Source organism: Rattus norvegicus, chromosome 2 (genome assembly GCF_021556685.1).
Source record: "Rattus norvegicus strain SHRSP/BbbUtx chromosome 2, alternate assembly SHRSP_T2T, whole genome shotgun sequence".
Taxonomy (NCBI): domain Eukaryota; kingdom Metazoa; phylum Chordata; class Mammalia; order Rodentia; family Muridae; genus Rattus; species Rattus norvegicus.
In genome coordinates, this window is record NC_141535.1 from 175,785,125 (window position 1) to 176,279,999 (window position 494,875).

The 494,875-nt window shown below is 44.7% G+C and overlaps 11 protein-coding genes, 4 long non-coding RNA genes, 4 other non-coding genes and 2 pseudogenes across 157 annotated transcripts; 12 read left to right on the forward strand and 9 right to left on the reverse strand.

The window, feature by feature from the left end:
• The first annotated feature begins 984 nt into the window (after window positions 1–984).
• Window positions 985–9,599, forward strand: Ssr2 (signal sequence receptor subunit 2). Its single transcript, NM_001106442.1, has 6 exons — window positions 985–1,062; window positions 1,273–1,427; window positions 2,228–2,326; window positions 5,257–5,365; window positions 7,915–7,992; window positions 9,080–9,599. The coding sequence occupies exons 2-6, from the start codon at window positions 1,273–1,275 to the stop codon at window positions 9,188–9,190; spliced, it is 552 nt and encodes a 183-aa protein (NP_001099912.1). The 5' UTR covers window positions 985–1,062; the 3' UTR covers window positions 9,191–9,599.
• A 3,982-nt stretch (window positions 9,600–13,581) lies between these two features.
• On the forward strand, window positions 13,582–72,797 carry Arhgef2 (Rho/Rac guanine nucleotide exchange factor 2). 39 transcript variants are annotated; one of them, XM_087623444.1, is made up of 28 exons: window positions 13,582–13,847; window positions 24,630–24,746; window positions 26,683–26,954; window positions 28,363–28,507; window positions 36,645–36,762; window positions 37,630–37,669; window positions 38,722–38,815; window positions 52,084–52,228; window positions 54,175–54,242; window positions 54,506–54,569; window positions 55,105–55,234; window positions 55,447–55,556; window positions 55,689–55,835; window positions 56,764–57,014; window positions 57,306–57,431; window positions 57,913–58,030; window positions 58,176–58,424; window positions 60,871–60,947; window positions 61,908–62,077; window positions 63,443–63,510; window positions 65,488–65,688; window positions 65,962–66,075; window positions 66,176–66,243; window positions 66,375–66,410; window positions 66,608–66,658; window positions 66,844–67,287; window positions 69,230–69,413; window positions 70,121–71,343. In XM_087623444.1, exons 3-28 carry the CDS (start codon window positions 26,704–26,706, stop codon window positions 70,192–70,194), a joined length of 3,543 nt encoding a protein of 1,180 aa, XP_087479570.1. In that variant the 5' UTR covers window positions 13,582–13,847; window positions 24,630–24,746; window positions 26,683–26,703; the 3' UTR covers window positions 70,195–71,343.
• LOC148006712 (uncharacterized) lies at window positions 14,534–16,224 on the reverse strand. The gene is made up of 2 exons (XR_015676363.1): window positions 16,038–16,224; window positions 14,534–15,898 (listed from the first exon to the last, which is right to left on the reverse strand). It is a non-coding gene; the product is annotated as an uncharacterized LOC148006712 (long non-coding RNA).
• On the forward strand, window positions 26,347–26,453 carry LOC120101166 (U6 spliceosomal RNA). Its single transcript, XR_015678653.1, has one exon. It is a non-coding gene; the product is annotated as a U6 spliceosomal RNA (small nuclear RNA).
• Rxfp4 (relaxin family peptide/INSL5 receptor 4) lies at window positions 76,495–77,649 on the reverse strand (annotated as a pseudogene).
• LOC147996349 (uncharacterized) lies at window positions 90,402–96,039 on the forward strand. Its single transcript, XR_015676378.1, has 2 exons — window positions 90,402–91,409; window positions 93,152–96,039. It is a non-coding gene; the product is annotated as an uncharacterized LOC147996349 (long non-coding RNA).
• A 6,112-nt stretch (window positions 96,040–102,151) lies between these two features.
• On the forward strand, window positions 102,152–130,659 carry Khdc4 (KH domain containing 4, pre-mRNA splicing factor). Of its 7 annotated transcripts, none has more exons than XR_015665548.1 (14): window positions 102,152–102,248; window positions 102,708–102,927; window positions 105,918–106,046; window positions 106,678–106,757; window positions 109,119–109,171; window positions 109,481–109,644; window positions 112,433–112,644; window positions 113,745–113,805; window positions 114,804–114,861; window positions 115,090–115,343; window positions 126,318–126,485; window positions 127,416–127,500; window positions 128,469–128,560; window positions 129,323–130,574. XR_015665548.1 is itself a non-coding variant. In NM_001399238.1 (14 exon segments), coding segments are annotated over 14 exon segments (1,842 nt in total). In that variant the 5' UTR covers window positions 102,177–102,210; the 3' UTR covers window positions 129,523–130,659.
• On the forward strand, window positions 109,987–110,114 carry Scarna4 (small Cajal body-specific RNA 4). Its single transcript, XR_015679265.1, has one exon.
• Rnu6-632 (RNA, U6 small nuclear 632) lies at window positions 110,466–110,575 on the reverse strand. The gene has a single exon (XR_015678888.1). It is a non-coding gene; the product is annotated as a U6 spliceosomal RNA (small nuclear RNA).
• A 3,187-nt stretch (window positions 130,660–133,846) lies between the features above and the next one.
• Window positions 133,847–148,621, forward strand: Rit1 (Ras-like without CAAX 1). 6 transcript variants are annotated; one of them, NM_001396541.1, is given in 7 exon segments: window positions 133,847–134,126; window positions 134,305–134,449; window positions 134,585–134,641; window positions 142,710–142,783; window positions 142,996–143,187; window positions 145,649–147,728; window positions 147,899–148,621. In NM_001396541.1, coding segments are annotated over 5 exon segments (660 nt in total). In that variant the 5' UTR covers window positions 133,847–134,126; window positions 134,305–134,343; the 3' UTR covers window positions 145,880–147,728; window positions 147,899–148,621.
• A 9,364-nt stretch (window positions 148,622–157,985) lies between these two features.
• Window positions 157,986–184,927, reverse strand: Syt11 (synaptotagmin 11). Of its 3 annotated transcripts, none has more exons than XR_015668360.1 (4): window positions 184,642–184,868; window positions 174,506–175,329; window positions 162,291–163,135; window positions 157,986–158,173 (listed from the first exon to the last, which is right to left on the reverse strand). XR_015668360.1 is itself a non-coding variant. In NM_031667.3 (4 exon segments), coding segments are annotated over 4 exon segments (1,290 nt in total). In that variant the 5' UTR covers window positions 184,676–184,927; the 3' UTR covers window positions 159,000–161,753.
• On the forward strand, window positions 183,807–185,511 carry LOC147996350 (uncharacterized). Its single transcript, XR_015676386.1, has 2 exons — window positions 183,807–183,860; window positions 184,851–185,511. It is a non-coding gene; the product is annotated as an uncharacterized LOC147996350 (long non-coding RNA).
• A 914-nt stretch (window positions 185,512–186,425) lies between these two features.
• Gon4l (gon-4 like) lies at window positions 186,426–259,931 on the forward strand. 40 transcript variants are annotated; one of them, NM_001024797.1, is given in 33 exon segments: window positions 186,426–186,533; window positions 187,889–188,547; window positions 197,262–197,453; window positions 206,492–206,685; window positions 207,314–207,388; window positions 207,540–207,590; window positions 208,118–208,168; window positions 208,818–208,916; window positions 210,027–210,146; window positions 210,519–210,689; window positions 215,441–215,633; window positions 220,918–221,019; window positions 221,822–221,862; window positions 227,245–227,268; window positions 231,541–231,644; window positions 235,753–235,951; window positions 236,369–236,455; window positions 238,422–238,590; window positions 239,626–239,770; window positions 241,320–241,470; window positions 243,512–243,628; window positions 243,870–245,612; window positions 247,373–247,628; window positions 248,187–248,371; window positions 249,245–249,442; window positions 251,007–251,150; window positions 252,752–252,895; window positions 252,976–253,095; window positions 255,176–255,286; window positions 257,255–257,465; window positions 257,891–258,509; window positions 258,592–258,694; window positions 259,082–259,931. In NM_001024797.1, coding segments are annotated over 32 exon segments (6,771 nt in total). In that variant the 5' UTR covers window positions 186,426–186,533; window positions 187,889–188,045; the 3' UTR covers window positions 259,232–259,931.
• On the reverse strand, window positions 259,240–263,510 carry Msto1 (misato mitochondrial distribution and morphology regulator 1). 2 transcript variants are annotated; one of them, NM_001106443.1, is given in 14 exon segments: window positions 259,240–259,719; window positions 259,956–260,065; window positions 260,142–260,246; window positions 260,452–260,636; window positions 260,709–260,840; window positions 261,138–261,290; window positions 261,387–261,521; window positions 261,631–261,748; window positions 261,896–261,983; window positions 262,104–262,158; window positions 262,447–262,522; window positions 262,625–262,694; window positions 263,155–263,290; window positions 263,382–263,510. In NM_001106443.1, coding segments are annotated over 14 exon segments (1,662 nt in total). In that variant the 5' UTR covers window positions 263,466–263,510; the 3' UTR covers window positions 259,240–259,504.
• A 6,399-nt stretch (window positions 263,511–269,909) lies between these two features.
• LOC147996351 (uncharacterized) lies at window positions 269,910–273,413 on the forward strand. Its single transcript, XR_015676400.1, has 3 exons — window positions 269,910–270,012; window positions 270,482–270,650; window positions 272,478–273,413. It is a non-coding gene; the product is annotated as an uncharacterized LOC147996351 (long non-coding RNA).
• Dap3 (death associated protein 3) lies at window positions 272,639–300,651 on the reverse strand. Of its 38 annotated transcripts, none has more exons than XR_015661250.1 (16): window positions 300,418–300,651; window positions 300,282–300,342; window positions 299,315–299,394; window positions 292,569–292,622; window positions 286,221–286,325; window positions 283,735–283,836; window positions 281,576–281,684; window positions 281,180–281,272; window positions 279,557–279,687; window positions 278,564–278,644; window positions 278,326–278,484; window positions 276,899–276,958; window positions 276,082–276,171; window positions 274,419–274,536; window positions 273,173–273,474; window positions 272,644–273,079 (listed from the first exon to the last, which is right to left on the reverse strand). XR_015661250.1 is itself a non-coding variant. In XM_087619623.1 (15 exons), the coding sequence occupies exons 3-15, from the start codon at window positions 299,315–299,317 to the stop codon at window positions 272,994–272,996; spliced, it is 1,191 nt and encodes a 396-aa protein (XP_087475749.1). In that variant the 5' UTR covers window positions 299,318–299,394; window positions 300,282–300,342; window positions 300,418–300,651; the 3' UTR covers window positions 272,644–272,993.
• Window positions 299,703–436,155, forward strand: Ash1l (ASH1 like histone lysine methyltransferase). 10 transcript variants are annotated; one of them, XM_087623630.1, is made up of 29 exons: window positions 299,703–300,041; window positions 300,286–300,445; window positions 315,918–316,433; window positions 328,476–333,033; window positions 347,708–347,809; window positions 354,987–355,722; window positions 373,705–373,884; window positions 377,118–377,212; window positions 384,246–384,319; window positions 386,491–386,536; window positions 386,650–386,758; window positions 395,209–395,415; window positions 395,586–395,732; window positions 406,982–407,090; window positions 408,174–408,338; window positions 408,504–408,598; window positions 411,654–411,808; window positions 415,327–415,479; window positions 419,619–419,673; window positions 419,754–419,886; window positions 423,134–423,382; window positions 424,207–424,293; window positions 425,788–425,878; window positions 427,129–427,267; window positions 427,386–427,558; window positions 429,794–429,960; window positions 431,736–431,776; window positions 432,830–433,131; window positions 433,684–436,155. In XM_087623630.1, the coding sequence occupies exons 3-29, from the start codon at window positions 316,017–316,019 to the stop codon at window positions 433,773–433,775; spliced, it is 8,877 nt and encodes a 2,958-aa protein (XP_087479756.1). In that variant the 5' UTR covers window positions 299,703–300,041; window positions 300,286–300,445; window positions 315,918–316,016; the 3' UTR covers window positions 433,776–436,155.
• Window positions 420,906–421,614, forward strand: LOC108350157 (guanine nucleotide-binding protein G(I)/G(S)/G(O) subunit gamma-5 pseudogene; annotated as a pseudogene).
• A 4,708-nt stretch (window positions 436,156–440,863) lies between the features above and the next one.
• On the reverse strand, window positions 440,864–450,024 carry Rusc1 (RUN and SH3 domain containing 1). Of its 2 annotated transcripts, NM_001427699.1 has the most exon segments (11): window positions 440,864–441,541; window positions 443,366–443,488; window positions 444,322–444,871; window positions 445,430–445,476; window positions 445,642–445,747; window positions 445,819–445,993; window positions 446,113–446,189; window positions 446,294–446,392; window positions 447,165–447,575; window positions 447,804–449,229; window positions 449,925–450,024. In NM_001427699.1, coding segments are annotated over 10 exon segments (3,099 nt in total). In that variant the 5' UTR covers window positions 449,146–449,229; window positions 449,925–450,024; the 3' UTR covers window positions 440,864–441,372.
• Window positions 450,025–450,234: 210 nt separating this feature from the next.
• Fdps (farnesyl diphosphate synthase) lies at window positions 450,235–459,452 on the reverse strand. The gene is made up of 8 exons (NM_031840.1): window positions 459,318–459,452; window positions 458,139–458,301; window positions 456,319–456,459; window positions 452,294–452,586; window positions 452,136–452,208; window positions 451,617–451,694; window positions 450,862–450,996; window positions 450,235–450,487 (listed from the first exon to the last, which is right to left on the reverse strand). The coding sequence occupies exons 2-8, from the start codon at window positions 458,277–458,279 to the stop codon at window positions 450,287–450,289; spliced, it is 1,062 nt and encodes a 353-aa protein (NP_114028.1). The 5' UTR covers window positions 458,280–458,301; window positions 459,318–459,452; the 3' UTR covers window positions 450,235–450,286.
• Window positions 454,967–455,073, reverse strand: Rnu6-909 (RNA, U6 small nuclear 909). Its single transcript, XR_015678746.1, has one exon. It is a non-coding gene; the product is annotated as a U6 spliceosomal RNA (small nuclear RNA).
• Window positions 459,453–494,875: the final 35,423 nt, after the last annotated feature.

A 494,875-nucleotide genomic window follows, 5' to 3' on the forward strand; every position in this document is an offset into this window, starting at 1 on the left:
GGCAAAACACTCATGCACATAAATAGTAATTTAAGAACCATTATATAGTTGTAAGAAGTCAATCAAGCCACCAGTGTTGGCACATGCCTTTAATCCCAGCTTCACCTAGAAGGCAGAAGCCAAGGGATCTCGTGAGTGCTAGACCAGTCCAAAAAAAAAGAAAGGAAGGAAGGAAGGAAGGAAGGAAGGAAGGAAGGAAGGAAGGAGCATAGGGCATCCCAGGAGAGCCAGGTGCAAATGCAAATGTTCTCTCATCACTTCCCCAGCACCTTGAGCAGTGCCAGAGCATAAAGTAGGTGGTGAACAGTAAACACATACTACATACAAGAGTACTACAGAAGAGCTGTGGAAGAATTCCTCTGCATATGTGCTATATGCATGTATTCGAATTCATGTATTTATGCACGTGTGCGCGCGCGCGCGCGCACACACACACACACACACACACACACACACACACACACACACACACACACACACACACACACACACACACACACGTAGAGACCAGAGGAGAACTTGCCGATGGATGTCCTATTAATGAGTCCAGGAATTCAAACTCAGTTGGGCAGGCATGGTGGTAAGTGACTTCACCTGCTGAGGGATCTCTCTGACCCTGTTTACTAGTTGTCTGAAGTCCCTGTAAAATGCTAATTACATAAGGCAGTGACCAGCCAGCTTGGAAACCTAAGAATGTAAGGAACAGCCGAATCAACTACTGCAGCTTTAAAACAAGTCGGAGTCTCTTTGAACTTTAAAAATGTGCCCGTGCAGTTTATTCCATTTTAGTTTACTTAAATAAACAGAGGAGTATTTTATGGGGGAATGTATTAAAGAAAAAAGATTTGAAGACACACAGGAAAGAGTCAAGGACTCTAGGTAACTCACTCCTTTGGGGTACCAGCCACCACAAAAGGGAAGGTGGGGCTTGTTCCAGAACTACAACATCCACAAGGCACTGGAAGGGACACATGGGTTTCCGGCCAGATCTGTTTCCGGTCTTTTGGAGGCTGACGCCGTTTTCCGGTTCTGTGGCCCAGGGAGGCGTTTCGGGTACTCACGGTGAGTCTGGGAGTCCCGGGAGCGTTGGGGGGGTCCTCGGTGATACGGCCTGAATCACAGCGCGGTGCACACTGCCGTGGCTTGGGCGGTTCTCGGGGCCCGCGGCTGCTGACGTGGCGGCGGGGCTGGAGTGTGGCGCCGCACAGGCTGCCCGGCTGGCAGTGTTTTCCATGCTTGGGTCCATTGCTCACTTTACTCTCTTTTCCGAAGATGAGGTCGCTGGTGGTTGTGGTGTTGGCTCTGTTAGCCGTCAGTCAAGCAGAAGAAGGAGCCAGGCTTTTGGCCTCCAAATCATTGCTCAACAGATACGCTGTGGAAGGGAGGGACCTGACCCTACAGTATAACATCTACAATGTCGGCTCCAGGTAACGGCCTAGAATTAGCAAGCTCCTTTATGAATTCTGAGCCTCCACGTGGGCACTGCGAACATTTTGTTGGGGAGTGAATTCTCTTTTGGAGTCCTCCAGCATCGAGTGCAGTGAGTGAGTGAGTGAGTGAGTGAGTGAGTGAGTGAGTAAATGAATGAATGAATGAATGAATATACTGGAGGGCTTACCTTTGTTGGGGTGCTTTTGAAAGTGAAGGCATCCTAAGGTGAACTACAAGAAACTATCTTCCACTTTGGGGTCCTGGAAGGCTTTCAAAGGCAGGAATAAATTCAGCTTGTGAAAAAGGAAATGCAGACACAGAGTGTCCACTTACTTCGCATGCAGACTCCCAGCTTTCTTCTTTTACCAACGATCACTTTGTTTGTTTGTTTTTCAAGACAGTGTCTTCGTGTAGCCCTGGCTGTCCTAAAATCCACTTTGTATACTAGATTAGCCTTAAACTCACAGACATCTGCTTCCTGAGTGCTGGGGTTAAAGGCATGTGCCACCACTGCTGGCTCCCATGAGCACTTTTATTGCCGTTGTTTCCTTTTATATTTCTTTTCCATTTTTACCTTACTTCCACTATCTAGATATTAGAGCAGGAATAGCCTTGGGCACATTCACTTCTGGATAGTTGAATATTCTGGTGTTTCTGAGCAACAGAGTCCAGGCCTTGATCTGGATTCTTCAAAACAGACCCAGTTTATACGGTGGTTTCTTTTGACCAGCAGGTGGATTTTCTGGTTAGCTCCCTTCATCCCATGCCCCTCACTTTTTGTTTCTCTGCTTTCCAGTGCGGCATTAGACGTGGAATTATCTGACGATTCCTTCCCTCCAGAAGACTTCGGCATTGTCTCTGGTATGCTCAACGTCAAATGGGACCGGATTGCTCCGTATCCTTTTTTTATAGGTGTTGAGGGCTGGGAGAGAGACAACGTGGGAAAGAGCAAGGGTGCTGCAAGCAGACTGAGTGTGTGGCCCCTTTCATGTCATATATTGGGAGGATGAGGTGTCAGCTGTGTGTGTCTTCCTTCAGGTTATAAGACTGTCTCCTTCAGTTCCATTAGGGAGATATAGACATTTATAAAGACATATGTGGCCATGAATGTATACTGAATGTCCTTTTTCTCTTTGCATTGCCAGAGACAGAATAGGTATTCACACACAATGGGTAAGAAAGAAGTGCTCTACATCTGAGGTGTTTTCAAAGCAGATTCAGTGGGATGTCACCAGGGAGACGCTGGGTACTTGTTAGCCTCTCCTCTTTTTTTTTTTTTCTTTTTTCTTTTTTCTTTTTTTGGTGCTGGGCCTTGTGCTTGCTAGGCAAGCGCTCTACCACTGAGCTAAATCCCCAACCCCTAGCCTCTCCTCTTAGTAAGTGATTTTTTTTTTCTTTTTTCTTTTTTTTCGGAGCTGGGGACCGAACCCACAGCCTTGTGCTTGCTAGGCAAGCGCTCTACCACTGAGCTAAATCCCCAACCCCAGTAAGTGATTTTTATATTTTGACTTTTCTTTCTTTTTTTAAAGATTTGTTTTGTTTGTTTGTTTATTATAAATACACTGTCACTGTTTTCAGACACACCAGAAGAGGGCATCAGATCTTATTACAGATGGTTGTGAGCCACCATGTGGTTGCTGGGAATTGAACTCAGGAAGAGTAGTCGGTGCTCTTAACCACTGAGCCATCTCTCCAGCCCCTTTTCAAGACAGGATTTTCCTACATAGTCCAGGCTGTCCTGAAACTTGCTATGCTGACTAGGCTGGTCTTGAACTCACAGAGATCCTCCTGCATCTGCCTCCCAAGTGCCAGGATCAAAGGTGTGGGCCACCACTGCACTGTGACAGTTATTTATTTATTTATTTATTTATTTATTTATTTTTTTTTTTTTTTTTTTTTTTTTTGGTTCTTTTTTTCGGAGCTGGGGACCGAACCCAGGGCCTTGCGCTTCCTAGGCAAGCGCTCTACCACTTAGCTAAATTCCCAACCCCGACAGTTATTTTTACTATTGAATTACATGATTAGTCCTCCCTCCCCTGCTTTGTGTGTTAAAGTGTACTTAGATACTCTCTCTCTCTCTCTCTCTCTCTCTCTCTCTCTCTCTCTCGTGTGTGTGTGTGTGGTGTGTGTGTGTGTGTGTGTGTGTGTGTGTGTGTGTGTGTGTGTGTGTGTGTGTGTCTAGGCAAGAAGATATCAAGAGAGCCTTGGAGCTGTGATTACAGAAGGTTCTGTTCTATGCCCAGAACCAAACTCCAAAGAGTAGGAAGTGTTCTTTTTTTTTTTTTTTTTTTTTCCCTTTTCTTTTTTTCGGAGCTGGGGACCGAACCCAGGGCCTTGCGCTTGCTAGGCAAGCGCTCTACCACTGAGCTAAATCCCCAACCCCAGTAGGAAGTGTTCTTAAACCTCTAGCTACATGTTTACATTTTTCTGATGAGGATAAATATTCTCTTTGTATTTTTGTTTGTTCCTTTTGTTTTTATACTGTGTACTATATTTTTAAGAACTTCTGTTGTGGACTGAGGTGATTTTTCTGTGGGTAAGAGCACTTTTGTTTTTACAGAAGACACAAGGCTGGTTCCCAACACTCTTGTCAGACAGCTAGCTCACAGCCATCTGTAACTACACTCCAAAGACTCCAAGGTCCTTTCCCAACATGTCTAGGCACTGACATCAATGTGTACATGCACATAAACCCCTGGAACATACACACAAATGTAATTATAAGTAAAATCTTGACAGAAATGATACTGTACGTCTTTAATCCTAGCACTCTACATAAAGAACCAACCTAGTCTGCCAGCCAGCTAGATACAGTGAAAAAAAGAGAAAATATGCCAGGCACTGGTGGTGCACACCTTTAATCCCAGCCCTTGGGAGGCACAGGCAGATGGATGTCTATGAGTTCAAGGCCAGTCTGGTCCACAGATTGAGTTCCAGGACAGCCAGGGTTGTACAGAGAAACCCTGTCTATACACACACACGCACACGCATGCACAAAGAAAAGAAATAATAATGAAAGATTTTCTAAGTTGTTTAAAAATATGTGTGTGTTGTATTACTTTTGGTGGGGTAGGGTCTCTACCCTGCTTCTTTCTGTAGCTCCTGAATAAAGACAGAAAGCTGGTGTTTTATCTGCAGGCTGCTGGCTCTGTGCTGCACAGTTCTGAGCTATTCTAACCCGGAAGGGGATTACTAACCAGATGAAGGCCCAGTCACTGCCAGCTCAGCTTCTCTGCCATGTGCTTCCGGGTCATCCTGCCTCATGGTGACATCTCAGCAGTCTCTCCTTCCCCTCTCTCCTCCTCGGTCACAGGCTCCAGCCTTTTATTAACCAATCAGGGATATCGAGGAGCATTCTTACTGAACACAGTTTAATGCAATGCGCCAAGATCAGGTTACAGTCTGGACTGGGGCCCAGAACTTCTGAATACACTGTGCACAAGACTAACCCCAGCACGTTTGTGTGTATCTAGAGAGATGGCTTAGCAGTTAAGAGCACTTGCTGATCTTTCGGAGGACCCGGGTCTACTCCCAGCATATTATAAAATGTATTATTAGTATAGCATGCCATATGCTAAATTTCAAAGAGTGCAGATGTTAGGCATGAAGTCACTTCATGAGTTATTAACTGTTTTGTGGCCAGGATGGAAAGGTGGTTGCTGCTTTGTTTCATTGTCTTTCTGAGATGGGGTTTCTGTGTAGTCCTGACTGTCCTCTAACCCACAGAGATCTGCCTGCCTCTGCCTCCTGGGTGCTGGAATTAAATGACTACACCAGCACAGTAGACCTTCGCCATCATTTTTTCTTCCTTAACCCTTGGGCCAGTGCTAGCAATGTCTCCCACACAGTGGTCCTGCGTCCTCTCAAAGCTGGTTACTTCAATTTCACTTCTGCAACAATTACTTACCTGGCCCAGGAGGATGGGCCTGTTGTGGTAAGTTCTACAAACCTTGAGCTGGGTAGAGCTCCAATCTCCTTAAAAACTCCCTACTTTGTTTTCAAAATATATGTGTTTGTGTGTGAGAGAGCATGCATGTATGTTGGGTGTCCGTAGAAGCCAGTAGACAACTGATCCCCTGGCTGTCTCTCCTTAAAAGCTCTTGCAGAGGGGTTGGGGATTTAGCTCAGCGGTAGAGTGCTTGCCTGGGTTCGGTCCCCAGCTCCAAAAAAAAAAAGAAAAAAAAAAAAAAAAAAAAAAAAACTCTTGCAGAAAATTTCCGTAGCAGCTGCTCAGACAGGTTGACTATATACCTGGAATGGTCCTAAGGAAGTCTGGTTCCAATCGTAAAGTTCCAGAATTGGGTAGCTGCACCCGATGGGAGACCATAGTTTCTTTTCACTTTGTTCCTTTGCTCTCCCTTTAATCTAGAATGTGTCACTTGCTCTCCATTTCATAGCCGTCCTTGCCATTTTCAGTCACCTTCCCAGGCTCCTCTGTTACTGTCTTCCCTCTCAGAAGGTCCTGTTCCACCCGCTGTTTCACCCCTTCAGGAGCCATCCGCCCCCACCCCCTCCCTCTCTTGGTTATTGAGACACATCTCACTATGTAGTCCTGACTGGCCTGGGACTCATTATGTAAAGTAGGGTGGCCTCACAAGAGACCATCCTGTCTCTGGATGGGGTTAAAGGTGGAGACAGAATCTTACTGCGTCCTCCTGGGTGGCCTAGAACTCACTTTGTCAACCTGGCTGACCTGGTATTTGTGACAGTCCCTTGCTTCTGCCTTACCTGTCCAGCTGTGACCTCACCATCACTGCCCTCAGCCTTATTTTTAATTAATTGACTGATTGAAATGTTATGTTTTAATTTATTAATTTATTCTTTGAGACAGGGTTTCCCTGTGCATACCCCTGGCTGTTCTGGTACTTGCTTTGTAGACCAGGCTGGCCTCAAACTCACAGAGATCTGCTGCTTCTGACTTCCATGTGTTGCTTCTAAAGGTGCACATCACTGCGACTGACTGAATTTTTTTGTTTTTATGCTAAGATTGAGGCATTCTCCTGTAGCCCAGACTGGTCTCAAACTCTCAATATATGAATGAGGCTGACCTTGAGCTCGTGATCTTCTGGCCTCGTCACCCAAGTACTGGGATTAAGAGTGTGAGCCACGGGGTTGGGGATTTAGCTCAGTGGTAGAGCGCTTGCCTAGCAACCGCAAGACCCTGAGTTCGGTCCCCAGCTCCGAAAAAAAGAAAAAAGAAAAAAAAAAAAAGAGTGTGAGTCACTATGCCCAGCACTACCTGGTACTTGGTGGGTTAACAGACATAAAAATCAAAGGCTCACTCACCATGTGAGAACAGAGTTATTTGCAGTGAGCTCCAAACTCTTGGCTCCTCTTGAAAGCAAAGGAATGTGGAGCGGCCCCAGCCTTCCTCTGGTAATGTACATTTGGGTAGGGCTTTAACATATTCAGGACGCTTCTTAGTACTTGAGCTGAGCCTTGGTCAGCCCTCAAGTAGAAAAGGGTGTTTTCTCGTGAGGAATAAGTAAATGATTGCAGAGGACTTGTAACTCTGTTATACACCTTGTCTTTTTTTTTTAAATATGATTTATGTATGTGAGTACACTGTAGCTGTCTTCAGACACACCAGAAGAAGGCATGAGATCCCCATTACAGATGGTTGCAAGCCACCATGTGGTTGCTGGGAATTGAACTCAGGACCTCTGGAAGAGCAGTCAGTGCTCTTAACCGCTGAGCCATCTCTCCAGCCCACAGCTTGTCTTATAGACAGGAGTGAGCCTGAGTCTGGTGGGTGGGGCTTTGGGTTTAGTTGTGTAGCTGGCCTGAGCTGTTCAGCAGATACTCAGTGTGTGGCGAGTGAGATCTCCGGTCTCCTGGCTCCTAATCCACTTTCCTTTATAGATGCTAAAGGGAGTCATCTCTCTGGTTTTTAAATTTGTATTTAATTTTGGTTTTTGACGATAGGGCGTCTCTGTGTAGCTCTGGCCATTCTAGAACTCACTCTGTAGATCAGGCTGACCTCTAATTTAGAAGTCAACCTGTCTCTGCCTCCCGTGTGCTGAGATTAAGGCACGTGTCACCATGCTTCACCTATCTAATTTAAAAGCTCTTCTTAAATTTTTAAACATTTGTGTATCTGAGAGCTTTGCCTGCTTGTATGTGTGTGTTTTACACGCATGTCTAATATCTAAAGAGGTCACAGGGATGGGGTTTCCTGGAACTGTACTTAGGGGTGGTGGTGAGCACTCACTCTGTGGGTATTGGGGAGCCATCTCTGTCCCTCAACAGCTTTTGCCTTTTTGCTTTTTCTTTTCTTTTCTCAGCTCTGATAATCAAAGCCCAGGCCTCTTGTGTGCTGTCCAAGAACCCTGCCACTTGAGCTCTAGTTCTGTTCTTTAAACACTCTTGCCTGTGTGTGCTGGTAACTCAGTGTAATGCTTAGAGATGTGTGGGCTGGAACGACCTGTTCTCAGATGAGGTAGCTTTGAAGCTCGCCTTAACACCTTCTTTTTCCTTCTCCAGATTGGCTCCACCAGTGCCCCTGGACAGGGGGGAATCCTCGCTCAGCGGGAGTTTGACAGGAGATTCTCCCCCCATTTTGTAAGCACTTCTAGTATTGTCTCCTCATCCCCTGGGGTGAGAACTCATTTAGTTCTGGAAAGGCAGGCAGGCAGGCGGACAGACAGACAGACTGGTAGGCAGGCAGGCCTCATGGTTTTAGATCGACTCCTGATGTAGTCATGCCCAGAGTTTTGTCAATGAGCTCACAATAGCCAGCACCAAAAACCTGGATTTGCTCTGCTCAGCCTTCAGTAGAGGCCTGTGTCAGTCGGACCCCCAATAGATTCATGGGGGGGGGGAGTCACCAAGTTTTGGGGTAGTTGAGTGATATGTACCACTGTGCCCAGCTGGAGCTTGGAGAGAATTTTTCAGAGCTGACTAAACACTGAATTCATCCAGAGCTCCAAATAAGTCCTTCCCCATGAGATGACCTGGGCCTGAGGACGCAGCTCAGGTGCTGGCGTGTTTGCCCCGCATGCTCAGGGTCCTGGGTTCTATCCCAGCACCTCGTGGGAAGTGAAGGCAAGGACATGAGTTTATCATCAACCATTTAACCAGTTTGAAGCCGGCTTGGCTACATAGACACAGGAGCAACAGAATTCCCCTGGCAGCATAAGGGACCCAGGAGGGCGTTGAAAGGGAGGCGCTGGTCAGTCAGGTCTTACCCTGGGCCCTGGTCGGGCTATAGTCAGCACCACCTGTCCAGTCTTTGAGTCCACAGAGGATTTAGCCAGGCAGAGAGGAGCCAAGGAAGGACAGACTTTGAGAACAGCTCAGATTGACTCACGGCCTGCTGTGAGCCAGGAATGACAAGTGTTTAACAAGGCTGGAAAGTGAGCAGGGTGAAGTATGAAGGAGATAGCCCGGGGTCTCCTCGGGAGGCGCGTCTGTTAGGGGTGTCCCCCTCCTCAAACCCTGTCTAGAATTGGGGCTAGGTGAGGCTTTGGCTGCACAGCTTGAAAAGGAGACCAGTCGTAGAGAGCCCTTTTGTCTGAGGGAGGGGCTGGCAAAGCCCTGCTCACATTCTGGGCCTTGCTGCTCCTCTCCCATTGAACCATTCCCTCCCCCTTCCTCTTCCCTCCTCTCTGTACCCAGACTCCTAAACAGCCCCTGTTTTCCTCCACAGCTGGACTGGGCAGCCTTTGGGGTCATGACCTTGCCCTCCATAGGCATCCCTCTGCTCCTGTGGTATTCCAGCAAGAGGAAATACGATACTCCCAAACCCAAGAAGAACTGAATGCAGTCTCCTCTGCCCTTCTCCCAAGAAACCGGGTGTCTTCTAGACTCCAGAGGGTGTCAAATGTGTTCTCTTGGCCCTTGGCTCTTTTGTCCTGAATCTTACCCTGAACTCAACCAGAATGCAAGGGGCAGGCCTGCAGGTTTGAGAGGGCCTCCCTGTTGTCACTGAAGCCATACAGACAGGACTGCCTTTAGCCACAGCTTCAGGGCTTGAGGGTCCCACCAAGGTGCTGTTGGTATAATATTAGCAATGTGAACTCTTGGGGGTCCAGGAGGGACTGTCTGACACCCCCATCCCCTGGCAGCTCCTCTCAAGAGGGTAGAAGGTTATGGGGGCTACACAGGCTCTGCCTGGATTTGGGGCACTTACCAAATGGATTTTCTAATAAAAACAAATGCCATACCCATGTGTTTGTCTTGCTGTGGATAGACAGGTCATTTTTGGAGCCCAGGTCTTGAAGCTCCAGCTCCAGGGAAGTCAGGAGGCTTTCTTGGCCTTGAAGTGTGGTCTGTTCTCAGAGATGTGCCTGAGTCCTTTTGAACCCTTGTGGTCATCTTTTCTTCTGTTTTCACATTGATCACCACAGACCCCCTGTGAGCCTTCCTTGCTGGCTCTCCACAGCTGGAGATGGCTCTGATCTATTTACTGACCTTTCTAGAAAATAGTTCTTAGGCCTTTTCTGCCTCACTAGTCTAAGTCAGTGTTTCTCAACCTGAACCTAGGGCTCGAAGGACCCTTTTACAGGGGTCAAATAAGATATTTACATTACAATTCATAACAGTGGCAAGACTGTAGTTATGAAGTAGCAATGAAAATAACCTTATGGTTAGGGGTCATCATAACATGAGGTACTGTATCTTTAATCAGCGTTGGGAAGGTTGTCACAGCGTTCGTTGGGAAGGTTGAGAACCTCTGAGTAGTGGTTTCTAGGATGGGACGGAATATGGGTCAGTGGCTAAGAGCACTGACTGTTCTCTTGGACTTGGGTTCTGTTCTCAGCATCCACATAGCAGTTCACCACCTCTAACTCTAGTTCCAAGGGACCCAGTGCTCTCTTCTGGACTTTGCTGGACCAGGTGCTGCAGAAAAAAACTCACATATAAGTTTTTTTAAATTAAGTTTTTAAAAACTAAATGGCATCTCTTTGGGGCTGGAGAGATGGGTCAGCAGCAAGAGCACAGACTGCCCTTGCAGAGGACCCAAATTCAGAAACTAGCATCTGTGTCAGGTGGCCTTTACCTCCATAGACAGGGGATCCAACACCCTTTGATGACCAGTGCAGGCACCCACACATATACCTATAAATAAAAGTTATTAAAGGAAATGGCTTCTGTTGAGTTTGAATTTATTTTTTTATTTTGAGATGGGATCTCCTTATTGCATAACTCTGGCTGTCTTGAAACTCCCTTTGTGGATCAGGCTGGCCTCAGATTCCCAGAGATCCACCTGCCTCTGCCTCCTAAGTGCTGAGATTAAAGGCCTGTGCCAAATGCCCAGCAATATTTTTATTTTCAGGCCAGGAAGAAGTGCTGGGTTTCCTGCTGCGTTGGACCCTCTAGTAGCCAGTGGGAAAAGCAGCTTTGGCTTTTTTTTCAGAGTCAGTTTACTGTGGCTTCTCCACTGTAAACCTACTCTGTCCAACGCAGGAATGCCGTGGTCTGAGAACGGCCTCCCAGGCAGGAGGGGAAACCCAACAAACACTGGCTTTGTTTCTGCTACCAAGTTTCCCCTTTAGAATCGGCTCCTCAGCTCCCCTGCCTAACCGGTTTAACCTTTCCTTTACCCAGCCGTGGAAGCCTCTGGGTCCCTGAAAGATGAAAAGGACTTGGAGACAACGGGAAGCTCCAAACGGGGTGGCCCTCAGGCAGCTAACATCCTTCCTTCAGGCCCTGCAGCTTGGACACCCCAGCGCCAGCCAGGTCAGAAAGCAAGAAAGATGACTCTCTTATTCATCGTGCTCCGGTGGGACTCTGGGAATGCTCAGACTGGGCAGGGTGAGCAGGTGTAGGGGTGTCTCAAGTGGGGAGTGCTTTTGATAGGATCTTATCTAGTGCTGAACCCTTCCTTTCCAGAGAGGGAAGCCCTGTTTCCCATGTGTGCTTTCTCCTGGAGCTACAGAGTTAAGTCACAGGAGGAGGGCTCTCCTGCCCTCCCCAGGATGGACTTGGGCAGGTGACATAAAGTGTTTCTTTTTGGTGTTCACTCTGGGTGGTCTCTTCTGGAAGACCGGGGCTCTCTCTCCTTTTCCTTGCACAGATCATGGTTGTATGAACTGGCACTGGCGGGAGAGGAGATGAAACGGGAGCTCACCGGTGACAAGCAGGGAAGGCAATGGATGTCATGGGTACTTTGAAAAGAGGCCGAGCTAGATACTTCATCTTTCAAGAGATCAGCTGCCTTGAAGTCAGGGTGTAATTTGAGCCTCCCTTCAGCAGTGGCTGTGGAGAATGTAAGCACTCTTCAAGTCTGTAGACGAACTTAGCTGAAATAGTTGGCTTCAGCACTGCCTTTGTCACCCTCAAGCAACCAGATAGGATGACTGCCAACAGTGCTCCTTGATGTGCTCTCTCTCTCTCTCTCTCTCTCTCTCTCTCTCTCTCTCACACACACACACACACACACACACACACACACACACACACACACACACACACACACACACACACACCCTCCAAACGGAGGCTCCACCCTGAAAGGATAGATAGCCAATGGGTGCTAGGTGTCTTCTACCTCCTGAAGACCGGCCCTCTAGCCCTCCCACAGCATCCAGGCAGCTTCCCATCTCCTCAGCTTGGTACCAGAGGGAGCCAGCTGCTTCCATTTCTGCTCCCTTCACATCTAGGCCTTCAGACCTGAAGATCGTGGAGAGTAGGAGAGCTTCCCATACAGGGAGAATGGGGGTCAGCTGAGTGGAGAGACAGGAAGTTAATCTCCCTGGGGTGTACCACTGGAACATGAAGAGTAGCACTGGGGTTGGGGATTTAGCTCAGTGGTAGAACGCTTGCCTAGGAAGCACAAGGCCCTGGGTTCGGTCCCCAGCTCCGAAAAAAAAGAACAAAAAAAAAAAAAAAAAAAAAAGAGTAGCACTGACCACACAGCGGGAATCCCAGCCCCTAGATGGCCACTCAATGTTGACCTCTGGCAATCCCCATCTTGGAGCTTGCATCTCATCAAGATTGTTTAATGTGGATTTTCGTGGACTCCTCCCCACTAAAACATCACAAGCATTTCTTCTGTATTCTCAGGAAAAAGCAAATCAAGTCCCTTTCTCACATTTGACTGGGGCATGTAGGGAAGGACACAGCGTTCCTTCTGACAGCAGCTGCCTTTCCCCTCCCCACAGCAAGGACTTCAGGGCAAAGGACTTATAGCTGACTATAAGACAACGGATTTGTTTGCTGTATTCAATAGGTCATGAAGGACAAAGTACGTTGGGTTATCCAAAGATCACCTGTAGGTGGCAGTCTAGTCAATTTATTTTTATTTATTGTTTTTGTGACAAGAGTCTCAAGGCTTGTCTCTGTATAAATAAGACTAGTCTGACCTCACTAGATAGGCCAAGTTGGTCCTGTCCCAGAGTGCTGTGTGCCACCACACGGACCCACAATGCATTTACTAAGTGACGTCTACAAATCCATACTTCCCGTTTGCTGCTCCACTTTACAAATTAGTAACTTGTCCAAGGCACCGTAAACCATTATTTGTCAGAGACAGCGAACCTCTCAATGAGCACTTTCCAGTAGCCACAGGATCCTGAAGAAAGGCCTCTCCCTGTTACCTCAGGAAGTCCAAGCTGTGCCAAGCTGCCCTCTGCCCTGGAGGAAGAGGTTGAGTCCACACCCCCTTAGTTGTTACCAAGGAAAGGGTGGAGGAGCTGGTCAAATATTCTGCTGCCTGGTATCCAAAACAAGGCATGCCACGCGTTGGCGTGCTGGCTGAGTTGCTGGTCGCCCTGTTGCTGTCAGAGCGAGGGCCCTCCTCATGTACTTGTATCACAAATAAATACAACCTCTCCTCCCACTCGCTACTGTAACCTGCCTCTTAAAGGGACCAAAGCATGGTTGTTAAGCCTACTATGAGAGAGGAAGGAGGACCCTGCTGACTTGGGGGAGACCTTGCTGTTAAGTAGGCCTCCAACTGTGATCCCTGCCCTGGGATGGTGTTCCCCTTTCCCCTCCACAGCATCTCCCTGTTCCCTGCCAGAGGGAAGCTAAAAGTTCCCTAGTTGTCAGGGTCCCACATCTTCTCCCCTCAGGGGGACCGCAGCCTAGAGTCCCACACCTGTTTCCACGGGAGACTGAGTCCTGTGGCAACCTTTTGTTCAGAGAACACTTAGAGCAGGGTGGTGGCACCAGAAGGGTTAAAGGACTGGCCACAGAACGGTCTAAGGTGTTTGAAGTAGGGTGGGGAAGGGAAGGGCTTAAGCAGTTGAAGAGGCAGCTGGTCAGGATTGGAATGAGTGCCCCCTGGCCCCTATGCAAACTTCTGGACCATGAACACAGTTCCTGTAGAGGGACCAAGAGAGAGGCACCCCCACCAAGGTGCCCGGAGAGACCTTTAGAGGGGCTGCCTGACGCAGGACTTGTGCCCATATTGAAGTCACCAGCTGAGGGCAAGAACAGGTTTCCCACCCTCGGAGCCTCTCCCAGGTCTGGTGAGTCTCTTCTTCCCTTTCCTGACTTCTTGCTTGAGAAGGGTGCATTCGTCAGGCGCAGGGATATCCAGGAGCTCCTCAGCACCCAGGAAGTAGCAAAAGAACTTACAGGTTTCTCACCAACATCTTACTTTCACTTCCTATTTCTAATTAGGGGGCAGCGTGTGTTTGTATAGATGCTAGGCGTATGTGTTTGTGCGCACGTATGTGTATATGCATGCATATATGCAAATAGGAAAATAAGGAGTCACAATAACTGATCAAGGATCACAATGACTGGTTAATACAAGGTGTGTCATCAAATGTTGATAAATCCTTTTTGTGTTTTCTCTTTTGATCTTTAGAATCTTGTAGGGTTAACATACTCAATCCTCATATTAAATACAAAGGTTAAAGGATTTAATAACTAACCTATGTCAATTAAGATCCAAGTTGTAGGACTAGGTTTCAAAGTCAAGTTCATTTGACATCCAACTCTGTCATGTTGTCATTAAAAGATTAAAAGCAAAAGCAAAACAAAATGCCACTATCATTTTTATCCTGGGGTGTGCTGTGACTGGAACCCAGCACCTCCGTAAACTGGATGAGTGTTCCACCCCTGAACTATAGCTCACCTGGGGCCATGTTTCTTTTTCTTTTTTTTTTTTTTTTTTTTTTTTTTTTTGGTTCTTTTTTTCGGAGCTGGGGACCGAACCCAGGGCCTTGCGCTTCCTAGGTAAGCGCTCTACCACTGAGCTAAATCCCCAGCCCCTTCTTTTTCTTTTCTTTTTTTTTCTCCAATTCATTTATTTCTATTTCATGTGCACTGTGTTTCGCCTGTATGTATATCTGTGTAAGAGTTTTGGATCATTTGAAATTGGAGTTAGGAACAACTGTGAGCTTCCTTGTGGGGCTAGGAATTAAACCTGTGTCCTCTGGAAAAGCAGCCAGTCCTCTTAACCACTGACTTATTTCTCCAGCCCTGCCCCACCTTTTTTGAGGCAGGATTTCTCTATTTCTGGCTGTCCTAGAACTCCCTATGTAGACCAGGCTGGCTTCAAACTCACAGAGATTCACTGACTCTTCCTGAGTGTTGGGACTAAAGGTGTCCACAATCATGCCCAGCCCTGACTGTGATCCTTATAGTCAGGACACCAAGGACGGCCACAGGGTCTGGGATCCTGGAGACACAAATGCCCCCAGCACCTCTGTGTCTGGAAGTATTTCTTTTATCCTAGAGAGTTAGTTATGAGATGTCACGGGCCTTTAGAAGATTTTTCTCTTGTAGTTTTTGAAAAGGAATTACCAAGGATTATGGTGTAATGACATGACTTTTTTGTTAATTTTTAAGTATGGGGATAGGAGGGACAACTAAAACACATTTTGTTTGAAAACTACCAAAATGAAATCTAATTTTTTTGTAAGCTAATAAAAATTGTAAATTCACATTTATGATTTAATAAAGTAACTTTAAAGGGATAGAAGGGTGGGGGTGCTGCTGTTGGGGGTGCAGTTTTGTCATGAAGCTACATTCATAAAGCCTAGTGCTTGAGCCCCAGAGAAACAAAACAATCTCATTCTTTCCTGAAGCCAAGCCCTTCCAGAGTCTAGACTGTCCCACTGTCCTATTAAGGCTTACCCACCCTGCCAACTACTTTAGCATTTCCTGGGAACTGCCAGGTTAATTTCCTGTGTCACCCTGGCCAAAGTCTCCTTAGATGTCTCTCTGAACCTCAGACCTCCTCTTGCCCCACCCTTTTGGCACAGATACACCTGTGCCTGCTGAGGAACTGGTGGAGAAACGAGGATTGGCTACGCTTGACAGGTTTTTGCCTCCCTATCCTACCCCTTGTTGGCCGGATTAGGACCAGGGCTCCTACAGGGAAGTGTTCAGTAGCAAGCCCAGGGTATGGTACGGAGGGGAGGAAGGCAGAATTCTTAAATTCAGTTCGCAAGCAAACAAAACGAAGCCGGTGATTACCTGTGGAAACAGCAAAGTTCCGGACTGGCGCGTGAGCCTCAAGGGTCACAGAGGAGAGGGTGGGGTGGCGTTGAGATGCCTGCCTGATGACCTAGAGCCAAGTGTGGTTAGATTAGGGTCTGGGGATGCTTGACTACCTTCCCAGCTCGGAACGTCTGGAATTTCCTAACAGTAGAGGCAATGACTGCTCTGTGGGTCAGGGCTGCAGGGGAGTGCCTGTTCAGACTTACCACAGAAGCTGGCCTAGGTAAATGGCATCTGGTCACACATGCTTCTGGCTGTCCTTGCATTGATGTATCATCCTTCTGGGTCCTTGTCTCTGTGCTTCACACTTAGTATATGGTACAGTTTACAGGACTGGTTGCCAGGTGAATGGCTCTCCTCCAGCCTCCCTCCCTCCTCCCCCCCCTCCCCCCCCATTTTAATAATTACCCTTGTGTGTTGACTTTCAACTGTGCCAGGGTGCAGTGGTGCACAGCTGACTGTCTCTTTTTGTTTAAGCTTTTATTTATTTTATATATGTGAGTACACTGTTGCTTTCTTCACGGACTCCAGAAGAGGGCATCAGATCCCATTACAGATGGTTGTGAGCCACCATGTGGGTGCTGGGAATTGAACTCAGGACCTCTGGACGAGCAGTCAGTGCTCTTAACCGCTGAGCCATCTCTCCAGGCCCTTCTTTTTTTTTTTTTTTTTTTGCATTTTGCATTTTGGGAATTGTACTGTTCTCTTCTCCAGCGTTGTCAGCAAAGAAAGTCAGACAAAGAAAGAGATGCAGAGCACCAGCACTCAGCCAAGGCAGGCTGATCGGGAAGACAGAATGTTCCCGCCATAGATGAGTGGTCCCATGTACAGGGTTAGAAGGGAAGTACACTGCTGGGGTCTTCCCGACAGTAAAAGCAGCTAGCTCTGCTCTAACCCTGCTTCTCACGGTTGGACTCATGGTTGCCTTAGGGCTTCTGTAGCTGTGATAAACACCATAGCTATAAGCACTGGGGGAGAAAGGTTCATCCCCCAGCTTACAGTAAGTGCATCATGTAGAGAAGTCAGGGCAGGAACTTGGATGCAGGAACTGAAGCAAAGGCCATGAAAAAAACCCAGCTTGTTCCCTGAAACTCGCTCATTTCACTTCTCACCCAGTGGGCGGGACCCACTCCAATTAATCATTAATCAAGAACATGGCCCACAGGCCAATCAATCTTGTGGAGACATTTTCCCAACTGAGGTTCCCTCTGGCTTGTGTCAAGTTAACAAAAAGTAGCCAACTCCTCAATGGCTTGCCTTTCTCTTTTAATTTGTTTAGTGTGTGTGTGTGTGTGTGTGTGTGTGTGTGTGTGTGTGTGAGAGAGAGAGAGAGAGAGAGAGAGACAGAGAGAGACAGAGAGAGACAGAGAGAGAGAGATGTGGGATACCAAGGCACACTCCTGGAGGTCAGGATAGCTTTTGGAGGTCAGCTCTGTCCTGTTGTGTGGCCTTGTGGGTCTCGAGATTAAATTCAGATCTTCTGGCCTGGTAGCAAGCAGCTCTTCCCTGCTGAGCTGTCTCACAAGCCCTCTTGGTTCACTTTCTCTGAGAGAATAAACAGGTTAAAATTTGAACCGTTAAAAATTTTCTGTAGGACTGGAAAGATAGCTCGGTGGTTAAGAGCACTGTCTGTTCTTCCAGAGGTCCTGAGTTCAATTCCCAGCAACATGGTGGCTCACAACCATCCGTATTAAGATCCGATGCCCTTTTCTGGCCTGCAGGCATACGTGCAGGCAGAAAGCTGCATGATGTATACATAATAAATATTCAAAAAAAGAGAAAATTTAAAAAAATGTTTAAAAAAAATTTCTGTAGAGCCAGAATTTTTCTATGACTGACCAGATGTGTGTGGCCTTGACTGGCCTGCATTTTTCTATGTAGATTAGCCTGGCCTGCATTTTTCTATGTAGATTAGTCTGGCCTCAAATTCACAGAGATTTACCTACCTCTGCCTTCCAAATCCTCAAATTCCCTGGCCTTCTCAGTCTTTATTGCCTAGATTTGTAGGCTTTCTCCATCATTGTCCCTCCACCCTGAAGATTCCGAATCCCAGAGCCAGACATGAGAAACTTCCAGGCCTCAGGGGTGGGGGTGTAGTTCAGTGGGTAGAGTACTGGCCTAGTCTATTGAAACCCTGAATTTAGATCCCCAACACCACATACACCAGGCATGGCACATAACTGCACACCTGCAATTCCAACTCTCAGGAGGTCGGGCAAGAGGCAAGTTGAAGATCATCTTCAGCCCAGTCCGAGGTCAGTCAAGGCTATAAAGGGAGACCTTGTCTCAAACACATTGGTTTCTGAAGATTTACTGTAATCCTTCCTGGTGGTAGCTACCAGGATGTCCTCTCCTGGGACTGTCCGCTAGCAGAACCAGGGCCTGCCTGACAATACTTTATTCAGATTTTTTATGGTTTTTTTTCTTTTTTTTTTTTCGGAGCTGAGGACCGAACCCACAGATTTTTATGTTTTTTTTTTATTCATTTATTATATATAAGTACACTGTAGCTGTCTTCAGATACACCAGAAGAGGGCATCGGATCTCTTTATAGATGGTTGTGAGCCACCATGTGGTTGCTGGGAATTGAACTCAGGACCTCTGGAAGAGCAGTCGGGTGCTCTTAACCACTGAGCCATCTCTCCAGCCCCCGATTTTTACGTTTTTATTGGTGTGTTTTTGTTTTTGTTTTTTAGGCAGGGTTTCATTTCATAGTCCTGACTGTCCTGGAACTCACAGAGATCACTGCCTCTAGGTCCCAAGTGCTGAGATTAAAGGCAAGCACCACCAGGCCTGCCCAAAATTATTGATTGATTGATTGTGTTTTGTCTGCCTGTACATATACACTTGCATGCCTTGTGCCCAAGAATGAAGAGAGAGCCCCTGGAATTAGAGTTGTAAATGACTGTGGGTGTCGGGAACCAAGCCTGGGTCCTCTAAACAGCCACCAGTGTTCTTAACCACTCCAGCACTGTTATCACTTATCTGTTTGAGTGTGACCTTGAACTCAAGTCTTCATGATAAGCAACTTTAGCCACCTCAGCGCCATTTATTACTGTTTTAATTTTAAATGTATAATATTTATTTGTTGGGGGCACATGAATAGGTGCACAAGGATGTCTGAGGATGACTTTCCTAAAGCATGTGGGTCCTGGGGATGGGTTGTTGGCAGTGAGCGATCTACACACAGAGCCAGCCTCCCTGGCTCTGATTGATTGGCTCTGAAACTGGGTGGGAGCTGAGTGACTTCCCTTGCTGTGTTCAGGAGCTTGTGTTCTGGCTTCGGCAGGCAGTGTAGGCTCCACCATGTGAGGGGTCAGCTTTGCAATCCCACCACCTCCAGTCAACTGCACTCGAGGCTTTGAGCTACTGAAGCTCTGCATGCTGACAAACCCGGGGTGACAGAGGGGGAAATGTCTGCTTGCTGGACGCCGACAAGCTGACTTCCTATGTGGGCTCTGGGTGATATTTAGGAAGTGGGTATGTTGGGGTTATCAATGTCTCCTCCCCAAAACCGTTGCAGGATGCCTTTTTGATATAGAGCAGATCTTAAAGCTTTTTCTATAAAGACACAGAAAAACAATATTTTAGGCTTGTGAGCCATATGGTCTCTGTCATAACAATCAACTTGGCTGACAATATGCAAATGAGTGAGCAAGTTAAAAAACCCTATGAGTATTGAAATTTCAATTTTATGGAAATTATATATATGACTTATATAGAATATATATTCTCTCTATATGTGTGTATATATGTATATATATATGTGTATATATATTAACACATACATATGAGACATGGTCCTATATATACATTGGTCTCACTCAGTGTAGCTGATGATGACCCTGAACTTTTGTGCGTGGTATGTGTGTGTGTATGTGTGTGTGTACATATATGTTCCCATGTGTATGCCTATATATGTGTGTATGGAGGCCAAAGGTCAATCCAAATGCTGTTCCTCAGGATCTGGTCACTTTTTATTTATTTTTTTAAAGATTTGTTTATTTTATTTATATTAGTACATTGCAGCTGTCTTCAGACACACCAGAAGGGGACATCAGATCCCATTACAGATGGTTGTGAGCCACCATGTGGTTGCTGGGAATTGAACTCAGGACCTCTGGAAGTGTAGTCAGTGCTCTTAACCGCTGAGCCATCTCTCCAGCACCACTTTTTATTTTTGTTGCTTGGTTTTTTTTTTGTTTGTTTGTTTTGTTTTTTTGAGGTTTTATTTATTTATTTATTTATTTATTTTTTTAAAGATTTATTTATTTATTATATAAGTACACTGTAGCTGTCTTCAGATACACCAGAAGAGGGCATCGGATCTCTTTACAGATGGTTGTGAGCCACCATGTGGTTGCTGGGAATTGAACTCATGACCTCTGGAAGAGCAGTCGGGTGCTCTTAACCACTGAGCCATCTCTCCAGCCCACGGTTTTATTTATTTTTATTTTGTGTGTATGAGGGCTTTTCCTGCATATATGTCATTGAACCATGTACATGCCTGGTGCCTGCAGAGGCCAAAGAGGGAGTCAGATCTCCTGGAACTACAATCACAGACAGTCGTGAACTAGGAAGAGAACTAGGTTCTTTGCAAGAGCAGTGAATTCTCTTTAGACACTGAGTTAGCGCTGCAGCCCCTCTGTCTGCCTTTTGGAGACACTCATCACTGTGTAGCCCAGGCTGACCGGGAGCTAGTCACAGTCCTCTCCTCTTAGCCTATCACGTGCTGGAGTAACAAGCATGCACCCGCAGGCCCAACATCAATGTCTTCTTTTTAATTTTTTTTTTCAACAATTTAAAAAAGACAAGGTGGGACTGAGGGCAGCCGAGGCCGTGTTTCAGCGGTTAGAATACGCGCGGATCCTGCAGAGGTTCAAGTTCCGGGGCGTTCACACGGTAGTTTGCATCCACCTACGATTGGAGTTCTGTGGAATCCATGCTCTGTTCTGGCCTCCACAGTCACTACACACACACAAGGACATATCCGTATATGCAGGTGAAACAGTCATATCCATACAATGAAAATAAATAGTATTTCTCTACCAGACGAGGAGCGGTGAGGTGACTCAGACTCGAGCCTACTGACCTGAGCTCCCCCACGAAGGAGAACCAGTTCCCAAGCTTCCTCTGACCTCCACGTGTGTGCTGTGTCACGCACCCCCTTCCATGGTCTCTCCCTCTCTCATACATACATAGAAACAAAATAATCAAAATGCAATTTAAAAATTAAGATAGGGCCTTCAAGGTCACTGCACAGGAGAAAGGCACTTGCTCCAAAGCCAACATCTGGGTTCAGTCCCCAAGACCCACAAGACAGAAGGAGAGAAATGACTCCTATGAGCTGTTCTCTGACCTCTACATGCACTCCATGGCACATTTGTGCACACACACATACACAGATAAATGTTAAAAATAAAGAAGGCCAGCAAGATGGCTTCATGAGTAAAGGCATCCAATGAACAAGCCTGGAGACTTGACCTCCGGACCCCACGGGAAGGTGGGAGAGAGGTAACTGATCAACCATGCACTCTTCTGACTCCACACCTCCAATAATAATAATAATAATAATAATAATAATAATAATAATAAATAGTGATATAATACAATAAATAATAATAGTAAAATAGTGATATAATGGACTAGAGAGATGGTTCAGTGGTTACGAGCATTGACTGCTCTTCCAGAGGTCCTGAGTTCAATTCCCAGCAGCCACATGGTGGCTCACAACCATCTGTAATGAGATCTGATGCCCTCTTCTTGGTGTCTGAAGACAACTACAGTGTACTCATATAAATAAAATAAATAAATCTTTAAAAAATAGTGACATGATAACAACAACAATAATAATAGTAATAGTAATGAAATAAATAAGCCAGGAGGAGCTGGAGAGATGGCTCAGTAATCAAGAGCATGGCCGGTATTCCAGAAATCCTGAGTTCAATTCCCAGCACCCACATGGCAGCTCAGAACTGTCTGTCACTACAGTCTCATGGGATCTGATGTGGTTTTCTGGTGTGCAGATGTACATGCTGACCAACACTCATTTACACATGGTACATTTGCCAAGCACGGAGGCACACCCCTTTAATTTCAGTACTCAGGGGGCAAAGGCAGGTAGATCTCTGTGAGTCTGAGGTCATCTCTGTTTATCTAGCAAGTTCCAGCACAGCCTGTGCTGGAGAAACACTGTCTCAAAAAAAAAGGGGACTGGAGGACTCTGATTGAGAGCACTGAGTGCTCTTACTGGAGGCCCAGATTTGATTCTCAGCACTCGAGTGGTGGCTTATAACTCTAGACTCAGGGGGATCTGATTTCCTCTAGTTTCTGAGAGGAGCATGTAGGTAGGCAAAATACACAAAAAATAAACATTAATAACAACGACAACAACTAGTTGGGAGATGATGGCACACGCCTTTAATCCCAGCACTCGGGAGACTGGTAGATCTCTGAGTTCAAATCCAGCCTGGTCTATAGAGTGAGTTCCAGGACAGCCAGGGCTACACAGAAAAACCCTGTTTCCAGGGTGGAGGAGAGTCAGGGTGTAGTAGCACATGTCTTTAATCCTAGCACTTGGGAGGCAAAGGCAATGGATCTTTGTGAGTTCAAGGCCAGCCAGGGCTACACAGTAAAAAAATTATTGCAAAAATAAATAGTTGTAGTAGTTCAGAAGCTAAGGCAGGTGAGTTTTCTATGAACTCTAGCAATAGTTGGGTTACATAGGGAGATCCTGTCTCAAAACCCAAAATCTAGGAATGTAGCCAAGTGGTCGAACATTTTCCTGGCATATGTGAGCTCCTGGGTTTGACATCCAGCACTGTAAATGTTGACAGGACAGATTTGGCCTGGTCATCTGTTTGCCATGGTCTATTCTAAAAGGCCCCTCCCACTCCCTCCCTTCCAGGGTCTCTGAGCATCTGACAGGCTGTTCTTTTCTTCTTTATAACTTTGCAACCCAGGGGTGTTGGTGTTAGTGTCCAGCTGCGACTGTATTTTCTCTCTTTTTGTCTCAAGATAAAATAGCGGGTCCCCTCAACATGATGCCTCTTTCTGCTTCTGTCTTACTTTGTCTTTCTAGGTTTCCAGTCCAGGAAGCCCTGAATAACAGTGGCAGCAATAGAGTCTCTCTCTCTCTCTCTCTCTCTCTCTCTCTCTCTCTCTCTCTCTCTCTCTGAGAAACGGTCTACCTATGTAGCATAGAGTTACAGGCTACCCTGTAACTCTATGTAGACCAAGCTGGCCTCTGCCTCTACTGCTAGGAAAAGGTGAGCACCACTGTGCCCGGTTATTGTCAATATCTTAACATCCTTGCAAGATAAGTGGATAAGTGTCTTTTGTTTTTTCTAGACAGGCTGTGTAGCTCTGATTGTCTTGGAACTTGCTCTGTAGACCAGGCTGGCCTCGAATTCACAGAGATTTATTGCGTGGTCTCTGCCTCCTGAGTTCTGGGATTAAAGGCATGTGTCCCCACCGCCTAGGCCATAAGTGTCTTTTTTTTTTAAAGATTTATTCATTTATTATACATAAGTACACTGTAGCTGTCTTCAGATACATCAGAAGAGGGCATCGGATCTCTTTACAGATGGTTGTGAGCCACTATGTGGTTGCTGGGAATTGAACTCAGGACCTCTGGAAGAGTAGTCGGCGGATGCTCTTAACTGCTGAGCCATCTCTCCAGCCTGGCCATAAGTGTCTTAATCATGATTCTATTTCTGTGAAGAGACAGCATGTTGGAGGCAACTTTTTTTTTTTTTTTTTTTTTTGGTTCTTTTTTTCGGAGCTGGGGACCGAACCCAGGGCCTTGCGCTCGCTAGGCAAGCGCTCTACTGCTGAGCTAAATCCCCAACCCCTAAAAGAAAGTATTTAATTAGTGTGCTGGAGCAACAGCTGAGACTTCACATTTGATTCATAGGCAGGAGGCCAAGAAAGGAGGCAGGTAGACTGGTGATGGTTTTTGAAACCTTAAACCTACTCCCAGTGACACGCCTCTCCAACAAGGCCCTTCCCACTATTCTTTCCCAAAACAGTTCCACCAACTGGCGTACAAACATTCAAATATGGGAGTCTATGGAAACTATTCCCATTGAAACCACTGCAGTAAGGAATGACATTCTTATACTTTCTGAGACCAAAGAAAGTAGAGGAGGAGGAGGAAGAGGAAGAGGAGGGGGAGGGGAAGAAAAAGGAGGGGAAAGAGGAGGAGAAGGAGGAAGAGGAGGAAGAAGAGGAAGGGAAGGGGGAAGAGGAGGAAGAAGAGGAGGAGGGGAAGGGGGAAGAGGAGGAGGGGAAGGGGAAGAGGAGGAGGGGAAGGGGGAAGAGGAGGAGTAGGAGGAGGAAGAGGAAGAGAGGAAGAAGAGTGGAAGGAGGAGGAGGAGGGAAAGGAAGAGGAGGAGGAAGTTGCAGAAGCCCAAGATCATTCCAGCTTAAATTAAACCAGTTACACCTGAAGCAAGCATGGGGTTGGCTTTGAGCTACAGTGCCCCCTGCTGCACCTACTTAAAGTTCTCCTCCTATACTCAACAGTAAGTGAGTGGTGAGAAGCTTAGTCAATGAAGTCAGCAGAGGAGAGGTGGCCACAGTCCAGGGCAGTAAGGGTCAGGAAGATAAGTCAGGCTACAGCTTACTGTTTTTCCTGCCATTTCTTTTTTTTTTTTTTTCTGATCCAATTGATAAGATATAATTTGCCCATCTAGACAGCACCCATCCCTTAAAAATATTCATAAAACCTGTATCTATACACAGAGAATAATCTTAACATCTGCCACCACGTTCTCCCCCTGTCACTTCATTTCAAGTGCCTGTTTCAGAAGCTCCTACTTGTGTCACCGGAAACAGTGATGTGACTTGTTGTGACCTCAGTGCCTGCTTCCTTGTCCCTTGAGCCATTTCCTGAGGAAAGCAGCCGGCGGAAGGTAGGAGGGAGCAAAGAAAAGAACAAAGAGAGAATCAACTCCTGGAAGGTGTCCTCTGACCTCCTCAAGCACACCAAGCCACATACACATAAATAATAAATGAGACCACTTGTTTGCCCACACATTACACAGCACATGCATGGAGGTCAGAGGACTTTTGGGAGTCTGTCCCCTCCTTCCACTGTAGGATCCAGGCATTGACCTCAGTCAGGCTTGCAGGCATGGGCTTTTCTCACTAAGCCACCTCACCAGGACCACATAGGCCCTTTCCCTGTTACCTCACCAGCCTAGAAGCTCGCTCCTTCCCTTGGCCAGACTCTAACCCCTCTCAAAGTCAATCTGCTCCTCCTGCTCTGCTTTCTGGAGTCTCCCAGTTAGTATTTTTTTTTTCTTTTTTTCGGAGCTGGGGACCGAACCCAGGGCCTTGCGCTTGCTAGGCAAGTGCTCTACCGCTGAGCTAAATCCCCAACCCTGGTTTTGGTTTTTTGATTGTCCTGGAACTTACTATGTAGACCAGGCTCTTGAACACACAGAGGTTTGCCTCTGCTTCCTGAGTGCTGGATCTAAACATGCACACTGCCTTACCCAGCCTGTCTGAAGACTTGATAAAATTCTCTTGCAGCATTTGATAATTATGCAAGCACATGCTCACATGAACACATGCATGCATGCACATATGAACACCTAAGGACAGAATCAATATCTGCTTTTCTTTTTCTTTTTTCTTTTTTCTTTTTTTTCGGAGCTGGGGACTGAACCCAGGGCCTTGCGCTTCCTAGGCAAGTGCTCTACTACTGAGCTAAATCACCAACCCCACTATCTGCTTTTCTTAGCATGGCTTTCTACTATATAAATGCTCCATCAGGGCTTAATTATGAGCAAGCAGGAACTTCTCTTTAAACTTTTCATTCTGAAACAACGGTTCACTGTGTAGTTTAGTCTTCTTTAGTGTGCACAGTGGCCTTGAACTCTGGAATTTTCCCATCTGCCTAAGTGCTGAGATTGCAGACATGTGCCGCCACTCCCAGCCAGGCTCTCTTCACTGGATGGAAAGAACACTGGAATAAGAGGTAGAAAAGCCAAGTTCTATACACAGGGGACAAGAGATGTTCAGCAGCCTGGCTGTGGAGACTTCCCCATTCCAGGCTCTCTCTCTCTTGTTCTTTCTTTTTTTGGGGTGTAAGGGTGTGGGGTGGGGTAGGATCTCACTATGTAGTTCTGGCTGGCCTGGAACTTGCTAGCTAGAACAGGCTAGCCTCAAACTCACAAAGATCAGCCTGCCTCTGTCTTTCAAATGCTGGGATTAAAAGTGTGTGCCACTCATGCCTAGCTTCTTTATTTTTTTAAAAAGACAGGACCTCAGGCTGGAGAGATAGCTCAGTGGTTAAGAGCATTGGCTGCTCTCCTAGAGGTCATGAGTTCAATTCCCAGCAACCACATGGTGGCTCACAACCATCTGTAATGGAATCGGATTCCCTCTTCTGGTGTGCATGAAAACAAAACACTCATATACATAAAATAAATAAATAAATAAAACTTAAAAGATAAGTAAAAGGCGAAGTCTCCCTCATAGCACAAGCCAATAAGAAACTCAACATGCGTGCTCGCTTCGGCAGCACATGTGCTAACATTGGAACGATACAGAGAAGATTAGCATGGCCCCTGTGCAAGGATGGCAGGCAAATTGGTGAAGTGTTCCATGTTTTTAGACAGTTTGTGCCTCAAAAAAAAAAAAAAGAAAGAAAGAAAGAAAGAAAGAAAGAAAGAAAAAGAAAAAGAAAAAAGAAAAAGAAACTCTACATGCAAGCCTAGGCTGACCCAACTCAGAGCCATCCCCCTGCCAGCCTCTTAAAGGATGAGAATTATAGACCTGGAGAACCATGCCAGCCTCCAAGGTTCTAGAACTCTGCTCATCTTCTCTTTCTTCTCCATTCAGAGCTGTCTCCGTGTACCTTCCATGAACAGATCGGTCTCAGGGGAGTCCTTCATAGGTGAAGACCCAGTGCCCCACAGACTACCTGCTGTTGAATCCAGAGAACGGCTGGAGGAAGTGGAGGGGAAGGACGAAAATCAGGACAACAACAACGATGTCTTTCATACATCATTCCTTAGAAGGTCCAGGGCTTTCCGTGCCCGTAGCCACACTAGTGAAGCCCTCAAAAGACACAGCTGGGGGCCTGGCAAGGAGTTCCAGGACCCAATAAGCAGGTGAGTCCCCAGGGCACCTCTTGACCCTCCTTTGCCCATCTCTAGACCTTGGAGAAAATGTTTGGAAAGACATATCCTGTGTCTTTGACCCACCCCCACCCTGCTCTGGACAGACAAGGATCTCTGAGGAGTCACAGGAGTAGGAAGCTCTCCTGGAGAATCGAAGTCCAGTCTGTGATGAAGTTTGGGAAAGATGGAGTTTCTAACAGGGCTCTCCACAGTGCCACTCACTCATTCCCGCGATGGCACAGGCAGGTGGGGTGGGAAGGAGAATTGAGTGGGCACCATCTGAGTTTCATAGCCCCATACAACAGAGTGTAAAAAACAAACAAAACAAAAAAAAACTTGGAGATCATATAATCTACATTCCTTCATTCCACAGACAGGAACTAGGTCCAGAGAACTTTACGAGGCTTCCTGTTGGAAGTGGGTACTGTTTCCCCGGGGTTTCTGTTGGCTTCAGGTTGAGGCAGATCCATCTCTTGGACAAAGCTGCAGCCAGAAAAAGCAGGAGTTTTATGTTTCTTAGTTTGTCAGTTGGTTTTTGTTTATTTTTGAGACAGAGCTTCAGGTAGCCCAGGCTGGCTGAGATGACATGGAAGGACTCTGCTTGGCTGGGGACAGCTGCCATCGAGCAGAGGTCTGCACATTCTTAGCAGGCTTAGGGAGAAGAACCCGCGTCTTCCCTATCTCCTGGAAAATCCCTGACCACTTCCCCCAAATAGAGGAAGTTAAAAAAGAGAAGGTGGGGGAGGGGATTGTCCACGTGAGTCCAGGGCTCCTGCTACCACCAAGGGTTGTCTCTTGATGTGGGCATGGTCTTCTTGGACATGCCCTTAGCTCTGGTGAGTGGTTCAACACTCTTCAGAGTGGAACGAGCGGGACGGCGGCGGGGGTGGGTGTTGTTGAGTGAGGGAGATGCTTCTGGGACTTTGTCCCAAAGCTGGTTTTGTGAGAACTGGGTGAACGGCAATACATTCCCACAAGGCTGGTTTAAGTGTCGTTTGTGACGTCTGCCTACAGTTTGAATGTCTTTTGTGACGTCTGTCTGGGTGTCTCATTGTCACCTCCACAATAATTCTATGCCTCAGGTGCAGAGGGATGGAGCGCTGGCTTTCCCGTAGCTGAGTGAAAGATGTTGTCACCTGACACCAAACAAGGAGACATCACCTTGCCCTGCCCCTCTGTCCTTTCTGGAGGGTAGTACTGCCTTTGTACCAGCAGGGGCCGCTCTTATCCGAAGCCAACTGTGCCAAGGCCGAGAGTAGTTTGGGTCTGAGTTGTGCCTAGGCTAACAGGAAGGGCTGGGCTGGGGGCAAACAACAGGGCTGGGCTGAGGAACTGTTCGTTCCTGGTGCCCATCACTTACTACTGCCTACAAGGGTTGCGGTGGCAATGTGTGTTTCAGGAGGAGTCTGCATTCATCGGAATGCCCAGTCTCCCAGGAAGCCCCCTTTCTACAGAGCCTCGAGGAATTGGGCACCCCTCTGGGAGCTCAGCAGCAGGAGCAGCAGCAGGGGCGGGAGCAGCAGAGTGGCCAACCTTTCCACCGGGTATGACAGATAGACCCCCTCCTGATCCTCTCCTGCCAGCAACCACTCTGTACTCTTCTGTTCCATCAGCTGCTGAGTCTCTCTGTGCCCGGACCTGGCTCGGGCTCCATCTATCCTCTGTGGCCCTCTGTCTGCTTCCCTGTCTGTATGCGCTGTCCCGGACGTTTGGTAGCCTGCCCCTCTCTCTTTCTGTAACATCGTTTCTTCGTTTCTATGTCTGACTCTCTGTATTGATGTGGGTATCTCTGTCCCCTCTCCCTTATAAGTCCGCTATCCCTCTTCTTTCTGTGGGCCCTACAGTTCCCAGAGTTAGAACTGCACTTATTATCTGTGGAAATAAACTAGGCATCTGGTACACTGAAAGACACAGTAGCTCTCTAACAAGATTTTCATAGGGGTTGGGGATTTAGCTCAGTGGTAGAGCGCTTGCCTAGGAAGCGCAAGGCCCTGGGTTCGGTCCCCAGCTCCGGGGAAAAAAAAAAAAAAAAGATTTTCATAGGAATAGCAATTGCGAAAGGATACAGAGCCTAGAGCATAGGTGGGTACTGTGGTCCTGTCCATCACATGTGAGGCCCTGGGTTTAATCCCCAGCAATAGAGGAGGGGCCTGGGAAGAGGGAGAGAATAGAGAGGACCCAGCCATGTTCAGCTTTGTGAGTGGGAGAATATAATAAGGGGGAGTGGTCCCAGGATCTAAGGACCACCAAGGGTGCACAGGTTTGAGAGAACCCCCTGACTGTAAGCTAGTGTCTTTCACCCCAGAGAAAGCCCCAATCCTCGGGGGAGAAGATCCCCTCCACAGGAGCTCATGCACCAGCTGCCCAGGGTCCCTAATCTGACCCTTACTCTGAGAGTCTCTGAGGTGTGAAAGAAAGGCTGAAGAGTTTGTGTCCAGCCTTTCCGGTGAGTAGCAGGACCCCATCTTATTCCATCTCCTAGTTTTCTCCACCCACATCTCTGGAGGTTTTCTCCCCCGACAGCCTCCATTTTAAGTGAGAAAATAGAAAGAGCTGAATAGAAAGAGAAAATAGAAAGATACTGAACTCCTAGATCTTCGTCACTTAGCAGCTGGTGGATCGATCTCGTCTTCTTCCACACCAGAAATAAAACTGCCTTACAATTGCAGTTATTAGAAGAGACGCATTATAGGAAGCACAAGGCCCTGGGTTCGGTCCCCAGCTCCGAAAAAAGAACCAAAAAAAAAAAAAAAAAAAACAAAAGAAGAGACGCATTAGGCTGCCCGACCCGGAGGCAGGCACACAACATGGAGGGCACATACCGTGACTTAGGGAAATGGCTTTTCTTTTCTTGATTCTCACCCTTTTTTGCCCAGACCTTCTTTCCTTCTGTATTACTTAGTCCCTTTTAGTATTGTTACTCCTTCTCTCACCTTTCCCCGCACCCCTCTGCTCCGCCTGTTTATTATGTCCCTCATCCGATCTTTAAGGCCTCTCTTTAATATTCTCTTTGCCATAGTGTTTGGGGTTCTTGTTTTTCCTTTTTGTGGTATTCCTCCAAAGCCTGCTGACCAAAAGTCTGATTCACTAGGGCTTGGGCTGCAGACAGACATCTATAAGCACAATCTCATTCCACAATGGGCCTTTTCACACTGTAAAGGAATTTACAGTATGTGTGCACAAGCGCGTATGCATGCGTGTGCGTGTACACTCATGTCCTTGTGCATACGCAGGTGTGTGTGCATGTTCATGTGCATGCAGTCAATGCCTGGCTGTTTGCTGGGATGTGAATTTCTGGTCCTCTCACTTACAAAGCGAGTGCTTCCATGACCACACAGCCACCTCTGCAGCTCTGACCTACTAAACCGCAATTTGCCCTCTGCTTTCCAACTCACCACAGCGACAAATACTCTTGTATTTTCCCTTTGCTTTTGAGTTTGTCTATTTTATTTTATTCCAGATAGGTCTACCTATGTACCCCAGGCTGACCCCTCCAGACCTCCCTAGCTTTGGGCTCACGGGCACACCTCCACTTTTCTGTTTTGCTTTTGTTTCTTTGGACTATGTAGCCTTAGCTCGTTTGGAACTTGGAGTGTAGACCAGGCTCACCTCCAAACTGTGCTGCTTGTGCTGCATCTTAAGTGTAAGGGTTACAGGCATGAAGGATGATCCCCAACTCTGGCTGCTTTGTTTTTTAAAAAAAATATTTGTGAGATTTATAAGTAACAAAACCAAAACCAAAACAAACAAAAATACTTCCCATCCCAAGACTTATAACATCATCAACTCTTCATTCCTGCTGACTGCTGGCATATACTTCCTCTCCCTCCCTTCTTCCTTCCTTTCTTGTAAAAAGTGTATCTATTGAGACAGGCTGGGACAGACTGGCTTGGAACTCTTGTTATAGAACAAGCTGGTCTATAACGGACTTCCAGACAGCCTGTGCCTCCAAGTGCTGGGATGAAGGATGTGTGCCACCAAGCTCAAACTAACTTTTTCTTTTTCCTTTTTTTTTTTTTTTTTTTTTTGAGCTGGGGACCAAACCCAGGGCCTTGTGCTTGCTAGGCAAGCGCTCTACCGCTGAGCTAAATCCCCAACTCCTCTTTTCCTTTTTTTAACATCCATCGATTTATGTGCCTGCACATGTGCCTTTGTGTCTGGGTGGAAGTGGAAAGACAGCTTTCAGGTGTTGGCTCTCTCCATCCATCCATTATACAGATTTGGGAGCTCACACTTAGGTTAGTGCAGGCTTTATTCACGGATGTCTCTTTGGGGTCCCCCTTTTCTTCATTTCCTTCCCACCATAGGTAACATCATGAAGAATTTTATCATTCCCCCCTTTAAAGATTTTATTTATTTGTTTTATATGAGCACACTGTAGCTGCCTTCACACACACCAGAAGAGGCCATCATATCTCATTGCAGATAGTTGTGACCCACCATGTGGTTGCTGGGATTTGAACTCAGGTCTTCTGGAAGAGCAGTCAGTGCTCTTAACCACTGAGTCATCTCACCAGCTCCCATCATCCCCCCTTTTAAAAATGTTTTTAGCACAAATGTGTTTACTGCTGAATGTTTTTATTGCTGAATTTTAAAGCAGTGATGGCATGTTTCATAAAATATTCTAGATTTTTCTCCTTTTTTTGTTCTGAGACAGAGTCTAGGCTGGTTTCAAGCTCTTTATCTTCCTGCTTAAACTTCCTCTGCTAGAGTTGACATGGCTGTACCCTCACTCCCAACAGCATAACTCACACGCAACACTTATTTACTTTTTAATCTCTGTGCTGTTGCAAATTGTTAGTCACTCATTCATATTTTATTTACACTTCCCTTTTGAGACAGGGTCTTATGTAGCCCAGGCTAGGTTGGAAGTCTCTATGTAGTTGAGGATGACCCTCTAGTCTCCACCTCTCAAGTGCCGAAATTATAGGCATGCAGTGCCTTGCCATTTGCCTGTGGTACTAGGGATGGAAGCCAGGGCTTTGATTACACTGAGCAGGCACTCTTCTGACTGAACTACATCCCTAACCCTGTACTTTTTCCCTGTAAGTTTGTTATTATGGGAAGCATACCAAGGCTCATCCATGGAGGACAGAACACAACTTTGTGAGATTCGTTTTCTCCTTCCATTGTTCCATGGGTTATAGGGATGAGACCTGTCTAGAATTCTGACATAACACATCACCCGTACCAGCCCTTGCTGTGTTTGTTATTAGTTTATTTTTTTTCTAGACAGTTTTTTTTTCTGTAGCCCTTCTTTATGGAACTAGCTCTGTAGACCAGGCAGGCCCAAATTTAGAGACCCATCTGCCTCTGTCTCCTAAGTGCTGGGAATAAAGGCATGTGCTACCACTGCCTGGCCACTTTGGGTTTTTTTAAGTTAATTCTTTTATTCTAATCTTGTTTATTATTTTTATTTTGAGATAGGGTCTCTTTATTATGTATCTCTGGCTGTCCTGGAACTCCCTATGTAGACCAAACTGGCCTTGAGCTCTGCCTGCCTCTGCATCCCGAGAGCTGGAATTGAAGCTGAACTACCATGCCAGTGTTAGAGTGTTCTTTTTTTTTTATTCTTTTTTTCGGAGCTGGGGACCGAACCCAGGGCCTTGTGCTTGCTAGGCAAGTGCTCTACCACTGAGCTAAATCCCCAACCCCCCCCCTTTTTTAAGATTTATTCATTTATTATATATAAGTACACTGTAGCTGTCTTCAAGAAGAGGGCATCGGATCTCTTTACAGATGGTTTGGAGCCACCATATGGTTGCTGGGAATTGAACTCAGGAGCTCTGGAAGAGCAGTCAGCGCTCTTAACAGCTGAGCACCTCTCCAACCCAAGTATTCTTAATTCTGTTGCGCGCTTGCTTAGTTTCTGCTTCTTGCTTTGGTGAAAGTGTCCCTGAGAACAGCCCTTTGCCATATGTCTGCCAGAGATTTTTCCAGGCTGTGTGCCTGGCTGGAATGCTGTACCACAGTCTCCACTACGCACCTTTATTAGAGTTTGTTAAGTGTTCCCTTCCACTCCCACCTGCACTCCCTCTGGCCCAAGATGACCTCAGCATTCTGTGCCACCACAGTGTTGCTGGTCTGGTGGCTGTAAGTCATTCTATGGGGCTAGAGGTGGTAGGGAACTGTCTAGTATCTGAGAGATCAAGGAGAGGTAGTAGGGGACTGTTGTCTAGTATCTGAGAGATCAGGGCTGTCACTTGTACACACATAGCGTTGTTGTGGTCTAAGTTTTATTTTGTTTGAGACTGGGAACTTATTACGCAACTCTGGCTGGCCTGGAACTCCTTATATTAGACCAGGTTGGCCTCAAATTCACAGAGATCTGTTTGTCTCAGCCTGGTGCTGGGATCAGAAGCGTGCACTGCCACATCCTGCTCATTTTTGTCATTGTTGTTGCTTTTGAGACAGGGTTTCTCTGTGTAGCCCTGGCAGTCCTGGAACTAGGCTAGTCTTGAACTTGGAGGTCTGACTGCCTGTTTCCTGAATGCTGGTACTAAAGGCATGCACTGTCATCACCACCCAGCATACCTGGCCTTTTAAAATAGAACCTGTGGGGTTGGGGATTTAGCTCAGTGGTAGAGCGCTTGCCTAGCAAACACAAGGCCTGGGTTCGGTCCCCAGCTCCGAAAAAAAGAAAAGAAAAAAAAAATAAAAAAGAAACTGTGTATGCATGTGTGTGGGTATGTGTAACCTAGTACTGTGTGAGAAGAGGAGGGCAGAGGAGGACCTTGAATTCCTGGAGTTCCAGGTGAGCTATCTGCCGACATGGGTGCTGAGAACAGAACTACTGTCCCCTGCAGGAGCAGTGATCATGCATAAGGGTAAAGCCATCTCTCCAGCCCTGACTTTTGAGTCTGCAGATGAAGAGTGAGATAATCTAAATGTATCATCTGTACAGATGGGATAGATACTGGTGAAGTGTCTGCTTGGACACAGAACTGATAAGACAATTAGCACAGTTTCATGACTGACAGCTCAGACCAGCTAAAATTCTCAGTAGCAACTGACACTTACATTGTGTAGGTATATAATTGTTTTCCTTTAAAAACATTTCAACTTATTTGTGTGTGCACGCCTGCACATATGTCTGTACCCCACTTGTATGCCTGGTGCCTGGAGTCAGAAGAGGGTGTTGGATCACCCGGGACTGGAATTACAATTGTGAAACATCCTATCGGTGCTAGGACTCAAACCTGGGTCCTTAAGCAGCCAGTGCTCTTAACCACTCCAGTCTCTTTGTTTTCATAATGATGGTAATCACTTTGAATGAACTAAGATATAATCTCTCTGTGTGACTGAGTTCCCTAGCTAAGGATGTTGAACATTGTTTTTTTCATAAATTTACTGGCCATTTGTGACTGGTTTGCTTGCCCATTTATTGCCTAGGCTATTTATTTTGTTTTTCCCCCTTTTATATTCTTCTAGACATCAGTCCTGTCACTTGTCTATCTAGACTTTCTCTCATGTTGTACCTTGTTTCTTCACTCTGATAACTGTTTCCTTTGCTGTGCTGAAGCTTTTAAACTTCATGTAATTCCACTTATCCATTGATGTTTTATTTCCTGCCCTTTGGAATCCTTTACAGAAAGAAAATCCTCTGCTCAGGGCTGGGGATGTGCTCACCTGTTGTTCTGGGTCATCCACTGCATCAGTGGTTACAAAGAGGGCTCAGCAGTTAATAGTCCTTGCTGCTCGTACAGAGGACCAGAATCATCTGGCTTATTTCCTGTGCAACACCAGCCCTAAGGAGTCTGGTGCTTTTTCTGGCCTCTTAGGGCGCCTGCACACATGCTGTACACATATATACACTCAAGCATGCATACACACACACAAAGAAACAAAAACAAAAGCAAAAACAAAAAAAACAAACAAGCTAGACTGGCGATGCGCAGTGGAAACCCCCAGCCCTCCAAAGATGGGGGCAGAATTGTCAGAAGTACAGGTAACCCTTGGCCACATCGCAGAAGACCCTGTTACAAAACAAACAAAACAAAACAACCAGTAAGGTTTTGCCTATGCCCTTGTCTTGAAATGTTTCCCAGTTTCTTGCTGCAATTTCAAAGTTTCAGGCCTTACTTTAAGGCCTTTCATTCATTTGAATTAATCTTTGTTCAGGGTGAGTGAATCTTTAAACTTTGCACAGGGGCCATACTAAACTCTGTCTTAGCAATTTCAGTGTCTACACTCCTGAGGCTCTCTCTTCCCTCACTATGCTCAATGTGTCCTTAGACACTGATCCTTTGTGGTTATTGTGTGTTCCATGATTTATATCGATTTTTTTTTACAAAAAATTATTTATAGCTGGGTGCAGTAGTTCATTCCTTTAATCCAGTACTCTGGAGGCAGGGGCCAGCCTAGTCTACATAGTGAGTTCCAGGACAGTCAGAGCCACACAATGAGATGTTATATCAAAATAGAAATCAACCCTAGAGTCAGATATGTCACCAAAAATCTGTAATTCCACCAGTTCGGAGGCTGGGGCAATGGAATCACAATTTCTTTTCTTTTCTTTTTTTTTTTCCTTTTCTTTTTTTCCGGAGCTGGGGACTGAACCCAGGGCCTTGTGCTTGCTAGGCAAGCGCTCTACCACTGAGCTAAATCCCCAACCCCATAATCACAAACCCTGGAATTTCAAACCAGCTTAAGCTACGTAGTAAGACCCTGAATCAAAGAAACCAATCACATGTGCACATGCGCACACACACACACACACACACACACACACACACACACACACACGGCATGATAGGGGGAGGAACAGAGACAAAAAGAAAGAGAGAGAGAGGGACAGGAGATGGCTCAGTGCTTAAGGACTCCTGATGATCTGGGTTTGATAGGAAGACACATTGTGGAAGAAAAGAATTAGCTCCTGCAAGTCGCTCTCTGACCTCTACACACACACACACACACACACACACACACACACACACACACACACACACAAAATGTAGATTTTAAACTTAAATTTTTAAAAAATTTTAAAAAAGGAAAAGCAAGCATGATAGGCGTATATCAAAACATCACATTGTGCTCCTTAAAATATGCTCCATTATTCTGCATTGATTTAAAAAAAAAAATCCCAATTTACAAATGGGATGAAGTAGCCCAGGCCAACTGCAATCCAAGCCCTTGGAAGGTAGAGATTACGTCTTTAATCCCAGCACTCAGGAGGCAGAGGCGAGTTTGAGGCCAGCCTGGTCTACAGAGGACAATCAGGGCTACAGAGAAACACAAACCCAAAACCAAAACAAGTTCGAGATAGTCCTCAGCTAAGTGGTGATTTCCGGACCAGCCTGAGGTACCTAAGACCCTTTCTCAAGAATGAGTTGAAAAGAAAGGGGTTGGCAGGTGGTCTCAGCGGGTGATAGTGCTTGCTGTGCAGAATACCAAGCCCGAGTTTGATCCCTGAATCCCAGGAGAGAAGGAGAAAAGCCATTCCAGAAAGTTGTCCTCCGATCTCCACACCTATGTTGTGACACACCCAACAGAATTTTCTTTGCAGGTTGATGGGTTAAGCTGCTGGCATACTAACTTAACTCTTTCTAGAGAAATAGCCCAGATAAGGGGTAGGGGGAATCTTGGGAGGCCTGGTGGAAGGGCTGAACTTTGGGGGAGACACATTTGAGGAGGGCAGGCAAAGTGAGGGCTTCATGTGAGGACTCCACACAATTCCAGGGTCAGAGTTTCTGCCATCTATCTGCTACCTCTTCGGTTCACCCCGCCACTGGCATGCTGTCCAAGGCTGTGTCCATGAGTGGCATCAATCTCCTCTTGGACTGCTCAGATCCAAATGGTGAGTAAAAGTGGGAGTGAGGAAATGGTGGCCTCTTCCCCATCCGTATCACTGACTGTCCCAGAGTTAGCTGTTCAGAGTCAGACGACTGACATCGTGCACTCAAAAGAGGCTGGGGCTCAAGAGAGGAACCTGCTTGTTTGTTTTTGAGACAGGGTTTCTCCGTGTAGCCCTGGCTGTCCTAGAACTCGCTCTGTAGAGTAGGCTGGCCTCGAACACAGAGATCTGCCTGCCTCTGCCTTCACTGCCCAACTAAAGTGAGTGAACTTACTCAAGACACCAGTATCACTGAGACTGTCCTGCCAGTGGAGGAGGACATGGATAGAAGGTGTCTTTCCAGGCTCCCCTATCACTAGAGATGGAGGACGGTTACTTAAAGTGCATCTTTGTCCTGAAGATGACCTATGCGGGGACTGGCAAGGTGGCTCTCTGGGCTTAGTGGGTAAAGGTGCTGTCTAACCACTTGAGTTCAATCCCCGGGACCCACAGGGAGGAAGGAGAGACTCTCCTGACCTTCACGTGCCTGCCGTTCCCCTGACATGCACACAGACAAGCAACTGAATAAAGATTAAAAGATGGAGTGTAGGGAACTCAGTGCGGAACCTCAGCCCTCTCCGTTTACCAGAACAGGAACAAACCCTTCAGTTCCAGCTAGCTCTCCACTTTAGCTTGTTCTCCAGTCGTTCAGCTGTGCTCTCCCCAGACCCCGCCCTCTGTCCTTGCTCCCCAGTGGCTGCCCTCAGGAATGGCGTCACATGCACCTGCAGCCTGGGAACCTGATCCAGGTGGAGGGGGTTGGGAAGGCAGCCTTAGGTGCCTTTGTCTGGCTTTTTCTAGACACGTCTCTCTTCCTTGTATACTTTGCAGGTAACTCATCCCAGTCCCATGCCACAGACCTCAACAAATGGTGAGTTTGGGGGATCCTGAGCCCACAAAAGGCCTGGATGTAGGAGTGATGGGTGTAGGCTTTGTAACCCTGACTCCCTGCTTCTTCAAACACTGTCCCCCAACCCCCACCCTGCAACACTTCCGATGAGAGAGGCCTTCAATCGCCGCCATCCTGAGCTGCATAGAATCCTTGGGCTTTCTGTTGTGCAGTAGCCCGGAGGGATGGAACAGAGAAGGAGTAGCCAAACCCTACAGAATCAGCCGAAGAGCAGGGAGAGATAGATCTGCTGGCTGATGTCAGAGACGTATGGGGGAGTTGGCCATTCTGCTGCTGGATGGACAGTGACCACGGGTGGGCTTTGGATGACAGATAACCGGCTGAGGGAAAGTGATTCTAAGGAGAGCTATTTGAGGGCTGTGGAATTCTCAGCAGAGGGGACAGGGCCCGAAAACGGAGCTTAGACAAGGAGATGGATGCGGGACGTTTCAATAGCTGTGCAAATAAGCATGCAAAATCAGCACCTGTTCATCTGGCTTGTGTGGCCAAAGCCTTATTAGGTTAGGGCAGCCCTTACGCTCAGTGTGTTTGTGTGGGCAAAACATGGGCCCTTTAAGAACCGGGCTCTGATTTGTGATCCTAAAATTCTCTAGCTGACACAACCTCCTGGCTCCGGTCGGGATTAGCTCATGGGATGGGCTGATGAAATCCCAGGAAATTCAGTTCTTTATTGGCTCTAGGCCCAGGGGCTAGTTTCCAAACAGCAGAGGGTCTACACAGGGCTCTTGTTCTGAGAGGGGGAAATGCCCCCTGGAGGGACCTCTCTCCACTCTTGAGGGAGAACAGCTTGAGAGGGACTGGGCCCTCCCATCTTCAGCTGGAGAGGAAGCAGGAGGCTGCTGTTATCTGGGAGGAGTCTGGAGTTTTCTCATAAATAGAGGGGCCTGGAAAACTTGAGCATCCTGATCCAGAAGAGCCACAGAGGTGGGGATTATCTCCAGTGTCCTGCCATCCCTGTGGTCTATTTTCTTTTCCAGCTCCCTACTCCTCACCTCTTCCCCATCTCTCTGCAGTGGTAAACAGCTGGAAGAGGACTCGGGGACCTGGGCAGGGTCCTCCTTGCGACGGACCTTCAGCTTCCTTTTGGGCATGACCGGCAGGGACAAGGTAGGAGTCAGCCTGGGAAGCAGTCGTAGAGCTGCTACCCTTCTTATCCTCCTTGTCCACCCTTCCCCAATTCTCCTGTTAGAGACTCGGGAAGGGCTCTCATTGTAAGGGAATAAATATATGATGTACCTTCAAAGCTCTGAGTGCCCCAGTAAATCAGCCTTTCTCTGTTCCCCTCCTCTCCAGCTTAGCCGACAGCTGCTGCAGACAGCTGGAAGAGAAAAGGGGGCAGGAGCTGAGAACCGGTCCAGGGTTCCCTCATTTTAGGCCACCCATAGCTAAGAGGTGGGCAACAGAAATCTTGCCCGTTGGACAAGAGAAGGATAATTAAAGCAGTGCCTCTTGCTTATTCATAGGGTGTTAGAGTTTTCCAAGTGCTTTTACACTCGTAATTTTATGGGTGGATACAGCAACTGCAGGGTTGAAATAAGACCACAGGCAGAGTGGGAGCTTCGAGGTGTGTGATTATTGAAGCACATGTGTGGCGTGTGCCTTCGGATGCCAGGAAGTGAAGGTGTCCTGCTGTCTCCTCTGTCATTACCCCTTGGCTCCGGGAAGCAGGGAGCTTCCATTTTCTTCCTTTTTAGACTCTATGCTGTTTTGAAACAGGGTCTCCCTCTGTAGGGCAGACTCCCCTGGAACCCACTATGACATAACCTAGCTAGCCTCAGCTAGGCCTTTCCTCCTGTCTCAGCCTCCAGAGTGCTGACCATCTAGATTCTAGATTCTACGAATGTGACATCACACTCGGACTTCTTTTTTTTTTTGGTTCTTTTTTTCGGAGCTGGGGACCGAACCCAGGGCCTTGCGCTTCCTAGGCAAGCGCTCTACCACTGAGCTACTACCCCAGCCCCCCACTCGGACTTCTTATTCATTTGCTTGTTTGTTTTTGAGCTAGGGTTTCATATAGCCCAGGCAACCCTTAAATGATGTAGTTGAAGATCTTGAACTCTCTCTCTTTTTTTTTAAAGATTTATTTATTGTATGTATAGGAGTACACTGTAGCTACTGTCTTCAGACACATCAGATGAGGGCATTACAGATGGTTGTGAGCCACCATGTGGTTGCTGGGAATTGAACTCAGGACCTCTGGAAGAGCAGTCAGTGCTCTTTTTTTTTTTTTGGTTCTTTTTTTTCCGGAGCTGGGGACTGAACCCAGGGCCTTGCGCTTCCTAGGTAAGCGCTCTACCACTGAGCTAAATCCCCAACCCCGCAGTCAGTGCTCTTAACCTCTGAGCCATCTCTCCAGCCCAGATCTTGACCTCTTGATCCTTCTGTTTCTGCTAGGATTCCAGGTATGCACTGCCACACCTAGCCATAGTGACCCCCATCCTCTTTCTCTCTCCTTCCCTCCCTCCCTTCCTGATTTCCTTCCTTCCTCCCTCCCTTCCTCCCTTCTCTTCTTTTCTCCTCCCCTCTTTCTTCTTCTGCCTATGACTACCCAGCCCCGCAGCCTACCTGACCATCCTGCCTCAAGTGTTCTGAGCACTGGGACTGCAGGCTCCACTTACTGCAGCACAATAAGCCACTCTCCTTTCCCTCTGGTATGCACGTGGGTTCCACCCCAAGGTCACATCTGAGCACTGAGAGAAACCTGGAGGCAACACCATCCTAGTCATCTGGCAGAATCATGAGATCTCCCCAGTCAGGTGGTTTTGGAGGCCAGACTCTGAGGGCAGGCTTCCCTCCCTACAGGTGGGCATAGAAGGTAGAGATATAAGCTGGGCCATTGCTAGGACTCTTCCAGAGAGGGAGTTAAAGCTGATGGAGACATATGGTGGACACATCACAATCTCAGAACCCCTGGACATGGACACGGGGGAGGCAGACAGGGTCAGGAATCAGACAGCTAGAAAACAAGCAAGCAGGAAGCCCTTAGGATCTGAGTCTCCCTCCCCCCAGGGCACAGGCTCTGTCAGGCTGTCACACTGCATTTGCTCACCCTTGGCCTAGCAGCCCTGAAGGAGATTGAGTAACCTGAAGAAGGGGAACCTGGGTAGAGACTCTGGAGCATGGACAGGGAACAAGAAGAGCTAGGGTAGGTCAGCATATTGTCCTGCTTCTTGGTCTATGTTCCCCAGGGTCTCTGGGCCCGACTTTCTCTGGAGCTCTCCCTCCATGATTTGTGCCTACTTCACGCTCCCTTTCTCTGTCCCCCACTTGGGTACCAGTGCTGAACATTGTTAGGGATGGAGAGGAGGAGGAGGTAGCTTGTTTCTCCCTGCCTGACTGGCACCCTATAGGTGGCCAGACACTTTCCTAGAACTCATTTTGTACTTCTTAGAATGGCTCTGGCAGAGACAGAGGGTAGTGATACTACATTAATCGCCATTTCACAGACAGGATAACCTAGAAGCTGGGCTACTTAGAGGTGGAGCAATCATAGCAAGTGGCCGGTGCACCCCTAAGCCTTCCTCCACAAGCTCTTGCTAGGAAGCCACTGTGGTTATATACACCTTAGTCATCCTCAAGTCATGTCCAAGGCTCAAAAAAAGGCTCACATTAATCAGAAGAAAGGCCGATTTGTGGACTGTGTGTGCTTGCATCTAGGCAGCCAGGGACACTCTTGGTCCCCCGTCCCCCCCCCCCCCCCCCCCCGCCATGGCCCTTTGGAAACCAGACCCTCCCCCTGCAGCTGTCAATGAGAATGGTACTTTTTTTTTTTTCTTTCAAGCTGAATGAGCCAAAGAAAGCATTGGCTACTTTTAGATTCTGGCAGAAGTTTTTGGTTTTATATATATGTAAGAGCAATTTCTCAAAGATGTCACTGATAGGATTACAGGGGGGCTGGAAGGAAAGGGTTTGGGGAAAAGGAGGACCCCCAGAAAAAAAGGGGAAATGTTAATTGTTCCAGAGTCTATAGAAAACTGAGTCAAGCTGAAGACATAGTGCACTATGCAGAGGGTTTTAAAGGTTTGATTTTCCAGGACACATGAGGGAGAGGGAGTAGGTGGAAGGGACAGCAAGCTGAGGTTGGGGGAAACACAGTAAAAGACTGGAGGAGTGGGGAGGTTACCCACCTCTTCCACAGACCTTCCAACATGGGCTTTATGTACTGACCACACCCTCAAAGAGTCTGGGGGCAAACTTAGATTTTACTGGTTACTCTAAGTTTTGCTTATATCAATTTCTGATTCAGACCTTAGAGAAAAGGGAGGTCCCAGCCCAGCAGAGGTCTCTAGCCCCGCAGTGATGAAACCAGACAGCTGATTCTTACCTCTGGCTGACGGTACATTTCTCAGCTTTGGCTGGTCACTCAAGGGGGCAAGTCTGAAGGCCCAGAGCCAGTAGGTACATGGGAGGCCCTGAGGCCTTTCCTAGGATTCCTTCAGAGAAAAACAGAATGGGTCTGGGAAAGATCTTTCTGCCTCATCTGGCTAGCCTGGACTGACATTGTTTCCTTTTTCCTGGCCTTTACTATATAAGAATCCTAAACCGGAGAATGGGTATAAAAGGTGAGGGAGTTCGGAGGCAGGAGATAGGTCAGAGGAGCAGAGTGGGCGGAGCAGAGTAGGGGTGAGAGCTGAGGAGCCCAACCAGCACAGCCGGTGGTTGAGGCAACAGAGCCCAAATTAGAGACTGAGGCTAAAATTGGCACTCCAAGAGCACTGGGTTGGGCTGGAAACCTGCAGCCCTAACACCATCCTGTCCTGTTACTGAAAAGGGCAGAAGCAAGTGACAGTGGCTGGGCCTCTCTCTCTTCCTCTTTACCACACACTTTTTTGGGACTAGATTAGGCAGTACCTTAAATTTTTACAAAGCTTTGTTCCAGGGTGCTCTGGTTTTTACAGAGAAATGGGAGGCCTTGAAAGGTGGAAATGGAGCAGACTGGAGAATTTCCCCAGTGGCAGGAAACTCAAGTTGACTCAAAGGGTCCAGAGAGATGAAAACCCACCCACACTCCACACTCCTCAGCGAGCTCAAATGTTTCCTGACCCGGGCAAGTTGTTTCTAGTCTCCTGTGACAGAGAAAACTGCTGTCAGGACACAAGGAAGGATTTCCTCAGCTAGCCTCAGGAAAGGTGGAGACTTCTCACCTTTAATTGGCAAAGGTGGGGCTGAGAAGGATGGTCCGGAGTGTGGTCCACAAGGCCCAGAGTGCTTGTGGGTGAGGGGAGGACACCTTCTCCTGTGGATTCCTAACCTTTGGAAATGAGTCTCCTTCTTCACTCCTTTGGGGGAGTGACTCCGGCTAAAGATGAAGTTTCTAGTTCCCCTTTGATTTCCCCCTCCCTCTTGTCATATCAGTTCAACATTGTAAAAGCCGTCTGTGTACTCAAGCCTGTTTGATGGGCTCTTACGGCTAGGTCTCCCAGCTACTGATAAGGTGACGGAATCCTCTAACCTGAGGGTCTTTAAAGAGTGAAGTTACCCGGAATGGGCGCCAGTGTTTTTCAAGGACTGCCGAGCTAAGAGGAGGTCGCTGAGGTCAGAGCGTGTCCCTAGGCGCTAAAGGGAAAAGGGATCCTCGAACCTGTCCAAGGACCCCTGTCCTGCAGGCTGCAGCAACACTAACCCCGGCATCCCGTCCGGTGCTCGGGTACCCCGCCCTGCCTCCGCTCCGCCTCTCCCCTTCCTGAGCCCGGGTGGGGGAGGAGACTAGGGTTTGAGGAACTGGTGCTGGGTGCAGGGGCGAGGGGACTCAGACTTCCTGTCCCCGAGGCCGACGCGTGCGGCCGGACCCCTCCCCCGCCGGAGCTGGACACCCGGGGCCGCCGCGTCCTCCCGCGGCTCACGCTGGATTATGTCTCGGATCGAATCCCTCACTCGCGCGCGGATCGACCGGAGCAAGGAGCAGGCGACCAAGGTGGGCTGGCTCTGCGACCGGGCGCCCTGCCGACCTCTGGGCCTCCGCCCCGCGCCCCGCGTCCCCCCGCCCGCTCTGGGGCGCCGGAGTCCGCGCGCCGCGGCCGGACGGGGTGGGTGGGGCTGCGAGCGCGTGGGGAGGGGGCTGGAGGACCGCAACGTGACCCGCGTCTCCAGCACCCGCGCAGCTTCTGTGCTGGGATCTAGGAGAGCTGAGCTGGGTCACCAGTGGTTCGGCGGGACCGAGTGTTTTGGGCCGCTCGGAAGAAAGTTGCTCTGGTAAGGGAACGAGCGGGAAAGGGGGGCGAGCGTGTCGGGTTCCTGGGGACGACGCTCTCCGGCACCCCTTTCCTAACCCCAGTTCCGGGGGTTGCTCGCGGCCGTGCCCCCTAGCGCCAGTTCGGTCGTTCCCCCTTTGTCCCCACCATCGGGTGGAGGGGGCCGGAGGGGGTGTTTTCCCAGCTCCCTCCCCCACCTTCCCGCCCCTCCAAGACAAAAGTCAGCTCCTCCTCTTCTTGCGGATGGACTTTCCAGCTGTGATTCAGTTCTTGCCTGGGGTGGGCGGGTGTCTGGGGTCAAGACAGCAAGCGGCCGCCCATTTTCCCCGCCAGGCCAAGCCGATTCCTCAGGTGAAGCGAGCTGCCTTTGTGTGGCTGTGATGCCTTCTCTCATTCTGAGCATCTCGGTGCCAGGAACCCAGAGTAGTTACCACCCTTAACTGTTCCATCAGCCTCCAGGATCCTGGCTCTCCAGCTGTCTCGGCTGACCCACACCCCACTCCCCTCAGCCGTATTTCGATTATCGCCTCAGGTTGGGGGGCCCTTCACCTGTCATCTGGAGTCTGGCTGTGTAATTATCAGCACACTGCAATGCGACCTCTCCAGCGCGCTTTTTCAAGTGTCCTTTATTCTTGTCTTTGTATTCAGACTCACTCCCAAAATGCCATGACTTTCCTCACCTCAGCTCACAGGAAGTGGTGAAGCGGAGGACTTGTAGATGAATAAGTGAAGCCAGGGGGGAGCCTGGTTCAGGCAGACGGCGCCTCCCTGTACCTCAGGGCACTCACATTATAAGGCTCTCTCGGAAAGCAAGGGCAGGAAGGGCTTTAATCTTAATCCCTGTCCTTAGTGAGAGCCTAATGACCCTCCCGCAGCCAGGCGGCCAAGCAGATCATTTTCCGGCTGAAAAGCCACTCTCTGCGAATGGAAAGCTGCCCTATCCCTTCCTCCAGGTTCCGGGCGCTAGGTACTTGTCTTACTGCACTGGGAGAAGGTCGGTAGGGGTGGAGAGCTTGGGGAGGAAGCTCAGTTTGAGGCCTTTTTGTAGGGTTTCAGGATGGAAATCTGCTCACCGGAAGAAAACTAGCAGGACTCTGAGCAGCTCCAGGATGAGGTGACTGAGTGTGAACTGTGGGGTGGCAGACAGGCTCTTAACAAACCCTAGCGACAGGCCAGGCCCCAGCACCCGGAGTCTATGTTTATTTTTTCAACCGTTTGAGCGAGACCCTGGAGTGAAGCCAGAGGGGGTGGGGGGAACTTTTTGAAAGCACGGAAATTTGGTTCCACCCTAAAAAGGAAAGCCATTGGGGGGGGTGGGGACCTGTGGGGCTGTACGAAGACATTCTCAGGGGGCCTTTCTCTAGTCCAGACACCTGGCGTCTCATCCCCTGTTTTTCTTTTTTCTTTTTCTCTTTCCATAACACAGTAACTGGAAATCCAGAGGCCTGGCTTTTTATCTTGTGACTAGCTAGCTACGGAGGAGGGACTGGGGAGTCTGACTGGTCTCACAGAGACCTGTGAGTGGTTCTGAGAGGGCAAAGAGACCATGGAGAGGAGGGAGGTTGTCAGTTTGAGCTGGTCGGAAGGGGAGGGACACCTCCGGAAAGCTGTGGTTACCGAAGTGGGGGAGTTGGTTCTCAGCCACGAACCCTGGATCTCCCTCTTCCCCTCCCCAAGCACACCAGCTGTCTCCTTTCTTTTTATACTGCGATGGAGAGTAGGGGGGCCCACTGGAAATGAGATTATTTGAGGAACATGGTCTTCCCTGCTACCTACGAGGGAGAAGGGTCAGCCCAGAGATCCGCTGCCTTTCCCCACCGCTTTCCTTACTCCTAGATATGTTCACAGAAGGAAGAATTCAAGTGTAACCTGCCCCTTTCTCCTTCCCCGGGCTTAGGATCTCTCCTTCCGCCCTCGATGCTTCCCTTTTCTCTGCATTGTTTCTGTTCTTCCAGGCTGTCTTCTGTTCTCCGCCCCCTCAGTTCTCTCTGCCCTACTTCCTACCTCCTCAAGCCTCAAAGCTGCTCCTTCCATCTTTAGAGCCCCTTATCTCCCCAGCCTACTTTCCTGAGCCCTAACGGTCCTGGCCCACAGAACAAAGCAGGAGCACCATGGGTCTTCCTGAACCCTGTGCCTGATGGGGAGCCGGGAGAGCGGCTGCCTTTGTTCTGAGTACCAGAGAGGTGGCTGGCTTTGTTTGCAGGGCCAGGAGGGCAGAGCTGGGGGAGCCCTGGAGGGAAAGAAGAATCCAGAATTAGTTTGAGAGATTGGAGGAGTTGGGTCCTCTAGGAAGCTGAAGTTTGGAGGCCATCCAAAAAGATCCTAGGGGCCATGGGTGTTCAGGAAAGCACTGAGTTGGGAGAAAGAGGCAAGGCTGGGCACAGGGAGTTTAGACTTAGAGAGGTCATCTAGGGACTGCAAGATGTTTGAGGAGCGCCTAAGAACACCCAGGGGCACCAGAGGAGGTGAAGATGGGTTTGGTTTCCAGTACTGGAACTGTGACCTTCCATCAGGGAGGGCACGGATCAAACAGTGATTCCCATGTGTGCATGCTTCTTGTATCGGGGGTGTGTCTCTCCGTCAGAGATGCTCAGGGGTGCTCTTTGAAAATTAGTGCTCACCAAGCTCAGTGGACATAAGAAAGCAGTTCCCATTTTAAAGTTCAGCTTCTGTGTTGTTGTAAGCTCTGAGTGAATTGGTCATGGTTTCTGGAGCTGGTAGAGAAACGGCTGAGAAAGTGCTGGCTAGACCCTTCTGGGTTTGTTTGTGTCTCCTTAGGGAGGTGGGGGGAGGGCTGCCGGCAGCAGCTACCCCCTCCTAACTCAGCTGGCCTGCCTTGTGCCAGGAGGGCAGGGAGTCTGGCACAGCTATTGTTTGCCTGTACAAATGCCCGTCTGTCTGCGTTTTTCTTGCCTTCTCCCTCTTGGCCCGACAGGTGTGGCTGGGAGGGGAGCAGGCTGGGGTCCAGGGTAACTGGGTCTCAGAGTCTCTGGCTGGATTTTATTGCCTATGGCTTAAGTGCCCCTTTTTCTGCATCACCAGGAGCTGCCCAATCCCAAGTCCAGTGGTTTGCCATCCTTCATTAAGCAGAGGTTTTCTAAGTGCCTTTGTGTATTCCATGATGGCCTTCTCTTTTGTGTCTGGCTGTGGTTTTAGTGTCTGCATTTGTCTACCTTCTCTCAGCTTCCAGTCTTTTCCTTGGAGCGTCTGAAGGAGCAGACCATCCAAAGTCCTCCTCCTGGACTCACATCAGGAATCTTCTCTCTCTTCATTCTCCAGACTCATAGATGTCCCCTTGTGGAATTGAAACCGAGTTTGCAAGCTCTGTCCTGCTCAACAACAGCCCTTCCCTTTACATCCAGTGACCCTGTGTCTCAGCTGTCCAGGGCGGAGCCACAGGCTTTCAGTCGCAGTGGGCTCCTTCAAGAGTCCTCTGGCTGTGGAGTCTTAAGAAAGAGGCTGAGGCCAATCTCTCACAATCAGTGATGATTGTGAATACCACACGATTCTCCCAGAGGCTTTGGTATGGAGAGAGGAAGGCGGCGAGAACTGGGAGAGCCACTCTGACTCATCCAGAGGAGCCCAGGAAGCCAGAGCCTAGTTTTGCCTTTATGTGAATCATTGTTTTCTCTTAGCCTAGGGCACAAGATGGCGAGACCTTGTCTCCCCACAGTGGCCAAGGTTTGGTGTGAGAATGGAAGGAGGTTTTGGGTTGACATCCTGACCCCTAGGGTAGGGCTCAGTCAGAGGGAGTAGGAGATCCCACTCTGGAGTGCTCCAGGAGGAGGCAAAGGAAGGACTGGAAAGGGGACAGAAGTTCCTATGGTTCTCCTAAGCAGTAAAGGGTGTCCCCAGAGCAGGGATGCTACCGGAGACCCTGTCTTTCTTTATTTTTTATCTCCATTTCCCAACACACGTTGGGTGCCTGCTGTACATGAATGAGGCTTTTGGGTCTTGGGATGAAAGTTGGCCTTGAACTCCTGATTCTTCTGCCCCCCCCCCCCCAAGCACTGGAACTACAGAGTATGGCAAAACACCCAAATCTGTTCAGTTTGATATTCAATTACCCCACATGTACCATTAGCCTGGATAGTGTCCGTGAGCAGGGAAGACTTCGGAGATCTGTGAAGAAGAAGCAGGAGGACATCCAGAGCTGGACAGCAGAGGGTTGGGTCAAGCAGAAAGGGCTCTGAGCCTTGAGGTAGATGTTTGGACTGAGGAATGACAAGTCTTTCTTGCCCCTGTGGTACTAGGTTTTAATGTAGGGCTTCACATCTATTAGACCCTTGAACCCTGGTCAACATCCCCTGCCCGTTTAGACATTTTCTTTTAATTGTGTCTTGCTAAGTTGCTCAGGCTGGCTTTGAACTGACCAGCCTTGCACCTCAGCCTTCCCAGTACCTGGGCTTCCTGGTGTGTACATCACCCCTAGCTATGATTGCTCCCTTCCTGGACATACTGTGGCATGGGGGACGCGAAGAGCTGTTCTGCTTGCTGTGTGTAAATGGGAGACAGTGAATCAAACCAGCCCACCCCCCACCCTCCCAGTAAGCAGTTCCCATGTTATTCCATTTTCCACAGCTTGAGCCCTGGGGCGGGCTCAGTACAGCCATCTCTGGGACAATAGTGCTAGGCCGTGCCAGGGCTGCTCGCTGCTGGCCGGCGGTGCTGGGATGTGCTGTTGCTACTGTGGCTGCTGCCCTCTGCTTGACCACCTAGAGCAGGGGTCACTTGGAGAGAGGGTGAGTGTTGATAGGTGGAAGGCAAGAACCAGAGACCTGGGGTCTAAATGGGCAGTGGTGCAAGGAGGCAAAGGGCTATTAGGGCCCTTTCTGGCCCCAGTCCCTTGGCCACTCCCTGTAGAATTGTCCAGGGAGGTAATACAGAGAGGTAATGCTGTGTGGTAAGAGCCTATTGCAGCTTTAGAATGTGTCTGTAAGCACACTGTTCTTTCTGGAGTGGCCCTGGCCAGGCAAGTTGTTCTGGTGACTGCTATTCTCCTTTTTCTTGCTTGTTTTTAATTAAATTGTCATAACTATTCATACTCTAGATTGGTGTCCTAGAGAAGCAGGAGAGGGCAGACGTAGAGAGAGAGAAAGAGGGGGGGAGGGAGGAAAAGAGAGAGAGAGAGAGAGAGAGAGAGAGAGAGAGAGAGAGATATGTGGGGGGGATGGAGAGAGCAAGTGCATATGGTAAGGGATATTTAGGCTTGGCCTTTGAAGTCCAAGAAGGTGAGCTGGTGACTTTGATCTAAAAGCAATTAAAGAGCTGTACTTTCCCACAAGACAGCTAGAATGCAGAGCAATGGGAAACTTTTCTAGTGATTCAGGTAGGTAGGATCCACTAGAGCAGAGGATGCTGAAGTGGCCCACACTAGAGTCTGCTAAGGAGGAGTGTCTCTTAGCAGAGGAGGAGTCAGCCACAGGGACAGGGAGGGAGGAGGACCATCCATTAGAGGAGTAGATGCATGGCTGAGAGAATGTAAGGCATGGAGGAAGAGTGTCTATGCCAAGAGCAGGGGACAGGAGAGAGGACCAAGATAAGGAGAGAAGAGAGCAGTCAGGATAAAGAGATGAGCCCATGCCTGCAAGTCCTGTACTTTGGTGGCTGAGGCAGGAAGACTACCTTTAGTTCAAGGATAGACAGGGCTACATAGACCCTGTCTCAAAACAAAATAAAACAAAAAATTACCAAACAAAACCCCAAAAGTACAGCAGGGGGAGAAAGGAAAAACACATGGCTGAGGTGGAAAGGAGTGAAGCAAAGAACAAAGGAGGTTATCTCCTTCTAGATCACTGGGCTCTGTCACCCTCAGGCTACCCCAAGGCCCAGGCACTGTGGTCTGTTGCTCTCCAACCTACCCCAAAGCCCAGGACATTGTGGTCCATTGCTCTCGGACCACCTCAAGGCCCAGGGCACTGTGGTCTGTTGCTCTTGGGTCACCCCAAGGCCCAGGGCACTGTGGTCTGTTGCTCTCTGGCCCCTGGACTATTGACTCAGCACCTTTATACTTCCCTTTTTCTCATCCTCCTCCTCTGACTGCCAGTGTGGTTAGTGGCATCAGCAGGACTGCTTATCTAGGCCCAGGCTGAACGTTTTTTACTGAATTGTGACGTTCTGTCCTAGGGTCCCAGCCAGTGTCCTCAACTTGGGGCTCCTACTCTCAGCCTCAGCCACCTGCACGGTGTCCTTGTCCCCTAACATCTTTTTTTTCCCTTCGAGACAAGACTTCTCTATGTAGCCTTGGCTGTCCTGGAATTCATCATGTAGACCAGGCTGGCCTTGAACTTATCATGTAGACCAGGCTAGCCTTAAAGGCTGAGATCCACCAGGCTCTGCCTCCCAAATGCTAGGTTTAAAGGCGAGCTTCACTCCTGCCTGACTTGTCCTCTAACACCTCTAATTAATTAGAACTAAATACTTTAGATAGAGGGTCTCACTGTGAAACTCTGACTGGCTTGGAATTTGCTATGTAGGCAAGGGTGGCCTCAGACTCAGAGATCTGCCTGCCTCTCCTCCTGAGAGCTGGGATTAGAGCCATGCCCCACTGTACCAGTTACCCTGCCCTTTCTAATTTACTGGCTCGGTGTGCCATGGTTTGAATGTGGGTGTCAGTTCCGTTCTGCCGTGCGGAGCCTGGGGATTGACCTGGGCTTGTCAGGTGCCTTTGCTTTTCTGTCTGCTCTCTTCTAAGCTTCCTGTTTGTTTGTTTTTTCTTTTGGTCATGGTGGTGGTGTTGTGAGAGGGCCTTACATCACTATACAGCCAAGGATGCCCTTGAACTCCCAAGCTTCCTGCCTCTACTGCCTCAGTGCCGCTTGTGTGTGTCTGAGTGTGTGCAGTGCGCGAGCACGCTGTTGTTTCGCCACAGTTGTTCTGTAGTCCGGGCTTGCTGCCTTAGTCTCCCAAGTGCAGAGGGCTGGGCTGCCATAGCCGATGTTGCCTTTTCATCTTTTCTGGCTCTTGGAGCTTGGGGAGGAACGGAAAAGAACTCAAGGACTCTTAGAGAAGCTGGAGGAAGTAAGGGAAAGCTTGAAGGCAAAGGTAAACATACCCCAGGGGGCAAGAAGGTACTCAATAGTGCTGAGATCCGGGGTTCAGGGGTATGCTCGGGTACCTGAGACACGCGTGCGTGCACGCACACACATACACACATACACACGCACGCACACGCACACATGCATACACACACACATACACATGCGCACACAGACACACGTGCACACACACGCGCACGCACACACGCACACATGCATACACAATGCATACACACGCATACACACGTGCACACACAGACACACACGCACACACACACGCATACACACATGCACACACACAGACACACACGTGCACACACAGAGACACACACACACGTGCACACACATATACACACATGCGCACACATGCGCACACACACAGACACAGGCACATGTGCACGCACACGCGCACACACAGACACACGCACACACTCACACATGTGCGAGCATGCACACACACACACACACACACACACACACACACACACACACACACGCATACACACACACTGCCAGCAAGGGATCTTTTAGGCTTTGGCCGAGTGTAAGTAGAAGAGTTAGAGTAGGGGTCCTGACCTTTGAGTTGATGGTGTCTACAGAGCCATTCTGCCCCCCTGTACCCCCAGCCAGTCTAATGAGGGGATCTCCTGCTTTGCCATCCCTGCTCCCCCATGACTGCTTAGAAGACAGCAGCTCCAACACCCGTTGTCATGGTTATGAGAGGAGCTAACTCCCATAGATTGGAAAGCGCTGGTGAGCTGGCACCCTCTCTCTGTGCATCTTCCCCCAGCACAGCACAGAGAAAGCGCACAGCAGCCCGGGGGCGAGCAGAGCTAAGGCTGGAAGGTGGAGTGAGGACGCAGAGCTCTAGAGCTAGGGAGATGAGTGGTAACAGGAGGCAACCCAGTCGCCGGGGTCAGGTAGGTCAGAGGCCTAGCAGCCTTTGGGACTGACTGCCCAGGGCCTGGTCGTGCCTGGACAGCCGTCTCGGACACCCGTGCATAGCGGCTTGTGCTTTAGCAGTTGTTGTCACTCCAGCCTCTCTCTAGGCAAGCATTTCTCCCATGCCTCTGCTTTCAGCCTGTTTCTCTGGACGCCAGGTACCTGGGTGTCTTCCAGCCTCACTTCTGTCTCTCGACCTTTCCAGACCCGGGAAAAGGAGAAGATGAAGGAAGCTAAAGATGCCCGCTATACCAATGGCCACCTCTTCACCACCATCTCGGTCTCCGGCATGACTATGTGCTATGCCTGTAACAAGAGCATTACAGCCAAGGAAGCCCTCATTTGTCCCAGTAAGTTTTCGGTCCCAAGGGTCACCTAGACTTGGTTACCATCAACCCTAGTTCTTCCGTCTGTCCTTCCCACCCTGCATCCTTAAAGGGACTCTATTTTCTGGATCCCAGCTGGGCTTGCTCCATGCTCAGGTGGTTGGTCTCCTGCTGCCCTTCCTCACACTGGGTGGTGGCTATTGGAATGTGGCATAAGCTGGTTGGTCTCTTGGGTGTGGGGTGACAGAGGCTGTTGTTACTCTCAGGCAGCTGTCACTTGCTTGGGTATCCCCCTCGCTCCCTGAACAGCTGCTGACAGTTCGGGGAACTGCCTGGAGAAGGAGCAGGAATGTGTGTTATGAACCAGGGTGGGAGTGGAGGGACGATGCCAGCCTTGCAGCTGCCTCTGCCCATCTCCCTGGACAGTTCAGACTTGAGGATCCCTTGCCCCTGCCTTTCTGTCGCATGTGAACAGAACAGAAGTCTGCTGATTCAAGGACAAGCTGGGGCTGTTCAGCAGAGATCTGTGTGATGAAGGGAAGGACTCAAAACTCCTAATCGAGCCTATGTCTAGCCCTTTTCCTGTCCCAGGGTAGCCCCTTACCCAGGGAGCATAGAGGAATTTCTACCTCCTATAGGATACCGGTGCAGAGGGCTCCATCTCCGCCCTGCCCCACCCCCACCCCCATGCCTTCCCCTGAGTAGATGAGGGTATTGTAGCTTGATGCTGACCAGCACGACTCAGCTGTAGCCTCCCAATCCCTTTGGGACATTTCAAAGGAACCCCAGAAAGAACCAGTGAGGCCTGCCCCCCTACTTCTTTACCACTTGATTTAGAGCCAAAAGGACGAGGAGGTAACCCCAATCTAGATCCCTCTAGAGTCCTGGCAAAATACTCGATCCGGAAGCTTGTTGCCAGGGGAACTGGGGAGGTGGGTAGCACTATTTTGAGAGCAGGTGGAAAGCGGAGGCTTGATCCAGAGACACTAGGTGTTGGGGGTAGGAGCAGGGAGCTCCAAGGGGTGGGCACTGCCATAGCCCAGCTTCCGTCGGTCCCTTCTGCTCCACCCTATTTGCCTTGTATTTGTGGAAGTGAGCGCGGTGTTGGGCATTGTCTGCCTGAGTTAGCAGAGTTTCCTGTGGTGTTTTGGGGCGGGGTGGGGGTGGGAGCTTTGGAGCCGAGGACACATCAGGAAGGGAACAGCCATGGTCCCCAGTCCAGGCTCAGCTACTCCTTTTTCCTTTGCTACTTCATGGAGAGGTGGGGTGAGGGGGGTGGGGGAGAAGCAGATGGAGTGTGGGAGCTGTAGTTTGCCTTACTGGGGAACAGAACTTCCCGGGCCTACAAGGGAGAAGGCCCCCAGAATGGAGTTAATGCAGAAGGCTGCCAAGATGGGAAAGGGAAGGACCACCGGTCCCGACTTTGAGGCAATAAGCAGAAGCCGCTGGCATATGTGTGGAAGAGTTTTGGATCTGAGCGCATCTAAGTGTAATTCCTAGCTCTCTGCCAGCCGGGTGATCCAGGTTAGCAAGCAGCATTCAGACCAGACTCTTCATCTGCGAAATGAGCATTGAGTGGAGTGAGTAGGGAGCTTTTCTCAGGGACCAAGGTGCGTTCTGGCCCTGTCAGCTTCTGGTCTTGGGAGTCCCTGTGGTCATCTTCAGTGTCGTCTCATTTGTGCATTCTGCTCCTCCCAAGCAGAAGACACCCTTCTTCCCTCTGGTCCTCCAGGCCGTAGGTTTTCCCAACCTTCTGCATCATCCACACCAGACCCCTCTCACTTCAGTTCCTGCTTGAAGGAAGAGGGGGTTGGGGGAGCAGTAGGCATGTGATAATGGCCAACAACTCTGGGAAGCCAGGAGAGCGTCTGCAGGACATATGGCCTGGGAAGTTGAGTGTTTACATGTGGGTGTGTCACCCCCTGTGCCACCCCAGCCCTCCCTTCACCCTCTCTACCCTACCCTCTTAGCATGTAACGTGACCATCCACAACCGCTGTAAGGACACGCTGGCCAACTGTACCAAGGTCAAGCAGAAGGTGAGATGGCAGGGTGGGCAGAGGGCTTTCGGGGAGGGCAGTGCCATAGCTGCGGGCCTTTCCACTCATTCCCTACCCTATGCCCCTCTCCTTGCCATGCGGCATTCCAGACCTACGTAAGCATTGCCCTGCAACGTGAGTTTACCCATCCCGATGCCCTTAACTGCAGGGTTAGCTTTCTCTCCAAGAGGGCAGCCGCCAGATCCTGGTTTGTCCTTGGTCTTTGGGTGATGGCTCTCTCTCTCTCTTGCTCTGTCTCACAGCAACAGAAAGCTGCACTGCTGAGGAACAACACTGCCTTGCAGTCCGTCTCTCTCCGAAGTAAGAGTGAGTAATAGGGAAGTCACAGGACCACCAAGCCCTGAGCCCATGGGCTCTGCTGCCCCCCTCAGGTCATACCCACATACACAGCTCCTTTTAAGTGGATGTGCCTTGGGTGGGAGTGGCATAAGGGATTGGGCTTAGTATCTAGACAGGCTAGTCCAAATAGAGATGAGGGACAAGGATGGCTGGTTACTTCAGCCGTGCCACATCCTGTTATGACAGCCATTTATCGGTATTTCGTTTGGGGATTCAGTTCCTTCTTACCAGCTTGGATCACCGCAGACAGACAGGTCTTGCATTTCTGGCCTTCAGTTTGCGTATAGGCTTATCTGGAAGAACATATAAGGGCAGCTCTTAATTCATGACAGAGGCTTGCACAATGGACAGTGGCATTATCTTGATGGGTTTTTGCCAATTTTCTTTGACTCTAAGGAACTGAGGACAGGCCCGACAGTCCACCTTGGTTCTACTTGAGGAACCTGGGAGAGCAAAGGGCCAAGGAATTAAGTTTTCTTCTGCTTGGCCTCCTTCCTTACAGCAACCACCAGAGAGCGGCCAACGTCTGCCATCTACCCTTCCGATAGCTTCCGGCAGTCCCTCCTGGGTTCTCGTCGTGGCCTGTCCTCCTTGTCTTTGGCCAAAAGTGTTTCCACTACCAACATTGCTGGGTGAGCTTCTGTTTGGGGAAGAGGGGGCCTGGCAGGAGAGAGTACAAAGCCCTCGAGAGCGCTCTTTTTTTCCCTGAGTTCAGAACTGGAGACAGATATGAGAAAGATAAGTCTGAGCACAGAGTAGCTATGCCTAGGAGCCCAACCTTGGGTCCTGGGAAGGGACCTCCTGCCCGAGTTGGGGTGATGCAGACGGCCTCCACTTCCTTCAGACATTTCAATGATGAGTCTCCTCTGGGGCTGCGTCAGATCCTCTCCCAGTCCACAGACTCCCTCAACATGCGGAACCGAACCCTGTCCGTGGAGTCCCTTATTGATGAAGGTGAGCAGACCTGGCCTTGGGGAGAAGTGTGTTGGCAAGATGGCGGTGTGAGAAGCCTGGGATGGGGAGGGAGACGATCCAGGGACGGGAGAGCTGGGCTCTGAGGTGCCGCCTGCACTGCTGCGTGCGCAGGTGTAGAAGTGTTCTACAACGAGCTCATGAGTGACTTTGAGATGGACGAGAAGGACTTCGAGGCAGATTCATGGAGCCTTGCTGTGGACAGCAGCTTCCTGCAACAGCATAAAAAGGAGGTGATGAAGAAGCAAGATGTCATCTACGGTACGCCAAGGGCACTTTGGTCCCCTGTCCCTTTCTTGTTAACCAGGATATGCCAACGGCTCTGCTTACCTGTGTCGTTTCCCTGTCACCTACCTGTCGGGACACCCTCATCTCATCCTTGACCTCCATATACCCAGCTGGCACCAGCTTGTCCCTGTGCACCTACTTCTTGGTGCTGTTGGGATTTTTTTATTTTCTTTTTTCTTTTTTTTTTTTGGTTCTTTTTTTTTTTCGGAGCTGGGGACCGAACCCAGGGCCTTGCGCTTCCTAGGTAAGCGCTCTACCACTGAGCTAAATCCCCAGCCCCTTTATTTTCTATTTAAGAGATAAGAGTCTCACCATGGAGGCCAGGCTGTTCTCAAACTCTCCATCCTCCTGCCTCAGCCCCCAGAGTTCTGAGATTATGAGTACGTACTACCGTACCCAGCTTCCAAGGCCCCACTTATATTTCTTCTTCAACTCAGTCCTCAGTCTTCATTCTGCCTCCCCCATGCCCAACACTGTGCCAGGAACTGGGAAACCTACACCCCTAATACACAGGACTCTTGCTCTAAAATAGTCTACTGCTTGAAGTGCTTGGAGACTGTGTTATGTTTTATTTATAGTTTAATTCCATGATGATCAGAGAACATATTCTGTGTGATTTTAATTTCTCTTTCTTACATTTTTTTACCCCGAGACAGTGTCTGTCTTTTTTTTTTTCTTTCTTTTTTTCGGAGCTGGGGACCGAACCCAGGGCCTTGCGCTTGCTAGGCAAGTGCTCTACCACTGAGCTAAATCCCCAACCCCTAGTCTACTGCTTGAAATGACAAGGAAGTGGTCTGAGTTGACAGCGGCACAAGCATTAATTTGGAAGAGATTCTCTAGGGCCCCATGAGTCGTGCCTGAGGTAGAGTACAGAGGGGACCCATGTTCCTTTGTCTCGCAGAGCTGATCCAGACCGAGCTGCACCATGTGAGAACCTTGAAGATTATGACCCGCCTCTTCCGCACTGGGATGCTGGAAGAGTTGCAGATGGAGCCAGAAGTGGTCCAGGGACTGTTCCCCTGTGTGGACGAGCTTAGTGACATTCACACACGTTTCCTTAGTCAGCTTTTGGAACGGCGGCGCCAGGCCCTGTGTCCAGGCAGCACCCGGAACTTTGTCATCCATCGTTTGGGTGACTTGCTCATCAGCCAGGTAGGAGAAGACACACGTGAACCTGTCTGTGAATGCACAGTTCTGGGAGTTGGTTCTTTCCCCTCATGCGAGGTTTGAATTCAGGTTGTCAGAAGTGCTTTTACTTGCTGAGCCATCTTGCTGGCCAAGGAGTAAACAGTTCTTACCTCCAAGCAAACTCTGGTGGCCAGAAGGAAGCAAAGCAGGGAACAGCTGGAGAGGAGGAAGCTAACAGAAGGCCAGGGGTGTGCTGAGGGCTGCGGTGCGGCTCTGTAGGAAGTGCTGACCTAGTCTTGCTCTCCTGGCTTCCAGTTCTCAGGTTCCAACGCTGAGCAGATGCGCAAGACTTACTCAGAGTTCTGCAGCCGCCACACCAAGGCCTTAAAGCTCTATAAGGAGCTGTACGCTCGAGACAAACGCTTCCAACAGTTCATCCGGGTGAGCAAGCTTCTCCAAGCCCAAGTCCAAGCCCAGCCTTCTCATAGCTCAAACCCAAACTCTCCCAGGGTAGCATATGGGAGCTGTGTCCTCATAGAGGGCAGTCCCTCAACACCCTTGTGAACTGTGCCCCTAGATGTCTTTCATTTGTCGAGACATGGTCTCTCTGTGCTGCCCTGGCTGTCATGGAACTCACTGTGTAGATGCGGCTGGCCTAAAACCTCAGAGATCTATCTCCCTTCCTGTACTGCTATTAAAGGCATCTCTTAAATCAACAGTCACCCTTTACTGGGCAAGAGGATGTTGGTCTAGTTTTCATGCCATCATTGGTTTGCTTGTCACCACAGACCTGTGACATTCTGTTACTCATTTCCCAGAAGCTGTCTGCCTAGACCAACATGGGGCGGATACCAGGGTGGGCCAGCCTCAGAGCCTGGACTCCAGTCTTTCTGTCCCCTTAGTCTTTCATCTTCCGTTACAGAAAATGACCCGCTCTGCTGTGCTGAAGCGGCATGGGGTTCAGGAGTGCATTCTCCTGGTAACTCAGCGGATTACCAAATACCCAGTGCTCATCAACAGGATCCTGCAGAACTCCCATGGTGAGGAAGAGCATGGGGGCAGGGCCTGCCTGGGGACATCCAGGGGAAGAAGCAGGATTGGTGGGGAGCAGTGAGCAGGCTCAGGTAGAGTTGGGTTGGAGTGGTACTGGTTAAACTATCTCTCACTCTGGACATCTGGTACCAGGGATTGAAGAGGAGTACCAAGACTTGGCAGCAGCCCTAGGGCTAGTAAAGGAGTTGTTGTCCAATGTGGACCAGGATGTACACGAGCTGGAGAAAGAGGCCCGCCTGCAGGAGATTTACAACCGAATGGATCCTCGGGCTCAGACCCCTGTTCCTGGCAAGGGCCCCTTCGGCCGAGATGAACTTTTGCGGAGAAAACTTATCCATGATGGCTGCCTGCTCTGGAAGACAGCCACAGGCCGCTTTAAAGGTCAGTGGTCCTATTCTGTATGAGTTGCAGCCACCTTTTTTTTAAAGTACACAGTAGTAGCTGTCTTCAGACACACCAGAAGAGGGCATCGGATTGCATTACAGATGGTTGTGAGCCCACCATGTGGTTGCTGGGATTTGAACTCAGGACCTCTGGAAGAGCAGTCAGTGCTCTTAACCACTGAGCCATCTCTCCAGTCCCCATAGGGACTATTTTTACAGCCTTTCACCAAGGGTGAGAATCAGAGGGAAACCTAGTGCTGAAGAGGCACAAACTTCGGCCAGAATCGCAACAGAAATGCATCTAGGAGACCCAGAGTGAGAATTGAACACTGGGGAAGGACTGAGAGGCTGAAGAATGGAGATGGGACTACAGGGCAGTGTTGGGGTGGGGGTGGGGATGGGAGTGTCAGGGTGCACTATCCCAGGCTCACCTTTTAGAATTTATCTACAGTTAAAATCCTTGCCCCTAAATCAGGACAAGAAAATAACACCCCTAAACCTCGGTTTTAGAGGTGAAGGGTGGGGGGTACCCGAAGCCAGAGCCCATACACAATCACATCTATGCTGTGAAATTCCTACCCCTAGGGCTTGCGTCCTGTTAGTCCTTACTAGGCTCTCTCCTCCATCCCTCTCTCTCCTTCCCATCCCTCCCACGCCGCAGCTAAGAATACCCAGCATTGAGGGGTAAAAATAGCAAGGCTGGAGAGCTCTGTTTCTGAGCGATTAGCGAAAGCCCTCCCCTCCTGTGTCCACACTTTAGTAAGAATCCCCACAGGCAAAGGGTGACTGTGTGTTCCTAACTGTGCCATTCAGGTCTCAAAGAATTGGTCTTTGGTTCCTCCCTTCCTCTGCGTACAGGAGCCATGACAGTCTGAAAGCCTGGAGGGTGGGGCGGGCAGGAGAAAGAAACTGAAGCAGGGCTGGCTGGGGTTAGAGGACATGAGATCAGTCACAGGTCATGGGTGAGGGGTGGCCTTCAGTCTGCTCTCCTGGAAGGAAACTTACTTTGTCCCTCTCTTTGGCAAAAAGTAAGAGACAGGAATATGTCAGTGTATTAGAACACCTAAAAAGGTGCTTGCATTAGATGTCAGACACAACTTAAAGGCAAAGAGCACAACCTGTCTTGTTCTGGGAATCCTGTGACTTAGAAATATCTTGGATTAAGCAAGTCCTTGCTTGTACTTGCTTGTAGTTCAGCTATCCGAGAGCTGAGGCAGGAGGATCACTTGAACCTGTATGTTAATGTGTAAGTGTTTGTGTAACAGCAGCCGGTTTACAGAGTTTCTGAAGCAAGCATGGCTACTCTGGTGGGGGGGGGGGCTGAAGACCCTAGGTTAAGAAGCATGAGTCGGGCTGGAGAGATGGCTCAGTGGTTAGAGCTGTTTTTGCAGAGGATCTGGGTTCAGTTCTCAGCGCCCACACTGCAGCTTACAATTTACAACTGTGTAACTTGAGTTCCAGGGGATCCAGCGCCCTCTTCCAGCGTCTGTGGGGATTACATGCATGTGACACACGCAGGCAAAAACACACATACAAAATAAACTTCAAAGAATCAGAATTGGGTGACTTAGATTTTTTTTGTTATTGTTGGTTTTATTTATTAATTGGGTGTTTTTTATTTTTGCTTTTTCTTTCTTTTTTATTTTTTACTTATTCTTTTCAGACAATATCTTGCTGGCAGGCCTAGAACTTGATTTGTAAACCAGGCTGACAAACTTTTAGAGATCTGCCCGCCTTTTCCCCGTGAGTGCTGGAACCACCACACCTGACTAAAACTGGCCGATTTAAAAAAAAAAAGGGGGGGGGGTTGGGGATTTAGCTCAGCGGTAGAGCACTTGCCCAGCGAGTGCAAGGCCCTGGGTTCGGTCCCCAGCTCCGAAAAAAAAGAAAAAAGAAAAAAAAAATTCTGAGGCAAGAGTTCCTTTGTGTTGGCATCGGCAACTTGTCCCCTCTATTTCTTCTTCTTTTTTTTTTTTTTTTTTTTTTCTGGAACTGGGGACCGAACCCAGGGCCTTGTGCTTGCTAGGCAAGCGCTCTACCACTGAGCTAAATCCCCAACCCCTGTCCCCTCTATTTCCATGTTGTACGATTGAGGAGGTTGAACCAGGCAGTGGTGGCCACACTTGGGAGGCAGAGGCAGGCGATCTCTGAGTTAGAGGCCAGCCTGATCTACAGAGTGAGTTCTAGGACAGCCAGGGCTACACAGAGAAACCTTGTCTTGAAATATTGAAGGAAAAACAAAAGAATGGTGAGGTTGGGGTTGGGGATTTAGCCAGCTCTGGGGAAAAAAAATGGTGAGGTTGGAGGTCAGAGGTCAGAAAAGATGAAGCAATTGCGGGGGTTGGGGGGAACCCAGTGGGGGTGTGCCTGGTCCTCGGAGAGGGGGCAAACAGTTGCTTTGAGCCTTCAGTGCTGACCATTTTCCCACTTTGTGTCTTGGCCAGATGTCCTCTTACTACTGATGACAGATGTGCTGGTGTTTCTCCAGGAAAAGGACCAGAAGTACATTTTCACGTCCCTGGTGAGCCTTCTTCTGTTCTCTCATCCATTTTCTTACCCAGCCCAAGAAAGTCTTGCTGAGTCCAATCCCTATCTATGTAAAAAAAAAAAGTGAGGAGGTTGGGTATTTAGCTCAGTGGTAGAGAGCGCTTGCTAGCAAGCACAAGGCCCTGGGTTCAGTCCTCAGCTCTGGGAAAAAAAGAGAGAGAAGAAAAAAGAAGAAATGTGAGATAGCCGCCAGGTCCTGCTGCTGTGCTCGGGCAGGTTTGCCCCGTCAGGGAAGCTGTCATTAACTTCGTTTTGTGGATGACGAAGGTAAAGTTTAGTGCCTGGCGGTCCATGCCTGTAATGTCAGCTCTTGGGAATTAGCGACAGGAGGATCAGGAATGCAGGGTCATGAACCACACGGTGAGTTCAAAGTCCAGCCTAGACGACATGAGACCCCCCACATCTAAAAAATAACTAAATAAGTAAGTAAATTTACCATTGGAACAGTAGAGTAGACCTTTCACCCCACCCTTGGGAGGCAGAGATAGGTAGATCTCTGAGTTTAAGCCAGCCTTGTCTACATAGCAAGTTCCAAGCCCATCAGGGTCATAGAGTGAGACCTTATCTCAAAAACAGCAACTACAGCAAAAGTAAAGCAGGCACAAGCCCCAGTGCTGGGAGAGCAGAGGCCCAAGGGTCACAACGTTGAGGCTGTTCGGGGCCACATAGTGAGTTTAACCCCAGTTTAGGTTACATAGTGAGACCCAGAAGAGAGGGGGCGGGGAAGAAGGGAGGAAGGGAAGAAGTTGGAGGGAAGGAGGGACAGAGAATGTATCAAGGGACTCACACGCACATCTAAATTGTCCTGGCTGGTACTGATGCCTAGGGTTTTGGTTATGTATCACCATGTTCAATCCTTTTGGTATTCTAGAACTGAAACCCAGATATTAAGGGTTAGGGTGCCTTGGCTGAATTCTTCCCTTTTCCCCGACAGGACAAGCCCTCAGTGGTATCCTTGCAGAATCTCATCGTAAGAGACATTGCCAACCAGGCGAAAGGGATGTTTCTGATCAGTTCTGGCCCACCTGAAATGTATGAAGTACACGCAGCATCTCGAGATGACCGTACTACCTGGATCCGTGTCATCCAGCAGAGCGTGCGCTTGTGAGTGTGTGCCTGCGTGTACATACGGCTTCCGGTCCTAGGTGGAATACTTCCGGGGACTGAACTCATCATGAGAGGTTGGGGCAGAAGCTGGGAATAGACAAGATGAGTCAAGATAAGAGAAATCACATGAAAAGTTGTAATTTATATCCAGATAACCCAGCTATCCCTCCAAAGCACTCTGAACTGACAACGGTTTGTGTAGAGCTCTTTGGTGGTGGCAGACTTGCCAGCCAGTGACATAGTGCCAGCCTCATACATCACTGGCAGTAGGAAGAAGGCTCTTATTTGGCTATGTTATGTTTTACCTCTAGTTTTTTTTTTTTTTTTTTTTTTTTTTTTGGTTCTTTTTTTTTCGGAGCTGGGGACCGAACCCAGGGCCTTGCGCTTCCTAGGTAAGCACTCTACCACTGAGCTAAATCCCCAGCCCCTAGTTTTTTTTTTTTTTTTTAAAGATTTATTCATTTATTACATATAAGTACACTGTCACTGTCTTCAGACACACCAGAAGAGGGCATCAGATCTCTTTACAGATGGTTGTGAGCCACCATGTGGTTGCTGGGAATTGAACTCAGAACCTCTGGAAGAGTAGTCGGGTACTCTTAACCGCTGAGCCATCTCTCCAGCCCTTACCTCTACTTTCTAAAAATGAAAGAATGGGGGTGATTGAAGCATTGATGTTAGTGAATTGAACACGTTTTATCCAAAATGTTGAGAACAGCCTGGTGTGGCATTAACACCTATATTCCCAATGCCTGGGAAGTGGAGGCAGAAGGATTCAGAGTTAAAGGCCAACCTTAATGCATGAGGAGCTCAGGACCAGCTTGGGCTGAGGCCCTGTCTTAAAAACTACAGTAGGCCCAGCAGTGGTAGTGCACACCTTTAATTTCAGCACTGGGGAGGCAGAGGCAAGTGGATCTCTTGCGTTCGAAGCCAGCCTGGTCTACAGAGTGAGTTCCAGGATAGTCAGGACTACAGGAGAAACCCTGTCCAAAAACCCAAACCAAACCAAACCAAACCAAAACCCAACACACAGTTAGTGCTGTAGCTCAATTGTTAGAGTGCTTGTCTAGCATTCTGGAAGCCCTGGGCCCCTCCCCCAGCACCACATACATCAATGCTGCAACCCACAGAGAGTCAGAAGTTGGCAACAATAACAAAAGTTGACAAAATGGCTCTCCCGATGATGCGACCAGAGCTAGAGGTGGATGCAGGCTTTTTATATCCTTTGTAAGCCTGAGTTAGAGAGATGAGGATTGGTGCCAAGAGGGACTAAAGCCACGGTATGAGAGGAGGGTCATGTGCAAAGGAGAGAACGCTGACTGTTAGTGTCTCCCACAAACCAACCTGCCTGTCGCTCTGCAGATGCCCGTCGAGGGAGGACTTCCCTCTGATCGAGACAGAGGATAAGGCATACCTCCGGAGGATCAAGAGTAAGTTCCCTCCAGGGAGTGGGCTGATCTATACCGTATCCACACAAAATACCATGCTGCTCTCAGAAAGGCTGGCTCAAAAAGGGACTGGAGAGATGGCTCACAGGTTGAAAGCAATGGTTTCTCCATCGGAGGGCTCAGGTTTGATTCTCACCAGCCTGGTGACTCCCAATCGTTTAACTCCAGTGCAGTGGATCTCTGATGCCCTGGGCCACCTCATTCACAGGCACATGCATGATGAACATACCTATGAGCAGGCAAAACTCACACAGAATAAAATGATCTCAGGGAAAATGAAAGCTTCATGTGAGCTGAGAGTCTGTCCAAAATAAACATGAAAAAGAGCTGGGTTTAAAACAATGTGAAGTGTATTGGTGTGTGTGTGTGTGTGTGTGTGTGTGTGTGTGTGTGTGTGTGCGCGCGCGCGTGTTGGTATATGTAAAATAGACTACTATCTCTCTGTCCCAAGGGCATCTAGTGTCCCCTTGTGGCCTCTGAGGGCACTGCCTGCACATGGTGCACAGATGTACACAGTATATAGACATATATGTGGGCAGAACACCCATATGATTAAAAATAAAGGTTACTGCTGGGCTTGGTGGCCCACGATTTTAATCCCAGCACTTGGGAGGCAGAGGTAGAATGATCTCTGTGAGTTCAAGGCTAAAATGATCTGTAAATCTAGTTTTAGGACAGCCAGGGCTATTCACATAGAGAAACCCTATCTCGGAAAACAAACGAAAGTGAAGAAAAAAAAGGTTAAATTTGTCCTGTAATGAGAGCTGTGGGGGTGCACACTGGTCATCCCAGCATTTGGGATCCATAGTGGTAGGATCAGGCATTCAAGTCTGCCCTAGTTCCTTTTATATTGTGGTGATAAAACCCCATGACCAAAGAAAGCCACTCAGAGAAGGAAGGGTTTCTTTTGGGCTTACAGTTCCAGAGGGTTAGGGTTCATAATGGTGGGAACAGCGGGTGGCGGACGTGACCACTGGACCAGCTGAGAAAGGTTGAGTTCTTTGAGACCCCAAAGCCTGCCCCCAGTTACTTCCTCCAGCAAGGCTCCACCTCCTAATCCTCCCCACACAGCTACCCACTAGGTACCAAGTATTCAAATGCCTGATGAAAACATCTCATTCAAAATACCACAGAGGATAGCCTCAACTATATAAGGAGTTTGAGGCCAGCCTCAGCTACATAAGACTTTGTCTCAAAAACAAAAACAAAACAGTCCAAAGGCCGTGTCTAACTGCAAGTTACTCTGCTCTCTGAGTGAGCACTCTACAAGTATTCTTTTTTTTTTTTTGAGAGATAATTATTTATTATATATAAGTACACTGTAGCTGTCTTCAGACACCAGAAGAGGGCATCAGATCGCATTACAGAGGGTTGTGAGCCACCATGTGGTTGCTGGGAATTGAACTCAGGACCTCTGGAAGAGCAGTCAGTGCTCTTAACCACTGAGCCATCTCTGCAGCCCTCTACAAGTATTCTAATTGAAGGAAATGAAGAAGATGAGATGGTCAACCTGAACCCTTATTCACAGATATTTAAGATGCATGCATTTACTATTATTTTACCTGTATTGGTGCTTTGCCTGCATGTGTGTTTTCCAGATCCCCTGGAAGTGGAGCTATAGACACTTGTGAGTTGCTCTTTGGTTGCTGGGAACTGAACCCAGGTTCTCTGGAAGAACAGCCGGTGCTCTTAACCACTGAGCCAAAACTCCAGTCCCTATTCATAGATTTTTATAAACAAAAGTAATGGTGATTTATACCACACATGCGATTTTTTGGTTTTGGGAATGCTCCAGGCCAAGAATTAAGTTCTGACCCTCTGCTGACCCTGAGCTACCCCTCTGCTGACCCTGGGTTACCCCTCTGCTGACCCTGGGCTACCCCTCTGCTGTCCCTGGCCTGCCCTCCACAGGCTCTTTGGGTCCTTGGTCCTTCCACACTTACCTGTTCCTATCCACAGCGAAACTGCAGCAGAAAAACCAGGCGCTGGTGGAGCTGCTACAGATGAATGTTGAGCTATTTGCTGAGATGGTCCACTTCCAGGCATTAAAAGCTGGTTTCATCGGAATGCCCCCGCCCACCCTGCCCAGGGGCCTTTTCCGTCTTGAGTCCTTTGAGTCCCTTCGAGGCGAGCGTCTGCTCAAAGATGCCCTCCGTGAAGGTGAGGCCACTGAAGAGCCTAGGCTGTTCACTCAACACCACAACCCATGGGGGGGTTTGGGTTTGTCCTGGTCTAATTCCTGGGAAGGAAAGGGGAAGAGATCTGAGCTTGCTGTTGGAGGCCTCTCCCTCAGGCAGGCTGTGCTGCCACTGTGCATCTTTGATGTCTCTTGGATGCCACATGGCCAACTGAAACCCCACTACCCAAATGATGTGTGTTGGGTGGATCCCCACTGGGTTTTGTCCCCTGTCCCCTCCATTTCTTTTCCTGCAGTGGAAGGCCTGAAAGACCTGTTGTTGGGCCCTTGTGTGGACCTGCCTTTGACAGCCCGAGAACCAGCCTTACCCGTAGAAGCTGACAGTGGTAGCTGTCCTGGGGTCACTGCCAGTGAGTACAGGGCATGAAAGCAAGATGGGAGTGACTTAATAAGGGAGGAGGGGCCCCAGGTACAAGTATATTCTGCTCCTCCTTCTCTTCTCTGCCACAGACGGAGAGGCCAGAACCTTCAATGGCTCCATTGAGCTCTGTAGAGCAGACTCAGATTCCAGCCAGAAGGTGGGTTCTTGGAGAGCCAGGGAGTGGCCAGAGAAAGGGCACAGCTGGCCTATGGATCTTCAGTAGACAGCTGCTGAGGAAGGTTCCCAGGTCTGTGCCCGCTGACTTCCCATTCTTGTTCATTTCTGTAGGATCGGAATGGAAATCAGTTGAGGTCACCACAGGAGGTGAGATGGGAATTCTGTGGTAGAGGAGATAGATGAAAGCCACTATCTGAGAAATCATAACCCAGTTTGGGTGATTTGGGGGAGAATCTATACTCTTAAGTCTGTCTCTAGACACCATTTCCACACCCTCCTGATAACCTCCAGTACTTACCCTTCCTGAAGCCTGGGTACTATTTCACCCTCTTCTCTGTCCTCAGGAGGCGTTACAACCATTGGTCAATCTGTATGGACTCCTACAAGGCCTGCAGGTCAGTGAGCCAGGGCTGGAGTGGGGAAGAAAGGGAGGAGCTACCCAAAGGTGTCCATGCCGATGACAGTCCTCCTAACAGGCTTAAGTGCTCCCCCAAGCCAAGCTCTCTGGGTCCCCGGGATTGAGAGAAAAGTGGATAGAAATGGCTTCTGAATCACCTTTTCGCCTCACCCCACCCTCCAGGCTGTTGTGGTCCAGCAAGAAAGATTGATGGAAGCCCTGTTCCCTGAAGGCCCTGAACGGTGGGAAAAGCTATCCCGAGCCAACTCTCGGGATGGCGAAGCTGGCCGAGCTGCGGTTGCTTCTGTAACTCCCGAGAAGCAGGCCACGGAGCTGGCATTACTGCAGAGGCAGCACAGCTTGTTGCAGGAAGAGCTGCGGCGCTGCCAGCGGCTCGGGGAAGAGCGGGCAACTGAAGCTGGCAGCCTGGAGGCCAGGCTGCGGGAGAGCGAGCAAGCCCGGGCCCTGCTGGAGCGGGAGGCTGAAGAGATCCGCCGGCAGCTAGCAGCCTTGGGCCAAAACGAGCCACTCCCGGCAGAAGCACCCTGGGCTCGCAGGCCTCTGGACCCTCGGCGCCGCAGCCTTCCAGCAGGCGACGCTCTGTACTTGAGCTTCAATCCCCCCCAGGTAAGGCCGCCTGGAGTAGTGATATGACCCTTGTGATTAGGAGCCTGCAGAACCTGAAGGACTCTTAGCTGGCGGGGATTTGAGCCCAAATGACAGCAGGCAACAGATTTGTGTCAGTTGATAAAATGCTTGCCTTGTAAACATCAGAACCTAAATTTGCTCCCCCAGAACCCTCATCACGTGGTACATGCTCACAATCCCCGTGCTTGGGAGGCAGATGCTGGTTTATCCTCTCAACTCATTGGCCAACCAGCCTAGCCTCTTTGGTGAGCTCCAGTAGGAGACCCTGTGTCATAAAACAAAGTGGATGACTTTTGGGGGGGGGTTGAGGGTGGACGAGTGGTTCTAGACGGTTTCTCTGTGTAGTCTAGACTCTAGACTGAGACTTACAGAGTTTGCCTACCTGGCAAACTCTGCCTCTACCTCCTGAATGTTGGGATTAAAGGGGTGCACCACCACCGCCACCGCCACTTAAAGACATGACACCTGGGGCTGGAGAGATAGCTCAGCGGTTAAGAACACTGGCTGCTCTTCCAGAACTTCAATTCCCAGCACCCACATGGCAGCTCGCAGCCTTATAATGTCTGTTCTAGGGTTTCCAACACCCTCATACATACACTGAGGCAAAACATCAGTACACATGAATTTTTTTTTTTTTTTGGTTCTTTTTTTCGGAGCTGGGGACCCAACCCAGGGCCTTGCGCTTCCTAGGCAAGTGCTCTACCACTGAGCTAAATCCCCAACCCCCCCTTTTTTTTTTGGTTCTTTTTTTCGGAGCTGGGGACCAAACCCAGGGCCTTGCGCTTCCTAGGCAAGCGCTCTACCACTGAGCTAAATCCCCAACCCCCAGTACACATAAAATTTAAAAGAAAGAAAGAAAGAATCAGGCTGTCTCTAGAGTACCCAGGTTCAAGTCCCAGAACCCACATAAGTTCCAAGAGACCTGGCATCCTCTCACACACATAAAGGCAGGGAAAACACCAGTGCTCATAAAGTAAAAATGAATGAATCTTTAAAAGAAAATAAGAACGGTCCCCAGCTCCGAAAAAAAGAACCAAAAAAAAAAAAAAAAAAAGAAAGAAAGAAAATAAGAAAAAAGGAATGACACCCCAGGTTGACGATGAAACTGCCCTATAGTAAGGAGCCGCACTGTTGCTAAGGAGGCACTTTGTTATAAATTGTTACTAAGTCTCCATCCCTTACAAGAGTAAGTTTGTTTCTTAAATCTAATGTACCTGGACACTATTTTTCAAGCTATGCTGAACTTTTAACTCTATGATGCTATCCTACCCCCTTAGGAAATATACTCTTGCACTTAAGCTACTGGCAGGCAGGCAGGCAGCCAGCCTTGAGTCCTGAATCTCCTCTGTCCAGATGCTCACACCAATCTAAACAGTTGTTTTCTATCAACCCAAACCCTTTCCCATAAATAAGACCTCAGAAGGCAATGAGGGGCTGCTCTCTGAAACCCTGACTTAGCAGGGGCAGTCATCTGGCCAGACCCTGGGCACTTCGAAATATAGCTTGCTTTCTTTAATCAGACAGTTGTGGGAATGTTTTTTCTCAGGTCTAACCTGAGACTCTGACTTCTTTATACACGAGTGCACACACATAGACAAGAAGTACTAGTTAAACTGAAAAGAAACTTAAGGCTAAGTTTAGTTGCAGAGGCCTGTGCAAATCTCCGGCACTTCAAATAAACAAATATTTCTATTAGTCTATGTGGCATATTATGGGTACTTGGAGTTCTTGTGTATGAAGGCCAACTGGAGGAGCAACTGAGCCCAGCAGATGTGGAGTGTTCAAGGATATCAAGTGGGTGGTGGATCTCCTGAGAGGGAGTCATTGGTGAACCCCAAGAGACAATGCATGTTGGGACCCAAAAGGCTCACCCGTGCCTGCACACTGCTCATCCCCTGGGCTTGTGCTTTTCTTCCCATAGCCTAGTCGAGGCCATGACCGCCTGGATTTGCCTGTGACTGTTCGTTCCCTCCACCGACCCTTTGATGACCGAGAGGCACAAGAACTTGGTAGCCCCGAGGATCGACTGCAGGACAGCAGTGACCCTGATACTTGCAGTGAGGAGGAAGTCAGTAGCCGGCTGTCCCCACCCCACAGTCCACGAGGTGAGACCCAAGAGTGGTTGTGGGGTCTGGGTCCAAGCCCTTGGGACTGTGACTTCTGAATGTACGCTAAGTGACACCTTGAGGGTTGGTAATGCTGGGAGAGACAGGGACGGTTTCCCTGTTCTGTGAGAAGACAAACTGGTGGTGAAATCCTTGAGAAGGAAGCAGTGCTTTTCCATTGGTTGGTGACCCCCAACCTTTGGAAGTAGTAGGAATCCATTTTTGTTGTTGTTGTTGTTGTTGTTGTTGTTGTTGTTGTTCTTTTTTTTGGAGCTGGGGACCGAACCCAGGACCTTGCGCTTCCTAGGTTAGCGCTCTACCACTGAGCTAAATCCCCAGCCCGGAATCCATTTTTTTTAAAGATTTATTTATTTATTACGTATAAGTATGCTGTAGCTGTCCTCAGACACAGCAGAAGAGATCAAATCCCATTACAGGTGGTTGTGAACCACCATGTGGTTACTGGGATTTGAACTCAGGACTCTGGAAGAGCAGTTAGTGCTCATAACCCCTGATGCGTTTTAAAGACTTCCTCTTCCCCCTTATCAAGGAATCAAATACCTCTTAGAGTTTCCTGTTATAAAGGTGACTTTGCTGCCGGAGGGTCATCCAGCCCCACCCTGGGAGTCTTTGTGTAAGTCTGCACTGCTCCTCTTGGGAGCTCCTGCCTGCTCACTCATTACCCTACCCTGTCTGTCACCTTACAGACTTCACCCGAATGCAGGACATTCCCGAAGAGACAGAAAGCCGAGATGGGGAGCCTACGGCCTCAGAGAGCTAAGGGGACGCTTCCCCCTGCCTGGTGCCCCCCACTGAAGAACATTAGTAAAGGGGCAAACCTTGAAAGGACTGCCGATTGTCCTTGCCAGTTCCCAAGACCCCTGGATACCTAGGGGCCATGGGGATGGGGACTTAGAGGCCACCGCACCCCTGGTGTTCTCCAACAGTCACACCACAGATGCCGATTTTACATGCCTTCTCCCCCTCCTTAGGAAAAATTATTTATTTATTGTTTATTGGTTGGGGGGGGTGATTTAAAGGGCCAGAGACATGGGAACCAAGCCATAGGTATCAGAGGGCCTCTCCTTTAATACCACTGGGATATGTTTGGCCTTAGCCACACAACCTAACATCAACCCCAGTGACACCCATCTGTGGCCACAGAACCTACTGCCCCTTTCAGAAGGGCTGTGGGTAGGACCATGTCCCTTTTCCCACTCCCCTTAGCCTCTTTCTGCTGTTCTTTCTCTCCATCCTCCATGGATTTCTGGCTCCTTGGAGTTGATGGAGCAGGTAGCCATAATGTATTGGGGTGGGGAAGGAAGAATACAGGGACCAGAATGTTTTGTTTTTGGTTTTGTTTTCTTATTTTTTTTTTTGTACCAAAGCCAACCGCACCTGTTTTATATTTTTAAAAGAAGATTGTAGGCACTTCTAGCTCCATGTCTTTGAACTTGAGGAATTAGGGAGACAGTGACCTATTTCATCGAAGGTCAGGGGGCTCCCATTCAGAACTCTTCCTCAGCCATTTAGAGCCATTCCTCTTCCTCAGAGGAAGCTCTGAGGTGGGTTGGGAAACCTCTAGGAACCCTCACCTCGTCTCCCACGGTGGCAAGCAAGAATTGGGGGAGGGGGATTTTTTTTTCACTGCAACCCTAATGTCCACCAGCGATAGCCATTTTTCTGCCAATTGAATTGTTAAACAGAACAAACACAGTAACAACGAAGCAAAGAAAGAAAAAGCTCTGGCAGGGAAAAAATTAAAGACCTGACACGCATGAGGTGCTGTCTCAGTGCCCGTTCTGAGGACTGCCGTGCCTGCAGCAAGGCAGTGACCACGGTTTCTGAAAAGGGGCTGTCACTACCTCACAGAAGAGGGCATGAATGGATGCAGCTGCTCAAACTCTTATTAAACATCTCAAAATTGCAAGGCTGGAAATGAAGCGCCGTTCAGCCTCCAGCGGCTGGCTGTTAATGATACAGACATTAGAACACTAATTTGCATCTTATTTGTGTGCTGTGCTCACAGGGCACATCTGGCTCTAACCACCCCTCTCGGTTCCCCTCCCTGCCCCCCATTTTCATTCCCACCCTGTGAGCCCAGGGCCTCGTTCACGGAGTAGCAGCCTGTACACTCTGTCACTTGGAATGGTAGTAATTGGTTTCAGTTCTTGGTTTTGGCTCGTTCCACTTCCTGTTTCTAGGTCCTACACTTGGGGGGGGGGGGCAGGGCCAGTGCATGTGCACCCCCACAGCCTGTAAGGTAGGTCTCAGGACCCCACTGAGAAGGAGAACTGAAATTGCACGGGCAGCACATAGATGTGGGATTGCTTCCTTCCCCTCCAGCAGCCTCTGGCCCTTTGGAGGCACTTTCTCTCTAATGGGATTCTTGGGCCATAGGAATCGTTTTCTATGTTTATTTATTTACTTTAGTATTATCTTTGAGACAAGGTCTTACAGGGAAGCCCAGACTGGCCTTGGATTCAAGGCAGTCCTCTGGCCTCGGCCTCCCGATGCTGAAACCACAGACATGAGCCAGTATGCCCAGCCCACGTTGTTTTTCTTTTACACAATGGGTGCAAAAAAGTTGCCAGGCCAAGAAGCCAGCCCCCACTTGCTCTGCCTAACAAGCAGCCATGCTTCCGTGTCCAACCAGTTGACGTTTAGCAGCTGTGGTCTAGGCAGCCCTCAGCATCTGGGCCGGTGCATGGAAGGGTCAGGTGGAGGAGTCCTCCAGAAAAGGAGTACAGTTTCCCAGCCTTCCCCAGAGCGGCGGAGAAAAACCTAGGTGGATTTCCAGAGTGAGTTGGGAGAGGCTGGGTTCCTTTGCTGCCTTATTACCATAGCCCCAACCCAGCATCAGCCCAGAGCCGCTCCCTCCCTCCTGATCGTCTGTGCCATGTTTGTCCCCTCCCTAACCCTGCTTTCTGAACCTAAAGTCTTAAATTTTGCCCCGCCCCCGTCCCCTGCCCCACTGCCATTTCAAAGCTCTGAGACTGTGTGCTCCCAGAGCCAGGGTCCAGCTCTTTGCTCAAAACCATGCTGCTCCCTTAGAGGAGGACTCTAAGCCTGGACACACAGCGCTCCACTGCCACACCCTTTCCTCCGTGCTGCCCTCTCAGTACCGGGGCACATGCAGTTAATTGCGTTGGTCTTGTCAATATTTACCCCCGAGGGGTTCTGTAAAGCAGATATCCTCAGAAAAGGCAATATCCGGACCCAGCCAGGCCTGCAGAGGCACTGCAGCGGGGGAAGAGGAAGAAAGCTTAGGTAGGGAGGTTTACCCACCTTCCTGCATGGCTAGGAATAAACCTGGCATTTTGGAGCCACTTTAAACATAAAGAGGAAATTAAACATCAAGAGGCTAATTAAATCTTGTCCCCATCCTTTAATACGTTGTGAGTCAGGTGATTTTTTTTTAAAGATTTATTTATTTATTTATTTATTTAATGGATGTGGATATATTGTTACTGTCTTCAGACACACCAGAATATCAGATCCCATTACGGATGGTTGTGAGCCACCATGTGGTTGCTGGGAATTGAACTCAGGATCTCTGGAAGAGCAGCGAGCACTCTTAACCTCTGAGCCATCTCTCCAGCCTTTTTTTTTTTTTTTTTTTTTGAGTTGGGTGGTTCTCAGCAACTGTGGAGCTGGCTGTGGTGCCTGGAGCTATTGAAGCTTTATAGCTGCTGCAATGCTGGGGCCTTGAGTGACTAGTGACATAGTGACAACCTGGTTACAAAGCGTCCCCAGAGCCTGGTCCTGAAGACAGGGATGGAGTAAGTGCTCCATCCATCTGCTGCCGCCTCTCTCCTGAAGCAGCCCCCAAGCACGATCTATCTGATAACCAACTTAGGTCATTACAGGTTTTTTTTGGGGGGGGAGTGGCGGTCTTCAGGGACTTGGAGGTGAATGGGGGGTCATTATGGTTTTAAATGAGTGTGGAAACCAAAGGGGTACTCCTACTCAGGAGACCATTGCAAAGGGGGCATGGAAGGACTAACCTTTTAGTTCGTGTCAATCTTGATTGCTGGTTTTTTGAGACCAAGTGGGGAGCATGCCAATTTCTCTAGACTACCAGAGGGTCTCGGGGTGCTGCTTCCTCCCCAGTGCCACCAGGTCCAGTGTTTTTTTTTTTAATATTTATTTATTATATATGAGTACACTGTAGCTGTCTTCAGACACACCAGAAGAGGGCATCAAACCTCATTACAGATGGTTGTGAGCCACCACGTGGTTGCTGGGATTTGAACTCAGGACCTCGGGAAGATCTTAACCACTGAGCCATCTCTCCAGCCCGAGTCCAGTGTTTTTATATTGGATGCTGGAGCTTGAACTCAGGCACTCAGTACATGTGCTCCAAGTATCTTACCCTGAGCTGTTGCTCTTGCTGTTGTCTCTAATTTTTGGTGGTGGTAGAGTGGTAATGTGCATGTCAGAGCACGCGGGTGGAGGTTAAAGAACAACTTTGCATGCTTGGGTCTGTCTGTCCACCTTTATGTGGATTGGACAATCCAACCCAGGTTCCAGGCTTCTGTGCCAAGTATTTTCCTGCTGCGAGATCCTGCTGGTTCTTACTTTATTACGTGTGTGTGTCTGCGGTGTGCATGTATGGGTATGCACGAGCAGATCATGAGACTTCATTATAGACTATAAACTAGGACGTAAAATAACATCGAGACCTCAGTGGCTCACCTGTACCTGTCTGCCAGCTGCCCTCGCTTTCTCCTTTCTGTTTCCCATGGAAGGTGCCAGTACTAGGAACCCTGCCTCTGGCACTGCTAGATCCTTTTATCTTTGGAGACAGGGTCTAGACTGAGCTGGTCCTGAACCCTTTGTTCAGTTTAAGATCTTGAACTTAAAGGATTAGACAAGCACTTCATTAACAGAGATGTGGTCCCAGCTTCTAGAAAACAAGTAGAAAGCTATGTATGGCAGTCCCACCTAGAGAACCCAGTACTTGGGAGGAGAAGAGAATCGGGAGTTCCAGGCCAGCTGTGGCTATATATTGGGTTGGAGGCCAATCAGAACTAAGTGCACACAGATGACTCAATACAGTAGATGCCATGCATACACGGGGACCTGTGTACCTGGCACCCACATAAAAACCAGGTACAGCAGCACCTGAAGCTTCACCTGAAGCACTTGACTTACTGGTAAGCTTCACTGAGAGACTCTTGCTCGAAAATAAGATGTGGTTAGTTCGGGAATCAAGAGTGTGTGCTGATCTTTCGCAAGACCCAAATTTGGTTCCTACCACCAGCACCCACACTGGGCAGTTCCCAACCATCTGTGAGGAGCTGGTGTCTATGCCCTCACCCCACACACTGATTTTTTTTTTCAATTAAAAACGTTTTAGCCAGGCAGTAGCAGTGCACGCCTTTAATCCCAGTACTCCGAAGGCAGAGGCAGGTGAATCTCTGAGGTCAACCTAGACCACAGTGTGAGTTCCAGGACAGCCAGGGCTCCATAGAGAGGCCTTGTCTCAGGGAAAAAAGAAAAGAAAACGAAATGTGGGGTTGGGGATTTAGCTCAGTGGCCCTGGGTTCCGTTCTCAGCTCTGGGGATAGGAGTGGGGGGAATGAAGTAAACACATGGAGGGTTTAGAGAAATGCGTCAGCGGGTAAAGATCCTTGCCAGCGGGGTTGGGGATTTAGCTCAGTGGTAGAGCGCTTGCCTAGCAAGCGCAAGGCCCTGGGTTCGGTCCCCAGCTCTGAAAAAAAGAACCAAAAAAAAAAAAAAAAAAAAAAAAAGATCCTTGCCAGCAACCCTAATGCCCAAACTCAATCCCGGAACCTTAGATGGTGGAAGGGAGAACAGACTAAGCTGTCCTTTGACCTTGCATGCAGTTGGAAACATGTCTCCTCGTCCAAACACACAAGTTAAGTGCAATTTTTAAAAATAAAAGCAAGGCGAGATGGTACATGCCTGTAATTCAGCGTGTGGGAAGCAAATGCAGGTGAGACTGAGTTCGAGGGACAGCCTGGTGTATAGAGTGAATTCCAGGTCAGCTAGGGTTAGGTAGTAAGACCTGGTCTCAATAAAAATAATATGTTAAAAAGAACAAGGAAATGAAGAAACCTTATGTCTGCCTCTGACCTTCACACATGCAAGTGTGAACACAAATATACATACACACACATACATACATACATATGCATACATATACACACAGGAAAGAAGGAAGAGAAGGCAAAAATGTTCTGAATTTTAAAAGCTCAACTTGTTGGCACATGGCTAGCATTTGGAATTCTAGCATTTGGGATCAAGGTTAAAGCTCCAAGCTACCTGCAGCTTTATGGTTTGAGTTTAGCCTGGGTTCAGGAAACCCTCTCTCCGATTTTAAAAGAACTGACTTATAAAAGTAATTTGCCTGAGGGGAAGGTTCCAACCCACAGGCCCTGGCACTTGGCTGAAACGCAGTTGCACTAGGAGACTAGCTTCTGGTTTCTGACCCTCAGCCTCCAAACCTTTTCTGTTCTTGAGTCCCTCCACCCCAGACCCATGGCTTTCCCTTGTGATTGTCTCCCTTGCATCCTTGATGGAAAGAGACAGATCTATTCGCTATTCTCAAAGGCTATACACTCAGGGTCTGACAGGCAACCAAGATTCCCAGCGAGCAACTTTTTTTTTTTCTTTTTTCTTTTTTTCCGGAGCTGGGGATCAAACCCAGAGCCTTGCGCTTGCTAGGTAAGCGCTCTACCACTGAGCTAAATCCCCAACCCTCTAGCGAGCATCTTGTGGCAGCAAAATTAACAGACAAATATTCAAGAGGAGGCCTCTGCATCATTTCTGTGGAAACCCCTGAGATGACAAAAAGCTGAGTGGCCAGAGGATACATTTTTGGTTTTGGTACTAAAGGGACATAATGGATGCCTTATTCTAAAGTGACTAGGGCAGGGAGAACTGACTCCTGACCTGTTAGTCTAAGTTGTCCTTTAAAGTTCTTGCATGAAAGGTAAAGTGGATGATCTGGTTTATTCTCAGTGCCATCTCCAAAGATAAGCTTTGCCACATCCACCTCCTGTTTGGACTCCAGCTTCTCAGTTCTGTCACACCCAGAGTTGTTGATCAAAGATCAGACTTTTCCTGGGGACACTGCAGCCTGGCAGAGAGCAGCTTCTCCCTAGAGTCTGGGCTCTGCCCCTGATAGGTCTCAGAAGAGTGTTCAGGTTGCATCCTTCACGCAGGTGTTCCGTTGTGTTTGTGTCAGAGAAGAGCCACTCTCCTGGGTGCCCACCTACCTCCTTGAGGGCCATTTGTTCCATGCATGCCTTTCTCTGGGGCCACAGTCTTGACCAAGAGACCTCTGAAGGAGCTGGCAAGAACCTGCTGGGGCTCTGGTCAGAGGAGACCATGGATCACATGTGTCAAGCAGGTGGTGACTGGGAAGATGTAAATATGGATGGTGTAGAAAGTACTGTCCTAGGGCACCAAGTCAAACCTTACCAGAATTCCCAGAGAGTGACTACATGGTTGGGAAACCCGCAGAGGGTGAAGGAAGCCACCAAGATATAGACAGAGCAACCTACCACTCGGCTGTCCTGCTGCTGTCGTAGCCTCATCCTTGCTCCTGTTGTAGAAAGGCCAACAGCAGCAGGCTGCTGGTGGTAATGACACCCAAGGGCATGATGAAGGCCAGAACTACCCTCTAGCTGGTAAGCCCCTAGCCAGAATCTGCTGGGAAAACACAGAAGGCAGAGGCACACGACGTACAACTCAACCTCAGCCCCAAAGATTGCTGTGGGCACAGTCACTAGGGCAGCTGCCACCCACACTGCCAGGGTGACCACACAGGCCCAAAAGACTGAGAGGTGACTACCTGGTCCCACAGCCCTGGCCACCACCTGGTATTGTGCATGGTACTCAGTGCTGTGATTAGGAACGTTCTAGCGTAGACGCTAAGGACAGTGATCTTAAGAACTATCTTGCGGAGGGCACTTCCAAAAGGCCAGTGGAAATCCGTTGCTGACTCTGTTGCTCTGAAAGGGAGAGTGAGGGCCAGCCCAAGTCTGCCAGAGCCAGGCTGAAGACAAAGGTTTTAGAACCGTGGCACATTCTGACCACAGTTACCTAGTACCCACAGTACAGCCAATTTCCCCAGCAAGCCAGTGATACCTACAAGTCCTCAGAACAAGGAGCTGGACAGTACTGTCAGTACTCAGCACGCTGTCTTTAGAGCCATTGACCAGAAGAGGGTGGGCAGAGAGGCTGAAGAATTGGATGTGGCCATCACAAGGCACTGGAGGTTGCTGAGCAGAGCAGAGGAGCCAGCGAGTGCCTGTCTTCTGGCCTGGCATGCGCCATAGCATTCTCAGGAGAGCTCTCGGGAGAGCCCTTGGAATCTGGGTGTTGGTCTGGAGCTTTGGGTTGTAAGAGCCCCTGCCCATGCTCACACCTACAAGGGATGGGTGTCGGTAGAACAGCCTACTTCTTCCCAGGTGAACAACAGTGGTTGGTGGGGCAGCACAAGGGAGGGATATGTTCACACTGTCAACATGCATGTAATAGAGAAGGAAAGGGAGACTGGAGATGTTTAGAGCGACGGAGCCAAACAAGAACTCGGGTTTGTTGTTGTTGTTTTGTTGTTGTCGTCTTTTTTTCCTCAGCGTGGTGCAGAGTGCTCTCTCTGCGAAAAGGAGAGGTGTCAGAAAAGGCCAGGAAAGGAATATGGCTTTAGAGAACCAGACTGGGAGTCAGAAAAGGAGAGAGAGGAACACACATGCATCTGCAGTCCCACAGTTGCTGTGTCTTTCCTGTGTCCCTCTGATGGAACCCCCTGTGCTATTTTGCTTAAAATGTCAATGTGGGCAGCCCAGAGATATTGGCTCTGTGGATGAAGGGGTCTGCTGCCAAGCCTGGTGACTTGAATTCAATCTCCAGGATCTACATAGAAGGATAGACGTGCCACTCACAAGCTGCCCTTTGACTCATGCCATAGACTCTGCATGCGTGAGCGCACACACATGCATACTCCCCCGACAACGTGTTAAAAAGAAAATACACAAAAATTCAACAAGATGCCAAGTGGCTGTGGTCACTGCTACTTGCACGGCTGCGGCAGCTGGATCACCTGAGTCTAAGACTTGAAGGCCAAATTTGGCAGAACAACAAGGTATAATCTATAAATAAATAAATACGTAGGGATGGCTCAGTCCCTGGAGCCTACCTACATAAAAGTAGGAGAAGGCAGTCCCCCAGGGGTTGTCCTCTGACCTTTATACGTGCACAGTGGAATGCACCCCCCCAACATGACTAAATCTTCAAAATAAGATCAAATGAATTAAAGACCATCTTGATGGTTTGCTGGCTCACCCCAGCCTGGTCTGTCTACCGAATTCCAGACCAGCCAAGGTTACACAGTGACACAGGTTTGGGACCAGATATAAAGTACCTGCTTGCCAAACCTGACAATGTGAACTGGGTCGTCAGGATCCACACGGTGGAAGGAGAGAACAGATTCCTGAAAGTTGCCCTGATGTTTGCCGGCATTCAGTAGCGTACTACATACCCATGCTCACACAGGCACATAAATACTATTTAAACTTTTTTTAAAAAAGATTTATTTTATTTATATCAGTACATTGCAGCTGTCTTCAGACACACCAGAAGAGGGCATCAGATCCCATTACAGATGGTCGTGAGCCACCAAGTGGTTGCTGGGAATCGAACTCAGGACCTCTGGAAGGGCAGTCCCGTCAGTGCTTGCAGATGGCCTGAGCGTGATTCCCAACACCCATCCAACATCTCGGCCACATCTATAACTACAGTCCTCGAGAATATGACCCCGTCTGTTGGTCTCCATTGGCTCACAGTGCTACATGTCCATACACGCAGACATACATATAAAATAAAAATTCCTTACAAACAAATCAGATGAAAATATTCCATTGTTCGGGGAGCTGGCATGAGCCAGTACCTTGTTGGTCTTTGCATGGTGACTATCGTTCCAAAGAGGAAGTTTGGGGCATTGGTCATGGAGGGAAACAGAACAATAAACAGCTGTTATCAAGCCAAGGTAACACTGCCAACTAAAACACAGGTCAGAAGTCACTGCAGGGCCATGTGACCTTGATGCTAAGCAGGGGAGAGAAAGGAAAAGGAGGAAGTCACAGTTTCCTGTGTACCCCCCTGGGCACATTGGACTTGCGTAGTTGAATGGGCACGGCCACGCCTTCAGGCCCGCTGTACATCACTGAGTCCTCCAGCCCACCTGTCCCACCACTTCATTTTTCTGGTGGACTCAGAGCTTGGTCATAACCACATTCCTCCATGCCCCAAGCCTCACCATGGAGTTCTGGAACCTGAGAAAAGCCTTTACCACACTTCATCCTGTCTCCCCATGAGCTCAGTCCCAGCTGGAAAACTGCCTCATTAGATCATCTCCTTTCTCCACGGCAGGAGCTGTGGGGGAGAGAGCACGGAATGGGGAAGTACTAGTGAGATTTTTTTTTTTTCAAGGATTCTGAGAGCAATTCAGCACCTTTCTGCTAGTTAAGGTAGTATTTGATACTCAGTTCTCTTGGAGTGCTGGGGGCAGGGCCAGAGAGGCAATTCAGAGAAGCTTTAGTCCATTTGAGAACCCCAGAGGTGAGAGAGATGCTTTTTGGGAAACAGGATGTTGGGGGATTTGAGTAAGAGAGAGGTGGGGTGAAGCTGGCAGAAAGTGCTCAGCTGCAAGCCAGGTGAGCCCAGCCTGGAAGAGTTGGAGCTCTAATGGGAAAGGTATCCTGACAGTTGGGAGCCAAAGTCACTTGGCACAACAAACCCCACACAATAGACAGGGAAATCACAAGAGAATGCCACCTCGGTTAGGGAGAGAAGTCACAGAGACCTGAGCAGCGCTTTCCAGAGTGGGGGCTGGTGAGATTTCAACACCTAAGTGTGTGCCCTGAGGGACTTACAATACTTCCTGACATCTAGACTGAGTCAGCCTCCTGTCAGTTATTCATTTCTTGAGGCCATGGTTCTTTTGGCCAGAATCATATTGCCAGCCTAGCCATTCAGTCGTCCTGGCTGTTGGTGTGGCTCAACAGCCCAGTGCTCCCTTGCTTGCTGGAATCCTCCAGTTCCATCACTTGCACACAGAATTAAACCAAGACCACGAAGCTCAAGTTGGAGAGGAGTTTACTGAGGAGACAACATGCAAGCATGAGGGTCTCCGTTCCAAGCCCTGGAGCCTCTGCAGAGCTGTGCTCAGTAGACAGCACCTGTAATCCCAGATGCCCCTAGGAAGACAGGAGGCAGCCTGAGCCACTTTTCTGTAGCAGGACTTCGGCTACTTTGTAGGTTCTTCTCTCTTCCCCCTTCTCCACCCCCTTTCTTCCACCATTTCACCCCACCAGCCCCCACCCCTGGCACTAGATAAAAAAGGATAAAGAGGAAAGCGATCTGCGATTATAGTCCGGGATCTGGAAGGGGCCCTGTTATTGTTAGGCTACGCCCTCCTGTTTAGGAGCACTGAGTTCCTTGAGGCAAGTTTAAACTTTGCCATCGGGATATCTAGTTTCTTTTTCTTGTTTCTTCTTTGCACACGACTATTTAATAAATGGAGAATAATGACTCACAACAACCAACACACACCCTGCACCCTGCCACCCTGCCACCCTGCCTCCATTTTTCCCCCCACCTTTTTTTTTTATAGATTTATTTATTTTATGAATGTGAGCACACTGCAGCTGTCTTCAGACACACCAGAAGAGGGCATCAGATCCCATTACAGATGGTTGTGAGCCACCATGTGGTTGCTGGGACTTGAACTCAGGACCTCCGGAAGAGCAGTCAGTGCTCTTAACCGCTGAGCCATCTCTGCAATCCCACCCTGCCTCTTGAGGCTCTAGCATTTATATACCCTCTGAAAAATCCCCAGAATTCCAAATGTTATACAATCACAAAAACTCTCTGCCGCTGGGGAAATCAGGCCCCTGCTAGAGTGTGAAGCAAATCATAGTCAGCTGACTATAGAATGGGGGACATCCTAAGCAACCCTATCTCCCCGCACCTGGGATCAAAACAAAAGCACATTCCTACTCATGTGCGCTCACTACACTTTTCTGTTGCTCTGAGAAAATTCCATGGACAAGGCAACTCAATTAAGGAAGTTTCTTTTGGCTTATGGTTCCCAAAGCTAGAGTGGTGGGAAAGTATGGTGGCAGGCAGCAGGCACAGTGACAGGAGCTTGACACTGAGAGAGCAGGAAGACCATAACACTCTAAACCTGTCACCGGTGACATTCTTCTAGCAAGACTCCGCCTCCCAAAAGTTTCCAACCTCTCCAAACAGCACAGTTAGTGCCACTAACTGAATTCCCATTGTTTAAATATCCAAGCTTATGGGGACATTCTCATTTAAACCAATACATAGCTGGACCTGGGCAACTCATGGGTCAGCTATGGGTGAACAAGAACACCATCACCCAACATTCTGCACTGAACTCTACACAAATGCATAGGCACACACACACACATTCAAAAGAGATTTAAACAGTTTTGATGTATTGGATTTACTTTCTCTTAATTAGAAGAATGAAGGGGCAGGGCTGGAGAGATGCTTTAACACTTAAGAGCGCTTGCTGCTCTTCCATAGAACCCGAGTTCAGTTCCTAACACCCACAGAAAAGAGCTCACAACTGCATGTAACTCCAGCTGTGGGTGAGTTACAACCCTGTCTTCTGGCCTCTATAGGCACCAACACACATATGCTATACACACATATATACACACATTTTTTTATACACCTTTCTTTTTGATCTTATTTATTTTTGTTTTTGCTTGTTTGTTTTATTGAAACAGTGTTTCTCTGTATAGCCTTAGCTGACCTGGAATCTGCTCTGTAGACCAGGCTGGTCTATAAATCTCAAATAAATAGAGATCTGCAAGCCCCTGCCTTCCCAAGAGCTGGAATTAGAGGTGTGGGCCACCACTGCCTGGTTGGTTTTTATTTGTTTGCTTCTTTGAAACAGGGTTTCTCTGTGTAACCCTGGCTGTCCTGGAACTCACTCTCTAGACCAGGCTGGCCTTGAACTCAGAGATCTGCCTACCTCTGCCTCCTGAGTGCTGGAGTCCAAGGCGGTGTGCACCACCACTGCCTGGCTGCCCTCGCTGTTCTTACAGAGGACACAGGGTAGTTCCTAGCACACATGGTGCCTCATAATGCTCTGCAATTCCAGTGTTAGGAGATCTGACCTCCTTTCTGACCTCTGAAGGCACCAGGCACAAGCATACAAAACATTTATACAAAACAAGAGCTGAGCATGATGGTGACGTATGCTCTTAATCCCAGTACTTGGGAGGTAGAAGCAGAACAATCTCTGTGAGTTTAAGGCCAATATGGTCTCTAGTGAGCCATAGACTCACCAACCTAGTGAGATCTTGCCACAAAACAACAACAAAATACTTTTTAGTTTTTAAATGTGTTTTATGTGTACGGGTGTGTGTGTGTGTGTGTGTGTGTGTGTGTGTGTGTGTGTGTGTGTGTGTGTTGGTGTTTACAGAGCCTAGAAGAGATGTCGTATTCCCCGGGACTGGGATTACAGATGGTTGTGAGCCTCCATGTGGTTGCTGGGAATTGAACCCAGACCCTCTGGAAGAGCAGCCAATGCTCTTAAACACTGAGCCATCTCTTCAGACCAAGACTGTATTCTTTTTTTTTTTTTTTTGGTTCTTTTTTTTTTTTGGAGCTGGGGACCGAACCCAGGGCCTTGCGCTTCCTAGGCAAGCGCTCTACCACTGAGCTAAATCCCCAACCCCCAAGACTGTATTCTTTACCCACTGCATCATGAAAGGCCTTAGGCATCTCCCATCATCTTTTCCTCGTTTCTAAGTGCCAGAAACACCAGTCCCCACCCTTGGGAATTCAAACAGCTATAAATGGAAGCAAATCAGGACAGATAGACAATGATAACTTCTCTAGAAACAAGTTCTTCATTTATAGTTGCTGGGGAATGAGAAAACAGAGTCCACAAATAGGCTTTTGTTAGCCAGTCCTGTGTTTGCATCACCTCATAGGAGCATAATTTACCAGCTTAATTTACTCTCTCAGTCACAGCCTGAGAACCGATACTAGTAACATAAGGTCCCAGCCTTATATGGAAGGGACTCCCTATGTTCCCATCTGAATATCCACCCCTCCTCAGATCCATGCCTCTCTTGTCCTTCAGAGCTAGAGGACTGCAGAATTCCTAAAGAGCTGCCAAGACCTTTGGAAGGTCTGAGCTAGCCTCTTCAAAGAAGTAAGGCAAGGGGATTACAGTTGCATTTGTCATTGAATGTTGTGGTAAATATTTAAAAAATGATCTACTGACCCATGCTAATGCTGGCTCCCGTGGGCTTCGTGGCATCTGGCGGGTATTTTCCTCTTAGTCAACAAAGCTTCTCAACCTCTAAGCTTCAAATCTCCTTCCCATGCTGCTGCCAGCTGCTCTCTGAGCCCAGCAGCAGCCGCCCTCTTGCAACTCTTTAGCTGAGGACTCTACTCACACTCTCAGCATCTGCCTCCTGTGGTTATAGTCACAACTCCCAGTAACCCGTTAACGTCAAAACTCAATACGCTTGTAATTTATCAATCAGATTTATATCTTCAATTCTCACTCCACGAAAGGTCCACACAATAAACTTACAACCAATTGATAATTATAGAAACTGACCACCTAGATAAGACAAACTGTCCTATAAAAATCCATCCCTTATGAAATATTCATAACTACCTTTGGCCCTTTAAGGCCACACAGATCTGTGTGGTCCTTCTCCTCCTCTATCTTGGTTCTTCCTATTTTTTTCCCCACCTTACAAAAAAAAAAAAAACCAAAAAACAAAAACAAAAAAGCAACAACCCTGTCCCCGCCTTTTTTTTTCACTGCCTAATCTCAGGCCTTATCTTATCTTATCTTATCTTATCTTATCTTATCTTATCTTATCTTATCTTATGCCTGCCCCTCACCTGCATATAGACAGAAAGCCCAGCCTAACTCAGTTCCATAATGTCACTCAACTCAGTCAGCCACAGTCTTAGGGTTTCTGCTGTTGTGATAAAGCACCAGTATAGTGATAATTATTTAAAAGTTGCGCTTTATGTTCGAGGTGGGTGCTCACAACTCCTCTGGACTCTGGATTCCCGAAAAGACACACACGTCAGCTTTTTTTTTTTTTTTTTTTAAATATGCTTTAACAGTGCAACGGCTGGGCTTCTCTCTAACTTCACATGACTGACACACTTTGCCCTCAGATACTCCTGAGTTACCACTTCCTAAAATCTATATTTCATCTCTGCTACACCAGACCAATCAGAGGATTGGCCCCAGGGGCTGCTTTCCCCAATTCATTCCTGACTGTTAGTCTACCTTCTGCACTGTATCTCTCTCCTGGCTTGGCGATTCTGCCGCTTCTTTCAGTCATCCATTGGCTGGGAAATCTAAAGTCCCGCCTCTGTCTCCCTGCCCAGCCATTGGCTGCCAGTAACTTTATTCACCAATTAGAAGTAACTTCGTCAGGGACCCTCAGCTTCTGGACACGCAGATTCTCTGTGATTTGGGGAGGCAAATTAATACAAACAACATTAAAACCATTCCAAACATCTCACCCTTTTTGTCCAATAAAAAGGGTTCTTTTCTCTCAGTTATACACTGAGCACAACCATAACAATTATGTAAATTATAAACTATGATATAGAATTAACAGCCAGTTCATCATATTGTCTATTTAGATAACGTACTCTACCATCTATCCTGAATTAAAGAGTTTACAATTGTATACTGTGGGGTGGTGGATCGTGAGAGGAAGCCTGGTAAGGTGGAGCTTCAGCTTGAAGTCCTGAAGACCTAGAAGGGACAGTAGGTGCTTTGCCTGCTCCCAATTCCAGGCCCCTGTCATGTGGCCACAACCTCCCATAGAGAGAATTATAACCATTAGTCACATTGGTGCAGTGTCCACGAGGCTCTCCTCATGTAGATGGGGCATCTCAAGCCAAGCCAAAAGAAAGCACTGGCTGTCAGATCCACCCAACCCCAAAACTGTATATAAGATCCTATCCAGAAGGAATAAAGATGTGTGAGAATTACTCTGTCAAAAGAGTTGTAGGGCTGGGGAGATGGCTCAGAGGTTAAGAGCACTGTCTGCTCTTCCAGAGGTCCTGAGTTCAATTCCCAGCAACCACCTATAATCAGGACTGGTGCCCTCTTCTGGCCTGTAGTTGCATACATGCAGGCAGAAAGCTGTATGATGTATACATAATAAATAAATAAAATGTTTAAAAAATAAATTTAAAAAGAGTTGTAACACTGCCTGGGAAGAGAAAGTTCTCCTGAAGCCATCACCACCAGAAGCTCCCCTGTACTCCACTTGCTCACAAGCCAGCCCTCTGTTGGCACAGCTTGGTTCAGCAACAGGGGCTACTGGGGCACCTGCACCAGAGCAGTGGTGGTGACAGCATGGCAGTGGTGGCGGCAGCAGCAGAGGCGGCAGGGGCAGCAGCAGTAGCAGCGGAGGTGGTAGGAGTACTTCCCCTTCCTGCTTCTGTCCAGTCCAGGCCAGAGGTCTCCATTGATAGCTTTCAGTACATAGATCAACAATTGGTGACCACGTGGAGCACAAACAGGCTACAACTGAATGAACAGATACTGTGGGACAGTGAGCTCCCCCGACCCCTCCAAAAAAACATGGGACAAGCACTCATAAAAAAAAAAAAAAAAAGACAGTTGTCTTTCATTTGCTCAAAGAAGGAGCAAAATTTTATCCTTAACTGATCTGTGCACCCTGCACAATTCATGTGCATATCTTAATGGTACTAAAATTTTGGTTGTGAGATTCATATATTTCAGAATGTACAGCTTTGACAAGATTCATCCTCAGAGATACTGAACTGATCTGCTGCACCAGCTCCCTATTTCTTTTTTTCCCACCCCTCCCCCCCATATAGCCCCCTATTTCTTGATGCTGTCCAGAGACTTGCTTCCAGAACAGCTTCAGGAACTGCTACTGATTCCAGATGATCTTAGGCCAGAGAGTAAACTCATGGTTGTATTAAATTCTGATTTAATTATAATATGGTATTTTCAATATTATCCAATTATAAATAGCTAGGAAGTAGTCAAAGGTTTTACACTTCAGATATGCCTTATATATATAGTCTATATATATAGTCTTCAAATGCCAGACGTTCACAGAGTCTGACATTTAATCATTTCATTGTTATTAGAAATTTTGACTGGAGACATGTCTGCTCCTGACAGTACCCTCTTCGTGAGTCAGGGAAGATATTGGGCATCTTTATCTCCAGGACTGGGGGTGGCAGGGTGGGCATTGCTTATTGTGGCAAGGTAGCCACTTTGTAGAAATTGCCTGTGTCATCTGCAGACAAAATACTGTTCAAAAGGGACAAACGGATGTGGTATAGTCATCTGCTAAGCTCTGCCAAGACAAGGTAAGTTAGTCCTTCATATTCCAACTTCATTCCAAGGTCTACCAGATGGCTCTGGGCCAGAAGGCTGAAGACTGGTGCGCCAATGTTTTGAGGAGCAAAGAACTGTTCAGGTAGTCAGCAGTCTCTACAGTTTAAGTTTTGGAAGCTATGTTTTTATGCTTTCAATATACTCAGGTAATATTTAATTTGTTCTTGGATTTCTGATGAGGTTGAAGACTCATTAGCAAACTTGAGCTGTTTAGCATTGAGAGATATGATATGATATAGGGTTGAAAGCATGATTTTCAGATGGTGATACAAGCTAAAAATCAAAAAGTAATTCAGGTATAAAATTTTAGGCTTTTTAATTAGGATATGATGGTAGAGTACTTTAATTGACAATTGGATGTTAATTATATATGGTTGTGTTCAACTTATGCCCGAGAAAAGAGGGTTTGGTTTTTTTTTGTTTTTTTTTTTGTTGTTTTTTTTTTTTTTTTTAATTTGGACAGAAAAGGTGAGGGGTTGAGGATTTGTTCTTTTTTTTTTTTTTTTTCGGAGCTGGGGATCGAACCCAGGGCCTTGCACTTTCTAAGCGAGGATTTGTTCTTATGCTTTGATTTAATCAGGAATCTTTCTGTCCAAATGCTGAAGATCTTTGTAACCAACTGTTTGTTTTTTGTTTTTTGTTTTTTTTTCTTTTCTTCGGAGCTGGGGACCGAACCCAGGACCTTGCACTTGCTAGGCAAGCGCTCTACCACTGAGCTAAATCCCCAACCCCGCCAACTGGTTTTTGATCAATCAATAAAGATGCAATTGGCTAATGGCTGGGCAAAGGGAGATGGGACAAGACCTTTAGATTTGTTCGGGCCAGGAACTGGGAAAAAGGAGAAAGAGAATCACCACAACTCAGGGGAGATGGATGGGACTTAGGAACTGCAGAAGATAAAGCCAACCAGCCATGTGAGAATTCAGATGGGTGGTCACTGAACTTGAGGTGGCAGGGGAGGGTTTAAGGCTGCCAATGCAGGGGTTGGGGATTTAGCTCAGTGGTAGAGCGCTTGCCTAGGAAGCGCAAGGCCCTGGGTTCAGTCCCCAGCTCCAAAAAAAAAATAAATAAATAAAAAAATTAACTGGCATGCGTGCGTGCGTGCGTGCATGTTCCGTGCGTGAATCCCGATAGCTTCTGGGCAGGTGCATGCATGCAACCCACTGGAAGCCAAAGTGGTGTAGCTAAACTCACCACAACAAAACTTGGCAGAGCATCCAAGCATATATTTATTAGGGATAAATATGACAAAAGATATTTAATAGTATTGTGCTTAAAACTCTAAAGCTGAGAGACTACAGAGATGGCTCTTACAGAAAACCTGGGTTTGTTTCCCAGTACCCACAGCAGGTGTCTCACAATTGCCTGAATCTTCAGTTCCAGGGGGTCCAATGCCTCTGAGTGCTGAAGGCACTTGCATGCATAGAATACAAAAGCTCACACAAGCAGGCATACTTATAGAGCAAACGGCAAAGGCCAGGAAACAAATGCACAAAGGCCAGTCCAGGCTAATTAATTAATTAATTAATTAAATTAAAAAAAAAGAGCCAGGTGCCAGTCTGAGATCAAGCTGCCTAGGCCTCCTGAGTGCTGGGATTAAAGGTGTGTGCTGCTGCTACTGCCCAGAGAACTGTTTGTTTTTCTGTGATTGGTCAGGAACTCACTATGTAGATCAGGCTGGTCTAGAACTCACAGAAATCTACCTAATTCAGTTCTTTGTACTTGGCAAGCGATGGTCATGGGTGTATAGATCCCAGCCTGAGTCAAATGAGACCCTCCATCCAAAAAAGGGGAGGCAAGTGAGAGCTGGCTCAGAGATTAAGAGAACTTGTTCTTGCAGAGGATCTGAGTTCAGTGCTCAGTATCTACAAGGTGGATCTTATCCATCCATAACTCCAGTTCCAGGAGATGCTGAAGCCCTCTTCTGAATTCCTTGGGCACCAGTCACACATGATGTACATAGTCATACATGTACACAAAACATCTGTGCACATAAACAAATGTTTTAAAGGTGCTGAGGATATAGTTCAGTTGGCAGAATGCTTGGCTACAGAATGGAGCCCTGGGTTCGCTCTCCAACATCACACAAACCTGGTGTGGAGGTGCATGTCTGGAATCCCAGGGGAATGCAAGATCAGAAATTCAAGCTCATTGTCAATTACAAGTGGAGTTTGAGACCCCTCCCCCCCTACTCCCGTCATGTATAGCCCCGCCTCAAAATCAAAACAAAATAACAACAGAAGGGACAATGAGATGTTTCAACATGTAAAAGTGCCTGCTGCTGGGCATGACTACTTCAGTGTGATCCCAGAACCTACATATTGGAAGGAGAGAACCAATTCCTGCAAGTTGTCATCTGATCTCAATACCATGGCCCTTCCTTCCTGCACATGGGCATACGTGCACGTACAAACACACACACACACACACACACACACACACACACACACACACACACACACACACAAATAGATTTTTTTTTTTTTGGTTTTTTTTTTCGGAGCTGGGGACCGAACCCAGGGCCTTGCGCTTCCTAGGTAAGCGCTCTACCACTGAGCTAAATCCCCAGCCCAACAAATAGATTTTTTTATAGCCCAATCTTTTTTTTTTTTCTTTTTTTCAGAGCTGGGGACCGAACCCAGGGCCTTGCGCTTGCTAGGCAAGTGCTCTACCACTGAGCTAAATCCCCAACCCACAAATAGATATTTTTAAAGACTCTGAAATTAATATAGAAATGCAAATATCTCAGCAGTTATTTAAGATCAGTCTCACTGTGCACTATGGCTTAGCACTTTTCATGTAGACCAGGCTGAACTCAAACTCACAGAGATCTGATTGCCTTGAGCCCTCAGAGACCAAAGAGGGCACCAGATCCCTAGGACTGGAGTTCCAGGTGGTTGTGAGAGGGGCTGTGTGGTTGTTACGAGAACCTGGGTCCTCTGGAAGAGCAGCCAATGAGTGCTTTAACTGCAGAGCCATCGCTCCGGCCCCATGAGGTACATTATCTCAGCAACTACTTTACCAGAGATGACAAAAGTGCAGAAAATATGGCTGTAAAGCTAGGAGTCCATGTATCGGTGGTAGGGCACTTGCCTAGCATCTCTAAAGCTCTGGGTTCAGTCCCCAGTACCATAAGCAAACAAACATACATTGGGGCTAGAAATGTAGTTCAGTTGGTTGAGTGTCTATGTACCCTATATGAGGCTCAGGGCTTGATCCGTACATGAACCAGGAATGGTGGCACATACCTGCAGTCCCAGAACTTGGGACATGGAAGCAGGAGTCTCAAAAGTTAAGGGTCATATCTGACTACATATCAAGTGGGAGGTATATTATGGTTCTAGACGAACAAGACTGAATACCTATCTATCTATCTATCTATCTATCTATCTATCTATCTATCTATCTATCAAAAGAAATGCCTCGGGGTTGGGGATTTAGCTCAGTGGTAGAGCACTTGCCTAGCAAGCACAAGGCCCTGGGTTTGGTCCCCAGCTCCGAAAAAAAGAAAAAAAAAAGAGATGCCTCAGCTGGTCGTCAGTATATGGATTCCTGAAAGAAGTCGTCTCTAATGGCAGTGAAAAGATGGATTTGCCACAGAGAGTAAGGGCAAGCACTCGAAGAGAGAGCAGCTTTCTTCCTCCACATCCTTTATATAGGCTGCCATCAGATTAAAGATGTATTTTCCAACCTCAAAAAATCTGGATTCAAAGTGGATCTTTTGTACAGTGGTGGTGGTGAGTGCTTTTAATGCCAGGACTGTGAGTTGGAGGCCAGTGAATTTTAAGACAGTCAGGTCTACACAGAGAAACCCTGTTTAAAAAAAAAAAAAAGATGGCTCGGTGGTTAGGTGTTGTAAACTGCATGGGTTAGGGACTGACCTTTCTCTGGTGACAGGGAATGAAGAAATGACAGATGCCTGTACAGAAATGCTGGGATCATCAGGGTCGTGCTCTCCAGAGAGGTGCACCAGCGATCCAGAAACTCAGAATGTTCATTGGATATCACTGAACAAGGAGTCGAGTTTATTATATATAGCCAGACTTGAGTTAGTTGATCTTGGTAAGGGGTCTCTGTAGGACAGCAGTCTCAGGCTGCAGTCCTCTGTGAGGAGGAAGCTGTGGTTGGTACTTTCTGTACACAAGGTCAGCATTGGCACTAGACCACGGCCTTGCCATTCCTCTGAGCCTGACCTGAAGAGGCTTTGCCATTCCAATGAGCTTGAGGTATTGCAGTTCACGTGGCCACACTCCTGTCAATAACACACATCCACTCAGCAATTCGTCTACTCTCCAAAGTGAAGTGTGCAGTGAACAGATAGTTATGAGCTGCCATGTGAGTGAGTGCTGGGAATTGAACCTGTGTCCTTTAGGAAGAACATTCAGTGCTCTGATGCTCTGAACTGCTAAATCATGTCTTCAGCCCCTCTCCTTTTTTTTTTTCCTTGAGACAGAGTTTCCCTGTGTAGCCCTTGGAATCCTGGAACTCATTCTCTAGACCAGTCTGGCCTCAGACTCAGAGATCCTCCTGCTTCTGCTTCCTGATTAAAGGTATGTACTACCACCACTGACTTAAACTAATAACTTTAAAATATTAAAAAAAGAAGTAATGAGATGATCCACATTGTTATTGGTATGAAAGTGTATACTGGGTTGGAGATTTAGCTCAGTGGTAGAGCGCTTGCCTAGCAAGCGCAAGGCCCTGGGTTCAGTCCCCAGCTCCAAAAAAAAGAAAAGAAAAAAAAAAAGAAAGAAAGTGTATACTAAGACCACGAGATAATGCTATATTCCTTTAGAATGTCTAAATTAAAAGATTGACTACAGGAGCAGATGCAGAGACCCACAGTCAAACATTAAGTGGACCGTGGGGAAACCCACAGAAGAGGAAGAGGAAGGATTGTGGGAGCCAGAGGGAGTCAAGGACACAGGAGAACATGGCCCACAGAATCACTAAGCAGGGCTTATAGGGACTCACAGAGACAGAAGTGACAGTCACAGAGCCTGCAGGGTTCTGTTTTAGGTTCTCAGCACATATGCTGTGGTTGTTTAGCTTGGGGTTTTATGTGACTCCTAACAGTGGGACTGAGTGTGTCTCTGACTCTTTCACCTGCTCTAGGGACCCCTTCCCTCCTCCTGAACTGCCACATCCAGCCTTGATCAGAGGGTCTGAGCCTACCTGTGCTGTAACTTTTTCTTTTAAAGATTTATTTATTTATTATATATGAGTACACTGTAGCTGTCTTCAGACACACCAGAAGAGGGCATCAGATCCCATTACAGATGGTTGTGAGCCACCATGTGGCTGCTGGGATTTGAACTCAGGTCTCTTGGAAGAGCAGTCCACCCCTTGGTAGGATAGTCAGTGTTCTTTGCCGCTGAGCCATCTCTCCAGCCCTAGTCTGGCACCTTTTAAACACCCCTTTACTGTATGTTCCAAACATTTTACTTAATTTGCACAAGAGACAAGGGAATGATATCTGCTCACCTAGTGATTTATAAACGAGTTTGACATGGTGGCTTAAGCCCGTAATTCAAGGATTGTAGGAACTGCTAGAAGTTTGAGGCCAGCTTGGGCTACAGAGTGAGGACTTATCTGACAGAAAAAAAAATGTACACAAATATCCAGTTTTATTTGAGGTAGCTAAAAGTTGAAAATAATTCAAATGGTGGACATAGTCATCCATGAAGAGTGAGTAGGACAACCAATTGTGGTGTTCTTATGCACCAGAATGCGACTGAGCCATGCAAATACGTGAATCACGGTTGTGTGCAACAGGAAGAACGGAGCAAAGGCCAAGGAACTGCCAGGTCATCGTTGCTCTCTTCCCTGTTAGTTTCATGGAAGCATCTAACCGAGAAGTTAGAGCAGCAAGGCTGGTCCAGTCATACTCCACCCCAGTTCTACATCAGCCTGAACCCTGGCTTTTAGAACCTTTGAAGCTGGACGGCGGCGATGCACGCTTTCAATCCTAGCACTCAGGAGACAGAGGCAGGCAGAGCTCTGAGTCTGAGGCCACCCTGGTCTACAGAGTAAGTTCCAGGGCAAGCAGGGCTACACCAAAAGCAAACAAACACAACAACAGCAATCCCCCCCTCCACAAACCTCTGAAATGGGGTGATCCCATTGCTGAATGCGTTTTCTTGAGCCAGGTACATTTTGGGGCGTCCCAGGCTGTGATTTTGGGAAACTTAGCCTTCCTGTCCTAAGAAGGTTTTCATCTCGATGCCAGGTGTTTGTCTTCCTGAGGCAGAGGGATGCAGCTGACTCCTGATTTTTGCTATATTTTTGACAGGAGACTTTGCTTCGTTGTCCAAAGTGGCCTCTTGATCCTTCCACCTCAGCCACACAAGCGTTGGGATTACACAAGTGTGCTACCAGGCCTGTCTTTGCACTCCTTAATTCATCTTAATTAAATGGGAGAAGATAAGGTGGACTCTAAATCAGTGTGCGGATCGCCGGCGCTGCTCTGTCTGCAGGGATAAAGCGAAAGAATGATGATACGGAATGGTGGGAAACAGCTTGCTGACTCAAGGCCTTTGGTTTTGTGACTTGGCGTTGCTAGGGATTCAGGGTCGAGCCTCTGCTCTGCTCTACTGCTGACCTCTGTGCCCGGCCGGCCGTCTTTAGCTTTGATTGTGAAGAGTATTCTAAGTTGCCCAGGCCGGTCTTGAGAACCAGAGCCAAATTTTGAGGGTCTGGAGAGATGACTCTTGTGGGGTTTTTTGTCTGTCTGTTTGTTTGTGTTTTTAAAACAAAATCTCATTTGTTCAATTTTACCAATAAACAGATGCTGGGGTGAAAGGCTGCTGGCTCAGAGGAGAGAAAGCACCCAGCAGACCTCCCTTCTCAGCCGATGTCCCATCAGGAATCCCCCTCAAACAACCTCCTTCAAACACAATGTCCTTCCATTCTACCTCCTGTGCATCTCTCTATCTGTCCTCCTGACTCCCTCTTGTTATCTGTTTTTTTTTTTTCTTCTTTTTTTTCGGAGCTGGGGACTGAACCCAGGGCCTTGCGCTTCCTAGGTAAGCGCTCTACCACTGAGCTAAATCCCCAACCTCAAAAAGGAAGGTTTTAATTCTAGCACAGTAAAGCTATTTACAACAATGAAGCTATTTCCACTAACCTTTCCACAATATTTAGATTGGTTATTCTTGGCAGTTTAGGATTAGATATTTTTGAGTCTAAAGTCCTATATAATGTTCCTGTCAATCTCGTATGAATTCAGCAGTTTGAATGTCCTGAGCAGTTTGTAGTCCGAAGCTGACCTTTGGGTGTTGTTCATCAGTTCAGTGGCAATCCTGGCTAGGTAGAACACAGCCATCAACCCAAAGGGGTCCTCTGTCTGCACCGATCTGGTGGCAGAAGAGGCATGGGGCAGTTTTCCCCAGTGGTTAGCGGTACTACAATCCAGGTGGCTTTGTTGTCGCAGGGCCCCATCATCTTCTTGGAGACCTCAAAGGTTACTGTTAGGAATGGTCACTGTTTATTTTAGAAAATGTAAACATTTAAAAATACCATATTCAGCAGATCTCTGAAAGGTCTGAGGACCATAATCTGTCAAATACATCTAAGATAGAGAAATTTGTTACTAGTTTTACCCTTCAGGTTCAAACCTGAAAACACATACAGGAAGCTAGGGATAAAGCTTATTTCTAGAATTAGTACTCTGTATGACTGCTAGCATCAGGACAGAAAATTTTATATACATAATAACCTTATAGTTTTTTGAGATAGTATTTATACCTTAACTTTTAGAGTCAAATGAAAACCAAAAGACTATGAGATTAGTGTCAATAGAATAGCCCCTTATTTTTGGTTTTCCTCTGTCCCATACCAGGTGTCTCTTCTGATCTGAGACAGACATTTTGGATTTTCCTTTAACAAACATGCATAGGTTTAGAGGAGAGATCCATGTTTGAACGCTAGCTTTAATTTTTAATTGAAATGGGACCACATGAAGACCATTTACCATTTATGCCTGCAGAGGGCAGCAGAGACAAGCATTTGGGAATCGGTCTCGGTTGGTGGACCAGCCATTTAGTAGAATGAAGGGAAGGGTTTGACCCGGCTGACCCTCCCCTCCTCCGCCCAAATTGGGTAGTTGTCTGGTGGGAAGGCCCAAGGCTGGGGCAGGCGTTAGTCTGGAATTCTGAGCTGGGATATCAGGTCGGTCAGCTGGAGGTGGGCGATACAATTTGGCCAATTTACTTTTTTTCTTAGGGCAATCCGTCCTTTTTCTTCAGATGTTTCCCTTGTACAGTGGCCTCAGCTTCCTTAGTTGGATGCTTTTTTTTTTTTTTTTTTTTTTGGTTCTTTTTTTTTTTTCGGAGCTGGGGACCGAACCCAGGGCCTTGCGCTTCCTAGGTAAGCGCTCTACCACTGAGATAAATCCCCAGCCCCTAGTTGGATGCTTTTATTCTCCTGGAAAGATAAAACCAAAAGCAGCCCCAACACTAACTGTGGTGGGGGATTCCGTTTCTGGGGGTTATATTTTTCCTAGGACAAAAAATTGTTTTTTGTTTTTTTTTCAACAGAAAAGTATTATCTTTCAATAAAAATTTTTAAAATTCTTTTGAAAATTTGAAACTAAATATACCTTAGTATGTGTGGATAAATATACCTATATTCCCCTATCTCTTTATGTATAAATTCAAGGTTTAAGTGTATTTATTCTTAGATCATAAAGGATGTTCACTTTGAATTTCAGCCTGCCATTTGCAAGCAGCAAATGACTGTAATTCTTGTGTGCGTGCCTTTGCCTCCCTAGTGTTGGGAATTAAGGTGTGAACCTTTGCCTGACTGTAGGTTCCTCATAATACTTATTCTCATAGGGTTGTCCTGGTTAAATGTGGTTCTCCATTTCCCCTTAGTTTTAGTGTTAGGGGTAAACTTTCACATTGTTTGAATGTGCAATCTGTTGTTCTTATTGATACATTCTGAATTTGTTCCCTGGCAAATTTTGAATTTTTAGTCTTAATTAAACATGATGCCTGGGCTGGAGAGATGGCTCAGCGGTTAAGAGCACTGACTGCTCTTCAAGAGGTCCTCAGTTCAATTCCCAGCAACCACATGGTGGCTCACAACCATCTGTAAAGAGATATGATGCCCTCTTCTGGTGTGTCTGAAGACAGCTACAGTGTACTTATATATAATAAATGAATAAATCTTAAAAAAAAAGATACCAACTTGTCCACTATTTCATAATTTTCCATTATTGTCGCTTGCCAGAATGAGCTCCATAAAATTTGATGTCTTTGCCAAGATCTGCTGTTTTCACTCGTGCCTCCCATGACCAGATATCTTTGCCATTCACCTCCCAGTTGGTGGTTTTCTATTTTGATGACCTTGGTGCTAAACCACTGCACAGGAACCATGAGCTGATGACAGAGATTTTCCTTCTGCTTTCCTAGCTGTTTGTCTCATAGCCAACAGTGCTGCACGGATGCCGTGGTTCCTCCCTCAGTATCGACCATCCATTCCCCATCGATAGCTGCCATTTCCATTGGTGTGAGTTCCATCAGTGGTTGATGAAGCATCGATAAATCACGTGTTAGCCCAATGTTGCGATCTTTCCCTTGGTCCCCACAGGTCAATAGGTCCCTCTTTTTAGTCCCTGTTGACCTGCATTCTTTACTCCAATGCTGGCCTTTGCCACACCTTCTGCACTCTACACAAGGCTTCTTTTTGGATTATCTCTAGAAGAAACATTGTTTCTCAGAATGCCTTGCCTACAACCCCTTTCCAAATGACCTTGCTTACCACAATTAAAACATCTGGTACTTTGATTTATCTTAAAACTTTTAGAAATTACTTCTATCAAACTAGCATCATAGGAATCCAATATTAGCTATATCTCTAATCCATTCACCTATTGGTGCTAACCTTGTCTTTAAAGGCCCAACCACTCTTCTGCATTCTAAATTAACATTTTCAATAGCCAAAGATTCCATTAGTATTTGTTTGACTTCTGAATCTGAAGCTGTTCCATTTTTAGCTGAAGTCAATCTTTGCAAAAAAAAATCTTTGAGTGCTTCTTTTTTTTATATTTATTTATTTATTATGTATACATCATACAGCTTTCTGTCTGCATGTGTGCCTGCAGGCCAGAAGATGACCCCAGATCTCATTATAGATGGTTGTGAGCCACTATGTGGTTACTGGGATTTGAACTCAGGACATCTGGAAGAGCAGTCAGTGCTCTTAACCACTGAGCCATCTCTCCAGCCCCTTTGAGTGCTTCTTTTGGGCCGTGTATAATTTTAGTTAATGACTCAGCCCTCTTTCCTGATTCCTCAATCTTGTCCCAAGCATTTAAAACTGCTAAAAGCCAGCACCAAGGTGTGATCATCAAATTCAAGCTGCCTTTGTAACAGCATATTGACTGTCACCCAGCAACTGATTTCGAAAACTATTAATACGTCTAGCCTTATTTCATTGTTCTATGGCCCTGGCTTCCTCTTTCCACCATGTCTGCCATTGTAACTGTTGCCAAATCTTTCCAGTCCTGGTGGATAGTTCTGTTCTGAGTGGCCCATGAACTTAATATCTGTTTTACATAGGGTGAAAGTAAACCATATGAAAAGCAGCATCTCAAGTCTAATATGTTTCTAGGACTCCATTTAATTGCATCATGACCCTGGGGGTGCCTGTCATCTGCTGGTAGGTCTTGTATAGTAACTGGATAAATTAAGGTTAGTTTTCTAACAACCTTGGGCTGCACCTCTTCAGTTTCATCATGAGGTGGCACAGTAAGTTGTCTAAATTGTTCTGTCTGTTACTAAGTATTTTTACTTAATCTATAAGTCTTTCTTTCTTTTTTTTTCTTTTTTCTTTTTATTGGAGCTGGTGACCGAACCCAGGGCCTTGTGCTTGCTAGGCAAGCGCTCTACCACTGAGCTAAATCCCCAACCCCTCTATAAGTCTTTCTAAGGCTAGTATCTTATCAATCTTCTTTTCATATTTGGCACAATTATCAAACCATTTTCCATGTTTGGCACAAAACCCACTATGGCTGTTAAGGATAAAATATGAATTACTAGACTGATAATAACTATATTTTTACTTTTTTTAAAGATTTATTTACTTACTTAATGTATATAAGTACACTGTAGCTGTCTTCAGACACACCCAACCCCATTACAGATGGTTGTGAGCCACCATGTGGTTGCTGGGAATTGAACTCAGGACCTCGGGAAGAGCAGTTGGTGCTCTTAACTGCTGAGCCATCTCTCCAGCCCCCGATAATAACTATAAAGGAAAGTTTTTTTTTGGGGTTCTTTTTTTCCAGCCCCTAAAGGAAAGTTTTTAATATTATTTAATTCCGTCCTTGAGGACTTCCCAGGTATCTCACCAAATCTGATGGCATTTTAGTTTCTGCCCAGCTGGCATGATTTCTCTTTGCAATCATGCCACACATTAGAGCACCAACTTTTTAAACAAAATCTAATTTGCTCAATTTTACCAATGAAGACTCAGGAACCAGATGCCAGGGTGAAAGCCTCATAGCTCAAGAGGGAGAGAAAGCACCCAGCTGACCTTCCTCCTCAGCTGATGTCCCATTAGGAATTCCCTCTCTAGCTGTCTCAACCAACCTCTTTCAAACTCAATGTCCCTCCCGTCTACTTCCTGTGTTTGTCTATCAGTCCTGCTGACTCCCTCACTTTTTAATTTTTTTTTTTTTGGTTCTTTTTTTTTTTCGGAGCTGGGGATCGAACCTAGGGCCTTGCGCTTCCTAGGTAAGCGCTCTACCACTGAGCTAAATCCCCAGTCCCTTAAATTTTTTTTAAATAATCCTATGTTCACTTCCTGTCAATTGATTGCTTGCTTCACCTCTTGACCTATGGTTGACTTTATTTAATCCTGTTTAGAATATTTAAGCAGAAAGCTTTTGGATAAAGATGTGTGCTAAGACTGAGCCACACCACAATTAAAACCAGTTTTGTTTTGTTTTGTTTTGTTTTTCCCCAGTAAATAACACAATCTCGGTGTTCACAGTGTGATCAAATATCCTACAACATTTACTTCTTAAGAAGTAGTAGACTTGGGGTTGGGGATTTAGCTCAGTGGTAGAGCACTTGCCTAGCAAGCACAAGACCCTGGGTTCGGTCCCCAGCTCCGAAAAAAAAAGAAAAAAGAAAAAAAAAGAAAGAAAAGAAAGAAGTAGTAGACTCAACTTTATTGGGCTAGAGATGTCTCCCTGTCCTTAGTGTACCAAGAATTAGCGTTTGCTTAGACATGAAATGTGCTTTTTTCTCAGAAGAGGCCGCTGGCAACAGCAGTACTCTCTGTAATTCTAGTGCTCAGAAGGTGGAGGCAGAAGGATCAGACATTTGAGATCAGTTTGGTTACAGGTCTGGTTACAAACCAACATCAGTACCAACAACCTACCACTGAGTTGCTAAAAAGCTGGACATGGTGATGCTTGCCTAGAATTCTAGCACTTGGAAAGACATGGTAGGAAGGTCACAAGTTTAAGGCCAATTTAAGACAGGTAACTGACATATGAAGTTGTGTTGTCCTTGTTCAGCTGATGGTGAGAACTTTTGGTGTAGCTTGTGACATTCCCAAGAGACACAATGTCATAGCAAACTCCCTGATCCTCCAGCTCTAAGCCCTTCTATCCTCTGTTTGGCAATGTTCTCTGAGCCATAGATGTGGGAATGTTTTCTAGATATATCAAGTCTGGGCTTAACAACTCTTCATTGTGATTGATTGTGGTGTTCTGTTATGGTCTCTATTTCCTTGATGTGGAGTGAGGACTACACTCTAGGTAAAGTGTTTAATGGGTGTTAGGATTTATGCTGTTTTAGTAAAGTGATGTGTAGAGGAATTAGAGGAATTTTAATTCAGTACATGGCTGCCCTGGCAAGAGATCACATCCAAAGACCTTCCAGGTCTGTATGATTCCACTGGAATACAGTCATACTTTTTTTTAAAATTCATTTATTATATATAAGTACACTGTAGCTGTCTTCAGATACACCAGAAGAGGGCATCGGATCTCTTTACAGATGGTTGTGAGCCACCATGTGTTTGTTGGGAATTGAACTCAGGACCTCTGGAAGCGTAGTCCGGTGTTTTGTTTTGTTTTGGTTTGTTTGTTTTTTTATGACACAACACTAGAATCTGACATGGAGAAGTCAGTGTAAACAAGGTATGTTTCTGCTAGACTTCTCTCATCATTCTGAAGACAAGCACTTTTTTTTTTTTTTTATTAACTTGAGTATTTCTTATTTACATTTCGAGTGTTATTCCCTTTCCCGTTTTCCGGGCCAATAGTCGGGTGGGGTGTTCTTAACCGCTGAGCCATCTCTCCAGCCCCACAGTCATACTTTTAATCCCAGGAGACAGAGGAAAGCAGATTTCTGAGTTCAAAGCCAGCCTGGTAAACAGCAAGATTGAGGTAAGAAAAGCAAGCTTAGGTCCATTAAAGAAAAGCTTTAATCCCAGTATTCAGGAGACAGAAGCATTCTGATCTCAGAACTCCAGTTCAGTTCCCTTCAGTCAGGTCATGGAATTCAGAGGCAGTTTTACCAGGAGAGTTTTACAGTCAGGTTGAAGAGAGAACAACCAAGACACAGGTAAAGACAAACAAATAGAGAATGAGAAGAAGCCAGAAGATTAGAATAGATTGCCAGAGTTTGTTTAAAGCTAATCAGAGCAATTCATTAAACAGTAGAAAGAAACCAGTTTGAATCAGTCAGCTTGGAGAAAAGTTTTAAGCCAGCCAGCTGAGTTGAACCAGCCAGCCAGAGTTCAGAAAGAACTAAAACAATTACATCAGGTGAATAAAAGATTCTTTTACAGTGGTGCTTGCAGGTTCATGTCCTTTCACATAGTATCACCAGGACCTGGGGGGGGGGCAGGGCAGAGGAAGGAGAGAGAGAGAGAGAGAGAGAGAGAGAGAGAGAGAGAGAGAGGAGACAGAGAGAGAGAGGGACAGAGAGAGAGAGGAGACAGAGAGAGAGAGGGACAGAGAGAGAGAGAGAGAGGAGAGAGAGAGAGAGGGACAGAGAGAGAGAGAGAGAGAGAGAGGAGAGAGAGAGAGAGAGAGAGAGAGAGAGCGAGCGCCATGCTGATTTTAGTCAAACAAATGACTTAAATATTCAAGCCTGGTATTATTCAGGAAATTCTGTTTCCTCAGGACTGTGTGAGGTGTTGGTAACTGAACTTTGGACTTAACTTTCTGGAGGGCTAGCCCTAAAAGATTAAGGGAGCGCCTCATTCATAATAATGTGGTTGATACCACAGAGCAGTGTCTTCATCCCTGCCACAAACGTATATTTATTATATGCCAAAACCTCTTATTTAGTTTTTAAGTGAATTTTATTCTGTGAATTATGTCAGAACGTAAGCATCTCTGTAAGGTAGCAGTCTGGGCTGGTTTGTTTTCTGTTAGAAGAATACTTGCCTACATGTTAAGGCTCTGTTTTCTAGATTCACTTAAATCTCCTTAGCAGTCAAAGCTCTTTAGGATATTGAAGTGGCAGCCAAGCATAAACACACAGCCCTCAGAGAAGGGGATTTCATAACTTTGGAAGTTTAATCTCCACCATGACAGTTCTTAACTTCTTTATTTATGCTTGTGTGAGGAGATCAGAGAGCAACTCTCAGGTGTGCTCCAGGGATCGAACTTAGATCGTCATGTTTGTCCACTAGTGCCTTTGTCTGCAGGGCCACCTCTCAGTCCCTAGCTTCGTTTTATTAGAAGTCCCACCACACTGAGCAGTTTTTCTTCAACTTTACTTGTTTCATAACAAGTTGTCCAAGTGCCTATGATTTTGTCAAGATCAATGCTATGCTTAGGGCCACCAAGAACCGAGGCCCTGCAGCTCGTATCCCTAAAGGAAAAAAAAAAAAAAAACAAAAAGAAAAGAGAAAGAAAAAAAAAGAAAGTTTTGCAAATGACCTTTGGAAAGAATCATTTCCTTTTTCATAAACTGAAAAAGGAAGTGCGCTGAAGTCGCAGGGAACAGTTCACTGCTACAGGCAGGGTCTCCACGTGGGCAAACAGAACACGGAGAAAGTCGGATTCATTTTCTTAAATGTCTTCCAGGCGACTAGCTTGCCCATAATAAAAATGGACTCTCCAAGTCCGAAGCTCGTTTTTAAATCAAGCACAGCAACCATTTTTACTAAGGGAAAGGGAGCAAGACCGAGAGTCGCTCCGCACTCCTGTCACAAAAACGCCAGATGCTTTAAATTACCGAGGATCCAATCGGAATCAAGATTTCTCACCGGAACCGCAATACCTCACGGCCGGAAGAGGGTGTGCGTCAGCGCGTTGGGCGGAAGTGGCGGGAGGGCGGTGGTGGGTAGTTGGCGGGTGGTTGACTAGAGCCGGCCGCCATGTCCGCAGGGAGCGCGACACATCCTGCCGCTGGCGGGTAAGGGCTTCGCGGGCTCGGCGGGGGCAGCGAGCACGGGCCGGGGCAGGGAGGCCGGCGAGGCTGCGTGTTGGGGGGCACAGGCCCTCAAGTAGGACGTATCCGTATGCTGAGGCCGGGGTTCTGGAGAGAATGTTGAGCAGGCCTCGGGCTCCCGGAAAAAGGCCGGCCGCGGTGCGAGGGAGAAGGGAACTCAGAGTGTTTTAGAAGGGCGAGCCAAGGAGAAGGCAAACGCAAGAGGAATCCAAGCCGAGCTGAATCTTTGGGTGGAAGTGACTGGAAAAGAAATGTTTCGGCGGGGGATCGAAAGATGTGGGAATCTGGGGAATGTGCCAGAGTTTTAGATACGAAATTCGGTCATGTATATGGAACATGACAGGCGAAATGGGATAGAGTGTACGACGGGAACAACACAAAGGAAGGCTTTAGGCCCTAGTATTTTCCTTTTCCTACCTGTAGGCGCCGCAGCAAATGGGATCAGCCGGCTCCAGCGCCGCTTCTCTTCCTGCCGCCAGCGGCCCCAGGTGGAGAAGTCACCAGCAGCGGGGGAAGCCCGGGGGGCGCCTCCACCGCTGCTCCTTCAGGAGCCTTGGATGCCGCCGCCGCCGTGGCCGCCAAGATCAATGCTATGCTCATGGCCAAAGGGAAGCTGAAACCGTCTCAGAATGCGGCCGAGAAGGTATTCCGAGCGCTAGACGCCCTGCTCTTTTGTAATTTTTACCCCTTCTTTTCACCTTTCAGTTGCGTAATCATTGGGGTTAATGAAGGAGAAAACAGAGTGAAGATTAGGTTTGGGAGTCTTTAGATGATCCCTTGTTAAATTGTTCTTAGAAGGCAATGGGCTTTGGTTTTTCTTGTTTGAGACAGGGACTCTATATACATAGACTAGGTTGGCCTGCTCGCAGAGATGCCCCTGGCCTCTGTCTGTTGCTCAAGTGTTGTGCTCCATCATCACATCCTGAGGTCAGGCAGTTTTCTTTTCTTTTTTTTTTTCCTTTTTTCGGAGCTGGGGACGGAACCCAGGGCCTTGCGCTTGCTAGGCAAGCGCTCTACCACTGAGCTAAATCCCCAACCCGAGGTCAGGCAGTTTTAATTGGTCTAGTTACCTTGTTTTGTTTTTCAAGACAAGTCTGTGTAGTCTTGGCTGCCCTGGAACCGTGGTCTGGCTTCGAACTAATGGACAGAGACCCGTCTCTGCCAAGTGCTAGCTAGAGTAAAGGCATGCGCCACAAGTTCTTTGTGCTTACAAACTTAACTCTGGATTTTTTTTTAAATGGATATTTAAAGCAATATGTTTCTGATAACATGAAGTTCTGGTAAATCATGTCAATGTTTTAAAAACACTTATTTGTATATGTGTCTCGAGTGTCATAGGATTTGGGGCTTGTTTATGTGAGGGATCTAGGGATTGAACTGAGGTCATCGGGCATGGCAGTCAGCCCTGAGCATCTTGCTAACCCTCAGTTGAGTGTGTTAGTATGTCACGTATAAGTGTTTGTCAACAGGAAATGCCAGTGCTGTGGTGAATGTAGGAGGTCAGAGGATCGATAACGTTGGTATCAGTCTTTACCTTCCACTTTGCTTGAGTCTCTGTTTACGGCTGTGTTTATTTTAGGCCAGGGATAATTCCTCTCAGCCTCCCACCTTGCTGTTAGGGGCATTGATAGGATAGATGCAAAATATCAGGTTTGGCTTGATCCATGTGTTTTGGGAATTAAAACTCACATCCACATGCTAATGTGGTTATCACTCAAGAGCTAAAATAGTTTTTTAAAAGTCTCGTAGCTGGACAGTGGTAGGACATGCCTTTAATCCCAGCACTCAGGAGGCAGAGGCAAGTGAATCTTTCCCTGTCTCTAAAAAGGGAAAAAAGCAAGCAGCAAAAAAAAGTTATCTCTAATTAAATTTAAATATGTATTTTAATGATTAAATACAATTAAATATGAGTTAAAAATGGAGAACTAAGGTGTGTTTTTATCTTGGGTAAGTTGAGTGTATTATTTGGTTATTTTAGTCTATTCTCGGTGTAATTAAATTTTCAAACTGAAACCTTGCTTTGTTTATAAAGAAAAGACTTGAGGTGCTGCAGAGACGGCTCAGGGCTAAGCACTGCCTGCTCTTCCGGAGGTCCTGAGTTCAATTCCCAGCAACAATATTGGAGGCTCACAACCATCTGTAATGGGATCCAATGCCTCTTCTGGTGTGTCTGAAGAGAAAAACAGTGTACTCATACTAAATAAGTATTTTTTAAAAAAAGAAAGGAGTTACATAAATACGCTTCCTAGAGCTTGAATGAGGTATATGAGTTGTTGTGTGTCTTCTTTTTACAATTTACTCCATAAACAGTCAGCACATTGACCTGTGAAGCATAGTACCTCTGACCTTTTGTCGGTAGTTTCTATAATGTCATAAACATTTATTAGGTAGCTGGACAGACTTGGTAGAATGCCTGCTGCTCACACCTGAGGTATGAGCTCGATCCTGTCACACATAAAATGGACACAGTGAGTGGTCATCTATAGCTACATAGCAAGTTTCAGACCAGTCTGGGTTTCATAAGATTCTGGGGTGAATAACAAGCCTTGTCTAAAAAACAAAAGGAAAAACAAAACAATCCCACCCCCACCCCCAAATCAAAGTTTTTGTTGTTTATCTACAAAGTGCTATCTGCCCTGGAACTCTACAGGCTGACCTTGAACTTACAGGGGTCCTCTTCTGCTTCATATTCCCCACAGTGCACCTCCCATGCTTCTGCCTCCCTAGTGCTACGATGGGAGCTTTTTAAATTAAGTCTCTATCATTTAATTTTATTATGTATATGAGTGTTTTTTTCTACATGTATGTGTGTGCACTATGTTATAGTCTAGTGTCTGATCCTCTGAAACTGAAGGTCACATATAATTGTGAGCTACCATGTAGGTAATGGGAACTAAACCTAGGTTGTCCTCTGGAAGAGCAGTGAGGTGTGTTGAGTGCCGTCCTCCCATTCCCTCACTGCCCTCAGCCCCTGTTTTTCTGTATCCCTGGCTGTCCGTGAACTCTTTGTAGACCAGGCCAGCCTCAAATTCACAGGTTCACCTGCCTCTATCTCCCAAGGGCTGGGATTAAAGGCATGTGCCACCATACCTGGCAGAAGTCAGTGCTTTTAACTGTCAAGCCCTGTCTCTAGCCACTGGTTGACATGTTTTATAAAAATATTTTTTAAAAGTGCACACCCCCCCCCCCCATATCTGTATATATGTGTATGTATATATGTGTTTATGGGCACAGGTGCCATAGGACTGTTTTGTTGCTGGAGTCTGACCTTTTGTCGGTAGTTTCTATAATGTCATAAAGATTTATTAGGTGGCTGGACAGACTTGGTAGAACGCCTGCTGCTCACACCTGAGGCTTATTTGGGCTTTTTGTTTGTTTTTGTTCTTTTGACTGAACTCTGATAGATCATGTATGGCAAGTGCCTTTATTAACTGAGCTTGCTGGTTCTATAATGTCATTTAAGTGAGGTTTTATTTCTATTTTATACCATTTGTGAAGAATATCCAGATAGAAACGTTTTTGTTGGTAGGCAAAGAAAAAACAGAAAGTAGGTGGGACTTGAGATAGCTGTAAATGAGACAACTAAAATCATTATCAAAGCTTTTATTTTCATTTATTTCTTCTATTTTGTAGCTTCAGGCTCCTGGCAAAAGCCTAACTAGCAATAAAAGCAAAGATGATCTGGTGGTGGCAGAAGTAGAAATCAATGACGTACCTCTGACGTGTAGGAACTTGCTGACACGAGGACAGACGCAGGATGAGGTGTGTGGGAATTGGGGCACTTGGGTGAGGGTGGAAAGTGAGTTCAGAAAGGTACTTCTGAACACAAGGATTCCTGAGTGGGTCTGGATTTGCTGATTCATTCTCATTCTCTCTCTCTCTCTCTCTCTCTCTCTCTCTCTCTCTCTCCTTTTAAGGACTTCAAACTCAGGTTAGAGAAACCATAGCATGAAAAGGAACTGTAGTCATTCAGGAAAAAGTTGAGGGTTTTATAAAGACAAATCATAAGACTTAAGACATGGGAAGATTATGTGTAAGGAAATAATAAAACACAGAAAGTGACCAAAAGAATTACAAACATACCTCTCTGGGTTTGATACAATCAAAATTTCAGATAGAGAACAATTTATACTTGGTGAAATAAATGGGAGAAGTAGTCCTCTACTCAATTGAAATACCTTAATACTACATTATAGTTTTGTTTTGAATTTTATAGTTACTATATACTTGTGGTACCTTAGTGCTTGTGTACCTTTTTTTTTTTTTTTTTGGTTCTTTTTTTCGGAGCTGGGGATGGAACCCAGGGCCTTGCGCTTCCTAGGCAAGCGGTCTACCACTGAGCTAAATCCCCAACCCTCTTGTGTACCTTTTAATAGAATTTATCTTTTTTTAGATCAGTCGGCTTAGTGGGGCTGCTGTGTCAACTCGGGGACGGTTCATGACGACGGAGGAGAAGGCCAAAGTGGGACCTGGGTGTGTATACTATGATTTGGGGACAGACAGGATGTCCGTGACTTGCTTGCTTTTCTTAGGTAACCTGTACTAAGAGTGTTTAGTGCTGTTCTATTCCACTTCATTTTTTTTTTTTTTTTAGAAGGCTGGGCAATGGTGGTGCCCTCCTTTTTTTTTTTTTTTTTTAAAGATTTATTTATTTATTATATATAAGTACACTGTAGCTGTCTTCAGATACACCAGAAGAGGGCATTGGAACTCTTTACAGATGGTTGTGAGCCACCATGTGGTTGCTGGGAATTGAACTCATAACCTCTGGAAGAGCAGTCGGGTGCTCTTAACCGCTGAGCCATCTCTCCAGCCCCACTTCATGTTTTTTTAAAGATAAAAACTACGAATGTGCATGATCCGATTAATACTTAAAACATTTGTGTGAACTGGGGAGAAATCTCAATCTCCAAAGTGCTTGTAATGAAGAGGACCTGAGTTTGAACATCCAGTAGCAGGAGCCTGTGTCTATAATCTCAGGTTTGGAGAAGCTGAAAAAGTTCCCTAGGGTTTCCTGGCAGCCAGAATAGCTGAATTGGTAAACTTCAGGTTTCAGTGAGAGACCTAAGAATGGCCATTCTGGGGGTTGGGGATTTAGCTCAGTGGTAGAGCACTTGCCTAGCAAGTGCAAGGCCCTGGGTTCGGTCCCCAGCTCCGAAAAAAGAATGGCCATTCTGGTCTAGAGATGGCTCAAGGGTTAAAGAGTACTTGCTGCTTTTGAAGAAAACCTGAGTTTAATGCCTAGTACTACATGGTGGTTCACAACTGTTTGTGGGCACTAGGTATGCATATGGTCTACAGACCCATGTGGATGCAAAAGGCCTATACACATATTTTTTTTTAAAAAGAACCTTGAGGCATGAGCACTGGCTTTCATTGTATCCTGTACACAGGAACAGAATCACACGCACAGCAACACCTGTTTCTCTTTCCCATAGAAATAGTCTCCAAGTGTCAGGTATAGTAGTGAGCACCTTATGCTTGAGAGGCAGAAGCAGGTAAATCTCTCTATGAAGCCTTGTCTGTGTCATGAGTTCCAGGACAATCAGTGCTATCTAGTGAGACCCACAGATGGGTTTGTACTGTGTTATAAAACCTATTCCCATCTCCCACTGGAAACTGAACCTAGTAATCTAGATACTAACTAACCACAGGCTCAACCACTGAGCTAAATTCCCAAACCTTTCACATTTATTTCGTGGCCCTATAATAGTCACAGGCTATAGTTATCTATAGTTATCTAGTTAATCTCAGTTTTAAGTTTCCCTTCTATTAATTAGTATGTAAGATCTCTTTATACTGTCAGTGTCCTGCTCCCCCCCCCAGCTGGGGACCAAACCCAGGGCCTTGTGCTTGCTAGGCAAGCGCTCTACCACTGAGCTAAATCCCCAACCCTATACTGTCAGTTTTAAGACAGGGTCTTTTGAAGCTCTGACTGTCCTTGAACTTGATATATAGCTGAGTGTGACTTTGAACTCCTGATCCTTTTCAGGATCCATTTCAAAAGTTCTGGAAAGAGAGGGAGAGGGGAAGAGGAGGGAGACTGTGTGTGTGTTAATTCATGCATATAAGGAGGCCACAAGTTGACATTGGGTGTTTTCTGTTACCTACCTTCTTTCTGAACCTCCACAGCACTATTTTAATTAGACTGTCTGGCCTGTGAGTCCCCAGGATCTATACCCCATCCAGGGCCTGGCTTTCATGGTATTTACATTTAGTTCCTTCTGTTTGTGTGACAGGCTTTTGTCACTCTGAGTCATATTATTAGCTCCCTACTCGCTCTTATATGTGTAGGTGTGTAAATCCCTGTACAGACATGTGAATGCCTGAGTGTCTGTCTTTTTTCTTTAAAGGTTTGTTTATTATATGTGTTGTTCCTCGAGCTGTTTCTTTGTTGTGTACAGCAGCTGAGAACCAGACTGAAGTTCTCTGAAAGAGCAGGAGTGGCTTGTAACTCCCCTCCCCCCAGCTACATGGTCTCATTACATAATTTTGGCTGTACTAAAACTTAAGCATATAGACCAGATTGGTCCCAAACTTGAGGTTCTTCTGCCTTCCATTCCTGAGTGCTGACATTTAAGTGTGTGTGCCACCATGCCTGGTTCTAATAGACATTTTTAGGGTAGGTTCTCTATGGGCCTCAGACTCGTTAAGTAGGCCAAGTTGGCTGAGCAGTGAGCCCAGGGAATTCTCCTTTCTTTCTCTGCTTCCCCAATATTAGGATTACATACCTGGCTTCTCTAAAATGGGTTTTAGAGAATCAAATTCAGGTATTTTACTAACTAATCTTATCTCCCTAGCTCTGGGATCAATCTTTCATATTTGTTTTTACAGAGATCGTCCATTGTATCTTCATGTTCAGGGACAGACACGGGAGTTAGTAGACAGTAAGTAATTTTTGGCTTGTGTGACTTCTTGCAAGCAAAGTACAAAACTGACAACATTATTTACTGTCTTTGATTAACTGCTGTTTATGAACTTTGTGGAGATGGGAGCTGCATTATTTGTGGAATCTAAAAATTGAGTTAAATAATGGTACATTGGACATTAGCTCATTCTTTGGGATAGTTACTTTATTTATCGTGGTGCTAGATCTCAATCCTAGGGCCTCATGAGTGCAGTGTAACTACTCTGTTGACAGAGTGGTATTTCCAGCCCCCTTGTGTGGTATCTTACTGTCTGTAATTTTTCCCTAGGAGCTGTAAACCGAATCAAAGAAATAATCACCAATGGAGTAGTGAAGGCTGCCACAGGGACAAGTCCAACTTTCAATGGTGCAACAGTCACTGTTTATCACCAGCCAGCTCCCATTGCTCAGCTGTCGCCTGCTGTTAACCAGAAGCCTTCCTTCCAGTCAGGAGTAGGTTTTGGCAAGAGGTTGTTGGTGCTATAAAAATGACTTTGCACAGTAATACATAGGAAGAAAAACAATTCTGAAGTTCCAACCTGAGAACTACCTGCTTTTTTATTTTTATTTATTTATACATATTTTCTTGAGGCAGGGTCATTGTTCAGTAGTTATGACTGTTTGGGCTTTGGAGTTAAAAGTGTGTAAGCTGTAAGTAGTCTATAATATTATAGACCAATTGTATCTAAGTAAAAGTCTTCATGTTGATAGGATTTTAAAATGAAGGGGCAGCTAGATTAAAGGGCTTATTTGTATAATGTGAAAACAGTCGTAATTTGCATTTGAAAACTGTTAACTGGAGGACCAAGAAGGCGGAGTCTGATGAAGCAAGACTTTGCTGATACACTCCTCCTAGACAAAGGGGTGGAGAGAGCAGCCCTTATTGGAGAAAACCACAGGGCTCACTGTACTACCCAACATTTCCAGTACTGCCTTTACTAGTTCTTATTGAAGAAAAGTGGGTATGCGTAATCAACACTGTATTCTGGGGTGTGTGTGTGTGTGTGTGTGTGTGTGTGTGTGTGTGTGTGTGTGTGTGTTGGGGGGTGGTTATTCAAATAACTGCTGACTAGAATCATTATTTTGTAGGTAAGATAGAGGTATATGAAGAGTTTTAGGTTTTGTGGTACTGATTTGGTCAAGCAAAGCTTAGAATGCTAGACAGTACTCTTCCCAAAACTCCATAAGTTCTTCTCATGTACCTCAGAATAGCCTCAGTAACCTTGACTTTGGTTGTTCCTACCTCTACTTCATGAGTGCTAGAATGTGTGCTATTGTGCTTGTTTCTTTATACAGTGCAAGGGTCCAGCCCTTGCACTGGGGCCATGCTAATTTTCTCTGTATCGTTCCAGTTTTTTAGTGAATGTGCTGTCGGAGCGAGCACAGCTCCACAAGTGTTAAGACTTCATTACAATATAAGTTTCATTGCCATAGTCTTAGAGCAAGACCGGTATGTGGTGGCATGTCTTTAATCCCAGCCCTTGGGGACAGAGGCAAGTGGATCTCTCAGTTCTACTAAATGAGTTCCAGGACAGCCAGGAAAACAAAATAGGGTCTTAGGGGCTCCTGGCTAGATGTCAACTCTCTGTAACAAAGGATGACCAGAAACTTCTGATCCCCCTCTTCCACCTTACATGTCAGGAATTAGCACCGAATGCTACAATGTCCTATTTATGTGGTGCTAGGCAAGCACTCTACCAATTAAGCTATGTTCTTACACACCAGAAACTCCTCAAAAGCTGGACATGTGGCAGAGGCCTAATTCTGATTAGCATCTGTTGCTATGAGAGACACCATGACCAAAAGCAACTGGAAGAAGATAAACCTTAGCTCTCAGTTTATAATCCATCATGGATGGATGACAAGATAGAACGTTAATCAGTATAGGACTGCTGCTTACTGGCTTGTTCTCCCTAGCCTGCTTAGCTGCCTCTTTTTCCTGACTTCCTCCCCACCCCTCCTTGCCCCTCTTCTTTTTTTCTTTTCTTTTTTTTCGGAGCTGAGAACCGAACCCAGGGCCTTGCGCTTACTAGGCAAGCGCTCTACCACTGAGCTAAATCCCCAACCCTCTCCTCCTTTTTTTAAATATCTAAATGTTCACTGGGATAGTTCCCACTTGTGAATCAGGTGCTTTCAGTACTGCTTCTCCTGGAGGAGCATCCTATCAGCTTTGCTTTTTCTTCTGTGGGCTGACAGGACAGTAAACTAGCCAACATGCAAGAACTGCTGTTTGTACATGCTAAAAGCCATGGGGATTTGACAGCATCATGGGCATTTTATACCCATAAAGTAGGAATCATTTCCTCTTCTGGAGAGAGATGAGGGAGAGCCTTTGTGAAAAGCTACCTGCTCCTACTGTCTCCTAGACAGGGTTTCACTATGTAGCCCTGGCTGTCTTGGAACTAACTATGTAGACAAGGCTGGCCTCAAAAATCTAAGGTCCACTCTATTTCTCTAGAGTTTAGGTTAAAAGCATGTGCCCATATGCTGGGCTCAGTTGTTTTTTTGTTTTTTTTTTTTTGTTGTTGTTGTTGTTTGTTTTTTGTTTTTGGTTTTTTTTTTTTTTTTTTTGGAGCTGGGGACCGAACCCAGGGCCTTGCGCTTCCTAGGTAAGCGCTCTACCACTGAGCTAAATCCCCAGCTGTTTTTTTTTTTTTAAACACAGTCTGCAGGCCTACCTGCCTGGGTTTGGGTGGTCTTGGCCAATTAACATTCAAGAAACTGTCTTACAGACACACTTATAAGCCAGTCTGATAGAGGCAATTCTTTTTTTTTTTTTTTTTTTTTTGGTTCTTTTTTTCGGAGCTGGGGACCGAACCCAGGGCCTTGCGCTTCCTAGGTAAGCGCTCTACCACTGAGCTAAATCCCCAGCCCCGAGGCAATTCTTAAAAGTGAAATTTTCTCTTCCCAGATAAGTAAAGTTAACAATATTAGCACTCACAAGTCTACCCTTGGCCAACTTGGTATAAAACTTCCACTTTTAAACCTCCTTAGGAGGCTGGGTCTAGAGGGTTGAATTTATGGAGCCAACCTAGGCTTTGTAGTGGCTTTCAAAACAGCTGAGCTGTAGCAACACTGTCTCCAAGAGTAAATCTTGGAGATAATGATGGAAATTTTCAAGAATCCATGATGAAGTAGTCCTAAGTCTATAGAGGGTTACATTACTTTGTATAATAGTTTCTACAGGATTATTTCATTGTTGTTTTTCTCTTACTAATCAAACTGCTCTGTTTCCTTACAGATGCATTATGTTCAAGATAAGCTATTTGTGGGCCTAGAACATGCTGTGCCCACTTTTAATGTTAAGGAGAAAGTGGAAGGTCCAGGCTGCTCTTATTTGCAACACATTCAGATCGAAACTGGTGCCAAAGTCTTCCTACGAGGCAAAGGCTCCGGCTGCATTGAGCCAGCCTCAGGCCGAGAAGCTTTTGAACCCATGTATATTTATATCAGGTATGGATAAAACAGGATATACAAGTCCTTGTCAGTAATTACAGGCTGAAATAGTTCATTGAAAATAAAAAGGAAATTTGTTAATAATGAGAAATCTGATGTGGTTAAAGCCTGCACGCAGATGTCGGAACAGGAGAATCAGGATTCCAAGGTCTTTTGTAGCTTGTTTTTGCTCTTTTGTGGGTTTTTCTTATTTCTACTCTTATTTCCTCAGTTTCCCCTTAACAGTAGGTAAGAGAGGAACACAGATAGAGGGAGAGAGATAAGAGTTTTTCTAAATCTTAAATCTTTCTCTTTGTTTCTTTGACCATGTCTGCTAGCAAACTGTAACCAACTTCTCCCTAAAGAACCAACAAACACTGACCCTCGTCTATCAGGGCTCTGAAAAGTTCTCAGAATTCTATATATCACAATCGCAGCAATGTCTGCAAATGGCAAAACCATTGTAGGGGAATGCTAGGATGTTGAGGTGGGAATGGATGGGGAGTGGGAGCATCTTCATAGAAGCAGGGAGGAGTGGGGAATGGGAGAGGGGGGAAAATGTTTTGCTTACACATATACTGTGTGTGTACCTGGTGTAGGAAGAGGCCAGGAGAGGGTACTGAAGTTACCTGTGACTGGAGTTAAGGATGGTTTTTAAGCTACCATATGGGTGTTGTGAATCTAATTTTCCTCTGTAAGAGCAGTAACTGCTCTTAATTGCTGAAACATTTCTCTAGTACTTCTATTGTCTCTTTATGTCAAAAGAACCATTATCCAGAGAATGGTACTATAAAATAGCAAAGACTTACGTTGCTGGGATGGGGTAGGGGAGTAGCAAATCCCTTTAATCCTACTAGCACACGGGGATACAGAGGCAGGTGGATCTTTGCGTTTGAGGCTAGCCTAATTTACACAGTTCTAGGACAGCCAGAGCTACATAGTGACACCCTATCTCAAACCACAAACAAAATAAGCTTATCTTTATATTCATTCCTATTTAATGACTTCAGTGTGCTAGATTTTAGCTTTAATGAATATTCCAAGGTAAGTGTGCCCACAAGCATAAACACAAGTCTCTAACTTCGTTCTCTGATTTTGTGGTTTATTCTTATTTATAGTCATCCCAAACCTGAAGGCCTGGCTGCTGCCAAGAAGCTCTGCGAGAATCTCTTACAAACAGTGAGTTTGTGTGTTGCTGGGGGTGGAAATCAGGGTCTAGGTACACACTTATATATTCTAGCACTGACCTATAACCAGACTGGACTTTGGCATGGTCTTTAAAAGTAAATTAAGATTTAATTCTATTAAATTTAGTGAGCTCTCTGCAACACAGAGAGTAGATCAACTTTACATATAGTGATGGTGACTGCTGGGTAATTTTATGTGAACTTGACACAGCATAGGGTCATCAGAGAGAGCAAGCCTCAGAAAATGCCTCGCTAAGATTGACCACAGGCAACCTGTAGTACATTTTTATTATTATTAATAAATTATGTATTTACATTCTGATGGAAGCTTTCCCTCCTTCCTCTCCTCCCTTCACCTCCATCCACCCTCTCCTGACTCCTCCCATGGATATCAACCAACCTTGGAGTATCAAGTTTCAGGAAGAGTAGGGGCATCTACTATTAAGGCTGGACAGTGCAGCCCAGATAGGGGTAAGGGGTTCAAAGGCAGGTAAATATAGTTAGAGATCGCTCTCTCCAGCTCCAGCTGTAGGAGTTCCACGTGAGAACCCAGCTGAACATGTGTTACACATGTGCAGCGGTCCTGGGTCCATCCCATGCACATACTCTAGTTGGCAATTCAATCTCTGTGATGCCCTATGGGTTTAGGATATTTGATTCTGTAGGTTTTCTTGTGTCTCCTTAACTCCTGGCTTCTTCAAGTTCTTCCTCCCCCTCTTCACAAGAGATTCCCCAAGCTCCTCCTTAATGTTTGGCTATGGGTCTTGGAATGACTTTGTTCCAGATTGAGTGGTTTGGTTGTTTAGAATTGTGCTTCCTGCTGATGTATGGAATTTACATACAATTTAGTAGTCCCTTTAACTCACTGAATCAGTGCATCAGAGGAAATATTTTAATTCTCCATTGCTTTAATTTAGTATATAATGGTATTCTAAACATGAAGTCACTTGGGACTGACCTTTATTAACTTTCTTTTACTCATTTTTCTAGGTTCATGCTGAGTATTCTAGATTTGTGAATCAAATAAATACTGCTGTACCATTACCAGGTGTGTATGGCTTTAAGTGTCAAGATATTTTGGTACCGATGTTTATGTAAGTGTGATCCTTGAGGCTAGACTAGTTGTGCCAGGGCACTGGTGGTGGTCCTTTCAACTTAGAGTAATTTAGAAAGCCATTCTTGCCTCAGTGTTTATCTTCCTAGGTGTTGTTTAATAATCAGGTAAAATGTTTCATTTTGCTGCAGCTGATTAAACGCTTTTTTTCTTCCCCCTCAGGCTATACACAACCCTCTGCTATAAGTAGTATCCCTCCTCAACCACCATATTATCCATCCAATGGCTATCAGTCTGGTTACCCTGTTGTTCCCCCTCCTCAGCAGCCAGTTCAGCCTCCGTATGGAGTACCAAGCATAGTGCCACCAGCTGTTTCATTGGCACCAGGAGTCTTGCCAGCATTACCTACTGGAGTCCCACCTGTGCCAACACAGTATCCGATAACACAAGTGCAACCTCCAGCTAGCACTGGACAGGTAGGATGCCAGGATATGTAATACGCTATTGAGGAAAGGGTGCTTTCTAGAAATTAGTCCTATTCTGGTTTTTGCCCTGTTGTCTTCTGTGTCCCTATGCCAACTCACTGAGGACTTTGGGATAATATCTTCTCCCATTTCCACAGGTTTTTTTTTTTTTTTTTTTTTTTTTTTTTTTTTTAGCTTCATATGCCCCCAATTAGTTGTATCTCATGAGGTCATTGGCAGACTTTGTATAAAACACTTAGTGACGAATGTTCTAGACTGTGAGGGCTCTACAGCCTCTGTCATAGTGCTCTTGTTGCTGTACAAAAGCTGTAGAAAACACTAATGAATGTGAGTGCATTCGTTAATTATGATATATAAGTGGCAGGTCAGTGTGAGTTCCTGCTCTCCAGCACACACCTCTTAGTGCTTGGAACCAAACAGGTCTTTTTATCTTTTTAATGTGTATTTATTTTCATATATTTGTATGTATGTGTGTGTATATATGTATGTATGTGTGTGTATGTCATATGCATGCACCACGTGTATGTGTATTTATGCTGTAGCAGCTAGAAGAGAGGTCAGATACCCAAAATCTGGAGTTAAAGTGCATGTAAGATTCTAGCTGTTTCTGGAAACTAAACCTGGGGTCACTGCAAGAGTACCAAGGCTCTTAACCTCTGAGCCATCTCTCCAGCCCATATTTGTTTTTTATGATGTGGATTGTTGTGTGCATGCGTGCCACTGCGCATGTGAGGAGGTCACAGGGCACTGTGTAAGAGTGGAAGTGGGTTCTTTGTTTCTTTCAATTCTGTAAGCTTCAGACTAAGTTCCAGAGCTGAACTTAGGTCATCAGACTCCGTGACAGAAGTGGTCTTACGTAATCCATGCTGGCCTTAAATGTCTGAAATTCCTGTCTTCACCTCCCATTTTGGTTCGCTCTGAGCTCTCTAGTCTCATCTTAGCAATAAACATTTCAGTGACTGGGAAAAGCTCAGCCACTCAAGTATCTACCATACAAGTATGAAGAAGTATGAAGACTTGAGTTTGAAGCCATGTAAAAAGATCTGAATGAAGGACTGGGCATGGTGGGTAGAGGCCAGCAAAGGCTACATAGTGAAACTCTGTCTCAAAAATATATAATAACAAAAATTTAAAAAGAAATCTAGGTGTGATAGCATGTGTTTATGATATTAATGGTAGAAGGCATAGACAGGTTGATCCTGTGGCCCTCTGGACAGCTTAGCTTGATTGGAGAGTTTCAGGTCAGCAAGAAACTGCATATCAACAAAAAACAAACAAAAAAACCCAAAAAACTCACCACCAACAAAGTAAAACCAGCCTGAGGCGTGAGAGGTGGCTCAGAGGTTAAAGTGCTTTCAGTTTTTGCAGAGGACCTGATCTTGGTTCCCTATTAGGCTTTCACAGTCACCTGCAATCCCAGTTCCATGGGATTTTCTGTCTCTTCCTACCTGTGGATGGTGCTTGAGGGTAGGATTTTCTGTGGGTGTGCAGGTGTCTGGATGCTGTAGGAGCTGTGACTATCCTAGAATTTGTTCTGTAAAGCAGGTTGGTCTTAAACTCACTGAGATCCACTTGCTTTCTACCTCTGAATTAAAGGAATGTGCCACCTCCAACAGCTGTATAGTGCAGTTTGCAGAAAGCTGAGTTGTTAAACAAGTAGCTTTCCTCTTCAATGGAAGGGATATGCATGTTGCCTGTTTTCTACCCAGAAGGCTGTGAGTGGATACCTAATGCTATTCTATGGAGCCAGCCTTTCCTTGAATCCCCCCCAGTCCTGAGCAATGCTCCTGAGTCAGTGGAACCATCTTTATCTTATTACAATTCCTCCATCCCTAGGCTCTTACCATGAACAGTTTCTCTGTCAATGGAAGCCAAAGATTTATTGCGATAGTTGTCATCCGAAAACTTTTTCTCAAAGTTTGATTGTGTTTAAATATGTAACTTGTTGTAAACTGTTAAAGATAGCTAAGGCATTTAAGGTAAGAGACCTTATAATGATCAAATCTTTTACAGTGCTCAGAACTATGCTTACAGTCAGGCAAAGTACAAATGTTTTACTTTTTAACTTTTATAAGCAGGAGCTTTATTACAATGCAAGTAACTAAATCAGGGATGGTTACTAGATGGTCCTCAAAAATCCTCAGAAGTAGTGGTTCATATGACATTTTTTTTTTTTTTTTTTCGGAGCTGGGGACCGAACCCAGGGCCTTGCGCTTCCTAGGCAAGCGCTCTACCACTGAGCTAAATCCCCAACCCCCATATGACATTTTTTAACAGTTTAATGATTGATCCAAGCTAACTAGCTTTATCAGTTGAACATCAGCCTTAATAAAATAAGGAATTTTACCTTTATTACTAAAACTTCATTTTTAAATTTATATTCTTAGGCAACATAAAATTCTTTAATAAAAATGTAAATACACATAGATGAATTTTTTTTTTTTTCTTTTTTTCAGAGCTGGGGACCAAACCCAGGGCCTTGCGCTTGCTAGGCAAGCGCTCTACCACTGAGCTAAATCCCCAACCCCCCGAATTTTTTTTTTAAAAGGAGTAAATTATAATCTAATAGTAATACGTGTTTCTCAAATTCCTTTGGAGGCCAAAGGGAGTTAACATTCATTAGAAATTTTATTATTTAAAAGTTTTCTCTTAAAGTCACTTTTTGTTACAGGCTAAAATCTGTTATACCAAACCATCCACCAATTAAAGCCTTCCAACAAATTCTTCCTCAATGAAAGTGTTAGGCTTTGACATTGTTTACATTTTTATTTCATTTACAGTATCATCTAGATATATATTTTAATGTTTACATAGAAAGCTCAATCGTTTTCTCCTTAAGGATGTACGATTATTTCTCAGGTACTTCTAAATAATCTGTAACCTCGTAAAAGGATCTTTTTGAGCTCAAAATTAAAATTGTCCTTAATTTTAAAAATCTCAAGTTTGGGGGAGGGGGAATTCAGGACAGAGTTTCTCTGTGTAATCCAGGCTAATCCTTTAACTCTGTAGAGCAGGCTGACCTTGAACTCGGAGATCCCTGTGCCTCTACCTCCCAAGCACTGGGATTAAATGCATGTACCACCATTGCCCAGTAAAAATCCCAGAATTTACTGTAATAAAGCTAGAAGTTTAAATCTTTAAAAATAAATGACCACTGTTAATGTTTTGTATATTTTTAACTTTTGTGCTTACTCTTCCTCTGATAATCAATGGTCTTCTGGAAATCCTCTCTGTTATGGCCACTATGCTATACGATATAAAGGTATTATTTTATTCCAAGCTTCTAATGCATAGTTAGTAATGAATCGATATCAGCTTGACATGAAATTATGGCTGTCTGTGTCCAGGATTTTTTCTGCTATCAGGTATATGGAAATCTGTATTAAGATTTACTGAAGCCATACACAATGCCTTTCCATATCTAGCCAACTACAGAGCACAGCCAAAGGTGTGGCATGGGGCCCCAGGGGCTCCAGTAAAAGTATCAGTATGTCATACAGAGAATTGTAGTTTTCCTTCTATGACTCACTACAGCTAAAAATGATAATGGTCCAACTTGTACTAGCAAATGATTTAATAAGTTTACAGCTGGGTGGTGGTGTCACACACCTTTAATCCCAGTACTTGGGGAAGGTGGTAGCGGGCAGATCTCTTGAGTTTGAGCCCAGCCTGGTCTACACATCAAGTTCCAGGTCAGACAAGGCTATACAGAAGAACCTGTCTTCGGAAAAAAAAGTTTTTATAAAGTATTAACTCATGTTACTAAAATCTCTTACAGTGTACATGGTAAAGCTATTATTGAACACCATAAATACTTAATTGGCAAATTTTTAAAATTAAAAAGGAAGCATATGTGGCTGCACACACATCTATCCCCACATACTACGCTGTATTTAGTTATGCTGTAGGGGAAAACGTGCATGCGTACACAGATATGCCCTAGAGAAGCCAGGAGAGTTAGACATGCTGGAGACGTATAACTTGTCTTCTGGATATCTGGGAAAGAGTGTAGTTTACAATCTGGGATCCTTTGTATCTGTCAGGCCTGACCTACATCCTTCAGAGTATTATGTTTGAGTATCCCAGAGTTTTCTCTCTGAATCATTGCTTCTCATTCCCTAAAACCCATCATTATGAGACCCGTCAATTATACTTTACCCTAGCCTAAGTGACTTCTGTGTTATCTCAGGGCCAAGCCAATCCTGACTCCCATAGGCATTGTGGTTACCATAGTCCTCCTCCCTAGACTTTTATCATGTTTCCAAGTCAACAGTATCCATTTTTTTTTTCCTTTTTCTTTTTTTCGGAGCTGGGAACCGAACCCAGGGCCTTGCGTTTGCTAGGCAAGCGCTCTACGACTGAGCTAAATCCCCAACCCCAAACAGTATCCATTTTTAATGGAAGAAGCCATGTGTACTTTGCAAAGAGTTTCTATGGAAACATGTCTTAAACTTTATTGTACATGTGGGACTGAGTTAATTATCTTCAGGAAACTTTTCCCCAAATTGTGCTGTGATTTATATAGCTAAAAGAAACCACCATGGGCAAATGCCAAGTTTGGCCCAGAACCTGCTGTGTTGGGCTAGACCTACTAAGAAAGAGCTGCTGAGTTTCAGTCTTACCTACATTGTGTCACTGCTGTCTGTGACATCCTCACAGTCCCCAGGTTGCACTTTAAAAAATAATGCCTTTTCTCCTGCCCAAAGCATTTTTCCCTAAAGGAGACATATGTTAGATGAGGTCTTGGGACTAATCAATGGAAAGGGCCTGCCTGATAAATGAAATCTCAAGATGATTCCCACTTTAATGCATCTGACCGGGGCAGTATCTCAGAGTCCTCCAGACAACTGAAAAGTCCTGAAATAGACAGCAACAACAACAACAACACCTCATCAGGAAGAAATGCCTGCAGAGTATGCCTTTTAGAGGCTGACCCCAAAATGATGATCACTAACTTTATTGCATGTTAACTCTCAGCTTGCAGTGCAGAATCCCAATGCTGTTTGTCAGGGGGTGTCAGAACACCATCTAAGATTGGAGTCTGAGGAGACGTCACAGAATCGTTTGTGGATTATGCTTTCTTGCCCCTTTCCAGCATAGGGATAGGAATGCGCTTACCTCAGATCATTCTTACAGCTGGCTGTTACTATTTGTTCCATGTGTGGCTTGTCCTTGTGATTGTACACTCATGTGACTTAACCTCAGAGTGTAAACTGCCTACTACTTTGTATAGAGTTGGATATTGCATGAGAATCGCCTCATTTTTAGGGTCTATAGACTCTTCCGGGTCCCACTGCCTTTAGCATGGTAAACAAGTAGGGACCTGAAGTCAGCTATGAGATGAGAGGGTCGGACCCTCACAAGGAGGTGAGAATAATGGGACAGAAGCCACAGAACCCTTTTCTTTGTATTGAACGTGTGCATTGTATTTTAAAGAATATGGAAGAGCACAGTATTTAAATCACAGCTATTCAATTGCTTCCAAGTTGTTTGTGATTATAAGCCCTGGACTCCAGAAGAGACTGTATGAAGTATGGGACAGAAATCTAAAGGAATGTTGAAAAGGCATATAAACTAGGAGAAAAGTTCCCCATTCAGTTGGCTCACTTGAGCATTAATTCAGACTGTTATCAAAATGTTTAAGAAAGGTAAGGACAGTATTAATCAAGAGGGAGGAGATGGCTAATTCCTTGAACGAGTATAAACTGAATGGTCAAACCTTAGAATTGTAAAAGAAAAAAATGACATCTTCCCTGTTTAGGCAAAATTGAAAATAATAGCAGCCTGCTTTGATAGTTATTCCCGTGACAACTTTATGCACACCCTCACTCCCCAAGGAGGCTTTCTTTGTATAGCCCTCTAGTCTAGGTTGTATAGCCCTCTAGTCTAGGTTGTATAGCCCTCTAGTCTAGGTTGTATAGCCCTCTAGTCTAGGTTGTATAGCCCTCTAGTCTAGGTTGGCCTCCAACTCAGGAATACCTCTGTATCTGTTTTCCGGTGTTCTGTGGTTAAAGGTGTGTGCCACCACAACCAGGTCCCTCAGTCTCCTTATTAGAGCCTCCTTAGATAAGTATCCTTCATTGTCTGAAATGTCCCTGAAGCATGGAGTGAGGAATTTGATAATCTAATCTTAAATATATCCAACTCCTGGTAAGGATTCAGGGGAGCATGTGAAAGCTAAGTTTATAAGTTTACAATCTAGACAAGCTAGGGTATGAAGTTTGTTTCCCAGTTCTTCCCTTGCCTCATAAGCTGCACTTGGTATTTCCTATACACTAGCCAGTCTATTTAAAACTCCAGAAGGAAAGTCAGCCTTGCATAGTCTCCACATACTATCTCAAGAGGCAAGAACAATTGTGTGGATTTGACCATTGCTGTATTATATTACCCCTATTAACAATCAGTGTTTAAGAGTATCATAGAACTCTATGGATTTTCAAATTTCATTCGCAGGTACTACTGAATTTATGATTCCAAAGATTATCTAACTTTCCTCCCATTCAGATACTTATTTATTTATGGTTCATCTAAGTGTATAGGAGAGATAGTCATCAGTCTATCAATGTTTTTCCCTCAGCTTGACAGGTGGAACTAACTGCTTTGATTCATAAGCTCTTAAATATTTCAGATTTTGCTTATGTTGTAGGATTATTTCTAGCAATAGGCTCATACTCCTGGACACGCTAACCTTTTTGGTTTTATTGGAGAAAGAAACAAACAAGCTGATAACATTATCCTCTGCCCTATTATTAACTTCGCCGGAAGACGAACAAGTGTGCGTCTGTTATTGAGGATGGTTCCACTGAAACATTGTAGATTCCCCTTTGCCTTCTCTGGCCTTGGCTGTCAAAGAGGAGGCAGAGGTGGGGGAAGCAGTGAAAGTTACTAGAGAGATAGCAGATCTAGCTAAAGGGCAAAAGGAGATATCAACCTTATCAGAAGTCATCTGGGAACAAAGTTTTAAGGCTCAAGTGTGCCAAAGGAGAAATTATTCTATGAAACACACACAGAGCCCTGGGTCACCAGAGAATCTTCTTTCTGGCAGTGCTAGTTACTTTGATCTGTACGTCTGTGGAGAGTGTCTCTGAACATGTCTTTAGATCTAATGTTTCTCATCTTCTTTCTTCAACTTGTAATTGGACAGATTCAGTTCCTATTATGTTCACTAATAATTTCGTATTTATGACTGGACCTTGGGACAGTATTAGAATCATTAAGTCTTCTAAAGAAGGGACAGTGTTGGGGTTGGGGATTTAGCTCAGCGGTAGAGCACTTGCCTAGCAAGCGCAAGGCCCTGGGTTCGGTCCCCAGCACCAAAAAAAAGAAAAAAGAAAGAAAAGAAAAAAAAAAAGAAGGGACATTGTTTAATTTTTATATGGGATTTTATATGGGAAGTGGGATCACTTCCCACTTGAATAGGACATCATAACATTTATATTCCTATTAAAGGCATATATAGACTTAAGTTTTAGAAGATACCAGACTACTAATCATATGGGTCTCTTTTTCAAGCTATTGTATTATATTGATTTTTCTGATCAGTATAAACATAGTTTGGTGGCAGAGTATTATACACCGTACTTTCATAAATCAAGTGACAATTAGATTTACTTACATCTCAAAACCACTATGCATATCCCATTATTAAAAAATAAAAAGGGGGAGATGTGGGGACATGATCCAAGAATGGAGTATCTAAGATTTCTGAGTGCTTGTAAGAACACTCCAAGAAAACAAAGACAAGAGTCTTGTGACCTCAGATTCTTCAAAAACATGGGCTTGTTCTTGGATTATGCTTTCAAGCCCTTCCCAGGTGTAGTGGATACATAGGAGTGAATTTATATTATTTAGATTATTTATTAAATTTAGGTTACTTATTAAAACTGGCTATTGTTACTTGTTTATATACGTCTTTAGAAAACATTCTTACCATGTAAGACTTCTCTGTCACATGTGGCTTGCTCATGTGATTGAACACTTTAATCATGTGACTCCTCTTAACTCTCTAAGTATAAATTGTCAGATGCTTTGAATAAAGTTGGTTATTGCATTAGACTTTAGTCTACCTCATTTATTGACTTCCTTCTCCCAGGTCCCACAGTCTCCATAGCCATTAACAAAGAATGGAGGGGGATAAAAGCACACCTGAAATAGGAAACAGTATAATGTTGTTTTGCCATGCTAAGGATTGTCTTTTTCCTTTTGGATCAGTTATCTGGATAAAAGACGGTATATATGAATATTTAATCACTTGAATGGAGGGTATTTTGTGAGACTAATCAGTCCAGACACAATATGGATTTTAGCATAATTAAGGCTTCTTAAAAGTTCTAATAATGGAAACAGTAGTTGTATATAGATGCAAAAGGGAATACCTGATGGTATTGTTTACTAAAGTTGATATCATTGTACCTAGAATAATGATGTTACCAGTGGTTTAGAAAAATAAGCTCTGGGGTTGGGGATTTAGCTCAGTGGTAGAGCACTTGCCTAGCACGTGCAAGGCCCTGGGTTCGGTCCCCAGCTCTGAAAAAAAAAAAGAAAGAAAAAAAAAAGAAAAATAAGCTCTGGCTGGGAGGTGGTGGCACATTCCTTTATCCCAGCTCTTTGGAGGCAGAGCTAGCCAGCCTAGTGTACAGAGTGAGTTCTAGGAAAGCCAGGGCTACCCAGAGAGAAACTGTCTTGAAAAAGCAAAGCAGGGGGCTGGAGAGATGGCTCAGGGGTTAAGAGCACTGACTGCTCTTCCAGTGGTCCTGAGTTCAAATCCCAGCAACCACATGGTTGCTCACAACCATCTGTAATGATGTCCTCATCTGGTCTGTCTGAAGAAAGCAACAGTGTACTCACATACATAGAATAAATAAATCTTTAAAAATAAAAGAAAGAAAAAAGAAAAAACAAAGCAAAAGAACCTTTGGTTTTATGTGACCCGTGGCAGTCAACAAAAACAATCTCTTGAACCATCTGTTCGTGATCTCAATGAGAAAAATGTGTGTGGCATAGGAGTCACTCAGAAGCACTATGCACAAATAACAGTAGATAAGTTCCCCTGCTCTTTAGACCATTAGAGGTAGAGATCATGCTACCCCTGTGCTAAGATTGAAGGTTTGGACCTCCACTGCCTGGCTTTTTCATTCTTATCTCACACAGATGGTTCCTGCCAGCTATGATGCTTGCAGGTACCCTTCAACCCAGCCACCTTTCATTCTTTCTTGATAAGGCTAACTTATCTCATTAAATCTTACCTCAGGAGATAGGCCAAATTGCTGTTTCATTTTGTGTGTTATTGATGAAGAAATGAAGATACTGAAAAGTCCTTTAGGGAATATGATTTAAGACAAAGTCTTTAACTCCTGTGTATAACAGTCTTAGAGTCCAATTTTATCAGGTATAGACAAAGGTCGTATAAGTACCATCGATAAAATAAATAACAAAATAGAATTTTAGGGAAAATTTGGCTTTCTAGCCCATCTGTGTGTTATCTACAAACCTCAGTTGCAAGGGAAAGACGAAATTGGAAAATGATAATGGATTAATGGTGGGTCCTTCTGTGTGGGCCTTTTCTAGTGGACCCATGCCAGAATAAACTGTAGCCTTAAACCATTGCCTAGCTATATACCTGTGGGCTATGAGCACTGATGGTTGTGCAGTTTATACAAAAAAAAAAAAAAAAAAAAAAAAAAGGTCGTTAGTGGCTAGTGAGATAACACAGCGATTAAAGAGTTTTTGCAGTTATATGAGGACCTTAGTTTGGATGACAAACATCAATTATCTTCAGTCAGAAAAAGTGTAAAATTTCTGCACATACCTATAAACCCAGTTCCCCTGGAGGCAGAGACAGAAGGATCCTTTGACTTCTAGCTAGACCAGAAAATCATTTGCAGGTTTAAGGAGATAACCTGCTTCAAAGGAATAGCTGGAAAATGAGAGACATCCAATGCCCTCTCTGGCCCCCAAGTGTGTGCACAGGTGCATGCACTACATGTGTGCATATATGCCACACATGCAGATTTTTAAAAGGCTTAAAATTAAATTTTTATTAATCTCTCAATATTATTTTACATTTTTGATAGTGTCTTTATATGACCTTGGATAACCTGGAACTTGCTAAGTAGATCAGTCCTTGAATTCACAAAGATCTGCTTGCTTCTGCCTCCTAAGTCTAGAAATTAAAGTGCATGTACTATTAAGCACAGCTATTTTTACTTTTTTAACTCTTGAGATTATTTTGTGTGTGTGAATGTTTTGCATGTATGTGTATGTGTTGTGTGGGTGCCTGAAAATGTCAGAACAGGTTGTTGGATCACCTCACTTCTGAGCTGCCATGTGGGTGCTAGGAACTAAAGCAAGGTTCTCAACAACAGCAACACAACAGCTGCCCTTAACTGCCCAGCCGTCTCTCTAGCCCTGGGCTGTTTTACTTTTTTTTTTTTTTCTTTTTCTTTTTTTCAGAGCTGGGGACCGAACAGGGCCTTGCGCTTGCTAGGCAAGCACTCTACCACTGAGCTAAATCCCCAACCCCTCCCAACCCCTTTTCATTCTGAAGAAGGATCCAGAATTGCTTAGCTTTCAGTTATGTATAGCTCTTTGTATTTGAAATGCAAAATGACACAGTGGATAAAGCTGTGTGGTTACTTGCTGTACAGAAACTCTTTATATATATATTTAAAGGGGGAGCAATGATTGCCTCTCAAAGCATGTGAAGATTAGGCATATATATGTCTGTTAGATTTTTTGAGGCATGCTGCTCTTGCTTTGGAACTCACTGGTCAGTGAATATTGTTCTCCCAGTGCTCCTTATGCCAGGTGCAGCCTGGGAATCAGAGCGGGGCGGGCCGGCTGGAGGGAGGGGGGAGGGAATGTCGGGTCAGTCCTGACACATCCTCACTGTCGAGGTTTGTCCTCAGCATTACTTAGTCATCCAGCCTCTCATACGTTATTCCTCCTTGGTTTCTTTGGTCCTAGAGCCCGATAAGTGCTCCTTTTATTCCTGCTGCTCCTGTCAAAACTGCCTTGCCTGCTGGCCCTCAGCCCCAGCCCCAGCCCCCACTCCCAGCTCAGCCACAATCACAGAAGAGGCGATTCACAGAGGAGCTTCCTGATGAACGGGAATCTGGACTGCTTGGATACCAGGTTAAATGAACACCCACTTGTCCTTTCTTACCTTTTTTTGCCCTTCTGTGTTCTCCCTTAAAATAAGAATTTGCATCCATATCAACTGTCTTATGAGATAGGAGTCTTCCTTCTGGAATCCAGTTAGGTTAGGATTTTATTCTTGAGGAGTTAATTTAAAACCTGAGTGAGTTTCCTTTGTCGGTTTTTTGTTTTTGAGTTCATTGTGATAAAACAATTTAGAGGGAAGTCCCCCATGACCAACACTCAGGAATTGTATTAAGTTTTATACTTTTTCTTACAGAAGATAATTGAAAGCCACTTCCCAAAAGGTGTCAATCTTCAATTTCATAAATTTTATTTAACCTGGGGCTTTCAATTTTCTCTTCTCTTTAGCCCCCTTAAAAAAACAATTTTTCTCAGCTCCACCCTGCTCTGCCACCCCAGGAAACCCTTGTGAACGTGGAGTGATGGCATCATGAACATATAGTAAAGGTGATCTGGAGGAGGCGCAGTTCAGTGCAGAGCACGTGCAGTGCACACAGGGCCCTGGTTAGTTTAATCCCAGGTCCAGGAAAGACGAGAATAATTTTGCTGCTATTTCATGAGAAGAGGCTCTTTTGTGTTTATCACGGTCTTGAGACATCTTCAGAACTAAGCATTTTGCAGTTAATGTCACTAGGTTTCTAGGCACCATTTGGATTTAGAGCAGTTGGTTAAACAAGGAGATACACCATCCCTTTTAAATTCTACAGAAACAATCCCTTCTTGACTTCAGTTATTCTCCCAAATCCCAATTTGTAATGCCTTTTAATTGATGGCAGTTTGTCAGAAAGATGAGGCACTTGACAGTAACATTAAGGAGCTAAAGTCAATGCAGCAGTTGTAGATTTGCTAATGCTACTGTATTTTTCTGCTCATAGCATGGACCCATTCATATGACTAATTTAGGTACAGGCTTCTCCAGTCAGAATGAGATAGAAGGCGCAGGATCGAAGCCGGCAAGTTCCTCAGGCAAAGAGCGAGAGAGGGACAGGTAAGTTATTGTAATAGAGCAGTTCAATGAAAACTGAATAATATGATGTCAACCCCTTTCTTTGTCTCAGGTAGTTATATTCTGAGTGTTGGGCATTTTTCTAAGTTATGCAGTCACAAAAGTGCTAATACAATCAAACCATTTTTACTAGTTCAGAAGGATAGTGTCTGGTGTGGTAGATGCCCTTTCAGGAGATAAAGGAAAGGTAGGAAGATAAGAGTTCAAGACCATCAAGTTTGAGTCCGTCTTGGCTACAGGAGACACTGACTCAAAAAAATAAAATGGGTGGGTGCTGGAGAGTTGGCTCATGGGTTAAGATTGACTCAATCAGAGGATACAGGTTCAGTTCCCAGCACCTTCATGTAAACTCAAAACCATTGGTAGCTCCAACCCCAGGGAATCCACCACTCTTCTGGTCTCCATGGGAACTTAGCATGGGTGCACATATGTGTAGGCAACATGCTCAGACACATAAAAATAAAGTAAAAGTTACAAAGAAAAAGCACCCATACCATGGGTAGAAATATTTGAATCAGTGTGTAGTTTAGGATGTAATAGATGAATTCTCCTTTCATATTCATTGACATATGACATCAGCCTTCATAAAGGGGTATTGAGGAGGCAGTCATATAGCTCAGTGGAAGAGCTTTTAACTGTCTAGGAGGGAACCAAATTCTTATTTTTTTTCTTTTTTTCTTTTTTTTTTTTTCTCTTGAGCTGGGGCCTTTCTAGGCAAGCGCTCTACCACTAAGCTAAATCCCCAACCCCCAAATTCTTTTAATAGGCAACTGTTTTTGGCATGGTCTCCTTTTTTAGACAGACTTGATGATTAAAGAGTGAGGGCAAAGGCAAATGGTTAAGGTATCAGCAGTCTCTTGTTATTCATATCAGCAACTGTTCCTATTGTTATTAACTGGGTAATTTAAAATGCTGGATTTCTCTGAAAAGAAATGTCATGCTTTTGACAGGCAGTTGATGCCTCCACCAGCCTTTCCAGTGACTGGAATAAAAACTGAGTCTGATGAAAGGAATGGGTCTGGGGCCTTAACCGGAAGCCATGGTGAGTACAGTGGAGCTGGGGTTGGGAGGACAAGTAGGGTGGTTGTTAGTCTTCTAACCTGGTGGTCGGTCCAGAAGATTGAAACCAATCTCCGTCATCTACTGACTGATAACAATACTTTTTTTAATTTATAAGGACAGTTTATGCCTTTCTATTTTTAGTCCTTCTGTGTTGGGAATAGAGTTGTCTGCTTTATATTTTATGCATACCACTCGTATTAAATTCGTAGGAAATACTAATGATTGGGAAGTAATTTCAGAATCCTATTGTTCATTTTGTCTAATTGGCGGTCATCTGATGTAGATTTGGGGAAAGTTAATTTCCCTATGTGTTGGGAGCTGAGCTCAACACCCAGCAGCATCCCGGAACTCTGCATCCTGTGCATGGGATCATTGTATTCCTTGCCTCTAGTTGATAAAAGTGAACAGAAGAAAAAAATAGTTTTTCTTTTCTTCTTTTCTTTTAGCTCTTTAAGAGGTGAAATGTTAGTCTTCAGAGACTCACTTGCTAACTTTCCTTTTTTCTTTTCTTTTTTTTTTCTTTTTTCTTTCTCTGTTTTCTTACATGGTTCTGGTGGATTGTCATTTGCTGGTGCTGGCTGTTTTTCGTGTGATCATCAACGTTATGGGGTGACCATTGACCCTGTGGCTACAAAATGGTGTCCAACTAACCACTTACAATTAACATCTTTTTTTTAATTAACGAATTTATGGTATTTTTTTTCTTGGTGGGGATTGGGGTTGGGCTTGTTCTCTCTTCTAGATTATCCAGCCAAGAAGATGAAAACAGCAGAGAAGGGATTTGGCTTAGTAGCTTACGCTGCAGACTCCTCTGATGAAGAGGAAGAACATGGAGGTCATAAAAATGCAAGTAGCTTTCCACAGGGCTGGAGTTTGGGCTATCAGTACCCTTCGTCACAGCCACGAGCTAAGCAGCAGATGCCGTTCTGGATGGCCCCATAGGAAATAGTGGACAGAGCTCTGACACTCGGTGACTCTTCTTAGCAATAATGCATGCACTTGATTAAACAAGACTCTGGAACCTGTTCTGGGGGCCATCTTGGACCTTCGAAGACATTAGGGATGCAGTGTCCCCTGTCATAAAGGGATGCCATTCTTTTTAAAACCCTGTTTCTGCAGTGGCATAACATCTGTTAAAATTCACTTAGAATCACAAATTTGCATCAAGCTTTTTAAAAGTTGACGAAATGTGCTTGTCCAGTGAAATATCAGGACAGAGTCATTGCTACATATGTTTGACCTGGTCTAGCCTTTTCCAAATGAATAGCCTCAACTCTGTTGTAAAGAAAGTTTTATTTGTATTTTACTACTATTGGGTCAATTTTGATAACTGGTTATAAACAAAGCCTTACTATTTATTAGTGGGAAATGGTTTAAAGACCCTTCCTTCCATACTTACATGTAATTCTAAGAGCTCCTCATCCCTCTTTCCATTTGGATTCTTTGTTTGGAAAATGCTGTTTTACTAATTTAGAATGGTCAACTACAACTGGATCCTCAATAGGAAAATGGAGTTATTTTTGCATTGTTTCAATACCGGGATGATCCAAAGCTGGCACCTTTAGGCACACTTGTTTCAGATAGCCATTGCTGTTGGCACTGCCCTTCCAACCTCCCTGTTTTCACGTTTCAAAGAAAACGTGATGGAAAGCTGGTCAGAGCTCATCACACAAATGAAATACTCATTTGTCTCAGAACTGGTCGCAGCGAGAAGAGAGATGTGATGCTACCAATAGGACGGTGACTCTGACTGGAATTGCAACTTGTCCTTTTTTTCTTGGCATTGTGACTTTTGCCAAAAGAACTTTTTTGTATCAAATATTGATGTGTGGAAGTGAAGGAATCGGTGGCTGAGCCAGGAGTGTCTGAGATACTGACTGTCATTTTTGCACATTTTTGAATACTTTGCAGGTTGGCTTTGTACAAACTCTGGTTTCCTGTATGTTGTAAATAATTAGACCATAATTTCATTATAAATAAATGTATAAAGATTCTGCTTGTCATTTTTCTTTTTCTTCCCTGGCCCATTCATAACACTAATATCAATAAACTCTTTTTAATTATTTATTCCTTTTTAAATGTGCATTGTTAGTTTGTTGCATGTATGTCTGGGTGAGGGTATCAGATCCCTTGAAGCTGGAGTTTTATACATAGTTGTAAATTGCCGTGTGACATGGGAATTGAACCTGGATCCTCTGAAATAGTGTTCTTAACCTTTGAGTCATCTCTCCAGCCCCTTATTAATAACCTTCTGTATTCGGAGCATAATGCAGTTTTCCTACCCAATAAAAACTTAAAATGCTTCAACATTTGCATATGCCCCTTGAGTGCTGCAAAGTATATCCTTAAAGTCAAAAAGATTTATGATTATTAAGTTATTTTTTTTTCTATTTTCTTACTTTCCCCCTTTAATGGTTTGCTTTATTTGTTTTTGAGATAGGGTCTCACTGTATGCTCTTCTGACCTCCAAGGCCAGATACATATAAAATTATAAATACATCTACATAAAAATAAATCTTAAAACAAGATTAATTAATGGGATACATTTTGTTCCATGATGTGTGTAGCTGTCAGAGGACATCCCTTCAGGAATGAATTCTTTCACTTTGCTTCCAGTGAACAAACTAAGCTCTTCAGGGTTGCGTGACAAGTACCTCTAATATCTGAGCTGCCTGGTTGGTATTCTGTATAAAAAGGCTAGCCTCATTCTCCTAGAGATCTGCCTGCCTTTGTGTCCAGAGTGCTGGGATTAAAGAAACCCACCAGGATTGGCCTTCCCCCTGGTATTTAACATTGAGTATCATTGTGTAGCTCAGTGTAGTTACAGCCACTGCCCAAAAGACATTCGAATGTTTTGTTCTCATGTTTTTGGCAATTGAACCCAGAACCTGTCTATGCTAGATAAAATTCCACCACTAAGATATATCCTAGACACGTCCCCCTTTGGAGTTTTGGAGACAGGGTTTCATGTAGCTTCTGCCTTCAGAGCGTGGTATTCTAGGCCAGCACTGTGCCACTGTGTCTGGTTACTTTTCACTTGCTCTTTATAAATTATTTTGAAGACTAGCCATGTGGGTAGATCTCTTCGGTCAAGGCCAGCCTGGTGTACATAGTGAGTTCCAGGACAGCCAGTGCTATGTAGAGACACCTTATCTTAGAGAAATTAGTATTTTGAGGCAGCATTTTATTTATTTATTTATTTATTTATTTATTTATTTATTTATTTATTTTTGGTCACTATTGCTGTGAAGAAACACCATGACCAAGGCAACTCTGAAAAGAAAGCATTTAATTAGGGGCTTTGTAGCCGGTCTTTGCTACTTTGGGTTCTTTTTCCCACCCTTCATCCCCCAGTATCAGCCCCTAATGCTACATAGGAGAGAAAAGGGTGGGTGTAGAGGGGAATGAGGAAAATCCCTGAATCTAATCTCTTGTTTCTTGACCACAGCTACTAAGAAACCACAACTGACCTCCCTAAACCTACCCCCCCCAAGAGTATCAGGTCCTAGAGTTTATATAATCTGAAAGTTCTAGAATAATAAAAGTCACACAATTGCAGAAACTGCAGCTGGCAAAACCATGCCTCTGTTAGAGCACAAGGCAAATCAGAGCTGCTGCAAACATTCCAAGCAACCCTTATACCTGGGATTCAAACAGCTGTCAGACCACACCCAGTTCTTCAAAAGTTTCAGCAGTACATGAAAACACTTATCCCAGAACTCAGGTGCTGGAGGATGGAGGACTTAAAGACAGCCTCGGTTACATGAGACTCAAACTCTTAATAATAGTGTTCGGAAGACAGGCAGATTACCATGGTTTTGAAGTCAGTCTGTAAAGTAAGACCCTAAACCATCCCTTCTGTTCCATCCTCGTCTATCCTCAACCCCCCCCCCAAGCTGAGGACCTACATGCTTGCTAGGCAAGTGCTCTACCACTGAGCTAAATCCCCAACCCCTCCTCTCACCACTCTTAAGCACTTTCTGAGACAGAAAGGTCAGGAACTGTAGGATAGCTTAAACTGCACACCTATATCCTGTCTCCAACAGATAAGGGATGTGGAAGTTGCAAGAATAAGTTCCCTACCTGTGATGCACAGAGTGGATAAAGATAGTGCCCAGTGATTACTGGTTTTCTTTTTCTTTTTTTCCGGAGCTGAGGACCGAACCCAGGGCCTTGTGCTTGCTAGGCAAGCGCTCTACCACTGAGCTAAACCCCCAACACCCTGGTTTGTTCTTTATGAGGCTGGGTCTCACTTTGTACAATAGGTAGCCTTTACTAGCTTGGAATTAAGACCCACTATCTGTCTAATTTTTCTTTCTTTTTTTTTTTTTTTTTTTTTTTCTGGAGCTGGGGACGGAACCCAGGGCCTTGCGCTTGCTAGGCAAGTGCTCTACTGCTGAGCTAAATCCCCAACCCCCTGTCTAATTTTTCAAGACAGTTTGTAGTCCAGACTGGACACAAACTCAGTCAGATACACCTGCCTCTGCCTCTGCCTCTAGAGTGCTGGGACTAAAGGCGTGAGCTACCTGCTTTTTTTACAAAAGGTATATTTATTCATGTGTATATTTTTGCCTACATGAATATTCGTGTACCATCTTCATTCCAAATGGCCAAAAGAGGGTTGTGGATCCCCTGAAACTGGACAGTTGTGAGCCACTGTGGAGGTGCTAGAAAATGAATCCCGATTCTGTGCAGAAATAAGTGTTTTTAACCACTGATAATTTCTCCAGAGCTCTGCTTTTAAGACTGTCTCATGCAACCCAAGCATTGTGGAATTTAGTATGTATCCAAGGCTGGCCCTTTTAACTGTTTGGCACCAACACCTTCCAAATGCTTGGTTTATAGGCATGTGCTTGCATCCTATCTGACTTGTATTTGACTTAATAGTTTTAAAATTCAAAATTCCAACTAGAATAACTGGATGCTGCGAACATCTGGGTTTGGTTTCAAGAGCCTTAGACGTGAGAGCTTTTTTGGAAAATGAAGCGCGGCTGTGTAGCAAGTACCATACCTACCCTAATGTATTTTAGTAAGATTGAGGGGGTGTGGGTTTGTACATCTGGTGACAGATATTTTCCCTCCGCCAGCAGCAAACAGCCCTAAGTTGATCACTTTAAAAGTATCTGTTCGATTACTGGAACACCCATTTATGTAAGTGCAAGCTTTGAGATTCGTACGTGACCAGAGGGCTTTGCGAGTTAGAGCTAGGCGTGGGGCGGAGCAAAGTCTCTGTCAGCTGTGGGGGCGGGCCCCCAGGGTCACGCCCCGCCCACCGGCGCCATCTTCCAGGACCCGGGCGGGGCCCTGGGCTGTGGGGCGCAGCTGGGAACGAACGCGGGTTACAGCCCGGATCGGAACTCGTTTCAGAGGTACAAGCACAGGTGGGCAGGGACGGGGTTGGTGGTGGCAGGAGAATGGGGGAGCACAGCCACCCGGAGAGGACTTGGCAGTGTCAGGCAACCCTCAGCATTCATCCGGCTCTTTCCTACTGGCACGCTGCCTCAATCTGAAGAGAAGTCCAAGTTCTTTTTATTTTTCTGGAAAAAGTAAGTTTGGAAATCTATGATATGTTTTAGGACAGAGTCTAACGGGGGAGGGAGAGGACGTAGGCTTCTTAGTGTTCCGCAGTGAGCAGAGTAGGCCACAGTGTTTGGGGACGCAGGGGGCTCTCAGACTGTGGCCGACTGTCTCCATCCTGGATTGAATGTTCTGTGCCTTCTCTAGGAGGCCTTTCCCAGGGGCCCAGGACTGCCCAAGAGGACAATGGAGTCTGGAGCTCGCCCAGTTGGTAGCAGCTGTAGCAGCCCTGCAGCACTCTCAAGGGAATACAAACTAGTGATGCTGGGTGCCGGTGGAGTTGGGAAGAGTGGTAGGTAACCTTATACCTTTGCCAGAAACGTTTGAAAAGCAATACTCAGAACAGATGGGTTACTAGCTCTTGTGCAAAATTGATAGTTAAAATACATAATGGTCACTGTCATGAGTTCCGTTTCTTGTTTTGAAGCCATGACAATGCAGTTCATCAGCCACCGATTCCCAGAAGATCATGACCCCACCATTGGTAAGTTAGCTCCTTGTTTATATTTCCAGATACACCCTGTGAAAGTATCTTAATAGATTTAACGTTTAAAAAATATTTATATCCTAAGCTTGTTTGTCTATGTAATTTATACTTACTTAGAAGCAAGAGTAAACATTTGAGTTTTTTTATTTTAGACTTCATATGTACATTTATGCTATCTTTAGTCTTTGGATTATGTTGCTAATAAACAAAATTTTTTTCAGGACATATAATATATTGTTAGGTTAAAGGAAAAGTTTAAAGGCTACTCAGTGAAACCTCTTCTTGCTATCACTGTTAAGGGTCTGACATGAGCCTGACCCTGAAGTATGAGTCAGCTGATTTGAACTTCCACAAAAAGAAGCAGAAAAACAAGTAGAGCCAGCCTGCTGAACTCTAGAGCCAGTCTTCCCCGTGAAGCTCTCCATTTATTTCCTTATCCTCGAAGCTCACTATAGAGAAATGTCTCCTGTGTCTTTGTAATCTTTGACTGTCATGTGTTGGTAGAATGCCAGCGGAGCAAATCAGTCTCCCCCCACACCCCTCCTGAGGATTGCACCTGAGACTCAAGGCACGCATACCAGGAAGGACTCTGCCACTGAGCTGCGTCCCCAGCCTTGTCTTGTCTCAAGTTATGCTGTTGGTTTCCTTTGATAAAGGTGGAAGCCCAAGCTAGCCTTTGAACTCATAGCTCCTTTCGCTTAGTCTAGGACTAGAGGCGCGAACCCCATGTGCAGTTCTGTGGTTCGTGGGCTGTACTGTTGTCGTTATTAGCTACTATCTGCTGTAGACTAAAGATGTTACTCATTGCTAAATCATAAGGAAGCAGTTTTGATTCTAAATGATGAAAAGAACAGTAGGGCTGAGGAGGGCACAAAAGCTCGGCCGTCAGCTGGGAGCGATGACAGACAGCTGTAACCCAGCAAGAGGAATGTGAATCCAGCACCAGTCTCAGCTGCATAAAAGTTGACCAAGAATACTTAGTAAGATCTTCTGTCAAAACCAAAACAAAAGCCTGCCGATCTCTGGCTGTGCCTATTTTATTCAGCATATGCATCTGTGGGCTTAGGAAAAATGGAAACACTTACTGTCTTTTTAGCAGACTGTACGGGAGTTCTGTATTTTTGTGTTAGGGATTAAGCCCAGGCCCTCACACAGGCTAAGTACATGCTGTACCACTGTATCCTAGCTCTGGTATATCAACTTTAGAACATTGTTTCAGACACTCAAACTGTGGTATGGGAACTCCATGAATAAAATCCAGGCTGCCCACCCATGGCTCCCAGAGCCCAAATTCAAAGTTGTATCAGCTTTGGCGATTCCTCCCTAGAGGAAAATGACCTGTGCCAACTGGCTAGGCAGGGTCAGTATCTACCCTCTGCCTATGGATGAGTGTTTGCCACCCCTGCTCTCCTGCACTGCTGGCTCCTGGGTGTGGGAAGACTGGCTTACTACACCCACCTAGTTATTCTGCCCTTGTTTATACTGAGAACTAGCCACACCTAGAGATTGGCTGGAAAATGTCACATGGTCACCTCAGTTGGGCTGGGAGCCCAGGCCTTGAGCTGAGGCCACAGAGTCTAGTGGCCCATGTCCTAACTTCAGTCCTTGATAGAAGGGCAGATAAGTTCTGTACCTCTTTTGTTCTAGTCTCCTATATTGGTTTTTAGAACTATCCAAATAGGCAGGATTTTCTTTGGCCGTGCACATGGTACCTGTCTGTTTTCTGGTGCTGTGATATAATCCTGACCAACTACTCAGAGCTCGTCTCTTCTTCGTTCCCAGGTACCACTGACCGTCTTCTATTTTAACATGGTAGCTATCATGCAGTATAGTGAGGTTCACTGGCTGTCACACAGTGTGAGATGTGAGCTGCAAAAGCTAGTAACAAACTTGGATGGATCTAGGAATTTGCCACTGAAGAAGCCCTTGTACCCTGGGACTTATTCTAGCGGGAGAGAGTTAGGGTTTTGAGGCCGAGGAGCAGGTACCATCTGATAGTTCTTGAAGAAGAAGGAAATTCAACTTTTCCCAGCTCTTTTTTTCACTGAAAACAAAAATCTGCTTATATAACCTAACCACCACTTTAGCATCTGAGGTAAACATGCTTGCCCCAGTAGCCTGGTAACCTGAATTTCTGCAAAACCCATGGAAAGATAGGAGGAGAGACTTGACTCTACGAAGTTGTCTTCTTGGTCTCTGCACACACACTGGCACGTGTGAGCATGTGTACAAACACACAGAGGCAAACATATAAATAATAATATAAATAAACTTAAAATAAAAACCAAAAAGAACTCCAGAAACAGTCCCTCATTTCTTCTGTATATATTTTTATTTTTTTTTATTTTTTTTTTCGGAGCTGGGGACCGAACCCAGGGCCTTGTGCTTGCTAGGCAAGCGCTCTACCACTGAGCTAAATCCCCAGCCCCTATATATTTTTAAAAATTTATTCATTTATTTTATGTATGTGAGGACACTGTTGCACATACTTCAGACACCAGAAGAAGGCATCAGATCCATTACACATGGTTGTGAGCCACCTTGTGGTTGCTGGGATTTGAACTCAGGACCTCTGGAAGAGCAGTTAGTGCTCTTTAACCACTGAGCCATCTCTCCAGCCTCCTCTTCTGTATATTTTTGGAAGTGACATTAAAAATGTTTTTATTTGTGGTGCTTGGGGTTGAACTTTGGGGATTAAGGTAGACAAGCACTCTGCTATCAAGCTATATCCCCAGCTTTCTTACTTTTCTACCCTAAGGAGGTTTCATCAGTTTGTCTGCAGTGCTATGGATTGAAGACTGTATATATCTTCTGTAAACACTCTGCTGCAGATCATTATCCCTGCCTCATGAACTCCCTTTCTTTTGTAAGATTTAGTTTTAGTTTATGGGTGTGGGTATTTGTGTGTTTGTCTATGCAGCACAGTATGCCTGGTGCCTGCAGAAGCAGGACATTGGGCCCTTGGGAACTGGAGTTCTACAAAGGTGTGAACTCGCATGTGGGACAAACTGGATCATTGGCAAGAACCCCAAATCAGTACATTTTTTGCCCTGTTGTGCTACTCTCCCAGTCTTGTGTGATTCCCCAGTCAATGTACATGTGTCTTGAGCACACCGTGAACAAAACAAAAATACAAAAGTTACTATATGTGTATACTCACATATAAGCACGTATACACATGTGACTTTAAAATCTATGTCAGTCCCAACCACTAAGTTGGTTTTAAAATTACCAATCTTGGGGTTGGGGATTTAGCTCAGTGGTAGAGCGCTTGCCTAGGAAGCGCAAGGCCCTGGGTTCGGTCCCCAGCTCTGAAAAAAAGAACCAAAAAAAAAAAAAAAATTACCAATCTTAAGAGACAGTGATCTTGGGCTGGAGAGATGGCTCAGTGGTTAAGAGCACTGACTGCTCTTCCAGAGGTCCTGAGTTCAAATCCCAGCAACCACATGGTGGCTCACAACCATCTGTAATGGGATCTGATGCCCTCTTCTGGTGTGTCTGAAGACAGCTACAGTGGATTCATATAAATAAAATAAATCTTAAAAGAAAAAAGAGAGGGGCTGGGGATTTAGCTCAGTGGTAGAGCGCTTACCTAGGAAGCGCAAGGCCCTGGGTTCGGTCCCCAGCTCCAAAAAAAAAAAAAAAAGAGAGAGAGAGAGAGAGACAGTGATCTCTAATTCAAAAAGCATTGATTAAATAGGCTTCTTTATCTCTGAGAAAGAGTTAGAAGCAGGGATTGATTTTTAAAATGTTAGGGACCAGGGTTGGGGATTTAGCTCAGTGGTAGAGCGCTTGCCTAGCAAGCTCAAGGCCCTGGGTTTGGTCCCCAGCTCCGAAAAAAAAGAAAAGAAAAAAAAAATGTTAGGGACCAGTGATATGTATGGTTTAGATGGTTAAGGCACCTGTCACCAAGTCTGCCCTGAGTTTGGTTCCAGTAACTCATGGTTACTGCAAGAAAAACAGTTCCTGCAAATTCTCCTCTCGCCTCTGGAGCTGTGCTGTGTCATGGGCTGGCAGGTTTGTTTAGCTTGAGTCCTATCCTTCAGTCTCACATGATAGAAAGAGGAGCAGCTCTTGAAAGTTGTCCTCTGAAGTCCACATGCACTGTGTGACATGTTTGTGCCCATGTGCACACACAACCAATTAAATACTGTAATGAATTTTAAAATGTGAAAAGGAAATATCTTGGGATGTATGCAGACAGTTTTTGGTTTTCGTTTTGGTTTTAAGACAAGGTTTCGGAGTTGGGGATTTAGCTCAGTGGTAGAGCGCTTGCCTAGCAAGCACAAGGCCCTGGGTTCGGTCCTCAGCTCCGAAAAAAAGAAAAAAAAAAAAAAAGACAAGGTTTCTTTGTGTAGCTCTGGCTGTCCTAGAACTTACTCTGTAGACCAGACTGGCCTACAGAAATCTGCCTGCCTCTGCCCCCAAGGGGGTAGGATTAAAAATTGTGCACCACCACATCTGGCAGTTGCTTTTTTTTTTTTTTTTTTTCGGAGCTGGGGACTGAACCCAGGGCCTTGCGCTTGCTAGGCAAGCGCTCTACCACTGAGCTAAATCCCCAACCCCCTGGCAGTTGCTTTTAAGTGATGAAAATATTGAGTAGACTTCTGGAAGAGCTATCTGTGCCCTTAACCCCCGAGCCATCTCTCAGCCCACTCTATCTAACTGCCAACACTGGCACGGCACACGCCTGAGATCTCACCTGTTGATGATTGTAAGTTCCAGAGCTAGATTTGTTTATTTAAGACGCTGTCTCAAAAGTAAAATTTCTCCTGGGCTGCAGAGGCAGGAGACTTACAAATTGAAGGACCATTGATCTGTTCTACAGACCAAATTCAAGATTAACCTGGTCAACCTAATGAGACCTGGCATCGTGGTTGCCACACTTTAAAACCAGAAAGGGCCACAGTGTGAGACCCTGCGGCAAGAGGAAAAGGTTGCAGTGTGAAAGCCTGTAGCAAGAGCAAACAGAGAAGGAGCCTGTGGGGCTCAGTGGTGGAGCTTGTCTTTCAGAGGCCTTGGGCTCCCTCTTCAGTGCTCTAGAAGGAAAAAAGTATCAGGAGGCAGATCTCTGTGAGTTCCCAGCCAGCCCGGTCTACATATCAAGTTGGCCAGCCAGGGCTGCATAGTGAGACTGTGTCTCAAAAACAAAAATAAACAACAGAAAAGTGAAATTAAAGGGCTAAGATACCTAATGCTTGCACTACCACCTGCTTAACACCCACGCTTTAATCGCCAGCGTTACAGCTAATAGCAATATGCAGAAAGGAAGTTGGTTTTGCAAGGAAGGGCTTATGACATTTTCTAGGAAATAGTCAACTGGTGAGGGATGCCTCACCGAATATAGCACACTGCCTGTTCTTGCAGGGTCACAGATTCAGCTTCCAACACTAACATGGCAGCTCAGAACCAACTGGAACTCGAGTTCCATGGGATCTGATGCCCCCTTCTGACCTCTATGTTATTCAACACACACACTTTCAGCCAAAATACTCATGCATAAAATAAAAATAAGTCTTTAAAAAAAGGTGTAGAGGCATGGTGACAGCCCATTACTCGGGGCTGAGGTATGAAAGATAAACTGCAGCATACGCTGTGCACAAGGCCTTTCAGTCAAGTAGCCCTGGGTTGTAATTCTGCCCCATCGCTAGTTAACTGTGGGTTGAAGAAGACATCCAGTATTTTAGGATCAGCTGTTTGTTTTAAAGACAGGGTCTCACCTATAACTCTCTGGACTCAGACTCACAGAAATCTGCCTACCTCTGCACTCCTCATGCTGTGGTGGGTTTAAGGACGTTCCCCACCACCCCTGACCTGCCTCTGCACCCTAAGAATGTGTACCGTCATCATGGCTGACATTCTTTTGCTGAAAAATGGAAATAGTAATGCTTTATTGGATTATTGGATTATTGTGACTACTAAGTGATTTAGTGCATATAATTTAGCCTTATCTCTTACATGTAGTTTAGTAAATGATAATTGGGACTAAGGGTGGGTACCATTATGCCCAACAGTTAAAATACTTCTTTAGTATGTGCACAATGCCTGGGGTGGGGGTGGGGGGACTACTTATGCCACAGCACATGTGTGAAAGTCAAAAGGAAAGTTTCGTAGGTTCTGTCCTTTCCTACTTTTATGTTGTGTTCTAGGGATCTAAATCAGGTTAGAGCTCAGGGCCATCTCTGGCTTAATAATTTCAAAAGAAATTCTTTCAGAATCCTCGTGGTGCTTTTAATTAGAATGACCCCGCAGGCTCATGTATTTGAATGCTTAGTCACCAGAGACTGAAACTGTTTGAAAGGATTAGAAGGATTAGTAATTGGAGGAAGTGTGTCACTGAGCGTAGGCTTTGAGGTCAGGTCTACTCTGTGTGTCCTTCCTCTCTCTCTCTCTCTCTCTCTCTCTCTCTCTCTCTCTCTCTCTCTCTGCCTGTGCATCAGGTTGTAGCTCTCAGCTGTTGCTCTGATGCTATGCATTGCTGCTGTGCTCCCCATCATGTGCTCCCCATCATGTGCTCCCCATCATGTGCTCCCCCTCATGTGCTCCCCATCATGTGCTCCCATCATGTGCTCCCCATCATGTGCTCCCCATCATGTGCTCCCCATCATGTGCTCCCATCATGGTGGTAATAGACTAACCCTTTGAGACTGTAGGAAAGTCCCCAATTAAATGCTTTCTTTCATAAGAGTTCTTCAGGCATGGTGTCTTGTCATAGCAATAGCACAGTGACTAAGACAATCCCTTTCTTTTCTTTTCCTTCCTTCCTTCCTTCCTTCCTTCCTTTCCTCCCTCCCTCCTCCATCCCCCTCCCTTTCTCTCTCTCTCTCTTTCTCTCTTCCTTTCTTTCTTTCTTTCTTTCTTTCTTTCTTTCTTTCTTTCTTTCTGTTTTTAAGACAGCACTTTCTTTTGTAGCCCTAGCTGAACTAGAGCTCATTGTGTAGACAAATTTAGCCTCGTATTTACAGAGATCCTCCTGCCTCTGCTTCTTAAATTCTCAGAGTTCATTTTTAGGCTAGATTTATAGCTGTGAATAAGATACATGACCACCTATGAACAAATAAAAACCTATTGTATACCCTAACCTATATATTCTGATGAATTTAATAGCATCCTGAGAAAATTAAGCACATAAAAACAACTTAGGGGCCGGTGGGAGGCTCAACAGGTCAAAGCATTTGCTGACCTACTATCCTAGGGACCTGGTTTTCATCCCAAGATCACGTATAGACTTATAAGGAAAGAGGCAACTCCACAAAATTGACTCATGACCTTTCTATGCATCCATACATACATCATACACTCATATACACATCGATAATAATAAACTTTTAAAAAGAACTTTGGTGGGCTTGAAAATTAATGCATTTGCTGTACAATCCAGAAGCAGAGTTCATTGCAGGTCCCCAGAATCCTGAACTGGCTTATATGTTAACTCCAGCCCCCAAGTCAAAGACAGAAGCCCTAGTGTCAAGCTGCCTGGTGAGACTGGTAAGAACCCTGGGTACCCTCACACAGGCCAGTGGACAGAGAGACTGGAGAGATAGGGCGGGCCGGAGAGTAGCTCAGGAGGAGAGAACCTGCTGAGCATTTGAACCTCAGGATTCAAGGCCTAGCTCTACCAAACAGATATACAGACAAACAAATAACAATACGTGGGACCAACTCTTCTGTGGGACAAGTTTTAAAGTCAATTGCTTCTTCCTGCTCGTGAGGGATTTGTTTGTTTATTCATTTATTTATTGGTTTGGGGGGTTTTGTCTTGTTTTTGTTTTTGTTTTTTTGTTTTTTTTTCTTTTCTTTTTTTCGAAGCTGGGGACCGAACCCAGGGCCTTACACTTGCTAGGCAAGTGTTCTGCCACTGAGCTAAATCCCCAACCCCTTGTCTTGTTTTTTGAGCAGGGTTTCTTCATGTAGCCCTGGTTGTCCTCGAACCATATCTGCAGTCCAGACTGACCTTGAACTCGCAGAGATCTGCCTCCTTCTGCCTCCTGAGTGCTGGGATAAAAGGTGTGCGCCAACACAGCCCAGCCTTGTGTTTTCTAACAGCCTTTCTTCCCTCCTGTAGAAGATGCCTATAAGATCCGGATCCGCATTGACGACGAACCCGCCAATCTGGACATCCTGGACACAGCAGGACAGGTACTAAGCCCAGAGCTGTGTGAGTGGAGGGTGTCCTCTAGGACAGGGAGAGGCTTCTGTGGACAGTGTCACTAGTTTGTCTCTCTTAATTTTCCATGCTCTGCCTCAGGATAGCAGGTAACTGACATGCTGTTCCTTTACTCTAAAGTAGACAGTGTGTGCATGGGAGTCCACACTGCAGCAATGCATTCTGGGCCTTTGTTTCCTTTTAGGCAGAGTTTACAGCCATGCGGGATCAGTATATGAGAGCAGGAGAAGGATTTATCATTTGTTACTCCATCACGGATCGTCGAAGTTTCCATGAAGTTCGGGAGTTTAAACAACTGATTTACCGAGTCCGCCGCACCGATGACACACCGGTGGTTCTTGTGGGAAACAAGTCTGACCTAAAGCAGCTGAGGCAGGTGAGGAGAAGAGGTCTGGGATGTTGTGGGTAGTCATTTTGTTTTTTGTTTTGCAGATTGCTTGCCCCTAAAATAGAACATGAACATTATCTTCTCTTGGCCTTGGAAATGTTGCTCTATTAATTTCCTGTTATTATAGGTAAAATTTAGATTTTGGAAATCAATTCACAGGAGTCTACACAGTTAATAAGCCATCTGTGGCATGAACCTTTGGCCTTAGCACTTGAGAGGCTAGGCCATACATTTAAGGCCAGCCTAGGCTACATAGACCCTGGTTTAGTTAGTTAATCGTCAAACAAACGGCAATAGAACACTCATTGAGGATCATGAGCTGTTCCCTTCCAAATCTTCAGAAATGTTTGCATGTGGCTTAGTGGTAGAGCTCCTGCCTAGCATACACAGGCACCTGGGTTCAATCCGACAAAAATTTTTTTTAATTAATACAGGCTATGGCTAACAAGAGATCGCAGATAGTAAAGCATTTGCTTTGTCTTGTAAACCCAGTGGCCTAAACTCAAGCCCTAAAATCCACGTAAAGTTAAAAAAAGAGAACGATTGCACAGAGTATTGACGGTCATATGTGTGCTGGGGTATGCAAGCCTCACACACAGTGTACGCACCTAGTAAGTAAGTACTTTAAAATAATAAAAATTAATTATAACTTGAGGGTTGGAGAGCTAACGGAACAGTTAAGAGTAGTGGCTGCACTTGCAGAGAACGTGGGTTCCCTACCCAGCACCCACATAGCAGGGCTCACACACTCTGTACCCCAGCTCCCTGGGACCCAGTGCCTGGAATCCATGGGTACCAGGCATGCACATGGTACACAGACATACATGTAGGCCAACACCCATACACATAAAATAATAAAAAAAAATGTAAACAAAATGCTAAACTAAACCTTCAGAAATAAGAGAAATGATTGAGGACTTTTCTAATCTTACTATGTTGTCTTGACTGGTCTGGAGTCCTTTATGTTGGCCAGGCTGGATTTGAACTGGCAAAATTTCATGCCTCTGCCTCGCAAGTGCTGGGATTAAAGGCTGTGCCAAGCGATACCCTTTAGTCTAGTAATGATTTGAATGTGAACAGGAGTGGAGTGCTGAAGTGTGCGCTCCCACAGCTGCTAGCAGGGCAGTGTATATGAGACAGGTCTCCTGGGAAGTCGGAAGCTTTAGCAGTTCCTATGTCAAACCCTCCCTTACTGCCTGGAGGAGAAAACAGGAAGTAATCTCACTGTCCAGAGGCAGATGGAAGAATGACACGCCACAGCCCAATAAATACCTCATGTTGGCTTCTGACAGGCCTGTGTCAGCTGGGGCAGATGTCTCTTCCCTTATGCTTTTCTCTCTTAGAAGCAGCAGGATAAAGAAAACTACCATTCTCAATTTTCCTATTTACTTGATAACTATTCCAAAAACATTACCTTGAAAGGGCTAGGTCCTGGTCCCATCACTAAAGTGAGTGTAAAAGGACCTGAATTCAGTTTGGTTTTTACTTTTTGTTTTTAAAACTAGGCATGGTGGTATGTACTGGGGAGATGGAAACACGCAGATCCTTTGGGTTTGCTGGCCAGCCTACTTGGAAAGCTCTAGGCCAGTGACAGGCCTTGTCTCAGAAAAGAAAATTGCAAGCTATGGGGTAGTACAGTTGGTATTGTCTGCTTATCATCTAGGGAGCTGGGCATGGTGATGCACAAGGCAGAGGCAGGTGGGTATCCAAATTGAGGCCAGCCTGGTCTACAAAACAAGTTCCTGGAAAGCCAGGGCACATGAGAAACCCTGTCTTGAAAAAACAATGTAACAAAATTATGCAGGGGCTGGAGAGAGGACTCAGCGGTTAAGAGCACTGACTGCGGGGTTGGGGATTTAGCTCAGTGGTACAGCGCTTGCCTAGGAAGCGCAAGGCCCTGGGTTCGGTCCCCAGCCCCGGAAAAAAGAACCAAAAAAAAAAAAAAAAAAAAAAAGAGCACTGACTGCTCTTCCAGAGGCCCTGAGTTCAAATCCCAGCAACCACATGCTGGCTCACAACCATCCATAATGGGATCTGATGCATTCTTCTCATATGAATGAAGACAGTGACACCGTACTTACGTACATAAAATAAATAAATCTTAAAAAAAAAAAAAGGAAATTATGCAGGAATCCCTAGGCTCTATCCCTGCATAAACCAAGCTCATGGCACACACCTGTAATTCCATCACTATAGGGCAGAAGGTTTACAGGTTCAGAGATGTGCTTGGCTACCCTGGAATATAAGACTCTGTATTTAAAAAAAAAAATCTTAGAAAACACACTAGAAGTAGAATCATGTAGTGTGAAGTCATGTAGTACCCTCCTGTCATCTCAGGCACACGGGCTGTGTACTCTGCTGGTACCCACTGGGTGAGGGGCTGTCTTGTGACAGTTGTCACTGCTGCCTGCTTTACACCATGCATTTTCTCCTGTTTGTGCCTTTGAAGGTCTCCAAGGAAGAGGGATTGTCTCTGGCTCGAGAATTCAATTGTCCCTTTTTTGAGACCTCTGCTGCCTATCGTTACTACATTGATGACGTTTTCCATGCTCTCGTACGGGAGATTCGTAAGAAAGAAAAGGAGTTAGTACTGGCCATGGAGAAAAAGGCTAAGCCCAAAAGCAGCGTGTGGAAGAGGCTGAAGTCACCGTTCAGGAGGAAGAAGGACTCAGTGACCTGAGTGAAGTGGGCAGCAGCACTGTGAGCTGCAGTGCTCCCCCACGCAGTCAGTACTCTGCACTAGTGAGCATGCTGTTTGCTCTCCTGCTATGTGCTTATTCTAAATGCCACTGGCGAGGGGACTTGCCTACTGGGAGTTGTCACTGACTTACTGTCTAAAGCCCTGTGCTAGGTGACTCTGACTCATGAACTCATCAGGGCACTGTCCACTCCTTAGTTGTCACATTAGAATTTGGTTGGCCATTGTTTTGGTTATGTTGCTGATGTAAATTTATTCGTGTAAATTGTTTATACCCAGGAGAGTATGTGAACCGTGTGCACTTGACTGAGTTTACAAAGGAACTCTGTGTTGTATTCTTCCCACCACCCTTCAACTTGAGCCTCCTGGTACCGTCTCACAGAAGAACCTCTGCCTTGTTTAGCCACACTGTGCATCCTAGAGACAGCAAAGGTTGAGGAGCGAAACTGGCACTGAAGGTGAGTAGGTGTCTGCTGAGTGGACTCCTGTCATGGACTGTGGAGTGCCGAGGTTTAAGCTCACACAAGAAGACGAGGCCAGAAACATGCAGGGTCAGAACAGTGCTCCTACAGTGAGCGAGAGAAGTGCACATTTGACCCTGCTGCTCAGGTGGTAAGGAGACAGGAGCACATTTCTCCCTGAACATGCTTGGTTCCCCCTTCCCTCTCTGCCCTCTTTACCTGGGCAACCTGATTCTGGGTCTGGGACCACTGCTAATCACTCAAATCTTCTTTAAATCCTTTTTTGGGCTAGGCATCACTTCTGTACTCCTCCTAAGTCTGAAGCAGGAGGACTACCGTGAGTTTACCGTAGATTACAGAATGAGAGCCTGTCTCAGAAAAACAAAACCACAAGTAAATAAAAACAAATTCTTTCTTAGGACCATTTTACCACAGACCTTGTCCAGTTTTCTATCCCCTTTGAAAAATTAGGTGAGGCCTGATGGTTTTTAGGCCTTTCACTAGACTGATGTTATTGTCCAAACAGAAGAGCCATCAGGGGCTCTTCAAACACAAAATTGTTGTGTTCCCATAACCTCAGCAGTCCTTAGATAGACTCGGGGCTGGACAGTGTGTGGTGTCTGTCCGATGGAGCAGTCTTGAAGCTTTAGGACTCACATGTGTGAATTGGCTCCACAATCACAAGATTTCCTCAGAGTAGTCAGAGCAGCCTCAGAGAACTCCTGAAGCAGCTCTGTACGTGATTGAGACTAGTCCTGCACGGAGCAGCTTGAACTCTTAGTGGTCAACTCTCTGTCATGGGGTCAGGATTATCTTGTGGTTCGAATGTGCTGTGTGTGGCACATTCAGGAGAGTCGGGGTCACTTCAGGCTCAGGTGCCATGGGCAGCCCCTCTTGAAAGCTGCCACTCAACTTCTTGCTCCTCATTATCAGAAGAATGGCAGATCTGGATCCAGATCCCAGAAGGAGTCTCTGCTGGGATTTTTAAATTCTGGTTAGTTGTCTTTTGAAAAGCCTGGTACCTTTTTGCTACTATGCAAATTGCATTTTAATACTGAAGCCATCAAAAAAAAAGAAAGACCCAGGAGCTAGCGAGATGGCTCAGGGGTTAAGAGCACTGACTGCTCTTCCAGAGGTTCTGAGTTCAATTCCCAGCAACCACATGGTGGCTCACAACCATCTGTAATGGGATCTGAAGCCCTCTTCTGGTGTCTGAAGACAGTTACAGTGTACTCATACATAAAGACAATAAATAATTAAAAAAAATGAAAGACCCAAGTCCAAGCCTGTGTAACAGAAGCACTTGGGAGAAGCAGCAAAGTATGAAGAAAGTGCAGCAGCCATCGCTTAACAATATCTCACTGCATAAGGACTGCTAGACTGAACAATATCTCACTGCATAAGGACCGCCAGACTGAACAATATCTCACTGCATAAGGACCGCCAGACTGAACAATATCTCACTGCATAAGGACCGCCAGACTGAACAATATCTCACTGCATAAGGACCGCCAGACTGAACAATATCTCACTGCATAAGGACTGCTAGACTGAACAATATCTCACTGCATAAGGACCGCCAGACTGAACAATATCTCACTGCATAAGGACTGCCAGACTGAACAGTATCTCACTGCATAAGGACTGCTAGACTGAACAGTATCTCACTGCATAAGGACCGCCAGACTGAACGCTTTCACTGCCCAGTTCTCCCAGTCTGTGGGATTGTCAGCAGTACCAAGCACTGATAGCCACAGCGATTGATGGTTGTCAAGCAATAGGAAGCCACTGCTAGGAAGACCTGTAAGAAAAGGATTCATTCTGTAGGAGGAAAACTGCAGTGAGTGTTTTAAGGCTATCCCTGTCCCACGTTGGATCCTGGACAAGCTAGTCCCTTAATCTGCATTGAGAATTGTATTCATGGTGCTGGGTAGCTTCAAGTGCAGTGTGTGAGCCGTAGGCCTCCTCAGTGGTCCAGTAGCTAACTTACAAGCTTTAGGTCATCAGTATTGGCCAACCTGAAGGCATGAAAATCAAGTGTTCCCTGGAATTTTGAAGAGAAGACTCAGGACAAGTTGAAAGGCACTGAACCCGTTTGTGTTGAAGCAGATTAGTAATTACAAATAATTACAATTGGTGGGGAGATATGTTTTAACCTTGATATATTAAAAAGTATTGTGTGTCACCTGGGAAGAAGTTCTTCACTAGTCCACTCACATATGAAGACAATCTGTGCAGCATAATACACGAGGTTTAAACACGAGTGTTGGATTTTCTTTTCTTTTTTAACCTTATAAGTGGGTAGAAATGTCTGGAATCACTTTTTTTAAAGTACACTCAGGTTAGAGGGTGTTGCTTTACCATCATTTCTTTGTTTACTTATTAATATGGTGAGGGTATTCCAGTATTTTTGTTTTTTTATTTTATTTGTGTGGGCGGGAGGTTGCCTGAAGTCTATCTCAGTGCTCACCTACAGGGAACCAGGCCTTCTAACGTGTGACAGTGTCTTCCACTGAGACCTGGGAGATGCTATCCAGGCAAAGTCAGAGGATTGAGGGAGGGTTTTAGGGACCTGTTGTTACCTCATTCTGAGCAGCAGGTTGCCCAGTGCTGGGACAGGGTCTCGAAATCTTTCAGCAGCTCAGGTAGCTGGAACAGTTCATCTACTGACTCAGCTGGACTCCTGTCTGAAGAACAGAACAGCATGGGAGAAATCACCACAGTCCATGTTCATGGAGGCTGATAAGCTGCTCTTTTCCCCCAAGATCTTGAGGTGGAACAGCTAGTATAGCCCACCATTGATACAGCTCATGAGGCCTTCGTGAGGGCCCTTCTAGTTCAGAGACATCAGAGAGATCCTAACGATTGGGTTGTTTCTTTGGGATCTTAGCCAAGGACCTGGCTTCAGCCAAAATATTTTACACCTTCCCTGTATAGCAGTGCTGCTGTTGCAAAAATATAAAAAATAAAGTATGGTTGTCTTTTACCCCCCTTAGGTCCGTCACCTCAGTGCCCCAAGATATCTGCTGGATATCTTAACATCACCTGCCATGGCTTCTCACCCTCTCCCTCTTCTCTTCCTCCTTTCCATTCCAGTCTCCTCCTCTTCCTTCAAACTTCTCTCCCGCCCATCCTTCCTTCTCCAATGACAGGCCTCCTTCTATCCTGTACCTGCCCCTCACCTGTGTTTTACAAATTCAATGGGGAGAAGGTTCTGGTGAAGTCCTGAGTATGACTATATAGCGCTGTCCTTGGGGCAGTGGAATTAGCATCAAAATACAGATAACTCCAGGGTAAACCACAACACAGTGCCACAATCCAGTGAGATGGCTCAGTGGGTAAAAGTAAGGTGAAGGTAAAGCCACAACCTCTGATCTGAGTGTGATTCAACAATCCACTAGGAAGTTGTCACTGTCTTCCGTAGGCTGTATCATGCCCTGATCCCACAACATAAATAAAAGGATGTTACAAAACGAACACCAGCAGGGTGATTGTGGTGCACATGTCCCAGCACTGGGTGAGCATTCTCTGAGTGTGAGGCTAGCCTGGTCTACAAAGAAAAGTGCTAGGACACTCAGGGCTACACAGAGAAACCCTACCTCAAAACTACCCTCTTTCCCTGAAGTGGAAACTTGAGGGGTCTTTGGAAAGTCAGATGTGTTAATGGTGGGCAAACATGTGAAGGATCGTTCTGTTAAAGTGGACAGAGGTGAAAGACTAAGGTAGACTGGAGAAGGAACATTTGCTGAAGCAGACACAGGAGAAGATGTTCTGCTAAAGCAAGCACGTGAAAGGACACGTGAGGAAAGATTCTTTCCTGACAACACATATGTACTGGTCCGCTTTACGCTGTGTGGTTGAGCTGCATCTGTCTGGGCGCCATCAAGAGGCACAACGAAGGGTTTCTGGTGCTGTGCTCCAGTTCGTTGCTGCCTTCAAGGACTCAGGCTGATTGGATGCACAGATTGAGGCAAGGCACATGGGGCACACGTGACGTTTGGATGGTATAAGGAGGACCTCACAGAGTGACGGAGACTGAGCTCGGCTTGCTGGAACTAGTGGGCCTTGCAGCTTCGCTGATCTTCGCTTCCCCAAAAGAGGCCTAGCCAAGAACTTCTCCTAGTGTTCCTGTTGGTCTCTCCCACCGCTGACTCAAGCTGAGGCTGAGGCCTGGCTGTCTCTGCAAGGTCACATCACCACTGATGCTGACCCAACTCTACCGAGCTGGACTGCTGGTGTATCCATGCAGTGTTTGCCAGTGGATCAAGCTGCTGGCGCCTGCCTGCCGACCTGTGAACTGAACTGCCTATTTCCAGACAACACAGATGGGAGTTGCTCCAAAGAACCTTTCTAAACAGGTCCACTTCCCCTGTATCTTTTCATTTCCATTACCTCTAGTAGGTGATGGAAGTCTGAAACATTTAAGAACCATCATTAGGGCTAGAGAGATGGCTCAGCGGGTAAGAGCACTGACTGCTCTTCCAGAGGTCCTGAGTTCAAATCCCAGCAACCACATGGTGGCTCACAACTGTCTGTAACAGCGACCCAATACCCTGTTCTGGTGTGTGTGAAGACAGCTATAGTGTCTATATATCCATAAAATAGAATTTACATTCCCCCAAACAGAAAGCTGGTATGGTAGAGCACACCTTTAATTCTAACATTCTGGAGGCAGAGGAAAGCAGATCTGTGAGAGTTCGAGGTCAGCCAGGTTACATTAAAAAAATTGTTTTTAATTTTAAAGAGAAAGGTCCAGGTGTGATGATACACAAGTATCATTCCAGTAACTGAGGGGTAGAGGCAAGAGGGTGAGAAGTTCCAAAGTTAGCCTCCCTGGGTAATGAGTTCAAGACCAGCCCGAAAGTACAAAAATAGAGGGAATGGAAGAGGCAAATTGAAGGGAGACTACATTGAATCCATTTTTGCATGTTATGTAAGTTTTGGTAAATACCCAATATACAATTCGTAGTGTTAGAACTTTGACAATTTCATTTTTTTTTTTTAGATTTATTTGTATTTCTTCTTTAAGAACAAGCTTCTCTCCAAGCCTGCTTATTCTTGCTGCTGTTTTGTTTTGTTTAGGATTTATTTATTTAATGTACGTGCACAGACTGTCACTGACTTCAGACACACCAGAAGGGGGTGTCAGATCCCATTACAGATGGTTGTGAGCCACCATGTGGTTGTTGGGATTTGAACTCAGGACCTCTGGAAGAAGAGTCAGTGCTCTTAACTGCTAAGCCATCTCTCTACCTGATTTGTTTTTATCATATGTGTATATTTTCGAGTCTGTTAATTTACATGCCCCACACTTCTGTCTGGTGCCTAAGGGCACCAGCTTCCCTGAAACTGGGATTACAGGCAATGTGAGTCACAATTATAAGTCACCCTGATGTGGATGTCAGGAACTGAACCTGGTCCTCTGGAAGAGCAGAGCAGTTGCATTCTTAACCACTGAGCCATCTCTGCAGCCCCTCCAAACTCAGGCTTAGAAAGGACACATGTGTTGGAAAGATGGCTCAGTGGTCAAGGGTATACTGCTCTTTCAGAGGACACCCACAACTTCCTGTCACGCCAGCTCCAGCAATGCCTAGCCACCATGGGCACCTGCATGCCATGATCAATACATGTACACACATGCACACACACATGCATACACACATGTGCACAATTAAAAGTAATAAAATCTTTTAAAAGAATGATACATAGGAATCTTACTTATTTTTTGTTTCTTGGAGCAGGCTCTCAATGAATAGCCCTGGCAAGGCTGATGCTTCTCAGTGGCCGGGGTTGACTTCTAACTCAGTGGACTCACTTGTCTTCAGGAGGCGAGCACCACCACTCCCGTGTACAGCGTCTTTTTAACTTTCAGGAGTTAACGTTGATAATCACTTTAAAAGATGGATCAAGATGGAAACTGTTGGATTGTACTAATGTTAAGTATGCTCAACTTGAAGACTAAAAATTGTTCCCTGGGGGTTGGGGATTTAGCTCACTGGTAGAGCGCTTGCCTAGCAAGTGCAAGGTCCTGGGTTCAGTCCCCAGCTCCGGGGAAAAAAAAAGAAAAAGAAAAGAAAAGAAAAGAAAAAAAAAATTGTTCCCTGAGTTACATTAGCTTAACTGGAGCTGAAATTTGGGTGGTGTAACCATAAAGGAGGTTATACAAAATGTTTGCCCTTTGATTAAAAATTATTCAGTGTGCCCTCTGGATCGCTGGATGCTCTCACTGTACAAATTAATTTTATTTTCCTCCTAGTAATTATGAGATAGGAGTCATTTGAATCAGGATCCAAAATCAGTAAGCATGCCTGTAGGAACTCAGTCCTTCGGAGAACATGTCTCCAGTAGAGTGTGAGGCATGCCTTGCCTCTTGGTGAACGGTCTGTCTCTGCCACGTGGTTTCTTCTGTCAATAGTTCACCATCTACATGAGAAAACCACCTGCTGAGGAGCTTTTCCCTGCTGCAGGTATGTTCTCTTTCCCCTTGGGACAGATGACTTGAGTTGACTTGCTTCTTGTTCTAGCAGGAACATGGGACAAAGGCCTAGAGGAATTAACATGGCCTTTAGCTCTTAGCAAAATATAGTCAAACTGTACATGACTTAAATCAGCTTCTCAAGCTTTCCAGTCCCGTCTTCCTTTATTCCTTTTTTTTTTTTTTTTTTTTTTTTTTGGTTCTTTTTTCGGAGCTGGGGACCGAACCCAGGACCTTGCGCTTCCTAGGCAAGCGCTCTACCACTGAGCTAAATCCCCAACACACCCTTTATTCCTTAACGGAAGGCTGCTGCTGCGTTGGAAAGGCAGAGAACATAGACTCTGTTAGAGAAAGCACTGCTTGAGCCAGGAGTTCAAGGCCATCATAGGCAGCATAATGAGTTCCAGTCAGAAGTCAGAGCTGGGGTGCTGGGAGGGAGGCCTGTTTGATAGAACAGCTGTCTCCTGTCAGAAGGCTCTGAATTCCATAAAGCCAGGCTTCATTGTAAATGCCTCTGACTCCTGAGTAGGTGGTAGAGGCAGGAGGATCAGAAATCCAAAATCATCTCAGCTGTATAACGGGTTTAAGGTCAGCCTAAGCAATATGAGAATCTGACTAAACCAATAAATATGGGCATGGTGATGCACACCCGAAGACTTGGAATCCGGAGTCAAGGTCAGCCTGACCAAATTAGTGAGGAGATCAGTCTAATTTTTGTTTTTTTAACTAAAGTCCAGGACCTAGCTGAACAGAGCTCTTGGCTAGTGTCCATACATAAAAACAGGACTCAGGCCTGGCACGAAAATAATATAGAAATTAATAACGTTGTTGTCATGATCAAGCTCAAGTAGCAAGTCAGGAGGTCTGGAAACAAGCAAGACATTTTCTTTTTTTTCTGGGCAGGTGGATGGGTGGAGGGTTTTTTTTTTGAAGATAGGATTTCTCTGTGTAGCTCTGGCTGTCCTGGAACTCTCTGTAGACTAATCAGTCTGGCCTCGAACTCACAGAGATACATTTGCCTTGCCCCCAATGCCTATCACCACTGGGGGGAAAAATCCAATATGAAGGAAACTACCAAACAGATAGACAGAAAGGGCTCAATGTTTGGGATGCTTTTCCAGAGGTCCTGAGTTCAATTCCCAGCAACCACATGGTGGCTCACAACCATCTGTAATGGTGTCTGATGCCCTCTTCTGGTGTGTCTGAAGACAGCGACAGTGTACTTATATATAATAAATAAATCTTTAAAAAAGAAAGAAAGGAATAAATAAAGAAAGAAAGAGAAAGAAAGAAAGAAAGAAAGAAAGAAAAGAAAGAAAGAAAGAAGGAAAGAACACACAGAAGATAGTTAGATCAGCTGGATGGCACCCAGAGCTGACCTCTAGACTCCTTGCACGCACAAATGTGTACACACAGAAAGAAGCACTTTGGGCATCTGGCCTAGCCTTTCTGACCATGCCTACTTTGCTAGAGAAGAATTTGTAGGTCACTGCTGATCAGCATTACCACAAAACACCAAACAACTCGAGACCCAATTTTGAGTTGGACCCATAAATCGTTCACATAAATTCTCTACCACTGAGTCACACCCCTAGCTCATAACGTTCACTTCTTATTGTTGCTTCAGCGTTGGGGTGCAAACCCAGGGCTTCACAAATGCTAGGTGTGTGCTATACTGTGGAGTTCTGTGCCTAGCCCTCCGCCAAACTTTTGAAACTTGGACTCAGAATAAGAAGGAAAATAAGAAACCTTATGTTTGCTCTGACCCAGCTTCTGGGAGGACACTGTGTTCATTGCCTCCCTGCCTTTATTGTGCCTCTGCTGCATGCAAGTGTATACAGCAGGAGTTCAGAATGGACTAGAAGCAAACACACCATTCTCAAAACTTTGCTTCTGTACTGTGGAGTGCACAGTTCTGATTCTGAATCACAGAATGTGATGAGAAATTTGGATCCAGTCTGGCTGGCAGCAGGGCATGGGGAGAGAGCAGAGACTGCCACTGTTGGCCACTCAATAATTGGTTATTAAATGCTAGGCCGGTGAGAAGACACTTGGAGGGACATGAGTCTAAACCATGAGAGTACTCACCCCTGGGACTGCAGTCGCCTGGGAAGGTCTCGAGGACACTGCGAGGAGGACAATCGTCTCCATTAATTCCCATCCCCCTTTTTTGAAATTACACTTGCTTACTCATTATTTCAGGTATGTGACATACAGAGATCAGGAGACAATGTGTGGGAGTCAGTTGTTTGCTTCCGCTGTGGAGGTTCCAGGGATTTGATCACTCTTCAGGCCGGGCAGCAAGCAGCTTGACACAGTTGTCTCACCATTAGGGTTTGTTGGTATCTTACTCTTAAATCTCCACCATTAAAAATGGTTGAAAAACACAAGACCAGCTATGTGGATAAAGGCACTCTGTACCAAGCCTGACAACTTGAGTTAGGTTTCTACTACACAGAAGGAAGAACCAGCTCCCTGCGGCTGGAGAGATGGGTCAGCGGTTAAGAGCACTGGCTACTCTTCCAGAGGAACCAAATTCTGTATCCTCTACAAGTCATTCATCATCCTCTGAACTCCAATTCCCAGGGTCCAGTGCCCTCTTCTGGCTGCTTTAGGCACCGCACATACACAGTGCACAGATGCAGACAAAATACCCATATATGTAACAGAAGAACAAACTTCCAAAAGTCGTCCATTGACCTCTTCGTGTGTATGCTGGCACATGTGTGTGCATACACACACGTAAATGGAATCGAATTAAGGAAACTGGAATTGGGGGCTGGAGAGATGGCTCAGTGGTTAAGAGCACCAACTGCTCTTCCAGAGGTCCTGAGTTCAATTCCCAGCAACCACATGGTGGCTCACAACCATCCGTAATGGATCCAATTCTCTCTTCTGGTGTGTCTGAAGACAGTGACAGTGTACTCACATAAAATAAATAAATAAATCTTTAAAAAAAAAAAAAGAAAACTGGAATTGGGCTTCTACAGGCTCCCCTGGAGAGCAGCTGTGTGAGTTTGGAGCAGTTTATTAACCCCTTCACTGTGGGTTTCTCATCTGTTGCACATGGATGGCCGCGCTTTACCTGTTCCTGGACTGCAAATATGTATTCAATCAATTTTATAAGTCTTTGTGCTCAAAATTGTTTGTTTGTTTGTTTGTTTAAAAAAAAAAAAAAGAGCTGCCGGGCCATGGGGCAGAAGAAGCCAGTTACCCCAGCACTCAGTAAGGACAGGGGTTCAAAGCGAGGCTGGTTTTGCTGCAGCCTCCAAAACAAAAGGGGGTGGGGGAGCTGGTTACACATCTGAAGTCTCACGCAGTGTGGAAGCCTTCAAAGAGGACAGGAAGCAGTCATTGCCTCTGTAAACCACAAGCTTCAGGGAGCCAATGAGACTGGGAAGGAGGTGGGGCTTTCCTAGCACAGAAATTCCTTCCCAAGGCTTTGGGAAGAATTGACAAGAAAGGTATCAGAGAGAGGGGGAGGGAGAGGGAGAGAGGGAGAGAGGGAGAGAGGGGGAGAGGGAGAGGGAGAGAGGGAGAGAGGGAGAGAGGGAGAGAGAGGGAGAGAGAGGGAGAGAGAGGGAGAGAGAGAGAGAGAGAGAGAGAGAGAGAGAGAGAGAGAGAGAGAGAGAACCGGACATCTCCAAGAATTGATACTTGGACATCCACCTTCAGGGCAGTCCTCCAACCATAACCCCCCACCCTCCCCTTCAAAACTGTGACAGGTGTTGGTCTGGCTCAGAACTATAGAGGAAAATTGATAGAAGCCTAGAAGAGATTACTTAGGTAATGATGTCACCTTGTTTTGGAGAGGAGAAGCCACAATCCTGGGGGTTAGTTGTGGGTTGTGTGAGATGGGCCTCATTTCTTCTTCTGTCGCTCAGGCTGGCTGCGAGCTTCCACTATCTGCTGCTTTTGCCTTCCCCATGTTAAGACTACAGCACATCGGCTTATTTGCTTTTAAGATTAGGGAGGCAGAGGAGACATATCTCTGTGAGTTTGAGATAGCCTGGGTCTATAAATTGAGTTCAGGAGAGCCAGGGCCTGTTACACAGAGAGATCCTATCTTGAAAAACTGGCGGTGGGGGGGTTAAAGTCAGGCAATCCACACCTTTAATTACAACACTTGGGAAACTGAATATCATCCTGGGCTACATAGAGTTTGAAGTCAGCCTGGGCTACCTGCAAACCAGTGTCATATAGCACTTCTTTGAGATTGAAACATTCCACCCTGCAGGGAAGGTCCTTAAAATTGAAACAATCAAAATAGCTTCAGGAAGTCCCTGAAACTGACCAGATTTACTGTCCCCTCCCTCCCAAGCATGAACAATAAAGACTGCTGAGAGTCACTCTCTGGCCAGATTAGTACCAGGAAAGAATTGGAAAGAGAGCTGCCTGGAAGAGGCTCAGACCAACCAAGCTGCTTGGAAAAGGTGCTCTGTAACCTGTACTGTACTCTGAGTTCTCAGCTTTTACCCATGAGCTGTCACCCATGCTGGGGTGGGCTTCGATGATGCAGCTGTCTTTCAGTCATTTCTGCTCTCGTAAGTTACCTCTCACCGATATCTCCTTAGGAATCTCAAAGTAAAATTCTTTGGTTTACCAAGCTGGACTTTGGTGGTGTTATAGTGGGCCCCTTATTTGGGGTGAGTATGTTGTGTATCTCCTGAGGAAAGGCCTGTCACACTACACCCAGTCCTTTTTATTTTATGTAATTGAATGTCGTGTGTGAGATGGGTCTCATTTCTCATTCTATAGCCCAGGCTAGCTGAAAGAGAGCTCACGGCATCCTCTACTTATTTCTCCCAAGAGTATGACTGTGCATTTTGAGAGGTTGAATCCTCTGAAATTGGTTTATGGATGGCTGAACCCAGATCCTCTACAAGAATAACAACCAGTCTTAACTGCTGAGCCATTTCTCCAGCCCCAACACCCTGTCCTTTAAAAGGAAAATAGTTGGTGGGTTGGAGAGATGGCTCAGAGACTAAGGCTGTCCTTCCAGAGGTCCTGAGTTCAATTCCCAGCAACCATTTGGGACTTGTAACTATCTATAATGAGATTTTGTGCCCCTTCTGGCCTGCAGGTGTACATGCAGGCAGGATGCTATATACATAATAAATAATTTCTTTTTCTTTCTTTTTTTTTTTTTTTTCGGAGCTGGGGACCGAACCCAGGGCCTTGCGCTTGCTAGGCAAGCGCTCTACCGCTGAGCTAAATCCCCAACCCCAATAAATAATTTCTTGGTTCTTTTTTTTTTTTCGGAGCTGGGGACCGAACCCAGGGCCTTAATAAATAATTTCTTAAAGATTTATTTAATGTATATAAGCACACTGCAGCTGTCTTCAGACACACCAGAAGAGGGCATCAGATCCCATGACAGATGGTTGTGAGCCACCATGTGGTTGCTGGGAATTGAACTCAGACCTCTGGAAGAGCAGTCAGTGTTCTTTTTTTTTTTTTTTTTTTTTTTTCCTTTTCTTTTTTTCGGAGCTGGGAACTGAATCCAGGGCCTTGCGCTTGCTAGGCAAGCGCTCTACCATTGAGCTAAATCCCCAACCCCGCAGTCAGTGTTCTTAACCACTGAACCATCTCTCCAGCCCTGGAGTAGTGTTTCATTTTGGAATAAATCTTTTTTTTATTTATACATATATATAAATATATTATTTTTTATAAATCTTTTCATTTAGAGGAGCAGGGTAATCATCAATACTAAAACCATCTCAGATGCTGGAGAGATGGCTCAGAGGTTAAGGGTGCTTTTTGCTCTTGCAGAGAGCCTAGGCTTCCTCCCAGTACCCATCTGTTACACACACACACACACACACACACACACACACACACACACACACACACACGGCACACATACATATAAGCAGGCAAATACCCCTAAACATAAATAAATCTAAAACCAAAAAACTCCCGTCCTTTCCCCTGGTGGGTGTGGCCTTATAGATCACACCTGTTTTAGAGGCCTGTAACTCAGAGCTGCGTAACAGTTTCTCAAAGGGGCTCATGAGAAAAAAGAATTAAAAGTCTTGGCCTAGAGCATCGTGTGTGTGTGTGTGTGTGTGTGTGTGTGTGTGTGTGTGTGTGTGTGTGTGTGTTGAGTGCTATATACAATCACAGTCACCCAACTTCAAAAGAACCAGGCTGTCCAGCGCGCCTGTTTAGTCTGAGTCAGTCTTTATTCTGCACGTGTGTGGCGCATTGACAAGGTCCACATACAAGATAGCATTACACATTGCAGGTTAGCGTCACAGCGTTATGCAACTTCACACAGTTCGTGTTAGCTTTTTCCATTTTTTTTTTCTTTTTAACTTGACACTTTTATTTTTGAGTTTTATTTTTACAAGAGAAGACACAAGGTAAAGAAAGACGACCACTTTGGAGAGGGATTGTGGTGAGGGCAATGTCACTATGACCAGTAATAAAGTCTCCCATATCCCCTCCTAAGTAGGTCCCCCTGGGCCCCACAGCACGGAGATCTGCTCTCCAGCATGGCACTGCCCACCAAGACGCACACTGTGGCCATGCCGAGAGCTGAAAGAAGGAGAACTCAAGAGGGAACTTCTGATATTGGGAACAGTTCTCAGAGTCCCCAAGGAGTCAAGAAATCTCCACAGACAGACTGGCTGCTGGGAAATCAGGAGTGACCTTTCCCTAACCTATTCCTAACCACAAGAGCCTTGTGCAAAAGCTAGGATGTGACTCTCTTGTCTTTCAATGGCCAGGGAGAGGCGTTCTGCCTCTGCCCACAGCCGTGAGCTCTGTGAAGAACATGTGTGAAAGCCAGAGTCCGCTAAGAAGCGTTAGGATACCAAGTCCATGATGGATCAGGCCTGAGGTAGGAGGGAGGGATCCTGTACTGCCCACCCCTTTGCCTTTTCTTGGCAGCCCCGAGCCTGTGGAAGTACAGGCTCCCCTACCAGCACCCGCGCTCCGCAGACCCAGAGGATGCAAAGGATCGAGCTGCAGGGGCACGGGGAAGGAGGAGGAGCATGGTGAGGCTGTTTCCCAGACTTCTCAGGGGGAGCTACAGAGGCACACACAGCGGGACAGAGGCCAGGCTCCACCTGTCACTTCGCATCCCTTCTCCCAAGGAGACAGGGCCTGCGCAGTGACTTCTGATCTCTACACATTAAGGCGACGAAGAGGAACCGTTTCAATCGTTTTCCCTAATGGGGCTTAGAATGCTCCTGCCGGGTTTTCGTTAAACTATGTCAAAATGCCTTTTTAGAAAACAAAAAGTATTTTCTTCTACGTATGATACACTATTTACACTCCATGGGTTAAAGGACGGAGACTAGTGGTGCGATCCCAGCTGATGGTGAGACACTGAGTCAGATTATGGGATTTAAGGGCTGACAGGAGCAAGAGTACAGTGGGGTTTCCCGTCTGTACAGGGCTGCTCTGCCTTGCCAAGAGTCGGCAGAAAAAGAACAAAACCAAGCAAACAAAATCAAATGAGAGGTTGGGGGGTGGGGTGGGGGGGGCGCAGAGTGGATTCAGATCCACAAGCACGAGGGGAACCACCAAAGGCATTGTCACCAACCCTCTCCATGGAAAGTCAGCTTGTCCACCCCTTCTCAGAAGCAAGCTAGAAAGTGATGGCCTTCAGGGAAGTGGGCACTTCAGTTACAGCTAATTGTTCAGGCCCTGGATCAAGCTATCTCTTATTTGACTGAGGTCCTCTTCAGGCTGTCAAAATAGGCACTGCCCATCCAAGCTCACCGCTCGTTTCCTCTGGAAGTCTCCGCGTGGAGACCTGGGTCTGGGCTCCAGGACGATGCACAAGCTCTACACTGTCTGGTGCAGTGGCAGAGACATGGTGGAACTTTGGTTTCCACCCTTCACTGTGTGGGGAGACTCCCAGTTCTCCAGCCGTGAGCTTCTGCTGAGGAGAGTGGAGCTCGGAAGGCATTCATACGGTCTTACAACTCAGCCCCACTCGGCTTTCTTAAGAGCCACCACTCTAAAGCTCAGGGGCTGAGGCCTGTTTTCCTTAGGAAACAGAAAGCAACCTGTGTTGGCTACATAATGAAGAGATGCCTGAGCGCCCGGCACAGTTCTGGAAAAGTAAAAGCCAGTGTAACCTTACAAACCTGGGACTGCTGACCACTGATGAAGAGCCCACCACAGAGGGCCACATGGACATCTTATTTCATCCCCTGGTCCCCTGACCTGCAAGCAGCTTTCAGGACGCGCTGGTACTGTTCACAGGTACCTCGCTCTAGGTGAACCCTCCATTGCTCCTTCTGGAGAAATCAGAGTCCTAAGTCCAGCCCCACTCCTCCTGAGCTCATCAGGGGAATCTCTAGTCACTGGCTGCCTACTACCCACACATCCCATTCTCAACCACTCTTTCTCCTGGAAACCCCACTCATTTCCTCACTTACTACAGACCTCAGGATTTGTAACTCAGCCAAAGAGCAGAGATGTGAGAGGTGACAGCAAAAGGGACTGGATGATGGGGACATGGGGCTTTACAAGAGCAGACTTTTCTCCTGCGGTGATGGAAAACTGGAATAACCCAGAGAAGCCTGATAAAGAGAGGCCAATTTCAGGGGATCAGCAAATACAGTTCGGCACAAAACACAATTTTCATGGATTAAAATCTGCAACTTGATATTGTTAGGCTAATTTCTTGTTTGTATTAGACATGCAAGTATAAGGTTACATTGTTATATATAGACTTGGGGTCTTCCCTTCTCTTCCCCCCTCATTTTAAAAAACAAAAGATCGTCTAGTGCCTTGCAGAGAAGAAAGCAATCCTCACGCTAAGAACCAATCTGCAGCCGTGTGGAGTGTGAGGTTCTTCGTGTGGTTTGTTCTGTAAGAAATCTTCTACGACTAAAATGAGGTTTTGAGTCAGCTTCTCTGTCACCTCTCCCCGTGTGTGCCTCCCCGCCTGGCCCCAGGGTTAGTACTCGCTCAGACTGTGCCACTTGGCTACAGGCTTGCGGGGACTCTCGCACACCTCTCTCCAGTGTTCTGCACCACTGGTTGTGACACTGTGTGCCCCCAAGATCAGCCTCCCTACCACCTCATTCTTAGTAGTACGATCGAAGTCAATGACAAGGAACTCGATGCTGATATCAGGCAGGAGATCGGTGGGGATGTCATAGATGAAGGACTCATTGAAGATGGGGTTCAAAGTGCACTTCTTTACATGAGTTTTCTTCTTGGCAATGCGTTTTCTGCCGTAGTAGACGTTCACCTTGACATAAGGATCTGGAGCCCCCCAAAGAGAAGAAGAGAGACAGGTCTATGATACGGTCCTCTAATGTGTGGTAGTCCTGTGTTTAGAATCTGAACGGTGTGGGCAGGAGAGATGGCTCAGCGGTTAAGAGCACTGACTGCTCTTCCAGAGGTCCTGAGTTCAATTCCCAGCAACCACATGGTGGCTCACAACCATCTGTAATGGGATCTGATGCCCTCTTCTAGTGTGTCTGAAGACAGCTTCAGTGTACTCAAAAATAAATAAATCTTTTAAGAAAAAGAATCTGTACAGTGGTTCTCAACTTGTGGTTTAAGACCCTTTTGTGGGTTTAAGGACCATTTCACAGAGGTCATAGCAGATGTCCTGCATATCATAGATTTACATTATGATTCATAACAGTAGCAAAATTATAGTTGTGAAGTAACAATGAAAATAAGTTTTTGGTTGCGGGGTCACCACAACATGAGGGACTGTGTTAAAGGGCTGCAGTTTAAGAAGGTGGAGAACCACTGGTTTAGGTGGAAGAGACTCTGCTGACTGACCATCAGGGCTTCAGTGACTGCACCATAAAAACACACAGGCCACCCAGGAGTCTGGCTGCCTAGACTGGGGGTGGGGGCAGGGGGACTGAGCAGGTATGGGGTGTAGAACGAGGTAGAGGCCTGCAGAAATCAGGAAGCACTGTCAAGGACATGGGGATGAACAGATTACCTGCAGTCTTTTATAAGTCTCACCTGAGGTAACCGCTCCAGCATGCATGGGATTTAGAATGCCCTTGTTGGTTTACCACAAGCACCACTGTGGCTGTGGACACCTATTGGCTAGTCACGGGGAACAAGCACAGACGGAGGAGTAGGCGGACCGTGAAAGGGGTCTGGACATGGAGTATCTCAGGACCACGGTGAGGGGTGGGGTACGGTTGGTTCAGTCAAAGAAATGGGTTGAAGTAAATAGCTGCTACCTGAGAGACCGGTGATATCCATCTTCGGCAAGTGTCTGGCTTTGAGGACCACCACTGTCATTCTCTGTGCGACGGGCTGGTATGACAGAGATACCTGGAGTTCCCCTCTGCTAATGCACTTCTGTAAGGGAGAGACCTCAGGTTAGATCCTGGCAGGAGAGCAGGAGACTAGACAGCCTTGTGCAGAGGAGAGGGAAGAGAGCCTGCGTGTGGGTGTGCTCAGGGCCAAGTAAGGGGTGTGGATTCAGGCGAGGTACAGAGACACCATCAAGACTGCCAGAGCTCTGAAACCTTCCCTGGCCAATTTAAAGCTGATTCCTGTGTCCATCCCCTGCCCTCTTTTTTGGGTGGTTCTGGGAATTGAATTTAGGGCCTCCTGAATACTAGGCTAGTACTCCACCACTAGCTGGGCAGTCAACTCTCAGGACTCCGGAGGTAGACTTAGGAGTTTGAGGTTAGCCTGGCCAGTCAGAGCTGTATAGTGAGAACCTGCAGAGCTGTATAGTGAGAACCTGCAGAGCTGTATAGTGAGAACCTGTTTCAAAAAAAAAAAAAAAAAAAAAAAAAGTGCTCTGCTGAGCTACCCTGCGGTATACTCACTCACGTTCCTTCTCTCTGGCCCCACAGGGACCTCAAACTCTCTACAGGGTGGTTGGATTGACTACTGATCCTCCTGCCTCCAGCTCTGAGTGTTTGGTTAGCAGTTATCTGCCAGCTTGGTTCAGGCTACTTCTACTCAGTGTTTTGTCACAAGTTATTAAACATTCTCGAACTTCTGCTCCTTCCTCCATAAAACAGAAGCCCTCCCTCACAGCATCATTAGGAAGACTGGGTAAACCAAATTTTGTAAGCGGCAGCTGTGTCCAGCATGTAGCAGTCTCTAATTTGGTTCTTAGCATTGGGGGGTGAGTGCTGGAGGCTCAGTGGCTAAGGGCACTTGTCCTTCCAAAGGAAGTTCACAACTGCCTTTAACTCCAGCTCCAAGGGATCCAGCACCCACCGCTGGACTTCAGTTGTATTTGCACACACATGGTACACACTCACATAGACACATAAGTTTAAAAACAAACGGGGGAGCAGGCAGATGGCCACTTGGTAAAGTGTTTGCTTTGAAAGCACGAGGACCTGAGTTTGGTGTGAAACTTAAAAGGAGAATCCAGATCACCATCCCGGCAGCTCACACCAGGGATCCCAGTGCTGGGAAGTAGAGACAGGCAGATCCCAGGTCAACCTGCCTGGGTGAATCCTGAACCCCCGGTTCCAGATTCAGTGAGAGATTCCATTTCAAGACACAGAGGGCCAGGTGTGGTGGTGTACCTTCGACCACAGCACTTGGGAGGTAGAGGCAGGGAGATCTCAGTGGGCAGCCTGGTCTACAGAGTGAGTTCCAGGACCGCCAGGGCTATGTAGAGAGACCACATCTCAATAAACAAACAACGAAGAAAGGGTGAGTGGTAGGATGGCCCATGGAGTACAGCAGGCAACTATCAAATTTCAACCCTGGAAAGTACAAAGTGAGAAAACCGATTCCTGCTGGCTCCCTTCTGACTTCACCCGTGCAGCACGGCAAGCACGACAGCAAGACCAGAGAAGGTATTCACGTCAGCTGTGGCCCCCACACATAAACTTGAACCGGGTGTGGCTATGCACAGATATAACACCAGACCTTGAGAGGAGCAGCTCAAGGTCATAGTCAGTCCAACCCCTGAACTACACAGACCTTGTCTCAAAATGTTTGTCCTTGAGTTGGTGTGGTGACACAGACCTTACCTCTCAGGACTCAAAAGGCAGAGGCCAGTGGATCCTTGTGAGTTTGAAATCAGCCCGATCTACACAGCAGAAAAGAATAATGCAACCTCGTCTCAAAAAATGGTTATTTCTTTGAAAACTATGGGCTGGAATTGTAGGATAGTGGTAGCCTTTGTGCTTACCACGTGGGCACCCTAGATTCAATCCTCAGAAATGTAGAAGGAATGACCTAGGGTACAATGCATACCTAATTCTCAGCACTTGGGAGGAGGGCTAGTCTAGACTATGTAATGAGTTTCAGGCCATCCTGAGAGATATGATGAGAGCATTTCAGAACACCAAAACGGCCAGGGGAGATGAGTCAGTGTATAAAGTGCTTGTTGCCCAGGCATGAAGACTAGAGTCTGGATCCCCCAAAGCCATATATCCATATATAAACAAGGGGTGTGTGTGTGTGAGTGTGTGTGTCTGTGTGTGTGCATGTGTGTGAGTATCTGTGTGTGTGTGTGAGAGTGAGTGTGTGTGTGAGTGTGTCTGTGTGAGTGAGTGTGTGTGTCTGTGTGTGAGTGTGTTTGAGTGTGTGTGAGTGTCTGTGTGTGAGTGTGTGTGTGTGTGTGTGTGTGTGTGAGTTTGACCTGCTTATAATCCTAGCACAGGGGACATAGAGACTGGGATACCTGGAGCAAGCTGGCTAGCCAGTGTCTGACAAAGTCTGAGTGGTGAACTCAAGGTTCAGCGAGAGACCCTGCCTTGGTAGATCAGGTGGATACAATAGGGGAAGACAATGGACCTCAATCCTAGGTCTCCACATGCATTTGCACCCCCATACATGTGAGTGCACACACACACACACCATTCACATGTTTTGGAAATTGTATGGTGGGAACCAGGAGATGGGTTAACTCTTCATTCTGCCTCACTGCATGACTTGGGCAGGTAAGTCCTTGAGACAAATCTCTGGAGCCTGCTGTAATTTCCCAAGGTGACCTGCTTGCCAGTTCCCCTGCCTGACTTTCCCACTGCTCCTCGCTCCCCTCCTTTGTTTCTCCAGCTTTAAAATTTGCCTCTATTTTGCATTTGAAAAAAACAAATCTTGCTGTTCGGGCAGGGACTGCCTCACTCCATTCCAGCTTCAGCTTCTCGTTGCCTGGGTTACAGAGACCCATGCTTCTCTGGCTGCAGAACATTTGCTGGTTTTCAGACTGTGTAGCCCTGGCTGGCCTAGAGCTCACCGTGGCTGGCCTTGGACTCACGCTTCAGCCTCCCAAGTGCTGTAGAGGAGTGTACCACACCGGACACTGATTAGCTAATCAACAGCGTTTGGGTTTATAGCTCCCTGTGTCAGTGCTGGGGTCCAAGGGCAGGAGACTAAGAAATCATTGCCTTTCAAGGCCCAGGGCCCAGGGTCACACACTGAAGACACAGAGCATGGGCTACCAGAGCAAGACCCTATTTTATTTTTTAAGTTTTTTTTTTTTTTTATTATTTGTGTGTATAGGTGCTTTGTCTACATGTCTGTGCACCATATTCACATAGGGTTTGCACAGGTCAGACAAGAGGGCACTGGATCCCCTCTTGAACTCAATCACAGGCAGTTGTGAGCTGCTATGTGGGTTCTGAGAATCAAATCCAGGTCCTCTGCAAGACCTAGGTCCTCAGAACTACTAGCTATCTCTCCAGCTTGGAAAACATTCCACCCCCCCCCCCCTTTTTTTTTTCTTTTTTCTTTTTTTCGGAGCTGGGGACCGAACCCAGGGCCTTGTGCTTGCTAGGCAAGCGCTCTACCACTGAGCTAAATCCCCAGCCCCCGTCCCCCCTTTTTAAAAGATGATTTTCCTTCCAGGTGTGGTGGTCTTAAGTCCCAGCACTCAAGAGGCAGAGGCAGGTAGATCTTTGTGAGCTTTGGATCAGCCTGGTTTACAGAGTTCCGGGACAGCCGGGGCTATGTAGGGATTGTATCTGAAAAAAAAAAAAAGTTTTTCCCCCTTCAGCTTTCTGCCCCTTCTCTCTTCTCCATCTTTCTGGCCCTCTTTTTCTAAATAGAAAGGTGGTCCTGGAGATCAAACTCAGGGCCTTATCCATCTCGCAGCCACTGCCACAGCTGCAGCCCTTGGCTTTCGGGATAGAAGTACAGAAGGAGCTAGTAGACTCAGACTGTACTCCATGGTTTTCCTCTGCTCGACTGAAGCTCCACATGTTCTTATTTCACTGTCGTGATCAGCTCTTGATTGTACCTATGTATCCATGCCCAATAAACAGCCGTTGTCCTTGACAACCTGCATGTTCCTGGGTTGTTTCCTTTCGGCGTATTCCAAAAATCTGAGAAGAGACCCTAATTCACTTTCACAATTAGCTATAATCACAGGGAAAGTAATGTCCCTGGTAAATGCCTTCCAAAATACCAGGGAGAAGCTGTTCAATAGAACAGCTACCAGCTGGCTGAGTCTGCATTAGCTTTGACTCATTCGAATGAAATGAGCGGGGGCTGAGCAGATCCGTAGTTAAGAGAGAGCACTTGTTGCTTTTGGAGGGGACCGAGTTCAGTTCCCAGCACCCGAGTGGTGGCTCACAGTCATCCATAGTCTCCACATGCAGGGAATCTGATCCCATCTTCCTCTTCCGACTTCCACAGGCACCAGGCACACACATGGTGCATACACAGGAAGACACTGAAACACATATGTACTTTGTTTAACTGGAAACATTAAGCAGGGGGCCGACATGTTGGCCGGAGGAGGAGCACTGCTTTAGTAGAGGAGCTGGTTCCACTCCAGGCACCCACATGGCAGCTCACAAATGCCTGTGCTCTGGTTCCAGGAGATCAACGTCTTCTGACCTCTGAGGGCACTGAATGATGTGGTGCATACACGTGGTCAAACATTCACACACGTAAATGAAAAATAGGTATACACACATAAATAAAAACATGACCCTCAGAGGCACAGTCCTGGCACCTGGGAAGCAGAGGCAGGAGGATCTCTGTGGGTTCTAGGACAGCCAGGGCTATGTAGAGAGACTCTGTCTCAAAACAAACAAAGCAAAAGAAAACTGATCTTGGGGACGCAGAGATGGCTCAGCAGTCAAGAACACCTGCTGCTCTTACTGAGGACCTGGGACCCATTACTAGCATCCACAGCGCTCACGGCTGCCTATAGTAACTCCAGTTCCAGGGATCCCACGGTCTCTTCTTAGTTCCATGGGCTCCTGCATGCACATAATTCACATAAATACACCCAAGCACACACTCGTACATGTAAAATAAATACGAGAGAGAGAGAGAGAGAGAGAGAGAGAGAGAGAGAGAGAGAGAGGAGCTGAGTTTGTGTTCCTGCACGCATATCAGAGAATTCACAGACAAACGTTTTGGTCTTGTCCTTAGGGCTAATGGTGATCAACTTAGTTGAGGAATGGCTGTTTTTGCTGGAGTTGTCATCTTTCATGAATGTCCCTGCCTTCTAAAGGAACTGACAGATTTTTAGGGCTTGAATTGTGGAGGAAGAATAGGGAATAATAATAATAATAATAATAATAATAATAATAATAATCCCACACAGCTGGCAGAGTGCTTGCTGAGCATCCACAAAGCCTTGCATTTGATCCTGAGCACTTTATAAAACTGAATGCAGCAGAGAACACCTCTAATCTCAGTGCTGAGGGGAAAAGACAGGATACAAAATTCAAGGTCAGGGCTGGAGAGATGGCTCAGAGGTTAAGAGCACTGGCTGCTCTTCCAGAGGTCCTGAGTTCAATTCCTAGCAACCACATGGTGGCTCACAACCATCTGTAATGAGATCTGATGCCCTCTTCTGGTGTGTCTGAAGACAGCTACAGTGTACTTACATATAATAAATAAATAAACCTTTAAAAATTCAAGGTCAAATCCCATTGTTCTCCAGGGTCTAGGAAAAGCACAGTTCTTACGCCACATCAGGTAATTTCTTTGTGACTATACATGGACTGACCCTGGGCTCCGACCCCATAGGTAGCAATGAATAGCCTAGTAAGAGCACCAGTGGAAGGGGAAGCCCTTGGTCCTGCTAAGACTGAACCCCCAGTGAATGTGATTGTTGGGGGGAGGGCGGTAATGGGGGGAGGATGGGGAGGGGAACACCTATAGAGAAGGGGAGGGGGAGGGGTTGGGAGATGTTGGCCCGATACTGGGAAAGGGAATAACACTCTAAATGTAAATAAGAAATACTCAAGTTGGGGTTGGGGATTTAGCTCAGTGGTAGAGCGCTTGCCTAGGAAGTGCAAGGCCCTGGGTTTGGTCCCCAGCTCCGAAAAAAAGAATTAAAAAAAAAAATACTCACGTTAATAAAGAAAAAAAAAAAGGTAATTCCTTTGCAACAGGTCACTCCAGAAACTTATAACTGATCAAAATGCAGGGTTGTGGAGCCCAGTCTCAACTGAGGAATGTTCAGCATGTCTCCTGTACCCAAGGCTCAGGGATCATTCCAGACGGGGCAGAAAAGACTGTAACAGCCAGAGGTCCAGGAAGTCTGTTGTGAGACTGTGCCCTAGAAACATCAGAGAAGCTACACGCATGAAGTCTCACCAACCACTGCCTAGACCACCTACACAGGAGCAAAGCTCACGCCTGTAATCCCACTGTGACAGGCCTTAGGGTCAGGAGTCCAAGGTCATCCTGTGTTATGTAAGAGCCCGTCTCAAAACTCCAAAAACCAGGCTGCAGAGACAGCTCAGCAGAGAACATTGCTTGCTTTCCTTGTAGAGGACCTGGCTTTGGTTCCCAGTGCCCCCATGTTAGCCCACAACCTCTATAACTCTAGTTGAAGGGAATGGAACACGCTCTCTGGCCTCCCAGGGAACCAGGCAGGGGTAGGTAAAACACTCATGAGCATAAAAGACAAATCTAAAGAGGATACATTCTTATTTTAAAAAACACCAAATTCGGGGTTGGAGATTTAGCTCAGTGGTAGAGCGCTTGCCTAGCAAGCACAAGGCCCTGGGTTCGGTCCCCAGCTCCGAAAAAATGAAAAGAAAAAAAAAAAAAACAAAAAACAAAAAATACCAAATTCCAAACTAATTAACAAATATGATTATGGCTTAGAGCTGTGCACGGCCACACGTGCTCATTAACCCAGCTGCTCCAAAGCCTAAAGATGTGGGAGAGCAACTTTGAACCTAGATCCAGTAGTCTGGGGGAGACCCTCTCTCCAACCAAAACCCTGAAAGCTGTTGCATACGTTTCCTAGTTACTGCTTAGACTGTGCCCAGATCATCTGTTCTTGCAGAGCCCCTGTGCCCCATCCTAGTTCTTGGGGGAAACAGACCTTCCCGTTTTCTCCCCTCCACCATTTCTCAGACAGTTACCCACCCATCTCCTGGCTTCCTCCTCCTCTGGCTCTTTTCCTTGGGCAGCATGACCACCCCCCTCTGTGCTACTGAAGCCTGCAGCCACAACCTGACTGCCATCCATCATTCTGCAGGGAAGGCCAGATCTCCTTGCTCCCTTGGCCCCCTCCCTTTTGCTTTCTATTCAATTCTCAGTTCAGGCAGCCCTGTCAATGGCTCTTTTGAGCCTCTGATGCCTGGGAGCTAGGCTGCTTCCCAGTCCCTGGGCCCAGTCAGGCAAAGAACCTGTTATGAAGCAAGGGAGCAGAAAGGCACGGAGAAGAGATTTAGCCATGTCTGACAGAGCCTCTGCTGTGGCACAGTGGATTAGACCCAGGATCCTGAAGGACATGCTTGGATCAATGAAAACCTGGCGAGGACAGGCCTACTTCCTTGTAAGTAGCCTCCTTCAGAGTAATTTTCTAGCTAGAATCTGCACTGTGTGGGCCTATGTGCTCTCAATAAACCTTTTGTGGGACCAGAAGTCTGCAGGACCACCACTGCTCTAAATCACAGCCATGAGAAAATGCAAGAGACAAAACCCCAACACTCAGAGGCTTCCCCTCCCCACAGGAAACAGCTCTCTTTTTGTCCCTGGACTATTGACATGTTTTCCTTTGTCCTTTCAGTCCCAACAGCTAGACTGGATGATCTGGAGGTCACATGCAAATCTGGGATTTTAAAAATCCTCTCATTCCCATGACACTGCCTCAGGTAAGCAACATGACCCGAGAAACATTGAGGCCATCTCATGCGTCTGTTGTCCCGTCTGCCAGTCGGCTTCTCCCAGCTCTCTGCCTGTACCTCTTAAGCCTTTCTCTCCCGTTGCAGGCTTAGCATGAGAATGTGAGTTCACTTATGATTATTAAGTACAATAAAAGAAAACAAAGCAGTTGCTTAAGAAATTATTTTCACGGGTGGAGAGAGCGCAGCAGTCAAGCGCACTGGCTGCTCTTCTAGACAACCCGGGTTCGATTCCCAGCACCCCATGGCAGCTCACGACCGTCTGTAGCTTCAGTTCCAGGGGATCCAATGCTCTTTTCTGGCCTCTGTGGGTGTTAGGCACACAAGTATACATGCAGGCAAAATACCCATACACATAAAGTAAAAATAAAAAATCAATTCTGTAGTCCAGGCATTGTGGCACATCCCGGGACTTTGCAGACAGAGGCCTGGTCTGCATAGCTCAGGGTGTCCAGATCTACACAGTGAGACCCCCGTCTCTAAAGAAAGTTCCCCTGGGGCTGGTGGAAGGGCACACAAACACACGTGCTCCACACCTTTGTGTGGCTTTGTGCATGGTGGACAAGCACTGTGCCTGCTGAGCCATATTCTCAGCCCTCCTACCCGGGAACCTTGGAAGGAAGGTTTGGTTGCTTTTACAAGCTGGGCTGAAGCTGCAGCTCAGTGTGTGTTCGGCCCCTCTAAAAATGGTGCCTTTTAAAGATGAACAGGGAAGTGAGAGAGGCCTGGGGATCCTGGGGATGAATGAAGGACAGACTCCCTGGTGGCTGATCTGAGATAAGGGCTCAGAAGTGTGGGAGTCTGGCAAGCTCTGCTGTCCTGTCTGGGCCTCAGGATCCTAGCCCTGGCTTCATCCTCATGAGAGGAGTTAATAAAGCGGGAAGAAACTTGGCTCTCCCCCGAAGAACTCAAATGCCATTGTCTGTGCGCTCTGCCCAGTGCCCTAGATTTGATTGCTTTGTTTCCAGTCTTTTCCCAGCTGCAGCTCGGCCCAGAGCCCTGCCCCTACCCCCATAGTACCAGACTGTGAGCACATGAGTGGCCTGGAAGAGTGGTGGGTGGTGTTGGAAATGGTCCTCCTTCCAGGACAAACAGGGCTAAGCACTCGAGTCCTGTAAATGGGAGCCAGGAAACTAGAAAGTGGGGAGCAGGTACCGAGGAAAAGAAGGTGGTAAGAAGACAGAAGTGGGGGTTGGGGATTTGGCTCAGTGGTAGAGCACTTGACTCACAAGCGCAAGGCCCTGGGTTCGATCCCCAGCTCCAAAAAAAAAAAGGGAAAAAGACAGAAAAGGGGACATTTCCCTTCTGTAGTCTGTCTCCACTGTCCTTTCATGTTATGTCTCTTTTTCCTTTTGAGCTAGGATGTCAAGTACTTTAGGCTGTTCTTAAACTTGTAGGGAAGGCTGACTTTGAACCCCTGATCCTCCTGCTTCTACCTCCTAATTTCATATGGGACCAGGGATCCAACCTAAGGTTGTGTGACTCAAAAGCACACACTCTACCAACTCAGCCATATTCATAGCCTGTGTGTGTGTGTGTGTGTGTGTGTGTGTGTTTCTAAGTGAGACAGAGTCTAGCCTCTGTCGACATTCAGCTACCTTTAGCTGAGGATGACCCTCAACTCCTAAGCTTTCTCATCTCACAGACCAAGAGCTGGCCAGGATTTCAGGCCTCTGCCATGATGCTCAGTTCTAAAAGTCAAAAGTTCCCAAGCACTCAATTAGCAAAAGCAGGAGGATTAGTGTAAACCCAAAGGCAGCCTAGGCTACATAGTAAGCTCCAGGCCATCGAGAACTTCATACCATGACCCTGTGTGTCACGAAACAAAACAATAAAAACTGGAAATGTAGCTCAGCTGATAGAGTGCATGCTTACGTGCATGTGTGAGACCTGGGGTCTAACTCTATCTAGTACTGCACCAACTGTGCGCTGGTACACACCCAAACCCTAGCACATGGGATGCAGGGAGGACAACAAGGAGCGCAAGGTCATCCTCAGCTCCATCAGATTCTTGGTCAACATTAAAAAAACAAATCCCCCCAGGGCTGGAGGGATGGCTCAGTGGTTAAGAACACCGACTGCTCTTCCAAAGATCCTGGGTTCAATTCCCAGCAACCACATGGTGGCTCACAACCATCAGTAATGAGATCTGATGCCCTCTTCTGGTGTGTCTGAAAACAGCTGCAGTGTACTCACATACATAAAATAAATAAATAAATCTTTAAAAAAAAAACCCTAAAAAACAAATCCCCCCTCCCATTTTTCTCCTATGTGTTGGGGGGTGAATCGAGGGTCTCTCACATGCTAGACAAGTACCCTGTCAGTAACATGCTCCTCTGCTAAGTCTGTCTCTCAGACTCCATCCAGCCTCTGGGTTGCAAACACTGCCAGTGATGTGTGTTTTCTCCAATAAGGAGAGGGTAATAATACGTCAGGCATGTTACCTGGTTCCTCATCATGACCTAGTGCGGAAGTCAGCTGAGGGGGACAGAAGAGTCTGTCATGCATCTGGGAAGCAGAAGCTGAGGCGTCGAGCACTGGCAGCCCTGCTCTGCCCCCATGTGAAAGACTTGGGTGGCTTTCCAGGACAGGTGGTCATTTATGCTCTGGAGGCATGCTTGTTCATGCTGTGTGCTTAGGATGTTAGTTCCAGAGTAATATTACTGAGCGGGGAAAGAGGGAGAAAGAGCAGTGTGGAGGTCCTCATCTTCCTCCCAGTGCAAACCAAGGAAAGGTCTCTGTGTTAAAGGTTAGGGCCTGGAAAGTGAAGTGCTGCGCTAAACTGAAGTTGTAACATGCTTATAAAAAGAAATACAGGGGTTGGGGATTTAGCTCAGTGGTAGAGTGCTTGCCTAGCAAGTGCAAGGCCCTGGGTTCGGTCCCCAGCTCCGGAAAAAAAGAAAGGAAAAAAAAAAAAAAAAAGAAATACACGGGCTTAAGAGATGGCTCCATGGTTAAGAGATCCTGTTGTTCTCAAAGGACTCAGTTCAGTTTTAAGCACCCACATTAGGCAGCTCCTAACTGCCTAGAACTCCAGCTCCAAGGAATCCAATGCTGTCTGGTGCCCTTGGGCGCGTGCACACACACACACACACACACACACACACACACACTCACACACACACACTCACACACACACACAGACACACACACACACACACACAAACACACGCGCACACACACACGTACTCATGATAACATTTACACCCACCTAGGAAAGGAAGCTGAGGATAAAGAGAATTAATTTTTATACTTTTTCAGCAGCGGGGTGCATGTTCCCTCAAGAAAGAACACAGGTTCTGGAACACCAGGTTCGCCCCTTTGTCCTATAAATTGTGATGGGTCTAGGGCTGGTGGACCAGTCTGTTCCAAGCAAGCTGGATGTGGCATCAGGATACCAACCACTAAGTGAAAGTTTGGAAGCAACTTGTCCTTTAGTCTCCCAGAATTTGCTTCTTAGAGGCACGCACCTGCCAGGCCTTCTGTTATACTTTGACTGCAGCTTCTCTTTGATAGCCAAGACCTCAGTGACTTTTCTGTCGCCTGTCTTTATTACCGTTTCTCTTCTGACCCCCGTCTTACTTCACTGAGACCTGGCATGCTTCCTTGGACCATCCCTCCCCTGCACACTCTTCCTCCTCACCTGAATGTTCCTCTTGATGATGTCCCTGGTCAGCTGAACCTTGCCTGTGCTGGGGTCCACTCCAGCCAAGGGCACCATGACCTCCCCGATGACGTCATCCCGAGAGAAGCGATCAAAGCTGAGCACAAGGAAGTGCAGCACCAGGTCCTGTAGCTGGCTGTAGGGAATGCCGTAGAAGGTGAAGGTCTCATCAAACACGGGGTCCAGGGTCTTGCGAAGCACCCGGGTCTTCACTCGATGCCGCTTGTCAGGAAGAATGGTCATTTTGATGTAGGGATCGGAGCCCTGGGTCTGGCCATCCATCACTGGCAGCCCATGCGCCTCTTGGATTGTCACCACCAGAGCTTTCTTGGGAAAGTTGTAGTCCACCGAGAAGGTAAGGGACCCTAGCATCACATCTTCCTCTGGCGATGATGGGGAGGTGGGCTTGCTTTCACCGGGGGTCAGGCTGGTCATGGGGCTCCTCAGTTCTTCCCCATAGTCTCTTTTGATGGGTAACTGGTCTATACAAGATGCAGGGCTAGGCCCTCTGGGATCCCTGTCATGGCTCAGCAGGCCAGACTCCGCATTTACTAACAGGTTCCCTCGTCCACTTTCCCTATGAGAACCATCTTTGTCCCTCCGAACTTTGATGATTTTCTTCTTGTTGCTGAGGGTCTCTGGGTAGATGCTAATGCCTTTCAGCATATGAATAAACTTGTACGGTGGGGTCTTGTGCTTCTTCTCCGCCTGCTGGTGGCAGCATGTCCACACAAAGACAGTCACAGAGACACACACCACCAGCACAGAGGCGCCGATGAGGCCAGCCGCTACTGGTGACACATCTGAAGGCAGAGACCAGAGTTATATCAAAACATGACTTCCATTCCTGTCAAGAGAGTGCTTCTCCTGGGGCCAAACTAATCCTCACTTCAGCCTGCACAGTGGGAGTCCAGGCTTTGGAGCTTTTGCCCCTCACAGCCCAGGAGGGGAGTCAAACCCTTGCCTTCCTGCTAAAGCCACAGAACACATTCACAGAGCACATTTGCCTAACTACTGTTGTCTGAGACAAGGTTTTATTACGTAACCCTGGCTTGTCCTGCAAACTGCTCTGTAGACCAGGCTGGCCTGGATCACACAGAGATTGCCTGTCTGAGCCTCCCAAGTCTGGCTCACTTAGCTTCTTAATGTACCTATATGTAGTGTCTCATCTGATATTTTTAAAAATTTAGTAACATTGTAGATGTATGGGTGTTTTGTCTGCATGTCTGTCTGTCTGTCTGTCTGTCTGTCTGTCTGTCTGTGCAGCCCAACAGAGCCTGGTGCCCATAGAGGGCAGAAGGTGTTTGGTAACTTGGAACTGGAATTACAGATGGTTGCAAGCTACCGCATGGGTGCTGGGAATTGAACCCTGTCCTCTGGAAGAGCAGTCTTTGCTCTAAACCAAAAAGCCATCTTGACAGTCCCTGACTCTTCTTTTTTAAAACCTTAAAGCACTTGCAGATTTGACTGTTCAGTGTGATTTGTGCTTCTCAGAAAGTGGAGTGTTTGAAGGTCGCCTTTTGTGCAGGAATCTGTTCACCTCAGCCCCCGCACACAGCATGAGCTGTGCTGTCGGTTTCAGGGAGGCATTCCAGTACACCCAATACAGACTTCGAACAGCCAGGCTCTTGCTAACTGACTAAGAGCCGTGTGGGGAGAGGGTATGGTGCTGAATTTAGTTGGTCTCAGAAAGGTGACTGAATGGTCAGAATGGGCATGAAGACGGCAGAGTACTGAGCCATGACGAGTGCCTCATGCCTGCAAACATGAGGGAGGCTGAGCCAGGAGGCTGTTGCAAGGCCAGAGCTAGCCTGACTAATGTCTCATCTAGTGAGCTTCCGGTCTCTAGATTACCATGACACTCCACCTTAAAAAAAAAAAAAAAAGACTAGTGGGGTGCTCTGGGGGCAAAGGTGTTTGTCACAAGGTCAAAGGCCTAAATTCACCTCCAGTAATCACAAGGGAAACAACACCTCCTGAAAGTCCTCTGACCTCTGTACACTTAGTGCGTGTGTCTCACCCAACACAATGAATAAATAAATGTGGAAATGGAAAATGGAAAATAAAAAGAAAGAAAGAAAGAAAGAAAGAAAGAAAGAAAGAAAGGAAGAAAGAAGCTCTGGGTTTATAGAACATATATTTTTTAACTTGTTATAAAATCTCAGGTCCTAGGTCCCTAAAATACAAGTGTCCACTGGAGTAACAATTACTTTCTAGCGTTTTACTTTATTTTTTAAATAAATCTTTTTAAAAAAGATTTAATTATTTATTATATATAAGTACACTGTTATTTATTATATATAAGTACACTGTAGCTGTCTTCAGACACACAAGAAGAGGGCATCAGTCTCATTACAGATGGTTGTGAGCCACCATGTGGTTCCTGGGAATTGAACTCAGGACCTCTGGAAGAGCAGTCAGGTGCTCTTAACCACTGAGCCATCTCCAGCTCAGCATTTTAAATAGAAAGAAAATGTCAAATGTCATTTCCTTTGCTTGCTTCCCCCCCCCACCCCCCAGCTGGGGACCGAACCCAGGGCCTTGCGCTCACTAGACAAGCGCTCTACCGCTGAGCTAAATCCCCAACCTGCTTGCTTGCTTGCTTGCTTGCTTGCTTGCTTGCTTGCTTGCTTGCTTGCTTGCTTGCTTGCTTGCTTGCTTGCTTGCTTGCTTGCTTGCTTGCTTGCTTCCTTCCTTCCTTCCTTCCTTCCTTCCTTCCTTCCTTCCTTCCTTTCTTTCTTTCCTTCTCTCTTCCTTCCTTCCTTCCTTCCTTCCTTCCTTTCTTTCTTTCTTTCTTTCTTTCTTTCTTTCTTTCTTTCTTTCTTTCTTTCTTTCTTCCTTTCTTTCAACAGGGTCTTACTGTGTAGCCTTGGCTGCCCTGGAACTCCATTTGTAGACCAGGCTGCCCTTGAACTTACAGACATCTGGATGCCTCTGACTCCTGAGTGCTGAAATTAAAGGAATTTCACACATGCTACCTAAAATATAATTTTCTTTTAAGACCCTCTTTAAGTAGCTTATTGATTGATTAGTTGATTTCTGGGCTATGTAGCCCACTCAGGGCAGCCAGCATGCTAGGCAGTCCGCTGCTAGGTTATATCCCTAGCATTCATTGTTCTTCTTAAAAGCACAAACTTAGCCAGGGTGCTGGTGGTGCATACCCTTAATCTCAGCACTCAGGAGGCAGAGGCAGAGGCAGATGGATCTCTGTGAGTTCCAGGTCATCCTGATCTACAGAGTGTGTTCTAGGACAGCCAGGGCTAGACAGAGAAACCCTGTCTCAGAAGGAAAAAGAAAAAAGAGGCTGCATATTTAATCAGCACAGTGCTTCTCTGAGGGGCCTGGGGTTTGAGTTCAGCACCATAAAACCAAGCATGGTGGTTACACCTGCAGTCCCAGCACTAGGGAAGTGGCAGCAGGAAGGTATCAAGTTCAAGGCCAACCTGGGCTACCTGAGATCCCGTCTCTACAGAAGTAATTACATTATAATTCAAAGCTGGCCTCAAAGTCCCTAATTTTGGACCCCAGCTTCCTCTGTATGGCTCTAACCATAGTACTCAGTTTCATAATGTTACCGTTTATTATCTTCCCTGGAACGTAGCCCTTGTGAGGGCGGGTCATTTTGCTCGTTAGTGTAAGGCAGTGTTTAAAACACCTAGCAGGCATGCAAAGGTACTGTCTGCTAGATAAGCAAATAACTAAAGACACAGAGCTGTGTCCTCTTGCTTCCCTCTTCCCTGCCATTAGAACTTTCTTTCCCCTAAAAGTAGGACCTGCCTGACTTAAGTTCATCGAAGCTAAATGGGTTTTACTACCTAAGGCCCATAGTTCCCGCTTACATTTTAGAGGAAGAGCTGGAAGTTTGAAGAACTAAGGAAATAAATACAATTTTAGCATGTTCCAGACTCTTCCTAAATACCCTCATCTCCTTTACCGGGTATTTTCAGGGCTCACTGTCTCAATTACTTGAGGCCACGGGCCCAGGCTCACCTCAGGAGAGAGGCTTCCCCTGCTCAACTCGTCACCTTCTTTGTTTTCTACCTGCTTATTACCCTGACCTGTGTTTGTCTGTCTGCTTTTATTCATTAGACAAATTTAGTAAGAACAGAGCTGTCTTCTGTCTCTGTCTTGGCTTCTCAGCTGCCAAGAAGCAAATGGTTGTGGTCCAGTTTGTACTGTTATGCGGACCTGTTCCGACATGGGCCAGAGACATGGGGCCAGTGGACAAAGGACTGTGTTCTCTGAAACCACGAGCCAAAATAAACCTTTTATCAAAAACAGAGACTTGGTCCACTGTTTACTTCAACAACCTACAGTTTAGAAGCAGAGGGTATGAAGACACTATGATTGCAGACATCCAGGGTGAACATAAAACCCTCTGGAGACTGACAAGTCTGCCCCCCCATAGGCAATAACTTAGTTAGGAAAAGGGGCACACCAGGGGCCACAGGCTTGGGCCCACACTAGGTTTGCTCTGACTCACACTGTACACACAGTCCTACCTCTCATAGGCGGCAGTGCAACTGAATCTGCAGTAGACATCCTGCACAGCGGTGACAATAATGAATATCTCTGTCCTGAGTCAGATTTTTTTTTAAAGATTTATTAATTTATTATATATAAGTACACTGTAGCTGTCTTCAGACACACCAGAAGAGGGCATCGGATCTCCTTACAGATGGTTGTGAGCCACCATGTTGCTGCTGGGAATTGAACTCAGGACCTCTGGAAGAGCAGTCAGTGCTCTTAACCACTGAGCCATCTCTCCAGCCCCCTGAGTCAGATATTTTAATGTGCACTTGTTAGGCCCCTGGAAGGCATTATGATAGAGACTTTTTATTACGAATCAAAGAACTCATGGAACAAATGAATAGGACCAACGATGTCCCTAGTTTATAATCAAGGCGCCTGAGAATTTAGAACTTTTCCTTGGACTACAGATTGGCTAATGCCATTGCAGGTTTAACTTCTGACCCTTTCGCCACCAGAATCCAGTCTCTGGATTATGTATATGGGTAAATTATATGTAATTGAGATGCTTGGAGAAAAAAAATACAAAAACAGGGTGAAGGTACTTCTTGCCATGACTGTTGAAGTCGTGTGATAGGAATTCTTCTGACTTCCACATGTACTTTTTTTTTTCTTTTTTCTTTTTTTCGGAGCTGGGGACCGAACCCAGGGCCTTGCGCTTGCTAGGCAAGCGCTCTACCACTGAGCTAAATCCCCAAACCCCCACATGTACTTTTCAAAAACATAATTAAGGCTATGCACACATGAATAAAGAAATAAGATAAAGAGTGCACTGTTAACAATAGAAAGGCAGGCTAGGTGTGGTGGCACAGGCCTTTGATCTCTGCACTTGGGAGACAGAGGCAGTCTACAAACTGAGTTCCAGGGAAGCCAGAGGTGTGATACAGAGAAATCCTGTCTTGGGTAGGGAAGAATAGAAAAGCAGGGTGCTAGAAACCCTGTCAAATGAAAATTTAAAGACACTAAAAAACTAATTGACTTAATCCTAATTGCTTTAGGCATTTTCACAGGAGAGGTTTGATTTGATATTACTCTGTAGAACAGACCAGCACCAGTGTGCACTGGCTGTGGAATATACTTTGGACTCAATTAAAAGAGTCAAGCCAGGGTCAAGCACACAATTGTAATCAAACATGCAAAGCTAAAGGCTAGCTTGTGGGCTGCCCAGCTGGCAAAGCAGTTAAGAGAACTGGACCCAGGTTCCACAGGCCCAAGGTTCAATTCCCAGCACCCACATGATGGCTAACAACCTCTGTAACCACAATTCCAGGAGATCTGGTGGTCTTTCCTGGTTTCTATGGGCATGTACCTGCTGGTACTCATGCGTACTTTCAGACAAAACACCCATATATATATAAAATAAAAATAAATACTTTTTTCCTAGACAGGGTGTCATTACATAGCTCTGGCTGTCCTGGAACTCACTATGAAGATCAGGCTGGCCTTGAACTCACAGAGATTCCCCTGCCTCTCCCTTTGAGCAATGGGATTAAACGTGTGGGGCAGCCTCCACTCAGCCCAATGAATAAAATCTAAAAACAAATAAAAACCAATGTAAAAAGCCAGCCTGAGTTTCATGGTGAGACCTTGTTCCAAACAACAACAAAATCCTAAATAAATAAGTAAACAAATAAATAATAAAAGGGATTTCCCAATGGAGATTGGACCATGTACTCATGAAATTTTCTTTCTTTAAAAAAGTTCCTAATGACTTGTTTTTGTTTGTTTCTTTTTTTTTTTTTTTTTATTCGGAGCTGGGGACCGAACCCAGGGCCTTGTGCTTGCTAGGCAAGCGCTCTACCACTGAGCTAAATCCCCAACCCCCTAATGACTTGTTTTTAATGATATATATTGGTGTTCTGCATGTGTATCTGTGTGAGGGTGTTAGATCCCTTAGAACTGGAGTCACTAATTTTCTAACAATGTTTTACCACTCAATGAAAGTTGAGAACCAGTAAGACATGACATGAACAGCTTTACTTTTGAGTAATACAGGTAAGGAGAAAGGCTGTTATCAACACAAGAAAGCGTGATGCGCATGTCCAGGCCTTATCCACACTCATGTTCACTTACATCATGCACTCGGGGAGATGAGTGCTTTCAGGGAGAAGCTAGGAGGCAAAGATCCCATCCTGCTCGTTTTCAAATCTGAGTTTCTGACATTTAGCAAAAGCTAAGTAAACCCCCATGTAAACAAGTGCATGGTCAATCAGAATGGCTCCAATATGAAGACATGGCTCTCCACTCCCCAGTCAGGAGCTTTCTGGCAGATTGAACGATAGGGACTGACATCCGAGGTAGTCCCGTGCTGTGTGTCTGTGCACACAGAGTGAATGAATGTTTCAACCAAAAAAGAAGAAAATCCTGATTGGTTACTTTTTGTTTTTCAAGGTCATGTCTAATTGAATGTTGACCTGTGTCCTCCATCAAGTGCCAGGCTTTAAAGGACTTTGTAACCCATGGAAATGTCAGAGTGGCAGTTCTCTTTAGAACAATCTGTAAGGGTCTAGGGATCTGGAGACACATGGGATGTTCCCAATTCCTTCAGCCTCTGCTCAGACCAGAATTTTAAAAAAGATTAGATTATTTAATTTCTTTAAAAATATATTAAATGTTTTTTATTTAATCTTTATGTGACTAGTCTAGATATATGAGTGTTTTGCCTACTTGTATGCATGTGTACCACTTGTGTATGCCCGGTGCCTGTGAAACTCAGAAAGGGACACTGATTTCTCTGGGCTGGAGTTATGATCTTTGTGAATCTTCATGTGGGTTCTGGGAATTAATCTTAGAACCTTTGCAAGAGCAACAAGTTCTCCTAACTGTTAAGCTAGCAATTTAGTTCCTTGGGTATTTTGTTTGTTTGATTATTCTTTGAAACAGAGTGTCATGTAGCCCAGACTGGCCTCAAAATGGCTGATTAGTCAAAGCTGGCCTTGAATTTTTTTGCTTAATATTTAAAAAATTGGGCTAGAGAGATGGCTCAGCGGTTAAGAGCACTGACTGCTCTTCCAGAGGTCCTGAGTTCAATTCCCAGCAACCACATGGTAGCTCACAACCATCTGTAATGGGATTTGATGCCCTCTTCTGGTGTGTCTGAATTTACAGTGTACTCATATACATAAAATAAATAAATATATCTTTAAAAAATTACTATGTGGGCTGGAGAGATGGCTCAGTGGTTAAGAGCACTGACTGCTCTTCCAGAGGTCCTGAGTTCAATTCCCAGCAACCACATGGTGGCTCACAACCATCTGTAATAGAATCTGATGTCCTCTTCTGGTGTGTCTGAAGACAGCTACAGTGTACTCATGCACATTAAATAAATAAATGTTTTTTAAAAAAAAATTACTGTGTGTGTGTGTGTGTGTGTGACATGCCATGAGTATATGGGTAGAGATAGGTGACAGCTTTGTGGAGTCCTTTCTCTCCTTCCACCTTTATGTGGGCTCTAATAGTAGAACTCAGGCTGTCAGGTTTGAGCCGAAGTGTACTCCATACCTGATCCAGCATCTTCCTGGCCCTGGCCTATGAATTCTGAATGTTCTGAACTCTACCTTCCCAGTGCTAGGATTGTAGTGTGAGTCGCCATGCCTGGATCGCTTTTTTATTTGGTTTTATTTTTTAGACAAGGTTTTACTCTCTAGCCCAGACTGACTGGACTCTCTCAGGCTTGCTTTGAACTCATGACAATTCTATCTCAGTCTCCCAAGTGCTGGGGTGCCTTGAGTCACCATTCCTGGCTTGTTTTTCTGAAACCAGTCTTAAGACCTTGTCCAGTCTGGTTTTGAACTCAGGAAGTAGCCCTAAGTTGGCCTTGAACTCAGGAAGTAAAGAAACCACAAGTCTAGGTTCTGTTTCATCTACTTTCAAAAGGCTCTAGAATTGTAATTAGAGGAAGGACTCTGCTGGAAAAGGAGAGTTTAAGAAGCAAAAGAATGTGAAGAAAATCTTGGGTTTCTCACAAAATGGATTTCAGTTTGGGAAACTCAAGACTTAAAGGATAGAGACAGAAAGCAAAGTCGAAGAAATACAGTAAGATCCAGCCTTGGGGGTCAATCCAGCCTTGGGGTCAAACAGGAACAAGGGCTGAGGGGTGTGAAGGTCCATTGTCTGGATGCTTTCTCTGAGATCTGATGTCTTATTATGTTGCGAGAATACAGAACATTGGGTTCTGTTCAGTTCCATATACCTCTTACTTGGGAGCGGAGAAAAGCCATTTTTTTTTTTAAGTTGACTTGTGTCTCTACCTTAAATTTTGGAACCTAATGCTTACACCTGGATTGTCTGAGCGATATACTTTTTTTTTTTTTTTTTTTTTTTTTGGTTCTTTTTTTCGGAGCTGGGGACCGAACCCAGGGCCTTGCGCTTCCTAGGCAAGCGCTCTACCACTGAGCTAAATCCCCAACCCCGATATACTTTCTTAAGGAATATGAAGGTTCTAGGTTTGCTTTGCAGCAACTCTCACTCAATTATTCCAATCGAAGAACAATTTTATTTTACTTATTTATGTGGTCTGGTGCACAGCATGAGAAGTTTGCGCTCCTGAAACGTTATAGAGGAGTTCCTCAAGAGGAAAGGAAGTGGCCAAGCCTCTCTTGCTTTCTTTCCCACCTATTTACCACAGTGCTTTCTGCCCCAGGGAGTGTAAAAGTGCTCTCAGAGCCCAAAGGGCTAGGTCGTGGACCAGCCGCTCCGAGATGACGTAATGCTTTCTGTGGTACACAAAGCGGCCTCCCCCAGGCTGGGCCTCTCCAGCCCCTCCCCCAGGCCAGGATTGCCTCCCCTGCCAGCACCGGCGCGGGTGAGTCCCCCTTTTTGAAAAGCTAGACCAGGGAAACAGGGAACAAAGGCCCCGGAAGAGGCGCCTAGGCACTGCCAGGAGGTTCAGAAATAGACATCACGTCATCTCTCCGCCCGGCGGCGCCAAGCGCCATTTGGTAACACCGCGAAGGACTACACCATTACGGTGCAGAATGAAGCATGCAGGGCTAGCATTTTACCCCAGCCCTAGCAACCCTCTGACCGGCTTAAGGAGTGGCTTCATTTGTGCTCCCCACCCCCGCACCCCTCTTTCCCTGGAGGCCTCCGCCTCCCTTGGCTTCCAGCCCATAGTCTCCACGCTGCCATCTTGATGTCCCATCCCCCTTGCCACTTTCCTCTCCTGCAGCCCTCAGAAGTAGGAGGGGGAGGAAGGGGCACCGCCCTGCGTGCCCCTAGGGGAGGGCTCGGCCTACCCCACCTCTCTTCCTCCAGAAAGGGGGGGGGCTGTTTCACATCCTCCGCAAGCTTGCCATTTCTCACCTCCAGTCGTGCTGACAGTGCACCATCAAGGGTTTACCATCTAGGTTTAGCATCCTGGACTTGCCTATCCTCGGTGGCACTCTGCCCTTGCCAGTGCCTGCAGTCCACAGCTGAAATTCAGAGGCTCTCCACAGTCTTCTACTCACGACCTCAGGCCCTATTCTGGCTGGTCTGGCAATTAAAGAATCCCATTTGGACTCTACTCTCCGCCCATTCCTCAGCTATCTGGCTTTGCAACGACACTGATGTCCCCCCAAATTAGTTTGTCAGGCTCTACTTACCAAAGCTGGGGCGTATATTTGTGATCTCAGCCATGTTGTAATCAGAGGCTGTTGATAGAAACACTTTTGCAGAGGTCAGACAACTTTGGAAATCTCGATCAGTACCGAGGCCCCGGCTGTAGACCTCCAGATCAAGGGAGGGGAAGGTGCATGGCCGACTGCTCCTGCGACAGTACGATCCTTGGTTGCTAGCTGCGTTTTTCTCTTAGATGCTCCAGGGATGCTCTGAGCTAAGGATGCAGGTGCAGTCAGACTGGTCCTGATGAGACATAGGCTCCGCCTCTTTCCGAATGGCCCTCGGCAGAAGACTCCGCCTCTGCCCGAAAGATTCCGGAAGCTCTTCGAGAGAAGACCCCTCCCACTGCCGAGTTTTCCCGAAGACGAGGCTCCGCCCATTCCCAGGCTGTGGGCGTTTGTGGCTAGAATTTCAAAGCCCAATAAAAAGTGTAGGTGTCACTGCTAGCTCAGTCACACATTCCTGTGTGACTATAGCAGTCGAGTGGGTGAGGAAGGAGAGTCAAGGGCAGTCTTGGATAGGTCTCCAAATACAGAAGGGAGGAAGATAGTCGCTTTAGCGTCTTCTGAAGCTGTAATTCTTGTTGCCTGGGTTTATATAGATAGAAACTGAACCTTCTGGGTTTGAGAAATTGTGAAAAAAAAAAAACTATACTGTTTTTCAGTATCGATGACCATTATTTTAGAGCACTCCTGAAACAGTAAAGGGATTTATAGAAATTTAGACCTGAGAAACTGACTAAAGATCAATCCTGGGCAGAAGCATGACGATTATGAGTTTTGGGCCAGTCTGAGGTATATAACAAGAACCAATCTCAAAAAAGCAAAAAACAATAATAAAGACCTAAAACCTTCTGGGCAGTGTTGGTCCATGTTTTTTTTTTTTTGTTTGTTTGTTTTTTTTTCTTTTTTCTTTTCGGAGCTGGGGACCCAACCCAGGGCCTTGCGCTTGCTAGGCAAGCGCTCTACCACTGAGCTATATCCCCAACCCCGGTCCATGTTTTTAAACCCAGTACCCTGGAGTATAAAACACCAGAAAATATCCAAAAAACATGAATGAATTTTTTAACTTTATGGGCCAGGCTCTGGGCACTTGGCTCTGGGCATCTTAGGAGCCAGAACTGGAATAACAAATACCTGACTCCTTTTGATATTTGGGTATTTTTGTGAGCTCATCTGTTCTGCAGAGTCAGAATCTGCAAACTGGAAAAAGTGATAAAAATATTTATTGGTCCACAGGATTTATTGTGGTGGCCAAATCACCCATTTTGAACATTTGAAAAGAACATTTTGAAAAATAAAGACTGTTATGCAGATATGAATAAATGACCTTTGATTTCAGCTATATGAAGCATCTCTCTGAATTTTAGAAATTCTCTTTTTCTTCCTATGTCCCAGGTATTTTGTTGGGAGAACGATTAGTTCTCAACTTAAACTGTGGAAAGTATGGGTTCCCCATCCCCAGGTTTTGTGTTGGGTATATAACTAGAGAAGAGTAGGAACTCCTCTCTCTCTCTCTCTCTCTGCTTCCCTCCTTCCCTTTCTCTCTTTCATTCTTCTTTTTGGAGACATGGTTTCTGTGTGTAGCCCTGGCCATCCTGGAGCTCGTCCTGTACACCAGCCTGTCCCCGAAATCAGATATCTGCTTGCCTCTTCCCCATCCATCTATCTGTCCTGTGTTGTGTTACTTTTCCCATGAACTAACCCATTAGGGTTGTGGCTTCACCGGCCCTAAAATAAGATGGCGTCAATGTTTGGCGCATGCTCTTTGACGCGCAGGTCCCGCGCCTTGGGGGCGCGCACGTCAGCCGGTGCCGTTGCGTTACTTCCGCTGGTGCAGAAGCTGAGTTTCCGCGGGATCAAGGCGGCCTCTGAGGGTACTGCATAGTGTGTGATGGGGCGGGAAGAGGCACGTTAGACGTGGGGTTCCCGGGCGGAGGCTGCCCAGGATGAGGGGCATCTGCTTCGAGGCTGGGTGCCCGGTGCGTGTGGGTAGCAGGGGTGTGCGTGGTGGTGCGGACTTGGGCTCGTGTTGAGCGCTGAGGTGGAGAGCGGAGCTAGGACTCACTGTGAAATGCTTGTTCAGGAGGGCTCTAGGGACTGCTCGCTCGTTGGCGTTAATTCACTCTTGGTCAATCTTTCCTGGCCTTCAAAGAGCAGACACTTGGAGGTACTGTAGTTTGAAGCGCTTGGAGTTATCCTTGCACAGTTCTAACTGAATAGCCTCTGGCTGCTCCCCTGTCCTTGCTTCCCATCTACTTCCTCCTCCGTGAACCTTATGAAGTCATCTGTGAAATAAGGAATCGCCTAGGTTATTCCCACTCCTCTCCTTCCTCATTTACCCCCTCCCCGACAGATCAACGAATCTTCTCGTGGTTATTGAGCTTTACAAAGATAAGAACCTAGACTCGTAGAGTGAGAGGCCTCCTTTAATGTCCTAAAGAACGTGAATTGCGGAGGCTTAAGAGTTATCTGAGTTTTCTCTGGTACTGTTGAATGGTCTTTCAGGCGTGAAGGTTGCCAATGAGGCATGGTCTTGGACCTGTTTATGAAAGTAAGGGTTTCCTGCATAGAAGGATGCAACGAGGGGCTGGGAATGAAATCATATGGAAGAATGCTTACCTTACATGCATAAAACTCTGGGTTCCTAACTCAATAAATGAGACGTGTTGAAACACCTGTTGTAGCAGCAGCAGAATCGCAACTACGTCATCACATGAGATACACAGCAAGTTGGAATTCACCCATCAGTACCTATGAAAATGCTGACTGCTTGGGCCAAATGCAGCATAGCTTTGTTTAGGCCCATTTTCATTCATTAATCCCTTCAGGGAACAGTCACAGAGTGTCTACAATACCCACATAATGCTGGATACTGGAGAAACCAGTTAAGGATTCCCTTTTCCCACTGACTGCATAGCTCTGGATGACAAAGATACCAGAAAAGTGATATGCGGTACTATAAGATTTACTTTTTTTATTTTTAATTACATGTCTGTGTGTGAGTATGTGGTTGTGAGTGCAGATGGCCGGTTCCAGGCCAGTCTGGCTTTGAACTTACAGAGATCCACCTGCCTCTCTTCCTAGGCTGGGAAGAGGCCTGCACCGTCACATGAAGTCTGAGGTAACAGAAGCTTAAGAGATTAAAGTATCGCTTAGTGCAGGTAGCCTACTGTTCAGTGTGGGATCTGAGCTGAGCTACTGTAATGAATTTCTTATCTTCTGCTAAAAGTCCTAGGCATTCGGTGCGTGATACCCTGTGCGCTCGGGAGTAAACTTGGCCAGCATGAGATGGTAACCGAGCAGGTGCCGTTGCCGTTCACTACCCCTGAGGTGATAAGGACTTGCTTCTTACGCTCTTAGGATGGAACAGAGGCGGGACTTGTAAAATGTTGCCTTGTAAGAAGAGAAGTGGAGTGACCGAGTCTGCGCAGCAGCAAGATGACCAGGAGGGCGAAGATTTACACCTAGAGGCTGCTGTGAAGCCAGACACGGACCAGCTCCCAGACTGCACGTCAGAGTCACTGTCCTGGGGTCAGAGTCACGACAGTGCAGGGTGCCCTGAAGTGCACTCCATGCAGGATGTGGGCAGTCAGCTCAGTGTGGAGGGCACGCCTTTAAGCTCGAAGATGCTCACCCAGCGTGTGAACTTAGCAGTATCAGAAGCTGTTGATGTACCGGTCTCTCAGGAAATCCCCGTTCCTTCCTTGGAGTCTTCTCATTCCCTTCCTGTACATATGGGTAAAGGGAGACTCCAGTCCACTGCCTCAAGGAAAGGGAAGAAAATTGCCTTCATGCCTGGGCAGGTCACCAGAGAAGACGGAGGGGATCACACTGTCCCAGAGGAGCCTCCTTCAGGAGAGCATGCCGAAGAAGTCAAGGCAGAAGGAGGTAAGGGTGGAAAGTCTGGGTCGCTTTCTCTTCTGTTTAGGTTGAACTAAACTCCAAATGTTCCACACTTTACTTTTGGAGTACTAACAGGATGCTGTAAGTTTAAAATCCCACATCTGACCTCTTGTGGGGGGCTGTGTCCATACTGCAAGGTATCAGAACAATGTTGTATCGTAAGACTACACAAGTGCTGGGTACAAGAAGTAAATACATGGCAGGTTTAAGCTTAGACCCCATCTCTGATATCTCATGAATACTTGGTTCATATTGGACCCAAGCATTTCAGACAAATCACAGGCAGTTAGCCTGTGTGTCAGTTATTTGTGTTGTTTTGATATTTTTTGAGACAGGTTCTCTGTGTAGCTCTGGCTGCATTGGAACTCTCTATAGAGACCAGCCTGGCCTTGAACTCACAGAGTTCTGCCTGCCTGTGCCTCCGAGTCCTGGGACGAAAGGCATCGGCCACCATCATCCGGCTTGTGTTTGCTTTCGGTGGTCCCTTAACAGAGAAGTGGAAATTGCTGTGTTTGGACTTGGAATTGTGAACCTTACAAGTGGGTTGAGGATTTCCTTTCCTCTCCAATTGTCTGTATTCTCTTTGACCTTCCCTCATCCTGTTAAACACATATATGTACATGGGCATTTCACTCGTGCACTGTGTGTGTACCTGGTAAGTGTGGATCCAGAGCAGAGAGTCGGAACCCCTGGCACTGCTATTGTGGATGGTTGTGAGCCACCATGTATGGTGCTGGGAACCAAACCTGGGTTCTCTGCAAGACCAACGATTGCTGTTAATTGTTAAGCTGCTCTCTAGCCTTTTCCTCCCCTTTTCTTTTTTTTTTTTTGGTTCTTTTTTTCGGAGCTGGGGACCGAACCCAGGGCCTTGCGCTTCCTAGGCAAGCGCCCTACCACTGAGCCAAATCCCCAGCCCTCCTCCCCTTTGCACTTTTAGCTTTGTCCTGCATATCTGGAGAGATGAACTGTGCACTTTCTTAGTTGGGTATTCATGACGTGGACCTTGTAGGATGAGGGCAGTAGTTTAAAGGAAGACTTTGGGACATTGAGAAAGGCTTTCCAGAGATGAAGATCGCTTTAGACCGAGGGCTGTGAAGATTGCAGTTTGACAGAACGATGAACATCGTATGGACAGAGACATAGAAGAGGTGGGGACGTAGTAGCTTGGAAGAGGTATGGAGAGGTGACTTCAGTGGCACATTAGGTTTCAGTTGTAAAGAACTGAGTTTTCATACTTAGGCCTTGTAGTTTTTCCAGTCGGGAAGCACAGAGCACCGTCTCTTGGTTTGTGGGTTTGCGCCTCTGCACATAGATCTGAGGGCTTGTACACGTTAGGCATGGGCGCTGTTTTTTTTTTCTCTTTCTAAAAATTTTCTTTTGGTTTTTAGAGATAAGGTCTTCCACTGTAGCCCTGGTTGGTCTGGAATTCACTTTGTAGCCCTGCCTGTTCTTCAGCAAATGGCTCTTGCCTCTCTACCTTCTGAGTGCTAAAGTTACGGTAATTATGTCTTATGCTACCATGCATGAAGGATGGTTTTTTTATTTATTTTTATTTTTTAAAATATTTTCCAAAACGTACATATTTAATTTTTTGATCACTATATATGAATTTGAAGCCAGGTTATGGAGCAGTGCGCTATGTCAGAAGGGGCTGGGCTATGGGAGTCGTGGGGCAACTGGAGGGACCCGTGCTTTACATTTAAACGTAAAGCTTTGACCTTTTGACTTTCAATGGTGTGTGATCACTCATAATCCCAACAATTTAAAATACTTAATTGTTTTAATTTATTCTGTTTGTGGTTATGTGAGTAGTGGGGCGTGTGGGTAAGTGGGTACTGTAGTCCTAATGTGGGGAGCAGAGGACAACTTTCTTTCTCTCTTCTTCATCGTGTGGGTTCCTGGTGTCTAAGTCAAGCTGTAAGTCTTGGTGACAGGAGCTATCTCACTCCTCTCCTTTAAAGAACAGAACAACCACATAACGAGACTGTCTCAGAGCCAAACCAAGGTCTCATGTAAGAGTGGTCTTGAACTTTTGATCCTCTTATATGCTGAAGTATATAGGCTTATACCTCTGAGAATAATCCCTCCACCCCTCCATCCACTATACAGAAGCCAGAAGATGGCACCATATCCCCTGAACTAGAGTTATGGAGGCCGTGAGGTGCCGTGTGGGAGTGTTATCAGTTTCTGCCTCTGAGTTTTGCAGGAGCTAGTTCTCTCCTTTTTCTGAGATAAAGTTTCACAGTAGAGCTCACACTAGCCTAGAACTTCCTATGTGGACCAAGTTGAACTCAGACTGAGAGAGATCTCTAGCCTCTGCCTCCTGAGATCCGGGATCAAAGTGCCCTGCTATTGTGCCCAGCCCTGTTTTCAAGTAACTGTTTTTGTGACTGGTATCACTCTAGGCCAGACTGACTTTAAATGCACTGTAGCCCAGATTGGTCTCCTGCCTTAGCCCCCAAGTACAGAAATTACAAGTACGAACTACCACACTTGGCTTAACAGATTGTTTTAATATTTAGGAAAACAACAGAAGATTGATTGTAGAAAGATTGAAGAAATACAGAAAAGTTACATTATGAAAGTATCAGCATTTTGCTATAGTCGTTACGTTGTTAAACTGTGCTTGTAGACTGTAAGTGATGGTTGTCTCTGTCCTTCCTCAGTGTTGTCAGGGCAGTCCCAGGACTCCTGGGTTCCAGGGAATGTTCCACCTCAGGCCTCCTGGAAAGGCTGGAGTTGCAGGTGGTTGTGAGCTCGCCCATCTGGGTGGTGGCATCCAAACTGAGGTCCACTGGAAGAGCAGTAATTGCTGTCAGTTACTTTCCGAGTCTCCTGCCTATCACTTTGTTTGCTCAGTAGTTCTGAGGGTTGAATTCAGAGCTTCCCTCATGTATGGTGAGCAAACAGTCTAACCCCACCTACATCTCCGGTGCCCAAACAGACAGAATTAGGAAGACTGGAGGAGAAGGGAGAGGAGACAGAGACCAAGCACAGCCAGACAGAAGGGAGGGGGAGTAGACTGTTAGTTAGAGCTGTGGACCTGGCCTGGGGCTCAGTGTCTGGCCAAGCTCTGATCTAGGTCCAGCCCCAGCTCTGCGTGCTCTTGCAGTGGCTCACTTCTTTTGGCTTTGCTTTTGTTTAAGTTTAGTTACCTTTTAAAAAGATGTATTTTCTTTTCTATGCACTCGTGTTTTGTGTGTTTCTCTGTGTACCCATGTTCATATCTGGTGCTAGCAGAGATCAGGAGAGGGTGTCAGATCCCAGGTCCACACTGGACCACCATGTGAACTGATCTTGGGTCCTGTGGAAGAACAGAAATGTGCACTTGCCTGCTGAGCCATGTCCTCTTTAGTTAAATAAATATTTACTTATTTTATGTGTATGGTGTTTGTCTGCACGTATGTCTGCACTACGTATGTCTGCTGGGTGCCCATGGAGAACAGATGATCATGTCAGGTTCCCTGGGACTGGACTTTCAGATAAGTCGTGAGCTTCCATGTGGCTGCTGGGAATCAAACCTGCGTCCTCTGGAAAAGCAGCCAGTGCTAAGCATCTCTCCAGCCTCCTGACTAGGATATTTCTCAAGAGAGGGAAGTGTGGAGGACTTCAGAGGCTCTCGGAGGAGAGTTGTTAAATAGCAGCGTGGCTTAGGGAGATGAAGTAAACTGCAAAGGAGCTCTGTGTAAAGTGTGAAAAGGACTTGAGATGCAGAGGAAGGAAGAGGCAGGGACGGAGGGAATTAGTGTATAAATCAATTTAAAAAGAATAGTCAGGGGCTGGAGAGATGGCTCAATGGTTATGAGTACATACTACTTACAGAGGACTGAAGTTCAGCTCCCCACCCTTATTTCCAGTTGCTTGCAAGAACCTGTAAGTATAGCTGCAGGGCGGTCCCAGCACCTCTGGATTTGATGGACTGAGTGCAGTGCACGCCTAGTGTTGATGAAGTTCTGGGGTCAGCCTCAGCTCAGCATAGACTGGGTGTGTGAAGAGAACACCTGCAATGTCAGCACGCAGGAGGCAGGGACAGCCACCAGGAGTCCTAGTGCATCTTTGGCTGTGTGTGTTTGAGGCCAGCTGAACATGAGACCTTATAAAACTAAAATTTGTAGGATAATTTGGAGTAGTTCAAGATGTTTCAGGTGCCACAGGTCCCAGTGGAGGAAGCTCTGCCGTCAACCTAGCCTTGTGTACCTTGAAGGGCACTGTTTATATGGATTTAAAAGTTCTGCCATGTATGTTTAAAAGATTGTAAGCTGGGCATGGTGGTATTTGCCTGTAATCCAGGCACTCAGGAGGATAAGGTAGGAGGATTGCTGAAAGTTGGAGGCCAGTAAAGATTACATTGCAAGGCTCTATCTCAAAAAAGGGTGAGGTGTCTGCATATGGTGGCCCCATGCCTGTAATCCTTCCGTTTGGGGATGGGATTCAAGGTTGTCTTTAGCTATATAGTGGTTTTGAGGTCAGCCTGGGTTACATGAGACCTGGGGGAAAAAAATAGAATGGGGGCACGGTGGCACACTCCTTTAATTCCAGTGCTTTGGAAGTATGAGTTCAAAGCCAGTCTAGACTACATAGTGCATTCTAGGACAGCCAGGGCTATGTAAAGAGACCCTGTCTCAAAAAACAAAAAAGCCAACACAAACAAAAAAAAAAAAAGCAGTACAAATGTGGTAGCACATACCTGTAATTTCAGTACATGGGAGACTGAGACAGGAGAATTACCGTTAGTTGTTGACTGCCTGACTATCCTTGAACTCACTGTGTAGCCCAGGCTGGACCCAACTTCTCTCCTTTAACTCTATGGGTTCTGGGGATCAAACTCAGTTGTGTGGCTTGGTTGTAAGCAACTTGGGTCTGCTGAGCCATTTTGCTAGTCCCTGATAAATTTACCAGTTTTCCTACAGTCCTTGTTAAGCAAAGCCTGTATGTAACCTTTTGCCACTGTAGGTAAGTAACCCTGGCCTCTACCGGGGAGGCAGGATGAAGTGTTATGTGTTACACTATTATTTAAAATAGGCCTTTTTCCTTCCTTTGGTGGGGCAGTCTCTAATTTAGGAGCATTGTGTATCAGTTGAAACTGAAAATACCAATATGATAATAATTCACAAAAAGTAAAGGGTGTGTTTGTCTGTTCTCTCCTTTGAGAGAAGGGCTAATACTGTAGCCACTTAGAAACTTGTCACCTGCCCTTTCTCAGCTGGAATTACATATGTGTATCACTATTTCTACGTATGTTGGGATTATTTTGTTGTTTTGTTTTTTTAATTTATGGGTGTTTTTTGCCTGTACATGTGTGTATGCACCACATTTGTGCACTGCCCATAGAGGCCAGAATAGGGTATGGATCCCATGCAACCGGAGTTAAGGACACTTGTGAGCTGTCATGTGAATGTTGGGAACCTAACTTGATCTTTAGGGTAGTCGGACGATGCCCTCCAGAGCCATCTCGATGGCCACGGGGAGTATATTTCAATGGAGGAAAGTGACAAGTAGTTGGTTTCCTCTTTTGAGACAGTATCTTATGAGCCCAGACTGACCTTGAACTTTGTATGTAGCCCTAGCTGGCTTTGAACTTGAGATGTTCCTGCCTTTTCCTCCCTAGTGCTGGGCTTACAGGCATGAGCCCCACTCCCAGTTTGTGTGGTTGCTGGGCCTTACGCATGCCAGTTAAGAACTCCACTAACTAAGCTACATCTCCAGTGCCACTTGGATCCCTTTTGAAGTAAGAAAGTTTAATTGAAGACTATGCAAACAGATAAGGAAATTTCAGAGATACAGAAAGCAGCCAGGTAAGGAAGCATGCATCTGTAATGTTGGCCTTTGGGAAGTTGAGGCAGGAGACTGCAAGCTCTGGGCCAGCTTCAGCTCTGTGGGGACCTTGTCTCGAAATGAAAATAAGGGCTGGAGAGACAGTTCAGCTGTTAAAGCTTAGGTTCCCAACAAAACCACTCTCCCAAAGGAAACTGCAAACAAATGAGTACAGAAGTCAGCAAGTGTCAGACACCTTCCCCTGCCCTCTTCAGCCCTGCTCCCCACTGCCCTCTTTGGCCCTGCTCTGCCTCCTGGCCTCAATTCTCCCTTTGATCCCCATAGAGTGACTCCTCGATACATGTGTATATGCCAGAATTGATGTATTCTTTCTTTTCTTTTCTTTTTTTTTAATATTTCTTTCAAGTATATGAGTACACTATTGCTCTTTTCAGACATACCAGAAGAGGGCATCAGATCCCATTACAGATGGTTGTGAGCCACCGTGTGGTTGCTGGGAATTGAACTCAGGACCTCTGGAAGAGCAGTCAGTGCTTTTAACCACTGAACCATCTCTCCAGCCTGTATTCTTTCTTTTTCGAACATTGTTTTCTTTTTATGTATGTCTATTTTCACTTTCACTTTTTGGAGGAGGTGCGGCTGGCTGATCTAGAGGCCATGAGTCATCTCACCTGATTACTTAATGTCTTTATAGATTGAACTCCTGTTCTATACTTTCCCTCTAGTTACAACTACAGTTGACTGGTCTAAAATGTAAATTATTTTAAGGGCTGGATCTAGGCTCCTCCGTATCTAGCAGATGTGCAACTAGGTCTTCATGTGGTTCTGAACACTTGGAGTGGGTTCTATCCCTAAAGCTGATGCCTATCTGTGATATCAGTTCCCTAACTTGGCTGTCTTGTCTGGCCTCAGTGGGAGAAGAATAACCTAGTCCTTCAAACACCTGATGTGCCGGGGTTGGGGGATACGGGCATTGGGAGGGTGTTCCACTCTCTCAGAGGAGAAGGGGAGGGGAGATGGGGAGAGGGACTATGAGAGTAGGGGGCACTGGTAAGGGACACATTGCTTGGGATGTAAAGTAAATGAAAACAAAAAAGGGGTCTTATTGTATAGCTTTGCTGCCTGGAGCTCACTTTGTAGACCAGGCTGGCCTTGACAGCTGCCTTTCCCTCTTGATGTTGGGATGAAGGTATGCAGACTCTGGTATGATTTTGTGAGCATTTGTGTGCAAGTGCCCGTGAGGGTGTGGAGACCAAGGACAGCTTGATGGAGCAGGTTCTCAGTCCATCCCTGCTCCCACTCTCCATCTTTTTTTTTTTTTTTTTTCTTTTTAATTTTTTTTTTTTTTTTCGGAGCTGGGGACCGAACCCAGGGCCTTGCGCTTCCTAGGCAAGCGCTCTACCACTGAGCTAAATCCCCAACCCTACACTCTCCATCTTTGTAGTCAAGACTGTCCTGGACCTCAGACATCCACCTTCTTCTGCCTTCCCAATGCTGGGGCTAAAGGCATGGGCCAGCTAGCCTGCTTACAGTCTTTCTATGACAACTCCATTACTTGTGTTTTCTTTCTCCGGAAATTCCATATGAAGATCAGACTGGCCTCCAGTTTCCAGTGTCCCCTGAATTTGGCCTCGACAGTGATGGGATCACAGTCATGCCACAGAATACCTTCCCTGACAACTTGATTTTTTTATATTTCCTTCTGATAGTAAATATATAATAATTCCTTATATATTTATCAATCTACTCTGTAAAACTTAAGTTACAGAGTCAGGAATATTGTTTTTTGCTTTTATTTTTTTGAGACCTAGCCTTGCTATGTAGCCCAAGACTTAAACTCACTATCCTGCCTCAGCCTCCACAGGGCTAGTAGACAGATGTCTGCCAGTATGCCTCAAACATTTTTTTCTTTTTACAAATTAAAAAGAAAATTAAGTATGTCTTTATTAGGGTCTCTATTGCAGTGAAAAGACACCATGACCAAGGCAGCTCTTGTAAAAAAGTACTTAATTGGACGTTTGCTTACAGTTTCACAGGGTTAGTTCATCATGGTGGGGTGTGTGGCAGCATGGTTTGGTAGCTGCGTCTGAGAACTCTACATTCTGATCCAAGAATTCCACACCCACTCCCACAGTGCCTAATCCTTCGAATCTTTCTCAAATAGTTCACCAATTATGCATGCAAACCTATGAGCCTGTGGGGTTCATTCTCATTCAAACCACCACAGTGTTTTTCTGTACACCAGAGGCAGAGTGCCTCTGGGGTGGGCTCTGAGGTTTCACAAAAGTCCATTCGAGGACCAGTGGCTCTCTGCCTGCTCCCTGTGGGTCAGGATGTATAAAGTTCTTCTGACAGTAGATCACCAGGAACTGGGGTTACCGGTGGTTGTGAGCTGCTGTATAGGTGCTGGGAATTGAACTTGGAACCTTTACAATAATAGCCGGCGTTCTTAACTGCTGAGTTACCTCTCCAGCCCCTACTTTGGACATTTTATATCATTTATAGTTAGGGGAACTTAGTGTTGATGGTCAGCTCTAACTGTCCCTTTGGCCTCTCATGCCCTCTAACCTATATTCTGATTTTTGTTTTCTTGGTGCTATGAACTGAACCCAGAGTTGTCATATTTACTAAGATAACTTAACTCTGCCATTGAACTAAGTCTTCAGCCCATGGTCTCATTTTCTTAGGAAAACAGAGTTCAAAACATATTTGAGTAGAACGAGTCATAGCAGTTTTTGTGTGATTCATTCTGTGAACTAGAGATGAATATTTGGATCTGAGTTTTCATGTCATTCTGTTTTGGGAGCCCATCTTGATGAGAAGGGAAGTCTGTGTATAGTGTGCCTCATGAAGGCGTGTGTCATAAAGGCTCAGAAAGGATTGAATATGGGCGGAGTGTGGAGCAGTGTTTGCCATTCTTCTAGGAGAACTTGAGATGCATTCTGAAGGGGATTTACCTTCGCTGTCATCAGGCAGTCAATCTGCAAAACCGCGTGCCCAGCCTAGGAAGTCATTCCAGCCAGACGGTTCTGCCTTTCCTCAAGAAAAGTCACTCGGACCTCTGGTTCGCCAAGCTGAGGAAGACATGGAGGATGGTGGACTCTTTATTCCAACCGGTAGGCTTCTTTTCTTTTTAATTAGACTAAAACAAAACAAAAACAGTGTTATAGGCAGCAAAACAAGAGACTACCAAAGTATATAGTATGTATATAGTGACTGTAATGTATATTATGTATAAAATGACATATCAGATAGTGGGGTTTTCTGTCAGGATAATGGCAACATCTGGAGTTCACCACCAAAGTGAACCCTGTCTTCCCTTTCAGTTACTGGTTATACTTGGTAGTAATAAATCCCGACTTCCAGTAGCATGTGCTCACTCAACGTGTTTGTCTTCATAAAATGAGTGGGATCAGATGTGTTCCTTTTGGGTGGCTGTTTTCCACTCAGTGTTACGCGTGCTGTCTAAAATCACAGACTTCATTTTTTTGCTATTTAATGTTTTGTTTGAATCCTTTTGTTTTGGCGAATAAACCCAGAACTTTTGTGTGCTTCCTTTAGAGCAATTTAACCCCAACCGCAGGCATCCTACCAGCATTTTCATACTCTCTCGGTTGGTAAGTAGGAGTGTTTGCAAGTCATGGTGGGTGGATGCTGAACTTCCTAAGAAATGGTCCAATGGCCAGGCATGGTGCTGTGAGCCTGGAATCCCAGCACTTGAGGGTTGGGGGAATGAGGATCCGGCGTGAGGTAGAGACCAGCCCGAGATGGACACTGCTTCAGAAAGGAAGTAAATAACCGAGCGACCCTGAGTGCCAGAACTCTCCCCATGACTGGCCTGTGTGCTGCTGATCCGCAGCCATCGCCCTGTCTGCTCATTCACACTGCACGGGACCCATCTTCACCCGTGCCGTTCTGTTGCAGCTTCAGCTTGTACGTCTAAGTGAGCGATGACTGTGTTTCCACAGTTGCTTCCTTTGGAGAAGTGGCTGTTCACTGCTCTGTCGTTCATTGGGAAGCTGGAAGAGTTTGTGTTTGAAGCATGGTTTCACTGGGTAGCCACGGCGCCCCCCAGGTTTGGTGTACTTCTCCCTTGGTTCCCTTTCAGTGGGATTTATTTATTTATGCTTTTGAGACAGGGTCTCTCTATTATATATAGCCCTGGCTATCTTGGACTTACTGTGTAGAGTAGGCTAGCTTCAAGTTTACAGAAATTTTAAATTTCTACTTGTTTCTGACTCCCCAGTCCCTGGATTAAAGGCCTGTTATAAACAACCAAAAGAGAGAAACAAATAAATTATTTTCAGGGGCCAGGATGGATGGGTATAGCTTTCTATCTTAATACCTCTTATTAAAAGCAAACAACTTTTTAATGTTCCTATGTGATTTGCTGTAGACATACCAGGCTACTTTATTCATGGTCACTGTAGACCAGGCTGGCCTCGAACCCACGAGATCCTCCTGCCTCTGCCTCCTCAGCGCTGGGATTAAAGGCGTGCATCACCACCGCCCTGCCAAGCACCCTTTAATCTTTGTTGTTGAATCCATTTCTTGTGTGTGTGTTGTGCCCACTCATGCATGTAAATGTGCTCCAGGAGAGCTGTGGAGGCCAGAGGCCAGTTTGCAGAAGTCAGTCCTATACTTTGGGCCTTGGGGATTGAAATCAGGCTTGGTGGCAAGTGCTGGGCCACCTCACTGCCCTTTTTATTTCTCTTGAGTGGGGTCTTACTCTGTGCCCCTTGCTGGCCTGGAAATCACTATATAGCCCATGACCTTGAAGTTGCTGAGTTTCTCCTGCTCTGAGTGTTGGGATCATGTGTAAACTTATGTCACCAGGTTCACTTGCTGGGTGTGCTGAAAACCCGATTGCTCCTGTGTTGTTACTGCTGAGGGTTTCTGTAATGGCGTAACTTCAGGGGACAGTTTGACTTGGACTGTGTACCTGCTTCTCAGTCTTTACCCAGTACACACTTGTGGATCTTAGCTGAAACTGTTGATTATCTGGTTCTAATGGTAGTTTTTTTCTTGTCATTTCTTCTTCATAAATGGAATTTTTCAGTAAAAAGGCACACCCATAGTGCCAGCATTTGGGAGGTTAAAGCAGGAGAATTGCTGTTATTTTCAGTTAGCCTGTGCTGTGCATTGAGACCCTGGCAAAGGAAAGATAGAAGGGTTGTTTGTTGGTAAGGTCTGGCAGAGCCTGTCTGTAGTGTCAGACAAGCACTTCAAGTTGCAAGACTGAGAGACGTGAGTGAGTCAGTGACTTAGTAAATGGGGGGATGGGGAGGACGACAACGACGAGGAGACAGTCTTGGCTCGCATGGCAAGCTGATCTTGAACTCAAGGTGCTCTGTCTGAGTGCTGGGATTACACATGCATGCTGCCACATTTGGTTAGTATTTACATATAGAACATAGGCTCCCATTTTTATATTCTATAATAGAAATTATAATATTATAAGTACATTCTCGCTGTCTTCAGACACATCAGAAGAGGGCATCAGATCCCATTACAGATGGTTATGAGCCACCATGTGGTTGCTGGGAATTGAATTCAGGACCTCTGGAAGAGCAGACAGTGCTCTTAACCACTGGGCCATCTCTCTAGCCCCTATGATAGAAATTCTATTCTAATACTACCGATATTATTTTTCCCAGCTTTTTACCTTTAACTCATGGAGAGCTGTTTCAGATTGGTTATTTTTTAGGCCTTTCTGTTGCCTCTGGGTGTATATAAATCAGGTTGGTCATGAACTCTTGCAATACAGCCTGTACCCTGCGAGAGCCTTGACTACGGGTATGCAGAGCTGTTTTAGTTTTGCTCTGTGTTTTAGTAACATGTCGCTTCCCCTACAATCACATTTTTGTCTTTTTTGTCTATAAGTCATGTAGTCTTGGGGCTGGGGTATAGCTCAGTTGGTTGAGGTCCTGCCTAGTGTGCACCAGCCTGGGTTTCATCTCTAGTACTGAGCACAGCAGACATTGTGGGCTGTGTAGTAATCCCGGCAGTCAGGAGATGGACACAGGAGATAAGGACTCAGAATTCTTCTGCTCTGTCTCCTCCTTCTAATCATAGCAAGATCAAAGAAAACCTGGGATACATTGTCACAGAAATTTTTTTTTATTTGTTCAGTTAATTTTTTGTTCTAGGATTCAAACTCTTGGTACATCTAAGTGTTCTTTTCCTTTCTGGGTCTGTGTCCCCAGCCTGTAATTTTCCATGTTCATATAGGCAGAAATGTTCCATTCAGATGGATTTGTTTTTTTCCCTTAAGAGTAGGACTTTTTTTTCAATTAGTGGATTATTATTTATTAAAATATCAAGGTGGATATTTACTGCTTCATTTAGCCCAAATAATTTAAAAATGTCTTTTTAGATTTATTTTATTTTATCTTTTGTGCAGAGAGGGCTTTCTCCGCATGTGTGTATATGCACTGTGTGCGTGCTGGTGCCTGTGAGCTACCACAGGGGACTGAACCCCATCCTCTGCGTGAACAGCAAGTGCTGTGAGCTGCACAGTGTCCCTCCCACTGCACTGTACCATATTTTTGAGCGTTGCTTTCTAGGACCAGTTTCATTTCAGGTTTTAATAGAAATGGAGCATCTTCAGATTCCAGTCTGAACATGCAGTTAGTCCCTGCCTTCACTGCTAGCCCTAATATTGCCTTTTTCAGTAGTAATTTTTCTCCAAATCTCTGCCTGATTTTTATTGAGAAATAGGATTAGTACCAGACTACCCCATGTTATATAGGCATTTAAATGATTTTATTTGTCTATCAGTGCTGAACATTTAAGGGGTAACTTTTCCAAGATGAATCTTGTGTTTTCCTAGCTGTGCTCCACTTCCCTGGGTGCAGCCGTCCTTCTGTCCGAGTGTTCCTAGAGCTGCAGCTGAGACTGGCAGTCTGTCAGGGGTGCAGCCGTCCTGCTGTCTGAGTGTTCCTAGAGCTGCAGGTGAGACTGGCAGTCTGTCAGGGGTGCAGCCGTCCTTCTGTCCGAGTGTTCCTAGAGCTGCAGCTGAGACTGGCAGTCTGTCAGGGTGCAGCTGAGACTGGCAGTCTGTCAGGGTGCAGCTGAGACTGGCAGTCTGTCAGGGGTGCAGCCGTTCGAGCTCCTTTAGGAAGAGGCAAGGTTGTTAGTTTGCATGTGAGGTCTCATTGTTGGTGCACTGCTGGGAAATCTTCACTGGACACAGTGAAAGATTCTTAGGACAGTTTCTTGGCCTGTTTGTATCCTTCTTTAGGGACTTGTTTCTATGCTGTGCTTAACCTTTCACAAGTACTTCTCAGCGTTGTCTCAGTGATCCAGTTTGTGTTCTGTAGACCAGGAAGTGTAGATCTCACTGTATAACCAGGCTAGAGGATCGAACTCTAAGTAATCTTCCTGTTTCATCTTTCCAAGTTCTATATTACAGGTATAAGCTACCTGTACACACAGTCTGTGTGTGTGTGTGTGTGTGTGTGTGTGTGTGTGTGTGTGTGTGTGTGTGTGTGTGTGACAGAGAAACTTAAAGCTCCGGAGATGATTCCGTGAGTACATTGCTTTCCGCCAAGCCTGTTGATCTAAGTCGGATCCCTGCATCCCACTGGTGGAGAACGAACTTCATTGTCCTCTGACTCTGCTGTATGGTCTGTGGCGCCCCTTCCATAAATAAGTAAATGTAAATGACAAAAATGATTAAAAAAACTCACTTTCCTGGTGAAATTGTATTCCCACCACAAATGATTTCTTTTATAGAATATACCAGTGAGTCTTCTGATCCTGGAATTTTCTTTGGAGCAAGGCTTTAACACTACAAATTCCATTTCTTTAAAGATTTTTTTAAAAATTATTTATTTTTTTTTTTTTAAAGATTTATTTATTCATTTATATATATAAGTACGCTGTAGCTGTCTTCAGATACACCAGAAGAGGGCATCGGATCTCTTTACAGATGGTTGTGAGCCACCATGTGGTTGCTGGGAATTGAACTCAGGACCTCTGGAAGAGCAGTCGGGTGCTCTTAACCGCTGAGCCATCTCTCCAGCCCTAAAAATTATTTATTTAATGTACATGAGTACACTGTAGCTGTCTTCAGACACACCAGAAGAGGGCATCAGATCCCATTTCAGCCACCATGTGGTTGCTGGGATTTGAACTCAGGACCTCTGAAAGAGCAGACAGTGCTCTTAAACCTCTGAGCCATCTCTCCAGCCCCCCAGGGTTTCTTTTAAGATTGATTTATTTCTATTTTATGTATATGAGTGTGCCTGGTGTCCAGCTGCAGAGGCCAGAACAGTATGTCTGATCCTCTGGAACTGGAGTTAAAACAGTAGTGGGCTACCATGGGTGGAGGGAACTGAACTTGGCTTCGGTGAAAAAGCAGCCAGTGCTCTGAGCTCTCTCTCCAGCACCGTGTGCTTGTTTTAAACATAGAAGACGGTGTTAATCTTCATCTTTGGCAACTCCTTGTTTTCAAATAACAGCAAACAAGAGATGCCAGAGAGGGGTTGCCTTGTTTATATGTCTGTGATAATCGCTTCTAAGTTATTAGATCTTACAGCCGAGTTTTCCCATCTTTCTGATTCTATGCTTTTCTGAAGAGTAGGGATACTTTACCTCTGCCTTTTGTGTAAGTTTTCTTTTGTGCTAGAGTATAGTTTAAGTTGTTGTCCTTATTTCCTTTTTGTAGCACAAATGGTATGACAATGAAACGTTGTTTTGTTATTTTGAGACAGGTTTTCTCCAGGGAGCCCTGGCTGTCCTGGAATTCACTCTGTAGACCAGGCTGACCTTGAACATGGAGAGGTTCATCTGTGTGCTTCCTGAGTGCTGGGATTGAGGGACTCAGTCACACTCAGTTGATGCATTATGTTCGTGTGGTTCCATTGACTTTAAAGTACTTGGATAAGTTGTGCTTCCTTTAGTTTGCATCAAATTCCTAATGCTTGGTTAGCCAGATTTTACAAAAGAGAATCTTGGAGACTCCATTACCACGGTAACTTGGTTAATATGTGAAATTGAGACACAACCTTAGGATTTCTGACTTTATCTGACCTGTATGGAGTAACAGTTTCACTGCAGAGTCTAGAATTAGACTTCAGTGGCTTCAGTGTGTGATTGATATCTGGTGTAGTGTCCTTTACCTAAAATATAGCACCTTGGCAGATCAGAAGTTGAAGGCCAGCCCGGGCTAAATATCAAGGGTCCTGTGTCAGAAACAAAACAAAACAAACAAAAAAAATTATTGCTTCTGTATATCCCAGTTTGTGTATGTGCTTTTTCAAAAGGGATTTATTTTTATTCTCAGTTATGCGTATGCATGTGTGTTTGGGTGGATAGGTGCATGTGAGTGCTGGTGCCCTTGGAGACCAAAGGTGTCACTTTGGTTACAAGCAGTTGTGAGCCACCTGACATGGGTGCCGAGAATCAAACCTAGTTCTGAAGAGCAGTACATTCTCTTAACCACTGAACTCTCTCGCCAGCCCTTTTTTTTTTTTTTAATTTATTTATTTATTTATTTATTTATTTTTTAAGATTTTATTTATTCATTTTATATATGATGAGTACACTGTCACTGTCTTCAGACACACCAGAAGAGGGCATCAGATCTTGTTACAGATGGTTGTGAGCCACCATGTGGTTGCTGGGATTTGAACTCATGACCTCTGGTAGAGCAGTCAGTGCTCTTAACCGCTGAGCCATCTCTCCAGCCCAAAAGTCTGCTATCAAGGTGTTGGAGAGAGGGATTTGTGTTTTTTTTTTTTTTTTTTTTTTTTTTGGTTCTTTTTTTCCGGAGCTGGGGACCGAACCCAGGGCCTTGCGCTTCCTAGGTAAGCGCTCTACCACTGAGCTAAATCCCCAGCCCCGCCAGCCCTTTTATTTTTATATTTGTTTTTGAGATAGGATCTCACCTCTGCTGGCCTACATCTCAACCTGAAGCAGCCCTCTTGTCTCAGCCTTTAAGGTGATGGGAAACTGTAGATATAAGCTTCCAGGAGTGGGTTTCTTAGACTAGGTCTCATGTAGCTCAGGCTGGCCTTGAACTCTTGATTCTCCTGCCTCTATTTATCAGACTGGCATTATTGGTGTGTATCATCTTAGTCATTGTCTTCCCTCCCTCCCTCCCTCCCTCTCTCCCTCCCTCCCTCTCACTCTCCCTCCCTCCCTCTCTTTCTTTCTTTCTTTTTTTTTTTTTTGTTAAAGGTTATATATGTTAGAAGTGCTAATATAGCTCAATGTTACCATGTCCAGATATTTGACACATACCAAAGCCAAACATTCTAATTCTAGACTCTGCAGTGAAACTGTTACTCCATACAGATCAAATAATATGTCAGAAATTCAAAAGTTTGTGTACCAATTTCATAAATTATGTTACCATGGTGATAGAATCTCCAATGTGTTCTTTTCGTAAAATACATCTGTCTTCCCACTAGAGGCTTTATGCAAATTGAATGAAATAGAATTGTGTGTGTGTGTGTGTGTGTGTGTGTGTGTGTGTGTGTGTGTGTGTGTGTATGGGTGGGTGGGTGGGTGGTGTTGTTTAGGGAGTGGTGCCATGGTGTACCTGGATGTCAGAGGACAACATGAGAGACTGGTTCTCCCCTTTTCCCATGTGGGTTCTAGAGCTTGGCAGTCAGGCCTGGCCTCAAGCCCCTCTTTTTCTTTTTATAAATATTTTCCTAAATTTCATTTAATATATTCTGTGGATTTTATTTGTTTGTTTGTTTATTTTACATCCCAGTTGTCCCCCCCCCCATCCTGGTCTCCCCCTCACAGTCCCTCCCCATCCCCTATCTCTCATCCCCCTTTCCTATGAGAGGGTAGGGACCCCCGTACCCCCCTCCACCGGTTTATCAAACCTTTGCAGGTTCAGGTGCATATTCTTTTTAAACTGTATGTGATAAACTTTTTGCCTGCATGGTTATTTGTACACCATGTGCCTGCAGAGACCAGAAGGGGGCATCAGATCCCCTGGATCTGGTGTTACAGACAGATGTGGTGAGCCATGGTGTGGGTGCTTTGAATTGAAGAGAATTCAGTGCTCTTCACCGCTGAGCCACTTCTCTAGCCTCCCTCCCTCCCTCCCTCCCTCCCTCCCTCCCTCCCTCCCTCCCTCCCTCTTCCCCCCCTCTTTGAGATAAAGTCTTACTGTGTAACCCTGGCTAGACTGAAACCTGCCATGTAGACCAGGTTGGCTGTGAAGTAACAGGTCTGCCTGCCATTTTCTGGGATTAAAGGTGCATGGTCAGCACGCCCAGGGTTCTTTTTTTATTTTAATTTTTTTAAAGATTTATTTACTTATTTTATGTATATGAGTGTTCTATCTGTATGTACACCTACATGCCAGAAGATGGCGTCACATTCTAGGGTAGATGGTTGTGAGCAATCATGCAGTTGCTGGGAATTGAACTCAAAATCTCCAGAAGAGCAGTCAGTGCTCCTGACCGCTGAGCCGTCTCTGCAGCCCAGCAGAGGTTCTTTATGTAGCTCGTGTTATTCTCTATGTACCCTGCGGACCTGGAATGGAGAATCTGCCTTCTGTCCCAAGGTGCTGTAGATTTGCCACTAGACTGGGCAGCGATGCCTTTCTGTGTCAGTTTTCTAATCTGTACAGTGGGAAAATTAACAGTGTCTGTGTTTCATGAGTGTCAGTTTCTTCCTCTCCCTTCCTTCCTTCCTCCCTCCCTCTTTGTTTTTTGTTTTTGTAATTTTGAGACAGGGTTTTTCTGTGTAACCCTGGCTGTCTCTGTAGACCAGGCAGGCCTCAAAATGAGAGATCTGCCTGCCTCTGCCTCTGCCTGGAGATCAGCTAGGATTAAAGGTGGTGCCACCTCTGCCTGGCCTGTGTTAGCTATTTTGTTTTGTTTTTTTGAGACAAGGTCTCACTCTTTAATTCTGACTGGCTGTTCTGGAAATCACTGTGTAGACCAAGCTGGTCTCTGCCTCTTTAGTTCTGGGATTGAGGGTGCTCACTACCAGCACCTAGCTGAGTGTTAGCTATTGTGACTAGTACCACAGCACCATTACCAACGTCATGACAAACCATTGCTGCCACATCGTGCTGTTTGGTTCTCAGAGTCACACAGCAGGCAGGTTGGTTTCTTTCACCTGAGTTTCTAGAGGAGTATTTTAGAAGAGTCTGCTGATGTTCTTCTTGGTTTATTTGCAGAAGAGCAAGATGGTGAAGAAAGCGATAAAAGGAAAAAAACTAAAAAGGGAACCAAGAGGAAGCGAGATGGAAGGGGTCAGGAGCAAGGGACGATGACGTACGACCCAAAAGTGGATGACATGCTGGACCGCACCTTAGAGGATGGTGCCAAGCAGCACAATCTGACAGCAGTAAATGTCCGAAACATCCTGCATGTGAGTCACTGTGGGCAGCTACTCAGTCTGCACAGAAACTTCCGTAGAGAACAAATACATAGGCCCTCGACTCCTGCTATGTGAGTAGCAATTTGGTCGTTTATGTGTGACAGAATGTTTTACATCCTGAGATGGCTTTCTCTCTGCACTCAGCACACACGTGAAGTCAGAACACGTGTTGAAAAGATGAGCTACCTATATATACTTGCTTGCACTGAGTAGATCTATAATGGACCGTGTCAGAAGAACAGCCATGGTAGTTGGTAGTGCTTTGTGCATATGTAAAGAATGCCTTTGAGAACTAGCAGAGTGTTTCCTTAGCATGCACAAGAATGGCCAGGGTTCTGTCCTCTGCAGGATTTTTTAAAAAAGGATGCCTTTGGTACATGATCCTCTTCCAACTCTTACCTGGGAGTGCACATTCCTGGTTCCGTTACAGGCAGTGAGTGGGGCCATTTGCTCCCATGTTGTTTCAGGGATTGCATGTCCTCTTGCCCCCAGGTTGAAGCTGCTCAAGAATCTAGCTACCGTTTATCCTGCAGGGAAGCCTGGCTGTAGTTACATACAGTTGGCTATAGCCCCGATGACAAACCCCTCTGCCTAAGGTGGATGTCCTCTCTCTCCCCAGGAAGTAATCACGAACGAACACGTTGTGGCCATGATGAAGGCGGCCATCAGTGAGACAGAAGACATGCCGCTGTTTGTGAGTAGCTTCGTGTTAGTCTTTCCACACCGGGGAACCTTTGCAAGGCTGGGAGAGGGCACTAGCAGTTTGTAAACTTGACACACCTGGGCTTCGAGAGATGACATCATAATCTTTATTGACTACTTCGTTCCTGTATGTCCCTCCTTAGGAGCCTAAGATGACACGCTCTAAACTGAAGGAAGTTGTGGAGAAAGGAGTGGTATGTGTTCTGAGTTTCTCTTTACCTTGGGAAGTAGAGTCTCATTCTAGGTTATTCCTAGAGAAGAAACTCATGAACAATTTGGTTTGGGTTTGCCTCTTGAAATAATTCTGTGTAGGCCGGGCTCTTAGCTCAGGGTAAGTTTGCCTAACATACATGGGATTACAAGTGTAAGCTCCCTGCCCAGTTTTTCCTGAGGTGCCCTGGCATGAGTGGAGGGTACCCAGGCCTCATCCTTGGTTAGTGCTCCTTTCTTGCGAGTTGGGAAGCTTTGGTGGTGTGGTGGGTTGCTGGAGGCAGGTCACGTGGTATGACCAGGCTGACCGTGATCTTCCTGTACATAGCCCAGGCTCTTCTGAGCTTGTGTCAGAGTGCTGGGATTATAAACCTACAGGTATTTTAGAATACTGTGCTCAGTGACAGTCATCAGTGACAGCCGACTCTAGCTACTTACTAAGTAGGTGGCTGTCTTGATTATCAGCAAATGAGAAGCAGCTTCATGTTATTACTTGCATTCTTTTTGATAGGTAATTCCGACTTGGAATATTTCACCAATTAAGAAAGCCAGTGAAACTAAGGTAAACTTAGAAGCAGTCATTGTTACTCTTTTTCCAAAATACTCACTCAGTTTTGAAACCTAACTTCTCAATTCGCTACTTTGTAGGCCTGTCTTTGTAGACCTGGCTTTTTTATTTGCAGGTTTGGGTTTTTCCATTCTGTCACACCCAGCCTTATGCCCTGTGGAATTACACAAACGCTGTCCATGTTGTTTGATGTGGTTGTACATTAGACTCCTAGAATTCTTTTCTTCCCTAATATCTTCACTTTATTTTCTGAATGTGTGTGATCTGTGCTTCCCCTCCCTCTCTCTTCCTCCCTCTCTTCATCCCTCCTTCTCTTTATCCCTTCTTCCCCCTTTCTTCTTTCCATCTGTCCTGCTGCTGTCGCTTCTGCAGTTGCTAAGCCAGAGCCTATTCGTGGTGAGCCGCTGAACTTTCTAATCTCCCACCGCATTCTGATTCTTTGTCTTTGTTATTTTATATTTACATATTCATCTGTGTGTCCAGTGGAGGTTAGAGGACAGACAGTTGTGGGGATTGATTCTCTCCTGCTGCTGCACTGGCCCGCCTGAGGGTTGAACTCAGGTCACTGGGCCTGTGCCTTTAGCTGCTGAGCCATCTTTCTGTACCCTCCACCCCCACCCCCACTTGTGTGTTCCTATTAAAGCAGCCCCCACAGTTTGTGGATATTCACCTGGAAGACGATGACTCCTCAGATGAAGAGTACCAGCCAGACGAGGAAGAGGAAGACGAGACAGCTGAAGAGGTCAGTGGGTGCTCACTGTTAGCGGAGGGTGAAGCTTGGCTTCATAGGAAGAGCAGATTTGGGGAATTAGTGTTGCCACTCATTCTAGACAGATGGTTGAGGATGGTTCTCTTTCCTGGAGATTGCTCCGCTGTGAGGAGCTTTTCTGCTCTTCAGAGTCACTGGATAGTTAAGCCTGCATTGTGAAACGTAGCACATGTAACGCAAAGGTGGACTACAGTTTCAGTACCTGGGAAGTGCGTGTAGGAGGGTCGGGTTCAACGTTATCCTCAGCTAACAGTGTGCTCTAGGCCCTGTCTTAGAAATCAACAGACAAGTTGTACCCCAACCCTGACGTCTTGATAGTCACTACTGTTTTCTTTATAGTTATGTCAGCTGGTGTGAGCCTGTGTATCACCCTATATACACCTTAATGTACTTCAAGCTTTCCTGTTTATGAACTTCATTATTGTTGCCGTTATGATGAATTTATTTTATTTTTCATTTTATTTTTGAGAAAGGGTCTCATTATGTAGCTAGGCTAGCCTAGAGTTCCCCAGGTAGATCAAGTTATCCTCAAAGTCATAGAGATCCTCCTGCCTCTGCCTCCTGAGTGTTGGGATTAAAGGTGTGTGCCACCATGGTTGACCTTTTTCAAGAAAGGTTTTTTCTTCTTTATTTCTGTTAAAGCCTTACCCTTTAACAGTTTATAATGAGATGAGGCCAAAGGTTTGACTCCTGCAGTTGTTCTGTCTCTAGGCTATTAAGTTATTGAAAATTCATTTTTTTCTATGACATACAATTATTGTATGCACGACAGTCTGTCCATCACACATACTATATATGTGTGTATGTACATATGCATACATTTATCTGTGTGGGGTGTGTTTGGGTGTGCATGTGTGCCACAGTTTGTGCTCCATCTTGGGAAAGATGGATTCTTCCCTTCTACCATGTGGGTCTCGGGATCGGACTGAGGTCGGCAGGCTTGGTCACACACCTAGTTGTCTGCTGTGCCATCCTACCAACCCAAATCCCAGATGACTGGTACTTTGTGCTCTATTCTGTGTAACATTCTGTGCTCTGGACGGAGGTTGGCACACACGTGAGCGTGGCCTGGGTCTGTTTTAGAGCTTGTTGGAAAGCGATGTTGAAAGCGCTGCTTCGTCTCCACGGGGAGTGAAGAGGTCCAGACTGCGACTGTCCTCTGAAGCGGCCGAGGCAGATGAGGAGAGTGGCGTGTTGTCCGAGGTAAACCAGCGCCAGACAAGACAGGCTTCACACACCAGATAAGCAGTGGCTTCTTCTCAGAAGTAGCTGGTCTATCACTGGAATTTTGGGTTGTCACTTTTTCAAAGTTCCTCAAGTGAATGAACAGTTAAGCTGACTGAGAGCTAGCATGGTCAGAGAGGTTTTCTGAGTTTCCATGCTGTCTTTAAAGCCAAGTAGTGTTCTGTTTGCTTCATTGGAAGTAAGATGATACCTAGTTGGATCTGTGTGTTGAAGTTGCCATTCATCTGTCTCCATCTAGAAAAGAGGAAAATAGCCACATTAACTGCATGTGAAAGACCTGCCTCTCCTCCCCCTGCCTTTCCTCCTAACACGGTGTCCCTTTTTAATTAGGTTGAGAAGGTTGCCACCCCTGCTCTTAGGCACATCAGTGCTGAGGTCGTGCCCATGGGGCCTCCACCTCCTCCAAAACCAAAGCAGACCAGAGACAGCACTTTCATGGAGAAGCTAAACGCAGTGGACGAGGAGCTGGCAGCTAGTCCTGTCTGCATGGATTCTTTCCAGGTAAGCATCGCCATTGAGCTCAGAGAAGGTAGTGGGGCTGGCGGGAAGAGTAGTTTCTTATGTAGGTGTCATGCTGTTGTTTGTCTTTGATTCTCTTGCTTTGTGCTGATTTTCTCAAGTAAAACTGCAGTGCTGTTGTTGTTATTACTATTATTATTAATTATTTTGGTTTTTGAGAGATCACCTGCCTCTGTCTCCCAAGTGCTGGGGTTAAAGACACCCAGCCTGGCTTTTTTTTTTCTTTCTTTCTTTTTTACAGACATGGTCATGCATAGTATATAATCTTTGAAGGAAGGCTTGGAACTTGATATGTAGACCTGTTGGCCTTAATCATAATATGATCCACCTTCCCTAGCTTCCTTAGATCCTGGGATAAAAGGTACACACCGCCCAACTGAGGATGACAGTTCTTAGGAAAGGAATAAACTGTGGGACAGTATTTAAAATTGGCAAGATAATCTGGGAATAGTGGTAGATGCTATAATCCTAGCACTAAAAGCAAAATTTTAAAAAAAAGGTAATGTGACGACAGACCTAGACTATATGAAAATACCTACAAATACATTTTTGATAAGAGACCTTTAGGTCTGAGTTCAAGGCTAGCCTGGTCTACAGAGTGAGTTCCAGGACAGCCAGAGTTACACAGAGCATCCCTGTCTCAAGCAAACAAACAAACAAAACATACAAACAAACAAAAACAAACCAAAACCTCTCAAACAAACAGGAACACTGTTGCTCTTCCAAAGGACTCAAGCCACATGGTAGCTCACAACTGCCCCCAGCTCCAGTGGAGGGGCTCACACACCCTCTTTTGTCTTTTGTGGACAATGCATACAAATGATGCATCATGTTCAGGCTAAAATACCCGTATGTATAAAGTAAAAATAAAGACTCAAAGTGCGGCCTAACTACTGGGAGACCCCCCCCAGGTGAGACTTGAGAATGCAAACACAAGAGGTTTATTTTCTTGTGGGTCAGGGTTGAGCTTCAAACAGCCCCTCATGCGAGTGACTAAAAGGCAACCCCAAATGGCTATAGCAAGCAGTTTTTATACTTTTTAGGAGTACAGGTTACATCATCATGGTTACAATTTAAAATTATTGGCTAAGCAATATTGACCTTTAAATCTATTGGTTAGCAAGCATGAGCAGATTCTGACATGCATTCGAACTCTATCTGGGGCCAGAGGGTCAGGTGACTATCAGTCAATATGTTCTTCAGTTCTTCAAGAATGTTCCTGCTCCTCCCGAGAACTGTGGGTGGAGAATGGAACTAGGCTTAGCCTTGCCCCAAGGTGAGTGGGTGTAAGGCTGGCGAAAGCCTCCCAGGATCCTTCAAAGGCTAACAGAAAGGTTCATCAAGTAAAAGTATTTGGGAACAAACCTGACAATCTGATTTAGTTTCCCAGAACCCTCATCATGCTCGTCAGCATATACATGCACATGTGTGACAGATACACACCACACACGCACATACACACACACACACATGCACACGCACACACACGCACACGCACACACACGCGCACACACGCACACGCACACACACGCGCACACACACACACGCACACACACACGCACACACACATGCACACACATACACACACGCACAGGCACACACACACACACACACACACACACACACACACACACACACACACGAGTAAATAGTTTTTAAAAAATTCTTGCTGGCATGGCTGCACATGCCTTTAATCCCAGCCCTGGAAAGGCAAAGGCAGGTAGGTGGTAGATCTTTGTGTACTTGAGGCCAGCCTAGGCTGTGTGGTGAATCCTAGGCTAGCTAAGGCTACGTGGTAAAACCCTGCATCAACAACTAAAGCACAAACAACTCCTAAAACCCCAATGCTGTTGCAGCAATGCTCGCCATCCACCTAGGAAGGTAGGTGCTAGGAGACGGCTGCAGACTAGCATGGGCTCATGAGACTGTGACGCATAACAAGAAGGTGGTGAGCGAGTGCTGCCCATACATACAGTCTGCCCTCTTTGAGGAATGTACTAGGGAGAGCCAACAAGTAAATACTAACAGAAAAGTAGTGGCCTTCTTTGAGGCAAGATAGAGACTGGTGGGTCTTTTTGGGTTCAAGGCCGGCGGCCTGTTCTAGATAGATAGACCAGACTCATGTTATAGTCATTTAGAGATACGGGGATGATTTGTAATACACAAATCAATAAGTTTAATGTATGTTCTAAATGAACTTAAAGATAAAAAGCACATGCTCATGTCAATTGATGTGAAAAAGGTCTTTGAAAGAATCTTAACTCTTGATGAGAACGGCAATGAGAGAAGTACATGTCAGCATCTTAGCCTGCTTGTGCAGACCTGTGTCCAATATTGTGGTAAATACAGAAAACTCAGGTCAGGAACAGCACAAGGTGTCGACTTTTCCACCCTTGCTCCATATAGTGCTTGAAGTTTTAGCTAGAGCAGTAATGGAGGATCAAGAAATTAAAGAGGTACAAAAGAAAAATTTACATTTGATATTCTGTACTTAAGAGACCTAAAAGACTTCATCTGAAAACTCTTAGACCTAATAAGAATATTCAGCGAAGTGGCAGTATGTATGTATGTATGTATGTATGTATGTATGTATGTATGTATGTATGTATGTATCTATCCATCCATCCATTGCTGATTGATTGATTGATTGATTGATTGATTGATTGATTGAGATAGTATCATTCTCTGGCCAGGAACTCACCAAGACCATGCCAGCCTCCATACCCACCTTTTATTTCTTTGTTCTGAGAGGCCATTGGTTCTTCTGGAACTGGAGTCAGAGGTAGTTGTGAGCCTCTTGTGGCTATGAACCAAGCCAGGGCCTTTCAGCCACAGAACCATCTCTTTCCCTCCCATCCTTTCTGTACTGGAGATGAAACGCTGGTACTCATGCTTGTGTAGCAAGTGTATTACTGAACCATCTCCCCAGACTAGCATACAAGACTAACATACAAAGAGCAAAACCCTCTGTTTGTACCAGTGATTAGCATGCTAAGCAAGAGATCAGAAAGAATTCTATTCGTAACTCCCTGGGTGATGTGGGCTTGGATAGACCTCACCAGTTCTCACAGTGACAACTTTAAGACATCGGAGAAACAAACTAAGGGAAGCACCAGATTAATGTTGGGAGAGGAACACCTTACCAGTGCCTTGTGCACATTTCATACAATCCAGTCCCAAGTTCAGTGCCGGTAGTTAGCTTTCTGCACAGCCATGAGAACCTGAAGTCGGAGCCCAGCACCCTCTTCCCCATGAGCAGTCTAGCTTGGTTTAGTTTGTGTCTATAGCCCCAGCACTACAGGGATGGGAGCAGAAAGAGCACTGAGATATTCAGGCTATCAGCCTAGGTAGGAAAAAAAGTGTCTGAGACTCTCAGTAGGCAATAACTCAGTAAGACCAACCTGGCCTCGAAATAACAGCGACACGAAAGAAACCAAAAAACAAGAAAACAAATGCTTATAGCAACAGATTTTTTTTTTCTAAGTGACAGCATATCTCTGTGTAGCCTTGGCTGTGTTGGTATTCATTCTGTGGACTAGACTGGCCTCGAACCCACAGAGATGATCTGCCTGCTGCCTGCACTACCATTACCTGGCAAGCAACAGAATTCTTAAGATTTTTGGTTGTGAGCCCAGCCTTTAACAGCTGAGCCGTCCCTCCCTCCAGCCCTCAACAGAGCTCTCAGTAGTCCTGGTAGAGATATACGTCTTGTCTAGGATCTGGTAAATGAGTAGACAAAATGGCATCATAATATGCAGTACTACTGGGCACTGGACAGATGGGATGACCTTTGAACTCAATATGTAAAATGCAGTCACTTTGAGGATATTTAAGGTGTTGCAGAATTGATTATGTTACATAATTTTGTGAGTATATGAAAGTCCACTCAATTATACCCTTTAAAAGTGTGAATTTTAGGGGTTGGGGATTTAGCTCAGTGGTAGAGCGCTTAAGGCCCTGGGTTCGGTCCCCAGCTCCGGAAAAAAAAAAGAAAAAAAGAAAAAAAAATCACAAAGCATTAAAAGTGTGAATTTTATGTAATATAAATTATATATCTCAAAGCGCTTACAAATGTTCTTGAAAGTATATATTTTAAAACTGATGACTGGGTTGGAGAGATGGCTCAGGAGTTAAAAAGTACTGGCTGCTCTTGTAGAGGACTGGGCTTGGTTCTCAACACCCACATTGTTGCTTACAAACATCTGTAACTTCAGGTCTAGGATGTTCAGCTGCTTGTTCTCTGGGTATTGAACACAGGTGGTACACATGCATACACCCAGTCAACACACATACACACATACACACTCATGAGATACAAAATAAATTTGATCAGGAAGGTGGTTTTCCCAGGGCGAGACTCACCCATTGCACTCTAGATGTGCTGACTCTGTGATTTCTCCAAACTCGGGAAACTCGACTGTATAATTTGTGGTAATGAAGGACTGCTTTTGTGATTTTCCCTTAAATATTTAATAAAAAAGAAAAAATTTCAGACAATCAAAACCTACAGGAAATAAAAGGAGACCCAGAAGAAGTACATCCACACTGTTGTGCCTTTTTTACCTCCCGCAGGCTGGGATCAAAGGCATGCACTGTCATTCCTAGCCAGGGAGACGGACACCTACACCATTTGGAAGATGATGTACTAGTAGGGTGCATTGCAGGCTGCGGTTTGGAGAATCTGGAAGCCTTATTTTCACATCCTGGATGCTTTTTCTTTCTCCTTTGCCCAGCCCATGGAGGATAGTCTGATTGCGTTCCGAACACGTTCTAAGATGCCTCTGAAAGATGTCCCTCTGGGCCAGCTGGAGGCTGAGCTTCAGGCTCCAGACATCACTCCGGATATGTATGACCCAAACACAGCTGATGATGAGGACTGGAAGCTGTGGCTGGGGGGCCTTCTAAATGACGACGTGGAGAACGAGGGTGAGTGATTTTGTAGTTCTCGTCTACTCTGCTCTGCTCCGTGTGTGTGCTACTGAGAAATGGCATCAGAGCCTACACATTTTTTTTTTAAAGATTTATTTATTTATTATATATAAGTACACTGTAGCTGTCTTCAGACACACCAGAAGAGGGCATCAGGTCTCATTACAGATGGTTGTGAGCCACCATGTGGTTGCTGGGATTTGAACTCAGGACCTCTGGAAGAGCAGTCAGTGCTCTTAACCACTGAGCCATCTCTCCAGCCCGAGCCTACACATTTTAAGTGCTCCTGCTTTATCTGCCAGCCACAAGCTTCCTTGGATGCCATGGAGCTAGAGTTGTGGATTGACATGTGCTGTGGCCTCATTGTGGGTACTCGGAACCAAGCCTGCTTCCTCTGATAGAGGAACAGATGGCTTAGCCGCTGAGCTTGGAAGTCCAACCTGGAGTCTTAGGAATTATATTGCTGGTGTAGTGGCTTGAGATGCAGAGGCAAGTGGGACTCATTGTGAGTTCAAGACCAGCCTGGTCAACCTACTGAGTTCTAGGTTAGCCCAAGATACACTGTGGGAGCCTTTATATTTAGAACTTGTTGTGTAGACCTCAATGGCTTTGAATTCACAGAGACATCCTGTCTTAAAACAACAAAAATCAAACAAAAATATAAAACAAACAAAAACATCATAGGTCAGCTTGCAGAAATTTGTTTTCTCCTATCATTCTGGCCCTAAGGATTGAGCTCAGCTGAGCCCTTACCTGCTGAGCTGTGTAGCTGGCCTCTGTTACATTTATCATTAGTTATATGTGTGTCTGTGTCCCGGAGTCAGATCCCCTCGAGCTGGAGCTGAGGTGAATGTGAGTTTTCTGACGTGGGTGCTGGGAGGTAAACTCCAGTCCTCTCTGCAAGAGCAGCAAACACTGTCCACCACTCCAACCCCAAGCGTAGTCCTAGCTGGCAGAAACCTGCTCTGTTGACCAGGCTGACCTCAAATTCCCATACATCTGCCTGCCTTTGTCTCCCAGGCTCTAGGCTAAAGGTGTGTGCCACCAAAGCAGGTTTTTGCTTTTTAAATTTTGAAATTTATTTTGAATCAGGCTATCATGTAGCAGAGGCTTAAAACCACCATATCTGGTTTTAAGCAGTGTTGAGAACTGAACTCTGGGCTTCATGCATGGTATATAAGCACCATCCACTGAGCTCTATTCCCCACCCACCCAGGCTGACCTTGAACTCACAGAGATCTGCCAGATTAGTTCTTGTGGTTTTAACTTAAGCAAATAGTTATCTCAAACAAGAATGTTTTTCCACCAGGCCAGTACACATGTTCTATCTTGTTCCATTCCAGCATTCTGATGGCTGAGGCAGGTGAATTTCTCAATTTTGAGGTCAGCCTGGTCTATAGAGTAACTTTTAGGACAGCCATGTCTCCACAGAGAAACCTCGTCTAAAACAAACAAACAAACAAACATAATGTTTTTCTACAGAAGAATTTATTATACATATTTTTATGTAAGTTTGAGTTGGTTCTTTTACTTACTCTTACAATTTAGATAATTTTTCACAGCATAAAATCCATGTATTTTCCCTTTTTTTTAATAGTGCATGCTGTTCTTTTTTTTTTTTTTTTAAGATTTATTTATTCATTTATTATATATAAGTACACTGTAGCTGTGTTCAGATACACCAGAAGAGGGCATCGGATCTCTTTACAGATGGTTGTGAGCCACCATGTGGTTGCTGGGAATTGAACTCAGGACCTCTGGAAGAGCAGTCGGGTGCTCTTAACCACTGAGCCATCTCTCCAGCCCCCCCCCCCTTTTTTTTTAAGATTTATTTATTTATTATATATAAGTACACTGTAGCTGTCTTCAGACATACCAGAAGAGGACATAAGATCCCATTACAGATGGTTGTGAGCCACCATGTGGTTGCTGGGAATTGAACTCAGGACCTCTGGAAGAGCAGTCGGGTGCTCTTAACCACTGAGCCATCTCTCCAGCCCCCCCCCCTTTTTTTTAAGATTTATTTATTTATTATATATAAGTACACTGTAGCTGTCTTCAGACATACCAGAAGAGGACATAAGATCCCATTACAGATGGTTGTGAGCCACCATGTGGTTGCTGGGAATTGAACTCAGGACCTCTGGAAGAGCAGTCGGGTGCTCTTAACCACTGAGCCATCTCTCCAGCCCCCCCCCTTTTTTTTAAGATTTATTTATTTATTATATATAAGTACACTGTAGCTGTCTTCAGACATACCAGAAGAGGACATAAGATCCCATTACAGATGGTTGTGAGCCACCATGTGGTTGCTGGGAATTGAACTCAGGACCTCTGGAAGAGTAGTCGGGTTCTCTTAACCACTGAGCCATCTTTCCAGCCCTTTTTTTGTCTTTTTGAGACAAGGTTTCACTTTCACTATGTAGCCCTGATGGCCTGGAACCCCTTAATGCTGACCGGCTGGCCTCTGTCTCTGTCTCCCTTGTGCTAGGGTAAGGCATTGCCTGCCATTTCCGAATCGCTTTTCTTCTTCCTCTTCCTTCTCCTTCTCCTCCTCCTTTTTTTTTTTTTTTTTTTTTTTTGGTTCTTTTTTTTCAGAGCTGGGGACCGAACCCAGGGCCTTGCGAACCCAGGGCCTTGCGCTTCCTAGGCAATCGCTCTACCACAGCGCTAAATCCCCAACCCCTTCCTCCTTCTTTTTTAATGAATACAACATAGGAATATATTGTCTTTGGTGATTTTTTTTTCCCCTCTTCTAGTATTTCAACCACATTCTCAGTAATAGCATTTTACTGATGTTGACACTTGTTTGTACTGGTGGTGATTCTATATATGATACTATACTTTTGTCATTCCTGTACTGAATATTGGTGGGATATGTTTTGCCTGTATCCCTCTTTTTGTTATGCTATGATCTCACAAATATCCATAATTATTCTCTTGTGTATATTTGTGTTTATGTGTGGAGTTGGAGTCAAACTCAAGGTTTTGTATTTGCTAAGAAAATGCCGTACATTGAGCCCCAGATGTCATAATTTCAGGGTGTGAGTAGGCACAGCAAGACACCCCTGAACACAGCCACTCTCTGTGGAAAGAAACCAGTTTTAATTGGGGGAAACCCTGCTGGGATGCCTTTAAGGATAGTAGAGGACAGCGCCCAGCTGCAGTAGCTTACTGGGTTTTAGGGGAGTATATTGGGGGAGGGGGACAGCTCTGCCTCTAGAACACTGGGGCTCTGTCAGGCAGGTGGTTCTGGCAGTCCTGCCAGTGCGCAGTGCTGATTAAGGGCTTCTGAGAAATGTGTCAGTTTCTGTTTCCTAGCAACACTGAGCTCAGGTTGGATCCAGACCATCATCATAAACTATTGGCATCAGCGCTGCCATTTTGGGAGCTGCTTTGGGAACCTAACACAGAGTCCTTCCCTAATGGCTAGAAGTAGTATCTCGTTCCTTCTCTCACTATATCATTGCACAGATAGCCTGTTTTGGGTCTAGGAGAAGGCTGGTGAGTAAAGGTACTTGTTGCAATCCTGATACCCTGAATGTTATGCTTGGTGGGAGGAGAGAACCATCTTGTGCTAGTTATTGACTAATCTTCACACATATGTGCCATGCCATGTTGACACCCCCACACATACATGTACATACACACAATAAATAAACTTTGACAAGAAGAAATTAAAAGTGTCGTCTTGTGAGACACACTGCATAAGTGTGACTGCTGTCGTGAATCATAGGGACTGCCCGCTGACAGGAGTGCTGTTTGGAGGAGAGAAGGGAGCCTGGCTCAGCGGAGAAAGTAAGTGCAGCAAGTCAGCTGTGGCGAGTGGTAGTAGATGAGAATCATCTCCTTCAAGTTGTTCTCCGAGCCCCACATGCAAACTGTCTTAATTCCTGTTTTAGTGATGTGAAGAGACACATGAAGCATTTAACTGAGATCTTGTTTACAGTTGGAGATTGTCTGAGTAGGTGACCATCGTGTCAGAGTATGCTAGTAGCCAGGCAGCATGGCACTGGAGCAGTAACTGAGAGTTTATATCTTATCTGAAAGCTGGCGGGAGGAAGGGAGAGAATGGACCTCCGGTGAGGTTTTGAAACAAAGCCCTATCCCCCATCTCCCCACCAGTGACACACTTCCTCCAAGGAGGTCACAGTTCCTAATCTTTCTCCAAAATAGTTGCACCAAGTAGGAACCAAACATTCAAATATATGAGGCTATAAGGGCCTTTCTCATTTAAACTACCATACACACCAAGGCTTCTGGACACACATATACATAATTATATGCTTTGTTGAAAGATTCTATAATTTTTTTTCTACAGGTAAATGTTGAGAGGTGAGGTCTGTGCATGGTGGTACAGTGGTATGTGACCATAATTACTGAATTTAGGAAGCAGAAGCAGGGCAGCCTGGTCCACATAGTAAGCACTAGTCCATCTAGGGCTACCCAGTGAGATCCTATCTCAAAAAACCAAAGGGAGAGGGACGAAACACACACACACACACACACACACACACACACACACACACACACACACACACGAGAGAGAGAGAGAGAGAGAGAGAGAGAGAGAGAGAGAGAGAGAAAGAGAAAGAGAGACAGAGACAGAGACGTGGGTGTACAGAGAGAGAGACAGAGACAGAGAGATGTGGGTATACAGAGAAACAGAGAGAGACAGAGACAGAGAGTCAGAGAGACATGGGTGTACAGAGAGACACAGAGACAGACACGAAGAGACCTGTCTAGGGGCGAAAAGTCAGAGTGTGGGGCAAGTGAGCCATTGGGCCTGGAGTAAGAGTGAGGTCCAAACATGTCCAAACCCTGGAGAACTCCTCTTGATACTGGCAGGAGTAAGGATCAGTCCCTCCCTGTTTAGGGGCTGCATGCCCATATACTTGTGACCCCCACTTTGAGGTAGTCAGGTAGCCTATTGGCCATCTTAGAGATTTAACTTCCTCTTTCCCTGTAAGGACATGTCCCTCAAGCCCCTGAAACTCTTTTTCATGTAAATGGAGCATTCCCAGCATTTCAACCCCAGCCAATAAACCAACCACTCTGAAAACCCCTGCCCACTCCCCAAGGTTTAATGGCCCTCATTACCTGAGAGCTGTAACCATGAAATCGTCTTAGAGAAGGCCTTTTCTCTCAGGCACTCAAGCCAACTGGACATCCTGTGAACCCACCCAGCCCCCACCCAGGCTGGTTTAACTTCATTCCTTTCATTCCAGCCCAGTGTCTGAAAAGTCAGGTTGGAAATAATGGTCTGAAACATTCCCCCTAGACGAAGCAGATGATGATGATGATCCAGAATATAACTTCCTGGAAGATCTTGATGAACCAGACACAGAGGACTTTCGAACTGACCGTGCAGTGAGAATCACTAGTACGTTTGTCTGTCTATTACTACCTTTTCAATTTGTGTTTGTTTAGTACGTAGATGTTTTAGAAGTTTATGACTAATTCAGATTAGGACAATTCGGTCTCCTTTGTTCATATCTGTAGTTGTATAAATTTAGGTGTATATGCAGAAATCTGTTACTTGCTTATACACCTTAAGACCCTACTGGGAATTGAACTCAGGACCTCCAGAGGAAGAGCAATCAGAACTCTTAACTGCTGAGCCATCTCTCCAGCCCAGGAAAGGACTTAAGATGAGTTCTTTTAACCACTGAAGCAGGGTAAAGAGTTTTGTAGTGAATGGGGACAGGACAGAGAGCTTGCCGCCAGGAGGGTCAGGCAGGGGTTGGCTTGCTTTATCATATAGTTCTCCGTGTGTGTGTCTGTTCATGTTCTTGTTTGGTTTTGAGACAGAATCTCATTGTGTAGCCAGAGGTTGCTACTGACTCATGCAGCCTGGTATGGTTCTGAATTATGAACAACTATTTTACATCAACCCCCTGAGAACCGGGTTCATTATAGAATAAGGGAACAATTCCTACGTCTTCCTGCTGGGATTTTAACTGGGTGGAAAGAGACTCCTGTCTTCTGTTCTTTCATGTGTCAAGCATCCTGATTAGGAGTTGAGATATGGCTGATGTTTCATAACTTTTGAGTGGCTGCATGCAGGATGGATATGAGCATTTGGTCGGATGCCTTGGAGACACAGCATTTGTTATCTCCTCGAAGTTCCTCCTTACTACAAACAGACTGCAGTGCTAACAGACTCCTTTGCTGCTTCTTTACAGAAAAAGAAGTGAATGGGTTGATGGAGGAGCTGTTTGAGACGGTGAGTAATGAGTTTTGACTCAGTGGCTTAGTGGAATTCTGTAGAACGCTCTGTCCTTTATTATTCACAATTGTCTTTCCAGCAGAATGGTCTGTCTGTGTCAGGGCCACCTAGGAGTAGAGTGGCCAGAAAGTTCTAAGTGGTAGCCTCTTGATCATCTTCTACATGTTCTTCCTACAGGCTACCTTTGCAGACTATCATTAGGACACTGATCAGAGATTTTGATCATAAAATTGTATCTTGATTTTAGGCAATTTTTTAGTTGAAGCAGAAATTTGTATAGCCCAGGAAAGTTTACCCTCCAAAGAGAGATTGGACTGGGTGGTTCTAAAGGGGAGTAGCAGGTAAATCTGTCTCTTGGAAGATTTTTTGGTTGTATGCGGAAACTGGAGAGATGGCTCAGCATTTGAGAGCACCTGCTGCTTTTCCAGAGGACCTAAGTTCAGATGTCGGGTTATAGGTGCCACACAGAGAGAGAAGCCCACCAAGATGCTAAGCCTTCATTTTCCAAAGGAGCAGAGTGGTTCAGCCTTCTCAGAAAAGACTGAAACCCAGCTAACTCACTCCAGTTACTTTATTCAAACATTCTACAAGGTTATTTGGGGCTGGAAAGGTTCCAAATACAAAGTTATCTTGCCCTTGCTGCCTGTGAGAGCAGATGGCCCACACAAACTTCAGTCCCTTTTGACCATGGCTAGCCATAATCAAAATTAAGAACTCCAGTTTTGCCAGGAATACCTTAGGAGCAAGGTTGGTACGGCTGCCAATTCTCAGGTAACACTAAATGCAGATTCTCTAGAGAGACATTTCTTCAAGGTTCAAACAGTCGCAGAACAATTTCTCCGTTTCTACTGATTGACCCGCCCATAGTAAAGGCTTAGCTGAAACCCTGCACTCAAAGACACACACAAAGGCTTTACTATTATACATACATACCACTACGCCTTCCCCTCTTCTGTTTTTTTTTTTTTTTTTTTAAGATTTATTTATTTATTATATATAAGTACACTGTAGCTGTCTTCAGATACACCAGAAGAGGGCATCAGATCTCTTTACAGATGGTTGTGAGCCACCATGTTGTTGCTGGGAATTGAACTCATGACCTCTGGAAGAGCAGTCGGGTGCTCTTAACCGCTGAGCCATCTCTCCAGCCCCCCCCCCCTTCTGTTTTAAGGTGAGGGATAACAATTCTGTCGAAGATTATGAAGTTATACACTAAATATGCTCTTTTGCCTATCTAGTTGTCTGACAGATTTATGCAAATACATCAGCACACATTTCAAAGCCAGTAAAGTCATCATAAAGAATTGTAAAAATCACAAAAGCAAGAAACGTATCAAAACGATTCATGGGATTAAATGAGGCTACAGCATCTGTAAGATATTCTATAACATCCATTCCTGTCATTTCAGGCATCTTCTTTGAAAATGTTTCTATACTTTCTTTCTGCAAATCATAACCATTTGAGAAGAGCTAAGATGACCTAACAAATGCATTTTAACCTTTTCCCAATCATATTTGCCATCCTTGAATCTTTTTCTTTTTTCTTTATTTACTATGTATACATCATACAGCCTTCTGCCTGCATGTATGCCTACAGGCCAGAAGAGGGCATTGGATCTCTTTACAGATGGTTGTGAGCCACCACGTGGTTGCTGGGAATTGAACTCAGGATCTCTGGAAGAGCAGTCAGTGCTCTTAACCCCTGAGCCATCTCTCCAGCCCCAGTCCTTGAATCTTAAAGGCATAATACAATAAGAAGTGACGAAGGGGTTGGGGATTTAGCTCAATGGTAGAGCCCTTGCCTAGCAAGCACAAGGCCCTGGGTTCGGTCCCCAGCTCCGAAAAAAAGAAAAAAAAAGAAAAGTGACGACATTCCAATCACATTTCATTTGTTCTCTCAATAATTCTGATTGATCTCCAATGAGTATTCCAGCTTCTCTTGATTCGGCTACTGCATCAACTGTTTTCCTATCTGACTTTGTTGAATCCAAAATTTATGAGAATGCGTATTCCAGTCTTTCACAAACTCGGCAGTTTGAACTTCTTTATGAAGAGCAACTCAAGCTGTGGTAGCAGTTTCAGTTACTGCCATGATTCCCAGTACCTTAGCTCTTATCAGTCTCCCTTCTGTTGTTTTTTTTTCTAATATTCCTTCAGCAAGGGTCTGTAGTAGCATTATCACAGGTGAGTCTTGACAACCTCACGGTATCCACTCTGAAAAGCAGCATGTAAAGACATACCAGCATTGGCACAGGTCTGAAGAGTACGGCGTCTACAGTGACGCTGTAATAATATTAGAGTGCCACTGAATGTGTCTCACAGTACAGATAAGGTAATGGTACGTAAAGGTGTGACTTTGATCTGTTAAAGGGCAAGTGAAATCTGTCGTTATTAAAGTTTAAGTCACTGTTCCCTGCTTCAAGTGGTGAGAAGCACTTGCTAATTACTGCAAATTATCCTGAATAGAAGTACCGAATTGTAGTAGAGGGCATTCCAACTCCATTCCTCTCAATAGAGTATTTAGATGCAGAGGTAACTTCCTGTTTTACTTGAATTGGACAATCGCCATTTCAATTCTGAGTGAGAGTATAGTCCTGGAGGGGACCCCTAAGGGCGCTAGTCAGTGACTTCTCCGTGGGTGATACTAACTGTCACCTAAGGGTTCCTACCTATGCTTCGCTGTCAGTATATCTAATCAACTCTTTATTAGAAATAGTGCTATTAATCTTTTGTCCCTCAAATGCAAATATATGAAGAATAGAATAAGATTTCTATTTCTTGGGGCTGGAGAGATGGCTCAGTGGTTGAGAGCACTGACTGCTTTTCCAGAGGTCCTGAGTTCAAATCCCAGTAACCACAGGGTGGCTCACAACCATCTGTAATAAGATCTGATTCCCTCTTCTGGTGAGTCTGAAGACAGATATAGTGTGCTTATATATAATAAATAAATCTTTAAAAAAAAGAATTCTGTTTCTTAAGAGTTTCTATAAGAATTCTGCTTAGTGCTATGATCAATTCTAGATAACCAAATTTGAGAAGTTATATTTAAACAAAGAATTTCATAACCCATATAAGTAGGAATTTCTTTAATTTCCACAGTATAATTTATAATTTCTTTACCCTCTGCAGGTTGAGCAGGTCCCTGATGGTCATAAAGACTAGGTAACCAAGAAGATTCATTGTCAACCACAGGAATACCCACGTCTACCCAGTATACTCCTGTGTTAGTTGGTAGATTAGAAATATAAGCCCAATAATTATGATTTGTCCCTGTTACCTGTTCCGTTACCACAGACAGGACAGCGAGAAATAGGCTGTAGTGTTCAGAGACTTCCCAGACAGTCAGTCAAATTATTGTTTCCCCTTCATCAGCCAGTTTCTTTTCTTTTTTTTTGGTTCTTTTTTTCGGAGCTGGGGACCGAACCCAGGGCCTTGTGCTTGCTAGGCAAGCGCTCTACCACTGAGCTAAACCCCAACCCCCGTTTTTTCCTTCTTAAAGCCATGCTATCCACATCAGCAGCCATGGCTTCTCTTTTGCTCATGTCAAATTTCAATTAGTTTTGATGGAATCCATGGATTTTTTCCTCTTGTAGAAACAAAGGCATTTCTTCTACCCCACCACCATGCCTTCTCTGCTTTCCATTCTGAGTTAAGACATCCTTGTTCTTCTATAATCCAATGCTGTTTGGTTGCTGTTGTTTCTGTTTCATTAGCATTTAAAACTTTTAAAGTTAACACAGCATTGTTCAGTCTGACTTTGGAGCTTTTTGTTGTTTTCCCTTTTCATTTTAAAAGCATCTCATTTAATGCATGATTAGATCTTTCCACAGTTGCTTGTCCTATAGGGTCCTGAAGAATATCTGTTGTATGCTTTATATCATGTGAAAAATTGTTTCATTTTATTAGAAACATAAGTATAGGGGGCTTACCAGTTTTAATTTGTTGTAGGATCCCCTCTAATAGCCATTGTTTCTGATAAATGTGTAATTACACAGTCTGCCATTAATAGACCTTAAGGCAGTTACCCTTGGAAACCCTGAATAAGTATCAAAAGTATGATGTATATCATTTAGCCTTTCAAATTCTGTTAAATGAAATACATCTATTTCCCAAATTTCATTTCTTTGTTTGCCTTTAGGATTACTACCTGCAGGTAAAGAGATTTGATTATATAAGGAACAATTGTGACAATTGTTAATGGTTCCTTAGCTTGTTGCCATGGCACCGAGAGCATCTTCCTTAGGTCTTTACTCTTAATGTGATGCATGTCATTGAAAATTTGATGTTTCTAACACATTTCCTATTGATAGTTGGTTTATTTCCATTTTGTAAGTGGTCCTGGCAATCTAGTATGAGAGAACAAGTAGGAGTTCTATACAATAGGTACTTTCTGTCTCTAATTGCCTGTTGCAGTTGCATAAATAATAAGGTTAATTCTGACTTATCAGCAACAAGTTCAACAGTTTCTATATGTAAAAAACTAATGCATATTGAGAATCTAATTATACTTAGAACTATTAGAAAAATCTAATAGTACCATAAGAATTGCACATAACCCTGATTTTTGAACAGAATAGGGACTTTGAATTACTTTACTTATGTTTCCTGATTCATAACCTGACATTCTTAATTTATTTGCATCATTGTAAAAATGTTAAAGCTTTGAAGATCAGTGATTTCTTTTGTTTTTAAATATTCATGGGAGAATTCATTCTGTCCTTTTTAAAAATTGAAGTCTGTTTTTGGGGGGGCATCTTTATTGTTAATTTCTTCCAAGTAATTACTGCTGGCTCTCTGCCAATTATCATCAATCATCCATAATTATGTAATTTGAGCCTTTGTTTATGGGACTACGATCTCTGGTTGGATCAAATTCTGTTGACTGACAAAGTCTTATTCTGCCTCTAATAACTAATTCAAAAACTTTTTCTATATAGGTTTTTAGTATTTTAGTCTGTTTATATGGTAAAAAAAAAATCATTCTAAAATATTATCTTCTCCTTACCAAATTATTCCAGAATGATTAGATAGTAAAATAACTAAAATATAGTCAAGTCTAGGGTCTAGTCTGTTCACATGGGCACCTTACTATCGCTGTTCTGTTTGGGCCGGTTCCTTTTCTGCTTTAGCCATTAATTTTTATGAGCTGTTTAAATTTGAATCACATTGCAGGGTTAGAGACAAATTATTTAACTCTTGAGTAGTTAATCCAGTAGTAGTTAAGGCATAACCAATTAATAGCTCCCAATAATTTTTGAAAATTATTAAGCATTTTTAATTTGTCTCTTATAATCTGAACCTTTTAAGGTTGAATTTTTTTTGTTGACTCAGTTTAAATTTTAAATAATTTATAGACTTTCCTTTCTGTATTTTTTTCAGGTGCAATCTGTAGTCCCCAGTAAGGTAAATTCTTTTTCTGTTTCATTAAACATTTTTCCTAAGGTATTTGTGTCAGAGTCAGCCAATAAAGTATCATCCATGTAATAGTAAATGATGGATGGAGGAACCAGTTTGTAAGTTATTGTTAGCTATTGTTGCCCCTGGTATTGACATGCATTAACTATTTAACATGCCCTGAGGAAGACATTTCACTGATATCTCTCTACAGGTTTAATGTTATTATACATGGTCACAATAAAAGCAAATTTTTCTGTCCTGATTTTGTAAGGGAATAGTAAAAAAGACAATCTTTTAGATCAGTAACTATCATAGGCCAAGTTCTAGGTAATATAGAAAGCAAATGAATTCAAGTCTGCAAAGAACCCACAGGCTGCATTACTTTATTTACCACTCTTAAATTTGTTCCTATTCTCCATTTTCCTGATTTCTTCTTCATTACGAATACCAAGGACGAATAGACTCCTCAGTATGGTTAACATCAGTTGTTTCTGCTCAAGTGCCTGTATTTTTTCTTTTGTTAAGGACCATTGATCTGTTCATTTCCATCTAGCCATTTTAAAGGCAGGGCTGTTGGTACATTATTAACAGTGACCTCTAGTCTAAATTTGGAAAGCTAACTCCTTCTTTCCCCTGCTTATGGACAACCTGTATAGCCTGTGATCTTCCGTGATAATTTTTTTTCCAATACGTTTTCCAGGAATATAACTCATTTTAAATATAATCTTATGAACTGTTTCTGAAATTGAAGGACTACTAATTTGAGTTCCCCATTGTTCTAACAAATCCCTTCCCCATAGGGTTATGGCTATGTCAGCCACATGTGGTTTTAACTTTCCTGTTTGACCTTCTGAACATTCAGTCAACACTGGTTCACATGAGATACTGTTCCAACACCTATAAACTGAGTGGAGACTTCTTGCAAAGGCCAATTTTGATTCTATGATTCTTCAGAAATTATAGATATATTTGTCCCAGTGTCCACTAAACTTCTAATTTGAATATCGTTTCTCATTTACCTTAATTTTGGCCTTTCATCATTGATAACAATTTGCCAAAATACTTTCCTCTCAGTACTTGTGTCTTAGGGTTTCCATTGCTATGAAGAGACACCATGACCCAGGCAACTCTTTTTTTTTTTTTTTTAAGATTTATTTATTATATAGACGTACACTGTCCCTGTCCTCAGATACACCAGAAGAGGGCATCAGATCTCATTACAAATGGTTGTGAGCCACCATGTGGTTCCTAGGATTTGAACTCAGGACCTCTGGAAGAGCAGTCAGTGCTCTTAACCACTAAGCCATCTCTCCATCCCGACCCAGGCAACTCTTATAATTGGGGCTGGCTTACAGGTTCAGAGGTTCAGTCCATTATCATCTAGGCGGGAACATGGCAGAGTCCAGGCAGGCATGGTGCAGGAGTAGCTGAGAGTTCTACATCTGCATCTGAAGGCTGCTAGGAAAAGACTGGCTCCCATGTGGCTAGGAGGAGGGTCCCAAAGGCCACCCCTACAGCGACACACTTCCTCCAGCAAGGCCACACCTTCTAATGTGGGCCAAGCATATGCAAACCTTCACAACTTCCAAGTCCTCCTGCCCTATGTATTGGAACTGCTTTACCTGATATGGGAGTAATAGTAATTGAGCCATCACATGGATCTAATTGTATGATTTTCATAACATAAGTCTCGATTTTAATTTCACCTTAATAATCTTCATCTATTAATTCTGGATATAAATAAAGCTCTTAAGTTGTGAAACTACTACTTCCCAAAATTATCCCTACTGTTCCAGTGGCTATTTATATCGGGGTTTGTGGAGACAGGGAAAATACCCACGGAGTGGAAGAGCAGCACTGCCTGAGTAGCGTGCATTAAATCTCCGAAGCGGAGCTTCTGTCCCCTGACCGCCTTGTTGGTGAACCGGCCCAGGGCTGACAGGACACTGTTGCTTTGTGTTGTTTGTTCTTGGGTCCTGAGATCCTTGGGTTCCTTGTCTGGTTTCCCCAATGTAAAAAATCACCTTGGCGATCTGCTGATTGGCGTTCATTAGCCCAATATCTGCCCTTTTCACATCTATTACAAATTCTTGATGGTAGATTTTATTTTGAAATTAGGCATTTCCTTTAGTAAGCAAATGACTACATTCTTTTTTTTTTTTCAAATGTCCAACTTTCCCACGGTTGAAGTATCACGTTTTTGAGTTAAAACCTTTAGCTAAGGATTGTCCAATTAACGTTGCATCATATCTAGTAGGTTGATCATCAGCAGTAGTTTTAAGCCACTCCTTTGGGGACATAGCTTGAGGTTTTTTTGTTTTTTTTTAAAGATTTATTCATTTATTATATATAAGTACACTGTAGCTGTCTTCAGACACACCAGAAGAGGGCATCGGATCTCTTTACAGATGGTTGTGAGCCACCGTGTGGTTGCTGGGAATTGAACTCAGGACCTCTGGAAGAGTAGTCGGGTGCTCTTAACTGCTGAGCCATCTCTCCAACCCCATAGCTTGAGGTTTTAATTTTAATGGTCTTACTGCTTTTTGGCATTCTTTTTTTTTTTTTTTTTTTTTTTTTTTTTTTTTTTTTTTTTTTTTTTTTTCTTTTTGGAGCTGGGGACCGAACCCAGGGCCTTGCGCTTCCTAGGCAAGCGCTCTACCACTGAGCTAAATCCCCAACCCCGCTTTTTGGCATTCTTTATTTGCATATTCAAGTAGCACCTTTCTTACACCTGAATGTGGTATTGCTTTTTGTTCTGCTGAAGTTAATCTTTGTAAGTCAATGAGAACCTCAACAGAGCCTTGGGTAATTTTAGTAAAAGATAGAGTCCTTTTTCTTGCTTCTTCTCCTCTGTTCCGAGCCTTAAAGCCACTAAATGATGTTGTACTATCGTGGTATAATCAAGTTATCTGCTTATGCCAGTCGGCAAATCGACCCTCACCTAACAAATGATCCTTTGTTATATTTATTTCTTTAACCTGGTTCTGTTGTTCTATGGCCACCGATTCTTCTCTCCACCATGTAAGCCATTGCAGTTGAGGACAGCTTCAAATATAGGTGTCACTAAGTCCTTCTAGTCCTGTGGTATAATTCTATTCTGCATAGCCCAGTTGTTTATTACCTGTCTCAAATAGGCTGAGTACATCCGAGTGCTGCCACTGATTCCTTTAATCACCTCTAATCTGCTGGCTATGTAGGTTTCTAATTAATTTGAACATACCCTTGAGTATGTTGAACAGTTGAATTTCCCATGCCCTCTGCCAGAACTGGAGATGCACTTACTTCCGTGCGAGCACAGCTTCTTTTATGTCCAGCCTCGGTCTGACTTCTCTCCCTCCTGGTCCACAATGTTGGGCACCAGCAAGTGACCCACACAAATCTTAGTCCCTCCTGACCATGGCTAGCCATAATCAAAAGTAAGAACTCCAGGTTTCCAGGAGTCTCTTAGGGCCAAGGGCAGTGCAATTGCAAATTCTCATTTAGCCCTAAATGCAGGTTCTTTAGAGAGACAACATTTCCTCAAGGTTCAAGCAGTCTCAAAACAATTTCTCAGCTTCTACTGATTGACCCAAACATAGTAAAAGCTTTGTTGAATTATTCCACTCTAAGCCAGGCACAAAGGCTTTACTATTCACATCACTATAGTTCCCAGCACCCACGTTAGGTAGTTGTTCCTCTAGCTCTTACAGTCTTTCTGCTTCCCCTTTTGCAGTGTTCCCTGAGCCTTATGTGTATCATTTCCTTTGTGATTGGGCAGGAGTGTGCTGTAATGTGTCCTTTGCACTGGTTGGGAGTGTATTGTGATATTCTTTATTGGCCGGGCAGGAGTCTGCTGCAGATGTGTTCTCTGTGACTGGCTCCGCAGCTCTGCGTTTTGATTGGTTGTACTTTCGTAGTGGTCTCTGTCAACTGCAGAGCAGAGTTTCCTTGATGAAGAGTGAGGAGACATACTGTCTTTATGTCACTGTGTGGTTTTGCTGCGTGTGTGTCTTTGTATTGCATGCTTGGTGTCCTGAAGGTCAGAAGAGGCCGTTGGATTTTCTGGACTGGAGTTACAGACGGTTGTGAGCTATCATATTGGGGATGGGGCTTGAACTTGAGTCCTCTGACAGAGCAGCTAGTGTTCTTAACCTCTGAGCCAACCACCCCGTAGGCTCTCTTTTGGGTTCAGTATTATTAAAAATTGTGTAGTTTTTATTTATGTTTCTCATTGCTAGAGATGTATGTAAATAGGGGCCATTTTCTTGAGAAAATTGTCCTCTTTTCCCCCCTGCACAGTTCCAAGATGAAATGGGATTCTCCAATATGGAAGACGATGGCCCAGAGGAAGAGGAGCGTGTAACAGAATCCCGGCCTAGCTTCAACACCCCTCAAGCCCTACGGTATGCCGGATGAGACTTAGAGTGAAGGGATTAATGTACTTTGAAAAGATTTGATTTTATTTTTAATTAAAATAAATTTTTAATCAGTTTCTTGTTTAGGATGGGGAGCCCTGGAGGTAAGTTTGTTGTCAAACAAACAAAAACAGTCTCCTTATTTTGGGGCAGTGCAGCTATAGACAGCGCTGTATCTGTTTGGGAAAGGAGCAAAAGCATTGCTGGGCCTCAGAGCAGCTCCTCCAGGCGAGCGGTGCTGAGAGGTCTGTCCAGCGTCGCGAGGCCAGCCACAGAAACTACCCTCCACCGTGACATCCCCGTGCTGTTCATTGTTTGTCATCAGCATCTCATTTGCTATTTAGGCATTTAGTGAGCAGATATCCTGCTATGATGACCTACGAGCCAGAAACAAGCCTTTTTGTATAAAGTTACTAGTAAGTGATAAGGGGTGACATTATCTTCTGTGACCACTTCCTGCTGACATCTGGGTATCGTAGTTGAGGATCCAGGAAAGTTTGAATGTTGGCCCAGGCCAGGAAGAACAGGCTCTTTACTCATTGTCCAGGCTCTGTGGGATCCTCTGGAGCTAGGGAGGCACAGAGCTGGTTGGAGCAGTCTGTGAGTCTGGCCCTCCTTGGGTAAGTTGCTGTGGGGCTGACACCTGCTCGCCTTGGCCAAGCAGTCTGTAGTTGATCTTCAAATACTGCTGCGGCAGGTCACCAGGGAGAGAGGGGAAAGTTAAGGAATTTAGGGAAAGTTTTTATCCAGGGTATACATTTGAAATTTCCTGGCCCACAATCCTGGTAAGTTTGCTGAGGGAAGTCCCAAGACCAGAGGAGAAAGAAAGCTCCTACCCTCAAGAACGGGCATTAATTAGACTTGGGCTGTTGGTTGACGGCGCTTATTGGAGTCCATGTGACCTAGAAGAGGACAACTCAAGTCATTTCTGTACAGCCTTCAATACTTTTCTAATTTTATCAAAAGAGATAAAATTTACGATATGTTAGCATTACCACTGCCTGTAATCTCTGTTAAGGTCCACATTGCAGAGAAGGCAGTAGACTCACATGCTTGAGTCATAGAAGGAGCTTGGGGACCTAACAGCGATTCAGTAGGTATACGCCAAGTAGGTCCTGAATCTAGGGCAGAGTCAGTCTTTGGCCACCCAAACCAAAGATCCAGCAGACACTCCCATGGAGGAGGAGCTTGGAGGATGCGTGTACATTGTGTAGGCACAGTGGGGCAGTCAGCTCCCCAACACCTGTCCGGTTTGTACAGGGTCCTGGCAGTGGGTGGGGTGAAGGGCAGCTTTTCACCTAGAGGCTGTCCTTGCCACACTAAAGCGTGTTCCAGGTGGAGTTCTTTAGAGACCTTGAGGACTGTTAGTCATAGTAAAGTTTTTTACATTAAACATTTTAAAACTCATATTTAGCAGGTCTCTGAAAAGTTTCGAGGACCATTATTTATTAAATAGATCTAAAGTAGATGGGTAGTGGTGGCTCAGGTCTTTAATCCCTGCACTTGGGAGGCAGAGACAGATGAATTCCTAAGTTCGAGGTCAGCCTGGTCTACAGAGAGAGTTCCAGGACAGTCAGGGCTACACAAACATCCTGTCTCAAAAAATATATTTATTATTGTACTGGGTAATTTTTTTGTTTATTTTTGTTTTTTCAAGACAGATTTTCTTTGTGTGAATTCACAGAGATCTGTGTAGGTTGATGTCATTCATTATGCAGGTAAAGGCAGGTACAGGATAGAACGAGGCCCGTCATTGGACAAGAAGGAAGGATGGGCGGAAAAAGAAAAGTTTTAGAGAGGGAGTGGAGAGAACATATGGCAAATGTTAATATTCCTCTCTGCGCATACTACAGGTTGTTATGACTATTCTTAAGGGATGGGTGTGTACAGAATTTTGTATTATCTAGATGGACAAATTATATTTTATGAATTGGATCAGAGGATATTGTGTAGTGTGTTCTTTCATATGGCAGCTTTATTAAGTTCAAGAGAGTATGTGATGGCAAGACACATTGGGCCCTCTGGAAGAGCAGTTAGTGCTTTTAACTGCTGAGCCATCTCTCCAATCTGAGCCATTGAGTTTTATTGGAGATAATTGCAGAGGTAGAGATGAGCTGCATCACCCAAAACTCACCCCAGCATGGTGACAGGTCACGAAATATGGAAACGTAGATCACACTGCTGGCAGCTTAACAGTTTGGTGCTGGAGTGTCCTTTCTATGTGGCACTGTTGATCTAACCTTCCAGGCTGCTCTTCTGATTTCTGCTTCTTAGGATGTTTGGCTGATCCTTGCTGTTGGCAGCTTGACTTATCTGAGACGGACTCTTAGCTCTTTTGATTGTTTTCTCATAGGAAGGAGGGGTCTAGTGAGTTGGCTCAGTTTCAGGGACTTCCTGAAGTTATTTTTGAGTTTTTACTGACTGACTTGAAGAGCTTCCCTGCATGATGGGATATTTTGATCTTGGAGATAACTGCTATACAACAATGTAGTACACAGACATACATGTGGGCAAAACACTCATGCATAGGAAACAAAAATAAATAAATCTAAAGAAAAAAGTATGTTTAACCTATTACAAAAGTTTCACTTAACTGTTGCCACAATATAGAAGGCTCCTGGGAATATGATAACTTGTTGCTTGTGGCCAGGTGAGCAGCTCTTTTTCTGATTGCCTAGTATATTGTCATCTTTATTTTTTGTTTTATGTTTACCCAGAACTGATGTGCTTAGGTGTTTGGGTTCTTGCTGTGGTCCCAAAATAGTTTCAAAATAGTTTCTCTTCAAGATGTAGGGGTGCAGTTATGGCCATTATGTGCCAATATGCTCAGGAAGCATGAGAACGGAATTTGCGTGGGTGAAGTTATTTTCGTGGATGTTTGAACTAACAAGTCATCTCTTTTTATCTAAGCTGCCTCAGATTTTAGTGTATTTTTTTCTTGTTACATTGTAGAAGGGCCTTGATAGACTTTATTCTGATTTTCTGTTTGTTTGTTTGTTTGTTTTTGATGCTGACAATCAAACCCAGAACTAATACTTACAAAGCAAGTGTTCTCCATTCTAACTCAGGTACCTCCTTACTTAGGCCTTTGAGTTTTTAAAGAATTGAATTCCTGGGTTCGGTCCTCAGCTCCCGAAAAAAAAAAAAAAGAAAAAAAAAAAAAGAATTGAATGAAGGCAGCTGAAATGGAAAGGGCTGGACGAGCAGGTCACTGAGACACCAAGTGCTGTACTTTTGGAATATTCTTTGTTGCTACTGGTGTTAGGAAAAGTATCAGCCAAGGACACCCATGACAAAGCTCTCAGCACAAAGGAGATTTGTTTGCTTCAGAGAGACAAAGAGCAAGGATAAGGGATCAGGCAGAAGATAGGGCATAGCTGAGAAGGGGAGGGCAACAGGGGAAGGTGGGATGGGTCTTTGTCCCAGAGGACAAACGACTGCATCTGAATAGAGAGGAGACAGACAGGGCCCATAGGCAAATGGTGCCTTATAAAAGCAAAAGCCGGGAGGACCAGGTGTTTAATGTTAGTTAAGTGGGCATCCTGATTGCTGACCCAAAGGGGGCTTTGATCGCTGGGCTTCAGTACTCGGTTAGTCAGCCTCAGGAAGAGGACGTAGCCAAATAATCAACCTTGGTGGCCAGCTGTAACGGTCTTTAGCAAGGCAGAGGGAATGGGGGAGAAGGGCAAGGTCTGCCAGAGCCCCCCAATTTTGAGGAAGTCCTAAAGTGGTGTTAGTATAATGCTAGAATGGTGGAGTCCCACTGTACCACAAGTGTTTCTCTGCTCCTAGATTTTTATTTCATTTCTTCTCTCTGTTTTATAGAGAGAAGTAATTGTGTTAATATAAGGTGGAAAATATTTCAGAATATTCTGTGGAATTGTTGGGATTGAACCTCGGGCTTCAAGCATTCTAGGCATGAGCTCAAACTCTTCCAACACCAGACATTTTATATGAACACAGTGCTAATAGTTGAGGAAAATATTTGCTTAAGGAGCAGGACATTGTGATCAGAGTGGTTAATATGCTGTTAACAAGGAATTTGCTGTGTTGTGGACCTAGGGAAGTATACAAGTTATGTTCTTGTTGTGAGTAGGTTTGAGGAACCATTGGCCAACTTACTAAACGAACGACATCGGACAGTGAAAGAGCTGCTTGAACAGCTGAAAATGAAAAAATCTTCAGTCCGACAGCAGCCTGAAGTGGAGAAGCTGAAGCCTCAGACGGAGAAAGTCCATCAGACTCTGGTTCTTGACCCGGCACAAAGGAGCAGGCTTCAGCAGCAGATGCAGCAGGCAAGGCTTTTCTCATGGTCTTATAGTTGGACTATCTCCTGGCCTAACAGTGAAGCCAGGAGTGAGCAGTATGGTAAAGTCAGGGCGGCCGTCCTACTTCCTTCTGCTAGGACCTTAAAGGCCCTATAATGTGCAGGATTAGAGATTTCAGAAATCTTAGTAATGCATTCAAACTCAATGCCGGGCTGTATTAGTTTCTCTTGTTTCAGTCTTAGTCTCTCTAGTTTGAGGGTCAGGTTTGTCTGAGTTTGTGGTTTTGGTCAAAGGCGCATAACTCAAACACATGCCAAGATCCTGCTTTGCTCCAGTCTCTCTGAGAAGCAAGATAAGTGTGATGCATTTGCAGGTTTCTCAGGAAGATCTGTCTTTCTGAACTGGCAACATTATATATAATGTGTCTTTTTTTTTCCTTCCCAGCATGTTCAGCTCTTGACACAAATCTACCTTCTCACCACCTCCAACCCCAACCTCAGCTCCGAGGCCAGTACCACCAGAGTATTTCTGGTAAGGCTCCATTTATCCATACCTTGGAAGACTTAAGTATGGTAGTAGCCAAACAAGTCGTTTTTAACTGTTAATGTTATGTACTGGTTGTAATCTACATTTCTTTTCCTTCTCTCCCACATGTGTTTGTTCACGGTACCTGCCTGTCCTGTGGCTTCCTCATTTGCTTGTTGGTTTAATTGCTTCTTCCTTATCTTGAGATCCGATTTGCCTTTTTTGAGGTGTGGGGGGGTTGTCTCATGCTGCTCAAGCTGACCTCAGACTCATGAGTTGACCTGATCTTCCTGCCTCTACTTGATAAGTACTTGAGTTACAGATGCACACTACCGTGCCCACTTATGGGCACTGTGGGTATAACCCAAGGCTTCCTGTGTGTTAGGCAAGCACTCATTGAGCTTCTCAGCCCTCTTAGCCTTTGATACTTCTGTTTTTATTGATGTTGAGTTCATTGCCTGTTTATTAGGCTCAGCCTTAGTGTTTAATGTAGAATTAATTGTGCTTATGACATTTTTAAGTCTTTTGAAAGATTTATAAAGTTTAATGGGCCCTCCCTCTTTCCCACTCTTTCTTCTTCTGTTCCCCCCCAGTTTTTTCTTATTCTTGTAGATTTAATAATAGATCTATGAAAGGAGGTAAGATAGAAGTTTCCATTAGGAGTGGCTTTGTGAGAAGAGAATCTGGAGAAAGCCCTTTGTGGTTTCATGATATATTTGACAATATGCCAAACTTCCTTTGTGGTAAAAGAGGCGCTTCACTTCTTGTATTTATAAGATCATGAGATAAAAATAGTTTTTGATACATCATTCAGAAAATTTTCAAAAACTAGATTAATGTATGTCTATAAGTATTTTGCCTACATGTACGCTAGTACACAACATGTGTGTTTGATGCTTGTGTTGGCCAGAAGAGGGTGACAGATGCCCTGGGACTGGGGTCAAGGATGTTTGTCAGCCACCACACGGGTGTTGGGGACCAAACTTTGGTCTGCAAGAGCAGCAAGTGCTTTTTAACTGCTGAGCCAGCTCTCCACCATCAGAAATGTAAAAACAAGACAAAAAACAAAAGCAATAAATGGGCAGGGGTGCTGGTGCTGGTGCTGGTGCTGGTGCTGGTGCTGGTGCTGGTGCTGGTGCTGGTGCTGGTGCTGGCGCTGGCGCTGGTGCTGGCGCTGGTGCTGGTGCTGGTGCTGGTGCTGGTGCTGGTGGACACCTTTAATCTCAGCACTCAGGAGGCAGAGATGGATGGATCTCTGAGTTTGAGGCCAGCCTGGTCTACAAAGTGAATTTTAGTACAGCCAGGGCTGTTACATAGAGAACCCTGTCTTGAAAAACAAAACAAAAACATACAAAATCCCCAGGAAAACCCAAAACTAGAGGTGTTTGTGTGGTGTTATCTATCTTCCATATTTAGTATTTGGTGAATGAGAATGGAGGATCCTGAATTGGTCTGTCCAGGCCTAGAGAGTCAGACTGTCTCAAAACTCTGGGGGATGTGTATTCTGCCATTCTTCCTCCTCACGCTGCTGAGGTTAAATCTAGGGCTTTTAGTGTACTTCATAACAGCTCACTGCTGAATCCTCATTCTGCCTTGAGACTATATCATGCATCTGGAAGACTGAGGAGTGTTACAGGACAATAATTAAAAAAAAGGCATGGGGCTGTTCGTCCAAAGAACCTGGGTTCAATTCCCAGCATGCATTTGGCTGTAGCTCACAACAGTCCATAACTTCAGTTCCAGGGAATCTGATTCCCTCACACTGACATACATGCAGGCAAAACACTAATGCATGTAAAATAAAAGTAAGTAAATAATTAAAGAGAAAAAGACAAATGGCATGGATCTAGTTCCTGAGTTTATCTGCCTCTAATCCTATCACAGGAAGGGCCCTTCTTCCTTAAGAGGTGGAGGACTGTGGTATTAGTTATCTAGAGTCGCCTCAGAACCCCTTTGTGTCCTTTCTTCCCAGAAAGAGCTGGGCACCTTTGCTGAGAACTCCACTGCTCTTCACCAGCAGTTCAACCCCAGGTTCCAGACCTTGTTCCAGCCTTGTAACTGGGTGGGGGCTATGCAGCTCATTGAAGACTTCACCCACATCAGCATTGACTGCAGTCCTCATAAAACCGTCAAGAAGACTGGTAGGAGATGCGTGTGTCACGTTCAGGTTCTGATGGGTAGCGAAAGATGCAAGTCATTAATGTTGTAGCTATAATTCTTAGGGTACAGGAGATTTATAGTTTATTCTGTCTGTCTTTTATCCTCTATTTTCTAGGCTTTATGGTTTTATGTTAATGTCTAAAGAATAGGCAAGTTAGGGATGCAGGAACATTGCTGGGCTGGGCTTGACTGACACGTGGTGAGGGTCTGTGTTACGTGAACGGTAGTTGGGGTTTGGTTGGGGTTTGGTAAAAAGGAAAGTCAGGTTGTGAATTTCAGTTGTGTTCACTTTCAAGGTCAAATTGCAGTGGCTGGGGATGTAGCTCAGTGGCAAAGTACTTCCCTCCTGTGACAAATGTTTACAGTTCATTTGTAAACTTGGGGGGGCCTAACTCCCAAATCAGCATTTCATTCAAAACGGGAATGTCACTGGTACTTTGTGTGTACTGTTTCTGAAATTACACTTATATATCTAAGCACGTGCACTCAGAGAGAGACTGATAGACACACATGCGGGGAAGAGAGCGAGGAAGGAGCACACATCCCACAGTACACCAGACAGCTTAGGAATTGGTTTCCTCCTCCTACCACATGGGTTCCAGGAATTGAATTCAGGTCATTAGGCCCAGGGGCAAGTTCGTCTCACTGGTGTCTAGATTTGTAAGAGAGAATAACCAAATTGTAATTTTTTTTAGTCTTGGAAGAACAAAAATCTTGTTGAAAGTCTTGCAAAGACTTTTAAAAGAGAGATGGGGTGAGACTGTGTGAGTCTAACAGTGTGTGAGTTCTCTTAGTGCCTGTGCTCCTGTGTCAGTGGAGAAGGTGTTCTTACAGGAACGGACAAGAGACTGAGCTTGGCAGATCTGCTGTTAGGCATGTGTAAGGTTGAAGTGACTGGAAACTTGAGGAGTCAAGTAAGAGGAAGAGCTCTGTGTGAATGCTGAAGTGGACTCAGGCCTTTGTGAAGCTCGTTGGTTCTTGGGTTATATTTTATCTCAGATGTTTTTTTCCTACAGCCAGTGAATTTCCCTGTTTGCCAAAGCAAGTGGCTTGGATCCTGGCCACAAACAAGGTTTTCATGTATCCAGAGCTCCTCCCAATATGTTCGCTGAAGGCAAATAATCCTCGGGATAAGACCATCTTTACCAAGGCTGAGGACAAGTACGTTTACCATGGAGATGACAGTAGTGCATTAGCGAAAGACAAAGACAGGCAAACGCTTGAGAGGCTTGGGGTAAATGAGTTGTGTGTGACAAAAATAGGCCAAAGAAAAGCCGTGTAGATAGACGCGTCTTTCACAGGGGATACCACACGTGTTAAAACCTTTTATCCTAGTTTTACTTTGTGAGTATGGGTGTCTTTCTGCTTGCTCGTCTGTGCACATGTGCATGAATGACATTGCTGACCAAAGCCAGCAAAGGGCATCAGAGCCCTTGGAACCAGAATTACAGTGTGAGTCACCATGTGGGTGCTAATGAAGCTGGGTCCTCTGCAAGAGCAGGCTGTACTCCTAAGCACTGAGCCCTGTCTCCAGCCCTGTCTCCCCCCGCCCCACCCCCCATGTTCTTACTCGTTTTTTGTTCTTAGCCTTTAGTCTCTGATGCTCCCATTTCTAATTTTAAAATTAAAAAAACAAAAAAACAAAAAAACCAAAACCGTAAGGATTTGCTGAGTGATGGTGGCACATGCCTTTAATTCTAGCATTTGGAAGGCAGATAGAGGCTGATCTGTAAGTTCAAGTCCAGCCTGGTCTACAGGGAAAGTTCCAGATCAGCCAGAGCTACACAGGGAAAACTTGTCTAAAAACAAGACAACAACAAAACAAAACAAAAGAACTTCAAATTGTCGTTTTATGCTTGAGTTATTCATGATTTATTTATTGCTGTCTTGAGTTAGGCCCTCACTGATCCAAAGCTAGACTTGTATCAGCCATGCTACTGTGGATGATCTTGAACTTTGAACCCTCTGGCCTCCACATTCTAAGAGCTGTAGTTTTGTTTGTTTTTGTTTTTTTATTTTGGTACTGAAGTTTTGTTTTTGTTTTTTTACCTTTGGGGGAGGGGTTTGGGTACAGAATGATATCGTGTAGCCTGGGCTAGCCCCAAGTAGTACTCCCACCTTGGCCTCTCAAAAGTATTGAGATTGCAGGAGTGTGCCACCATGCCTGGGATAACTTATCTTGTCATATGATGGTTTTTGGTGGTTTTTGAATTGTAAACTGTCTCGTTTGTCCGTACTCAGCCCTATACCTCAGACCCTCTGTTCTCTTGAAACCAATCTAGGGCCCACGAGAGTTCGATCCTAGGGTCTTCCGTATGGTAGGGAATCACTGGAACCAGTGAGTTAGCCACATTACAGCTCTTGCTCTCTTGGTACAGGCTTGTGTCTTGAAGCCCAGGCTGGTCTTCCACTTGGCATCTTCTGCCTCGATCACCTGTGTGTTGAGGGTGTGTGATTGGCTGTTTTTGTTTGCTCTTTTTCTCTGTTACAAGACTTCACTAAGGATGTTTGTGCAAAGAGCTTTAAGCACATCTATTTTCAATATGCTGGGGGTTAATCCAGGGTCATTAAGCTTTTCATGTTTGGTTCTTAAAATACTCAGTGCTCTAACTCCGAAAGTGAGTGTGGGAGTTGTGACGCATGAGCAGTGTCGAGAGCTCCTTTGCAGAATGTTCTGTGGAGTTAGGTTGTCTCACCGCCTCTCTCTCAGTCTGTTAGCCTTAGGACTGAAGCACTTCGAAGGGACTGAGTTTCCAAAGCCTCTGATCAGCAAGTACCTTGTGACTTGTAAGACCGCTCACCAGCTGACGGTGAGGATCAAGAACCTCAACCTGAATAGAGCTCCCAACAACGTGATTAAAGTGAGTGAGTGTGAAAACCCCGTGCCTCCCTTTCTCCTCAGCTCTCAGTGAAGGGAGGGAAGGCGGTCCAAGGGAGGGCCGATTTAACGGGGGATTCCTCCCACTCTGTGAGATTAGTTCTGCTGTTTGCCTACTGAGTCATTGATTCCATTTGCCCCACAGTACCTTCACCTATCCTCTCAGGAATATTTAAGTAAGAAATCATTTGTGTCACAGTATTCCACAAGTTCTTGTTTCTTCTAACCGTATTGTGTCTCTTTCTCTAGCTTTCTGTAGGGAGACAGTTTTCCATTTGGGAACCTTCTCCACAGTACTGCTTTCTTTTCTTTAAAAGATTTCTTTTGTTTTTTAATTAGGCACGGGTCTGTGTGGGTCTGTGCAAGTGTGTGGAGGTGCCTCATCCCCTGAAGCTGGTGTTGTATGGAGTTGTGAGGCACCTGACATGGATGCATGGATTCTGGGGACCGAGTTGGTGTTCTCTCTAAGAGCAGCTCCGGGTCTTAACCATGGAACCTTTTCTCCAGCTTCCAGAGCTGCTTTCTTATTTCATTCTTTCTGTTAAAGTTAGTGTAGAATATACTTCGGGAGTCACAGAAACCAGTTGTGGTAGTGCGTGCAGACCTGTGCGTGCAGAGACTGAGAGGCTGCAGTTGTGAGTTTGAGACCACCCAGGGCTCCACAGTGGATAAACAGACCGCAGGAGAAAAGATGAAGTAGCTTGAAGAGTCAGACCGTTTTATGAGGCTTTTGTTATGAAAGTGTTTTGTCCCTTTTCCTGGTTGCCCAAGTGTTTGGGAAGGTGGTGTGCTCACGGTGGTGTTACACAGCAGGCTTGTAACTGACCTCTTGGTGCTTGGATTTAGGACTAAATTACTCACCTTCAGTCATGGATTCCTGCCTGTCTGCCTTCGTTTCTTCCTCCCTCTCTCGCTGCTTGTCTGCCTTCCTCCTTCTGTGTTAGAAATTGATGTCTCACTGAACCATGACCCTACTCTCCCTCCTTACTCATTTACTCTTGTAAAGATGTGTTTGTTTTTTAAATTGTTCTTTTTTTTTTTTTTTTTTAGATTTATTTATGTATTATAGATGAGTACACGGTCGCTGTCTTCAGACACACTAGAAGAGGGCATCAGATCCCATTACAGATGGTTGTGAGCCACCATGTACTTGCTGGGAATTGAACTCAGGAGCTCTGGAAGAGCAGTCAGTGCTCTTAACCGCTGAGCCATCGCTCCAGCCCTATTCATATATTTTTAAAATCATTTATTTACATGGGTAGGTGCGTGCACACATGAGGTCAGAGGGCCGACTACTCGGGGAAGCCTGTTCCTTCCTTGTACCAGGCCGAAGCCTGCTGGCTCCACCATTTATTCTGTTTATTAGCTGGCTAGTTTGTTTGAGGCAGTGTCTCCCGTCGTATGCTCTCCCTTTATTTATTCTCTGATTGATGTGAGGCTTAGTCTCTTTCTCTGTGTACCCTTGTCTGTCCTGGAGCTTTTTCTCTGCTCCCAGACAGTATTAAATGGTATTAAAGGTGTGTGTCAGCACACCCAGGCTATGACTTTTAAAATGAGACTGACATCATCTATCTGTCCCTCTCTTTCTCCTCCTCCTCTTTCCCTGGATTACAGATGGGTTCCATGGTGCTTGTTTCATAGTGTCTTTTCTTCTGTCTTCCAGTTAACACTCTTGCTTAAAAGTAATTTCTGTGCGTAAAAGGAGGGTTAAGCTCTGTGTGCAAGGGAAGGCATTTATTAAGATTATTTTGATCATTTACTTCCTGTTCTTTGTGACCTAAACTTCCAAGTTTCACTACAGTGGGGGGTCATAGGGGAAGATAGGTCTGACGTTTAGTGGTTATCAGAATGGATGTTTGCATTTAGGTATTGAATAATTATAAAATCTTCATTAATTAGAGATACTTTGAAATGCAGAAACGTTCAGCATATATTCTTGATAATTTTGTGTGTGTACAAAACCATCGGCCACTCCATTTACCAGTCTAAAAGAATGTGACTTACACTTGTGTTTTCACATTTAGTTTTATAAGAAGACCAAACAGCTGCCAGTTCTGGTGAGGTGCTGTGAAGAGATCCAGCCACATCAGTGGAAGCCGCCTATTGAGAAAGAAGAACACCGGCTTCCATTCTGGTTAAAGGTCTGGCCTTCCTTCAAAATCTGTGTGAGGCAGAAGTCACTAAAAGCTCCTATAGGAGTTAAATTCAGGAAGAGTTTCTAGAATTGGAATGTGGTTATGTTAGAAATTGGTGCAGACAGGGAGAAACTGTTCTTGGAACTGTGGGTTGAGGCTGCCTTTCGGTAGTCCTTAGAATCAGAAAGCGAATTTCCCTTCCCCTACCTTCTGATGTGTGCTAGAGCAGAGTGTTCTTGTCCTGTAGGCTAGTCTACAGTCCATTCAGGAAGAACTGCGGAACCTAGCCGGAGGCGCTACAGCGGGAGGAAGTGTGACCGCAGCCACTGAGACCAGCACAGATCAGCACTTGCAGAAAACCAGCCCTGTCGTGGGTGGTGACACTCAGTACCCACTGCTGCTGCCCAAGGGTGTAGTACTGAAGCTGAAGCCGGGTTCCAAGCGCTTCTCCAGAAAGGCTTGGCGACAGAAGCGGCCCTTGGTCCAGAAGCCTCTCCTCATCCAACCCAGCCCGTCTGTTCAGCCTGTGTTCAACCCTGGGAAAATGGCAACCTGGCCAACTCAGTCTGAAGTCCCTCCAAGCAACACGGTGGTCCAGATTCCTCATCTGATCCAGCCAGCTGCTGTCTTACAGACTCTTCCAGGTTTCCCTTCGGTGGGGGTCTGTGGAGAAGACAGCTTTGAGTCTCCCGCAGCACTGCCTGCCATGCCTTCTGGGTCTGAAGCCAGAACCAGCTTCCCCTGGTCTGAGTCTCAGTCAGCACCACCTTCGTCCTCTGCACCCAAATTAATGCTTCCCTCACTTGGCCCCTCTAAATTTCGAAAGCCATATGTAAGGCGTAAGCCCACAAGAAGAAAAGGAGCCAAGGCTTCCCCCTGTGTGAAACCTGCTCCCATCATCCACCCCACACCTGTCATCTTCACAGTTCCTGCCACCACAGTGAAGGTTGTAAGCCTAGGCGGTGGCTGTAACATGATCCAGCCTGTCACAGCAGCTGTAGCACCCAGTCCCCAGACCATCCCTATCACCACTCTGCTTGTCAACCCTACTTCTTTCCCCTGTTCATTAAACCAACCCCTCGTGGCCTCCTCCATCTCCCCCTTACTTGTTTCCAGCAATCCCCTGGCTCTCCCTGTGACATCTCTTCCTGAAGAGAAGGCTCACGTGAGCTTGGATATTGCTGAAGGGAAAAATGCTCCTCAGAACCCCGAGCCCAAAATAAAACCCCAGGAACCAACCCCTCAGTGTGCTACTGTCTTCTCCAAAGAGGAGCCCAGGTCCTGGCATCCTTCAGCAGATACAGGAAACCAGGAAGCAGTCTCTGAATCCAGTGCCTGCAGCTGGGCTGCTGTGAAAACAGAAGGCCAGGAAGGGTCTTCAGAGAAGAGTGTTTGTGGCTGGACTGTTGTGAAAACAGAAGATGGTGGGCATGCTGTGCAGCCATTGCCTCAGGATCCCCAGGACTCTCTGAACTCTCCATCGAAGGATTTATTAAACATGGTCAAGTTGGAAGCCGAGGATTGTATGGAGGAGATCTCCAGCGACTTCCCCAAGCAGGACATTGGCGAGGAAGTGAAAGAGGAGTGCTGTATGGAGTTAGACAGGGACTCCCCACAGGAGAAGGCGAGTAGTGTGAGTGAGATGAGTAAACAGACAGCCACGCCAAGGGAAGAGACGCAGGCCGCTAAATCCCCTTCTGTGTCTCAAGATGCTCCCGATGCAATTAGGGATGCAAGCAAAGGATTGCCACAAAGCACTCTGTCCTCCATGGACCAGGGCACAGTGCTTAACAGTCCTCCAGGGAAGCCTGAGGACTCAGCCAACGCTGATGGTCAGTCTGTGGGAACCCCAGCAGGAACAGACACTGGAGCGGAGAAGGACGGGGCTGAGGAAGAAGAGGAGGAGGACTTTGATGACCTCACCCAAGATGAAGAAGATGAACTGTCCTCAGCTTCTGAGGAGTCTGTACTTTCTGTCCCAGAGCTCCAGGTAAGGGCCAGAGCAGTGGCAAGTGCCTGGCGACTAGGTGGAGTGCTCACTCTATCACGTTATGGTCATAAACTGCTACTTGCCTTTGGAATATCTGTGGAACATAATTTTGACCTTTGTGTGAAATGCTGTGTGTAGGGGACATTTCGTTTGAATTAGATTCATTGAAGTGTTAATTTGAATTACTTGAGCACACTTTTTTTTTAATTTGTGTTATATAATTCATTTATTCGTAGGGTGAATCCATGTGATGATATGTGCAGAGGTCAGAGAGTGAGGACGGGGGGGTTATCTCCTTCCATCATGTGGGTCCCAGGTGTTGAGCTCATGTCAGACTTGACAGCAGGATCCCGTACCTGTTGAGTCGCCGCACTGACTGCCTTGAGCGTACCTCACATGCCACAAAACAAAACCTAAGCAAACAGAAGTACCTGTTGCCCACCTGGACCACATGGGATAAGGAGAGAGCTGATTTTCCTAAGTTTTCCTCGCACCTCTCCCATGAGTGCCATGGCATACATGTACCTCCGTGCATGCACACAGCCACAAATAAATGTGATTTTAAAGAACAGACCAGAAGGCTGGTGAGATGGCTCTGCAGTTAGGATCACCTACTGTTCTTCCAGAGCATGCAGGCTTGAGTTGCAGCATGCACATACATGGCTGCTCACCACCCACAGTGGCTCCAGTTGTAGGGAATCTCATGCCCTTCTCAGGCCTCGCCGGCATGTGGTACACAGATCTACATGTAGACAAAACTTATAAAATAACAAAGTAATAATTAAAAATACTTCTAAATAGTCATAAGAACTAGAGGAGTAGCTAACCAGCACAGCATGTATCTGTCAGGCCATAGTGGCGCACACCAAGTCCTCCTAGCACTGGGGAGGCAGAGGCAGGCAGATCTCTGAGGTCCAGGCCAGCCTGGTCTATAGCGTGAGTTCCATGACAGCCAAAGAAATCTTGTCTTGAGAAAACCAAACATAGAGCATGTACTTAACATGCACAAGGTCCTGATTTAATCCCCAGCCACGTAGAGAAGAAGCAGAGGAATAGAATGAGGATGACAAGAAGTAAGGAGGGAGGAGGAGGAGGAGAAGGGAGGTGAGGATGAAGGAAGGAGAAGGAGAAAAGGTGTAAAAAGTTCTTAAGTGTCGGGCACGGCAGAAGCAAAGCTGTTCTCACGACCCCAGACTCCTGAGTGTTGGGCCTGCTGTCCCTGAGTCTCGTGCTGCTGCTCCTGGACCTCAGCACTCTGCGAGCGGCTAGGAACCCTGTAAACATTCTCTGGTGTAGCACAGCCAACGTAATCCTACCCTGACTACCTCACAAATAAATGGGACCCAGACTTTGGTTAGTGATTTTGGCTTTGATAATTACTGGGGGGTAACCCCTAATCTACTTTTCTAACTGCTGATCTGACTACCTCCCCAGCAGTGTTCCCCAGACACTTGCAGTTTCTCCTGGCCATGTGTTCGTGGTCCATCTCCTCTCATGGTGCCTTCTCCCTCCTCTTCCTCCTTCTCTCCTCTGCTCTTCTGCAATGTACAACCAGGTGACTAAAAGATCTGCCTACCTCTAATCCCTCTAGTAAGTGGATGTAGCCACTTTTCTTTAACCTATAGTTTTAAATTAAGGAACAAGGTTTGCACAGTAAAAGCTGGTAAACAGAGAAGTCTCTCATAGTAGACCGGTGTTCTGGGCACAGAGTTTAGCTTTACATAGCAACAGAGCAAACCTCAACAATACGCTGCTTTTAGGAAACAATGGAGAAACTGACTTGGTTGGCATCTGAAAGGCGGATGAGTCAGGAGGGTGAGTCTGAGGAGGAGAACTCCCAGGAGGAGAACTCTGAGCCAGAAGAAGAGGAGGAAGAGGAGGCAGAGGGAATGGAAACCTTGCAAAAAGAGGATGAAGCGACCGATGAAGCAGGTGGAGGTGCTGCTGAGAAACCCCCGTCTACCTTGGCCTCACCTCACACTGCTCCAGAAGTAGAGACCAGCATAACCCCAGCAGGTTAGTGCATCAGGTCCCCAAGGAGGCTAAGTTTCCCTAAGCTGCGTTGCCCAGAGATAATGGGCTTTATCTCATGGAGGTTTTCTTCCCTTCCTGAACAGACTAGAGCTGTCTCTGCAGAAAGTTAATTCTCATCAACCCTCGATTTCCACTAAGCTGCCCTGTGTTCTCTCTGTGCTTCTTGCCTCTTGTGTGCTGGAGGCTAAGAGCTGTTCGGCTTTCATGTTCCTCCTTCAGCTTCTCTTCTGTCGTTTGAGACAGGGTTCCATGCCATAGCTCAGGCAGTATCAGAGGTGTTAGGCCACCTCTCCTCCTTCCTGGCCTTGGACTCTTTCCTCAGCTGCAGAACTCATGGGCCACCTGTGTCCCTGTGACTCTTGAAGAGCATGTGGTGCACTGGGCAGTACTGGTGTTGTCATGGGCACAGGCTGGCTCTGCTGCTGTCCTAGCTGCTCCTCCCTAGCTGTGCCAGGGGAATAGTTGGGGTGCATGGGGTGGCATGTGTGCTGGATAGCATAGTCCGAAGGATTGAGAAGGAATCTTTTCCTCCACTTCAAGGGGAGAGCATCAAAGCTGCTGGGAAGGGACGGAGCAGTCATCGGGCTCGGAGCAGACGGGGAAGTCGGGCCCGGGCCAGCAAGGACGCCTCCAAGCTGCTGTTGCTGTACGACGAGGACATTCTTGACCGGGACCCACTCAGGGAGCAGAAGGACCTGGCGTTCGCACAGGCTTACCTAACCAGGGTAGGCAGCTGCCGCCATTCTGGCCAGGCTGAGCATCTGTAGTTGCTGCTTTGGAGGAAAATGCTTGAAACATGATTAAGGGGGTGGCTTAGTAACAGAGCATGTCTAGCATGGGCAAGACTGGGTCAGCCCCAGCACAACCAAAACCAAGTCTTTTCTCTAGGTGCACAGTAGACTTCGTCTGTCTCTGCCATAGTGTTCTCTAATGACTAGCAGGAGACGTGTGGATTGGTCATTGGTGCCCCACTCTTACTTGTCTCATTTCTCTTTCACCCAGAGATTAGGAGAAAGACAGAAAGACGTCCCTCAGTGGCACCTTGGGACTTCCCGTATTGGGCCGATATAAGACCTTTACTGAGCATTCAGTGAAAAGATTGGCAGTTGGTGTATGGACTGGGAGAGCTGGTCTCCGGATCAAACCTTGGTCTTGTGTGTCTAGATACACCGCAGCTTCCTCCTTCTTTAATAACTCAGCAGAGAGGTCCTCCAGGGTAGGCATGGCTTTCCTTGTCTGCTACAGCAGAGGGAGGTCCTCCAGGGTAGGCATGGTTTTCCTTGTCTGCTATTTTATAGACGTCCTAAGTTCATGTACTCTGTTCCTTGGTATGGCGTGTCTTAAAATCCATATACACATGGCCTCTCACCTGCTTAATGCAGGTGAAAAGCAGCCCCTGGTTTTTAAAGGTTTAAAGGCTGTCCAGTTGCCCGTTGGAGAAAAGGAGTTCTGCCTTGCTGCTTGTTGTGTGTGCTTTGTCAGAGCGGTGCCTCTGAGGGGAGCTCTGAGAACCCCATGAGCATCGCTGCCTTCTGTGCCTTGCTAGTTAGGACTGCAGGCCCGGAGAAAGGTTGCTTACTGCTGAGTGTTCCTTGTAGGTGCGAGAAGCCCTCCAGCATATCCCTGGCAAATATGAAGATTTCCTTCAGATCATCTATGAATTTGAGTCAAATGCCCAAATGCACAGCGCTGTGGATCTCTTCAAAAGCTTGCAAACTCTTCTCCACGACTGGCCTCAGCTCTTGAAGGACTTTGCTGCTTTCCTGCTGCCTGAGCAGGCCTTGTCCTGTGGACTCGTAAGTCCACTTTGACGAGCAGAGACTACAGCAGACTCCGGGGCAGAGGCAGAGGGGCTTGAATGCAGTGCTCAAGACAGTTCCAGTCTTCCCATTTGTTTACTGGGTTTTATCTGTAGTTACCAGTGGAGATCTTGATAAGTCACACTCTGCCCTCACTCCTCACTGGTGAAAAGTACATTTTTAATTTTTTCTTTTTTAAATACATGGACTTTCTGGGTAGCCTCTGTTGGCCTGGAAGTCATTGCTTAGATCCGACTACACAAAAATCAAATTATTTCTGCCCCTCCAGGGCTGGGATTAAAGGCATAAGCCGTCATGCCCCATCTCCTTTATACTAAGCATTTGTTGAGTGTCAGGCAAATCTTGATGCTAAGAATAGCAGTTAAAAAAGTATTAATTTGGGGTTGGGGACTTAGCTCAGTAGTAGAGCGCTTGCCTAGCAAGCGCAAGGCCCCAGCTCCGAAAAAAAGAAAAAAAAAAAAGTATTAATTTCTCTGCTGTCAAAAGAGCATCTAGTCTCAAGAAAGTCTGTAACATAAAGATTATTAACGTCAAGTATGCAGTACATTATCTTTATGATGAGAATTCTTTATAGAAAACTAAAGCAACAGACTAGAGAATTGTTAAGTAAAGTGAGTGAGGAGATGGTGTGTGTGTGTGTGTGTCTGTCTGTCTGTCTGTCTGTCTGTCTGTCTGTCTGTCTGTGTGCCGGTGTGTGCATGTGCTTATAATTTTAGCATTCAGGAAGCTGAGCTAGAACCATTGCTGCTGGTGCATGGCCAGCCTAGGATGCTGGATTCTGTGAATCCGGTCTCCAAAAGGAAAGGGTTGGAGACTGAGAGTTGAAATGGGAGGAATCATGTGATGTGCATGCTGACTCCTAAGTATTGTCCCTGTGCTTGGTTGGCAGAGAAAGAGGAGACAGACAATGAGGAAGGGGAAGGGGGAGGTGGTAGCAGAGGGAGCGGGGGGGGGGGGGGGGGAGGGAGGGAGGGAGGGAGAATGAGAATGAATGAATATGCTGTAGTTGTCCTAGACTAGTCTTCTCTTCCTGACAGGTAGAAACAGAGACAGGAATGAAGGAGTAACCTCACCATTTTGACAGTTTGGTGCTCATTTGATGGCAGGTTAACTATAAAGTTAATGCCTGTCTTCCTTCTGTCATCACTATGAGGATTAAATGAACATATATACAAAAATAATTTGTACACTCTGACATTCCACTTGAGTTTGAATATCTTATTTTATAATGCGTAAAATAACAAAGAACTTGAGATTTATGTTATCTCTTTGATTTGTTTTATTTGAGACAATTCTCCTGTGTACCCATGTTGACCTTGACCTTGGGATCCTTCCGTCTCAGCCTGTCCCCGACTGGGCAGAGGAGATTCATGTCTGTTGTCTTTCATTCACGCCTGCATTTCTGGGGTTGGGTGGGGTCTTACACAGACTCCCTGTCATAGCAGTGCCTCTGCCCAGTGCTCTTAGCTCTTCTCAGAGGCTTCATGTGTGGCTCTAGCCATGTGGTGACTCCTTTCTTGTCTTCCTTCCACTCTGACAGTTCGAGGAGCAACAGGCTTTTGAGAAGAGTCGCAAGTTCCTTCGACAGCTGGAGATATGTTTTGCAGAGAACCCGTCGCACCACCAGAAGATCATCAAGGTTCTTCAGGGCTGTGCAGACTGCCTTCCTCAGGACATCACTGAGGTGCTCCCCTCCCTGTCAGCCTGTTCTTCCCCATTAGATTTACTCTTTTATGTGTGTGCGTGTTTTATGTGCATCACATGCATGCCTGGTGCCTGCAGAAGTTAGAACTGGAGTTACAGTTGTGGACTACCATGTGGTACTGGGAACCTAACCTGGGCCCTCAAGTGCTCTTGACCCGGAGCCATCCAGCACCCATGTCTGACTCCTCACTGTTACTTCTCTCTCCGCCTTTGGGGTCTATCATTTCCCTCTGACAGCACAGAAAGCAAGAGTGTTTTCGACTTAGCACTGGGAAACCAGAGCCTGGCTGGCACTCACAAGCTCAGAGGACCATCAGTGCTCTGACAGGGAGGTTGAAGAAAGTAGGTGCTGAAGGGCTTGCCCTCCTCTTCTTGCTTATGCATGGGGTCAGTCAGGCAAGAATGGAAAGTATGTCATTGGGAACTGACTCCTAGAAGTTGTCCTTTAACTACACAGGTGTGCTGTGGCATGTATACCCTAGACACTTAGGTGGTTTAGGATGGGTTCCCAGGTCCACTTTGTCACAGGGCTCAGGTCCCTTGTAGGACTCGGGAAGTTGACTTCGCTTATCCCACACTGCAGGGTGGGTGTTGGGCTGTGAGAAGCTGCCTCGGGACACCAGGACACCGATCCAGGGGTGGGAAACAGAGTCTTGAGTGCAGGACACAGCCAGAGCTGGCTTGGGTGTGGGTGTGGGGTCCTTGGGCCTGCAAGGAGGTGGGGGCAGGGGGTGTCGGTTCTCAGGCTTTGTCATCCTGTTGCTGCTAGGTTGCTGTGGAAGAGCTGAGAACAGAGTATGGCCCCACTCCCAACCCCCACACCCGAGCTGGATATAGCCCAGGGCCATGGGGGAAAAGAAGGGGGGATGCTCCAGCTGGTCTCACTTGGAGAGTCTTTGACTGGATCGAGGTGGCAGGCTTGTGCTTGGTGGTGGCTGCCACTGGGTGTGCTAGGAGGCCTTCTAAGGGAGATTAGGGGTGACTCTGTAGGGGAAGGGCTTCTCTACAGCTCCCCATGGCTGCTCCCATGAAAAGAGGCAGTCCATGGTTTCAAGTCATTTATTGTCATGGTGGAAAGTGGATGAGTAAAACCGTACCCCCTTCTCAGAGTGGGCCTAAGATTAAATACCTTTTGCAGGGAGGAGTGTCTGGGAAGGGAAATTCATTGGCTAAGCCTCCAGGCCTTTGGGTATCTCATTATAGATAGATCTCTATCTCAATAGAGATCTGTCTTGAGCCTTTGTGACCTATGGTCATGTCCTACCTGTGAAGGGGCTTGGGGTGTTTCCCTTACGTGACTGGTGATCACAGATATGTGGAGGGCTGTAGGATAGTGACCAGCCTGATTTCCTGGGAGTCAGGTGAAACTCCTGCCGTCCCTTTCAAGGTCTCTGGTGTTCAAACCTCCTCAACTGGGAACCCTGGTGTCTTTCACTGCCTCACACATACACCAAACTAATTCATTAATCTTTTAAAAAAAGCTAGGCTTTGTATAGAAGGCAGAATGTGGGCTTCATTGTGGTTTGGTGCAGTCTAGGGAGGTTCTGTAGATGTCTTCTTAGGCTTCTCAACTCTCCTCAGCTCAAGACACAGATGTGGCAGCTTCTCAGAGGCCATGACCACCTACAGGATGAGTTCTCCATCTTTTTTGATCATCTGCGCCCAGCAGCTAACAGGATGGGTGACTTTGAAGAGATCAATTGGACTGAAGAGAAAGAGTATGAGGTATAGCTTGTCAAGGGGAAGGCTGTCTGGGGGAGGGGTTGGGTCCCAGAGTCTACTCACTGCTACCACTTCTTGTTTAGTTTGATGGCTTTGAAGAAGTGATACTCCCTGAGGTGGAAGAGGAAGAAGAGCCTGCCAAGGTGTCCACAGCCTCCAAGAGTAAGAGGCGGAAAGAGATTGGGGTCCAGCACCAAGATAAGGTGTGCATGCTTAAATGCCTGCGTTTTAGCAGTCGCTCTCTGAATTATACTTTGTGCATATCACTGGTATGTATAGGACAGTTCGAAGTCTTACGGTTGGAGATGCTATGGGGCACAAACCACAGGTAAGGCCTGTGGAGAATCCAACCACAGCCAGGCATGATGGTACCTGCTGATAACTCCCAACACCCAGAGGCCAGGGCGGGGTATTGCTGCAGCTTCAAAGGTAGGTTAGGCTATGAGGTGAAGACCAAGAAAGAAAGGGAACCAAGCAAAGCAAGAAAAACCCCCAGGTATTTCATGCTTTCCTCCTCATTCAGAGCCGCCACGTTTCTTACCTTTGTGTTACTTCAACACTTGCCCATGGAAAGAAATAATGACAATTTATTAATGACAAATGTAGCAGTTGTATTACTGTGTGGCAGCATCATAGATTACTAATTAGTTCATGAAATTTCATAGTAGTACTGCAGAGGGTTCATTCATATAACTGAAGTGCATAGAGAAGGTAATGCCCGAGTGACCTCTTCACCTGTCAGTGTTGGGACACGCATGTATGACTTATTTCTTGCTGGAGAGTGTGCTCATACTTAGTAGGAGACAGAGCCTTGGGCTGAGATGGACTAGCGGGTAAAGGTGCTCGCGCCCAAGCCTGATGACGAGAGGTTGATCATCAGGTCTGTATGGTCGGACTCTTCTCTCTGACCTCCATGCATGTGGTACAGTGTGCATGTAGGCACACATGGTAGATGAATACATATATTAATCTTAGAGAACAATGTGCATCTGTAGAAACAAACATGTCTGTGTGAATGCAGGTGTCCTCAGAGACCAGAGGGTGGTTTATGTGCCTCTTGCTTTGGAGACTCCTAACCCTAAATTGTTCTCACTACGGAGACATCTCTTCACCACCACCCACCCCAAATTCATTTATTTCTAAAGATTTATTGTCGTTGTTGTTGGTTATAAGTAGAGCCTCTCTATATAGTCCTGGCCCTGGAACTTACTATAGAGACCATCTCGGCTTCAAACTCAGAGATCAGCTGCCTGTCTTCCTGGTGCTGTGATTAGAGGTGTGGGCCACTCTGCATAGACTTCGCTTGTCTGTTTCATGGATTTTGTGTGTATGGCGCGTGCATGTGCCATGGAACACCTCTGGTGGTAGAGGACAGCTTGTGGCGTTGATTTCTCCTTCTATCATTTAGGTGCCAGGGACCGAACTCAGGCCCTCAACCTCACAACAGGCTTCTTTATCCACTGAGCTATCTCACTGGTCCACGATCTTGTCTGTCTGTCTTGTGTTTTTTTCAGTGGGGGGGTGTTGTTTTGTTTTTGAAACAGGGTCTGTCTGTGTAGCCCTGGCTCAGAACTCAGAAATCTGCCTGCTGTGCCTTCCAAGTGTGGGGGGGTCAAAGGCAAATCCTTCCATGCCTTATCAAGGTAATCTTTAAATCCATGGATTTTCTTTTTGTTTGCTTTTACATTTTATATGCTTGCGTGTTTGTCTGCATGTATGTCTGTGTGCCCCATGTGTGCCTGGTGCCCACAGACATCAGAAGAGGACATCAGAACCTCTGTTGTGAGCCACCATGTGGGTACTGGCAATCAAACCTGGTTGAGCTATTTCTCTAGCTAGCCTCTTAAAACCTTATTTCTTTACTGTTTTTCTGCCAAACTTCTTATAAAATAAATGACCTTGAGAACTTTTAGCCTCTTTGGAGTTTCTTCTGCATCTGGTTAATAATGGTTCTCGGGTTTGGGCTTTATTAAGTAGAGTCACTGTACAGAGCCATTTTTCAAGAGTTTAGAGAACACACAGGGTGACCAAGTCTGTGACCTGGGCCGAACTCAGGGCCTTGCGCTTGCGAGGCAAGCGCTCTACCACTGAGCTAAATCCCCAACCCCCTCTTTCAGGGATTCTTAAGGGACTGTAGTCAGAATTGGGTCAATGACCCCTCTGTGATGAGAATATCAGAAAAGAGCAGTGGGAGGGCCATCTGCATAAACTCAGGCCTCTCACCTCAGCTGCTTTTCTCAGTTGGAAATACTAGGTGGCTAATCTAGCTGCTGTCTGTTGTAGGAGTCAGAATGGCCTGAAGCAGCCAAGGATGGTTCCTGTCCCTGCCATGAGGGAGGCCCGGAATCTAAGCTGAAGAAGAGCAAAAGGAGAAATTGTCACTGCAGCAGCAAGGTGAAGAAAGTGCTTGATGTGCTGGGATGGCCCGGCCTCAATGCACAGATGCTGCTTTGGCTTGTGCTGGTTTTGTTGGGGTGGGGTGGTGGGGGCACTCAAATCCTGCCTTTGCCTCTGATCACTTGGATGGAAGGTGTGTACCAGCACTCCTGATTAGAGGCTTTGTTGCCACTATAGGTTTGTGTCTTTGAATTCATAAAGCGATGCCATGTCTGATTGTATGCAGTACACACATGTGCCAATAAGCAAAATAAATGGACCCTGGTGCCTGGCCTATAAGCACCCCATGAGGAGGTGGAAGCAGGAAGATCAGAAGTTCTAGGTTATCCTCAGCTACATAGTGAGTGTGAGGAAACATGGGATATTAATACCCTGTCTCAAAGCTAAAAGGAGATGGGTGGATTTTGCTTTTGTTGGCATATTTTGTCTTTTGTTGTTGTTTGGTCTTGAGACAGTGGCTTGTTATATAACCCAGCTTGACCTCAAAATCACCATCCTTCTGTCTGTATGTTTCAAGTATTAGGACTACGGACATACATCACCACACTCAATTTCATGTGGTGCTAACAACAACAGCTCCTTATGGTAGGCCAGCACTCTTCTGGTTGGGCTACATCTTCAGCTTTAGATTTCTTTCCCTTTTTTCCTGAGATTATGTTGGTTGCTTTTAAATTTTTGAGGTAAGAGCTCGAGACGGGGCTCAGTGGTTAAGACTGTTCTTCCAGAGGTCCTGAGCTCAATTCCCAGCAACCACATGGTGGCTCACAACCATCTACAAGGGATCCAATGCCCTCTTCTGGTGTGTCTGAAGACAGTGAGTGTATTCACATACATAAAATAAATATACAATAAATCTTAAAAAAAAATATTTTTGAGATAAGGCCTCATTTAGCCCTGGCTAGCCTCAAATTTACCGTGTTCACCATGTAGTGAACCTTGAACTCTTGCCTCCACTACTTAGGTGCTGGGATTACAGTTAGCTTTTCGTTTTTTGGTTTGTTTTCTGAGCTGTGTTTCTCTGTATATCCTTGGCTTTCCTGGAATTAACTCTGTAAACAGGCTAGTGTCTAACTCGGAGATCCACCTGCTTCTGTCTCTCAAGCACTGGAATTAAAGGTGTGTACCACCACTTTCTATCTGGATTTTCCTTTTTAAAGAGTCTAATTTGAATATGGTGGTTCACACCTGTAATCCTGGCACTTGGGAGGTGGAGACAAGGGGCTGAACCTGTATAGCAAGGAGCATAAAGATTCTGTCTCAAAATAGTAGTGGTTGGAGAGCTGGCTCAGCAGTTAAGGACAATGGCTGGCCTTTGAGGGGCCCTTTGCTTCTTTTCTCTGCACCAACATGGCAGCTCACAACTGTTTGTAACCCCTCTTCCAAGGGCTGCATTGCTGTCTTGTGGCCTCTGCTAGCACTGTAGGCACATGGCGCAGACATTCGTGCTGGCAAATAGTCATGACACGCCCAAAATAAAAACCGTTCTAAAACTAGTGCTTCTGGAAATGGGGAGTAGAACTGCAGTTGAAGTATTTCCTTACAGACTTGCTGATGTCTGGAGACCTCCTCTATAAAGTTTGTGCTTCTGTGGGATATCATAGGTAGGCCCTGCAATTGTCTCTTTAGGTTTCCTTTTCTTTCCATCAAATAAACCTGTGAGCAAAACGGAGTAAAGATACCTTTGGTTCCCTGCAGTGAGTTGGTTGGTGTCATAGATACAGTCCTCATTAGAAACAGAGCGCTCAGGGTTGGGGATTTAGCTCAGTGGTAGAGCACTTTCCTAGGAAGCGCAAGGCCCTGGGTTCAGTCCCCAGCTCCGGAAAAAAAAAGAACCAAAAAAAAAAAAAAAAAGAAAGAAACAGAGCACTCCTACTATTTAAAAGCTGGCTCACTTGCTGAGTACCAACACAGGCCTGAGACATAGGAAGGTCAGGACATTTTTAACCTAGAGAGTCACTCTTGCAGGTCTGTGACAGTAAATCCTACAAGAGCAAGGAGCCCCTCGAGTTGGTGGGCAGTGGCCCCCTCCAAGAGGCCAGTACTGTGCCCGGCACTAAGGAGGCGGGACAAGGCAAGGACATGTCAGAAGAGGAGACCATGGAGGGGCAAGAGAACGTGGAGGTGAGCCAGAATAAGACTGGCAGGACCACCAGAAAGGGAGAGGCACCCATTCCAGGTGAGTGACTGATGGCCTCACTGCCACTCCTCTTTCTTCCTTTATGCTTTTTCCCACTCTGCAGCAAGCTGTGTCAGCTGCTAAAGCACCTTCCAATGATGGGCATGACATGTTCTCATAGACGGACTACGGCAATCCCTTTCCCTACTCCTTTGTCTCACACAGTTAGGACTAGGAGTTTGGACCAGCGTGGTCTACAGAGTGTATTCCAGAAGAGCCAGAGCCACGTAGTGAGACCCTGTCTCAAAAATAACAAGGAAACAGACTCCTGAAGTCTCCCCTAGGCTTGTATCCTGCTACCATGGCCTCCTGTGCTCTGCGTGGCTCCTTCCTATCCGGCACCCTTTACACTGGAACTGTGTTGTTGTAGCTCCCCAGGGCTGTGATTCCCATGCATACTCTGATCCCACATTCCTTCCAAGCAGGGTCAACAGTACGGACTGCTTTGCTGTGCTCTGCAGAAGTGACTCCCATCGAGCTGTCCTTGGAGGGCCCCACATGCTGCTCACCAGAGACTCCTCGGCTTCCTCCTCAGACTGGAGCTGTAGTCTGTTCTGTCAGGAGAAACCAGGCTGGGCCTGAAGTCGTCTCCTGCCTTGGTACATCCTCCATCCCTCCTAAAGAGGGGGAGGACCAAAAGGCTGTGGCTAACTCAGAGACTATTGCACCCCTCCCAGAAACATCAGAAACTGAGAGACTGCCGGGAACTGTGGAACTCCCTGCTCCCCTCCCCAGTCCTGTTTCCTTAAGTACCAGAGACACTGGGAGAAGACACATATATGGGAAAGCAGGCACTCAGAGTTGGCTACTCGACAATAGAGCTGAGGCAAAGGCAGCCCATATGGTGGCCCCTATCCGTGGAACTTCATCAGGAGCTAGTGCCTCAGAGGCTGCTCCCACAGCTTCCAGAGAGGGCCTAGCTGAGGACAGTGAAACACAAGGCAAGGGCCCGGAAGCGGTGCTGCCAAAAGCCTCAGAAGCTACCGTCTGTGCCAACAATAGCAAGGTCAGCTCCACGGGGGAGAAGGTGGTACTTTGGACAAGGTAGGTAAAGATGGGCTATAATTACAAATTTAATACAGATCCAAAAAGCTTCTTGGAGCTAATTATGCTACCTGGATTACAGGGAAGCCGACCGGGTGATTCTCACCATGTGCCAGGAGCAGGGAGCACAGCCTCACACCTTCAGTGTTATTTCTCAGCAGCTGGGAAATAAGACCCCTGTTGAGGTAAGGTGGGAGGGGCAGATGATGAGGGGACCAAGGCGAGAGGACGGGACCAGCTGGGCTTACAGTCGTGAGCACTCTCAAGGCAACAACTGGTTATGATAAAGGGTTGTCTGAAGAAAGGCTTGACCTGTCAGGTGGGGGGTTTCTTTGGAGAGGATTTTCACTGTGTGGATAACCTAGAACAATAGATCAGGTTGGCTTTGAACTCAGAGATCCATCTGGCTCTGACTCAGCCTCCTGATTGCTGGAATTCAAGGTACATATTACTCTGTGTGTGATTCTCTTTTCTATTCAGAAGACACAACTCTTAGTCTCACTCTGGTGCGTGGGTGCCCGGTTCACTCTAGAAGCCTAGAAGAACGAGTACTACCCTCTCTCCTTTCCCAGGTTTCCCACCGTTTCCGAGAGCTCATGCAGCTCTTCCACACAGCCTGTGAGGCCAGCTCTGAGGATGAGGATGATGCCACCAGCACCAGCAATGCAGACCAGCTCTCCGACCATGGAGATCTGCTGTCTGAAGAGGAGCTGGATGAGTGACTCTGCCAGAATCCACCCGATAGCCGTCAGCACTCGTGGAGACCATAAGGAAGCGAGCATGCAGGTGGCCTACAGTTCATCTCAGGGTCCCTGGTGAAGACCCTACAAACCCAGCCTGTACATAGTACTGAGGAGAACGGGGCTTGCCTTGGTCTGGTAGCCTGTTTTTAAATGTATAGATGTATAAATGTCATGTATCAGGTCCCGACATACTGGGTTCCTGCACCCGGCAGCTTTTATTATAAATTCTCTCCCCACCCCCTCCCCCGGACGTCAGTTGGAAAGGCCGCCGCCCTCCTGGTAGCACTGGGCCAGGCTGTGTAGCTCCTGCAGCAGCTCTTCCATGTCATCCTGCTCCACCCCGGCGTCCATGAAGCTAGCCCAGCGCCGCAGGTCAAGTCTGGCGAGCTCGTCACCCAAGTCTCTTAGTGTCCGCTGCAAGGATGAAGTTGAACGCAAGGCCCCAAACACAGGGATGCTCTGCACTGCTGCAGGGGGAAAGAAAAGGGACGCCGAGTGGGCTGGAGCCTGCTCTGGGACTTTTAGACCTGACTCTGAAGCACAGCAGTGACGTGTGCTGTCCCTTAGTGTGCTCCCCAGAGGAGCTTGTAGTCAAGTGGAGGAACACTCAACTGTGAACTTTTTTTTCTTTGCACTTTTCATCCAGGAAGAGAAAGTAAAACTCTCCTATGTGGCTCAAGTGTTAGGTCCCTTCATGTCCTACCTGCGCCCTTGGGGGCCCCGTCCATGGCCAACCCTTTCTGACTGAAGCTTGAGAAGAAGTGTGGGTACGGAGGAGCCATTTTGCAGGGTGTCAGCAGCAGATATGACGAACTGCAGACAGAGAGGTGATCAGAGAGCAGGGAGGCCAGGGTACAGAGGTCTGCGGAAAGGGCGGGTACACACTGACCTCAAGACCCTAGGGTGCTGCTGCTCTAAGTACTGGGCCAAGACTTCTTCTCCAGAGGCACACGCATGGAGAGTGGAGGGCAAAGGTGTCCCTGGGTTGAGCTTACTGCAAGAACAAAAGCACATTTACCCTGTGGCTGCACAAATGTAAGTCTTGGACCATCGAGAATGGTCTAGAACTTTTATCTAAAGTGAGGCATTGATGGTGGCAGAAAAAGGGTTGTTAGAAAGTGTGCCATAAGAACGCCTAGAAATTAGAGAGACAGACATGCACAGCTCTCATAGGGTTCCCTAAGAGCACAAGTCTTTACCTGGTGTGGCTAGCTCTGTCTATGCCCCTGAGCACCACAGACTGGGCAAAGCACCGATGTCCGGCAGAATCACCGCATGCAGACAGGGAGGTCCACGGGGTGGCTTCTCCAAGTTGCATGAGAATGTCAGGAAGTGACTGGCCTCGGACCAGTGGGAAGGGGATGATGGCTTCTGCTGTCACCACCTAAACACCAGGAGGGAGCAGGTTACAAAGTGCTTTCTCAGCTTCGGCCCAGCCCCTCACAGAGCTGCTTACCTTCTTCCCAGAGAAACTTAGCACATCAGCCAAGTGAGCCATGCTGACTGTGGAGGAGCGGAGGCGATAGGGAACGGTAACCGTGTCCAGGGCTGTAGCCAGGATAGCGCTACAGTGGAAGGGCAGAGTGGCCTGTCAAGTGGGACAGGAGGGAACACTGCGTCTTCTGGGTATGGACAAACATGTGGAGGCAGAACATGAAGGACAGACAACCAAGGAGTGAAACAAGACTGTCCTTAGACAAGACAAACATGACGTGCCAGGAAGTCAAGTTGCAGCTGGGTGTGTTGAAGCTAGGCACTCACTTTGGTGTTACAAATGCCTCAAGCATGTCCAATCCCTGACCACACACACACACAGGGCTGAGGGTGAGAGGACGAATGGAGTCACAGGAGATAGAGGATGGGACAAGGTGAGCTTGAGCCTTACATCATAATGTAGGTAAGGGAAGTTGACAGGTGGCTTGGGTCGCAGGCCCAGGTTCCCTCCAAGGGACAAGGGACAGACGAAAGAGCTGTACCCAGCAAGGTGCACCAGACCAAATGCTGTGTTTAAGAGACGATAGATATTTTTCTGGGGCTCCTGGTAACAGAAATGAGAGTGGCTTGCGTCAGGCAACTCGCACAGTAGGATCCTCTTTTCTCATCAACTCTACTTTTTCTTCCTGCTTCCACTCACCCCAAGACTGTAGGGACCAGGCAGCAGACCCCAGGTTAGTACTCCGCGCCCTGAATACTCGTCTTGTAGTAATTCTGCAGTTTTAGCACCTACTCCAGAAAAGCCATCATGCAGGTCACACAGGATCTGGAAACCCTGGAGATAGATGAAGGCAAAAAACAAAACAAAACAAAAAACAAATCAAACCCCGGCTGTAGGCGAGGAGACTCTACCCCAACACCCATCACCCTTGCCAGCCACTTACCTGCAAGTAATCACATTCTTCCACATAGAAATGCAGCCTGTCCTCCAGCTCTTCCAAGTACCTGGGTTCCTTCAGGACACTCTCCCCTTGGCCAAAAGCCTCCAGCCGGCCGGTCTCACTGCCAAAAACCACCACGATAAGAGACACAGTCCTGCACTCAACTCCTCAGTCTGCTGTTTTGGAGGGCAAGTGACATGGACCCCGGCCTTATCCAGTGTGTTGGGGGAACCTAAGCTTTGCCTAACAGCCTCTGCAGCCCCCATACCCGTCATGGTTGTACTTCTGAATCACACAGATGCTCCGTGGATGGAGATGGACTCGGAGGAAGTCTGACCAGACTTTGATGCTGTTCTCTGTGGGGAGAAGTGGTTTCGGGTTTGTAGCAGGATGACTAGTGGGAAGAAACAGCCGATGAGTTGTGCCATCCCCAAGTTCCTTCTCTGTCCAGTGTCCAGCATCAAGGGATGTCTCACCTTTGCCATTCTGGATCAGTTTCGCCCTCAAGGCACCATCACTACTCAGCACTCCCTGGAGGGTGAGAAGAGAGGCTGCTGGTTGTTTTCCCCTGCCCTGGGCTTATCTTTATGTGTGTATATGTGCGTGTATATACTCCTGTGTGAGTTTCTGTGCACCATGTGCATGAGGGTGTTAGATCCCCAGGAACCAGGCTAGAGATTGTTGTGAGCTGCCTGAGGCGGACATTGGGAACTCAGTCAGTGTTCTGAGGCCTTTACAATGACTAGACTCCCTCTTCCCTGCAGCAGGAGAGCCTATGTGCTTGAGCAGGTCTAAAAGCTTGGGACAGAGCCCATGCACCTCTGCACTCAGAAGGTCCTGGAGGTTCGGGTTCTTTGAGTTGGCCTCTTCTCTGTGTGTGGTGAGCTTCCCCTGCCTGAAAAGGAGAAGAGAGTAAGCACAGAAAAGTGTCCCTCTGCAGGGCTCTGCAGCCATCTATGTACACACAGTGGACCATGCTCAGAAGAAAGCTACTCACCATGCTATTGCAGCCTCTAGCTGTCGGTCCCTGTAGAGGCTGCCTTCTTCCTTTAAGGTATTCAGACTGCCTGCACAGAAATGAAAGACAAGATCAAAACGGATGTCATGTCATCAAGACTGACCTGTGAGGGGATGTGTTGTAGCAGTTCTCTTGACCAAGATGTAGCTCTGAATGGTCTACAGCTATGTAGACAGATTGGTTTTGAATTAAGAGCTTCTGCCTGCCTTTGCAGGGACTAAGGGCGTGCCCAACTGCACATGGCACTTGGCATACGTGGATATACATTAGATGGGACAGGGACAGGGAATCTGGACTCCATCCTTCTGTCAATAGCTGTGGTCCATTCGCAGGCGTGAATGCAGCAGCTTAACATTGTACTACCCACTCCAGGGCTGGACCCTGAAGCAAACAACCTGCCCTTTTGGCATCCCCTGGGGCGTGTCCCCAATGTGGGTTTTTAAGTGAACTGATGCTAGGGCCCTCACACGCCACACGGGAAAACTTGGCTAAGCCTGCCATCGCCTCACCTTTGAGGTCCATGAGGATGAGTCGAGGTGTATAGGTTTCCTGGCCATGCAGTGTCCGGCCACTTCGATACAAGACGTCCGGGCACAGCTCGCCTGGCGACTCTTCGCCCTCGGTCGTGCGTCCCAACGCAGCATCCTGCAGGGTTTACAGGACTGAGCGGAGGGGGAAGGAGGGGCAGGGCCGGTACCTTCCGCAGGGAGCGCCGGGCTGCCACTAGGGGTCTGACCTGCTGGTTCCACCAGTGCGCCCCGACGAAACCCGCGAAATGTCCCAACTGCAGCGTGAGCACCTCGCGGGCCCCGCCCGCCATGCCGCCGCAGCTCTTGGGCACTCCACGGCAGCCGCGGGCCCCTTAGCCGGAGGGGGCGGCTCCCGTGCCCTATTGGTTCGCGAGCACGTGCCTTCCCGTTGGCATCCCGATTCGTTAGTCTCCTGGGCGCTGCTTACGCCCCGCCTCTTCCTCCTCTAGGGCCGGAAGCTGCCGCGATCCGCTGTCGTCACGCCATTCCATCTGCGCTTCCGACTGTGGCTGGTCTGGCCAATGTCATGGAAGGTTCTCTCACCTGCTTCTGTCTCTCTTCGCGCAGATTCCTCTATTCCTGTTGGTAATAACTCCCAGGAGAAAAAAATCGACCAGGAACTGGACTGTCTTCTGGATCTCCCACTCGCTTTCTTTTCCTATCTCTAAAGTCCCAGCCCACCGGTCATCTATCTGCTTCTGTTACGTTATAGGAAAGATTGTATTCCCTTTCTCGCATGTTCATATAGTTCGATTGTACTTAAGTGCGGTTTTCGTTTGTTTGTTGTTTGGTTCGTTATTTGGTTTTTTTGTTGTTGTTTTTTGGGTTGTTGTTGTTGTTGTTGTTTTTGAGATGGGGTGTCATTATGTAGTCCTTCGCTGTCCTGCAATGGCTGTGTAAAGCAGGCTGGCTTCAAACTCAAATCCGGCCTCCAGTTCCTGAGTGCTGGAATTAAAGGCTGTGCCACTAATAAGGTTGGGAACATTCTTTTATGTATTTATAAACTTTTGGGTACCAGTTTGTAGAATTTTTGCAGGTTGCATGTGATGGCAGAAACCATCCTGTAATCCCTGTCGTAGAATGTGAAGAGACCATCCTCAGCTCTGTAGCAAGTTGAAGGCTCACTTTGGCTGCAAGAGACCATGTCTAAATTACAAAACAAATTATTATTTCAAATGTCTTGCTCATGTTTCTTTCGGACCGTCAAGTATTCACTCATGGAAAAAAAAAAAAAAAGCTAAAAAACATCCAGGCAAAATGCTCAGTGGGTTAGGAGGAGCTTGCTGCCAAGTCTTCAGACCAGAGTTTGAACCTGAGGAGCCACAGAACCAAATCCCTAGCTGTGTTCATTATTCTGAACATAGCACATTGCTAGTAAAATATTTAGAAAGTGCTTCCTATAGAACTGTTTTTATGGGTGACTGTACCTTTTATTTTTATTTTGGGGGTGATCAGTTTTTAAACATTTGTGTGTGGGGCGTGTACATGCCACAGCATGATTGTAAGTCAGAAAACAAGCTGAGGGATTTGATTCTGACTACGCTGTGGGTCCTCAGACTCAGGCTCTGGTCTGCAGGCTTGGCAACAAGCTCCTCTCAACCATTGTGCCCTCTGCCTGCACCCATTTGATTTTACTCATATTTACCTTTTCACTTGGTCATGTGACACTTCCTCTTCTAGGAACATATACTCCATTTATGTACGTGTAAAAATAACCATCTTTCCTTTCTAACTCAGGAAAACAAACTTTGTGCCTGAGTGGTGGTTGTCTATTTCATTTTGGCCCTGAGAATATTTCCAACTAGGGTCTCAAAAAGTGGGATTTTGCAAGAAGTTACTGCTGTTGTTCATTTTTAATGTAAGACAAGCTTAAAACGTGCCGGTCACAGACAAGCAGCAGGCACGGGCCCCCTCTTTCCCTAGCCTGTCATCTGGGAACTAACTTGCTATGTGACTCAGCTCATTGTCTGAGAAGGAGTGCAGTCTTGGGTTAGGCTTTGCCCCTAACCAATGATGTGGGGGATCTGTGAGGAAGTCAAGTCCCAGCATTTGGGAGAAGAGGGCAGGGATTTATTCAAGTGAAGGACTCTAACCGTTTATCTCGGGCCAGTATTGAGACAAGTATCTCGGGTTGACCTGAAACTCTAGGTATTGTCTATGTAGGTTGGTCTCCAAGTCAGATACCTGTCTGGCTTTCATTGGAGGACTCAGAAACCAACATTGATTGGATGGGGCTGGAGAGGTGGCTCAGTGGTTAAGCATCCTTGCTGCTCTGGCAGAGGACCCAGGATTATTCCAGGCTGTCACACGGATCCATAAACCCAGGGCTGGGGCATTCAGTGCCCTCCGCTGACATCCGTGGTTACTCCATGCATGGAGTACATAATCATACAGAGAAAATACATGTAATTAAAAAACAAAACGACTTAAGGGCTGGTGAGACGGGCCAGTGGCTAAGAGAACATTTTAACTCTTCAAAGGACTGAACTTCAAATCCCACACCAATACCGGGCAGCTCCCAGTTCTTGTATCTTTTTCTCACTCCAGGAAAACTGACACAAAGGTCTCCTGCAGGAACATATTTAACACATATATGACACAGTAACAATCACACAGTATTTAAAAAGGAAATTTTTAAAATTAAAAGAAAAACATCTTGCTAGCCATTTTTTTTTCTCTGTGCTGTATGCATTTTGGCAGAATTGTGCATTAAAAGCCATTTTTACTAGTCTCTTGAATTTCTTTTATCCAACCTGGGGAACCAACCAGTTTACTGAGCCTACTTATAGAATGACTGAGGAATTGCTAACATAGCAAAGTCTTTACCTAGTCTTGAGTCTTCCTGTGTCTCCTCCAAACCCCCAGCCTTCCTGGAGACTATGTACTCTAACATCACTCAGAGCCAGAGGCCAAACACAATTAGGGGAGAATTACATACACGTAGCTGGGAGGAGCTACTGGACCCTCAGATGAGGATCCGAGGACTCCACTACCCTGCTGGGGCATATCAATAGTCCAACAATCTCCTGGCAGGATGATTGCTTGCAAGCCGGCACAGGTGATTTTATAACAGTGAACAATAACAAGTTTTCCAGCTGTCTGTCTGGCGGCTCGTGGTGGCCTGAAACTCCAGTTTCAGGACAGCCAATGCTCCTGGCTATCGCAGCTACCTGTACTCACATGCACACACATAAGAGAAATAACGTTCTAGATCCTTGGATTCACAGTGACACCGTACAAGCAATGGGGAGGGTTGGTGTTATTGATGACATGAAAGGTCAGCTAATAACAGAGGCATACTACGATTAGAGCTAGGATGATGGCTAACACGATGTAAAAGTGCTTGCACTGAGGATAGCAGAGGACTCCTGAAGCCTCAAGCCGAGCCCAGTGACATACTTCCCACAGGACCACACCTAATTCTTTTATAAAAGTTCCAACAGATGGGGACCAACTATTCAAATGTTTGGGGCTATTGGGGGACATGCCATTCAAATCAGGACACCAATTGACTGATGGTGTGCAGTAGCTTATCATAAGTGTCCTAGAAATGAGGATATATGGACTGGCTTTGATCTCCGGGACCTATGGGTAATGTGGCATTCATGAACCCACAGACACAATCAGTAACGGAAAACATTTTAAAACCATTTAATTATGAATATCAGGATTGTGAGAGGGTCTAGGTTTTAACCTAGATAAATTATGATATTTGGTAAAATAAATTAAGAATTGGAATTAAAAACCAGGCATAATTTTTATGTCTGTACTTTTAGCACTTGGGAGGTAAAGGGAGGAGGATTAAAATTTAAGGCTAAGAAATACTCAAGTTAATAAAGATGAAAAAAAAATTAAGGCTAGCCTGGGCTACATGAGACCCTATCTCAATAAATCAAAACCAGGGCCTGCTACTCCCTGCTGGCTATGGTATGGTAACACAGGGGCTAGTGTGTGGTCCCAGTAGAGATCCTGGTAGACTAACTCAGCTGTCATTCAGGACCAGGCTTTGAGTTGGCTCACTCCAACATCCACTTCATCTATGAGCTGCTGGAGTAAATAACCATGGGATTTTTGAGAGGAGTCAGATCCTGTATTGGTGTAGCCAGTGCCTGAGGGCTCAAACCAGACCAACAACTACTGCAATCTGCATATAAAGCTGGGTAAGAGAAAACAAAATGCTGGTGACACACTGCAGCTTCCAATCCCACTACAACAGAGTTTGTGATGGAGAGGCAGGAGAGACAGAGGCGCTAAGCCGTAAAGATTTGACACCTGTGAGAGAGGGTGTGGTTGATAGAGGGCAAGGCTTTACCCAATAGGGTAGGCAGAATGATGAACTCAGCCCCCAACAAACTGTCCAGCCAAATGGCTGCCTTCTCTGAACAGCAGTATATTCAGGATGAAGAACAGTCCAGTAAATGGACCTTCATGGTCCATGCTTCTCCTGGAGGCCATGCTGGTCAGTGGCCTGTACTTTGGCAGTGAGCCATGTTGATGTCTGTGGGTTGTTCTGCCAACCAGAGACATGGTGGAGGTCCTCAGCACATGCTGACAGGAGATTAAAGTGGACATTTTTGGTTTGTGCTGTTGCCAAGAAACTATGTGGAAACCCGGAATCCATTCCCTCCCCGCTGATGGTAAAGGGCAAGGAGTTTGCTCTTGGAGCACTGATGACTGCAGACACACATTTGGGAAAGAGGAACATAGAAGGCTTCTGTGACAACAGCCCCCCTCATCACCAGAAAAGTAACAGCCTAAGAAAGGAAGCCATCAAAGGAGAACTAAGAAAAAAAGGTGTAGAGGTGTAGTTCTCCACCGTTACCAGCTTTGGGTGGGGGAAAGTGCAGGTGGAGAAAGACTCAGCTTCTCTTGGGCCTGGACACCAGGCGTTTGACCAGCTCCAGCGAGTATCTGAACAACACAAAAATGGCCCCCTTTTTTTTTTGCCTGGGATGGGGTCGGGGGGGGGGGAACACGTTGGCCTGGAAGATGGGAGCCATCAGGATGCGTGATGTGAGATTCCCAAATAATCAATACATGAAAATCCAAGCTGGGTGATGGTGGCGCACACCTTTAATCACGGCACAGAGGAAGGTGGATCTCTGTGAGTTTTGAGGCCAGCCTGGTCTATAGAGTGAGCTCCAGGACAGCCAGGGCTATACAGAGAAAACCTGTCTCAAAGAACAAAGAAACAAGCAAAAACCAACAAAATATGTTAGAAAACAAAATGAAACTGCTTTCCCGTCAGGCACATGTGGGAGGCTGCAAGATGCCTGGAGTTATTATATAAAAGAAGTCAACTAGTTCCAGGGCTCTTGCGTCCTCCCTCAAAAAGTCTAGGAAGAGGGCTGGAGAGAGAGAGAGAGCTCAGCAGTTCAGAGCACTAGCTGCTCTCCAGAGGTCCTGAGTTCAATTCTCAGCAACCACATGGTGGCTCACAACCATCTGTAATAGGATCTGACACCCTCTTCTGGTGTGTCTGAAGACAGCTAGTGTACCGATATACATTAAACAAACAAACCAACCAATCAACCTTTAAAAAATCTGGGAAGCTCTAAGTCCTCGAATGGGAGGGCGGTCACGCTGGCACAGCACAGCAGCCAGAACTGTCCCTCTTCCACAGTGCTGCTTGGCCCTGAACCTCCAGGGCACAGTTGGTGTGGTTCCATGACTAAGATCTAGGGAGGACAGCAAAGAGCCAGCAACAGGCACAGCCACTATTGGGGAGGCCAATAGTGTGGCACAGCCCTCTAAGCCCCAGAATTCGGCGGAGTGGGAAAGGAGCAGTAGGCAAGATGACATCTCTGGGGCAGAAAGGTCTAGACAGGGATGCTGGACAGAGGGTAGCTACCAACAAGCAGCATCAGAACAAAGGAAGCAGGGTTAATAAATCACCTCATTCATTAACAAAACACGCAATGACCAAAAGCAGAGCGGAGGAAATGGGTGTTGGTTGTCCCAACTTTGTCCACTGAAACCTAAGCAGCTGGCCCACCTGTGGGGATCAGCTTGACAAGATCACATGAAGTGGGGAGACCCAAACTAAGCCTGGACAGAGTAGGCCACACCTTGCACTGGGGGCCCATTTAAAAGCCACAGGCGAAAGCTTCGGATTTTCGTCTGCTTGTCCTCACTCTCACGGACAAATTCTGCTGCTGTGGGTACCAGACTCCTGGCCTTTCCATCAGGAGATGCCATTGTTGGACTAGCCAGACCACAGCCTGGAAGACTCTAATAAAACCCATATATATGTAATTTTATTCTTGGGACAGGGTTTCTCTTGTGTAGCCCTGGCTGTCCTGGAACAAGTGGCCTGAAATGAGAGATTGAGTGGCCTCTGCCTACTGAGTACACCACCACGCCTAGTTTTATAAATAAATGTATTTATAATATATTAAATAAATCCCACATGTGGTTTCTTCAGATACCCCTCATTAATCCAACTGACATTAAAGAGCTTGCTATGACCCCGTGTGGTCAGGTAAACACCAGGCAGCATGGTTTGTAAAGTGTTAGTACTGACAAAGTAGGTTAGGAACCTTGCAAACCCACTGGCCAGCTAGCTAGGTGCAACTGCAATATCGAGGGCCAACAGAATCTGTTTCAAAAATACAGCAGAGTGAAGTGGAAATTTAAGGGTTCTTTGGAAACACTGTCCCCATGAGGGAAGGAGAAAACAAACAGCACAAACACCTGTTCTTTCAAAGTCACTCAAAGAACTTTCTCTTTTTTAGTTTTAGGAAAGAGTGAAGTGGAAACTTAAGGGTTCTTCAGAAAGTCGTTTGGTGTTTTGCCGGCCCAAACACGTGAAGGAACGTTTAGCTGAAGTGCATACAGGTGAGAGGTTAAGGCAGACTTGTGAAGAAACGCTTCACTGAAGAGACACAGGAAAGAGCTGTTCTGCTAAAGCAAGCAGGAGAAAGTACACACGATGAAGGATTCTTTGCTAATAAACACATGTAGTGATCTGCCTTACACTGTGTAGTTGAAATGCATTTGTCGGGACTCCATAGAGAGTGACATCAAAAAACTTCTAGTGGTTTTCTTGCCACGTCAATGTACTTGGGTTAATTGGCAGTGATGTCAGCTGAGACGGACACATGTGCTGGGACCCGTGGAGACCATATGATGTTTAGAGGCTGTAGACAGGGCTGACAGTGATGGAAGTTGAGCTAGGCTTGCTTATAGAGGTAGCTGTGTAACCACTTGTGGGTCTCAGGACTTCCCTGAGAGATGCATCGCAGTGACCTTCTGGAGCTCCTCCTGCCGACCTGTGCTGAGGCTGAGCCGTGGCTGTCTCTGCTAGGTAGTGCCTTGACTGCTTCCTGTTTGCTATCCCAACTACGGAACCGGACTGCTGGTGTATCTGTGAAGTGTCAGTGAGTGATCGAGCTGCCTCTGACGACCTGTGAATTGAACTGCTGATTCCCAGGCAACACAGACAGGAGTTGGTCCAGGGAACCTTTCTTAAACAGGTCTGGGTCCCCGGTATTCTTTCTTTCCTACTACCTCTGGTGGGTAGTGGGCTAAAAGGGAGGTTAACGTGTTTAAGAACCCTCATTAAAAACAGGCATTTGAAAAAAAGTTAGAGAGTGACCGACAAGGACAGTGGATATCAGTCTTTGGCGTCACACACGAGGCATCGCACTGCTGAAGCAAACCTCCTCAAACCCACAAGTAAAAGGTCTGTTCAATCACTTATGGAAATGACAAGGCCACTCTCTGTTTTGAGACAGTTCTTTGGGGTTCTTCAGGAACTCACTATGTAGACCAGGCTGGCCTTGAACTTACTTTATAAGTGCCCAAAAGGGCCATTCTTGATTAGGACTGGCCAGTTCCAGTGAGAGCCTTACAATGTGATGAGCTTCCCAAATGCACAAGGTTGTCATTTCCCAAGTTCATCTGCTGGTAGAGACCAAGTTTGCAATCAACTACTTAAGAGTAGTAGTGGTTTTAGGGTCGAGCTGCCATCAGCATGAACGCAGGCTGAGGTGGGTATTCGCCAGTGCAGCGGCTCACGGCAGCTCTCTCTACTGTTGTACAGAGGCACAGAGCCTGAGCAGCGCCTTCAGTGCTACACTGTGCTACTTCCTTTGTTTCAAATTATGAATTGAGTGGGCACTTAGTGAAAAAAAAGCAGACAGAAATATGGCTGAGTGCAGTGGTTACACTCACGCTAATCCCAACACTCAGGAAGCTGAGCTAGGAGGCCTGGGAAGTCAGTCTAGCCTGGCCTACCTCAGGACTACCTGAGATGCTAACTGAATAAGCCAGAAGCTTCGTGATTCATCCCAGGGGCCTGCTAAATTGGGGTCCAATATGGAAGCAGAAGCAGCAGGAGATACATAAAATGACTTGTAGGATGGAGTTGTGGCTCAGTGCAGAGCGTTGGCCCAGCAGGGGCAGGTGCCTAGCACCCACCCCAACACTGTGGGCACAAGTCACACACGGAACTACTGTTGCACTAACAGCCTTTCCGGGTGTGGGAGTTGGTCTGGAATGTGATGTTAGTGATCTTCTGTTGAATTGACACTGAGCGGCTAGTCCTCGGAGACAGGACTACATCATGGTGGTTGTTCAGGTTCTCACGGGAAATTCTTCAAATAAAGCATCATAACAGCCAAGGCTGGAAGGAGCCATCTGTCAGTCAGCAGTTGCCTGCTAGGTAAGGGTGCTCACAAAGCCCTTAAAGTTCAGTGTTGCTGTGCAATTAGACAAGGTGAAGCAAAGAGCTAATAAGTGAGAACTGTGGACTCTCCTGGGTATGTGTCTCTAACCTAAGCTTAGGTAGAGGTGGGAGGTTAAGGCAGTCCTTGCCAACATAGTAAGTTCTGGTCAGTCTGAGCTACATGAGAGATTTGGCTTCAGAAAAGAAAGAAAATGGGGCTGGAGAGATGGCTCAGCGGTTAAGAGCACCGAATGCTCTTCCAGAGGTCCTGAGTTCAATTCCCAGCAACAACATGGTGGCTCACAACCATCTGTAATGGGATCTGATGCCCTCTTCTGGTGTGTCTGAAGACAGCTACAGTGCACTTATATATAATAAATGAATAAATCTTAAAAAAAAAAAAAAGAAAGAAAACCAAAAAGTCTTGGCCTGGGTGTGGCAGTTTCTGGTGAGTTGGCAGCAGTGCATAATGGCATTTGCCATGTAATCTGCAAGCCTGACAATGTTTGTCCCCCCAAACTCATATGAGCACAGGAGGAGGAGAGGCTGATGTTACACTGTTGTCCTGACCCCGAATGTGTGCAAACAATGTCAATGCTGATTTGAGTGACTGTCTCATTTCTGTTACTGTTAGGTGTGCACACTGAACCCGCCCATCTGCATTAGTGTCAATGCACTATACAGCATGGACGCTCTCAGGGCTGTGTGGCACAGGGCTGGCCACGTCACCCTGACAGAACTCAGCTGGAGCTCCAGCAACGTTCTGCGGAATCCGGAAGAAAGCACAAACAGAAATTGTATAAGAAGAGTTCCCTGTCTAGGAGGAATTGATTTAATTCCAGAAGACAGAACTAGTAATTTCTGTAGCGCTGAGTTTCTTCAGATGCTAACAAACAATGCCAAAGAAACCGAACCTGGCCAGTGTAGAACTTTCCTTATGGCAAATCCAATACAATACTTAGAAACAGATCTACTTTTAATATAAAAATCCTAACAGAAAACTGGTATTCCTTGTAGGACAACCGGACAGCCCATTGTCACATGTCCGTCAGTGCCGTCGGGCTGCTTGGCTTGGGACCGTGGGCCTCCGTCATGCGAGGCAGTTGAAGGAAGGCATCTTCCGGCTTGGCTTGCCGCTCCATGTCCGCACTCACAGTGAGGCGCAGAGCCGCTCCAGCTGCTCAGGGTTGCAGTTACTCAGGAACTTCAGCTCCTTCCTCCCTTCCTCTGTTGAAGCTAAAATGGAGCCAAACACCAAGACGTCAGGAGCTTCCCCATTCAGACCATGACCCCAAGCCACCCCCGAGACCTCACTCCTGCCGTGCTTACTGATCAAAGCCGGAGCTCTGCACATGCCATGCCGGGCAGGGACTACACCGATTATCATCTGTACCAAGGTGTCACGCGCCCAGAGTGAACTGGGAGCACAGGCAGTCAGTACTGGCTCCTGTTGCCCACTTTACTTTGTCTACATCTTTTGTATATCCAGGGTGACAGCTAGATGTTTGCAATGCAAGCCATCAAATCTGGCCTTGAGAGAAAAGAGCTTCTGAGGCCCTGTGTGGCAGGATGTGCTGAGCTCAAAAGGCTCGGATAGCGGAGATAAGCGTGGGTACACAGGGAGATGCTGCCTAAGCAAACAAAAGAAAAGGAAAAAGTTACTAATTCTGAGCCTGAGAGAAGGGACAGCAAAGACCTGGTTTAGTGCCAGGCACTCACAGTAACAACTCATCAGCCTTTAATAGGAGCTGGAAGGCTGGCTCAGTGGTTAAAGCACTTGTTGCAAAGGACCCACATCCAGCACCCGCATGGAGGCTCACCACCTCCTCAAACACTAGCACAGGTGATCAGATACACAGGAAGGAGCTAAGATAATTTTAAAAAAGCGTAGAGCGGGGTTGGGGACTTAGCTCAGTGGTAGAGCACTTGCCTAGCAAGTGCAAGGCCCTGGGTTCGGTCCCCAACTCCGAAAAAAAGAAAAAAAAGCGTAGAGCATCCTTGCCTCTGGTCAGGGCTTATGCTGCCAAAAAACCTGAAAAAACCAGCACACGGGGCAAGCACTTGTGTCAGTGAGAACTACAGAGAAGGGCTGCAGTGCAGACCTTGTAAGCAATCCAGTAGCTGGACTGGAGCTGCTTCCTTCTTTAGCAGCAACACTGTAGCCATCTTCCAACCACATTTGTATACTGGTCACTGCTCAGGGAGAGTGGGGCGCCTGTCACAGTCTGAGGCAGTGTACGCTGTGAGTCATGCATCAAGCTGCGGTTCACTGCTGGTGGTTCTAGATTTTGGGGCTCTGCAGGTCCCTATGGGAGTGTCCTATGGGTATACCTTCTCCAGGCCTCTCCTTGTCTCTCTCTGCCTGTAGTGATGTGAGACCCTCTGCTCCTGGGGCTGGGATGTACCGCTTTCTTACAGGTCTAGGAACATGGATTCAAGAGGCCTGACGGGCCCTTCTGAATCTGTGAGCCCAAGTAAGCTATGGACACCAGGTCACAGTGATGCACACAGATACCCGGTAAAGGGGTTCAGCAGATGACCCCGCTGGCCAGCGGGAGGGATGCAAGGGACTGACCTTTCTCATGCTGAAGCCAGTTGTTCTCCAAGTAATACTGAAAGGAACTTTCAAATTCCTTTGGATTATAGTTGGAAATGAGGATGGGAAGAAAAGGCTCCAGGGCATTAAATCCTTCCTGGAGACAGAAAGGATACATGATACAGTGTTAGTCTCGAACCAAATCTACAGAGAGGTTGACTACTCTGAGGACAGGGTTCTTTTCTTGTGCTCTGCTCTACCTTTCTCCCCTTCCTACTCAGCCTCCCCGCTCTCAGCTTCCTGCCTCCCACAGGACGGCACACTTGGTGCCTAGTGACTGCTTATACTGCCATGGACATTATATTTAACAAGGAGATAAGTGGGTGTAGGGGTCTGGGCATTGCCACAGAAACCACAAATTCATGATGAGCTTGGGATATATAGTGAGTCCCTGTCTCAAAACAAAACAAAACCAAAATAAACCAACTGAAAACATAAAATAACGACAAGGGGGAAAAGCAACACAAGTTTTACACTAATTAAGAATCTACAGTCGACTGCGCGTGCCAGCGCACACTAGTCCCAGAGCTCGGGAGGCCAAGATGGGGGTCTCTGTGAGTATGAGGCCTGCCTGACCTACACAGGGAGTTTGTTCCAAGCCAGCCAGAGATACACAGCGAGTCCTGGTCTCAGAGTTTACACATTCATCCTGTGGCTGGGGTTTCAGCTCAGAGGTAGAGGGCTGGGCTAGCATGCACAGGACTGGGGTTTAGTTGCCAAAAATCACTAAAGCAGTAAGACTTTCTCAAACAAATCCACCAAGTAGCAAAGAAACAATTGTATCAGAGAGAAAACAAATGTTTCTATTCATGCTATTATAAATGCAACTTTGAAAAAAATTTAAAATAAGGTATTGGGGGGGGGGCTGGAGAGGTGGCTCATGGTTAAGAGAGCACTGACTGCTCTTCCAGAGGTCATGATTTCAATTCCCAGCAACCACATGGTGGCTCACAACCATCTGTAATGAGATCTGGTGCCCTCTTCTGGTGTGTCTACAGTGTACTTGTATATAATAAATAAATAAATCTAAGACATGGGTGCTGGAGAGATGGTTCAGTTTTTAGGGCACGTGCTATTGGAGAGTACCCATGTCTGAATCCTAGTACCCATATGGTAGCTCACAACTACCCATAATTCCAATTCCAAGGAACCCAACAAGCACATACACGGACTCAGACAAAACATTCATAGAGTAAAATCAAATGAATAAATCTAACGAAGGAAATTTAAGAGACATAAGGCTGGCGAAAAGCTTCAGAAGGTCAAGGCTCCTCTGTACAAGCCTGATGGCCACCGTGGGAGCCCCAGAGCCCACACAATTCCTGCAGTGTACCATGGTCGCCACACATGTGAAAGGCCCAGAAATGTTACATGAGACGGTCTCTCAGATGAGCGGTTCTCAACCCTCCTAACACTGCGACCCTTCAGTACAGTTCCTCATGTTGTGCTGACCCCAGCCACAAAATTTGTTGTTGCCACTTCATAACTGTCATTCTGCTACTGTCATGAATCCTGATGTAAACATCTGATATGCAGGACATCTGACAGGTGACCCCCAAAGGTGCTTCGAACCACAGGGTGAGAACCGCTGTTCTAGACAGAATGGTTGCTCTAAGGGAAGCAGATTTCTCCAGGTTGTGACCTTTCCCAGCAGCTCATGTGGCAAATAGGCTGTTCTGGACTTGAAGAGAGACCCGGTTTGGCTCAAGCTCAGCACAATTGCTCCTCCGTGCTGAAAACAAGCAAACAGTTGGACTTTACAACGATGAAAGTAAGACACGTGGTACACAGTCACTCGTAGACTTCACAGCAGTGTCATGACAGTGTGCTTATGCATAATTAACTGGCTACAAATCAGTTCTTAGTTCTAGATCTGGTTCTGACAATAAATTCCTGCAAGATCTTATATTTTTATTTTCAATGTTGACTGCGATTCCTGCACTCCTAGTACTTAAGCAATCGAATGAAGCAGAGTAGTTCAGAACTGAGGCAGAATGAGTGCTACATTCACATGCAGAGTGAGCTCATCATATCTTGCTGTCTTGCTTGTGCAAGCCTTAAATCCCAGCACCCAGGAGGCAGATCTCTATAAGCTCCAGGACAGCCAGGACTACACAGTGAGCTGGTGCCTCAAATAAAAAGTAAACAAATAGGGGTTGGGGATTTAGCTCAGTGGTAGAGCGCTTGCCTAGCAAGCGCAAGGCCCTGGGTTCAGTCCCCAGCTCAGAAAAAAAAAAAAAAAAAAAAAAAAAAAGAAAAAAAGTAAACAAATAAATAAAGAGCAGAGACACAAAGAGAGGCAGGCAGGCAGGCACACACGCACTCGAGCACACACACACACTAGTGCAAAGGCTCTGTCAGGAAAGAACTTCTCTGGGTTACTCTGTGTAAATGCTACGTAAGACAAATGAGCAGTAAGGACACACAGTCCCTGCAAGTCCCGAGCACAAGCCACTCACCCAGTCATTTTTCACCATTTTTCTTAGGTTGTGGACAAGGGCGAGTTCCTCCGGGGCAATCTACATGGTGTCAACAAGAGAGTGAAGAGGTTATGACTTTCCTGACTTTTTCCCTAGGAAAAATGAATTGACAATGATTTAAAGTTTTTTAACTGCTGCAATTGTAGCACCTGAATACACTTCCTTCAGAATGAGAGAGAGGGGTTTGGGGGAGGGAGAAAGGAGAGAAGCAGCAGGGAGGAGAGGTCAACTGTAGCAAGTGCGCCTTCCTCCCTTGACGTTACTGACTTCTTCACAGACCACATCCTCCCTTTGAAAACAGTCTAAGGGCCAGGAGGAAATCGGAGGTCCTCCTCCTCTCTGACCTGTGCCCTTGCTTTGCGACGCATGGTGAGGCGGGCAGGTACGGTGAGGCGGGCAGGCATGGTGAGGTGGCAGCAGCACGTGCTGGGTAGGTTTCTGTCTACAGGACACAAGCCAGGGGTGTTTGGGGACAGTTAACATTGGCAAATGCTGCCATCTTGATTGGTGGTAGATGGGGGTGAGGGGAGCATCCCACAAGGGTAGGCAGTACCATCCATGGGCAGCGGTCCTGCAATGTCTAAGAAAAACTGAACAAGCAGGGAGGAACAAGCCATTCAGGATCATCCCTCCTGGTCCTTTGCTTCAGTTCCTGTCTCCAGGTTTCAACCATGAGTTCCAACCTTGCCTTCCGTCAGTGGGCTGCTGTGAGGTGGATCTGTCTCTTTCCTTTATAAGTCACTTTGGGTCGGATGTTTTACCACAGCAATAGAAAGCCAACATCTTTGGTTTCTTGAAGCTAATTTATTGTCTCTTCCCTGCTTTTGCAGGGCTGGAGATGGAGTCTAGGCTCTTAGACACACAGTGCAACTCATGTACCATGTGGTACTTATGTGTGCAACACAGCCACGCTGCTGGCTTACACCTCGGCATTCTACTGTTGCTGTTGTTGTTTTAGTATAGAACACAGTTTATTCATGGAGAGGAGTAAGAGGGTAGTAGGGCAGAGCGGGGGAGGGGGCATAAGTAGAGAAATAGAAGATAGAGGCCGGCCATGAGCTCCTGGAGAGAAGGGGGAGGGGAATGGGGAAAGAAGAGACAAAGGGGGAAGAGGGTAAGAACCAGAGAGCAAGAGAGAACAAGAGGGAGCAAGCTATTGTTGTTTTTAAAGATTTATTCTTATGTGATGAGTGTTCTTCCTGAATGCATGCATGTGCCCATGGCAGAGGCCCTGGAGGTAGAGTGACATAGGTTGTGAATGTTCACTGGCTGCTAGAAGTGTACCTGGGTGCTCATAACCAGGCATCTATTGTTCTATCTCTATATAATTCAAAACCTTCTCTGGTTCCCAGAGAGAGCCTCAGAGCTCGCCCAGGACAGAATCAGAGAAAACAGACCATTCCTACCAAGGTTCTATCTTCTCTTTTCAGCGTGGTCCTTCCCCAGAGTGCGTTGACTCCATCCACAGCCACCAGGAGGTGAAAGAGTCCTAGGGAGCTCTGCGTCTTCAGCTCCTTCAGCACAACCCCAACAGCGTCAGTGGCGTTTCTCACTCGCGTTAGGCCCTGTGGGGAGAGGCAGGACTGTCCCTCTGCGGTCTCTGGCTAGGGCACAGTGTAACTGGTGCTTTGGTGTTTCTTGTACCTGTTCGACAACTTCTCCCAGAGGACTGCCTTTCTCAGTGCTTTCTCTCTTATTCCAAACATACTTCTCTTGAACTTTTATCTAAATGCAAGCAAACAAAATAAGAAAATAAAACAGGATGCTCGCTTAGGCCTAAGCCTTTCCAAATCAGAAAGGCATAGGGTTCAGCTGTACCACAGGAGGTACAATGTAGAAATTAGACTTCTAACCTCTTCCTGGAGCTTTGTGTGCAGGGAGGTGGGGGACGGTTTGGGGGTAAGAGTTCTTTCCTTGAGTAGTATTGACAAATATTGGCACTCACATTTTCAGAAATACATTTATTTGTATATGTGTATGTATATATGTAGGGACATCTGTGCTAGGATGCAGGTGTGGAAGTCACAGACAACCTGCCCGTCATGTGGAGGCTTGGTTTCCACCTTAGGTCAGGAGGTACAACGATAAGAGCTTCATCTGCTACACCATCTCATCAGCCAACAAGCAGTCCAGTAAGGTTTCTGTGAGCCTTTACACGCACAGTGATAAAGCCTTAGTCTAGAGCTCACTCTAAGACTAGAGTGCTGGTGCTGTGCTCTCCTGGTTGAGGCAGGACTCTAAGTTTAAGGCTAGCCTGGGGTAGTAGGTTCAGAACCAGACCAATCTACATAGCAAATGAATAAATCAAAACTGGAGTGTATAATTTTACTCTCACATTTCTGGTTTATCTGGAGGAAAACCTTTCTGTTGTGAAAGATTCAAGGTTCTCTCAGGAACAGTAAAAATCATCCCAGACTTTTATTTTACTAGTAGCCATCTCTTTGAAGATCAACAAATGCATTTCAAGTTATGAGCCCACTATGAGCCAAAAATATTAAAGGGATACAAAATGGCTTATTTCTTCCTGAGTGCAAGGCTGATTCCCTACAGTGTATCAACTCCTCAAGGTACAAAGAAGACAGACTCTTCTTTGTCACTGCAAAGGTCATCTCCCACTGAATTCCCGGAGCCAATCACCTGACCCAGAAAGCGCTCGTTGGTAGTTTTGAAATTCTTCAGCCAGGTAGAGGCCTCTAAGGGTTGGTCAAAGCGCTGTTTGTTGTAAGTGGACTGTAGCAGCTCCCCACAGTTTTTTACCCAAAGATGAGCTAAAAGTGGATAAGAAAACAAAGTAACTTGAGAAGTATACTTTTTTGTTTAAAAAAAAAAAAAAAAAAAAAGAACTCATTTCTTTCCTTTTGTACTGTGGATGTTTTGACATAAGGTGTGTTGGGTCCCCTTGTACTGGAAATGCAGATGCTGTGACCGCTGTGTCCGTGCTGTGACCCGCACCTGGGTTCTTTGCAAGAGCAGCCAGTGCTCTTACCTGTGAATCATCTTTCTATCCCTACAAATGACTTTTTAAATTAGGAGAAACATTAAAAAGAAAACAAATGAACATATTTTCTTTTGTGCAGTGGTACTGGGGACTAATCCTCTCTGTTCTTGACCTTAAACTGGACATTACAGTGTAACCAGAACATAAAATATCAAGTGGACTGCCATCACTCCTTACTGCCAACTTTTAAAAGCAAATTAGTAAATGTGGATATTTAAACTTTGAACAAAAGAGGATATATGCAAAGCACGAGGATTAAAATCTATACTGAACTGTGCGTTAATATGAAATGCACCATCCCAAGCTAATGTTGGCTACTCTCTGGCCCTGGCGGTCCTGCTGCTTCCATGGCTAGTCTCATGTAGCGATTGACCATCATGGTTCTCTTGTGCGCATCCTGCTCTCATTTTTAGCCATTCGCCCTTGGTGGTTAGCCATCACAGATCCCTGTAACCTGGTAAAATCAAAACTCTAGAGGCTTGTAACTTATCATCAGTCAGATTTATATCAATAAATTCAATTTATAACAATAAACTCAGAGTCAGTTGATATTAATATAAACGTCCCACCTAGATAAGACAAATTGTCTTGTAATTCATCTCTTATAAGATATTCAAGGGCTGGAGAGATGGCTCAGCGGTTAAGAGCACCCGACTGCTCTTCCAGAGGTCATGAGCTCAATTCCCAGCAACCACATGGTGGCTCACAACCATCTGTAAAGAGATCCGATTCTCTCTTCTGGTGTATCTGAAGACAGCTACAGTGTACTTATATATAATAAATGAATAAATCTTTAAAAAAAAAAAGATATTCAAAGCTACCTGTGGCTATTTAAAGCCATTTGGACTCTAGATCCTCTTTTTCTTTCTCCATTTTCTATCCTCTTCCTCTCTATCTCTCCTGTCTCTCAAAAACTCTCAGCCCGCCCCTCTTTTCTATTGTCCAATCACAGGCTCCAGCCTTGTCTCTCACCTGCCCTCACCTTCGTACAGACAGCAGCCCACACTGAACAACTCTAAAATGTCAAGGAAGGGTGTGGATCTGTGGGTCCTCAGAATCTTAACAGACAAGTGTCTGTTACTGGCGCTCGGGAGGCCGGGGCAGGAGTGGGCTTGTTTTATCTCACAAATTCAGAGTCAGTAAGGGCAGTACAGCATGGCCACTGTCTCCTAAGTAGTCACAGTGCTGCCCCACAGCAAGGCGACTGTCCATCAGAGAAGACAGCGACTGTCCATCAGAGAAGACAGACAGGAAGCCCTTACCATCTGGGATGTGCAGAATCAGCCAGTCACTTTTTGCACAGAAATGAACAGCATGACAGAGACTGAGGGTCTTTCCTGTCCCCTTCTCTCCATCTGAAGTGTGTGTTAAAGAAAACACCAGATACAACATGTTTCCTAGCAACAGCATTTCTTGCCTACATGTGCTGGTGCAAGTCTTCAATCACAGCACTCAGGAGAGGAAGAAGCAGGCAGATCTGGTTAAGTTTGAGGGCATCCAGGGCTACATAGCATGAGCTTGTCTCGCAAAAAACAAAACAAACAAACAAAAAACAAAAAACAAAAAACAAAAACAAAAGGTAAAGTGAGCAGCATTTCCTTTCTCAAGTGAGGGGGGGACACAAGACTTAAGAGGACCCAGGAGTGTTGAAAGGATACAGAGAAGATATCGTACAGCTGGATGAGCAAAATTGGTATTTTTCAGGTAGCCCAGAAGCTCGAGAGCTGGCTTCCTAACCATCAGACAAGCTTCACCAAAAGTCTTCACCTAAGTAAACAGCAGAAAGAAGGTAGGCATGGAACTCCTAGCCATTCTAACCACAGGCACACTAGTTGAGACCCGACAAACCAGATCTCTAAACGTATTTGTATCCCGGTCTGAGAGTCTGGGTTACATCTGAAGGTCAATCCATGCATTTAGCTAATATCTGAGGTATACTGCTTCCTATCAAGTAACATAAATAGCCAGCTTCTGATGGTTCTTTGTTTATGTTTTATTTTGTGAAAAAGGGGATGAAGTCCATCCCAGGCAAATATACCCAAGCACCCTACTATTAAGCTGGACCTCAGATCCAGGGCTGCTGCTTTTATATAAAGACCTCTTTCTCCCATGCAGACTGAGCTGATGCCCTGTCTCCACTCCGAACAAAAATTCTGATGACAATTTTGGTATGGTCTAGAAGTTAATTCCTCTCTTTTCTCTCTCTCTCTCTCTCTCTCTCTCTCTCTCTCTCTCTCTCTCTCTCTCTCTCTCTCTCGTGACAGGGTTCCTCTGTGTGCCCTGGCTGTCCTGGATCTCACTCTGTGGGCTGAGCTGGACTTGAACTCTGTCCCGAGTGCTGGGATTAAAGGGATGCACCACCACTGCCGATATTCTAATATTAGTCGGTCATCATCAGCCACCTTGCTTGCTGCTGAGCCTGACGTGCCGCGTGTGATGTCTAGAGTGACAAGGTGGGAGAGTCAATCCCCAGTTGCCCTCATAGCCACACATGATGTGGGTCAACAAAAAATAAACACATTTAGAAAAATGTCTCATCTCTAGGACCAGGTGTGGTGATAGGTACCTATTATACCAGCACTGAGGAGGCTGAGACAGGAGAATTGCTACAAACTGGAGGCCAAAATAACACAGCAGGACCCCTTTAAGGACAACAATCCCACAAGCCAAAAAAAAACAAAAACCAAAACTCAAAAACACCACCTCAAACCACCCCCCCTTCCAAAAAAAAAAAAAAAAAAAAACCCAAAAAACCGAGAGCAACAACACAAAGAAAACCAGGGGAGGGAGACCGTGCAAGTGGTGAGAACCAGAGTTTAGGCTCCAACGCTCATAAAAACATATCTGGGCACGGGAGTGCGCTTGCAGCCCTGCAGCTTATCGGTGGGGAGGTAGACGCCTGAGGTTCTGGTGCCAGCCAGGGGCTTACTAGGAAGCCCCAGGCCCCAGTCAGAGGTAAAAAGGAAGGGGTGGGGGTGAGCTGGAGAGATGCTAGTCAGTTACGAGCGCAGGCTGTTCCTCCAGAGGTACCAGCTTTGACTCCTAGCACCTAAATGGCTGCTCACAACTGTCTATAACTCCAGTTCCAGAGGATCCCACACCATTCCTAGATTCTTCTGGCACTGAAAACACGTGAGACACAGGCAGACATGAAGACAAAACACCCATGTTTAAAAGAAAAAGCCAGTAAAACATGGATGTCTCTTGAGGAAGGACACTTGGGTCTGATGAATGTACACCTACACATACTACATACACACATACATACATACACACACATACATACAATTTATTTGGAAAATCATTCCTATTTAGCTCAGAAATAATTTTTTTTTAAAGATCTCATGGAGGCAAGGATGACCTTAAAGATCTTTGTGCTGCTACTCCCAGAGTGATGGGCTGACAGGTGTGTCACCACACATGAGGTTTTGTACTTGGATCTCATACTGTATGTAGCCTAGGCTGGCCCACTACTCACCATGCAGGCCAAACTCGTCCCAAATTTGAAGCACTCCTCCTACTACTTACTGCCTCTTAAGTGCTGGGATTGCAGGTATGTGTCAGCACACCTACCTTCAAGTCACTTAGTTTAATTACCTGACTTCTGGAAACTTGCTCAGTAACTTGAGGGAAAAGGTACTGATTATAAAAGAATACTTCCCTGGTTCTGAAGTGTACTTAAGTGGCTAACAAAAGATAAATTCTAACTGTGGTAAACAAGTCCTTAGCTGACTTTTAAATCGTCTACACCTCCCATTTTAACCCTTTTCCCACACACCACACTTTGGGCAACCTGGGTCTGTTTCTGTCAGAGTACCTGCATTGCGTATCGAGGAGGCAGGCCGTGAGGAAACACCGTCTTCAGATCCTGTGGGGGGATGCTGTAGTGCTGACCCTCATGCTGCTCCCCGTGCTTAGCCTGGAAACACACGAGCAGGAACAAGAGCTCACACGTGATCCAGACTTTGAAAAGACGTGGTTATATATTGCTTGTTGTCCCAGCCCGCAAAAGCTAAAGCAGAATTATCTTGAATTGCAGGCCAGCCTAGGCTATAGAGACCTTGCACCAAAAAAACCAACAAACAAAATAAAAATCATAATAAGCCTAAAGACCTATGGCTAACAACCCCCCCCCCCCCAATCACCACCACCACCGCCATCACCTCCTCCACCTCACCACCACCGCCACCACCTCCTCCACCACTCCGAGCAGATACTGCCTGCAGAGGCCACAGCTTGGGCAAACAGTAACATCTGCTAACAGGGAAAGCACCCCTTTTCATGACATGGTCTTGCTGTGTAGCGCAGGCTGGCTTAGAACTTCTGTCTGCCTTTCTGCTGTAGCTCCTAGACTGCTGAGATTACATACGTGTGCCACCAGACCAGGGTTTTCAGTTAAAACACTGGGTGTTGGGACAGCAAGACAGTTCCAGTGAGTAAACATACCTCTTGCCAACCCTGACAACTGAGTTCAAAACATAGGACCTACAACTTGTCCTTTGATCTCTACACAACACAGGCAGAAATCCACAACTAATATCTAATATCTAATAAAGTACTGGTGACCCCAAATCCAGTCTATTACATAGTCAGTGGCCTGATGAAAATTAGTTGTTCAGCAATAACTGTTAATGGGGACAGATATGCCACCTGGATTCTTTTAAGCTATGAAGAGATGCTCCAGTCCTGTGGCAAGATCTGCATGATACTGTTTCCATGGAAACCCAAGGACCTGAAAATAGCACTGAATGACACTTTGATGACTTCATTAATTTATTTTATTTCGTTTTGCATTCTGAGAATAGGCAAATCTAAGGAGAAAGTTGAACGCGCCTGTATAAAATTCCGTTTTTGTGGAGGCCCTTTTTACACTTCTACACAGCCGCCTTAGGATGGAAGGAACGACGTTTGGGACAGCACAGAAAAAAGGCGGGTGAAGGCCTTCTGTCACGGTAAAAAGCACAGACCACACAACTGATTTTATTTATAGGAGATGGCACCGGCACTGGGCATGGGGGAAAAGTACCCAGCCTGTCAGGGTTTCAGCTCAGAAGAGGAACAGTCCTGCTGATAAGACACCAGGAGAGTTGCCTTCAAAGCAGGAAGATGGTGTCGAACTTTTGACTATGAGAAAGCAGTGCACCATCACGCATGAACAGTGTGAATACTAGTCAAGGGCTACCCCATGCACGGGGCTTAGCTTTTCCCAATCTGGATGTCGTTTACAGGAGGGCTGAGGAACCAAGGACATCGGAGGGCACTCTCAACCACAAGTCTCAAACATGCACCAAGTGCTCCTTTAAGGAAAGCGTGGCCCCACCTCAAGACATAATTCCTGAGAGACTTATCTCAGAAGGAACTGAATTTAACCAATTTGTTTGTTTTGAATTTTTAATTCAGCAAGATTCTTGGCACTAGGTGAATTCATTACTCAGATCACATTAGAAGGAAGTTGGACCAAGTTTGTACTTTACGGCACCACAGAGCAACAAGGGAAGATGTGTGTTAGAGTGCTAGCCCAGCACTCTAGATGATCTAGCGACGTCTCATCTACCTGAGTCTATGTACAGTGCAGGATATTTGATCACACTGTGAACTCCAAGATTGTGTTCATTAATGGAAAAACTGTTTTTAGTTGTAGTATAGCTCAGCCTTAGCACACAACTTTAATCCAAGAGCTTTCTGCTTGATATTATAAATTTCATTAAATAAAGTCAACCACAGGTTAAGAGGCAGAACAAGAAACTAGTTGACAGAGAGGGAACACGGGATTATTAAGAAAAAACCATAGAGAGTAAAGGAGTCAGGATAGAGAGACACACAGGAAGTAGAAGGGAAGGACATTTAGTTTGAAGACAGCATGAGAGAGGGGCATTGCTTCTGGGATGTTAGCTGAGGAGGAAGGGCAACTGGGTTCTTTCCCTGTTCTCTGAGCTAGCAGGCTTTCACCCCAGTGTCTGACTCCTGAGACCTCATTGGTAAAATCAAACAACTGAGAATTTGTTAAAAAACAATATATGTGGGCTGGAGAGATGGCTCAGCGGTTAAGAGCACCGACTGCTCTTCCAGAGGTCCTGAGTTCAATTCCCAGCAACCACATGGTGGCTTGCAACCATCTGTAAAGAGATCCGATGCCCTCTTCTGGTGTGTCTGAAGACAGCTACAGTGTACTTATACATAATAAATGAATAAATCTTTAAAAAAAAGAAACCAACATATGTAAACCAGTATCCTGATATGTAAAAGGAATGTATGGCAACACAAATTATAGTCTCTGAAACCCCACCCCCATCAACAACTTACTGGGTCACTGTCACTGGTGCGGGAAACAGCTCTCGGACGCTCAGCTGGAACCTGATTGTTCTGAGGTGCTTGGACACTCACGTGCAAAAAACATCTCGGGTCCAACTACAAAAGAAAATGTTTAGTGTTCTGGAATCATCTGCTTTTTTAATGCTTGGTGTAACACTGATGATTCAAACTATGTCTCTATCAGGGAATCATGACACTAAAATATGTTTCAGTACTATATAAAATAAAATTGATCTTTACTAACAATTCACTAAGTTCAGTCACATCATTTATCCTCTGAATCTGTTTTAGCACATATACTGCTGTGTCAGGGACTGTCTTAAAATGGAAACCAATCTATCCGCGCAGCCACTGCTAACCTAACTTTCTTTTGGAGACATGGTCTCACTACAAAGGCCAGACTGGCCAACAGCTCACAGCACTCTTGCCTCAGCTCCTCAAGTGCTAAGATTAATGTAACGGCTGGGGTCTTGGTTAGTTGCCCAGGCTGGCCTTGGGTTCTGTGCTCGGTGAGTCTCCTATCTCCACATTTGGGTATCTGGGAACACATGCGCAGCTCAGGAAATGCGTTTAATCCATGTCTACTATTATGCATGGTCTCTAACAGCACCGGAGCCTCCACTGTGAGGGTTAGTGCAATGTGCTTCAGCACAAACAAGACGGATGTGTCTGGCCTTGAACTCAGCGGTCTGGCTACCTCTGCCTCCAGAGTGCTGGGAGTAAAGGAGACAGTTATAAACACCCTTTCATTACTCTTCTCCCATTCCTTTCACTCTGTCAAGATCTGACTTGTGTCTAGCCTTGAACTCTAAAGATCTGGTTGCCTCACCTTGTTAGTGCTGGGTGTACCATGCCTGGCCTTGCTAGCTATGAGCAGCAAAATAAGAATCATGAGTGACATATCATGAGGGAATATGTAAAGTGTCCAACTAAGTGAAAACTAGTTAACTATACTCAGAAGAAACTTCTGGAATGGGGGTGAAAAATACAGATGACATTTGAGAGATATATATGAGAAAAATGCTAAGAAAATTTCTCAAATTAGTAGAGTACAAGGGTGCATGTCTATAATACTAGCACTCAGTGGGATTAGGAGTTCAAGTCCAGCTTGGGCTGTATGAGCTGCTTCCTAAAGGAAAAACTCCCTCAAGAGAGCCTAAAGACGAACTAGCCTTGCACAGACGTGAAATGGTTCCAGTTATGAGTTTAGGGTGTGAATTCAAGAGCAACAGAAGAGGAGCTGAGAGCAATGAGAGCCCAGCAGGTCAACAGCCACCTCCAGGGTGCACTGCCAGACGCACAGGACAGCGGTCAGCTGACACAAACCCCTTCTGCCAATCTGTAAGCTGACACAAACCCCTTCCGCCCCAGATTGGTTTTGGTCAGAGTGTTTAATCAGTTTAAGAAACTAACTAATACGATATCCAAGATTGACTCTAAAAATCTCTACTCTTTTCATTACCTTTTGTTTTCATTAAAAATCATTTTTTATTTTATTGTTTTAGACAGGGACTAACTCCTAGCTAGCCTAGAATGCACTGTGCAGACCAGGCTAGCCTTGAATTCACAGAAATCCACCTGTTTCTACCCCCCCCCAAATGTTTAAAAAAATACATTTATTTGTGCTTGCTTGTATGGATATGCACGGGCCAATGTACACATGTGGAAATCAAAGAACAACCCGGGAAAAGTCCTGTCTCTATCACATCGGGGTCCCAGGGATGGAACTTGGGGTATCAAGTTTGGCACCAAATTCTTTAACCGTATGAGCCATTTTGCCAACCCTCTTTTCTACATCTTATATTAAGTTTTCCCTATTTCTTTATGTATTGATTTATGTGTGCTATGAGTGGCACAGCATGTGTAGGGAAAGCAAGGACAACGTGTAGAAATTAGTTTTTCTTTCTATCACTCAAGAAGCAGGGATAGAATCTTGTTGGTGAGTCTTTGCAACAAGGGTCTTAACCTGCTTGACCACCTTCTGACCCTCTTTGCACTTAGGACTTAGTGTGTATGTCTGGGACACACTAGCATGCCTGTGCACACACACGGCCAGAAGACAGTGCTGGGCCATTGAGGTACGACTCTCCTGGACCTAGGGTTGGGTGGTGGGTGGGACACCCATACTTTTCTCTGCCCCTCTGGATGCTGGCAGTTCCACTGAGTCTCCTCTCTCGTAGATGGAATCGTGGCTGCACGTGAGATCCCAGCTCATTTTAATGTGGGTGCTGAGATCCGAGTGTGGTCCTGATGCTTGTGTAGCAACTACTCTTAGCCACCTAGCTGACTCTTCGGCCCTTCATCATTGTGTGTTGTGTTTGTCTGCATTCATGTATGTGTGGGGGCTCCAAGGACCCTCCCAAGTACATGCCAAATCTGAGCTATCAGTGGCAGATTTTAATACAAACCAACAGTACAAAGAAGTAGGTTGCTATAATTTTTAGAATGTAAGTCAGGCTTACAGCAGAGGCAGGTATTCTCCCAAAATCCAATGTCCTTTAGCCTACTGCTAGGGGGTCCTTTTCGAGTGGAAATACTTCAGTTTAAAATGAAAACCAGCTGAGAGCGGCCATTGAGCTCGTCTTCTCCTGCTGTGGCAGCCCAGGTTACAGAATAGTCTGTCTCAGGCAGAAGGAAAGAAGGACAAAGAGGAGGGGAGCTAGCTCTTCCAGAAGATCCAGGTTCACGGCCTGGCACACATGCACCTCACAACTTCCTGTAACTACAGTTCAAAGGGCTCTAACACACTCTTTTGGCCTGTGCAAGCATCAGGAGCATGTGTGTATGCAGACACCCAGGAAAGCAAAGCAGCCATATAGATTATAAGGAGAGAAGGAGGGATCAGGCAGCTGCCGTCCTGCCCCCACCATATATAAGGACATTACTGATAGCTGAGGAGGGACCCTCCCTCCTGCTCTTGCCAGCAAAGCCAAAATGCTAAACACACACAAGACTCAGGACAGCAGTCGAGCGATATACCCTCGTACTAGGAGAAGGCACCTTATCTCTTTCCACCCATCATCGTTCTTGTTTTGTTTTGAGACAAGGAAGGTCTCACTATTTATGCCTGGCTGTCTTGGCACTTGCTATATAGATCAGGCTGGCCTTAAATTTTCAAAGTTCCTGCCTCAGCATTTCAAGTGCCTGGATTTCAGGTATGTGCCACAACATCTGCCACATCTGCCACATCTGCGGGATGTCTCAGGGTAAAGATGCTTGTTGTGTAAGCTTGGTGAACTTAGTTACCATAAAGCCACAGAGAAGCAGAAGAACTGATTTCCACAGGTGCATCCCTCCATATACATCATACTCAGGAATCATAAATACATCTTTTTAAAAGTAAGAAAACTAGGGGTGGTGGCTCAGTTGTTGAGAGCACTGGCTGCTCTTCCAGAAGACCCTGGTTAATTCTGGTACCCACATGGCAGCTCACAACAATGAGTAAGTCCAGTCTCAGCTATCTATGCCCTCTTCAGGCCTCCATAGGCACCAGGAGTGCACATAGTGCACAAATATAGACACAAGCAACAACCATATACAGAGATAAAATAAACTAAAATAGTCAATGGCCACAAGGTGGTGCTATTTCTACAGTACTCGGATGACTTTAGTTTTTTCCCTTCAGTAAATAAAAAACTAACAAAATGGATTCCCTATGTCTTAAAGAGGTATCAATGAAAGCAACCTGCTAGACTGACTTCCAGGACAAACAATCCTGTGTCCAATTCCCTCGGCTTAGCTCCAGAGTGAACATAATGCAGTTCCTCAAACACTACCCATGAGGCAAATGAAAACATTTACGTGAACAAACTATACAGTTTTTAAACTGTCTTTTTTTTTTTTTTCTTTTTTTTCCGGAGCTGGGGACCGAACCCAGGGCCTTGCGCTTGCTAGCCAAGCGCTCTATCACTGAGCTAAATCCCCAACCCCCAAACTATACATTTTAATCTTTTTTTTTCTTCTTTTCTTTTTTTCGGAGCTGGGGACCGAACCCAGGGCCTTGCGCTCGCTAGGCAAGCGCTCTACCGCTGAGCTAAATCCCCAACCCCCTATACATTTTAATCTTATGTGAATGGGTATTTTGCCTGCATGTAAGACTGTGCTCCACGTGTGCCCACTGGTACCCTCAGAGGCCAACCTGGATTTGGGGTTACAGATGGTTGTGAGCCACAAGTCAGTGCTGTGGATCAATCACAGATCTTCAGGACTCGTAATGCACCCTTTTTGAGACAAGGTCTCACTATGTAATTCTGGCGGATCAGGAACTCACTATGTCAAACAAACTGGCCTTAAATTCAGGGACTTGCTGTCTCTGCCTGCGGAGATTAAAGGCATGAACCATCACACTTGGCCCTTATTTCGTTCTGTGTGTCAGTTTTATGCCTATGTATATGGAAGAGGACAGAAGAGGGCACTGGATGATCAGGAACTAGAGTTGCAGGTGGTTATGAGCCCTCATGGGTTCTAGAAACCAAACTGGAAGGCCATCTGCAAAGCAGCAAGTGCTTGTGGCCACCAAGCCAACTTTCTTGCATCAATATTGGCTTTTACTTCTTTTGTTAACTTTTTTTGTTTTGCTGCACTAAAATGGACAGAGGCTTTTTATACATCTCAGGGTAGGAGTTGGCAAAGGTAAAGGGAAAAGAGAAACAACAAACACCCCCCACCCAACCCTAAACTGTACAAGGGGAATGCTCCTTTTGTAAGGACTCTTGTTGTAATCATATGATTTGTTGCAAGTGACCCTTTCTTCTTAAGTTCTCATCCTTGAGACTTAGGTCTATAGGATTTCCTGTTCTCAGCAAACACAGGCTTGGTCATCTTCATAGGTGTTGCCTTAGTACCACATGCTCAGAATGGTCATTTCTTCATGACCTCTGAACTGTGTGCCTCTGGAGAACATAGACACCATGCCATATGTACACTGGTTAGACCACAGGCTTTGAAGTCCACCAGCCAGCATTTATGTAAGACTGACAACTTCATGGCCTGCTTTCATAGTAGGTTACTTATCCATTCTAATCTTTAGTTTCTGCAACTTTAAGACAAGGATAGTACATTGTCAGGAGGATCAAAAGAAATAAAGCATGCTGGGGGTGCTGGTGTGTACCTTTAGTCCCACCATTTGGGAGACAAAGGCAGATGGAGTTCCTTGAGTTCCAGGCCAGCTGGGGCTACACATGAGATTCTGGTTTTTGTTTTTAAATGAACAGACAATCACTAACACAACCTGTAGTATGACACCTTTGCCTACTTTGAGTCAGGGTTCTCTATATAGCTCTGGTCAGCCTTGATCCTTGTGTCTTACTCTCCCAAGTGCTTTGATTATAGAGTATTGTGATGCCACACCCAATTCAGTATGGCCTTATTTTTGTATTTGAAGAGGTCTGCCTCATTGTATGTGTGTGTGTGTGTGTGTGTGTGTGTGTGTGTGTGTGTGTGTTGTGTGGAGGCCAGAGAAAGTTGCTAGATTCCCCTCACCCTGTTCCAAGTGTCTGTGGAAGGCTCTGCTTGCTCTGTGGATGCTGGGGATTCCAATTCTGGGCCTTTGGTTTATGCAACATGCATTCTTAACTTATGAGTCATCTCTCTAGCCCCTTACCTTTTTTGGGGGTTTTGGGGGTGGTGCGGTGTGAGGCGGCGTGGGCAGAGTCTCATGTATTCCAGGCTAGATTCAAATGTGCCGTGTAGCTGAAGATGACCTTGAGTTTCTGGTCCTTCTGTCTCTACCCCCAGAGTCTGCACTACTGTTATTAGTGCTGCTGCCGCCATGTTCAGTTGATGTGGTCCTGGAAATCTAACCCAGACGTCCTGAGTCCAGTCAGTATTTGATGTCAAGTGTTTTCCTTGACTGCCTCTGCCTTACTTTACTTTCCTTCAGGGGGTTCAGTGTATGGAGTTTACCAATTTGGCTAGGCTACCCAGCTAATGAACCTCAGGGATCTATTTATATCCAGCCTACCAGCTCTGGGGTCACAGCCCATGCCGGCTTTCACTAGAGTGCTGCACCCAAGTCCCCATGCTTGAGTGGCATCACCACCACTAACTAGTCACCTTCCCGACCTCCCGGGACAGTCCATTCTCTACACGATTTCAGTTAACAAAAGGGGCAATAGTCAGCTAGCTCAAACTTACCAATCTGTAAAAACGCCAACTCCGTATCACACATTACCTCAGGCACACACTCTATCTCTGCGTGTTGCTTAGGCAGACTCCCACTTGGCAGGCCAAGCTGGCCTTGAACTCCCAATCCTTAACTTTACCTGAAAGGCTACTTGCCTTAGCCTTCTGAGAATTTTACCTGAAAATGAAGCATGTGAGTAGTCTGTGAGGACTCACCTTCTGGACCCTGGAGAAAAACCTTGTCATTCCTGTCAGCATGGTCTTTGTTCTCTTAAAAAAAAAAAAAAGACAAAGAGAAAAAAAGGTAAGCCACTATTTAATAAAAACATATGAGATATAAAAATCTGATACTATCTAGATATATGAAAATTATTTATGCATCAACAAACTGGGCAAAAGACAAGAAAAACCATTTCACTTAGGAAACAGTATGGCAGTAAGTCTAACCTCCTCACAAGTCAGGAAAATGAAACTGAAGCGTCCATAATGAGACACCAACAAAGAAGTCCCACAACAGCTGTAAACCCAAATGCCCTGGAAATCAGTCTTTACAAAGCTGAAGATGTATGAGTATCCAGCTATTCTATTCCTTCATATTACTCTAGAAAATCACATATTCATATACACTGAAAAAGGCAAGAATGTTTACAGCAGAGGAGTGAATTATTTGAAAATTGGAAAACAACAACAACAACAAACTCCAAACCTAAAATAAAATATTCACTGATTTGAGTCACAGTCAGAGAAGAGTCACAGACACAGCAGGAAATAATAAAATGGATCAACCTCATATATATATATATACAGGCCCAGCAAGGCATGGAACATCTTTAATCCCAGTAGTTCAGAAGCAGAGGCAGGTGGATCTTTCTGAGTTCAAGGCCAGATTGATCTAACAAACAAACCAAGTTCTCAGGGCTACACTGAGAAACTCTGTCTCACACAAACAACAATACTGAGTGAAAATTACTATGTCTCATTTAAGTAAACTAAATTTCGAAACCATGCACTGAGTGGTGGAAGCAGGAAGGTCAGAATTTCAAGGCCACCTTCAGCTACACAGTTTAGGGCCAGCCTGGGATAAATAACATCCTGCCCAAGGGAACCAGCCTCCGAAATGTCGCTCCTGTTTGCAGGTCACACACAGATGGCAAAACTGGACTGAAAGGCAAATGAATTATAAGAATAAGATCTAAAATAACAGTGACACTTAGGGGGAAACACTGGAAACTGGTAATCCCAACAGTAGCTAATAGGTTCATGAGTGTTTCTTTTATTATTACTTTGTGTTTGTCTGTTTGAGACAGTCTTACTATGGAGCCCTAGCTGATGGGGAACTACACAGACCATGCTGGTCTTGAACTTGTACAGATTCTCCAAACTGTCTCCTGAGTCTTGGCGTTGTTGGTGAGAGCAATCACACCAACAGATGGGTCTTTCTCTTCTGTTGGTGTAAAAAAACACCCTGTCACAAGCATTTCAGGAGACAGGGTTTAACCTGGTCTCTGGTTCCAGAGGCATACAATGGGTCGGGTGGGGTGGGGTGGGGGGAGATGTGGCAATAGACATGGGAGGCACAGTGGCAGAACAGAAAACCTTTCTGTCACAGTGCACCTATACTCCGGGGCCATCTCTGAACAATCCACTTCCTCCAGTGAGCCTCCAGCTCCTAACAATTCCACACCCTCCTCAATAAGCACCATCAACTGAGGACCAAGTGTTCAAACGAGTGAGCCTATGGAGATATTTCACAGTCAGGCCTGTTACATTAGTTTATTATTTCATACCATGAGTTTTATTATCTTTTTTTTTCTTTTTTCTTTTTTTTTGGAGCTGGGGACCGAACCCAGGGCCTTGCAAGCGCTCTACCACTGAGCTAAATTCCCAACCCCTTATTATCATTTTTTATACCACATGCTAAATTTATCCTTTTGTATGGTGGAACTATTTAATTAGAAAATTCTACTCTTTTGGTGGTGAAAAGAAATTTAAAATAAAGTATCTCCTCAAGATCCCATCAGAAGTGGGGTATAGTGGCTCATGCCACTTGTAATTCCAGCTCTTGGGATGCTGAAGCTGAAGAAGTTCTTTCTTGCATTGAGGCAAGCCTGGACTCTACAGCCGATTGTCTGCACGCAGAGCTGGGAGCTACAGAGTAAACTGTATCTATCCCATCCCAATAAACAAACAAGACTGGGCGCCCACTGTTAGTCTGAAGCACAGGCTATACGAAACCAAATACATACAACCTTTTCACTATATATATTTCCACAACAAAGTTCAATGAGTAAATTAAGGCATTTTAATAAAGGCCTAATTTAAATACATAGAATTATAGTAAAGACAGTAAGTTGCATGCAGATGGTTCCTTCCCTTCCTCCCTCCCTTCTCCCCTCTTTTGTCAGATGGGATGTCACTATATAGTTTAGGCTGGTGTCTACTTCCTGGTTTTCCTGCCTCTGAGTATAGCATTCAGACTAGTTGCTTTCAAAACTATCTTGGTGCACCTTCGCCTTTTTATTTAAAGGAAGCACTTTATATTATATCTTGTTATACCTGAATTCTTAGCATTATTATTCTCTTTTTATTTTATTTATTTATCTATTGAACACAGGGTCTCTCTGGTTGTCCATCTGCCTCTGCCCCCAGCTGGGCATGACCACGCTGGGCACCAGCATCACGACTCTTCAGTTTTGGATCTTTAAAGAGAAAGCAGTACCTGACGTAGTGTGAATATGCTACAGAGATGGTTCAGGCCCTAGGTGAGGTACAACATAAGACTTCATCAACTCCATCAGCATTCCAATATGTCAACTGCTCCCAGTTCAGATTCCTGAACCATAGTTGACTTTAACTTTTTCACTCTTAAGATTTATTTATTTTTATGTCTATGAATATTTGCGTGTGTGTGTGTGTGTGTGTGTGTGTGTGTGTGTGTGTGTACCATATTCATGCCTATGTGCTGAGACAAGAATAGGGCATTGAAACTGGAGTGATAGATAGTTGTGAGCCCTCGTGTGAGTGCTGGGAACTGAACCCAGGTCCTCTGCAAGAGCAAAAAAAGTTTTTAAGTGAGACACCTCTCCAGCTCCCCTGTTGACCTCGGGATTTGTAAACAACAAATTCTTTCACAGGTAGATTCCTGCACTTCAATGTAAAAACAAGTACCTAGCACCCGAGAGAGTAAGGACATGGAATCTCTCTCTTTTTTAAAGCATTTATTTATTATATATAAGTACACTGTCATTGTCTTCGGACAGCAGAAGGGGGCATCAGATCCCATCACAGATGGTCGTGAGCCACCATGTGGTTGCTGGGAATTGAACTCAGGACCTCTGGAAGAGTAGTCAGTGCTCTTAACTGCTGAGCCATCTCTCCAGCCCGAAATGAAATCTCTTGATGATTACTACTCCCCACCTGTGTTCCAACAGTCATTAAAGCAACAACAGTAACAAGAAAGTTGTGCAAATTTCACTTGTTACTGTGCCAATACCAGGGAATGCAATGAATGAAGTCCCCAGCATAGTCCAGAGGGCTACAAACCATCCTGGAGAGACTGCTCAGCAGGTAAGAGATCGATCTATCTATCTATCTATCTATCTATCTATCTATCTATCTATCTATCTACCTACCTACCTACCTACCTACCTACCTACCTACCTATCCATCTATCCATCTATCATCTGTAAAGTCTCACACTCATATAGACTGGTCTTAAACTCTCAGTAATCCTCCTGCCTCCCAAAGGCTGAGATTTCAAGTATGAGCTACAACACTTAGCTCCAAATTATATTTTCAATGTCATTTAAAATACCTATAAGGGAAAAAAAACTTGCAAGGACAGTCAGGTGTAGGGATGTATGCCTTTAATCCCAGCACTCTACGAGTTCAAGGCTTGCCTGTTTTTTACACAGCGAGTTCCAGGCTAAACAGTACTACACGGTGAGACCCTGTCTCAAAACAACTACGTAAGAAGAAAATTAAATCATACTGGTGAATCAAATAATTCTACAAAGACAGTTTCTGGGGCCGCAGGGACTGGGCTGGCAGTACTGGGCATCAAATCCAAGGCCTTGTGTATATTAAGCCAGCACCCAACTGTGTGGATTGAGAAAGACTGTATGGAAATTAGTGAAGATTAGTTGTTTTCATAATATCAGTTAGGGAAAAAAAAAAACAGCTTTGGGCTGAAAAAAAAAAAGACTGTTATTGAAGTTTTACTATGAAGTGCTTGTCATGCAAGTTTAATTCCTGGACGTATATCCGTTAGGCACGGCAGTAGATGCTTTATAATCTCAAGAATGGGCTAACGTGGAGACAGGAAGGTCACTGGCTAACCAAATCCAGCTTCCCTGAGTTTCAGCATGTGACTGCTTCAGAAAACAACAACAACAACAACAACAACAACAACAACAACAACAGCAACAGCAACAACCCTGGCATAGCAGCAGTGGCCTTTAAATCCAGCAATGGAGGCAGAGGCAGGGCAAATCCCTGAGTTCAGCCTGGTCTATAGAGTTCCAGGGATACCAGGGCTACACAGAGAAACCCAAAACAAACAAAACAAGAAAAACTAGTAGGATGGCTCCTGAACAATGACATTAAAGCTGACCTCTGGCACCCCAAGCCTGTGTATGCACACCCAGCACATTAAACATATTTTATGTTGCATTTTCTGCTCCTACTTCCCCAGGCTTGGTTCCTGGAAAAACAATCTTCTGTGATCCAATACCTTCTTCTGTCCTATTGGACACACACATACGCACGCACGCACGCACGATGCGAAGACATACATGGAAGCAAAACACCCATACACACAAAATAATAAAGAACTTTTACTATGAAGGCAGTGTGGTGTAGGGAAAAAGTTAGGTTCTTTTTTTTATTTTTATTTTTATTTATATGTTAGTACACTGTAGTTCTTTTCAGACACTTCAGAAGAGAGCATCCCATTACAGATGGTTGTGAGCCACCACGTGGTTGCTGGGAATTGAACTTAGGACCTCTGGAAGAGCAGTCAGTGCTCTTAACCCCTGAGCCATCTCTCCAGCCCCCAAAAGTTAGGTTCTTAAGAGACAGGAAATTAGTCTAAAGATCCAGTTACAGATGTCTTTGAACTTCAAGCTTCACTGGGAAAATGAAGAGTATCTCCATTTGCTGTTGTAAGGGTTAAACAGGAACAGTACAGTAGTCTATGAATGCTTCTCAGTCTCAAACTTTCTTTCCCCTCCCCCCCCCCCCCTTTTTTTTTTCCGGAGCTGGGGACCGAACCCAGGGCCTTGTGCTTGCTAGGCAAGTGCTCTACCACTGAGCTAAATCCCCAACCCCTCCCCTTCTTAATGCTGTTGTTCTGAGACAGGGTCTTATGGAACCCAGGCTGTACAGTGGTGGATGACCCTGAAGTTCCCATCCTCCTGCCTCTGCTTCCCAAGTGCTGAGATTATATCCTTGAGCTAGGCTAGTGCTAGTATTTAAGTATGTGACACTGATTTTAACATTTCCATTTCCTTTGAGACAGACCATGTAAAGAAGCCAGTCGGTCGGCACACAGGCAAGCACACACATACAAAGTTGCACACAGGAAGCTACTAAAGAAAGATTAGTGTAAACCTAGGTGGGTTCTATGAATCGGCTAGGGCTTGGTTAGCAAAAGTAATTTCACAGCAAGGTAATTAATGCTCATTTTCTCTTTAACTCAAAGGAAACATGAAGACAATCCCTAATGCATACAAATAGGGAAAGGTTGGGTTATTTGAAAGCCAGGTGTGGGTTCGTGCCTATAATCCAACCACTAAAGAGGCTAAGACAGGATGGCTGTCAGAGTTCCAGGCAAGCTTGGGCTAAAGAGTGGGACTGTGCCAACAAACAAACAAACAAACAAAAACACTCAAAGGACAATTAAACCCCTACTCCAAAAGAGACTTAGTATTAATTGAATGTGTTTTGGAGATAATGAGACATAGTGATATTTAAATAAAGGTAAGAATTCACAGATAAGAAAGGAAACTTAAGTAGTTCATTCCTCTAAAATTTTGCTTTGCTTTTTGTGGGAGACTAAAAATGAGCAGATCAAACGTTGGGGTTTTAACATCACATAGTTCTGAATTCATTCATTAAATGTCAACACAGAAACAAACATTAGCAGCCAATGAATGCCACAGGTCTGGTTTAACTAGCAATTTAGATGAAAAGAACACAAGCTACCAATTACACCTACAAGTCTTATCAACATCGACAACACCGTAAATGATAACAATAATACTCGGCATTTTCCCTGTGCCCAGGAGCTAATTCTATTTTACATACATGATCTCGTTATTTCAAACTCCAACCCTGAAGGCATATTTTAGGGTTAGCTAAGTTTTACAACCAACATCCCATAAATAACTTAGAAAAGTAACTTGAAGGCCTAAAAGATCAAATCCAGAAATAAAATCTAAGTGCATGGTTTAATCCTCTAACAAACTGGTTCTCAACCTGCGGGTGGCGACCCCAGGGGGTCCCATATCAGATATCCTGCACGTCAGATATTTACATTACGATTCATAACAGTAGCAAAATTACAGTTCTGAAGTTGCAACAAAAATAATTTTATGGTTGGGAGTCGCCATGTGGAACTATAAGGGTTGTTGCATTAGGAAGGCTGAGAACCACTGTTCTGACATCAGGCTGCCAGTTGAAAACCGAGCACGCACAATCTTTGAGAAGTGCACAAGGATCACACAAACACCGTAAAGGATAGGTACCCTCTGGCACTTTAACAAGGTTAAACTACGTTAACATACAAACAGATTTTCCGCCCGTTCATCCTCCAGTCTCAGGTCCGCAGCCACAGGTCTAGACGATGCCCTCTTGGAGGGTCACGAACACTGCTGCCCTCACTCCCTATCTTGGGGCAGTTCGCATACACGCTCCTTTCCCTCCTTCATCATCTCATCCCCTGTGTATTTCAGTCCCCTTACCATGAGTCCACCACTAGTACTTCTGTTTCGGTGACCCGCACACACCGCCAGCGGCTGGATCCGAGGCGCCCGTCCTGCAGCTGTGAAGCAAGCTCGGGTCGTGTGGCAGGAAGCTACCCAACGCGCAGTCGCCGCGGCTGCAACCACAGCCCAGCGGAGGGGCACCGCGCCACCCGCCCCGCGGCCGGAAGCGGGTAGCAAGCCTCGGCTTTGCGGCGGCCCGGCCCAGGAGGTCGGTGCCTAGGTTCCTTAGCTCTCTACTCAAGAGATTCCCGACCCGGTGGCAAGCCTCCTCCGCGCGGGCGTGTCCGCTTCTCCCCTGCCCCGGCAGCCGCGCGCAATGGAACGTCCCGCGGGGGGGATTGTGGGAGGTGCACGCTCTAGGGGTGGGGGCGAAGGCGGCGGCGGCGGCCGTGGCTGCCGTTGGTAGCCGTGGGGGCGGGGAAGGGAGGGAGGCTAGCCGAGGAGAAGGAGGTGGAGGAGGAGGAGGAGGTGGAGGAGGAGGAGGAGGAGGAGGAGGAGGAGGAGGCTCGGGCTCGCGCCACGGAAGGTACGCGTGAGGGCCGAGAGGGAGTCGGGAGCGCGCGAGCTGGTGCCCCGGAGCGAGCGCGTCGGTGTTGGCGGCGCGGGGCGGCCGGAGGCAGTGGTTGGAGGGCGCAGCTCGCGACCAGTCCAGACACATTCGGAAGCGTGCGGGCGGGCGTGCGCGCTGCGCGTCCGGAGTCGGGTGAGGGGGGGGGCGGCGGGGAGAGCGCGCGGAGGGAGGAGTGGGAGGCGGGGGGTGGGGGGGCACGAGGCGCCCTTCGCTCGCTCGCTCGCTCGCTCCCTCCCTCCCTAGAGCTGCCGCCGCCGCCGCCGCCGCTGCTGCTGCCGCTCCCGCCGCCATTTTGGGTTCGCTTTGCGGAGGGGGGAGACGATCCCGGTCTCGGTTGCCGGACCCGCCTTCCCTCGGTTCCCCCTTTCTGACCTAGGCCTTTGGCTTCTCCTCTTTCGCGTTTCCGCCGGTCCGCTTACCCGCTGGCCGCCTCCTGACAAGCGGGAGGGTTACGGTGTGGACCCAGAGGAGCCGAGGCACCAGGCTGCCACCCTCTCTCCCCACTTGCCTGCTCTCGGCGCTCTCGGCCTCACACGGTGAGTAGTGCGGTGTGAGCAGGCCTTTGAAGGCCCAAGTAGTCTCTCCTTGGCTACTCGTGATCCACTGTCACCCCCCGGACCTGGACCTCCGGGAGAGCGGGGTAAGGATGGGGGAGGGGAGAGCAGGGAAAGGGATCCTGAGCTTACCGGGAAGTCCCTCTAGGCGGGGTGACGGGTGTCCCTGACCAGCGGGCTCTTGGTTTGGGGGAGGGGGACGGGAAAGTAAGCGAGTGGAGGCGGAGTCGCTTGTGCCCCTGACAGGTTAGTTTGTGTAGTAGGCCCGATTGGAGCATCTCCCAAGATTTAGTTTAAGCCTGTTTAAGTATGGGACAGAAGTAGCAAGGGAGATGATCTTCAGCGAGTAGTTTACCTGTACAAGATCTGTGGTGTTCTCTAAAGGCGGAAATATGTGCAGACTTGACATAGTGATCTGAGTGTTAATAAGTTTAATAAATGTCACTGGTTAGTTTCTACTTGGAAAGAAATGTTTTGGGTCTTGAAGACCAGACGGTCTGTTGGTCTATAGCTGCTGTGTTTATATGTGTATATGCGAGGATGGAAAGTGTTCAGGAAGAGTTGCCTGCATTTGGGGAAGTTCCTTTTATAAGTTAGCTTATTTAAAAACAAATGCTGGGACGCGTCCTCTAGGTCGATAAATGTGCATGTATTTTAGCATTAGTATGATTAGTATGATAACACAACATGCATGCTAAAATCAGGAAAGGGAGAAACTTGACACAGTCAGTGCCTTTGAATAGTCAGTTGTGTAAATATGAAAGCCCAGAACATCATCCTCAGAGTGATCGCTATCAGGCTGAGAATAAGGGGAGTTGTTTTGGCCATGTGGATTTATAGTAGCGCTTATGTTAGCATAAAGTTTTTAATATTCAGGATACTTTTTCAGTTTCTCTGTAATCCTAAAACTCTGAAAATTACAGGAAAATAGGAGATCCAGGCATAAAGAAGTACTTTTCCAAGGTCATGTGTTAAATTAGTGGCAACATTGGAATATTTTGATTACTAATTTAGTAGTGTATTGTCCATATCATAGTGCCTCAGGAGATTGTAATTGCCAAATACAAGTGTATTTGGAAAGGAGGTAAATATGATTGATTAGATTATGCTTGGGAGAGCTTAAAGTATGAAACATGTATAGAATATACATTGTTTTTGCCTGTCCTGTATGAGATAGGTAGTTATAATTTTGATGTGTTTACAGAGCAAGCAGAGCACTTCTGACAGTTTAGTATGTATGACAGTTAAAATGCTTCCACAGCCTACTTTGTATAGGTGTAGCTGTTTGTGGCTGGTTGAGGTTTTTTGTGCAGGGGAAGGGGAGAACATCTGGGGAATTATCCTGCTAACAAGCATTCTACCAAAGAGCCATACTCCTGTCTGGCAGCTTGACTTCATTTCTACCAGAGAAAGGACCTTTTTTGACTCATCTAACAAAAATATTGGATACCTAATAATTGATAACCTGTCTTGGGGTAAGAATTATCAAGATCTGTTGATTAGCTTGTTGAAGTAGGTAGGGATATATAAGAGGGGAATTGTCAATATACTAAGAGAGCAAATAAATCTGTGGAATCGAAACCACCAAACCTTTTCTAAAAGCTTTCAGTCTGAATGTGGTGGTGCACACTTGTAATCCCAATATTCTGGAGGCTGAGGCAGGAGGATCATGAGTTCAAGCTCTTTTCTATGCTTCATATTAAGTTTAAAGTCAGCCCTGGTTTTGGAAGACGTTATCTCAGCAAACAAGGGGCTGGAGATGAGGCTCAGAGCGAAGAGCACTTCCTGCTCTTCACAGGATGGGGTCCCAGCTCCCAGCACCCAGTTCAGGCAGCTCACAGCTGCTTATAACTCTAGGGTATCTGCCTCGCCTTTCCAGTCTCTGCTGATGAATACACACACACACACACACACACACACACACACACACACACACACACACACACAGGAGAGAGAGATAGAGACAGAGAGAGAGAAGGGTCATCCAACAGGTGCTATGCTTGTAACAGAGTAAGCTTTTTGGACAGTTTCCTTTTGTTGCCCAGGACCTATTATGTGGCCCAGGCTGGCCTCAAATTTGAGGATTGTAGTCTTCTTGCCATAGCCTTCTGGGATTATAGTCATGAGCCAACTCGCCTGACTTCTTTGGCAGTTTCTTTTGGCATTTATGAGTAAACTGTTTTTGGGATCTGTAAATTATTGATATGTGCCTTTGGATATTGGAACTTCTTGGCTGGACTGTAGGAATTCTTCGAAAGGCTAATTTTGTAGTACAGATCCCCTCTTGGAAAATGAGGAATCTTTGAACTAATTCAACTGTATTATTGGATGTTTCCTAGTCTAGAACACACACACACACACACACACGCACGCACACACACAAATTTATCCTGAGAATCTGAGGAAATAGAGACCTTACATTTAATGTATAGATCAGGCTGGCCTCAGACAGCGATCTGTCTACCTCTTTGAGTGCTGGGATTAAATGCATGTATCACCGTGCCCAGCTATTAAGTATATACTTTTGAGAGCTTAAGTTGTAATGAAATAATACTAATTCAGAAGGTCTTGTTTTTAAATACCTACTTTCCCCTTGTATTTTCTTTAGGAGTAGAGATGTATTTAAGTTTGAAGGTGAATGCTGTAGTAATACTTGAATGTGTCATCAGGAGAACTTCAGGATCAGGGTTTTAAATTTGTCCTCAAGAGAGCATTTAGAAAAGTCTAGGCAGGAAGATGATTGTGAATTCAAGGCCAGCCTGGACTACATAGTGAGTTCTAGGTTAGCCTAAGCTGTAAAGTGAGACTCTCAGAAAACCAGACAGGGAAAAGAGAATTTATCTTTCTGCAGTTAGTAAATAATTGTGGACTGTGTTTGATAAGGATATGTAATGCAGTACATCTTTATATTCTGATTTTTGAGAAATACTGTCTTTTTTTCCTCAGTTGTATGTTGAGACAGATGATTCCTCTCTCTGATTCTTCTTTGATAATGTGTTTAGTTATAAGCACATTTCACTGCTCCTACATGGAGAACACTTAAGATATGTAGTGTCTGTTATTCTAGAGATTTCTTTTTTTATAAATTTATTTTTTAAGATTTTATTTTATTGTATATGAGTACACTGTAACTGCCTTCAGATGCACCAGAAGAGGGCATCAGATCTCATTACAGATGGTTGTAAGCCACCATGTGGTTGCTGGGATTTGAACTCAGGACCTCAGGAAGAGCAGTCGGTGCTCTTAACCACTGAGCCATCTCTCCAGCCCCCATATTCTAGAGATTTTAATCCAGATGAATCTATGACTTGCATAATATTGAGGACTCTGACTAGAAGGTTGAATTGAGATTTTACAGCTTGTGAAGGGTTTTTGATTATATTTATTATTTTAATTAATATTATTATGTATGTGCTTGATGTGTGTCTGGGTGTGCTTTTCCTGGTACACATGTGGAAGGCAGAGAACAGCTTGGTAGAGTTGGTCATCTCCCTGTCTTTGTATAGTTTCGGATCAGAATCAAGTCTCCAGGCTTTGGAAGCAGATCTATCTATTGAGTTACGTTGCTGGTCTTGATTATTAGAAGGCTATAAAATGCATATACTGTATGTAAGGTTATATACTTATAATCCTTTCAGGGGCTAAAAAAATGGCCATCAGTTAAGAGCACTTACTGCTTTTGCAAAAGACAGGTTTGATTCTCAAGTACTCAAATGGCAGCTTACAACTGCACATAACTGTAGTTCCAGAGGATCCAGCACTTTCTTCTGGTCTCTGCAAGTTCTGGGATGAATGTAGTAGGTATAAACCCATTTGGGCACAATCAGATACACATAAAAGTAAAAATAAAAATTTAAAGTGCCTTCACATTGGGTGTGGTGGAACATGACTTTAATCCCAATAGCTTGCTTTGGTTTTTGAAAAAGGGATTTCACTAGCCCAGGATACCACTATGTTAACCTGTAGGGGATTTCTGTAAAAAGGTCTTGATGCCATTTGGGGATACTTGGTATAAAATTCAAGGATCGTTTGATAACTACCCATGAATCCACTATTTGAAATAAAAAGCAATTAGTGTACTTTGAAAAAAGTAAAAGTTTAAGAAAGGCATTTAACTTATTTTAGAGAAGGAATTTTAACAGGATAGATTGTGTGGGTCTCAGTAAAAGTGCTTTGTCTTTTTTTTTTTTAAGATTTACTTTATTTTATGTGTATTTTGCCTGTATATATGTGTGTGTACCGTGTGTGTCTGGTATCAATGGAGGATCTTGAGAACATGTGGCTGTTGGCTCCTATGTGGGTGCTGAGTACAAGTACAAGCATTATCATGTACTTATCTCTCCACTCCTGTTCTCTTATTTTGTATTAGAATGGCCTCTGTAAAACTTTGTGAGGGCTGGAGAGATGGCTCACTTGAGTGCTCTTCCAGAGGCCCTGAGTTCAATTCCCAACAACCCCATGGTGGCTCACAACTGTCTGTAATGGAGATCTGATGCCCTCTTCTGGCATGTTTGAAGATAGTCACAGTGTGTTTCATATACATAAAATAAATAAAAAAAAAAACTTTGAAAAGTTTTTTTTCTCCAGTACTTAATGAGTATGTCCATGGTGTTGTTTTATTGGTTGTATATACATATATATTTTTTCACATATGTATATATATATTTTTTTTCTTTTTCTTTTTTTCGGAGCTGGGGACCGAACCCAGGGTCTTGCGCTTTCTAGGCAAGCGCTCTACCACTGAGCTAAATCCCCAACCCCCACATAGGTATATTTTGTCCTTTGTGTATTTCACATACTTTAAAATTAACTTTTTTTGGATGTAGTATCTCACATAATAGCCAAGGCTATCCTGGAATTCACTATGTAGCTCAGACTAACCTCAAACTCAGGAAAGTCATCTTGTCTCTGCCTCCTAGGTCCTAGAGTTAGAAGCCTGAGCCAGTGTGACTGCATATGTAGAGGGATCACTTAAGCCCATAAGCTAGAGGTCAGCTGGGTAGCATTTTGAGATCTTGTCTCAAAAACAAAACAAATACTTAAAATCTCTTTCCCTCTCCCCCTCCCTCTCTCCCTCCCTCCTTCCCTCCTTCCTTCTCTCTCTCTCTCTCTCTCTCTCTCACACACACACACACACACACACACACACGCACACACGCACAGACGTTCAAATTCTTATGGAACAGTAATGGAAAAAAACCCAGACCATCCAGTTAAAGGTCTGCTGGGTTATGTGCTAAGACCCTGTTTCAAACAAACCAAACCAGGAGTAGAAAAAGATTATGTCTTGTTTTTACATTGTGAACTTCCAAATATCTTGCAGGGTATTGGCTTTACAATGTTAACAGTTCCACTGGCTTTGGCTAATAAAGATGTGGCCATTTCCACTCCTGCCCATTTGTTTGTGCATAGTGGAGAAGTCTGACCCGGCAGTTGCAGCCCCCCCCCCCAAACCTTCGTGTTGTTTTTTAAATTAAGTATGGTGGTATGAGTATTTTAAGGAGTTTTTAAAGATACATATTTTTATTGGTGTATACACATGGGAGCAAGAGAGACAGAGACAAAGAGATACTGAGAGAGATACATTGAAGGGCCACAAGAGGGCATCAAATCCCCCTGGAGGTGGAGTTAAAGGTGGATCAAACCTGGTGCTGGCAACTAAATTCTGGTCCTCTACAAGAGCAGCAAGCACTCTTCTTACCCGCAGAGCCATCTCTCCAGTCTCAGTCTATTTTAAAGACACTTTAGAGCCTTAATATTTTCTGTGAGTCTTATGTGTCAGCCTTCAAAAACAATGAGATACTTTAAACCTTGTTACCACAAAAAAGGAAAATGTTCATTGTAGTTGGTTTTTGTTTCTATCCATGCTTCTAGTTCTTACAATTTTCTCAGTTAGCTGTAATTTTTCATGTTTCTGTTTTCATTTGCATACATGTATCTGTGTGTTCTTGTGAGTGGAAGTGGGAGGAGGACTTCAAGTGTCATTCCTTCTAAGTTGCTGTCTATCTTGTCTTTGAAATAGGGTCTCTTACTGGCTTGTGGCTCAACTAGTAGGATAGGTGGACTGAATTGCTGGTAGCTCCAGCTATATATATCCTAGCATTGAGATCATAAGCAAGCACCACACCTGACCGTTTTTACATTGGTACTGGGGCTCAGAGTCAGGGCTCTATACTTACAAAGCAAGAACTTTATCTATCAGCTGAGCTTCCACCCCTCTTCTGTTTCTTTGTATGAAGATGCCTTTCTACTTGTCATCCTAATAGATACCTGGAAAGGTAGAGTTTCATGTAGCTTAGGTTGGCCTGCAGCCTTGAACTTCTGTTCTTCCTGACTCTTACCTTCCAAGTGCTAGGATTATAGGCATATGCTAAGCCTGCCTCAGAAATCTTTTTTTTTTTTTAAGTAACTGGGTCATTAGAATTGTTAATAGCAAGAGTCTGGTGAATTTTTTTTTTTTTTTTTTTTTTATTAACTTGAGTATTTCTTATATACATTTCGAGTGTTATTCCCTTTCCCGGTTTCCGGGCAAACATCCCCCTCCCCCCTGAGTCTGGTGAATTTAAGTTAAATATAATTACTATTTTAGAGTTTCATTTCTATCATTGTGTTTTACATGTTTGAGGAATCTATAAATTTTTAGTATTTATTACTTTTACTCTTGATTTTTTTTAATTCTAAAGAAAGTTTTGTTTATGTGTATAATTTTTGTGGCTGTATGTTTTTCTTTATCATTTGTATATCAGGTGCCTATATAGACAGAAGTGGGGGTTTGATCCCCTGGGATTGGAGTTAGAGATGGTCATGAGCCACCTTGTGGGTACAGGGAACTGAAGTCCTCCAGAAGAACAGCAGCCATTTTCCAGCTCCTGTTCTTTCGTTCTTATATTGATACTAATCTCCATAGGTGTGTTTATATAACTCTTATATGACTCTATTTTATGGTCATGGGAATTAAATTACTTGTGCTAGCGACGACTTGGAATCTATGTTGTCAATAGGGAAGCCCTCTAACAGTGAAAGTGGATGGAGATTCCCATCACTGCTTTTAGCTGTTCTCAGATTAGTCAGAAAAGCTAGTTGGTATCATGTTGATACTTTTCTATTGTTTTAGTCATACTGACAAAATGTTAAAAACATTTTCTGTGGAATCCAATTACCACAAAGAAGTGAGTTGGCATTGGAGACATTGAACAAGAGCAGAATTGTTCTGCCTCAAGGCAGCTAGCTACTCAGAAGAATGAAATCCATATTGGTTTGATTTTGAAGTTTGATGATGAACACTATGTATGGGCAGTTGGGAAATTGTACTTACCTTATGTGGTAAGTGTTGATGATGTTCATGTGGTGTTCATGACGAGCAGAAGCAAGACAGTGACAGCAAAGGCTGCTCTTAAGCTGAGAGGATGTTCCTGAGAACAGACATTTTAAATTGTTAACTCCTTAAAATTTATTCAGTTGTCTAAATTTATCTTATTTTGAAATTGGGTCTCATTCTAAGTTGAAGTTGGCCTGAAAATCACTATTTAACTCAATTTTGTCTTAAACTTGATCCCTCTGCCTCAACCTCCTGAATTCTAAGATTATACACATTTGTTACCTTACTTAGCATAGTTTTTGTTTCTTTTTGGGTTTTTTTGTTTTTGTTTTTTTGGGGGGGATAGTGTCTTGCCGTTTTGCTTAAGGTGATTTGTTAAACATGCATCTCTCTCTCTTTTCCTCCATCTTTATTAACTTGAGTATTTCTTATTTACATTTCCAGTGTTATTCCCTTTCCCCATTTCCAGGCCAGCAGCCCCCTAACCCTCCCCTCTCCCCTTCTATGTGGGTGTTCCCCTCCCCACCCTCCCCCCATTGCCACCCTCCCCCCAACAGTCTAGTTCACTGGGGTTCAGTCTTAGCAGGACCCAGGGCTTCCCCTTCCACTGGTGCCCTTACTAGGATATTCATTGCTACCTATGAGGTCAGAGTCCAGGGTCAGTGCATGTATAGTCTTTGGGTAGTGGCTTAGTCCCTGGAAGCTCTGGTTGGTTGGCATTGTTGTACATATGGGGTCTCGAGCCCCTTCAAGCTCTTCCAGTCCTTTCTCTGATTCCTTCAACGGGGGTCCCGTTCTCAGTTCAGTGGTTTGCTGCTGGCATTCGCCTATGTATTTGCTGTATTCTGGCTGTGTCTCTTAATATTTGACTCTATGTTTTGTCTTGTTTTCTGTATGTGGTACCTAGTCATTTTACTCAAACAGTTTTGTTTGTCTCAAGGAGGACAGTATGTCAATTATAAATTAGTTTTGTTTTGGCTTCTCAGTGTAAATGGTATTGTTTGAAATTTGGAAAGGACATTTTTAAGGTTTCCTAGTTCTGCACTGCTGAAATGAAGACTCCATAGTTCAAGTATTTTCTGACTAAGTCCAACAAGGGCAAAATGGGAAAAATTTAAAAGATATCTTTGAAAATAAGAAATGAAAAATTGATGTTTGAAAAATAGGGCTCAAAGGGATTGAATCAGTCATGTAGAATAATCACCAGGTGAACATTCTGTGTTTTCAGAGGTGATCTGAAGGTACAAATCTTAAACAAGTAGAGATTCCATGTCCAACTAAATGATAAACACAGGTTAGGAAGTTAATGTTTAGATGCAAAGAGATAAAAATAATGAGTAGTTACTTTTTTTAAAGCTATTTGTTTTGTATGCATGCGTTTAATTTTGAGGAAGGAAAAGTCAAGTAATAACAGAACAAAGTTAGGATTTTGATTAACAAAGTTTTTTTGTTTTGTTTTGGTTTTTGTTGTTTATGGTTTTTGGTTTTTTAAGACAGGCTATTATGTAGGCTATTCTGGAACTCACAGGCTGACCTTGTCCTTAGAGAGCATCTGCCCCTGCCTCCCCAGTGCTATGATTAAAGATGAGTGCCACCACTTCTAGGCAACAAGTAAGTATTTCTTAAATGCTCCTATGTCAGTTAAAAATAAGTTTTAATTCAATTAATTGGGCTGGATGGAGGGGCACATGCCTTGGCACTTGGGGGCAGAGGTATGCAGACCTCTGAGTTTGAGGCAGCTTGGTCTACATGGTTCCAGGACAGCCAGAGTTACATAGTAAGACCCTGTCTCATAAAAAGGGTGTGTGTGTGTTGGGGGGGGGGGGTTGGCGAGATGGCTCAGTGGTTAAGAGCTCACAGGGCCATAGCAGAGCTTGACTCCTAGCACTTTCGTTGGGCATCTCACAATCACTTCCAGTCCAGGGAGTCTGATGCCTTTGGACTGTATAGGTACCTGCACTCAGACATACACATAATTTAAGATAAAATGAACCTTTAATTGCAAAACAACCATTAAGAGTTAGTGAGATGGCTCAGGTAGTTCAAAATGCTTGCCACCTCACCTGAAGGAATACACATTGAAAGGAGAGAATTAACTCCTTCAAGCTGTTCTCTGATATCCATGTTGCATATGCATGCCCGCCTCGATATAAGTAAATAAAGTGTAATTAAAAAAAAAAAGAGAGTCTTAGAATTATCCTAACAAGTGTTTGGATAATTGTGCAAGACTGCTAAGTTACTCAACATTTTCTTTCTCAGGCTGTAGAGATGGCTCATTGGTTAAGAGTACTTTCTGCTCTTGTAGAGGACCTAAGTTCAGGTCCAAGCACCCACCTAATGGCTCACAATTATCTGTAACTCCTGTTCCAGGGAATTTGACTCCCTCTCCTGACTTCTTAGGCCACTAGGCTTGGATACAACTATTCACACTCAAACACTCAAACTTTAATAAAATATTAAAACAGCCTCCATCCTACATTTATTTATTTATTTATTTATTTATTTATTTATTTATTTATTTAGAGATGGCATCTCACATTGTGTAGTCTTGGATAATCTTAAACTCACTGTACAGCTCAAGTTGGCCTAAACTTATGGCAGACCTCCTACCTAAGCTATGCAGTGTGAGATTAAAAGTGTCAGTCAGTATGTCAGAAAGGAAACACTTTCCTTCAATTGTTTATGCATTCATTTATCAGTCAACTAACTACAGGTTTTCAGTGCTCCCATAGTTTGTACTATGTTGTGGGAAAGGGACAGAGACATACATTTTCTTTGTTGTTTTTTGAGACAGGGTTTCTCTGTATAGTCCTGTCTGCCTAAGAACTTGCTCAGTACATAAGGCTGGTCTTGAACTCAGAGATCACCTACTTCTGCCTCCTGGATGCTGAAATTAAAGGCATGCACAACTATGCCTGGCCAATGCATTTCAATTTTTAAAAAATGTTATTATGCATGCACATAGCTTTCATACATACTTCAAGAGAGAATGGATGTCAGAGGACAGCTTCCAAGAGTGAGTTCTTGCCTTTTGCCTTGTTGAGGCAAGGTCTTATTTCTGCATGGTGGTAACTCCAGACTAGGTAGGTAGCAGTTTCTGATTTTCCTGTGTCAGACTCCTAGCTCACCTTAGAAGTGCTTCATTTTGGGGGCACAGCCAGTTACATAGTGAGACCCTGTCTCATAAAAAGGGTGTGGGGGGTGTGAATGGGGGGCCGCCCCAGAATGCTGGAATTGTGGTGAGCCAGTGACCTGGGCACGGTGATACATACTTTTAATTCCAGCATTCTGGAAGCAGAGGCAGAGAGATGTAGGTGAACCTCTGAGTTTGAAGTCAGCATACATAGTAAGTTGCAGGGTAGTCAAGGATATAGTTTGATCTTGTTTTGTTTTTTGTTTGGTGTTTGGTTTTAAGTGGACTTGTGAGATGGATGACTCAGCCAGTAAAGGTGCTGGCTGGCAATGGTGCCTGCCCTAAGATTGATTCCTGAGACCCACAGACTGACTCCCTTCAGTGAATTTAACTTCTTTTGAGTTTGCTTGATAAAATTTAATAAACATAGTCATTGCCATTTGGTGACAGATGATTATTTGTTTTACTATTTTTTAAGTTTTGTTTGGTTTTTCTCTGTGTATTCCTAACTGTCCTGGAACTCACTCTGTAGACCAGGCTGACCTTGAATTCACAGAGATCTTTCTGCTTCTGAAACGCTTAAGAGATGGTCAGGTGTTTGGTGCATAAGTATATCCCTTGAGGTCAGATCCCTAGCACTTAACAGTAGTTGAACTGTAACTTCTTGGGAGCGGGAGGGAGAGGCAGATCCTTGGAATTCATTGGCCAGTTAGCCTAACCAAATCAGTGAGCTTTTAATCATGGTGGCTCAGCAGATAGAGGCAGGGCTCCTGCTCCTGAGATAATAACTTGAGTTTGATTCCTGGGATCCTCATGTTGGAAGGAGAGAACCGACTTACAAAAGTTATCCTTTGATCGTAAAAAACTTATGCTATGCAATGGACATGCTCACATGAATACACAGGGGGAGGGAGGGAGGGAGGGGATGAGGGATGAAGGAGAGAATGAATGAATAAATAAGTAAATAAATAAATAAATGGCAGAGCTTTTAAGGCAAACACCAAAAATGTTAACTTCAGGCCTTTAAGACATTCATGGGCATAGCTGTTTGTTCATATACTTTCACACTCAGATGAAACACCCTAGTCCACCTCTCTTATTTGCATGCATACATTTAATAGATCTATGAAGGTAGTGGTTGAATGGTTGGAGAAATACTAGGAAGGTTAATAGAATTCCAAACGTAGCAGAGAGGAGTAAAAATCAGGTCCGAAAATTATTTAAAGGCAGTATGATGCATCTAAGAAAAACCAGGCCAACCTGTCTGATCCTTAAATGGTAGACTTGACTCTTTTATTGGCTATAAAGACTGTTTTTTCATCTATAAAAAGATATAATAGTAAGTACCTCATGGTGATAGACTTAAGTTAGCTATATAAATGAAGCCTTAGTATAGAGCTGTGCATATATTAAAAGCTCAGTGAAACATTAGGGATTTTAATTTTAAGTTATAAGTGTTAAACTTATTATCAGGACTCATTGTAGTACTTACAAGGTTTATGATAAATTTTATATTGCTTTGCTAAATTGTGTCTTATCAAAGCATGGTTGTCTCCATCCCATTCCTGATAGTAGTCAAGGTACCCAAGCAGAGAGTGATCTTCCACATACATATGCGGTTAAATTGTCTCTGTGAGTTTGTACCAGAGACCAAAGCATTGCTTGCCTGTCTTCCTTCTCTCACTCCTTCCTTTCCTCCCCGTGTTGGAGTCCACCCTTCTCCATGTTAGGCAAGTGCTATACTAAGCAATACCCACAGCCTCAGAACACTGAATTAACGTGTGTTTGTGTATTCATTAATGCGTGTTTCTGTGAGAGTGTATATTATTTGAAGGCAATTAAACCCACTGAGCTGTGTCCTTGGCCTTTTTATTTTATCAGATCTATTGTTTGTCACTTGTATGTGGGATTATTGTGGCAGTAGGTAGAGGGAGGTGTTCACTTGAGAGAAGAAATAGGGTATGATTATGAAGAACAAGTTCGAGTTGTTTCCATTCAGACATTTTACATATATGTAGTGGAAGTTGTTTCTTTGTTTTGTTTTGTTTTTCTCTTTCATGTAGCCCAAGTTGCCTTGAATTTGCTATATATTTGCTAGAATTCCCGCTTCTCCTTCCTAAGTGCTGGAATTGCAGTATGTCACTGTATGCAGTTATTGTTTTTGTATTTGATGGTAGGAAAGACAGCAAACAACATTTATAAAATGGTGATATCAAAAAATTCTTAAGTAATTCTACCATATTGTCAGATTATCATATTTTTGTAGTTGTATTAATGTATACCTATTAATTAATTTCCCAGTTTGTTCATAGTGGTGTGAACATGATGGTATATGTTAAAGGACTCTGCCATGACCCTAGTGTCGGCTTTCATTTCTGCTTATTAGGGGGAGGGTAGTCTTATGTCCTCTTGCTGTCTCCCTCCAAGGATGACCTTGAACTTCTGATTGCCCTGCCTCTCCCCTCCCAGTGCTGGAACTTGATGTGTATTAGGCAAGCACTCTTATCACCTAACCCATATCCTTTTAACTTTCTTTTTAGTTCCACTAGTTTCTTCTGGATTTTTCAGAGATGTGAACATGTAAACCACAAAACTACATTTAAAATGAATGTTGAATTTGAGTGAATGTTTCTTTGAGCAGAAAAGCAACAATTCTTAATTCTTTATTTCTCTTTGTAAGTATTTTAAATTAAATATACTATAGAAAGAAACAGAATGAGTTATACATAACATGCACTCTTTTTTTTTTTTTCTTTCTTTTTTTCCTTTTTTCAGAGCTGGGGACCGAACCCAGGGCCTTGCGCTTGCTAGGCAAGCGCTCTAACACTGAGCTAAATCCCCAACCCCATAACATGCACTCTTAATTCTGGATAGAATCCCCAAAACAGAAAGAGTGTCATTCACAAGCAACATTACTCAGACATTTAAAACCTATTCCTGTTGTCGCTGTCCTGGCGTATGGGCATAATCCCAGTTCTTAGGAGGGTGAAACAGAAGGATCACGAGTTCAAGGCCAGGGAACCGCTGTCAGGACAGTGAGAACAAAAGCTCTGCAGTCACATCTGAGACATCAGTGACAGGAGTTTTAGGCGGAGGCGTTAGTTTTATACTTTTTCCATTTATTTATATTTTTTTACTTTTTAGATAGTGTAATATTGATTGAATGAACCAACACTGATATGTTAAAAACCTTTTGGAAAAGTGCGAACATAATTCATAGAAATTCTGATAATTAAAACTAAAATCAAATTTAGGTCAGGTTTTGTAAACATTGCTAAATGGAGTGGAAAACTTAGTTTTCAGTTTTGGGGATTTCAGGATTCTGAATCTATTATGAAAACCAGTGGAGCTTAAAACATTTTACATTATAAAAAATTGGGGGATAGGTTTCTTTTTAAGTATTGGAGGCCTGGATCTTTACTCAGTCATATGTTTTGTTGTTTTCTTCCTGGTTTTTTTTTTTTTTTTTGAGATAAGGTCTCACTAAATCGTCCTTTCTGGCCATGAACCGGAAGTGTTGCCTTTTCAGAGCACTCAGGGTTTGACATCGTCTGCACGCCCATCTCATAGGGCTTCATTTTTCACACTGCTGACGATTCTACTCAGGGTCTCGCTCATGCCAGACAAATGATACAGATAACCCGCCATCCCAGACACATGCGTGGCATCACAGCAAGCCTGTCAATCCTCAAGAGCACAGACTTGCAAGGGCTTTTGTTTTTGCAGAAGCCTCAGGTTGGATTCCAAGCCCTCCTGTTGTGACTGGAGGCCATCTGTAATTCCAGGTCCGGGGATCTGATACCCTTTTCTGTTTTTGATGAGCACCAGGCTCACAACCATTTGTCATGGGGTATGATGCCCTCCTCTGGTGTGTCTGAAGACAGCAACAGTGTACTCACACATACATAAAATAAATCTTTTTTTAAAAAAATGGTTGAACACTGAAATTGACCAAAAGCTAGTAAAATAATTCTTTAATTTTTTTTTTTTTTTGGTTCTTTTTTTTTGGAGCTGGGGACTGAACCCAGGGCCTTGCGCTTCCTAGGCAAGCGCTCTACCACTGAGCTAAATCTCCAACCCCAATTCTTTAATTTTAATCAAATGGATTTTGCTTAAAAATGAAAAATATATTCATTTAAAATTGAATGTTTATGCCAGGCATAGTGATGTTCATTGTGGATTCTGGAGGCTGAAGAAGGAGGGTTTTGAGCTTAATAGTCTGACTCTGTCCTACATGGTGAGAGGGGGGAACAGATTTAAAATAACAAAGTTATTTCCAGATTGTATTTGAGTTTGGAATTCAGTTGCAAAAACTTCTTGGTTGGTTTGTAATGGTTTTCAGTTTATTTTTTTGAGTTTGGATTTCTCAATGTAGACCTGACTGTCCTACAACTTACTCTGTAGACCAGGGTAGCCTTGACTTTATAGATCCACCTGCCTCTGCCTCTGAACTGCTGGGATTAAAGATGACCACTGTGCTAGGCAAAGATCAGTCTTAGCTATATGACAAGTTCAAGGCTAACCTGGGTTACATGAGACCCTTTGTCAAAAAAACAAGACACATGCACATGCACCTGCACACAGAGGCGGGAAAGGAAAGAGAAAGGAGAAGGGTCTCCCTGAACTAGCCTCAAACTCTTGTCTTAGCTCCTGAAGTGCTGTGATTTAGGAACGGGCCTTCAGGCTCTGCTGTTAACAGTGATTCTAAAATTTGGTTTGTGCTGTAGTATTGTAGCTTATTCATATCTATAGAACAATGAAAGGAAATATGACATTTCAAGTGAATTTACAAGTAAATGATTTGTATGTATTCTAAATACATTTTGATTTAACTGACACACATATAAAACTGATATATATGAGTGTATGTAAATGATATATGTGTGTGTAAATGATATATATGTGTATATATGATGTGTGTGTGTAAATGATATGTATGTGTTATTGCTCCTTTCTTATGTTAATTATTTTCTGATAAATTTTTGTTATGATCTCTCCTGCAGGGAAAGAGATGCTGGTTGCAAGTTTTGGAAAACACTATTTTGTATGGAAGAGTGTTCTGTAAAGGTTTTGTAAGATCGCTCAGTAATAGTGCACTTGTGATGGACCCTAGGAATACTGCTATGTTAGGATTGGGTTCTGACTCCGAAGGGTTTTCAAGAAAGAGTCCTTCTGCCATCAGTTCTGGCACTCTGGCCAGCAAGAGAGAAGTAGAAATAGAGGGTAACACAGACGAAGAGGATCCTCGAAAGCGGAATCGAGAAAGGGCCATAGAAGCAGGAAAAGACGATGGTTTGACAGATGCACAGCAACAGTTTTCAGTGAAAGAAACAAACTTTTCAGAGGGAAATTTAAAATTGAAAATTGGCCTTCAGGCTAAGAGAACTAAAAAGCCTCCAAAGAACTTGGAGAACTATGTGTGTCGCCCTGCCATAAAAACAACCGTCAAGCACTCAAGGAAAGCACTTAAAAGTGGGAAGATGACAGATGAGAAGAATGAACACTGCCCTTCAAAATGGGTGAGCGGACTTCAATACTTGGATTTCTCTACTAATCTTTATTTATACTAGAGACATATTCCAGAAGTTTGATTCTAATCTTTAGTTCTTTCTCAATGGGCTGTATTTTGAAGTTTCTTAGTTTGTGAGTATGTGGGGATGCCACGGCATGCACGTAGAGGTCAGAAGACAACTTGGGCATCAGTTGTCTCCTTCCACCTTCACATGGTTTCTGGGAATTGAATTCAGGGCAGTCTTTCAAGACAAGCGCCTTTACCAGCTGAGCCTCTTACAGGTACATATGTATTTCTGTATTTTTATTTGTAAAATTAAGACATGTTAATAGGGGCATACTCAGATTGTTGCTCCTAATGTGACAGTGGAAAAAAAGTTGGAGATTATTTTTTGGAAATCTAGATTTGAATCTTGCCTTTCTATTTCCAATAATGAAGGCATGAACATATTAACAGAGAAATTAAACTGAGGCTCAGATATAGAAGGTTATCATAGCACCTTTCTTTTAACATGGATGGCAGGATGTGATTCACTAATAGTGAAAGCTTTTGTTAAGTGAGTTGGTTTCTAAGACATTCATGTTGCTGTTTCTTATAAGGCACACTGCAAATCAGCAGTCCTAGCTCCTCTGGAAACCAGTGCAGGACATCCTCACTCAAAGCAACACACGCACAAAAAACCTAGCTGTCTCCTTGGTAGTACACACCTTCACACCAATTATTTGGGAGGCATAAGCAGGTGGATCTCTTGAGTTTGAGGCCACCTTGATTTATACAGGGTGTTCCAGGCTAGCCAGTACTACACAGTACTACACAAACATTGTCTCCAAAAAAAAAAAAAGTTGAACCATGTGCCTGCTCCCCACAAAATCCAGAATTAAGTGTTGGATTCCTTGGAAAATTGAGGTTACAGACAGTGGATGTCAGAGGATCACTTGGATTAGTTGTTGGTTCTGGGGATTGAATTCACGTTCTCAGGCTTGCTTACCCTTACCCCCAAAGTCATCTTGCCAACCCTTTGATTGTTTAGTTTCCTTTAGATATTATTATCTAAAGTAATTGATACATAATTTGCCATGTGTGTAGTTTTCAATTTTTAAATTGCGTTGTGAGCTTGGGTGTAGTTCAGTTTGTAAAGTGGCTCTGAAGCATGCATGAGACCTGTATGAAATCTGCAGCATTGGGCACAAACATTTTTTAATTATTTTTTATTTATAACTGTTCTTACTATTTAAGCTTAGGCTCACCTCAGACTTGCTGTATATACCAGGCTACCCTCAAACTCAAGATCCCCCTGCCTTTCCTTTTTGGTGCTATGATTGTAGGCATGGTAAGCACGTATCTCTGTGCACAGCCTTGGTCTTTACTTGTGGTGTCTGGATTTGATACATCATTTGAAAAACTTTTTTTACTTATTCATTGGCAGTTTTATACACATATAGAATATATTATCACATCCATTTCCAGCTCTGTCTCCCACTTCAATACATGTTCTTTCTACTTTTATTTCTCCCCCTCCTTCTGGTTTCTTTGTGCATGCGCCTGTAAGTGTTGATGTCCTTGCAGGCCAGAGGTGTAGGATCTCCCTGGAGTTGGAGTTAAAGGTGGTTGTGTCCACCCCATGTGAGTGCTGGGAACTGAACTTGGATATTCTCAAAAAGGAAGTATGTGTTCTTAACTGGTGAGACATTTCCCTATGATGTCCCAACCCCTGTTTTAGGATGCTGTGAGTAAGCTTGTTTCTCTGATTTCTTTCTTAGAGTGTTGGTGGTTGATATATTAGAAGGCTATTGTTTTTTGTTTGGTTGGTTTTTTTTTTTTTTTTTCTTTTTTTCGGAGCTGGGGACTGAACCCAGGGCCTTGCGCTTGCTAGGCAAGTGCTCTACCACTGAGCTAAATCCCCAACCCCAGGCTTGTTTGTTTTTTATTTGATGTAGTTGTTTCTTGCCATTTTGCTTAAGATGTTTATCAGTTCTCAAAGTTTTTTGATGAGACTTTAGGGATTCTTTGGTGTATATATAGTCATATCATCTCAAACAGAGATACTTTGACTTCTTCCCTTCCTTTTTGTATCCCTTTTATTTGCTTGTCTTACTGCTCTAAGACCTCCAGGTAGTGGAGAAAGTGGACATCCTTGTCTTAAGGCCCGCCCCCAATATAATGTTTATAGCTTTTACTTAGTTTAGAAATATTCCTTCTATTAAGAGTTTCCCTCTCCCCCTACCACTCCCTCCCTCCTCCACCTCCAGGGTTTCACCCTGTAGTAATGCCTGCTGGTAAATTCAGAGATCCACCTGCCTCTGCTTCCTGAGTGCTAGGATTAAAGGCATACACCACAGTGCCCAACTCATCAGGACTTTTTTTTTTTTTTTTTTTTTTTTTTGGTTCTTTTTTTCGGAGCTGGGGACCGAACCCAGGGCCTTGCGCTTCCTAGGTAAGCGCTCTACCACTGAGCTAAATCCCCAGCCCCTCTTCAGGACTTTTACCATGAAAGTTGTTGTGTTTTGTCAAGTTGGTTTTTTTAATGTATTTATTGAGATGGCTGTGACGGCTATGTGATTTCTACTCTTAAATCAATTTATTGACTTACATATTGAATCCTCCCTCATCTATGGAATAAACCAAACTTTATCTTGGTAAATGACCTTTTTCTCTTTAAAAGGTTTGTTTTTATGTGTATATGTGTGTGGTTGTTTCCCAGGTGTGTGGGCGCTCCTGAATGCCAGAAGAGGGGTAGGATTGTTCCGTGGAGGTGGTATCAGGTGGTATGGATCAGTGGGTGGTGAGCACTAAATGCCAGTCCTTTGCAAGAGCTTTAGAACCTCTTAACTGCTGAGCCAACTTTCCAGCCACTTCCCCTGTTAGTTTATGGGATTTGAGAAGCATTGGTGTTATATCTTTGAAGATCTGGTAAAATTCACCACTGAATCCAAGTCTGCCCTTTTTTAGCTGAGTGAGGATTTTTTTTGGGGTTGGGGGAGTGAGAGAGTTTCCTTGCGCAGCCATGGCTGTCTAGAACCTACTCTGTAGACTAAAGACATGCACCACTACTTCCTGTTTTTATCTCACTGCTACAGATATGTTTACAGTTTTAAATCTCGTTAGTAGCTGATAATGCATCTGGAAATTAATTTCTTTTAGATTTCCCAATTGGTGGAATGTGTTTTAAAGAGAAGACCTAAATGATATTCTGAATTTTATTGGTATCCATTAATGGTTCCATTTTCAGATCTGATTTAATTAACTTTGATCTTTTCTTTTTTGGTTAGTTTGGTTTCAGGTTTTCTATCTTGTTAAGTTACCAATTTTTCTATCTTTTTTTTTTTTTTTTTTAAGCACCAAATTTTGTTCCTATCTCTTTAAGAACCACTTTTTGTTTCTTTTTTTTTCTTTCTTTTTTTTTTTTTTTACTATATTTTGCTCTTGTTAGATTCCATTTCATTAATGTATGCCCAAATCTTAATGATTTCCATCTATTTATTGTTTGGGGGGTTTCACTTGTTTTTCTTTTTCTTTTTCTTTTTTTTTTGGTTCTTTTTTTCGGAGCTGGGGACCGAACCCAGGGCCTTGCGCTTCCTAGGCAAGCGCTCTACCACTGAGCTAAATCCCCAACCCCTTGTTTTTCTTTTTCTATGGTGATCATTTGTTTGTTAATGTAAACACTTAAAAGCTACAAACTTCCCTTTATGACTGTTTTTCTTATACTCTGTCAGTTGGTGTATTGGGGTTTTTTGCAATTTTAATAAAAGTTTCTTCTTGATTTCTTGAAGGACCTATTCATTATTCAATAGTGTGTTGTTTAATCTCAGTAAATTTGTGTCTGTTCTAGGGTTTCTCTTTCTCTGTTGTGCTGTGGGCCCTAATATCTGCTCTGTTTTGGAGAAAGTTCTATTGGCTTCTGAGGAGAATGTGTTGTGCAGTGTTAGAATGGGATGCTGTACAGACGGGCATCTGCTGGGATTGTTTGACTTAGGATGTCATTTAACTCAGATGTCTCTCTCCTGACTTTCTGTTGGGAACACCTGTCAGTCAGTGAAAATTGGGTATTAAAGTTGCCACTGCCATTGTGTTTGATGAACCTGTGACTTTACAGGTATTATAATTTGTTTTATGAAACTGGGTGCACCTGTGTTTGCAGTATATTTGTTTAGTATCTTAATGTCCCATTTGATGGAACGTTCTCTTAATCAGTTTATTTTGTCTGACACCTGCTTCATTTCCAGGTCTGTTTGCCTGGAACACCTTTTTCCTCCTTCCACAGGAGGCAGTGTGTAACATACATTTTTCTTTTGTGGTAACATACATTTCTTAGAGCAATTGACAGTCTACCAGTCTCTTTCTTTTGATTGGGGAGTTGAAAGCATTTAATGGTCAGACTTACTGAGCAGTGTGTGCTGGTGCCTATCATTTAGCTGATTTTGTATTATTTGGTCTTTTTTCTTCTTCTGGCTGAACTATTACGCTAGCAGGATTTATTCTTTCCTGTGGCTTCATGGATGGAGTTATTTTTCTTTCCAGTCTAAAGGATTCCTTCAAGTATTTTCTGTAGCGCTTTCGTAACCTGTTTTGTTGTTGTTGTTGTTGTTGTTGTTGTTGTTGTTTTTTGTTGTTTTTTTTAATGGAGTGTTCTTATTTTTCCTTCAGTTATGACAGATAGTTTTGCTGAGCATAGTAGTAGTTTGGGGTGGCAGTTGTCTTTCAGAACTTCAGACCCTCTGTGCAGGTCTCCTGGTGTGTAAGGCTCCAGCTCACTGGTCTGTCTGAACGGGCATGCGCGTGTGTGCCTTGCTGCTCTACTCTGTGTATCTGTTGCTCTAGTTGTGACATGACCAGTGAGGTGCTTTCGTGGGGTGTTCAGGGTCCTAAATACCTCCTGCATATAGAGTGACATCTCCCTAACTCTGGGAAGTTTTTTGTTCTCATTTTAAAAAAATGTTTTCCATGCCTTTAGAACCAGCTTCTCCTCTTTTTATACCTATTATATTGCCCATAGATGTGGTCATCTCAGAATGTCCCATGTCTTGACATTCCCACTCCAGTTCTTCTGTGCTGTCTTTGAGGTACTCTGTCTTCTCTTGATCCATTCTATAACTGAGACTTTGCACAGAACCTTTTATTTGATTTATTATGTTTTTCTCTTTTGATCCCACATGAGTACGGCTCTGAGTAAAAGTTCCATACAGTACTACGGAGACATTGACATCTAAGCTATAAAATGCTGCATATTAAAATTATTTAGGAAAGACCACATTAAAAATAATTGACATGAGTTATAGAAACTGTAAAAAGCAGAAAGTTTCCTATTGTTTATAATTTTAAAAACTGCATGGATCTTCACATAATTGGAATACAAGAGTATTTCCCTTTCAGAGCATCCCTTTTTACTTCACATGCAGTTATTATAGGATTTACTTGGTAAAGCATTGCAAGGAAACTATATGGGGAACTGCAGCCTTAGTGTTGTGTGTGGTTCTGGTGGCAGGGAGGGAAGGTGGCTAAGTCCTCTTTTGCTATCTCCTTTAGACTGTCCAGTGTATATAGAAAAAAATTTCTGCACTCCAAGTTTGTAAAAAATTTCCTACTCTCTTTATCTTTGCATTTTTGCATTTATGTAGTGTGTGTGTGTGTGTGTGTGTGTGTGTGTGTGTGTGTGTGTGTGTGTTGGGAGTAGTTTTCACATTAAAACAAAATACAAACTGCTGAATCCCATCTTCAACCAAAATTGCTAAATTTCATTTAGTTCTTTATTCATGTTTTGAATATATGAGCAGGGATTGCAGAATTCTACTGAAGAAATTATAAGCAGATAGATAAACACCAAAGTAGGGAACATAGTACCTTTTCCTTTTAAACTCTTTTGCTTACGATTGAGCAATTATGACAGGAATTATCAAACAATTAGGAAATTTCCTAAGTATACTTCATAGTAACCTTGAGGTTGTTCGCCTCAGCCTTGTTTAAGAAGCAAATTTAAGTTTATTAAATTGAGAGACTAGAAAGATGGCTCATTGGTTAAGACTACTTTCTGCTCTTGCACAGGACCCAGGTTTGGGTCTCCTTACCCACATGGCAGCTTACAAACCATCTGCCCTCCAATATCCTCTTTTGATCTTTGTGGGCATCACACATACAGAGTACAATACACACACACACACACACACACACACACACACACACACACAAACACACACACACATGCAGGGTAATATTCATACAGATAAAGTAAATTTTAAATAAAAAGATTACTAAATTATTACATTTCAAAAAATATAAAAATACAAGTTGGTATAGTAAAGGATGGGAGTGTGGGCGGGAGGCAAGTGTAGGCTTAAACATATTCCCAGGCTGAACTCTCCCTCGCCCTCTTGTGCTTAGTCTCTGCTTCTGTTGTGTGTATTTCTGTTTTGAAACTAACTGTAAGATTCTATTTATTTTTCTCTTAAGGTGACTTTTATTTTCAGCTTTTACATTTCATGTTACCACCCCTCCTCTCCCTCTTTGTCCAGAACTAGTTAATCGTTGGTCCTGGGGTCAAGGGCTGTCATGTCTATGCACTAGATAGTCATAGGATGTTGCCCGTGTAATATTTGCTTGTCTTCCTAGTTCATTTTTCTTGGCTTAACAGCTGAGCCATCTCTCTCCAGTCCTTAGTGTTCTTAGAATGTAGAATGGATAGGAAAGGGCTTATGTCTTGTCATTTGGTTTCTTATGTCAATGAGGTTTGAGGACTCTGAATGGTTTTTGTTTCATTCTTGTTCTTGATAAAGGACATCATTGTTGAACCAAATTGTTAGAAGGCATAACTTGAGAATTGAGCCTAAAAATCATTATTTAACTCAATGATTCAATGTTGTTTTTTATAGTTGTCTAATCATATCTCTTATTTCATTTTAATGACTTGTAAATTATTCCAGAGTTGCTCACATGCAGATTACTTAGTAGGTGCAGATTACTAATTAATTCTGAAATACAGCTGCATGGTATTAAATGAAGACTTCTGAGGGAGAGTCCAGAATTAAATGCCTGTATAACAAAACCTAGAACTTATGTGAGTGTCTGTGTGCGTCTGTGTGTGTGTGTGTGTGTGTGTCTGTGTGTGCCTGTTTAGGGTGTGCATGTGCCCCAGCTTGTGGAGGGCTATCAGAGGACAACATTGGAGTCAGTTCCCTCCTTGAAGCTTTATGTCAGTTCTACAGATAGAACTTGGGTCATTAGCAAGTTCCTGAGCCAGTTTGCCAGCCTGAGACCTGGGAGCTTTGGTGGAACCTGGCATGTAGAGAGTCACGGTAGCATGTATAATGGAGCAGAGGTTGTTTACTGACCGATCACTAGTCACTACAGTGCCTCAGGTTTGCAAGAGTTATGGAGCCCCTATGAGTAAGAGATGTATTAGGAAAGTTACCAGTGCCTTAGATAGGCATGCAGCATGGCAGTAACTCTTAGGAGAATTTAGGCTCAAAATTGAGAATCCCTTTTGGATTTCAAAAGAGGGAGAGGGGTTCCACACACACACATATACTTGTATGGAGATGGCTCAGTAGTTAAAAATGTTTGCTTCTCTTCCAGAAAAACCTAAGTTTGGTTGCCAGTGCCCATGTTTGATTCATTGTAACTGCCTATAGCCAGCAGCATGGTACCTGGCTCCCTCTTCTGACCTCCACAGACCCTGTACTCATTTGTACAAACCAACACAAACATAATAAACATAAATAAAAATAAAATCTTTTTTAAAAAAGTGATATATGCTTGTAATCAGGCTGACTGATTCCTGTGCAGAAGGCAAAAGGATTCTTTCTCAATATCTACATTGTGAGGAAGGAATTAGAATGTGTGAGCTCAGAATGTGGAGAAAGTAGGGAGGAAGGGCCACTTTAGTTAATATGCCTTTATTATAAGGGGTGTGATACTAGTCACCTCTGAGAACTTGAAGTCTGCTAATCTGGTGCTTGTAGACAAAGTCAGTTATGAGGATGGAGAGAGAAAGAGGCTCCTGTAGTTGAGTGTGGCCCAAGTGTTCCTGAACCCAAACCTAGCAGGCAGAAAGGGTATCTTATTCCTGTTCTGTTACTGTGAAGTGAGACTGTGACCAAGGAGACTCACAAAAGAAAGCATTTAATTGGGAACTGCTTACATTTGCAGAGGCCTAGTTAATTATCATCATGGTAGGGAGCATGGCAGCAGTTAGACAAGTGTAGTGCTGGAGGAGCTGAGAGCTGCATTCTCATTTGCTTGCAGGCAGAGAAGCAGAGAAAGAGAGACTGGATCTGGTGTGGGTTTTTGAAACTTCAAAACCCACGCTTAGTGACACTTCATCCAATAAGACCACATCTCCTAATCCTTCTCAAACAGTGACACTCCCTGATACCTAAGCTTTCAGATATATGAGTCAGTGGGGGCCATTTTTATTCAAACCACAACATAGGAATTTATAGAGGAACATGCCAAAAGTCTAGATTAAACCAAAAAAGTGTGTTCTTGAGGTCATTTTTATTTTGGGAATAGCTATAAAGTGGAATCGAAGGCTAGATTGATGGTTTTCTAGTTAAAAGAATTTACTGCTCTACCAGAAAACTGGAGTTCAGATCCGAGAACCCACATTGGGATCCAAGGAATCCGAAATTCACTTCTGGTCTTTGTGACCATCTGCACACAAATTTTAAAAATAAATAAATAAAGCCAGGTTTGAAGACAAACCCATTATCCCATGAAGATTTTAAGTCACAGGCCAACCTGATTTACATGTACACACACACACACACACACACACACACACACACACACACACACACGCATGCACCCTGTCTCAACATACAAATAAAAAGTGTGTATGGCAGGGATGAGGAGGAATCGTACATTTCTTTAAGTTAAATAGCAAGAAATCTTGCTGTTGAAGTTACTAATACATAATAATTTACATATCGTTATTGGCATTATTATGTTGTATTTTCTGAAGAAATTAAATTTCCTTTGCTAGTTTTGGCTTGCTCTTTTTTACACAGGGTTAGGAAAGTACATTATAGTAAGTAAGATGGCACAGTAAAGGCACTCTGAGTTGAGCTCCATTTCTTGGAACCTACATAAAGGTTGAAAGAGAAAACTCACTCTACAATTGCTCTCTGGCCTCCACAAATGCACATGTTTCCATGAACTTGATTGTCTTAGGTAGATGCTCTTCTGAGCTACATACCCAGCTCTTTTTTTTCTTAACTTGCCAAATTTATTTGGTTCTGAATGATACTAACATGGTTACTTACTTATCAATAACCTTAATAGTATTTAAAAAACATTTTCTTCCTGTTTGTGTGTGTGTGGGCATGCTTACCTGGGCATACTCTTCAAGGTCAGAAGTTGATGGGTGTGGTCTTCTATTGCTCCAACTGGAACTGGAACTTATAGCTAGTCCCCAGGGTTGCCTGTCTTTGCCTCCTTTGCTCAGTTACAGATGTACATCTAGATTTATGTAAGCGTTGAAATCTGAATTTAGGTCTTGATGTTTATAAAATAAACATTCCATTCTCTGAACTGTCTTCTAAGCCCTCTTCTTTTTTTGTTTTGTAAAACATGGCCTCACTTAGCTTAGGATTAATTCAGATGTATGACAATCTTCCTGCCTTGACCCTCCATATGCCAGATTGTAGGAATTATTATCATACCCATCTCAAAATACTTTTTAATACTATATTATTGATTTGCAATTAGATACACTTGCTTCTATTATTTTGGATTTTCCAAAATTTGGGGGAATATTTATAACATTTAACCATATAAAATACCTTCCAATGAAAAGGCCATAAAATATATTAGATACACTAGAAGTAGTGGCCCATGGGTTTCATTTCAGCACTCAGTTGGCAGAGGTGTGTTCTAGGACAACCTAGTCTACAAAGCCAGTTTCAGGTCATACTGGCTACACAGTGAGACCTCGTCTCAAAAAACAGAGCAGAGCTAAACCAAACAAAAATTAGCTGGAGAGGTAGCTCATTGTCTAGCTCTTTCAGAGAACCTGTGTTCAGTTCCTAGTACCCACATGTCAGCTCACAACCCTCTGTTTGTCTAGTTTCAGAGAACCTGACGCCCTCTGTTGGTGTCCACGGGCCACAACTGGTATTGTTGTATACAGACAGACATACAGCTAAAACATATATATACAGTGATAAAATCATGCATTTATTTGTTTGTTTATTTATTTGTCTATTTACTTAGTCAGGGTGTAGAGAGACTCTGTGTCGTCCTGGCTATCTTGGAGATTTCTATGTAGACCAGGATGACCTCAAACTCAGATTTTTCTGCCTGTGCCTCCTGAATGCTGGGGTTAGAGGCATGCACTACCACACGGAACACTAAAATAATTTTTTAAAGAAACCAAATACAATGCCAGGCAGTGGTGGTGCACCTTTAATCCCAGCACTTGGGAGGCAGACACAAGAGCCTCTCTGAGTTTGAGGACAACCTGGTCTACAGAGAGGGTTCTAAGACAGCTAGGATGGCATAGAGCTATACCCTATCTAGAGGACACCTCCTCCCTCTCCCAAAGAAACCAAATAAATAAATACAAATAAGATACATATACAAGGGGCTGGGGATTTAGCTCAGTGGTAGAGCGCTTACCTAGGAAGCGCAAGGCCCTGGGTTCGGTCCCCAGCTCCGAAAAAAAGAACCAAAAAAAAAAAAAAAAGATACATATACAAAATGACAGTATTCTCAATCATGTTTATAAATTTATTAATTTTCTCTTTTTCAGGTTTTTTTGTGCCTTATTATACATATATTCTATTTAATTTACTCATTCGGATTGTTTCAAAGTTTGCTATTAAAATTGATGATGCAGGGCCTAGCTGGTGAAGGCACTTTTGGTGCTAAGCATGTCAACCCGAGTTAAAACAATGGAGACCATGTAGTAAACAATGGAGACCAATTCTTTAAGTTGTTCTTCCACAGACATATACACAATAAATAAATAGTTAGGTAAAAACATCCCACATTCATGTTGTTAGTCAGAAGTAAGATAGAGAGTATTAATTTACTGTGTCAAAATTCATCACAATGTATCTAAAATGTATAGGTTTATATGATTGACAGCAAAGAAAATATATTAAGTCAAAGTGTTGATAAATACCTGTAATTCCATCTGAGACCAACAGAGGCAGAACATTGAGGATTTGAGGCCAGCCTGACTGTAGAGTTAAGGCCTTGTCTCAAAAAAAAAAAAAAACCCAATACAGATAGCATTTGATACAGCAGTAAGGGAACTAACAGAAAGTGGCATTAATGTACTTTGTTTTGTTTTATACTCATTTGGGTACGTGCATGCGTGTGCGTGCGTGCGTGTGTGTGTGTGTGTGTGTGTGTGTGTGTGTGTGTGTGTGTCCGTGTGTGCGCGTGCATGCGCGTATGTTGTTGTGTGTGTTCCAGTATGTAGGTGCAGTTCTGAGGACAACTTATAGAGTTGATTGCCTTTTTTTACTATGTTATTTGCCCAGGGATTAGGCTCAGGTTGTCAAGTTTGACCCATCTTCCCAGTTAGTTTGATTTTCTTTTGTTGTTGTATTGATTTGTTTGTTTGTTTTCAGACATTCTCACTGTATAGCTCAATCTAGCCTTGACCTCACTTTATACCTCCTCCTGAGCCCAAACTCACAGGAGCACTCCTGGCTCAGCCTCCCAAGTATTGAGGTTATGGGCATGTACCAGTATGCTCTACTTAACACTAATTTTCTTTCTTAAAAGTATTTTTCTGATACTAGAACAATGGCTTGGTGTTGAAAGTGCTTGCTGCTCTTCCAGAGTACCTTAGTTTGTTTCCTAGCACCCACATTGAGTGGCTCACAGCGGCTTAAACCTATGCTCCAGGGCATCTTCTGGCCTGTGTGAGTACTTGCACATGAGTGATGTGTGTATATACACACACACACACACACACACACACACACACACACACTCTAAATCCAGCAAACATTTTGCTGCATAATATGCATATGGTATGTAGTTAATTAATTTGTGTAGTTAAAAGTTTGCTTTCTCTGAAACATTTTTCTTGTTCAAATTTTAGGACTCTTCAAAATTGTTCAAGAAAGCAGGTGATGCTACAGCCATCGAATGCCAATCTGAAGAAAGTGTCCATCTTCACTCTCAGGGGGAAAATAACCCTTTGTCTAAGAAGCTTTCTCCAGTGCATTCACAAATGGCCGATTACATTCCTGCAGCACCACCTCTTGTTGGCAGTCGGGATCCTGACATAAAGGACAGAGCATTACTTAATGGAGGAACTAGTGTAACAGAAAAGTTGGCACAGCTCATTGCTACCTGTCCTCCTTCCAAGTCTTCCAAGGCAAAACCGAAGAAGTTAGGAACTGGCACTACAGTAGGATTGGTTAGCAAGGACTTGATCAGGAAACCAGGTGTTGGTTCTATAGCTGGAATAATTCATAAAGACTTAATTAAAAAGCCTGCTCTTAGCACAGCAGTTGGATTGGTAACTAAAGATCCAGGGAAAAAGCCTATGTTCAATGCAGCAGTAAGCCTGATCAATAAGGACTCTGTGAAAAAATTGGGAACTGGCACTACAGCGGTATTCATTAATAAAGACTTAGGCAAAAAGCCAGGGACTGTCACTACAGTAGGACTGCTGAGCAAAGACCCAGGGAAGAAGCTAGGAATTGGTATCGTTCCAGGGTTAGTGAATAAAGAGTCTGGCAAGAAATTAGGACTTGGCACCGTAGTTGGACTGGTTAATAAAGAGTTGGGAAAGAAATTGAGTTCTACAGTTGGCCTAGTGGCCAAGGATGTTACGAAGAAGATTGTAGCAAGCTCAGCAATGGGATTGGTTAATAAGGACATTGGAAAGAAATTATTAAGTTGCCCCATTGCAGGACAACTGGGCAGTAAAGATGCCTTAAACCTTAAATCTGAAGCACTGCTCCCCACTCAGGAACAACTTAAGGCTTCCTGTAGTGCAAACATAAGTAATCATGAAAGTCAAGAACTTCCTGAGTCTCTGAAAGACAGTGCTACCAGCAAAACCTTTGAGAAGAATGTTATGCGGCATAGTAAAGAAAGCATGTTGGAAAAGTTTTCAGTCCGAAAAGAAATTACTAATTTGGAGAAAGAAATGTTTAATGAAGGAACATGCATTCAGCAAGACAGTTTCTCATCTAATGAAAGGGGAGCCTTTGAGACCTCAAAGCATGAAAAGCAACCTCCTGTGTATTGCACTTCTCCTGACTTTCAAATAGGAGGTGCCTCTGACGCATCTACAGCTAAATCTCCCTTCGGTGCAGTAGGAGAAAGCAATCTTCCTTCCTCGTCACCTACTGTATCTGTTAACCCTTTAACCAGAAATCCCCCTGAAACTTCTTCACAGTTGGTTCCAAACCCATTACTTTTAAATTCTACAGCAGAACAAATGGAAGAAATTTCTGAATCTATTGGAAAGAACCAGTTCACTGCTGAAAGTACCCACTTGAATGTTGGTCATAGGTCATTAGGTCATAGCATAAGTATTGAGTGTAAAGGAATTGATAAAGAACTAAATGAATCAAAAAGTACACATCTAGATATTTCTAGAATAAGTTCTTCCTTGGGAAAAAAGCCAAGTTTGGCTTCTGACTCTGGTATTCATACAATTACTCCTTCCGTTGTTAATTTTACTAGTTTATTTAGTAACAAACCTTTTCTAAAGCTTGGTGCAGTAGCTGCACCAGACAAGCACTGCCAGGTCGCTGAAAGCCTAAGCACTAGTTTCCAGTCCAAACCATTGAAAAAAAGAAAAGGGAGAAAAGCTCGGTGGACTAAAGTGGTGGCAAGAAGCACATGCCGATCCCCAAAAGGACTAGACTTAGAACGGTCAGAGCTTTTTAAGAATGTTTCCTGTAGCTCACTATCAAATAGTTCTGAGCCAGCAAAGTTTATGAAAACTATCGGAGCATCGTCTTTTGTCGATCATGACTTCCTTAAACGCCGATTGCCAAAGTTGAGTAAGTCTTCAGCTCCATCTCTTGCTCTTTTAGCCGACAGTGAGAAAGCATCTCATAAGTCTTTTATCACTCACAAACTGTCCTCCAGTATGTGTGTCACTAGTGATCTTTTGTCGGATATTTATAAGCCCAAAAGAGGAAGACCCAAATCCAAGGAAATGCCTCAACTAGAAGGTCCACCTAAAAGGACTTTAAAAATACCTGCCTCTAAAGTTTTTTCTTTACAGTCTAAAGAAGAACAAGAACCCCCAATTTTACAACCAGAAATTGAAATTCCTTCCTTCAAACAAAGTTTGTCTGTATCTCCTTTTCCAAAAAAGAGAGGCAGGCCTAAGAGGCAGATGAGGTCTCCAGTGAAGATGAAGCCCCCTGTACTGTCAGTGGCTCCATTTGTTGCCACTGAAAGTCCAAGTAAGCTAGAGTCTGAAAGTGAGAACCATAGAAGTAGCAGTGATTTCTTTGAGAGTGAGGATCAGCTTCAGGATACAGATGACTTAGAGGACAGTCATAGGCAAAGTGTCTGCAGTGTGAGTGACCTGGAGATGGAGCCGGATAAAAAAATTAGCAAGCGAAACAATGGACAATTAATGAAAACAATTATCCGCAAAATAAATAAAATGAAGACTTTAAAGAGAAAAAAATTGTTGAATCAGATTCTTTCAAGTTCTGTAGAATCAAGTAATAAAGGAAAAGTACAGTCCAAACTTCATAATACAGTATCAAGTCTTGCTGCCACGTTTGGCTCTAAATTGGGGCAACAGATAAATGTCAGCAAGAAAGGAACCATTTACATAGGGAAGAGAAGGGGGCGAAAACCAAAAACTGTCTTAAATGGCCTTCTTTCTGGTAGCCCTGCCAGCCTTGCTGTGCTTGAACAAACGGCTCAGCAGGCAGCTGGGTCCGCATTAGGACAGATCCTCCCCCCGTTACTGCCTTCACCTGCTAGTAGCTCTGAGATCCTTCCATCACCTATTTGCTCTCAGTCTTCTGGGACTAGTGGAGGTCAGAGCCCTGTCAGTAGTGACGCAGGCTTTGTTGAACCTAGTTCAGTGCCATATTTGCATGTGCACTCAAGACAGGGCAGTATGATTCAGACTCTTGCAATGAAGAAGGCTGCCAAAGGCAGGAGGCGGCTATCTCCTCCTACTTTGTTGCCAAATTCTCCTTCTCATTTGAGTGAACTCACATCCCTGAAAGAAGCCACTCCTTCCCCAGTTAGTGAGTCTCATAGTGATGAGACCATTCCCAGTGACAGTGGCATTGGGACAGATAATAATAGCACATCAGACAGGGCAGAGAAGTTTTGTGGACAGAAAAAAAGGAGACATTCTTTTGAGCACATTTCTCTGATTCCCCCTGAAACTTCTACCGTCCTAAACAGTCTTAAAGAGAAACACAAACACAAATGTAAGCGCAGGAGTCACGATTACCTCAGCTATGACAAGATGAAAAGACAAAAGCGAAAACGGAAAAAGAAATATCCCCAGCTTCGAAATAGGCAGGATCCAGACTTCATCGCAGAACTAGAGGAGCTGATAAGTCGTCTAAGTGAGATTCGGATTACCCATCGAAGTCATCATTTCATTCCCCGAGACCTCCTGCCAACTATTTTTCGAATCAACTTTAATAGTTTCTATACACATCCTTCTTTTCCCTTAGACCCTTTGCACTACATTCGGAAGCCTGACTTAAAAAAGAAAAGAGGGAGGCCCCCTAAGATGAGGGAGGCAATGGCAGAAATGCCCTTTATGCACAGCCTTAGTTTTCCTTTATCTAGTACTGGATTTTACCCTTCTTATGGCATGCCTTATTCTCCTTCACCCCTCACTGCTGCTCCGATAGGATTAGGGTATTATGGACGGTATCCCCCCACTCTCTATCCACCACCTCCATCTCCTTCATTCACCACTCCACTGCCACCTCCCTCCTATATGCATGCTGGTCATTTATTGCTCAATCCTACCAAATATCATAAGAAAAAGCATAAGCTCCTTAGACAGGAGGCTTTTCTTACAACCAGCAGGACTCCTCTCCTTTCCATGAGCACCTACCCCAGCGTACCTCCTGAGATGGCTTATGGTTGGATGGTGGAGCACAAACACAGACACCGTCACAAACACAGAGAGCACCGTTCTGAACAGCCCCAGGTTTCCATGGATACTGGCTCCTCCAGATCGGTCTTGGAGTCTTTGAAACGTTACCGATTTGGTAAGGATACTGTTGGAGATCGCTATAAGCATAAGGAAAAGCACAGGTGTCACATGTCCTGCCCTCATCTCTCTCCTTCAAAGAGCTTAATAAACAGAGAAGAACAGTGGGTTTCTCGAGAGCCTTCAGAATCAAGTTCTTTAGCCTTGGGATTGCAAACACCTTTACAAATTGACTGCTCGGAAAGTTCTCCAAGTTTGTCCCTTGGAGGATTTACTCCCAATTCTGAGCCAGCCAGCAGTGATGAACATATGAACCTTTTTACAAGTGCAATAGGCAGCTGCAGAGTTTCAAACCCTAACTCGAGCTGCCGGAAGAAGTTAACTGACAGCCCTGGACTCTTTCCTGTACAAGATACTGCACTAAGTCGGCCTCACAGAAAGGAACCGTTGCCTTCCACTGAAAGGGCAATACAATCGTTGGCAGGTAAGAGGGTTATTTTGTTGTCTATTATTTGTGTTACAATAATAAATTATTTTCCCACTGGTTTCTGGATTCATATATTGACCTTTGTAATAAGTTTATACTTTCTTTTTGTTTTTATAAGTGTATTTTGAAATCTCAAAATTTTTTATTTTACTTGGATTTAAGAAGTAAGGTAAGTAATATATTTGTATTAATGTCTGTCTGTGTATCAATCTATTTTTTTTTTTTTTTTAAAGAGAACTTTGGAAACCAAGCTTGTGCTTGGTTCCTTGAGTGAGGACTGGCTCATGGCGCTTGCTAGCTGTAGCTAGTAGTTGATGTGTGCTCGTTGAGTAATTACAGATGCTTCTGCGTTACACAAAGTTGATTTAACCATCGAACACTTTTCAGGACTAAAATTTGAGAGGTTTTATGGTCCAGAGTACTTTTAGGTATCTTGATAAAAGTCATTTCAATTAGATACAGAAAGACATGAAACATAATAATTCATTTGTTGCTCCTAGAAGAATGTGTTGTTTTGAGAATAGAGAAGGTAGAGCTAAAACTGAAATCATTGCTTTTTCAAATAAAGGCTATTCCTAACTTAATACTAGACTCTTTCAAAGGCTAGTATTTTAACTGCGAAGTGTGATGCTGTGTCTGATTTCCTAGAGATAACTCAGGCAGGAGCATTAGAGTTGAGTGAGACTTCGTGCTCACCACAATGAACAGAGTTGTTCATTTATTATTCCTTTAAAAGGGTAAAAATTTGTATATTAGAGTGAACCTTCAGTAATTTTTTTCTAATTTTCTTTATTGATGAACTTTGAAAAATCAAAATCATGTCTTAGTGGAAAGGATGGATTTACTTGTTCAGGAATGTAGAGTGGAGGGGAGTCTGACGAAGCGGCTCAGTGCCCCACACTGTCCTGTGGCTCGGTAGTGTGTCACAGCCTCCTCTCTGGGCTCCAGGCATGCAAGCTGTGCACGGACCCTTCATGAAAGCAAAGCACTTAAGCACATTAAAATAAAATTACAAATTTGTTCCTTTTTGTTTTTTAGTTTGAGATAGGGACTCTCTAAATGTCCATGGCTGTCCTAGAACTTTCTGTGTAGACCAGGCTGACCCTGAACCCACAGAGAGCTCACTTTCCCTTTGCCTCCTGAGTTCTGGGATCAGAGGCATATACCGCCACTGTAGCTAAAATATTTTTTCCTGTTCGTTTTTTATTTCTTAGGCAGGGTCTCCCTGTGTAGACCTGGCTGTCCTGAAACTGTGTACAGGACTGACCTTGAACTCACAGAGAGCCACCCTTTGTGTCTTGCCGAGACTGAAGGCGTGTACACCATGCCAGCTCCCTTTCTTTTCAGTGTAAGGAATCTTGTTTCTTTGTTTTTAATATCTTGTTAGGTTACTCTGTTGTACAGCTATACCATTCCTTCCCAGTATTCTATTTTATTGTGGAGGAAAAACTTCTGTAACTATTTCATTTGACAGATTTTTTTTTTTTATATATATACAGACCAATGCCAGTTACTGAATTATCAAGTATTTGCCAAGTGTTGTACTTTGGGGCCCTTGTTTTTCTCTTGAAGAAAGAAATAATAATAAAAATCGTATTAGGTTTTCTTAATTATGAAGTTTGGCTTGGTGGTGCTGTCCCACCCAGTAATCTCAGTATTTGGGAAACAGAAGCAGAAAGATTACTTCAAGCTGAAGGCCAGCCTGCTCCATGTGGCAAATCCAGGCAGGCAGGGCAGGCAGGACTTTGTGTTGTGGAATGAACCAGGGGAAAAAAGAAAAAAGGGTTTTTTTGGGGTTTTTTTTTTTGATGATAAAATGTATAAAAGAGGGAGTATAGGATTCTTTGAAATGAGGAGCTTAATTCAAAGAATGACTTTCCGGGAAAAAGAACTAAAGAAAAATAGGACAGTCAGCATGTGCAACAGTTACTAGGAGCAGAATCCTGTAGATGCCTTCATTTGTTATTTTTTCATTCATTTATTGAATTCCAGAAACATCAGCACTGCTCTAGCTGTTGCCATGTAGTAGTAAGCAAAGTGTCTGACCCTCCTTTTCTCAGTGTTAGGAAGTCAGATGATACAGGTTAAGCAAACAGTGACGTAACCGAGAGAAGTGCTATGTGGTTAGTATTATAGAGTAATTAGAGAGTTAATTACCTACAGAGTTAACACAGCCTACGGATAAAAGAGGTGGCATGAGAAAAGTAGGGCGAAAAGTAGATTTTGAACATCCTGAACTGGAAAGAGACTTAAAATTAAAAAAAAAATTATAGAAGAAATGCAATCATTCAAGAAGAGAGACTATTGAGAGATGTGGGGGGTTAGTAATGGGGGAAAAGACATAACGTCAGCAGCCAGACCATATGTCGAGACTTGGGGATGCTGTGGCTCAGTGGTAGAGTACTTGCCTCGCACGGGTAAAGCTCCAGGCTTTTTGCCCTCAGAGTTAAGATTTAAAGGAGAAGAATAATCAGTCCTTGCAGTTACAAGGACAGCAATGTGAAAGTGGTAGGTTAACAAATGTAGTCCAGTCCATCTGTTTCACCCCTTACAGCAGAATGTTGTAAGGTAGAGAGTTAAAGCTATTTAGGAGAAAAGGGGAGAAGAAAAGGTGTGTTTTAGAGTGGTATACTTCTTTGGGGGCATTTAGTTGAATGGTAATGAGATTAAGTGAAATTAGGTATTACACAGAGGAGAATATTAGAGGTAGTAAATAGATTTAGGGATTCGGAGAGATGGCTCAGTGGTTAACAACACTGGCAGTCTTTTCAGAGGACCAGATTTTAGTTTCTAGCACCCAGCTTTTAGCACACAACTGTAACTCCAGTTCCAGAAGATCTGATGATAATCTTTTCTGACTTTGGGTGCCATGCATGTATATGGTGCATATATATGTAATATGTGCAAGTTCTCATACACATAAAATAAAAATAATGTATTTTGTAAAAACTAAAATAAAAAGCTGAGTGGTGGTGGCACATGCACTTGGGAGGCAGAGGCACACAAATTGAGGCCAGCCTGGTCTACAGAGTGAGTTCCAGGACAGGTAAGGCTACACAGCAAAACCCTGTCTTCAAAGCAAGCAAACAAGCAAACAAAAAATCAGCCTTAGCCTTTCTATCTTAGGAGACATGGATCTGTATCTTAGAAGGTAAGCCTACATGCAGTGGGGCAGGGCAGAGATACAACTCTGTATTGCCGCCTGCAACAGCCTGAGTAGTCATTTTTATAAAACCTTTCAAACTCCTTGTTTCTTTGTTATGGGTTTTTTTTTTTTTTTTTTTTTTTTAAGATTTGTTTATTCATTCAATGAGTACACCATAGCTGTCTTCAGATACACCAGAAGAGGGCATTTGGTTCCCATTTCAGATGGTTGTGAGCCACCGTGTGGTTGCTAGGATTTGAACTCAGAACCTTTGGAAGAACAGTCAGTACTCTTAACCACTGAGCCATCTCTCCAGCCTGTTAGTTATGTTTTTAAAGATGGGTTTATACTGCAATCCTCCCTAACACCCCCCGCCCCCATGAACGAGATTATATAGGTAGGTGACTGTAAAGATGCCTTGGATGGGAGTCCAATCCAATAACCTTACATAGGTCACAAAAATTTCATAAGGTGGTTAAGACATGTCTTTTATTATAAATGGAGTTTCTTGTGAGATTTCTAGAAAATTGCAGGCTTATAACTGAGAAAGAAGGCTATATGCTTAGGCCTTACACACGATTCATTACTATTTTGACAATTATTCGAAGTATGTATATATAAAAGAAATGTGGTCTCCTTTTCAAATACTGTTAATTGTGCTAGAATTTTTTACTTTTTTTTATTCTTCAGTCATTTTTTACAGTCCAGACTTTATCCCCTTCCCAGTCCACTCTCGGACTGTTCCACATCCCACATCTCACCCCCATCCCCCTCCATTCTCCAAGAGGATGTCCCCACCCCTATCCCACTTCCTGGGGCCTCAAGTCTCTCGAGAGTTAGATTGGCCGATTCTGATATGAACTTCTTCCCTTCTCCTATCCCCTTAACTCTTTTTATCCTGTCTCAAAATGTGCGTGTTTGAGAGAGAGTGCACCTAAAGATGAATACTGTACAATAGGCATGTTAGAAAGATACAGGGGCTGCAGGGATGGCTCGGTGGTTAAGAGCACTTGTTCTTGCAGAGAACCTAAGTTATATCCCCAGCACCCACATGGTGGCTCACAAATATCTGTGACTCCTGTTCCAGGGACTCCAGCGCCCTCTTCTGAGCTCCTTGGGTATCAGGTACACATGTGGTATACAGATACACATGCAGGCAAAACACTCATAAAATAAATAAACTTGGGGGAAGGGGAGACAGGCGAAAGAATTTAAGGTCATGCTGAGTTACATAGCAAATAGCAAGATTTCATAACAAGTCGTCGTCTGAAAGTCCTGCTTGGGTGGAGGGGTTTTCAAAACTTAGGTGAAGAGGCTAGAGAGATGCCTTAATCTTTAAAAGATCTTAACACTCATGTCAAATCCAAGTACGGTGGCATGTGCCTGTAATCACAGCTAAGGATTGGAGGAGACCTAGACCAATCCCTAGCATTCATTGGCTAACTAATCTAGCCAATCCATGAGTTCCATGTTCAATAGGAGACCCTACTTCACGAAATAAGGTAGAGAAGGGCTGGCAAAATAGCACAGCCCTACCCTATTACACTTCCTACCAAATCTAGTGACTTGAGTTCAATCCCTGGACCCCACATTGTGGGAGAAGAGAACTGAAGTCCTGTGAATTCCGCATATATATGCTGTGGCATGCTTGCCTACCCGAGAATATTTTGTGTGGGGAAGAGAAGGGTTAATATCTGTGGAGGTCAGAGGACAACTTGTAAGAATAAGGTTTTTCCTTCTAATGTGTGTTCCAGGGTCAGATTTGGTAGTACGTACCATTACATGCTAGATCATCAGCCGTCTAGGTTTCTTAAGGTTATTGTCGAGATTGCCACGTGCTAACAATAGGTGGAGTGCACAGGCCTATAATCTAAGCACCCAGGAGGCAAGAGATAGAAGGGACCTATAGTTTAAGATCAGCTTGGGCTATAGAATAGACTTCCTTATATAACTTAAAGTTCATAGTTAAAAAAATTCATTATCGGGGGCTGGGGATTTAGCTCAGTGGTAGAGCGCTTACCTAGGAAGCGCAAGGCCCTGGGTTCGGTCCCCAGCTCCGAAAAAAAAAAAAATTCATTATCTTTGGAAGATAATTCTGAAGCAACTTTTCAATGGCAAGACTTAGAATAATTTAAGTGACTAAATAATGCTAATGTTGGGTATAACCTTAAAATAAATATACATGTATTCATGCTGATAGAACTAAATGATTGGCTAAAAACATGGAAAAGGACACAAGTTCTGTACAGAGCAATTTGAAATGATGCTGCCAATCACTTGAAGTATAGATTTTCCCCTTTGAAGGGATAGATTTTCTTTTATTATCTTTTTTTAATGTGTATTTGGTGTTTTCTTGCATATGTCTGAACCACATACAGTGTCCTCCCTCCCTCAAGGCCAGAGGAGGCCTCTGATCCTCTGGAAATGGGTTTATAGGTGTGTTTAACTGACCTACAGGAGCTGGCAAATGACCAGCTGGCAAACTTACTTCTATAGACTGAGGAGATGATACCCAAGAATGAATGCCTGTGAGTAGGCAAAATGATTGTACATTCCCTGTCATGAAGCAAACGGGAACTTCAGCCATAATCCCACTGTAATCAGAGGACAGCAGAGAACGTGACATTCTACAAAGTGCTGTCCAGTGTTACAAAAAAGTGTTAAGCACCTGACAAAACAAAAGGTTAAGACATCATCACAGATCAGAGAAAACTAAGATACGTCATAGTTGAATACAATGTGATGTCCAGGATCAGACCCTGGAGTAGGAGAAGTATATGCTTAAAACTTGCTGAAATTCCAATAGTTTGCAATTTTATTAATGTATTATACCAATGTTAATTTCTTAATTTTGAAAATTGTGTATTGGCTATGTAAGGTGTTAACATTTGACTGAAGGATATAAAAATTATTTAAGCAGGGCTGTAGAGATGGCTCAGTGGTCAAGAGCGCTGACTGCTCTTCTGGAGGTCCTGAGTTCAATTCCCAGCAACCACATGGTGGCTCACAACTACCATGTAATGGGATCTCATGCCTTCTTCTGGTATGTCTGAAGACACATTAAATGAATAAATATAATCTTTAAAAATTATTTAAAACAAGGTTATGTTTTTTAAACAGACACTAAATTATTGAGCAAAATATATTTCTGATAACTAAGGTGTTTATATAGATTGAAGTTATCTGTTATAAAACTGAAATTGTTAAGTTATATTTATATAAACTTTAGGAAAGATAAGTAAAATCAGATCAAGGCTACAGACTTGTAGGTTCATGGCATGTTGTGAGGATCGGCTTGAAAATGGCTCAGGTTAAAAACACTGGCTGCTTTTCCAGAGGAGCCAGAATAAATTCCTAGCACTCACATGGCAGCTCACACTCATCTGTAACTGTCCTGGGGTCGTGGGGTGGGGTCTGATGCCCTCTCTTGGACTCTGGACACCAGGTACACAAGGTAGCAAACCAACCATATAAAAACTAAAACAAACAAACAAAAAACCAAAACCAATCCCACAAATCTGACTGACACAGGGCTCATGCAGATGCAAACAGGACTACATAAGAGAGATCAGGTCTCCAAAAACAGAACAAACAAAAAACCCATGAGAATAAAACTACTTATTTCTTGACTAAATTATCAAAAGTATAATCAGTCTAGTGCTAAGCAAATGACTCTGAGCATAGAACTTGCTTTACAAACATGCTGCGGCAAAACATCCAGTGTTTGCTGCATGCCAGGCAAGCTCTACCAATTGAAATAGATCCGTATACAAGTTTGTAGGTTTGTACTTCTGTGGGTATGTGAGTGAGGCTAGAGGCATCAAGTCTGAAGTAGGAGGTGTTACAGGTGATTGTGAGCCACCTGACAGGAGTGCTGGGAAGTGCACTCGACCCTTTAACCACTCCACCCCAACTGAGGTTTTCTTTTTTATCTGAAGTGTATGGGTATTTTGCCTGCATAAACGTCTGCATCACTTGCATTCAGAGGCATGTAGTTGGTATCAAATCCACAGAGACCAAAACTTAGAGGTGATCATAAACTACTGTGTCGGTGTTGGGAATTGAACCTGGGTCCTCTAGAGGGTGTTCTTAATCCCTGAATTCTCTTTCCAGACCTAATTAAGGGGTTTCTTTGTTTTGAGACAGTCTTTCTGCAAGGATTTGACTGTTCTAGAACTCACTGTTTAGATCAGGCTGGCCTCAAACTCACAGAAATCTGCCTGCCTTTGCCTTCCAAGTGCTGGGATTGAAGGTCTGTACCAGAATGACAAGCAGGTTTTTTGGGATTTTTTTGTTCGTTTTGCTTGTTTGTTTAAAGACAGATCTTGTAGTGTAGCTCAACCTGGCTTCAAAATCAGGGTCCCCCTGCCTGAGCCTCTGAATGCTGATTTTGGGACTGTACCACCAAAACTTTAGGTATGTGCCATCAAGCTGAGCTTGTCTGTAGTATATTTAGCTCATAACTAGCTGTGCATGGCAGAACAATCTGATTTCAAAATGGGCAAAGAAGAGTGGACTGTGCGATAGTGTTGTAAGTCATTAACTGCATGTAAACATTGTATATTATATACTTCAGGCATTCCACTATTTTGTCCCTCCTGAATAAATCAGACATGTTTTTGGTTTGCAAAAGTAATTACTCTGAAGGCACATTGGTTTTATCTCTCTACTTCTTCCCCTCTCTCCCCCTCTCTCCTATTCTCCCTCCCTCTGTCCTTCCTTCTTTTATTTCAAAGCATACTGAGTTTTGTTTCCTTTTTACCTGAAGGGGATAAGCAACATTTGGTCAAAATATCCTGGTTTTGACACTTTCTCTGGAGTCTTTTTGGAGATGCACCCATAAGTAAAGTATTAGCAGACAGAGGTAAAAGTTTAAAATAGATTGTGATGGTTCTGGGGAGTTTCTAAAGAACTCCATTTTAGTGTGATCTAACTTGGGAATTGTAGTGAATTCCCTCATTAGAGGGAGGAAAAACACTTCGTTTGAGTTTTTGTTGTTGTTTTTAGCTTAAAAACAACCAGCACAAACTCTGAGCCTTCCTTCCTGCAGTATGAGGTATGTGGAAAATGTTGCCATGTCAGAAACACGTGTTTTTATTAAGAGCCAGCTTTTTTTTTTAATTACTTTCTAACTTGACAAGAAATTTTTAGTGCTGTTCAAGAGATTCAGAACATAAATCCAGGACAAAACAACAAACAAAAACAAAAGTCTTCACATACTGAAGCTGGGGAAATAGCCCAAGAGTTAAAATGCCAAAGCCTACATAAACTTAAGGTGGGCATAACAGCCTACCTATAATTCTAGCTTTTGCAGGTACATATGGATGGGGATTCTCCAAGTAAGCTGGCAAGCAAAACTGTCCATGTCAGCAAGTTTTTGGTTTGATTGAGAAGACCCTGTTCTGTTACTAAGGTTGATTAGAAATTGGGGATGATTGCCAACATCAGCCTCAGTCACACATCTCAATGTGCACACGTGCCCACAGACGTATGCCCACACATGCAAACTAATACACACATGTACACCACACACATAAAACTTTGTGCCATGCTTTAATTGTATTGGGAAGAAGTGATTTGTTATAAATCTAGAATGAAATACTTACTTTTGAAGTAAGTCTGTTTTTTTAACTCACTTATAAGCATCATTTTAAATCTAGCACATTAGTCTGTTCTTCCATGGTCAACTCAAAGATACTTTTAGCATTGGAAATATCAGACATTTTCTTTATTTAAATAATTTTCTATTTAGTAGAGTGTTTACTGTTAAATTCCAAATAAGGTATACATAAAACCTGTAGTATATAAATCTATAAAAAGCCTTTAATATGATTTTAGACTGAAGAAACATTTTATGTGACCAAATTCCAGATTTTCTTGTTTGTTTATTTGTTTTGAGATGAGTCTTCACAGTGTAGTTCTGGCTGGACTAATCATTCATTTTGTAGACCAGGCTAGACTGCCTCTACCTTCCGAGCGCTGGAGCTGCCGTCACAAGCCACCATGCCTGTTGACTGTGTTCTCCTCTAATTCATACTTAGCATCAGGAAAATTGATTTTTTTTTTTTTAGTTTGGAATAGTTAGGGACTCGATGAAATAGGTTGAATCTTGGCTTTTATAGTGTGTATCTGTTTGTTTTCTCACAGAAGAATCTTACTGTATCCTTGCTTTTGGGCAGTCCATCTATCTCTGACTACCACATGTTAGGATTAAGTTTTGTGCCACCGTGCATAGCTTTTTCTTTTTTTTCTTTTTCTTTTTTTTTGGTTTTTTTTTTTTTTCTTTTTTTTCGGAGCTGGGGACCGAACCCAGGGCCTTGCGCTTGCTAGGCAAGCGCTCTACCACTGAGCTAAATCCCCAACCCCAGCTTTTTCTTTTTAATTGTTTTTAAATTTTTACTCAAGTATGGATGAGATTGGGTGTACTTGTGTGTGTCCATACAAATCCATATATCTTTGCTTACATAAGAGTCTGTTCACTCGGGAATAGTGGCCAGTACTTGGAAGGCAGTAAGCGGCAGGTGGATCTCCAAAGCATGTTCTAGGACAGCCAGGGCTACATAGAAAAACTGTGTCTTTAAAACAAAAACAAACAAACAAACAAAAAACCGGTGTGTGTGTGTGTGTGTGTGTGTGTGTGTGTGTGTGTGTGTGTGTGCGCGCGCACGCGCGCTCTTGTATGTGTGTGAAGGTCAGTTCTTTCTAGCATGGCTTCAGGGATGCAGCTCAGGTGGTCAGGCTTGCTCAGCAAGCACTTTGAATTTATTTAGAGTCAAGTCATTGGATTGTGTGTTTATGTTTTCTTTGTGATTTTTCTACCTTTCTACATAAAGAGACACTTAGCACCAGTGGAAATTTTCTCTATTGATTTTAATAACTTCAGCCATTTGACTCTTACACCCAGATATCTGAAAATAGTATTCATTTTTATAGTAGATATAATCAAGGTTTTCATAAATAATAAATCAACCTCAGGACAGCTTTTTGGTCTTCACTAATTTCTGTGGCTTGTGTAAGATTAGATTTTTTTTTAAAGAAATTTTATCAGACTGTATGCCAGTTTCAAGTAACTCATTTCCAGAACTTTTTTTAAAAGATGTATTTATTTTATGTATATACATACAGTTATCTTCAGATACACCAGAAGAGGGCATCAGATCCCATTACAGATGGTTGTGAGCCACCATGTGGTTGCTGGGAATTGAACTCAGGACCTCAGGAAGATTAGTCAGTGCTCTTGACCACTGAGCCATCTCTCCAGCCTGTAAGAGTAGGTTATTATACCTAACCCAGGGAGTTTTTTCCCCCCTTTTCAGTTTTGTGACATCTTACCCCATATACTTTGCTATGTATGTACAGTCTATACTAGCTTTCCTTTTTTGTTTAAATTGATTCAAATATTGCTTCAAAGCCTTGTCTTACAAGTTTATCACATAATGGACAAATGAAATTCAGAAAGCCTATAATTAAAAAGGCTTCTTCACATCTTCGTAGTTCTTATATCCCTGTATGTATTATCCTGTTTGTGATAACTTGAGTTTCCCTCCTTAGTGGTACTCTGCCTTCATTAACAAATGTCTTGTTACCAGCAAGCATTGAGAATTGATTCCCAGCCATGCAGATAGATCTACAGAGCAAGTTTCCAGGACTGGCAGGGCTGTTACACAGAGAAACCCTATTTCAAGAAACAAAACAAAAAACCAAATCAAAACAAAGAATTGACTCCCAAGAATCACACTCTCTCTCTCTCTCTCTCTCTCTCTCTCTCTCTCTCTGTCTCTCTCTCTCTCTCTGTCTCTCTCTGTCTCTCTCTCTCTCTCTGTGTGTGTGTGTGTGTGTGTGTTTGAGGCAGTATCAGATTTTTCTGACCTTAAAATCCATAGCAACACGTTATTGTGTGAGGAATGGGATCTTTGCACATCTTTGCGGGCAAACCTTACCTTAAAATAAATGAAACTGAATATTTCTTCCAAGCTAGGTGCAGCAACAAAGTAATCACTCCCCATAGAACATGATTGTGAATTAGAAGGACCAAAAAATAAATAGGAAAAGCAGAAACTGCTTTGTCCTTTGTCAAAGAACAGAATAGAAAACTAGGCACCTGGTTCCAATTAATCTGTTGGTACATCTGGTATCATTGCTGTGCGTTAAATCAGCACCCCATTCCTAAAGAAGCTAAAGTGAGATTAAAAAGTTTAATTTCAGATGCCTTTCCGGCTGTCTTTCAAGTACTTCCCTGCCCTAGGTATAGTATACCTATAGTATAGGTATAGGTATACTTCCCTCCCTTGTTTAGGAGGACATCTTTAATTGTATTCACTTTGGATGTTTAAAGTTAAATTTTAATAAGTATAAGTTGGTTTCAGCTCCCTAGTTGGGCATAGTGTCTGTTCTACTTTAATTTTTAAAATTGAATGTTCACTGAAATGTGTCAGTTACATATGTATTTAACATCTAAAAGTTCTTTCATGATAATGTTGATTGTAGCATAGTGGTGCACAAGACCCTGGGTTCAGTCACTGACATTCTCTCCCCAAAAAGACATAGCCCATGACCAATATTAGGGCCCTCCTCAGATGTAGTAGTCACTAACAGTTATAAGCCACAGTCGATTTTGTAAGCTCATATTAGCGTTACAGTATTACATTTGGGTCTCAGTACAGCCCTGTGGTTTGGGGTGACTTTAATAAGCCTGAGTCACGTATGTTTGTTTGTTTTTATCATGATTCTTCATTTGCTAAAGACTAGTGAATCAAATCCAGGCTGCTTTCCCTCCATAATCCGTACAGTTAACAATGCACTGCATTCTACTCTGCGTTGCATTTTATCTTATGTTTGGAAATGCAGATAAGGTGGGGGTCTCTGTTAGAATAGACATACGAGTTCTCTCTGAATGGTCTCTTATTCTTCCCTAATCACCCAGCTGCATATTGAAACTTAAGGCAGTATTTCTGTGGATTTCTTATGACTTAGTCCAATTTTAAAATACTCTGTACATCTTGAACAGTTGCTACTTCTTGCTTATGAGTTGCAGCATTGCCTCCCAGTCTTAAATCTGTTTTCAGGATCCTCATCCTCTCCCTGTTCCTATTAGCACTGTTTGCAGTCGTCTCAGGGATACAATACAACTTTATTCTCTAAGTTGCACTATTGTAAAGAATAGCTCTACTCTGTATAAACAGGGGATTCAAGCATACTTTCAAAAATGAAAAATGCCAACCTTTCTGAATTTTTTACTCCATTCTTCTATTAAATCCTCAGAGTAGACTGCTGGCGTCCATTACTTTCAGAAAACGAAAAATGGCTCAGGAGCTAAGTGAGCTAAGCCATCTCTCTCTCAATTGTTTCAGTTTCTCAGGAATTGCTGTACAGTGCTGCCAATAACGATCTCCGGGGATCTGACCCCCATTCCACCTCCCACTGCTTCTTCAGCAGCTCCAGATGCCACCAAAAGAAGGAGCTTTGAAGACAGTGCCTGTACCCTCTTTTACCCTGAGGTGGGTGAGGCCAGGCAGGGTGATTCTCAGGATATCCTGATGATCAAAGGTATAGTTGAAGAGTGTCTTGAAGATGACCAGGAAATTTGGGGAAGTTAACAAATAGCCTAGAAACTGAAGCTAGAGCTCAGGGACAGAAGGCACAAATGTCATCTGAAGTAGAGTGCATGGTGACATGTATAACCTTGAATCAGCTCCTGGAGGGCAGACTAGTGAGCTCTTCTTTACTCCTCCTTCCTCCACCTCTATAGTGTCTAGCCAAACACCAGGCATGTAAAATGCACCCAGTAGTTGTCAGTTTATAACTGAGAGAGAAGACTTCATTAAGAGTCCTCTTATACCCCCTTATTCCCTGGTACTTAATCTCCATCCTTTGCTCATTCATTCAGAATGGTGATAGAGCTCAGTGATGTCTCAGCCTTTGTTGTTGTTAGTCTTGGATGCTCATCTGGGTAGGAAGACTGTATCTGCTCTGTATATGAAGTGTTCTGTGTTAATTCTTAGTTTTCAAGCCTTGACTTTCTTCCGTGTTTTACTATATCATGCTGTTTAGCTCTGTACAGAACTCTGAGCCACACTCCATGGGGATTTACCGTACTGCTAGTTTTTGAATCCCTTTTGTATCTCTTTGAAATTCAAGACTAAACAATCTTTATTCTTGAGTAGATCTTAGAGCAGTCATCACTGTGTTTTAGAAGTAAGGTGCACTGTTTACAGTATCAGTTTTCCCAGTATCTGACATCTCCCTCTTGATTGGCAAGCTATACCTTACCTCGTCAGTACTGCCAAGTACAATACCTACTAAGAGAACTGCAGTGGTGTGACTTAAGAAACTTTAAAAAAACAAAGTTCACAATTTGCATTTTCTCCTAGAGAAAGGGAAATCATAGAAATTTAGCTCCATTCATTTCTTCTGGTACTATATTGTCCTTCAGAGATTAAATCTTGTCTTCATTTTGAGAGTTAAATCCTTGAGGCAATCAATCTGAATACTCTCCTGTCAGGCATTGGTTTCTTGTCTTCTGTGACTCCAGTTGTGTGCTAAAGCTTGTCTCATGTGCATTCAACAGCCAGCTTTTTAGGTTGTTAGGGAAGAAGTACTAGACACAAATAACTTTTTTGCAGGAAAAGAGTCATTTCTGAACATCATTTTCTCCTGAACAAGAGATGTACTAAATTATGCTGTACTAATTTGGAGTTTTTGCTAAAATTATAAGACTTTTTGAAGAGAAATTGAATGTTCTTATGAGGTAAACTTAAGTGTATACCATTAACAAGTTAATAACCAGTTCTTCACGAATTTTTTATAGAAGAGATCAGAATGTGAGAATTACTTTGTGAATTGTATAAAATGATGGACTTGAGACCCAGCCACCTACTTTTTATCTGAATTCTTTAAATGAGATGCCTAAGTTGGATATCCCTTTCCCACCTCAGTTATTTCTCAGTTGTAGTATAAGCTTTGTTTGTTGGTTTATATTGTTCATTTTAGTAATAAAAAAAAAGGTTAGACTTGATTTTCATCAGCAAATACTTTAATATTTTATACTGATGGTACATGAAACTAAATCACGGGGCTGGAGAGATGGCTCAGCGGTTAAGAGCACTGACTGTTCTTCCAGAGGTCCTGAGTTCAAATCCTGGCAACCACATGGTGGCTCACAACCATCTGTAATGGGATCTGGTGCCCTCTTCTGGTGTGTCTGAAGACAGCTATAGTATACCCATATATAATAAATAAATAAATCTTTAAAAAAAAGAAAAGAAAAAGAAAGTAAATCACTATTTTTTTTTTTACCTTTGAAACTAGTCGTCTCAGCTAATTTACAGATTTTATGAGACTTTGGAAGTTCTGTCAGCCAACATCTAGCATGGTTTATCCTCTGCTTATTTTTCTTGTGAGCTTGCACATGATACTGTTACAGGGAATGGCAGTGACTGCAGCTAAAATTCACTGTTGTAACACAGCTTGCTTTAACACTACATGTAGTCTTGAATGGTCCTATGATTTCTTTTTCTTTCTTCCCAGGTTCCCAGTCAGCTTCCGATAAACCTTCCCAGCGATCATCAGAAAGCACAAATTGTAGCCCTACCCGTAAAAGGTCTTCATCTGAAAGTACTTCTTCAACAGGTGAGTTCTGTTGTCTTACTAGATTTTCAGAATTGTTTCCTATCTGTAATTTGAGATTAACAAATCTTTGTAAAACGAACAAAAGTGGCCTTGTCACCTCAGTATCACTGATAATGTATATTGAAAAAATTTAATAGTTTTACTTTCAAGAAATTGAAATGTGAGGGCACTGGAGTGACAGCTTAGCAGTTAAGAGCATGTACTCCTTTTGCAGATCCCCCTGACCATGGGGATCTGACTCCATTGGCCTCTGTAGGGCTCTGCACCTGTGCACACACTCAGACTTGACACACATACATGATTATTTTTAATTGAAATGATGTAAAAGAGTATATTCTGTAACAGTGTGACCTGAAGTCTGTTGTTGTAAAAATATAAAAAATAAAATGCTATCTTACCCCATTAGATCCATCACTGCAGTGCCCCAAGATATCAATAACCATTGATCCAATTGATAAGATATAATTGCCCACCTAAACATACAAAGCCCTGTACACATCCATCCCTTAGGAACATTCTTAACAACCTATAAATGTACAGTATGAAATCTTATATATAAGTACACTGTAGCTGTCTTCAGATACACCAGAAGAGGGCATTGGATCTCTTTACAGATGGTTGTGAGCCACCATATGGTTGCTGGGAATTGAACTCAGGACCTCTGGGAAAGCAGTCAGGTGCTCTTAACCGCTGAGCCATCTCTCCAGCCCCTACAGTATGAAATCTTAACATCAGCTTCCTTATTGTCCGGCCACAGCTTCTCTCCCTGTCCCTCCTGTCTCAAGGTTATTATGTTGTGTGTTCTTTCATGTAGCGATTTAAGTGTAAAAAACGTGTGCAGCAGTTAGAGACACTGGGCCACCACAGAATTGGGATATGTGCATCTGGCAAGATATCCAGCAGATATCTTGGGGCACTGCAGTGACGGATCTAGTGGGGTAAAGACAGCATTTTATTTTTTATATTTTTACAACAACAGAAGTCCTTTAATAAATTTTTATTGTCAGGTATGTTTTTACATGCCTATAATCTGAGCAGTTGAGAGGTAGAAGCAGGATTAGGAGTTCAAGGTCATCCATTAAATAGTTAAAGATAAATATCCTGTTGCGTATTTAATTAAAAAATACAAAGTGAGCTGGTAATCCCAACACTGGAGAGACTGAGGCAAGAAGTACTGTCGTGAGTTTGGGGCCAGGTTTGCAAGAGTCTGTCTCAAATATACATACGATAATAATCATAAGGTCCAAAAATGTTGATCGGTTGATAGAGTGCTTTTCTAGCATACATGCATGAAACCCTGGTTTCATTTCTTCAACACAGCCCTAAATATAGTACATGTCTAGGCTAAACTCTCAAAAGAATAATTAGAAAACACTGCTGAAAAATATGTTTCTTTGTTTAAAAGATAATTCTCCAAACCAATCTGTATGTGCAATGTGGTCTTAGTAAAATTGATTTGAATCACATGATTTAGAATCATTTGATTCTAAAATGTAGTTTATTATATTTTTAAAATGTAGAGTGATAATGATTTTATGATTTGATCAACTCATTGGTCATTATAAGGCTTTTGTCTACACCATACAATGGCATATCTATTTAGTTACATTGCTGTGTTTTTACATGTTACTTGTGTGTCTGTGCTTGCACATATGCATATGTGTCATGATGGATAAGACCCTAGGTAAATCACCAGTAACACACACACACACACACACACACACACACACACACACACACACACACACACAGAGCAGAAGAGGTGTATACCAGAATATTTGAATATTTGAGTATTTGGTTCTCAGGTATTGGACCTGCTTTGTGAGGGTTAGAAGACGTGGCCTTGCTGGAGTAGCTCTGTCACCGGGAATGGCTTTCAGGTTTCAAAAGCTCACAGTGGTCTCAGTCTTTTTTGTTCTCTGCCTCTGTCTTTTGGATAAGATGTAAACTCTGAGCTACTGTTCTAGTACCATGTCTGCCTTCTGCTGTGTGTCCCACTATAATGATCACAAACTCACCCTCAAACTGTAAGCAAGCCCCCAACTAAATGTTTTCTCTTATAAGAGCTGCCTCGATCTCATGGTCTCTTCACAACAATAAAACAATGACTAAGACAGCCCTTTAGTCAATCATTTGACATACAGGAATAGCCAGAAGTCTGGGAGTTCAGTGCCAGCCAGGTCTACATAGCTAAGAAAAGAAAAAGAGAATTTGTTCCTGCCAGGACTATAACATAAAATAGCATATAATAAGGTTTAATAAAACAAAGTCTGTAAATTGGGTGTTTGTGCTTGTATTGTAGATAACAGTATGTCTCCAAGGCTGATGATCTGAATTACAACAAATGAATAAAAATTTTAAAAAGCTTTAAAAGACCAAAAGTAGAACTCATATATACTTCTTTTAAAAACATTTTATCATGGACAGAAGTCAAAGGACAACTTATAAATCAGTAATACCTTTTGACCTTGTGGGTTCCAGGGATGTAACTGAGGTCATGAGGCCTGGTACCAAGCACCTTTACCCACTAGCTATTTGGTGACCCCACACAGTGCCTTCTGATTCATTTCTGTTTGGAGTGGTGTTGGTTGTTGTGGATGGGTTGTTCAGCTGTCTGTTTTAAGATGCAAGGTTATACTGTGTAGCTGAGGCTGGCCTAGAATCATTGTGTAGCTCAGCCTGGGCAATGAAAAGTCCTGTTGCAACTTGAGAAGTAGGATTGCAGAGCAAGCTAGCAATCCTGCCCTTTCAGGGTACTCCTCACAAACATGAAGACAAATCTTTTTAACCCAAATGACATCTAGCTGGCTTTGCGAGGAGAGAGGACTGTATTCCATGGAAATTTTAACTTGAAATAGGTTTCTATGAAAATTTTAAAACCATAAAAAGTAGAAGAAAGTCTTCTTGATCTTGGGATAGACAAAGATTTCCTTTTCTCTTTCCCCTACCTTCCCTCCCTCCCTCCCCTGTGACACCATAAATAGAAGAAGAAATGAGGGGAAAACCGACACAATTTGTGTATCTATTTGTGGTGTGTGCACGTGTGTGTGGAGGGCAGAGGACAGCTCATAGGAGTCTATTTTCTCCTTTCACCATGCGGGTTCTGGAACTAGATCAGGTCCTCAAGCTTAGCTACAGGCGCCTGTATACACTGACCTGTCTTGCTGACGTGAAATTGCAGGATTTTTCAAGTGTTGGGAGGCCATTTCTGGGAAAAGAGAAGAGTTAGAAGTTTGACAGAACATGGAACTTTTGGAACTAGTTGGTAATTTGGTAGGAGGAACATGTATGTAACTGCAGCTCTAATGGGCTAATTAATAAGTCTTTTGGCTGGATTTATCTGTCTTACAGTTCCCTGCAAATCACAATCAGTAACAGCCTTGTATGTAGATAAGGCCATAACCATTGACTTAAATATTATACCCCCTGTATTAGTCAGGGTTCTCTAGAGGAACAGAACTGATTGAGAGAGAGAGAACACATATATGTGTTATATATATATACATATATATTTTTATCTATAAGATTTATAAATATAGCATGTACAAATCATATATATACATATATATATGATTTATTAGAATAGCTTACAGGATGAGCTTTCACTTTCATTAGACAAGAGTGGGGAATGAAAGAAGTTTGTTGGGATAATTAATTTATCAGTATTGATTAGGATATGGCTTAGTTGTTGTTGATCTCAGTTCTGGTTCTGCAAAATAATTCAAAGAAGTCCTTATTGATTTAGAGGTACGATGGGTCTCAGATGACACTTCTGCTCCAGGACAAATCTTTAACCTCATAAATAATTACCCTTATGGGGTTTGGGGCAGTTATTATTCTTCCTAGATCCAAAGTGACTACAGCTTTAGAATAGTGACTTCTCTCTGCCTTCAGCTTTGAAAAGATGATGAGATAGATTAGACAGACAGTTCCTTTACTGATTAACCTGCCTATGTACAGAATCAATTGGGTAATCAAAGGAAAAGACAGACAAAAAGAAGGCAGAAAGCCTTTCACCAGGCTGCCATTAACATTTTGAGCTTACTAAGATAGGAATGACTTTTATTACCAAAGACAGATTCTAAATGCCTGTTTCAGGAATACAGCCAAATAATGAGACTGTATTTTCCAATTTTCCGTTATATGAAGTTTTAGAGACACAGATATCTGTATTGATAGGAAACAAGCAGTGGATAGGTACCTCCTTGACCTGCTCTCTCATGATCACTGGAAATTTTTTGTTTTTCTGTGTTGAGCAGTAGGGAAAGTGTTTCTGTACACTTGTATATGTGTGCAAGCCATGTTCAAAGGTCAACTTTCAGAAACTAGTTTGTATACTGGGTCTTGGGGCTAGGGTCAGAGACTAGCCTCTAACAGCCTTAAAGAGCCAATCTCTCCCACCCATCCTCAATAAGCCAAAGACACCATAGGGAAAGCGAAAAGCAGAAAAGGGAGGTATGTTCAATATGGCCACATTGTCACATTGGAAAGAGAGATCCATTCCCATACCCTCTTCATTTTAAGAATTTTAATATGAAGTTATTAGAAATCTTAGAAAAATTTCATTTCCTGATGAGATAGATTGTTCTACGATACCTAGTACTATAGGGAAATATCTGGAATTGGACTGGAGAGATAAATAGCACAGTGGTTAAAAGCTCTTGCTCTTCCAAAGGCCTGAGTTCTGTTCCTAGCATTCAGTACCCTCCTCTGGCCTCAGAGAGCACCTGTACACCTGTGACAGACATACAAACACATATAAATAAAAGTAAAATTAATCTTAAAGAAAAACAATTCATGTCATTTTTTTTCTCTGGTGTTTGTTTTGGAGCAGGGACTCCTGTAGTCCAGATTGGACTCAGATTCACTGTGTCGACAAAGTTAGTTACTTAAGTATCTGATCTCTGGCCTTACCCCTCTCCCTCTTACTGGATTTGTTCCTCAAACTTTGAGAAATTAGTTCTCTATTTCCACTGTGGACCCTAAGATTGGCACTAAGCTTATCAGCAAATACTTTTTAATCTGGTGAGCCGTCTCCAGTATATCCTAAACCATCTGGCACTAATTGTAATATGTTTGGACAGAGTTTTGCTATGGCTGGCTCTCCTGGTCCCTATTATGTAGCTCAAGCTCACTTGAAATCTGTGACAATTTTTCTGGGTCAGGTCCTGCATATAAGACACCATACATGTCAGCGAATACCCCATTTAAAAACATGTAAATAAATTCACTGATTAAAAACTATGACCTGGGGCTGGAGAGATGGCTCAGTGGTTAAGAGCACCCGACTGCTCTTCCAGAGGTCATGAGTTCAATTCCCAGCAACCACATGGTGGCTCACAACCATCTGTAAAGAGATCCGATTCCCTCTTCTGGTGTATCTGAAAACAGCTACAGTGTACTTATATATAATAAATTAATAAATCTTTAAAAAAAAAAACTATGACCTGTGGATATTAATAGTAATCTGTGAGTTTAGGGACTGTCTTATTTTCTTTCCTATGATTAAAAGTGCCCTGCCAGAAGAAACATAGGGAAGTTCAAGGTACAGTCCCTTTTGGTGGGGAAGTCAAGACAGCAGGAGGAGCCTGAAGCAACTGTTGATATGATTGATGTCCACTGTCAGGAAATGGAGAGGGATAAATACAGGCTGCTTTTCTGTTTCTTTTCTCAGTGTGTGACAGTATAGGATCCCATTTAGAAGGGATCTGCCTCTCATGGTGGGGGGCTCTTCCCACTTTAATTAACTAAACCAAGTTTGGGCTAAAGAGCTGGCCCAGCAGGTAAGCAGATGCTGCAGGAGCCTGACTGCCTGAGTTCAGCCCCTAGGTCCACAGGAAAGTGGAGGAAGTGCTGAAGACAGAGATGGCTTTTGATCTCCATGCATGCACTGTTCCATGTCCACATGCTCACAAAATAAAAACATTGTTTTAGAAAGATACTCTTCCCAAACATAGCTACCCTCCCCCCCAGCTGAGGACCGAACCCAGGGCCTTCTGCTTGCTAGGCAAGCGCTCTACCACTGAGCTAAATCCCCAACCCCACGTAGCCACTTTTAAGATATAACTTGTATCCCTTGTCCACACACTCTCAGGATGTGAAATGTAGTCAGTCCAACTTTTAAAGTCTCCATCTCTTAAAAAAAAACCTCCTTAGTCTTACAGCTAGAGAAATGACTTAGTGATTCACCACACTTAATGTTTTTTAAAAAGGATATGTGTTTGGTTCCAATTAAAAATAACAAGATGGATGTCTCTCAAGAAACAGCAAGATTAACATCTTCCTCCTTCCCCTCACTCCCCACACAAAAGTTTGGATCCACATGAAATATAAACAAAAACCACAGATATGGTATATGACTTAATTCTGGGACTTAGGAGGCTGAGGAGCATAACCTTACATAGTGAATTCCAGGCCAGCCTGGAAACAGTGTAACACCCTTTTTAAACATGCTGGAGAAGGTGAAGGGAAAGAACCCTTCTTGCTCAGGACTTAGGTGAGTCGTAAACAACTTGCTTCAAATGGGCAGGTCTCTGAATTTGAACCCCAGTGCTCAGAGCGAAAGACGAGTTTGGATCTTTATCCAGTCTTTAACCATCTAGCCTTTAACACTTCTTTATCCTTTGTCAGTGCAGAAAGTTGTTTAGCCAGGTATGGCACACACTTGTAATTGCAGCCCTGGGGACATTGCGCGAGGATTAGGAATTTAAGATGATCCACTAAGAGTCACTTCAAGCATGGTAGGCTTAAGGCCGTCCTGAGCTCCAGGAAACCCATCTTACCACAGTAAAGAATGGCTGCAAGATGAGCTGGTGTTAGAGCTCTGCTGCTCACCAGCTTCAGCAGAGCTGATTCCCTCTTCTGTCCTCCATGGGCAGCAGTGTGAACATGCAATACACACACAGACACGTGCATAAGTCAAAAAATAAAGATTTAATTAATGAAGGTAAAAGCTTGTTGGTTACCTATAACCCTAGCACTCAAGAGGCAGAGGCAAGGAGGATTGGTCATTAGTTAGTTCAAGAGCAGCCTGACTTGCATAGTGAATTCTAAGCCAGAGAGGCTTCAAAGCACAACCTTGTCTCAAAAGGCTAAGAAGCAAACATAAAGAGACAAAGTAATTTAGATAACAAAGTGATCAAATTTTTGTCTGTGTGTGCTGTGTTGTCTCTTTTAGTGAATGGAATTCCTTCCAGAAGTCCCAGATTGGTTGCTTCTCTGGATGACTCTGTAGACTGTCTGTTGCAGCGGATAGTTCAACATGATGAGCAAGAGTCCGTGGAGAAAAATGGTGATGCTCCAATTACAACTGTATCTGCACCACCTTCTTCCAGTCCAGGCCATAGCTACAGCAAAGAGCGGACCCTAGGGAAATCAGACAGTCTTCTAGTGCCTGCAGTCCCGAGTGACTCTTGTAATAGTATCCCACTTCTTTCTGAAAAGTTAGCAAGCAGATGTTCCCCTCATCATATCAAGAGAAGTGTAGTTGAAGCTATGCAGCGCCAAGCTCGGAAAATGTGCAATTATGACAAAATCTTGGCTACCAAGAAAAATCTGGACCATGTCAATAAAATTTTAAAAGCCAAAAAACTTCAAAGGCAGGCCAGGACAGGAAACAATTTTGTGAAACGCAGACCAGGTCGACCTCGGAAATGTCCCCTCCAAGCTGTGGTGTCAATGCAAGCATTCCAGGCTGCCCAGTTTGTCAACCCAGAATTGAACGAAGGCGAAGAAGTGTCGCTGCACCTAAGTCCAGACACAGTTACGGATGTGATCGAGGCTGTGGTTCAGAGTGTGAACCTTAATTCAGAACATAAGAAGGGGTGGAAGAGGAAAAATTGGCTGTTAGAAGAACAGACTAGAAAAAAGCAGAAGACAGTACCAGAGGAAGAAGAACAAGAAAACAATAAAAGGTAATTTCTTTCTTAAGATATTGTGATCTGAATAACAGCAGTTGACTTCTTTATTTTATGACTTATTTTTCTGTGTGTGCGTGCGCGTGCATGCTATGACAGGAGTAGGGTAGCCCCAAGGACAGCCCATGGGGCCTCTCCCAGCGTGTGGGCCCCAGGCATCAGACGAAGCTCACTGGGCTGGGCAGTCAGCATTTTTTTCTTGTCTCCATAACCCCAGCCTAAGCGTCGCCAGACTGTAATTTATTTATGAAACCAAACCTTAAAACCTGCTTTTTACTGTGGGAAAATGGTTTGGGTGAGGTACTTGGGCATGCCAGTGATTCCAGCTCAAGGAAAATGATTTGGAGTTGTAAGGTCAATCTAAGCTGTATTAACATTGTAATGTAAGCCACCCTAGGCCACATAATATTGTTAGACCCTGTCTTAAACATAAGGTGGCCAAAAACCACTTGTACATATAAAAAGTAAAAGGGCTAAAAGAGGGGCTGGAGAGATGGCTCAGCGGTTAAGAGCACTAACTGCTCTTCCAGAGGTCCTGAGTTCGATTCCCAGCAACCACATGGTGGCTCACAACCATCTGTAATGAGATCTGATGCCCTCTTCTGGTGTGTCTGAAGACAGCTACAGTGTACTCACATAAAATAAATAAATATTTAAAAAAAAAAAAAAAGGGCTAAAAGATTCAAAATACAGAACTTACCTTTAGGAAACAAATTTAAAAGTCTGTTGTGATACACAACCCAAAAAAATTAATTACTTATTTTGAGGCATTTTCTTACTTTGTAGCCCAACTGGCCTAGAACTTAAACTATGTAGACTAGGCCAGTTTTGCTCTCAGAAATGTCATCCTGCTTCTGTCTCTAAGGTATGAGTATGTGCCACTGTTGTACCCAGCTTTGATTCATCAGTCGGAACCTCCCTTCTTTCTGGTCCCTTCCTCCCCTTACTCTTACCCTCGATCTGTGTGTGTGTGTGTGTGTGTGTGTGTGTGTGTGTGTGTGTGTGTGGTATTATTTTGTTTTCTGTTCTGCAGTTTGAATGTTGCTGAGACAAGATCTCATAACAAATCCTTGTACTCCCTTTTGCCTCCTTAAACCCTTAAAACCTAACATCCTGCTTTCTGTTTTGTGATTTTTGGCTACTCTAAGTACTGCTTATAAATGAAATCATATAGAAAGAAAGTTGCTACAGAGCCTCTGTAAAGACTCTCTTGGGTCTGTTTCCTTTTCTGAGCCTTGACTTTTCCACTCATTTTCTTTTGTATAATGCCAGAACCTAAAATGTGTTTTCTCTGGTACAGTGAGCTTTCCCACTCCTCTGACTCCGCCTTTCTTTTGGCATGTGGCTGCTGCTCGAAGTTGATCATAACTCAAAAAGGCATGGCTTTCTTTCTTCCTCTTCTCCGTCTCTTCCCTCCAGGCAGCTGTGGAGATGGGCAGCTTATCTGCCCTGCACTTTTTCTTTTTTTTTTAACAGTTGTTAACATTTTTTCTTTATTCAGTTATTATGGCATAGACTTTTAATCCCAGCACTGAGGAGGTAGAAACAAGAGGCCAGGGCAGGCAGGGAAAATGGAGCCAGTGCCAGGGAAGCTAGGACTGTATAGAGAGACTCTTGTCTCAAGATGAATAAATCGATTGGTTGTTAAGGTTTAACTTTTGACTGTGTAGTGTAATACTAAGTGTGTCCCCCACCAACAGCCTGGTTGCCCACAAGTTATTTCCGATCAGTGAATAAAGATGCCAGTATCCAGTACCTGGGCAGAAGAGACATAGTTTTAGGGTTCCCAGGGCTGGGTGGGTTGGGGGAAACCATGGGGAAAGGGAAGATAGCAGGAAGACAAAGTTGCCATGGGTTAGGAGTCAAGAAAACATGGCTCTGAGGGCTGGCCAATTAAGAGCAGCCCAGATGAAACATAGTAAGTAATAACTCGGGGTTGTCTATAAAAACAGGTTTTACTATTTACTAAGGGTAGATAGCTATCTGCCCAGCTCTAGTGTTGATTAAGACTTTTTTAAATATAAAGGTTGTCTGTGTTTTTATCCAGGAACTAAAGCATCAAAGTTGGAGTAGAAATCCTGGATTGGGATTAAAAATTCTACAATAATTAGTAAATTAATTAATTTCATGTGTGTGGGTGTTTGCCTATATGTATGGCTGTGCAACATTTGCATGTCTGGTGTCCAGAAAGGCCAAAAGAAGGTATCAGACCCCTGGAACTAGAGTTACACTCTTGCATGGATCCCGAGACGCAGACCTAGGTCCTCTAGAAGCAGCCTGTGCTCTTTTTTTTTTTCTTTTTTTTTAAAGATTTATTTATTTATTTTATGCATATAAGTAACTGTAGCTGTCTTCAGACACACCAGAAAAGGACATCAGATTTCATTACAGATGGTTGTGAGCCACCATGTGGTTGCTGGGAATTGAACTCAGGAGCTCTGGAAGAGCAGTCAGTGCTCTTAACCGCTGAGCATCTCTTTAGTTCCGAAGTGTTTGTTTTATGTGCAGGAAGTAATTATTTCATGAAATGTCCAGACAGTAACCATGGGAGGATAGAGTCGGTTTCTCCACTCTGTGGGTTCTCCAGGCAGGCTGGCAGCAACTACCCTCACCCATTGAGCCACAGCACTCATCCTGGTGTTTCTTTTTGTTTGGTAGTCTTGGGTTTACTTTTGTTGTTGTTCTTCTTCTGGGTTTGTTTTGTTTGTTTTGGTGGAGTTGTAGTTGGGGTGAGTTTTTGGTTTTGGTATTTTTTTTTTTATGATAGAGTCCCACTACATATCCCAATCTGGTCTGGAACTTGATATGTAAATCAGTGTGACCTACAATTTACAGAGATCTGGCTGCCTCTGCTGGGAATAAAGGCAATGCACCACAGTGCCTGGATTGATAATTTCTGGATGTAAAATTTTTTTCCTTTAAAATTTTTAAATTAGATTTATGCATTTCATATGTGAATGTTTTGCCTGCCTTATATGTATATGCCATTACATCCAAGCTTGGTATGCTTGGAGATCAAACAAGTTCCCCTAGAATTGGAGTTCAAGCTGGTTATAAACCACCATTTGTCTGCAAGAAATTAGATCCTCTCTGAGAACAAGTGCTCTTAACCACTCTTAACCATCTCTTCCCCCCCAGATTTAATTCATGGTTATTGAAGGTTTTTTTGTTTTGTCTGAATGTGTGTGTGTGTGTGTGTGTGTGTGTGTGTGTGTGTGTGTGTGTATCACATGCATGCTTGATACTGAGACCTCGAAATGTCAGATCTCATGGGGCTGGAGCTAAAGACAGTTATAAACTGCCATGTGAATTATAGGAATCAAATCAAACCTCTGGAAAAATAGCCAGGGCATTTATAAAGTCCATTTTATTTTCTAAAAGGTTTGAAGGTGATATGAAAGGACAGTGTGTGTGTGTGTGTGTGTGTGTGTGTGTGTGTGTGTGTGTGTGTTTTGCCATCGTGTGTGCCTGTTGCCTGTAGTACCCGTCAGACTCCTTGGACCTAGAGTTGCAGATAGGTGTAAGCTACCATATGGATGCTGTTGCTGGAAAGTTGAACCTGTTTCTCTGGAAGTGCTCTTCCCCCCAGTGAGCCATGTTTTCAGCCCCTAAGTGCTTTGTTTTATGAAATCTCAAAAGCAGCAACCAGAAGAGTGAATAAACATTGTTATTCTGGATTTTAAGTTTGGATTTCTATATATCAAACATCATCCTGACAAATAAAACATAACTCCACTTTGGTAGGGTATATTTATAAGACATGCTCTTCATAAGTTACTGGTGTCCAGGATATATAAAGAAAGAAAACAGGTGGCCCACAGATGTGATCCCACACTCATGATGTAGACAGTAGGATCTTTGGTTTTTGTTGTCATTGTTCGTTTAATTACCTGTGTTGCTGTGTGCATTTGAATGCAGGTATGCATAGAGGCCAGCAGAGTGTGTCAGATACCTTTGGCTGGATTTAGAAGCAGTTGTGAGTTGAGTGACATGGTACTTAGGACTGAACTCAGGTCCTCTTAAAGAGCCGTTTGCGCTCTAGCTGCTGAGCCATTTTTACAACCAGGTTTGAAGATTATTGCAAGTTGTAATGAGAGTTCAGGCAGTTATGAAGCAAGACTGCATCATAAAACAAAAAAATACAACCTAAGAAACATGACATGGCTCTGCTCAAAAGTTGGAGATTACCTCACCTGTATAAGTTCAGCGTCAGCCTGTAGTATATGAGAGAAATACCAGTGCTCTGGTCCTATACGTCAGTTGAAGGAGGGTTTGCCTAACATGGGTTTGATCTCTAGTACCACATAGAACTGGCGTGGTGGTGTATACCTGTAAATTCCAGTTCTAGGAAGGTGGATGCAGGAAGATCCAGTACTCTAGATCATCCTTGGATATGCAGCAGTCTCAAGGCCAGCATGGTCTGAGAAAACAAAAAGCAAACAAACAACAACAACAACAAAAAAAAAAGCCAAAAAGTTAGAGATGTATTTCAATGATAGAGCTTTTAAGTATCATGCTACAGACCCTGTGTTCAATCCCCAGATCCCCTTCACTCCAGAATAAAACGGGTCTTAAATCTAGATGTCCTCACAGAGTAGGGTCACTGTATTACGATTGGATGTTGGAGCAGGACTGGAATCACTTTGGCTCTACGTGAGGAAGAAAAGATAACAATCCGATCCAGAGTGTTAGGGCCTGAACAGGATCAGGAAAGTACTTCTGGAAGAGAGATCTTGGGGTAATACATCAAAGACGACGACAACCAGGGTTACTTAAAATAGCCATCCTGGACCTCACAACTAATTCAGTGGCATTCTAGATAAAGGTGATTGGCTTCAGTTCTGTTGTTTTATTCACTTGTTTGTCTTTGTAGGCAGGGTCTGACTTGACTCTGACCTTGCTTTCGTAGAATTGTCAGGCCTTGAATTCAGTATCCTTTTTGCTTTACCCTCTAGTGTCTGCTTTCTTTTCTTTTTATTGCTTTTGTGTTTTGCTCGGGTTGTTTCAGGTTTTCTTTTATTTTTGCCTTTCTTTTTAATTGTAGATAATGGGTATTCACACATGCTAAGTACCTACTCCTCTTCTGATTATATCCCCCTCTCTACATGTTCATTGCTAACAGACTCCAAACATGATTTGATATCTCTGTTCCATGAGCAACACTTGAAATATTACTACTCTGAAGAATTCATATCCGTGACATGATAGCAGAAAACATTTGTTTTTAGACAGGAGAATGAAATGTAATCTCAGACATAGAAGTGGAAACATTGGATTGTAAGGATAGCAGTTAAAAAAAAAATCTCCTAACGTAGTGAAATAGATCCTGTATATGCACAATTTGTTTAACATTTGAAATAAATGTATAGAAATAGACTAAAGAAGAAAATTATTATATTAATAGATGAAGGAACATCATTTGACAAAATGTAAATCTTATTCACAACTTTCAAAAGGGGGTTAAGTGCTTGTTACTCAAGCCCTGAGAACCCATGTTTGTGCATACACAGGCATGTTATTTAAACATAAAATATTTTTAATGAAAAATCAACTCTGCAGCAAAGCTGGAAATGGTGTTATCCCAGCACTGAGACAGGTACCGTTCTGAGTTTCAGGCCGGCCTGAGCTTCAGAATGAGACCTTTTGCCTCAAAAAAACAAAAAACAAAACAAAACAAAAAAGCATGGTTCTTGGGTTCAGGACCTGAGTTCAGATCCCCAAGATCCACATAATTGCTGGATAGACCTGACAGCCCACCTGCATTTCCAGTCTCAGAAGGTGGAGACAGGGGATCCTCAGAACAGGTTGGCAAGCTTGATTCACCATTTCATAGTCTTCTGGTTAATTGAGAGTTTTTTACATAAGGTAGAAAAGCAGTTGAAGATGATTCCTCATATCTACCTCGGAACTCCTTATTCATTTGTGCGCACAACCTCCCATGCTCATTAAAATTAGCATGCATATATACATACACCACACACAGATGCGTGAAAAGTGGAAGAGGAGCTAGAGAGAGAGTTCAGCAGTTACACAAGGGGTTGGAAAGCTAAATACTATTGAGGTTTCATAACTTTCTAGTGTTCTATATAGATTTGGGGAACTAGCCATCAAAATCCCAATTATATTTTATAAAAATGGAAAAGTATAGCTTGGTTGGTGGGATAGTTCTATAATCCCAGACTTAAAGAGACTGAGGCAAGAGTATTGCCGTGCCTTCCAGGCCCTATTGGACTGTAAGGTGACATCCTGTTTCATATGAATGACTGAGTGAGTGAGTGAATGAATGAATGAATGACCCTTTCTAAAATCAACGTGGCAGTGAACATATGTTCCAAAACATTTGAGATAAACTATTTGATCAGTAACTATAAAGGATTTCTGAAAGGATTTCTGAAACTCATGAAAAAAAAAAGAAAACACAGGGAATTGAACAAGGAATTGTATAAACATTTTCTGAGAGAGAATATAAAAATATACACTCATTCCAGGGACTAAGCCACTACCCAAAGACTATACATGGACTGACCCTGGGCTCCAACCTCAATGAATATCCTAGTAAGAGCACCAGTGGAAGGGGAAGCCCTTGGTCCTGCCAAGACCGAACCCCCAGTGATCATGATTGTTGAGGGGAGGGCGGTAATGGGGGGAGGATGGGGAGGGGAACAGCGATATAGAAGGGGAGGGGGATGTTGACCTGGAAACCGGGAAGGGAATAACAATCGAAATGTAAATAAGAAATACCCAATTTAATAAAGATGGAGGAAAAAAAATATACACTCAGTATGAATAATAAAATCTCAAAGAGGTACTAATACTCTGTAGCCATTATAATGCATATTAAATACATTGATTTGGGATAAAACATGGAAAAATATTGGGAATTAATAGAGAATATGGAGATACCCTAGGTTTCTACTCAAAGAAGTAGAGTGGCCTTAAATACCAGTGTTTATAATGCGTTGTTACATTAGACAAAAGACAGAAACACCAAAGTTTTAGCTGTAGATAAATGGCAGTTTTACATATAATGACTTACTATTTAGCCTTAAACAATAATACTTTTTAAAAAGCCATTTCTGTTGTATGTTGTACACATGGACTTATCCTGTAACAGCATTCATAGGTCATAGGGCAGCTTTGTGTAGTCAGTTCTCTTTCTGCAGATCAACCTCAGGTTATCAGGCTTGCAGAACTGGTGTTTTACCCACTGAGCCATCTTGCTGTGGTGGTTTCAATATGCTTGGCCCAGGGAATGGCACTATTAGGAGGTGTGTTCTTGTTGGAGGAAGTGTGTCACTGTGGAGATGTGCAATGAAACCCTCCTCCTAACCACATAGGAGCCAATCTCCTAGCTGCCTTTGGAACAAGAGATAGAACTCTCAGCTCCTCCAGCACCAGGCCAGCCTAGACACTGCCATGCTTCCCGCCATGATGATAATGGACTGACCCACTGAACTGTAAGCCAGCTCAATTAAACGTTGTTTGTTATAGGAGTTGCTGTGGTCATGGTGACCTAAACTGCAGTGAAACCCTAATTAAGACACTGGCCTCAGATAAGCTTTTAAAAAGATACAATGCAAGTGAAATTATCCGAGTGATCCCGAGCATTACCTGTAGCACTTGTGTTGTATCCTTCGAGACTGGGCTCCTTAACTCTTTTTTTGATCGCCTGTGGTTTTCTGAAATGGTGTTTGTTTCAAAGAGAACTTTCCTTGGTGGCAGGTGTATTACACTTACGTGGGTATATGAAGTGGAAAAAAACTTAAGGGTTCTTTGGAAAGTTGGTTGCATTGCATGGTGTTTTGCTGGGACAAACATGTGAAGGAATGTTTTCCTGAAACGGATACAGGTGGAATGCTAAGGCAGACTTGTGAAGAAAGTAGACCTAGGAGAAAAAGGATGTTCTGCAAGCATATAAAAGGGCACGTGATGAAGGATTCTTTGTTAACAACACACGTTTTGGTCTTCATTATATTGTATAGTTGAGCTCCATTTGTTGGGATTCCATAGAGAGAAACGCACTGCAAAACTTTTGGTGGTGTGCTGAGGTTTCTTGCCTTTTATGTGGATTCAGGCACTTGACAGAGTGATGATGTCAATTGAGACAGATGCACATGCTGAGGCAAGAGAATAACACTTCTTGGTTTCGAGTCTTCACTGATCTTTGCTTCACGGAGAGAGACACAGCTGACAGTTGTTCCTGGCGCTCCTGTTTGCCCTGGTCCCTCCTGCTGTCTTGTGCTGAGGCTGAGGCCTGACTGTCTCTCTAGGTACTGTCACCGCTGCTGATTTGTGTTTGCTATCCTGACTCTACTGAAGTGGACTGCTGCTATAGCCACGAAGTGTTTGTGATTGGATCTAGGTGCCACTGATAACCTCATAACTCAGCCGCTGATTTCCACTCAACACAGACGGGAGTTGCTCCAAAAAATCTTTCTAAACAGCTCCAGTTTCTCCCTTTCCTTTCTTTCCCACTACCTTTGGTAGGTGATGGGCCACAAGGGAGGTTAAAGTGTTTAAGAACCATTATTAAAGTTCCAGGCATAGGGTACATAGAGTGCAGCTGGTTTAGTAAAACAGCAGTTGTAGGATTTCCTCCAAGAACTTTACCTAATTAGCCCTGGATAATTGGCTAATCATCCAGTGCCAGACATGATTTCCTGAATCTTGTATCTTAGGAGCTTTTGGTTACCACCAAGATAAGTATGCCACTGTTGTACCCTTACGATTGTGCTAGACTGGTCTTCGTTGTGGTCCTCAGGCATCAGAGCTGCTTGATTGCTTCCTTCCTTGGTTGTCTGCTCCCCAGATGGGAAGAGAAAGGAAGGAAGAGAGGGAGATGCATAATATGGAAGAGGGGTACAAAATTAACTTTAAAGCCATTTTTTTAAGTTACTAAGACTTTTATTTTAAAGATCTCGCAGATAAAAAGATGTCATGCATTAAAAGTAACAGACTGTGTTTTAGTGAACCTTCTGTGTATTAGAGTGGCTATGGAGCGCCGCCTTGTGCTTTACACTTTTTGAGAGGTGTGGAGAAGTGGTAAGCATGGCTGTCCTGAAACTCACTCTGTAGATCAGGCTGGCCTCGAACTCACAGAGATCCACCTGCCTCTGCCTCCCAAGTGCTAAGATTAAAGGTGTGCGTCACCACTGCTCAGTGGATTTTTCACTTTCACTATCAAGTATATTTTTATGTATTTATCCACCATCACCCCCCACCTCAAAAAAAAACAAAAACAAAAACAAAAAACTAAAACTAGAAACACAGTTAAGTTTATATCTTCTTCATAACTCAGGTGTCCATGACCTCCCTTCAGTCCTTCCTCCTCCCTAGTATTTACTTTTTTTCTCCTCTCAAGTATGTTGTACATGTACACACATAAACTTACAATACAGTATATGATCCTCATATAAGGAAGAGTATGATCTTAATATTGTATATTCTAATTCCATGCATTTTTTTTTTTTTTTGGTTCTTTTTTTCGGAGCTGGGGACCGAACCCAGGGCCTTGCGCTTCCTAGGTAAGCGCTCTACCACTGAGCTAAATCCCCAGCCCCAATTCCATGCAATTTTTAAAACATACTGTAGTTACATTTTTCTGTAATGCTTAGTAGTATACCATTTTATATACGAGCCAGGTTTTCATTAACCATTCATTTGTTACCAGACAACATTGGGAAGAGCAACAGTAAACATGGAGTATAGTGTCTCTATGGTAGGATATGGAGCTCTCTGGGTATGTTCTCAGAAGTAAAACACCGCAACATATTGTAGTTCTGTGTTTTATTTTTTGAGGAATCTCCAAACTGGTTTCCACAGTAGCTATATTAATTTTTCTTCACTTGAGGCTAGTTCCTATGCAATGGTTGTTCTATTCAGAAAGCTCTTACCTGCCCATAGTCTTGAAGAATGTTCCCTACTTTCTACTAGGCCAGTGGTTCTCCATCTTCCTAATGCAACCCTTTAGACAGGTTATGGTGACCCCAACCATAAAATTATTTTTGTTGCTCCTGTTGTGAATCTTAATGGATCCTGATATATGCAGGATCTCCTATTTGCCACCCTTATGAAAACGTTATTCAACCCCTTACCCCAGGGGATCATGGCCCACAGGTTGAGAACTGCTGTTTCAGATACTAAGTATTCCAAGTCTTAAATTAAGGTCTTTAATAAATTTTGAATTGATTTTTGTGCCAGATGAAAGACACCAGTCTAACTTTATTCTGTGTCTGTAGATAACCCTTTTTGCCAGCATAATTTATTGGATATGTTGTGATTTCGCCAGTGTGTTTTTACTTAAGTGGATGTAGCTTTGTCCTTTTGCCCCTGCATCCTCTGCTTTACTTCATTAGTCCATCTGGCACCACCAGGCTCTTTATCACTGCACTTCTGTGGTGCTGTCTGAGGACTGGCGTCAACATGTCTTCCAAAGTGCTCTCCTAGCAGTGTTTTGGCTATTTGTGCTCTTTTTTGGTTCCATATGAATTCTTTTATCTTTTTTTTCCCTAACCTGTGAAATAACACCAAAATTTTGATGAGGTATTAATTTACACCTGTAAATTAATTTTGGTAGGATAACCAGTTTACTAATACTCTGCCAGTCCTAGAGCCTGGAGTTCATTCATCTTACAACTTCTTTCCTTTCCTTTTTGAGTGTCTTGAATTTTTCATTTTAGAGTTCTTTCTGAGCTAGGGTTATCATTGCTTCAGTGGAGCACCGTGACTATTGAACTTGAGAAGGAAAGGGTTTATTTGGCTTATACTTCCACACTGTATTGTAGTCTATCGTTGAATAAAGTCAGGCGAGGAAGTCTGTTTCAGATATTCAAAAAGGAGATGGATTAATTTCTGATCATCCTCACATATGCTGGGAAGACCACAGGTTCAGTTCCATCTAACAGTTCTTCATCCAAAGCAGTGAGGCCCAGAACCTAAGCAGGGCAGAACCTAGAGGACAGGGGCTGGTGGACTGGCCATGCATGGGTGCTGATTACTGGCTTGCTCAACCTGCTTTCTGTAAAACCCAGGACCACCAGCCCAGGGATGGCACCACTCAGAATGGCCTCCCTCCCACATCAATCACTGATTAAGAAATGTCCTCCAGGCTTGGGCTGCACTCAGATCTGATTGGAGGCATTTTGGGTTGGTTGAAGTTTTTGTTTTTTGTTTTTTCAGTCTGTAGATCAGGCTAGCCTTGAACTCAAAGAGATCCATCTCCCTCTACTAACTGAGTTCTGGGATTAAAGGTGTGCTCTGTGGACACCAAGGTTATTCTTTTCTTTTTTCTCTTTTCTTTTCTTTTTTTTTTTTTCTTTTAATAAGTTTTACAACAGACTGCAGTTTCCCATCCCCCCCTTCCAGTCCCTCCCCCACCTCCTCTTCCCATGATCAACTCCTCTGTTTCCCTTTAAAACAAAAAGCAAACAATGAAACAAAAAGCAGAACTGGCCTCCCACCGTTATGCTGAGCATGGCCTAACAAGATAAAGTTTTAGACTGGGCATAGAAAACCTTTGTAATCCTGGCTTTACATGGCCACCCCAAAGGAAGAAAAGCGCCCCAAGCTCAGGCAAGAGTCAGACAGTCTCTGTCCCCATTGTTGAGAATCCCACAGCAACACAGAGGAAACCAGTTAATCTCCTTAGTTGAGGTTTCCTACTCTAGGATGATTTCCACTCATGTCAAATTGACATAAAACTATCCAGCACAAGGTCTTTTTTGGTAAGATTTATTTCTAAATATTTAATTTCCTTAAAGCTGTTTATGTGTGTATTTGTTGAGACAGTGACTTTCTGCATAGCCCTGGCTGTCCTCAAAATCACCATGTAAATCAGGTTGGCCTAGAACTCACAGAAATTCTCCTGGTGCCTTCCGAGTGTTGCAGTTAAAGACATGAGCCACCATGCCTGTCCAGAATTTTTAGTAGAATCCACAGGGTCTTTTAAGTACAAATCTACAAATATTATTTTACTTCTTTCTTATTTTTGTGACTTTCACCTGTCTCGTTGCTCTAGTTAAGATTTTGAACAGTGTCAAATAAGAGCAAGTGCACATCCTTGTCAAGCTTGTGACTTTAGAAGTGCTCTGTCTGTCTATGCTGAGTTTGTGGCATTGTTATTGCATATAGACATAGTTATTGGAAGTGTGTTTCACCTCTTGCTAGAGTTTCCAGTATTTTTTATCATGAGTCATGTTGAACTTTGTCAAATGCCCTTTCAGCATTACTTGAAATTATTATGTAATGGTTTCTGTTCTTAAGTCTGTGTGATGTTGCACATTTATTGACTTGTCTGTGTTGAGCCAACCTTGACTTTCTGATAGGAAGTCCATTTCTTTATAATGTATAATTGTAATGTATTTCTGGTTTTGTTTGAAATTACTTTGTTGAGAATTTTTGCATTTTTGTTCATCAAAGAAATAGTCTATAATTTTCTTTTGTATGTCTATCTGGTTTTGATTTCAAAATAATACTTTATTCACAGAATGGATTTGATAGGGTTCTTTCAATTTTATAGAACAAGTTAATAATTGGTATACAGCAAAGATTGAACACCCAGTGAACGTGATTGTTGGGGGGAGGGTGGTAATGGGGGGAGGATGGAGAAGGGAACACCCATATAGAAGGGGAGGGGAGGGGCTAGGGGGATGTTGGCCCGGAAACCGGGAAAGGGAATAACAATTGAAATGTAAATAAGAAATACCCCAAGTTAATAAAGATGGAGGAAAAAATAATAATCAGTATACAGTCTCCTTTGAAAGTAGTGACTCTGGTCTTGGGCTTTTCGTCAGTTGGAGGGAGGCTTGTGATTCCAGTTCTAGGTCATTACTTGTCATGAGTTTCTTTAAGGTACTAGTCTGTACTTAATTGTGGAGGAAATGCATTTAGAAATTCTTCTGTTTCTTCTCAGTTATCCAGCTTTTTAAGTTATTATAAGTTTTTTATACAGTGTCTCAACATGTAGCCCTGGCAGTCCTTTAACTCACTCTGTAGACCAGCCTGGCCTCAAACTCAGAGATTGGCCTACCCCTTTCCCAAGTGCTGGGATTAAAGGCGTGTACCACTATGCCTAGCCAGAGGATACATTTTCTTGGTAATCTCCAATAACATTCTTTATTTCATTGGAGCCTTTGTAATGGCATTCTTTTGTTAACTCATGTATTCTCTCTGTGTGTGTCAGAACATGTTAATCTCATTCAATATACCAACTCTTTGACTGATTTTTAATCTGTAACATTAATTTAGGATTTGCTACTTGTTTTTTAAGCCCCTTGAATTACATCATCAAGTTGTTTACTTGATATCTCAAAAAATTAATATTTTGTTTTATATGTATGGGTGTTTTGTCTGCATATATATCATGTATATATGCCTGGTACCCAGAGAGGCCAGAAAGTGATGATGTCAGATCCCCTCAGACTAGAGTTACAAATGATTATAGTCTTGCCATGTAGGTGCTGGCACTTGAAACTCCCTCCCCCCCCATCTTCTGCAAGAACACCCAGTGCTCTTTACCTTCTAAACCATGTCTCCAGCCCCCTCTCAGATTTTTAAATATGAGCACTTAATTGCTATGCACTTTGTTTTCAAGACTGCTTTGGCTGCATTACAGAAATTCTGATAAGTTGTGTTCTGTTACAATTTGTCTCTAGGGAATTTTTAATTTCCTCTGGTTTCTTTTCCCATTGTTTGTTCATACAAATGTGTTATATAGTCTTCAAATGTTTTTGTGGTTTCTGTAGTTGGTCTTACTGTTGGTTCCTATTTTATCACGTGGTCTCATAGTACACAGGGAATTACTTGTCTCAGTATTTTTGTATTTGTTGAGATTTGACTTTTGTCCTATGATGTGGTTGGTTTTGGAAGAGGCTCCATGTACAGCTATTGTGTATTCCCTATCTGTTGGGTGGTATACTCTCTATATATCTAGTCCATAGTAGTTTTCAGCCTGTGAACCTCAACCCCTTTGGTGTTCACATCAGATATTTATATTATGATTCTTACTGGTAGCAGAGGTACTGAAGTAGCAAAATGACTTTATGGCAATGGGTCACCACACCAAAAGAATTGTATTCCAGGGCTGCACGGCATTGGGAAGATTGAGTAGCAGTGATGTTTAGAATGTTTAGTGCTGATGTTCCTTTACTTATTCTTGGGTTGGAAAACCTAAGCATGAGAACACAGTGATGAAGTCCCACACTATTACTGCGTCAGGACCTATGTGGTCTTTTGCTTCCAGTGTTTGTTTTAGGAACTTAGGGGCTCCCATATTTATTACATATATGTTTTTGATTAACTGTTTCTTTTTATCAATTTGTAATGTCTCTTTTAATCTCTTCTAGTAGTTTTGAAGTTTGCTTTGTCTGATATAAGAATGCCTACCTGTTACTGTCTTCATTTGCTTGACAGTTTGTTTTTCATCCTTTGATATAACCTTCTTCATATATTTACTGGCCAAGTGTATTTCTTGGGAACTGTTTAATCTATTTAACCAGCCTCTGTGTGTGCACTATACACGAGTGCCTGTAGAGGCCAGAAGAGGTTGTTGGCTCTCCTTGAGCTACAATTACAGGTAGCTACTGACCAGAGGACCAAACTCTGGTCCTCTCCTAGAGCAGAAAGTGTTGTTTTAAAAATTTAAAAAAAAAAAAATCAGTCCTATGTGTTTGTGTCTGTTTCTGTACCGTTCTTTACCTACATTTCTTTCCTTTACATAGAACCGCATTGTCTGGATTGCTGTTCTTTTATCATCTTTGTTTTGTTTAGCTGGTCTTTTTACTACTTTGTAGGTTCTTTTCCCCACCCACAGTTTCATCCTCTATCACTAGATAGCAGTAAAAAAAAAAAAAAAAAAAAAAAAAAAGGATGGGGGGGAAGGGAGGGAGAGAGATCTGAATCTAACTTCTTTCTTCTTGTTCCTTTGTTGAGCACAACTACTAACAAACTTCAGTCACAGCCCTGAACAACCAACAGCCACCAGTTCTGCCCCTCAGGGCTCTGGAATCTATATACCTTCTGAAAAGTTCCCAAAATTCCAAACATTATACAATCGCAGAAACTCTGCAACTGGCAAAACCACTCCTCTGTTTGAGCACAAGGCAAATCATAGTCAGCTGCTTGAACAATCTGAAGCAACTCCACATCCCCACACCTGGATTAAAACAAAAATATAATATTTCTGTGCTTTTTAAAGAAACCAAAATTCCAGAATTCTTAGAGTTTTCTATGTGTGTTCATGTGTAGGTACATGTGTAGGGGTACATTCTTAAGTGTGCATGTGCAAACATACATTCCTAAGTACACATGTACAGAAACCAGTGGTCAATGTCGGTGTCTTAATTGCATTCCCCTTAGTTTTTGAGACAACAGGATCTCTCACTGAACCTGGAGTTTGCTGATTCAGCTAGAGTCTTTGGCCAGCAAACCTTAGGGTTTACTACTCTCCCCAGTGCTGGAAGTAAACACTACTGTTGTTGTTGTTGTTGTTTTGTTTTGTTTTGTTTTGTTTTGTTGTTGTTTTGTTGTTGTTGTTTTACTTAGGTGTGAGAACTCTCTTTCTCATGCTTACATAGAACAACTTTACCATATTAAGCAATCTTTGCAGCCAACTTTTATTCATTATTTTTATTGTGTATGTATGTGTTGGATCTGCTGGAGCTGGAGTTACAGGTAGAATTACAGGTAGTTGTAAGCACCCTAGCCCCTTGTTTCTTTTTTTTTTTTTTTGGTTTTTTTTTTCCGGAGCTGGGGACCGAACCCAGGGCCTTGCGCTTCCTAGGTTAGCGCTCTACCACAGAGCTAAATCCCCATCCCCCCCTCATTTCTTAAGAGTTGGTCTTTTTTAATCTCAACTTTTTGCAGTTTACAGTGATTTAAATATTCGTGAGACAGGCATTTGTTTTAGCTCTTACATCAATAAAACCACTTAAGTCTTCACGTTTTTGTGAGAGGCAAATAGAATATTTGGGAAACTTCTGGATGGTTGGTTACTTGGGTACCATTTTATTTCTATGGCTTGCTTCTACTTTATAACTTTTCCAGCTTTAAGTTGTGCTAACATGAATGAACATATGCCTGTCCTATCTTTGTTGGAACCAAAAATACCTTTATGTTTTTGTTGTGATAGGGTTTTTCTTGTTTTGTATTTTTGCTGTTGTTTGTTTTTCAGACATGGTCTCGAATTTGGGTTCGGGTTAGCATAAAATTTGCAACAAACTTCGTATCTCGAGTCAGAAATTCTGAGAGTACAGATATCTTGGCCACTATACCTGTTTCCCTCACCTTGTTGGTAGTTTTTCATCCTGTCTTCACTATGTAGCCCTGGCTCAACTGAAACTTGCTATGTAGATAGACTAAGCTGATCTCAAATTCAGAGACTCTCCTGCCTTCATATCTGGAGTACTTGGTTTAAAGGTGTATGCTACAACATTGTTACTTCACCTTATTTAGATTTCTTTCATGGTATGAGTAGGGGTGGCTTGTTTTCATGTGTGGGGATGCTCATGGATCTGGAAGCCAGACACAAGTTTCAGGTTTCCTTCACTGGTAGCTATCACTTTTGTTTCTTGAGGCAGGTTATTTCAGTGGTACCCAGGGCCTTAGTACTTATGTAAGGCTGACTGGCCAGTAGACCCCAGGAACTTAACAGTTTCTTCCTTTCTCCTGTTAAGAATACAAGCATGTACTGAGGCTTTTACATGAATTGTGCATGCCAAACACAGTTCCTTGTACACGCATAGCAAGCATTTTGTATGCCATCTCCCCAGCCCTAGACTTAACTGTTATTCATTGAATCAAACATGATAGCATCCTTTTGTTTAAGACAGTTTCTCATATAACCAATGGTGCTTTGGTTTTTTTTTTTTTCTCTCCTTATTGATTTTCAGTAAATTTATTGTGATTTTTCTTGTTTTATTTGAGTAGATCTTTCTCGTGGTGTTTTACATTCTAGTAAAAAAAAAAAAACAACTTTTTTTAACCATAGCAGTGTGAATATTGTTACATTGTAAGTTATTGTAAGGTATGTAACTACAACCTAGCCATAATCCCAAGCCATTTTTTGTGTGTGTTGTTAACTTTTTGAAAAAGTGTCATTAAGCTATCCAAGCTGGCCTTGAATTTGACATCCCTCTGCTCCAGCCTAGGCAGTAGTTGTGTTCATAGACTGGTGCCATCCCCAGACTTTCTTTGATTATGCTAGGCTACCTTCAGGCTTACAATAGTCTTCCTGCTTTCACCTCGAGGGTGCTGAGATTACATGTGTGAGCCTCTATTTCTGACCGCACTGATTTTGATTTTCTCAGACAGGGTGGTCTTGAACTTGGCTATGCAGCCAAGAATGACTGAACTCCTGATCCTTCTGCACCAGCTTTTTAAAATAAATTTATTTATACTCCATTGATGCTTTGCCTGCATGTATGTCTGTGTGAGGGCACAGATCCCCTGGAACTGAAGTTACAAACAGTTGTGAGCTACCATGTGGTTGCTGGGATTTGAACCCAGGACCTGTGGAAGAACAGCCAGTGATCTTAACTGCTGAGCCATCTCTCTAGCCTCCTGCCTCAACTTCTTAAGCAGTCCGATGCAAGGCACTGATCACCACACTCACATGCCTTGAGGTTTTTTTCTTTTCAGACAGGGTCTTATTGTGTACCTCTGTCTGGCCCAGAACTCAGTAGTACAGGCCAGGCTGTCCTCTAGCTCAGGGACTGTCTGTGCCTGACTTTGACATTAGAAGTAGGCATCGGCATGCTTGAAGCAGAGCTGTAATATCAGTACATGGAAATGGGAGTCACAAGAGTGGAGTTTAAGGCCATTATTGGCTATATAGCAAGTTCAAGGCCAAGATGCTACCTATACACATATATGATCACGTATATGTATTGTATCAAATATATTTATATGTAAAAATAATTGTGTACATAAATAAGTATATATAATTTTTTCTTTACAATAACGTCTTCAAACATTTTTTTCTAGCTTTATAGAAAAACCAGTTGAAATTCCCAGTCCTCTTGAAACCCCGGCTGAACCTTCTGAACCTGAAAGTAACTTACAACCTGTGCTGGCTCTCATCCCACGAGAAAAGAAAGCCCCACGTCCTCCAAAGAAGAAATACCAGAGAGCTGGGCTGTATTCTGATGTCTACAAAACTACAGAGTAAGTAGTAGTGACTGTAAGCTTACATCCTCTAAAACCTGTTACCCACCCATATTTTCTTAAAAATGTAAAAATTATATCACATTTTTATGTATACACACACATATATTTATTCACATTATACATTTGTATTATATGTAATATATACTATGCATGTAATATATTTCGTATGTGTAACACTCTCAAGTACCTTTGTGTGTACGAGGTTGGTTATAGGGTTATAATTATCATTCTTGATGTTTAGCTTCCCCTAAGATCTATTCTGTGTTTTGGATTCTGATTAATTTCTTTTGTTTAAAAATAAGAAAGAGGGCTGGAAAGATGGCTCAGTGCTTAAGAGCACTGACTGCTCTTCCAGAGGTCCTGAGTTCAATTCCCAGCAACCACATGGTGGCTCACAACCATCTGTAAAGAGATCCGATGCCCTCTTCTGGTGTGTCTGAAGACAGCTACAGTGTACTTATATAAAATAAATGAATAAATATAAAAAAAAAAATAAGAAAGAATACTAGGTGTGATGTTGTAGACTTGTAATACAAGCATTCTGGAAGCCGAGACAGGGAGATTGTCACTTGTTCAAGGACATCATTCTTTATCGGCCTGCTGGACTACATAGTAAAATGAAGAAAGGAAGGAAGGACAGACGGAAGTTAAATAACACTGTGCAGATAAATATATTTGGAGTTTTGTTGATTAGATCATTTGTCAGATAAATAAGCTTTCCTTCATTGTTTGAAGAACTTTATAAATCCTTGATGCCACTTGATAAGCACTCCTTTGTTACTTTACTGGAGTGGAGTCTAGCACTGACTGTGTAGACCAGCCACCCAGCTATGCCCTCGCAGCACAATTGTGCATTCTGATTAGAGAGCTTTGGGCTGGCTCAGGCTGAAATGCTTAAGCTGAAAGCCCAGGTCTTATATTAGTCCTCATACCTGTATGTGGTTGGGCTGATCGCTAATCCAAAGAGGAAGTTGAGAAAGGAAGAGCAGATGGTGAGAGCCACCCTCAAGTGCATAGAGAATTAGACCTGCCTGACCTGCATGAGACCCTGTCTTTTAAAAAAGGGGGGTTTAAACACCAAGGAGGTGTTCATGGCAAAGTTAAAAATTAGCCTCATGTCAAAATACTGGGATCTTTAGGCATGGGCTGCCACATCTGGCCTGGATTCAGGTTTTAGGTTTTGTTTGTTTGTTTTTTTGTTTTGTTTTGTTTTTTTTAACTAAGAAAAAAGTGAGTCATTAAGCCAATCAGGAGGTTCGAGGGGTATTTTTTAAAGTCTTCTTTAATCCCGTCACTTGAGGGATGGATAGGCAGGCGGTTCTCTACCCAGTTTGAGGCTAGCCTACATAGCAAGTTCTAGGCCAGCTAGAGATACATATACACAGTGAGAGCCTACCTCAAAAATAAAAACAGGCATGAAGCTCTGAACGTAACAGAAAACTATAAAACTGAAAGAAGATTAGATTTAAGAGACCCAAGGTTTGGGTTAGTGTGTTCATAGAGCACTTGTCTAGCACAGACCTGTTGGAAAAGTCTTTTTTTTTAACCCAAGAAAAGTTACATGGCCCCATCTATGTATACATGTAAAATAGGTACATGTGAGAGAAAGTGAAAAAGTTAAGCTGGACCATTCTCTGGGTAGTAAGAAAGTTTATTGGGGATCAAACTGCAAAGACTGTCTCAGGAGAGCAGAAAACAGCAGCAAAGCACTCGTGTTTTATGAGATAGTCAGCAGGGTGCAGGCTGCTTTGATTAATTGAGAGCAAGATGACCTTTTCTGAGGTAGATGACTGTTACGGGTAGGGGTAGATGCGGAAGGTAGTGCTTTTCCTGGTAAACAGAGACTGGCCTCTGAGAATCCTGAGGGGTTATGTTTAGGCTTTTGTTTATAATATTGTTTGTCAGCACTGCTATTTTATAGACCCATTTTGGACCATACAGTATATTAACCCAACATTTACTGATAATAAATCATGAAGAAATTCATTTTAAAATTCTCTTCCAGCTAGGCTGTTAGTGATGCTCACCTTTAATCTCAGCACGTGGGAGGCAAAAGCAGGCAGATCTCTTGGATCAAGGCCAACCTGGTCAACAGAGAATTCCAAGACAGCCAGCTAGGGCTACACAGAGAAACCCAGTGTTGAAACACACGCACACACCTACCTTCAAAGGGCTGGAGAAATGGACCAGAAATGGCTTCATAGTTGGCACTTTGTGATCCTGCAGAGGACTCCAGTTTCAGGAGATCCATTGCCCAATCCTGGCCTCTGCAAGCACCAGCTATACGTGTGACAACTGTACTCATACAAGCAAAACACATGTAAAATAAATCCTGTTTTTGTTTTGTTTTGGATAATATGTCTTCATGAGTGCTGGTGACCATCTGCATGTGTGGAGAAAAGGCTGAGGTGTCAATTCTTTCCTCCCACCATTGGCTCCGTGGCTGCAGAACATCTTACCTAGACAGCCAGGGCTGTTACTAAACGAACTAAATAAAATTAGATCTGATATTCAAATTCTTCATTTATTTATTTATTTATTTATTTATTTATTTATTTATTTATTTATTATATATGAGTACACTGTAACTGTTCTCCATGCACACACCAGAAGAGGGCATCAGATCTCATTACAGATGGTTGTGAGCCACCATGTGGTTGCTGGGAATTGAACTCACAACCTTTGGAAGAGCAGTTGGTACTCTTAACCACTGAGCCACTCTTCAGCCTTGATATTCAAATTCTTTCTGTAAAATTTAAACAATATTAAAGAATCTCTTTTAAAGGGGATTTTCTGAATTTACAATTTATTTATTTTTATTTATGTATTCACAAGTGCTTGCAGGTACATGGCAGTACCTTCAGAGGCCAGAGGAGGATACCAGATCCTTTCCAGCTGCAGATATAGGTTCTGGGAATTGAACTCAGGTCCTCCCTATAGAAAACCGGCAATGCCATAACTGCTGGGTTTCTTAAGTATGGGTTTTAGATTAATGTTTTTTCTTTATTTATTGAAAATGGGCTTACACTTGCACACTGAGGACAAACGACAGTGTTGAGAAGTTGATTCTTTCTTTCAACAGTAGAGTTCTCAGGATTCTAACTCAGGTTGTCATTCTTTGTGGCAAGTGCCTTTACCCATTGAACAATCTTACAAGATTTAATCTATTTTCATTTGGCCTCAGGAAGAAATTTAATTGGCTTTGTTTCTTACTCATTTTCTCATCACAGCCCAAAGAGCCGATTAATCCAACTGAAGAAAGAGAAGTTGGAGTACACTCCGGGAGAGCATGAGTATGGACTATTCCCAGCACCCATTCATGTTGGTGAGTAATAGGTCCACATCATTTACTGATAAGAAGAAATTGTATATTCTGAATTTAGGGAAAGTACCTGTGTTCTTTGTTGCACTGGGTTCAAATTCTTTACCTTTTCTTTCTCTCTTTCTTTCTTTCTTCCTTCCTTCCTTTCTTTTCTTTTCTTTTCCTTTCAATAAGAAAGTCCTGAGAATTCTTGACAAGGATAAGGAGATTTAGTCCAACTCATAGAGTGTATGCCTGACAAGAATGAAGCCTGGATTGGATCCCCAGTACTGCACGACCAGGAGAAGAACTAGGCAGACAATGCATGTGTGATGGTAGCACTCAAGGTGAAGGCAGGACGAGCTGAAGCTCAGGGACATCTTCAGCTACCCAGTGATTTAGAGACAGCCAGGATTGCCTCAGACCCTTTATTACTGTTTTCTTTTTTTTTTTTAAGTGTAAGAAAAGAAAAAAGTTCATTCAACCACTGATCTATACACCAACCTTGATTTTCTTATTTTTAAAATGGGTATTAGCTAAGTAATAAGCATTATTCCTTTTCTCCCAAATGAGATTTTTGTTTTTAATGTGAGTACACTGTAGCTGTTCTCAGACACACCAGCAGAGGGCATCTGATCCCATTACAGATGGTTGTGAGTCACTCTGTGGTTGCTGGGAATTGAACTCAGGACCTCTGGAAGAGCAGCCAGTGCTCTTAACCTCTGAGCCATCTCTCCAGCCCCTCCTCACCACCACCACCACCGCCGCCGCCGCCGCCGCCGCCGCCGCCGCCGCCGCCGCCGCCGCCGCCGCCGCCGCCGCCGCCGCCGCCGCCGCCGCCGCCGCCGCCGCCGCCGCCGCCGCCGCCACCACCACCACCACCACCACCACCACCACCACCACCACCACCACCACCACCAAATGAGAATCTTGAATAGATTCTCCTGGGACACATTTTGGGCTGAAAGACATTCTTTAGATAGATCTTACTCTTTATTGTTTGTTTGTTTGTTTATTTATTTATTGAGGAGTTTTATTTTTATTTTAAGATGAAGTCTTAGCTGAGTAGTGGTGGCCTGTGTTTCATCCCAGTGTTCAGGAGGCACAGGCAGGTGGATCTCTGTGAGTTTGAGGACAACCTGATCTACAGAGCAAGTTCCAGGATAGCCAAGGCTACACAGAGAAAACCTGTCTTGAAAAGCCAAAAAAAGAAAAAAAAAGATAAAGTTTTATGTAATTTAGACTACTTCAACTTGATACGTCTTGATATGTCTAACTTTGAACTCCTCCTCATCCTGACTTTGTCTCCCAAGTTCTGGTATTATATAAGGGTGCAAACCATTCCCAGTCTTCATCCTGGTTTTTAGAAATTAATTACTATCTCTGGCTTCAATGAAAAGATCTGTAATCATGGAAAGGAATGGCAGATTGTTTTAGTTTCTTTTTCTGCTGCTGTGAAAAGTACCCTAGGAAAGGCAACAGAGGGAGAAAGGGTTGATCGGGCTGACATTCTCTGATGGATTCAGTCCACCCTGGCCAGGCAGTCAGGGCACTAGGAGCTTGGAGCAGCTGATCACATTGCTTCGTAGTCGGGAGGAGAGATGCGAATGCTTGTAGCTGCTCTGCTTGCTTGCTCTCATTTTACAGTCTACGATCCATTACATAGGAATTAGTCCCACCCACAATTAAGGTTGGTCTTCCCACATTAAATTTATATAATCAAGATAGTCCCAATGGCCCATAGCCGTTGAAAATGAAACGAAAGTTGTTGTAAAAAATATAAAAAAAAGTGGTAGAGCGCTCAAGGCCCTGTGTTCGGTCCCCAGCTCTGAAAAAAAAAGAAAAGAAATATATATATATATATATATATATATATATATATATATATATATATATATATAAATAAAAGTAGGGATGTCTTTTACCTTGCTAGATCCGGCACCTCAGTGCCCCAAGATATCTGGTAAATATCTTGGCAGAAACACATCCCAACTCTGCGGTGGCCCAGTGTCTCTTGCCGCTGCACACTTTCCTAAACTCAAACTGTCACATAAAAAAACACAGAACTCGGGGGCTGGAGAGATGGCTCAGTGCTTAAGAGCACTGACTGCTCTTCCAGAGGTCCTGAGTTCAATTCCCAGCAACCACATGGTGGCTTACAACCATCTGTAGTGAGATCTGATGCCCTCTTCTGGTGTGTCTGAAGACAGCCACAGTGTACTCACATACATAAAATAAATAAATCTTTAAAAAAAAAAAACACACAACTCAATGATCTTTGACCCAATTGGTAAGTTATAATTGCCCCCCTAAACATACAAAGCCCAGTACACATCCATCCCTTAAGAACATTAATAGCAATCTGTAAATACACAGAGTGGAATCTTTCTTCCTACATTAAATTTATATAATCAAGATAGTCCCAATGGCCCATAGCCGTTGAAAATGAAACGAAAGTGAACACTGATGTCATAACTCTACCACTTGCCACCTTGACATCACTTTTAAGCCACCTCTTTTGTTCATAGGCCCATTACTATATTATAATAAAAAACACATTCAATCCAACTTTAGAAGACTACAAAGTTTTTAAAACTTTTAGCACATTAAAGTCAGTTTCTAGCAAGGCATGACGCATGTTTTTATTGCTAGCTGTTGAGAAGAGGCAAGTGGGTCTCTGTGAGGTCAAGGCCAGCTAGTGCTGTATAGTGTGATATCCAACATTAACAGCACAATCCTGTTTTAAAAGGAAAGAACTTAGGCATAGCATGGAAACAGCAAACCAAAGCAAAATAAAAATCTAGTAGAGCAAAAACTAAACCATATAACTCTTGTTTGTCATCTGGGGCTCATAGTACAGTCAGCTGGGCTGCAGACAGCATGGACAGAACCAGCTCCTCGCCTTTCCTACCAGCGGCACATTTGGATTCTTTTCTAGGCTGGCTCTAGTCCATGCCCACTCCTCTGCATATTGGATATTCGGATATTCCGTGGTCCAGGTATTTCCAATTTCCCGTAAACTCCATTTCAGTTTAGGCTTTACCTTCACAGCTTGAAGCACTGGCCTTCCAGTGTCTCTTTGCAAGAATACCAACCCTACTGTACATTCCCGGGCCACAGCTACTCTCTGAAATCACACAGCAAACTCCATGACCCCTTAAGTCTTACATCTTTCTTACTTTCAAAACCAGCAAATGGACCACAATGCCTAAGTCTTCTAGCTTCTTGGCATCTGGCCTGGTACCTTTGTGCCAGCTTCTGTCAGCTGTTATATGCCATCCTTAGGTACCTGTGTTTTGTGTTAAGTTCGGTGGTGGTGGTGGTGGTTATGTCTGAGTGTTTTGCCTACACTTGACTTAGCACTCAGTGGTACCTATAGAGGCAGAGATGATGCCATATTTCCCTAGTCCTGGAGCAGCCACAGATGATTGTGAGCTACCATGTGGTTGCTAGGAATCGAACTAGGGTCCTCAGTGCTCTCAACCATTAAACCATCCCTCCAGCCTCTTTTTGCTGGTTCTCAACATGTACATGTCATGTGGATGCATGCATAAGTGCATGCATGTGTGAATGTGTGTGTGAAGGAAGTTTATCCCACAGCATGTATATGGAAGTCAAAGGATAACTTTGTCACATTGGTTCTCTCTTTCCATGTTTATATTAGTTCCCAGAGATCAAACTCTGGTCATCAAGTTTATACAGCAAGTGCTTTGACCTATATAAGCCATCTCTCCAGCCCTGGGCCAATGCTTTTTGGGGAACAAAGAATTCCTTCAGCAGCTGTCTGTTTCATTTTAGGCTGCCTTCCTTCAAATGAGCTTGGATCTTTTCACACCATAGCGTCTGAACAGGTGCATTTACCCTCAGAACTGCCCCGTGGTCCCAGTGCAGCACAGGTTCCCTACAGTGGCACCAAGCCCTGACCAAGCTGTGCTTTCTCAACACCAGCCTACATTATCTTCTGTCTTGAAATCTCCTCTGCCAAGCAACTTCGTCTACTGTTATTCTCAGATGAGACAGAATCAGTGCAGATCCTTGACCAAAACATTACACGAATGGACCTATTCCACTCTGAAACCTTATGAACTAGGCTTCTACTGCTGACTTTCTCTCAGCATTCAAAGTTCCTCCCTGAATGAGTAAGCTCTGCTCTAGCATGCCAGGGCTCGTCTACAGTCAGCCCGATAATAGTTCTAACGTTTGAGGACCACAGGATCAGTTAACACAGCAGCTGTCCCTCTGTAGTACCAGGGTTGTAGGTTTTGTTTTGTTGTTGTTGTCGCTGTTGTTTTCTATTTTAAAAGTGATTCATTGGCCATTTCTGGCTCTTTAACTGTTCATAGGTCTTCCCTTACTTTCCCTTTCCCTCTAGAGCAGCAGTTCGCAACTTTTGTGTCTCAACTCATATATTCATAACAGTAGCAAAATCACAATTATGAAGTAGCAATGAAATAATTATATGGTTGGTAGTCTGCACCACATGAAGAACTATATTAAAGGTCTCAGCGTTAGGAAGGTTAAGAAACACTGCTATAACAGTCTATAACAGTAGTAATATCTACTCTATTCAGCCCTGCAAAGAAGTCTACAGTGTCTTTTATTGCAATATTTAGGTAGTCCTTTGAAATGAACTATATCCTTATTTACCATCGTGAAGATTTGACCTACCTTCATGAGGACAACCACATCTTCATTTATTTACTTTTAATCATTTATTTATGGTATGTATATGCCTATGTGGGTTTATGTGAGCCATTTGTGCAAGGTACCTGTGGAAACCAAAGATTATCAAATCTCCTGAAATTTAGAGAAGATTTTATAACACCTGATATTGGTGCTCAGAGCCAAACCTAGGTCTTCTGGAAGAACAATAAGTGGTCTTAACTTCTGAGCCATCTCTGTTCCCCAAACAGAGATAGTCTATGACCTATGTTCTGTGTTTTGAGGTAGGGACTCACACTGTCATTCTAGCTGGCCTGGAACTCAGTAGAAACCTGACTGCCTCTGCCTCTGAAGAGCGTATATTAAGGGCGTGAACCACGACCATTGCTAACGTAGTGCGTTTTCTTTATCCCTTGAACATCTAGGCTTTACATCAACTCCATTGCAGTCTAGCCATCACTACTTAGCTTTTCATCTCTATCTGAGAGGAATTTTATTCTGTTCTGGCTACAAAGAGTGCTCTTAACCACTGAGCCATCTCCCCAGCCCCTCAGCTCCTTATTTTTAATGGCTCAATTCATTCTCAGGTTGTGGTGGAAGGTCTTCCATGTAGGAAGACCTGATCCAATGAAAATGTTAGGTAGAGCCTATAAGCAGAGTTCTGGTTTTGAGGGCAGTTTGAGTCAATGTGAATGAATCCTTACCTATAAGGAAAAACATTTTTTTAAAGAAGTTCAAAACCTTTCTGTCTTTACATTTTCTAGAAAAAAAAATATTGCAGGCAAACAATAGGATCAACTGTACTCATGAAAAGTTTGTTCTCTCTGTCTCAAAAAAGAAAAAAGGAAAAAAAAACAACAACAACAACAACAAAGAGTAATGCCAGGCATGGTGGCTAATGCCCTAAATTAATCCCAGCACTGAGGAAACAGAGGTCGGCAAATGTATGTGGTTCAAAGCCAACCTGGTCTACATAGAATGTTCCAGTACAGTCAAGACTGCATTGTAAGACCCTGTTCTTTCTCTTGGGACCAATCTATACTATTAAAATTTTTTCTTCTGTATTGAGTCTGCAGGACCTGGGTGGTGCTGGTAGTGCACACCTGTAATCCCAGCACTTGGGAGGTAGAGACATAAGGATCTCTGTGAGTTTCAGAACAGCCAAGAGAAACTCTGACTCAAAAGAAAAGGAAAGAAAAGGAAATGAAGGAAGGAAGGAAGGAAGGAAGGAAGGAAGGAAGGAAGGAAGGAAGGAAGGAGTAGTTGAAGGTGCAGGAAAATGTTAATAGCATCTTTTTTTTTTTTTTTTTTTTGGTTCTTTTTTTCGGAGCTGGGGACTGAACCCAGGGCCTTGCGCTTCCTAGGTAAGCGCTCTACCACTGAGCTAAATCCCCAGCCCCTAATAGCATCTTAAATCCAATTTACATGTACTTTTCCCTCTCCTGGCTGTCCTGGATCTCACTGCGTACGCCAGGCTGGTTTCAAACTTAAGGAGATCTGCCTGCCCCTGCCCCTGCCTCTGCCTCCTGAGTGCTGTGACTAAAGTGGGGTATACTTACTTTATTTTATTTTTAGTTACATGCGTGTTTATGTCTATATGTGAGTATATTACATGTTCAGCAGCCAGAAAAGGATGTCAGATCCTGTGAAACTAGAATTACATGCAATTGTAAGACACTTAGGAGGGTGCATCATAGATGCCTTTCTCATCATTCGCGCCGCGTGTGTGTGTGTCAGAGACCATCACTCAGGAACTGATAATCTTTCCACTGTGAATTTGGGGGGCCAGGGTCAAGTTGTTTTACCTATTGAGCCATCTCATGGGTGACATGTATTTTTCAGTTATGTAAACTCAAATATGTCCCTTTTCATTTTTTTTATTATTTAATTTTGTATGTGGGAATTTATGTTTCACTGTGCCACATAAAAGCGAAAGAACGGTTTTAGGAGTCCACTTCCTTTCTTCCAGCAGGTTTGCTCCAGAGTTCATCCTACGTTTGATAGCAGATAACTTTATCCATGAGCTAGCCTGCATTTCTGCATCCCTCCCCCTTTAATATTTTTATATTTTTATTGTTGTTATTGTTGTTATGTATATGACTGTTTTACCTGCATGGATTTATGTGCATTCTGGTGTACCTACTGCCTGCAGAGGTCAGAAGAAGGCATCAGATCCCTGAAACTGGACTGACAGATACCTTGTCCTCTGCAAGAGTAATAAGAGCTCTTAACCACTGGCCTTCTCATAAACCCTTATCCCTTTTTCGTAGCATTAAAATGATTTTTCTAGAGATGAGTATAAATTTAAAATATATTTGCATGTGACTATTTGCTCTCATTGTTTGGACTGCATATCAGAATAGTTGTTGAAATTAACAGTGTTTTTTAATTTCAGGAAAGTATCTCAGACAGAAGAGAATTGACTTCCAGCTTCCCTACGACATCCTCTGGCAGTGGAAACACAATCAGGTATAAAGGGCCTCTTTTACCAGGTTTTCTTTTTAAGTGGTAAGGGTTAGGGAGTAGGGAGTATTAGTTTGTTTCCTCTGGCTCCTTGTAGTGATATCCCGGGATATATGGAGAACTGTCCTTATGAAAGTTCATGCAAATGAAATACCAACAGGTTGGGGTGGGTGGGTTTAGCTAAAATACTGTCAAAAGTCATCTTTGGTAGGTGTGGTAGTAACAGCTCCTTATGCAGTAAGAGGCAGAGGCAAGTGATGTCTCTGAGTTCCAGGCCAACTAGAGCTACATAGTTAAACACTGTCTCCAAACAGAAGTTAACTCTTTAAAACCAAAACCAGGTCAGTCTTCTCTGCTTCCTCTTGTCACGGTCACTGAATTCTTAAAGAGTAGCAATATAGAGGGGAAAGGGGGAAGGGTTATAGAGATGAAAGGATAACAGGGTGGATTGTTGTATCTCCTTTTAGACTAGAAAGCAACAAGTCTCAAACATAGAATCTCTTGTGTACTGTGTGGAAGTGTCACCTGTCAATAGAAAGCTGGTGGCCTATTAGCTGAGGTAGGAAATAGAGGGTGGGACATCCAGCAGAGAGAGAGAGGAATCTGGAAAAGAATCAAAATGGAGAGATTCAGCCCTGACTCTGAGGAAGACAGACCCAGGAAGCTGAGGAAAGGTAACTAGCTTTACGGCAGACATAGATGAGGCTTCACCTGATGGAGAGATGAGCCAGTGGGAATGAGCCAAGCTTATGTGTGGCACGGGCATTTACTCATAATTACTAGGTCTCAGAGTCATTATTTTGGGAACTGTACAGGTGGAAACCCTGAGCCTATAGGAAGTTGGATATTTGTGTCTTTATTATCTTTGGTTGGAAGAATTGCTTTTGTTTAATTTGGTTTTTTTTTTTAAAGATTTATTCATTTATTATATATAAGTACACTGTAGCTGTCTTCAGACACACCAGAGAGGGCATCGGATCTCTTTACAGATGGTTGTGAGCCACCATGTGGTTGCTGGGAATTGAACTCAGGACCTCTGGAAGAACAGTCAATGCTCTTAACCGCTGAGCCATCCCTCCAGCCAGTTTAATTTGTTTTTAGGCAGGTTTTTTTTTCCCTCGTTTTTTATTATGAAGAAGAGTCTTTGAGCATGTACTGAAAAAAGTGATGAAATGAATTGTGACACATTGCTAAATGATGGAGTTTAGTTCAAATTGCTGTTTCTTTAGCAACACACCTTAATTCACACATAAGAGCTCTTTGCTCAGTGCTTCATTGCCCAGGCCAGCTCTGAACTTGCCTTGTAGCTAAAGCCGACCACACCTCAGAGCCAACTGCTTTCTTTTCCAGGGTGCTGGGATTGCCCCTGAGCACTAACAGTGCATTCTGCTTGTTGATTAGACCCCTAAGGACAAACTTAAGGTTGATCCTAAGATTCCCAGCCAATGAGTGTGACAGCTTCAAGGCCAATTCATTTTTCTATTTGTATACAGTTGCCCTCTAAACAAACCTTACCCATGTTTAGAGTTTGCAGAGTTTTGTGCTTTGAGGGAGAGATCAGGCTGAGGCTTGAACATGCATTCTACCTTTACATTGCCTTTACTCCCAACCCCTTGCCCTTCTTTTCATAGGAGCAAGTTAGAGTCTTAACTTACGCAAGTGAATTATAGCTCTGGTCTTCAGAGTGCTTTTTTCCAGTTGTTATCCAGCAACATGCTAAAGAATAAAAATTGAAAGTACATTGCTGTACGTCAGATGTTATTAAATGCACCCATAATCCTAGCACTCTGAAAGGGATATAGAAGAGCCAAAAGTTTACATAGAAAATTTCAGGCAATCCAAGGCTTTGTCTCAAAAAAATTTTATGTACTTTTTGTAAACTATTTAGTACCTACTAATTCTAATTCTCTGTCACCTTTTATTTATGGGGAGGAAATAAAGATCACTCTGTATTTTCCTCAGTCATATTCAGTTGAGAAAGTCTCAGACTTTTTTTACTGTGTAGCTTAAATTAAGCTCTCAGTGATCCTCCTGCCCAAGGTTTATAGAGAGGAGCCATCATACCCAACGTCCTACAAATATTTCTGTATGAACAAAGACATTTCCTGTATTTTTAGGGGTTGATGCACACTGTCATTTGAATCGAAATGCTATATCAAGATTTTTTTTTCTTCTAGCTATACAAAAAGCCAGATGTCCCCCTGTATAAAAAAATCCGTTCAAGTGAGTAACTTAGAAGATGTTTTTTCCACCTTCAAAACATCAATGTTCCTCCTGTCTTGATACTTAAGAGATAATTCTGTATGTTCAAAAACTTTTATTTGCTGTCTTCTAAGATGTCTACGTTGATGTCAAACCTCTTTCTGGTTATGAGGCTACCACCTGTAATTGTAAGAAGCCAGATGATGACACCAGGAAGGGCTGTGGGGATGACTGCCTCAATAGGTACTGTATCTGACTTCTCTAAGAATAAGTTCTAAGTGGTGTGTGTGTGTGTGTGTGTGTGTGTGTGTGTGTGTGTGTGTGTGTGCGCGCAAAACTACCTTTCCTCCCTCCTCTATGTGTAGTACTCTGATACTAATGAATTGAAAACAGTGTGAGAAAGGATCCTGTGTATGTAAATTACAATCCTCTTACTGTTGATGAGATATCGGGATGGTAAATTTCATGCTACCTTCCCTGGGGGAAGTTTGTGAGGATCATATGAGATGTTGTAATCTATTAGTATACAAAATATTTTCTGTTTGTTATTTTGTTGATTTTTCGTTTACTTTTTTGAGACAGGATTGCTCTGTGTGACAGCTCTGGCTGTGCTGGAACTTGCTTTATAGACCAGGCTGACCTCAAACTCAAGAGAGATCTGCCTGTCTCTACCTCCTAAGTCCTGGGATAAAAGGTGCCACCATCACCTAGTTAATAGACAAAGTGTTTCAAGGAAAACTATGCTAAGAAAATATTAGCATGTTTAAGCATGCACATGATAAGTGACCACGAATGCTATCACATGGTAATAATGTCATCAGAAGCATTATTTCTGTGTGGGATTCACTCATTTTGTTTTCCGTTGTCTTAGAACTCTGCTCTTTGTGCTTAGCATCCCAAGTGCTGAAGTTTTAAACATACTCTACCAGGCATCAAATGGAAATGCCTAATAAAAGGAAAAGAGGGGAGATCTCTTGTGGATTTTAGTAGTGCAGATAAATTAACAGAAAATAAAGAACTTAATGTTCTGGGTATGGTAGCACACATCTATAACCTTAGCACTGTAAGGGCTAAAACAGCAGGAACCACACAAATTTTAGGCTACCCTGCTCTAAGTTCTAGGCCAGCTGGCACTAATCCCTGTCTCAAAAAAACCAGAACTACCAGTATCATGATCTTCACCAAAGGTAACTGCTTCTGAAGTCCTCAACTGCCCTGTCAGCTGGAGAAGTTAGTTTCAACACGCTAGTTGGGAATCTTCCTGGCTTATACTATTATAAATAAATATATTTTATATATAAATATAGTTTTTTATTGGTAATAATGTTGGTGTAGACAGTGAGTTTTTAGAAAAGATTTATTTACTTATGTTTTTGGGTGTGTGTGTGTATGTGTATATATGGCACGTTGCGTGCACACGCCTGTGTAAATTTATGTACAACAACAAATGCATGCAGGACTGAGAAGGCACTTCACCCCTTGGAGTTAGTTACAGGTTGGTTGTCAGGCTTCCTATGAGTACTAGGAACTGAATCCCTGTCCTTGGCAAGAGTAGCAAGCAAGTGCTATTAACTTCTAGCCCCAATCATCTTTTTTTTTTTTTGTACTGACTTTTCACTCACAAATGTTCTGTTGTTTTTATTTTATTTTTGAGACAGGACCTTATCTTTTTTATTATTTATTCATGGTTTTTTTTTCTTTTTACATTCAAGATTTTATTCCCCTTCCGGTCCACCCTCCGACTGTTCCACATCCCGTACCTTCTTCCCCTCACCCCCACCCCACCCCTGTCTCCACAAGGATGTCCCCACCCCCTGCCTCACCAGACCTCTAAACTTCCCAGGGCCTCCAGTCTCTTGAGGGTTAGGTTCATCTTCTCTGACTGAACCCAGACCCAGGAGTCCTCTGCTGTGTATGTGTCGGGGGCCTCATCTCAGCTGGTGTACACTGCCTGGTTGGTGATCCAGCATCTGAGAGACCTTGGGGGTCAAGGTAATTGAGACTACTGGTCCTCCTACAGGGTTGCCCTCCTCCTCAGCTTCCTCCAGCTTTCCCTAATTCATCCACAGGGGTCAGCAGCTTCTGTTCATTGGCTGGGTGCACATATCTGCATCTGACTCTTTCAGCTGCTTGTTGAGTCTTTTGGAGAACAGTTATGGTAGGTCACTTTTTGTGAGTACCCTATAGCCTCAGTAATGGTGTCAGGTTTTGGGTCCTCTCCTTGAGCTGGATCCCCTTTGGGCCTGTTGCTGGACCTTCTTTTCCTCAGGCTCTTCTCCATTTCCATCCCTGTATTTCTTTCATACAGGAAGAATTATGGGTCAGAATTTTTGACTGTGGGATGGCAACCCCATCCCTCACTTGATGCCCTGTCTTTCTACAAGTTCCCTCTCCCCACTGCAGGACCTTTCATCTACCCCCCAGTCCTGAGAGTCTCTTTCCTCCCAGGTCTCTGGTACATTCTGGATGGTCCTCCCAGCCTCCTTCCTGAGGTTGCCTGTTTCCATTCTTTCTGCTGGCCCTCAGGGATTCAGTCCTTTTCCCCCATACCATACCAGATCATGTTCCCCGTGTTCCCCTCTACCCCTACCCCCTTTCCCCGCTTCTTTGTTCCCTTTCCCTCCCAGGTACCTCCCTCCCCACTTGTAGTTGCTTTCTTCTCCCTCCCAAGAGGGACTGAGATGTCCTCCCTGGGCCCCTCAGCTTTTTTTTTGGGGGGGGGGTGCTAATATCTACTTATTAGTGAATACAAACCATAAACAAGGACATCCTGAGTTTTGCAGGCAAATGGATGAAACTAGAAAATATCATCCTGAGTGAGGTACCTCAGACCCAAGAGACAGGGCCTTATCTTATAGCTCAGTCTAGGCTAGTACTATGTGCCCAAACTGACCTCAAACACATTGTTGTTTCGTTTTTTATAAAGCAGAGTTTCTCTGTATAACCCTGGCTGTCCTGGAACTTGTTATATAGACAAAGCTAGCCTCAAATTCAGAGATCCTCTTGCCTCTTCCAAATGCTGGGATTAAAGTTGTGCACCATCACCCGATACTTTGATTTTTTTGGTGTGTGGTGGTGGTAGTGTGTGTGTGTGTGTGTGTGTGTGTGTGTGTGTGTGTGTGTGTGTGTGTGTGTAAGTCTCATGCTTTGTGATAATAACCATGCCCAACTACTTACAGATATTTTAAATTTATACATCAATGCTTTGAGGACCTTTCTATCATCTATCATGTTGATAGGCCAAAATTGGCCTCTTCTGTTTTGGTCAACTAGTTTATTTTCAGTGTCTGACTATTAAAAATGTCACTGGGAGCTAGGATGTGGTGGTACATACCTTTTCTCCCAATACTTGAGCGGCAGAGGCAGGTGGATTTCTGTTAGTTCAAGGCCAGCCTGATCTACAGAGTGAGTTCCAGGACAGCTAAGGCTACACAGAGAAACCCTGTCTCAAAAAGGAAAAAAAGTCACTATTGGAACTGGCTCAGAAGTTAAGAGCTTGGAAATCCAGTCCCAGTGGTTTCTGACTTCCATGGGCACCTGGCAGGCACATTGTTCACATATGTACACATATGCAAATTACCTGTTCTTATAAAATAAATGAAACCTCTTTTCCAGTTATTTTTCAAATATCTCTAAGAAGCCTGACATGTACTGAGCACTTATGTGTATCCTTGCACTTCTGAGGCCCAGGCAGGCTCCTGCATGAGTCAGACATAACCGATATGTACATATACGTGTGTGTGTGTGTGTGTGTGTGTGTGTGTGTGTGTGTGTGTGTGTGTAAAATCAATAGCAAATTAGGAGCCAGCCACGTATCTATTTTATAATAAGCACATTTTTTATGGCAGTGATAGTCATTAATCCTACCACTTAGAAGCATAGGCAGGTGGATCTCTGAGTTCGAGGCCAGCCTGGTCTATAGCGCCAGTTTTAGGATAGCCATGGTTTCACAGAGAAACCCTGTCTCCAATAAAACAAAAAACAACTAAAATTTAAAACTATGTGAAATATTTTGATGTAAAGTGGCTGTTTTAATTTTTTAAATTGTTATTTATGTGGAGGGTGTTTTGTATGTCTGTATGCACACCACATGCATACCTGGTGCTCCTGGAGGCTAGACGAGGGTGTGTAATGCCCTGAAACTGGAGGTCTGGGTATAAGAGCAGCCAGTGAATGCTTATAACCACTGAGCCATCTTTCCAGCTCCGTGATTGTGGCTTCTTATAATTGGCTTTGGTTTATCTGTCTTACTTCCTGTACTTACTTAACATTTTGAGAGTTTGCTTTGGTTAGTTTTTTTTTTTTTTTTTTTTTTTTTTTGGTTCTTTTTTTCAGAGCTGGGGACCGAATCCAGGGCCTTGCGCTTCCTAGGTTCCTACGCTCTACCACTTCCTGCGCTCTACCACTGAGCTAAATCCCCAGCCCCTGCTTTGGTTAGTTTTGTCTATTCTTCATCTTTTATATTTTTTTGGCTTTTTGCAGTTTTCTTAACCTTAGGACATAGAAAAGAGGGAAGTAAGCCTCCCTGGCAAGACTCTGGGCTGTCCTAGCAACACTAAAATATAAGATGGGACAACCACAAAACTGACTGACATGTGACCATTCTCTATTTAAAAATACATTGGCTATTTTCTCTCATTTTTGTTGTCACAGGTATTTTATTTTGCACATTATACTGTCATGTATATATTCCATACTAACAAACCTACTTAACCCAAAAAAAACCCCAAGATACATTGCTCACAAATAAATGTCACGTTAGGCTGCTTGCTACAAAGAAATATATATTACAGATGACAAAATGAAGAATGTAAGAAGTCCATAAATGTGTAAGAAAAAAATGAATTGTATGACTTAATAGATTTTTCAAATAACCCAGTATAAAGTCTCCATTAGCTGTCTAGCATGTAGTGTTGGTTTGTTTGTTTGTTTTCCCCAACATAATATTTGTTATTTCTTCTTGGGCAATCTCACAGCCCTGTCACATTCATTTCCTAGTACTCCCTGTCCTCTCCCACACACACACACCTTTGTTACCCCCTCCAAGTACAAGAAAAGAGTCCAGTTTTAGATCTATAGTGCCTTTGTCTTATGTTTTCATATTCTTAAACTGGTATAGATATGTGGTAGGATAGCTGGAACCTTGGTTGGTTGGTTGGTTGGTTGGTTGGTTGGTTGGTTGGTTGGTTGGTTGTTTTTTGGAGACAGGCTTTTTGTGTAACCATGCCTGTCTTAGAATATGCTCGATAGGCCATGCTGGCCTTGAGTTCACAGATATCCACCTGCCTCTGACTCCACAGTGCTGGGATTGTAGATGTGTTCTACTACACCCAACAATAGCAGGAATCCTAAGGTGTCTACAAATTAAACGTTTTTTTGTTATTTTTTAGACTGTGCAGCCCAGCCAGGCTAACCTAGAACTCCACTATCTGTCAGCCTCTGCCTCCTGAGTGCCGACATTAAGAAGACACGAGGCCCATTCCCTGCCAGCAGGATCAGTCATCACATACATGAATTGTATTTGTTTTCAAATTGTCCTGTAAGACTGATGAGATGAGGCTGATGAGATGGTGCAGAATGTAGAAGAAGCCTGCGGCCAAGCCTGTCAGCCTTGATTCTATCCCTGGACTCAGCTCACATGGGAAAAGGAGTGTGTGTGTGTGTGTGTGTGTGTGTGTGTGTGTGTGTCTGTCTGTCTGTCTGTCTGTCTGTCTGTCTGTTATGCCTCCGCTCATACATAGACAAGATAAATAGATGTTAACTAGAGTTGTTCTGTTTTAATGGTTTTTTGGTTTTTGTTTTTTTTTCAAACAGGGTTTTACTTTGTAGCTCTAACTGTCCTTGAACTCATAGAAAGCAACCTTCCCCTGTCTCTGGGTGCTAGGATTAAAACCCTTCATAACCATGCCTGTTTTGTTTTTGTTTTTGTTTTTTTAATTGGATATTCTTTCTTCATTTACATTTCAAATGTTATTCCCTTTCCCGATTTCCTGTCCATAATTCCCCCATCTCCTCCCCCTCCCCCATAAAGGTGTTTCACCACCACCACCAACCCCCCACCGATATTCCTCTGCACTGGCGGGGGTGGGGGCACTCCTGTTCTTACATGAGCACTTTTTTTTTCTAATTTATTTATTTTATGTATGTAAGTACACAGTACCTGCCTTCAAACACACCAAAAGAGGGCATCAGATCTCATTGCCAATGGTTGTGAGCCACCATGTGGTTGCTGGGAATTGAACTCAGGACCCCTGGAAGAGCTGACAGTGCTCTTAACCACTGAACCATCTTTCCGCTACATGAACTTTTATAATTATTTCACATCAATATTTTAAAATATTGTTATTAACTTTCACTGTTAAGCTCTCAATATCATTCTTCATAGCTCATTATTTCTTTCCAGTTAAAAACCAGTCTTAAAACTGAACTTAGTTGTCTCTGAGCGTGAACTACCTAAAATGTATTTGCTCCAAACAAGAGTGGCAAGGTAATATCAAAAGTGACAGGTAGGGGTTGGGGATTTAGCTCAGTGGTAGAGCGCTTGCCTAGCAAGCACAAGGCCCTGGGTTCGGTCCCCAGCTCCGAAAAAAAATTTAAAAAAAAAGTGACAGATAATTAAAGATGAACTGGAGCGGTGGTGGCACACACCTTTTATCGCAGCACTCAAGAGGCACAGGTAGGAGAATCTTATGAGTTCTAGGCCAACATGGTTGACATAGTGAGCTCCAGTTCAGCCAAGGAACCATGTAGCCAAAAGTAAATTAATAATTACATTATAAAAAGAAGTCTTTTCTAATTTTATATTCTATGTGTCTGTATGTATATTACAAAGGCGTTTTTTGAATTTCTGTACAATTTTTTCCTGTTAAAACTTTTTCCCAATTATATTTGTGGCTAGTGTTTGTGTTATATCTTGTGTGTTTCTGTCTCCCTCTGGGTACATGAGTATGTGCATGTGTGCATGAATGTGTGCGTGAATACACTGAAAAGGCCAGGAAAAGATTTTCAGTCCCCTAGAACCTGAGTTATGGGTGGTGTGAGCCACTGATGTAAGTCATAGAGACCAACTCCGCCCCTCTGCAGAGTGCAAGTGCTCTTAACCCGGAGCCGTCTCCCCAGCCCACTGAGGAGTACATTCTATGCCATATATGAAAATACTCTGTAAATTTGAAAGATGGCTCAGTTAGGACAGTACATGTTGTACAAGCATGAGAACCTGAGTTCAAATCCCAGTTCCCACATGGATGCCCATGTCTGTGTCTGTAACTCTCACTGTGGTGGCGGCAGCGTGATCACCTTCCCAGAGCTTACTGACTAGCCAAATCTATCCAGTCTGGTTCTCTGGTTTCAATAAGGAATCCTGTCTCAAATAATTGAAGGGTAATAAAGGAAGATACCCAATATTAGCTTCTGACCTCCACATGTGCATACGCATACACACATGCATGTGTCTTAAAAAATAAAAACATCCAGAAATGTTGAAAGATCATGTGATGCAGGTCTATAATTGCAGGAGCTAAGAAGGCAGAGACTGGAGGATCTAAAATTCATGGTCAGCCTGGGCTACATAGTGTGAATCTCAGGCCAGTCTTCACTATCTTGTATGACCCAGTCCACTACACTCCCAAAAATTACACATTGTGATTGTTGTGCGTGATGTGCAGGAAATGCCGTGTGGCGTTGATTCTGTCCATCTTTCTATCAAACTCTGTTCATCAAGCCTGTAGTGCAAGGACCTTTATTTTATGTCACTTAGCCATCTTGCCCTGCCCCATTAGAAATTTTAAAAAACACAGCATCAAGAAGTTATATAAACACTTGTTCATTTGTTATGTTCAAGGTTTTGGGGTTTTGTTTTGTTTTGTTTTGTTTTTTGCCTGTCTTCATTTTACTTGCCTGTAATTCCAGCACTCGGGAGGGTGAGTTAAGAGCAAAAGTAGTGGCTGGAAAGATGTTTCAGTGGTTGAGGGTACTTGTTGCTTTTCCCGGGGAACATCGTTCAATTCCCAACATCTTTGTGGTTGTTGACAAAACCATAGATCCAGTTCCAAGACATCCAAATGGCCTCTTCTGATTTCTACATGAACAAATCCTCGCGTGGTACACATCCATAAATGCAAGCAAAACACTCACATCCACAATAAAATACATAAATCCAGGGGTTGGGGATTTGGCTCAGTGGTAGAGCGCTTGCCTAGGAAGCGCAAGGTCCTGGGTTCAGTCCCCAGCCCCGAAAAAAAAAAAAATACATAAATCCAGGGCTGAGTATGGCGGCACTCAGGAGGCAGGGGCAGGTGAGTCTCTGTGTTTGAGGCCAGCCTGGTCTACAGAGTAAGTTTAAGGACAACCAGGATTATACAAAGAAACCCTGTCTCAAAAAAAAGAAAGAAAAAGACAAGAAAGAAAACAGCAACAAAAAGGCTAGAGCATCTACAGCCATACTACCCTGAAGGTACCCAGGCTCTTGAGACAAACTAGAGGACTGTGGGTTTTATATGGTGGTAAAGTGTGTCTGTGTTCTCGCTCTAAAATTATGAAAGTTAACTTTAGAATTATTTTTATCTTAAGATATTTAGCTACTCTTGGCAAAATTGTTGCATTAAATTTTAAAATAACTTGAATATATGAAAAAGTAATATTAATATATATTGTAATATGTAATATATAAATTGATTACAATTATTACTTTCTAGAATGATCTTTGCTGAGTGTTCCCCTAACACGTGCCCCTGTGGTGAGCAGTGCTGTAACCAAAGGATACAGAGACATGAGTGGGTGCAGTGTCTGGAACGATTTCGAGCTGAGGAAAAAGGTTGGGGAATTAGAACCAAAGAGCCCCTAAAAGCTGGCCAATTCATCATTGAATACCTGGGGGAAGTTGTCAGCGAACAAGAATTCAGGTAAATAATGGTATTCCAATACAATGTTGAATCTGCAAGGCGAGGATGGAGAATCAACGATGGAAGCTTTACTGTTATTTTAATCTCTAATTAGTGAATTAGCATTGATGGTGAGAGTAGCTGCCTTCCAATTTAATCAGTAATTGGCTTTCGATTATTTCTCTCCTCAGGAACAGGATGATTGAACAGTATCATAATCACAGTGACCACTACTGTTTAAACCTGGATAGTGGAATGGTGATTGACAGTTACCGCATGGGAAACGAGGCCAGATTCATCAACCACAGCTGTGACCCAAATTGTGAAATGCAGAAATGGTAAGAAAGCATGAAAAGGGGAATCGAAGACCTATAATTATACCAGATCCTTCGGGCAGAGTAACTTTTGCTGTTCTTTGGGTTATCCTTACTACTCTCCCCAGAAAAATAAAGCAATCGTGGGGACACTGACCCCGGTCCTTACTGAATGCTTACTGTGTGCTAGAAACTACTTTATGGATGTGTCATTTTGTTCAACTAGGTTATACTGCAAACTTACTACCTCTCTAATGGATTTGTCAAAAAAACGTGAAATGTGAGATTCCTTTATTTAAATGGTTAAATCTGATTGGGAAAGAAAAGAATCAAAGAATGATTGAAGGGCTGGAGAATGCTTAGCAGTTAAGAACACATACTGCTGGACTGGAGAGATGGCTCAGCGGTTAAGAGCACTGACTGCTCTTCTGGAGGTCCTGAGTTCAATTCCCAGCATGTAGTGTAACAGGGATCCAGTGCCCTCTTCTGATGTCTGAATACAGCCACAGTGTACTCATATACATAAATAAATAAATCTTTAAAAAAAAAAAGAACACGTACTGCTTTCCCAGAGGACTGAGTTTGCACCTATAATTCCATCTCTGGGGAGATGTAAAACCTCTGGCCTCTGCTAGCAACTCCCCTCACATACACATACATATATGTGCACAGAAACACGTATATATACACATAACCTTTAAAGTAATAAAAAGAAACATGGGGGGACCTCCTTGCAGTCCTATCCTGTGCGGGGTGCTCAGTGGTTTGGAGCCACCTGCTCTTGCAGAGAACCTGAGCACCATGTGGGTAGCTCATGACTGCTGTAACTCCAGTTCCAGACGGTCTGATTCCTCTCACTTCCCCTAACAAGGTGATCTCAATTCCGAGAGCCCATGCGGTAGAAGAAGTGAACCAACTCCACAAGTTGTCCTCTGACCTACACACTCATCTATACACATACACATACTGGGCATGCGCACATGCATGCACTTACAATAAGAATAAATAATAGGATAGTATGCACAGCTTCTTTTTTCATGAATTTTAATAAATTAAAGTGTAATTCCCGTACATAAAAATACACAGGTTTTAAGTATGTATTAATTTTTTCAGTATATTCATCCATAAAACCCACATCCCTATGAAAACAAAACATAGCAAACATTCCTGGAAGGTGGGAGACTGGAGATGGAGATCATGATCAAGCACTTCCCTAGCAAGCCCAGAACCTCATCCCTACCTCTGCCAAGTGAGAATGAGGCCGGCCATAATGCTGTGCCTTCCCCAAACTGAGGCACACAGCCTCTGCAGCCTGCTTTGCAGCCTGAGCTCCTCGACAACAGCTTAGGCTGTTGTCGGGTATGAAACATGTCTCTTGGGGTTGGGGATTTAGCTCAGTGGTAGAGCGCTTGCCTAGCAAGCGCAAGGCCCTGGGTTCGGTCCCCAGCTCCGAAAAAAAGAAAAAAGAAGAAAAAAAAAAAGAAACATGTCTCTTACCTCTGTCTCCAAATGTTAGAATTGCATGTGTGAGTTACAACACCAGCTTACCCTTCTTCTCCCACAGCCAGCCTCCCCATCTTCTGAAACAAATTGTGATCTAGTTTCCATTATAATCTGCTTTAGGACACTGGGAGAGCTAAAGAAAACATCAGTTTCTTGCCTCCACAAAGAATGTACACTTACCAACACAACACAGACATACACCCCCACACACATGCACACATCTATAATCTTAGCTCTTGAGAACCTGAGAATACTGAGACTAAGGTCAGCCTGGACTACATAGTGAGACCTTTTTTTTTTTTTAAATGACTGAATAGATGGTTCAGTTAAGAGCATAACTCCCTGTCACTCCAGCTCCACAGTATCTGGCTTCTCCTCTTGTAGCATTCAAAGTACCAGGTATGCAAACAGTGCACATGCATACACGCAAGCCTTCGTGCATAAAATAAAAGAAAGAAACTGGAGGGCACATAGGTATGGTGATGCATGCCTTTAATCTCAGCAGTCAGTAGATCTTTTGTGACTTCCAGCCCACCCAGAGCTGTGTAGTGAGACACACACACACACCCCCCCACACACACACACACCAACCAAGGCTGCTTAGCTTGTAAAGATGCTTTCCACCAACCTAATACCCTAATGTTTGGTCCGTGTTGTCATGCGTCTACCTACATGGTAAAAAGAAAGAACCAAGTCCTGGGTCTCATCCTCCCTATGTCTGCAAACACATATGCATATGACTGCACACAATAAAGTATCTGAAAATAACAGTGAGATGACCTGGTATGACAGTTGACATCTTTTTTTGCTTGTTTAACATAAGGTCTCACTCTGTAACCCTGCCTATCCTGAGACTGCTGTAAACCAGCCTGTCCTAGAACTTACCAAGAGTCCCCTGCCTCTACCTCCTGAATCCTGGGATTAAAGGTGTGTCAGGATTCATCTTATAAATTCAACTCCTTTGTGGTTTTTCAAGAAAGGGCTTTTCTTTGTAGCTGGGGCTATCCTGGAACTCACTCTGCCTTGAACTCTCATATAGAAAAAGTTAGAGACAAGGGTAAATTCTTTCAAAAATACATTTTCTTAAAAATTACATAACTGGGGGTTGGGGATTTAGCTCAGTGGTAGAGCGCTTGCCTAGCAAGCACAAGGCCCTGGGTTCGGTCCCCAGCTCCGAAAAAAAGAAAAGAAAAAAAAAATTACATAACTGGAAACTCTAAATATATGCCCCAAGAAATTGCGTGTAGAAATTAAAATCATATACCAGAAGAAACTTGAGACCCATCTCTTCATTAATAACACTTAGACATACTTTTTGTTTTGTTTAATTCGGTGTTCTTTCTTTGTTCTTGAGACAGAATAGATAGGAGTCCCTGTAAACCCAGACTGACTTGAACTTTTCATTTACCTGAAGGTGACAAGGAGCTTGTCTTTGTTACTCATGTGTTTACTTGTTCCTCAGTCTACGTATTTATGCATACTGATGGCAGAGCACCTGTGGGTGCGATGGCACCACTTCGTAGACATCATTTCTCTCCTCTATGTCAGTCTTAGGAACTCCAGTCATCAGGCTTGACAACAATTGCCCCTACCCACTGAGCCATCTTGCCAATCTGGCCTTGAGCTTCTAGATCCTCCTATGTATAATTTAATGTCAAATTGAGTACAGGAAATAATGTCGCAAAAAGGGGAGTAGCAGCACTATTCTTAAAATCTAGGGCTATCATCATGGTGATATGGCTTATGGAGTAAAGGCACACTGCCTAACCTGAAGACCTTCATTCAATCTCTAGGACCTAAATTGTGGATGGAGAGTATCAGCTCCCCGAAGTTGTCCTCTGAGCTCTTCATGGTCCCTCCCCAACACACACTTACACACTCAGTAAGTGTAATAAAAACTGAAAGTAAATAACAATATTAAAGATAGCTGTTGCCAACAAGTTTTAATTCCCTGTTATCCTGAAAGACCTAACTAAATGTTGTGATGAGAAAAGAAAGAAATTAAATAGGATTAACAGACCTGTGAGCTCAGCAATTTGCATGGTATTCTTAGGAAAGCACTGTCTCAGACCCTCACCCACACGGTAGACTAGAAATAATCAAGGACTGAGATACAGTTCAGTCAGTATAGTGCTTGCCTAGGATGCACAAAGCCTTGGGTTGATCCCCAGCAACTCAAAACAGACACCGATGTCCAGTCCTGTAGTTCCAGCCCCCAGGATGTGGATGCAAGGGGATTAGAAGTTCCCAGTCTGGGCTGGAGAGATGGCTCAGTGCTCAGCAGTTGAGACTACTCACTGACTGCTCTTCCAGGGTCCAGGGTTTAAATCCCAGCACCCACATGACAGCTCACAACTGTTTGTAATTCCAAAATCTTACATTCTCACATACACCTGCATGCAGGCAAAATACCAATGCATATAAAATAAAGGTAAATTAAAAAACTGTTGGGCTGGTGAAATGGCTCAGTGGTTAAGAGCAGTGACTGCCCTTCCAGAGGTCCTGAGTTCAGTTCCCAGCAACCACATGGTGGCTCACAACCATCTGTAATGAGATCTGATGCCCTCTTCTGGTGTGTCTGAAGAGAGAGACAGTGTACTCATATACATGAAATAAAAAGAAAGTTCCAAGTCATTTATACCTGAGGCCACCCTGAGCTACATGGGGCCATTACTCTCAAAACAATTTTCACTCATCTGGACATGGTAGTGTATGCTTTTAATCCCAGCCTGACAAGAAGAGACAAGACTGGAGAGTTGAAAGCCAGGGTCTAGAGTGAGCAGTGGCTCAGTGGTAAGAACATTGGCTGCTCTTCCAAATGACCCGAGTTTGATTCCCAGCATCCATGTGGTGGCTCACAGCTACTTATAACCCCAGTCCCAAGGAATCTGACCCCCTCTTCTGGCCCCTTCAGGCAGCATGCAGACATGTAGCAAAACACCCATTCACATAAAAAAAATTTTTTTTTATTTTAAAAAAAAGAAAGATCACTAAAGAGCTGGCTCAGCAGCTAAGAGCACTGACTGTTCTTTCAGAGGACCCACGTCAATTCCCAGTACCCACATGGAGACTCACAACTGTCTGAAATTCCAGTTCCGGGGGATCTGATACCCTAACACAGACACACATGTAGTCAAAACACCAGTGCACATAAAAATAAATCGTTATATATAGAGAATTGAAAGCCAGAATCATCTGAATGAGACCCAGTCCAAAGTGATGTCACATGTGAATTTATACAGAGCAAATACAGAGGAAAACAAAAGATAAGCTGGATGAAGAAAATGGAAGGATTTGTCTTCTCAGATTTTAAGTCTTAATAAAAGGCTCCTGGGTAAGACGGTGCTTGGAGTAGAGGATGAATACGTAGATTCCAGACAGAGTCTAGTACTGTCACTTGGTTCATGGCAAAGCTGCTGCTCAGGGAGGATGATTTTCCAGCATTGTTCTACCCTAATCCACATGTGACCGTAAGGTTTCCAGCAAAGTGCACAGGATGTTTTCTTGGGTGTAGGACCAGTACAGATAATCTCAAAAGGAACTGACCACACTTTTTAAAATTGAATTTTTTCAACTTAATAAAATTAATATGTCTAAAGCCTAGTATGATGACACATGGCTATAATAAGGCAGAAGGATCACCATGATTTTGAGGCCAGACTGGCCTATGTAGTAAGACTGTCTCAAATATTCAATGGTGGATAGGTTAATTTCTAATCACTTAATAAGAGAAATTAGCTCAGATAACTCTAAGAACCACCAAAGTTTGATCTCAACCCTTGTCTTAGTTAGGGATATGATTGTTGTGGTGAAGCACCATAACCAAAAGCAGTGTGGGGAGGAAAGGGTTTATTTCTCTCAGAGTTAACGTGTAGCAGGTCATCATCAAAAGCAGTGAGGCCAGAAAACGTGTAGGGCAAGAAGCTGGAAGCAGGAGCTGATGCAGAGCCCATGCAGGGTGCTGCTTACTGACTGTTCCCCAAGCTTTTCTATAGAAAAAGGCTCAGCCTGCTTTTTTTTTATAGAACCCAAGGCTACCACCCACAATGGGCTGAGCCCTCCCCATTAGTCACTAATTACAAAAATGCCCTACATGCTTGCCTACATACAGCCTGATCTAAGAGAGGCATTTTCTTAATTGAAGCTCCATCATCTTAAAAGAACTTAGTTTGTGTCTAGTTACCATAAAACTATCCAGCACACCCTTGCAAACAAGGGTAGTTCTGTTCATCAAAAGAATACTGTTTAGGGACTCAGTCTAAATCTTTTCCAGAGACCCCTGTTCATTGACCAGCACCCACAGCAACTCACAACTATTTGTAGCTCCAATTCCAAGGCATCCAACACCTCACACAGACATGCGTGCAAGCAAAACACCAACTCACACAAAATAAAAATAAATCTTTTTTTTTTTTAAAGGGTAACACACCTACGTGGTAGTTTATAATAGTCTGTATATCCAGCTACAGGAAATACCTTTGCTGGCCTCCACAGGCACCTTACAAACAGCATCCATTCACATAGATACACTTAAGAAAAAATTAAGTTCAAATTTGAAGATTGCAAGATATGTGCTGCTAGTGTACACCTGTAATCTCAGTGCTTACGAGCCTGAGCAAGATGTGCAAGTTCCAGATACCAAATTAACCAGGTTACTAGAGGGGAGTAGGGGTAGGCAGTGGCTAACTCAGCAGACAGGTGTCTGTAAAGGACTTACAGTCAGAACCTGGGTTTAATTCCTACCCCCATGTGAAAGCTGGGCACCATGGTACACACCTATAATCTATCCCTATGTAGGAAGTAGAAACAGATATCTGTGGCTCACCAGTTAGGCAGTTTAGCCACTTGGTAAGTTTCAAGATCAATGAAAAGCCATTCAAAGAGTGAAGTGGCAAACAGTTGAGGAAAGACTGAGGATGTCGTGCTTTGGACTTCATGTGTGTGTACATATACATACACACAAAAAGAAATCATAAGCCTAAATAAAGGAAATGGGCCAGCAAGATGCCCCAGCAGGTAAAGGTGCTTGTTGCTAAACCTGAAAATGTGAGTTTGAGTCCTGATGCCCACATGTTGGAAGGAGAGAAGTGGCTCTCACTAGCTGACCCCTGAGGTACGCATGTTTATGGCACATGTGCATCTGCACACAGACATACACAAAACTACAGTAAATAAATACGGTAATGCATACTTGAAGGAGGGTATGTATTTATACGTTTATCTGAGAAAGTACATTTACCCAGATGCTATAAAATCAAGAAGACTATGCCTTTTCTTTAAAAAAATAAAAATAAGAACGGAAAGAAAAAGAAAAGGTATTACTTGTATGTGTGTTGAAATATGTATACGCTCACAGAGTTCAGAAGAGCGTCAAATTCTTTGAAGTTAAGCCGCCCGATTTTCATGCTGGGACCTGATCTTGGATGCCCTGGGTTAGTACCAAGTATTCCTCATCACTGAGCCATCTCTCTAGTTTCCCCGTTTTTTTAAACAAATGAAAGAATAAATACTGTGGAAAGGAAAGATAGGCTGAGATGGTAAACATAACCTGTCATCCTAATTCTCAAGAGATGGGGATAGACAGGTCAGGAGTTTGAAGTTCAAGGACAGTTCGACTGTGTCAAACCCTAATCAGACGAAAACTAAATGTGGATACAGATTTGATTTCAAGTTTTAAGACCTGTATCTGCCTTCCAAAGTGTCCAGAGTTAAGGACTAAGTGTTCATGAAATAGTGTAAAGCCAGCCAGGAGCGATGGCACATTAACCCCAGTGCTCAGGAGGCAGGAGCAGGCAGGTCTCTCGAGTTCTCGGCCACCTTCATACATACATAGTGAGAACCTGTCTCCAAAAACAGAGTGTAGAGCAATATGAATGCCTTCTAACTGCCAGTGAAGTGCCGATTGGTAAAACTTCTGTAAAGGCATCATTACTTCTCTTAAAGCCCAGCAACCCCATTCTACTCCTGGTAAAGATTACTGCCGTGTATCTGGTGGTGGTGGCACACACCTTTAATCCCAGCACGTGGGAGGCAGAGGGTGTGGATTTCTGAGTTCCAAACCAGGCTGCACAGAGAAACCCTGTCTTAAAAACAAATAAAACACACACGGGGGCGGGGGTGTCCCCTTAAAGTTTTATTATATATATTCAAGACATATATAGCTATCTCACCAGTCCTAACATCTGTGGAGACTGTTGAGAACAAGACTTCCAAAAGGCAAATGTAACTTGAAAGCTGAGGTGCAAGGCCATTTGATGGCTATAAGCAAGGACTTAAATCCATAATGAGCACTTGACATGGCCCTGGAGTACTGGAACTTAGGATGTAGACCTGACTAGCCTCAAAGTCACAGTGGCTCCAAACTTTGGCAAACCAAACAAAAGCGGATTATCTGGCAAAAGGTAATTTAGAACCATTAAGATGATAACATATTTAATGCCAAATTTGGAAGCAAGCTTCCCACAGATGTCATTGGGTGCAAAAGTCATGATGCTATACTCCTGTAGACGTAAACTAATGAGAAAGTAAGTTAAGATAGGATGGGAGCCATGTGCAGAAATATACACATGAAGTTCTGATGTGAGTTTTCTTTTTTGCAACAAAAACTCGCTATATATCTTAGAGTTACCTGAAAATCAAATGCTTTTCTGGGGTTGGGGATTTAGCTCAGTGGTAGAGCGCTTGCCTAGGAAGCGCAAGGCCCTGGGTTCAGTCCCCAGCTCCGAAAGAAAGAAAAGAAAAAAAAAAAAAAAAGAAAAGAAAAGCATTTTCACTCAATGCTTTTCACTCAATGCTTTTCACTTTAGACTCCAGGGTGCTTCAGGCAGGTAGCATTGCATCTTCCCTGAGGGGTTTACACCTATAGTTATACCTATAATCAGTAGCACAGTAGGTATGAAAGTGTACCTACTTTTCTACATCCTAAGGTACAATACTATATTCTTTTCCTGAATAGAAAACTATACAATATGTAAAGGTACAAACCAATGTATACAATTCAGGGTGACACTGAGTGAAAAGCACTAGGTATAAAAGTGTACATAGTGTGACCAGGATACAGGCACCATGGCTCAGTGGATAAAGGTATCTGTTGCCAAACCCAGGTTCAATTCATGAGGCCCACCTGGTAAAAGAAAAAACTAATTCCCACAAGCTATCCTCTGACCATCGTCAAATGTTGGCTGTGACGTTTGCATGCCACACATAGACATATGTGCGTATGTTTATACAGAGAGATCAATAAAATGTTTAAAAGATAGGTATGGTGACACACATTTTAACTCTGAGCACTTAGGAAAAAAGGTAGGAGGATAGCAAATCACAGGCCAGCCTGGGAGCTAAAAAGTGAGACTTTATCTCAAAAATAAACAAAACATAACAACAACAAAAAACTGTTGGCAAGGGCTGGGGAGATGGCTTAACCTCTAAGAGTACTTGCTGCTCTTAAAGGGAACTCAGTTCAGTTCCTAGCACCCATGTAGGGCAACTTAGAACAAGCTGTAAGACCAGCTACAGAAAGTGTTTTGTCCTGTTCTAACTTCTGTGGGTGCGTCCACCCTCTCCACAGAGCTGTATGCATACACTTTGAAATTTTCTTTAAGGACTAGAAAGATGGCAGTGTGGTTTAGAGCACTTGCTGCTCTTGCAGAGGACCTAGGTTCAATTCCCAGCACCCACATGACAGCTCACAACCATCTGTAACTCCAGTTCTAGGGGATCTGTGACACTTCTGACCTCCACAGATGCCAGGCGTGCACATGGTGCACAGACATATAGGTAAAACGTTATTTGAAGTGCAAAATAGGCAAAACTAATTCACAGTGAAATGAGAAAAATGTTGATTGTTGTGGCACGGGTCCTGATTTTGGAGCTATCTAAGATTACATAGGTAACAGTAAGAACTCAGCACGGTATAATTGAAGTTTTTTTGTTTTAGTTTTTTTTTTTTTTTTTTAATTTTTTATATATAAGTACACCATCACTGTCTCCAGACACGCCAGAAGAGGGCATCAGATTTCTTTACAGATGGTTGTGAGCCACCATGTGGTTGCTGGGAATTGAACTCAGGACCTCTGGAAGAGCAATCAGTGCTCTTAACCGCTGAGCCATCCCTCCAGCTGCCCCCCCCCTTTAAGATTTATTTATTTAATGTATATAAGAACATGGTTGCTGTCTTCAGACACAGCAGAAGAGGGCATCAGATCCCATTACATGTTGTTGCTGGGAATTGAACTCAGGACCTCAGGAAGAGCAGTCAGAGCTCTAACCACTAAGCCACCATCTCTCCAGCCCGTTTTAGTTTTTTGCTTTTTTGTTTTCGGAGCTGGGGACCGAACCCAGGGCCTTGTGCTTGCTAGGCAAGCGCTCTACCACTGAGCTAAATCCCCAACCCCTGTTTTAGTTTTTTATAGTGTGGATTTGTTTTGTTTCCTAAGGATTTGAACCTAGAGCCTCAACTGTACTAGGCAGTTCTCTTTTGTTTTTTTAGGCAGGGTCTTGTTTAGCCCAAACTGACCCCAAACTTTCGGTGTACAAGGTTGGTCCTGTACTCCCATCATCCTTCGCTACAGAATGATGCAGTTATAAGCAGGCGCCACCACTCTTTGGTGTTGGGCAGCGCTTTGTTGAGGGTTGCTTTGCTTCCTGCTGTGTTTTAGTTGTTGTTGATTGAGATGGTATAGTCACTGGGTAGTCTTTGGCCTGAGCTCCCAGTGTCCATGGTGGCGTTTATCTTCTATCCAGCACTCAAGAGACAAAGGCAAGGTATCTGTGGGTAAGGCCAGTCTAGCCTACCTGAAGAATTCAAGGAAACCAGAGCTACAAACCAGATCCTGTGGAGTGGAGGTTTTATGGCAGAAGGAGGATGCTCTCTGAAAAGCCAAACCTAGTGATGCCTGTTTATAATCTCACCACTAGGCAGGCTGAAGCAGGAGGATGAATTTGAAGCTTTGTAAAAGGACAAGGGGTAGAGCTATAGCTCAGCGAGTAAGAGTGGTTGACTAATATGTACAGAAGCCTGGCCGTGTTCAGTCACCAATATCAAATAAATCCTGTGTGGTAACATGGACCAGTCATCCTAATACCCGGGAGATGGAGGCAGGAGGATCAAAAGTTCAAGGTCGGGGTTGGGGATTTAGCTCAGCAGTAGTGCGCTTGCCTAGCAAGTGCAAGGCCCTGGGTTCGGTCCCCAGCTCCGAAAAAAAGAAAAAAGGAAAAAAAAAAAAGTTCAAGGTCATCCTTGGCTATCTCTTGAGTTTGAGGTCAACATAAGCTGCTACATGAGACCATGCCAAATAATAACAGTACTCAGCTGGGCAGCTCAAGACAAAATGACAGGTCTCTCTGTTTGAGGCCAGCCAGGGCTACAGAGTGAGAGGGACGGGGCAGGGATTCTGTACATGACCCTGGCTGATCTGGAACTCACTATGTTGACCAAGTTGGTCTCTTAAGTCACAAAGTCCTGTCTGCCTTCTGCTCCTGAGTGCTAAAATTAAAGGCTGGGTGGCAGTTGGTTCTCTTTAAAAAGGAAAGGAAATAAAAGGAAAAACCAAGGCTGGAGTTTGATGGTGGGGTGTTTACCTACCCCACTATGATAAGACGCATGGGGGCTGGGGATTTAGCTCAGTGGTAGAGCGCTTACCTAGGAAGCGCAAGGCCCTGGGTTCGGTCCCCAGCTCCGAAAAAAAGAACCAAAAAAAAAAAAAAAGGACGCATGATACCTTGTGATGAGAAATCCCAACTTTTCTTTCTGTTCTTAATTTTCTAAATAGGTCTGTTAACGGAGTGTACCGCATTGGATTGTATGCACTTAAGGATGTACCCGCTGGGACCGAGCTCACCTACGATTACAACTTTCATTCCTTCAATGTAGAAAAACAGGTAGGGATTTAAATTCAAGAGGGAGCCATTGAGAGCCAGTCAGCACTAGGAAAGACTGCTCTTGGATCTTTGATATACATTGTCTGAAACTGAAAACCACCGCACCCTGCTGTGTTCCTCAGTCAAGGCCTTTAGTGTCACTTCATCAGTCAAGTTTAGTCTTTCCTTTTTTTGGTTTCAGTTTTCATGATAGGGTCTTGCTATATAGCCCTAGCAAGCCTAGAACTTGCTATATATAGACCAGGCTGGCTTTATTTTGATCAGTTTTGATTGGTTTGATTGATTGGCTGATTGGTTTGAAACAGAAACCTTAGGTACCCTGATTTGCCTCTAGAGTGCTGAGGCCATAGGTGTGCGCCATCACTTCCCTGTTAGAATCAGTCCCTCCTCCCTGTCCTCTGAGCCTCCCCTTCCTTCAGTTTGGTTTATTTGAGGCAGGCTTCCCTCTGATATCCTCTGTTGTAGGGTGAACTCCAGAACTTCCTGCCTTCGTCTACCAAGTGCTTAGATTATAGACGTAAGCCACTAGAATAGACTTCAGTTGACTTGCATGCTTAATTTCTTAATTCATTCTTAACTTTGGAGATCCAATTGCTCAGACACCCTCTTTGAACTTGTAATGAGAAATGTACATGAACTGAGAACGGGACCCCCGTTGAAGGAATCAGAGAAAGGACTGAAAGAGCTGAAGGCTTGAGACCCCATACGAACAACAATGCCAACCAACCAGAGTTCCCAGGGACTAAGCCACTACCCAAAGACTATACATGGACTGACCCTGGGCTCCAACTGCATAGGTAGCAATGAATAGCCTAGTAAGAGCACCAGTGGAAGGGGAAGCCCTTGGTCCTGCCAAGGTTGGACCCCAGTGTACAGGATTGTTGTGGGGAGGGCGGTAATGGGGGAGGTAGGGAGGGGAACACTCATGTAGAAGGGGAAGGGGAGGGGTTAGGGGGATGTTGGCCTGGAAACCGGGAAAGGGAATACATTTGAAATGTAAATAAAAAATACCCAATTTACTAAAAATGGAAGAAAACAAGAGAGAAATGTACAAGGTTAAAAAAAAATTCTCTTTCTTTACAGCAACTTTGTAAATGTGGTTTTGAGAAGTGTCGAGGAATCATTGGAGGCAAAAGTCAACGAATGAATGGACTCCCTAGCCATAAAGGCAGCCAGCCTGCAAGCACACATAGAAAGTCTGCACGGTCGAAAGAAAAGCGGAAGTCCAAGCACAAGCTGAAGAAAAGGGTAAACCATGACCTCATGGCTTCCCTAAAGGCTGCCCTCAGTCCCCTGCAGGCACTTACTTAGTGGAGCAAGGCTTTTGTCTTAACCCCAGCTTTATAATTTCAGAGGCGATGTCTGATGGATTCTTCTTTTTTTCCCTGTGTTTTCACCCACATGAATTTTTAGAGAGGCCATCCCTCTGAAGAGCCCAGTGAAAACATCAACACCCCAACAAGATTGACTCCACAGTTACAGATGAAGCCAATGTCCAATAGAGAGAGGTAAAATGTTTTTTCATTACTGACTTCTTTTTAAATTGTGTGATCTGCTTGTCAACTTAAATATTCCTGAACTTGATGAAATTGGACTGCTGTCTACATGAAGTCTTAATCCAACTGTAGGTAAAAGTGTTTGCACGTTTGTTTTTGATTTTATACAAGGTCTCACTGTGTATTCCTGACAACTCACTTTGTAGATCAAGCTGGCCTCAAACTCAGAGATTCCCTTGCCTCCGCCTGTAAGTGCTGGGATTAAAAGTGCACACCACCACACGCAGCTGTGTGTGAGTTCCTAGAACTTAGACTTTGAGAAGATCCAGGTTCGATTCTCAGCATCCACCTGGCCGCTCAAGCCATCTGACACCATCTCCTGCACCAGGCATGCATGTGCTGCACAGGCTAAAAACAAACAAAAAACCCACAAGAACCTCATACATATAAGTAGAATAAAAAATTAAAAAGTGAAGAGCATTTTTCTGTCTGTAGTTTGTAATTTTGGAGTTGTAATTGTTTATAACTACAGCTCCACAGAACCTGACAGCCTTTTCTGGTCACCACAGTTTCTGTACATACATAACATACACTCTCACACATGTACATACATAAATACAATTTTAAAAATTAATCAAACAAAAGGTAGGCTTGAGTCATACTTGGCTATTCACCTTTAATGCCAAGAGGCAGAGGCAGACAGATCTCTATGAGTTGAAGGCCAGTCTGAATTTTGACTCTGTCTCCCAAAAAGAAAGAAAGAAAAACTAACAAACTAAGCTTGAGGCTAGAGAGATTGCTCAGCAATTAAGAGCACTTGTTTATTCTGATAAGAACTGTCTTCATCAAACGGAAACAAGAAAGCCAGTCAGATGGCTGGATGGTTAGAATACTTTCTGATGACCTAGTTTTGATCTTTGGGGCTCATATCATATAAGAAGAGAACGAAGTCTCATTTGTGTGCCATTGCACCCTAACCCTCCTCACCCAAACCCAAACATGACGATGATGATGACAATGATGACCATAAATAAGAGGGGGTTTTTGTTGTTATTCTACGTAATAACTATGCCTAGGGACACGAGCCTGTAATCTCAGAACTTGGGAGGTATAGGCAGGAGTATAAAAACTCAAAGGTCAGGGCTGTGGAAGTGACTCAGCAGAAAAAGGCACTTGCCTGGTGACCTAAGTTAGACTCCCCAGAACCCATATATAAAAGCCTAGGGAGAGGACTGAGTCCACAAAGCTATCCTCTGACCTCCAAATGCTTGCTGTGGGGCTGGAGAGATGGCTCAGCGGTTAAGAGCACTGACTGCTCTTCTAGAGGTCCTGAGTTCAATTCCCAGCAACCACATGGTGGCTCATAACCACCTATAATAAGATCTGATGCCCTTGTCTGTCATATATATGCAGAACACTGTGTATGTAATAAATAAATAAATAAAAAATTGATCTAAAAAAAATTTTTTTAAAGATGCTTGCTGTGGCCCTTATGCTACCTACACACATATCACGAAAGCATGCACATCATCATCATCACCACCACCACCACCACCACCCCCATCATCATCATCATCATCATCATCATCATCATCATCATCATCATCATTTTTATTTAAGTGGAGCTGAAAGGGCAAGAGCCATGACTGGTAGTTTTAGAACACTTGCTGCTTTTCCAGAGGGCCGGAGTTTAGTTCTTAGCACCCATGTTGGGCAACTGATAGCCATGAGATTCACAGCTAACTATAACCTTAGCTCTGGGGTATTCATTGACCTCTTCTAATCTCCTTGGCACTTGTACAGGTATGCATAAAAATAAATCTTTTTTTAAAATATAAGAATAAAATCTAAAATGAGCAGAAAAGCTGTGTCAGAAATTAAAAGTAAGTACTACTGTTGTACAGGACCCAGTTTGTTTCGGGGCACCCAATAACTCTGGCCTTTTTCAGCAACAGCACACTATGACATATGTATACACACTTCATTAAAAACCAGTGAACACTGAAGAGGCAACAGAGATAGCACAGTGGTTAGAGTGTCATGCAATAACTCACAAATGTCTTTACCTAGTTCCAGAAGTTCCGGTACCCTCTTCTGACCTCCATGAGCACTGCATTTATACATTACACATATATACATGCAGGCAAAAACATTCAAAGAAATAAATAACAGATCCTGGTACTTTGGAGGCAGAGACCAGCAGATACCTGTGAGTTCCAGGCTAGCCTTGGTTCGTAGAAAGTACCAAGCTCAGTCAGAGGTATAATGAGACCCGGTCTCAAAATAAATTTATGGGGTTGGGGATTTAGCTCAGTGGTAGAGCACTTGCCTAGCAAGCGCAAAGCCCTGGGTTCGGTCCCCAGCTCCGAAATAAAGAAAAGAAAAAGATAAATAAATAAATTTATGAGTAAATGAATATTTTTGGGGTTGGGGATTTAGCTCAGTGGTAGAGCGCTTGCCTAGCAAGTACAAGGCCCTGGGTTCGGTCCCCAGCTCTGAAAAAAAGAAAAGAAAAAAATAAATAAATAAATTTATGAGTAAATGAATATTTTTGGGGTTGGGGATTTAGCTCAGTGGTAGAGCGCTTGCCTAGCAAGTGCAAGGCCCTGGGTTCGGTCCCCAGCTCTGAAAAAAAGGAAAAAAAATGAATATTTTTAAAGACAAAACCACACAATTTGTACAAATACGTGGATGTTCTGGTATACTTGTATATTCTCAGTACTTGGGAGCCAAAAAATGAAAGGTTACAAGATTTGAATCCGGCCTAGACTGTAACGGTGAATTCAGGGCCCTAAACAGAACAAGATTTGTACAAACAAACACTCCGTAAATCTCTGCTGTTATTGCCACACGCTGTAGCCCAGGCAGGCTTTCACGTCTGAACCTTCTTTGTCAGCCTCCTGACTACTGGGATGGCCATATGAGCTGTTGGTACTCAGATCTGCCACTGCCTACCCTAGTTACTGTTGTCCTTGCCTACCGACATCTCTTAACAGCAGTTTATGGCATGTAGACACATAATAGAGTCTTACGGCTTAGTAAGAAACACCGTTCTCTTTTCTTTCAGGAACTTTGTGTTAAAGCATCATGTGTTCTTGGTCCGAAACTGGGAGAAGATCCATCAGAAGCAGGAGGAAGTAAAGCACAGCCGTGACATCCACTCCACATCCCTGTACACCCGATGGAATGGCATCTGTAGAGACGATGGGAACATTAAGTCTGGTAAGGCATGGGAGGCTTACTATTTGTTGTTTTGTCTTATGAGACAGGGTTTCACTGTGTAGCCCTGGCTAACCTGGGAACTCTGTAGACCAAACTGGCCTCGAACACACATAGACCAGCTACCTACCTCTGCTTCACAAATTCTGGGAATAAACTCTTTCACCACCATTGCCTGGTTGGAAAGACTACATGATGATATCCTGTTGTAGCTCCCAGGTTTTTTTTTTTCTAATGTGTGTGTGGGTGCAAGAGTCAAGGCATGTATGCCACACACTGTGAAGACTAGAGGACTAAACACTTTATTCTAAGACTCCTTTTATTTGTGTGGACCAGAACAATGATGCCAAATGCATTATAAGGAGTTGGGGATTTAGCTCAGTGGTAGAGCGCTTGCCTAGCAAGGACAAGGCCCTGGGTTCGGTCCCCAGCTCTGAAAAAAACAAAAAACAAAAAACAAATGCATTATGAGGAGAAATAAAAAACATTACTATAAATTCATATACTTGGGGTTGGGGATTTAGCTCAGTGGTAGAGCACTTACCTAGCAAGCGCAAGGCCCTGGGTTCAGTCCCCAGCTCCGAAAAAAAAAAAAATTCAAATACTTTTTTTCCCATATTCAAATAAGTACTATATATACAAAAGCATTTGGTTTCCTTTTTAAGTGACTATTAGAAACAGCTTTCATTATTTGAGCTGGTATCCAAAACAGAAGAGAGACGGAGAGAGAGGGGTGTGTGTGTGTGTGTGTGTGTGTGTGTGTGTGTGTGTGTGTGTGTGTGTGTGTGTGTGTGTGTGTGTGTGTGTGTGTGTGTGTGTGTTCGTTCGTTCGTTCGTTCGTTCGTTCGAGGCTGGATCTCACTGTGTAACTCTGGTACTCACCATATAGACCAGGCTGTTGTTTTGTTTTGTTTTCCTTTTTCTTTCTTTTTTTTTTTCTTTCTTTTTTCTTTTTCTTTTTCTTTTTTTCAGAGCTGGGGACCAAACTCAGGGCCTTGTGCTTGCTAGGCAAGCGCTCTACCACTGAGCTAAATCCCCAACCCCTTGTTTTGTTTTTTTGAGACAGGAATTGTCTGTTTAGCCCCAGCTATCCTGGGAATTCGGTCTGTAGACCAGTCAAACCTTGAACTCAAAGCAAAACACTTACCTCTCTCAAAAGTTCCCAGATTAATGAAACTGTTACAGAGCAGTGAGAGAACGAGGCAGGCATATCCCCATCACTTTAATGCCACCCTGGACCACAGAGTAAGCCCTTGTCGCAAATAAATAAGAAACTTGTTTAGAGAGTACTTTGTTTCTTGTTTTGGACTTACTGAGAGGTCAACTTGTTCTTGAACTTGCTGTATAGCTCAGGATGACCTAGAACACTCATTCCTCCTCCTGGGCCTCCATAATGCTAGGATACAGGTATGCTGTCTTGCTTGCCTTTTGGTAAATTTTTGTTGTTGTTTAGAGAAAGAAGGTGGGACACTTGGAGATGTGGCACAACATGACTGTGGAGGCTAGAGACAACTTGTGGAAGGAAGTCTGTTCTCTTTCCAAACCTTGTGGGTCCTGTGGTTCAAACTCAGGCCATTGGTCTCTGCACTAAGCATCTTTACCCATTTAGCAATCTCACCAGCCCAGAGAAAATTGGATTTTCCCAGAATTGTAAATCCTTTCAGCAATTTGGTGGTTAGAATCTCTTTGAAGTTACAAACCAAACAGATAAGATCTTACAGTCATTTCACTGAATACACACATGGTGCACTGCCCTACTCTTGCCTTCTTACTCAAAGAATTAGAGGCTCGCATGGATTTTCAAAGTGGCAGGTCCTTAAAGCAAATGGTAGAGTAGGGGAGGTTACTCTCAAGGGTGCCATCCAGCTTCCCAAGTGACGCTTTCTCAAGTGCTCAGCCTCCTTCCTAGAGCCCGGAAAATAGAAGTTTGGTTGGGAGGGTCCTAGTTTGAGGACATTCTCTATGTTAACATAGATCAAGACAGATCGAAGTATAGAACCGTATTTTTATCACGTGCCCCTTCCTGTATGCATCCCATTTTAATCCTGCACACCTCCCATTGTGCATAGGCATAATGTGATAAGTAGGGGATCCTCCCCTCCCCAAAAAAAAGTTCACTTTAAGGATACATTTTGTGGGAGGACCTGAGTTCAATTCCCAGCAACCACATGGTGGCTCACAGCCATCTATAATGGGATCTGATGCCCTCTTCTGGTGTCTGAAGACAGTCACAGTGTATTCACATTTAAAAAAAAAAAAAAAAGGGTACATTTTATATTGCTGAGCATGCATTCAAAACTAATTTAGGCCAGATCAGCCTACTTACTCATAAGTGGAGTATAATTTAAGAAAATCTTAAGTTTGTTGTTTTTTAGTGGAAGGACAAACGTATTCCATTGTTCAGAGAGTGGGTGTTTATGCAGCTCCATGTCGGTAAGGATTCCCATCTTACAAGTTGCTAGGTAATTTGTTCAGAAAGGGATGTGCAAGAATAACATCAGTTGTTAGAACACCATGTGTGCCCAACTAAAGGAGTTCCACATTGCTAACCCGTCCCTGTGATTGCTTCCACACCGAATAGATGAACATGAAGGCCTCATGTGACGGCACATTCTTGTAGTCCCAGTGTTCAGAAAGCTGAACAGAAATAAGCACTTCTGGGGCTGGGGATTTAGCTCAGTGGTAGAGCGCTTACCTAGGAAGCGCAAGGCCCTGGGTTCGGTCCCCAGCTCCGAAAAAAAGAACCAAAAAAAAAAAAAAAAAGAAATAAGCACTTCTGTGTAACACAACCAAAGCAATGTAGTACAACGCACATTGCCTGTTCTTAAATGAACACACATTCATACACACACACACACACACACACACACACACACACACACACACACACACACACACATACTCACTCCTGTGGGCCATAGTCCTGCTCATATGCATTTAGCAGCACCGCAAAAACATGAGCAAGAGTGTTTCCTGCAGCCTAGACTCACTCATGAATTCATGTAAAGATGTTTAGTTTACATTTAAGTGTGGAAGTGTGAGTCTAATCATATACCATGAAGCTGGAGTTAGAGGAAGTTCTGAGCCACCTGATATGGGAGCTGGTAATAAAACTCAAGTCCTCGGGGTTGGGGATTTGGCTCAGTGGCAGAGCGCTTGCCTAGGAAGCGCAAGGCCCTGGGTTCGGTCCCCAGCTCCGAAAAAAAGAACCAAAAAAAAAAAAAAACTCAAGTCCTCAAGAGCACTACACACCTGTTTAATTGCTGAGTGACTTTTAAAGAAAAAACAAAAACCAAAAAAGTGGTTATATAAGGAGGGCGGGGTGGGTCAGGCTCATTTTAAACTGCATACCTGCAGCTACTGCACAGTGGAGCATTTACCACTACAGAAACTCTAGTGTTTTCTGGTTCTTCTCTAATTCTACTTAATATTCTCCAGGAAAAAAAAATTATAGGAGTCAACTGGAAAAGAAAAGGATATATCAAATTAATCTCCTAAAATTGCTTTTCACCATTTTGCAGATGTCTTCATGACCCAGTTCTCTGCCCTGCAGACAGCGAGATCTGTTCGCACAAGACGCTTGGCAGCTGCAGAGGAGAACCTGGAAGTGGCTCGGGCAGCACGCCTGGCCCAGATCTTCAAAGAGATCTGCGATGGCATCATCTCCTACAAAGGTGCGCTTGCCACTCGCCCTCCTGAGAACAGGCAATGCTGTGGGAGTATGGATTGGTTCTACCTTTTGTTAATGTTAGATGAGAGAATTCAACATTTGTCTCTAAATTATTTTTAGGTTTTGGTTTGTTTTATGTGTGGGGAAAGTGTTGCCTGCATGTTTCTGTGAACCACATGTATGCCTAATGCCCGGTGGCAGAGAACAGAAAAGGACATCAGATCCCCTGGAATTTGATTTACAAATGGTTGTGAGCTACCCTGTGTGTGCTGGGAATCCTCTTGAAAGACCAGCTAGTTCTCCCAATTGTTGAGTCTCTTCATCCCCTTTTACTTCTTTAAAACAGTTGTGTGTTGGGAGGGAGGGTTTGTCTATGTGAATGCAGTGCTCATGGGGGTCGGAAGAGAGCACCAGATCACCTGGAGCTGGAGTAAACAGGCCTCTGTGAGCTCACTAATATGCCTAGTAGGAGTTGAACTCAGGCTTCTCCTAATTCAGGCAAGTTCTCTTAATTACTGAGCTGTCCTTCCTGCCCCTCATACCTGTTGTCAGAGATAAAAAATTATAAAGCAAATAACCTCTAGTCTTGTGCATATCAATTTTGAGTTTATTATTTATAATTAAGGGGAATGTATTTTGTCAATAACATATTTAGCTAGAGGATTGTAATTTCTGTGGATGAGATAATATTACAGTTTAAAATTATAAGTGTAGTAGCATGTTCCTTTCCCAGCACTAGTAAGGGTTGCTGTAAGCATCATCATTATGGCCACAGCTTGGTTGTTGTTTTCTTAAGATTTATTTATTTCTATTTATGAGTACACTATAGCTGTCTTCAGACACACCAGAAGAGGGCATCAGATCTCATTACAGATGGTTGTGAGCCACCATGTGGTTGTTGGGAATTGAACTCAGGACCTCTGGAAGAGCAGTCAGTGCTCTTAAACTCTGAGCCATCTCTCCAGCCCTATTTTTATTTTATATGCATTGGTGTGTTTGCCTGCATGTATGTCTGTGTGAGGACAACAGGTCCCCTGGAACTGGAGTTACACACAGTTGTGAGCTCCCTTGTGGGTGCTCAGAATTGAATCCAGATCCTCTTGAAGAGCTGCCAGTGGTCTTAGCTGTTGAACTATCTCTCCAGCCCCCACCTTTTCTAAGATGTCTTTTGAGCACAATCATGAATGAATAAGCAGTTATAAATTGGGGCTAAATATTTTTGCAGTATAAGTAACTTTCTGATCAGAAAATTAGGGGTATTTAAAAATGAAAGATTTTTGGGCTTAGACAATAACTCAGAGGATAATGGTGCTTGCCACCAAGCCTGACAATTAGAGTTTTGACTCTCCCTAACCATTGTAGGAGAGAACTGATTTATTAGATAATGAGGACCTGGGTTGGATCCCAGCATTCACATAGCAGTTCACAACTGTCTGTAACTTCATTTCCAGGGAATCGCTTTCAGAAACATCGGGCATACATGTGGTACACAGATGCACATGCAGGCAAAACATCCAGACACATACAAGTAAATAAAATTTTAAAAAGAGAAATGAGGGCTGGAGAGATGGCTCAGTGGTTAAGAGCAGTGACTGTTCTTCCAGAGGTCCTGAGTTCAAATCCCAGCAACCACATGGTGGCTCACAACCATCTGTAAAGAGATCTGGTGCCCTCTTCTGGTGTGTCTGAAGACAGCTACAGTGTACTCATATATAATAAATAAATAAATCTTAAAAAAAAAAAAAGAGAGAGAGAGAGAAATGAACTATGAAACTGTGAAACATTTTGTTATACTCGTGGCTTTTTTTAAATTGTTATTTTGTGTGGGGGTGTTTTGTATGTATTTGTGTATATATGTATGTATGCATGCATACCACATGCACCCTGGTGCTCCTGTAGGCTACAAGGGGGTGTTGGAATGCTCTGAAACTGCAGGTCTGGTTGTAAGAGCAGCCAATGAATGCTTATAACCACTGAGCTATCTTTCCAGCTCCACGTTTATAGCTTCTTATAATTGGTTTTGGTTTATTTGTCTTACTTCCTGTCCTTACATTTTGAGAGTTTGTTCTGGTTAGTTTGTTTTGTCAATCTCCCTATCTTTTATATTTTGTTGGCTTTTTGGAGTTTTCCTTTCTTTTAAATTATTCTGTTTATTTACATTCCTTTCTTAACCCCAAGGGTGTAGAAAAGGGAACTAAACTGGCTGGTAAGCCTGACTGCTGAGACCCTGAGCTGTCTTAACAACACCAAAAGTGACTTTAGGTATAAATTTTGTCACCCCTTTAATCCCAGCACTTAGGCAGAACAGGTGAATCAAGAGCCTGCTGTCCAAAGAGTTCCAAGACTACACAGAGAAACCCTGTCTCAGAAAAAAACAAATAAAAGATGTGGGGGTTTTGGCCCATTGTGGTTCTTTAGTCCCAGCATTTAGGAGTCAGAGGCCAGTGGACCTTGGTGAGTTTGAGGTCAGCCCGCTGTCATAGTATCCTCCAGGCCTGCTGGGGCTGCATAGTAAGACCCTGTCTGCTGCGTCCCTGGAAGGGGGCGCTTCCCTTTCTCCCACGCCTACCGTGGAGCTGCTTTCCATCACTGCATGCTAAGCACCTTTTCTCCCTCCAGGGTCGCCCTCAGAAATGAGATATCAAATCAGAGTCCTTCACTGAATGCTGTGTGTATCACACATAACTGAATGAAAAAATAAATTCTAGCAAATATTTGCTACATTATTCAGTCAAATCCACACCAATAGGAATCTCAATTATGGACAATTATGAGGCTGGAAAACATATTTGGATGTGGTAATCTTTTTGTTCTAAAAAGATTTAGCATCCCAATGCACACAAGTGGTACACATTATCATGCCCATCAAAATAAATAAATATTTAAAATAAAAAGGTTGGGCTGGGGCTGGAGAGATGGCTCAGTGGTTAAGAGCACCTGACTGCTCTTCCAGAGGTCCTGAGTTCAAATCCCAGTAACCACATGGTGGCTCACAACCATCTGTAAAGAGATCTGATGCCCTCTTCTGGTGTATCTGAAGACAGCTACAGTGTACTCATGTAAATAAAATATTTAAAAATAAAATAAAGGGGTTGGGGATTTAGCTCAGTGGTAGAGCGCTTGCCTAGCAAGCGCAAGGCCCTGGGTTCGGTCCCCAGCTCAAGAAAAAGAAAAAGAAAATAAAAATATTTGTCACCCTGTAACAGGTTTAGTACATGAATGAGAAACTCAAATTCCTCTTTGCTTTCATAGTCCTTTGAAAGTAGCAGGCATGTGATCAGAATTTTCCCTAAACAGCCTAGCTATTTTCAGTATTTACAGCTCACATTCTTCATGAGAAATAACTCGATAGTTAAGAGTACTGGCTGGTCTTTAACGAGTCTCAGGTTGCATTACTCAGAGCACTGCATACATGTAGAGTACAGACATGAAGCTAGGCAAACACTCATACACATAAAAGTATCTCCACAAAGAAAAGAGAGGATGTTTGTCAGCTGGAGCCTCCTGCTGCAGGTACAGGACTGACTCAGTTCTATCCCCAGCACCCCTTGAAAAATGGATAAAGAAAAAGTCTCTTTTTTTCTCTCTCTCTCTCTCTTTTTGAAACAATGTAACATCGTCAAACTCTCACCATCCTTGGCAGCTCCTGGAGTGCCTGGATCATCACATTTAGGCAAGAAAAATAAAGTTTAATAAAATAAAACAAGCCAGCTGTGCTGGTAGGTGGTTGTAATTCTAGCTACTCTTTTCACCCATGAGTTCTAGACCAATCTAAACAACAAAACAAGACCTCCATCTCAAGTAAAAAGAGGGAGAGGGGGAGGGGTTGGGGATTTAGCTCAGTGATAGAGCGCTTGCCTAGAAAGCGCAAGGCCCTGGGTTCGGTCCCCAGCTCCAAAAAAAAGAAAAAAGAAGAAGAAGAAAAAGAAGGAGAAGGAGAAGGAGAAGAAGGAGAAGGAGAAGGAGAAGAAGAAGAAGAAGAAGAAGAAGAAGAAGAAGAAGAAGAAGAAGAAGAAGAAGAAGAAGAAGAAGAAGAAGAAGAAGAAGAAGAAGAAGAAGAAGAAGAAAGAGGGAGAGGGCGATTCAGACTAATGATCACTGTCGTCTTTTAAACATATGTACTAAATCTGTGTTCTTTTGCAGATTCTTCCCAACAAGCTCTTGCAGCTCCACTGTTGAATCTTCCCCCAAAGAAAAAGTACGTGTACTTTCTGACAGCCTTGTAGAGCTCAGAAAAGCAGTCGGTGCAGCAGTGTAATAGCCTGCTTTGTGTTCCAGAAATGCTGACTATTATGAGAAGATCTCTGACCCGCTGGATCTCAGCACCATAGAGAAGCAGATCCTCACTGGATACTACAAAACCGTGGAAGCTTTTGATGCCGACATGCTTAAGGTCTTTCGAAATGCTGAGGTATTTACTCACTTCATTTAGAAATTTAACAAGTTTGGTCTTATGCGAGTTACTTTAAGTTTGTTTATTGGGAAAGGCAGTAATCTCTTCTCATTACTACATTTGTTTAATTGGTTTAATTGTGTATATATGTCACTTTGTGCTCCCAGCAGGTCACACTCCCAGCCGTCTGCCAGAGCCTTCTGGATTTGAGAATGAAATGCAAGCATGCGCACATGCTCATGCTCACACACACCAGTTAAATTTTGACTTGCCATGACTAGCTCAAAGGCTGGGCACTTCTAAACCTTCTGCTAGCAAATGCAGCACACACACACACACACACACACACACACACACACACCCCCAGTACTCTTAAGACTCCTAAACTGGGCTGGAGAGATGGCTCAGCGGTTAAGAGCACTGACTGCTCTTCCAGAGGTCCTGAGTTCAGTTCCCAGCAACCACATGGTGGCTCACAACCATCTGTAATCAGGTCTGGTGCCCTCTTCTGGCCTGCAGGCATACATGCAGGCAGAAAGCTGTATGATGTATACATAATAAATAAATAAGTTAAAAAAAAAAGACTCCTAAACCTTCCCCTGCTACCCCAGGCCCAGTCAGGGAAGTGTCCAGTGGCTGCTCACCAGAATACTCACATGGCTGGTTGACTTTCTCTCCTGCAACTCCTGTGTCCCATCCTTCTCCCCCCATTCATGAAGATTGCCCTTCCTCTCTTTAAGCCCTCACAAATCTAAAGGTCTCACCTTAGTCTACCTGCCCAGCCATTGGCCGTTGGCTCTTTATTGATTGATCAAAAACCATTTGGAGACAAGGACCTTCAGAGTTTGGACATGAAGATTCCCAGATTAATTCAAAGCATTAGAACCAATCCCCAGCAATGTTGTGTGTATATATACATGTCACATCATGCTTGTGAAGGCATCAGTTCTTTCCTCCTGGCACCTGGGTCCCTAGGAGCAAACTCAGGTTGTCAGACTTGGCAGCCAATACCTTTACTTCCTGAGCCTCTCGTCAACATGGCAGTAATATTTTTATCAGTGTATATATATGCAACACATGTGTGCAGTGCCCACTGAGGTCAAAAGAGATTGTCAGGTGGTTGTGAGCCACCATGTAAAGTTGGGAACTGAACCTTCTGTGCAAGAGCACAGTACTGTTAACTACTGCAGACCCAAGACAAGGTATTTTCATTAAGTACTCTTTAGAATACGTATTATATTTTGCTACGTAATGTAAAATTCTGTTTATTAAAAATATTGTGGGGGTTGGGGATTTAGCTCAGTGGTAGAGCGCTTGCCTAGGAAGCGCAAGGCCCTGGGTTCAGTCCCCAGCTCCGAAAAAAAGAACCAAAAAAAAAAAAAAAATATTCTGGGGGTTGGGGATTTAGCTCAGTGGTAGAGGGGGGGTTCAGTCCCCAGCTCCAAAAAAAAGAACCAACAAAAAAAAATATTCTGGCCCTACCATCCAACAACCTGCCACCCCCTATTCAGACTGATGAGTCCTCCTGGCTGTCCCAAGCACCATTTCGGGTTCTTCTAGCATCACCACCATGAAGAAGGTGGTTCAGCAGCTCTGGCTAGAGCCTGGCTCAACACGTGAAGGTTTCCCAGGCAGTGGCAGACTTGAAACAGTTCTGTCTGCAGAATGCTCAGCATGATTCTGCTGACTGGAATGTCTTCAAGTACAGAATCCTTCAGACCCCAGAAAGTCTGCTCCTTTTTGTAGTTACATATCTTGAGGTTTCTCAAAACACTTTTCACGAACCAGTGTATATTCAAGTTCAAAGTCTGTACAAAAGCGTCTCTTTAACACGTACCATAATCTTCCAGTCAGGCCTTAACACCTACCTCTCTGGGTTTTCATGGGATTCTGTTTCACAAGGTTTAACGATTTTATATACACTGGCTTTAGCATACAATACAGCAGCTTACAAACAAAAAAGAAAAATATTCTGACCAAGTGTAGTGGTTAATTTCAGCACTTGGGAGGCAGATGTAGGTAGATCTCTTGAGGTCAAAGGCAGCCTGGTCTACATAGAGTTCCTTACAGTGAGCCCATCTTGGACAGAGGTGACAGGGTGGTTTCTCGATCAGCAAGATGACTCTTCAGTTAAAAGTCCTTACTGTGCAATTCTAACAACCTGAATTTATGCCCAGAGCGCACACTCTGCTAAGTCATTATCTGACCTCTACATGCATGCCATGGCATGTATGTGCACACGTGGCAATAATTTTTAATCAAAAGTTAGCTCAGTCAGTAAAAATACACGTGTTGCACAAGCATGAGGACCTCAGTTATCTTCAAAACATACATGAAATTACCAGGTAAGGCTAGATGGAGAGCCACATGCCTTTCATCCCAGCACATGCACCGGCACAGAAAACCCTGGAATGGATGATGGAGTCATTTCTCAAAAACCATATAATCTTTGTAAAACCCTACTTTTGCCCTGAACTTTTATATTATATAAATATTGTACCAATATATTTTGTATCTGAAAATATATTGGTACAATATATTGCTTTGTTCATGAAAATAAGTATGTATGAAGCCAAGCTTGGTGGCTCACTCCTGTAATCACTTGAAAGCCTGAAGCAACAAGGTCAGCTCAAGTTTGAGCCCAGACTGTATAAGAAGACCCTGCCTCCAAAAACAAGCCTAGGTATTACTATGTAGTGGGTAGAAAAGGAAATTCTCTGGCAAGTCTTTGAAATGCCCTGGAGAACAGAGGAGATGACTGCTGTAAATAGAGACGGAAAGACAAACTAAGAAAGGGTCATAAAGAGGTAAGAACGAGTAGAGCACTCTGAGTTATAGCATAGTTTCTATTAACACAGCTTCCACAGACACTTAGTATGTGCTCCAAGCATTTGCAAGACAAAGGTAAATGGAACATTTCTTTTTTTTTTTTTTTTGGAGCTGGGGACCGAACCCAGGGCCTTGTGCTTTCTAGGCAAATGCTCTACGGAACATTTCTATAATACATTTTGCTTACAACATTAATTAAAATTTAGTGATCACTTTGTATTTGATCTTAAGGCATAGTAAGGTTCTTGACAGAAATTTAGTAACAAAGCAATAGAAAAAAACAAAACAAATTAATTAAGATTCTAATTTTAATTCATTATAGTTCAACTTGTTAGCCAAAATGGAATAATAAAGAAAATCATGTTGCCTCTGCAGGTTTATTTTTAAACCAAAAGGAGAAAAAGCAAAAATGATTTCTTTCTTTTGTTTTCTTCAGAAGTATTATGGGCGTAAATCCCCGATTGGGAGAGATGTTTGCCGCTTAAGAAAAGCCTATTACAGTGCCCGGCATGAAGCTTCAGCTCAAATCGATGAGATTGTGGGAGAAACAGCCAGTGAGGCAGACAGCAGTGAGACCTCAGTGTCTGAGAAGGAAAACAGCCATGAGAAGGACGATGATGTGATCCGCTGCATCTGCGGCCTCTACAAGGATGAAGGCCTCATGATCCAGTGTGACAAGTGCATGGTGAGCGCTTCCTTGGGGTCAATCCTTGTGTTTATCTTGCTGTTCATCATATTGTCTTTCTCCTTTTTTTTTTTTTCTTTTCTTTTCTTTTTTTCGGAGCTGGGGACCGAACCCAGGGCCTTGCGCTTGCTAGGCAAGCACTCTACCACTGAGCTAAATCCCCAACCCCCTTTCTCCTTCTTTATCTTTCATTTACATCTTCCTTTCCTCTTTCTGTCCATTTTAATTGAACATTTCTCACAAAAAAAAGCTGCACATAGAAGGGTAGCCTTTGACCTAGAGCTTCACCTTGAAAGCATGAAGTAGCACATAGTATAAAGCATGATGCAGGTAGGTTCCAGTGTATGTGATAAGTTTGTTCACAGAGGGCTCCTACTGCAAGACTCTAGGCCTGGACTCAGCTTGTAGTGTCCTCCATTCCTGTACTCTGGTGTTTGATATGTTCATAGGTGAGGGCTATGACATCCCATTGTTGAAGAGGATAGCACCAAGTGAAGTCAAGTGGCAGTTCTTTGTGAGAATAAAGGTGTTAACAGGAGCTGCAGCATCATTAAAGTTACATAGCAACTGACAGTTTGATAGTATATTCATCTGCTTTTCTCTCCTCACCTCCCATTTTGTCTGTTCAGATCTATATATTAGCATTGATCTGAATAATTTCATTCATACACTGTGTTTTCCTCATTTGTTTCTAATGGACTCATATCCTTCTGGCATAACCCCTCTTTTACCTTGCCCTATCTGCTGCTGTATTGTTGTCACCATCATTGTCATGATCTCTCAGGACTTGCCTAAATGCCTTGTTAAGTGTGCCTGTTTCATAGGTGTGGCAGCACTGTGACTGCATGGGTGTGAACACAGACGTGGAGCACTACCTTTGTGAGCAGTGTGACCCCCGGCCCGTGGACAGGGTAAGCTTATCCATAGTTAAGAAACAGAATACTCAGGATCTATGAGAGAGGTAGTACTGTGGAAAGCCAGGCAGTGGGGGTGCATGCCTTTAATCTCCGCACTCTGGAGACAGGCAGGCTGATCCCTAAGGTGAAGGCTAGCCTGGTCTACAGAGCCGGTTCAAAGACAGCCAGTGCTACACAGAAAAACTATCAGGGGGAAGGGGTGGTGGGGGGAAAGGTGGGGGTGGTTACTATATACAACTAAGATTCATTTTATTTTATTTTGTTTTTTGAGATAGGAGCTCGCTGTGTAGCCCAGACTAACTTCAAATTCACTATCTTCTTTCCTTAACCTCTCAGTGGTAAAGACAGAGTTCTGAGCGCCCTTTGTATCAGGTAGTGTTTTGTTGAAAACAGCCTTTGCCCTCAGTGTTACTTACTGAAGTAAGAGTCAGTGACTTGTCCAAGTCAGTGGGTCCTGACCTTGGAACTGCTGTATTTGTGTATGGTCTTGGGCGGCCAGCTTGTCTCAATGGTTAAAATCTCTTGCAGCTGAGCCTCTCAACCTGAGTCCAAACCCAGGGATCCACAAGGTAGAGAGAACTTCCTGCACATTATCCTCTGACTCCACGCATGTGCCATGGCAAGAAGTGCCCTCACAGACATGCATGTACACACACACAGAGTCAGTAAATGTGTGATCTTGACTAAGTCACCTCCATAAAATGAAGGATTTAGGCAACCTTTCTTTTCTCTTTTTGGTTCTTCAAGACAGGTTTCCCTGTGTAGCTGTGGGTGTCCTTAAACTCACTCTGTAGACCAAGCTGGCCTCAAACTCAGAGACCTGTCTTGGGCGGTGTTCTTAATCGTATTAAGCTGGAAAATTTGCCGTGAGGGATGCAGTTTAGAATGTTTGGCTTCCCTGGCCTTGAACAGTAAATACCTGTAAGTGGGCTCCAGACAGAACTGTCAGACGTCCCCAGTGCATTGCACACACTCTCAGATGCTGCTGAGATTCCACAGCAGTCTTAGCGCTCATGTGTCATAGAGCATCGTCCCAGATACCCTGATGGGTTTGTCATCTCATTTCTCTGGATTCACAGACTAGTGGTTTCCATCTTTTATACATACCCGTGTGTGTGTGTGTGTGTGTGTGTGTGTGTGTGTGTGTGTGTGTGTGTGTGTGTGTACATATGTATTGTATTAAAATGACTTTAAAGTATTAGATGGAAATTTTAAGTTTTAATTTTTTTAAAAGATTTATTCATTTTATTATATATAAGTACACTGTATCTGTCTTCAGACACACCAGAAGAGGCATCAGATCTCTTTACAGATGGTTGTGAGCCACCATGTGGTTGCTGGGAATTGAACTCAGGACCTCTGGAAGAGCAGTCAGTGCTCTTAACTGCTGAGCCATCTCTCCAGCCCCTTAAGTTTTAATTCTTTTCCTCTCTTGAATTGAGATCATTAGGCCAAATGTAATACTTTCTCCATTGACTTTCTGCTCAGGAGGTACCCATGATCCCTAGACCCCACTATGCCCAGCCTGGGTGTGTCTACTTTATCTGTTTACTCCGAGATGATTTGCTGCTTCGTCAGGGTAAGTAAAAGGGCTCAAACCCCACTCTGTCTGTGTGTGTGTATGTGTGCACACTTGTGCATGCACTACTGAATTTCATTAGGATTGCCTGCATGAGCTTATGTGGCAGGATATATCATTTCTTTGTGGAAGGGAAGGTTACTATAGGCTGTATCCCTGAGGACTGTGACTCTGCACCCCACTTCTCTAGCACCCATTGTCAGTAGCTCTTCAGTGATGGTTGGGCCGTATAAGTCCCTTCCCTTGATTTGAGGACTTTTGTTTGGGGGTGGAGGTAGTGTTGTTTGTATCTTGTTTTGTTGTTACTGTTTTTTGACTTTTCAGACTGTAGATCAGGCCAGGTCTCAAACTCCTGTGTGTCCTCCTGCCCCCACCTCCCAAGTTTTGGAATGATAGGCATTTAGCTACTCTGCCTGGCTGATACTAGTTTCATTTCTGTCTACTTGCTTTTTGTTTGCTGTTCTGGTTATTGACCCAAAGCTTCAGGCAAGCTAGTCAAGTAACCTAGAACTGAGTTATTTCCAAAGTCTTTGTAGTAGTAGTAAATTTAAACCTAGTTGGTCAGGTGTGGTGGCACAATATCTTTAATCCCATCTGGAGGCAGAGCAGAGTGGATCTCTGAATTTGCAGCTACCCTGTTCTAGTGAGTTCCAGGCCAGCCAGGGCTGTGTAATAAGACCTGTCTCAAAGCAAAATTAAAAAAAAAAAAATACGGGGCTGGGGATTTAGCTCAGTGGTAGAGCGCTTACCTAGGAAGCGCAAGGCCCTGGGTTCGGTCCCCAGCTCCGAAAAAAAGAACCAAAAAAAAAAAAAAAAAAAAACTAATAAACCTAGTAAAAAGACACGAAAGTACAAAAAATAAAGAGATCATCTATAATTCTCAGTATAGAGTTGAAAATAGTTGACACATTGCTGGTTGGTGTTTTTGTTTTTTTTGTTTTTTTTTTCCGGAGCTGGGAACCGAACCCAGGGCCTTGCGCTTTCTAGGCAAGCGCTCTACCACTGAGCTAAATCCCCAACCCCTCACATTGCTGGTTTTACTTTCTCATGATTTCTTTTGTAATATTAGAGATTGAGCCTAGGTTCTTGCCCATTTAATTGCTGAACTGTCTCCCTTCCCTCCACCCCCACCTCCCCATATTATCATATTAGTCTATTCTCATATTAGACTCCTTCCGGATAGAAGGAGTTCTTATGGAATCCATCCGGAGGTCAATAATAATGTTTTCCTTTGTTCTGTACCTTTCTAGGTGATTGTGTGTACCTGATGAGGGACAGTCGGCGCACACCTGATGGCCACCCAGTCCGTCAGTCCTATAGACTGTTATCTCACATTAACCGAGATAAACTTGACATCTTTAGAATCGAGAAGCTTTGGAAGAATGAAAAGTAAGTGCTCCTTTCTCTCTCCTCCTTTCGCCGTATCCTCCCAGCAGAAAGATGCATGCTCTGGAGTCTTGCTAGTAGACTTAACTTTGCCCTTCTCTTGTTCCCTTTCTTTTTAAAGAGAAGAACGGTTTGCCTTTGGTCACCATTATTTCCGCCCCCATGAAACTCACCACTCTCCATCCCGTCGGTTCTATCACAATGAGCTATTTCGGGTGCCACTCTATGAGATCATTCCCTTGGAAGCTGTAGTTGGGACCTGCTGTGTGTTGGACCTTTATACGTACTGTAAAGGTAAGTGAATGATGAAGGCTTGTTATGAGGTAATCTTTAGGACTGGAGAGCTGGCTCAGCAGTTAAGAGCACTTGCTCTTCTTGCAGAGGACCCAGGTTCAGTTCCCAGCACCCACATGGCAGCTCAGAACCATCTGTAACTCAAGTCGTAGGGAATCCAGAACTTGCTGCTGGCTTCAGTTGGGTACCAGGCATATACATGGTACACTTACATATAGTAGACAGAGTATTCATATACATCAAAATAGATAAATCTAAAAGTCTTGGAAAGGATTCTCAAGTACTAACACCTATGAAACATCAGAGAGAACCATTCTTTTTCGATTTTTAAAATAGAATTTCTCTCTACTGTAGCCCTGGCTCTTCTGGAACTCCTTATAGACCAGGCTGACCTCTATTCAGAGTTCCACTTGCCTCTACCTCCCAAGTGCTGGGATTAAAGGTGTCGCCACCATCCCTGTCCCCTCTTTTCTTTTCTTGTCTTTTCTTTCTTTCTTCCTTTCTTTCTTTCTTCCTCTCTCTCTTTCTTTTAATAAACCACAGTTGGGGTTTAATAACAATGTTTCGCTATATTTAGTTATTTATTTATTCATTTTGCAAAGGATCTTACTGTGCAATCCTGGCCTGGAATTGACTGTGTAGACTAGGCTGACCTTGAACTCCAAAGTCAGATTTAGCTACCTCTGACATTGGAGTACTTAGATTAAAGGTCTGTGTGCACCACCACAGCCAGCTAATAAGGGTATTTTAATGTGTAAACACAAGGATTAAGAGAAAAAAAGGTACTCAGAAAGAGAAGGGTGTAAGCCCAGTGAACTAGACTGTTGAGGGGAGGGCGGCAATGGGGGGAGGGTTGGGAGGGGAACACCCATAAGGAAGGGGAGGGGGGAGGGGGATGTTTGCCCGGAAACCAAAGAATTATTATTAAATATTAAATAAATTAAAAAAAAAAAAAGAAAGAAATGTAAAAAAAAAAAAATTTCCAAGCCAGGCTTAGACTTCCTAGAGCTAATCTCCATCCTGAAGCTATCTAGGAGGCAAAGGTTGCTTCATTAGATTAAAAAAAATGTTCCCATCACATTTATAACTCAAGAAATTCCAAGGATTTTAGGATCTCTGTGCCAAGAACTTGGACAAAGACCAAAAAAAAAAAAAAAAGAGAGAAGGATGTAAGGTTCCCTGAGACTGTCCCTTTTATAGTACTTAGTCAACACCACCATCACCACCTTTTCTCTTCATATTAGTTTAGGAGATTGAACTCAGGTCAGCGGTTAAATATTGAGCCAGTTTTAAAATCTGGCTCCATCTCATTTTACTGCTTAAATTCTTGACCAAGCATAAGTTTTCTTAATTTGAAACAGGTTTTTGTGAGTTTTACAAAAGTCAAATAATCTACAGAAACTCTAATTTATAGCTAGCTTGATGTGTTTGTTGCCATGGTTAGTCAGAATGTAGCTACCTGTATCTTTATTCAGTGTCATAGAAGAAAATTTTATTACAGTAATAAATGTTCTGTTCTATACATCTCTCCATTTCAAAAAGAAGTATTCACTTCCAGTGTGCTGCCTCGTCTTTATGATGCCCTATCTCATAACTTCCCCACGAACCCTTCTGTCCCTCAGAAGGTTTGCTCAAAACCCTGCCACATTCAGTCCAGTTTCTGGGGTCCTTACAACCTTACCCCTTTCCGCAGCTGTGTTCCAGCTCTTGGATGCCAGTACTGTAAACTCTGCTTTCCTCTTCTGCAACCAGAGTGCTAAGCACTGCAGTTTCTCCTCCCAGTGGCTCCTTTTTTCTCTGAGGTAGATCTTATCCACTGGGCTGATTTTGGGAACAAAGGAATATCAGATTACTTATCCTTATTTTAGATCTTTTTGTAGTAGTTTGCTTTTTTTGGTTTTGTTTTGAGACTGGTAGGCCAGGCCTCTTTGACCTTGAACTCAAAGATCCTCCTGCCTCCTACAATTAAAGACACTCACCGCCCACCCCTCTAAGGCCTGGATCTACTCTATCTTTAATCCTGTAGCTTAAGTGTAGGCATTTGAGTGTGAATACTGGTGTGTTTGGGAGACTGAGGGAAGGTGTCAAACCCGTGTAGCTGGAGTTACAAACAATTATGAGAGTCCTCTCACCTGGGTACTGGGATCAAACTCCAGTCCTCTGTAAGAGCAGTATGCACTGAGCAAGTTCTCTGGCCTGGGAAGTCAGATTCTGTAACGGTGTTTGAATTTACAGGGAGACCCAAAGGAGTAAAGGAACAAGATGTATACATCTGTGATTATCGGCTTGACAAGTCAGCACACCTTTTTTACAAGATCCATCGGAATCGCTATCCTGTCTGCACCAAACCCTATGCCTTTGATCATTTCCCCAAGAAGCTCACTCCCAAAAGAGACTTCTCAGTAAGTTACCTTTGATTTTCTTCCGAGACAGGGTATCCCCACTTAGCTCAGCTGATCTTGAATTTTCAGTTCTCTTGCCTCTACCTCCTATGTGCTGGAATTACATACATAATACTTGAGGCCTCGCTATTTTTTTCTTTTTTTTTTTTTTTTTTTTTTTTTTTTTTTGGTTCTTTTTTTCGGAGCTGGGGACCGAACCCAGGGCCTTGCGCTTCCTAGGTAAGCGCTCTACCACTGAGCTAAATCCCCAACCCCTCTTTTTTTTTTTTTTTTTTTTTTTTTTTTTTTTTTTAATGGTAGTGTACAAGCGCAGGTAAGAAAGCCAGAGGAGACTGGCTTGCCTGTTCTACCCTCCACCATAAGCCCTTGAGACAGAGTCTTTTATTATACCTGATGCTAACAGCCAGCAAACTCCAGTGACCCTACACCCAGCACTTGCTTGTGTGATGAATACTCCTATCAGCCTAGTATTCTCCTTGTCCCTCTCCTCCTTCCTTTCTTCATATGAGTTGAAGTCCAGCCTCGTTTACATAGCAAGTTCTAGACCAGTAAGGGCTACATAGTGAGACCATGTCTCAATAAATGTTTATGAGGAATAGTTACTCTAAAAGTAATCTTTTTCTGTTTCTGAAACAGGGTCTTACTATAGTCCAGGCTTGCCTCACAGCCACCATGTAACCTAGGCCTACCTTGTGCTCCAAGCAATCTTAACTCTTCAGAACTCTTTGATGCTTTGTTTTTCTTATGTATAAATGAAAAATATAAGACACGGCTGGGTGTGAAGACAGACAGCATTAATCCCAGTCCTTTCTGCAGATGCAGAAGCAGGTGTAATTTTTGAGGCCAGCATGGCTTGTATAGCAAGTTCTAGGCCAGCTAGGTCTCCATAAGACATGGGAGCTGACAAAATGGCTCAGAGGATAAAGGCACTTGCCTCAGAGCATGAAAACCTGCGTTTGATCCCACAGCCCACATAGTAAGAGAGAACCCTTCATGAATTAGCCGTGGTGCTTGTACACCCAAACATATTGTGATGAAGTAAGGAAGGAAGGAAGGAAGGAATTTAAATGTAAGACAAGATCACTAAATGAATCTGAAAAGTAGCTTCACAGTAGAATGCTTGCTCATGTTCAGTTTTCATCCTCGCCTCCTCCCTGGGTTTTTCTAGTTGTTGAGAATACAGACCAGTGACTTTCACTCACTGCTACGTAGGATTGTGATCATAATCCTTTCTGTCTTGTAATGAAACCCAGGTTGACAGACTCCCCTTCTCGTGTGTTCTTTTAAAATGAGAGTGTTAGTCAGCTCTCGGTTGCTATGGCAGATTTCCTGAGGTAATCTGCTTAAAAGAAGCAAAGTGTTATTTTGGCTTACAGAGGTTTCATCCCATGGTTCCTGTAACTGCTATGAGCCTATAACAGCACAGGACATTAGGGTAGGAGCATGAGGCAGAAAAGTGATTTGCGGGGCTGGGGATTTAGCTCAGTGGTAGAGCGCTTACCTAGGAAGCGCAAGGCCCTGGGTTTGGTCCCCAGCTCCGGAAAAAAAAGAACCAAAAAAAAAAAAAAAAAGTGATTTGCATCCTACTGTGTTAAAAAAAAAAAAGCAAAGGAAAATGTCAGCATCTTATTATGGATGGATGGATGGATGGATGGATGGATGGATGGATGGATGGATGGATGGATGGAGAGGGGGAGGTGGGGAGGCCTTCCTTGCCCCAGATCAGATCTAATATTAATGTGCCTACCTCCCTCTATCCCCCCCCTTTTTTGCAGCCTCATTATGTCCCAGATAACTACAAGAGGAACGGAGGACGGTGAGTCCAAGAAGATGTGAGGGTTTTAAGGGGTTGGCCAGGAGCTAATATAGAACAAGAAAACCAGTAGCTCCTCACTGGTCTCTACTACTGGGATTGTCTGTTCTTTGTAGGGTAGCCCAGTATAATGCTACCACTAAAGTCGGGGAGGTACAGTCCCGTTCTGAATCCTTAGCAAGAACAGTGAAATGCAAAGATAAGAGAAAGAGAACTAGGTTAGCAACAGAACTGCAGATGGACTGCAGAGTCTGTCATCGTGAACTGAGCTTTCTCCGTCATGGTGAGGAGATACAGTCAGCACTGCATGGTCTTCCTTAACAGTTCCTAGTCCTGGATTGGCTTGTAAAAGAGAAGGGTGCTCTTCATGCAGGATTTCCTGTTGTCTCAGTTAAGAGCACGCTGGGGCCCTAGAAATGGCCCTGGCTAAGAGCCTGCGCTGTTCTTAGAGAGGACATGAGCTCTGTTCCCTGTAACCTACATGTACATGTCCATCTGTTCATGGCCACCTGTAAATCCCACCCCAAGGGATCCAGTACCCTCTCCTGGTCTCCATGGGCACCTGCACTCATGCACATACGTGTGCATACGCACTTTCACACAGATGTGGAAGGTAATGTAAGGACAGTAAGATCCTATTCAGACATACTGTAGTTAGACTGGAGATGCCACAGGCTGTGCTTCCTCCGTGTGCCTGAAGCAGTCAGAGTTACCTAAGCATCTTTTCCAGGCTTGGAGTATTTTATGGGATTTTATCTCATTTTTGCTTCAGATTTCTGAGTACAAAAAGAAAGGTTTAATTTTACAAATGGAAATTAAATTAATTTCTAAGTAGTAGAACACTAACCTAGCATGCACAAACTAATAAAAAGAAAAAATTAAATCTCAGAGAAAAGTGATGGTTTGTGCTAGTGCTAATATTCAGATTTTGTTCAGTTCAGATTCTAATAAGCAGACTCCAGGGTCTCAGGCTATCCTTAGGCTTCTCAGTTTCACCTTCCCACCCTTCAAGTGCCTTGCATGGCCTTGCCCTGAATTCACACATCCTTTTGGCAGATCGTCCTGGAAGTCTGAACGTTCAAAGCCGCTCTTAAAAGACCTCGGACAAGATGATGATGCTTTGCCCTTGATTGAAGAGGTGCTGGCTAGTCAGGAGCAAGCAGCCAATGAAATGCCCAGCCCTGAGGAGCCAGACCAGGAAAGAGTCACTGGGGACGTCAGTGACGCTGAAAAGAAGCCAGAGGAGAGTAGTCAAGAGCCCCAGTTAGCCAGCACGCCTGAGGAGCGAAGGCACAGCCAGAGGGAACGGCTCAACCAGATCCTGCTCAACCTCCTGGAGAAAATACCTGGGAAAAACGGTAAGACTCGGACTTATGACTAGGCTAGAAAATAAATGGAAAGTAAATAAAAAAAGAGGTAAAAAAGCAACTCTGTGTGTGTGTGTGTGTGTGTGTCTGTGTGTGTGTGTGTGTGTCTGTGTGTCTGTGTGTGTCTGTGTGTGTCTGTGTGTGTGCGAGCGCGCGTGAACATGTGCATGTGTATTATACTGGAAAATAAACCTAGTACCTGAGATATGCTAGAGAATACATTGTACTACCGAGTTTGTCTGGATTTAGAATGTCATTAATCACTATGCCAGCATGGAACATGTTCTAAGAAAACGGTTTCGTTCTTTCATAAACTTGCTCAGTTGAGTGTTCAAAGTGATGCTAAAATCAGATGGTGTCTTTCAAACCCTAGAGAACCATTTTCTTTTCTGTGTTGGGGCCAGGATACAACTTCAAAACAAAAACTTAGGGCTAGGAACAGACCTAATGCTTTTGACCGTGAGTCCCTGAGTTCTCTAGAGTGCAAATCCAGAATGCAGCAGAAGAGTAACATCTGATGTATCATGTTGGTTCTGATTTCAGCCATTGATGTGACCTACCTGCTGGAGGAAGGGTCAGGCAGGAAACTACGAAGGCGCACTTTGTTTATACCAGAAAACAGCTTTCGGAAGTGACTCTCAAAAGGATGAGAACCTCGAGCATCTGGGATCCAGCGGCACCGTGGAGTCCAGTCTCTTGCTCTCTGGACATGGACTGGGGCAAAAAAGTTCTGTCCAGGCAAGGAATGTGAGGTCACGTGTCTGACATTAGGTACTTATTAGACTTGGAGCTAGTGAAAAGGGAGTGGAAGTAGGCTTGTCTGAGACGGTTGAGTTTACTCCTTTGTAGCTTTGCCTAAGGGTTAATATGGAGAGGAGGACCACATTGGAATAGCCAGAAGCTATTGGTACTTTACAGCACTTGATACTCCTCACAGCTTGGGTTTTTCTGGGTTGCCCTCTGATCCTGCAAGCACTAAGAAGCTGCTTCCTATGACCAGGTGTAAATTCAAAATCCAAAGGGAAGGGTCCAGACCCCAGCCCTATCCCATTTATTCTCTCAGCTCTAAGAGCTGCATCAGAGACCTACACAGAGACAGTAGCTGAGACCTCTTTTCAGTTCCTTCAACAGGAAAGTTCTTTCTTCCTTCTTGCCTAACCAGGTCAAAGTACTAGAACAGGAATCAACTGCTCAGAGCACTTAGAACTTCCGCCACTCTCCACTCTCTTTCCCAGGAGAGAGTTGATAGAGTCAGGGGGAGGAGAGGCCCCATGGGATCAGGAGGGCAGTATTTGTAATTATTTTTGGTTTACCCTTCATAACCTGCCGAACATATTTTTTCCTACTGAGAAAGCCAAGCCCCCGCCAGCACACATGCTGCTTCTCTTCCTGTGTGTCTGCTGTGCACCAATTCACTTCACAAAAGAACAACATTTTTAAACTTCTCCCCTAACAAAACTCACTACAGAACCGTTGAGCAGTGTTCACTATCAGAGTGTTTGTTCTAAGTGTAGATTACCGATTGAAAACACTATTCTTATTTTCTTAACTGTATAGTTCCCGTGTCCATCCCTGCACTCATCCCGTTTCCCCTCCACCTTTCTGAATGACTTCATCATCAGGAGGTATATCCAGGGTTGCCGTCCCTCCCAGTCTCTTGGCCGGAAGTTACCAGACCATACTGTCTCTTTACAAGTAAAATTCAAAAAGCTTTGCTTTGTCTTCTCAGACATACATATGCATATACATTTTAGATGTTCTTATAAGAGAAAAGATGGTTTTTAAATGTGCCAAGTTATGTATGTGTGTGTATATATATGTGTGTGTGTGTGTATATATATATGTGTGTCTGTGTATATATGTGTGGGTGCGTGTGAGTATGTGTGTGTGTGGGCACACGCACATGTGCACAAGCGTGTGTGTGTGTGTATGTGTGTGTGTGTGTGTGTGTGTGTGTGTGTGTGCTGTGAGATTGGTAAGCAATACATTAGTAAACACATCTTCATTACTCTTTTCCGATACTGGACCAATGATGTCCTAACTGTACATTTCCTTCCCCTTATGATGACGACGCTCTGACTCATTTAGGTAGAAACATTTGACCACCTTTCATTCCATTGATTTTCTTTTTCTCCTTTCTGTGTTATTCTTAAGGGAAAAGAGAGAGAGAAAGAGAGGGGGATAGCATAGATCCCCTTGAGCAGAGAAAAAGCAAATATTTTATTAAAGAAAAAAAGAGAAATTAAGAAAATAGTTTGGAGTATTTTCTTACTGTAGAGAAGCATTGTACATTACCACGAGACCTGGGTATAAGATGCTCACGTGTGGCGCTGGGGAGCGCATGTCCAAGCCCATTTGAGTGGTTTCTTTTGTTTCTCATTGCAGGGAGTGGGTGGGAGGGAGGGAGGACTAAGGGCACTTTCGGGGGTCTCCTTTTAGTCAAAAGCAAGAAAATGACAAGAAAGAGATTAAATTCAATGTTTTCCTTGAATAGTGTTAAACACTAAAATTTTAAAACAAGAAAGAAAAAACTTTGTAAAATGCAAGAACAGAAGCAAAAGACACTACGCTGTCATTTTTATCTTTCTTTTGTTGAAAGATTAAAAACTGAAATGTTTTTTAGACAATCAAATGTTAGGTAAGTGCAAAAACTTGTTTTTCTTACTGGTGTAGAAATTAATGCCTTTTTTATTTTTCAGTTATTTTATAATAACAAAATAAAAACAACCCCCAGCTGCCAGGTGGGTTTTGGTGTTCGAAATGCGGGGCAAAGCACTACATCACTGCAAATAGATACAGAGTTAGTCTGCATGTCTGTAGGCTGTGTGATTGCGGAAAATATAAATGCTGCTAATATATTTCCTTTTTACAGAAAAGCATATCTAAATAGATGATTGTTTTGATGTTAATCTTTGTAAATTATGTATTACCAATTTTAACATTGGATGTAATTGCATAAAGGCTTGCATCTCAATCCTTGAAAGTCTAGCATTAAATGGAAACAACTTTTCCTAACTGTGGAGTGGCTACCTTGCTGTTTGTGCCTCTTTTCTACCCTGCAGAATCTTCCAGCACCATCTGTACCCTGTTTCTAAGGACAGCTCCCTAAAAGTCTGTCATCAATAACCCACATGAGCCATTTCTTCTAGAATCTGTCTTAATTGAATCCAGCCTTTCCAGTAAACACCACAGTGATCACAGTACCAGATAGCCAACAACTAGTTGTTTGTCAAACAAGCTGTGCTTAGAGCCACTTTTTTATTTTGAGGTAGTATCTCACTTTGTAGACCAGGTTGACTTAGAACTCAAAATGTGCTGAGAGTGAAGGTGAGTGCCAGCATGCGGGCCTCCACTCGTCTTGTTCAGGTATGCTGAGGACCCAAACCAGGGCCTTGTGCACACCAGACAAGTACTGAGCTACTTTCTAGCCCAAGGCCACTCAAGCGACTTTTTTTTTTAAGACAAGGTCTGGCCTCAAACCCTACTGCATGACTACAGGGCCACACGTGTTCTGCTCTGTGTAGACAGTGCCTGTAAGCAGCTGCCATATCCCCGTGCACTGGTCTTTGCAGGAGCGCTCCCGAGTAGGGTGTGTACCCAGTACTGAAGCACGGTTTAAGTAACTCCACAGTGACAGTCAGACTGCCCTCCTGTGAGCCAGTTGAAGTTGTTATCTCCATTCTAAAGAAGCAGAAATGGAGGCTTGGAAAGGTTGAATAACCTGTCATAAATATCTCAGCACCGGTGTTTGAGAGACTCCCAACTATTTGTGTGTTCAAATAGTAAATTTTTAGAAATAGTCAAAGTGAGGCCAGGAAGGAGCAAGAACAAAAAGCAGGAGAGAGAGTCTGTATGGTCTGTGCCAAAGGTATAGATGATCAGAAGGAAGAAAACAAGATTATAAATGATACACTAAGATCTGAATTTCACAAAAATTCATGAAAAAGATTATTGAGCAGTATGGGTTTTATGTGCTTAATTAAAGACTAAATGTTAAAGATTAAAAAAAATGATGGGTGGTGGTGCACACCCTTTATCTCAGCACTTGGGAGGCAGAGACAGGAGGATCTGTTCTAGACTAGACTGGTCTACAAAGTGAGTTTCAGTACAACCAGGACTACACAGAGAAACGCTGTCTCTCAAAACCAGTAAGAAAAAGAAAAGAAATAGTCAAAGTGAGGCTAGAGACGGCTGAGTGGGTAAAGCCCTTGCTGTGCAAGCATGGTAACCCAACAGCCTGGTGACACCCACCTGTGACCCCACCACTTGGGAGGCAGGACAGGAGCCCTGGAGCAAGCTGACTGCGGACTGCTAAATTAGTGAGCTGTGGTCCCAGACACTCAAGGACGAATCCTGTCTTCACCCTCTGACCTATGAATGCACACACACGCATCACACACACACACACACACACACACACACACACACACACACACACACACACCCCTATACAGATAAAAAGGAAGTAGCCAAAATGTCCCTCCTCGATTGGATAAAGCCCCTCCCAACCTAATTGTGCCCCAGACAGACAGTCTGGACATACACGGGAAACTCAGAATGCAGTCACTCAGAAACATCAAGGCAATTTATCTTTCTGATTTTTTATTTTATGTATATCTGATGCCACATGTGTGTCTGGTGCCCGTGGAGACCAGAAGAAAACTCTGGATCTTCTGGAACTAGAATTACAGATGGCTGTCAGTCACCATGTGAGAACTGAACCTGGATCCTCTAGAAAAGCAGCCAGTGCTCTTAATTCTTGAACCATCTCCCCAGCCCCTTTGGTTTCTTTTTTTTTTTTTTTTTTTTTTTTCTTTTTTCTTTTTTTCAGAGCTGGGGACCGAACCCAGGGCCTTGCGTTTGCCAGGCAAGCGCTCTACCACTGAGCTAAATCCCCAGCCCCGCGCCCCTTTGGTTTCTTTTCTTTTCTCCTCTTTCTTTCATTCTTGTTTTTGTTTTTCACGATAGGGTTTTTTTTTTGTTTTTTTTTTTTTTTTGTTTTTTGTTTTTTTTTGTTTTTTTTTTTTTGTGTGTGTAGCCCGTCACAGCTGTCCAGAATTCACACTGTAAACCAGGCTGGCCTCAAACTCCCAGGGATCCACCTGTCTCTGCCTCCAGGCTTCTGGGATTAAAAGCGTGTACCACCCACATGGCTTTAAACTCTTTCTCTAGATATAATAATGTTATAAAACTAAATCTTACATCCTTGGCCTATTCTGTAAGGAGATCCTACTGTTCTGCTCATACCAGCACAAGGATGGGCCCTTAGGCTGGGACTATAAATGTTACAGCAAGCCAAATGTCTCAAATGCTTTAAGAGTGGTCTCTGAAACCATGGCCAAGAGAACAGGGATCAGAAAGATGCAAACTGGTTGTATGGTGGGAAATAAAAGCTGTTATCGGTGTTTCTGAAACTTCAGAATCCAGTCATGGGCTCTTGGACTGTGTCTACATGTCTTTGAGTCCCAGTATCATAGTTCTCTGTATTCAGTCACATAACTTTAAACATGATTGGTAGTCTGTGTTAGGGGGAAGAGATGTTTATGCCTGGCAGGCATAGTGGCCCACCTATAATTCTAGCCCTCGGGAAGGTACAGACACACATGCACACTTGTAGTCATTTACAATGAGAGGAATATCAAAAACTCAAACTCTGGCTCTTAAGGGCATAATAAACCCCTGAAGAGATAACTTAGGGGAGAAAGCTTAGCTTGGATCCCTCAGCACCTACACGAACGATGTGGGAGAAGGGGTATCTCTAGAACGAGTTAGAGACCTGGGATGGGGGGGCTCCTAGAGTCTATGGGGGTGTCCCTAGCTGAGACTCCCTGCAGCAGGGGATATGGACCCAAAAATTGTCCCGTCTATAAGATGTGCAGGGATAGGGGCTGGGGATTTAGCTCAGTGGTAGAGCGCTTACCTAGGAAGCGCAAGGCCCTGGGTTCAGTCCCCAGCTCCGAAAAAAAGAACCAAAAAAAAAAAAAAAAAAAGATGTGCAGGGATAAAGACGGAGCCGAGACCGAGGGACATGACTGTCCTCTGAGAGGCTACACCCGGCAGCTGATGGAAGCCAGTGCAGAGACCCACAGACAATACAAGGCTAAAGTTTGTGTCCCCTCAAAGCCGATCTCGTCACCAAGCCACAATTCTCAATGATAAAATCCCTCAGACTCTTGGCTCCATTTCATTTGTTCCTCCCCAGCGCTCCTGTTGCATGGTTCTAGTCAGAGCATCCTGTTCTCTTTTTGTTTTTTAGTGACTCCTCTGTCCAGACAACCCTTTATAGTGAATCCCTAGGACATTTTAGTTTAGTTTTTTTTCCCCCAAAAGGTTAATAGGAAGCTCAGCTAACCTAACCAACTAATGGATGGTAAGATACGGTGCTTGGTAGTGTTAAACAGAAAAGTGCCAATTCCAACAGCAACCCTTCCTTTAACTCAAAATCTAGTTAAGCATAATTACAAGGGCTGTGCTTCCATTGTTCTAGTCTTTATTCGGGCTCCATCAGCCACTGAAACAGCAGTCTGAAGACAAAGCAAGAGGGCCCAGTGAGCTGGCTCGGAGGCTAAGGCACTTGCCGTCAAAACTGGTGAACTGCATTTCATCCCAAGGACTTACCATGCATGGCAGGAGAGAACTGATTCCCGAAAGTTATCTGACCTCACATGTAGGGCACACGTGTCCCTTCACATACAAAAATAAATACATAGAGAAAAGAAAAAAATCCCAAGGAGTTGGAGATGACTAAGAGGTTAGTTAAAGGACTTTCTGATCCTGCAAAGGGCCTGTGTATGTCCCCAGAGCCTGCATTGGAAGCTCCCAGCACCTGCGGCTCTACCTGACAGCAGTCGTGCTCAAGCTGTGCTTCACACGTCAGATCCTTAGGTTATGATTCAAAACAGCAAAGTTACAGTTAGGAAGTAGCAACTAAATAATGTTATAGCTGCAGCATGAACTGAGTTACAGCGTCACAGCATTAGGAAGCTTTAGAACCACTGTCATAGAGTGGTGGGGTAGAAATGAAGGCTCCCACAGTGGTCCTCTGGCCTCCATGTGTGAGCCATGGCACGGGTATGCCCCTGCCCACATAAAACTTAAATAAATATATATTTTTTAAAAAAAACAAAACTCTGGGAGCTGAAGAAATGGCTCAGTGGTTAAGAGCACCGACTGCTCTTCCAGAGGTCCTGAGTTCAATTCCCAGCAACCACATGGTGGCTCACAACCATCTGTAATGGGATCTTACACCCTGTATTAACTTTCAAGTATACACGCAGACAGAGCGTTCATATAATAAATAAATAAATATATTTCTTTTTTGGTTCTTTTTTTTCGGAGCTGGGGACCGAACCCAGGGCCTTGCGTTTCCTAGGCAAGCGCTCTACCACTGAGCTAAATCCCCAACCCCATAAATAAATATTTTTAAAAAACCAAATCCTGTATCTATTCTGTTTGAGCCCGGTGTGATGACACAGACCCTTAATTCAGTAATCAGGGGACAAAGACAGGCAGATCTCAAATTTTGAGTCCAGCCAGGGCTACATAGTGAAATCCTGTCTCCCAACTCTCCTCAAAAAAAAAAAAAAAAAAAAAAAAGAAAAGAAAAGAAAAGAAAAAAAGAAAAAAGCTTGGCTAGAGAGGAATGCCTCAGGCTACAATAAAAGGACTTCCCTCCCACAAAGCAGTACCTATACCTATACCGTGAAACCCACAGGGACACATATCTGTTCAACTCCCACATTTTATTGGGACAAAGAGGGAAAGAGGCAGACCATTGGCACAGGCTTACCCACCAGGGGTGTCCAGGCTTCCATCCAGTACTTAACACAGCAGGAGCACATCTTAAATACAGCAGCAAGGGCTAGAGACAGACCACAGTGAGGAGACCGCAGGTCCTGAGGGTTGGGGCAAAGGCATGTGTACTATACTGGCACAGTCCACTTGGGTGAAGGTAGAGGTGGGATAGATACTGATTTGCAGATAGGAAGGACAGTGTTCTCTTGTGCAGATGGAGAAAGAGGAATCCTGTGGACAGGAAGTCCTTTTTACATATTTGCAAGAGCAGATTTCACCTCAAAGGTGGGTGTTGAGGGAAGAAGGAAAGTTTATTTTAACTGTCCACAGAAATAGATATGGGAAGAAATGTGGGTTTGCAGAAGGAAAAATGCTTCTGGGATGGTCAGTTCACATGAACAGTATTCATGAGCCTAGGAAAAGGAAACAGGCTCAGAGCTACAGAACAAGGGAGGTGTATCCCACCGGCACCAGCCCCTCCACACCATCCCGCCCACAGCGAAGCCAGTCCTCATCCACTGTGGAAATGACACGAAGCACTTCCCCACGCTGGAAGCTCAACTGGTCAGGTCCTGCAGCAGTGTGGTCACAGAGAGCCCGGACTGCCCTGGGGAAGTCAAGAAGAAACATGAAGGAACAAAATGTCCAGGTTCCCAGGCTAGCCCATCCTATGGCAGATTGCTCCTGTTGGTTCGGCTGACATTCGCTTGACACCTGTGGAAAACTGCACTCCCTTTGGTGTTTGAAATTACACATATGCAAACAGGACTGCCTTCCTCTGCTCATCTGTACCTGGCAACCCATCACCAAGTTCACTGTGGGCTTCTCTGTGCTCCTCAGCTGCATGACCGTCGCCCTGACTTGGATCTTTAGCTTCTCTGGGACACTACATGGAGTCACTTCTCTCCGAGAGCTTCTCTTGGCGCCATTCCCCTCTCCATGTGTCAGTCACAGATCTTTCCGAAGCATAACCAAGTGTGCCGCTCTCTGACTCTAGCCCCTTTGAGGGTTTCCACTGCCTCAGAATGACAGACACCCTGGGTCCCTGGCTGGCTGGCTGACTGACCCACCCATCATGTCCCACAATTCCACTCACCACATTTAAGTCTCCCTCACTGTGACTTCCACTCTCCCTGCCAGACACATGCAGAACCAATACTGAAAACACCTGAGCCCCAAGCTGGGGATTCCAGGGGTTCCAGAGGACTGCAGTTCCCTTGTCTGCTCCTAGCAGGCTACAGCCATAACCCTCTGAATGACCTGTCTTGTCTGATGTATCAGCCGCACTCATCTCCAGTGGAGATGTGCTTCTTAAAAGAGGGGTACGAACAAAATGGGGTGATTTTTGTTCTATCTCTGACATAATGCCTCTCACAGAGAAGTGCCTAGACCACACTGAGTAGATGACGATCCAAAGCTTAACTCAGGCAAGGCGTGACAGCACACGCCGGTAAGGCCAACTCAGGTCTCCACATTCTAGTAACATAAGCTACGTAGTGAGACCCTGTCTCCCAAATACATACAGATCATTTAAAAAGCTTAATTCAGGGGCTGGAGAGATGGCTCAGCGGTTAAGAGCACTGACTGCTCTTCCAGAGGTCCTGAGTTCAAATCCCAGCAACCACATGGTGGCTCACAACCATCTATAATGAGATCTGATGCCCTCTTCTGGTGTGTCTGAAGACAGCTACAGTGTACTCATAATAAATAAATAAATCTTTAAAAAAAAAAAGCTTAATTCAAAGGGACTGAAAACGCCCAGAAGCAAGGCCTCAGAACACACGTCTGAGCAGGCACTGCGCTGCACACCACTAATACCAGCACTTGAGAGGTTGAGACATACTGAGTTCAAGGCCACTTTAGGCTACATAAACACACCTTGTAGGAAAAAGAACCCAGAGTGTGGTAGTATGCACTTTTAGTCCCAGCAAAGATAGGCAAATCTCTGTGAGTTCAAGGACAGCCTGGTTTACAAACCAAGTAACAGAACAACCAGGGCTATACAAGGAAACCTTGTCTTAATTCATTAATAGTTAATTAATTAGTGCCCAATCTGACTATGCATAATACCTTTCTTTAATCATGCAGACAAAGTCTATGAGTTAAAGACCAGCCTGGTCTACATAATGAAACCCTGTCTCATAAAACAGTTTTTCATGTGTTTATTTTTTGTGTGTACAGTATTTTGCCTGCATACATATTCTGTGCACCGCATTTGTGCAGGAGCCACAACTGGCCTGGAACTCAAGATACTGCTGTGTCAGGCTCCCAAGTGCAGCCACCGCAATCAGTATCTTCTTTTCCAGAGAAAGAAGCTAAGGGTAAAAGAAATTAGTGCCCCAGCTGTGACGGGCAGAGAAGCAGCAGCACTGGCTCCTGGCCACGCTGTAGGGACAACACACAGGGCACAGAAGGTTCTCCCAGCCCGTACCTGTCAGCCTGCACCATGCAGGCTGGTTCCTTCACAGGCTCCTCAGGAGGGACCTCGGGTGGCGTCCCCCTCTTCACCAGAGCCAGCACACTTACTGTTGGGGGCAACCAGCTGGATGGTCTCCTAGAGGGAAGAATGTAGGTCACCAAAGCCATACCACTTCAGAAAAGGAACCCCAGAATCCTCCGCGTGGCACATGGAAACTGGTCAGAGCTGAGGGCAGAGTGGAGGCAGTCAGGTCTATGGACCCATCAGAGTCTACAAAGGTTTAGAGTCATAGCTTAAGTCACCAGACATCACTGAAGAAGCCCCTGCTGGGTCAGGGTTTTTTGTTTTTTTGTTGTTTTTTTTTTTGTTTTTTGTTTTTTGTTTTTTCTCTAAAGAGTGAGGTAAATATTTTCAGCTCTAAGAGCCAAGCTGTGAAATCAGGAACTTTGGTTTGGTTTGGTTTGGGCTGGGTTTTGGTTTTTCAAGGCAGGGTATCTTTGAATAGCCTTGTCTGTCCTGAAATTCACTTTATAGACCAGGCTGGCATCATACACTGAGAGATCTGTCTGGCTCTGCCTTCTGTGTGATAAGATTAAAGGCATGTGCCTTACCGCCTGGCTAAAAAAGGTCTCATTCTTAAGGTGAGGCAGGAGCATGATGGGAAAGAAGTGAAGGAGCGAGCTGAATGGGTAGTGAGGGACTGCAATACAAAGGTGTATTCCAGAAGCAGCCATTGTGATGTACAATCACAAACAAAATAATTAAAAGGTGTGCACCACCACCACACAGCTTGAAATCAGGAACAGTATGTAGCCACTTAAAGGTAATCATCTGTGAATGTAACCATTAAAGCCCGTGGTTACAAAAGCAACTGCCTGCCTATTTATCTAAAGAATCCTGAATGACCACTGGGAGCGCTGAAGAGACCGGAAGGTCAGAAAGGGCACAATGTGCAGGTGGGTACGTACCTGGACTTGAAGGCGCCGCTGTCAGTTTCTGAGGAGCACCCAGGCACACCAAATAGCCGCCCCAACCACACGCTTCTGCCTGGTGTGGTTTGTTCCGTGGGTGGAGGTGCCTCCTGTGTACCCTCAGCGGTAGTTCCATTCCGCCTGGGTCCCCACCGAAGAAGAGGGAAGCCCTCAGTGCCTCCAGAGGCATAGACTCGAGAAGCCTGGGTCAGCTGATCCCACCAGCTGCCTGGTGGAGGGCGCGTGGAGGGGGTCGAAGAGTCTGTAGTGGCCTCCCCTGAAGTCCCTCGGAGAGTCTGAGCCAAACGTCCCCCCCAGTGCAGCACAGCCTGCATAGTCTGCTGGAGGGCAGGAGGGGGGCCTGAAGGGGCAGGAGCCTGCTGCAGGCCCAGGGGCAGGTGGTGGTGGTGCTCAAAGAGCAGGTCCAGGTGGAAGGTGAGCACCGACAGCGGCTGCAGCAGAAGCAGCAGCTCTGTAGCCAGGGATGGACAGCTACCGCGTGCCAGGGAAAAGAAGCCGGTGGGCAGATACAAGAGGGATAGGAGGCCTGGAAAAGAGAAGCCAGCATCAGCCCCAGACCACCTCCTGCACCAGTTCGAGTCAATAAATATCTCTCAGACCTCCCACTCTGGGTGGACAAAAAGAGGCCAGAAGAGCTGGGCTATAGGGCTGACAAGTATCTTTCTGCCGGTGCGGAACCGTAGTCTCCCGAGGGAGATTTGTCCACTTAGTGCAGTTAACTGAGAAACATTGTATAGGCTAGAAAGGGAAACGAACAAAGGGCCAGGAAACACACACAGGGGCGAGGACCTGCCTTTCAGGGTAGAGCTGGAAAACCTCGCTGAGGAAGAGACCCACAGAATTGAGAGCTACCGGGAAGCAAGAAGGGGAGGGGCCTATTCCGAGTGCAGGAAAAAAGAGATGGTCCCAAGGCAAGGAAGACCTCAAGTGGGAAAATATGGAGGGCAGATAGCCTGGACCGACTCTCCTCCCATACTCTTCCCCTGGATGAGTATTCTGCCATCAGTAAGGACCAGCAAGAGAGAGCCTGTCCTCCTCATCATCTAACCCCACAGTACCATGTCCTCCCATCCGAGCTTCTGACCTGCATCCTCCTGGAGGGTGGAGAACCACAGTTCCAACTGTTTGGTACTGGAGGAGAAAGGAGAGGTGGTAAATTCAGGGAAGAGGTTGAGAATGAGGGGAAACACTGGAGAGGGGAGGTCTCTGGAAACAGAGCTTCCACTACTGTGTGCTAGCCATGATGTGTTGATGATTCCAAGGCCAGAAGAGCAGTAGGGGAAAGGCCACACTCACTTGAGGAGGCCCAAGATGAAAGCGTGGAAGCGGCTGCGGCTGCTACTCAGGGGGGCCAGTCGGCTGACCTGGCTGTACAGAGATCCCATGGAATGTGTGCAGGAACCTGAGGACAGGGGCAAGGGTCAGCCAGGTCCAGGCACTGTTCCCATCGGATCCCATTCCCTTGTGACTCACCTGGTTTCACAGAGGCCTCCACCACGCTCCAAGGGCTACTCCTACGCTGCCCGGTAATGAGGTCCTTCCGGAATGGCTTCAGCCCATCAGCCACCAGAGCATGGAGAGCCGGGCAGAGCGTGGTCAATACCAGATGCCCCACATCTGGACTCAGCCGGCTATCCCCCAGTTGAGCCTAGGGACAGAGCGCAAAGCGCAAAGGTCCAGAGGCGTGGCTAGCCAAGTGTTCCGGCATCCTTCCACTTCCCACTCACCACATTAAATCTTCCAACATCCTCCCTCAAACCAACTCACTTTCTGAACCAAGTTCCTAGCAGCCCCAAAGTGCGAGATGATTTTGTCCACTGAAGCGCTGACAGCTATCAGGAGACCTGGTGGAGATGCAGGGAAGACACATCAAAGCCCCTAGTTTCGATGAGGTTTATGGTGGATAGCTATAGACCAAGGGTCATTCAGAAGGCGGAAGGGTAACTACCTTTCTTCTGCTCCTGCAGCTGACCAGTCCCACTCTGGGCTTCTGCCATCCACAGCCGCTGGGCCCCCGGAACACCGGCAAACGACCAGGAACTGCGCACTAAGGAAGAGAAGAAGGACGCGATGACGCTTACTTGCCAAGGGTTACACAGAGGACGCAGGCTCCCTTGGTCTCATAGTTTGAGAGTCAGAGAGAAAGAACACAGCCACTTGGGGCGTAGAGCGGAGAGTAGTCTTAGGCAAACCCCGGCCCTCGCCGCCCCCACCTCGGTTCCCATTGCCCTTCCTCTGGTTAGCCGGGGAGCCACACCGACCAGCTAGCTGGGCCTTTAAGAAGGAAGATGACTGGGCGAGGAAACCGAGGGCTGCACCCACTCCGAGCACGTGGGAGCCTCGACCAATGAAAAGACAGACAGACGGGAAAGGGTGGGGAGTCTTGGAGAACCCACGTAGTCACCTTGCACCTTGTCAATGCTAGGCTCCAGCTTCACCCTACTTGCGGCGGGAGACTAATGGAGGAGATGTGACTAGAATCTCCTGGGAGGGGACAGTAGGTCCAAACCACCGAGGCCAAGAACTTCCCTAGCGGAGGAATTCCAAAGAGGGTGTGACTCCAGGTCCCTAACAATGGACCCCTTAAGATGGGCGGGAGACCAGGTGGAGCCCGCTGTGCAGCGAGGGGAGCAGTCATGTTCCTCACCCCGAGCAAAGCCAGCCTCCCCGAAACTAGTAAGCCCGCTAGGAGTCTGCCCAACTCCAAGGGCGAGACCTAGCCAGGCACCCTAGAAAAAGATTAAAACGCAGGCTGGCCCAGTACTGGAGGGACAGCGAGCCGAGGCGCGGCCCGCGGGGCTGGCCCGGGTCCGTCTTACGTTGCCTGGGCGGAGGTGGTGGCCTTCTGGTCCAGCGAGGGGCGGTCGGCGGACACCGTGGTGTTGGCAGCGGGGGGGCGGGAACCTGGCGGGGTGGGGGCGCCGCGGCGGGGAAGGTGCTACTTCTGGGGAAGAGCGGGGATAGCAGCAGTGCCAGTTCGGGGCTGGCCAGGCAAGGCAAGGCCCCCCGCGTGGGAGGAGAATAGGCTCCCACTGGGGACAGGCGCACAGGCAGGAGCTGCTCCTCCGGGGGACTCGCTGCCCCCAGCAGCCGGAGCCGGGAATTGGGCCACCCGGTCAGAGGCGTAAAGAGCAGGGACCCGGGTGCGCCCGTGCCCCCACCCTCCAACAGGGGGCGCCCGTCGGCCGAGAACCGGAAAACCGGGGGCCGAGGGACTAGCGAGGGACCGGCTGCAGGCGGGATTGGCGGGGCCAGGTGCAGAGGGGGAGGGCAGCGCGGCCAGCCAGGCAAGGAGGGGCGGGAAAGAGAGGAGCAAAGAGTTAGTCCCTTCACTCCAAGATCCACCCAGTTTCCCTCTCCCAGAGCGTGCCCTGGAGATGGGGCGGGGAGGACACTGCAGAAGGAGGGGACCAGGGGCGGACTCAGGACCGGCCCTCCTGCGGGTCCACGCTTCTTACCCACGGCGTGCGCGCGCGGTTCCTCGGGCTCCTGCACGGCGGGTGCCTCCTCACCAGCCGGGGGGCTGGCCGCCCTGCCCTCCTCCGACAGCCCCTCTGCAATAGGCTGCAGCCCAAGTCGATTCTTCTTCCTCCGCGGAGGGACGGGAGGGGGAGGCGGTCGAGGCGGGACCAAAGCCCACCCAGCCGGAGGGTCCCGGGGCGGGACTGGCGGCGGCTGGGCTCGGCTTCGCGACCGGAGTTCCTTGAAGGTGGTGACTTCTCGGGGAGGTGCCAAAGAACCTCCCAGGGACCCAGTCGGCGGGAGCTCAGTGTCGGGCGAGAAGACTATGAGCCAGTCGCTGCGATCTTTCTTGGCCTGCGGCACAAGGGGCAGCCCCGGACCCCGCTTGCGCTTCTGGGCCAGCTCATGGAAGGACGTGATTGTCCGATGGGGCACCGGCTCCTGGCTGACGTCACCTCTCCATCCCCCATCAGTTTTCCCTGCATCTATTTTCGAACCAGAATTGGTGTTCAAACAAGAATCCAATTTCCCAGATTCCGTTTTCAAGCTCGAGTCTGTATTTTCGTCTGTTTTCCAACCAGAGTCACTGTCCTCGATGGTTTTCCACTCAGTTTCAGTTTTCTCTGTGTCGATTTTCCAAATGGGGTTGATTTTCCAACTGGGCTCTGCTTTCCCTGCGTCAATTCTCCCATCTTCGGTCTCTGAGAGCTCAGAGGTAGCAAGATCCTGTTCCCCACTGTCTTCCTCCTCCTCCAAGCCTGGGGAAGGTAGGTCCTGGCAGGTGGTCAGGGCGTTGCAGTTCGAGTCCAGGTCAGGTCCAGGCGGAGAAGATATTCCGGAGCAAGAATCAGGAGAGCAGCAGACGCTGTCTGGAGAGCAGGTGCTAGGACCCGCGGGAGCCAGAGGAGAGCCCAGCTCCAAGGGGAAGATGCTGGCCTGAGGGTTGGCATCCTCATTACCCGGCAGGTCTCGAGAGTAGACTGACACTGGAGACTCATCAGGGCTAAGATCTGAGCAGGAGCTGAGAGAGGAAGAGCATCCCGGATCTGAAGGCGAGGCAGCCTCTTCCTCCTGGGAGGGGTCCTGCTGGTTTTCTATGCTGGGCCCATGCTCCTGGCAGCATCTGCAGGGCACAGCTGGACTGTTGGAGTTGGCGTCCACAAGGGTCCCGCTGCAAGGCCCCCTGCTTTCCTTGCCCCCTGTGTCCCCTGGGGGCGGGGGTGTGCTCAGAGGCCCCTCTCGTAGTTCAGGACGGCGGGACAAGTGCAGGCCTAGGGAGACGTGCTGGAGATGGATGTGATTGAGGTTGCAGAGTAAAGCCCGCTGAGGGGACAGCATAGTGCCGAGGACGACGTATGGCTTTCAGAGAACCGACAGGATCCAGCGTCTCACATCCACCTACCTGACAGTACAGATGCAGACCTAGAAAACAGGGGCGGTCGAAACCTAGCTACTGAGATCGCCGGTAAGGGCACGGGAGGTGACTGAGGACTAGAACAGGCCTGGGAAAGACCTGGCTGCTTTGGGAAATATTTAAATGAGATTCAAATCACCATGAACAGGCCATTAGTTTGCACTGCAGCATTTGCAGGTGGAGTCGAACATAACCTCCAGGGAACGAAGAAAGGAGGGTCATGAGAAAATGCGGTTGTACTGATCTCCGCGGGGGTGCGAAGCTTGAAAAAAGTGGGGCCCAGAATATGGGGGTGCGATGCTTGAAAATCGGGTCCAGAAAACACCCTGATTCTTCCTAATCAAGTTCTGTCCTCCAGCTTACCTCTGGGAGGAAGGAGACCCCGCCCAGATGCTCTAGTGAGGTGGATGGTCGGGAATGAGAAGAAGGGTTTGGTTATTAACGCAGGAGAGGGGTCTGGGCTGGAGGAAGAGGAAGCATTCTGCTTGTCAGCGCTGCATCTGCCCCAGTCCCCATTCAGTTCTAGCCTTCAGCCTGTGTCCTCACCCACCCGCAACGGCAAGGTTTATCCATTCACTCTGAGCTCGTCTCCATCTTCCACCCATCACCCGCTTCTTTATTCTTTTTTTCACTGCTCCTCTCCCGTGCCATCCACCCATCTATCCATCCATCCATCCGCACCCTCAGACCGAGCCCTCCTCACCGCAGTCCTCCTGGAATCGCTCCGGCCGGCCTTGGCTCGTCTGCGTCCCCGCCCAGCGGGGAACAGAGCGGAGGGGAGGGGCACCAGCAAAACCCAGTGGCTGCGCAGCCGCACCCCTTCACGCATGGGCGTGGCATAGCTCAGGACCGCCTCCCAACCTCCACGCAACACTTGACGCTGTGCCTATGTCACCCATCTAACAACGCAGCAGCTTTGGGTCTCAAGGAATTCTTTTGCCAACCTGGATTCCAAGTTGCCCTCTCCCACCCCTCCATTTTGAACTCCTGACACAAGCATAAAACCACAGGATGTTGAACAATAATTTATTGAGACCCCTCCCTCGCAGCCTCTACAATTCGAGGTTACTTTCTCCGCTTGTAGATCTTGTTTGCTAGTTCCAGGAAGATGGATGGGGGCAGGGGCGCGGAGCACTGCTCTATGAGACTCTTGAGGCGGTTGTAACTGTCTTCCTCGTACTTGAAGAACACACTCCGCAGATCCAGCTCCTCGTACAGTGCTTTCACCCGCGCCACTTTTTCTGGGTCCTTCTGCCCATAATTCTCCTGGAAGCAGAGAAACAGCTTTTTTTGGCTGGATTCAAAGGCCCTCACAACTCCTACATTCCAGAACACTGGCAAAGCTCTCTCTCTGGGAATCCAATCTCAAGCATTGCCTCCCCAACCCCAAAGTTCAGGCATTGGCTCAGGATTCTACTTCCTCTATGGATTCTCAGCCTCGACACCACTGACAGTTACTGGGCATGTGTTGTCTGGCACTGTACAAAATCTTCCTGGTCCTGCCTGCTACCTTCAGCACATACACCAAATTGCACTGAGCTCCCAAATGTCTCCTGGACAGCAAAATCACTGTTCTAACCACTCCTCCCCCATCCCCTCTTAGCAAAGGGACATGCCACCCCCAAGCCCCACTTGGGCACCTCTAAGATCTGGCGCTGCTGAGGAGTGGCTCGTAGCAGACACTGAACCACCAGCCAGCTGCATTTGTTGTCCTGGATGTCAGTGCCGACCTTTCCGGTCACACTGGGGTCTCCAAAGAGATCAAGGTAGTCGTCCTAGGGAGCAGGCAGAAAGGAGAGATGAGAAGCTCCATGCAGTGTGGCTGGAGGACCTGTGTACACTGCTGTCTGTAAGCAGGGAAGGGCAGGTAGAAGACAAGGCAAGAGCCTGTGATTGGACAGTGAAAAAGAAAAGTGGGCCAAGAATTCTAGAGACAAAGAGCACAGGAAGGGGAGAAGGAAGACGGAGGAAGAGGACCACCCGGATCCGTGTAGCTTTAAACAGCCACGGGTAACTATGAGTATTATATAAGGGATAGATGACTACAGGACATCTTATCTAGGTGGGCCCTTTATATCAGTATCAATTGGCTCTGAGTTTATTATGTGGGCGTTTTGTGGGGTGAGAATTTACTGATATAAATCTGATTAATAAATTACAAGCCTCTAGAGTTTTGATTTTGCCAGGGTATAGATATCTGTGACAGCCAACCGTGAGGTGGGCAGTTGTTAAATGGGGCTGGAGTGGCAGCGACCCACCACGGGAACTTAGCGAGTCGGGTGGAGAGTGTTAAGAACAATGGGTCACAGTCTGCCGAGATGAGAACACCCCATGGTGCCCGGCATAGCGTGGGGTGGAAAATCCTCTTATTACTTCCCGCTGCAGACCCTCCTACCTGGATCTGGAAGAACTCGCCCATCTCCAGCAGGATCTTCAGGGCATTAGCGTGTTCCTTCTCCCCATCAATTCCAGCCTACAGGGAGACAGGTAAGGCAGCATGGCCACAGCACCCTGCCCTTCTTGACACTTTCCATGGGTTCTGCGTAACTGCAGTCCAACCTCAGCCCCTCCCCGGGAGGCCTAAGGAATGAATCCATTCTGAAGGCATCAGGCCATCTTCCCCTGGAAAGCCATTACAGCTCCACTTCCAACTCCAACCTCTTACAAAATGAAGAGAAAACCTGAAGAGGCTGGCCAGGATGGACCCAAGAGCCACCGCCACACCTAGTCTCTTGCTCAGCCTAAATTTTCCTCTGCCCCTCCCACTCAGATAGGACTCAGCTCTGCTCACTTTCCAGTGTCAGAGGGACTGGGTGGCTTGCTCCAAGTTATACCATCATACCCTGAATGTCTACTCCATGTCCTCCCATCCCAATGCCCCCAAGGGAAAAGAGTGGAGGTGCCACTGACTCACCATGTACATGGCAGCCGCGATAGGCAGGTAGAAAGAGTAGAAAGCTGTCTTGTACTTGACGATAGATTTGTACCTGAGTCAGGGGAGAAGATGCACTCCTAAGGGCTAGGCCCATGTTGAGTGCCTCAAAGTCTACACATGGTTGCCAGGGGCCTCACCTCTTTTCAGTGTATCTACCAAGATCCACTTGGCCCTGGGGTGCTGTGATGAGGTCGAGAGTCTGCCCGATCTCAGTCTGATAGGAACTCTGTAGAAAGAGCTCCAGCAGGTTGAGGTAGTAGGGCTGCTCCCTGCAGTAGAACTTAAGCAGGCGGTAGATAGCGGCTTCCAGAAGCAGAGCATCGTTGATGGCATCCAAGCCTATGCCCGGCTTCTGATACCAGCAGATCTGCCCCCGGCGAGTGTGGGAAGAGTCCATGATGTCATCTAACACGAGGAAGAAAGCCTGGAGCTGGAGAAGGAACACAGTAAGACCCCAGGGCTCTGAAAGGGGCCCTCTCTCAGTGACGGCTGCTGCCCTGGCCACTGCCGTGCACTGGGTGGAAGGGGTGGTTATGGGAACTCTGACAGGTTACAGGATCCCATGTCTGCACCCTCATTTTCAGGCTAACAGACTAAAACACAGCTCTGCCGCCTCTAATCGGCTCTAGGACTCCCTCGGTAGTAAGTTGAGTATGAAACACCTTCACGTACCTCACTCTTACCCAAAACATCCGTAACTTTTGTTCCAGTAAGTGACTGTGTTGGCTAGTTTGAGGTCAACTTGACCCAAGCTATAGTCATTTGGCAAAAGGGAGCCTCAACTGAAAAAAATGCCCTCACCAGACTGGCTTCTAGCAAGGCTGTGAGGCATTTTCACAGTGGGTGCTGCATCCCTGGGCAGACAGTTCTGGGGTGTGTAAGGGAACAGGCTGAGAAAGCTGTGGGAACAAACCAGTCACCATCACTCTGCACGGCATCTGGATCAACTCCCATTCTGACTTCCCTCAGTGACGGGCTATGAGAGTCACACTTCCAGGAGCACCACCCCAAGAGCACCGCCTTGGCAATCAATGGCGTCTTCCCTTAGATGAGCCAAAGTCCCTCCGTGGCCAAGGATCTGTACTTCTGCCTTTACCGCTCCTTCCCAGGTGCCGAGGTCACAGCTGTCTACTGTCATGTTTGGTTCTGTGCACTGCGAGTGCTGAACCCGGGACCTCATGCTACCACTGAGCCACTCTGCCTGCTGGTAAATGCTCTTCCAGTTCAGCAATGCTGGCTCCTCAGGTATTCCCAGAGCCTAGCCCTGACCACAGAGTGGTGCCTCCCACGCGCTCTCTATTAGGGAGATGGAAGACTGAACACTCAACAACATCCAGGACACTTTTGGGTTTTGATTCCTTGAGACAGAACCTCGGTATGAAGGCCAGGCTGGCTTCGATCTCAAGGTCCTCAGCCCATCTCCTGAACACTGGCCCACGCACCTTCCGGCAAGGCTACCCGTTTGTTACGTGGCAATTGCTTTAACTGCATGCCTTGGCTTTACTGTGTTAAAGTGCTGAGGATGGAACCCAGGGCCTTACATATGGGATGGAAGGCTTTTGACCCCCACAACAAAATTATCTATTTTTTTTTCTGTTTTAACAAACTTCTATTATTATTGTGTGCAAGGGCACATACATGCCACAGCACACAAATAAAGGTCAGAGGACAATTTCTAGGAGTTGTTTTTCTCTTTCCATCTTCCCATGAATCCTGGGACAGAACTCACTTTGCTGGGCTTTCGACAGAGTGCCTTTACCCACTAGAACCACACTGCCAGCCCCTCACTAGTCAGGGGTGAGGAAGGTGTGTCTCGGTGTGGATGCTCACACGTCACAGCATGCAGTGATGTCAGAGGGTGACTTCTGGGAGTCAGTTCACTTCTTACATGGGTTCTAAGGATCAAACTCAGGGCTCCAGAACTTTGACTCATCCTTCCATCCCTATGATTCTCAACAGAAGTCTATCGTTACATCATCCAAACACCGCAAACTGGTCTATTTAATAGACCAATAATTTAGTAAGTCAGTATGAGTCAGGTGTGATGGCACACATCTATGATCCCAGCACTTGGAAGGCTGAAGCGAGATGATCTTGAGTATGTGTGAGCTGTACACAGTGAGACCTTGTCTCATAAACAAAAACAGCCAGGCACTGGTGGCGCTCACCTCTAATCCCAGCACTTGGGAGACAGGGCAGGTGGAGCTGAGTTTGAGGCCAGCCTGATCTACAGAGTAAGTTCCAGGACAGCCAGTGAAAAATCAAAAACCGAAACCAAAGGGCAGGGACATAGTTAAGGGATAAGAGCGTGCTTACAATAGACAAGGCCCTGGACTTCAATACCAAATTGGAAACCTCTCACCCACCCAGGAAACAACAAAGTCAGACATTCAAGAGCCAGGACTGAAAATCAGAGCCATAGGTGGAGCACGTACCCTACATTAGGGAAGCAGCTTTTAATTCACTCTGGAAAATCATTTCATTAAGTGAACATGCCAGTGATCTGAACTGTTTATGTGTGTACATGTGTGCATGTGTGTAGTGTATGCATACATGTTATTATAGATTTGTAGAATTGTGTGCACATATTATATTGTGCACACATGTTTCATGTATGCATGTGCTCTGTGTACATGAGTTACAAATGCAATCATGTGGAGGTCAGAGGTCGACCTTGGATGTCCTCATTTTGGGGGAATTCTGTGAGATGTCTTCCTCATTTTTAAAATTTTATATAACATATTTTTGGTTATAACCAATCTTTATGTATTTTTTCACACATTTGATAGAAATGAAAAGACAGAAAGGAAAAAAAGAGAGTGACTGCCTCATGAATTTGTGTCATCCTTACAAAGGGGCCAAGCTAATCTTCTCTGTATTGTTCCAATTTCAGTATATGTGCTGCCAAACAGAGGACTACTTATTTTAAATGCACTGGTGCTGGTCTGCAAGTCTGTCTGCTAACCATGTGCATGCCTGGTGCCCACGAAGGCCAGAAGAGGGTGTCAGATCCCTTAAGTCTGAAGTACTAACCACTGAACCCCGGTCCTCTGGAAAAGCAGCCAGAGCTCTTAAACACTGGCCCATCTCTCCAGCCTCTCCACCTTATTCTTTGAGACAGGGTGGTCACTGAAATGGTCAGACTGGCCAACAAGCTCCAGGATCTGCACATCTATCCCAACTCCGGGAAGGGTGCAACAGATGCACACAGTTGTCATATAGATAGTGAGAAACTGAACACAAGTGTGTCTGCCTGCCTGCCTGCCCAGCAGGCCTTGTGTGCTTGTGTCTGTGTCACAAGTTGTATATATGGATGGGCATCTGAACTGGGCGCATCTGTAGCAGCAAGAGGTGAGTATCAGGTGTCCTCAGTTTTGGGAGACAAACCTTTCTGAGCCCGGAACTGACTGATTGGCTAACCTAGCTTGCCAGCGAACTCTGGGGACCCGCCTATCTCCATGCCCCAGCACTAGGTGAGTGTATGTATTACAGATGTGTACCACCAAGCACACACTTGGGTGCATTCAGTGTGGGCATGAAAACAGGGGCGGAGAAGCCAAAGGAAGATGCCAGGTGTCCTGTCTATCACATCAATGTTCCTTTGAAACAGGGTCTCTCTCACTGAGCCAGGCAGCCTGGCCAGCCTGCTGGCTCTACCTACCATGCAGATTCTGTGTCCAGAGACACAACTGGGTTTCTACGGCCCTGGCTCACACATTCGGCTCTTCTGATGGCAAATGCTCTCACCGGCCAAGCCATCTAACCAGACTTTAAAAGTCTACTTTCTTTTTTAATGGCATGTCTTCTTTGTTAAGTTTAAGAATTTAAGGTTTCTGTTATTTGAAACTAGGGTTTCTTGAGTAGCCCTGGCCATCCTAGAACTTACTCTATAGATCAGGCTAGCCTAGAACTCATAGAGATCCACTTGCCTCTGCTCCCTGAGATAAGATCAAAGGCATGGGACACCACCACATGGTGATATTTAAGGTGAGCATTTCTGAAAACTCTCTGTGCCCATCTGTCAGCCCCTGAAGGGATCCACACTGCCCGAATGACTGTAGCACACAAGAGACTCACACATCAACACAAGCAAGAAACAAGCTTCTGCTCCTCACCAAGGAAGCCCCAACTGTGGGAACTCTGCTTCTCCGACCGCTCTTACCAGTTCTACACACCAGCCCACCGTCAGGGCCCGCTGTAGGCTCTCAGCATCCTGTTTCCTTGGTTCCACCAGTTCCTGGAAGGTCTGTACCACCGTCAGACCCCGATTGTACTTGCCTCCTACAGTGTTGTACTCCAGGACCTGAGGCAGGGTGAGAGGACATCAGGGTCCACACAGAAGGGACCTGAAGAGGTTTCCCCTTTCCTTCTCCCTCTTTGAACCCCAACTCCCCTTGGGGAGTCCCTGGGTCAGTCCCCTCTTCATTTCTTCTCCAAAGTCCTATAGCATATGGAACCCAAGTACCTGCTACATAACATACCCCCAGTTCTTCCCTCAAGCCGAGAACTTGGACCACCTGCAAACAAGCTTGTAGTGAAGACAAGGGCCCTAGCGTAGAGTGATGGCTAACTCCTATAAGCTCAATACTCAGCAGGGAGGCAGGCAGACTGATGAGTATGAGGCCAGCCTCAGATACAGAATGAGTTCTGGACAGCCTTGGCTACAGAAAACAAAGAAACAAAACAAAAGACAAGGCTTCTCCAAAGTTAGCCAAAAGAAGGCATTGAAGGGACAGCAAGAGTCAGGGCTACGTCTAACCCTTCTAATGTCCTCCTCCTGGAGCCTTCTCAACTGTGCCTTCTGCCAGACAGCAGCCCTAACTAACTAAAGAGATAGCTCTTTAATACCTGCACAGTATAGACAAAGAAAATTCTCCTTGGTGTTTTCCTCAAAGATGAGACATTTATAAAAAAAAGAATTCGCCAGGCTAGAGATGGCTTGGCAGTGAAGAGCACTGACTGCCCCTCCAGAGGACCTGGGTTCAATTCCCAGCACCTACATGGCAGCTCACAAGTGTGTACACACACACACACACACACACACACAGAGGCAGGCAAAAAGTCAATGCACAATTTTTTAAAAAAAATGTATGTCTTTAAAAAAAAGTTTCCTGGGGGCTGGGGATTTAGCTCAGTGGTAGAGCGCTTACCTAGGAAGCGCAAGGCCCTGGGTTCGGTCCCCAGCTCCGAAAAAAAGAACCCAAAAAAAAAAAAAAAAAAAAGTTTCCTGGGCTGGAGAGATGGTTCAGTGGTTAAGAGCACTGACTGCTCTTCCAGAGGTTCTGAGTTCAATTCCCAGCAACCACATGGTGGCTCACAACCATCTGTAATGGGATCCGATGCCTTCTTCTGGTGTATCTGAAGACAGCTACAGTGTTCTTATATATAATAAATCTTTTTTTGAAAAAAAAAAAAAAAAAGAATTCCCAATCTAGACATGATGGTACTGTAATTGATACAGCACACAGTAGGCTGAGGCAGGGGGTTGTGTGTGTGAGGACATGTGGGTTTAGAAATTGAAACTCGGGGCTGGGGATTTAGCTCAGTGGTAGAGCACTTACCTAGGAAGCGCAAGGCCCTGGGTTCGGTCCCCAGCTCCGAAAAAAAGACCCCCCCCCCCAAAAAAAAGAAAATAAACTCAAGAGACTGGAGGGAAATAGGTAACTCAAGCAGAAGAGGAACAACTCCCTTTTTAGAGCAGACTTTAACAATACAGTAACTTCCCTCAGGCCTCAGTGCCAACAGCCTTTTGGTATCTGCTAAGATCCTATCTTATAGTCTCAGGGCATAAAATCAAACCATGACGTCCAGGGCTCTGCTCTCAAGCAAAGCTGATGGGATGGTCCAAAGTCAGGGAGCCAAATATCTGGGTGGGTTGAAGTACAGTCGGGACCCACAGGTAAAAACGTTACTTCTGCTCTTATCAAAACCCTGGCAGCGAATCCACACCTCTACTGACTTCTTCAGTCCTGAATCCCTCACCTCTTTGATCCGGGTAATAGCATCTCCCTTCTCTGGGTGTCCCAGTTCATCCTCAGTCAGCACCTTGACAATCTGGGAGAAGTGCTGGATGAAATTCTGCTTTTCTTGGTTATGAACATCCAGTTTCTGGTCCCCATTCATTCTGACAGAGGAGCTAAATGCTCTGAGGGAAAAAACACACAAATGAGTGAGAGGGTGGCTCCGGTGCTTCCCTCCCCGAAGCCCCACACCCCAACCACACTCACCGAGGCTCCTCTGTCCACACTTGGCACCACCAGCGGGCACTGTGCCAAGCCCCAAGGACTGGACACCCATATGCCAGGGAGGGTCGTTGTAGGTAACCAAGCCACCTCTCCCGGGGTGCCCAGCAGGGGGCTGGCAGCAGGAAGACCCCCAGAGATCTCAGCCAGCGGGACAGGGGCATCCTGGGTGGGCATGGGGGTGGGGGACACCAAGCACTCCCTGCAGGAGCAAGCACCGAAGGCAGATGCTTGGTGGCTGTTACCTAAGGTACCCCGCAACCCAAGCTTTTAGAATGCATTAGAATGCCCCACCCTGTTTCTAAATTCAAGAATTACATAAATAACACACAGGAAATAAAAAGTATATCGGAGTGACTGAGAGCCAACAGATCTTCACTTAAACCGCAAATGGCTAAAACTGAACGCTTTCTACTTCCAAAGCTGCGTTCACTACAATTCGGTACGGAGAATTATGGGATGGAAGGTCCTAAAGTGACACTATTAATGGAGACACCAAACGGAGGTTCGGTGGATATTAGATAGCTGAGCTAAGAGCCAAAACTAGACCCGAAGGGTCCCGGGTGTAAGGGAAGGAGAGGAAGGTTCGGGCTCTTAATCTACGCCCAATGAGGGGCCTTGAACCGGAGGTGCTGTGGGCTCGTCGTCTGTCAGACACTAGTTATAACCGCAGCCGGCCTCTGAGCAACAGGTGGGCGTAGGAGGGCTCACAAGAGTAAACTCTCGGCCTGGAGTACGGCGGACTTGAGGAGCAAACCCGCGCAGAGTTAAATACACAAAAGCACAAGCAAACCGCTCCGTCTGGCCCACAGACCCCAAGTCCCGTAACTCCGACACGACTGGTCCTTTGGTGCCTCCAAATTTCACCGGACCAGAGACAGGAGTAAACCTCAGGTCCTGCCCCAACAATACCCCTCACCTGTGCTTCAACGCGGATTCTCCCGGGGTCCAAGATGTTTGCGGCTTACACCTAAAAGCAGAGCGTGCATCCGCTCAGCACTCTGGGAGTTGTAGTTCCCAGACTCCCGGCTCAGTAGGCAGAACCCAAATATAATACTACGACTCCCAGCCTGCCGCGGACCAAGCCGCAAGTAAGACACTTGCGCCTCATGATGGGCGAGGCCGAGTTCGCTGATTGGCTGAATGACCTCGTGTGAGTATGGGCCTTGTGACGACTGGCCAATGAAAGGGTGGCGCGAGGGCCATCAGCCCACCGAGCGGTGGGCGGTGTCAGTACATCCAGACCAAAAGTCTGGGAATTCGGCTATCTACTTCCTGTTTGTAGCACTTCAAGTACTTCTGGCTGATGTTGTTATTAAGATCCTGGAATAACCAGCCTCGCAGCTTCCTATTTCCAACTCTGGCAAAGCACTTCTTACATCTCTGATTCTAGCTAGGTGAGGTCACTTATTTTTCCAGCCCTTCGAAGTGGTGAGGCAACAAGATCAAGAGTTCAAAGCCGGGGTTGGGGATTTAGCTCAGTGAGCGCTTGCCTAGGAAGCGCAAGGCCCTGGGTTCGGTCCCCAGCTCCGAAAAAAAGAACCAAAAAAAAAAAAAAAAAAAAAAAAAGAGTTCAAAGCCAGTTTGGGTCATATAATGAGGTTTAGACTACTCAGAAGACTATATGACCATATGAGAGAGAACAAGAACACCTTACCCTCAGGTACTTAGGACTCCCTTGAATCAAAAAGGTAAAAACTCAAAGCAGAAGTTAGAACTTTAAGCCTCACAGTTTGAGTTTGCCACGTTGACTCATTTATACTCCTCCCCAAACCCCCATGTCGACCAGGAGAGAAACCTGAAGCTACAAACCAGCTAAGTAAGACATTAATGAATTTGTCCTTACAGTATTAGAAATAAGTTCATAGGGGTTGGGGATTTGGCTCAGAGGTAGAGCGCTTGCCTAGCAACCGAAAGGCCCTGGGTTCGGTCCCCAGCTCCGAAAAAAAGAAAGAAGAAAAAAAAAAAAAAGAAATAAGTTCATAGTCCCAATGAAAGGGACCACTACCAGTCCCGACTAAAAGGTTGAAGTGTGTAAACAAGTTAAACTTTACCCTTTTGTTTATTTTGTTTTTCCGAAACATGGTTTACTCTGTAGCCTTGGCTGTCCTGGAATTTGCACTATAGATCCTGCTAGCCTTCAACTAACAAGAGTTCCACCTGCCCCTGCGCCTGAAGCCCTGGGAGTGAAGGTGTGTGCTATCACCAACCGGCCAGGCAGATTTTTATTGTAGAATGAGAAGTCGAAATGAGGAAGAAAACAGCCAGAAGCATCTGGAAGAGTCCAGAGCAAAAAGAGAAAATGGTAGATTGAACATAGCCTGCCGATGGGACTAGGCCATGCATGAGAGGAGGTGGTAATAAAAGACCAAGACAGCATGGCTGAGGGTAGGGTTGAAAGAATGAAGTGCAGGGAAGGGAAGCTCCTGAGCTAGAGACCTTTAGGGTAATGGGGGAGTTGGGAAGAGCCAGGTACATGTAATAAATGGGGGATGAGGGGTGGAGGGTGGGGGTGGTAGAGGCCGGCATATTCTTTTTGTCCTCTGCCCATGTAAGGGAAGTGGTTCCTTTGGCAAAGGGAAACAGGCTTCACTAGTTCCTGAGCAATGCGAGTTTTGGTCAGATTTGAGGAAATGGAGTTTCCTTTGGACCTCCTTTGGACAGTAACAACATAAGGAACATATACAAGCCAAGGTAACAGAAGTAAGAATTATGAAACACACTCATGGTAACAGCCAATTAACTGTCAAGATACCAAGTCTGTGCAAGAAAAGAAGTTATCAACCAGTAGATTTCCAAATGCAGAAGAATAAATTAAGATTGTTATCTCGGGGGCTAGAGAGATGGCTCAGCGGGTAAGAGCACTGACTGCTCTTCCAGAGGTCCTGAGTTCAATTCCCAGCAACCACATGGTGGCTCACAACCATCTGTAATGGGATCTCTACAGTGTACTCATCATATATATTAAATAAATAAATAAATCTTTTTAAAAAAAGACTGTAGGAGGGTTGGGGATTTAGCTCAGTGGTAGAGCACTAAGGCCCTGGGTTCGGTCCCCAGCTCCGGAAAAAAAAAAAAAAAAGACTGTAGGAGAAGCTGACCTTCTGCTTCCTGATTTCCTCCTCTGCTTTGTGAAGAGTCTGTCTCTTGTGTGGCTATGTGTGTCCTCACTCTACTCTAATAAAAACTTTTCTGTGGCCATGGATTCTGTCTGCTGTGTCTGACATTTCCCCAGCTCTTACCTGCTACCAGCCATATCTTTTCTGCCTTTTAATTCTTTAACTGGCAAAGAAAATGAACCGAACAAAGGCCCCTAGACTGAAACATTTCGAGGGTTTGTCTGGGATTTCTTCTGAGGAACATTGATACGTTGAGGTGAGTGTAAACCAGGCCAAAGCCCGAAAGGATAGGATGATGTAATCATTGAGCAGCTAGCACCTCACACACAGACACAGACACAGACACACACACACACACACACACACACACACACACACACACACACGATCATCACCATCATCATCATCATCATCTGAGAGCAGGCAGATGGGGGGCAGGGCGGTTTAACCAAAGCAGGCACCAGGCCATAAGAGGCTCTGGCACTAGAAAACCCTCCACAAAAGGGCACAAACCCGAGCTCAAACACAGAAAACAATCTTGAATCTTGTTTCCCCATCTTCTATCCAGTCGTCAAAGCCCCGTACTGTCCAGGGACACTCCCCTCATGACGTCAATGCTGAGTTAATTAGCTGAGGTGATTTGTGGCTTGGTTGATGGAGTTTGTTTGTTTGTTTTTTGGGAGGAAGGGTTTCTTCCTAACCCCAGACAATGTTCTTACCTCATTCTCCTGAGAGTACAGAATGAGCCACCAGGCCAGCTCAGGGCTGTATTCATAGCAAGTAGAGGTGGCTAGTGACTCCAGGGAAGGGGCTGCATACATGGAATCAAAGCACCATGCAGGACAGGCCTGGATGAACACCCTGCAGAGTGAGTCCTTTCTCACTCTCCAGAGCCTGCACCCACAGAGCAGCTGTAGTATCTTCTGTGTGCAAGCATTCTGTTTCTCCATACACTTTCCCTCACTGAGTACTCTCAGGAGACTGAGGATTCCCATTTGACTTGAGTGCCTTGTGACAGTTTGTGAGACTACTGGGGTCCAGGAGTCACCCCATAAACCATACAAACACTGATCTCAGTTAAACAGAGATGGTTTATTGAACCCACATTCCAAGACTGATGGGCCAGGGGAGTAGCTCAGGCTTGAGAGCTCAAAACTATGCGCCGAACATTCCTCAGGGCCAGCTTATAAAGGCTAAGACCACAAAAGCCACGATGAGCGTATATTCAGATACAGGGGGACTATAGGATGGTCTCTCCTTTTTTCACGTTTCCTTGGTAACAGTTCAAGCTGACCTCTATCTTGCTTAGTCTTGAATGAAGGCTACAGCTGGAGAGTTTTTTTAAGATTGACGAATGACAGGACATACAGAACATAATGGGGTATGTGTGTTCAGCATGACCCTGCTCTGAGTCAAGTCATTTTTCTTCGTCAATGACTGGCAGGCATATTATAGCCACAATATCAAATAGCTAGTGGGCATGGGTCAAAATGTCTACAGCTATGTTAGAGGGGCAGGCCTCAACAATTCCCACTATGAGTTGTGGATAAGTCAAATTATTGACTTAAAATTTTTCTCTGGGAGTAGGAGAATGTATTGGGTCCAAAGAACCATGAGCTGGATAGCTAAAATGCATTTTAATAAAGATCTGTTTGTTCATTTTATGTATGGGTACATCATAACTGTCTTCAGACACACCAAAAAGTGCATCAGATCTCATTCCGGATGGTTGTGAGGCACCATGTAGTTGCTGAAAATTGAATTCAGGTCCTCTGGAAGAGCAGTCAGTGCTCTTAACCACTGAGCCATCTCTCCAACCCCTAAAATGCATTTCATGATAAAAGAAATTGAGGCATTATTATAGGAGACCCAAAAATCAAAATTAATAGGGAAAGGCACTTTAATAGCCATAGTGGGTTTATTTGTGACAAATATGAAAAGTGGATTGATAAGATACGAACCTTAAGGGGTTGGGGATTTAGCTCAGTGGTAGAGCGCTTGCCTAGCAAGCGCAAGGCCCTGGGTTTGGTCCCCAGCTCCGAAAAAAAAAAAAAAAAGAAAGAAAAAAAAAGATACGAACCTTAAAAAGACTTTTTTAAAAAAAGATTTTATTTATTTATTTTATGCATGAGTACACTGTCACTGACCTCAGACACACCAGAAAAGGGCATCGATCCCATTACATATGATTGTGAGCCACCATGTGGTTGCTGGGAATTGAACTCTGGATCTCTGGAAGAGCAATCAGTGTTCTTAACTGCTGAGTCATCTCTCCAGCTCCCCTTAGAAAAACTTATAAATGAAAACAAAGCAAAACAAAGTACTCAATCATAGACAGAGGAATTTAGACAAGATCCTACCAGGCCACCGCATGATGAAACTGAAGGGCAGCCCAAGGTTCTTAGTGGGCTATCTCAATCTCTGCTTTCGGCCATTGGATCCCCGTTCCCTACTAGGAGTTCTTGGTTGGGCCTCAGTAAGAGAAGACCTCTGGGACTATATGTCCCAGGTTGGGGTGGTACCCAAGGGGAGCTCCCCTTCTCTGAGGATAAGGGCAGGAGGGCAGTCAATGTGGCAAGGAATTTTTAAGGGGAAGGGAGAAGGGAAGGGGTTGTGATCAGGATGTAAAGTCAATAAAAAATAAATTGAAAAAAATTAAACAAAACAAAACATAAAAAGAAAGAAAAAAAGAAACCCAAGCTTAGTTTATCCAAACCTACGAGCAGATGACACCCAAGGTTATAAAGAAGTTAAATGGAGGGCTGGAGAGATGGCTCAGAGGTTAAGAGCATTGACTGCTCTTCCACAGGTCCTGAGTTCAATTCCCAGCAACCACATGGTGGCTCACAACCACCTATAATCAGGTCTGGTGCCCTCTTCTGGCCTGTAGTTGCATACATGCAGGCAGAAAGCTGTATGATGTATACATAATAAATAAATAGATTTAAAAAAGAAGTTAAATGGAGTTCTATAGATAAATTAGATTTGAGGAGATTCAAGGAAGCAATGACTCTATATGGTATGCACTCACTCTATGTAAAACAGATATTAAATGTCACCAAAGTGGGGGGGAGGGAATTGGCCAAATGATGTATCCTACCTCCAGCTTGTCTCTGCTGCTCCCTACAGACATAGGTGGTAAATGATCTTTATGTGGTCCCAATACAATTAAAATTAAAGCTGGCTTTGGAGTTGATGTGTTGCTCTCTCCTTCTCTAAACCTACCCCTGCTTGTAAAAGAAAAATCCAAAATCTCTGTCTCATGTTAGAAGAGCCACCTGGTACCTGGTATGGGACAGAGGACAAGACAAAATAAGGACTATTTTATTTCCACTACTATCATAGGCTTTTGGTTTTTGACTCTACAACTTTTCTTAAGGTCTAAATATTACCTTGAAAGCTATAAAATTATTATGTATATAAAACTTTATGTCATAAGATAGAGAGTACTAACTAATTCTAGAAATAAGCTTCATATAGCTCCCTGTCTGAGTTCCTTAGATATACTTAATAGGTTGTGGTCCTCAAACCTTTCAGAGATCTGCTGAATGTAGGCCTGTATTTTTAAAACCTACTTTAATAAGAGTTCTTAAATGCTTCAGCCTCCCTTCTAGCTCATCTATCAGAGGTGGGGGGGGGATTAATAGGAAATGGGACTCTACTCAATGATAACTTGGTCTAGGGAGAAATAAAGAAAGAAATTAAAGACTTTTTAGAATTTAATGAAAATGAAGACACAACATACCCAAACTTATGGGACACAATGAAAGCAGTACTAAGAGAAAAACTCATATCTCTGAGTGACTCCAAAAAGAAACACCAGAGAGCATACATTAGCAGCTTGACAGCACATCTAAAAGCTCTAGAACAAAGAGAAGCAAATATACCCAAAAGGAGTGGAAGACAGGAAATAATCAAACTCAGGGCTGAAATCAACCAAGTAGAAACAAAAAGGACCATAGAAGGGGTTGGGGATTTAGCTCAGTGGTTAGAGCGCTTGCCTAGGAAGCGCAAGGCCCTGGGTTCGGTCCCCAGCTCCGGAAAAAAAAAAAAAAAAAAAAAAAAAAAAAAAAAAAGGACCATAGAAAGAATCAACAAAACCAGGAGCTGGTTCTTTGAGAAAATCAACAAGATAGATAAACCCTTAGCCAGACTAACCAGAGGGAACAGAGAGTGTGTCCAAATTGACAAAATCAGAAATGAAAAGGGAGACATAACAACAGAATCTGAAGAAATTAAAAAAATAATCAGATCCTACTACAAAAGCCTTTATTCAACAAAACTGGAAAATCTGAATGAAATGGACAATTTTTTAGACAAATACCAGGTACCAAAGTTAAATCAGGATCAGATAAACCATATAAGCAAACCCATAACTCCTAAAGAAATAGAAGCAGTTATTAAAAGTCTCTCAACCAAAAAAAGTCCAGGACCAGATGAGTTTAGTGCAGAATTCTCTCAGATCTCATACCAATACTGTCCAAACTATTCCACAAAATAGAAACAGACAGAGCACTACCAAATTCCTTCTTTTTTTAATTTTCTAGATCTATTTATTTATTACATACACAGTGTTCTGCATATATATGACAGACGAGGGCAGCAGATCTTATTATAGATGGTTATGAGCCACCATGTGGTTGCTGGGAATTGAACTCAGGACCTCTGGAAGAGCAGTCAGTGCTCTTAACCACCGAGCCATCTCTCCAGACCACCAAATTCCTTTTTGAAGCCACAATTATGCTTATACATAAACCACACAAAGAACCAACGAAGAAAGAGAACTTCAGACCAATTTCCCTTATGAATATCGATGCAAAAATAATCAATAAAATTATCAAAAACTGAATCCAAGAACACATCAAAACAATCATCCATCATGATCAAGTAGGCTCCATCCCAGGAATGCAGTGATAATTCAATATACAGAAATCCATTAACATAATCCACTATGTAAACAAACTCAAACTAAAAAGCATGATCATTTCATTAGATGCTGAGAAAACATTTGACAAATTCAGCATCCCTTCATGATTAAAGTCCTGGAAAGATCAGGAATTCAAGGCCCATACCTAAACATAGTAAAAGCCATAGTAAAAGCAAACCAGTAGGCAACATTAAACTAAATTGAGATAACAACTTCAGCAAAGTGGTTAGGTATAAAATTAACTCAAACAAATCAGTAGCCTTCCTCTACTCAAAGGATAAACAGGCTGAGAAAAAAATGAGGGAAATGATAACCTTCACAATAGTCACAAATAACATAAAATACCTCAGTGTGACTCTACCCAAGCAAGCAAAAGATCTCTATGACAAGAACTTCAAGTCTCTGAAGAAATTGAAGAAGATCTCAGAAGATGGAAAGATCTCCCATGCTCATGGATTGGCAGGATTAATATAGCAAAAATGTCCATTTTGCCCAAAGCAACCTACAGATTCAATGCAATCCCCATCAAAATTCCAACTCAATTCTTCGTAGTTAGAAAGAGAGCAATTTGCAAATTCATTTGGAATTAAAAAAAAAAAACAGGATAGCGAAAACTATACTCAACAATAAAAGAACTTCTGGGGGAATCACCATCCCTGACCTCAAGCAGTATTACAGGACAATAGTGATAAAAACTGTATGGTATTGGTACAGAAACAGCCAGGTAGATCAGTGGAATAGAATTGAAGACCCAGAAATGAAGCCACACACCTATGATCATGTGATCTTTGACAAAGGAGTTAAAGCCATTCAATGGAAAAAGATTGACCCATTCTTATCGCCCTGCATAAAGCTTAAGTCCAAGTGGATCAAGGACTTTAACATAAAACCAGATACACTCAAACTCATAGAAGAAAAAGTGGGGGAAAGCCTCAATCACATGGGCACTGGGGAAAATTTCCTGGGCAAAACACCAATGACTTCTGCTCTAGGATCAAGAATCCACAAATGAGGGGCTGGGGATTTAGCTCAGTGGTAGAGCGCTTACCTAGGAAGCGCAAGGCCCTGGGTTCGGTCCCCAGCTCCGAAAAAAAGAACCAAAAAAAAAAAAAGAATCGACAAATGGAATCTCATAAAACAGCAAAGCTTCTGTAAGGCAAAGGACACTGTCATTAGGACAAAACGGCAACCAACAGATTGGGAAAGGATCTTTACCAATCCTACATCTGATAGAGGGCTAATATCCAAAATATACAAAGTATTCAAGAAGTTAGACTTCAGAGAATCAAATAACCTTATTTTAAAAAGGGATACAGAGCTAAACAAAGAATTCTCAGCTAAGGAATATCAAATGACTGAGAACACCTAAAGAAATGTTCAACATCTTTAGTCATCAGGGAAATGCAAATCAAAACAACCCTGAGATTCCACCTCACACCAGTCAAAATGGCTAAGATCAAAATCTCAGGTTGCAACAGATGCTGGCGAGGATATGGAAAAAGAGGAACACTCCTCCATTGTTGCTGTGATTGCAAACTGATACAACCACTCTGGAAATCAGTCTGGAGGTTCCTCAGAAAATTGGACATTGCACTACCTGAGGACCCAGCTATACCCCTCCTGGGCATATACCCAAAAGATGCCCCAACATACAACAAAGACACATGCTCCACTATGTTCATAGCAGCCTTATTTATAACAGACAGAAGATGGAAAGAACCCAGATGCCCTTTATCAGAGGAATGGATACTGAAAATGTGGTACATGATCTATCAAAAACAATAACTTCATGAAATTCATAGGCAAATGGATGGAACTAGAACTAGAAAATATCATCCTGGGGTTGGGGATTTAGCTCAGTGGTAGAGCGCTTGCCTAGCAAGCGCAAGGCCCTGGGTTCGGTCCCCAGCTCCGAAAAAAAAAAAAAAAAAAAAAAAAGAAAATATCATCCTGAGTGAGGTAACGCAATCACAAAAAAACACATGTTATGCACTCACTGATAAATGGATATTAGCCCAAAAGTTCAAATTACCCAAGACACAGTCCACAGACCACATGAAGCTCAAGAAGAAGGACAACCAAAGTGTGGATGCTTCAGTCCTTCTTAAAAGGGGGAACAAAAATATTCATAGGAGGGGATATGGAGACAAAGTTTGGAGCAGAGACTGAAGGAATGGCAATTCAGAGTCTGACCCACGTGTGTATACAGCCCATAAACATACAGCCACCAACACTAGATAATATTGATGAAGCTAAAAAGTATATGCTGACAGGAGCCTGATATAGCTGTCTCCTGAGTGGTTCAGCAAGAGCATGTCACATACAAAGGCGAATGCTAGCAGCCAACCATTGAACTGAGAACAGGGTCCCTGTTGGAGGAATGAGAGAAAGGATTGAAGGAGCTGAAGGGGCTTGCAACCCCATAAGAACAACAATGCCAACCAACCAGAGCTCCCAGGGGCTAAACCACTACCCAAAGACTACACATGGACAGACCCATGGCTCCAGCTGCATATGTAGCAGAGGATGGCCTTGTTGGGCACCAATGAAAGGAGAAGCCCTTGGTCCTGCCAAGGCTGGACACCCCCCCCCACCCAGTGTACGAGAGTGTGTGGGGGCAGGAAGTGGTGTGGTTTGGGAGGGGGAATACCCTTATAGAAGAAGGGGAGTGGAAGGGGCTAGGGGGCTTACGGCCGGTAAGGGGAAAGGGAATAACATTTGACGTGTAAATAAAAAAATATCCAATTTTAAAAAAATAGGGGGCTGGAGAGATGGCTCAGCGGTTAAGAACACTGACTGCTCTTCCAGAGGTCCTGAGTTCAAATCCCAGCAACCACATGGTGGCTCACAACCATCTGTAATGGGATCTGATGCCCTCTTCTGGTGTGTCTGAAGACAGCTACAGTGTACTTATATATGATAAATAAATAAATCATAAAAAAAATAGGAAATGGGGGGGTTGGGGATTTAGCTCAGCGATAGAGCGCTTGCCTAGCAAGCGCAAGGCCCTGGGTTCGATCCCCAGCTCCGAAAAAAAAAAGCAAATAAAAAAAATAAAAAAAAATAGGAAATGGGGTTTGTGGTCCTGTAATTCTTTGGGGAGATCCCAATTTTTATTGTCAGCATATGAGCTGTCCAGTCCAAAACATCAAACACAAGTCAGTAGCAGCGCTCAATCCAGAAGGTCTTTAAGGAGTTACTCTCAATGAAGTCACAACATGAGGATCAGAGACTCAGTGCCAGGCAAACCAATGCAAGTCTCATCACTTTGCCTGTGTCTGTATTCCTTTCTAAACATCAAATGTCCTTCCACATGTCTGCTTCAGTAAAACATCCTCTGTGCAAGCTTCTGCAAAATATCACATGACATAACTGAGTCTCTAGAGAAACCAGACATTTCCACTTCTGCTCAACATGGCATTTAAAATGTTTAAAATTTCTACCATTCCTAATAGTAACTTTTGAGGTTTCCAAGAAGCTGATGGGGCCCTGAAATGATGAACCCACCTGAAATGTAGAAATGCTAACCATGCCTCTTAGGCTGCTAGGTTCTGTGCAAACAGTGGACACCTTTGGGTTGGCTGATGTTTTCTCCCTACCCAAGATTGCCACTGAGCTGATAGACAACACCCAAAGGTCAGTTTCGGACTACAAACTGCTCAGGATATTCAAAATGTTGAGTTTATAGGAAACGGAACATTTTACAGAAATTTGTACTGGAAAACCTATTTCTAGTTGTGTTCCAAGAGCTTTCTGTTTGTTATAAGGAAGATTAAACAAAGTCAACCATAGATCAGGAGACTGCGCAAACAACCAGTTGACAGAGAGTGAACATAGGAAAAAAAACCATAGAGAGTGAGAGGAAGTCAGGAGGGTGGATAGAGAGACGCACAGGAAGTAAGGGACGTTCAGTTTGAGTGTTTTTAACCAGTGTAGAGGAGAACTTCCTTTTGACCTGTCATCTGTGGCTAAAGATCAGCTGGGTGCTTTCTCTGCCTCTCTGAGTCTAGCAGGCTTTCACCCCAACATTTGGCTACTGAATCTTCACTGATAAAATCGAATGATTGAGATTTCATTAAAACCAGTACAACTCTTCATTTCATTCTCAGAGTAAATGTACGCCATACTCCAAATTCTTCTCCATTGCCTTCAGGAATCAGGCTCACTGTGTCCAACTCTGTACCTGAGCTCCCGTGAGAGTCTGTGGAAGAAAATTCCATTCCATCTCTATATCAACAAAAGCAAACTGTTATTTTCCCACCAGATGTCTGGGTTTCCCCTTAATTTGCACCAAGCTTCTGAGCACTTCTACAACTCAGTTCCCCAAGCTGCTGAAGATACCAACCAGGTGTACTACATTTCCTTCTTTTTCTTTCCTTTTTTTTCTTTCTTTTGAGAGAGAGGGGGAGAGAGAGAGAGAGAGAGAGAGAGAGAGAGAGAGAGAGAGAGAGAGGGAGGGAGGGAGGGGGAGGGAGGGAGGGGGAGGGAGGGAAGGAGGGGGAGAGAGAGAGAGAGAGAGAGAGAGAGAGAGAGAGAGAGAGAGAGAGAGAGAGCATGTGAGTGGTGCTGCCTTCAGAGGCCAGAGCAGTTAGATCCTCAGGAGCTGGAGCTCCAGATGGTTCTGAACCTCTGATGTGGGTGCCAGGAATTGAACTTGTCTTCAAGAGGCTGAACCTCCAAAGGAAGAACAGGGACAAAAAATGGAACAGAGACCAAAGGAAGGGCCAATTGGGGACCACCCCACCTGGGGAATCCATCATGTCTGCAGACACCAACCCCAATACTGTTGTGGTCAAGAGGCGCTGACAGGAACCTAGTGTGGTGGTTTCCTGGGAGGTCTGGCCAGCAACTGACCAATGCAGATGCAGATGCTTGGAACCAACCATCAGATTGAGCCCAGGGAACCTGGTGGGGGAGCTGGCTGAAGGACTGAAGGAGCAGAGGGGATTGAAACCCCATTGGAAGAACAACATAGTGTGGCCTGACCACCCAGTTCTCCCACAATCTAGACCACCAACCATGGAGTGTACCTGGAGGGAATCTATGACTCCAGATACATATGTAGCAGATGACAGCCTTACCTGACAGCAGTGAGATGGGGGGCCCTTGGTCCCAGGAAGGTTTGATGTCCCAGTGTAGGGGGATGCTAGAGGGGTGTGGTGGGAGAGGGTGTGTGGGTGGGGGAGCACCCTCATACAGGCTAAGGGGAAGGGGAGGACAGATGTGGGGTGGGGGTTTGTGGAGGGGTAACCAGGAAGCGGGATATCATAGGATGGGGGGCTGGTAGAGGGGTAACCGAAAGTGGATATCATTTGAGATGTAAAGGAATGGAATGATTAATTTAAAAAAGGGGGTTGGGGATTTAGCTCAGTGGTAGAGCGCTTGCCTAGCAAGCACAAGGCCCTGAGTTTGGTCCCCAGCTCCGGAAAAAAAAAAAAAAAAAAAAAAAAAAGAAGAAGAAGCTGAACCTTGTTAGGCAACCTAGCTGGGAGACTGCCCTAGAGAAAAGCCCAAGTTTTAAACTGTATATAGAAGACTCTGAGTCATTTTTTTTTTTTTTTGGTTCTTTTTTTTGGAGCTGGGGACCGAACCCAGGGCCTTGCGCTTCCTAGGTAAGCGCTCTACCACTGAGCTAAATCCCCAGCCCTCTGAGTCATTATTTATACCACTGGCAGATCACAAAAGTCCTGCTATATCTGGAGTTTGCAGAGACCTCCAGATTAAGGGTGAAGCACAACAAGGCCTTTCCTTTCAGCATGGACACCAAGTAGAGGCTGTTACCTGTGTGTCTAATATACAAGTTGCAAGTTGGAGGGTCTTATGACTCCTTTGTCTGATTAAACGACCTTCTAGACTCTCACAGAGCTTGGGGAAACACTTGGAGCTTACTATGCCATTACATAATACCAACATGAGTCTGCATGATGCTCTTGGCACTGACTGGTCCCACCTGCACCCTGCCTTCCTTCAGTCTATCCCTCCACTCGATTTCCCCTGGAAGTTCCATTCCTTTAGTCTATCCCTCCACTGGATTTCCCCTGGAAGTTCTTTTGTGTCTTGATACATTCCCTTTTCTATATATTTTTGTTTTGTTGTCCTGAATCCTTTTTGTGTTTCCACAAACAGTCCTTAGCCTTCTATCTGTCCCTATGACATTCATATCTGCCTTGGCAGCACATTTGAGATTCCCATGACCTTGACTATGGTTTGGGTGTGTTAACCAAAATAATGTTTATGCAAATTTAGTCTAAACCAAGATAACTGAAATCAGGTGCAAATAAAAAGTAATTGTCACGTTACACCTAAAATAATTACTGTTCTGGCAGAAGCAAATGTTTCAAAGTTACTTTCACCTCTCTCTAACTTGGATGTAAATTAGTCTTTGTAGTTTGAACCTTTAAAAGGCCTGAGCCTCTATACCAAGCGTCTTTGAGTCATGAGGCTCCTCTTTATTGTCTGCCAGACAATAAAGGTCTCATATACTTTGAACACTTACTTTTTTTTTTAAGTGCACTGGTGTTTCCCCTCTGTGTGCGTCTCTGTGAAAATAAGGTCGTAGGCAATGGCGAGCTGCCACATAGGTGTGGGAAATGAACAACAAGCACTGCCCTTAACCCCTAAGTCCTTTCCCCAGCCCTTAGGACTCATATCCTTTTACTTAGCTTAGTTATAGCTTTGTGTATCTCTCTCGTGTGAATGAATACAATTCATTAGGTGTGTGTGTATTTGTGTGGACAAGTAGGAGTCAGAGGACAACATGGCATTCTCTCACTGTGTGGGATCCAGGAGTCGAATTCAGATTGCCGAGCTTGGTAGCGAACACCTTTGGCAGCTGAGCCATCTCAACAGAACGTTCTTCTTCTTATTACTATTACTTTTAAAAAAATAAGAGTCTTGTGTAGCTAAGGCAGCCTTGATTTCACTCTGTCGCTATGGCTGGCCTTGAATGTCGGATCTTCCTGACACTGTGCACCAAGCACTGGGATTACAGACGTTCATCATCCACCACCCTGTTTTATGTGGTGCTCGGATGGAATCCAGCGCTTCTTACATGTTACGTGAGCTCTCTTCCAGCTGGGCTGCTCTTGCTGTGTTCTTAATATAAAACCACTGGTATGTGTGTGTGTGTTTGTTTGTTTTAACAATCCCCCACACAAACTATACGTAGATGGCTCTCCTAGGACAAGCATGTGCTTATCCCAAGGATGGGAGGAGAAAGGCCATTAACCCAAATCATCATGGACAAATTAACTAAAGCAAGCAGTTAATTTAAGCAAGCTACCTTGTTCCTGTACACGAGATGCCTCCCACTAAGGCAGAGTTTAAGATGTGAGGAAGACAAGGATTTCATAACTCAGGGAATTTCCAAATGTGGGATTTGGTGAGCAAATTAGAGAGGGTTACAGGAGCAGGACATACGCAGAACAAGTTGGTCCTGATGACCTCCTGAATCAGAAACATGGGGGCAAGGTGAGCATAACGGGCAGTCACAGCTGGTCATACAAAGGTAGTATTGCGAGATGATGTGAGGCAAGCACATGATCACCATTTCTGCAATAGACAGTACAGAACCATTTGTAGTCAAGGTTACAGGTGGGGCAGAGCCAGTCCTTGAGAAACAGAGGTTTAGTCATAAGCTGGAATGAACCTGGTTTCTCTTACAATGAAATAGACCCCAGGCTGGTTCTTCACATGGCCTTGGCTTCCCAGGCTCTCACTGTTTCTGAGGTCAGGAGTTAATCATGTTTGTTATGGTCTGGCACACACATACACACACACACACTCACACACGCGCGCACACACATACACACACACCCCTCCGAATAACTGTAGCTATTTTGTTCCATGCCTGACAGCTATTTCATATTGTTGCTGTAACACGCCTGCCCATCATTGACACAGAAATGGCTTGGCTCAAAGACAAGCTGATTGACAAGCTGACCACACATCCTGTTTTGTTCTGTATGTTCTGAATGTCCTGTATGAGGTTTGCTACTCTATCTATCTATCTATCTATCTATCTATCTATCTATCTATCTCTCAAATGTATATGAGTACACTGTAGCTCCCTTCAGACACACCAGAAGAGGGCATCCAGTTCCGTTACAGATGGCTGTGAGCCACCATGTGGTTGCTGGGAATTGAACTCAGGACCTCTGGAAGAGCAGTCAGTGCTCTTAACCACTGAGCCATCTCTCCAGCCCACCATTGACATTTTTAAAAAAGTTTTTTTTATCTTATATTTACAGGATGCTGCCTGCATATGTATCTATATGGCATGTACGTACCTGCTGCCTGAAGAGAGTCAGGAGAGGGGGTGGATTCTCTGGTGTGAGCCACCGTGTGGGTGCAAGGTCCTCTGTAAGAGCAACTAGTGCGGGGTTGGGGATTTAGCTCAGTGCTAGAGTGCTTGCCTAGGAAGCACAAGGCCCTGGGTTCGGTCCCCAGCTCTGGGAAAAAAGAACCAAAAAAAAAAAAAAAAAAAAAAGAGCAACTAGTGCACTTCGAACACTGAGGCACTAGTACAGATGCTTTAACCAGCCACTCTTCAGGAATGCTGATTGATTGGCAGTCCTCACCCCCAAGACAGGGTTTCTTCTGGCTGTCCTGAAACTCCCTATGTAGACCAGGCTGGCTGCAAACTCAGGGTCATCCTCTGTTGGGAGTAAAGGTCATGTGCCACCACGCCTGGCTCTCATTGGCTTCCAATCAGAAAACTCTTTTGGTGGCTCCAGATGGCAGCTGGTCACAAGATCATAGTATGACACTTGAAACTTCCAGTTAATAATTTATCACGCATCCATGATGAAATGGTTATGAGGAACCCTGACAGTACTTCAGGCTGCCCTACAGGTGGCCTGCCCAGCTCCATGGAGACAGAATTATTTTGTACTCAGGACTTTTTTTTTTTTAACATTTATTTATTTATTATGTATACGTCATACAGCTTTCTGCCTGCATGTATGCCTGCAGGCCAGAAGAGGGCACCAGACCTGATTATAGATGGCTGTGAGCCACCATGTGGTTGCTGGGAATTGAACTCAGGACCTCTGGAAGAGCAGACAGTGCTCTTAACCTCTGAGCCAACTCTCCAGCCCTTTTTTTTTTTTTTTTTTTAACCTTTTTTTTTTTTTCCCGGAGCTGGGGACCGAACCCAGGGCCTTGCTAGGCAAGCACTATACCACTGAGCTAAATCCCCAACCCTTTTTTTAACCTTCTTAAACCTTGTTTTATGCATCTCTATCTGGGCGTTCCTGAATATACTTTTTTTTAAAAAAGAAAAAAAAATAAAAAGAAATAGAGAGACTATTTTGTTTATTTAGGTTTTTCAAGACAAGGTTTCTCATTGTAGCCCTGGCTATCCTAGATCTGTAGACCAGGCTGGATTCAAACTCAGAGATCTGCCCACTCCCGAGTTAGAGACAGTTTATTAAAAAAGGAAGAGGTCTGGACATAGTGGCATACTCCTTTAATTCCAGAATTTAAGGGGCAAAAATGGGTTTATCTTGGGGCTGGGCTTTTAGCTCAGTGGTAGAGCGCTTACCTAGGAAGCACAAGGCCCTGGGTTCGGTCCCCAGCTCCGAAAAAAAGAACCAAAAAAATAAAAAATGGGTTTATCTTTATGGCTTCAAGGCCTATCTGGCCTACATAGTGAATTCTAGGGCAGTCTGTCTCAAAGAATCAAAAAAAATTAAAAAAAAAAATAACAAAAGGCAGGGAGGGGATTGGAGAGAAGCCTCAGTGGTTAAGAGCACTGACTGCTCTTCCAGAGGTCCTGAGTTCAATTCCTAGCAACCACATGGTGGCTCACAGCCATCTGTAACGGAACTGGATGCCCTCTTCTGGTGTGTCTGAAGACAGCGGCAATGTACTAATATACATTAAATAATAAATAAATAAATACATAAATACATACATACATAAATAAATAAATATTTTTTTAAAAAAATGTCAATGACAGCTGGGCATGGTGGCACCATCTTTAATCCCAGCACTCAAGAAGCAGAGGCAGGTGGATCTCTATTTGAGTTCCAGAACAGCCAGGGCTACACAGAGAAACCCTGTCTCAAAAGACACAAAACAAAAATGGCTGTGAAGAGTTTGGATTGCTGAAGGCACAGAGAGCTTAAATACAACTTCCTTTGGGCTGTGCTTAGGTCCCCCAAAAGCAATTCCTTACCCACCCCTGTGCGAGACCTAACATCCCGAAACCCAGAGAAAAACCTCTGGAGTGTACTAACAAAACCTTAATTGCTCCAGTGGAGTGGCTAAGAAGAGATAACATCTGAGGCCCGCAGCTGAGATTCTGTCTGCAGTTATCCACTTCCCTGCTTCCACCAATGTGTTAGGTCCTCACTGGCCTCCACAGTCCAAGAAGCTGCTCCATGCCTTCCATTTTGCTTCTGCTTTTCCTTCCCCATGGAGACACAACCTTGGCAGTTTGACCCCCAGTAAACCTTCCCTTCTATTCACAGAACAGTTTGCTGGTCTTATTGCACAGCCCGGCCTTTAGATGTTTTGTTTTATAACGTTCTTTGTTACAGTGAAAACTCCATAAGACTGCTTCTGCATCACTACAACATCGTATCGGGGGGAGATCTCAGTATATGCTTCTGGGATGTGGTGACTTTTTTTTTTTTTTGTTAGTTTCTTTTGACTTTGGTTTTTGGAGACAGGGTTTCTTATTGTAGTTGTTTCTGTCCTGAACTAGATAAAGTGAAAATTCTGAGTCTAAACCCCTTAAAAACAGCCTTCATGCACTGGGCTTCCTGGCCCCAGTTTGAATTCTTTTTTTTTTTTTTTTTTTTGGTTCTTTTTTTCGGAGCTGGGGACCGAACCCAGGGCCTTGCGCTTCCTAGGTAAGCGCTCTACCACTGAGCTAAATCCCCAGCCCCCCCAGTTTGAATTCTAATTGACTGTGTAATATCCAAAAAAATAAATGAAATTGAGGCTACCAATATATTGCAGGTATCTTGGGTTTTTTGTTAGTGTGTGTGTGTGTGTGTGTGTGTGTGTGTGTGTGTGTGTGTGTGTATCAGTCAGTACACATGACTGCAGGTACCCCACAAGGTCAGAGGCGTCCAGTCTCTGGGAGCTGGAATTACAGGAACTTTTGAGCCTTCTGACTTAGCTGAGACTCACGTCCTCTACAGGAGCATACATGTTCCCCACTGATGAGCCATCTCTCCAGGCCAACCCCACTCTACACCTGAGTTCAGGACCTGAGTTTAGATCCTTATAGCCCACATGGAGTCAGTAGATAGTAAACCCATGCTCTTATGATAAAGTGGGCAGCAGAGGTAGGAAATTCCCCAGCAGTTAGCCTGGCATATAAACAGTAAACAAGAGGCCATGGAACAAAACGAAAGGTGGTCCGACACCTGGGGTTGTCCATAGACACATGTGCCATAGTAGACACATTCTCTGTGAACACACACTGTAGAGAACAGAATCACCTCTAGGTGGAGACATGCCATTATCTGCTCCCTAAATGTTAATCCAATGGGGCAGGTCAGGGACCTGATTGGGGGACCACCCCTAGGCAAGTAGATTAGATAATGTGCTTTTCCTTCCCAGAATTCCTGCTCCCCCAGTGCAGTGTAAAAGCAGTTCTGCTGTGATGCCCACTTTTGGGGACTGACTCAGAAAAGTGGAATTTTTTTTTTTAATTGTGTCTTTTTCTTTTAGATGCTGGCCAGAGCCCAGGTAGGTGTGTTTTTAAACTCCCAATGAGCCTTCTGGGCTTCCTTACTTCTCTTCTAAAGCTCCCAACCCATCTGAGGAAAGACGATGGGGATGAGAAGGAACACAAGCCTTACTTGAGATTAGATGGTGACAGATGGTTTGTTTTGTTTTGTTTGATAGTTTCCATACTTCTCTACTGCTCTATTGTCTTCTGTAAATCTGCTTTACATCTACTCATGGTTTTACTTAAAAGGGCCCCAAGGAACAAATTCAAGGCTGCTCTCTCTTTTTTTTTTTTTTTTTTTTTTTTTTTTCTTTCTTTTTTTCGGAGCTGGGGACCGAACCCAGGGCCTTGCGCTTCCTAGGTAAGCGCTCTACCACTGAGCTAAATCCGCAGCCCCTGTTTTAGTTTTTCAAGACAGGGTTTTCTCTGTGTAGCCCTGGCTGTCCTGGAACTCAGAAGTCCATCTAACTCTACCAACCAAGCACTGGGATTAAAGGTTTGTACCACCACTGACTGGCTTGTGGTAGTGGCCTTACTCTCACTCAGTGAGATTAACATTTTCTGGAGGCCCCATTGAGATAAACTACCCACCCAAATTCTAAAGCTTCACCTTCAGTCTGGGACTCCCAGGCTGAAGGACTACCTCAGGAGGTGTATGCTTTGAGACATTCCAATGTTCTGAGACAAGCGTTTTGGTTTCATGGACTATCAGAGTAAACTGCTGTACTGAGAAAAGCAGCATTTATGGAGGTCTTTCCTGGGAATACAATCTGGTCTGTTGGGAACCCAATCTGGGACATGGAAGGGTTTGATGGGTCCCACACAGTCTACCCTCCAGGGCAAAAAGTGAGATGTCACATGCCCACCTGAAGTTCTTGGTCTGGTTTTATGTCTGGTTTGTTTTTGTATGTTCTGCTTTTGACTTTTACTGTCTCCAGTCCATCTCCTGTATTTCCTGTGTTCTGTGTTAATTAGTTTATCTTTATCTATCCTCAAGGAGGATTATTAATATCCTATCACCAAGAGTCACCGCAAAACATTCTGTGAAACTAAATAGCCCACATTTGGAAATGACTGCCCCCATCCCCATTCCAGAGCACTTTTGGTTCTCACATAGCCTGGGCAGTAAATAGTAAATGTCACCCTCAGTAAACCCAGCCACCCGGATCAGAATGGGAACATCTTGTCTTTGGCTGAAACAACTTCCAACCCTCAGCCCTGGATGAAGGTCTGTATGGTTCTTAATGAGCAAGATGACCAAGCCCTGATTGTCAGCAGATGGACACTTTGAGGGCCTATGGCAGAGATCCAGGAGCCCCTTTTGAAAACCATTCTGCGGGGTTGGGGATTTAGCTCAGCGGTAGAGCGCTTGCCTAGCAAGCGCAAGGCCCTGGGTTCGGTCCCCAGCTCTGAAAAAAAAATTAAATTAATAAAAACCATTCTGTAGGACTCACAGGAGAAGCAATGTCTCCTCACTCCACATAACCATCTTTACCCCCTTCCCCTCCTCATCTCTTCCTCCTCCTCCACAACTCTAGATCTCATCACTCCAGCCTCCCTATGCCCTTCTCCCCACCCCAGTCTGCTTCAACCTCTACCCTGCCACCTAGCTCTTCCCTACCTCCCCTGTCTTCCTTCTCCCTAGATCTTTCTCTACATCCCTGTTTTCCCCATCCGTGTACAAGCCACTGGGAGCTCTCCATTTCCTCCTCCAATCCTGGTTCCCAGCAGTACCTCCCTCTGTGCTCCCTCCCCTGTCGCTCATTCCTGACCATTGCTACCTGTATAACCCCCTTTCCACACAGATCTCCACAAGAGGAAGAATCCTGAATTTCTTAATTTCTCTAACTGATTCTATATTTCTCAATCACCTCCCCATGTGGTGGGGTGACTGTTGTCAGCAGATTCTCCATGCCTTCTTCACTACCAAAGACAGGGACTGCACTGCACAAATCAGCCATAGCACTCTCCAGAATAGCTTCAAAGACTAACGTCCCGATGGCAGAGGCAACTGATCATGCTCTGCCATTGGCTATCCCAATGGGACTACAGTTCAGTGGGAGATAGGAGGTCACTCAGTGAGTACCACCAGGTTCTGGAAGAAGGGTGAACCAGGCAGCCCAAAAGCCCACTAACCTATCTAAGATAGTAGATGTAAAACAGAGCCCAGATGATCACCTTCAGCTTTCTGGAATGCCCCTTGGACACCTATTGGCTATATGTCCCTATAGAGGGCGTGGCTGACCTGGCCTCGTTACTCAGTCAAGACTTGGCATTTGTAGAAAGATACAAAGATAGATGTGTTTGCAGGAAGGAATGGGTCAGAACTATTAGAAATGTCCTTGGTGTTTGACAGCATAGACAGCAGAGAAGATCTTTTGACAGAGATGGGATGTGCCACTGTGGCTGCACTCTAAGCCATTTTCAAGTCTGCCCATGCACCCCATGATAAAAGGAGAAAACCTAGTTATGCACAGGTGGTGCAACCTTGAACCCCAGCACTTGGGAGGCAGAGGTAGGCAGAGGATTGCCTGGTCTACAGAGTGAGTTCTAGGACAGCCAGGACTATACAAAGATACCCTGCAAAAAACAACAACAACAACAACAACAACAACAACAACAAAACGACGAGGACGACGAAGACAACAATGACGACGACAAAACAAAAACAAAAACAAAACAAAAAACTGGAAAGAAACCAGTCATTGAAGGAGTGGCTGTTCGTAGCGGGGAGCTGTTAATCCACTCTCAGTCCTAGCCAGGTGATCACACCTCTTGCCACCCGCCAGTGTTCTCCGGACCTTCAAATGTAAAGACACACACACACACACACACACACACACACACACACACACACACACACGGGGGGGGGGAGCGCTTTTATATTTAATATACCTTAACTGCTCAATGGCTGGGTTACCCCTGAACCTCTATGTGGCTACCATACTCCTCCCCCCAATATTCCTGAATGAATATTTGGAAGTCAGTATTTCATCTCTGCTACCCCAGGCCCAATTGGGAGAGTGGCCCCTGGGGATGCTTCACCCACTCTTACATGTCAGTGGGCTGATTTCTCTGCTTCCCCCATCATGGCAAATCTATTCCTTCTCCTTTCCTTCCTTCCTTGTCCGGGAAATTTAAAAGTTCTTCCTCTATCTCGCTGTCCAGCCATGGGCCATTGGCAACTTTATTTCCCAATCAGAGCCAACTGGGGGCAGCCTGTCCAGGATGAAAACAGGTAGCCTTGCCTCCACAAACTCAATCCAATCTTGGCTGTGGAGAGTGACTAAGGAGGATGAGGCTCCTTCTAACGAGGCCCCCAGGAGCATAGGCTCCTGGTTATCATAGGATAACCTTCGCCATCAGGTCCAACCTATAAATTTTCTGCTGGACATTGGGGCTACCCATTCGGTGTTACTGGAGTCCCTAGGACACCTAGGACCAGTCAAACAATGGAAGTACAGGGGACAACAGGGGTAACAAAGGATATAAATGTACCACTGGTCATACTGTCAACCTAGGACAAGGAACCGTGACTCATTCTTTTTTTTTTTTTTTTTTTTGGTTCTTTTTTTCGGAGCTGGGGACCAAACCCAGGGCCTTCCGCTTCCTAGGCAAGCGCTCTACCACTGAGCTAAATCCCCAACCCCGTGACTCATTCTTTTATCATTATTCCTGAATGCCCCTACCCTTTACTGGAGCAGGACCTCTTGAACAAGCTCCAGGCAACAATATCATTCTCAGGAAGTCTCCTAGGCTGCAACTCCTAGGAGGCCCTGCTGAGGCTTTAACTATAACCTGCCCAGTAAGTGAGGAATGTCTGCTCCTCCAAAATCCAACCCATTCCCTGGAAGGGGAAAGGAAAAGTTGTTGATCCAGGAAAGTCCTACAGTTTGGGCAAAGGACAATCCTCCTGTCCTGGCCAAAACTGTGTCTCCCATCATATTGCAACTAATGTTCAGGGGATGACCATTTGAGTCAAGCAATACCCATCTGCTTGGAAGCCAGGGAAGGGATTCAGTGTCACATCAGGCATATCCTCAAAGCAAGCATACTGACTTCTTGTCAGTTCATCTGGGACAACCCTTATTGCCTGTTCAAAAGCCTGGAATTCGACACTGGAACCAGGACAAGACTTGGAGGAAGTGATGAGACCTGTTGAACCGATTGTTTGATCCCTACACTTTGCTCAGTCTTTACCACTGGGGCACAAAGTTTTCACTGTACTGGACTTAAAGATGCATTCTTTCCCATCCCGCTGTCAGAATAAGTCTGCCACCTTTGCATTGGAATGAACCTCTCTGAGCTGGGATATCAGAGCCACTAACTTGGACCAGGCTGTCACAAGGGTTCAAAAACTCTCCTATCATCTTTGATGGAGCACCCAACCAGGATTTGAGTCTCTTCCACAGAAAGTATCCTGAGCTAATCTTGCTTCAATCTGTGGGTGATTTATTATTGACCACTAAAGATGAGGAAGGCAGTGTGAAAGTCACTTGAGGCCTTTGGAAACTCTAGCCCAGTTAGGCTATAGAGTTTCTAAGAAGAGAGCCCAAGTTTGCTTATTTCAAGTTACCTACTTGGGGTTGGGGATTTAGCTCAGTGGTAGAGCGCTTGCTTAGGAAGCACAAGGCCCTGGGTTCGGTCCCCAGCTCCGAAAAAAAGAAAAAAAGAAAAAAAAAGAATCAAGTTACCTACTTGGGATATGAGATATGAACTAAGAGGAGGAAAAAGACTTGTCACAGGCCTGCATAGTGGCCATAACGCACATCCCAACTCCAACCACAAAAACCAAAGAGTTTCTGGGATCTTTGGATACCTGGGTTTGCTGAAATTGCCAAACCCTCCACTCAGCTATGGCTATAGCACTACTTTGGAAACATGAACAGGCCTTTAAGGACTTAAAAGAGGCCCTGGGACAGGCCCCTACTTTAATTCTTCCCGACATCACCAACTTCTTTTATCTTTATGTCCAAAAAAGAAAGGGCATTGCCAAGGGAGTCTTGACTCAGACCCTGAGTCAAGAGCGGAAATGGCCTAAGTGGTAGCTAACAAATTAATAACAAGAATTATTCCCTTCCCATATCTCTGGGGGCTGACAATGGCCCAGATTTCATGGTCAAGTTATCTCAATTGCTCTCCAAGGCTCTCATGATACATTGGGAATGTCGTTGTTAGAGCTCAGAAAAGGTATGAGGATGAACAGGACTTTAAAGGAGATTGTAACTAATTATACTTTTGAGACTAGAGGTAATACCTTACTCCCGTCTCAGGGCCCACTGAACCCCTACCAAAAATGTTCACCTCTAGTCTATGGGCAAGCACCTCCCATGACTCCTTAGGTACATGCTGGATAATTGCCAGATTGTCTCGCTTCAATCTTGGAGTCCCTTAAAGGATTTCAGTTAACCTTGAATAAGATTTTTTTCTATGATGGGCTGGAGAGAAGGCTCAGCGGTCAAGAGCACTGACTGCTCTTCCAGAGGTCCTGAGTTCAATTCCCAGCAACCACGTGGTGGTTTACAACCATGTGTAACAGGATCTGATGCCCTCTTCTGGTGTGCCTGAAGACAGCTACAGTGTACTTATATAAATAAATAAAATCTTTTTAAAAAAGATTTTCCTATGAGCCAGAGCCAGGTGTGGTGGTGCATGCCTTTAATCCCAGCACTCAGGAGGCAGAGTTTGACAGATCTCTGTGAGTTCAAGGCCACCTTGATCTGTAGAGTTCCAGGACAGTCAGGCTACACACACACACACACACACACACACACACACACACACACACACACAGACACACACACTTTAGAAAAAAAAGTATCTAGAAAAAAGAAATAATTAAGATTCCCTGTTTCTGGGCTGGGGATTTAGCTCAGTGGTAGAGCGCTTACCTAGGAAGCACAAGGCCCTGGGTTAGGTCCCCAGCTCCGAAAAAAAGAACCCCAAAAAAAAAAAAAAAAAGATTCCCTGTTTCTTGGAACATGACCTACCTCAACCCATGACCTTGATTTGTTTTGAGGAGCATCCAAACCCTTCCTAACTGTCCCTAATCACATGTCAACCACATGGTGATGACCCACTTGATTGTTTTGGGGATTTTTCTATACTTCTTTACTGCTCCATTGTCTTCTGTAAACCTGCTTTGCAACTACTCGTGATTTTACTCTTTAAAAGTGCACCAAGAAATGGACTCAGGGCTGCTCTCTTTAATCTGATTCAGGAGACAGTCACAGGCCAGCCCTCAGGTCCACCCCAATAAAAATCAACCTTGCTTCAAATTTGGCCCAAAATTGTAGTAATGACCTTATTCTCCCTTGGTGGGATTAATAGTACCTTGAAAATGAGGGAGTCCCATCCTCCACCTGCTCCCAGAGGTCATGCCTGCTACCTGCCAGTGTAACTGTCTTGAAGCTGGCACATTTAACTCACAAGAGGGGGCAGAGGCACCTGAAGACAGAGCAACGTCCCCTCTGGTGTTGATTAGAGAACCAAGGCCAAGGCAGGGTCAGAGGTCCAGTTCTTTGGTCAAGGGCAGGGAGAAGAATGAGTTCTGAGTGCAGAGTGAAGAGAAAAAAAGGCAGAAAAGAGACTAAGGTGTGACCTCAACACACAAGACTGCTCATTGGCACACAGACTGGAGGTTGTGGGGCTGGGAGTGTCGCTGGCTGGGACCTTTTATAGGGATGAGTAAGGGGCTTGGGAATGAGGAAGTAGGGACTACAGTAGAGGGTGTGTGCAGATCTCAATGCTCTCTACTTGGAATTGTTGCTCAAGCAAGACAGTTTGTCTTGGGCTGCAGACTGCCTCAGCAAACAGTTCATCCTCTCAGTGTTGTAGCTGACTGTTAATGGTTGAACGAGGCCAACTGTAATCTCATAGGAATCCCAGCTTTTTATGACCAAGACACTCTGCCAAGGACAAGCACAAGGCAGCCCAGTGAAGCTGGAGGAAATTGTCCTGTATTGAACAAACTTAGTTACTTAATAGAAAGAAAGACAAAGAAGGGAGACTATAGGTCAAGCAAGGCCCCAGGTCCATGTTGTGCATGACTGTCCTCCAAGCTAAACAAACGTCATCTTGGGGAGTTCAGCTGTGGCTTCATTGGCTCCTCCGGGCTTGTTGTTCTGTTGGGAAGGTCATTTCCTGGAGGATTCTGACTGGAAATAGGAAGTTTAAAGGGGCAGGAGACCTGGCTACACAGCTGCTTCATCCCGTCTGATTGACAGAACTCTGCATGTGTCCTCAGAGGCAGTAGCTATGCAGCTACAGAGAAGCCCTCATCCCTGCTGGGTAAAGACTTTCCAGTTCTGCCTCATGGGCCCTCAGGAACCCCTCATCTATGCTCTGGAAGGAGTCAATAAACTCACTGGCTCCCCCAGAGTGAAAGTTGGCAGAATAATGCCTCAGTTTGTCATTGAGCCTTTAGGAGAAGGGGTAGGCCTTTCAGGTATCTCCCCTGAGGAAGGAATTTTTGAAATACCCCAAAAAGCAAAGCATCAGAAATAACAAAGTGTGTGTGTGGGGGGGTGTTTTTTCTGTTTTGTTGTACTTGAGATAATAACCTGGCTTGACTGCCTCCAACTCACTGCAAAGCCGAGTATGACCTTGAGTTTCTGCTTCTGATGCTAATGTCACCAATCCCTTTATGTGATCCTATATCCCCAGTCCCAAGGAAAGAGCTTCATAAACATTCAGTACATCTAAATCCAAAGAAATACCCATGTCCACCCCCACTTCTAACAAACTATATCAAAGGCATGGCAGGGTAGAGAGAGAAGACAGAGACAGGGTGGAGGGCAGAGCTAGGCACAGTGGTTCATGCCCATAACCCTAGCACTTGGGGAACTAATGCAGGAACAATTCTGTGGGTTGGGGGCCAACCTGGGCTACACAGCAAGTTCAAGGCCAACCTGGACTCCATGAAACAAGATGGAGGACCAACAAGGTGGCTCAGTCGGTAAGGCACTTGTTGCCTGACCTGATGGCCTGGAATTGATCCCTGGAACACATGTGGTGGAAAGAGAGAACAAACTCCTGCAAGTTGTCTTCTGAACTCCACATGCAAACCGTGACACTTGAATGGGGTGCGTACTTCTGCATGCACACACACTCCACACACACACACACAAGTGCATAGGTACTAAATCCATGTAATAAAAGTAAATTAATTTGGGCTGGAGAGATGGCTCAGCGGTTAAAAGCCATCACCCTCTGAAACTGTAAGCAGGCCCTCAGTTAAATGCTGTCATTTATAACAGTGTCCTTGGTCATGGTATCTTTCCACAGAATGTAGAACCCTAAGACACCTTCGTTTGCTTTCCCGTTGGTCAGTGCTGGAGACTGAACCCAGAGCCTAGGGTTGAGCCAGAGCCCCAGCCCCAATCATATTCTGTAATTTCTTACTACACAAACTGAACTCATGGCTTTAAAATAGTGATGTAACTGGGGTTGGGGATTTAGCTCAGTGGTAGAGCGCTTGCCTAGCAAGCGCAGGGCCCTGGGTTCGGTCCCCAGCTCCGAAAAAAAGAAAAACGAAAAAAAAAAATAGTGATGTAACCTTAATTTTTTCAAAACCTATTTTTAATGATGATTCATAAATGTTTTACCCTCCCTTGTAGCCCACCAGCCACCAGAAATGGTGGAAGAGAAAGGATATGGGGGAAGCGAACCTGTTTAGAAATGGTTCTTTGGAGCAAGCAACTGCTGTCTGTGCTGTCAGGAAATCGTCGGTTCAGTTCACAGGTCAGCAGGGGCAGCTCAGTCCACACTACTTCACCGAAACACCAGCAGTTTAGCTCCGTAGAGACAGGACAGCAAACATGAATCAGCAGCAGTGGCAATACCTAGCAGAGACAGCCAGGCCTCAGCCTTGGCGCGAGCCAGCAGGAGGGGCCAGGAGTTATGGCTCTCTTAGGGAAGCGAAGATAAGCAACGAATGGAGACCCACAAGCACGCTAGTTCTATAAGCAAGCCTAGCCAGTCTCTGTCACTGTCCATTGAATGGTTAAATTATTTATTTATTTCATGCATTCCTTTTCTTTTTTTTTTTTTCTTTTCTTTTTTTCGGAGCTGGGGACCGAACCCAGGGCCTTGTGCTTGCTAGGCAAGCGCTCTACCACTGAGCTAAATCCCCAACCCCTGGAATCTTTTTTATGGTCCCTCCAAACATCATGTGTCCTCCATGGGTCTTGCCTCAGCACGTCTGTCTCACTTGACATCACTCTGCCAATCAGCCCGAGTCTGAGGAAAGGGCAAGAAACTGCAGCACACCACCAGAAGTTTTTCAGGTTCATTTTTCCCAATGGAGTCCTGACAAATGGAGCTCAACTACACAACACAAGGCGGACCAATACATGCGTGTTGTTAGCAATGAATCCTTTCTCACGTGTCCTTTCACATGCTTGCTTTAGCAGAACATCCTTTCTCCTCAGTCTGTGAAACATTCCTTCATGAGTCTGCCTTAGCCTTTCACCTGTGCCCACTTTAGGAAAACTCCTTCACACACACGTTTGCCCCAGCAAAACACCATCCAGCACAACTGACAACTCCCTTCTCTGAGGGACCATCCCCCACTCAGGCCGATGTTGCTTCTGTTCCCTCTCAACTCACCTCTTCGAAACTCTGATCATAGCACACCAACAAACCCATATCACCAAATTAGGGCATGACCTGAATTTTTTTTATTTCAACTGTTTTGTTTTGTATAAAGACAAAAATACAAAACACATAAATGAAAAACCCCTACTTTCTATCAATCAGACCCCGATCACTGGGATCATAGACCCACAGACCTTATGATACCTTATGATACCTCAATGATACCCTATGCAAACCTCAGAGCCTGATTCCTAGTAACCTTTTGTCCCAAATGGTCATCTTGGGAGAGACAAATGGGGCTATACAATTTACTACTTAATAAGACATTGAGCTCCTCCCTCTTATCCACTCTCTAGCTTCTCTCCCCTTAGGCTTGGTTTGTGTGTGTGAATGTTTTACCTGCATGGATGAGAGTGCGTCTCATGCATGTCTGATGCTCTTGGAGGCCAGAAGAGCCAAGTCACCCCTGACTAGGGAGATGGGGGAATTATGAAATAACAGAAGTGGACGGACGTGGTGGTGCACACCTTTAATCCCAGCACTCAGGAGATAGAAGCAAGTGGATCTCTGTGAGCTGGAGGCCAGGCTGGTTTATCCAGTAAGTTCCAGGCCAGACAGGACTGTTACACAGAGTAATTTTGTCTCAAAAAGACCAAGAGGAGGAGGGGAAGGAAGAAGAAGAAGAAGAAGAAGAAGAAGAAGAAGAAGAAGAAGAAGAAGAAGAAGAAGAAGAAGGAGAAGGAGAAGGAGAAGGAGAAGGAGAAGGAGAAGGAGAAGGAGAAGGAGAAGGAGAAGGAGAAGGAGAAGGAGAAAAGAAGAAGAAATAACAGAGACACAACAGAAAGCCAGAATAAGGGGTGGATGGGGCTCTCTGATGGAGAACCCATAGTACCCAGAAGTCAAGCGTGTTCATTATGTACAATTGAACAGAGAGCTGACAGGGTTACGGTACGGCTGGATCTAGGAGGGAGGTTTACCTAATTCTGGTGGGAACATCTCCGTAGAGCAAGTTCAGGTCATGAACATTCAGGGGTGAAAGCTATGGTGGACTTTTTCCACAGATGCTGTCAACACCTATGCTTGGTCCCTCAAGGAAGGCTTTGCATCCCTTTGAGCCTGAGGCTCAAGGATCATGACTCAGCCCTACCTTTGTCTGAGACACATCCACCGAGGGCTTCCTCTGTTGTTTACAGAAGAGGGTGACAGATCCCCTGAAAGCAGGGTGACAGGTGGATGTGAGCCACCATGTGGCTGTGATGATCAAACCCAGGTCCTTTGCAAGAGCAGTAAGTGCTCTTAGCCACTGAGCCACCTCTCCATCCCTAATCCAGTTTCCCTTAACTGCTGTGAAAGGACCCCACTCCTTCTCAGGGGGTGTATTCTCTCTCTGAGAATCCACTTACTGTTTCCATGCAATGTCTGTTTCCTTTTGTATGTCTGAATGTTTGCTTAGTTGTGGAGGGGCCTGGGTGCACCACTGCACATACATGGAAGTCAGAGAACAGCTCTGGGAAGTTGATTCTCTCCTTTGAACTCAGGATTTGGTGGCAAGCTCCTTTGCCTGTTGAAGCAACTCACTGACCCCAGTGTCTCATCTTTTATTTGTTAAATTTTATTTATTTTTATGTGTGTGGATGTTTTACCTACATGTATGTCTATGCATGTGGTACCTGAGGAGGCCAGAAGAGGGTGTGTATTTGAGTTACAGAAGGTTTTGGGCCTTCATTCACATGGGTTCTGGGAATCGAACCTGTGTCCTGGAAGAGCCGCCAGTCCTCTGCCGAGCTCCAGCCCCCATCTAGGTGATTTTTGTTTCGTTGCTGTTTCTAGTTTTGTTCTGGTGTCTACATTTTATTGTCTATTGCCATAGAAACACTACAGCCATTTGATTCCCTCCTGTCCTGTCCATGGGGTCACCAGAACTTCCCCTGCAGCCAAGCAAGGTTTCTTTCTGTTGCTCCTCAAGGTCCTGAAGCTGGGGGGTCATTCACTTCCACTTCACTTTCAGCCGGGACAGTCTAGCCTCTTTCTTCCCCACCGTGGCCTGAACTTCCTGCAGCTCCTATTTGAGGAAGCACTGAACAGACAATTTTCAAAGACCACACTGAATACGCAGAAAGGCCAGATCCCCTTTAATGATCCGGTTTCCCATTGGCTGTACCTCACAGAAGGATTTATTAAATGAGCTTTAAATCAGTTAACGACAGGCAAATCACACCAGAGACTCTGGATCCTGGTAGGAACTGGGGATACAGGCAGTGTTCCTTAATCTGTCCCAATCTGGAGCTGGCAGCTGGGAAGTTCCGGGAGAGCCAGTGGTCCCTACTTTATGATGAAAACTTGGAAAGTTAGTTCTATTGTCAGCCAAGGAGTCGGCAGCAGTGACAGCGGCAATCAAATAAGATCCACACACTCGCCACGCACTGTACCACGCATTGCGTCACGCACTGTACCATGCCCTGCACCACACACGACACTGCACTAAGCACGGCACCACACACCACACCACCCACCGCATCCTAATGCACACATGAACAAAACTTAGTCTATTGAGTCTCCCCCGCCCCAACCCCCCAAGACAGGCTCACCCTAACTGTCCTATAATTGACTCTGTAGACCAGGCTGGTCTCAAACTCACAGAAATCCAACTCCCTCTGCCTCCTGAGTGTTGGAATTAAAGACATGCACTAGAACTCCTGGCTAGATTCTTTTTTCTTTTAAGTAACATTGTAAAAATGTATTCGTGGGGTTGGGGATTTAGCTCAGTGGTAGAGCACTTGCTTAGCAAGCCCAAGGCCCTGGGTTCGGTCCTCAGCGCCCCCCAAAAAAAATGTATTCGTTTGTGTTGGGGGAGGGGCGCACTGTGCCACTGCAGGGTGTGGAAGTCAGAGGACATTTGTGGGAATCCGTTCTCTCCTTTTGCTATGTGGGTTTGGAGCTCGAGCTCAGACTTGGAGCTGCTTCCAGGCACTGCACCTTCATACACTGAACCATCTCACCAGGGCCATTTTCCATTCTGAGAGAGACTTGCTAGGCTTCCCAGGCTGGTCTTGAACTCTCTCTGCAGCCTTCGTGGGACATGGGATTAGACAGACATGGGATTTTCCTATCTGAGCCTTCTAAGAATGTGATATGACCGTCCTACACTAAAAGACATGGCTTACTGTGTGTTCTAAATTAACTGAATGAAAGAAGAAAATAAAGTCTATTTAAGGGTGCCAGCGAAGCTGACAACCATCTGTAGCTCCAGTTCCAGCAGATCCGATGCCCTCTTTTGGCTGGCACCAGGCACCCCATGGTGCACAGACACATGCAGACAAAACACCCACTGCACACAAATGAAATTTAAAGAAAATGGGGGTGGGGGTACAGATGGTGGAAACAAATCTCTAACACCATTCCAACAGATTTCCTGACTTGAATAATTGAGGGGTACTGTGGGTGGATTTTATGGAGTCCCAGACAAAAACTGAGCTGAGTCCTCCTCAGTGCAAAGGAGTCCGTGGTGGGTCGCTAGCTGGGGCAGGAGCGGGGAGGGGCGTGGAGGTGGGGGTGGGCGGGAGTGAGATGAAATGGGGGATGGAGGGTTGCGTGGTGTTTGTCCTGCTGTACTGCTGTTGGTCTTGCCCTTCGTGTCTGCGTGGCCTATTTCTGAGGAAATATACAAGGCAACTCAGGGACCCCATCCGGCAGCAGAGTGCAACGTGCAGTTCGCGTGCTACGGGAACACATTTCGAACACACCCAGCCCCCGCGGAGGGAGGAGCGACTGGGGAGCATGCAGATCATAGCACTCCGCGCAACCCCGACCTTATCTCCCCGCACCCTTCCCCGGAGTTGACTATCTCGGGTCACAGAGGACCCATCTGAAGTCTAATCCTCGGCCTCGCCCGACCGCCGCGGCTCTCTAGCGCTCCTCACAGGCCGCCGAGGACCTTGGGTGGTGTGCAGAGTAAGGCTGTGTCCTCCCGCCTAGAGCACAGCTGCACTTGCCTGCTAGGGGGGGGGGGGGGTGTGCACACAAGTGTGTGGTTTCAATGTGCCTGTGCCTGTGTGTGTGTGTGTGTGTGTGTGTGTGTGTGTGTGTGTGTGTGTGTGTGTGTGTAGTGTGTGGAAAGCAGAGGGGGAGAGGGTTAGGGAAAAAGTGTCCTGGTTCTCAGAAGCTGTGAGTTGCACCCAGAACTGGGGCCCAGAGCCTGTGACCTAAAGGTATCAATGATTCACACCTGTGGCAGCCTCTTGAGAGAACAGAGAACCGATGAGGGGGCCCTCCGCTTGCATCTGGGTGAGGAGAACCCCGAGAAAAGCAATGGAATTCTCTGCCTGACAGGAGGGATAGGAACTCAGAATCAGAGTTAAAGTCTAATAAGGAAAACAATATTGACAAAGCATTGACAGGCCCAGCGACAGCGCCTGACGCCAGACGTGAGGCTCGGGTCCCCAGTCCTTGGAATCTGCCATAATCTCTCCTCTCTATTGATGAGCTGATCTGTACTAAAATGGCAGACACCTCAGTTACCCCATGCTCCCTTCCCACTATAAATACTGCTTTCCCAGTCTCTATCTGGTTTTCAATTCAGTCTGCCACTTCTCCTCTCCCTCCACAGAAATCCTCAGAGGCAAGGAATGCTGTCTGCTGGTGTCAGGTCAGGCTCAAAAACTATCTCTCCAGATAACGTTCAGCCTGGGACTCAATTCCTCTGGGAAATGGAGTATTCCCGCAAACTAGAGGGGAAATTTTGAAAACAAAATTACCAGCAGATGTGTGGGCAGCAGGATCTGTGAATTCCAGGGCATCAGCCAAGGATAACCCCAGTGAGCTCATTACCCCAAAAAGTTGGGCATCAGGGTAGTTCCAAGAATCTGGATAGAGAGTGTCCTCTGGTAGGAGCATGTGCTCAGCTTACTCCTCACCCAGTCTCCCACGGGTGCTATTCCCCACTGACCAAACTCTGTGGAAGCCCTGGGACAAAGCCTTTGGCTCCTTGCCCCAAATCAGAGAAGAAGGGGCCAGAGACAGGGTCTGGAGTGACCCCAGATGCATGGCACACTCTCCTCAACTCCCTGGGGCCTCCTGTCAGGACAGGAAAGCAAAAGCATGCCCAGCTGTCAGTCCTGGATTTTAATGATTAACTGGCACTTCAAACACAGCCTGTGCCAAACAGGAGTCTTGGATTCCACCATCTTTTTTCTTTCTTTCTTTTCTTTCTTTCTTTTTTTTTTTGATATTTTTATTTACATTTCAAATGTTATTCCCTTCCCCGGTTTCCCTTTCTATGAGGATGTTCCCCCTCCCCAACCACCCCCCATTCCTGCCTCTCTCTCTCTCTCTCTCTCTCACACACACACACACACACACACACACACACACACACACACACTCCTCTGTACTGGGGGTGGGGTGTGGGTGTCCAGCCTTGGCAGGACCAAGGGCTTCCCATTGGTGCCCAACAAAGCTGTCCTCTGCTACATATGCAGCTGAAGCCATGGGTCTGTCCATGTGTACTCTTTGGGTAGTGGTTTAGTCCCTGGAGCTCTGGTTGGTTGGCATTGTTGTTCATATGGGGTCTCAAGCCCCTTCAGCTCCTTCAATCCTTTCTCTAAAGGGTTCCACCATCTTAACCCTACTTCCACACTTACCTCAGTGAACAACAGACACTTCTCCCCTCCCGCCTGCTTGGGTTATATCAGGGCCCCTTGAAAAGCCCTCTGTGCCTTTTCTCCCTACAGCTCCTCCCTAATTCTTTGGCTCAAGAGAAGGCCCACCTTGACCTGGTTGGCCTTTGTGACTATTGTGGGAGGTCAGAATCCACTGGAGACCTCACCCAGTCCGAAGCCTTATGTCTCACCTCCCCAGGAAAGCCCTTTGCTCCCCTATCCCAGGAATACAGGGTGTTAGCTGTCACATCTTCAAAGGTTGGCTTCAGAGAAAGATGACTTCCTCCTGCTTGCAGTACCTCAGCACTGGCAGATGGATGGGACATTTGACCCCAGAGCAAAACCAGACTTCTCCATGTTGTACTCCAAGCACTGAAAGCCTCCCTTACCAGTACAGCTCCTCATTCCACTCTGCCTTCCCTTTTCCAAAACACATCTCACAGACTTCTCCCTCCCCACAGTGCCACCCAGGCTAGCCTGTCACCTCCCACCCTGAGCAACTCCCAAGACTCACCTGTGTCTCCCTAATCCACCACTGACTCCACCACTGACTCCAGCCAGAGCAACCGTAAACCTTACTTGAATTATGTCCCTGGCAGCAATGCCAGTTGCCGCTCAGTGCCCAGCTTTACCATGGCCACGTTCTCCCTCCCAGCTTCTTCTACACGGAAAGGTTTTTCTTCCTCAGAGTTGTGGGATATATTTAACCTGCAGAGGAATGTGTGTGTGTGTGTGTGTGTGTGTGTGTGTGTGTGTGTGTGTGTGTGTTTCCTCTGCCCCTGCTGGTCCCCTCTCATCTTTAATAGTGTAGGCAGAATCACATCAAAGAGAGCCGCATCTTCATTAGGAGGTACCTAAGACACATCACTGCAACGCCCGGCCCCTCTACCCAGTACCGAGATCCATCCCTGACAGCCCCTGCCCTGTTTATAGCATTTATTTATTTGCTAGTAGTCTGTCCCCCACCCCTGCTATACTATAATCCACAGACGGGAAAGTTTCCATCTGCCTGACTCCCACTGTATCCTCAAGGTCTGTCACTGGCCGGTGTCATAGTGAGAATGCCACGGAAGGCCTCCCAGAGAACCCCCCTGTTTTATCAACTTTGCTGAACATGCAAAACCACCTAAGACTGGAGTCAGGAGGATCCCCAGAGTAGGGCCTTCTGGGATTCAAGAGAGCAGTAAGTGCCAGGTGGTCCCCTTGGGGTAGTGATAGGGGATTCTGCCTGCAGGACTGCAGTTTACCATCATGGTGGTCAACAAGGCAAGGTCATTCTCCCTGGTGCTATGGTATGATCTCCCTGGTGAGATCGATGCCCTTGTGATGGCTGAGGAGATCCCCTGTACTCAGGTTTCCATGTGTTTATCCATACGGCTGGTCAACAACAATACAAGTTTATGAGTTAGTGCCTAGGAATGTTCATGGTTTCATCTCTGGGTTCTCAGAGGAACATGTGCGAGAAACTGAGAGACCCTCTAACCTTTA

Coding starts and splice junctions, on each gene's coding strand:
- Ssr2 (NM_001106442.1), top strand. CDS start 1,273: ATGAGGTCGCTGGTGGTTGTGGTGTTGGCTCTGTTAGCCGTCAGTCAA. Junction 1,428..2,227: donor ATCTACAATGTCGGCTCCAG/GTAACGGCCTAG, acceptor TCTGCTTTCCAG/TGCGGCATTAGACGTGGAAT. Junction 5,366..7,914: donor AGGAGGATGGGCCTGTTGTG/GTAAGTTCTACA, acceptor TTCCTTCTCCAG/ATTGGCTCCACCAGTGCCCC.
- Arhgef2 (XM_087623444.1), top strand. CDS start 26,704: ATGAACAGATCGGTCTCAGGGGAGTCCTTCATAGGTGAAGACCCAGTG. Junction 55,235..55,446: donor TCCACTACCAACATTGCTGG/GTGAGCTTCTGT, acceptor CACTTCCTTCAG/ACATTTCAATGATGAGTCTC. Junction 69,414..70,120: donor CCCACCCCACAGTCCACGAG/GTGAGACCCAAG, acceptor GTCACCTTACAG/ACTTCACCCGAATGCAGGAC.
- Khdc4 (XM_087627251.1), top strand. CDS start 112,433: ATGCATTATGTTCAAGATAAGCTATTTGTGGGCCTAGAACATGCTGTG. Junction 112,645..113,744: donor CCCATGTATATTTATATCAG/GTATGGATAAAA, acceptor TCTTATTTATAG/TCATCCCAAACCTGAAGGCC. Junction 115,344..126,317: donor CTCCAGCTAGCACTGGACAG/GTAGGATGCCAG, acceptor CTTTGGTCCTAG/AGCCCGATAAGTGCTCCTTT.
- Rit1 (XM_087630784.1), top strand. CDS start 134,344: ATGGAGTCTGGAGCTCGCCCAGTTGGTAGCAGCTGTAGCAGCCCTGCA. Junction 134,450..134,584: donor CGGTGGAGTTGGGAAGAGTG/GTAGGTAACCTT, acceptor CTTGTTTTGAAG/CCATGACAATGCAGTTCATC. Junction 143,188..145,648: donor ACCTAAAGCAGCTGAGGCAG/GTGAGGAGAAGA, acceptor GTGCCTTTGAAG/GTCTCCAAGGAAGAGGGATT.
- Syt11 (XM_087632058.1), bottom strand. CDS start 184,675: ATGGCTGAGATCACAAATATACGCCCCAGCTTTG. Junction 175,330..184,641: donor AAATATACGCCCCAGCTTTG/GTAAGTAGAGCC, acceptor CTCTGCCTTCAG/ATGTGTCACCAGTAGCGGCT. Junction 163,136..174,505: donor TCATCAAGAGGAACATTCAG/GTGAGGAGGAAG, acceptor TCTCCCTTACAG/AAGTGCATTAGCAGAGGGGA.
- Gon4l (XM_087630788.1), top strand. CDS start 188,046: ATGTTGCCTTGTAAGAAGAGAAGTGGAGTGACCGAGTCTGCGCAGCAG. Junction 197,454..206,491: donor TGGACTCTTTATTCCAACCG/GTAGGCTTCTTT, acceptor GTTTATTTGCAG/AAGAGCAAGATGGTGAAGAA. Junction 236,456..238,421: donor GTACCACCAGAGTATTTCTG/GTAAGGCTCCAT, acceptor CTTTCTTCCCAG/AAAGAGCTGGGCACCTTTGC.
- Msto1 (XM_087619616.1), bottom strand. CDS start 263,465: ATGGCGGGCGGGGCCCGCGAGGTGCTCACGCTGCAGTTGGGACATTTC. Junction 263,291..263,381: donor CGCACTGGTGGAACCAGCAG/GTCAGACCCCTA, acceptor TAAACCCTGCAG/GATGCTGCGTTGGGACGCAC. Junction 262,159..262,446: donor AGGACCTTCTGAGTGCAGAG/GTGCATGGGCTC, acceptor CTCACCCTCCAG/GGAGTGCTGAGTAGTGATGG.
- Dap3 (XM_087619626.1), bottom strand. Junction 281,273..281,575: donor AGCTGTACGATATCTTCTCT/GTATCCTTTCAA, acceptor CACACACTTCAG/ATGGAGAGAAGGGGACAGGA. Junction 279,688..281,179: donor GATTCTGCACATCCCAGATG/GTAAGGGCTTCC, acceptor ATCCACTTTTAG/CTCATCTTTGGGTAAAAAAC.
- Ash1l (XM_087623630.1), top strand. CDS start 316,017: ATGGACCCTAGGAATACTGCTATGTTAGGATTGGGTTCTGACTCCGAA. Junction 408,339..408,503: donor AGCACAAGCTGAAGAAAAGG/GTAAACCATGAC, acceptor ATGAATTTTTAG/AGAGGCCATCCCTCTGAAGA. Junction 419,887..423,133: donor AGGTCTTTCGAAATGCTGAG/GTATTTACTCAC, acceptor TGTTTTCTTCAG/AAGTATTATGGGCGTAAATC.
- Rusc1 (NM_001427700.1), bottom strand. CDS start 446,342: ATGGCAGAAGCCCAGAGTGGGACTGGTCAGCTGCAGGAGCAGAAGAAA. Junction 445,994..446,112: donor CTAGGAACTTGGTTCAGAAA/GTGAGTTGGTTT, acceptor CTCTGTCCCTAG/GCTCAACTGGGGGATAGCCG. Junction 443,489..444,321: donor AGCGGCGCCTTCAAGTCCAG/GTACGTACCCAC, acceptor TCTTCCCTCTAG/GAGACCATCCAGCTGGTTGC.
- Fdps (NM_031840.1), bottom strand. CDS start 458,279: ATGAATGGGGACCAGAAACTGGATGTTCATAACCAAGAAAAGCAGAAT. Junction 452,587..456,318: donor TGGGCTGGTGTGTAGAACTG/GTAAGAGCGGTC, acceptor TTCCTTCTCCAG/CTCCAGGCTTTCTTCCTCGT. Junction 451,695..452,135: donor TCGCGGCTGCCATGTACATG/GTGAGTCAGTGG, acceptor GTCTCCCTGTAG/GCTGGAATTGATGGGGAGAA.